The sequence below is a fragment of the Squalius cephalus genome (genome assembly GCF_949319135.1).
Source record: "Squalius cephalus genome assembly, chromosome: 2".
NCBI classification, from domain to species: domain Eukaryota; kingdom Metazoa; phylum Chordata; class Actinopteri; order Cypriniformes; family Leuciscidae; genus Squalius; species Squalius cephalus.
Window position 1 is genome coordinate 10,027,488 of NC_137123.1, and position 576,716 is coordinate 10,604,203.

Consider the following 576,716-nt stretch of genomic DNA (forward strand, 5'->3'; position numbering starts at 1 on the left):
GGTAGTGCACATAGGAATTTACTCTAATTCTACTTTTCCCCACCATTGACTGAATTTTCCAGCTATCCATGTCTTCACTGTTATACGGTATAGGGGGCGCTATGACACATCTTCTAGTACAGAATCAAAACACAGGAGAAGAAGAAGCTGAAACAAGTAGAAGATTGCTCACTCAAATGTAAAATAACGTGATCATCAAACATTAAACAGCTTGTAAATCAAAACTGCTTAATGTTACCAAATTAAATGAAGCGTAACCCATGAAGAGAAAACGACTGTGAAGCTTTGGGGGTGTCGGACTCAATCAACTCCATCTGTGTTTTGTGTTTAGAGTTTCTCATCTTTTTTGTTGTTGTGTTGAAAAAAAAATAGAAAAAATGAGAAAAATTTTTTCCTTTATTTATGAAACTTAACGACATTCAAGTGTTGATGAAAAAGGATGCATGAAGCTAATAAAATGTTTTTAAAATTAAAGTACAGTTAAAGGTATTTTTCAAGTATATATAAAAAAAAAATTACATAGTGGTACAGACTAAGCCTACTGCAAGTGCAAAAATTATATATAAATAGTAAACTATAAGTATAATGTTAAGTTCACAAAAACTTGTAGTATAAAACTACTAAACTAGTAGTTTACTCAGAGCACACTAAAAGAAAACTTGCAAGTATACTTGAAAATAATATATAAATATATAAATCAGGGTTCACCAATCTCGGTCCTGGAGGGCCGCTGTCCTGCAGAGTTTAGCTCCAACCCCAATTAAACACACCTGAACCAGCTAATCAAGGTCTCATTAGGCATACTAGAAACTTTCAAACAGGTGTGTTGGAGCTGGTTGGAGCTAAACTCTGCAGGACAGCGGCCCTCCAGGACCGAGATTGGTGAACCCTGATATAAATGAAGAGTTCAGATGCAAAAGCCTCTAAGTGCCATTTTAAATTTTCTTCTAGAATGATCATTTTTATCAATCTTGTATATTTAAGTTCCGTAATTTCCCTTAAAGGATTAGTTCACCCCAAAATGAAAATGTCTAATAATAAATAATGTCTTAATAATTTACTCATCCCAATGCCATCCAAGATATCCATGTCTTTCTTTCCTCAGTGGGAGAGAAGTTATGTTTTTTGAGGAAAACATTTCTGGATTTTTCTTCTAACAATGGACTTCATTGGTTACCATCGTTTTTAAGTCCAAATCAATGCAGTTTCAAAAGTCTTTGAAGAGTTTAAACGGGCTGTACGCGATCACAGCTGAAGAAGAGGTTGTTATCTAGCGAAACGAAAGGTCATTTAAAAAAAAAATAATAATAATTTATAGACTTTTTACCTTCAATAGTTCAGATTGAGCTGATCAACAAACGGACAGCCTACTAAGCAAAATGATGTCCAAAAGACGTCTTTTCAACGTCCGATTTTTATGACAAAGATCTGTCGATTTGTTGGTCCACTGAGGAGCCAGAATGAAAGTTTTTATGACGTCTTTTTTTGACGTGTTCTGCACGTCCGATATAGACGTTCATCAAACCTTCGTAAAGTTTAAAAACTAGTTCAAATGTGGCCATTGTGGACATATTTCAACATCATTTATGGTCTCATTTAGACATGATTACTTTGACTATTGCTGTCAGATGATCTTAGTGAGAATAAACAGAGGTTTATATGTTGATATTTGTTTAATTTGAAGTGTCACCATTGTGGTGATCAGTGTTTGCTATAGTTGGGCTCTTGGTCCCCTTTCTTTTTACTTGAACTTTTCTTTGGCTGCTGTAACAGTGTGTTTGTGTAACACAATTGTTGTGGCAGAGAAAGCCTAGAAAAAGTTTGAGGTGTTATCAGCTCAATGTTGATGATGACATAATCATCACAAAATGGGCATTTAATATTGTGTTTAAAGTTTTGTGTTTATATTTGGGATTAATAACCACCAACCTTGTGGAACTGCAATATTGGTGCCAAAAGCATTAAAATGATCACTTATTTGAAGGTGTATAAATAGCATGTGCACATGATGTTTTGAGCAAGTGTATCATACTATAGTCACACACAGACATCAAGATTTTGCATATGATTCACAACAACGGTGACAATTAAAAAAAAAAAAAAGCTTCATCCTGCAATGCATGATTGGTAGCTTTCATAGTACAAAACTCATCCTTAATTCCCAAGCTTTTTTGTTTTGATTGTCACCGTTGTTGTGATTCATAGGCAACCTGTAACGGTGTTTTTCCAACTCGTAACTGGAAGTACATCGATTTAGTACGAGTTCACGGGTGGGAAGTCACGTGTTTGACTGCCGTTCCAGTGCACTTTCACGGGTATAAGGTTGGAAAAACACGGATTACAGGTTGCCTGGAACGCGGCATTACTGTGAGTGTGTCGTACAGGTCAGAGTTCGTGGACTGGAACTCAAGAGCTGTAGTGTCTTCATTGGGATCAGAGATCTGCAGGAGAGACAGAAGGACACACACATTGTGAGTTCATGTTTTAACCCTCTGATGGTCTTCGTTTGGAGTGACACTCGTGGTCTCCAGACAATAACATGTAAGTTTGTTACAAAATAATATATATATATATATATATATATATATATATATATATATATATATATATATTAACAAATGTCATTTTACTCTGTTAATTAATGTTTTTACTCCACATTTGTGGAGGATTTATGATATATTTAAAATTTATATAAATAAATAAATACATGTTTTTTTTTTTTTAAGTAGGTTTTTATACAAAAACAGCTTTTTATGTAAAATTTACTTTATAAAAGACCCAAATTTCTAAATTTCATTTGTGGAGATTTTTTTTGTATAAAAACCTATTTATTTTTATTTATTTTTTTTTACATTTATTTATATAAATGTAAAATATATCATAAATCCTCCAAAAACTCCACAGATGTGGAGTAAATACATTAATAAACAGAGTAAAATTATATTTGTTAAAAAAAAAAAAAAAAACTATTATTCTGTTACAAAATGACATGTTATTGCCTGGGGTCTCTGGAGACCCCAAAGACCACGAGTGTGACTATTTTTTTCATTTAACATAAAAACAGATATCATTACAATTTTATTTATTTATTTTTATTTAATTTTTTTTAATTTTTTTTGTAGATCTAGGAAGGGCTGAGAGCCGTACAAAGTTTCATGCCATTTGGACAAAGAACACAAATATTTTTTAAATGTAATGTTTAGAGGATCTTGATGGAAATCAGTTTTACTGGATCTAGAACTGAAGAATCGGGTGTTTGGTCACGATACTCGTGTGTCTTATACTCTTAATATCTGTGTACGGCTCATAGCGGCTGTAGGAAACATCTCTGCATGCAGGAAAACACTGTGAATAATTGAGATCATCTCACCTCCTTCATAGCAGATCATCTGTTCATCCTTTTAGTAAGATTGTCAGAAGAAAGAAGAATAAACAACACATTTAACGCCTCAAATAACTGCAATTTCAGGATTCAAACAGAGATGGCGACAAAGAGGCAAAGCTTACGCACTACCGCTTTAAATGCAACACTTAACCTAAATGTAATACACAGTGATTCTTCATAAATACAGAAGTAGATTTTTTAAATGAACTTCTTACCAAATGTACATCACAAAAGCACCTGATGCTCCACCGAGTAAAACACCAACACAAGCAGCAACACCAACAGTTACAGACGAGAAACATCTGACTGCTGAAATACAGACAAAACACACACCAATGTTTAACAGGACTAGATCAGACAAAATATACTGACAGATAAGGAAGTATGTGGTTAAAATACAGAATATGATTCATAAAACTCACAGATGACGTTTAAAGTCACAGTATCAGAGTATTTCTCTCCATGTTCATTGATGGACTTGCACTTGTATTCTCCACTGTCATCAGAGCTGATCTTTGAGATGTTGTAGATTCTTCCAGATCCTACAATCGTTCCTCCTTTAATCCAGCTGATTTCTGCAGGAGGGTTTGAGTCACTGATGCAGTTCAGAGTCACTGAATCTCCCTCCACTATTACACCAGATGGACTGATGGACGCTGAGACGCTCCTGGGAGGATCTAACACAGAGAAATACCGATATCATTAACAATCATATTAAACTTGACATCACAGATATTTCGAGGATTTAGTGTCACATTTACTGAACCATCATTAACTCACACATGACGTTTAAAGTCACATTATCAGAGTATTTATCCCCATGTTCATTGATGGACTTGCACTTGTATTCTCCACTGTCATCAGAGCTGATCTTTGAGATGTTGAAGATTCTTCCAGATCCTACAATCGTTCCTCCTTTAATCCAGCTGATTTCTGCAGGAGGGTTTGAGTCACTGATGCAGTTCAGAGTCACTGAATCTCCCTCCACTATTACACCAGATGGACTGATGGACACTGAGACGCTCCTGGGAGGATCTAAAACAGACAAAAATTTAAATTTATAATACATTTTACAGAATGATGAATTTAAAGTTTTTGAACAATATGCAGTTGATCATATACACATATAAACACATCCTCCTGTAGGATGTGAGAGAAGGTTGCAAGGAAAGAAAATGAAGATGGAGGAATCGAGGGAAACTTTATGGGTGCATCTCAATATTCAAATTGATGCTTTCTCGTTTCCTCGCTCCTCCGTCCTCCAGCCTGTGACCCAGAAACTGATCAAACTCAGCATCTTGAAGGACATCTCAATTCTCTCCATTCACTTCACGTCACAATAATTTTAATTTATGCTTTAGCTTTGCAGTTTAAATTAATTATATATTAAACATATATCAACAGGACTTATTGTTTTATCTTTATTACGTATTAATTTCTTAAATAACCAAACTTTAACAACATAAGTGCACAAACACTGTCTTCCTAGCCTGACTATGTCAGACTTCGTACTTCCGGTCAATTTCAGTTCGCTTCTGTACTCAGTCTGAGATAGCGACCTATCGCCCAGTTTTCCTCCGGCCTCAAAACAGCCGGCCAATCAACGAACAGAGGACGGGCTGACAGCCGTGATGTAGACGTTAAGCACCGAGTTTAAGATTGTAGTTTAGGTTAGGGAAATCGAAAACGACCGCGGATATGGAGACACGGGATGCAATTCGCTCTGTTACTGGACTTATTTCAAACCTAGTATTGTAATGTTTAACCCACCTCGGTGACACTGCTCCGTGATGGCAAGTCCATGGCCTTCCTCTGCTTTTTTATGGTCCTTTAGGTTTTAGAGGGTGTATCTCGGTCTCTTTTATCTGTCGAGCTTGAACTGGCACCCTTTTAACAGGTCAGTGTCTCCTTTCTTTTCCAGTCCTTAAATATTGCCATGTCATGCTGTAATCTTGCAATTAAGTTGCAGCATTTCCGACAGACTCGAGATGAACAAAGAGCTGTGTTTAACAGAACTAACGTTAATCCTAACTTTGAAAGTTGGCTGCAAATATTTTCTTGTTTCTCTCTACTGTCAAATATTAGTTTAGAGGCCCTGATTGTACCGTGGATGCGTATACTTCACATAATCTGCAAAAGTCGTTCACAGCCATGTTCACTCCGGTATTTCGCTCGATGGTTTTGTTTTCGCATCATACAGTACATGTGTTTACAGTGGAAGTTCGATGCGGCTGAGCCAGCGCATAACATATGTCATAACCAAACGTTATGTGATTGGCTTACGGGTATCCAATGATTTTAAACTTCAGACAAGCGTTAAACCGTCAGGGGCTTCAGGGGCTGTTAAACCGTGACCTCACATCGGCTGGAGGGACCGGCTCGATTGTGTCCTTTTGCCAGGAAGACTGCAATCTCCACATGCTGAACAAGGGGCCTCTACGTCCACTGAGGTTAAATGGATGCACTGGCCTTAAAATTCTGTGACAAATTTTAGGTTGATATTGATAGGTTGATATTAGGTTGATGTGATTTTTTGAGTAAAAAAAATATTTTCATTAAGTTTTTTTGAGCGCAGTACCAAACTTTTCCACTAGATGACATCCAGACTCCTCTGGTGACCATATAAGGACTATTCGATTTCCATATATGGATTGAGTGATGTTAACCATATATTTCCATACTTTAAAAAAATATTTATGAAGTAGACATCCTATTCAGAAGTAGTGTAATGACTGAGACAAATCAGACACAATTATTTGGTATATGTAAAGTACACAGCAAAAACTCCAGTGTTAAATTAACACTCCTGGGAGTGTATATGAGTCCACGCTCAAGAGTGTAAAGTGTTAAAATATGAGTGTTAAATTAACACTCAAGAGTGTTAAAGTTAATGAGATAATTAAGTGATTAATTTAGTGATGATTGAACATTATTGAAGACACCTGATGATAACAAGCAGAATCACTGAAGGAGAAAATCACAAATTGTAAGTTACCATTATGGTGATTTGTGTTTGCTTTAGTTGGGCTCTTGAACCTTTTATGTTTACTTTATATTTTGCTTGTCTGCTGTTATTGATTTATAACAGTCAGATGAACAAAGAACAAATGTGATCTGATGGTGTTGGTTATGTTTTGACATAATCATGTTGTGATCTGAAAAACTAATTAAACTAACTCTAAACATATTGAGATAGTTTGGTTTAACTAGTTAATTACAACAGCTCTGTGATTCTACAGCATATGATTTTCAGTATTTTTCATATAATCGAAAATATTTAATAAACATTGTTCTGATCAAAAGACTTTCAAATGAATTTATTGAGAAACACAGACATCAATAATCAGCCTGTGAATCTCAACAATGGTGACAATAATAAAGCATGTTGCAGTGGCTGCCACCAATCACAACTCATTAATGGCTCCCATCATGCATTGCGGTATGAATAAATTATGATCTGAATTGTCTATGTAATTTACTTTTCCCTAATTGAATATTCTGCTTGTCACCATTGTTGAGATGCATAGACTGAATCTTGACATCTGTGTGTGCCTAAAAGAAAGATTTTTTTTTTTCAAAACAACTTTTAAGAAATCCTTTGTATTATATCTAAAATTCTGGATATTTATGCAGAATCACAGTTATGCTGTAACCAACAACATAAATTTAAGTCAGAAATAAGGATCTTAATGAGTTCAGTGATCAAGTTCAAATGATGATTGTCATAATATAACCAACACCATCAGATCACATTTTTTCTTTGTTCATCTGTCAGTTATAAATCAATAACAGCAGACAAGCAAAATTTAAAGTAAACATATAAGGATCAAGAGCCCAACTAAAGCAAACATTGATCGCCATAACGGTGGCTTACAATTTGTGATTTTCTCCTTCAGTGATTCTGCTTGTTAACATCAGGTGTCTTCAATAATGATCAATCATCACTAAATTAATCACTTAATTATCTCATTAACTTCAACACTCTTGAGTGTTAATTTAACACTCATATTTTAACACTTTACACTCTTGAGTGTGGACTCATATACACTCCCAGGAGTGTTAATTTAACACTGGAGTTTTTGCTGTGTAGTTTGGGAAGTAATGTTAATATTTGATTTGAATCCAATCTCTAAAACATATAAAAACATACGTTAAGAATGAGAGCATGTGTTATAATTTGGCACCACATCTTTAGAAAATCAGTCGCCAAATATGAAAACTACAATCTGAACGCTTTCAAATGCAATATAGTTGGGCAAGATTACTTCAGTTAGACTAAGATATGATTGTTATAAATGTATAATGGCAAGTGTCCCACGGGTGTTGGGGAGGGGCAATCTTAAAAATAGTCTTAGTGGTTAAAAATATTTTTATAAATCATAAATGCAGATATTTAGTCTTAGCAATGTGTAAAAAGTATTGATATTAAAAGTTAATTATTTGTACCTGATTGTAATTTTTTTTTTTTTTTTTTTTTTTTTTATAGTGTCATTTTTGGGGAATTGAATACAATTACAGTCAGTTTGATCTGGACCAGAAATCTAAAGTGCATGAGGGTTAAAGAGAGAAAGTCAATCTGTACTCACACATGACATTGAGCTGAACAGCAGGAGAGATGTGAGTGTGTCCGTCTACAGCACAGCTATATCTGCCTGAATCCTCTCTTCTGACTGACTGCAGCAGGAGTTCATTGTTTCTGTCTCTTCTCTCAGTTAATGGCTGTGAGTTTCTGTACCAGATGAATGTTGCTCTGTCAGTCAGAGCGCAGCTGCTTTTACATCTCAGATTGACTGAATCTCCCTCTGTCACTCTCTCAGGAGACTCCACCTGAAGATCTGAACACAACACACACATTATATCTAGTGCTGCTGTCATACACTGATTATTATTCAACATAATGCACAGAAGAAGAGATAAACCTCATCAAAGTCACCTGTGACAGTAAGAGTCACTCCAGAATCACCAGTCCATTTCACATCAGGTTTATCAGTGATGAATCTGAAATAGTACATGTGTGAATCCTTCAGTGTCACATGACTCAGTCTGACGGTGCAGTTCTGCTGTTTATCTCCCAGATAGTGAAGCCTCTGACTGTATTCAGGGTCATTAGACAGATCTGGAGACTCAACACCCCTTAGTATTGGGCCTTTTGTCCAGAATACTTTCTCGATCTTATATCCAGTAGGGTATGTATAAGTGCAGTTCATTATCACTGTTGAGTCCTTTAGTGCACAGATGTGTAAAGGTCTGTAACTCACACTCCAATCATCACTAGAAACCCCTGAAACACAGAATTTATCAAGATGAAAATGTTGTTTTATCAGTTAAATTGTGTTTGTGTTGAAGGCACTTTGCAGCACACCTCTTGAACGTGGTAGAGTCTGTGATGGGGAATACATTTTATTTATTTAAAATGGGGGGGGGGGGGGGGGCATATATTTACAATAGAAACACATATCCGCAATATACTTACGCACTGCACAGATGTTTGGGACAACACAACATTTACAGAGCAGACAAAAGTTAACCCTCTGGGGTCGGCAAACGCGCCGGCGCGTTTTGCTGTATTTTCTTCACATAGTAGCACAATAAACTTAAATTTCTCCGTCATTTATGGTCATACAGAAAAAAGAAATATGAAAAAAGAATCTGTCATATTTCTACTTTTGTATGTGTCCACTTACAATCAAATCAAAACATTGTGCTTTTGTAAAATAAAGAAAATAAACAGGGTGTGCGTTCTGCCTCTCCGTCGCGGTAAACTTTTTTTTCTTGAGCACGTCTATAAACTGAAACAAAACTCAGCGAATACTTGTCACACATTTATGAGCCATATACCTTTATAAACATTTAAGTGTGTGCTTTTAAATGATCAGATTCAAACTGAAAACAAATATTCTCTGTTTAAGTAATTTGTATAAAACCAACAAGATTTCCAGCTTCTCACGCGCTTGCTCATTATTTTTTAATTTGACCACGCCCACATGCGCAAAAGAGATTCACATGCAAATCTCCACATGGCACACGAACGCGCTCATTACCTCTGCTTTTCGTCGAGTTTGAAAGACGCGCCGTGAGCTTACATTGGATTTACCTCAGAAGAAGAAGAACGCGATTTGAAGACAAGAAAGATGTAAGGTGAGAAATTCTTAATTATTAGTTCATGTTATTGTTGCATAAACTTCACATTGCAGTTGAACTGTTGCTAGATATATGGTGAATATTACAATATTTAGACCTGTGTTTACTGTTACTGTGTTTGTGGATATCTGCTCAAACGTAGATATGTACTGTATAATATGGTAACCATAATGTTTCATATTTTGGAGCGAGCTCTGTGTTTGAATGTATCATTTTGGAGCGTGATCGCGTTTGAAAAGCAAAACGCACCAAACAAAGGCTTCATGTTTTTACTATTATCTCATTTCATATCATCATAACGAATGGAAACATTTGAAGTAACATATCGTTAGCCTCATAGCATAATTGCCTAAGTTATATTTAAAATAACTTGACTTAGGCAATTATGCTATGAGGCTAACGATATGATAATCAATATATTTTTCTCTAGTGTAGTTGTTACTGAAATCTTTTGGAAGATTTATATGCTGCTATAGGTTATTGTTATTATTATTTTATGCAGCACTGTGCATAGCCCTTACAAGGCACAACAAACCTGGTGTTCATTATATTATATATTGTTGGAAACATTTATGTGTGTGTGTGTATTCTGTGAATTTTAAAAAGCAATTTTAACCAGAAAAATCTAAAATTTATTCCCAATAAATTTTAGAACTATATTCCCTATAGTTTATCTTGATATCAGTATGTTCACTTTTTTTTTTTCCTTTCAGGGACCAGATGCCACTGAGTCCTGCTGACTTCAACATTCACATGAGTCTCTGTATATGAACATGGTAAAGTGAAAATCAAACACCTTGGAAATGAAAGGTATGTACAATTTTTTTAGTAATGGCACAAAGGTCTCTGTCTTTGGATGATTGTTTTCAATAGTGTGCTTTTTTTGTCATTTGTTGTGTATATTTGGATTATGTTGTGTTGTAAATAAATACAAACAATCAAAAAGCCATTATTTTTTAAATCTCCTCATTCTTTGTGCAAGGTTGCTCAGAATGACAGGGCCTGTTAGCTCCTAATAGGGCCATTAGGGAGTGTCTTTGTCTTTCTCAGGTGTGAAAAGCTTACATATTAATGAGGTGATCACGCCCCTTCGCATAAAGCTTTCTCACACAAAATACGTCTTAGAAATTTTAAATCAATATATTGTCTTCTCTGAATGAGCAGTCAGGATGATTTTCACATAGTTTTGGAGAAAATATTCTAGGCTACGTGATACAATTTTCAAAAGTCTTGTGAAGAAATAATCAGTAGGGGTTTCATGACCTTATTTCAGTGACAATTTCTTTTTGTATTTTCACAAACCATGCATAAATGTCATTATCTCAAAACTACAAACTTTTACATACATGCTGCTGATATATTATTGTAGCAGAGTTTGTGCTGAATACAGTGTAATCAGACTTTAGCTATGAAAATGTCACAAGTAACAGAAATAAGCACAAATGTCAGAGCATGTCAGAACACCTCCAGGACCCAGAAAACACCTCAGACCCCAGAGGGTTAAAGGTGCTCTAGGTAACTTTTTAACCTTAACTGAACAGCTTCGGAGTCAGTGGAATGGTTATATTACTCATTTCGGGTTGAATGGTGGTGGTTTCGCACCCCCCTGGTGCCCGAGAGCGGAAAAAACTCACTTGCAACTTTGGGACGCGGGTCGGTGTCAGGAAGTATCGCGTGATATCAGGTCTCGCGATGTAACGAATTGCTTGACGGCACTGCACACGTACACGCCCCTATTCAAGCACCGGCGGGCTAGCTATAAGCAAAGGGCAACGATAGATTGAGTTATGGCTGAGGCTGAGCCTGTAAAAAAGAAGCAGAAAGCTAGGAAATCTTTGTCGGAGGACCAACGAAAGAGGAAACGGGAGACTGACCGAGCAAGAAGTCAGACTCGAGTAAATATATCGGACCGGCTTTTTCAGAATGGTGAGAACTGAGAGAAACAGAAGCCTGCAAAACGGATGCGGATCCTGCTGTTGCACTTGTAAGTATCTTTGGAATAAACTGTGTTTAATATTTAAATTTCAAGTAATTGCGACCTCAGGATGTTTGCTATTGTCTGTAAAGGTTTTTATTATGATCGCTGTCTGTTAGGGGCTTACTAGTACGCTAGATACTATAACTTTGATGTTAGCATTGTCATAGCAAACACGTTTGATTTCTGTAGTTGTTTGGCCGTTCCTCTGTCGGTTTTATTTGTGTAATTTACACTTTTATTTTATGTCACTAAGTCAACACGTCTGATAGTAGGCAATATCAGACGCGCAAAATGTTGCACATATCATGATCGAGCTAGAAAAAACGTTCTGATGTTTTCTTAGACAAGAAAAGGTAAACCATCATTCTACCAGATGAACTTATAGACCTTGCTAATATAACTTTAGACAAATATTAGCCTCCGATATATATATATTTTTTATGCTCATGCCCATTCTCCCAAAAACAAACAAACAAACAAACACGAAAGCAGTAGTTCGCCTCGTTCATATCGTTCGTTCCCGGTAAAAATACTAGTATGCATGACAACACAATAAATAAAAAAATCGCCATCAGTTGGAAAGAAAGTATTGCTTTACTTGCCTCGGTAGACATAACTGGTTTTGAAATAGCCGGTTCCTCTGCTCAGCTAGGTTGACAGCTGATCAGCTGGGTTGCTCGTGGCAAGGGGGGAGGGACAACAGTTCGTTTTTAGGACAGAGTGTTTGAAAGCATTATACTACCAGACACTAGGGGGAGCTCGTAGAGAAAAAACACTCAGACTTGCATAGTGTTCCTTTAAAGAAGTGAAGTGCAGTCAGAACTCAACAAAAATTCTCCAGTAGGGGTCAGTGATGAAGAAGAGTATAAATTAGATTTGCCATGATGACGGATGCTGTACACCCTTACTGAACAAAAATATATTTCCATATATTAATGATCAATATATTATATGGTGTAAATATACTGAAATATATATGACATAATTTATTGCATTAATATAATGTGTTATTACAATAAGGAATTGCCACTCTCATATATTGAAAAATGTATCCGCATAATATTTACACTGTAAAAAGTAATTAGTTGAGTGTACTAAAAAACATGTGGAAAACTATTGCCTTAAATTTCTCAAGGATGTTTTACTCAAAATTGTAAGTTGTTAATATAAAAACATACATAAGAGTTTAAGGACACTAATAGACCTGTGACTTTATTTGAATTAAAAAAAAAAAAACTACAACTTAAAATAATTAATAAATAAAAAAGTATAGAGTATATATTGTTAGAGATAAAATCTATTGGGTATTTATTGATGATGTCATAATCACCATTGATTACATAGTAAGTCAAAAAATCTTGTGTTTAATGTTCACAAAAGTGTGTAATTTTTTTTGGGATTTAAAGGGGATTTATCTGTTGTCTGGGTTTTGCATAGACAGTATATAAACTGGACACAGCGACCCCATTGGATTCAACGGAGACAAGTGAAGTCAATTAGAAGCTTTCACTTCCTGGGGGTCGAGCGACTGCGCAGACTCAAACTGAGCTTGACGACGTAGATGTGACGTGAGCAACCCGTCTGTCTTCTAGTAGCTGTGCCAAGAGAAATCTGAATCATTCCCTTCCGAAACTTGCAGAGATGGTGAGTGTGAGTAGGAGGTGTCCATGAGCTTGGAGCAGGAGAAACTTTTAGTAGGTATTCTGATTAATTATTTTGTCATTTTGCCTCCACGTCCCCCCGATTGCCCACGAGCTTCTCCTCCTGTCCATACGGTAATTTCCTACTGTGCGACAGAGAGTCGCGTGGTTATGATGCAATCGTTAGCCTATTTTTACAAAAATTGCTTCTACGGGGCCATAACGTAAGATACAAGGTAATGGAGCCTTTTATACATTGTCGTGTTTCTTTAGAAATAAATAATGGACATATGGAGTCTTTAAACGCCTCAGATGTAAAGGGACGCCAAAATGAATGGGAGTCAATGGGATGCTAACAGCAGGTGGGGGTCCGCTAGCCAATGGCGGCGCCCGGGGAAGCTTCAATATAATATGAAACGCTGCCCCCCTGGGGTTTTGTGGGTCACCATTGTGTTGAAGAGTAGAGTAGCGATGTGTGGTGTCCTGTTATTCAGTGCAAAACTTACTGAGATCACTAGGGGGGAGTAGGTTTAAGAGGGAAATATGAATAGGAGAGGGGTAGAAAAAGGAGGATGAACACGAGGTATGTAGGTGTTAAGAGAATGAGCAATAAAGAACCATGTAACCCGTTCACCTGCTGTGGTTTGGCTTCGTATTGATACCTACAAATTGGCGACGAAGCGACCCACTATTGCTGCAAAGATGGCATCGTCTGCACCATTTCCTAACTTCTTCTTTCCTGCTCCAGGCGACCCCGCGATCCCTTTCAAGACATGGGAGCGGATGTTCCAGAATTATCTACTAGTGATCGACTTTGAAGGACAGGAATGGTCGGAAGCCCTTCTGTTACATTGCCTGGGCACAGAGGGGCAGATAATATTCTACACGTTACCAGAAACGGGTGATTCAATGGCCGCTGCTATTACTGCTTTACATGCTCATTTTACACCCAAGTTGAACGTGGTTATGGAGAGACACACATTCCGGAAAAGAACTCAACAAGCTGGTGAGTCTATAATCCAGTATGTTGCTGCACTGAGAGAACTTTCGTTTACGTGTGACTTTACAAATGCAGATGATATGATTCGTGACCAGCTGGTGGAAAGCGCCACTAATTCACGTATCCGTGAGAGACTTTTGTTGCATGATAAGTTAACATTAGCGGATGCTGTTACAATTGCACAATAAGTCGAATCTGGAGAGCATGCTAAAGCAATAACGAGTACACAGAACTTCTCCGTACAGACTGTGAATGTGCAAAGAAATGCAAAAGTACATGGACGCGGCGCTGGGGGATCTAAAAATAGAACCGCCGGCACGCGCTCCACTGCTTCATTCACATGACCTCGGACGGTGACTTCACTCACCTGCTTTCGCTGCGGATCGGATAAACGTGCTCTAACTGTGCATTAAAGGAGATGAAATCCTGCTACAACCTCCGCATCTTGCTCTTCAGAACCAGTGTTACAGCTTTCTACTCAAGTGGACTCACCCTCAGTTGGCTGTTTTGCAGGGTTCATGCATAAAGTCAAAGTGTCAGATTCAGCCGTGCCAGTTAGACAGAAATTACGATGCCTTCCCTTTTCTGTGAGAAAAGCCATGTCCGCTGAGTTGGACAGACTACTTTCTGCTGGAGTTATTCACCTTATTTTCGAACGCGGAAGTAAATATGGGTCCAGTTTCCGGTTTTTGTGCGGCACTTCCGTTTCCTCGCTTCTCTGGGCTAACTAACGATATCGATTGCGAAGGATTATACAGAGTTGACAGAAAAATGTTACACATGTGATGAATACAACAAAGAACTAAAGCCCCGCCTCACCCAGGTCGGGTACCGGACCTAGTTGAAAACACTCATGCATCTAGCTGGCAGATTGCCAAAACTTCGCCGGCGCCTTCAGCACCGCCCTAAACACGGTCGAGCCGACGCTGGACTAATATATCTATGGAGGTAGGCTATTTTGTCATGTCAAATGTATTAATAATGCCATCAGAATGCAACCAAAGCACATGATAGCAATAAGTAGATGGCTATAAATAATTATAAATCATACAAAATAAATGCCATGATCATGCCATGATGAATAGATTTTATACAGGGGTTACTATATTGATTTTGTTTCTCCATGGAGTTTTTATTCAGACTTCGTAGCCCAGCCACTTTTCTGGTATCGGGTGGTCTTCTGTAGGTCTTGTGTTCACGAAATGAAAAGAACAAACATACGGTCGTTTCTTCAAATGGGCTGCGTGGCGTGTCCATTATTTTGGCTCCCATGTTAACAGGTTAGAGCTTGCACACTGCCTGCGTCAGGGAAAACGCGTGCATGCTAGAAATAGAATCGACGCCTATTTTTCACGCGACACGCAAGTGTTTTGGAAGCGTTTCCAGGCAAAATAGAATAGGAAAATATGTTTGTATGACATTTTGATATGAATACATATTAATAAATGACATTTTGATGTTTGAATTTAGGTTTTGACATAAATGCAGATATAAATGTAAAAAAAATATATATATATTATCGATTTTCAAATATTGCACCTGTCAGTACTAACGAAATATTCTGTAGCCTATTTTGCCGTCAATACTGCCGACGTTGTCTTTGCTGCTATATATTTATGTTTAACATTAAGTATAGGCCTTCCACAACTCTCTCCCCATATGTCGAATATATCACCAATGAGGCTTATCATGTCACCTAGCAGCAGCAACGCCGTGCCAGACACGCTTCTGGTGTACAAAGACATAGAAAACGCCACGCAACAGAAACGCCACGCAGCCAGTGTGTCGCCGGTCATAGGGCGCCTGATTATTAAAATGTCAATGATTTCGATGATTAACACACTCCTGCTCCAAGTAAATCTTTCTTTTGTGCCAGTTATTATGACAACCTCTAACTGCACAAACAATCCCGGTCTTCCTCGAAGCCATAACGATGAGTTAGTTGTTACGAACATCGCTTGCCAGTGACCGGAAGTGCCTGACCGGAAGTCTCGCACAAAATACCGTCAACGGGCTGCGTCCGTATTTCCGTTAAAAATAAGGTGAATAGAGCGAATTTACGCATCTCCATGGGTGTCACCAATTGTGGTTACAATGAAAAAGACTGGTGGCATACAAATGTGTGTAGATCTCAGGCAACCGAATAAGGCTGTAATAATAGATAGTTACCCCCTGCCTCACATGGAGGAATTATTGACTGCTTTAGCTGGATCTACAATCTTCTCCACAATCGATCTGCAGAGTGCATATCATCAAGTGCTTTTACATCCTGAGAGCCGTGATTTAACAGCGTTTATCACACATGAAGGACTGTTCTGGTTTTGCAGGGTACCGTACGGTTTGGCTTCAGCACCGACGGTATTCCAAAAGATGATGGAGTGCATACTCAAAGGTGTACCAAATGTGCAGAACTATCTCGATGACGCCATTTCTGCCGCTAGAGTGTACAACTGAGAAAAATGACTCTAAAGATTTTTAGTTGTCCCGCCAAATTAATTATAGGTAGGACACTGGAAATCTGGCAAATAGATGTTTTAGTAATGGAAATTATATACATAAAAAAATCTTGAGCTCAAACTTGACTTTTGACCACTATTTTAAAGTTCCTGCACTCTGCCTTTGTATTGTCAGCAAAAAGTGAGAAGTCATGCCAAGGCAAAAGGCAGTAACTTCCACATTATCAATATTTGGTTGCTGATCACCATTAACAAAATCATTATAGTAACACCTGTATAAAATCTAGTGATCATGGCATTTATTTTGTATGATTTACAATTATTTGCCATCAACTTATTGCTATCCTGTGCTTTGGTTGCATTCTGATGGCATTATTAATACATTTGACATGACAAAATAAAATGCCAAAATACAAAATAAGATATATTAGTCCAGCTTTGGCTCGACCGCGTTTAGGGTGGGGCTGAAGGCGCCGGCGAAGTTTTGGCACTCTGCCAGCTAGATGCATGAGTGTTTCAACCAGGTCCAGTACCCAAATTGAGTGAGACGGGGCTTTAATTCTTGGTTGTATTCATCTGATACGGCAATGTGTAACGTTTTTATGTTAACTCTGCATAATCCTTCCCAGTCGATATCAGACGTTTATCGATGGAGCGGGTTCAGACCATACTAAATGTTCTGACCGCATTCGTGCAAGACAAAGCTCTGAGGACTCTGGTAGCTAGCATTATTTGATAGAACACCGGCACAGTAACTTCATATTGACGCGCGGCTAAACAAAGGCAGAGTACCGTAACTTAATTTGAGCGTTCCAAAACAAAGAGCGGTAACTGATGTTACGGTGTTCTGCCTTTGTTTCTCTTGGGCTTTTGGAAGTTACTGTTAAGACAACTCATTATTTTCTCGAAAAAACAACAGAATTGATTCAAGATACTCATCCACATGATAAAGGAGGTCTTGAATGTGCCAAAAATATAAATAACTCATTTTCGACCAAATACGAAGTTACGGTCTTTTGCCTTTGCACGGCAGATTTGCTTTGGACGCACAGCAGCGGAACACGATGTTACGCTGAACATAGTACTGAGCCGACTAAAGGAGGCGGGTTACGGTTGAATGAACAAAAGTGTAAAATTAGGCAAAAGAGCCTGCGTTTTTTGGGACGCTTGGTTACAGCACAAGGAGTTCAGCCAGATACTGAGCACTTACAGGCAATCGTACAAGCTCCAGCTCCTAATGATGCACCAGCCCTACGTTCGTTCCTGGGTATGCTCTCATGGTATAATAAATTTATACCCAGTTATGCTACCGTAGTTGAACCCTTACGTGCATGCATCCGCCAAGAGGGACCATTTCAGTGGAGTGAGGAAACAGAGAACTGCTTTGTCACTGTGAAGCAATAACCCTCTGGGGTCGGCAAACGCGCCGGCGCGTTTTGCTGGATTTTCTTCACATTGTAGCACAATAAACTTAAATGACTCCATCATTTATGGTCATACAGAAAAAAGAAATATGAAAAAAGAATCTGTGAGATGTCTACTTTTGTACACAGCAAACTCCCCAGTGTTAAATTAACACTCCTCTGTGTACATATAGGTCCAACTACAGAGTGTTAAAAATTAACACCGAAGCAGTGTTGAAGTTAATGAGATAATTAAGTGATGATTGGCCATTAGTGGTGACACCTAATGTCAATAAGAATAATTGAAGGAAAGAGAAACAACAAGAACAGAAAAAAGAGAAACACAAGAACTACTGACTTCGAGCCATTACACATTATTGCACTTAATATTACCAGTTGGAATTTATTTCTGTCATACATCTACACACGATCTTATTTAGATTTAACAGAAGTTTAGATGGTAATGTTTTATGGAATGTTTCGTTTCAGGTTACCATTCATGGTGACCAGTGTTTGGTTTAGTTGGACTCTTGACCCTTTACTTTTTAACGTTAGTTTTTCTCTGACTGTTCCAACTCTGTGTTTATAAAGCACATTTGTTGTGGCAAGAGAAACTATGATCTGGACGGTGTTTCCCGAATGCATCGCAAGCCTAATTTGATAGTACAGACCTTTTGTTGCAATTGTTCTACGATCAAGTTAGGCTTAAAATGCTTTTGGGAAATGAAGCCCAGGCCATGATGGTTATGCTTAGGTGATGAAGTTACAATCCTGTAGTGTCCTGATTCACTGAACCAGCATTATTAACTTATTATACAAATGATTTATTCATATACATTACAGTAATTAATTCCAGCAGTGCTTTAAAATATCTGAAATTTTTAAATCACACACAAACATCAAGAATCTACATATGAATCTCAACAATGGTGACAATCACACAAATGCTTCATGTTGCAGTGCATGATGGGAGCCACCAATCAAAATGCATCCCTGGCTGACATCATGCATTGCATACATTTTTGCCTTACCAGGTAGGAAAGCGTTTGAAGTTATTTTTGCCACTCTATTGTTATATGAACAATGCTTGGAAAGATTTCAGACAAAAAAGAAAGAAGCTGCTTGTTTTCAAAAGATTGAATTGATCCCTTTGGCTGAGAGAGAGCTCAGAACTGTGACTGTGATGATGTATTCAGAGAGGATCAAAATTGAAGATATTTCCACATGGCTCTCATTGCACTGCACAGTCACAAAATCCTTTCAAGTTAAAGACGAAGACGGATTTAAGACTGGAGCATCCAAATACTAGGTTCGTCTGAGAACTAATGAAAAAGGAGAGCTCCTCCATCTGCCGTCTGTTATCCAATTAGGCACCATTAGAGGCTTTGTGTTCTATAATGGCCAACCTAAGGAGTGTAGGAAATGTGGATCACTGAACCATCTAGCAGCCCAATGTGAATCGTTTTTTTTGTAGAAATTGCAAAATTGCAAAAATCATGGACATCTTTCAAAAAACTGCCCAGTACCTATGAAGTGCAATCTGTGTGGTGCAGATAATCATAGATTTCAAAATTGTCCATCTGCATATGCAAATAAAGCTCGACATCAACCAGTGACGACTTGGAAAGAGGAGATTAATCCTCCGTAAGTAACTGAAATGGATGACCATATCCTTAGCAAACAACACTTCTCAGTAGCCAATACAACAAAGGAACAGGACGAAGATGCTACTTTGAGAACCCTCTCCCTTCCAAGTTCCGGCAAAGAAGATTTTGGACTATCAGGGAAAGAAAACGTTGAAGGAAATGGCGAAAACACTGTTCCGCAAGAGCAAGAGTTCCATCTGGAAATGAATTCACCTAAATCACTTATAGATTTTCCTCTTTTAGGTTCTTCCACTCCTGCACAGAAACCCCAGTCCTTCAATGGAAATATACAGTACTACTTGATGCTTTGGCGACTCTTTCCTGCATCCTTTCCACTTCTTTCAGATTCCTCTTCATCTGGCGATCCTATGGTAGAAGAAAGAGATTCCTCTCCATTGTCCAATGTCCCATCGGGAATCCAAGATCAAGAGGACTTAAGTTGGGCATCCCTGTCATCCAATTCGACCCCTTTCCTTGACTCTAACGAAATTACTACCCTTTCTTATACTATGCAAATGAACAAACAGCCGCTTCCTATAAGAACGGGAACTCATGACAAAAAGAAAAAGAGGAAAAGGCTGAAAAGTATAACGGAATTTCCTTAATGCTCTTTGCCCATCCATCCCCCTTTCCCTCTATGGCCCCCTATCGGTATCAACTATCAACACAAGAGGTATTATGGATCCAGTGAAATGCAATTCTGTGTTTTCTTATCTACATAATGCAGGTCACGATATTTGCTTACTTCAGGAGTGTAATATACGTTTTAAACTAGATTACAAACAACTAGAGGACAGATGGGCATATGGTCAGTCAATATGGTCTGGAGATAACAATAACAAATCTTCGGGTGTTGCAATCCTTTTTAAAGGTAATGCTTTAAAAGTTCTTAAAACGTGTCGTCAAAAGTAGGAAATCTTAACAATCCCCTAAATTATATGATTCATCCAACGTTTACATTTCTGCTGCCAACCCTGTTTGCCCTTCAACTCTGCTTCGTGTATTCTCAAAACGGTCTATCTACAAAATCACAGCAGAGAATTTATCTTCGTTGGGGAAATTCGAGACTAATATTAGTAAACGAAGAGAAGTAGTAAATGAAGAGACTCATTGCCAGTCACTGCCTGAAGTAAAAGAGGGCTGCCCACTCTCACGCATTCACAGTGAGACTCACGCAATTGTCACTTTTCACACGCTCTCACGCCACACATCCATTTTCTCACGCAACTTACCGAAATGTATATTCCTCATACATAATATCGACCAATCAGTGTTTTTCAACCACGCAAAGGTCAATATAACAGCTAGAGAACAATTGTCACATAATATTTACCTCAGGAAAACCATTTAATGACTATGATAGGCTCACGTTCTTTTGGCTAGAAAAAGAGCTATAGAGAGTATTTTGCTAATTATGTGTAGACCTACTATATTACATATTTAATATATTTTTTTTACTTATATCATTAAACACAGTTGTTATTATGATAAAAAAAATGCATTATATTTAATTAAATTTTTTATTTTTATTACATTTTTACTGTCGACGGTGGGCCTCCCTTCCAAGCAATTTACTAGCGTTGCCATAGGAACGCTTCGGATTTTGCCACCCGGAAGAACGTCTATTACTGTTGCGACGTCATGGTGAATTGTCGTATTGACAGCGTGAAACATATGATCTGTCTACGGCCATTTGTTCTGAGATGAAGCGAATATATTTGTGCAGGAATTTCTCGCACTATAAAAGCTAACCTTGCGGGAATGGTTAAAATTATGCACAATCCCCACATTCCCGCACCGAAATTCAAGCCCTGAAATGGCAGCGGGATGTGTAACTCTAGCATATGGCGCATATACCACAAATAAGGGTAAAACTCCATACTCTGGTGCACTGGAGGGAGCATCTGAGTGGTTTCCACAGTAGTACCTTGACAGGCTGTAGAAAATTCTGATGGAATCACGTCCTCATGTTCTGATATCAAAGATACGCGAAGTGCAAATTGTATGAAGTTCAACTGCCTTTGCAATATTTCGCATTTATATTGTTTGTATATATTTTATAGTTTTAAGATGATTTGATATAATTGTATTGATTAGTTTGTTAAATACACATACTTGGTCTGTTTGATTATTGTATTATATTTAATACAATATCTCTTCAGTTTAAACCATAAATGCATGCTGTCCACTCAAGTGGACATCTGAAGATCTCTTTGAAAAATTTGTAAAATGAAAAATAAAAAATAAAATCTTGTTTTCCATGCCCTCAGCGCAATAAAAACACATAGGAAAAAAATCCTGACTGAGGTTATCATAATTCATGTATGAAAGGGTTAAATAAATCAGAAATATATGGAAATGAAAATGAAACACTTTGAATATGATATAAGTAATATTGCGTTGATCAGTGAATATTGAGTGAAGTGTTGCCGTAACATCAGTCACTCACCGTGAATTATGATCAGAAAGATCAGAGAAAGAGGAGGAGCCATTCTGACTGACGTCACCATAGCAACACCTACAACAACCAATAAACAATCAGTTACAGTACCTACAATGAATATGATGTAAACGTCTATCTCTATATAATAACATATGTAAAGGATCATAAGTTTTTCATATTTTTAACATTTAGAAAAGCATTCAGATCAGCATGAAATAATGCAACTTTAACAAACTTATTCTAAAAACTGACAAAGCAAAGAAAATTTGAAATAATGTAATAAAGACTCAAGCCAAGAAATGCAGAGGCGTCGACCAGGAAAATCTGGAACAATTACACAATAGCGGTGAGAACAATTCAACACTATAAACTCCTGAACATAATTCAGTGACATCATCAGTCACTTCTAATGAGTGAAGATTTACTGCACAAATAATAAAATCCACTGAGAACTATTTAAACAATATTACTTTACTGTAAATTAGCTATGTTACCTTATCCATGTGTGTGTTCCTTCTGTTTTCTTGTGTGAAACTGAGAGTAAACAGAGCTCTGCAGGAAAAGCCCTGATTTATAAGAAAAGGGGGTGGGGCATCCTTGCGTCAGTGACCGGAGGGAGAACAGGGACAGGACAGACAGGAGACTCCAGGATGGTATCGCCGACCGTGGCGGAGCAGGCTGAGGAGGAGACCACGGCGGTGCCGGCTGAGCTCATTCTCAAAACACATTCTGCACTGTAATGCACATGTCATCCATGCTGGTAAACACAAGTGGCAACAATCAAATACAAATAGAGAACACACGTCATTGATTGAACACAACCACTAAAAAATTGATTTAACCTGTTTCAAATGATGCCCAAAGACAAGAAGAAGCACACTGATCACGTTTACTCCTTTGATGTTTGTCCCTTTTAGTATTGTATGCTGTAGTACAGTGCATTGAAGGCTGTATACTGTACAATGAACAAATTGTATGGCCTGAACATTGTGCTTTCCATTTGTTAACAGTACTGACTGCTCAATAGATTTTGACTGGTTGCAGGTTCATATCAACAAAGAACAAGAATTACAGTATCACAGAGACAAGGACAAGTGTGTGAGATGCAGGGTACAGTACTGTAAAAATAGGGGTACAAGGAGGAGGAAGAACATAAACAAATTGCAAAGAGCAAAGCAGAGTAGTAATTTCTGATCAGTTTTGAGCTACTACGATAGAACATGTTTTCGTTCATCAAAAGACAATGACGGAAAAATATGAAATTTGTTTTGAGATTAAAAATGTACTTCTCCCTGTTTGCTGGTACAGTAAGGTATCACGGGTAAGTCTAAACAGAATAGCAGTCCGTAGATATCTTTCGAGAACTATATGTTTTGAACAATGTGTTTTCTATTTTTTGGTGTATTGTTTACTGACTGCTTGATAGTGTATATCATAGTTTTATATTCACTTTGTCTATGATTTGAGAGCAGTGTTTGATTTTGAACACAGGTAAAACTGTTTTGAGGCGAAAGTTTCATTTTGCGAGAGGAGTCAGAGGTTTTGTGAATAGTGCTTGAAGATGAGGTTTTGTGTTTAATGTTTTCAGAAAATGGAGCAAGGTTTTAGAAATTGTGTTTTAGCAATTGAGAAAAACTGTAATGTTGGTACACAACAATATATGATAGCAATATAAGGTATAATACCAACTTTAACGATACAATGTTTAATAACTCAAAAAATATGCAGTTTTTTTTTTTTTCATTTCCTGAAAAATAATGGTTTTGGAGATATGAGGACTCCTCCCGACAGCAACAATATAAATACATATACTGATTGGCTTCATCCTCTCTAACAATAAGCTTGTGTATGGTGGGCGTTCTGGTGCAATATGGCTGTCCTCGCATCATCCAAGTAGTGCTGCACATTGGTGGTGGTTGAGGAGATTCCCCTTTCCATATGTAAAGTGATTTGAGTACCTAGAAAAGTGCTATATAAATGTAACAAATTATTATTAATTAAAATTATTAACAGACTCAGGAGTGCCCTCTGGGGCAGAAATGGGCTCTTGACCGGACTCAAGGACTTCAGTGTACTCTGGAGCAGGTTTTGGGCCTGAAGCCTTCACTGGACTCCGGTCAGGGGCTGAAATCAACAAGTGTGCAGAACACACACACATCAAATGGCCATGGTCATAATGGTCAGCGCTACATTGTCTGGAGCCGACTAGAGCATGGCGGCCATCTTGGCAGAGGGCTAAGGTGTGGCGGCCATGACGGGACGAGACTCGAACAAAATACTTAATGCATTTGAATATTGATAAGCAGTACAGACATCACTGTTGTTGTTAGCTTATGTCAAAACATACTTTATTATTAATACATGCAACATTCTTCAAAAAATTACAAACTGCTACAGTATAACATTTACATTTCCTTTTAATATTTTAGCATATGTTTTTGTCCAAAGTGACTTACAAATTAGTATAACTGACATTCTTCGACTTATCTTAAGATTGGTTTTACTGAAGCTTAAACTGAAGACCAACAATACTGAAAAATAAAAACAAATATATGCTACTAACAGATTAAACTTAATTTAGACAAACTTAAAAAATTGTGGCAATTTAAAAAAACAAACAAACAAAAAACATTACATTGTCATTGTCATTCTCTCACAAAGAGTCAAAGAGAACAAATGAGTCTTAATGTGGGTGATGAACATTTTTGTATTGGTTGTGGTCTGAACAGATGGGCAAATTATTCCACAACTATACAATAATCCCACAATCGTTCATTAAACGATTGAACACAGGCTTTGTGTTTGCTGGTCTCTTTCACTCATTTGACGCTGCAGTAGATCACTGATGAATCTTCCACAATCTGAACAGTTGATCGCCTAAAAAATCAAAATAAACAGGAGCACAACAATATTATAGCCCAGATTATATGATCTGTGGTGGTTAAACTGGTGCTACACAGCAAAATCCCCAGTGTTAAATTAACAGCGCTCAGTGTCTATATTGGTCCACTCTACAGAGTGTTAATATGTTACACTGAAGTTAGATGAGCAGAAACAACTATGCTGGTGTTGGTTTATGTGCCGATAATTTAGTTAATGCTGGTTAACTCTTTCCCCGCCAGCGTTTCTGGAAAAGTTGCTAGCCACCGCCAGCATTTTTGATATTTTTCATAAAAGTTTCATGGCTCCAAGAATATTTTGTTGTATGAATATCTGAATATGCAGTAAGTCAAAAGAAAGAACAGACCCTCTGCTTAAAAAAAAAAAAAAAAAAAAAAAAATTTTTTTTTTTAAAAAGCAACATTTTGAGCAAAAATCTGAGAAAAAACATGTTTTTGTCAAAGACTACATCCAGATCAGATTCAGAACGAATATCAAAACAGATAGAGTAGATTGAGTAGTCTGGCTATCACCAACAGACCAAGCTTAATCTTTTAAGACTGAACATTAGTCTGGGGAGTCTGCTCTGTATTTCTACTGCACAAGAGGCGTGATCAACGGGTATAGTTCAAATGACTCTGAATGCAATTGGATAGTCCTTCAACCAATCAGACCAACGATCTGGATGACGTACTTTGCAGAGAGACACAAAAACTCCAGGCAGGAAACGTGTCAACAAACGTGTTGGTTTGTAGCATTGATCAGTGGTTTGCAGAAGCAACGATGGCATTGAGCGATTTTTGCAGGTTGTGCAAAATAAAACATGAAAGTGAGTATTTACACCCACTCGAGTGATTTGTTTGCTAAACTAAAGAAGCAATTGAGCATCATCGAGAGGTTAAAAGGAATTGGATTGATGGTCGTACGAGAGACGGGTAACTCAGATCAATCATATAGCCCTTGGAACATGATCTGCCCCATTACAGGAGATGGGAAGAAGAGAACGGAGGAGAAGCTTGCCGTTGCTTCTCTATCGTCATCGTGTTAAACCCGCCAATAGCGTGCCAGGTGGATAAGCCAGTTTGTGATTGGTCCCCGCAGATTTGTGTAACGGAAGCAGGATAGAAAAATGTCCAGGTTTCCAGTCTGAGCTGCAGAGCGAAATCCAATTGCCGGCAGATCGGGCTGGGTTTACCCAGTCTATAGATTGAGTCCATCAACAACCCAAATGCTTCAAAGTTGTTTCCTCTTCATGGGTTGACATTTCATTCAGTTTATGCTGTTGAATGTTGATGATTGTGATATGCATATGATATGATTAGATATGATATCGCTTGTTCTTGCATCATCTTCGCATGTGTTTTGATCAGGAGATTCTGTACTCTTTAGGAAGACGTGTAATAGCGCCCCCTACCGTATAACAGTGAAAACACTCCGTCAATGGGAGGGAACGAGTTAATTGGTACTGGTTAAGCTGGTGCTGGTTAAGTTGGTGCTGGTTAAGTTGCACTGGATAAGTTAGTACTAGTTAAGTTGGTGCTGGTTAAGCTGGTGCTGGTTAAGTTGGCACTGGTTAAGTTGGTACTGGTTAAGTTGGTAATAGTTAAGTTGTTTTTTTTTCACCTCACTGCAGCATCAGGCTGATGAACTCTTATATCATCATATAGACATTCATTCTCCTCTGCTCTCTTCATCTTTGTCTTTCTGTGATGTTGGACAGTTGCGTACTGGATCTCCTCAGAATCTCTGGATTCAGGAGTTTTTCCTCTGAAACTTCTGGGTTTCACACTGGCATACAGAGCGTCATTGGCTGAATCCAGTTCAGAAAGAGGCTTGTCATGGACTGAAACGCTCTGGGACGCATCAGAATAGAGATCATTCTGAAATACAAGAACATTTGTAATTATTATTAAGACATGTAACTACATCAATGTTGTGATGTAAAATACAGGTATATTTCATTGATTCACACACGGAATGGAGAAGAATAGGGCAGAATGAGTAAATGAAGTGAAATGTTCATTCATCACACTATGTGTTAATGAATATGCAATTAGACCAACAAACCTATATTAAAACAGTCAATACATAAGTATTTGAAAGATTTACCACTTTCACTTTGAGATCTTCAGCTTTAACATTCCTTTGTTTCTTCCTGTTATAATCACAGACATTAACAGCATATGGACGAATGTATTAAATTAAGAGAAAATATGAACACTGTTTTTAAAGATTACTAATAATCAAACACAAATGGAAAATTTCCTTTTACATCAGAACAAAAGTGAACTTATACAATAACTGTAGTTTATTATTGAGCTCACATTATAAACAGTATGAAGATGATGATGATGATGATGAATAATCCTCCAGATGCCGCTGTGATGACAATCACATTCCCACCAGCAACATGATGATCTGAAAGAGGAAGATCATCATGATTAACTCTCCAAACTGATGAATGATGTGAAGATACAGGAGTGTGTTAATAAAAGCTTCACCTGTGACAGTTACAGCGTCTGATCTCTGAGATCCATGTTGATTGTGAGCCTGACAGTAGAAGCGTCCACTCTGTAGTGCACTGAAACTCTGTCCAGATCCAACAGCTGAGGTTTCATTCTCCTTAAACCAGCTGAAGTTCAGAGCAGGAGGGTTTGAGTCACTGATGCAGTTCAGAGTCACTGAATCTCCCTCCACTATTACACCAGATCCATTTATCAACACTGAGACGTTCCTGGGAGGGTCTGAAACAAACAAACAAACAAACAAACAAACAAACAAAAAAAACATTAACAAATAAAATTTGACATCACACACTTATTTGAGACTTATAAATCACAGAGTCACTGAATCTCCCTCCACTATTACACCAGATGGACTGATGGAGATCACAGCTTTCACTGGAGGATCTACAGATGTCAGGTAAAAGTATTTATCAGAGACGGCTGGTGGAAAATGTTCTAGGAAAGGCTACAGTTGGTTATTATTGGACAATTTCAGCAAACATCACAGTATGATTTAATGCTAAACAGTGACATTTTAAGAAAAAGGTTAACAGAAGGAAAAACTATTAAGACTGTATTTCAAATGTTTCAAGCCTCTCAAATTCTAGATTAATGTTTTAAGTTCTGGATTAAGTTTGATGATGATTCTCACAAAACTGAATTTTCTGCAAGACTGTTTCAAGATAAAAAAATAAATAAAAAAATAAAAATAATATACACAATATAATATAATTCACAATATATGTATATAATGTAACCACAAAAACTGTGAGGAAAACTAAATGCTACATTTGTTTAGAGATATTTTATATGGATATTAGGAGCACACGGAGAAGCCAAAATACCGCTGCTTCACAGATTTCTCTTTCACCTCAGAGCTGAGCTAGAGACATGTGGACAGGCAGAGGGAACATATATATCATATATCATATTAATTTATACTATTTATATTATTGTTATTATTAATAATAATGATAATAATTATTATTTTGTGTGTGGTTCAGGGAGGGCAGTGCCTCTTGACCAGCCGCCAATTTGTGGAATTTATGGTAAATTTGTTATTTATATACTTGTTTATATATACATTTATATATGTGACTCCCTGTATGTCACAGGAATAATTGTTTTTTATAATTATATAGTAATTCAGTTTATGGTTATATTGTGTAACCAAAGGTTCGCTCAACTATTCAGTTATACAATATTTAGTAGGACACATTTGCACAGACAACAGAGACTGTAATACATTGTGATGTATGATTTACGGGAAACAGTTTTGAGTTATCTGAGAAAAATACTACTTGAGTATAAGAAGAAAGACTTACAAGAGTGATCCAACACATGTTTATTGGTGTTTTGTTTGAGTGAGTCACATTGTAACGGATTGACTGGGTTTTTGCTGGGGTGCCAACTTATAAGTCAACTTATAAGTAAAATTTAAATTTCAAAGTCAATCATACAAAGGATTCAACTTTCAACCAATGAATCCTATTGAACATTAGACAATTTCCCAGATAACAAACAAATTTGTATTGCAGGATTGATTTATATTCATACTACTCTTCTGATTTACACACACACAAAAAAAAAACAACAACAAAAAAAAACAATTTCAATTAATCATTTGATAATAAAAAAAAAAATAGTTTGCAACAACAAAACATATATACATTTTTGTGGTGTTAATTCAATTTCACTAGTACAATTTCTAGAGGTACCTCTCCTACACCTGATGAATTCATTCAAATCTCTGCTGACCTTTTAACATGAATAATACAACTGGCATAACACTCTTGTTGAAACACTACAGCATTAGATCATCCTGGATTAATAACAGCGGATCAACACGTATTGATTCAAAGTACACAGTCCAAACATACAATGATTCAGTGATTCAAAACTCTTCATGATTCGTTCACAGTTCAAATACTCAAGAACTCTCACTGTTCAATGATTCAGTGTCACTGTTCAACGATTCGATTCCATGATTCAGTTCAACGATTCAATGACTCAGTTCAACGATTCAATGGCTCAGTTCAACAATTCAATGACTCAGTTCAACGATTCAATAACTCAGTTCAACGATTCAATGACTCAGTTCAACGATTCAATGACTCAGTTCAACGATTCAATGACTCAGTTCAACGATTCAATGACTCAGTTCAACGATTCAATGACTCAGTTCAACGATTCAATGGCTCAGTTCAACGATTCAATGGCTCAGTTCAACGATTCATTAAACAGTTCAAAACATTCAGGATCTCTCACTGTTCAACGATTCAGTGACTCAATTCAAACATTCGGAGTCTTTATCACTGTCCAATGATGCAAACACTCGTCTCACTTGTAATGATCCATTCCACAGATTAAACACTCAGAATATCTCACTGTTGGACGCTGCAGTGACTCAATTCAAACGTTCCTCAGCCACAAAAACAAGAAAAGATGCTCAAAAAAAATAAATAAACAAAAATACTTGAGTGATGTCTTCCTCCAGGGTTCAGCAGTAATGGTAAACCGGGAATTTCAATTCAAACCAGCCAGTTTGTTGCCATCTCTCGTCTAGCTGCCAGCGTTAATCCATAAACTGATGCCCGTAACAACTGGATCAGACTCAATCACTGTGTTTAGACCTCCAGTGTTAGTCCATTTTCAGTCCTCTAACCTCCGACATCAGACAAAGTTAGCATTTCAGGTTTGTGTGGAGAGCACATTCTAGCTCTAGCTACCTCCGTTCCATTTTTTCTTTGCCTTTATACTCACAACTCTTTTCACAACATCGCCCTCCTGTGGAGATTACAATCATTTTTGGTGACAACATCCAGTTCGTCACATTCCCTTCCCCTTCTAAAAACTGAATCATTGTTTAAGTTCACTATCTAAGAATCCAAAGAATTCTTCATCATCATTCTCTTCCTTGAAAACTTCCAGCCACTGGCGATGCTGAATCTCATCCAGCTGTTGAGCAGTAGGATAACAAGCTTTAAGTTGTGAAATATGTATAACTCGCAAATTTTCTCCTGTTTCTTCCTGTACTACTTGATAGTTTAAAGGACCCACCCTACGGACAATTCGGTAGGGACCCTGCCATTTTGGGGCAAGTTTAGCAGAAAATTTTTTCACTGCTTTTGAGAGAGGATGTGAACGCATCCAAACTCTGTCATTTGTACTGAATGACAGTTCTCTTCTTTTACGGTCATAATTTCGCTTTTGTCTGAGACGAGCTCGGTAGAGATTCTTCGTAACAAGATCTTTTAGTTCTTGAAGTTGAGCAACATTGTTATATGCTGAAGAATCTGGAGAAATGTCCTGAGGCTGCAATACCATATCCAATGGACCTCTGAGAGGTCGGTTGAGATTTAACTCTGCAGGTGTAACTCCCGTAGATTCTTGTACAGCTGAGTTCAGGGCAAAAACGAAATTCATGCAGATGTTGATCCCAATGATGATGTTGTGAGCCTACATAGGCAGCTACCATAGTCTTCAGGGTACGATTTACTCTTTCCGTGAAATTTGTTTGCGGATGGTAGGCCGTAGTGAATTTCTGCATTAAATTCCATCCTTTACATGTCTCAGCGAATGTTTCAGACACAAACTGCGGTCCTTGATCTGACAGCACATAATCTGGTACTCCCCAACGAGTAATGATTTCTTTGACCATCAGTTTGGACACAGTTTCAGCAGTTGCTTTTCGTAAGGGAAAAATCTCCACCCATTTAGAATAATAGTCTACAAAAGCTAGTAAATAAGAATTCAGCTGAGAACTTTTTGGAAAGGGACCCATAAGGTCCACCCCCAGCATCTCCCATGGTCTTGTTGCTTGCGTTTGCTGCAATTTACCTGCTGGCTTTTTGCATTCTGGTTTGTAGCGTTGACAGATTTGACAGTTTGTTACATATGTTTTAACATCCAGACTCATTTTTGGCCAGTATACCAGATTTTGTAACCTCCTATATGTCTTATATCTTCCTAGGTGTCCCGAAAGAGGATCGTCATGGAAGAAACTCATCAGCCTGGATCGCAAGGAACTAGGAATCCATACCTGATAAAGAGAACGATGGGGAAGTTGGACTACTCTGTAAACTTTGTCCTCAATAATAGTTAGTCTTGTAGAGGAGTTTACCCTTTTCTCCCCATCTTCCAAAATGCTTTGGTATATTTCTTGTACTTCTTTATCATCTTGTTGAGATCTCCATAATTCCTCATCTGTGAAGGGAAACACAAGTGCAGGAGTCTCTTGTTTATTAGTCCTCAACACCGTAGCACAGGTGGACATGCTAGACTGATCGGATGGTATTCTGGACAGGGCATCGGGAACTACATTGTATTTTCCCTTCCTGTACTCCACCGCAAAGGTGAACTCTTGCAGTCGTAGAGCCCATCTCATAAGTCTAGTACTGGGTTTATTGGTCTTAAATACCCATTTCAGAGAGGAATGATCAGTCACAACGGTAAAGTAATGTCCTTCCAAGTAGTATCGCCACTTCTCCAAGGCCCAGACTACGGCAAGGCACTCCTGTTCAGTTGTAGAATAATTTCGCTCAGCTTTAATCAAGGTACGGCTTGCATAGGCAAGAATTTCTTCATTTCCAGGACTTCTTTGTTGACAGAGGATTGCTCCTAGCCCAATACCGCTGGCGTCTGTATAGACCACGAAAGGTAAGTTAAAATCAGGATGTCCCAGAATAGGAGATTCCATCAGATAACGTTTAAGGACATCAAATGCATCCTGACATTCTTCAGACCATTTGAATCGTATTCCTTTTCGTTTCAGGGCTGTCAGAGGTTCAGCAATTTGCGAGAAATTAGGCACAAATCGGTGGTACCAACCCGCCATGCCCAGGAAGCGTTGGAGAGCTTTCAAATTAGTAGGTATTGGGAAGTCACGAATGGCTTGAGTCTTCTCGGAGTCAACTTGTATTCCGTCTGAAGACACAACATGTCCAAGAAATTTTAATTTATTCTAGAAGAATTTGCTTTTCTTCATGTTCACTGTAAGTCCTGCCTCTCTCAATTTATCCATCACCAATTGTAGATCTTGGAAATGTTGGTCTTTGTTAGGTGAGAACACAATTATGTCATCCAAATACACTAAACAAATCGTTCGTCTCAGTTCTCCCAAGGCTATCTCCATTAACCGTTGAAATGTGGCTGGGGCATTTCTAAGACCGAACGGCATGGTCTTAAAATGAAATAGGCCAAAGGAACATACAAAGGCAGTCTTGTCTTGACTAACCGGATCCATCTGAACCTGCCAGTAACCACTGTTCAAATCAAGTGAAGTAAATATAGTAGCACCAGCTAAAGAGTCCAGAATTTCTTGAATAGTGGGTAATGGATAAGCATCGCTCTGAGTAATAGCATTGAGTTTTCGATAGTCTACACAAAAGCGTACTCCTCCTGTCTTTTTTGGAACAAGGACCACGGGTGAAGCCCAAGGTGATGAGGAGGGTTCAATAACTCCAGCAGTTAACATTTCCTCTATAAGTTCCTTCATAATTTTCATTTTGGAGGGGGAAACTCTATAAGGTTTACTTTTCACAGGCACATCCTCCGTAAGAAAAATCTGATGATTTAATAACTTGGTGTGACCGAGTTTATTGTTACACACATCAGCATTTTGTTGCAGTTGTCCCAACAATATCAGCTTTTTCTTTGTTTCCAACTGAGCATGCTGGACTGCTTTTTCTACCAGATCTACTAATTCACCTTCAAAGCTTGGTATTGCTAGAGTCGGCGGAATAGCGGTAAATAAAGCAACTGGACGTTCAAGTCCCCAGTCATTCACATTCTGGTAACCCCCATTAAAAGGAAATCTTTGTTTCTCATCAGGTTTGAACCAGTAGGTCTTAGTTGTTACATCAATCTGTAATCCACTGCAGAATAGAAAGTCAAGGCCCAATACTACTGGAAAAACAAGCATCTCTTCAGACATGATTACAACAGGTACTACCCAATTACGGTTATTTACCTGGACATCCATCTCAGTCCATCCCAAGGGTTGTTTAGCTTCACCATCAGCCAAATATAACGGTCCTTCTTCCCAATCCTGTAACTCTTCTCCAGGCAACTGCACATTAGCCCAGAGTTTTTCGGAAAGAAGTGTGAAAGAGCACCCTGTGTCTACAATAGCATTTCCTTTCCATTGGCGAACCATCAGTGAAACCATCAGTTGATGCGGGCTAGTGTTACCTGTAGCTAGTAAAGGAACTCTATCTCTTTTATTTTTACCAACAGTTTGATCTTTTGTCTTAACATTATTCTGTTGCATTAACGCATTTACTGTGGGATGGGACTGATGAGAAGTATTAGCAACAATGGATGCATTATTACTTCGCAAAATATCCTTATTCTTATTTAAAGGATATTGACGACAAGATGCTGGCGAATGTGCTCCTTTACATTTCCAACAAAACACTGAGGCGGCCTTCTCTTGCTCCTTTTTACCTTGAGTCTGGGGATTCTGACTTTCTGTTTTAACAATCATTTTATTGGAGAAACATTTACGCTGTTCATATTGTTGTTGATTTTGTTTATCTTTCTCCAACTGCTGCCCCAAACGAACTAATTCGTCCACCGTGGACACTCTACGTCGTAACTCACTAGCAATGCTAGGATTTATATTTTTTAGGATGAGTTTAATTACTTCTTCATCCGCAATTTCCGGTTTCCAATGCCTACACAGAGAATGATACATATACGCAAAATCTCTTATACTCTCATTTTCTCCTTGAACTCGGTTACGGATTCTCTCCGCCAGTTCATCAACATAATCTTCTGACAAGAAAGCTGATAGGAAGCTAGTCTGGAATTCAGCCCACATAGAAATAGAATATCTGGCTACATCCCACCAATCACGGGCAGTACCGTGCAACACGTTTCGAAGAGTGGCAGTCAACTCCTCATTTGAAAGTGGATTCAGGGCTAAATAATCGTGACATTTCTCAATGTATGTCAATGGATCTGGATCATCTTCTTTTCTACCAAATGTAGGGAACTCCAACTTAATAGGTACCCTTCCACTAAGGCGACGGCTTATGTCTCCACCAGACATCAGTAAGTCTGTGGGTCCCAGTGAACCTTGGTCTGGTACACCTTGCTGTATTGTAGATTGTAACGGATAAAGTACACTTGTGACATCAACTGAAGCTACCACAGGATTGGTCTGAGAAAGAACCCTAACTGGTGGAGTGTCATGAGTAATAGTGGATGGTTGTGAAATAGGAATCACTGGTGTATAATTAATACCATCTTGTTTAAGTGAAGCCAAATCCTGGGAAAGTACTTTAATCTGTTGGTTTTGTGAAAGAAATTCTGACTGTAGCTTCTCAATGGCAGTTTGAAGAGGTTTTATGATAGCCTCCATATCTTTTTTTAACTTGGTTTTCTAATCGTTCCAACCGCCAGCTTACACTAGCTGAACTCTGAGTCCGATGATAATCAAACTGCTGGTTTAAGGTATGAAGGAAATTTTTCTGCCCTTCTGCATTCGAAAATTTTAAATCTTGATGTAGAGTGGTTATAGTATTTATAAGCTCAGCTTTGAGTTGTTGTTGGTCATTTTTCATACTTCTGATTTCTTGAACCATCAACTGTTGAGTTGTTACTGGTTCGTCCACATCAGAATCCTGTATATAACCAACTTCATGTTTGGGCAGATCAACAAAACTTGGTATCAAGGTAGTTGCAAATACAGAATCAGAACACAAGTCCATATCTATTAAAGAATATGATGTTACATTTGGCAACAGGGAAGAAGATTCAGAAGAAAGACCAAGTCTCTGCGGAGAAGCCATGTCTTCTGTAGAAGAGAAATATCCTTCCAAATGGTGGTTTCTTGAATAAAACCACTATGCAAAACTGAAAATCACATTTTTAGAAAGCAGAGAACAGGATAAGATCAAGACAACTCACAATACTTAAGAGTCCGCTACTAACTGATTTCTGTCCATGTTCATAGATCAAATTGTCCCATCTGGGGTGCCATTTTTTATGTAACGGATTGACTGGGTTTTTGCTGGGGTGCCAACTTATAAGTCAACTTATAAGTAAAATTTAAATTTCAAAGTCAATCATACAAAGGATTCAACTTGTTACCTTTCAACCAATGAATCCTATTGAACATTAGACAATTTCCCAGATAACAAACAAATTTGTATTGCAGGATTGATTTATATTCATACTACTCTTCTGATTTACACACACACAAAAAAAAAACAACAACAAAAAAAAAAACAATTTCAATTAATCATTTGATAATAAAAAAAAAATAGTTTGCAACAACAAAACATATATACATTTTTGTGGTGTTAATTCAATTTCACTAGTACAATTTCTAGAGGTACCTCTCCTACACCTGATGAATTCATTCAAATCTCTGCTGACCTTTTAACATGAATAATACAACTGGCATAACACTCTTGTTGAAACACTACAGCATTAGATCATCCTGGATTAATAACAGCGGATCAACACGTATTGATTCAAAGTACACAGTCCAAACATACAATGATTCAGTGATTCAAAACTCTTCATGATTCGTTCACAGTTCAAATACTCAAGAACTCTCACTGTTCAATGATTCAGTGTCACTGTTCAACGATTCGATTCCATGATTCAGTTCAACGATTCAATGACTCAGTTCAACGATTCAATGGCTCAGTTCAACAATTCAATGACTCAGTTCAACGATTCAATAACTCAGTTCAACGATTCAATGACTCAGTTCAACGATTCAATGACTCAGTTCAACGATTCAATGACTCAGTTCAACGATTCAATGACTCAGTTCAACGATTCAATGACTCAGTTCAACGATTCAATGGCTCAGTTCAACGATTCAATGGCTCAGTTCAACGATTCATTAAACAGTTCAAAACATTCAGGATCTCTCACTGTTCAACGATTCAGTGACTCAATTCAAACATTCGGAGTCTTTATCACTGTCCAATGATGCAAACACTCGTCTCACTTGTAATGATCCATTCCACAGATTAAACACTCAGAATATCTCACTGTTGGACGCTGCAGTGACTCAATTCAAACGTTCCTCAGCCACAAAAACAAGAAAAGATGCTCAAAAAAAATAAATAAACAAAAATACTTGAGTGATGTCTTCCTCCAGGGTTCAGCAGTAATGGTAAACCGGGAATTTCAATTCAAACCAGCCAGTTTGTTGCCATCTCTCGTCTAGCTGCCAGCGTTAATCCATAAACTGATGCCCGTAACAACTGGATCAGACTCAATCACTGTGTTTAGACCTCCAGTGTTAGTCCATTTTCAGTCCTCTAACCTCCGACATCAGACAAAGTTAGCATTTCAGGTTTGTGTGGAGAGCACATTCTAGCTCTAGCTACCTCCGTTCCATTTTTTCTTTGCCTTTATACTCACAACTCTTTTCACAACATCGCCCTCCTGTGGAGATTACAATCATTTTTGGTGACAACATCCAGTTCGTCACAACATGTAAGGTGACACAAGATATTGTGATTTAATTATTCAAAATATATATAAATAATCTTTGAATTATTGTAATAAAAGATTACAAGAGTGACTCGTTACTGATAACAGCACAACTGTGTCTGTCTCATTGTTTTGCCAAACCGAATTAACTAGTCAGTCGGATGGCGGGCGTGCTGCATATAGCCTACACTGTTAGCCCTTGCTGTAAAAAAGGGCCAAATTCTGACAATATCATACCATATTCCATTAAAACAGTAATATACTGTAGAAAACAAAAATAGCCTACAGGAATATACTGTGAATTAACAGTGCTCAAAATCGACACTCAGAGGCTGTTTTCCCAATCACACCCTAACCCTCATTCACTATTCCCTACATTAGTTCATTAATATAGTCCCCTTGACAGAGTGAATGAAAAGAAGTGAGTGAATTGAGAAACTGATGAACTCCTGATAAGCAGAATCACTGAAGGACAGAGAAACAAGAACAGAAAAAAGAGAAACACAAAAACTACAACTGACTTCCAGCAACACTGAGTGTGAAACCAGTTTACAAACCAGTTTACGATTATTTCTTTCATACATGTACAAAAGTTCTTGTTGAGAATTAACAGAGATTTAGTTAATAATAAAATTTGTTGTCACCGTGATGGAGATCAGTATTTGCTTTAGTTGGTCTCTTGTCCCTTGACTTTATACCATTAGTTTCTCTCTGGCTGCTGTAACAGTGAGTTTATAAAACACATTTGTTATGGCAAGAAAAAGCAAAGAGGAAGATGATCAGGTGTTTTTGGCTTAAGTGATGATGTCACAGTCATCTTGGATTATCTGATTTTCAGATTTTTCCTGTATATATTAATTGAAATTATGGGTATGTCATATTTAGCATAAATCTGTGTATCTACAAAATAAAATCAAAATTTCTGTAATCATGTCTTCTGAAAAATAACAATCATATAGTGCATTCAATTTTATTTTACTCCTGCTTGACTCAGACACACACAGACATCAACAATCAGCGTATGAATCTCAACAATGGTGAAAAGTTTCATGTCGCAATGCATGCTGGGTTCCAGGATAATATAAAACTCCCAGCATGCACTGCTGCATGAATAAAAAAAAAAAGAAAAAATATTGCCACCATTGTTGAGATTAATGTGCTAAATTGTGATATCTCTGTGTTTCTAAAACATGGTTTAGTTTTTTTTTGGCCTGTGCTTCAGTCCAGTAGAAGATCTACAAACGTTGATGATATGCTGCATGTTGCTTTATTTAACAGACAGTGACTGTGTAGTTGCTGGTCCAGTGGAAATCTCTTTATGTTCAATAGTTTTTTAGTGGTCTCAAATGAAAGAAGTTCACAGTAATACTTTGCTCACATTATTAATGCATTATAAATTTTAGTTAATACATTTAAATGACAGTTGGTCAATTTAAGGCAGTCGGTTTCTGCAAGTGTAATTAGTTAACTTGAATTAGAATTTAGTGCATTTTTACAGAAACAAACTGTAGATTACAGTAAAGAACTGTACAATTAACAGTATTTTACTGGCAACAGTGTTGCCAGTATTTTACTGTAAAAAAACCCGGTAAGGTCTAACAGTGTACATATTTTATAAGCATTTTATGTTAATTGACCAAGCACTGCATTTGAAAAAATTATCTTTCCCTTTTCCTTCTCAGCCTTATAAATCTTTTGATTTTGAGACATATGATAATTTTTTTTTTTTTTTCTTCCAGATTTGAGTGAAAACACAAGAGCTCCTATGGAACGTACTGGTCATTTATTAGTGTTGTGTCTTAAACTCTGCTAGCTTTACAAAAACAAAGAGAGAAAGTCAATCTATACTCACACATGACATTGAGCTGAACAGCAGGAGAGATGTGAGTGTGTCCGTCTACAGCACAGCTATATCTGCCTGAATCCTCTCTTCTGACTGACTGCAGCAGGAGTTCATTGTTTCTGTCTCTTCTCTCAGTTAATGGCTGTGAGTTTCTGTACCAGATGAATGTTGCTCTGTCAGTCAGAGCGCAGCTGCTTTTACATCTCAGAGTGACTGAATCTCCCTCTGTCACTCTCTCAGGAGACTCCACCTGAAGATCTGAACACAACACACACATTATATCTAGTGCTGCTGTCATACACTGATTATTATTCAACATAATGCACAGAAGAAGAGGTGAACCTCATCAAACTCACCTGTGACAGTAAGATTCACTCCTGGATCACCAGTCCATTTTCCACTATCTTTTTTAGTGATGAATCTGAAATAGTACATGTGTGAATCCTTCAGTGTCACATGACTCAGTCTGACGGTGCAGTTCTGCTGTTTATCTCCCAGATACTGAAGCCTATGACTGTATTCAGTGTCATTAGACAGATCTGGAGGCTCTTTACCCTTTATAGACTCTTTTGTCCAGAACACTTTCTCGATCTGATATCCAGTAGTAGGGTATGTATAAGTACAGTTCATTATCACTGTTGAGTTCTTTAGTGCACAGATGTGTGAAGGACTGTAACTCACACCCCAATCATCACTAGAAACCCCTGAAACACAGAATTCATCATGATTAAAATATTTTATATAATAAAATTATATATTTGATAAATATTTGATATTTTATCAGTTACAACAGACCATTCAAAACTTCATATTTTATTATTCATATTTTATTATGAAGAACTATTATAAGAAATATAAACAAAAACTTTGCCAGTATTGTCTGTGCCCAATTTCTCCTTGTCGTTTAAGCTCGAAGTTGATGCTAGTGCATATGGTGTGGGTGCAGTGGGTGCAGAGCATTCAAAACTTCATATTTTTACCACTAAACAGATCTATTATAAGAAATATAAACAAAACTTCTCAGAATCTATAGAGTGATAAATGATCTCAGTGTGAATTACTTTGCTGTAATTGATAAAACATTTAAACCATGGTGAATTCCTCCATCAACGTTCATAGACCACGAAAACATGATCATTTATTTCTATTTGAAAACAGTGACTCATCACAGGAAATATAAGCTCATCTTCTCAGAATCTATTGAGTTATAAATGTGAATAAATGATCTCAGTGTGAATTACTTCTTCAGCTTTGATGGAGGGTGTTGCAGAAAAGCAGAAGTAAATGTACAGAGACAGAGGAGTGAAGAGAGAACCAAGAAATCACCCACGAACAACATGACACACTCTCAAATAATGAAACATATGACAAAAAAGAAAAAAATAATCAGTAAAAAGTTGATTTATTAAATACCCAATAACATCTACATATTAGTTTTGTGGCTTTTCGTTCTTATCTATCAGCTCAGAGCTCATTTATGCTAGTGAACTCCTTTGACATGATACATTCTAGCAAAAGACTATTGGCATAACTTCCAAGCTAAACTCAAAAGTTGGCAGTTATGCCAATAGTCTTTTGCATATAGCATAAAACATGTTTTATGCTACTTTTGCAATAGCATAAAACATTTTATTTGCACTTTGTGCCAAAAAATGCAAGCATTGCAGAACAAACCTCGTTTAAAAGATCAACAACAAAAAATGGTGCTGACTGAAAAATTTAAAGCACAACCGTTTTTTGTTGTTGATCTTTTAAACGAGGTTTGTTCTGCAATGCTTGCATTTTTTGGCACAAAGTGCAAATAAAATGTTTAATGGCAAACTCATGTTTCCTTGTTGTTTAGCTGTTAATAAAATATGAGGGCTAATGCCTATATTGGTTCTGTATAGGCCTATGTTATAGTTTTTAAAGGTTCCTGTTTTCTAATAGGCTAAGTGTCAGTTAACATGTAGGCCTACATCTATGACTGTGACATCAGGTAGGCTATTAAAAATCAAATTATTTATTTATCCTCCCCCGCATTGTGTGTTCATGTTATAATTTGCGTTTACGGGATAAAAATGGTTTCAAATATTAACACTTGCTTATATCTGTGGCCTAACTATTAAAAAAAAAAAAAAAATCACTGCTGTAAATCTGTGCAATATAACAGTAGCCTACTTCAAAAATGACTTAAAATACCTAGCATAGAAGTGATATTCAATATGTATTACTTAAATACGCTCTTGAGCACATAAATAATAATATTTGCTATATATTGACATAATAATATCTGTTTTAGTATTTTTTTTCACTTTTCAGAACTGCAGGGTTTTTAATTCCCATTGTACGCAAAAAAAAAACAAAAAAAAAACACAATGGCCAGGGCTTTTATCATTTGGTAGCATATTATTGTCTTTGCCACGGTTTTAAATAAAATAAAAAATAAACAGACATTCAACAGACCATTAAAAACTTCATATTTTTACCACTAAACAGAACTATTATAGGAAATATAAACAAAACTTCTAAGAATCTGTAGAGTGATAAATGATCTCAGTGTGAATTACTTTGTTGTAATTGATAAAACATTTAAACCATGGTGAATTCCTCCATCAACGTTCACAGACCACGAAAACATGATCATTTATTATACTATTTGGAAACATCGACTCATCACAGGAAATATAAGCTCATCTTCTCAGAATCTATTGAGTTATAAATGTGAATAAATGATCTCAGTGTGAATTACTTCTTCAGCTTTGATGGAGGGTGTTGCAGAAAAGCAGAAGTAAATGTACAGAGACAGAGGAGTGAAGAGAGAACCAAGAAATCAGCCGCGAACAACATGACACACTCTCAAATAATGAAATATATGACAAATAAGATGAAGAAAATAATCAAAGTTGATTTATTAAATACCCAGTGACATCAAAATATTAGTTTTGTGACAGTGACTTTTTACACATTAGGTGTGTTGGACATCGGCTGTGTCTGGATGTAACTGATCGGCGAGAGCAGCCGCGTGCAGGCGGGGTGGAGCTGCAAACGGAGACGTGAAGTCTGACACTTTCTGGTTCCCGTATTGAACACTCACGTGGTATTTGCATACTTTACCACAGCTGAAGTGAAATAAATGCAATATTTGCCTAATAATGCACAGATGTTTCATTCAATACTTTATGTACTGCTTCATACAGCGTCTGTTTGAACAAGAATAATGTTCAACATAAGCTACTAATCAATGAAGTGGAGTCTATGTTTTTTAATCAGTTTTAATTTGACAAATATGACACAATATAACATTGCAACGACATGAAGAGTGTTTACTGTTATAAAAAACTGATTTGTGAGCTTTAGAGGAACTAAAGGTGTTCGAATAAACACGAAACACACGTGATCGTTGTCATGCGGTGAATCCGGCCAGTCGTGGAACAGCTGTGTCGTCATCAGCCCTCGTGCAGCCGCTCTTGAGAAGCTGCGCTGGCTGAGTTCTCCGGCTACTCTCAAATCGCTCTCGCGGTACTTTGATGGCACACGTCACAATCACGTGGCGTCGGCGCTGTATCAAGTCGGACAAAATTTCTAACCGGCATGCACTGCTTCAAGTCAGCCGCCGATCGGTCTGCGCAGAGCAGCATGAAGTCGAACAAGCCCATTCACTTCCGAGAACTTGAGCCAAACATATTCATGATCTGCTGCTACAGTGATTTTTGTCCAATCAAATGCTCTGAACTTTGAGAAAGTCCCTCCCTCTAAACCATGTGACACTGACTAGCAAGTAGCAAAAGACTATTGGACATTTCTAAAAGGGACGAGCGTTTGACATGTTCAACACAAACTTCCTGTTTCAGAGAGAAATATGTGAGAACAGGACAGAAGAAAGTGCAGATCAGCCGCTCATGAGGCCTTAAATAAAACATCAGAGTGTTTCTAATGTGAATGTAAGAGAGACTCACCGTGAATCATGAGCAGAAAGAAGATCAGAGGAAGAGGAGGAGCCATTCTGACCCACATCAGCATAACATATATCTATAATACAGCATTCAATTCAATTCACATTTATTTGTATAGCGCTTTTCACAATACACGTAGTTTCACAGCAGCTTTACAGAAAATACACAAATCCACATTACAATTTAGAGTGATCTGTTATCAGAGGAAACTTTCTAAGTTATGTATTTCAGAAATATATACAAAATCACTGGTAGCTAAAAAATTATTAATTTAAACAATGTAATAATTTAAGGCAGAAACATTGAGCTCATTGAAGTAATGAATACTTGCGTTAATATAATCATCACTTAAACAAGTATGTAAATCACCCTATTCTTAACATTTCTCGTATAAAGACACGTATGTTATATGAGCAATGATCTTCAGTTTCATTTAAGCAAGAGTGTGTTTGTCTTACCGTGTTGAAGCTCATCAGATCAACAGCAACCAAATGACTGACTGTTTTAACTCATGCACTTTAGCTTTACAGTGAAGGACTTTGTGTGGTTAACACTGTTTATTAACACCCTCCGACAGAAATATCACTGTCCCTCCCTCAACAAGAGAACAACATTACTGAACTAAACCTACTTAAAGAAAAATTATGATCTTTTTTCTGTAAGTTGAAGATGAATAATTGTGAAGATGAATGAAGATGAATGATAGTGATTTACAGGTGAGCTCATCAAGGTTGATGTCAGTCGCAGGAGATGGTGACCTCTGGTGGCAGTTTGAGGGATTGAACGAGCACATATGAGACGAGATGTGTCTGACTGCAGAACTATATACGTGACAGCAGTTTCAGGCCAGCAGCTTCAGACCGGACGTTAGGAGCTGACGATCACCTAAAGCCTGCTTTATACCAGAGATGGTCTTATTACTGGGAGAGACCAGGATCTGTGGCTCTACCATTGGAAAAAGTGTAACGGCTAACTTGGATCACATGTGCCTTGATAACCAATCACATTACAGCCTTGACGTCATTGAGGCTGTGTCTGAAATCGCCCCTTATACTCTTAAATAGGGCATTATTTGAGAAAATATCCATTTGTACTGGTGTCTGAAACCATAGTGGACGTTATTGAGTTCACTCATTCAATCCGACAATGCACCGCAATAACAAGTGCACAACAGATATACACTCAACGGCTAGAGAGAATACCCACAATGCACTGTGAGAGTCGTTTGCCAAATGAATTCCTGCATCTGAACAGAAGATGGCGTCGCAACTGAATCATCCATCCATCCATTTTCCAAACCGCTGGTCCAATGTCTCCACAGCATAACAGGGCTGTGTAAGAACAATGGGTCGTACATTAATATTAATATTAGCTCAAATGATCTATAGGGAATTTTAATAATTAATCATGAATATGATTAATATTTTGTATGTTACAGTTACATTAATTTATCGCAGCTGAACTAGATTGATATATGAACGATTACCATAACGGGTTATGGTTCGTCATTAATACATCAATTGTTCTTATTTCAGCTCGAAGTTATGGGATAACTTTAATGGAATTAATTTAGTTATCAAACAATCTGTTTGTCCAGCGAACAGATTGTACGTAAGATTAAATTAACTCTCAAGGAAAATTATCCTTCTTACAAACACGAGAAAGAGTATCTTTTCCAGGCCTTGAAAAGACACTCTCGGTGTTTGTAGACTAAAATTAGGTTACTTAAATCGTAGCCAAGGTAAAGCATATAGCTAAGATCGAACATTTCAGGGACTAAGTAACATGGGCAATTAAAACAGAGTCAGTCAAGGACATATGGAATTTAATAATTAGACTAATACTACATCGAAACTACGAGTATACACAGAGTAAATACATATTTACAACAGAAACATACGGATGAAAACATTACAAGACCAAACGGATAACAGATGAGATAGGGAGAGGATGAAAGGGAGAAAGTGAAACTAAAGTTCAGGATGAGAGAGATCACCGAGATGCTCTCTCTCATCGCAAAAACACAGGTAACCTTTTGAGAGACAGCAAGGAATCAAATCACATTAAAAGTTCAATAAACTTATCTTGCAAAATGGTTCTCTTTGTTGCTGAAGAACGCAGAGTTCATGCGTGTGTCCTAAGACCATCGTGCGTGTGTTTCTTTAAGAAAGCCGGGCTCGCGCTCTTGTGTCTTCTGGTGAGCGCGGTAGCGGGGTTTTCGAAAGAGTCTTTCTCTCTGAGTTGAAGTTGTCTGCTGCTTTTGCTTCATGGAGTCCGAAGGACGAAAATAAAGAAAAGACTTAAAGAAAATTGAAAACGCTCCCAAAGGGAGCCATAAGGTCTTCTCGCTGACGAGGCGGGTTCGTGAAAGTGCAGGAACAAAAACAAGACGAAAGGAAATACAGAACAGAACTGAACGGAACGCGGAGTGTAACCGCTTTTCTAGGGCACAGGAATTTCACTCCTCCCTGGGGCTTGAGCCAATTGGAATGCGAAATTCCAGGCGGGAGAAAAGTTCTTTGTCTCACTATGAGTTTGATTTGCATGTTTTATGGCAGTCTTAGGATCATGCCATTTCTACGTTAAACAATTATAACTGCAGTAAAATGCATTTTATCATAATTTGGTATCCATATCTTTCCTACGGGTATATGGAGGTTTAATTCAAGACCAAATTTGGTATGTTTAAAAGCTACGGCCTAGAAGTACCTTCTTACTCTGTAAGATAAGTATTAAAAGTTCGATTAACAAACTGGGAATAAGACTAACCTAAAATGTGATGTGCATTTACAAGTGGGAATGAAAATTAGACTTTTTAAAAAGATCCACATGGCATATCTATGATTGCAACGGTGCACATCTGAAACATTATTCCTTTAAGGTTTACAAGAATACAACAACCCATCACAGAGAAGAACAATCGTGGAAAAGAGAAATTACTTTCAGGTTTACATATTTCTTCAATGGTTATACATATAGAAAATGTAGGATTTAAGTAGGGTTAAAGATTAACACTGCTCCACTCCTAAAATCTTTGTTGCTGGACATTCCTTTAGGCAATAAAACAGCAAAGTGGGGGGAAGGCAATTGCCAGAGAATATTGTTGAACATTCTCTTACTAAAACACTATTGATTAAAGAATACATTTCAAAACCACACCTCTATTATAAAGCCAAACTAAATCACACATGCCTAATGTAATTGTACATAAATTAAAGTATATTCTATCCTAATTTAAACACAAAGGGATGTTTGTGTGTGTTTGTGTGTGTGTAGAAAGTTTCAAGTTTCGTTATCTCTCTGTGGTCCAGAGAGGGGAAAGGGGGGTTCGGAATGTCTCTGAGGTGAAATTAGTGTCGTAAAAGTCAATTGGCCGACTAGCTGGAGCCAAAGCAACTGATTTACCTTCGGGGGTTCAGAGTGGGACAGCAAGAAGGAATGTGCGTTTATGTTCTGATTCAATGAGCCATGATTCATAGCCAATGTGGCTACAGCTGCCAACTTTTGAGTTTAGCTTGGAGTGTGTAAAAACAAATATTGCATCACAATAAGTGTAATTGTGATTGTCAAAACATTTGGTAACTAAATAGAATTTTATGAAGTTTAGTGACAACATGTTACAATGTTTACATTGTACAATGACTGGTAGGATACAGTTTTTATTATTGCTTGACAAAAATTTCAAGATTTCAATTCCATTCTTGTGATTTGATTCTGATTTTGATTCAATATTGACTAATTTGGATACATGTTTATTTTAAATTTTATTTAAAAAAATAATCTCACCTAATGCTGTAAACATAGAGGGCCCAATCTGCTGGTATTATTAAAGGTTAAAAATAACAAATTAAATTAAATATAATGCAGTTTTTTGTTATAATAACAATTATTTAATGACATAAGTAAAAATAATAAATATGTAATATAGTGCTCAGCAAGATCTCCTCTCTTTTTCTATTCAGTTAACATGCTATGATCATTAAATGGCTTTCCTGAGGTAAATGTAACACTATGTGACATAATTGTTCTCCTGCTGTTATACTGACCTCTTTCCGTGGTTGAAAAACACTAATATTGGTCGATATTATGTATACTTCGGTAAGTTGTACTGCATCTTTAAATAAAAAAGTAACAGATGATTGGTTCACGTGCACTTGAACTGAGGCGCTCAGCGATCTGTCACGTCACATTTACAAGCGCCAAACGTATTTTTGTCTGAATTTCGTAATAAAATTGACGGAATCTAAGAGCTGAGAATTAGTTTAATATTAAATCCGCAATTTTTCTGTGCATGAGAAAATGGATGTGTGGCGTGAGAGCGTGTGAAAAGTATCAATTGCGTGAGTCTCACGCTCAATGCGTGAGAGTTGGCAGCCCTGGCATAATATAAGACAGGTATAAATTCATTTTTTATTGATTATTAAATTGTTAAATTAAGGTTTATACATGCTAGTTTCCATGACAGAGTTCAAGGTGAATCTTTTCATTACTACTGGAGCAAACATGTTGAAGATTAGCCGATGGCCTATTGATTCATTAAATGATAAGCTATTTCCTCACTAAAGTGGTTTATTCAGTGTTATGAAGCCTCTCCTCCATTGACATCCATTCAAAATATGGCCTCTGGTCTTCTTCCCAGCGTAGCACAGCGTTAGCTAGCGTTACGCTTTTTCTGGCTAAGTCAAGTCACCTTCATTTATATAGTGCTTTTAACAATATAGATGGTTTCAAAGCAGCTTTACAGTGATAATAGGAAATTAAAGTAACAGAGATTGTTTGGCTTTACAGCAGCTCTAGAATAAAGTTATTGTCCAGCAAAAGTTAGTTTAGATTGATTCACTTCCGTCGCAACAATCATTAGTTATTATCTTAGGGGCCGCTAACACGACACCGTTTTAACACATCTTCACAGGGAAGAGACTGGTTGACACTTCAGGACTACGTTGTTGTTGCATCCAGGCGCAGGTCCTTCATCAGATCCGGATACGGCGGACTGCGGTAAACCTCGGGGTAAACAGAGAGACTAATATTAGCGTAGACGCCATCCTTCTTTTGATGTAACGAGTGCATCAGGAGTTATGGGAAGTGTTCCCGGTTCCGGCTGACCTAATCTATGCAGCCTAACATTGAATTATAGAAGTCTATAATGTGTTATGTATATGCTACAGTAGGTCAAAGAGATGTGTTTTTAGTCTAGATTTGAGGAGGAGGAGGGCTAAGAAGAGAGAAGGTTTTGAAAAGTGGGCGAGAGTCAAAAGAATTGTTAATTTTGTTTTGATAGTGAGTCATTTTAGAAGTAGAGACATTAGCAGAGAAGGAAGAGAGGAGGGATTGGTACAGACCAAGGTCAGTAGGATCTTTCAATTTTCACCACTTCCTCTCTGCAGCCCTGAGTTTAGGACGATGTTCACAGAGAAGGGGGTGACATGGGCTGGCCTGGAGGAAAGGGGGCAGAAGTTGTCCAAACTCGATGTTAGAGTGGAGAAAAGATTATCAGTTGCACTGTTAGTATCTAGTGTTGAGAGCTGATCAGGTGGAGGAAGTGTGGATGAGAGGAAAGAGGAAAGGCGAGAGGGTGAGAGTGAGTGTAAAGGTGGCCTGTGGAGGAGTGTGTGTTGTGTCCCAGAGGTGGGAGTAAGTCACTAAATTCAAGTCTCAAGTCAAGTCCAAGTCTTAACATTGCAAGTCAAAGTCAAGCCAAGTCATTCTGTTGTAAGGGTCAAGTCAAATCAAGTCAAGTCAAGTCAAGTCATACTCTTTGTCAAGTCAAGTCAAGTCGCAACTTAGTCATCAAGTCATACCAAGTCACACACAGGCTCGTTTTACACATTTTTTAACTCTGGGACTTTTATTTCTTATTTAGACACAGAGAACATGAAACATGTATTAAAAACAAATAAAAGTGATGCAGAAACCCATGTTTTATCATTAACAATTTTAATATTGATATTTTTTAATGGAATCAATACCAAATAAGTAGCTTGTGAGAATCGATTTATATCAATACTGCAGTATATTTTGAGCCCTTAAGGTTTGTACAAGCAAATATGAGACGATCACAAATACAATTTAAAAAATGTAAAAACATTTAAAGTGAGAGTTACAGGAACACAAAAGACAGAACAACAGAAGCTGATTATATTGAGCACTTTGAGAACAAAAAAAGAAAAAAAAAGATACATTTTCCATTGTGAATGAATTCCATTATCAGAATAAAATGATCAATTATGATTTAAAAGCAGGAAAATATTGTAAAATGAGAAAGCATAGATTGTTTGCCACAACTGAACATCACTTTAGGTGTTTTGACTTAATTTTAACATATATTTAGACAATAACAATTCACCAGCTTTTAACTTTCATTTAATTCCACTGTTACATCATGTTTCTTAAACTATACAGAAATTAATCTCTTGTGACTCATCACTGATGATCCCTGTCAATCATCAGTGGCTCCGCCCACAGAGCTCAGGATTGGTTCATTTGTGCTCCGCCTCTCACTGCAGAATCTTCCTGTTGATGTGAACAAACAATAAGATGAAGAAAGACTGACTGAAGTTCATCAACAACATTATAAAACCTTTCACAAGATACATAAAACAATCACACTAAACTGAAGAGAGTGTTATTGATTATATTGAGCTGCAGGTTCTGACACTTACTGATGGATTCTCATGTTTAGAAAAGCTCTGAGGATCAAGAGTCTTCAGGAGGTCTGCGATCAACGGTCTGTGTGAAAGAGAGCGAGAGATCGGTCATGTGATCATCTGTGATGGAGTATCTGACTTTGACGTCTCACTTACTGTGAGTGTGTCGTACAGGTCAGAGGTCGTGGACTTGAGATCAAGAGCTGTATATGTGTCTTCATTGGGATCAGAGATCTACAGGAGAGACAGAAGGACACACACATTGTGAGTTCATCTTTTAACCCTCTGATGGTCTTCGTTTGGAGTGACACTCGTGGTCTCCAGACAATAACATGTCATTTTAATTTTAATAATAAAGAAAAATAGTTTATATATATTTTTTTACAAATGTCATTTTACTCTGTTTATTAATGTTTTTACTCCACATTTGTGGAGGATTTATGATATATTTAAAATTTATGAATTGATTTTATTTATTTTTTTTAAGTAGGTTTTTATACAAAAACAGCTTTTTATGTAAAATTCATTTTTTTACATTTATTTATATTGTACATTTATTTATACTGTCCAAAAACTGCACAGATGTGGATTAAAAAACATTAATAAACAGAGTAAAATTACATTTGTTAAAAAAAAAACAACAACTATTATTCTGTTTCCAAAATTACATGTTATTGCCTGGGGTCTCTGGAGACATTTAACATAAAAACAGATATCAGTACAGTAGTTTTTTGTAGATCTAGAAAGGGTTGAGAGCTGTACAAAGTTTCATGCCATTTGGACAATGAACAATTTTTTTTTTAAATGTAATGTTTAGAGGATCTTGATGCAAATCAGTTTTAATCGGGTGTTTGGTCACGAGACTCGTGTGTCTTATACTCTTAATATCTGTGTACGGCTCATAGCGGCTGTAAGAAACATCTCTGCATGCAGGAAAACACTGTGAATAATTGAGATCATCTCACCTCCTTCATAGCAGATCTTATGTTCATCCTTTTAGTAAGACTGTCAGAAGAAAGATGAATAAACAACACATTTAACACCACAAATAACTGCAATTTCAGGATTCAAACAGAGATGGCGACAATGAGGCAAAGCTTAAGCACTACCGCTTTAAATGTAACACTTAACCTAAATGTAATACAGTGATTCTTCATACATAGAGAATTAGATTTTTTTTAAATGAACTTCTTACCAAATGTACATCACAAAAGCCCCTGATACTCCACCGAGTAAAACACCAACACAAGCAGCAACACCGACAGTTACAGACGAGAAACATCTGACTGCTGAAATACAGACAAAACACACACCAATGTTTAACAGGACTAGATCAGACAAAATATACTGACAGATAAGAAAGTAAGCAGGAGTATGTGGTTAAAATACAGAATATGATTCATAAAACTCACACATAACGTTTAAAGTCACAGCATCAGAGTATTTCTCTCCATGTTCATTGATGGACTTGCACTTGTATTCTCCACTGTCTTCAGAGCTGTGTCTGAATATGTTTTTCAACTTTAGTTTAATTGTTTTAGATTATATAATTTATATTATATAAATTATATAAAGGATAGAATGTGTTTGTGTGACATACGCTTCTCACTTTCACTGTGGAGGGAGGGAGCGCCTGTGACACATGTCCTATATAACCCTTCTTGACACACACACACACACACACACACAAACACACACATAACTAGAACATGACACCATATAACCACACACACACACACACGTCCTATATACCGGCTGTTTGAAGCCGTCAAAACTATCCGCCAAAACTATCCGTCAAAAACATCTGTTCTGTTAAAATAGGGCAAAACTACCCGTCAAAACTATGATTTAGCATAGGAAGGTTAAAAAGGTCAAAAACTAACTGTCATACCACATGATCGATGCGTGGGAGGGGTAAATAGGTTAATCCCATGACCTCATTACGGAAGTTCAACCCATCAATCATAAAGGTCACCGGAAGTTCAACCTGTCAAAAGGTCAAAGGTCAAAGTCATTAATCATTTTGACACAAGGTGTCTCATAAGTACTACTCATGTTCTATCATAGTAGCTCAAAATTGATCAGAAATTACTACTCTGCTTTGCTCTTTGCAATTTGTTTATGTTCTTCCTCCTCCTTGTACCCCTATTTTTACAGTACTGTACCCTGCATCTCACAAACTTGTCCTTGTCTCTGTGATACTGTAATTCTTGTTCTTTGTTGATATGAACCTGCAACCAGTCAAAATCTATTGAGCAGTCAGTATACTGTTAACAAATGGAAAGCACAATGTTCAGGCCCATTCAGTTTGTTCATTGTACAGTATACAGCCTACAATGCACTGTACTACAGCATACAATACTAAAAGGGACAAACATCAAAGGAGTAAACGTGATCAGTGTGCTTCTTCTTGTCTTTGGGCATCATTTGAAACAGGTTAAATCAATTTTGAGTGGTTGTGTTCAATCAATGACATGTGTTCTCTATTTGTATTTGATTATTGCCACTTGTGTTTACCAGTATGGATGACGTGCATTACAGTGCAGAATGTGTTTTGAGAATGAGCTCAGCCTGCACCTGCAGCACAAACGGGCTGGGGGGAAGAACCACTCAAACTCCTGTACCGAAAGGGTCTTAATACGGATTTACAGGGAGAGCTGGCGTGCCGCAACGATGGGAAATCCCTCGGTGAAATCATGAAGCTCGCCATTCATCTCTATAATCTCATTCGCGCTCGACAGACACCTTTCAAATCCAGTCTCTTCGAGAATCCCTCCGCCAGCGCTGAGCCAGAACCTATGCAGATCGGCTACACACGCCTCACCACCGTAAAACGTGAAAGAAGAAGGCGGAATAATCTGTGTTTGTACTGTGCACAATCCGGTCACCTGAGGGCTTCCTGTCCTGTGAGACCCACATCCAGAGACCCCACTACGGTGAGTTCTAGTGTTCATTCTTCTAATTCTCTAACTTTAGAAATCTCTTTAGATTTTTTTGGGGAAACTTTTAAAATAAGGGCTTTAATTGACTCAGGAGCCGCTGGTAATTTTATTGATCTTGCCTTAAATCTCCAAGAAATACCAGCAGCTTATCATGATCTAGTCCTGGCATTCAGCGAGAGTGAGGCTTCACAATTACCACCACATCGAGCCGGCGACTGTGCCATTGAACTCTTGCCTGGGGCCGTGCCACAGCACGGACCAGTGTACACACTATCTCAACCTGAGACTGAGGCCATGAAATCATACATCGAGGAACAGCTTGCCAAGGGCTTCATTACCCCCTCTACATCTCCTGCTTCTGCCGGTTTCTTTTTTGTAAAGAAGAAGGATGGGAGTCTCAGGCCATGCATTGATTTCCAGGGTCTCATTGAAGTGACCATGAAGTATCGTTATCCTCTGCCATTAGTCCCAGCTGCTCTGGAGATGCTCCGCACTGCCCGGTACTTCACTAAGCTAGACTTACGGAATGCGTACAACCTCATTCGCATAAGGAGGGGTGACGCGTGGAAGACGGCCTTTTCTACGACCTCAGGCCACTATGAATATCGGGTAATGCCTTTCGGGCTCTCCAATAGTCCCTCCGTTTTCCAGGCTTTTGTCAATGAAATTTTCCAAGACTTGCTTAATCAGAAAGTCATAATCTACATTGATGATATCTTAATCTACTCCGAGACCCTCGAAGCGCACGTCAGGGATGTGCGAGCCGTCCTCAAGCGCTTAATTGACAACCAGTTATATGCCAAGATCCAGAAGTGCGAGTTTCATCAGACCCGAATCGCTTTCCTGGGCTACATCATTAGTGCCGAAGGTGTCTTTATGGATGACAGCAAGGTCAAAGCCGTTGTTAACTGGCCTCAACCTACATCTGTGAAGGAGTGACAGCGCTTTCTGGGCTTTGCCAACTTTTATCGCAGATTCATACGTAACTTCAGTCTCATCGTGGCCCCTCTCACATCCCTTCTCCGGGGGGGGGGGCAGCGTTTCCGGTGGTCTCCCGAGTGCACTTCGGCTTTTGAACGGCTGAAGGAAAAGTTCACCACAGCTCCCATCCTCCATCACCCAGACCCCGAGAAAGAGTTTATCGTAGAGGTGGATGCTTCGAACACAGGAGTGGGTGCAATATTGTCTCAACGCCACGGTAGTCCTGCCAAGATGTTTCCCTGTGCCTTCCACTCGCAATTATGATGTGGGCGATCGTGAACTCCTGGCCATGAAGGCTGCCTTTGAGGAGTGGAGGCACTGGTTGGAGGGTGCGCGTCAGCCATTCACCGTTCACACTGATCACAGAAATCTAGAATATATCAGGTCTGCCAAACTTTTAAATGCTTGTCAAGCTCGCTGGTCCTTGTTCTAGATTTAATTTCAAAATCACCTACCGACCCAGATCCAAGAACGGGAAGGCTGACGCTCTGTCCCGTCAGTTCGACAGCCCCAGCGAACCCTCCAAGCCAGAACCCATTCTCCCCTCTACACTTATTGTGGCACCTGTGCAGTGGGACATAATTTCTGAGGTCACAGCATCTCAGCAAGAACATCCAGCTCCACCAGAATGTTCTGCGGATCGCCTCTTTGTTCCCCTCGAGCTCCGCAACCGTGTGCTTCAATGGGTTCACTGCACTCCCTGCGCTGGTCACCCTGGTATCTCTGCTACCATTCAGTTAGTCTCCAACCGCTTCTGGTGGTCAACACTTCAACCCGATGTCATAAAATTCATCCATCAATGCTCCACCTGTAACACAGTCAAGTCATCCCATCTAAAGCCTGCCGGTCTCTTACAGCCACTGCCAGTGCCTAAACGCCCATGGTCCCACATTGCAGTGGATTTTGTGACGGATCTGCCACAGTCTCAAGGATTCACTACTGTCTTCTCCGTCGTTGATCGCTTCTCTAAGTCCTGTCGTTTCATCCCGCTGGCTGGTCTGCTCACAGCCCTGCAGACAGCTAAAGCACTCCTCAATCATGTGTTCCGTCTCTTTGGTCTTCCTGAGGACATCATCTCCGACTGTGGTCCTCAGTTCACTTCCCGTGTCTGGAAAGAACTTTGCTTGAAACTCAACATCAACGTCAGCCTCACCTCTGGATACCACCCTCAGGCCAACGGGCAGGTTGAGCGTTTAAACCAAGATCTCACTCGCTTCCTGCGGACTTACTGCCATCAAAACCAGCAGGCATGGTGGACCCCTGTATCGACCTGGCCAGTGGGTGTGGCTCTCCACCCGAGATTTTCGTCTTAAGCTTCCAAGCAAGAAATTATCTCCTCGTTTCATCGGGCCATTCAAGATTCTTCATCAGATCACCCCAGTCTCTTTTCGTTTGGCTCTCCCTACACATTACCGAATCTCACCCACTTTCCATGTGTCTCTTTTCAGACCCGCTGTTGCTCCCAGGAGAGAGGAGGTCCAGGAGGAGGTCGCTCCTGTGCAGGCTCCCCGCACTGATGTCGGCGGCGAGGAGGCTTACCGGGTGCGAGAGGTCCTGGATTCCAGACGCTGCAGCGGGGTGTTACAGTATCTGATTGACTGGGAGGGTTACGGCCCCGAGGAACGCTCTTGGGTCAGGTCTCAGGATATCCTGGATCCTACATTGCTCTCCTCCTTCCACCGTGAACACCCAGATCGACCTGCTCCAAGACCCCGTGGAAGAACCCGTCGTCGGTCAGATCCTCGCTGCAGGGGGGGTGGGGGGGGGGCTGCTACGAGCTGCTATGCCTCCCTCTGGTATCACTCGCTCTCTATCTCCTGAGTTCTAGAACTGCAATTCCCATCATTCATATATGCTCTCATCACTGTCTATCCCTGCCTGGTTTCCCTGATCACCTTCATCACTATCACCTGCGCATCATTATCTACCCTTTATCTGGACTGCTCCCCCATTGTTCCCTTGCGAAGTCTTGTTTTGCCCCGCAGACATTTCCAAGCGTTTCCCTGGTGTTTCTACGTGCCCTGTGTTTCCCTGGTCTTTTGATCTTTGCCTGGACTCTGGACTCTTTACGTGAACATTCGCCGCCTGCCCTGACCCTTGCCTGTGTTTCACCTCGAATACTGGATTGCCCCTTCATTATATGCCTTCCTGAGTTCTATGTCTGCTTTCCTCTGTTTCATTACCTGTTTTAATAAATTACTGCAGATGGATCCGACCGCCTCAGCCTCTCTATCACAGTTGATTTGAACAAAACAAAAATATTTACCAACAAATTACTGTGCAGAGAAATTTTGGTTTTAGTTACTCTGGTTCAATAGCTTATGTCTGTGTTATCTTTTTTATCTTCATGGTAGGGCTGGGCGATTTAAATCGCGATATTGTTATGCGCATCTCGTCAGTAAAGCCGGTTCCTTGATTAGTAGTAAATCGCCATCACCTGCTTTCAGATGAAGCGGCATTCACTACAAAGAACCGTAGTTAACTGACAAGCTGAGCCATATCACATTAATATCGCGGACGTATCGCCAGCGATAATTAATGCGATATGGCTCAGCTTGTCAGTTAACTACGGCTCTTTGTACACAGCAAAAACTCCAGTGTTAAATTAACACTCCTGGGAGTGTATATGAGTCCACACTCAAGAGTGTTTAAGTTAATGAGATAATTAAGTGATTAATTTAGTGATGATTGAACATTATTGAAGACACCTGATGTTAACAAGCAGAATCACTGAAGGAGAAAATCACAAATTGTAAGTTACCATTATGACGATCAATGGTTGCTTTAGTTGGACTCTTGACCCATATATTATTAACTTTAGATTTTGTTTGTCTGTTGTTTCTGAATTATAATCACCAGTTGAACAAAGAAAAAAGTGATCTGATGGTGTTGGTTATGTTATGACAATCATCATTTGAACTTGATCACTGAACTCATTAAAATCCTTCTTTCTGACTTCGATTTATGTTGTTGGTTAGTGAATCTGCATAAATGCCCAGCATTTTTGATATAATATAAAGGATTTCTTAAAAGTTGTTTAAAAAAAAAAATCATTATTTTAGGCACACACAGATGTCAATATTCAGTCTATGCATCTCAACAATGGTGAGGAGCAGAATATTCAATTAGGAAAAGTAAATTACATAGACAATTCAGATCATAATTTATTCATACCGCAATGCATGATGGGAGCCATTAATGAGTTGTGATTGGTGGCAGCCACTGCAACATGCTTTATTATTGTCACCATTGTTGAGATTCACAGGCTGATTATTGATGTCTGTGTTTTAAATTAATTTATCTGAATGTCTTTTGATCAGAACAATGTTTATTAAATATTTTGAATTATAAGTAAAGTACTGATAATCATAGGCTGAAGAATCACTAAACTGCTGCTAATAAGTTAAACCAAACTATCTCAATAAGTTTCCTTTTTCAGATCACAGCATAATTATGTAAAAAAATAACCAACACTATAAGATAACATTTTACTTTGTTCATTTAACTGTTATAAATCAATAACAGCAGACAAACAACAGTAAATATTAAAGTAAACATATAATGGTCTAGAGCCTAACTAAAGCAAACACCCATCACCTTAATGGTAACTTACAATTTGTGATTTTCTTCTTCAGTGATTCTGCTTGTTAACATCAGGTGTCTTCAATAATGCTCAATCATCACTAAATTAATCACTTAATTATCTCCTCAGCCCTAAATGCAGCTTCATCTGAAAGCAGGTGAAGGCGATTTTCTACTAATCAAGGGAACCGGCTTTACTGTCGAGATGCGCATAACAATATCGCGATTTAAATCGCCCAGCCCTACTTCATGGTAATCTTTTGATCCATTTACTCTTCTCATTGTGTGCTAATTCAGGGTCTGAAGTGAAGCGCAGGAGAATATCATCCGAATTCTCTCTGAGAAGATTAACGAGAGATCCGGCCAGATTGAAAGGATGGTGAAGGAGAATTCTTCCAACATTGAAGCTTTGGGCAAATCTCTTATACGTCAGTTCATGATGATGTAATGGAGCTGCAGAAAGAAAACAAAATCCTAAAAAATGCAAAGGCTCTCCTAGGAAATAAAGTCAAGGAAATGAATACGGAAATTCATGACCAGGAACGTTACAGCCGCAGATGGTGTCTGCGTTTATACGGACTGTCCGAGCAATCCATCAACCACGCCTGTTGACATTTCGCCATCAATACGCCTGTATTCCTGTGGGCGGAGGTTAGTCAAAAAACTGTTCTAGTGACATCATTAAAGAGGGAAGTAGAGGGATGTAGTCCAAACCGGCCGTCCGATGTAGGCGGCTTCTGTTAAATAAAATATCTCGCTTGGCACTGAACTTTGAGCTTTATAATTTTACAGATATTATTTATACTCTAACAACAACATTACACACTAACTAAAGAATTAAATGGTTGATAGAATTTTTGAACAATAGAGAAAGTCTTTGGAACGTTTTTCCTAATTACATATTTAATACTCTTGGAGGCATAGATTTTTTTGTTGAAATGTCATTTTTCTGCTGACAAAATTTGTGTAAAATTGGCCAGTTTTCACAGACAAACAAGCCCTGCTAGCATGGAAATTGGTATATAAGCACAACTATTTCATATGGAATAACAAAGACATTTAAAAACAAATCACTATTCTATCATACTTGGTTCAATGAAGGGATTATATTAGTAAGACAATTGGTTAATTCCAATGGATTTTTGTTATCATATACTGAATTTCTAAAAAATAAATTAAATTACCAGTTAAACCAAGAGAGTTTGCTATTGTTCTTGACGTGATTCCAAAGAGTGTGATGTTACTCTTCATCAGCATGAACAATCTTTGTGATAAAAGTTTCATTGATAATGTTGATGTTTTAAAACAAAAATGTAGCAATAATAGAAGGAATGCTCTTGGTTCTGTGTCTTTTCCTGCAGCAAGATTCTTTTGGTCTTCTTTATTTGGTGAAATCTCTTGGGTTAAACATGGAAATAAGCCAAATAAGTTTTGTGTTAATAACAAAATTAAGAAAGTGACTTACAAAATACTTCACAGAATTTATCCTGCTAAGCATGTTTTGGAAATATTTAAGCTTAATATTTCATTTACTTGTGAATTTTGTGCACTAGAAAAAGAAACAATTGTGCATCTGTTTTTTCACTATATTTACTCAATATTATTTTGGAAAGATTTAGAAACCTTTATTAATAGAAAATTGAAGTGTATGATGGAAATTTGTGTTTTTGATGTGCTTTTTGTACTCAGAATGACAATTTGGAATGTAAAGAACAACATATTATACAGTTATTTATTTTATTAGGAAAATACCATATACAGAAACAGAAGTGGGCTCAAGTTAAACCAAATTTTCCAAATTTTATAAATGACTTTACATATGTATATCTTTTGGAACAAGCTAAAAACAAAAAAGCAATGAAAAAAATGTAATGCATTGAAAGCACTGGATTTTATGTAAAAAATTTTTTTTTTTTTTTTTTTTTGCAGCTAATGTTAATATGATATTGTGAATATGTAATACCTCTTGTTCTTGTGGCATTGAATAATAAAAAAGAACAATAATTCACAAGTCAACCACTAGAGGTCCTACCAGTGCTGTGAATCCAGTAAAGACATTACAGACTTAAATATACCATGAAGGTTAATCAGGTTTATTGAAGCACTGGTCCTAGTTGTAAAAACATACAAAATAAAACAGGCAGAGAAAACTCTATTAAAATACATTAATACATAAAATGAAATACTTTTGCATTTAAATATTAATAAGTTGTGCAGATATCACTTGTCTGATTTCTAATCTTACACCCCAATCTGAAAAAAAAAAAAAAAAAAACAGAATAACAACAAATTATATACTAACAGATTAAACAAACTTAAAGCCAATATATATATATATATATATATATATAAATATATATATATATATATATATATATATATATATATATATATATATATATATATATATATATACAAAGAGTCAAAGAGAACAAATGAGTCTTAATGTGGGTGATGAACATGTTTATATTGGTTGTGGTCTGAACAGAAGGGAAAATTATTCCACAACTAAACAATCATCCACCAATCGTTCATTAAATGATTGATCACAGGCTTTGTGTTCACTGGTCTCTATCACTCATTTGACGCTGCTGTAGATCACTGATGCATCTTCCATAATCTGAACAGTTGATCGCATAAAAATCAAAACAAACAGGAGCACAACAATATTATAGCCCAGATTATATGATCTGTGGTGGTTAAAATAGTGCTGGTTAAGCTGGTACTGGTTAAGTTGGCGCTGGTTAAGAAGGTACTGGTTAAGCTGGTACTGGTTAAGATGGTACTAGTTAAGCTGGTACTGGTTAAATTGGTACTGGTTAGGCTGGCACTGGTTAAGTTTATGCTGGTTAAGATGGTGCTGGTTAAGCTACTGGTTAAGTTGGTGCTGGTTAAGTTGGTACTGGTTAAGTTTTTAATGGTTAAGTTGGTACTGGTTAAGATGGCACTGGTTAAATTGGTGCTAGTTAAGCTGGTACTGGTTAAGTTGGTACTGGTTAATTTTGTACTGGTTAAGTTGGTGCTAGTTAAGCTGGTACTGGTTAAGCTGGTGCTGGTTAATATGATGCTGGTTAAGCTGGTCCTGGTTAAGTCGGTGCTGGTTAAGTTGGTACTGGTTAAGTTTTTAATGGTTAAGTTGGTACTGGTTAAGAAGGTACTGGTTAAGCTGGTACTGGTTAAGATGGTACTAGTTAAGCTGGTACTGGTTAAATTGGTACTGGTTAGGCTGGCACTGGTTAAGTTTATGCTGGTTAAGATGGTGCTGGTTAAGCTACTGGTTAAGTTGGTGCTGGTTAAGTTGGTACTGGTTAAGTTTTTAATGGTTAAGTTGGTACTGGTTAAGATGGCACTGGTTAAATTGGTGCTAGTTAAGCTGGTACTGGTTGAGTTGGTACTGGTTAATTTTGTACTGGTTAAGTTGGTGCTAGTTAAGCTGGTACTGGTTAAGCTGGTGCTGGTTAAGATGATGCTGGTTAAGCTGGTCCTGGTTAAGTCGGTGCTGGTTAAGTTGGTACTGGTTAAGTTTTTAATGGTTAAGTCGGTACTGGTTAAGCTGGCACTGGTTAAATTGGTGCTAGTTAAGCTGGTACTGGTTAAGTTGGTACTGGTTAAGTTAGTACTGGTTAAGTTGGTGCTAGTTAAGATGGTACTGGTTAAGTTGGTGCTGGTTAAGTTGGTGCTGATAAAGCTGGCACTGGTTAAGTTGGTGCAGGTTAAAATGGTATTAGTAAAGTTGATATCAAAAAACTTGAAGTTCCCATGAGATTTACATTTCTGTCCAAATATCACTTCTGTCACAAAATATCGAACCTTGAGACTCAGACCTTTCTGACAATATTTTTAAGATTAGAAAAGGTTTTGATCATAAATTATGAAACATGATTACGCCCAAAAGGGGGTGGTTAAGCTTGTACTGGTTAAGCTGCTGGTTAAGTTGGTATTGGTTAAGATGGTACTAGTTAAGCTAGTACTGGTTAAGTTGGTGCTAGTTAAGCTGGTACTGGTTACGTTGGTATTGGTTAAGTTGGTGCTGGTTAAGCTAGGTACTGGTTAAGTCGGTGCTGGTTAAGCTGGTACTGGTTAAGTTGGTACTCGTTAAGTTTGTACTGGTTTAGCTGACACTGGTTAAATTGGTGCTAGTTAAGCTGGTACTGGTTAAGCTGGTTAAGTTGGTGCTGGTTAAGTTGTTAGTGGCTATCACTCATTTGACGCTGCTGTAGATCAGTGATGAATCTTCCACAATCTGAACAGTTGATCGCCTAAAAAAATCAAAACAAACAGGAGCAAAACAATATTATAACCCAGATTTAATGATCTGTGGTTATTTAAATGGTGCTGGTTAAGCTGGTACTAGTTAAGTTGGTACTGGTGAAGCTGGTACTGGTTAGGTTGGTACTGGTTAAGTTGGTGCTGGTAAATCTGGCACTGGTTAAGTTGGTACTGGTTAAGCTAGTTAAGTTGGTGCTGGTTAAAATGGTCAAACATTACAACAATCGTTCATTAAACGATTGAACACAGGCTTTGTGTTTGCTGGTCTCTTTCACTCATTTGACGCTGCTGTAGATCACTGATGAATCTTCCACAATCTGAACAGTTGATCGCCTAAACAATCAAAACAAACAGGAGCACAACAATATTATAGCCCAGATTATATGATCTGTGGTTGTTTAGATGGTGCTGGTTCAGCTGGTACTGATTAAGTTGGTGCTGGTTAAGCGGGTTAAGTTGGTACTGGTTAGGTTAGCACTGGTTAAGTTGGTACTGGTTAAGCTGGTACTGGTTAAGTTGGAACTGGTTAAATTTGTGCTGGTTAAGTTGGTTAAGTTGGAACTGGTTAGGTTGGCACTGATTAAGTTGGTACTGGTTAAACTGGCACTGGTTAAATTGGTGCTGGTTAAGTTGGTACTGGTTAAGCTGGTGCTGGTTAAGTTGGCACTGGTTAAGTTTGTCCTGGTTAAGCTGGTACTGTTTAAATTGGTGCTGGTTAAGTTGGTATTGGTTAAGCTGGTACTGGTTTTGTTGGTGCTGGTTAAGCTGATTTACTTGGTACTTTTTAAGATGGTGCTAGATAAGCTGGTACTGGTTTTGTTGGTACTGATTAAGTTTGTGCTGGTTAAGCTGGTTTAGTTTGTGCTGGTGAAGTTGATGCTGGTTAAGTTGGTACTGGTTAAGTTGCCCTGGTTAAGTTAGTATTGGTTACTTTTGTGCTGGTTGTTTGTGCCGGTTAAGTTGCACTGATTAAATTGCACTGGTTAAGTTAGTACTGGTTAAGTTGATGCTGGTTAAGTTGGTACTGGTTAAGTTGGCACTTGTAAATGATTATGCAATTAGACCAACAAACCTATATTAAAACAATAAATATATAAGTATTCCATTAAACCATGGAACAATTAGTTAAATGTTTTCTTCAGTTTTATTTATTAATATTTTTTTTCCTGGACTGTGTTAATAAAGAATTTAATAATGTTAGTTTCCTATCAGTTCATACAGTTACAGGCTGAGACACAAGGCGCGTTTCCAGTAAAGATTTGCGCAAAACTTTTGCGATTTTTTTCTAAATATTGATAAAAAACTATTGCGAAATGACAGCGTTTCCATTAACCGATGTCATGCGACTAAAACATAATTTTTTTCTCTCGCGATAAGTCATTCCAAAAATCATGGCAACGGACGTTGGTAAGTTTATATATATCACAGCCACGTACCGCACAAGACATTATTATTATTAATGGAAGGAAACGTAAGCGTGTTATCCAAGCATTAATGGCAAGGAAAGACCCTTATACTGTGAGCGGCACATATGAGGTGTTACTGGGTTTTTCTCACTCATTTCTGCTCTGAGGTCTTGATTGTGGAATTTCATTGAGGTTTAGAATCCAGTATTTCTGTCATTCTTTTGTCTTTTATGAATTTAATAAAGAGCTCTGTCTCATATTCTGTCCAAACACCCCACGTCATCTACGTCAGGTGACTGTAAATGCGCAAAAACTGTTTCCATTGCAGTTTTGCAAAATATTATTTTTAGCGCAATTTTCCACCGGACAAATTGCGATTGTTAACTCATGATTTCTGTTCTGTGCGTCTGTGCGCACCAATCTTGCACTTCTATCTACTCCTCAACCAGACCACCTAGAGACTTCGGGTTTTCGGCATTATGTTAAGGAAGGTCTAATCTCGGGAACGCACAAAAAAAAATCCAGGAAAAGATTTACTATCTCTTAGTGTTGTGATCCCATGAGGTGAGAAAATTGCGCTAAAACACTCACTGAGTTTTTATTACTTGTTTTGAATTGCCTGAAAAACCCCCTCATGCGAGCGTAAATACTTTTTTGCGATAAATGGGAGTTTTTGCGAAATTGACGTGTTTCCATTGGGCGTATTTTGAATTCGCAATTTCAATTTGCACAATTTGAAGGGTAATGGAAACGCGGCTACAGATAACGGCTGGTCGACTGATTTTCTGCTTCTGTAAAGTCGTGTTGTGTTTGGATGATTTACCTCATTCACTGTGTGATCTTCAGCTTTAACACTCCTTTGTTTCTTCCTGTGATAATCACAGACATTAACAGACATTGGACGAATGTATTAAATTAAGAGAGAATATAAACGCTGTTTTTAAAGATTACTAATAATCAAACACAAATGGATAATTTCCTTCTACATCAGACAAAAAGTGTACAAAACTTGTACAATCACTGCAGTTTTTTAACTCACAGTATAAACAGGATGATGACGGAGATGATGACGAAGATGATGATGAAGACTAATCCTCCAGATGCCGCTGTGATCACAATCACATTCCCACCAGCAACATGATGAACTGAAAGAGGAAGATCATCATGATTAACTCTCCAAACTGATGAATGATGTGAAGATACAGGAGTGTGTTAATAAAAGCTTCACCTGTGACAGTTACAGCGTCTGATCTCTGAGATCCATGTTGATTGTGAGCCTGACAGTAGAAGCGTCCACTCTGTAGTGCACTGAAACTCTGTCCAGATCCAACAGCTGAGGGTTCATTCTCCTTAAACCAGCTGAAGTTCAGAGCAGGAGGGTTTGAGTCACTGATGCAGTTCAGAGTCACTGAATCTCCCTCCAATATTACACCAGATCCACTCATCAACACTGAGACGTTTCTGGGAGGATCTAAAGACAAAAGTGAAAATTTACAACACATATTAGAAAATTATGATTTTAAAGTTTTTGAACAATGAGCAGATGATCATTTACTCACACATGATGTTTAAAGTCACAGTATCAGAGTATTTCTCTCCATGTTCATTGATGGACTTGCACTTGTATTCTCCACTGTCATCAGAGCTGATCTTTGAGATGTTGAAGATTCTTCCAGATCCTACAATCGTTCCTCCTTTAAACCAGCTGATGTTCAGAGCAGGAGGGTTTGAGTCACTGATGCAGTTCAGAGTCACTGAATCTCCCTCCTTTATTACACCAGATCCACTCATCAACACTGAGACGTTCCTGGGAGGATCTAATACAGATAAATATTGATATCATTAACAATCATTTTAAACTTAACATCACAGATGTTTCGAGGATTTAATGTCACAGTTACTGAACCATCATTAACTCACACATGACGTTTAAAGTCACATTATCAGAGTATTTCTCTCCATGTTCATTGATGGACTTGCACTTGTATTCTCCACTGTCATCAGAGCTGATCTTTGAGATGCTGAAGATTCTTCCAGATCCTACAATCGTTCCTCCTTTAATCCAGCTGAAGTTCAGAGCAGGAGGGTTTGAGTCACTGATGCAGTTCAGGGTCACTGAATCTCCCTCCACTATTACACCAGATGGACTGATGGACACTGAGACGCTCCTGGGAGGATCTAATACAAAAAAACAAAACACTTTAACAATCAAATTAAATTTGACATCAGACTTATGAATCACCCTCCATTATTTCACCTGATGGACTGATGCAATCACAGGATTTATTGGATAAGAGGATCTGTGTCAAGTAGAAGGTATGCAAAATGAAAATATGATTCATAAAACTCACACATGATGTTTAAAGTCACAGTATCAGAGTAGTTCTCTCCATGTTCATTGATGGACTTGCACTTGTATTCTCCACTGTCTTCAGAGCTGATCTTTGAGATGTTGTAGATTCTTCCAGATCCTACAGTCGTTCCTCCTTTAATCCAGCTGAAGTTCAGAGCAGGAGGGTTTGAGTCACTGATGCAGTTCAGAGTCACTGAATCTCCCTCCACTATTACACCAGATCCACTCATCAACACTGAGACGTTTCTGGGAGGATCTAAAGACAAAAATGAAAATTCACAACACATATTAGAAAATTATTATTTTAAAGTTTTTGAACAATGAGCAGATGATCATTTACTCACACATGATGTTTAAAGTCACAGTATCAGAGTATTTCTCTCCATGTTCATTGATGGACTTGCACTTGTATTCTCCACTGTCATCAGAGCTGATCTTTGAGATGTTGAAGATTCTTCCAGATCCTACAATCGTTCCTCCTTTAATCCAGCTGAAGTTCAGAGCAGGAGGGTTTGAGTCACTGATGCAGTTCAGAGTCACTGAATCTCCCTCCACTATTACACCAGATTCATTTATCAACACTGAGACGCTCCTGGGAGGATCTAATTCAGAAAAAAAAAACAAAAAAAAACACTTTAACCATCATATTAAATTTGACATCAGACTTATGAATCACCCTCCATTATTTCACCAGATGGACTGATGCAATCACAGGATTTATTGGAGGATCTATGTAAAATAGAAGGTATGAAAAATGAAAATATGATTCATAAAACTCACACATGATGTTTAAAGTCACATTATCAGAGTATTTCTCTCCATGTTCATTGATGGACTTGCACTTGTATTCTCCACTGTCATCAGAGCTGATATTAGTGATGCTGAAGATTCTTCCAGATCCTACAATTAATCCTCCTTTAATCCAGCTGATGTTCAGAGCAGGAGGGTTTGAGTCACTGATGCAGTTCAGAGTCACTGAATCTCCCTCCACTATTACACCAGGTCCACTTATCAACACTGAGACGTTCCTGGGAGGATCTAATACAGATAAATATTGATATCATTAACAATCATTTTAAACTTAACATCACAGATGTTTCGAGGATTTAATGTCAGTTACTGAACCATCATTAACTCACACATGACGTTTAAAGTCACAGCATCAGAGTATTTCTCTCCATGTTCATTGATGGACTTGCACTTGTATTCTCCACTGTCATCAGAGCTGATCTTTGAGATGTTGAAGATTCTTCCAGATCCTACAATCGTTCCTCCTTTAATCCAGCTGAAGTTCAGAGCAGGAGGGTCTGAGTCACTGATGCAGTTCAGAGTCACTGAATCTCCCTCCACTATTACACCAGATGGACTGATGGAGATCACAGGTTTCACTGGAGGATATACAGATGTCAGGTAAAAGTATTTATCAGAGACGGCTGGTGGAAAATGTTCTAGGAAAGGCTGCAGTGGGTTATTATTGGACAATTTCAGCAAACATCCCAGTTTAATTTTTCACTGTTTAATGCTCAAAGTTAAAGAAAAAGTTTAAAGGTACAATGTATGTAACTTTTTTGCTTTAAAAATAGCAAAAATCACTATATCTATGTTATATATTTTTTTTTTAGTTGTGTACTTACATTATCCCGACTGTTTCTAACAACTTTCAAACCAGGAGAAATTTTAATTTAATTTTTAGACACGGGACGTTTCTTTATTTCCGGTTTGTCGCAGTCAATGTCATATCCGCAGTCATTTCCGCGTTGTCCCTGGTTTCTGCTCGTACTGCCATAGCAACCAGAGCTATGAACCAGAGCCCTCTGATAGTAACCAAGGCGACAGATGTGGAGTTTGTGTAGTTTGCAATGTCTATTTGCACGCTGTTGTTGTTTTGTTCAAACATTATGGACCATGGCAAGCAGACTTTGTATAAAAAAGGAGAACTAAAACAAGAATCAATATCAGCGCTGTGTTTTCGAGATGCGAGAGCTCCCATAGACAGTAAATGAGAGCTCCACGTCCGAGACGTCGACCGCTCCTACATGTACTTTATTAAACAGGTGAGCACATTTACATAAAACTAATCAATGTTATATAGCTAGTTCAACAATGATAAAATGTTATAATATGATCTGTATGTTATTCCAGCCCGTTCTCATCCTAGGGCGTCATATATTGACGCTCTTGACATTTCGTCGACATCGAACGCACATGGCACCCTTTAGCGTTAATATGAGACGCAGATAGAAATGGGCCAGAAGGCGCCTCCTAGCGGTCTAACCCTAACCCTACACTAGACCTAAACCTACCCATAACCGAACAAAGCTCTGTGCGTCTCATATTGACGCTAAAGGGTGCCATGTGCGTTCGATGTCGACGAAATGTCAAGAGCGTCAGTATTATGACGCCCAAGGATGAGAATGCGTTGGTTATTCTAATGTTGATCTAGCTTACTGCTAGTCTCACACAGACAAACCAACACATAGAATAACATTAATTTCAACAGTTTAGTGTGCTAGTGTAATGTTAGACCAAGTGAAACAGCGCTGCGTTACCTCACAAGTTTAATTTGTCTAATAAACTGACCTGTGAGTTGTAATTCTGCACTTGCGTGTAGTTCGGTAGAATGAAATGTCCATTCCTTTTATATCCGCGGGACTCGCGTCGTGTGGAGCTGATAGCTGTCTCTTAGCAATCCCGAACTGCTTCATATCACAGTCATGATAAAAGCATCGATGTATTCAGTCATCCATAAACGTTATTAGATCGGTCGGCTTGACGTTGACGACAAGATCCATAATTCTTAGCAAATGTTGCGTCATCAAACTATGCCTTTGTTATTGTAAGAGGTTAGTGACCCCTAGCAGCGAAAAAAAATCACATACTGTACGTTTAAGCAAAAAAAGTTAACAAGGAAAAACTATTAAGACTAAAATTTGAAAGGCTTGAAACATTGACAGTTTGAAATACAGACAGTTCTGGATTAAGTTTGAGGAAGATTTTTTTTTTTTTACTTTTTTACAATGAATATATATAGTGCAACTGCAAAAACTGAGAGGAAAAAAATACATGTTGCATTTGTTTAGAGATTTTTTTATATATAACTACAATTTTGATGTTACTTCGTTTCCTCGCTCCTCCGTCCTCCAGCCTGTGACCCAGAAACTGATCAAACTCAGCATCTTGAAGGACATCTCAATTGACCCTTCGCAGGGAGCTTGATTGACAGGCGATCTAACCAATCATAATCCGCCATCCGCCATTTTGTCCGACAAAGCAGTCAGGAGAGATAGCAGATTAACATGGGAGAATTTGAACTTGAAAAACGGAATGTACTGACGCCTTTCCGCGGTTAAAACAACATTCCTTCTTATGTTCATTAATGTTTATTTGATGCTATAAATTAACTAGAAGGAAGAGATGATCGGTTCACGAGCAGCTTTAACTGATTCTCTACAGCGATCTGTCAGACACATTTAAGAGCCACAAAACGGTATGTATCGTTTAAATTTCTTTTAAAAAATGACCAAATTTGAAAGGTGAGACTTTGTTTAATATGTCTAATATCAAAAGTAACCGAAAAGTAACCTGGTCTGTCCTGTCTGTCAGCGTGTTGTCAGTCTCCTCTCTGCTCCGCGATGTATTTTTCACTGCGTGAGAACATGGTGTTGCGTGAGAGCAGCGTAGCTTGTCGGGCATAGCGACAGTAACTAAGGAGGGCGGGTCTTTGCGAAGGGTCAATTCTCTCAATTCCCTTCACGTCACAATCATTTTCATTTATGCTTTACCTTTGCAGTTTATATAAATTATATATCAAGCATAAATCAACAGGACATCTTGCTTTATCTTTATTATTTATGAATTTCTTAAAATAACCAAACTTTAACAACATAAGGGCAGATCCCTTGATCACAGCTGTTGACGCTTTGAAGTGACGCTCCAGTGATCAAGAATATTCCAATATACAAATAGAGCGCTTCTCATTTCTTATTTGTGTATCCTCGTTTCCTTTCCTCGTGTCTCAGTTCCACCCCCTGTAGGATTCAAGGGAAGGTTGCAAGGATAGAATATTATTTGTTATTTAACAAATCAGTGACCACTAATTTGTCCCTAGCAATAATTTCAATCAAAAATTTAAATATATTTGTACTGTATATAACGTCTAGGTTACTGATGTAACCCCTGTTCCCTGAAGGAGGGAACCGAGACATTGCATGATTGACGAATTAGGATTGCGCCTGAGAACATATCATCATCGAGTTTTAACAGAACCGGTCCAATGGACATTGTCGAGTGAGATTTGCATCGCGGACCACACCCCGTGCTGTGGTTATAAAGGAAGCGATCAGAGACACTCCCCAAGTTTTCGCAGAGGAGCCGAGTGGTGCTCAACGTCAACGGGACGTAACTTCTCCCAGTTGAAAAAGACGAACTGTTAAATGTATTAAAAATGCATTAAAGTATATTTGTATTGTACTAAAAACATACTCAAGTACATTTTTAATATATTTAATTGTATGTCTTTTTCACCTTGGCTCCCTTCCCTCCTTCAGGGAACAGGAGTTACATTAGTAACCTAGACGTTCCCATTCAGTCATCACTATGAGTTACGTCAGTGATTGATGAATTGGGATCCCTAAGAAAAACGGCACAAACACTGTCTTCCAGCGCCTCATGTAAACCGCCTGATCCCCCACACCCTTGGAGAAGGAGAGGGCTTTACACAGAGAAGTCAATCACTGCTGTTCCTGCTTGTTAACGCCTACTTGTCACTGTTCTGCCATTTTCACTATGATGGTATAAATAAATAAATTAAATAAGTCAATAAATAACCCTTTAACTTTGAGTTCAAAACTTAGAAGATCCTACATTTCTCCAAGGACAGTGAATTATTTTTGAGTCTTTTTACCTGTGGAAGAACACACATATAGGATCACCACATATGGGCACCAGTCTAACACAGGGGCTGACCACTGACCAGAGTCGCTTCTGACTCCAGAGGAGGAGATGAGTTGCGACATGAGATGGGAGTGTGGATCACCTTGACAGTTTATTTACGCATATCGATGTGTTATCCGTTCAGATCAGTATATGTTTGTTTTGCAGCAACAGCAGAAACCGGCGGAGAGCAAGGAATACTGTGAGCAACTTGAGGCAATTGATCTGCCACTGGAGTCGAGTTTGCTCTTTCCCAGTTGACCTGAAGCCCCAGATGGCTGAGGTGTCTGAGCACCAGGTCCCTGTGTTCGCACAACTGATCTCGCGAGTGGCCAAGATGAGCCAGTCTTTGAGATAGTTGAGGATGCGAACACCCACCTCCCGTAACAGGGAAAGGGCGGCCTCCGCGACCTTCGTAAAGACGCCGGGTGACAGGGAGGACTTTGTACTGGTATGCCCGTCCCTCGATTGCAAAGTATAGGAACGGTCTGTGTCGAGGGAGAATTGAGACATGGAAGAACATGGCTACCATATACACTCTCAGAAAATAAAGTACATAATTGTACCTTTAGGGGTACAATGGCTTGTCACTGGGGCTGTACCCTCAAGGGTACAATATTGTACCCTTGGCATAGGGTACATATTTGTACCCTTGTGATTTGTACCTTAAGAGACCAGTCTTGTACCTGTGGTGACAATTTTGTACCTTTATTTAACAGTACAAAAATGGACCCTTCAAAAATGGTACCAAATTGGCTTTGACAGGGTACAATCGTTGACTATAATGATATGTATATATTACACACACACTGAATTAAAATCAGAATTTATTAAATCCTTTTCATTTTCACATTTTCCAACATTTTATTTTAAACTCAATGTCTAACTGTGACATATAAATTATTATCATCTGAGTAAGTGTCATTTGCCTGAAAGTCCATTTTATCTCCTTTCATCTCGACGACGGTTACTTCTATGCCTGCTTCTGATATTTTCTGAAGGACCTCCTCGGTTGAAAGCCCTGTAAGAACCATGAGTAACCGTGCTATGACTTCTTCTCCACCGATGGCCAAAAGAAAGAAAGACTGCGAACTGGACATTCTTTTAAATTGAGATTCAAGCAGCCAATCAGGGCTGGCTCTACATACACTCTCAGAAAATAAAGTACATAATTGTACCTTTAGGGGTACAATGGCTTGTCACTGGGGCTGTACCCTCAAGGGTACAATATTGTACCTTAACCTTTAAAAGAAACGGTACATATATGTAACTTTTAATGCTTTTTGATCCTCAAAAAGTTACATATATGTACCTTGAGGTCCAACAGCATAAACTCCAGTGTTAATTGAACTCTCCTGGGAGTTTATATGACTCCAGACTCAAGAGTGTTGAAGTTAATGATATTATTGAAGACACCTGATGTTAACAAGCAGAATCACGGAGGAGAAAATATAATTTTTTAAAGACACCGTTATGGAGATCAGTGTTTCCTTTAGTTGGGCTCTTGACCCTTAAATCATTAACTTTAGAATTTGTTTGGCTGTTGTATCTGAGTTATAACTGCCAGATGAACAAAGAGAAAAAGTGATCAGGTGGTGTTGGTTTATGTTTTAAAGTCTAATCTCAGACTTAAATGTATATTGTTGATTACAGCAGCCTGTGATTCTACAGCAAAAGATTTTCAGCATTTTAAATATAATCCAAAAATTCTTAAAAGTTGTTCTGATCAAAAGACATTGAAAATTACTTTATGAAGAAACACTGACATAAATAATCAGCCTGTGAATCTCAACAATGGTGACAATAATAAAGCATGTTGCAGTGCATTCTGGGTGCCACCAATCAAAACTCATTCATGGCTCCCATCATGCATTGCGGTATGAATAAATTATGATCTGAATTGTCTTACTAATTTCCTTTCCCTAATTGAATATTCTGTTTGTCACCATTGTTGAGATTCATACACTGATTCTTGATGTCTGTGTGTGCCTAAAAGAAAGATTTGTTTTATCAGATCAACTTTTAAGAAATTCTTTTGATTATTTCAAAAATTCTGGATCTTATGCTGTGGAATCACAGTGATGCTATAATCAACAATATACATTTAAGTCAGAGATTAGATTCTAAATGAGTTCAGTGATTCAGGTCAAATTATGATTAAGTCAAAACATAACCAACACCACCTGATCAACTTATCTCTTTGTTCATCTAGCCATTATAACTCAGATACAACAGCCAAACAAAACCTAATGTTAACAGTTTAAGGGTCAAAAGACCCAACTAAAGCAAACACTGATCACCACAACGGTGTCTTAAAAAAAGAGATTTTCTCCTTCAGTGATTCTGCTTGTTAACATCAGGTGTCTTCAATAATGCTCAATCATCACTCAATGAATTACTTAATTAGCTCATTAACTTTAGCACTCTTGATTGTTAATTTAACACTCATATTTTAACACTTTAACACTCTTGAGTCTGGAGCCAAATAAACTCCCAGGAAAGTTCATTTAACACTGGAGTTTTTGCTGTGTTATAGTGATTTAATATCAGTAAATTGACTTACAAAACTTTTATTTCCTTTATTTCAAGGCTACTCAAATATAGTGATAAGTTAAAATCTACCTTAAATGATTAAGGTATCATTAAAACCTTTACAAAAAAAATTAATAAAATTACTTAGCAGAGGCTGTCTTTTGATATTGTACCTTAACCTTTAAAAGAAACGGTATATATTTGTACCTTTTAATGCTTGGGGACATATATGTACCTTTTTGACCCTCAAAAAGGTACATATATGTACCTTGGGGGACAGAAATGGACTCCTACTGTACCCCTATTTCTGAGAGTGTACTATATCCAGCTACCCGTCCCAGAGTGGAGTCTGAGTGTGCAGTGCAACACTACCTGGCTCCACAGTTTGGCAGGGGTGCGTGAGAAAGCATACCGCTTGTTCTGAGACACTGTTTATGATTTATGGGGATTAAAAAAGAAGAATGGGAAGATTTTTATCATTATAGGGTGGTTGTGTACACACACTGCTGATACATTTATGTTCAAACACCATGTAAAGTGAATTTTGCATAATGGGTGCCTTTTACAAATCTTTAAAAATCTTAAAAACTTTTTAATACAAATTTTAGGTTGATATTTAAAAAAATTAAAAATAAATAAATCAGTACGATTTTTTGAGCGCAGTACCAAACTTTTCCACTAGATGACATCCAGACTCCTCTGGTGACCGTATAAGGACTCTTCGATTTCCATATATGGATTAAGTGATCTTAACTACAGTCTGAACGCTTTCAAATGCTATATAGTTTGTCAAGATTACTTTAGGTTTAGACTAAGATATTATTGTTATAAATGTATAATGGCAAGTGTCCCAAGGGTGTCGGGGAGGGGCAGTCTTAAAAATAGTGGTTAAAACATTTTTATAAACCATAAATTCAGATATTTATTCTTTGTAATGTTTGAAAAGTCAATCTGCACTCACACATGACATTGAGCTGAACATCAGGAGAGATGTGAGTGTGTCCGTCTACAGCACAGCTATATCTGCCTGAATCCTCTCTTCTGACTGACTGCAGCAGGAGTTCATTGTTTCTGTCTCTTCTCTCAGTTAATGGCTGTGAGTTTCTGTACCAGATGAATGTTGCTCTGTCAGTCAGAGCGCAGCTGCTTTTACATCTCAGAGTGACTGAATCTCCCTCTGTCACTCTCTCAGGAGACTCCACCTGAAGATCTGAACACAACACACACATTATATCTAGTGCTGCTGTCATACACTGATTATTATTCAACATAATGCACAGAAGAAGAGATGAACCTCATCAAAGTCACCTGTGACAGTAAGATTCACTCCTGAATCACCAGTATATCTTCCATCAGGTTTATCAGTGATGATTCTGAAATAGTACATGCGTGAATCCTTCAGTGTCACATGACTCAGTCTGATGTTGCTGTTCTGCTGTTTATCTCCCAGATACTGAAGCCTCTGACTGTATTCAGGGTCCTTAGACAGATCTTGAAGCTTAACACCCCTTTGAATTGGGCCTTTTGTCCAGAACACTTTCATGATCTGATGTCCAGTAGGGTATTTATAAGTGCATCTCATTATCACTGTTGAGTCTTTTAGTGCACAGATGCGTGAAGGACTGTACCTCACACTCCAACCAGCACTAGAAACCCCTGAAACACAGAATTCATCAAACTGTAAATGTTGTTTTATCTGTTATATTGGGCCATGAAAACATGACAATACTTTATTACTATTAGAAAACAGTGACTCATTACAGGAAATATAAGATAAATGTGAATAAATAATCTCAGTGTGAATTACTTTAAGACAGAGGAGTGAAGAGAGAACCAAGAAATCAGCCAAAAACAACAAGCTGCACAATTACAGTTTTTCTGAATTGCTAAAACACATTTCTTGAAACCATCACTCACTTTCTCAAAACCTTAAACACAAAAGCAAATGTTCAAAACTCATTCAGAGAATCTCTGACTCTTCTGGCAAAATCAAACAATGCTTTCAGATCTTACACACATCAGTCAATATTAGAAACACGACAGATCATTTGTTAGACACTACATGAAGAATGGAGAACACAGAATCCAAAGCATGCAGTTACAGGAGAAATATGTATTTATATATTGTAACAAAGTAAACAAATTTTGTAATTACGTAATAAAGTAGGGTAACACTTTATTTTGATAGTCCGTTTGTTGAGACTTTACTAGTTATTAGTAGCCATTCAGTAGCTTGTCAACAGTGCATCAGTTGACATTCAACAACACTGTTTCAACAGACAAGTAACATACGTTCAACTGACTGCCTATAGACTATAAGGTACAATTCAAGTGTTAATCTACAGATTTTACGAAAAAGTGCCTGTTGACTGTCAATGTTATTTTGCAACAGGTTATTAACCAATTGTCGACTAAATTTCAATTGTCAACTAACTTTCTGTAGATTGAGTACCAACAACTCAAGATCAATCTGTCAGTTAAATGTCAACAGTCATGTCAGCATATGAAGTATATGATACTGTATATCCTACTCAAGGGGTCTCATGTGCATCAAATTAATGATTATTTTAGCTGATTTAAACTGTTTTTAAAAAGGTTTTAACCATTTGTAGATAATCTGTTGATAGTCAACTAAAGATTAGATCTGTTGCTTGTCAACAAATAAATTGTTTATGATCAGTAGACTATTAATAGACATTATCCACCAAGTGTTAGTAGATAAATTTTAGGACTATCTAATTAAAGTGAAAAACAGTTGATATCAGTAGAAAGTCTATAACCTATCAACAGATTGAAAACATACATTTTTTGTACGTTTGGATAGATGCAGAAACGTATGATACAGACATGTCTGCAACGTAGAATTATTACGAATTCACAGCTACAAAACGTTTACGAATCATAAAGATATCTGTATCATTTCCCTTATACTGTTTTATAGATAAATGTAAGTTCCCTTAACCCTACTCCCAAACCTAAATATAAATTACTCATTTTATACAGAATATAAAAAGAATAAAACACTTTATGGACAGAGATGTGTAGGGAAATGCCAGTTTTATTAATAGCATTAAAATATATTTTGAGCCACTAACATTAATCCTACTCCTGCCCCTAAACCTACCCATAACCATTTCTTAAAACTATGCAGGCTAAAATTATGAAGAAAAACAACAGATGTGTAATCATAATAATTTATTGCGAAAATGTAAATCAGTACCAAAAGTCGCTCAAATGACGATGTGTTGCAGTCCTCTCTGGCAGTATATAATAGTTTTGTATAAGGGACAGAGCAGAATTTAAGTTATTAATCCATGAAAATGTTAACCCAGCTTCCCTCTGCGTGAAGACGGCGCGCGCGCTTCTGCATGTCAATGTTGTTTCAACTGAAACACGGCATGCTGCAATCTGTGACGAAGCAGGCGAGAGCCAATGAGCGTTTGATATCACTGCCGTAAAACATGTCGTAACGCTTCTTGAGGGCGCAATTTTTACATTTAAATTTATCACGAGCGCGGGATTCGACATTTACGGTCGCTGCTGAGAATGGAGATGGAGATCGCTGGATGTGGATGAAGGGCTGAATTTGGATCTGTTTCTTGCTTGCGTATGAATTATAAAGATTTGGATTACATCTAACATTACGTTAGCTAATAAAAATGATGTATTTTGTTAATTTATATTGTGTTTTGGTGTATTATGGTTCTATAGGAGAAAACGCCTTTTGTGTCTCACAGTAACGTTAAATAAACTAAATGTTTCAAAATGGTTAAACGATTAAAGAAGGTATTGTTAAGGGTTTAAACTATAGTCTTGTCTGTTAAACCTCCGAAGCAAGATTGCAGCAGGAATAGAGATTATTTCTTAAATGATTTACTGTTATAACGTTAAACTGCATTTAATAAATGCGATTTTCTGTAAAACTTACTGTCATGAAAGGCTAAATGTATTAATTAATAATTATTGTTATTTGTTGTTTATAACTTTTGATCTTGGCCTCGGGCATTTGAAATGATGTAGACTATTGAGAGTTTTCTCATTTGGAATGCACAATATAATTCTTTTCACATAATCAGATGGTTCAGATGTGATCGTGATATCCTAGTAAATAATGGGTTGTATTATTTATTTTTTATTTAATAAAAGTGATTTTTTTTCTCTGATGTGCTGGCCATTGTTCTACTTCAGTCAGGTTAGGTATGCAATCTGTTGATAGGTTATAGACTTTCTACTGATATCAACTGTCTTTCACTTTAATTAGATAGTCCTAAAAGATATCTACTAACACTTAGTGGATAATGTCTATTAATAGTCAACTGATCATAAACAATATATTAATCTGTTGATAGGTTATAGACTTTCTACTGATATAAACTCTTTTTCACTTTAATTAGATAGTCCTAAAATATATCTACTAACGCTTAGTTGAGAATGTCTATTAATAGTCTACTGATCATAAACAATTTCTTTGTTGACAAGCAACAAATAAGCAACTACATGTAATCTTTAGTTGACTATCAACAGATTATCTACAAATGGTTAAAACATTTTTTTTAAATCAGCTAAAATAATTATTAATTTGATGCATATGAGACCCCTTGAGTAGGATATCGACAATTGGTTAATAACCTGTTGCAAAATAACATTGACAGTCAACAGGCACTTTTTCGTAAAATCTGTAGATTAACACTTGAATTGTACCTTATAGTCTATAGGCAGTCAGTTGAACGTATGTTACTTGTCTGTTGAAACAGTGTTGTTGAATGTCAACTGATGCACTGTTGACAAGCTACTGAATGGCTACTAATAACTAGTAAAGTCTCAACAAACGGACTATCAAAATAAAGTGTTACCTAAAGTAGTACTGACACCTGACAGTGGTGAGTGAATAAATACTGTATGCACTGCAAGTACTGTATAGTATTGTACTGAATATTGTATAGTATGGAATGTCTGTATATTCAGCATTTGCATACTGTGAAATACAGTGACCAACTGCAGAAGCCCAAAAGGTTACAGTAAAAAACTGTAAATGAAAAGTATGTTACTGTAAAGTACAGTCAGAAGAGTTGAGCAACGGGGGGCGCTAGTGTGCCGTAATGGAGTAGGTCACACTTTTGTGGAGCTCCGTGTAAAATCCTCTTGTTTTATTGAATGTATACTGCAGCAATCGTTTTTTATGTCATAGACTATCGTTTAAGTTGTATTCTAGTCTAGTGGGCTCATTTTTACGTCGGACATGCAAAGGAGCAAAGCTCAAAGCCAGAAAAATGCATCCTCTACTGAGGCTAGCAACGAAGCAATACTAGCCGCTATCACGAAGCAAGGAGAAGAGCAGTTAACTAGTGTTTCCAAGCTAGTTGATGACCTCAAAAAGACTATGGAGGGACGCCTTGATTCAATCGATGCACACCTGGCTACACTACAGAGCAAACATCACAAAGTGGAACGTCGCATAGATGGCATGGATGAGGCTCTAACAGATGCCGACCAACGCATAACGGTTTTTAGAGACCACTTGTAAGGAACTTCAAGCAGCCAACACTCGTCTCAGTGCCAAGCTTAATGACCTAGAAGGATGCTCACGCAGGCTCAACATTAGGATCGTTGGTATCAAAGAGGGTGAGGAAAACATCCGCCCAGCTGAGTTTGTGTCTGAGCTGATTTCAAAGATACTTGGCCAAGGAAACTTCAGCAAACCGGTCAAAATAGATAGAGCTCATCGCAGAATAAAAGCCAAAGCCAAAAGAAAAAGAACCACCCAGGGTCATCATCGCAAAACTTCATAACGACAGAGACGTGAGGAATGTTTTACGACTAAGCCGACAGCGTGCACCGCTTAGCTACAAGGATGAGAGGGTGTCAATATTTCCCGGCTTAGTTGGCTCTGTTATACCCGGCAGTCTCCTATCAGGATTTGGGATGTGCTGCTTAGTTCTTTGTTGCGGCTCTGGGGTTGTTCTGGGGTGTGTTTATGTGTTCTTTGTTAATCTGCCAGATCTATATTTTTCTTGTGCCAGTTCAAATTGTCTGTTATACTTTTATTTTAATGCAGGATAATCAGTCAAGTAGGTCGGGATGAAGTCCTATTACTTTTACATCCTGGAACTGTAGAGGTCTTGGCAAAGCCATTAAGCGGGGTAAAGTATTTTCACATTTAAAGTCCTTGTCATCAGATATTACTTTCTTACAAGAAACCCATATTGGCCCAACTGATCAGAGGAGATTGAGAGCTGTTTGGTTGTCACAAGTTTACCAATCTACTTTTTCTTCTAAATCGAGAGGGGTAGCGATTCTTATTCGTAAAACTATTCCATTTATATTTAAGTCCATGATAACTGACCCAGGTGGAAGATACCTTCTCGTCTCTGGAACAGTGAATTCTGTACCATTGGTCCTTTTGAATATTTATGCTCCCAATTTTGACAGCCCTGAATTTTTTTGCAAAATTTTTAATCTTGCTGCGGAACATAACACTCACAATATAATTATTGGAGGAGATTTCAATTGCTATGTAGACCCTCAGGCAGACCGCTCTTCCGCTAAAGCAGCCCCACAATTGAAGTCTGTACCTGTACTACTATCTGATTAAATCGCTAGATACAGTTGATATATGGAGACATCTGCACCCCATAAACCGAGAATACTCTTTTTTTTCATCTGTGCATGGTAGCTTTACCAGAATCGATTATTTTTTAGTTGATGCTAGACTAACATCAAGAGTCATCAGCTCCACATACCATAACATCTTAGTCTCAGACCATGCGCCTCTGACCATGAGGATTGATTTCAATCTCCATACACGTCAGTACATCTGGAAGTTTAACCCCACACTGAATTCAGACAACTGTTTTCAAGAATACATCTCTACTAGGATGTCAGGCTTTATGCTGGATAATGACAATGGTGCTGTTTCAGACTCAACCCTCTGGGAGTCCTTTAAAGCTGTTACGAGAGGTCACATAATCTCCTATCAGTCAGCAAGTAAAAAAGCTAGGCAGAAGCGTCTCTCTGAAATTGAAACTGAACTTACTGCACTGGAGGATTCTTACCGAGGGTCTAAATCTGAGGATATCCTTAAAAACATCTTGAAGATAAATTATGAGTATAACCATATTCTTGGCGAGCAGGTCAGGCACTATATTTGTAAATTAAAACAAAAGCACTTTGAGCTGGGTGAGAAGGCAGACAGGCTGCTTGCTAGGCAGTTAAAAGCCGTGCAAGCTGATAGGGCGATTCATAAAGTCTCATCTCCAACCGGGCAGCTATTAACTGACCCTAAACAAATTAATGACAGTTTTTTTTACTTTTATAGCCAGTTATACTCATCAAAGTCTAAGTCCACCGATGCTGAGATTTCAGATTTTCTAGACGCACTGGACATCCCTGTTCTAGATGAGGTGATAAGGCAGGATCTGGACACTGACATCACATTGGATGAAATCAAAACAGCTATCTGTTCCTTTCCTAATGGCAAAGCCTGTGGTCCTGATGGATTTGGCATAGAATTTTACAAGGCACATATAGACAACATCGCCCCACTCCTTCTTCGTATGGTAAAGTGCTCTCTGAAGGATGAGATTTTTCTCAGCTCGCTTTATGAAGCGCATGTTTGTCTTCTCCTGAAAAAAGACAGGGATGACACTGATGTCACATCTTACCGTCCTCTAAGTTTGCTGAACAGTGACCAGAAAATTATTGCAAAAGTTCTTACAAACCGATTAAGTAAATATATCAGTGCCTTAATTCACCCGGATCAATCAGGTTTCATTCCAGGCAGATTTTCCTTCTCTAACACTCGCCGCCTGTTAAATACTATGTATTCTGATAGGCTACCATACGCTGCTGTCATGTCGTTAGATGCCCAGCAGGCCTTTGACCAAGTCGAATGGAGATACATGTTTGCCACCCTTGAAAAATTTGGCTTTGGTGACACATTTATGAAGTTGTTAAGAATGCTATATGCACGTCCAAAATCCTCTATTTTGACTAATTATGACAGGTCCCCTTCATTCTTGCTGGGTCGTGGCACTAGGCAGGGCTGCTGCCTTTCTCCTATGCTCTTCGCTTTGGCCCTTGAGCCCCTGGCAATAGCCATTAGAGCCAGCCCTCAAATCAGTGGAATAAATTGTGGCTCATCTGAGTGTACCATAGGCTTATATGCAGATGATGTCCTGACCCTGTCAGATGTTAGGTCATCCCTGTCCCCCCTACTTGATCTGATAAAATCCTTTTGGTCAATTCTCTGGATTTACTATTAACTGGAACAAAAGTCTGTTCATGCCCCTATCTGATGGCCTGGATTCTAAATATCTTGAGGATCTACCATTCAAAGTCTCCAATGATCAGTTCAGATATTTAGGAATCAATATCACCAAAAATCCCAAACTTCTCTTTAAATGTAATTATCTCGATCTGATGGACAAGCTTAAAGTCATGGTAGATAAATGGAAACTTCTCCCCCTCTCCTTAATAGGGCGTGTCAATATTATCAAGATGACTGTACTTCCCAAATTTATTTATCTTTTTCAAAATGTGCCTATTTTTCTTACAGCTGCTTTCTTTAAATCTTTAGACTCTATCATTTTGCCCTTTGTATAGGCCAACAAGCCCCCCCCGCATCTCTAAAGCGCACCTGCAGAAGCCTACTACTGAAGGTGGTTTGGGCCTGCCTGTTATGCGTCATTATTACTGGGCATGTAACGCCAGAGCATGGGTATTCTGGAATCATGCCCTATGCACTGATGATGAGAGTAACCTCTGCCCCAATTGGCCTTTGATTGAGTCCCACAAATTGAAAACATTTGTTGGAGCTTCCCTTAGTGCCTTTTTATTTTCAAATCCTGATTCATCTATCAAACAGCTTAAAGGTGACTTTATTCTATCAAACTCTTTGAAGATTCTTAGACAAATTAAGGGTGTGCTGAATCTCCCTGAGCTTTCCTTTTTTGCTCCCATATGTCATAACCCTTCCTTTAAGCCAGGTCTAATGGACTCAGTGTTTGCACACTGGACAGAGAAGGGCCTTGTAACTATCAGTGATCTTTATATTGACAAGTGTTTTGCATCTTTCGCCCAACTTAAGGAGAAATATTTGCTACCATCTAGCCATTTTTTCCGTTATCTCCAAATTAGAAGCTTTGTAAAGGAATCAGTACCCACACAATACGAGTTTTATCGACTTCTTACGCGTGAACCCACATCCAAAGGTTTGATTTCACAGTTTGTTGCCCTTTTTCCATTGGCTACCTCCTCTCTTCACATTAAAGAAGCATGGGTTAAGGACACAGGAGAAGAGATTGATGATGGGCTCTGCTCAATGGCATTAGAGAGAATCAAAGCATGTTCTATCAATGCACGACTTCAGCTTAAACTTTGTCAAACACCCAGCGCAGGTTTTGCAAGATCTGGGGGCCTTTCACTGACTATATTAAGAGACAACAGGACGAGTCTCAGGTGGAAGTTTGATATTATTAGGGGCCAAGCACCGAAGGTGCGGAGGCACCTATTGTATCTGTTCCCGTTCTTATTATTATTCTTCCGACTGGGAGTCTATGGCAGCCCATATAACTGATTGTGGGGAAGGTGTTTTGGTTTGACATTCTGATAGAGGACAGTCCCAACATTAAATACACCAATTTTGGTGTTTCTAAGTCATTTCCTCTAGCGCCAGCACCTGTCCAAAGTTTCACTAATATTTTTCTAATAACTTTTGAACCGTAAGGCCAATCAACAAAATTCTTTTTCCTCTGATTCCTGAGCTCATGACGATTCGATTGCACCCTATGACATCATTTTCCGTCATAGAAATATGGCCGCCGTTTTGAATTTTTTGAAAAACATACTTTTTCGAACTCGTCCTAGACGGTTTGTCCGATTTGCAGGAAAATTGAACCAGATCATCTTCAGGCAGTGCTGACCAAAAGCTATGGAATTCAAATTGATTCGTCAAACCGTTTTTGATAAACGCTCGAACAAATTTTACGTAGCGCCTGAAAAAACAGTCGTAAGGCTGTATCTCCGCAACGCTTTATCGTATTCAGACCAAACTTGGTACGTGTCATCACAAGTATGACCTGAGGCAACATGCTGTGTTTCGGCGCAGCGCCACCTACTGGTCCGGAGATATGAAAAATGGCTATTTTTGCTTATAACTTCTGAACAGTTTGTCCAAAAATCATAAAATTGGTATTGTTAGATTCAGGGCAACATGCCGAGTCGACTGATATCCAATTTTACCATATCGGCCATTTTGACTGTCGGCCATTTTGAATTTTGTGCTAAAATGCTGTATTTTAAGAACGCATGAACGGATTGTTACGAAACTTGGTATGGTTCATCAGCACAATGTCCTGAAGGAGCGTGAGAAGTTTCGAAACAGCGCCACCTAGTGGTGATTTTTTTTTTTTCAAATGCTTATAACTTTGGGTGTGGTCGACTTATTTTCACGAGACTCATCTAATTAGACTCCTGAATCCTTGCCGAGTCCTACGATAACAAACATGCTAGGTTTCGCCTTACGGTTTGTGTAGCGTTGTGATTTAGCACTTAAAAAACATTTGGCTATATCTTTGAAACCGTTTGTCCGATCGAGACGAAACCCCCGTCAGAAGTTTGGAAACATAGGTCGATAACTATTTATTTCCGCTCAAATGCGAAAATATTGATAGTAAGGGGTAGTAAAATCCAATCAAAGTCATGTGTCAGTCATTTTTTACGTGTTTTTTCATATACATATCTATAACTCCGAAGCGAATTGAGATATCTTCACCAAAATTGACACACATATGTATGGGCTCACTCTGAGGACACATCAAAAAAATGGTGGGACTGAGCCTCTTGGTGGCGCTATAATAGAACAAAACATGAAATTCCCATTGACTTCAATACAGTTTTGTGAAATAAAATGCTATACTAAACAAACACATTGGTGTAATATTGCGAAACTCAGAATGTACCTTCAGCACCATCCCCTGAAGGTACCCAAAATATTTCGAGACAGCGCCACCTAGTGGTCAAAAGTTATAACAAAATTTCCAAAAAGGCTAATAACTTTTGAATAAATCGGCCTATCGAAATGCCACTGGTCTTAATAGATTCCTTGGGTCAAGCCGAGAACATAGATACCAAGTTATTAGATACCATAGATACCATACCTTATTTGGCCGAACTTCCTGTCCGCCATCTTGATTTTCATTCAAAACCTACTTTTTCAAACTCCTCCTAGGCCGTAGCTCCAATCTTCACCAAAATCGAATCGTATCATCTCCAGACTGTGCTGACTAAAAGTTATGGATTTCGTGTCGATAGACGAAAATGTTTTCGTATAGCGCAGCAGCAAAGTTGAGGCATGATGCTAAAAGCACTATTCAGGCTTTATCTCTGCAATGCCTTGACATATTGACACCAAACTTTGTATGTGTCATTGTCACTTCACTCTGACCACATCACATCAGTTTTGTAACTGCGACACCTATTGGTCGAAAGTAATAATCCATTAAATCATATTTTTATTCACTGTTTCTATGATTTTTCAGGCATTTCGCCTAAAATCCTCTTTAAATGTCTTTAATTGCTCATTGTTGCAGTTGGTCTGACACGTCTTGTCGTCTTATTCTGCTTGGCCCCGGTAATTGCTGCTTGCAGCTATATTTATGTATTATTTTCCTATTTTCATTATGTGAATTGTTTTCATTTCAAGCCATCATTCAAGTGCTGGGACTCTGACCTTAACTTTGGGCTTCCTTGACCTCACTTCTTCCCAAAACCATGGAACCCTTACTCTTCAGAACCTGTGGACATTTTTTTCAGTTCTTGGACTGGATTATAGATACATGCTGGTATCTTTTATAAGAACTGGCAGTTATTGTTTTTGTTTTGTTTTGTATTGTTGTGTCCTGCCTTGTTGGCTTGTGTCTGTCTGTGACTGTTATGCAGAAAACCTTTGAAAATAAATAAAAAATGTCGGTCCGGCCGGAGAATATCATCTCTGCAGGAGAAGAGAAAAACCCTGAAGCAGATCCAGCCTTGACAACATTCTCCACACCTTCCTTTTCCTCTTCCTCCTCGTTCATCACCTCTTTCACACACTCTTCCTCCTCTTATACACACACACTCTTCCTCCTTTTATACACACACTCTTCGTCCTCTTATACACACTCTTTCTCCTCTTATACTCACACTCTTCCTCCTCTTATACTCACACTCTTCCTCCTCTTACTCATACTCTTCCTCCTCTTACTCACACTCTTCCTCCTCTTATACTCACACTCTTCCTCCTCTTATACACATACTCTTCCTCCTCTTATACTCACACTCTTCCTCCTCTTATACACACACTCTTCCTCCTCTTATACTCACACTCTTCCTCCTCTTATACACATACTCTTCCTCCTCTTATACTCACACTCTTCCTCCTCTTATACACATACTCTTCCTCCTCTTATACTCATACTCTTCCTCCTCTTATACTCACACTCTTCCTCCTCTTATACTCGTACTCTTCCTCCTCTTATAATCATACTCTTCCTCCTCTTATACTCACACTCTTCCTCCTCTTATACACACACTCTTCCTCCTCTTATACACACACTCTTCCTCCTCTTATACTCACACTCTTCATCCTCTTATACTCACACTCTTCCTCCTCTTATACACACACTCTTCCTCCTCTTATACTCATACTCTTCCTCCTCTTATACTCACACTCTTCCCCCTTTTATACACATACTCTTCCTCCTCTTATACTCACACTCTTCATCCTCTTATACTCACACTCTTCCTCCTCTTATACACATACTCTTCCTCTTATATTCACACTCTTCCTCCTCTTATACTCATACTCTTCCTCCTCTTATACTCATACTCTTCCTCTTCTTATACTCACACTCTTCCTCCTCTTATACACATACTCTTCCTCCTCTAACTCATACTCTTCCTCCTCTTATACACACACTCTTCCTCCTCTTAGGCTACGTTCACACTGCAGGGCTTAATGCTCAATTCCGATTTTTTGAAAAAATTTGATTTTTTTGCAAGGCCGTTCACATTTCCAATTAAATGCGACCTTTTGTGATCTCCTGTGTGAACGTGAAATGACCCAGAAGTGACCCGCATGCGCAGAAGAGTACTCAACGGTCAACGACGTCACTTGTTGTTTGCGGAAGTAGCTAAACTTTAACCAGAGCCCGTCTCTGCTTTAACTAACTGTGATTCTCTCACTCACACACACACACACACGCACACACACGAGCGCACGCAGCGACCGTTACACAAGAGCCAGACTGCAGCCGCTGACCTATCTAATATCAGATTCAGCACAAATAAGTTAACATAACGTATATATAATGGCCGTGGGCTTTTTTTTTTTTTTAATTAACGGGCTCGTCGAGGTCGACCCGTTCGGCAGATTTACCTCAGCTCGACGAATATGCAGTCCGTTTTCAAACCGACGACTACTTCAATGCAGAATTATGACGTTTTTCGCGTATCAATGACGTGCGGGTCGGATACATGCGACCTGGCCGTTCAGACTGAAGTCGCATTTCAAAAGATCGGATATGTATCGGATTTGGGACCACATACCCAAGTGGCCTGGGTCGCATTTGAAAAGATCGGATCTGTGTCGTTCAGACTGTCATGAAAAGATCAGATACAGGTCGCATAGGGGCAAAAAAATCGGAATTGGGTCGTTTCAGCCTGCAGTGTGAACGTAGCCTTATACTCACACTCTTCCTCATATACTCACACTCTTCCTCCTCTTATACTCACACTCTTCCTCCTCTTATACTCACACTCTTCCTCCTCTTATATTCATACTCTTCCTCTTATACTCAAACTCTTCCTCCTCTCCCTCTTATATTGCTTCCATCCATTGCTGTTCTCAACATTCAGTGCAACATTTTGAGTCAATTTAGGCACTTTAAACTGTCTTGTATTTTGTACAGTTGGTTTCCTCTCATCATTAGAAATAAGTCTGAACAGTTTTGAGTCGTTGTGTGTAAACGATGACAACTGTGTTGTAGTTGTGTTTGACTTTAGCCTGCCTGTGTTTAGCGTTTTGAAACATAAGTGCATCACAGTGAAAAATGTGTTTTAGTGAGTGAGAATGTGTTTAGTGTTTTGCAAAAAGAGTGCATGAGATTTGCAAACAGCGTTTTAACTTCCTGAACTTGTTTAATGTTTTACAGAAAGAGTGATTTATTCGTCAAATTGGTTTAGGCTACTGAGAATTTGGTTCAGAGAAGTGGGTTTAGTGTTTAGCAATTCAGACAAACTGTAAATCCTGGAATATGACAAAATAAATATTTAACATACGCATTCACTTCTGAGAACAAGAACACAAGATATTCACGATCTAGTGCTAGGGCAGGGCTGTGAACTGTCACACATTCAGCCTGAGACTCTAATCGACACGTTTCACACACTCTCACACCACACACACATTTTCTCACGCAGAGAAAAATTGCTAAACATTCATTGCGTGAGAACAACAGAACTCGGCAAACTACAAGCATCATCAAAACGGCCAAGGCCTCTTTATGGGCAGAGGTGTAAAGTCCAGGGGTCAGAAAGTAGAAGTCCTGCCATATGTTTATTACACCCATAAACTCAGCAGCTGATTCCACTAATTAGTTCTCCTGTCTGAATTAGCAAATCCAGGTGAACAAAATACTGAGGAGGACTTTTACTGTCTGAACCTGTACTTTACACCTCTTGCACTGACAGACAAGACAGAGCTGGTTACTTTTAAATTCTAAGCTCTCAGATTCTGTCAATTTTATTACGAAATAAAAAGAATAAATATAGTTTTGGCGCTTGTAAATGTGAAGTGGCAGATCACTGTAGCACCTCAGTTCAAGCGGCACATGATCTGATCATCAACGAATGAACAATAGGTAGGCTATGTTGAAAGACACAGTAAAACTTACTGAAATGTATATGTGACCAATCATGGAAAGTGGACACAAGTAAATCACTCAAGGCATTTTGAGTTATTCACAGATTCTGAAAGTGTAGTCTCCAAGCTTTCCAACAATGTGTAACACATGGAAATCTGATAATATTTGGAGAAGTTGTGGCCATTTGAAGGTAGGCACTCAAAAAAGCTCAAAGGGAAGAAAACAGCCTCTAAAGATTGTGCAGTTTTCACCTCTCTCTCCTGCTGGGAGTGACAATAGGGCTCATTTACATCTCATTTAGATAAGCCATGCCCCCTGTAAAGCTGTAAATCACAGGGGGGAGCAAAAAGGCCAGGAAAATGTGCCATCAAAGAAAAAAAAAAAAAAAAGAAGTTTGCAAACAGGTAATATATAAATAAATGTCTCTTAGCATCTACCGATAAAACTGTATAGGCAACTCTTGTGTACACTGAATAAAAAATAAGATAAACTCTAGACAATGTTCAAATCAAAAACAGGATGTGCTATGTGATATAGGCTATATATATATATAAGCCGCTTTCCGACCAAGTAGTTACAGGAACTTAGTTCTAGGAACTGTCCACTTCTAAACAGTTCTAAGAACTACTCTCCCCCAAACTCGGTTTTGCTGTTTGCGTTCGCACTGGCCAAGCGGCCATAGGAACTGGTAGGAGGGGTAAGGCAGTGACGCAAGCATGGTGACTTTTATTTTGATGGCGTGACGGACCTTTATTTTGGCGGCGCTGAGAACGCCAGAGCAAACAATGCTCGCATTCTCTGTGTTTATTAGTTAGCGATCTGTCTAACAGTACTGTTTAATATGTTATTAGATAGAACTGTTATAGAAAGTAGACAGTATATGAAAAAAAAAAAAAAAACGTTATTAGCCTATGCCGTGTGGTTGACGTCCAGTGTTGCTAGCTGGGCAGATAAACATAATCATGTTTGGCTTGGTCCCCTCAAAGTTGCGTTGGATTTTCTCTTCAGCATAAAGGTTTAGAGACCCACCTATCACTGTTTTCCATGTTTGTATAGTTAGTTTATGGAGTAAATATATAGTAGGGTGACCATACGTCCTCTTTTTCCAGGTCATGTCCGGCCGGGATTTCGAGATCGCCCAAAATATCCGGGATTCGGCTTTTGCTTTCTACAGTCACCATTCATTATGTTTACATTATTACATTATTTGACACTGACACGTACATGCCAGCTTTGCAGGTCATGCATTCTGCTTCACACGGATCCCGATCGAGACGAAAACACAGGAATTTTCTTAGCAATGCTAAAACGCACATCAACCGATCACTTGTTTAGCGTTCATGTAAACACTACATTCAGATTCACCAATCGGAATTAATTCAGTCCTATTGAATCAAAAGGTGTGCATGTAAACAAAATGAATGGCGACGAGAAAGCAAAAGCCGAATCCCGGATATTTTGGGCGATCTCGAAATCCCGGCCGGACATGACCTGGAAAAAGAGGACGTATGGTCACCCTATATATAGGCTATAATCTGTGTGTTTACATTCTAGCTGTTTTAAAAATGGCGGGTGCTGGTGTTCCGCGTGCGTTCGGTCAATCAGCGTACACTAACGTCACGGGTAGTTCCAATAGTGCTGGTTTAGACCCGACTCTGAAGTACCTAAATTAGTTCCTCCAAATGGAGTTCCTAGAACTAAAATCGTTCCTAGTCAGCGTGTTCGCACCGCAGGAACATCCGCATACTTTAGCCAATAGTTCTAGGAACTGTGAAAAGGTTCCTCCGGTCGGATAGCGGCTATTGTATGAGTATGAATCCAAGTAGGAATCAGAATAGATTGTATTGCCATGGTCAATGAAAGGTTTCACAGACTAGGAATTTTCTTCGGTGTACTCGTGCAACATGAAACAAACTTTTGCTAATGATAAATAATAAGCAATAAACTATGGAAATAGGCATAGGCGTAATTTGCGGGTGGGACGGATGGGACATGTTCCCACCATTTTTTAAAACATCTCGCGGCACGAATGTACCAATTCTACAAATAAATAAAACATCTCCAGTTAACTGATAGAGCATTCATTTAGTTTGTTTTTTAAATAAGAGACTAGCACTGAAATGTGTTTTTTTTTTAAATCAAGTGATCAAAGTGCTCGTTGCCGTAGTGATCAGTGGTGCGGATACAGTGTTTTCTCGTGTGGCTCGCGCACACACCTCACTGTATTCACTCGGACGCGCGCTTCAGTCCGTTGCGTTGCGGATACTCTCTATTTGTTCGGGTGAAATCACAAAACATAATGCAAACGTTTGCGTGTCCCTGCTTGATATACAACCACTGATGAACATAATCGTTTTGATGAGGGAAAAAACTATACGAGAAAAAAAACCCGACACGAACGGATTAGAACCATGAACCTCTGACACAGCTGGCGAAAGCTCTACCACTGGACCATTAAGATACACGTTGTTTCAATAGTCGGATCTATGTATTGGCACTGACAACATGTATTAGGCTACATCTCATTAAACGACAAATTAAACCCCATGTATCCTACTATTTAAATCGATTGCTGGACATCGTAATGTTATTGGCGTCCAACTTCATTGAATTTTGAAATCAGATAGAGCCGGCCAGAGCGCTGCATAATAGCCTAAGTAGCCACGCTGTTCCCTTGGATGGCTGGGGCAATAACAAAAGAAAAAAAAGCCGGCTTATTCAGTATGGAAATACACACCGACAATGACACGCCCCTACTGCATGCTAGAATCTCCGAAAAACAAGCCGATTTCAACCTCAAAATGTACGTTTTTAAATATACCAATACTGCTATCTCAAACATGGAGAGGCTTCTTCGTGATCTCAACTAACAGATTCTGCAAAAAAATGAAAATCACCAATTTTGAAAAAAAAACGCTTCTTTCCCATTTTGCTCGAAAGTTGTGCTGCCGAGTCCCTGGTTTCCGTGATCGGTCACATATGCCTCTGTAGTCGTAGAGATTCAAATACTCGTATATTGTTATTCATATGTTTTATTATTGTTGGTTACCATTTATTAAGTATAGATGTTTATGTTAACATCACTTAAACCTGTGTGTACTGGCGGGTGACGTTAAGGGGCAGTGGTGAGCCGCAGGGCGTTTCACTTTTTGACATGAAGAAGTCACACTGCCAGCTACTATGGCCCTGTCCCAAATGGCACACTCCGGATTTGTGGACTTCCACACAGTCCACACTTTGGTAATGTCATGTAGTGCAGACCTATAGGGCCCTTGGCGCGAGTCCACGAGGGCGCATTGAGAGGTATTTTTTGGGACAGACTCGATCGTCACGCCGGAAATAACGGTGTGGTTGTTGTTGGACAGGAGAAATCACATTTTTGTGCTCTGACATTTTATCTTCATGTCAACTACACAGCCTGCTTTTTGCTTTTACAGTTCTCTATTTTGATATTGTGTATGCCTCCTGGGCATTAGATAATAGATACATCATTCTTATTTAAATGATGTATACAGTTGTACATAATAATACATAATGTTCCATTTGAACTAAGAATACAATTTTACAAATGGAACTATGGAAAAGATCCATTTAACTATGAAAAGAACCATCAGCTTATCATTTTCAGAGCACCTCATTAAATTGATACTTTCATGGTCTGTGCAGTGGACACAATTCTTGAAGTGGTTGAAAATTGAAGTTGTTGATGGTTCCGTGAGTGTCAAATGTTAAAGTTGCGATCGTTTTCTTCTCCGTTGGATGAAGAAGATATGATCAACTTGCATGGTTAGTTCGACTCTGTTCTCATGGCTGGAGTGCAGATTGTGGCCTGCCAGCCCTGGGCCGGAGAGGACACACAGAGCAAATGGTGGGAGTTGTGATGGACTTCTTCTGCATTGAATGAAGACGTTGTGCCAAACTCCTGAGGTTGTCCTTGATTCTGTTGTGATTGAGAGAGTCCTCTCTCTCCTGGATGAGCACATGTCTGTTGTGAGTCGAGGCCTGCTGCCCTGGGGCCTGCTGAGGCCACGCTGGACAGCACGGCACCCTGAACATACCAAGAAGGCCAAGAGTTGATTGTTGCCCATTCAGTGATGGTAAGGTTGCAGTTTTTTTCTGAGTTAGATTGAAGAAAAGACAGTCTGAATCCTTTGGGAAAGTGAAAGGATAGCAGGCGGTGGTCACAGCCAGACATCAACCCGAAGACACAGCAGTAGAAGAAAGAGAAGGGTCACTGTGAATTTGTCTCTAATAAAGCCTGAGAAAGGCCCCACCTCTCCTGGTTTGCTTGACCAATGAGAAGGGTGGAATTTCCAAGCGGGAAAATTCCTCTGTGGTTGATTTAGGAATCTTTGTTTTAAGCATGCTCATTTGCATGTGCAGCTGGATTGGTTTCATTTTTAACAGCAATAAAACCAACTTGATCGTGGTCATGGTAACTAAGACCTTCTTGCCCTTGTTGGCGGGATGAGACCACAGATCCCAGAGTGAGTTTTAAATATTATTTGTTAAACTATAACAAATACTTGTCTGATTTGTCTCAGTCGTTACAGTGTGGAATGGGACGCCTACGGACTCGTAGACTCAGCGAGCACACGCAATTTAAGTCCACGAGACCGAAAGTCCACATGTAGTGCGTCATTTGGGACAGGGCCTTAGACACGCACCTGCAAACTTCCCTAAGCACTTTCCCTCGGGGGAATCCCTGCCGCCATTTTGAAGTGCGTTCCACTTCGTGAAGTGGACGAGGGAAGTTTTTATGACCCTCATTCCCTCGATTTTGACAGAGGGAGCGAGTCTACTTCATATGTACACTTCAGGCACCTATATGTCCCACAATTTGATTGTGACGTCACCACATATCTTGTCTAATCACCACAACCCAATTTAACACAACCCAGACACACCTATGTACATTTGGATGCTGCGTTAAACAAATTCTTAAAGGGAAAACATTTTTAAATAATAAATCAGCTCCATAGCTGATTGCAAGTGATCAAGGGCTTAGGACGTTCCCATTGCAGTTTCCGCCAGTAGTGGGCACTCGTGCAACGTAAGCAATGACGTACATCCGAGTGAACGAGACGGAGGGAAGTTAGCGAGTGAAGGGCATGACAGTTTTGAACTGGAACACAGCCCCAGCAGTTTCACCCCAGCAGTTTTGCCCTGTCACATTTCATTTTTAAATCTTAGCGACTGTTCTGTCCTAAAACTATCTAATGGTTATTGTTACTCCTGCTGTTATTTTTTACTCCTGCTGTTGCTCGCAGGCCTTAAGGCTCCTTTAATGAAATAAAATAATGCTTGTGTCATGAACACTTTAATCTCCAAAAATGAACAGCCTTGTATAATAAACACACTTTATTTTTGAAAGCCTGGCATAACAAACAAACTTTTGAATAGACATTCAAAGGGTCATTATTAGTCTAAAGTCAAGATAACTCTAATTCCTTAAGTTAATTAATTCTGCCTGGGGTTAATGCGTACTTGAGCACAAATAAAAGTTAATTTCAAACAGACTTAAAGTGTGAACATATTATTAATTTGTTGGAGTCATAACCAAGAATACAATTTAATTTACAGTTACCTTTCAGTGCGGACACACCATTATGGTGTATATCAGGTCAGACATACCATTATTTTACCATTACCATATTACCATTGATCATTCACTATGAAATTATACAAGCGCAATTACACCAAGAAGTAAAAAGAAAAAGAAAAAAATTGTGAAATTGGCAACAGCAAGAAGAGCAAGAACAGCAAGAAGAGCATTTTGAATACTTTTGAATACAAAAGTGCTGTGGGGTAAAACTGTAGTTGGGGTAAAACTGTGGCTCTGCGGCTCTGCAGTCAGACCCTTCTTGCTATTTCAACACTGTGAAACAAAAACTAATTAGGGGTTCAAGCACGAAGTGCTGAAACCCTATTGTTATTGTACTGATTTTTATTATTATTATTATTATTATTATTATTATTATTATTATTATTATTATTATTTTCCGCTAAAACGCATCGTGCAGCCCAAACCGTAAGAGCTGGAACCTTGAAACTTTGCCATATGGTAGTACAAAAATCGAGGAGAGGTTATCAAATTATGACCTCGATTGGCCCATAGGTGGCGCTATAGCAACCAAAAGCGCATAACTGGTCATAACTCCTAGACCGTATGTCGTAGACTCAAGTGTCTCATATCATTGGAAAGCTGGACTCCTGAAGGTCAAAACGTATATCTCCAATTTCATTTCAGGTATGCATTTTGAATTATGTCAAAAACCTACTTTTGCAAACTAGTCCCTGTTGTTTTGTCCGATCGGAAACAAACCAGTGCAGAAATGTTCTCTGGAGTCTGAATATCAATAATTATCGAAAAAAAGTCGATTCCTGGTCGCTAGGGGGTGATAAATTAATGTTGTGGGAGGAGCCTATTTTACTAAAATGGCTATAACTCGAGAAGTAAATGAGATATCTTCACCAAACTTGGTACACGTGTATGAGTTCAATCTGGGGTCACAGTAAAGAAATCGCGACGATTGAACACTAGGTGGCGCTATAACATGAAAAAAACATGAAAAGGGCTATGACTACCTGACCGTTAGTCCGATTGACTTGAAAATTGGTATGCAGTGTCTTGGTCCAAGGTGCCATGTATGTCTATGAGGACATTGGCGTATCTCGAAAAACATGGCCGCCATCGACCAATGAAATTTAAACACCTATTAGACAAGGTTAACGGAGGCCGATCGGAACAAAACTCGGTAGGCATGTTCGAATCATGGCTCTAGATGTCTGTAAGAATTTTGAAAGAAATCAGCCACTAGTTGGCGCTAGCGAGTTTTTTGGCTTGCTCAATAAAACTTAATAACTTTTGATGCTTTTGTGCTTAAAGGCCTGAAAGGCCTTAAATGCTTGAACCCCGATAAATGCTGCTTGCAGCTTTAATTTATTATTGTCTTTGTTGAATTTTCAGATTGTACAGCGTGTGACAGAAATACAAATTATATGTGCCACCAGAAAACACAGCCTCTTCTGTGTGTGCAACACCTCACACATAATATCGATCAATAAGTGTTTTTCAACCACGGAAAGAAGTCAATAAAACAGCTGGAGAACAAGTACATCACATAACGTTACATATAACGCTGGAGAAGCATAACATTACATTTGGAACCAGCTTCCAGAGGAGATCAGATGTGCTCCTACAGTAGTCACATTCAAATCCAGACTCAAAACACATCTGTTTAGCTATGCATTTTACTGAATGAGCACTGTGCCACTGTTCGTCCGACTGTTTGAACTGTACTGTATTTTATTTTATTTTTCTAAACTGTTTTAATTATTCTTATTTCTTTTTATTATTTTAATTTCTTCTATGTAAAGCACTTTGAATTGCCATTGTGTATGAAATGTGCTATATAAATAAACGTGCCTTGCCTTGCCTTGCCTACATTTACCCCAGGAAATCCATTTAATGACCATAGCATGTTAATTGGCTAGAAATATTAGCTATAGAGACCATTTGCTAAATATGTGCACTATATTAGCCTACATATTTATTATGTTTTTACCTATATCACTTAAATAGTATTATGTTGTTATTATATTATAAACACACATATTTAATTAGAGTTGTTATTTTTAATATTTAATAATAATAGCTGACAGGGCTCTGTATGATTACAGCAATGTGTGATTTTTTTTTTTCCTTGAGGAAAATGAACAAGTATCTACTGTACCTAATGTTTATCCAAATTAATCGATATTGAATCAAATCGGAATCAAATCACAAGAATTGGATTTGTGAAAGAGATTTAAATTATTTATTTTTTTGTTACACCAATCAATCCCCCTTTCATAATCATCACTCCAAACTAAACTCAAAAGTTGGCAGCCCTGATGAGCTTTGATGGAGGGTGTTGCAGAAAAGCTGAAGTAAATGTAGAGACAGAGTGAAGAGAGTTTTGTCCAATCAAATGCTCTGAACTTTGAGAAAGTCCCTCCCCCTAAACCATGTGACTAGCAAGTAGCAAAAGACTATTGGACATTTCTAAAAGGGACGAGCGTTTGACGTTCAACACAAACTTCCTGTTTCAGAGAGAAATATGTGAGAACAGGACAGAAGAAAGTGCAGATCAGCCGCTCATGAGGCCTTAAATAAAACATCAGTGTTTCTAATGTGAATGTAAGAGAGACTCACCGTGAATCATGAGCAGAAAGAAGATCAGAGGAAGAGGAGGAGCCATTCTGACCCACATCAGCATAACATATATCTATAATACAGCATTAATATAATCATCACTTTAACAAGTATATGTAAATCACCCTATTCTTAACACACTGCAAAAAGAGATGTGTTGAAAATGACACATCATGTGTAGAATTTTAACACATGTGGTGAGTGTGTTCAGGGACTACACATGTTGTGTCAAATTTAACACAATAAATGTGTAAGTCATTTTAACACACAAATTGTGTCATTTTAAAAAATAAAGCGAAAGGGCCAGATGCAAAAATATTAACCGTTTAATCAATAGTCGAGTACAGAATGCATGTGCACACAAAGTACAACACAATGTTTCAAGCTCAATGACTGGACAGACTCACTGTACTGGACATTATTCAGTTATTCACACTTCAACCCCTGATTGATAATGCTGCTTTTGACAAAAGTTCATGAACAGATAACAGTTCACAGAGTTTGCACTTTGAATTTAATTAAAATGTAACAACTGACAAAATATTGTATATAAATAACTTTTATTTCCACTGGTCTGTTTGTTTGAGAACACAGCAAACACTGCATACCATTCATTCACAGTGATGGAGAGTGTCGGTGCGCTCTTATAAAATGATGTGTTGAAAACAACACAACCTGTAAAAAGAGATGTGTTAAAAATCACACATGTTGTGTCAGTTTTAACACATGTAGTGTGTGTGCTCAGGGACAACACATGTTGTGTCAAATTTAACACACAACCTGTGTCGATTCTTAACACATCTCTGTGTTTATAAGGACTACACATTTTGTATTACCTTTAACACAACTAATGTGTTATTCCTCTTACACAGAAGTGTGTTGAAACCTTTTACACAATAATGTGTTATAGTTACACAACTTGTGTCAGATATGTGTCACATGTGACTGTAGTCGGTGTGTATTTGCCAGAGTTACTTCCTGTGTTTTTACAACTGAGTGTTTGGATGAACACTGAAACGTATTGTTAACTTGTGTTTCTGGAGTCCAGTGACGTTTAATAAAGAGTTTGTTTGAACATTTGGATGTTTTAGACATCATGAATCTACATAGACAAGCTCTTATTGAGAATTAACTGAGGTTTAGATGTTGATGTTTCACTGAATGTTTTATTTGAAGTCACCAGAATCGTGATTAATGGCTCCTTTATTTGAGCTCTTGACCCTTTACTCTTCTTTTAGTTTTTCTCTGGCTGCTTTAACTGTATTTTAATAAAATACTTTTGTTATGGTGAGAGAAAATATGATCAGATGTTTCTTGATGATGTTATAATCAACAAGTGCTGATCTGGTCAATTTTCTGAGTATATGGATGGTGCGCATTTAATTTATGTGCTATTAGGTATAACGATCTTGTGACACTACATCATGCTATCCAGCAGTGCAGAAAAAAAAAAAAAAATGTTTTCTGAAAATTTTAATTTGCGGCAGAAACTAGTCAAACACAGACCTCAAGAATCAGCGTATGAATCTCAACAATGGTGACAAACGAAAAGCTTCATTCCGCAATGCATGCTGGGAGTCATGGATGAGATTTGTACTATGGTGGTACCCAGCATGCATTGCGGCATGAAGCTTTTTGTTTGTCACCATTGTTGAGATTCATACGCTGATTCTTGATGTCTGTTTGATACCATAGTCTATTTAAAATTTAATTTTAAGTTAATTGCAATATGCTAATCTGTTTAAATATGATCTTTTATATATTACACTCATCTTTAAAATATTAATCTCTTGCTGAGCTTAACAATCTTACATGTCCATGATGATAATTTTGTCATCTGAGCATATTTTTCTCATGATTATTTCTGCTGTTTCAAATGTGTTAAAATAAATACACATTTACAGCAATCAGAGAAAACTAATGTTAAAGAGTGAAGGGTCAAGAGCCCAAATAAAGCTGACACTAATCACGATTCTGGTGACTTTAAATGAAACATTCAATGAATCTTCAACACCAAAACCTGTTAATTCTCAATAAGAGCTTCTGTAGAGTCTGACAGAAATAAAGTTAATCTGGTTATTAATAACAAGTGAAAGCAGCATTTGAAAAAGACATTGAAAAAGAGGCATGATGTGATTGGCTGCAAAAAAACACCCGTTGATCTTTATTTTCTTTAGTTTTCATGAATTAAGATTTAATTTATTTATTTGAATGTATTGCTTTATTTATTTTAGAGCACTTTATGGGATACTATATAAAATATACCTATAATTTTTTTCATAAACACAGACTGCCCTCCACCCAGTGCTATTCTATCCAGAGTTACATTTTAACACACATTGTGTGCTAAAATCTACACAACATGTGTCAAAATGCTATCTACACAGTCACGTGTTGTTTTTTGACACATCTCTTTTTGCAGTGCATTTCTCATGTAAAGTCACACATGTTATATGAGCAATAATCATCAGTTTCTTTTAAGCAAGAGTATGTTTGTCTTACCGTGTTGAAGCTCATCAGAACACCAGCAACCAAATGACTGACTGTTTTAACACAAGCACTTTAGCTTTACATTGAAGGACTTTGTGTGGTTAACACTGTTTTTTATTGAACGCCCAGTGACGGAAATATCACTGTCCCTCCCTCAACAAGAGAACAACATTACTGAACTAAACCTACTTAAAGAATAATGATGATCTGTTTCTGTAAGTTGAAGATGAATAATTGTGAGGATGAATGAAGATGAATGATAGTGATTTACAGGTGAGGCTCATCAAGGTGGATGTCAGTCGCAGGAGATGGTGACCTCTGGTGGCAGTTTGAGGGATTGAACGAGCACATATGAGACGAGATGTGTCTGACTGCAGAACTATATACGTGACAGCAGTTTCAGGCCAGCAGCTTCAGACCGGACGTTAGGAGCTGACGATCATCTAAAGCCTGCTTTATACCAGAGATGGTCTTATTACTGGGAGAGACCAGGATCTGTGGCTCTACCATTGGAAAAAGTGTAACAGCTAACTTGGATCATGTGTGCCTTGATAACCAATCGCATTACAGCCTTGACGTCATTGAGGCTGTGTCCGAAATCGCCCCCTATACCCTTAAATAGGGCATTATTTGAGGGAACAGCCATTTGTAGTGGTGTCTGAAACCATAGTGGACGTCATCGAGGGCACTCATTCAATCCCACAATGCACCGCGTTGTGCGTTGTGAGCGCCCCCATGTGGTCAATTTGCGCCCTTGATGCGCACTTTTGTCGAACCCGCGCTGATGCGGGCTCCGCAGCAGACTTCTTCCCGACAGTCAAAGCGGCATTACGTCACGAAAGTGCGGACTCAGAGGAAGACCGCGAGTGCTTAGGGTTCCATTTGGGACAGGGCCATACTCAACGGCTAGAGAATACCCACAATGCACTGTGAGAGTCGATTGCCAAATTAATTCCTGCATCTGAACAGAAGATGGCGCCGCAACTGAATCATCCATCCATCCATTTTCCAAACCGCTGGTCCAATGTCGCTACAGCATAATATAAAACAGGTATAAATTCCTTTTTTATTGATTATTAAATAGTTCAATTAAGGTTTATACATGCTAGTTTCCATGACAGAGTTCAACGTGAATCTTTTCATTACTACTGGAGCAAACATGTTGAAGATTAGCTGATGGGCTGTCGATTCATTAAATGATAAGCTATCTCTTCACTAAAGCGGTTTATTCAGTTTTATGAAACCTCTCCTCCATTGACATCCATTCAAAAATGGCCTCTGGTCTCCTTCCCAGCATAGCACAGCAGTAGCTAAGTCAAGTCATCTTCATTTATACAGCACTTTTAAAAATATAGATTGTTTCAAAGTAGCTTTACAGTGATAATAAGAAATTAAAGTAACAGAGAGTGTTTTGGCTTTACAGCAGCTCTAGAATAAAGTTATTGTCCAGCTAAAGTTAGTTTTGATTGATTCACTTCCGTCGCAACGGTCATTAGTTATTAACTTAGGGGCCGCTAACACGACACCGTTCTAACACACCTTCACAGGGGAGGGACTGGTTGACACTTCAGGACTGTGTTGTCGTCACGTCCAGGCGCAGGTCATTCATCAGATCTGGATACGGCCTGGATCCGGCGGACTGCTTTAAACCTCGGGATAAACAGAGAGACTAATATTAGCGTAGATGCCATCCTTCTTATGATGTAACGAGTGCATCAGGATTTACGGGAAGTGTTCCTGGTTCCGGCTGACCTAATCTATGCAGCCTAACATTGAATTATATAAGTCTATAATGTGTTATGTGTATGCTAGGTCAAAGAGATGTGTTTTTAGTCTAGATTTGAGGAGGTGGAGGGCTAAGAAGAGATAAGGTTTTGAAAAGTGAACGAGAGTCAGAAGAATTGTTCATTTTGTTGTGATAGTGAGTCATTTTAGAAGTAGAGACATTAGCAGAGAAGGAAGAGAGGAGGGATTGGTACAGGCCAAGGTCAGTTGGATCTTTCAATTTTCACCACTTCCTCTCTGCAGCCCTGAGTTTAGAACGATGTTCGCAGAGAAGGGTGTGGCACGGGCTGGCCTGGAGGAAAGGGGGCAGAAGTTGTCCAAACTCGATGTTAGAGTGGAGAAAAGATTATCAGTTGCACTGTTAGTATCTAGTGTTGAGAGCTGATCAGGTGGAGGAAGTGTGGATGAGAGGAAAGAGGAAAGGCGAGAGGGTGAGTGTGAGCGTAAAGGTGGCCTGTGGAGGAGTGTGTGTTGTGTCCTGAGGCAGGTTGAGGTTAAGAGTGAGGAGGAAGTGATCTGAGATTGTGTGCAGCGGAGTGACCAGTGTATGGTCAGTGGAGCAGTAGTGTGTGTAAATAAGGTCTAATTGGTTTCCTGATTTGTGAGTAGCGGCAGTAGATACTCGTTTGAGGTCGAATGAGGTGAGTAGAGTGTGGAAATCAGCAGCCTGAGGCTTTTCTATGTGGATGCTGAAGTCTCCAAGAACGAGGAGAGGAGTACCATCCTCAGGGAAGGATGAGAGTAACACAAGAAACTGCCAAACTGACCTGGTGGAGGATAAACAACTACTAAAGGGATTTTCAATAGGACTGGTGATAGTAGTTGAATGTGATTCAAATGAGCTGTTGTCACACACAGATGGTAAAGGATACGATTTCCAATCATTGGAGATGAGAAGACCAGTACCTCCTCTCCTTCTGGTCAGCCGAGGGGTGTGTGAGAAAGTGAGGTTAGTGGAGAGGACAGCCGGTGTCTTCTGGTCTGATCCAGGTCTCAGTCAGGGCCATGACGCTGAGACCTGAATGACTAGATATAGATGTAATCAGCTTCGTTTACTGCAGACTGGCAATTCCAGAGACTGATAGGAAAAGAAAGTAATGTACTAGAAGAAAAGTATGCAGGTTAGGATTGCACTGCCTCCTATGTGTGACATTTTATTTATGTGTGTTAGTTGTAATAATATTAGCTCAAAGGGGACATATTAATAATAATCCATAATTACCAATTATGATTCATTATTAATATTTGGGTCAGTTAATTAGATTAACTTTGAGGTAAGCCAAATTAATATTATAATCAATTAATCAGTTCCAACGAACTCTTTGATTATTCATTTATTCTAAGGAAAATGTATCTTTCATGGTCGCTGAAAATTAATCATTCCTTATGTACAGCAATTAGAGCATGTAACAAGATCAAAATCGTAAAAGGGACTTTGTATGCAAACAGAGGATCAGAAACCAAATTCATAATTGTGCATAAGTTTTATTAACTAAATCACAAACATAACTAAACTAAACTAAACAAAACAAACAAACATACATACATACATTCATCCATCCATACATGCATAGGTCAAGTGGTGAGTGTTATGGAACTGGAAACAGGAAATAGAACTATGGAGAAAGATCTATTTTAGTATGAAAAGAACCATCAGCTGATCAATTTCAGAGCACCTCAATAAATTGATATACTTGCATAGTCAGTTGCAATCGTGGACAATTCCTGAAGTGGTTGAAAAATGAGTCAGTTAGTGGGTCCGTGAGGGTCAAACGTCATGGTGCAAGTTGCCATCGTGTGGTTCCAAAGCTGTTGTGGGTTGGAGCTTGCATGGTGGAATGCGCATGCGTCGCGTCTGAACGCGTTGTTGTCTTTGGAGCTCCATCGATTTGATTTATAATTCTTGATTTTTCTCTTTAAACTCACTTATAACGAACATTTTCTACTTCTCCTCACCTCATAGTTACAACGCGGACTGTTGAGCAGACGCGTCTCAAGCCTATCAGTGATCCAACATCGGATACTCTTATAGGTTACTCCTGGGGATCACGACTGAACGCGTCTTCTCCACACTCACTTACAAACAAACATTCTTTGCCTATCGTGCGTCTACTCTACACCCGTACCACTAAAAAGACGGATTATATCCAAGACTTCAGTCATAAATTAGTATTACTATTGATAGCATCACTGGTAGCGTCGTTGCTAACTTACTGTCCATCTGTTAAAATGGCGAATATATCAGATGTAAGTAGTCTACCTTTTGGTGCAGGTGAGGACACATTTGAGCTGCACGCGGTGCAGTCTGAGCTGGAAGCTGTTGAGAAACAGATCCACGACCTTTTAGTGAGACAAGCCGAGCTGAGAGACCGGCGTTTAGCTCTTGAAACATCACGCGCCGATGCACACAAATCAGAGATTAACGTTACTAACCCGCTGACTCCGACCTCGTCTACTCCGTGCGTTTCTCAGCATCGGTCCCGAGCGTCGAGGTCGCGATCAGCCATGGTCTCGTTCACTCCGGCTCCAACATGCCACCACGAAGCCTGGCTGGTTCCGCAGCGGAAGACGCGAGTCAGGTCTAGACCAAGACTCTCTCCGACCCTCCCGGTTTTCGAGATATCCACACAAAACCGCTTCTCCCTTCTTCGCGAAACAGAACGCGATGCTTTGATCATCGGCGATTCCATCGTTCGGCACGTCCACGCTACGTCAGGTAAAAGTAAGGTGCACAGTCACTGCTTTTCTGGTGCTCGTGTTTCTGAAATCGCTGCTTGCGTTCCCGAGATTCTGAACGGTGACGAGCGCGTGGGAACTGTGGTCCTGCACGCGAGAGAATAACATCCTCTTCCAAAAGATGAGCAGTTGTCATACAGTATATAGCATTTTTGTTTATGGTTTCCTTTGCAACAAAGTCTGTGTTTTGGTAAACACTGTTACAAAGACAACAACTAACATAAAAAAAACATAAAGTCAAACTGCCCAACTAAAAGAAACATTGATCACCATAATGATCAAACATTATCAATGAAACATCTACACCTAAAACTCTGTTCATTCTCAAAAAGATCTTCTGTAGATGATTGACAGAAATAAGGTCAAACTGGTTTGTAATGAGAGATTTCATGTCTTTTCATGATTTCATCTGAGGCTGTGTCTGGAAGTCAGCTGTGGTTCTTTTGTTTCTCTTTTCTTCAGTGATTCTGCTTGTTATCATCAGGTGTCTTCAATAATCAAACAATCATCACTCAATTAATCACTTAATTATCTAATTAACTCTAACACTGCTTCAGTGTTACTTTTAACACCCTGCTGGTGGTTCCCAAATAAACACAGAGTGGTGTTAAATTTAACACAGGGGAATTTTCTGTGTATTTTGTAAAATTGCTCAATCCGTGTTTCAATGGTGAAAATACATCAGTAACAATACAGAGGTGGAAAGTCCAGGGGTCAAAAAGTAAAAGTCCTGCCATATGTTTATTCCACCCATGAACTCACACAGCAAAAACAGTGTATAATTTCCAGCATTTTCAATATAATCCAAAATATTTCTTAAAAGTTGTTCTGATCAAAACACTATGAAATGTTTTTTTTTTTTTTTTGGACACACAGACATCAAGAATCAGCCTGTGAATCTCAACAATGGTGACAATAATAAAGCATGTTGCAGTGCATTCTGGGTGCCACCAATCAAAACTCATTCATGGCTCCCATCATGCATTGCAGTAAGAATAAATTATGATCTGAATTGTCTTAGAAATGTCCTTTTCCTAACTGAATATTCTTTTTGTCACCATTGTTTTTTTTTTTTTTTTTTTTTTTTTCGTAAACTTTAGTTCAATGCCGTAAAACATAAATATTTCTAGCGTATTTACTGGAAAGTACTGGAAACCAAAAGTTGTTTAAAGGTCCCGTTCTTCGTGATCCCATGTTTCAAACTTTAGTTAGTGTGTAATGTTGTTGTTAGAGTATAAATAATATCTGTAAAATTATAAAGCTCAAAGTTCAATGCCAAGCGAGATATTTTTATTTAACAGAAGTTGACTACAGTGAACGGCTCGTTTGGACTACATCCCTCTACTTCCTGCTTTAATGACGTCACTAGAACCGTTTTTTAACTAACCTCCGCCCACAGGAATGCTCCCTCAACTCTACCGAAATTTGTTTATGTACTAACGCACTTCTAATAACTTACTGTGTTTACTCAGCTCTTAAGGTGATTTTCTGAAGTAAAACTGACGCTTCATCTTCAAATTCTCCTGAGAGACTGAGCGCAAGCTCATGAGGCTCCGCCCCCTGCGTCGTCCAGCAGCAGCTCATTTGCATTTAAAGGGCACACACTAAAACAGCGCGTTTTTCTGAGCCCCCAAAAATGACAATTTAAACATGCTGTAAAAAATGATCTGTTGGGTATTTTGAGCTGAAACTTCACATACACACTCTGGGGACATCAGAGACTTATTTTACATCTTGTGAAAAGGGGCATAATACGGGACCTTTAAAACCCCTTGCCCGTCATAGGATCACTGGTGATCCCGGATTATTGTTGTTCAAAATGCATTACTCTTTAAAACATCACACTCTTACTTGATGTTACGCCCCATGGCTCAAAAGGACGCAACAAAGACGGGGACACACGCAGAAGTGCCAAAAAATATACGGAATTTATTAACAAAAGAGAACTATACAGAAAAAGAATGAAGTAACATGAGACTGTCAGGAATCAGTGGTGTAAAGTTAAGTGAATGCATGAAGTGTAATGGGCTGTAGTAATGTTGGATGCAAAACATAAAAGCAAACATAACAAAGTCCGAAATGCAGCCGCGCCCCTCCCGCAGTCATTTGTCATAAGGCCCTTTTTAAAGGAAGAGACCGGAAAACATCAGCAGGTGTCCTCGATAAGAACGCCCACCAATAACTCCTTTGGAAGGTGGCACAATTCCATTTCAACAGGGATGACGCACATGAGTCGTCACACTTGATCTGGACAAAATCAGCATTATGAGAAAGGTTTAAGACTCCAGCTTCGATATTTGACCACTGTTTATGATTAAACTGGTTTGCAGTGACATTAATTTCTTAATTTATACCAGGAGAGCAAAATAATTAATCTGTACCGATCGTTATTTTGAATAGAAATAATTACTCACACGACATTCATTCTCGTCTTCTCCGGTTTGTGTTCAAATACATATAATATACAGCATACGGCAGGGCTATTAGTCCAATGGTGCGCATATTTGGAGAAATAATGAATAATTATCACATGCTAGTAAAATATTTTGTCATACAAAATAACATTTGTATTCATTTTCCACTGAATTATGCGATCTGAAGAGCTCAAACAGCGAACACAGCGAGATGTGTGTCTCCTCTTCCTGATTTGCGTCATACTTGACCTCAAATCTTTATGATTCGCTGAACAGCTGTCAATCATCTGATTCAACGTGACCTCTTCTGCATGACTTCTGCATGACCTCTGTGTACACTTCCTGATTCTGCACATCCGTGATAAACAAAGCGAAAGTGGCATTTCTTCACCGAAAGAAGCAGCTAATAAATGCTAATGCTAATAAATGATTTTCGTGCGATTTGGGGTGTTTTTATATGAATAAAGAATAAAGTTATAGGTAAGCATAGCCCATAGCTTCATATAAATTGCTAAATATAACATATTTCAAAATCTTTTTTTGACTTGAAAACATTTTAATCCGCGACCGGAATATGATACAAATACTCGATGGTGTTTTAAAGTGAGCTTTTAGTAAAAGTGTAATATTAATAAATTAAATTGTGTCATGTAGCTTGAGGCTACTGTTGTGCTAATGCACCTGTGCTAATGCACCTGCTGCAGGAGCTTTCTATTCCATAATATATTTTTTAAAGAATTCGCATTTAAAAGTTCCAAGAATAGTTTATTGTTGTTTGTTTTCTAACAAGACTTAACGTTAAGTTAATAGGTGGATTATTCACGTTTAGTGGGATTTACATAGGCGTCAATGGCCAAGCATTAGGCTACACAGCAAAAACTCCAGTGTTAAATTAACACTCCTGGGAGTGTATATGAGTCCACACTCAAGAGTGTAAAGTGTTAAAATATGAGTGTTAAATTAACACCCAAGAGTGTTAAAGTTAATGAGATAATTAAGTGATTAATTTAGTGATGATTGAGCATTATTGAAGACACCTGATGTTAACAAGCAGAATCACTGAAGGAGAAAATCACAAATTGTAAGTTACCGTTATGGTGATGGGTGTTTGCTTTAGTTGGGCTCTTGACCCTTACATGTTTACTTTAAATTTTGCTTGTCTGCTGTTATTGATTTATAACAGTCAGATGAACAAAGAGACAATGTGATCTGATGGTGTTGGTTATGTTTTGACATAATCATGTTGTGATCGAAAAACGAAACCTATTGAGATGGTTTAATTACAGCAGCTCTGTGATTCTACAGCATATGATTTTCAGTATTTTTCATATAATCCAAAATATTTAATAAACATTGTTCTGATCAAAAGACTTTCAAATGAATTTATTTAGAAACACAGATATCAATAATCAGCCTGTGAATCTCAACAATGGTGACAATAATAAAGCATGTTGCAGTGGCTGCCACCAATCACAACTCATTAATGGCTCCCATCATGCATTGCAGTATGAATAAATTATGATCTGAATTATCTATGCAATTTACTTTCCCTAATTGAATATTCTGCCCGTCACCATTGTTGAGATGCATAGACTGAATCTTGACGTCTGTGTGTGCCTAAATGAAAGATTTTTTTTTCAAAACAACTTTTAAGAAATCCTTTGTATTATATCTAAAATTATGTAGAATCACAGTTATGCTGTAATCAACAACATAAATCTAAGTCAGAAATAAGGATCTTAATGAGTTCAGTGATCAAGTTCAAATCATGATTGTCATTATATAACCAACACCATCAGTTCACGTTTTTTCTTTGTTCAACTGACTGTTATAACTCAGATACAACAGCCAAACAAAATCTAAAGTTAATAATATAAGGGTCAAGAGCCCAACAAAAGCAAACACCCATCACCATAACGATGGCTTACAATTTGAGATTTTCTCCTTCAGTGATTCTGCTTGTTAACATCAGGTGTCTTCAATAATGCTCAATCATCACTAAATTAATCACTTAATTAGCTCATTAACTTTAACACTCTTGAGTGTAATTTAACACTCATATTTTAACACTCTACACTCTTGAGTGTGGACTTATATACACTCCCAGGAGTGTTAATTTAACACTGGAGTTTTTGCTGTGTATGCCAAAAGAAAGGCTATTATGGCTGAATTCAAACAAAAGAATAAGGATAAAAGAATAAGAAGATTAAAGGCCCGTTCACACCAAGGACGATAACTATAAAGATAACGATAAAGATATAATTCTAAAAATCGTTCTCCATATTAAAGAATAACAGAGTTCACACCACAACTATAACGATACAGATATGAGGAACGATATCGTTGGGATCACTTTCAGAACGATTTTTTTCCAGCTGTCGAACGATAAAACACTGACAGCCAATCAGAATCCATTCTAATTTAAAGGTCTCGCGCATTTAAAATGGATCTGGATCATCCGGGCGCGCGTGCTTAGAATAAAAAGACTGTTATCGGTCGTTGGTGTGGACGCATAGTTATCTTAATCGTTATCCTTATAGTTGTCGTGCTTGGTGTGAACGGGCCTTAAGTCTTGGTCGATTTAAATGAATAGAACATGAATGGGGCCAGTTCTCCTCGCCAGACATTAGTCAAAGACTGTAAATGGGTGTTTATAGGGCAATAAAATATTTGATGAGAATCTTGTTAGCCTTTCTGTGAAACTTCTCCAAATCCTCCCCTGACATGGTCTTACAATAGGCATGATAAAATGCATAATTTTAGAGATATCAAACTCAGATTTGAAATGAAGCATGACTACAATTGTGGCTACACTTTAGTTGTGGTTATAAGTTGCTATCCTAAATTCAAATAATATTTTTATACATTTAATAAATATATTCTTAATATTTGTTGTTTTTGTCTTTATGTTTGAGCTTATATATCTCAATATTAATAACAGTCTGGTTAATGTTGAGTCTTGAACTGTAAACTCTCAAGGGTTGGCTTTCTAAATATATGTGTGTTATGTGTCTATTCAGAATGACTTATGAGCAGCAACCTTTTTATTTTGGGTATGTCATGTATTCAGCACTTGCCAAAATTGGGGGTGACTGGTAAGGGGTTCAATGCCGTAAACATAAATATTGCTACAGTTTTTTTTTTTCGGCAAGGTATGGTGAATGTTATCGTAAGTTTTTTTTACAGTGTACTTCCCAGCATGCATTTCAGCTTGAAAAAAATATGTGGTAACTATTATATAAAAATGATCTTTAGCTGTTATTTCAGAGTTCATATTTTTACTGAATTACAATTGTTGATCATCACCATGTTTGAGATTTGAGTGCTCAGGGGTATATGTGTTTCTCATTGCAACTTTCACACCTTATTTGCCCGGGTGAAAAGGGTAAACTGTCTGCATATAGTTTAAAGAGGCAAATGATGTTCATGTCGTGTAGTTAACATTGAAAATAAAACATTGAGATAAAAAACAAGGATTGTAGCTGCTTGCATTGCTAAATGCTAAACATTGTTTAGTTGGCTTGACAAGAAGTTTTAAGTTCAAAACACTACCTGCTACTCATTTCTTGAACAAAAGTTTTTAAGTTGACTTTAATTGGAGTGAATTAGTTGAGTTAACTTAAAAAGTTAAGTGGGATAGGTTGCCTTAATTTGTCAAGTTGGCTCCACTTTTTTTGTTGGTTTTCTTGATACGAAGTTTTAAGCTGAAAAGATTACCTGGTAGTCATTAGATGAACAAAAGTATTTAAGTTGACTTTATGGAGTGGATTAATTGAGTTAACTTAGATCAACTATTTACTCAACAGTGTGAGACACATAAGGGGAATGTGGAGGATTCTACACATCTGAACTGTTTTTCTCACGTCAGGTTTGAGTTTGACATGCGTCATGTTCTGATCCCTACGTTTCTATGAAATAAAAGACGAGTTATACAGAATCAAATGCTTTATGCTCTGCATCTTTGTTAATTAAGCACACTGTCCCATTGACACACACACACACCCTTGTACATCTATCTATGGGAAGACATTCACTGACACGATGCTGTCTCTAGCTCTTTGCCCTAACCATACCCATCTTAACTAAGTTCCTGACCCGAAGCCTGACCGTAAACCTACCCTTAACATAAGTATAACCTCATCCCTAAAACCAGGTCTTGACCCTCAAACAGGCCTTTAAATGGCTCTCAGAAAGTGAGGACCGGCCAAAATGTCCATACTTTACTCTCTTTGTCTTCACTCCAATGGTACAAGTGCAAAGACACAAACACACACATAAACACACAGACACAGAGACTCCTGATGTCTCTTCCTGTAAATCAGGGCTTTTCTTGCAGACCTCACTTTGGCAAAAAAAAAAAAAAAAAAAAGAGTTTAATATTTCTTTCTTATCATTTCCCATGAGAAAACACACACATGGGTAAGATAACCATGTTCAGGAATGGAAACCAGAGGAAATTACATTTTTTCCCCCTACATTTTTGTTGCAATTTTGATTCAGTTGATAAACCAGTTGATAAAAAAGTTTTAAGAGCTCCAGACTTATATCAGATTCATATTGAGTCACTGATGTTACAGCAACACTTAAAAAAACACTGCTGTTTTCAAAGCATTATTGTTTAATTCGTTTTAAGTGGATTTCATCCACACCCTCTGCCTCCTGGTTATCTGATGTTCTCCGTGAACATCGTTCTAAACTCGGGATGCAGAGAGGAAGTGGCGCAAATCGAAAGATCCTACTGACCTTGGTCTCTATCAATCCCTCCTCCCTTCCTTCTCTGCTAATATCTCTACTGCTAAATTTACTTACTATCACAACAAAATTAACAATTCTGACAAATTTGTTTGTAATATCATACTTTTTCCGGTAAAGTACTGGCAACCATTTTTTTTTTTTTTTTACCGTAAACTAGTTCAATGCCGTAAAACATAAATATTTATATATATATATATATACATATACACATAAAATTGTGCTTTTTCTCCTTCAGTGATTCTGCTTGTTAACATCAGGTGTCTTCAATAATGGTCAATCATCACTCAATCAATCAATCAATTAGCTCATTAAAGGGATACTTCAGGATTTAGCATTAAGATTTGTATTATTAAAAAACCTGTAGTATTTTCGAATTACCATGCTTTCCCCCCTCATATCCCCAAGAGATGAGAGATTTATGTATTTTTTGTCTGGAAAAAATCGTCATATTGCGTCATCGGAGGATTTTCTGGCCAGAGGCTAAAGACTACAGCCAGTAGTAGGAGCTGTTCCGCATGTGTTCAACCCGCCCATAGTGGGATCTCACTCACATAATGTACACACAGTTCAGCCGTCTTTCTTTGGAAGCTAAGTTAACAGGCTCTTGTTCTGTGGAGAAAGCTGAGTAGTAGGAGAAAGCTGAGTAGTAGGGGTTACCATCCTCCTTTTCCCGGACTTGTCCGGCGGGCGAGATCGTTCAAAATGTCCGGGATTCGGCTTTTGCTTTCTGCAGTCTCCATTCATTGTTTACATGCACACCTTTTGTTTCAATCTAACTGAATTCATTCCGATCGGTGAATCTGAATGTAGTGTTGCATGAACGCTAAACAAGTGATCGGTTGATGTGCGTTTTAACATTGCTAAGAAAATTCCCGCTCCTCCGTGAGAGATACGAGACCGGTGCGTCTCAGTAATGACGCCACCGGCCTCGCGCCGTTCTCCCGCGGCTGTCAGCCTCGTCCTGCTCGCCACAGTAAACATGATGAATGGCGACTGTAGAACGCAAAAGCAGAATCCCGGACATTTTGTGCGATCTCAAAAACCCGGGCAAACTCGTCACGGAGACTAATAGCCTAACCTTGTTGTTTTCAACTGTGCTCTCTAACCGGTAGGCGTGGCTTGGGAGTGGCTTCCTAGGGCAGCGAAGCAAGTGCATTCTGGGAGTTGTTGTCTTTCATCCACATAAGCCAAAAATACATTTTCTGGCTTTTCTCAGTCTAGAAAGCTCCAGATTCAAAAATGTCTTCACATTTATTCTACATAAATGACCTATTTTAAATACACATTCATTTTTCCAGAGGTGAAGTATCCCTTTAACTTTAACACTCATATTTTAACACTTTAACACTATTGAGTCTGGAGCCAAATAAACTCCCAGGAGAGTTAATTTAACACTTGAGTTTTTGTTGCAGCTGATTTCACTAATTAGTTCTCTCTCCTGCTGAATTAGCAAATCCAGGTGATTGGAACGAAATACTGAGGAGGACTTTTACTTTCTGAACCTGGACTTTCCACCTCTGGCGGGTGGCAACACTCCTAAACTAGTGAACATCAAAATGAACTATGTGAAACGCAATGTATGTCACGTGACATCATAACCTGCTCTTGTCTCCAACTTGCCAAACAGGTGAGCAAAGAGCAGGGACACACACCACACTCAAATCAAATAACCAAAACTAAATACAGGGAGCAGGTCAAATAATTAAACATATTAACAGCAGAAAGGGTAAATCAGTAATATTTTGACCATAAAACCAACTACCGCAAACACTGATGGCAACATTAAACAAAACAGTAAAACAACATCTAAACCTCTGTTAATTCTCAATAAGAACTTCTGTAGACGTCTAAAAGAAATAAATAATAATAAATAATAATATTTATTGACAATATTTACAATAAATAAGTTGATTTTTTTAATGGTTATATTTTGTTATTATTTTGTAGTTTAAGTTTATATTAAGCAATATTCTTTATTTGAACACTCAAATTAAATACATTTGTATTACTACAGTAACATACTTCTATTTATATTACAATACGATAAGTGAAAATAAACATTCTGCTGCCCTTTTCCTGTTGCAGTCTAAGGCTACGTTCACACTGCAGGGCTTAATGCTCAATTCCGATTTTTTGAAAAAATTCGATTTTTTTGCAAGGCCGTTCACATTTCCAATTAAATGCGACCTTTTGTGATCTCCTGTGTGAACGTGAAATGACCCAGAAGTGACCCGCATGCGCAGAAGAGTACTCAACGGTCAACGACGTCACTTGTTGTTTGCGGAAGTAGCTAAACTTTAACCAGAGCCCGTCTCTGCTTTAACTAACTGTATTTCTCTCACTCACACACACACACGAGCGCACGCAGCGACCGTTACACAAGAGCCAGACAGCAGCCGCTGACCTATCTAATATCAGATTCAGCACAAATAAGTTAACATAACGTATATATAATGGCCGTGGGCTTTTTTTTTTTTTTTTTTTAATTAACGGGCTCGTCGAGGTCGACCCGTTCGGCAGATTTACCTCAGCTCGACGAATATGCAGTCCGTTTTCAAACCGACGACTAACTTCAATGCAGAATTATGACGTTTTTCGCGTATCAATGACGTGCGGGTCGGATACATGCGACCTGGCCGTTCACACTGAAGTCGCATTTCAAAAGATCGGATATGTATCGGATTTGGGACCACATACCCAAGTGGCCTGGGTCGCATTTGAAAAGATCGGATCTGTGTCGTTCAGACTGTCATGAAAAGATCAGATACAGGTCGCATAGGGGCAAAAAAATCGGAATTGGGTCGTTTCAGCCTGCAGTGTGAACGTAGCCTAAATGTTACTTCAGTTGATGGTCTTTGACTGTTTTTTTTCCAAAAAAGGTCCATGGCTGTCAGCTACGGCTGCCAAAAAAAAAAAAAAAATATAAAAAAAAAAAAATAATAAAGTAAAATATCCTAATTTAAATAAAGTGCAAAAAACATTTACAGAATGTTTCCTTAAATGTTTTAGGGGCAGTCATGGCCTAGTGGTTAGGGAGTTGGACTGGTAACCCAAAGGTTGCTGGTTCGATTCCAGAACTGGTGGGAAATGACTGAGGTGCCCTTGAGCAAGGCACCTAACCCCTAATCGCTCCCCGGGCGCCACACAAAGGCTGCCCGCTGCTCTGGGTGTGTATCCACGTTTGCAGTGTGTGTGTTAACTACTCACTACTCTGCTCCTAATGTGTGTGCATTAACTTGGATGGGTTAAATGCAGAGGTCAAATTCCAAGTATGGGTTACCATACTTGGCCGTCACGTGTCACTTTCACTTTCACTTTCACTTTACAGAAAAAAACACTGTTATTTTGCAGCTATTTCCTGAATTATTACAATCAAAAACCTTCACTGTAAAAAAAAAAAAAAAAAAAAACATAAAAATGGTCAAATGACTGTCAGCAAATGCTTCCATTCAAAAATCATAAACTGAATGTAAAATATCCTAATTTGATTGATTCCTTTATTGTCATTGTACAAACATACAATGAAATTTTTATACTTTCCAACGTACACAGCAAGAGTAGTTAAATTCATATTGCAAATTGCCCATTATTAAATAAGGTGCTTAGTGTTATTTCACTTAATTGTCTAGCATGACAAAAATGTCTTGTGGTAATAATTTGAGGATGTAGTTTCAGTTCATGGTTCATTATCCTTATGGCATTGGGATAAAAACTGTTCATGAGTCTGGTTGTGCGTGTTTTGATCGATCTAAAGTGTTTCCCAGATGGCAACAGTTCACAAAGCTGATGGGCTGGGTGATTCGGGTCCGACACAATGTTATGTGTTTTCTGCAGGCAGCGGGAGTTAAAAATGTCATCCAGAGCAGGTAGCTGTTGGTTTGTGATGTTCTGTGCGGTTTTTATAACTCTCTGCAGGGCCTTTTTATCACCAGCCGAGCTGCATCCATACCACACCAGCATATTATATGTGAGGACACTTTCAATAGAACAGCGGTAGAATGACACCAGGAGCCGCGCTGACAGGTTTATTTTCCTAAGCATTCTGAGAAAGTACATCCACTGTTGCACATTCTTGACTAATGCTGTGATGTTTGTTGTCCATGAAAGGTCTTCAGAAATGTGTGTGCCCAGAAATTTAAAGCTTGATACTCTCTCGACTATCTCCCCGTTGATATGCAGTGGTGTGTGAACAATCTGTTTCTTCCTGAAGTCAATCATAAGTTCTTTCGTTTTCTTGATGTTTAGGGTAAGATTATTCTCCGTGCACCACGTCATCAGCCTCTGTACCTCCTCTCGGTAGGCATACTCATCTCCTCTGGTGATCAGCCCCAGCACAGTCGTGTCATCCGCAAATTTAATTATGATGTTGTTGTCATTAGATGGTACGCAATCATGAGTATACAAGGAGTAAAGAAATGGACTTAGCACACAGCCTTGTGGGGCTCCCTTGCTGATTAGCGTAGTTGTGGAATGATGTGAGCCCATCCTCACTGACTGTGGCCTCTTTATTAGGAAGTCTTTAATCCACAGGCAGATTTAATAAAGTGCAAAAGACTTTTACAGATTTCTTCATTAAACTTCTTAACAGAAACACAGTTATTTCACATATAATTTCTGAATTTTTACTAACAAACACATTCACTGTAAAAAGTGAATCTCTTGCAGTGAACTACATGCATGATTGATTGTGAGTATACATCACTGCATCAGCAACTACACAGTTACTGCTTTTAAATAAAACAACACACAGCATAAAGTCAATGTTTCTCTGCTCATCCTGGACTGAAGCACAGGCTCTACTCTCCAGTACAATGGTGACCCACAAAACAGACTGTATTTCTTTCATAATAACATTCTTATTGAGCATTAACAGAGGTTTAGAAGTTGATGTTTTATTGAAAATAATAAAGTTTGATGTCACCATGATGGAGAACTAAACTACTCTACATCTCTGAACTCGTCACACAGCAAGCTACTAAAGTCACAAAAAAGCTTTGTTGATTGTTACCATTGTTGAGATTCACATGGTGATTAATGATGGCTCTATACTCCTATAAAAAAAAAGCCTAGAAAACATTTTTTGTATATTTGTAATCTCAGAATATTGGATTGTCATAATACTGATGACATAACGATCACGTGAGAAATTGTGACAATAAACATACTCTGTAAATAAAATTATATTCTCTCTAAATTTTTTATTATGTAAACTCAAAATATACCCAACAGATTGGGTATCACATCAGAGTATCAGGCAATCATATGATGACTACAACATCAATAATAAGCAATCAACATCATCTGATAAGATTTTTTTTCCTGCATTCAATGCCATGACAAATGTGTATCAAAAACACAATTAAAGCAGCCAGGAAAAAAAAACGAATGTTAATAATTCAAGGGTCATGAGCCCAACTAAAGCAAACACTGATCTCCATAATGGTGACATCACATTTCTGTTAAAGTTTCTAGCACTTTATTTAAATTTGAATATTTTACTTTAATTTTTGTAAAATTAAATTTTTTGTTTGGCAGCCACAGCTGCCAGTCATTTGACCATTTTTTTACGATTATTATTTTTATTTTTTTACAATGAAGATCGTAATAATTCAGGAAATACCTGTGAAATAACTGTGTTTTTCAATTTATTTAATTTTGGATGTTTTAATTTAATGTTACAGGGGTTTTGGGTGGGCTGCCAGTCATCCAACCGTTTTATCATTTAACTGTTTTGTTACTGTTTAATTACAGATTATATTTGTAATTTGACTTACTTTTGTGTGGAATTTAAGAAAACAGATCAAATACTGTATGAAAAATACAGTACATTTTCTGTATAAAAAATGTGAATTACTGCAATTTGTAATTAACGTCACAATACATAAAAATAACTAATTAATTTACAGCTATTATTTGTAATTTTACAGAGTTTAGAGTACAATTTAAAAGAAAAGAAAATGGAAGTAAAAAAATCACAGTTGTTTTCTGTAATATTAGGATTTTTTTATATCAGACACAGTTTATAAAAAACAGGACAGGTTTATTTTAATCTTAATTGTTCTGCTGGGTAAACCTGGATCAGGAAAGATTTCAGCAGGAAACACTTCCTGGGCAGAAATGCGTTTGAAGTTGATTCCTCTGATTATAACTCAACAATGTGAGAAACATAAGGGGAATGTGGAGGATTCTACAAACCTGGACGTTTTTTCTTACGTCAGGTTTGAGTTCGACATGGGCCATGTTCTGATTCCTACGTTCCTCTGAAATTAAAGACAAATTATACAGAATATTATGAAAAACTTCAACAACATAAATTTATGATCAGCTGATGACGCTTTAAAGTGACGCTTGAGTGATCAAGAACATTCGGTTATATAAATAAGTTTTCTTTTGTTCCTCCATCCTTCATTTTCATTACTTGCATAATTTCCTTGTGTTTTATCTGCATCTGTGTTCATTCTTTAGCACACTGTCCCATTGACACACACACACACACACACACACACACACACACACACACACACACACACACACACACACACACACACACACACACACACACACACACACACACAGAGACAGACAGAGACAGAGAGAGACACACACACACACACACACACACAGAGAGACACACACACAGAGAGACACACACACACGCACGCACGCACGCACGCACGCACGCACACACACACACACACACACACACACACACACACACACACAGTAAATTCCCCGGTGTTAACCACCAGCAGGGTGTTAAAAGCAGAGGTGGAAAGTCCAGGTTCAGAAAGTAAAAGTCCTCCTCAGTATTTTGTTCCAATCACCTGGATTTGCAAATTCAGCAGGAGAGAGAACTAATTAGTGAAATCAGCTGCAGCTGATTGAAGGATGGAGGAACAAAAGAAAACTTATTTATATAACCGAATGTTCTTGATCACTCAAGCGTCACTTTAAAGCGTCATCAGCTGATCATAAATTTATGTTGTTGAAGTTTTTCATAATATTCTGTATAATTTGTCTTTAATTTCAGAGGAACGTAGGAATCAGAACATGGCCCATGTCGAACTCAAACCTGACGTAAGAAAAAACGTCCAGGTTTGTAGAATCCTCCACATTCCCCTCATGTTTCTTACATTGTTGAGTTATAATCAGAGGAATCAACTTCAAACGCATTTCTGCCCAGGAAGTGTTTCCTGCTGAACTCTTTCCTGATCCAGGTTTACCCAGCAGAACAATTAAGATTAAAATAAACCTGTCCTGTTTTTTATAAACTGTGTCTGATATAAAAAAATCCTAATATTAACACTGGAGTTTTAAATGAACTCTCCTGGGAGTTTATATGGCTCCAGACTTGTTCAGAAATGGAAACCAGGGAAAATACCTTCAGTGTTCAAATATCATCCAGAGCAAAATCCCCGGTGTTAAATTAAAGTCCACACTCCACACTACAGAGTTAAAAGTAACAGTGAGGCCTTGCCCACAATAATACGTTTTTGTTTGAAAACTCATCCTTTTCTCTCCATTTTGGCTTTCCATCCACAACACATGTTTGTGGTGATATTAGATAAACGCAAGTGTACCAGGGTTCGATATCATCAAGTTGGGAAACCAGACCGACACTGCAGGGGAACAGTACAAACGTGCCCAGTGTGAAAACACATTAAGAATTATACATTATATTATGTAAGCTTGTTTCCTCCACAGATTAAAAATAAAAAAGGTATTTGCAACTTTTTTATCACAATTGTGACATCAGGGCTTTTTTTTTTCTCCAGTAAGTCTAACTATTTCGATTTTACAGTGTAAAATCAGAAAAATATGGAATAGTTTTACTGTGTTTCAGTGAGTCTCTCGTCCGTGAAATTATGAAAAACAAACAAAGGAAGCAGGAGGTCAGACATGTCTCCTCATGAACTGTAAATGTTAACTTGCTTCTACACTCTAAAAAGAGATGTGTTAAAAAACAACACACAAGATGTGTTGATGGCATTTTGACACATGTTGTGTAGATTTTTAACACACAATGTGTGTTAAAATGTAACACTGGAAACACTCTAAAAAGAGATGTGTTAAAAAACAACACACAAGATGTGTTGATGGCATTTTGACACAATGTGTGTTACAATGTAACTCTGGATAGAATAGCACTGGGTGGAGGGCAGTTTTTATGAAAAAAAAATATATAGGTATATTTTATTTGGTATCCCATAAAATGCTCTAAAATAAATAAAGCAATATATTCAAATAAATAAATTAAATCTTAATTCATGAAAACTTAAAGATTAACGGTTGTTTTTTTTGCAGCCAATCACATCATGCCTCTTTTTCAATGTCTTTTTCAAATGCTGCTTTCACTTGTTATTAATAACCAGATTAACTTTATTTCTGTCAGACTCTACAGAAGCTCTTATTGAGAATTACCAGGTTTTGGTGTTGATGATTCATTGAATGTTTCATTTAAAGTCACCAGAATCGTGATTAGTGTCAGCTTTATTTGAGCTCTTGACCCTTGACTCTTTAACATTAGTTTCTCTGATTGTTGTAAATGTGTATTTAATTTGCACATTTGAAACAGCAGAAATAATCATGAGAAAAATATGCTCCGATGATAATATTATCATCATGAACATGTAAAATTGTTCAGCTGAAGCTCAGAAAGAGTTTAATATTTGAAAGATGAGTGTAATACATAATAGATTAGCATAATGCAATTGGCTCAAAATTAATTAATAAATACACAGTTCGTACAGAATCTTACAGTCAAAGGTATCAAACAGACATCAAGAATCAGCGTATGAATCTCAACAATGGTGACAAACAAAAAGCTTCATGCCGCAATGCATGCTGGGTGCCACCATAGTGCAAATCTCATCCATGACTCCCAGCATGCATTGCGGCATGAAGCTTTTCGTTTGTCACCATTGTTGAGATTCATACGATGATTCTTGATGTCTGTGTTTGACTAGTTTCTGCTGCAGATTAAAATTTTCAGAAAACATTTATTTTATTATTCTGCTCTGCTGGATAGCATGATGTAGTGTCACAAGATTGTTATAACTAACAGCACATAAATAAACTAAATGCGCACCATCCATTTACTCACAAACCTGATCAGATCAGCACTTGTTGATTATGACATCATCAAGAAACATCTGATCATATTTTCTCTCACCATAACAAATGTATTTTATTAAAATACAGTTAAAGCAGCCAGAGAAAGACTAAAAGAAGAATAAAGGGTCAAGAGCTCAAATAAAGGAGCCATTAATCACGATTCTGGTGACTTCAAATAAAACGTTCAATGAAACATCAACATCTAAACCTCAGTTAATTCTCAATAAGAGCTTGTCTATGTAGATTCATGATGTCTAAAACATCCAAATGTTCAAACAAACTCTTTATTAAACGTCACTGGACTCCATAAACACAAGTTAACAATACGTTTCAGTTTTCGTCCAAACACTCAGTTGTAAAAACACAGGAAGTGACTCTGGCAAATACACACCGACTACAGTCACATGTGACACATATCTGACACAAGTTGTGTAACTATAACACATTAGTGTGTAAAAGGTTTCAACACACTTCTGTGTAAGAGGAATAACACATTAGTTGTGTTAAAGGTAACACAAAATGTGTAGTCCTTATAAACACAGAGATGTGTTAAGAATTGACACAGGTTGTGTGTTAAATTTGACACAACATGTGTTGTCCCTGAGCACACTCACTACATGTGTTAAAATCTACACAACATGTGTTGTCCCTGAGCACACACACTACATGTGTTAAAATCTACACAACATGTGTTGTCCCTGAGCACACACACTACATGTGTTAAAACTGACACAATATGTGTTAAAATCTACACAACATGTGTTAAAATCTACACAACATGTGTTGTCCCTGAGCACACACACTACATGTGTTAAAACTGACACAACATGTGTCATTTTTAACATCTCTTTCTACAGGTTGTGTTGTTTTCAACTCCTCATTTTGAGCGCCAACACTCACCATCACTGTGAATGGTATGCAGTGTTTGCTATGTTCTCAAACAAACAGGCCTGTGGAAATACAAGTTATTTATATACATATATTTTGTCAGTTGCTACATTTGAATAAAATTCAAAGTGCAAACTCGGTTAACCTTTATTTCTTCATGAACTTTTGTCAAAAGCAGCATTATCAATTAGGGGTTGAAGCATGAATAACTGAATAATGTCCAGTACAGTGAGTCTGTCCAGTCATTGAGCTTGAAACATTGTACTTTGTGTGCACATGCATTCTGTACTCGACTATTGATTAAACGGTTAATATTTTTGCATCTGGCCCTTTCGCTTTATTTTTTAAAATGACACAATTTGTGTGTTAAAATGACTTACACATTTATTGTGTTAAATTTGACACAACATGTGTTGTCCCTGAGCACACTCACTACATGTGTTAAAACTGACACAACATGTGTCATTTTTAACACATCTCTTTTTAGAGTGTATTTCTGGCTTTCTTTGCCTCTTTCTGCATCAAGACACTCAGATCTGCATGAAACCTTTCAAGAATGCAACTTTAATAAACCTTTAAAAACACAAAAAACAAATGGACAAACCAAACAAAAACTCAAAACAATGAAATTGAGACACAAGCAAAGAAAAATAAGGTCTTGAAACATCAACCTGGAAACCCTGAAACAATAATGCAATAGTGAGAACAATCAGCAATAAAACAGTTCAACACTAAACCCCTAAACAGGGTTCAGTGCCAGATTTGCTGCAATTTCATTAAAACTCACATAAAAAGCATATGGCCCTATTTTAACGATCTAAGCTCATGGTCTAAAGCGCAGGCACAAGTGCACTTATGGCTTGTCCGAATCCACTTTTGCTAGTTTAAGATAGGAAAAATGGTTGACGCATGCGGCACATGCATGGTTCGGTACGTTTTCGATACAGCAAAAAGAAAGAAATTCCAGAGAAATTTCCTTGGTTTTATTTTTTTTATTTTTTTTATTTTATTAAAACTAACGTCATAAAGTATGATAATTTTTTTTTTCTTTGAGAAATGATGGAGCTATTCTTGAATCTTCTTAGGAGCATATAAAACAAAAACAACACAGCAAAAACTCCAGTGTTAAATTAACACTCCTGGGAGTGTATATGAGTCCACACTCAAGAGTGTAAAGTGTTAAAATATGAGTGTTAAAGTTAATGAGATAATTCAGTGATTAATTGAGTGATGAGTGACCATTATTGAAGACACCTGATGTTAAAGCTGCAGTCGGCAAGTCTGGCAGATTGGTTGACTTAGCCAAAATTTTGAATGTTTACAACTCTCATGCCTCTCCCCCACTACCAGCGAGCACCTCCCATCTAGGTCGTGTTCGTCAGTGCGTGTGTACCTGATTTTCTGTGAACGCGTCCGTCTCTTCTGCATCGATCAACACCATGGACTCGGAGGTAGGCTGCCCTGGCTAATCTATCCATAGATAGCAATAACCGAGGAATTGGAAGCTTGTTAGTAGATTTTCTCTCCGCCATCACGCTTCGTTCAATCTTCAGGCGATCTTCAGGCATGTCGTGTGCATGTGATATTGTAACGTGCGCGTCTGCGCGAGGGAGAGGGGATCTGTGGCGTGTGCACGAACTGTGATTGACAGTCAGATCTCACACCCCCCTGCGCTGATTGGACCCGATGATCCGGGAGCGGTGGATTTTTGCAAAACAAATAACACGCTCCAGGTGGAGGTAGAAGCTCGGGTTTTTTCTAAAACCACCTTATTTATGTTGTTCTGTCGGATTATAGTGTCGATTTCACTGAAAATGATCAAAAAAATGTTGCCGACGGCAGCTTTAACAAGCAGAATCACTGAAGGAGAAAATCACAAATTGTAAGTTACCATTATGGTGATGGGCGTTTGCTTTAGTTGAGCTCTTGACCCTTTTATGTTTGCTTTAGATTTTGTTTGGCTGTTGTATCTGAGTTATAACCGCCAGATGAACAAAGAAAAAAAGTGATCTGATGGTGTTGTTTATATTATGACAATCATCATTTGAACTTGATCACTGAACTCATTAAGACCCTTTTTTCTGACATAGATTTATGTTGTTGGTTACAGCATAACTGTGATTCTGCATAAATATCCAGAATTTTAGATATAATACAAAGGATTTCTTAACAGTTGTTTTGAAAAAACAAAAAACCTTTCTTTTAGGCACACACAGATGTCAAGATTCAGTCAATGCATCTCAACAATGGTGACGAGTAGAATATTCAATTAGGAAAAGGAAATTACATAGACAATTCAGATAATAATTTATTCAAACCGCAATGCATGATGGGAGCCATTAATGAGTTGTGATTGGTGGCAGCCACTGCAACATGCTTTAATATTGTCAACATTGTTGAGATTCACAGGCTGATTATTGATGTATGTGTTTCTAAATAAATTCATTTGAAAGTCTTTTGATCACAACAATGTTTATTAAATATTTTGGATTATATGAAAAATACTGAAAATCCTATGCTGTAGAATCACAGAGCTGCTGTAATTATCAAGTTATACCAAACTATCTCAATAAGTTTTGTTTTTCAGATCACAACATGATTATGTCAAAACATAACCAACACCATCAGATCACATTGTCTCTTTGTTCATCTGACTGTTATAAATCAATAACATCAGGCAAACAAAATTTAAGGTAAACATATAAGGGTCAAGAGCCCAACTAAAGCAAACATTGATCACCATAACGGTAAATTTGTGATAAATCAATTTGTGATTTTCTCCTTCAGTGATTCTGCTTGTTAACATCAGGTGTCTTCAATAATGCTCAATCAACACTCAATGAATCACTTAATTATCTCATTAAAGGGTTAGTTCACCCAAAAATGAAAATTCTGTCAGTAATTACTCACCCTCATGTTGTTCCAACCGCGTAAGACCTTCGTTCATCTTCGGAACACAAATTAAGATATTTTTGATGAAATCTGAGCCATGTCTGAATCCTCCATAGGCTGCTATGTGACCGAAACTTGCTGGCCCAGAAAAGTTATTAAAGAGATCGTTAATATAGTCCAAGTGACTCCAGTGGCTCAATCTTAAGTATATCAAGCGACGAGAATACTTTTTGTGCGCAAAAACAAACAAAAATAACGACTTTATTCCACTTTTCATTTCCTTCTCTCTGGGCCTCGTAGTGTTTTTGCGCTGCGCGTCTGTGTTGCACGTCATCACGCATCACACACATGACCGGCGTCGGCCAATAGTGAGCCTACGTGGTGACGTGTAACACGGACGCGCTGCGCAAAAACACTACGCGAACCAACTAGAGGTCCAGAGAGAAGGAAATGAATAGTGGAATAAAGTCGTTATTTTTGTTTGTTTTTGCGCACAAAAAGTATTCTCGTTGCTTGATATACTTAAGATTGAGCCACTGGAGTCACTTGGACTATATTAACGATCTCTTTAATAACTTTTCTGGGCCAGCAAGTTTCGGTCACATAGCAGCCTATGGAGGATTCAGACATGGCTCAGATTTCATCAAAAATATCTTAATTTGTGTTCCGAAGATGAACGAAGGTCTTACGCGGTTGGAATAACATGAGGGTGAGTAATTACTGACAGAATTTTCATTTTTGGGTGAACTAACCCTTTAACTTTAACACTCTTGAGTGTTAATTTAACACTCATATTTTAACACTTTACACTCCTGAGTGTGGACTCATATACACTCCGAGGAGTGTTAATTTAACACTGGAGTTTTTGCTGTGCAGATAGGAGCAGCACGTTTGTCTGTAAGATGAGATTTTATTTTTGCTTTCAATATGAATTGAGGGCAACTATCACAAATTAAATGTGACATTTGGTCTTAAAAGAATAGTCAAAGACTTGGAAATGACTCCGATCTTCAACCAGATGGAACTGGATAATATTAAAAATATAGAGGAGGATTAAACAACTCCACAAACAGTATTACCAGCTTCACTTATTACTAACCAGACTGACTTTATTTCTGTCACACGTCTACAGAATCTCTCTTTGAGAATTAACAGAGGTTTAAATGTTGATGTCTTGAAAAAAAAAGAAAAACGTGTAGTTACCATTATGGTGATCAGTGTTTGCTCTAGTTGGGCTCTTCACTCTTGACTGTTTAACATCACTTCTTTGGTTGCTTTAACTGTGTTTTAGATGTGTGTTTGTAATGGTAACAAAAAGTAAGACAAACTAATCAGATGATGTTGGTCACTTTTTAGTATATAGTCATCATGTAGTGAGATCTGAACAACATCTGCATGGGGAACTTTTTAGTTCTAATGTGAAACTCCCGTGAGATTTCTACATCGGATTATCTATTGGGTGTCCTGGATTTTGGCTATGAAATCGCATCAAGCAATTGTAAAAGTTTATTGTAAAAGAGCAAACTAACACAACTTGTGCACTTCCTGATTCACTTCACCGGATGGGCGTACAGCATTAGAGCCACATATTCAATAGGCTACTGCCAAAAGGAAATAGCAGGAACCCCACCTCTTTTTCTAAATCAGGGCTGTTTCTGTCAGACAGAGCACTGTGTACAATCACTTTCACTTTTCACTGCAGAAAGACTTGATTCACTTTACCAGATAAACAACTGCATTAATGTTCTTTAATAATAGGGAACATGACCAGTAGGGTTGCTTATTTAGATTGCAAGATATGTGTTATGATTTTAATGGGGTATACTCATATCCAAGAGTGATAGAACTAATCGACGAATGACATTTTCTGGAAGAGAATTTCCTAAAAAAAACTTTCTTTGACATAGAATACAGAAAAAAAATACTAGTAACAACAAAATCATTGAGGAAGAAATAGCATTAGTTGAACGATTTTCTAATATCAATTTAATTATGTTGATAATAGCTTGGAGATGTTGTGTAAGACATCATGAAACCCTTATCAGCCTTAACTGGGTGAAAGAGCAGCACTGAAACAGAAAATGAAAGTGAATACAAGGTCAGTTATTTCCTCACAATATATTCACAGTCATTTCTTTCATTTAAACTGAGCTTATTCTTCACGGAGAAGCTGATGTGCATTTTAAAAAGTTGAGTAGATAAACTAAAGTTAATGTAGGTGTCCCTCTCAACAAAGAAAAAACAATTCCTCATTATTGAGTGTTTTGATGTTTCACCATTGGTCGTATTTCCTGAGGGGTTTTGACTGGTATGTAATTGTCTCCTGAGAATGAATTGATCCAGTCAGAGCTGCTGCTGTTTCTTCTCTGTAAAACATTAACAGAGACGATACAGGTTCAGACCGGGTTAATAGTTCACAGCATCATCCAAAACTGAACTCCAAAAAAAGCATTGAAACATTATCACTCCCACCGTTTGATTTCCGTGCCCCCAGTGTGTATATAAACCCCCTTGAGATGATCTAGTCAGTCCACACCAGAGATGTTTGTTTGCTCCTTACACAACATCTCCAAGCTATTATCAACATAATTAAATTGACAAGTCTTTCATCTGGAGTCCGAGTCAAGTCTGAAGTCTTTAAGCTGGAGTCTGAGTCAAGTCTGGAGTCTTTATCACTGGATTCCGAGTCGAGACTGGAGTCTTTTGTCACGAGTCCGAGTCTTGAGTCATTTCATGCCTTAAAAAAAAAATTATCCTACTCAAAAATCCTATTATTTGTATTATACAGACAAAATATATGATATTTCTATTATCTGTTGTTTGTAATAAAAGTCCTAAGATTTAAGGGATAATGTAAATCCAGCTTGTATAAACAATCGTCCTGGCAACAAGACAAGTAGTTATTTTCAATACAATCGCAAAGTGGGCGCAAGATGGCATACGTAGGGAAATATATGTGATGCAGATATTATAAAACCATTCAAATAAAACACAATTTTTTTTTTTTATTATATCAGTAGTTAAGGATTTAACCCCCCCCGAGGTCAGCAATCACGCCAGCGTGATCTGCTCGCTTTTTTCCTTATCAGTGCAAAAGAGACTCAAAATACTCTGACCTTGTATTCACTTTCAGTGATTAAGGTCAAATGATTGTGAAATAATGATTATGTTAAAACATAAACAACATCATCAGATCACTTTTTCTATTTGTTCATCTGGCTGTTATAACTCGGGTAAAGCAGCCAAACAAAACTTAAAGTAAATAATTTAAGGGTCAAGAGCCCAACTAAAACACACACTGATCTCCACAATGGTGACTTTAATTATGGTTTTCTCCTTCAATGATTCTGCTTGTTAACACCAGGTGTCTTCTATGTTGGCAATATAAGATATTTTGTAAATTTTACTCATTTTAAATGGTTAACTTTTAAGGAATTAATTTGATTAATTATTACTCAATTCTAATTTGTTAAATTTAATTAATAATATTGCTTGTAATCTGTTGCCTCAATTTTATTGATTAGATATCAATAAAATCAATGTATTCTTTTTTACAGTGTACAATATAGGGATTGTGTGTTCTCTCATGCAGAACTTGGCTTTCACTGTGACTTAGGGCGGTCCACACATTGCCCAAATAGAGGAGGAAAGGAACTCATGTGGGAAAAAGAGAAGGTCTTGCCCTATTTATGGACACGCATACCTTACCAGAGGTCCAGTGAACAAGGACCACCAGCCAGTGCATCTAAACCTCTGTTAATTCTCAGTAAGAACTTTTGTAGTCGTCTGAAAGAAATAAAACCAAACTGGTTAGTAATAACTGAAGAAGGTAATGCTGTTTAGTTATGAGTTGTTTTGGAGTTAATTACTTTTTGGTTCAAAACCCTGTTAATTTCAGCCCTGCATCATCTCTGCTTGAAAGATGTCGAAACGGACGTGATTCACCGGCATAGAAATAAAGTAAGATTTATTCTATTTATTTAAGATTTATTTAAGATCCTGTTGTACATAAAGCAAGATTAATTATTGTTTCAATGTTGATTCGATGTAAAGTAAGTGATTTAATTAATGTTGGACAAATAACGATTTTATGTTCATATTGATCTATTTTTCATCAGTGAAATAACATTATTTCAGGGTGCAAACCTGATGAAAAATCAATGTTAAGATTCAACCTTGAGTCAGTGTTGGTCTGCTATCAGGGATGTGATTTAAAGACATTCTCACTGAACTTCCAGTGACTTGAATCAGGGGGGAAGGAAGGGAGGAGGGAGAGGGGGATGTATATATTAGTAGTTGAGTTTGGGCAAGGCGATGTCCTGTGCTCTTTCTTTGAGATCTTTTCTCCAGGGCTGTGTTTTATTGTTTAGTTGCAGGGGGTTTGATCTGAGCTTTTGTCTCAGCAGGAAAATCAAGTCTTACGTTATTAACCATATTTTCTTTATTTCTGTTAGACGCCTACAGAAGCTCTTGTTGAGAATCACAATTCAGAATGTCTGATCTGCAGCAAGAAAGTTTTGTTGGTAAAATATTAATAGATAAAATAATGCATTTTGTTCAGAAATAAGATGAGTGATTTGTTCTAGTTTATGAGGCTGAAAACTTGAGCATCTTGGTTTCTTTTATCTTAGCAACAAATTATGTCTTTTGCTAAACACTGTAACAAAGACCACAAAAACTCACACAAAAGACCAAGAGTCAAACTGACCAACCAAAGGAAACGCTCATCAGCAAAATGGTGATGACCAAATGATTTCCAATAGACAAAAAATGTTGAATTGGCTCAACAACAAAAGATTTGTTACAGAATACTTGCACCTCTCCAGAAAACAAATAATTTCAAGTTGACTCAACTAAACGTTTTTTGTATCACATACATCTTATTTTCAGTTTCGTATAACTGTTATTTACAAAAGTTGAGTCAACAAGAAAAAGCTAAGGGAAATTAGTACTAAGATTGTTTTGTTGTTGTTCAAGCTTATGTTTTTTTTTACAGTGTAATGGTTTAGTTCTTCACGAGTCATACATGAACACATTATCTGTGCATTAGTTAAGCATGGGCTGGGCGATATATCGCATGACATTGATATGCGCATCTCGTCAGTAAAGCCGGTTCCTTGATTAGTAGTAATTGCCATCACCTGCTTTCAGATGAAGCGGCATTTACTACACAGCAAAAACTCCAGTGTTAAATTCAGAGTTGTATAGTCCAGGGGTCAGAAAGTAGAAGTCCTGCCATAGTTTATTCCACCCATGAACTCAATCATCTGATTTCACTAATTAGTTCTCTCACCTGTCTGAATTAGGGCTGGGCGATTTAAATCGCGATATTGTTATGCGCATCTCATCAGTAAAGCCGGTTCCTTGATTAGTAGTAAATCACCATCACCTGCTTTCAGATGGAGCGGCATTTACTACAAAGAGCCGTAGTTAACTGACAAGCTGAGCCAAATCACATCAATATCGCGGACGTATCGCCAGCGATATTTAATGCGATATGGCTCAGCTTGTCAGTTAACTACGGCTCTTTGTACACAGCGAAACATCCAGTGTTAAATTAACACTCCTGGGAGTGTATGAGTCCACACTCAAGAGTGTTTAAGTTAATGAGATAACTAAGTGATTAATTTAGTGATGATTGAGCATTATTGAAGACACCTGATGTTAACAAGTAGAATCGCTGAAGGAGAAAATCGCAAATTGTTAGTTACCATTATTGTGATGGGTGTTTGCTTTAGTTGGGCTCTGACCCTTTTATGTGTTCTTTAGATTTTGTTTGGCTGTTGTAACTGAGTTAAAACTGCCAGTTGAACAAAGAATAAAAAGTGATCTGATGGTGTTGGTTATATTATGACAATCATCATTTGAACTTGATCACTGAACTCATTAAAATCCTTTTTTCTGACTTCGATTTATGTTGTTGGTTACAGCATAACTGTGAATCTGAATAAATGGCCAGAATTTTGTTATGTAATTTAAAGGATTTCTTAAAAGATATTTAAAAAAAAAAAATCATTATTTTAGGCACACACAGATGTCAAGATTCAGTCTATGCATCTCAACAATGGTGAGGAGCAGAATATTCAATGAGGAAAAGTAAATTACATAGACAATTCAGATCATAATTTATTCATACCGCAATGCATGATGGGAGCAATTAATGAGTTGTGATTGGTGGCAGCCACTGCAACATGCTTTATTATTGTCACCATTGTTGAGATTCACAGGCTGATTATTGATGTCTGTGTTTTAAATTAATTTATCTGAATGTCTTTTTGATCAGAACAATGTTTATTAAATTTGAATTATAAGTAAAGTACTGATAATCATAGGCTGAAGAATCACAAAACTGCTGCTAACAAGTTAAGCCAAACTATCTCAATATGTTTCCTTTTTCAGATCACAGCATGATTATGTCAAAACGTAGCCAACACTATAAGATAACATTTTACTTTGTTCAGTTAACTGTTATAAATCAATAACAGCAGACGAACAACAGTAAATATTAAAGTAAACATATAATGGTCTAGAGCCCAACTAAAGCAAACACCCATCACCTTAATGGTAACTTACAATTTGTGATTTTCTTCTTCAGTGATTCTGCTTGTTATCATCAGGTGTCTTCAATAATGCTCAATCATCACTAAATTAATCACTTAATTATCTCCTCAGCCCTAAATGCCGCTTCATCTGAAAGCAGGTGATGGCGATTTACTACTAAGCAAGGAACCGGCTTTACTGACGAGATGCGCATAACAATATCGCGATTTAAATCGCCCAGCCCTAGTCTGAATTAGCAAATCCAGGTGATTGGAACAAAATACTGAGGAGGACCTTTACTTTCTGAACCTGGACTTTACACCTCTGACTATGTCAGCCAAGAGCAAAGAAATAAACCAGAACTGGACCTTATCTAAGCCACAAAATCTGTGTATATTAAATATGGAGTCATCTCAGCCTTAATAAGTTAACAAGCAGAATCACTGAAGGAAAGAAGAGAACAGAAAAAGAGACGAGCAGAAACACAAGAAGTACAACTGACTTCAGACACAGTCTAAGATGAAATCAACTGAAGAGAAAAGAAGACATTAAATCTGTGAAGATCTCAGCAGAGGAAGATTAAACAACTCCACAAACAACATTACCAGCTTCATTACCAACTGACAAGCTGAGCCATATCGCATTAAATATCGCTGGCGATACGTCAGCGATATTAATGCGATATGGCTCAGCTTGTCAGTTAACTACGGCTCTGTGTAGTAAATGCCGCTCCATCTGAAAGCAGGTGATGGCGATTTACTACTAATCAAGGAACCGGCTTTACTGACGAGATGCGCATAACAATGTCATGCGATATATCGCCCAGCCCTAAAATATTAGTGCACCCTATTGTAAAGTGTTACCAATGTTTTAATTTTTTTTTTTTTTTTTTTTTTTTTTTTACAGTATTATTCTTCAAATTGAAATAATGTGCATGTGCATAATGTGCATTCAAATGAATGCTAATGTGACAAAACCAGCACCAATTTAATCAAAGAGATAACTCTGGATAAAATCAGTTATTAATACTACATGATCTTTACCATCAAAAAGTAGCCGACATCATCTGACCACATTTTATCTTTCTGTACTTGACAAACACAGTAACAGAAGAGAGAGAAACAAAAGCAAACACTATTCATGATACTAGTGACATCAAACTAAACTATAATTTTCAATAAAACATCATAATCTAAACCTCTGTTAATTCTCAATAAGATCTTCTGTAGACGTCTGACAGAAACAAAGTCAGTCTGGTTAGTAATAAGTGAAGCTCTACTTAGATCTTCAGAGATTTAATGTCTTCTTTTATCTTCAGCTGATTTCATTTAAGGCCTTGTCCAAACTTACACCTTTTCGTTTGAAAACACATCATTTTCTCTCAGTTTTGGTCTTCCGTCCACACTGAGACAGCGTTTTTTATTAATGAAAACGCTCTCCAAAGTGGATACATTTGAAAGTAGTGTGGACTGTCAAAACTGAGGTATTTGAAAACAATGATGTAAGATTAGTCACGTTACACATATTGTGCCAATAGATATTCATGTTTATACTGGCATTGTGCCTGGTATGTGCTATCCACTGTCACACTGTTGCTAAAATGTTACTTTGACTCTTCATATCACAATCCTGCAAAGATGACAGAATTTACTCACATGAAAACTATACTACTCACAATTCCTCTCACTAAACTAAATTAATGTGAATTTCGCATTTTCAGGCGTTTTTCAAGTTTTTCCTCCACACTGAAACATCGGAAAAAGCCTGAAAACGCTGTTTTCAAATGTATCCGGATTAATGTAGATGTCCTTAAGACTGTGGCTAGAAGACACTTTTTTATTGTGTTTCTTTTTTTCTGTTCTCGTGACTCTTTCCTTTAGTGATTCAGATTGTTAAGATCAGGTGTCTTCAATAATGACCAATCATCACTTATATATATCATTAACTTCAGCACTGATTCAGTGTTCATTTTAACACCCTGTAGTGTGGACAGACTTAGGGGTGTTTATTTAACACTGGGGATTTTGCTGTTTACATTGCAATTATTATTATTATTGATTCACTTGATAAACCGTTTATGTTTTAGGAGCTACAGACTGAAATCAGATTCATATTTAGTCATTGATGTTACAGCAACACTTCAAAAACACTGCTGTTTTCAAAGCAATATTGTTTCAGTGGATTTCATTATTTGTGCAGCAAATCTTTATCACTCTCCGCTAATCTTCACTCATTTGTAGAAGCGGTTGATGTTGTCTCTAAATTCTGTTTGGGGGTTTATAGTGTTGAATTGCTCTCACAGCTATTGAGTAATTGTTCCAGAATTTCCTAGTCTACGCCTCTGCGTTTCCTGGCTTCTCTTTTAATGTCATTGTTTTTGTATGAGGAAGAGAAAGGGCGTAATGAAGCAGGTAAAAATTAAGAGTTAATGAGGAAAATTCTCTGACCTCCTGCTTCCTCAGTCTGTTTTCATCACTTCACCTCCGATAGACGAGAGACTCACTGAAACACGGTAAAACTATTCCATATTTCTCTGTTTTTACTTTGTTCGTCATACAACTTTTGTAAAGCACTGGAAAATGTTTTCTGCTATTCTTGCTTGCATTATTGTAATTGTTCAGCAGTTGTCAATTTGCTGATCTGGAGTCTAGTGAACCATGACATTTGATTATGAAAACCTTCATCCATATTCAGCAGATTAATCGTTGTCGACAAATTATAAATAGCTCATTTTGTGAGAAATAAAAAGAGTCCAATTAAGTACAATGAACACATTCTCTTTCATACATAGGCTAACATCTTACTAACATCTATTTTTGTAAAATCAAATTAGTTAGACACTGAAAAAAGCATGGAAACCGATTGCCTTAAAAATCATGTAATCAAGTGAAATAGGAATAGTATGTTGTACTGACAAATGCTTAGATAGTATAGTTCACTTACACAAGAGTTCTAGTAACTTAAAAAGAATAAATAATACTTTATAATTTACTTTAGATAAAAAGTAATTGTTACCATTGTTGTGTTTTGCATGCTGAATGTTGAAGTCTGTGTGTAAAAACATTCGAACCTCTCCAAGTCAAAATTTTCTAGTGACTGGTCACATCTAAATGTTTAAATTGGCCCAAGTGCAATTCTTGTTGCAATAGTCTGTTAACATTGGCTCAATGAGAACTAATACGTCAGACTAATTGAAAAATTTAGATGTGATCAGTCACTAGAAATTTTCAACATTATGAAGCTGCAGACTCGGAGCCTGCTGCATCTACAGTCCCGCAACCAGAGTCCCGCATTCTCAGACCCCTCGTTTTTCGAGACAGGGATTATATCAACCCAATTAAGATTCACAAGGTGCTTATGACATAAATGTTGGCTACAAAGTTGTAAAATATAGTAATATTAACATTCATACATGTGTATATATATATATATATATATATATATATATATATATATATATATATATATATATATATATATATATATATATAAACTCAGATTATATGTTGCATTGCTGCATCAATAGGAAGAGATTTGCAATGTTATAAATGAAGGTCCATGAACTCAATCAAAATAACACCGATCACCATAATGGTGAGTTTAGACAAAAATATTTTTGGAAAATCAGCACCAATTTATGAAGTAAGCTTATGTGATGTTCTTTCAAAAAAAAAAAAAAAAAAAAAAAAAAAAAAAAAAAACACAATACAGATTATTTCAGATTATTTTGGGAAATCTGTGAATGTAAACAGAAAAATAACTGTAGAACTGGAGGAAATGAGTGAAAAGTCTATCAAGACTATTTTGAAATTATGGTGATCAGTGTTCCCTTTGGTTGGGCTCTTGGAACTTCATTTATATGAATGCAATTATCTTCCTATTTATGCAGTGATGCAACAAGAAATCAGATATTTGGGTTCAAAGGAAGACAAGTAATAAATATTCTGTATCTACCTATCAATCTATGAATGATACAAAACTATATTTCATGTCAAATAATGATTTTTTTTAAGTTTATTTTGCTAACACTTATGTCATATAAACCTTGTGAAACTTTTAATTGTGTTGATATAATCCCTCTATATTTGTGGCAACATCATTGACCATGCTTGAGTCACACACAGACTTCAACATTCAGCATGCAAAACACAACAATGGTATGTTGGCTTTAATGAACCTTTTTATGTCAACAGGTTCCACGTAACTAGGTTACGTTAGATTTATGTAACATTATTTATTTCAATTAACTTAAATTAACTACATATGGTTAATCCAATGCCGTTTAGTTGAATATGTTTAACAGCAGAGGTGGAAAGTCCAGGTTCAGAAAGTAAGGCCCTGCCCCAAATGGCACACTCCGGACTTGTGGACTTCCTCAGAGTCCACACTTTGGTGACCTCATGTAGTGCAGACCTACAGGGCCCTTGGCGCGAGTCCACGAGGGCGCATTGAGAGGTATTTTTGGGACAGACTCGATCGTCACGCCGTCACAAACACACAGAGAGAGAGAGAGAGAGAGAGAGAGAGAGAATTTTTTTTTTTTTTGAATTTTATAACCTTTATTCTACAAAACCATTACAAAATCATCATTAAATTATCCCATAGTCTCAGCAAAAAACAACCCATCATTTTCAACCCAACACAGCAATTTTTCAACACTCCAAATGTCTTCAGACTTTTCCACATTCTTCATAAATAGATAAAAAACAAATCATGCCTCACTCTTGCTTTTATAAGCCTTTTAAAACACAATTGAAATACACAATTTGAGTCATGAAGAATCTTGTATCTTCTACTAGCATATATAGAGAGATTGGCATGGTTTTATTTCAGTTAGCCTAATAGCTAGTTTGATTTGCATTGAGAGATAATCTTATGGAAAGTACTCCATGCCAATCTCTAGGTATGGTGAAGGCTATGTGATGATGTGGGGCTATTTTAATTCCAAAGGCCAAGGGAACTTTATCAGGATGCATAGTATCCTGGATCCATGTAGTAACTGGCCTTTAAAAATAAAAATCTGCCTGGCTCTATGGGAATTTAACATAGGGGGTGTCCAAACTTATGAACCCTGTATTTTAAGGAAGAATATTTATTTATTTATGATACATTATTCATTCACAAAGAAAAATGGTATCCTTAAAGGTTGGATTTTTCCTAATTTTTTAAATTAAGGCATTAAGTTCAATTTCCAAAAGATGATTTTTTATTTCTTCTTTTTAATCAACTTTAGCATGGGTGTCTAAACTTATGCATAGCACTGTATATCCAAATGTGCACCATTAATCAGAGGTTCTTCTAAAAACCATTGTAAAGACTTGTAGGGCAAGGATCTTCTGATTTGCACCACACACCAAGCTTTTCTCACACTTTCATAAAAAGGAGAAATAAAACCAAAATCAAATTTATTGCAGTCCGTCCAAAAAAGATTTTTTCCAAAACCCCACCCACCAACCTTACCTAAAAGGCAAGAAGTTAATCCAGTCCACAAAACGTTTGGTTTATATAAGAATTTCTGAACAAATTGTAGCCTAAATGTTGCTTTTCTACTCTTGAGGTCTACAATACCTTGACCACCTTCTTCCTTTGGTAGATATAAAACAGCCCTAGGTACCCAGTGCAATTTATACCAGAAAAAACTTATCATTCTGACTTGTATTTTTTCAAGAATCCCAACAGGGGGCTCTAAAACAGATCATTTGTGCCATAACGAGGAGGCTACCAGATTGTTAATGATCAGAGCCCTTCCCCTAAAAGACATTTTAGGCAATATCCATTTCCACCTTTCTAATCTTCCTTCAACATTTTCACACATATTCTCCCAATTTTTCTTATTGGTTACTTTATCGCCTAGGAAGATTCCAAGGTATTTTAAACCACACTGTGACCAGCTCATTCCGCCTGGCAATAACATTTTTTCCTCCTTCCATTCTCCAACTAAGTATGCCACACTCTTGGCCCAATTCACTTTTGCAGAAGAACATTTTTCATAACTATTAACAATATCAACGTATTAATATCATTCTGCCCACTTATTAAAACCATTATATCATCAGCATATGCTGACAGTTTTATCGGTGTGTGGGATTCCAAATTTATTAAAATGTTTCATTTAGGTTTACATTGAATTTAGCATGTTAAGGAGGTATAAATTATTATTAGCAGAGTTTTCTAGCAAAAGACTCCGGTCAGTCCTGTTTTACTGAAACTCTTAATGGCTCTCGGATTTTGTGTTTTAACAAGAGAGTCCTGCCAGTCTTGTACTCGGGTCTCAGCATTTGAATAGATATGCTGAGTGAATTAGGGTGGGCAGCACTCTCAGTCTAGAACCGGTTCCTAAACCTGTCTTTTTGGTTCTTGCCCCTAAATGTATATAAACTGTAAGAGAACATTTCACTGATTCAGACTTGGTGACTGCAGCTACCGACAGCTCGTGTTTTCAATAAACAATCCTGCTGAAGAAACAACCAAGTCTCCTGGTCTTCGATTCTGAGTTTACAACAATTTTCACATTTAAAACCATCTAACTCTACTCTGATTGTATTTAACATTGGTTCTAAAGCTATTGAATACAGCATGCCTGATAGGGCACAACCTTGTCTTATACCTCTTTGAATTTTAAAAGGACTGCATAAGCCACCATTGACTTTCAATATACTTTCAATGTCACTATAGAGCACTTTAATCATAGCAACAAACTCAGGTGGGAAACCAAATGCCTCAAGAGTGTGCCATAAAAACTGATGCTCCACCCGGTCAAAAGCCTTTTCTTGGTCCAGTGAAATCAGACCAACCTTTTGATCAAAGAGTCTAGAGACTTCCAAAACATTTCTGTTTAACGATATGTTGTCCACTATCGATCTGTTGGGTACACAATAAGACTGATCCATATGGATGACCTGCCCCAATACCTCCCTCAATCTGTTGGCCAAGGTTTTCGACAGGATCTTGTAGTCGGTGCATAACAAAGACACTGGTCTCCAGTTCTTGACCTCTTTGAGGTCCCCTTTCTTTGGGAGCAGAGTTAAAACTGCTCTCCTGCAGCTTATTGGCAATCGCCCTTCAGACAGACTGCTACTTAGCACTGCAAACAAGTCTTCTCCCAGGAAGTGCCAGTATGCCTTATAAAATTCCACAGGCAGGCCATCTAAACCTGGTGCTCTGCCAGTTTTCATGCTTTGCAGTGCCTTAAAAAGTTAATCTGTTGTCAAAGGATGCACCAGACCAGCACACAACTCCTCAGTCATCTGTGGAAGATCTGAAAGGAAATGATTTGTTGACTGATCCGTTCCACATTCACAGGCATACAGCTCCTTGTAGAAGCTAACAGCCCTCTTCCGAATGTCAGAGTCCCTAGTCAGATCTTTCCCCTCCACAGACCGTAAACATTGAATACTCTTTTTTTGACCATTTTTCTTTTCCAGATTAAAGAAGAATCGGGACGGGGCATCCATTTCAGAAATACTTTGAAATCTGGACCTAACTAACGCCCCTTGAGCTCTAGTGTCCAACAGATCTGCTAGTGCAACTTTTTTCTCCTTAAGAGTCTGAATTTAACCTGGATCTCCATGAGCTCCACACAGCCCCTGTAGCTCCACAATATCCATCTCTAAAATCCTTATATTTTTAAGAGTGTCCCCAGTGACATTAGAAGTATACTGATTACATAGTTTTTGTATATTTAACTTCCCGATATCCCACCATTGCTGTATTGAAGCGAAATTAGGCTTTTGACTTCTCCATCCCATCCAAAAAAAAAAAGCAAACATTGTCCAAAAGCAGCATCCTCAAGCAAAGCATTGTTAAAATGCCAATATGCACTCTTTTGCTTAACAGATTCAATGAACACACAAGCTTCCACCATTGAATGGTCAGAAAACCCAAAAGGACAAATAGAACAAGACTTAAAATACTGTACTTGATGTTTAAGACAATAAAAAAAATCTAATCATTGCTAACAAAACAGAATTGTCTTTCACATGAGCCCAAGTGTATTGCCTATCTTTAAAATGAAAGTTCCTCCAAACATCACAAAGTTGGTAGGTTTTAATGATGTTTAACAATTTACGTCTTGAAACCATATGTGGTTCAATATGATTTCTGTCAATATCATAACATGTACAATTAAAGTCACCAGCAAGTATAAAAATGTTTTCCATATCACACTGTTTAAGATTCTCACTCAATGTTTCCAAAAACAACATTCTTTCAATAGGTTTAACTGGCGCATAGATATTAATCAATTCAATTTCATTGTGACATTTTCAAACCTTGCTATTAGCTTAAGAACTCTACACAGTAAAAACCCCAGTGTTAAATCAACACTGCTCAGAGCACATCTGGTCCCACTCTACAGAGTGTTAAAATTAACACTGAAGCAGTGTTGAAGTTAATGAGATAATTAAGTTAACACTGAAGCAGTGTTGAAGTTAATGAGATAATTAAGTGATTAATTAAGTGATGATTGGCCATTAGTGGTGACACCTGATGATAACAAGCAGACTCACTGAAGGAAAGAGAAACACAAGAACTACTGACTTCGAGCCATTATTGCGCTTATTATTTTACCAGTTTGACTTTATTTCTGTCATACATCTACACACGGTCTTATTTAGATTTAACAGAAGTTTAGATGGTAATGTTTTATGGAATGTTTCGTTTCATGTCACCATTATGGTGGTCAGTGTTTGCTTTAGTTGGGCTCTTGACCCTTTACTATTGAATATTAGTATTTTTTCTGGCTGCTCCAACTCTGTGTTTATAAAGCATATGTGTTGTGGCAAGAGAAACTGTGACTTTGGCTGTGTTTCCTGAAAGCATTGCAAGCCTAATTTGATCGTACAGACCATTTGTTGCAGTTGGTGTGCAATCAAATAAGGCTTAAGATGCTTTTGGAAATGCAGCCCTGGTTATGATTTGATGATAAAATTACTAGTGACCTGATTCAATGATGACACCCATCATTATAAACTGATTATCCACATGTTTTATTAATTTTTCACTACAGTAGTTACTTCCAGCAATATTTTAATGATCAGAAAGTTTTAAAATCACACACAGACATCAAGAATCTACATATGAATCTCAACAATGGTGACAATCAAACAAATGCTTAATGTTGCAGTGCATGATGGGAGCCACCAATCAGAACGCATCAATGGCTCACATCATGCATTGCAGCATGAATAAATTATGCAGCTGAATTGTCCTGTAATTTTCATTGTTTTTTCTGGTTGCTTTTATTTTGCTATTGTTTTGTTCTGACTTTAGTAGCTTGTTTTGTGATGTTCAGAGTTGATCTGTTCGTCACTAGTTTGTTTATTGTCACCATTGTTGAGACTCATATGCTGATTCTTGATGTCTGTGTGTTTTAACACAATAACTTTTTTACACAAAGTATTTTCAAATTTTTTTATATTGCTGTTGGATCTCAAACTGTAGAATCTCAGAGCTACGATCACCAATACTAAAACGAGACATCAAGCATATAGTCAAAGATTTAGACTCTGAATGACATCAGTGAATCAGGACACTACATGATGATAATGTCATTATCATCAAAACATATTGTGAGCAGGTCATGTTTTCTCTTGCAGTAACAAATGTGCCTTATAAACACAATGATGGAACAGTCAGAGAAAAATTAACATTAACAAAATGAAAAGAGTCAAGAGCCCAACTAAAGCAAACACTGACCACCATAATGGTAACTTGAAAAGAAAACTTCCATAAAACATTACCGTCTAAACTTCTGTTGAATCTCAAGAACTTTTGTCGATGTATGACAAAAATAAAGTCAAACTGCTAATAATAAATGCAACAATGTGTAATGACTCAAAGTCAGTTGTAGTTCTTGTGTTTCTCTTTTTTCTGTTATTGTTTTTTCTCTTTCCGTCAATGATTCTGCTTATTAACATCAGGTGTCACCACTAATGGCCAATCACTTAGTTAATCACTTAATTATCTCATTAACTTCAACACTGCTTCAGTGTTAATTTTAACACTCTGTAGAGTGGGACCATATGTGCTCAAATCTATCACCTCAACATTTCTCATTCCTTTTGTACTCTGTAAGAAATTCTTCATCTGTTCTAAACTGTAGCCACTGCAATCTTGGCTCCCATTATCTTCCACAGATGCCTCAGAACCCTCTTGCTCACTTCCTGAATCAGATACATCAGACATTTGCTTATTTTTCTCATCCTGCATCTTTTTCTTAGATTTATCAGCTGTTTCACAAGGATTTAATTTTCTTTTACTGCTGGTACTTTAAAAATGTTCTCCTCTTCATTAAGGATTTCATTCTCTACCTCATCAATCTCAATATCCATTGTCTCATCACTTCTCAGGCTTCCCTTTTTACAGCCCTTACTTCCACTGTCCTCTTTCTCCAAATGTACTACATTCGTTTCTGCCCCTTCGTCAGCTTGCCTATCCCTTTCCACATTAATTCCTTGGTCTACATTTTGACTTTGAGGTTCATTCTCATCTGCAGCGTTTACTAAACGATCTTTATCAGGGCAAGCTCGTGCTAAATGCCCTTCTTTTCCACATCCAAAGCACTTCATGTTTTCCGTTGTAGCAAAAATAACATAATCAAAGCCATCAACTTTGAACTTGAAAGCAGCGTTTATTTCCTCAATATCCGTTCTCAATATCATGTAAACAAATCGTCGGAAAGACACCACATGTTTTAACGGGAGATTTGCAACCCATCGGATTTTTTTTTTATTGCTGACGCGAACTGTCCGTATCTAGACAGTTCACGTTGCAAAGTTTCAAAAAAATTTTAACGTTGCAAATGTATTTTCCTGTAAATCGGGGCTTTTCCTGCAGAGCTCTGTTTACTTTCAGTTTCACACAAGAAAACAGACGGAACACATACAGGGATTAGATAACATAGCTAATTTCAAAGTAATATTGTTTAAATCAGTGCTTCCCAACCCGGCTCCTGAAGGACCCCCAACACTGCACGTTTTCTTTGTCTCCCTAATCAAACACACCTGATTCAACTCATCAGCTCATTAGAAGAAACTCTAGGACAGGGATGGGCAAATGCTGTCCTGGAGGGCCACTGGGACCCTACTCAAACACACAGAGGTGGAAAGTCCAGGGGTCAGAAAGTAAAAGTCCTGCCATATATTTATTCCACCCATGAACTCACACAGCAAAAACTCCAGTGTTAAATGAACTCTCCTGGGAGTTTATTTGGCTCCAGACTCAAGAGTGTTAAAGTTAATGAGATAATTTAGTGATTGATTAAGTGATGATTGAGCATTATTGAAGACACCTGATGTTAACAAGCAGAATCACTGAATGGAGAAAATCTCTTTAAGTTGCCATTATGGTGATCAGTGTTTGCTTTAGTTGGGCTCTTGCCCCCTAAACTAATAACGTTAGATTTGTTTGGCTGTTCTTTCAGAGTTATAACTCTCAGATGAACAAAGAGAAAAGCTGATCAGGTCGTTTTGGTTATGTTTTGACACAATCATCTTTTGACTTGAATTACAAGGCTCATTCAGAGAGTTAGGTTTACCTTGTTGATTACAGCAGTCTATGATTCTACAGTACACTCGTTTCAATATAATCAGCATTTTCAATATAATCCAAAACATTTCTTTAAAGTTGTTCTGATCAAAACACTTTGAAAGTTTTTTTTTTTTTTGGACACAGACATCAAGAATCAGCCTGTGAATCTCAACAATGGTGACAATAATAAAGCATGTTGCAGTGCATTCTGGGTGCCACCAATCAAAACTCATTCATGGCTCCCATCATGCATTGCGGTATGAATAAATTATGATCTGAATTGTCTTAGTAATTTCCTTTTCCTAATTGAATATTCTTTTTGTCACCATTGTTGAGATTCATACACTGGTTCTTGATGTCTGTGTGTGCCTTAAAGAAAGTTTTTTTTTTTTTTAAATTAATATCAGAAGAACTTTTAAGAAATCATTTGGATTATATTGACAAATCTCGATATTATTCAGTAGAATCACTGTGATGCTGTTATGACCAATATACATTTAAGTCAGAGATTAGACTCTAAATGAGTTCAGTGATTCAGGTCAAATGATGATTATGTTAAAATATAACCAACACCTGTTCACCTTTTCTCTTTGTTCATCTGGCTGTTATAACTCAGGTACAACAGCCAAACAAGAGTTCAGCAGAGTTCTCTCTCCTGCTGAATTAGCAAATCCAGGTGATTGGAACAAAATACTGAAGAGGACTTTTACTTTCTGAACCTGGACTTTCCACCTCTGCAAACACACCTGAACCAGCTAATCAATGTCTTCAGGATTACTAGAAAGCTACAGACAGGAGAGTTTATCAAGGTTGGAGCTAAACTCTGCAGGACAGTGGCCCTCCAGGACAGAGTTTTCCCTTCCCTGATCTAGATGCATGCTGAAAAATCAGGAAAATTAGTTGCTTTGTTGTGTATTTGTTGCTTTTTTACCCCTGTTAAATCAACTTAGCTGAACAAATAAATGGTTAAATAATAATAGCAATAAAAATACTTTTGTATTAATTTACCATTAGGGTTAACATGGGTTGACCCTTTTACTCCGCAGTGGATTTGCATATGTGATGCAGATACAACATGTAAAGTAGTGAGATGAAACACTGATTATTTCTCTAATCCAAGGTTCCTGCTTTCAAAACATTGTCAAAATGCACATTTTTGTCTTGTTAGATGAGGTCTTGTTCGATCTCAGTGCAGCATTTGATACTGTTGATCACTGCATTCTGATTGATAGATTTAACTCTCTAGTGGGCATTTCTGGATCTGCTCTGGATTGGTTTACCTCCTATCTTTCTGACAGGAGTTTTTATGTGTCCACAGGATCTTTCATGTCAGATTCTGTTCCTTTGTCCTGTGGTGTGCCGCAAGGTTCTGTGCTTGGCCCCCTGCTGTTCAGTCTGTACATGCTTCCCCTTGGAAAGATTATAAGTAGTTTTAAAACAGTATCTTATCATTGTTATGCGGATGACATCCAGTTATTTATTTCATTTAGTCCAGACAGACTAGACAAACTGTCCATTCTGCTGAATTGTTTAGTTTCCATTAATAAATGGATGGCTGAGTACTTTCTGCAACTTAATACTGATAAAACAGAGGTGATGATTTTTGCCCCAGACAACATTACCCCTAAGATTAGGCAGGCCCTTGGGGGTCTATCATCCTCTGGCCGTAGTGACATAAGAAATCTGGGTGTCATTTTTGACAGATCGATGTGTTTTAACAGTCAAATTAAGTCTGTGGTTCGCACCTGTTTTTTTCCATCTCACACTGTAAACCCGAATAAGTTAGCAGAACTCAAAAAATGTAAGGCAATCGATTGCCTCAATTTTTTACATTTTGAAATTCGAAGTTTAAGTAAGCAGAACTTAAGGTTTTAAGTTTGTACTTAAACATTTCAAGTTAAGAACAATTAAAATCAGAGTATACTATTTCATACATTTAACTTAAAACCTTCATGTAATCTCAATGTGAACACTTTCATTAGTATTAACTTATAGTTTTAACAAGCTAGTTTGCTAACATACTATTATGTTATCATGCTAACAATAGTATGTACAGCACTTGCTGTATGAGTACAAGTACAACAATATAAAGATTTAATTTGCTCTCAAATTAAACCCTAAAACCAACATTAACAGAAATTCTTCTAAATTAGCATAACAAAACATAAATCACTACTAAATCTCCCACTTAACATTAAAGGTGCTGTATGTAGGTTTCAGCGACCTCTAGCAGTGATGTTTCAGATTGCAACCAATAAGTTTACAAGCGCGTGCTCGAATTTATGAGCGAACACTGTGGGTACCTTCAGACTGAGACGCAACCGTTTATATAGCCTACTGTGACCAGACGCAACACACCGGAGAAAGCATCACACAACATGCTGGAAACTTAGGTAAACTCCCACTGCAACGTTACAATAATAGGCTACTTTTATCAGCTTGACGTTGAACTAATGCTCCATGCTCGTACCATGATAAGTATGGAACCCTATCAACTGTGCCGAATTTTGCCACTGCAAGCACCACTTCACATTTTCTTCACTGAAGCGTTTTTTTGTTTTTTTTTAGTTCAAATTTACTATCAGATTTAATGTTATACCTTGACAAACTATACATCATTAAAAAGATATAAGACTCAAGTTTCAGTTTTTGACCACTATTGTATTCTGAGAAACTTATAGTGACAGTTATGTCTTAATTTGTGTCAGGAGTTATGAAATGAAAAAATGAGTCGATACCTTTAATATGAATTTTGCGCGTCAGCCGCTTTCATTCAGAAAAAAAACTCTGTGCTGTCGTCATGACAGCGATACACAAAACAACGTCCCTCAGGGCTTTTAGCTAAAAAATGTGCAGACTCGTAGAAATATTGATATATTCTCATAGATTCACATCATATTTCTATAGACAGGAATTATATTTATTGAATTTATACCCAAATGCGTCGATGTAATCATTATGATCGCTTCTTACTGAGATGTGCTGTGTTTTCAATTCATACCAATAGCCTGAGGGCGCTATTATGCACAATAATAGTCCATATATGGAACATGAAGAAGAGCCATGATCATGTGACATTCCAGGACGTCACTGATACACACAAAGCTAACACAACAGATATCGCTGTAATATGCACGTTTTGAAGACAATAAACATGATTGCAATGATATTTGACTTGCCTGTGTTCTTCAAGCCATGCCAGGTATTTTCATAATAATAGATTATATTTATAATGTAATGCTAATCGATATAGACTTTATCATCGTGCAGAAAACTATAAATAATATGTTTTCTGTCTGATTTTTTTATCTGAAGCCAAATTAGATCACAGAAGATTATTTAAAACACTCGACTTGCGTTATAAAAGTAAGTTTGGAGCACAAACATGGTTTTAATCTCAGAAATGGTCGTGTATTGATGGTGTGCTAAGCTAACATGCTAGCTAGCCCAGGTGCACCTGCCACCTGTTATTCTTTTATGATTTTTTTTCTAAAAAGGAATGCTTAGCAGCTACTGAAATGTTTTAGTGCATTTGATACAGTTTCAACAGTTGTTTGTGAAGTGAGAACTTTGATAAAAGAAATTAGGGATTGAAACCCTATGAATAGTCTGTGAATAGCCAGTCGTTAGTAACTATAATGCAGACAAAAGAAATGCATATTTAGAGCCATAACCAGGCTGGAGAGGTGTGAATGTGTGCATGGGGAGACTGAGACTGAATGGGGCTCGTCTGCACCACAAAACAATAGAGACAAAAGACTGAATGGATGCTTAGAAGACGACTAAACATCAGTAGCATTTTTAGAGTCTAATCAAAATAAAGTAATTTGACATGATCTTGAAAAACATATAACTAAATACAGAGTTTTAGACTTATCATTTTCAGATTTTAAATATAACATTGTCACACATGTGGCTTTAGCTGCAGTGCATTTCTAGATTGCTACAGTGCCAACTTCAATTGTATTTTCATGAATATGTTTCATAAAAATAAATTTCTAATAACTTTACAAAACTTTGAAGCTATTTTTTAAAAAAAAAATCATTATGACAATAATGAATTCTACATTTACAATAAACTGCCAGGTGTCAGCTTTCAAATGAGATCATACTTGTGCTTTTAGTGCAAAGGGTTCATGAACTGTATCTGTTTCAGTTTGGGTATGTCATTTCTGGGGATTTTTCAAAAGTGGGGTTGCAGCTTAACAGGTTATGGAGTCCAGTGAAGAACCCATTTAATCCCACTGGTCACAATTGTGACCACAATTTTTCTTTGCATATTTTAGTGTGAAATTAAAAAGTAACTCATATTATGAAGTACAGATTCATATATAATGAAAATGTAAGATGTCTATAAGAGTTTATGGCAGGTCTAACATGATTAGTTTGTTTGGTTATGTGACCACCCACATTTATTTCTTGGTACTGTCGTCTTAACGAAAGGATGACATAAAAGCTCAGAAAGGACAGGTAAGAATACTAAGTTCCTTTTTGAATAGCTTATACATTTTTTGCACATATGATCATGAAAGGGTTACCTATACATACACATTGAAATTAAATTAATACATGCTTTATTCTGTTGTGAAACTGCAGATAAATGAAGACGGTTACAATAGTGACCGGTGGTAGAACACAGGGAGTCTATGTTCCCCATATGTAATTCTATGTTATTTTTATTAGGGATGTCCCGATCCGATCACATGATCGGAAATCGGGCCCGATCACGTGTTTTCAGACTCGATCGGAATCGGACGTTACCTCCCGATCAGGACTCGGATATATATATTCTCATTATTTTTTAACACATCAATATTTATGCGGTGGCACAGAGTTACGCCGGTTTCACACTGCACGCGTTAGTAAGCAGCGCAGGAGCAGTGCGTATGGTGAGCAGGAGCAGGACACGTGCGTTTTGCTTTCACACTGACAGCGTTTGTCACGCGCGGCTGAACCGCGGGTTGTGTAGGCTACAGAGTCAGACAGAGTACTCCATAATGGATAAGTTGGCATTGCTTTTTTTCGTTTTCAAATACATTTAAGAGAAAAGACTTGTCAAGAAGCTTATTTTATTAATAATTTCATTTATATAACTTTTGTTTCATCTTTGATTTTATTGTTATGGCAACAAGTTTGTTTTTGGACATTTGTTTTCTTTTTAAATTGCTGTTGGTCATTTGATTGACTTTTTAAAACACAATAGATATCATCAATGCACTTTTTGGATAAAACTGTGGTGTATTTTGGCCATGATCAATGTATTATCACTTTAATTCAGCAAAAGCTGCGCAGCAAAAATAGACTCGGCGCCGAAACGATCGCGGCACTCCTGCTCTGCTCTGCTACGCACTGCCGCGCCGCCTCTGCGCGCGGTGTGAATGCTCTAAAGCCTGATTTAATCTGGTAACATGGGGGCGAAAAAAATACGCACTGCACGCTCTGCTAACAGTGCAGTGTGAAACCGGTGTAAGAGTTAGGAGTGCAGTTCCTAAAAGCACATTACTGGCTTTGCAAACACTGTAGCACTTTTATTTTTTATTTGTTTACATGCCTGCCGGGTATTTTAAGTTGAGGTGCTATTTGTTTATATATTAGACTTTTTTTATATTTACTGTTGCACTAAAGTCCAAAAGTGAAGAATTTATGTATTACTTGATTGTTCAAGCTACCTCACAGAAGTGCTCTGTTTGTTAACAGAGTTGTTGAATGTTAAAATAAGGTGAATTAAATAAAAAATAAGGAACATCCTGGATCTGTTTTTTCGCTCTTCTTTATTCTTTTTTTATGTATTAAGTATCGGATCGGGACTCGGTATCGGCAGATACTCAAAATCAAATGACTCGGACTCGGACTCGAGGGCAAAAAAACCTGATCGGGACATCCCTAATTTTTATGAACTCTCTTTCAGACTGACTTTAAGTCAAGTTTTGGATTTACTTAATAATAATAATAATAATAATTAATAATTTGTTACATTTATAAAGCACTTGGGTACTTAAAGCGCTTCACATATGGAAGGGGGATTTTTAATGACCCCAGAGTGACTCTCTGAGCACCGTTATTCTCATCCGAAGGACGGTGCTCTTTGGCAGTAGTGTCCCTGTCACTACACTGGGGTGTTAGGACCGACACAGACCACAGGGTGAGCGCCCCCTGCTGGCCTCACTAACACCTCCTCCAGCACCAACTCCTAGTTTTCTCAGGAGGCCTCCCATCCAGGTACTAACCAGCCTCAGCCCTGCTTAGGTTCAGTGGGAGACCACCCTTGGGCTACAGGGTGATATGGCTGCTGGAGCTGGATATGCTCTGTCTTCCAGAGACTGGGTTAGGTCATGGGCCCAGTGTAGTGATGGGTTTGGCTGAACAAGCTGGTGTTCCAGGTGGATGCAACTTCAAGCATGACATGCCTGGACTCTACACAGTGCTGTGGTCAACAGTTGGCTGTTCCACAGAGATGTCATGAATTGTGACTATGATCTCCTTGGATTTCAGCAAGTAGTTGCCCAAAGTCTCCTGAAAATATTTGGTACTGCACCAAAAGGACAAGGGAGGCCATCCTCAATGTCAGCTGCTGTGACTGATATACCCAGGTTTGATGGTGTTGCCCACTGGCTGATAAACACAGGTAGGCAGGACACAGTTGTGATTTTTAAAAAAATATATAATTCCACTGTTATTTCTTTAGGAAGGTGATATATAATGAGTTCCACACCAGCACACAGTTGTGACTGTTGATTGATAATTTTTGTGATGCTTTCCTGTTATTCATGAATTGTTACATGTTCCTTGGCATTGTTACATGTTTCCTACCATAGGCTCATTTTTAATCATTTGTTTATTTTAATTTGCTTATTTTAATTTATTATTTTATTTCTGTACGTTTTTTTTCTTTTCATTTTGTAATTTTAAGTATTTTGCATCATTTATAATGATTGCATTCTAAGCAATTTCCTATAATTTATTATTTCATCATAATTTAATTAAAATATTTGTGCCATGTTGCTGCATAGGATTGCTATTTTGTCATTTTTTAAACTGGGCCAGACAATGTTTAACTATTTGTTAATCGAATAAATCACTTCAACAATTTAATTCTGTCTTCAAACTAATTTCTGGAGATTTTTAATTTATTATATACCCCATAGACTTAGACTCCCTGTGTTCTACCACCAGTCACAATTGTGACCAGAGATAAAACTCTTATTTTCATGGACTTTTCAAATATTTTTTTACATTATTGACATTGATTGTTTACTATACTTGCAAATACCACACAAACTCATAAATTTCATCTCTGGGAAAAATTTGGGATTAAATGGGTTAATAAAGAGTTTGTTTGAACATTTGGATGTTTTAGACATCATGAATCTACATAGACGAGCTCTTATTGAGAATTAACTGAGTTTTAGATGTTGATGTTTCATTGAATGTTTTATTTGAAGTCACCAGAATCGTGATTAATGGCTCCTTTATTTGAGTTCTTGACCCTTTACTCTTCTTTTAGTTTTTCTCTGGCTGCTTTAACTGTATTTTAATAAAATATATTTGTTATGGTGAGAGATAATATGATCAGATTTTTCTTGATGATGTCATAATCAGCAAGTGCTGGTCTGATCAAGTTTTTGAGTATATGGATGATGCGCATTTAATTTATTTATTTGCTATTAGTTATAACAATCTTGTGACACTACATCATTCTATCCATCATAATATAAAATGTTTTCTAAAAATGTTAAGCTTCAACAGAAACTAGTCAAATACAGACCTCAAGAATCAGCATATTAATCTCAACAATGGTGACAAACGAAAAGCTTCATGCCGCAATGCATGCTGGGAGTCATAGATGAGATTTGTACTATGGTGGCACCCAGCATGCATTGTGGCATGAAGCTTTTCGTTTGTCACCATTGTTGAGATTCATGTGCTGATTCTTGATGTCTGTTTGATACTATAGCCTGTAAGGTTCTGTACGAACTGTGTATTTAAGAACTAATTTTAAGGTAATTGTAATATGCTAATCCTTTTAAAAATATTTTTTTAAATATTACATTAATCTTTTAAATATTGAACTCTTGCTGAACTTAACAACCCTACATGTCCATGATGATAATATTATCATCAGAGCATATTTCATTCTCTCATGATTATTTGTGCTGTTTTAAATGTGTCAAAGTAAAAAAACATTTACAGTGATCAGAAAACACTAATATTGAAGAGTCAAGGGTCAAGAGCCCAAATAAAGCTGACACTAATCACGATTCTGGTGACTTTATATGAAACATTCAATGAATCGTCAACACCAAAACCTGTTAACTCTCAATAAGAGCTTCTGTAGAGTCTGACAGAAATAAAGTCAATCTGGTTATTAATAACAAGTGAAAGCAGCACTTGAAAAAGAGGCATGATGTGATTGGCTGCAAAAAAACACCCGTTAATCTTTTCATGAATTAAGATTTAATTTATTTATCTGAATGTATTGTTTTATTTATTTTAGAGTATTTTATGGGATACCATTTAAAATATACCAATAATTTTTTCCATAAACACAAACTCTCCTCCACCCAGTGCTATTATATCCAGAGTTACATTTTAACACACATTGGGCTTTTACCAGGTCAGGACTCTTACTAACATTTTGAAGGATGAAACTTCATGAATAACTCCAGAGCACTTGTGATTCTTAATTTCTAGGAAAACAACAGAGCATTATTTAATACGATGACTGATTTGTCTAAACGCCAGTGAGGGGTAGGTTTTGGGGCGGGGTCAGGGATAGGTTTAGGGGCCGAGTCAGGGGTAGGTTTAGGGGCTGGTCAGTGGTAGGTTTTGGGGTGGAGTCAGGGGTAGGTTTAGGGGTAGGTCAGTGGTAGGTTTAAGGGCGGGGTCAGGGGTTGGTCATTCGTACGAATTAGCCAATAGCCACCTCATAAAATATGAGAAATTGATCCAGTTGTTTCATCCTTTATTGCATTGTGCTTTACAATAACGGTTTTAACCCTCTGAGGTCGGCAAACGCGCCCCCTGCGTTTTGCTGGATTTTCTTCACATTGTAGCACTATAAACTTAAATTACTCCGTCATTTATGGTCATACAGTGATACAGAAAAAAGAAATATAAAAAAAGAATCTGTGATATTTCTACTTTTGTATGTGTCCACTTACAATCAAATCAAAACATTGTGCTTTTGTAAAATAAAGAAAATAAACAGGGTGTGCGTTCTGCCTCTCCGTCGCGGTGAACTTTTTTTTCTTGAGCACGTCTATAAACTGAAACAAAACTCAGCGAATACTTGTCACACATTTATGAGCCATATACCTTTACAAACATTTAAGTGTGTACTTTTAAATGATCGGATTCAAACTGAAAACAAATATTCTCTGTTTAAGTAATTTGTATAAAACCAACAAGATGTCCAGCTTCTCAAACGCTTCCTAATTATTTTTAATTTGAGCACGCCCACTCGCGCAAAAGAGATTCACATGCAAATTTCCACATGGAATGCGATCGCGCTCATTACCTCAAAAACAAAGCAGCAAAACACTATTGTTGCATAAATTTCACATTGCAGTTGAACTGTTGCTAGATATATGGTGAATATTATAATATTTAGACCCATGTTTACTGTTACTGTGTTCGTGGATATCTGCTCAAACGTAGATATGTATATGGTAACCATAATGTTTTATATTTGAGCGCGATCGCGTTTGAATGTATCATATTTGATACATTCGAAAAGCAAAACGCACCAAACGGCTTCATGTTTTTACTATTATCTCATTTCATATCATCATAACGAATGGAAACATTTGAAGTAACATGATAATCAATATATTTTTCTCTAGCTTAGTTATTACTGAAATATTTTGGAAGATTTATAGGCTGCTATGTTTATTGTTATTATTATTTTATGCAGCACTGCGCATAGCCTATGCCTACAAGGCACAACAAACCTGGTGTTCATTATATTATATATTGTTGGAAACATTTGTGTGTGTGTGTGTGTGTGTGTGTGTATTCTGTGAATTTTAAAAAGCAATTTTAACCAGAAAAATCTAAAATGTATTCCCAAAATCGTGCAGGCCTTTCTCTTGATATCAGTATGTTCACTTTTTTTTTTTTCAGGGCCCAGATGCCACTCCTGCTGACTTCAACATTTACATGAGTCTCTGTACATGAACCTGGTAAAGTGAAAATCAAACACCTTGGAAAAAAAAGGTATGTACAATGTTTTTAGGGATGGCACAAAGGTCTCTGTCTTTGGATCATTGGTTTCAATGAGTGCTTTTTTGTCATTTGTTGTGTATCTTTGGATTATGTTGTGTTGTAAATAAATCAAACAATCTAAAAGCCATTCTTTTTTAAATCTCATTCTTTGTGCAAGGTTGCTCAGAATGACAGGGCCTGTTAGCTCCTAATAGGGCCGTTAGGGGAGGGTCTTTGTATTTTCTCAGGTGTGAAAAGCTTACATATTAATGAGCTCCCGCATAAAACTTTGTCACACAAAACACGTCGTAAAAAGTTTAAATCAATATATTGTCTTATCTGAATGAGCAGTCAGGGTGATTTTCACATAGTTTTGCAGCAAATATTCTAGGCTACGTCATACAATTTTCAAAAGTCTTGTGAAGAAATAATCAGTATGGGTTTCATGACCTTATTTCAGTGAGAATTTTTTTTTGTATTTTCACAAACCACGCATAAATGTCATTATCTCAAAACTACAAACTTTTACACACATGCTGCTGATATATTATTGTAGCAGAGTTTGTGTTGAATACAGTGTAATTAGACTTTAGCCATGAAAATGTCACAAGTAACAGAAATAAGCACAAATGTCAGAGCATGTCAGAACACCTCCAGGGCCCAGAAAACAGCTCAGACCCCAGAGGGTTAAAAGTCTCAATTTGAACTCTGATCCAAAATCAAATGCTGTGGAATGTTTAACATGTGTCTTTGAAACAAAGAGAAAACAGCTTTTTATAAGTCATGCGTCAGTGCAATGGCTAATTTGTTTATTCTCTATCTGTAAAGGAAACTCGTCCTCTGAACTGGTTTGTGGGTAAACAGAAATAAACTGACAATGGTTTCCTTACATAAAGGTGAGTAATCTTCTTGTGTTTAAAGGTTGCCTCTCATCGCCCCAAAAACCTTATGAACTGTGAACACATGATGAATGTAGTTTTCACAGACTCAGACTTTCAGTATTTTTTATTGACTTTTTCTTCATATTTCAGGTTTTATAAAAACTCATCCTCTCATCTCTGTTATTCTGTGTAAGTCTAAACAGTGTTTATTTTTTTTATTTTTTGTCTGTATGCTGATGTAATGACCAGTGAATCAGATCTGGTTTATCCTTCACGTCACTTCACACAGTAAATTCCCCGGTGTTGAATTACCATCGCTCAGTGTTCATAAGAGAAACTCCAGCAGAGTGTTCAAAGAAACACAGAAGCAGTGTTAGAGTTAATGAGATAACTAAATGATTAATTGAGTGATGATTGTTTGATTATTGAAGACACCTGATGATAACAAGCAGAATCACTGAAGAAAAGAGAAACAAAAGAACTACAACTGACTTCAACCACAGCTTAATGTGAAATCAACTGGAAAAAAATGAAATCTCTATTTCAAACCAGACTGACTTTTTTTTCTGTAGATGTTAATGATTTATTGAAAATGTTTGGTTTTTATTGAATCAGTGTTTATTTTAGTTTTGCAATCTTAGCTTTTTATATCAACACACACATCATACTTCATATAGAGACTGTAGAGCTGCAATGGTGCTTTTTGGTAGTTTGAACAGAAAAGGCTTGAGAGTTTCATTAAGTGGAAAAGATGTGTGTGAATAATAATAATTTCTAAGATAGACAATACAATATTCTGTGAAAGAAAAAGTCATGATGACAGAACTTTCATTTTTGGGTGAACTATTATTTTAAGTACAAGCTTATATTTATATATGTTTATTTCTATTTTATTGTGTCCTAAACATGTTGATTCATTTGTATTTATAATTATTTTTTAGATGTCTTAAGACTGTACTTGGCCTTGTCATCTGTCTCATCGGCGACGACTGCAATAGGTAATGTACACTGAAAAAAAAGTTTTGTCATTTCAACTTAGAAAATGTACTTCATGTGGAAACATCTACAATAACTGGTTGAAATGTGGAAATGAAATACATGATTTAAGATTACTGATTAAACTGATTTCAACCAACCTAAAAAAACAAGGATTTATTGAAGTATAACTGTCTGTAGATATAACCTGTGAACCTGTAGATATAGCAAATGAAATAAAGTAACACACAAAAATTGGACAGGAAATAGGCCTATATGAAAATATTAAATATGAATATCTTATTCTTCATTCAGTTCTGAACAGAATCAGATTTAACAGATTTGTTAAACGCTTATCAAAATAGAGTAGTGCTACAGCGCTATTATTATCAGAGCATGTGAGCAGAAACCCAGCCAGCACAGCCATGTGGGGCCCAAATGGGTTTGACCTGGGCTATCTAACTGGGACCCAGCCAGTTTTGTCCTCAGTTTCCATGTAGGCCCCACATGGGTTTGCCCAGATGAAATGAACACTGCTTAGTGTGCACACTACAGTCTGTTTAATGTAACACTTAATCAGTGTTGGAGGTAATGAGATAATTAAGTGATTGAATAATGATTGTGCATTACATCTCTAAAGATCTGGGGCCCGTTTCAATAAGGAGGTTCAACCAACTCTGAGTTGAAACTTGAACTCTGAGTTGACTTACCCTGAGATGGGAAACTCTGAGTTTTTGGTTTCAGAACAGCTGAAATTAGTTAGTTCAATCAACTCTGAGTTGGCTGACTCTGAGTTAAGAGTTGCACCACAACTATAAAAAGCCATTATCAATGGAGCACAGATATTATGAGTCACCATGGCAACAGCGCCAGACAAAAAAGAGGTCTTCATATTTCTCACCAGTACGGGCATTATTACTGTAATTTTACAGTATTAGAAAATTAATACTGTAATTTAATTAAAGGGATTACTCTTAATTCATCTGTAATTTAAAGTAAAATCTGATGCAATTGCATTAGACTATAGAACAATTCTGTATATTTAACATACATTTTTAAAAGGTATATTTTTAATGTAACCTTCTCCCTCTACACACTTTGGTCAATTCAAGAATAATTCATGCAACTGTATATTGTTTATTTGAAAGCATTAAAAGTGCAGTTTCTTGTCTCTCCTTGTATTGTTCAAGTGGTTGAGGTTGATTTAGTAATAAGTAGACCAATACTTTCTAGAGATAGTCATTATTACATTAATCTAATTACACTGTTGAAGATGTCATTTGTACTTAGTAATACAAGTAACTTACCCAACTGTTATAATATCTGAGGTGAAACTGAAAGAACAGTATGTTATTCAACCTAATTTTAATTTTCATGTAGGGGCAATCCTGCAGGTTTTAAAAGAACATGGCAGCAGCTGAAAATTAAATATAAAAACATAATTCAATCAAGTAAGGCTTGAGCACATCATGGGTGTAGGCTACCTGACTTTACATTTGACATATTAAATAACTAAATAGCATCCAGTGTCTAGCAGTGCAACAGCATTTTTGGCTGAGGGAATTCCTGGAGGGACTTCAGAGTGACTCCCGAAGATCCAAGGGCCTTCATAAAATGTAAGAGGTTTACATATGTGTTATTTTTTATATAGGCTATTTTAGAGGCCTACAGAGGTAATGTTAATATTATGTGTCTACACATCAAACAATCTACACATTCTGATTATTTCACATTTTTATGTGGAGTAGCCTACAGAATCTAAGGTTAAATCTAAGTATAAACGGGTATTCTTATCTCTCCCCACGCCCCCAGAGTGTGGAAGAACAGCAAGAGGACGGTCCATCAACTTCTGTTGCACAGATCAACACAGTTCAGTGATTTTCAGTAAATGCCACAATTTAATTCTGTAGAATTTGTTTAGAACTACATTATGTAACTCTAATCTACTATATGTTCAGTTGCCAGTTAAGGAGTTATATAGACTACATCTTATAAAAAAAAAACATTAAAAATAGCAATATTTTATTTATTAATAAAAGATTAATTGTATTAATAAAAATGTACTGAAAGAATGAATGAGGTGTTTAAACAGCACTTCCTCTTTAAAAAAGGGGAGGAGACCGATAGAAACTCTGGGTTTACCGAAGAAAACCTGCTCCCGACCAGGTTAGGTTCACAGAGTAAGTTACCATGGTAACTGACTCTGAGTATAAGTTACCTCTCTTTCAGAAACGGGCTTGACTTACTCTGCTTTCTCAGTAAGCAGTACCTCCCATTCTGAAACAGAAAACTCAGAGTTTCCCTCATTTCAGGGTTAACATACTGTAACAAATTAGCTCAAAGGGGAAATATTAATAATAATCCATAATTACCAATTATGATTAATTATTAATATTTGGGTCAGTTAATTAGATTAACTTTGGGGTAAGCCAAATTAATATTACAATCAATTAATCAGTTCCAACGAACTCTTCGATTATTCATTTATTCTAAGAAAAGTGTATCTTTCAGGGTCACTGAAAAATAATTATTCCTTCTCATGTACCGCAATTAGAGCATGTAACAAAATCATGATCGTAAAAGGGACTTTGTATGCAAACAGAGGATCAGAAATCAAATTCATAATTGTGCACAAGTTTTATTAACTAACTCACAAACATAACTAACACTAAACAAACATACATACATTCATACATGCATACATACATGCATAGGTAGTATGTATGTGAGTGGGGGTGAGTGATGTGGAACCGGAAACAGGAAATAGAACTATGGAGCAAGATCTATTTTAGTATGAAAATAACCATCAGCTTATTTCAGAGCACCTCATTAAATTTATACCTTGCATGGTCAATTCTTGAAGTGGTTGAATACTAGATTCGTCGCTGGGTCCTTGAGTGTCAAATGTCACTGTATGAGTTGCAATCGTTTCTTCTCCGTTGGATGAAGGAGATAGGATGAACTTGTATTGTCACTGTTCTCATGGCTGGAGTGCAGATTGTGGCCTACACGCTCTGGGCCGGCAGGACACGAAGAGCACATGGTGAGAGTTGCGAAGGACTTCGTCCGTGTTGAATGAAGTCACTGAACTCCTGAGGTTGTCCTTGATGCTGGAGTGTGCACATGTCCTGGATGCTTCGAAGCCTCCTGCCCTGGGCCTGTTGAGGCCACGCTGGACCGCACGGCATCCTTAAGACAAGAGTTGTCCGTTTCCTTCTTGGTTGGATTTAGGAAAGGCAGTCTGACTCGGCCTGCAGAGGCCTGCAGGGCCCAGTGGGGGAGAAGGGGTCTTTTGGGACAAATTGGGGACGCAGATTGGAGTTTATAGAGACCAAATACGCCACACATCTGATTTTGGTAAACCATAGTATGCAACAAAGTCTGAAAATCATGCGGTGGGAGAATTAGATACATGTCTACTTATTTCTCAAGAGGTTATACATAGAATACATAGGAGTAATAGGGTTTATATCTCCTTCTCAGCGAGAATTAGGTGAGAGTCCCGTTTTGGTTGTATAATCAAATATATATCAAAGTATATACATAATAGTACACAAAACATCACACTCATTCACACAGTTTATGGGATGCACGTTCATTTCTAGCTCAGTTCGTCTCTGATTAATGCAGCGAAGTCTGCATGGAAGATTGTTTCTTCCCATTGTCTCTCTCTTGCACATGCGGCCAAATTCTTTTTGATCGTAAAACTGTAACAAGACACCGTCCTGCCAGTGTGTTAGCTTCACTTGGGATGTTAGCTTTTGGTGAAAGTTTCACAGTGAGTTTGCTGGATTGTTCATTAAATAAATGATTGGTTTGATGTCACCATTGTGGCGATCAGTGTGTGCTTTAGTCAGGCTCTTGACTTTTTAACATTAGTTTTTCTCAGGCAGCTGTATCTGTTTGTTGTGGTGAGAACAGCAAGAGAAAATATAATCAGATGCTGTAAGCTGATATTTAATGTTAGTTTATGACCCATGATCCCCGCTGAAAACTTGGTAATTTGTCTAAAATGTATTTTTCTTTAAGACGCATTGATGTTTAAATAATCCTACACTCTTAACCCTCTGGGGTCTAAGGTGTTTTTGGGGCCCTTGGGATGTTTTGACATGCCCTGACATTTGTGCTTTTTTCAGTTATTTATAAACATGATAATGGCAAAGGTGTAAATTCACTCTATATAGCACAAACAGGGCTACCATAATATGTGAGCAACATGTATGTAGATGTTTGTATTTTTAAGAGAATAATGTTTATGCGTGGTTATTGAAAAAAATAAAAATGAAAGTTGCTGAAATAAGACCACAAAACTCATACTAAATATGTGTCCACAAGACTTTTGACTAATGGATGTTGTCGCTTCGAGTTCTGGCTTCAAAATTATGTGAAAAAAGTCTTGCTTTGTCGTTCACATAAAACAATACATTGATTTAAATTGTGTAAGACAGGTTTTGCTTGGAAAGCCAATATGCGAGGGGGGCGTGAAGGAGGAGTGGTTTACACCTGAGAATACAATGTCCCACACATTATGCGTAATTACTTGCATAATGAGCCATTCATTCAGGTGTGACACTGACATGAGCCACAAGAATGAATGCAAGGACAAAAGATATATTTAGAAGAAGACTTATATTGACCATTTAAGATTTTGCTTACATCTATCTTGTAAATATGTTTTGCTATTTTATTAAAAAGGTTACAATTACAACAATAATTACAATTTCAACAATATTTCAAGTGTACTCTTTCTTTGTAAAAAAAAAAAAAAAAAATGATTATAGGCCTACATTGTATCATATGTATTCATTAGTTTGAATATAGCCAACATTGGAACAGCTAACATCTTAGTTGATGACTTTATTTTTGACAAAAATAGTATTATACAGTGCTATGCATAAGTTTAGACACCCATACTAAAGTTGACTAAAAAGAGGAATAAAAAATCATCTTTTGGAAACTGAACTTAATGCCTTAATTTAAAAAATTAGGAAAAATCCAACCTTTAAGGACACCAATGTTCTTTGTGAATGAATAATGTATCATAAATAAATAAATGTTCTTCCTTAAAATACAGGGTGCATAAGTTTGGACACCCCTATGTTAAATTCCCATAGAGGCAGGCAGATTTTTATTTTTAAGTATTTAAAAAAAAAAAAAAATTAGGATACTATGCATCCTGATAAAGATCCCTTGGCCTTTGGAATTAAAATAGCCCCACATCATCACATACCCTTCACCATACCTAGAGATTGGCATGGTTTTATTTCAGTTAGCCTAATAGCTAGTTTGATTTGCATTGAGAGATGATCTTATGGAAAGTACCCCATGCCAATCTCTAGGTATGGTGAAGGCTATGTGATGATGTGGGGCTATTTTAATTCCAAAGGCCAAGGGAACTTTATCAGGATGCATAGTATCCTAAAATAAAAAATAAAAAAAAATACTTAAAGGGTAACTAAACCCCTGGTCAGAGCCTGACTCCACCCACTGTCAATATTTGAAAAATGCTAGAAAAGTGGGCAGACCCCAGCGGAGATAGAGGGGACGAACCGTGAGCGGGGGGGGGGGCGTGCACCTGAGACCTGCTGTCAGACTCTAAAATGGAGTTTGCTCACAGGGTCGCAAGACAACGTAAAGTACATGCATCTGATGAGTTTTATCAGAGCCCGTCATTCTCTGTTTTTATCAAGTTGATGTCAATAGCGCGCGCTCTCTATATAGGCATATTCATATTTTGCCGCTATGTGAAAAAATCCAGGAAAATGCGCCGACGCGTTTGTCGACCCCAGAGGATTAACTTTAGCCTAACCATAAATTGTGATTAAAATATATATGATCACTCACATCAAGACGCCGCTGCGGTGGTGGAGTCCATGCAGGAGGAGCAGCGTTTGTCACTGCTTCGCTTTTCAGCGCGAGCTGTGTGGAGAAGCCCATTTCCAACTCTATTGCGTTGGAGAAGCAATCCCGCGAAAATGCTGGTTTAACACTCACGGTCTTCCAGGCCAAGTGCATGCAAACACTGGCGCCTATTTTCCAAGTCTGCTGGAAAGTTATGCAGTCCAGCAGTGCTGTTGCAACCAGCAACCTAGTACGTACCCTCCTGACCACTGTACACAGATAAATCTACGCTAGCTCATACCAAGGGCGTGGTGAGCTCGTACCAGGGGCGTGGTAGAGCTTGAACCTGCTGACGTCACCTGCCACCTTTTACGTCACTTGCCACCGCAACATCCAATAGGAAAATTCAACTGCAGTAGCCACCGTTCAACCTTAAGAGGGCAGCACTCAGACGTTTTTACACCATATATTGTAAAATTAAAACACTTTATACCCAAATGTCAAAAAAGTTACTTGAATCAATGAACAGCACTAATAAAGCCTCATTCTTACAGATCATTAAATAAAAAAAGTTGGTTTAGGGTTTAGTTACCCTTTAAAAATAAAAATCTGCCTGCCTCTATGGGAATTTAACATAGGGGTGTCCAAACTTATGCACCCTGTATTTTAAGGAAGAACATCTATTTATTTACGATACATTATTCATTCACAAAGAAAATTGGTGTCCTTAAAGGTTGGATTTTTCCTAATTTTTTTAATTAAGGCATTAAGTTCAGTTTCCAAAAGATGATTTTTTATTCCTCTTTTTAGTCAACTTTAGCATGGGTGTCTAAACTTATGCATAGCACTGTATATATATATATATATATATATATATATATATATCATATGAGCAGAAATTGCTAAACAAAAGCTTATTTGATGTGGCAGTATATTCTACAGTAAAAACTGTACCCAAATCTAGTCAACAAAATGTTGTCTTTCATATTTCGCCTGACTGTAACGTTGTTTATATGAAATATTAGGGCATATAAATGTTAATTTGCAGTTTAATACGTTGCAATACTAATAGCCTACATTTTATTTAAACATATTTCAGTCGATTTTTACTCATCTCAGTACAGCAATACAGTTTGCTAAAACATCATCATTCATTCACACACAGTCAGAAACGCGATTCAAATTTAAACAGCGCGCATCTCTGCCGTTCATTCATCACAAACAGAAACACGATTCACTTGAGAAGGAAATAAACTTACTGCAGTATTCCTCAGCTCAGTCGGATCCTTGCTCCTCGAAATACCCGCACTTCTGAGGTACATTTTCCATTATTATTATTCATCACAGCGCTGCGAGACGGTGTAAACAAGTAATGATCTGAATAAACTTGTGTTTTCTCGAGCTGATATGGGGGCGTCACAGGTTTGCGTGGATTACCTCAGTCATTTGCGTTTGAATAGCGCGCGCTCTCCGTGGGTGGGGTCACATTAAAAATAATTAGATGAGATGAGAACGACTGACATCTCGCTCTTTTCGTACGGATTACATAAACTGAGAATATTTGTTTTTTATAAAAATTACCTAATTTTGAAGAAGAGAATTCAAGCTTCATGCCTGTGTGTCTGTATGCCTGTTTGACTGAGTATTCGCTGAGTTATGGTTCATTTTCGGACGCGTTTCAGGATTGACTTCATTGACAGAGAGAAAGCAGAACTCCCATCATGTTTATTTTTCTTTATTTGGCAAAAAGCACAACACTTTGTTTTTATTGTGAGTATACACAAAAATAATACACACTTAACAGGAGAGACTGATGTATGAAACTGGTTTGTAAGATCAAAGTCAACAGAGTATTTGGACTCTCGTTTGAACTGATAAAAAAAAAAACCGAGCAAATCACGCTGGCGTGATTGCCGACCTCAGAGGGTTAAAACCGATGTGTTAAAAACAACACAACCTGTGTGTCAAGTTAAGGACAACACATTTTGTGTTACTTTTAACTCAACCAGTGTGTTATTGTTCTTAACACAGGGAGTGTGTTGAAACCTTTTACACACTAATGTGTTAAAGTTACACAACTTGTGTCAGATATGCGTCACATGTGACTGTAGTCGGTGTGTATTTGCCTGTGTTTTTACAACTGAGTGTTTGGACGAACACTGAAACGTTGTAAGGAATATGACTTAGCTCAAATGATTATAGGGAATCAAAATTATGAATCGGGTTGATTCATCTATATTCTTACAATATTAATAAATTATTGAAGCTGAAATTTAGACCCATTCGTATACATCAATGTTCAATTACAATGAATTATAATTCAATCATTAATATACCAAAAGGTCCCTCTTTCAGATCAATTAATCAGAATAATTTTAAGGGAAATTAATGTATCAATTAAACAGTTGTTTGTCCCGCAAACTGGTCGTAAAATTAATTCCATCAACTTCTCAACAAAATTCTCTCTTTCTTATAATTCGAAGAATATTTTCTAGCCATGAAAATTACTTTCTTGTTCTTATAAAATGTAGGTTACTTAACAGTATCGCATTTGTAAAGCGTAGCTTGATCTCGTTTCATTGACTTGTAAAATGAACACTTATACAGAGACAATCTAGGATATAATGGGTTTTTAATAATTGGACTAATACTACATCGAACTAAGGAATACAAGTTCTACAATTTACATGAGTATGCATATAACAATATAAACAGTAAAGACAAATACAAGACTAAACGGATAACAGATGAGAGAGGGAGAGGATGAAAGGGAGAAAGTGAAACTAAAGTTCAGGACGAGAGAGATCACCGAGATGATCTCAGCATGGCAAAATCAAAGGCAGTAACCAAACAAGAAATCAGATTCATCAAATCACAAATCAAAATACTAGCGTATGGTTCTCTTTGTATTTGCTGAAGAAGAAGAAGCTCCTTAAGAGGTTGGGCGTGTTTCATCGTGTCTTTGGGGCGAGCCCGACTCGCGCGAAGTTTAAAGGTTCACCGAACGTGAAGTTGCCAGAAGCATGATTCAGAGTTAAACTCCCTTTGTGGAGGGAGAAACGAATATGACAATAAAACTTAGCAAAGAAAATAAAACGGAGTTGATGACTCCTATAGGAGCCCTGGAGCCAGGAATTCTTTCAGTGCTCGTGCACGTCTTTAAAGAAGAGGAGCGCGCGCCGCGGAAGATTCAAGTCTCTTTAAAGTTGAAGCTTCACTGAACGAATGGTAGAGTCTAAACAAAGACGAAAATAAAGAAAAGACAAGAAAATAAAAGAGAAATTCATTCACGAAAACGGTGAATGAATGCTCCCTAAACGGGAGCCATATGGGTCTCGCTGGCGAAGAAGGTTCGTAAAAGTGCTCTCTGAGATTTCCTGAGTTGGTCTTTTATGGAAAATATGGGTTGACGCCTCTGTTCGCACGAACAACCAATGAACGTCCAAAGATCTGAAGCGGGAAAAGGTCCTTTGTCTCTGGGGGGCGACACCCACTCGAGGGAGTTATGGTGTTGTCTTAATACTCTAGTAAGATGATTTATATAGTAATAATCATATAATTGCAATCTATTATCGAGATTCAACTCCGTTAAGTCTCAAGATTTAAAATGATATAAAACATGTCATATGAAAGATTATGGGAATACACAAAGTTACATACTTGTATGCATCTTACAAACATTTTAAAGTTTTGATTAATACACGATAACATTGCAGATACACAAATTTGATATGGGAAAATCAAATCCTTGTTTATACATTTCTTAAGTGGTTATACATAAATGTAGGATTAACACTTTATTCCTACTCCTCTCCTGGAATCTCAGTTTGCTTGACATTCCGTTAGGGCAATAAAAACCAAGTGGGGGAAGGCAATTGCCAGACAATCTTGAATGCTGATTCCAGATTACACATTAGAAAACTACACCTCTATTATAAAGCAAAACTAATCACACATGCATAATGGCATTGTACTTATATGAAAATGATATTTCTAAGTTCTAATACAAAGGTGTGTGTGTGTGTGTGTGTGTGTGTGTATGCATGTATGTGTGTGGGATGACTCCTCAGTCTCCCAGGGGGTGTTGTAAAGTGTTATCCTATAGCAGGAGGAAGTTTCGTTATCTCTCTGTGGTCCAGAGAGGGGAAGGGGGTTTGGAATGTCTCTGAGGTGCAATTAGTGTCGTAAAAGTCCATTTGTCGCCGACTAGCTGGAGCCGAAGCATGATTTGCACTCACGAGTTCAAAGTGCACCAGCTTTTGTATTCAGGAAGAAATGTTTTTAGCAACACAGAGTATTTAAATTTGTTAATTCAAACCAACGACGAATGATTCGATAGCCAATGTTGTTACAACGTATTGTTAACTTGTTTTTATGGAGTCCAGTGACGTTTAATAAAGAGTTTGTTTGAACATTTGGATGGTTTAGACATCATGAATCTACATAGACAAGCTCTTATTGAGAATTAACTGAGTTTTAGATGTTGATGTTTCATTGAATGTTTTATTGAAGTCACCAGAATCGTGATTAATGGCTCCTTTATTTGAGCTCTTGACCCTTTACTCTGCTTTTAGTTTTTCTCTGGCTCCTTTAACTGTATTTTAATAAAATATATTTGTTATGTTAAGAGAAAATATGATAAGATGTTTCTTGATGATGTCATAATCAGGAAGTGCTGATCTGATCAAGTTTATGAGTGTATGGATGGTGTGCATTTAATTTATTTATGTGCTATTGGTTATAACAATCTTGTGACACAGCATCATTCTATCCATCATAATAAAAAATGTTTTCTAAAAATTTTAAGCTGCAGCTAAATTTAGACTGACAGGCCTCAAGAATCAGCGTATGAATCTCAACAATGGTGACAAATGAAAAGCTTCATGCCGCAATGCATGCTGGGATTCATAGATGAGATTTGTACTATGGTGGCACCCAGCATGCATTGCGGCATGAAGCTTTTTCAAACATTGAAATTTTGCTGAGCTTATCATCCCTACATGTCCATGATGATAATAATATCATCTGAGCATATTTTTCTCATGATTATTTCTGCTGTTTCAAATGCGTGAAAATAAATACACATTTACTGCAATTAGAAAAAACTAACGTTGAAGAGTCAAGGGTCAAGAGCCCAAATAAAGCTGACACTAATCACGATTCTGGTGACTTTAAATGAAACATTCATTGAATCGTCAACACCAAAACCTGTTAACTCTCAATAAGAGCTTCTGTAGAGTCTGACAGAAATAAAGTTAATCTGTTTTTTAATAACAAGTGAAAGCAGCATTTGAAAAAGACATTGGAAAAGAGGCATAATGTGATTGGCTGCCAAAAAAACACCCATTAATCTTTAAGTTTTCCTGAATTAAGATTTAATTTATTTATTTGAATGTATTTTTATTTATTTATTTTAGAGCATTTTATGGGATACCATATAAATTATACCTATAATTTTTTTCATAAACACAAACTCTCCTCCACCCACACAGTAAAAACCCCAGTGTTAAATCAACACTGCTCAGAGCACATATGGTCCCACTCTACAGAGTGTTAAAATTAACACTGAAGCAGTGTTGAAGTTAATGATATAATTAAGTTAACACTGAAGCAGTGTTGAAGTTAATGAGATAATTAAGTGATTAATTAAGTGATTGGCCATTAGTGGTGACACCTGATGTTAATAAGCAGAATCATTGACGGAAAGAGAAAAAACAATAACAGAAAAAAGAGAAACACAAGAACTACAACTGACTTCGAGTCATTACACATGGTTGCATTTATTATTACCAGTTTGACTTTATTTCTGTCATACATCGACAAAAGTTCTTGAGATTCAACAGAAGTTTAGACGGTAATGTTTTATGGAAGTTTTCTTTTCAAGTTACCATTTTGGTGGTCAGTGTTTTCTTTAGTTGGGCTCTTGACACTTTACATTTTGTTAATATTAGTTTTTCTCTGACTGTTCCATCATTGTGTTTATAAAGCACATTTGTTACTGCAAGAGAAAACATGACCTGCTCACAATATGTTTTGATAATGACATTATCATGTAGTGTCCTGATTCACTGATGTCATTCAGAGTCTAAATCTTTGACTATATGCTTGATGTCTCGTTTTAGTATTGGTGATTGTAGCTCTGAGATTCTACAGTTTGAGATCCAACAGCAATATGAAAAATTTTGAACTTATTTTGTGCCAGAAGGTTTTTGTGTTAAAACACACAGACATAGAGTATCAGCATATGAATCTCAACAATGGTGACAATAAACAAACTAGTGATGAACAGATCAACTCTGAACATCACAAAACAAGCTACTAAAGCCAGAACAAAACAATAGCAAAATAAAAGCAAACAGAAAAAACAATGAAAATTACAGGACAATTCAGCTGCATAATTTATTCATACTGCAATGCATGATGTCAGCCATTGATGCGTTCTGATTGGTGGCTCCCATCATGCATTGCAACATTAAGCATTTGTTTTATTGTCACCATTGTTGAGATTCATATGTAGATTATTGATGTCTGTGTGTGATTTTGAAACTTTCAGATCTTTAAAACATTATTGGAAGTAGCTACTGTAGTGAATAAATGTATAAAACATGTGGATAATAAATTTATAATAATGTGTGCCATCATAGAATCAGGTCACTAGTAAATTCATCATCAAATCATAACCAGGGCTGCATTTCCAAAAGCATCTTAAGCCTAACTTGATTGCAGACCAACTGCAACAAATGGTCTGTACGATCAAATTAGGCTTGCAATGCTTTCAGGAAACACAGCCAAAGCCACAGCTTCTTTTGCCACAACACATGCTTTATAAACACAGAGTTGGAGCAGCCAGAAAAATACTAATGTTAAAAAGGAAAGGGTCAAGTGCCCAACTAAAGCAACCACTGACCACCATAATGGTGACATGAAACGAAACATTCCATAAAACATTACCATCTAAACTTCTGTTAAATCTAAATAAGACCGTGTGTAGATGTATGACAGAAATAAAGTCAAACTGGTAAAATAATAAGTGCAATAATGGTTCAAAGTCAGTAGTTCTTGTGTTTCTCTTTTTTCTGTTCTTGTTTCTCTTTCCTTCAGTGAGTCTGCTTATTAACATCAGGTGTCACCACTAATGGCCAATCATCACTTAATTAATCACTTAATTATCTCATTAACTTCAACACTGCTTCAGTGTTAACTAATTAACTCATTAACTTCAACACTGCTTCAGTGTTAATTTTAACACTCTGTAGAGTGGGACCATATGTGCTCTGAGCAGTGTTGATTTAACATTGGGGTTTTTACTGTGCAGTGCTATTATATCCAGAGTTACATTTTAACACACATTGTGTGTTAAACATATACACAACATGTGTCAAAATACCATCAAAATACCATCATTGTGTGTTGTTTTTTAACACATCTCTTTTAAGAGTGTATAAATGCATTTAAAAAATAGTGGTTCGAAATGAATCACTCTGAATTAGCAAAAGAAGAAGAAGAAGAAGAAAAGTAATGTCTAAAGCTGCACTTTTGGTTGCATTTTGTAATAAAACATGTTTTTCAGAAACTTGTTAATTTCTTAATATATTTTCATAAGTTAATCTCTCTGCAGACCCCTGCTACAACTACACTGTGCTGGACGATACATGGAGATCCATCAGTAATACAGATATCTTACATTACAATAACTCCAACTGTGACACGTCTGTCTCCTGGAGCGGCTGGTATCGTCTCTTCATTAACAACATGAGCGCTCATATCCCAGACACGTGTGTTGCTGAGTACAGCTGTGGCACTGATATCGCACTGTGGATACGTGGTGGACACCCAACGGTAACAGATGGAGTCGTCACTCGAGATGTCTGCGGTCACTGGGACAATTACTGCTGCGCTTACGCGTCTTTACCCATTAAAGTCAAAGCCTGTCCAGACAATTATTATGTCTATGAGCTGGTTAGTCCACCTACCTGTGATTTTGCATACTGTGCAGGTAATTATATTCACATGAGCTCTTTCTACACACTCATGATATTTGTGTCTCTGTTCATTAATCACTATTCATCCAAACTTTCAGACACTGGCAGCATTAACACCAGCCCTACAACTGTCACACAAGTGGCCATCTCACCTGGTAATGTTACACACTGTGTTTCTATTGGCTTATTTTCTGAATGTTTTCTAATGTATGTAGGCTACAGATCAGGGGCCTCATTTATAAAACTGTGCGTAGGAACCTTACTAACAGTGTACGTGCGCCCGAAAGCCAAAAATGGCGTACGCAAAAAAAATTCAGACTTATAAAACCGTGCGTACGCCAGAACCTGCGCAGAATTCACTTTATAAATCCCAGTCAGCGGAAGATTGTGCGTACATGCGTCTCCACCCGAAATAACCATATATGGAGCTTACAACGCCTAGTTTTACTATGCAGATCCTCATCTACATATCATTTGCATATGATTATTCATCCACGTGATAACTTAAACGTTATCACGTGGATGAATAATCATATGCAAATGATATAAACGGTACAAGAAACATTACATTAATACAAATCAAGTAGTTGTCTATCCTTGTCTTGTTTTTGAAGAGCCTACATAAATCAAATAGTGTAAAATACATTTCAGAGAAAGTTTTTCTCAATCTTTTCCACTTGCCGAATTGTATTTTTAATTGATTTATATTTTTAATGGAAACAGATAGGCCTTGGGCATTATTTGCACAAAACTATTTTCTCAGACAATCTGGTATTATCATGATAAGCAAATATCTCTGTGGTTAAAACATTAAAACACAGCACGCCACAGGAACAATGTTCAAAAACAATCGCATCCACAACAAATATTTCTAATGATTGAATTTTAAAAAATGTTGTAACTTCAGTAATGATTTCATGTTTAAGTGTTTAACTCCATTAATTTGAATGGCATATTTAATATAAATGTTTATATCAGAAGTATTTTATTTATTTAAACTGTTATTTGCATCAGTTTCACTAAACGGCTCAACGCGCTCGCTGCCGCGGACATTTAAGAAGGAATGGATATTTGCTTCAAGTGACAGGTTTGGTGATTGAAATTGTATTTGTATAATCTTTCTGTATATGTTTAATTTTCTTTAGATTTTCTGTATAAAAGTGACCAAAAATACATTTAACTCCAGCTCACCATCGGTGTCGCCAAAGTGCTCCATCTCCAAAACGTTCGTACGCATGGGTCAGAGTTTGCGTGCAGGTGCGCAAATTTTCCCGTCAAGTTTTTCTTTATAAATCCCACCTTTTGCGCAGGAACTGGCGTACGCATGTTTTCAGCCCCGTTTTGTGCGTACGCAAGCTTTATAAATGAGGCCCCAGGGCTGCATTTCCCAAAAGACACCAATGGTCTCTACATGCTTTTGTGAAACGCTGCTCTGTATCATAGATGTGTGCGTGTGTCAGAATAAAATACTTACTCTACCAGTAAAATACATTATACACAGTAAATTCCCCGGTGTTAAATTAACACTGCTCGGTGTTCATATGGGAACCACCAGCAGGGTGTTAAAAGTAACACTGATGCAGTGTTAGAGTTAATTAGATAATTAAATAAGTAATTGAGTGATGATTGTTCGATTATTGAAGACACCTGATGATAACAAGCAGAATCGTTGAGAAACAAAACAACAAAGAGAAACAAAAGAACTACAACTGACTTCCAGACATAGCTTTAGATGAAATCAACTGAAAAGACATGAAATCGCTCTTATTACAAACCAGTTTGACCTTATTTCTGTCATTCCTCTACAGAAGTTCTTTTTGAGAATGAACACATTTTTTGATGAAAAACATTTTTTATGTTAGTTGTTGTCTTTGTAACAATGTTCACTGAAACATAATTTGTTGCAAAGGAAACCATAAACTAAGATATGATATATATTTCATCATCATCATAAAAAAGAATGTTTGACAAATGTCATAACTGACCAAAAGATATAACTTGTTATTAACAGATTTTTACCATCAATATTTTTTTATCTATAGATCAAACATTCTGAATTTTAACTTCTAAATACATTGGGAGAATATAAACCACAGACAGACAGACAGACAGACAGACACACACACACACAGACAGACACACAGACACACAGACACACACACACAGACACACACACACAGACAGACACACAGACACACAGACAGACACACACACACACACACACACACACACACCACACAACACACCACACACCACCCACACCCACCCACACACACCCACCCACACACCCACCCACACACCCACCCACACACACCCACACACCCCCACACCCCCACACCCCCCCACACACACACACACCCCCACACCCCCCCACACACACACACACACCCACACACACCCCCACACACACACACACCCCCACACACACACCCCCACACACACACCCCCCCCCCCCACACACACACACACACACACACACACACCCCCACACCCCCCCCCCACACACACACACACACACACACCCACACACACCCCCACACACCCCCACACACACCCCCACACACACACCCCCACACACACCCCCCACACACACCCCCACACACCCCCCCCCCACACACACACCCCCACACAAAAAATGTCTGCACTGTATATAAAGGTAAAAAAATTCTCTGTCAATAAAGGTGAAAGTTATTTATTAATGACAACTTTTGGTCAGGGATATGATTAGTGAATCATTCTACTTTATGATAATGCAATCTATAACACCTGAACGCCTTTGTGTTTGGCTTCCTTTGTAACAAATGATGTGTTTTGGTAAACAGTTACAAAGAGCAAAATTGCACTCAAATTGCCAAGTCAAACTGACCAACTAAAGGAAGCACTGATCACCATAATGGTGACCAAACATTTTAAAACATCAACATCTAAATCTCGGTTCATAGACATATGACAGATATAAAGTCAGTCTGGTTAGTAATAAGTGAGGCTGGTAATTCTGTTTGTGGAGTTGTTTAATCCTCCTCTGCTGAGATCTTCACAGATTTAATGTATTTTTATCTTCATCTGATTTAATTTAAGGCTGCGGCTGAAGTCAGTTGTAGTTCTTGTGTTTCTCTTTCCTTCAGTGATTCTGCTTGTTAACTGCAGGTGTTCATCACTAATGCTCAATCATCACTCAATTGATCACTTAATTGTCTCATTAACTTTAACACTGCTTCAGTGTTACTTTAACACCATGTAGAGTGGGACCATATGTGCTCTGAGCAGTGTTGATTTAACACTGGGGATTTTGCTGTGTACACAGCAGAGAGCACACACACACACACACACACACACACACACCAGGGATGGACTGGGACAAAAAATCGGCCCGGGCATTTTGGCCCAGACCGGCCCACTATATGATCATAAACACCGCCCATCTTTGCACGCCCTTAATTATATGCATACCAACTCCTATTAATTAAAACCACTAATGCCATGTAATGAGTGAGTATAGGAACGAGTGAGAGTTAACAGATGAAATAAGTACAAATTTGACATTTATTAATACAGTTGAACTATACTCCACAGTGATGAATCCTGAAACAAGCTGTAAGCTGCATTGGCATAGCAATACAAGTGTTTCTCACAGGATTTTTGTTAAAACTATGGTGGTGTGTCCTCGGTCCTTCTAGGGGGGTTCGGGGGCATGCCCCCCCTGTGAGAAAATTTTGTGCATTTTAATGTTAAATTCATCAATCTGGTGCACTTTGAGGGTTCAAAATTAAAAGCTCCAATCCATATTCAGTGTGCAAATTAAACAAAGAAAAATTCAAACCTCTTTTAGTTACAGTGTCTATTTACATTACACCTACTACATAATATTAGTTATAATATTAATCCAATGACAGTAATAGCCATATTTTGTAAAACAAATGCATTAAAAAATAAAGGAAACTTTCATAATTAGTGTTGTACCAATTTCTATACTTGAAAGAGATAAGCACATGATCTTTTATTTTGACGCAAACTGCATCAAGCTTTTATTTTGGCGGAAAACATGGTTTACAAACCCCTCTCATTAAATTTCTAGTGAATTGCGGTAATCGTCAACTATGCAGATGTGGAAATAATCTGTAACTGGGTTATGGGTTCCTACACTCATGACATAGCCTAAGTTTTTTGAAAGTAGTTCTGCTTACCGCAGGCTCTACACTTTCTCGTCTCTTTCCTGATCCTCCGTCCTCACTATCATCATCTGCCACAGGAGCTGATGAAGGTCAGAAAACATATATTTTGACACAGTTTACAGTGTCTGCTTTAAGGGCCTGGTTCTATTTTTTCACGCTATTTCTCTGCACATTCCTTGCATTTCTTCTCCATCTCGCTGACTATTTTGACAGATACACACTGACACTGCTGCACGCTCGCTCACTCGTTTAAAGTTGTGATTGGGCCAGCCCAGTGTCAATCAAGAAAAGAGCCAATGGGCCGCTGATCTACGTGTTTCATGGGCTGGTCTGTCAGAAAAAAAAATGCATTGGCTTTTTTTTGACCAATGCATTACACCGGCACAAACCCAGCGCCGCCAATTAAGCAAAACAAAACGAATGGGCCGCCGATGTACAAATTTTATGGGCCGTAAAAAAAAAAAAAAAAAAAAAAGTATGTATGAGATGTATCGGCCCAAAAAGCACGTCGGCCCACCGGGGAAAATGCCCGGTATGCCCAATGGCCAGTCCAGCCATGACACACACCAGCGGAGAGCACACACAGCAAAATCCCCAGTGTTAAATTAACACTCCTCAGTGTTTATATGTGTCCACACTACAGGGTGTTAAAAATTAACACTGAACAGTGTTGAAGTTAATGAGTTAATTAAGTTAACACTGAAGCAGTGTTGAAGTTAATGAGATAATTAAGTGATTAATTAAGTGATGATTGGCCATTAGTGGTGACACCTGATGTTAATAAGCAGAATCATTGAAGGAAAGAGAAACAAGAACAGAAAAAAGAGAAACACAAGAACTACTGACTTCGAGCCATTATTGCACTTATTATTTTACCAGTTTGACTTTATTTCTGTCATACATCTACACACGGTCTTATTTAGATTTAACAGAAGTTTAGATGGTAATGTTTTATGGAATGTTTCGTTTCATGTCACCATTATGGTGGTCAGTGGTTGCTTTAGTTGGGCTCTTGACACTTTATTATTAAACATTAGTAGTTCTCTGGCTGCTCCGACTCTGTGTTTATAAAGCATATGTGTTGTGGCAAGAGAAACTATGATTTGGGCTGTGTTTCCTGAAAACATCACAAGCCTAATTTGATCGTATAGACCATTTGTTGCAGTTGGTCTGCAATCAAGTTAAGTTTAAGATACTTTTGGAAATTCAGCCCTGGTTATGTTTCAATGATGAAATTACTAGTGACCTGTTTCAATGATGTCACCCAGCATTATAAACTGATTTATCCAATTGTTTTATTAATTTTTCACTACAGTAATTATTTCCAGCAATGTTTTAAAGATCTGAATGATTTAAAATCACACACAGACATCAAGAATCTACATATGAATCTCAACAATGGTGACAATCAAACAAATGCTTAATGTTGCAATGCATGATGGGAGCCACCAATCAGAACGCATCAATGGCTGACATCATGCATTGCAGCATGAATAAATTATGCAGCTGAATAGTCCTGTAATTTTCATTGTTTTTTCTGTTTGCTTTTATTTTGCTGTTGTTTTGTTCTGACTTAGTAGCTTGTTTTGTGATGTTCAGAGTTGATCTGTTTGTCACTAGTTTGTTTATTGTCACCATTGTTGAGACTCATATGCTGATTCTTGATGTCTGTGTGTTTAAACACAGTAACTTCTTTGCTCAAAGTATTTTCAAAATTTTTGATATTGCTGTTGGATCTCAAACTGTAGAATCTCAGAGCTACAATCACCAATACTAAAACAAGACATCAAGCATATAGTCAAAGATTTAGACTCTGAATGACAACAGTGAATCAGGTCACTACATGATAATGTTTTTATCATCAAAACATATTGTGAGCAGGTCATGTTTTCTCTTGCAGTAGCAAATGTGCTTTATAAACACAGAGTTGCAGCAACCAGAGAAAAACTAATATTGAAATATGAAAAGTGTCAAGAGCCCAACTAAAGCAAACACTGACCACCATAATGGTGACTTGAAAAGAAAAATTCCATAAAACAATACCGTCTAAACTTCTGTTAAATCTCAACAACTTTTGTCGATGTAGAAAAGAAAATAAAGTAATAAAAGTCAGTTTGACAGAAATAAAGTCAAACTGGTAATAATAAGTGCAACAATGTGTAATGACTCAAAGTCAGTAGTTCTTGTGTTTCTCTTTTTTCTGTTCTTGTTTCTCTTTCCTTCAGTGAGTCTGCTTATTAACATCAGGTGTCACCACTAATAGCCAATCATCACTTAATTAATCACTTAATTATCTCATTAACTTCAACACTGCTTCAGTGTTAATTTTTAACACCCTGTAGTGTGGACACATATAAACACCGAGGAGTGTTAATTTAACACTGGGGATTTTGCTGTGCACACACACAGCGAAGAGCACACACACACACACACACACACACACACACACACACACACAGCAGAGAGCACACACACAGCGGAGAACACACACACACACACACAGCGGAGAGCACACTCACACAGCGGAGAGCACAGACACACAGCGGAGAGCACACACACACACAGCGAAGAGCACACACACACACACACACACATACACACACACAGTGGAGAGCACACACACACACAGCGGAGAGCACACACACACACACACACACACAGTGGAGAGTACACAAACACACAGCGGAGAGCACACACACACACATTGGAGAGCACACACACACACAGAGGAGAACACACATACACACACACACACACACACACACACAGTGGAGAGTACACAAACACACAGTGGAGAGCACACACACACAGTGGAGAGCACACACACACAGAGGAGAACACACACACACAGTGTAGAGCACACACACACACAGCGGAGGGAACACACACCTTTTCTTCTTCTTTGTCCTTCAGAGCAGAGGTCCTGTAGCTGACACGAGTCACGACTACACTGCCCTCTATAGGACTGGTGCAGTCGCAGTGCGCATGTGTCGAATCTGTCCATCCTGAGCTTTAGTGACACTTTTCTGAGCGTCTCGTGTCTGATCTCTTCTCAGCTCAAACACTGACTGTCACTGAGTGAACGACAGATCTCTGTCTCTCTCTCTATAGTGCTAGTTTAGAGTCAGACCCGATCAAACCACTGATACAGTGTTGCTGAGGACACTAAATAATGTTATGATTTACTGAAATAATTTAGTTTATTTTTTTATTATTTGCATATGAAATATTGAGGAAACTGAATGTCAGATTGTTACTTTAATATTAGTTTATGACCCATGATCCCCGCTGAAAACCTGGTAATTGGTCTAAAATGTATTTTTATTTAAGACGCATTGATGTTAAAATAATCCTATAAATGCATTTGAAAGAATATTGTGGATCGAAATGAATCGCTCCAAATTAGCAGAAGAAGAAGAAGAAGAAGAAAAAGTAATGTCTAAAGCTGCACTTTTGGCTACATTTTGTAATAAAACATGTTTTTCAGAAACTTGTTAATTTTTTTATATATTTTCATAAGTTAATCTCTCTGCAGACCCCTGCTACAACTACACTGTGCTGGACGATACATGGAGATCCGTCAATAATACAGATGCTTCAGTCAGAAACTGTGACACGTCTGTCTCCTGGAGCGGCTGGTATCGTCTCTTCATTAACAACATGAGCGCTCATATCCCAGACACGTGTGTTGCTCAGGACAGCTGTGGCACTGATAAAGCACTGTGGATATGTGGTGGACACCCAACGGTAACAGATGGAGTCGTCACTCGAGATGTCTGTGGTTACGGTGGGAGTTACTGCTGCTATTACGGGTCTTATCCCATTAAAGTCAAAGCCTGTCCAGACAATTATTATGTCTATGAGCTGGTTAGTCCGGCTGTGCACTGTTCAGCATACTGTGCAGGTAATTATATTCACATGAGCTCTTTCTACACACTCATGATATTCGTGTCTCTGTTCATTAATCACTATTCATCCAAACTTTCAGACACTGGCAGCATTAACACCAGCTCTACAACTGTCACACCAGTGGCCATCTCACCTGGTAATGTTACACACTGTGTCTCTATTGGCTTATTTTCTGAGTGTTTTCTTATGTATGTAGGCTACAGCCCAGCCAGCACAGCCATGTGGGGCCCAAATGGGTTTGACCTGGGCTATCTAACTGGGACCCAGCCAGGGTGCACACTACAGGCTGTTTAATGTAACACTTAATCAGTGTTGGAGGTAATGAGATAATTAAGTGATTGAATAATGATTGTGTATTAGTGATGAACACCTGCTGTTAACAAGCAGAATCACTGAAGGAAAGAGAAACACAAGAACTACTTCCAGCCACTGCCTTGGATGAAATCAACTGAAGATAAAATACATTACATCTCTCAAGATCTGATTAAACAACTCCACAAACAGCATTACCAGCTTAACTTATTACTAACCAGACTGACTTTATTTATTTATGGTGTATATAGGTGCTACTGAAGTGGAGATTTCGGACTTGGAGTATGAGAGAAAGGTCATTTTGAGAAAACGGGCTTTAAAGATTTATCATCAGCCAATGAGATTGCGCATTCAGCCCTTTTACTTTCGCGATTGGTTGCTGATAAAAAGAAAATGACCATATTTGGATCCGACAGCATTGTACAGTGAAGAGAGAGCTTTCCAGTCGTGCCTGTGATGACCAGAGGTGGAGAATCCAGGGGTCAGAAAGTAAAAGTCCTGCCATATATTTATTCCACCCATGAACTCACACAGCAAAAACTCCAGTGTTAAATGAACTCTCCTGGGAGTTTATTTGGCTCCAGACTCAAGAGTGTTAAAGTTAATGAGATAATTAAGTAATTGATTGAGTGATGATTGAGCATTATTGAAAACACCTGATGTTAACAAGCAGAATTACTGAAGGAGAAAATCTCTTTTTAAAGTTGCCATTATGGAGATCAGTGTTTGCTTTAGTTGGGCTCTTGACCCTTAAACTAATAACTTTAGATTTTGTTTGGCTGTTGTATCTGGGTTACAGCTCTCAGATGAACAAAGAGAAACGTTGATCAGGTGGTGTTGGTTATGTTTTGACATAATCATAATTTGACCTGAATCACAAAGCTCATTTAGAGAGTTAAGTTTACTTTGTTGATTATAGCTGCATGTGATTCTAATATTATGCCATGTTAATCATTTTCAATGTAATCAGAAAGATCTGAATCACTGAACTAATTTAGAGCCTAATCTCTGACTTAAATGTATATTGGTTATTACAACATCACAGTGATTCTACAGATTAAGATACAGATTTTTCAATATAATTCAAATTATTTCTTAAAAGTTGTTCTGATAAAGAAAAAGAAAATCTTTCTTTAAGGCACACACAGACATCAAGATTCAGTGTATGAATCTCAACAATGGTGACAAAAAGAATATTCAATTAGGAAAACAAGACAATTCAGATCATAATTTATTCATACCGCAATGCATGATGGGAGCCATGGATGAGTTTTGATTGGTGGCACCCAGAATGCACTGCAACATGCTTTATTATTGTCACCATTGTTGAGAATCACAGGCTGATTCTTGGTGTCAGTGTGTCCAAAGAATATATTTTTTCAAAGTATTTTGATCAGAACAATTTTCAAGAAATCTTTCTGATTACTTTGAAAATGATTAAAATGGCATAATATTAGAATCACATGCAGCTTTAATCAACAAGGTAAACTTAACTCTCTAAATGAGTTTTGTGATTCAGGTCAAATTATGATTATGTCAAAACATAACCAACACAACCTGATCAACGTTTCTCTTTGTAAACTTTCATGTAGTCTCAATGTGAACACTTTTATCAGTAAAAATGTTGCTTTTAAAAGCTAACCTGCTAACATACTAATTTGCTAACATATTAGCAGTAGTATGTTATACAGAAGCACTTGCTGTATGAGTGCAACAATAAAAAAGGATTATTTGCTCTCAAATCAAGCTGCATGCACCACTTGTCACCATGATGGTAACTATCCTACGCTGTAAAAAAAAATCCTAATTTTACAGAAAATAACTGTGATTTTTTTTTGACGATCATTTTCTTTAATTTTAAATTGTACTCAAAACACTGTAAAATTACAAATAATATCGGTAAAATAAAAATTCAGCTGTTATTTTACGTATTGTGACATTAATGGCAAATTCCAGTAATTCATATTTTTTATACAGTATTTTGTATTTTTCATATAGTATTTTTTTCTGTTTTCTTAAATTACATAAAAAATGTATGTAAAATTACAAATATAATCTGTAATTAAACAGTCACAGAACAGTTAAATGCTAAAATGGTCAAATGACTGTCAGCTCCCCAAAAAACTGTAAAACATCCTAAATTAAATAAACTGAAAAACACTGTTATTTTACAGGTATTTCCTGAATAATCATGATCATATACCTTCATTGTAAAAAAATCGTAAAAAAAAAAATGGTCAAATGACTGGCAGCTACGGCTGCCAAACAAAAACCATAAAATTAAAGTAAAATATGCTCATTTAAATAAAGTGTAAAAAACTTTAAAATAAATTTGATGTCACCATGATTGAGATCAGTGTCTGCTTTAGTTGGGCTCATGACCCTTAAGTTTTTATCTTTAGTGTTCTCTGGCAGCTTTAACTGTGTATTTGATACACATTTCTTATAATAAGAAATGCAGGAGAAATATCAGATGGTCTTGGTCATTCGTTGGTGATGTTATAGTCATCATATGATGATTTGATTGACTAATATGTCAGTCAAATCTCTGAATGTATTATCTTAGATTATATATGTAGATGTATTTAAGATTTATAAAAAGTCTATAATTAAAGGTGCTGTATGAAACTTTTCTACTAAAATGAATTATTTTTTTATTGCCTGTGTGTGAAGGGGTTGTAATCTCACATTAAAATGATCCACTTTGCGGGTTTTGCTATTACCTCGGAAAGCAAGTATTCTTATTTTTATGTGAAGGTGCCGGGTCCGATATACTGCGAAATCCAGTGACGTGACCTGTACGCGTGCTCCCGAGCCTCTCGCCTCGTCTAGCCTACTGACTTTGCACTCAACAGCGACGACACTGCAACTTATGACATGGACTTATGACTTATGCAACTTATGACATGTCTGATAACACTAAGAAACGACCTGCTCCCAGCACAACACAGACTCCAACACAAATTGATAAAGAAAGAAAATAAAAAAAGTGTTTTTCTGCTGAAGCTCGATAAACTAATATTTATCAATTTAATCAGATATCACACTTCAGATGGTATCAATGAAGAAAGATACTACTTGATGACTAATATCACTAAAAAGTGACCAGTGCCATCTGATCTGAGATTTTCTTGGATTACCATAACAAACATGCATCAAAGACAAACAGAAAAACAGACACAGTTAAAGCAACCAGAGAAATACTCAAGTTAAACACTAAAAGGTCAAGAGCCCAACTAAAGCAAACACTGATCTCCATCATGGTGACATCAAACTTTATTCTTTTCAATAAAGATTCAACTTCTAAACCTCTGTTAATTCTCAATAAGAATGTTAGTATGAAATAAATAAAGTCTGGATTGTAATAAGTGAAGATGCTGAGATCCTGAGAGATCTGTTAGTGTTTAATGTTCTGTTGGGGTTTAAAGTGTTTCTGTATGGTGTGTTTCGTGTGTCACCATTGTGTTGAAGAGTAGAGCCTGAGTTGCAGTTCAGGATGAGAAAATAATCAATGATGATATGATGAAGAGTAGAGCCTGAGCTTCAGTCCAGAATGAGCAAAAAAATACAGATGAAATGCTGCATGTTGCATAACAAAACATTAATCACTACTAAATCTCACACTTAACATTAATCTTACAAACACACACAAAAACATTATATTACACTTAATTTTAGCATTTACTCTCCCTTTCGAGTGCCATCGGCAAAGCATGCTGGGAAATAGACATCCCAGCCATTTCCGTTAAACTTAAGTTTGTCTAAATTAAAATAAATAATTTCATAAAACTCAAAACAATGAAACAGTTCAGTTTACTTAAAATATATCAGTTCTGTGAACTTGAAAGAAAAAGAAAGTGCTAAATACTTATACAAGTTAATTTGACTGAACTAATTAGTTTAATTTAAGTTTGTCCTACTCAAACCAATTAATTATTTTGAGCGTTAGGGTTTACAGTGCAGGCGAGTTGAGAGCACAAATCACAAAATATTTAGGCATAGTAGTCATGAAAACGTATTCAGATTTAGCATATTAATGATGCATTCACCTCATAAATCATGACACACTGCTCTAGCACAGGAAAGTGCATACAAGTTCAAGTGCATGCTTTTAAAATGAAATAGTATTGGTATCGGTGATACTGGCCCTAAAGATTAGATAAATGTGATACAAATATTTTTGGACCTGAAATCACTGATACCACCTTTAATAAAGAGTTTGTTTGAACATTTGGATATTTTAGACATCATGAATCTACATAGACAAGCTCTTATTGACAATTAACTGAGTTTTAGATGTTGATGTTTCATTGAATGTTTTATTTGAAGTCACCAGAATTGTGATTAATGGATCCTTTATTTGAGCTCTTGACCCTTTACTCTTCTTTTAGTGTTTCTCTTGCTGCTTTATTTTAATAAAATATATTTGTTATGGTGAGATAAAATATGATCAGATGTTTCTTGATGATGTCATAATCAGCAAGTGCTGATCTGATCAAGTTTATGAGTAAATGGATGGTACACATTTAGTTTATTTATGTGCTGTTAGTTATAACGATCTTTTGAAACTAAATCATTCTATCCATCATAATAAAAAATGTTTTCTTATCATTTTAATCTGCAGCAGCAACTATTCAAACACAGACATCAAGAATCATCGTATGAATCTCAACAATGGTGATAAACGAAAAGCTTCATGCCGCAATGCATGCTGGGAGTCATGGATGAGATTTGTACTATGGTGGCACCCAGCATGCTTTGCGGCATGAAGCTTTTCGTTTATCACCATTGTTGAGATTCATGTGGTGATTCTTGATGTCTGTTTGATACCTTAGACTGCAATGTTCTGTACGAACTGCTGTTTTAAATGTGTTAATTTAAATTCACATTTACAGCAATCAGAGAAAATGAATGTTATAGAGTTAAAGGTCAAGAGCCCAAATAAAGCTGACACTAATCACAATTCTGGTGACTTTAAATTAAACATTCAATGAATCATCAACACCAAAACCTGTTAATTCTCAATAAGAGCTTCTGTAGAGTCTGACAGAAATAAAGTTAATCTGATTATTAATAACAAGTGAAAGCAGCATTTGAAAAAGACATTGAAAAAGGGACATGATGTGATTGGCACATATGGTCCCACTCTACATGGTGTTAAAGTAACACTGAAGCAGTGTTAAAGTTAATGAGACAATTAAGTGATCAATTGAGTAATGATTGAGCATTAGTGATGAACACCTGTTGTTGTTGTTGTTAACAAGCAGAATCACTGAAGGAAAGAGAAACAGTAGAACTACAACTGACTTCAGCCACAGCCTTAAATTAAATCAGATGAAGATAAAAATACATTAAATCTGTGAAGATCTCAGCAGAGGAGGATTAAACAACTCCACAAACAGAATTACCAGCCTCACTTATTACTAACCAGACTGACTTTATATCTGTCATATGTCTATGAACCGAGATTTAGATGTTGATGTTTTAAAATGTTTGGTCACCATTATGGTGATCAGTGCTTCCTTTAGTTGGTCAGTTTGACTTGGCAATTTGAGTGCAATTTTGCTCTTTGTAACAGTGTTTACCAAAACACATCATTTGTTACAAAGGAAGCAAAACACAAAGGCGTTCAGGTGTTATAGATTGCATTATCATAACGTAGAATGATTCACTAATCATATCCCTGACCAAAAGTTGTCATTAATAAATAACTTTCACCTTTATAAACAGAGAAAACATTCTGAATTTTGACCTTTATATACAGTGCAGACAATTTTTGAAAATCACTTTTATTTTATTTGAGGAAGCATCAATTTGAATATTGAGACACCTACGTCGCTTCTATTATAAACGTGCTTACAGCGCGCCTACATTTTAAATAACGAATTTGCAACTGTAGAATTTGCAAATCTAAGTCAGGAATCGATAAGAGGAATCGTAATGCGTGCGTCTTATCGAATCCCCGTTTTTTTGGAAATTTGAGGCGCCACTGCAGCCATGCGCATATCTAAACAAATTTAACCACACCACCAGAATAAGAGAAGGAGGGAGTTTGGGGGCCGGATGGAGATGATTGGCGGGCCGCATGTGGCCCACGGGCCGCCAATTGAATAGCCTGGCCTTATATGGTCACCAGAGGAGTCTGGATGTCATCTAGTGGAAAAGTTTGTTACTGCGCTCAAAAAATCGTATCAACCTAATATCATCCTATCAATATCAACCTAAAATTTGTCACAGAATTTTCAGCCAGTGCATCCATTAAACCTCAGTGGACGTATAGGCCCCTTGTTGTCGTCCTGGCGAAGGACGCGATTGAGCTGGTCCCTCCAGCCGATGTGAGGTCAGGGTTTAACAGCCCCTACTTCACTGTTCCCACAAGAGTGGTGGTTTTGAATCAAAATGCTAACACAGAAACACCTTTTCGAATGTGTTCGCCCATAAGATTGGTTCGTAGCGATCGACCTGAAGGACGCACTTTAATGTCTCAATTCTCCCTCGACACAGGCCGTTGCTACGCTTTGCGTTCGAGGGACGAGCATACCAGTACAAAGTCCTCCATGTCACCCGGCGTCTTTACGAAGGTCGCGAAGGCCGCCCTTTCCCTGTTACGGGAGGTGGGTGTTCGCATCCTCAACTATCTCAACGACTGGCTCATCTTGGCCCACTCATGAGATCAGTTGTGCGAACACAGGGACCTGGTGCTCAGACACCTCAGCCATCTGGGGCTTCAGGTCAACTGGGAAAGAGCAAACTCGACTCCAGTGGCAGATCAATTGCCTCAAGTTGCTCACAGTATTCCTTGCTCTGCCGGTTTCTGCTGTTGCTGCAAGACAAGCATACTGGTCCGAACGGATAACACATCGATATGCGTATATAAACCGTCAAGGTGATCTACGCTCCCATCACGTGTCACAACTCGCCCACCATCTCCTATGGAGTCAGAAGCGACTCTGGACAGTGGTCAGCCCCTGTGCTAGATTGGTGCCCATATGTTGTGATCCTATGGTGCGTTCACAACGTCATGTGCGTTTAGGGATGGGACGACTACCGGTTTCACCACAATAAAATGTACTGACGGTTAGTATTATTATCGTTTAAAATTTAATTATCATTAAAACCGTGTTTGATTATCATGATTTTAATAACTCACTGTAAATCCTGTCCAGCCAGCAACAGGCTGACGCAGGCGCAGCGCGCAATGTTGTTGTTTTTTTATTCAAGAAGGAATGGCGGAAGGCAGATTAATGTTTTAAATCTTACATGATCACAAAAATATTATCAAACTCAGTAAACAATAAATCAACTCTGATTTAATTTTCAATACAATCGATAACGGAGACGCAAGACGGCAAGTTGTATTTGAATGAAATGAGAGAGCGCATGCTCTCTTTTTGTGATACATGTGCGCTGTTATAATGCGTTGTTATTGACAACAGTCATTTTAAGGATGGAAATGCCACAGAATATAATCTTGCTTAAAGATATTTTCAAATATAAAACTTGTTGAAATGTTTTCAGTGTGTGCATCGTAGGGCTGGGCGATATATATCGTGAGATTGTTATGCGCATCTCGTCAGTAAAGCTTGTAAGGACATTAGCTCTAAGGGGAAATATTAATAATAATCCATAATTACCAATTATGATTAATTATTAATATTTGGGTCAGTTAATCAGATTAACTTTGAGGTAAGCCAAAGTAATATTACAATCAATTAATCAGTTCCAAAGAACTCTTTGATTATTCATTTATTCTAAGGACAATGTATTGTTCATGGTCGCTGAAAAATACTTATTCCTTATGTACAGCAATTAGCATGTAGCAAGATCAAAATCGTAAAAGGGACTTTGTATGCAAACAGAGGATCAGAAACCAAATTCATAATCGTGCACAAATTTTATTAACTAAATCACAAACATAACTAACACTAAACAAACATAAATACATTCATACATCCATACATACATGCATAGGTAAAGGGGTGAGTGGTGTGGAACAGGAAATAGAACTATGGAATAAGATCTCAGTATGAGAAGAAGAACCATCAGCTTATTTCATAGCAATCTCATCAAAGAATACTTGCATGGCAGTTGCAATCGTGGAAAATTCTTGGATTGGATTGGATTCGTTGATTGGGTCTATGGCCTTGAAGAAAAGCATGGTGGCTTCGAGCACATGGCTGTTGTGAGTCGAAGCCTGCTGTCCTGGCTTGAAGACCAGGAGTGGATCGTTGAGTCAGTGATGGTAAAGTTGCAGTTGTTTTCTAGATTGAAGAAAAGTCTGACTCCCTTTTTGGAGTATGAAAGCATGGCAGGCATTGCTCAGGCCTGTTTGGGCCCAGGGAGCTGGGCCCAAGTGGGGGGGAAGGGGTCCAGCCCCTCCCCCAGTAACAGCAGAAGCTGCCTTGTTGTCGGATGAGAAGCGATGAGAAGAGAGAACGGTCACTGTGGTCAGTCTCTAATAAAGCCTGAGAATGGCCACCCCTCTCTGGGTTTGCTGTACCAATGAGAAGGGTGGACTGTCTGGCGGGAGTTTCTTCTGTCACCAGGATTTACAAGCCTTTGTCTTAAGCGTGCTCACTCGGACTGGCATGCTGGATTGGTGTTTAATGACACTACTAAGGAAGATTCTTAGTAATTCTAATGTGTTGCACAGCTATTGGCATATCATGTACACAATCATTTCGATCTTCAAAGCACCAATTTATCGAGACCAAACATGGTTACATAGACAGTTGGTCTTGTAATAACTACATAGTATCAAAGAGATCATAGTATCAACAGAATTATTAAAAGACAAAACACACAACAGTAAATCATTCTCAAAATGTTCTGGAATGCCTGTTCATTTCATGTCAGTCAGTTCATCAATAAATGAATGCAGGAGAGTTTGTTCTGATATCTGTGGCAGAGTTAGTTACTTGTTAGCATTCCTGAGAGTCATAAAACATCCTATCTGATCGCGGCCATGGCAACCAGGCCCCTTTCACCCCGCCTGGGGGTTGGGACCCTGCTCTCGGATGGAAGTTTTAAAGATTGGTGTGTGCATATGGCAAATAATTGTGTCTGATTTGTCTCAGTCGCTACAAGCTGGTTCCTTGATTAGTAGTAAATCGCCATCACCTGCTTTCAGATGAAGCGGCATTTACTACAAAGAACCGTAGTTAACTGACAAGCTGAGTCATATCGCATTAATATCGCGGACGTATCGCCAGCGATAATTAATGTGATATGGCTCAGCTTGTCAGTTAACTACGGCTCGTTGTACACAGCAACAACTCCAGTGTTAAATGAACACTCCTGGGAGTGTATGAGTCCACACTCAAGAGTGTTGAAGTAAATGAGATAATTAAGTGATTAATTTAGTGATGATTGATCATTATTGAAGACACCTGATGTTAACAAGCGGAATCACTGAAGGAGAAAATCTCAAATTGTAAGCCACCGTTATGGTGATGGGTGTTTGCATTAGTTGGGCTCTTGACCCTTATATTATTAACTTTAGATTTTGTTTGGCTGCTGTATCTGACTTACAACTGCCAGATGAACAAAGAAAAAAGTGATCTGATGGTGTTGGTTATATTATGACAATCATCATTTGAACTTTATGTTTATGATTTATGTTGTTGTTAACAGCATAACTGTGATTCTGCAAAAATATCCAGAATTTTAGATATAATATAAAGGATTTCTTTAAAGTAAAAAAAAAACTCTTTTAGGCACACACAGACATCAAGATTCAGTCTATGCATCTCAACAATGGTGATGAGCAGAATATTCAATTAGGAAAAGTAAATTACATAGACAATTCAGATCATAATTTATTCATACCGCAATGCATGATGGGAGCCATTAGTGAGTTGTGATTGGTGGCAGCCACTGCAACATGGTCCGTGTAACGCTTCATAATTCACTTTTCAGACCATACAATGCAAATGCAAAAATGAAAAATTGAAACCAATTTGTGTGGCTGTGGACTAACTTTACTATCATTTCATTGATGTAACTGCTTTATTTACACTGCATGCACGTTTGAGGAGAAGTTTAAAAGACGGAACACAGGACGACATTTTTCACCCGAAGTGCCATAACTTGTATTATTAGGCTACTAGTCTACGTGTACTAAATTATAAGGCAGTCTCGGACCGGCCATCGGGAGCAGCCGGGAAAAGTGAAATCCCGGTGGCCTGGGTATGATTTGGCACATTGCCCTACCTGTTTGTATTGACCTTATTAATAAAAATACTACCAAGCGAAAATATAGAAAAAAAGCTTCTTTTTTTGTTAGGATTTTAGCTCTCGTTTGTAATAGCCTACAATACAATAAAGATGCATATGTTTTCACTATAGCGGGCATTGTTCGTTACCACGGCATCCGCTTGAGCTTCTGTGTGCTTTAGCTCTACACCGCTTCTCGTTCCCGTGCCCTTAAATCTAGCACAGTTGTAGAACTCTAGTCTGTTCATTACAATAGAAGCAGTTCGCCGGGATATGAGCATGAGGCGATACTAGGCTACCTAACGTTAACTGTGCTGCAAATCAAGAGCAATGATATTTATTTATTTTCAATAAATAAACATAAATACCTTGCTACGTTTGGCACATTGCCCAGCTTGTTTTTTATTTATTTATTCGAGCACATTAAATTCGCCATTCGATAATGAATCAGCACTATAGACATTAAATATTGTAGGCACAAGCGAGAGCTAAAAACCTTTAAAAAATTGTGGGGGGAAATATGCTTATTTTTTTCTATATTTTTGCTTAGTAGGCTATCATTTTTATCGTTATTCTAGATTCCCGTGAAGCGAGCCACCCCCGTTCTGCTGCACTGAAAATGAGCTGGGATCTCGTGGTTGTGGCTGCCTACACTGTTAACCCTTGCTGTAAAAAAAGGCCATATTCTGACAATATCATACCATTTTCTATTAAAACAGTAATATACTGTAGAAAATAAAACTAGCCTACAGGAATATACTGTGAATTAACAGTGCTCAAAATCGACACTCAGAGGCTGTTTTCCCAATCACACCCTATACCCTCATTCACTATTCCCTACATTAGTTCACTAATATAGTCCACTTGACAGAGTGAATGTAAAGAAGTGAGTGAATTGAGAAACTGATGAACATCTGATAAGCAGAATCACTGAAGGACAGAGAAACAAGAACAGAAAAAAGAGAAACACAAAAACTACAACTGACTTCCAGCAACACTGAGTGTGAAAACAGTTTACAAACCAGTTTACGATTATTTCTTTCATACATGTACAAAAGTTCTTGTTGAGAATTAACAGAGATTTAGTTAATAATAAAGTTTGTTGTCACCATGATGGAGATCAGTATTTGCTTTAGTTGGTCTCTTGTCCCTTGACTTCTTGCCATTCATCTCTCTCTCTGATTGCTGTAACAGTGAGTTTATAAAACACATTTATTATAGCAAGAAAAAGCCGAGAGGAAGATGATCAGGTGTTTTTGGCTTTTGAGATGATATCAAAATCATCCTGGACTTGTCTGATTCTCTGATCTTTTCTGTATTTATTCTTTGAATTTATGGGTATTTCATATTTAGTATATATCTGTGATTCTACAACATGAAATCAATGATTCTGTAATCAGGTCTTCTGAAGAATATCATAATCATATAGTGCATTAAAACATTTTGAACTCCTGCTTATCCTGGACACACACAGACATCAACAATCAGCACATGAATCTCAACAATGGTGACAATCAAAAGTGTCATGTCGCAGTGCATGCTGGGTTCCAGGATAATATAAACTCCCAGCATGCACTGCTGCATGAATAAAAATTAAACAAAAAAAAAAAATGCCACCACTGTTGAGATTAATGTGCTAAATTGGGATATCTCAGTGTTTCTTTAAGACAGTGTAGCTCTGTTTTTTTGTTTGTTTTTTTTGGTTTATGCATGATGTGTTAAAAAAATGAGTCATTGTAAATTATTGCTGTGGTTTCACAGTGGTGGGAATGTAACACTTTTGATTGAGAATTAAACTCTGTACGAGTGTGAATGAACAGGCAATATGACGATTTTGTCATCATAACTACATTCATTCATAAACTGTGTGTGCACAAGTGTGACTTGCACAAAAACAGCTCAAACAGCAAAAGAAACACTAATGCTTTAGCATCAGCATCCCAACTAAAGCAAGCACTGATCTCTATAATGGTAACTTCAAACCAAACATTTTCAATTAAACATCTTAATAACAACTTCTGTAGATGTATGAAATAAAGTCATACTGGTTAATAATAAGTGTAATAATGTGTAATGGCTGGAAGTCAGTTGTAGGTCTTGTGTTTCTCTATTTTCTATTCTAACAGCAGGTTCATCACTAATGCTCAACAATCACTTACATATTCCCTTAATTATCTCACTGCAACACTGTCTCAATGTTACTTTTACTCTTTGTAGTGTGGATTTCTCTGTGGGGCTGAAAGGGTTAACAGTGTAAGATAAAAAAAAAGTCACACCCACAAAATGTATTTTAACAGTAATAAACTGTAAGTTATAAAACAGGTATATACTGGCAACACTGTTGCCAGTAGTTTACTGTAAAATCTAGTTTTTTGGGTCACCATTGTGCAGAAGAGTAGAGCATGTGCTTCAGTCCAGGAGAAGATCTACAAACATTGATGATTTGCTGCATGTTGCTTTATTTAAAAAGCAGTGACTGTGTAGTTGCTGGTCCAGTGGAAATCTCTTTATTTACAAAAGTTTTGTTGTGGTTTCAAATGAAATAAATGCACAGTAATACTTTGCTCATGTTAGTAATGCTTTATACATTTTAGTTAATACATTTAAATGACAGTTGGTCAATTTAAGACAGTTGGTTTCTGCAAGTGAAATTAGTTAACTCGAGTTTTAGTGCACTTTTACAGTAACATACTGTAGATTAACAGTAAATTACTGGCAACAGTGTTGCCAGTATTTTACTGTAAAAAAACCCGGTAAGGTCTAACAGTGTAGGCTACACTGTTAACCCTTGCTGTAAAAAAAGGCCAAATTCTGACAATATTATACCATATTCCATTAAAACAGTAATATACCGTAGAAAACAAAACTAGCCTACAGGAATATACTGTGAATTAACAGTGCTCAAAATCGACACTCAGAGGCTGTTTTCACAATCACACCCTATACCCTCATTCACTATTCCCTAGTTCACTAATATAGTCCACTTGAATGAAAAGAAGTGAGTGAATTGAGACACTGATGAACACCTGATAAGCAGAATCACTGAAGGACAGAGAAACAAGAACAGAAAAAAGAGAAACACAAAAACTACAACTGACTTCCAGGAACACTGAGTGTGAAACCAGTTTACGATTATTTCTTTCATATGTACAAAAGTTCTTGTTGACAATTAACAGAGATATAGTTAATAATAAAGTTTGTTGTCACCATGATGGAGATCAGTATTTGCTTTAGTTGGTCTCTTGTCCCTTGACTTCTTACCGTTCATCTCTCTCTGGCTGCTGTAACAGTGAGTTTATAAAACACATTTGTTATGGCAAGAAAAAGTCAAGAGGAAGATGATCAGGTGTTTTTATTATTTTGTGATGATGTCACAATCATCCTGGACTATCTGATTTGCAGATATTTCCTGTATATATTCACTGAAATTATGTGTATGTCATTTTTTTTTGCATAAATCTGTGTATCTACAAAATGAAATCAATATTTCTGTAATCAGGTGTTCTGAAGAATATCATAAGCATATAGTGCATTCAAATTTAATTTTACTCCGTCTTGACTCAGACACACACAGATATCAACAATCAGCACATGAATCTCAACAATGGTGAAAAGTTTCATGTCGCAATGCATGCTGGGTTCCAGGATAATATAAAACTCCCAGCATGCACTGCTGCATGAATAATAAAAAATATATATATTGTCACCATTGTTGAGATTAATGTGCTAAATTGTGATATCTCTGTGTTTCTAAACGACAGTGTAGTTCTGTTTTTTTGGTTTATGCATGATGTGTTAAAAAAAAAATGAGTCATAGTAGTTTATTGCTGTGGTTTCACAGTGGTGCCAATGAAACACTTTTGATTGAGGATAAAACTCTGAATGAATAAGAGTTAATTCCTTAGTGAATGAACAGGCAATATGATGAGTTTGTCATCATAAGCATTACAACCGCAATCATTCATAAACTGTGTGCACACAAGTGTGACGTGCAACAACACAGCTCAAGCAGCAAAAGAAAAACTAATGTTTTAGCATCAGCATCCCAACTAAAGCAAGCACTGATCTCTATAATGGTAACTTCAAACAAACATTTTCAATTAAACATCTTAATAACAACTTCTGTAGATGTATGACAGAAATAAAGTCATACTGGTTAATAATAAGTGTAATAATGTGTAATGGCTGGAAGTCAGTCGTAGTTATAGTGTTTCTCTATTTTCTGTTCTTGTGTTCCTCTTTTCTTCAGTGATTCTGCTTGTTAACAGCAGGTGTTCATCACTAATGCTCAACAATCACTTACATATTCTCTTAATTATCTCACTGCAACACTGTCGCAATGTTACTTTTTACTCGTTGTAGTGTGGATTTTCCTGTGGGGCTGAAAGGGTTAACAGTGTAAGATAAAAAAGACACAACCACAAAATGTATTTTAACAGTAATAAACTGTAAGTTATAAAACAGGTATATACTGGCAACACTGTTGCCAGTATTTTACTGTAAAATTCATTTTTTTGGGTCACCATTGTGCAGAAGAGTAGAGCCTGTGCTTCAGTCCAGGAGAAGATCTACAAACATGATGTACATTGTGTGTTAAAAATCTACACAACATGTGTCAAAATACCATCAACACATGTTGTGTGTTGTTTTTTAACACATCTCTTTTTAGAGTGTTTCCAGAGTTACATTTTAACACACATTGTGTGTTAAAAATCTACACAACATGTGTCAAATTCCATCAACACATCTCTTTTTAGAGTGTAGAGTAGCCTACTCTGTCTGTAGCCTGCCCTACACAACCCGCGGTTCAGCCGCGCGTGACAAACGCTGCCAGTGTGAAAGCAAAACGCGCGTGTCCTGCCCCTGCTCACCATACGCACTGCTCCTGCGCTGCTTACTAACGTCCGAGATTGCCTTATAATTTAGCACAGACTATTAATAATAAAAATGATGGCACTTTGGGTGAAAAATGTCGTCCCGTGTTCCGTCTTTTAAACTGCTCCTCAAACTTCTCCTTCTGCATGCAGTGTAAATAAAGCAGTTACATCAATGAAATGATAGTAAAGTTAGTCCACGGCCACACCCCCGTGCTAATGGTACCGCCCACGGCACAAATTACAAGACGAAAAATGGAAAAATAGAAAATCGGTTAGATTTCATTTATTCAAATGTTTGTTTCTGAAGTCACAATTTAGCAAAAGTAAAATTGAAAAATGGGAGAAAAAGGCAAATATCCATTGATAATGTAACTGGAAAAACAAGAAAAATGAATGTCTGGTTTCAATTTTTCATTTTTGCATTTGCATTGTATGGTCTGAAAAGTGAATTGTGAGGCGTTACACGGACCCAACATGCTTTATTATTGTCACCATTGTTGAGATTCACAGGCTGATTATTGATATCTGTGTTTCTAAATAAGAACATTTGAAAGTGTTTTGATCAGAATAATGTTTATTAAATATTTTGGATTATAACAAAACAGGGTTCTCAAGTTTTATCAAAAGCTTGGAGTGAGATCACATGCGGTTGGGGGAGGAGCCATAATGGAGCCACGCCCCCACCTGTCCCCGCCCCCCAATTTTACCCAAATTAACCAGCACAAATTGAAATTATAACAATTGGTAAATCTGATAAATGACAGAGCAATTCATCACATCAAATATACTCTTTAATGTTATATTTAAAAATTACAAAAATATAACAAATTGCTCCAAACAGTTTTTGAAAAACAAATCTTTTTGCATTTTGAATGTGTCTAGTCGAAATGGTATAATGATTTATTGTGTGGTGGGACATTGTGAACAAATGACATATTAGAGTATTATTAAGGTGTGTGTGTGTGTGTGTGTGTGCGTGTGTGTGTGTTTGTGTGTGTACACAAGAGTACACACTCCAGCTTATGAAATGTGTTTTGTGTTGTAAGTGTTTGAAAAATACAAATGCAATGGCAATGATTAATGTATGTTTTGACAGGATATAAAATATTACCCAGAGCACTCTGCTTTAATACATGTAGCCTTAACAGAGGTGGAGAATCCAGGGGTCAGAAAGTAAAAGTCCTGCCATATATTTATTCCACCCATGAACTCACACAGCAAAAACTCCAGTGTTAAATGAACTCTCCTGGGAGTTTATTTGGCTCCAGACTCAAGAGTGTTAAAGTTAATGAGATAATTTAGTGATTGATTGAGTGATGATTGACCATTATTGAAGACACCTGATTTTAACAAGCAGAATCACTGAAGGAGAAAATCTCTTTTTTAAGTCACCATTATGGTGATTAGTGTTGGCTTTAGTTGGGCTCTTGACCCTTAAACTAATAACTTTAGATTTTGTTTGACTGTTGTATCTGGGTTACAACTCTCAGATGAACAAAGAAAAACGTTGATCAGGTGGTGTTGATTATGTTTTGGCATAATCATAATTTGACCTGAATCACAAAAGTCATTTAGAGAGTTATACCTTGTTGATTGTGGCTGCATGTGATTCTAATATTATTCTATGTTAATCATTTTCAATGTAATCAGAAAGATTTCTTGAAAGTTGTTCTGATCAAAAGACTTTGAAAAAATATATTATTTGGACACACTGACACCAAGAATCAGCCTGTGATTCTCAACAATGGTGACAATAATAAAGCATGTTGCAGTGCATTCTGGGTGCCACCAATCAAAACTCATCCATGACTCCCATCATGCATTGCGGTATGAATAAATTATGATCTGAATTGTCTTGTTTTCCTAATTGAATATTATTTTTGTCACCATTGTTGAGATTCATACACTGAATCTTGATGTCTGTGTGTGCCTTAAAGAGAGATTTTCTTTTTCTTTATCAGAACAACTTTTAAGAAATAATTTGAATTATATTGAAAAATCTGTATCTTATTCTGTAGAATCACTGTGATGTTGTAATAACCAATATACATTTAAGTCAGAGATTAGGCTCTAAATGAGTTCAGTGATTCAGATCAAATTATGATTATGTTAAAATATAACCAACACCACCTGATCAACTTTTCTTTTTGTTCATCTGGCTGTAATAACTCACATCAACAGCCAAACAAAATCTAAAGATAATCATTTGAAGGTCAACTGCCCAACTAAAGCAAACACTGATCTCCATAATGGTGACTAAAATTGTGATTTTTCTCCTTCAGTGATTCTGCTTGTTAACATCAGGTGTCTTCAATAATGGTCAATCATCACTCAATCAATTACTTAATTAGCTCATTAACTTTAACACTCTTGAGTCTGGAGCCAAATAAACTCCCAGGAGAGTTCATTTAACACTGGAGTTTTTGCTGTGTGAGTTCATGGGTGGAATAAAAATATGGCAGGACTTTTACTTTCTGACCCCTGGACTCTCCACCTCTGAGCCTTAATGTAACTAGAAAGATTAATACAGTATAATATATAATTTAAAATAAAATAAATACATTTAAATTTATTTAAGATAAAATGAAGAAATACATCTTCATTCCTTCCCATACCCACTAACATTTCCCTTAGTTTCAGATAACTTAAGCTAGCCAAACTGAGCCAAAGCTTCTGGCCTGGTTGCAAAGTAGTTGTAGAGTTTTTGACTGCATCAATAATAATGTATACGATGGGCTATATATTAAATGTTCTAGCCTAAAAATGTTAGACGAGCTTTCTTCCAACTTACCTTCTCCATCATTCACGTGTGTTCGCGCGATGTTGTTGGTTACCCAGAGCCATAGAGAGAAAGAGTTGCGACACTCTTTGATGTCGCCGCTATGGCTGTCACGTGGTTCATGTAAGCCCCAATAGTTCCAAAACATACGCTGGCTGTCATGTTCTTCTATGGGACAGACAGCAGCGATTGCATTATTGAACGGTAAATATAAAATAAAACACACACCCAAGTACTTTTTCAGCTGTTATTGCATTAGTGCATTTTATTAATATCAGTTTTGCATTTGGAGATAAGTTTTAGGCTATATTTTTGGAGGGAAAAGCTTAGTGTTCATGTTCGCATGGGTAGTAGCACTGGCTTTAGCGGCTCTAACTTAACTTTTCCATATCATTCATCTGATGATGGACGTCTCATGATATTTATTTTAGCACAACTGGGCTGTATTAGGCTATTGATTCCCGTGATTTTGCGTATAAATTTTGATTCAGCCATTAGCCTACCTTCGTGATCACGAAAAGAGGTCTGCCATGGTGGTCCGTTTAGAGTTCGCTTAAATATTTTTTTATTAAACAATGACAGACAACAAAAATGTGTGCTTGTGTGAGTGTGTGTGAACAAGAAAAACAAAAACCAGGGGCAGGTGATCCATGAAACAGACAGGACTGGTGATCCCATAACAATCCTAGAGGTCCAGCATTGTTCTCACAAGCCGCTTCACTCAAGACAATAAAACATAATGAAAAGTTAGTTTATCCCAAAAAATTAAATAGAATAAAAGTTGCTATAAAGGTGGTAGCGAATCATTACCGAACTCTTACTGTCACAGCTGACGAAGTCGCACTAGCTAGCAGGCAGTGCTTGAAAATTGGTTGAAATAACCAACATAAAATATAAATAATTACGCTGTGCATGTACAAATGAAGACCAGTATAAGCATCGCAAAGGGCCTCTGATACAATATAGACAGTTGACAATTCAAAAGAGGTCGATATTTCAGCAACTTAACTCTGGAACAACTCGACGCGCAGCAATGTAAGTGAATGGTGTCCAACTCCCAAATGACAGTGTTTGGAACTATTCCGATCTTCAAATCCCGGAAGTAGGCGGTTAAAAGCGCCGCCATTTTTTACAACGGAGGTCTATGCACAGCAAAATCCCCAGTGTTAAATTAACACTCCTCAGTGTTTATATGTGTCCACACTACAGAGTGTTAAAATTAACACTGAAGCAGTGTTGAAGTTAATGAGATAATTAAGTTAACACTGAAGCAGTGTTGAAGTTAATGCAATAATTAAGTGATTAATTAAGTGATGATTGGTCATTAGTGGTGACACCTGATGTTAATAAGCAGAATCATTGAAGGAAAGAGAAAAAACAATAACAGAAAAAAGAGAAACACAAGAACTACTGACTTCAAGTCATTACACATTGTTGCACTTATTATTACCAGTTTGACTTTATTTCTGTCATACATCGACAAAAGTTCTTGAGATTCAACAGAAGTTTAGACGGTAATATTTTATGGAATTTTTCTTTTCAAGTTACCATTTTGGTGGTCAGTGTTTGCTTTAGTTGGGCTCTTGACTCTTTTCATTTTTTAATATATGTTTTTCTCTGTGTTTATAAAGCACATTTGTTACTGCAAGAGAAAACATGATCTGCTCACAATATGTTTTGATGATAATGACATTATCATCATGTAGTGTCCTGATTCACTGATGTGAGAGTCTAAATCTTTGACTATATGCTTGATGTCTTGTTTTAGTATTGGTGATTGTAGCTCTCAGATTCTACAGTTTGAGATCCAACAGCAATATCAAAAATTTTGAAAATACTTTGTGCAAAGAAGTTATTGTGTTTAAACACACAGACATCAAGAATCAGCATATGAGTCTCAACAATGGTGACAATAAACAAATTAGTGACAAACAGATCAATTCTGAACATCACAAAACAAGCTACTAAGTCAGAACAAAACAATAGCAAAATAAAAGCCAACAGAAAAAAACAATGAAAATTACAGGACAATTCAGCTGCATAATTTATTCATGCTGCAATGCATAATGGGAGCCATGGATGCGTTCTGATTGGTGGCTCCCATCATGCATTGCAACATTAAGCATTTGTTTGATTGTCACCATTGTTGAGATTCATATGTAGATTCTTGATGTCAGTGTGTGATTTTAAATCCTTCAGATCTTTAAAACATTGCTGGAAGTAACTACTGTAGTGAAAAATTAATAAAACAATTAGATAATCAGCTTATAATGCTGGGTGACATCATTGAATCAGGCCACTAGTAATTTCATCATCGAAACATAACCAGGACTGCATTTCCAAAAGCATCTTAAACTTAACTTGATCACAGACCAACTGCAACAAATGGTCTATACGATCAAATTAGGCTTGCGATGTTTTCAGGAAACACAGCCAAAGTCATAGTTTCTCTTGCCACAACACATATGCTTTATAAGCACAGAGTTGGAGCAGCCAGAGAAATACTAATGTTAAAAAGTAAAGGGTCAAGAGCCCAACTAAAGCAACCACTGGCCACCATAATGGTGACATGAAACGAAACATTCCATAAAACATTACCATCTAAACTTCTGTTAAATCTAAATAAGACCGTGTGTAGATGTATGACAGAAATAAAGTCAAACTGGTAAAATAATAAGTGCAATAATGGCTCGAAGTCAGTAGTTCTTGTGTTTCTCTTTCCTTCAGTGAGTCTGCTTGTTATCATCAGGTGTCACCACTAATGGCCAATCATCACTTAATTAATCACTTAATTATCGCATTAACTTCAACACTGCTTCAGTGTTAACTTAATTATCGCATTAACTTCAACACTGCTTCAGTGTTAACTTAATTATCTCATTAACTTCAACACTGCTTCAGTGTTAATTTTTAACACCCTGTAGTGTGGACACATATAAACACTGAGGAGTGTTAATTTAACACTGGGGATTTTGCTGTGTGGGAGTGTCGCAACTCTTTCTCTCTATGGCTCTGTGGTTACCTAGTAATGAACGTACGGTGGCCGAGAATGTTTCGTCAACTTCCGTGTGTTTGCGCATCTGTGTTGCCTATTAACGAACGCAATCTGACCGAGATATGTGCTGGCGGCAGGAAACTTCACTTTGTGTGCCCGCGCCTCGTATACAACGTTATATATAAAGCTTGCAGGACAACTTGGTTGACATTGCCTTTTTAGCGTGAGAAATACACGGTGTGGCGTGTGAGCGTGTGAACTGGTTGAATTGCGTGTGTCTCACGGCCAATGCGTGAGACTTGAGAACCCTGACAAAAATACTGATAATCACATGTTGTAAAATCACAAAGCTGCTGCTAACAAGTTAAACCAAACTATCTCAATAAGTTTCATTTTTCAGATCACAGCATGATTATGTCAAAACATAACCAACACAATCAGATCACACTTTTCTTTGTTCATTTGACTGTTATAAATCAATAACAGCAGACAAACAAAATTTAAAGTGAATGTATAAGGTAGGGGTGGGCGGATCGATCCTGAAGTATCAATATATCGATACTGACGTGGTATCGAAAAGGATCGATCCTCACATAAAAATATCGATCCAAATGTGTGTTTTTTTACCAGTCATTTTTTATTAATTTATCACGCAATTCAGTGCATAAAATAAGCTTCTAAGTTGAAAAATAAGCGAATGTTAGCGGATAATTGTGTAGGATAGAACTTTTCTCCTAGTCATCTGGATACAAAACGAAACCAATCAATCACAGAGAGTGTTCGATGCTGGTGCTCACAGGCTCAGTGCGTTTGGGAAACGAAGCCTTGCTTAGATGACAGAGAAACAATCGGGAGTTATTTCGCAATAAACAAACCAAAAGTGTACATAACGGTTCAAAATGTTGACGTCAGTAAGATTTTTTTAATGAAATTAATATTTTTATTCAACAAGGATCGATGCATTAAATTGATCAAAAGTGACAGTCAAGGGTTTTACACTGTTAAAAAAAAATCGACTTCATATAAATGCTGTTCTTTCAACTTTGTTCATCAAATAATTCTGCGAGTTGAGAGCACAAATCACAAAATATTTAGTAGTCATGAAAACGTATTCAGATTTAGCATATTAATGATGCATTCACCTCATATATCATGACACACTGCTCTAGCACAGGAAAGTGCATACAAGTTCAAGTGCATGTTTTTAAAATGAAAAAGTATCGGTATCGGTATCGATATCGGCGATACTGGCCCTGTATTTACTTGGTATCGGATCGATACCGAAATTTGCAGTATCGCCCACCACTAGTATAAGGATCAAGAGCCCAACTAATGCAAACACCCATCGCCATAATGGTGGCTTACAATTTGTGATTTTCTCCTTCAGTGATTCTGCTTGTTAACATCAGGTGTCTTCAATAATGCTCAATCATCACTAAATTAATCACTTAATTATCTCATTAACTTCTCTAACTTCTTTCTTAATTTAACACTGGAGTTTTTGCTGTGTAGTAAATGCCGCTCCATCTGAAAGCAGGTGATGGCGATTTACTACTAATCAAGGAACCGGCTTTACTGATGAGATGCGCATAACAATCTCACGATATATATCGCCCAGCCCTAGTGCATTGGTTATTTTTGAACACTTTCATCTCGTTTTAACAAAACCGTGATAATACTGATAATCACGATAATTTTAGTCACTATTATTGTGATATGAAATTTTCATACCGTCCCATCCCTATGTGCGTTCAAGTCAAGTCCCTTCGGACTGTCCCTGTCACCATGGGTTTTTACGAAGGTCACTGAGGCCATATCCTACACTCTCAGAAATAGGGGTACAGCAGGAGTCCATTTCTGTCCCCCAAGGTACATGTACCTTTTTGAGGGTACATATATGTCCCCAAGCATTAAAAGGTTACAAATATATACCGTTTCTTTTAAAGGTTAAGGTACAATATCAAAAGACAGCCTCTGCTAAGTAATTTTATTTATTTTTTTGTAAAAAAAAAGTTTTTTTTTTAAAGGTTTTAATGATACCTTAATAATTTAAGGTAGATTTTAACTTATCACTATATTTGAGTAGCTTTGAAATAAAGGAAATAAAAGTTTTGTAAGTCAATTTACTGATATTAAATCATTATAACACAGCAAAAACTCCAGTGTTAAATGAACTTTCTTGGGAGTTTATTTGGCTCCAGACTCAAGAGTGTTAAAGTGTTAAAATATGAGTGTTAAATTAACAATCAAGAGTGCTAAAGTTAATGAGCTAATTAAGTGATTCATTGAGTGATGATTGAGCATTATTGAAGACACCTGATGTTAACAAGCAGAATCACTGAAGGAGAAAATATATTTTTTTAAGACACCGTTGTGGTGATCAGTGTTTGCTTTAGTTGGGTCTTTTGACCCTTAAACTGTTAACATTAGGTTTTGTTTGGCTGTTGTATCTGAGTTATAATGGCTAGCTGAACAAAGAGAAAAGTTGATCAGATGGTGTTGGTTATGTTTTGACTTAATCATAATTTGACCTGAATCACTGAACTCATTTAAAGTCTAATCTCTGACTTAAATGTATATTGTTGATTACAGCATCACTGTGATTCCACAGCATAAGATCCAGAATTTTTGAAATAATCTAAAGGATTTCTTAAAAGTTGATCTGATAAAACAAATATTTCTTTTAGGCACACACAGACATCAAGAATCAGTGTATGAATCTCAACAATGGTGACAAACAGAATATTCAATTAGGGAAAGGAAATTAGTAAGACAATTCAGATCATAATTTATTCATACCGCAATGCATGATGGGAGCCATGAATGAGTTTTGATTGGTGGCACCCAGAATGCACTGCAACATGCTTTATTATTGTCACCATTGTTGAGATTCACAAGCTGATTATTGATGTCAGTGTTTCTTCATAAAGTAATTTTCAATGTCTTTTGATCAGAACAACTTTTAAGAATTTTTGGACTACATTGAAAATGCTGAAAATCTTTTGCTGTAGAATCACAGTGATGCTGTAATCAACAATATACATTTAAGCCTGAGATTAGATTCTAAATGAGGTCAGTGATTCAGGTTAAATTATGGTTATGTCAAAACATAACCAACACCACCTGATCAACTTTTCTCGTTGTTCATCTGGCAGTTATAACTCAGATACAACAGCCAAACAAATTCTAAAGTTAATGATTTAAGGGTCAAGAGCCCAACTAAAGCAAACACTGATCTCCATAACGGTGTCTTAAAAAATTCAATTTTCTCCTTCCGTGATTCTGCTTGTTAACATCAGGTGTCTTCAATAATGGTCAATCATCACTCAATGAATCACTTAATTAGATCATTAACTTCAACACTCTTGAGTCTGGAGTCATATAAACTCCCAGGAGAGTTCAATTAACATGGGAGTTTTTGCTGTTGGACCTCAAGGTACATATATGTAACTTTTTGAGGATCAAAAAGCATTAAAAGTTACATATATATACCGTTTCTTTTAAAGGTTATGGTACAATATTGTACCCTTGAGGGTACAGCCCCAGTGACAAGCCATTGTACCCCTAAAGGTACAATTATGTACTTTATTTTCTGAGCGTGTATGTAGAGCCAGCCCTGATTGGCTGCTTGAATCTCAATTTAAAAGAATGTCCAGTTTGCGGTCTTTATTTCTTTTGGCCATCGGTGGAGAAGAAGTCATAGCACGGTTACTCATGGTTTTTACAGGGCTTTCAACCGAGGAGGTCCTTCAGAAAATATCAGAAGCATGCATAGAAGTAGCGTCGAGATGAAAGGACATGAAATGGACTTTCAGGCAAATGACATTTACTTGGATGATAATAATTTGTATGTCACAGTTTGACATTGAGTTTAAAATTAAATGTTGGTAAATGTGAAAATGAAAAGGATTTAATAAATTCTGATTTTAATTCAGCGTGTGTGTAATATATATATATATATATATATATATATATATATATATATATATATATATGTATATATATATATATATATTAGGGCTGGGCGATTTAAATCGCGATATTGTTATGCGCATCTCGTCAGTAAAGCCGGTTCCTTGATTAGTAGTAAATCGCCATCACCTGCTTTCAGATGAAGCGGCATTTACTACAAAGAGCCGTAGTTAACTGACAAGCTGAGCCATATCGCATTAATATCGCGGACGTATCGCCAGCGATAATTAATGCGATATGGCTCAGCTTGTCAGTTAACTACGGCTCTTTGTACACAGCAAAAACTCCAGTGTTAAATTAACACTCCTGGGAGTGTATGAGTCCACACTCAAGAGTGTTTAAGTTAATGAGATAATTAAGTGATTAATTTAGTGACGATTGAACATTATTGAAGACACCTGATGTTAACAAGCAGAATCACTGAAGGAGAAAATCACAAATTGTAAGTTACCGTTATGACGATCAATGGTTGCTTTAGTTGGACTCTTGACCCATATATTATTAACTTTAGATTTTGTTTGTCTGTTGTTTCTGAATTATAATCACCAGTTGAACAAAGAAAAAAGTGATCTGATGGTGTTGGTTATGTTATGACAATCATCATTTGAACTTGATCACTGAACTCATTAAAATCCTTCTTTCTGACTTCGATTTATGTTGTTATGTTGTTGTTATGTTATTTAAATCTGCATAAATGCCCAGAATTTTTTATATAATATAAAGAATTTCTTAAAAGTTGTTTTTAAAAAAAAAACATTATTTTAGGCACACACAGATGTCAAGATTCAGTCTATGCATCTCAACAATGGTGAGGATCAGAATATTCAATTAGGAAAAGTAAATTACATAGACAATTCAGATCATAATTTATTCATACCGCAATGCATGATGGGAGCCATTAATGAGTTGTGATTGGTGGCAGCCACTGCAACATGCTTTATTATTGTCACCATTGTTGAGATTCACAGGCTGATTATTGATGTCTGTGTTTTAAATGAATTTAACTGAATGTCTTTTGATCAGAACAATGTTTATTAAAATTTTTGAATTATAAGTACTGATAATCATAGGCTGAAAAACCACTAAACTGCTGCTAACAAGTTAAACCAAACTATCTCAATAAGTTTCCTTTTTAGATCACAGCATGATTATGTCAAAACATAACCAACACTATAAGATAACATTTTACTTTGTTCATTTAACTGTTATAAATCAATAACAGCAGACAAACAACAGTAAATATTAAAGTAAACATATAATGGTCTAGAGCCCAACTAAAGCAAACACCCATCACCTTAATGGTAACTTACAATTTGTGTAAGTTACCATTAAGTTACCATACTTTTGTGTAAGTTACCATTGATTTACTACTAATCAAGGAACCGGCTTTACTGACGAGATGCGCATAACAATATCGCGATTTAAATCGCCCAGCCCTACATTACACATTGTTGCACTTATTACCAGTTTGACTTTATTTCTGTCATACATCGACAAAAGTTCTTGAGATTCAATAGAAGTTAGACGGTAATGGTTTATGGAATTTTTCGTTTCACCATTTTTTTTCGTCACCATTGTGGTGGTCAGTGCTTGCTTTAGTTGGGCTCTTGACCCTTTTCATTTTTTAATGTTAGTTTTTATCTGACTGTTTCTACATTGTGTTTATAAAGCATACTTGTTACTGCGAGAGAAAACAAACTGCTCACAATATGTTTTGATGATAATGACATTATCATCATGTAGTGACCTGATTCCATGATGCTATTCAGAGTCTAAATCTTTGACTATATGCTTGATGTCTTGTTTTAGTATTGGTGATTGTAGCTCTGAGATTCTACAGTTTGAGATCCAACAGCAATATGAAAAATTTTGAAAATACTTTGTGCACAAAAACTATTGTGTTTAAACACACAGACATCAAGAATCAGCATATGAGTCTCAACAATGGTGACAATAAACAAACTAGTGACAAACAGATAAACTCTGAACATCACAAAACAAGCTACTAAAGTCAGACAAAACAATAGAAAATAAAAGCAAACAGAAAAAAAAAAAAAAAACAATGAAATTTACAGGAAAATTCAGCTGCATAATTTATTCATTTTGCAATGCATGATGTGAGCCATTGATGTGTTCTTATTGGTGGCTCCCATCATGCACTGCAACATGAAGCATTTGTGTGATGGTCACCATTGTTGAGATTCATATGTAGATTCTTGATGTCTGTGTATGATTTTAAAATCTTCAGATTATTAAATCATTGCTGAAAGTAGCTACTGTAGTGAAAAATTAATAAAACATTTGTATAATCAGTTTATAATGCTGGGTGAGATCAGTGAATCAGGTCCCTAGTAATTTCATCATCTAAACACAACCAGGGCTGCTTTTCCAAAAACATCTTGAGCCTAACTTGATTGCAGACCAACTGCATCAAATGGTCTGTACGATCAAATTAGGCTTGCGATGCTTTCAGGAAACACAGCCAAAGTCACAGTTTCTCTTGCCACAACAAATGTGCTTTATAAACACAGAGTTGGAGCAGACAGAGAAATACTAATGTTAAAAAGGAAAGGGTCAAGAGCCCAACTAAAGCAAACACTGACCACCATAATCGTGACCTGAAACGAAAAATTCCACAAAATATTACCGTCTAAACTTCTGTTGAATCTCAAGAACTTTTGTAGATGTATGACAGAAATAAAGTCAAACTAGTAATAATAAGCGCAATAATGTGTAATGGCTCGAAGTCAGTTGGTGTTTATCTTTTTTCTGTTATTGTTTTTTCTCTTTCCTTCAATGATTCTACTTATTATCCTCAGGTGTCACCACTAATGGCCAATCATAACTAAATTAATCACTTAATTATCTCATTAACTTCAACACTGCTTCAGTGTTAATTTTAACACCCTGTAGTGTGGACACATATGTACACTGAGGAGTGTTAATTTAACACTGGGGATTTTACTGTGTACTTTTATGTTTTTAATTAATTTATAAAGCCACTGCAAACTTTATCGTTACATATTACATTGTTATATTATAATGCCATCATATTCTGGGCAGGCAATTAGCTTACTTCACTGTAAATAGAAAAGTCTAGCAAAGACTGCTAAATACCTGTAAGTATTGTGGTATTCCACTGTGTTTCTCACCGACACGCCCCAACTCGTAAAGATCGGGCCTTAAAGAAAATTCCGAGCTTCCCACTCGTTCGGGATACGAAAATACGATCTTTACGAGATGACTTGAACACACAACAACGAGTAGGCACGCTTTCCCAGTGTTATCCAATATCCTCACTGTGTGGGAACAAGTAGGAACAGCAGTGATTGACTTCTCTGTGTAAAGCCCTCTCCTTCTCCGAGGGTGCGAGGGATCAGGCGGTTTACACGAGGAGCTGCAAGACAGTGTTTGTGGCGTTTTTCTTAGGGATCCCAATTCATCAATCACTGACGTAACTCATAGTGATGACTGAATGGGAACGTCTAGGTTACTAATGTAACTCCTGTTCCCTGAAGGAGGGAAGGGAGAAGTTACGTCCCTTTGCCACAATCCCTGTGTTCACGCTGAGCAACGAGCACCACTACAGGGGGTGGAACTGAGCCATGAGGAAAGGAAACGAGGAAACACAAATAAGAAATGAGAAGCGCTCTATTTGTATATTGGAATATTCTTGATCACTGTTGCATCACTTTAAAGCGTCAACAGCTGTGATCAAGGGATCTGCCCTTATGTTGTTAAAGTTTGGTTATTTAAGAAATTCATACATAATAAAGATAACGCGATATGCCCTGTTGATATATGTTTGATATAATTAATTAAAACTGCAAAGGTTATGGAGAGAATTGAGATGTCCTTCAAGATGCTGAGTTTGATCAGTTTCTGGGTCACAGGCTGGAGGACGGAGGAGCGAGGAAACGAGGAAACGAGGAAGCATCAATTTGAGTATTGAGAAGCACCCATAAACTTTCCCTCGATTCCTCCGTCTTCATTTTCTTTACTTGCAACCTTCCCTCACATCCTACAGGGGGATGTGTTTTAGCCTTAAACAGTGAAAAATTAAACTGGGATGTTTGCTGAAATTGTCCAATAATAACCAACTGCAGCCTTTCCTAGAATATTTTCCACCAGCCATCTCTGATAAATACTTTTACCTGACATCTGTAGATCCTCCAGTGAAACCTGTGATCTCCATCAGTCCATCTGGTGTAATAGTGGAGGGAGATTCAGTGACTCTGAACTGCATCAGTGACTCAAACCCTCCTGCAGAAATCAGCTGGATTAAAGGAGGAACGATTGTAGGATCTCGAAGAATCTTCAACATCTCAAATATCAGCTCTGATGACAGTGGAGAATACAAGTGCAAGTCCATCAATAAACATGGAGAGAAATACTCTGATGCTGTGACTTTAAACATCATGTGTGAGTTAATGATGGTTCAGTAACTGTGATCAACAAATTAGTGGATTAACAAATGCAAAACATGAGTATAGAGTTTATTTTGTCCTTTTCAGACTCACCCAGGAAAGTCTCAGTGTCCATCAGTCCATCTGGTGTAATAATGGAGGGAGATTCAGTGACTCTGAACTGCATCAGTGACTCAAACCCTCCTGCAGAAATCAGCTGGATTAAAGGAAGAAGGAATATTTTGCAATCTGGTGAAACCTATAGCATCACTAATATTAAGTCTGAGGCCAGCGGAGACTATCATTGCTCTGCTAGAAATAAACATGGATCTCAGACTTCTGCTGCTGTGAATGTGAATATCATGTGTAAGTCTGCCTTTATTTTTGAATCAGTTCTTTGTGCAATAATTTCTCACTGCATGTCATTTTACACTTTTTGTCTTTACAGATCCTCCCAGGAGCGTCTCAGTGTTCATCAGTCCATCTGGTGTAATAGTGGAGGGAGATTCAGTGACTCTGAACTGCATCAGTGACTCAAACCCTCCTGCTCTGAACATTACGTGGTTTAAAGGAGAAACGTTTGTAAGATCTGGAAGAATCTTTAGCATCTCATATGTCAGCTCTAATTACAGTGGAGAATACAAGTGCAAGTCCATCAATAAACATGGAGAGAAATACTCTGATGCTGTGACTTTAAACGTCATGTGTGAGTTAATGATGGTTCAGTAACTGTGATCAACAAATTAGTGGATAAACAAATGCAAAACATGAGTATAGAGTTTATTTTGTCCTTTTCAGACTCACCCAGGAAAGTCTCAGTGTCCATCAGTCCATCTGGTGTAATAATGGAGGGAGATTCAGTGACTCTGAACTGCATCAGTGACTCAAACCCTCCTGCAGAAATCAGCTGGATTAAAGGAAGAAGGAATATTTTGCAATCTGGTGAAACCTATAGCATCACTAATATTAAGTCTGAGGCCAGCGGAGACTATCATTGCTCTGCTAGAAATAAACATGGATCTCAGACTTCTGCTGCTGTGAATGTGAATATCATGTGTAAGTCTGCCTTTATTTTTGAATCAGTTCTTTGTGCAATAATTTCTCACTGCATGTCATTTTACACTTTTTGTCTTTACAGATCCTCCCAGGAGCGTCTCAGTGTTCATCAGTCCATCTGGTGTAATAGTGGAGGGAGATTCAGTGACTCTGAACTGCATCAGTGACTCAAACCCTCCTGCTCTGAACTTCAGCTGGTTTAAAGGAGGAACGATTGTAGGATCTGGAAGAATCTACAACATCTCAAATATCAGCTCTGATGACAGTGGAGATTACAAGTGCAAGTTCATCAATGAACATGGATGGAAATACTCTGATGCTGTGACTTTAAACGTCATGAGTGAGTTAAAGCACTGAAAAAAGTGAAACATCAGTGCAATTCATTCAAAATATATATTTACATTGATCCAATGGAAAATTGTGATTTTCAGTTTATACTTTCTGTTTTCACTTTGCCTCAAAGTAAGTGTTACGCCCTCTATCACTGAAAAAAAAAGATACTTTGGATTAACTTAAAACAATTGATGTAATTTGTTACAGCAATTTTTTTTTAGATTTTCTCAAATTGTGTTTATGATTTAGTTAAAACCATAAATTTTTATTTGATGTCAAACCAAAATTTTATTTTTTTCCAACTCAACGGTTTACCTTAACCCAAAGTACACAGCAAAAACTCCAGTGTTAAATTAACACTCAAGAGTGTTAAAGTTAATGAGATAATTAAGTGATTAATTTAGTGATGATTGACCATTATTGAAGACACCTGATGTTAACAAGCAGAATCACTGAAGGAGAAAATCACAAATTGTAAGTTACCATTATGGTGATCGATGTTCACTTTAGTTGGGCTCTTGACCCTTATATGTTTACTTTAAATTTTGTTTGGCTGCTGTATCTGAGTTATAACTGACAGATGAACAAAGAAAAAACGTGCTCTGATGGTGTTGGTTATATTATGACAATCATCATTTGAACTTGATCGCTGAACTCATTAAGACCCTTATTTCTGACGTAGATTTATGTTGTTGATCACAGAATAACTGTGGTTCTGCATAAATATCCAGAATTTTAGATATAATACAAAGGATTTCTTAAAAGTTATTTTGAAAAAAAAAGTCTTTTTTTAAGGCACTCACAGACGTCAAGATTCAGTCAATGCATCTCAACAATGGTGACGAGCAGAATATTCAATTAGGGAAAGTAAATTACATAGACAATTCAGATCATAATTTATTCATACCGCAATGCATGATGGGAGCCATTAATGAGTTGTGATTGGTGGCAGCCACTGCAACATGCTTTATTATTAGGCTTGTTTGAGATGAGCAAAATCTGCGCAGAACCGATCACCGGTGATCAGCGCGAGATGCATGCCGGTTAGAAATGTGTCCGACTGCGGTCCGCCTGGCTCTGATGTCATGCTGACGTATGTCAAAAATCTCTCGCGAGCGCAAGGCACACCTGTCGGATTCTGCAGTCGAGCGCAGTTGCTCTCCACCGACTGCGCTGATCAAAAGCATGATGGGAAACGACTTGCTGACGACACAGCTTAATGCTCATTGGTTTAAACAACCGTGATGTATTGTTCGCTTTTAAAATGTTTGATTGTAAAACTCTAATATCATGTTTTATGTGTATATGTTATGTGTGAATATTCCCAAACTATCTGACAGTGCGATCTCTTTGGGTTATGCAATTTAATTTTTATAAAATAATAATAATAAAAAAAAAAACCCACATATGTCTGTATTAAAGAAAAAAAATATTGATAAACATTTATTTGGAATGGAATTAAAAAACAAGTAGGCTACTTTGGGTGTCTTGCTAATTTTATTTATTTTCATATAAAAGCAACAGAACTTGGATTAGGCCTACATCCAGTTTATTAGCAACACTGTGCACGAGCGTGAATCCCGCGATATCCATCTTTGATCTCGCAGGTGTCAGATCCAGTACGAGAAGAGAGATCTGTCCGGCTTGCCTGCGCTTTTTTCACTCCTCCTCTCACTGCAGCCGCCTACTCTCGCATACATTTCAGGCGAGGCAAGGCGCATCTCAAACAAGCCTATTGTCACCATTGTTGAGATTCACAGGCTGATTATTGATGTCTGTGTTTCTAAATAAATTCATTTGAAAGTGTTTTGATCAGAACAATGTTTATTAAATATTTTGGATTATATGAAAAATACTGAAAATCATATGCTGTAGAATCACAGAGCTGCTGTAATCAACATCTTAAACCAAACTATCTCAATAAGTTTCATTTTTTGGATCACAACATGATTATGTCAAAACATAACCAACACCATCAGATCACAACGTCCCTTTGTTCACCTGACTGATATAAATCAATAACAGCAGACAAGCAAAATTTCAAGTGAACATATATGGATCAAGAGCCCAACTAAAGCAAACACCCATCACCATAATGGTAACTTACAATTTGTGATTTTCTCCTTCAGTGATTCTGCTTGTTAACATCAGGTGTCTTCAATAATGCTCAATCATCACTAAATTAATCACTTAATTATCTCATTAACTTTAACACTCTTGAGTTGAGTTGAGTTGAGTTGAGTTGGAAAAAATTAAAATTTTGGTTTGACATTAAATCAAAATTCATGGTTTTAACTAAATCATAAATACAATTTGAGAAAATCTAAAAAAAATTAGCTGTAACAAATTACATCAATTTTTTTAAGTTAATCCAAAGTATCATTTTTTTCAGTGAGGGATAGTTCACCCAAAAATGAAAATGATGTCATAAATTACTCACTCACGTGTCGTTTCAAACCCGTAAGACATTCGTTCATCTTTGGAACACAAATGAAGATATTTTGTTTTGAAATTGAATGGCTCAGGGGCGGCTCCATTGACAGCTATTTAATTAACACTTTTGAGGCCAAGAAAGGCACTAAATACATCGTTAAAATGGTCCATGTGACTACAGTGGTTCAACCTTAATTTTATTAAGCGACGAGAATACTTATTGTGCACCAAAAAAAAAAAAAAAAAAAAAAAAAAAAAGACTTTATTCAACAATTTCGTCTTATCTCAAATGTTAAAGTGTTTACTTAAAATATGAGTGTTAAATGAACACTGAAGAGTGTTAAAGTAATGAGATAATTAAGTGATTAACTGAGTGACTATTATTGAAGACACCTGATGTTAACAAGCAAATTCACTGAAAGAGAAAATCTCAATTTTAAGATACCATTATGATTTTCTTTAGTTGGCCCTTAAAGGGGTCGTAGAATGAGAATTCAAATGTTCCTTGATCCTTTGACAGTTAAAAGTTTGTATACAATAAAAATACCCTGTAAGTTTCAAAACTCAAAACTTTCTTGTTATTCCAAAAACTGCTTTTATTGAAACCAAGGCCAGCAAACGACAGGATCTAAAAAGTGGAGACTTGTGACGTCACATGGCAGCTTTGGCCCCGCCCACTGGAGCGTTAGTGGACAGTGACATGAGAACGAGAAAAGATCGATACAGGATCAATACCATTACCTTCCAAACGATCCTAATGCTAGGATAGTGTTTTTTTTTCCCAACAATGTGAATGTCTCATGCAGCAGTGCATTATTTGTTTGCATTCGGTGTATTTCACTGTGGATTATTTGGCAAATTTTGACGCAGGCTTTGCAAAAAGACTTTTACAATATGGATCTGCCAGCAACGCCACAAATATCTAAGTAGTCATGTTTATTCTAATGCCTGATCTGTGATCAGTGATTTCTGATGTAATTATTCAAGTTTATCTCTCAAAATATTGTTCAATACTGTTTATGCATCAGTAAATCAAGCCAGTGACTAAACAATCAACTTCATGTTGTTTCTCTTAGTAGGATGAAAATAATCGTATTTAAACTGTGATTAAATTATATAAAGAAAACGATCAAAGAACGCTCCCTTTCCAATTACCCAAGCTGTCAATCACACAGCGCAGACACTTACTGAAACTTGTTGAAATCAATCATCACAAAATCATGACGCTGTTACAATGTACAGTACACCGAAGCTCTTATTGTATTTACAATGTGTTTGCATTGTTATTTGGCGAAAGCCAGAGGTGTAAAGTCCAGGTTCAGAAAGTAAAAGACCTCCTCAGTATTTTGTTCCAATAACCTGGATTTGCTAATTCAGCCAGGAGAGAGAACTAATTAGTGAAATCAGCTGCTGAGTTCATGGGTGAAATAAACATATGGCAGGACTTTTACTTTCTGACCCCTGGACTTTGTGAGAGTGCTGAAATTGCATTGCAATGATAAGATCTTTTCATATGCGATCAACAGACTGTCTGTCCTCTTCTCAATGCTCATCACTGCAACCTTTTATGCGATGGGAATAGATCATTATGATCAATACTGTTCACGATTCCTTAATCTCAAAAGCGGTAATAGTAAAAACATATTAAAAGTAGGGCTGTGCGATATATATCGTGAGATTGTTATGCGCATCTCGTCAGTAAAGCCGGTTCCTTGATTAGTAGTAAATCGCCATCACCTGCTTTCAGATGGAGCGGCATTTACTACAAAGAGCCATAGTTAACTGACAAGCTGAGCCATATCGCATTAATATCGCGGACGTATCGCCAGCGATACTTAATGCGATATGGCTCAGCTTGTCAGTTAACTACGGCTCTTTGTACACAGCAAAAACTCCAGTGTTAAATTAACACTCCTGGGAGAGTATGAGTCCACACTCAAGAGTGTTTAAGTTAATGAGATAATTAAGTGATTAATTTAGTGATGATTGAACATTATTGAAGACACCTGATGTTAACAAGCAGAATCACTGAAGGAGAAAATCACAAATTGTAAGTTACCATTAAGGTGATGGGTGTTTGCTTTAGTTGGGCTCTAGACCATTATATGTTCACTTTAGATTTTATTTGGCTGCTGTATCTGAGTTATAACTGACAGATAAACAAAGAAAAAAAAAGTGATCTGATGGTGTTGGTTATATTATGACAATCATCATTTGAACTTGATCACTGAACTCATTAAAATCCTTCTTTCTGACTTCGATTTATGTTGTTGGTTAGTGAATCTGCATAAATGCCCAGCATTTTTGATATAATATAAAGGATTTCTTAAAAGTTGCTTAAAAAAAAAATCATTCTTTTAGGCACACACAGATGTCAAGATTCAGTCTATGCATCTCAACAATGGTGAGGAGCAGAATATTCAATTAGGAAAAGTAAATTACATAGACAATTCAGATCATAATTTATTCATACCGCAATGCATGATGGGAGCCATTAATGAGTTGTGATTGGTGGCAGCCACTGCAACATGCTTTATTATTGTCACCATTGTTGAGATTCACAGGCTGATTATTGATGTCTGTGTTTTAAATGAATTTATCTGAATGTCTTTTGATCAGAACAATGTTTATTAAATATTTAGAATTATAAGTAAAGTACTGATAATCATAGGCTGAAGAATCACTAAACTGCTGCTAACAAGTTAAACCAAACTATCTCAATAAGTTTCCTTTTTCAGATCACAGCATGATTATGTCAAAACACAACCAACACTATAAGATAACATTTTACTTTGTTCATTAAACTGTTATAAATCAATAACAGCAGACAAACAACAGTAAATATTAAAGTAAACATATAATGGGCTAGAGCCCAACTAAAGCAAACACCCATCACCTTAATGGTAACTTACAATTTGTGATTTTCTTCTTCAGTGATTCTGCTTGTTAACATCAGGTGTCTTCAATAATGCTCAATCATCACTAAATTAATCACTTAATTATCTCCTCAGCCCTAAATGCCGCTCCATCTGAAAGCAGGTGATGGCGATTTACTACTAATCAAGGAACCGGCTTTACTGACGAGATGCGCATAACAATCTCACGATATATATCGCACAGCCCTAATTAAAAGTTTTACAGAGAGTTCCACATGTAATACTAGCTATTTCATCTGCAAACATGTCAGCGAATCACAGCAGTGGGCATTTACACTGAAGTCTCACAGCAGACACGGCCCTTCAAACAGAGCATTCAAATCAGAGGCTAAAATCAGGCTTGGAAAAATGCCTTTTATTAATAAATTATGACAATTTGTAATGTTAAAATCATACTAACTTTATAAGGGCACCCCAGGAAACATTATAAAATAATAAAATTAATCCAGTCCATGACCCCTTTAAATTATTAACATTAGACTTAGTTTGGCTGCTGTATCTGAGTTATAACAGCCAGATGAACAAAGAAAAAAGATCAGGTGGTGTTGGTTATGTTTTGTCATAATCATCATATGACCTGAATCACTGAACTCATTTAGAGTCTAATCTCTGAGTTAAAATTATATTCTAATGGCAAAAACTGGAGCTTTGATAATTATATTGAACGATTATCCAAATTAAAAAATATATATAGGCTGTACTTTTTAGAAGCACATTTGTCTATCACAGCATGCTGCTTTAAGTCAGACAGTCTGAGAAACTGAAATGCTTCTCTTGCCTTACATTCATCATTATTTATTCGACAGACCCACTTATCCCCTTTTTCCTGTTCAGCCTTTTATCTGGAAAGCCACTTGCATTTAAAGTGCGGACGTGAGCTTGACATGTTTTTAAAAAGCCGTGCAGGTTTACAGCGTGTGTTCTCGAAACCCTGTCGCCATGGAAACAAAGCTGCTTAAATGCAATCATGCGAATATGAGCTTCTCTAATACTTATTATGAAATTGATTTCTTAATGTTTGCCATTCGTATTCAACACACTGCAAAATCCTTTTATGTATTTATTCAAATATGTGTGGGCCTATGTAAAATACGGGAAAATCACATCCCCTATTGATTTGATATGGGACAAATCATGTTACCCGAAATTGAACTGAACCTGTAAATACGGGATGATTCCATATTTTACAGGAAGGATGGAAACCCTGAGCCACAAATGAGCCATAAGTGGCCCAAATAACCAGCCCTTACTGCCCAAGAATAAAATTTAACAGTGGTATCCACTCTCAGCCATCATTAAACCAGATCAATACCAGTCTTTATAGGATCCATCTATACACAGCAAAATCCCCAATGTTAAATTAACACTCCTCAGTGTTTATATGTGTCCACTCTACAGGGTGTTAAAAATTAACACTGAAGCAGTGTTGAAGTTAATGAGATAATTAAGTTAACACTGAAGCAGTGTTGAAGTTAATGCGATAATTAAGTGATTAATTAAGTGATGATTGGCCATTAGTGGTGACACCTGATGATAACAAGCAGACTCACTGAAGGAAAGAGAAACAAGAACAGAAAAAAGAGAAACACAAGATCTACTGACTTCGAGCCATTATTGCACTTATTATTTTACCAGTTTGACTTTATTTTTTGCTTTTTGACTTTCTCAGTTTGTGTAAATCTACTTATGGTTCAGAGTATTTATTTTTTCCCACAATAATTTCCCACATGTCTAGTACAATTATGTGTTTTTGTTTTATTAATACAGTATATACTTTTTTCTTGATATACCCCGAAAGAATGGAAGTGAAATGTGACAACATGCCCCATAGGTGGGGTACATTGTAACATGTGCAGGGGCACATTGTAACATAACATATGGCAGCTTAAAATGTTATCTGATATAATAAAAAAAATATACAAAACAAACTAAAATATTTTCTAAATAAAATACAATTAAAAAACCTTTTCATATAAAATAATGGCAATTTTTAATAATTAAATATAAACTCATTTTTGAGTTTTGACTACGAACACAGGAAAACACAGCTATACAACATAGTTCAAAACAAATAAATAATTAGTAATTTCTGAACATTGACTCTCAGTCTTTATTCACCTTTTTCTCACGTTTTCTCAATAAAATTAATAAAAGTATAGAATATAATAGCATATTTCTAATAGGGGCACATTGTAACGCAGTGTTACAACATGCCCCCGCCTGCACAACTGGGATTTAAACCCTGCTAGTGTCTTCTGCTAGTTAGCGAAGCATTAAAGAACTATCTCAACTGTTAAATAACATCTTGGAGATTAAAATAATATCATATTTGTCTTATTTTAAATAAACACAAAAAATAGAGATGAAAAATTAACTTAAGTAAGAAATTTACTTTTGCTATGGTTTAATAAATGTCTATGGATATCTTACAAAAAAATAATAATTTTGGCGGATTTTTTTTTTTCTATATAGTGTTGATATGGCAACTAGTAAATAAACAAAGTTTCGTCATCCAAGCATGTGCGGAAGTATTTAAAACAAGCGTGTTACAACTAACCCCGCGTTAGGTTGTGCCCCGCGCTCCCCTATACAACTGTGCATGGAACATTCCAAAATGGCTATTAACTTTTTAGATATAACCATTTCTACTGGTAAAGATGGGAAGCTCCATACTACTGTGTATCGTAAAACAACAGATAGGAACACTATGTTAAAGGCATAATAGTCTAAAAATAGTCCCCAGCTCGGTAGACTATAGGGTCGACTATTTTCAGGCACTGCGTAATATCATTACGCCTGCTGGACCCATGGTACGGCAGCAAAGTTTCTTGATTATTACACAGGAATGAGAGTATAGTTCCTAGCCATATCAGCCTAGAAAATCGCAACTTTTCATTTCCATCGGTCTTCGTACATGATGTAACAACAGAAGAGTCAAGTTTTAAATAGGAAAAATATCTAAACTCTTTGGTCATTTTTTTTTTTGAGAGAGATGCTAATGGTCTTGTCCGATCCTATGCTAAGCTATGCTAAAAGTGGTACTGCCAGACCCGGAGTTCAGCTGAATGGATTCGAAAACGGTAAAACTCAACTGTTTAACTCTGGGGGAGTTGTAAAATGAGCCTATTTCCAAAAAAAGTGGAGTATCCCTTTAAAAGCAGATAGCTTCCATCCAAATTGGCTAAAAAACAATATACCTTTTGGCCAGTTCCAACTTCTTAGACGTATTTGTGATACTGATAATGAATATGAAGTGCAAGTCTAATCGATTTTTAGAAAGGGGCTATCACACAGAAATTGTACCTAATGCTTACCTACCTAATGTACCTAATGCCCAGACCTAATTCCTAGATCAGAGCTATTCCAGAAGAAGAAAAAACGATCCTGTTTACAAAATCAGGCCTATTTTGTGACAGAGTATAGCTCTTTGGCCAATCCCATAAAAATGATTATACACTCACATTGGAATCTTATCAAGAGTGATCCTGTTCTTAGAGAAGTTTTTTCTGCATCTCCAAAAATTAGTTTCAAGAGGGCTGCAACACTACGAGATAGGCTAGTACCTAGTCATCTTCCGGCCAAAAAACAGATGCAAAGAATTCTGTAATTTCAAGACACATAAGATGTACAACATAAAAGCATTCATTAATTGCAAAACTACTTTTGTGGTATACAGGTTATCATGCAAATGTGGATGCTTTTATGTAGACCGGACCAAGAGATGTATCAAAGACAGACTATCGGAGCATAAAAATGCCACTAGAAAAGCTATTTTAGATTATCCTATGGCAAAACACTTCCAAAATGTGCACAATAGTAATCCAGAAGGCCTAATGGTTGAGGGTTTAGAAACGATTAAAAAGAGTATTTGGGGTGGTGACCAATTAAAATTACTTATACAGACAGAAACATTCTATATATATGAGCTACAGGCCACAGTATACCCTCGGTTGAATGAAGAAATAGACTTCAGTCCTTTTTTGTGATATATGCTTTTTGTGTCTAGCCTACTTTTGTCTTTCATCATCATAATTATTTTTTTTTTTTTCGTCTTTGGATTCAATTAGTACGGAGCCCGGGAAGTCACCTGTGGGAGAAAAAAAAAAAATCCGTGGCGACGGTTTTGCAATCCGTCCGCTCAGTTTATAAACCGTACTCACGAATTCTCAAACTGTTCCCTCGGTTTAACAAATCGTGCCCATGGGTTAATAAACCGGACCCACGAGTTTCTAATCCGCGCTCTCAGATTTGTAAACCGTGCCTTCAGTTTTTGCAATCTCTACCCACAAATTCATAAACCGTGCCCACGCTTTCGCAATCCGTTCCCACAGGTTTGTAAACTGTACTCACGGATTTGTGGCTCGCCCTCGTTTTAGAAGAACACCAGGAGACCGTTGTTAATGAATCATATTTTATATTGTTTTATTAAATATGAAGTGGAACACATCGAATTGCGTCTGCATGTTTAAAGTGATTCTCAATTGTAGCGGGTATGGGGTGGAATAGAGGCTACTATTTAATATGAATGACGTGCATCAAAATCTTTGGTTTATTTGTAATAATCTTAGCACTTCATTAGTATTGTCTAACCAGCAGAGGTGGGTAATCCAGGGGCCAAAGAGTAAAAGTCCTGCCATATGTTTATTCCACCCATAAACTCAGTCAGCTGATTTCACTAATTAGTTCTCTCTCCTGTCTGAATTAGCAAATCCAGGTGATTGGAACAAAATACTGAGGAGGACTTTTACTTTCTGAACCTGGACTTTACACATCTGCATAGCAATGCCACATGTCAGCCAAGAGTAAAGAAATAAACCAGAACTGGACCTTATCATAGCCAAAATAATCTGTGTATATTAAATATGGAGTAATTTCAGCCACAGCCTCAGATGAAATCAACTGAAGAGAAAAGAAGACATTAAATCTGTGAAGATCTCAGCAGAGGAGGATTAAACAACTCCACAAACAGCATTACCAGCTTCACTTATTACTAACCAGACTGTCTTTATTTCTGGCAGACGTCTACAGAAGTTTTTATTGAGAATTAACAGAGGTTTAACTCTAATGTGTTTCATTTAAAATCACCATAAGAGTGATTAGTGTTTCCATTAGTTGGGCTCTTAACTCTTATTATACCTTTTGTCTTTTTTGGCTGTTGTGACAGTGTGTTAGTCAAACACATTTGCAGCAGCAAAGAAAGCTAAAGTGAAATGAGGTCAGGTGATGATGGTCACTTGTTGATGGTTTTATAGTCATCATGAAATAGACTGATTCACTGAGGTTTTTATAATCTAACAAATATGTTGTTCCATTAATATTTTCACGTCACAAACCCTGTGTTACTGCAGCATGAGATCCAGAAATATAACGATCGGTTTAAATCTTTTAACAAACATGAAATTTAAAAATTAGCTTTTGCTGACACACACAGATATCACCAATCAGCGTATGAATCTCAACAATGGTGACAATCACACATATTTAGATAAACAGATTAATTCAGAACATCACTGAAAAGCTACTAATTCACAAAAAACCAACAGCAAAAAATAAAAGCAAATATTTAGAATCAAACAAAATTATAGGTCAATTCAGCTGCATAATTTATTCATGTTGCAATGCATGCTGGGAGTTTTGTACTATGCTGGTACCCAGCATGCATTGCAGCAAAGTACTTTTGATTGTCACCATTGTTGAGATTCATACGCTGATTGTTGATGTCTGTGTGTGTCATATTAAACTGACTTTTTTTGTGCTCATGTCTGTTAAAGTCTTCTAACTTACTGTTATAATATTGCTGGATCTAATGCTGCAGTAACACAGGGTTTGTGTTGTGAAAAAAATATTAATGTGACAACATAATTGTTAGATTCAAAAGACATCAGTGAATCAGTCTATTTCATGATGATTATAAAACCATTAACAGGTAACCATCATCACCTGATCTCATTTCACTTTAGCTTTCTTTGCAGCTGCAAATGTGTTTGACAAACACACTGTCACAGCGGCCAAAAGAAGTCAAAAGATATAATAAGAGTTAAGAGCCCAACTAATCGAAACACTATTCACTCTTATGGTGATTTCAAATGAAACACAGAGTTAAACCTCTGTTAATTCTCAATAAGAGCTTGTGTAGACGTCTGACAGAAATAAAGTCAGTCTGGTTAGTAATAAGTGAAGCTGGTAATGCTGTTTGTGGAGTTGTTTAATCCTCCTCTGCTGAGATCTTCACAGATTTAATGTCTTCTTTTCTCTTCAGTTGATTTCATCTGAGGCTGTGGCTGAAATTACTCCATATTTAATATACACAGATTTTTTTGGCTACGATAAGGTCAAGTTCTGGTTTATTTCTTTACTCTTGGCTGACATGTGGCATTGCTATGCAGAGGTGTAAAGTCCAGGTTCAGAAAGTAAAAGTCCTCCTCAGTATTTTGTTCCAATCACCTGGATTTGCTAATTCAGCAGGAGAGAGAACTAATTAGTGAAATCAGCTGACTGAGTTTATGGGTGGAATAAACATATGGCAAGGACTTTTACTCTTTGGCCCTGGATTACCCACCTCTGTCGACAAGGACAGTGCTGCTATAATCCATTAGGTAAACTTAACTCAGAAATTATACTCTCAATGAGTTCAGTGATTCAGGCCAACTAATGATTATGTTAAAACACAACCAACATTTGCTCTTTGTTCATCTGGCTGTTATAACCGAATTACAGCAGCCAAACAAAATCTAAAATAAAAAAAAAGTAAGGGTCAAGAGTCCAACTAAACTAAACACTGATCACCATAATGGTGACCAATAAAAAATAATTTTCTCCTTCAGTGATTCTGCTTATTAACATCAGATGTCTTCAATAATGCTCAATCATCACTAAATTAATCAATTAATCACTTAATTATCTCATTAACTTTAACACTGCTTCAGTGTTAATTATAACACTCTGAGTGTGGACTCATATAAAGACTGAACACTGAGCAGTGTTAATTTAACACTGGGGATTTTGCTGTGTAATATGCAGGTTAGACAATAATAATAAAGTGCTAATATTATCACAAATAAACAAAATATTTTAATGCACGTCATTCATATACCCGCTACAATTGCGAATCACTTTAAACATGCAGACGCAAGACAATCTGATTCCACTTAATATTCAATAAAACAATATAAAATATGATTCGTTAACAGCGGTCTCCTGGTGTTCTTCTAAAACGAGGGCGAGCCACAAATCCGTGAGTACAGTTTACAAACCCGTGGGAACGGATTGCGAAAGCGTGGGCACAGTTTATGAATTTGTGGGTACAGATTGCAAAAACTGAAGGAACGGTTTACAAATCTGAGAGCGCGGATTAGAAACTCGTGGGTATATAAACTGAGCGGACGGATTACAAAACCGTCGCCACGGATTGTTTTTTTTTCCCAGAGGTGACTTCCCGGGCTCCGTAATTTGCAATGAAGCCACCTAGTGGACTTTCTCTGTGTATGTATGTATTATGTCACTCTAATTAGCACACAAAAAAGAGGAAATTGTTTGATTGGAAAGCACATCCTGAAGAAGGCTGTTTGTACCGCTACGCGTGGGTTGCTTTTTCCCCCCGATGTCTTTTCAATTTTCTACTATGATATAGCCAGTTAAATAAAGGCTTTTAAAATAATTTTGAAGAAGAGCGCCTTGGATCTTCTCTTTCCTACATTTATTTAAATTCCCAAACCCAAATAGCACCTTCAAACACTTTCTTTTTTATTGAACTCCCTGAGCACCCTAGACATTTTTTTTTTTTTTTTTTTTGTCTTTCTAAAGATTGGGTTTGATCTGGTTTACTGATGGCAGTTCAGGGCTGGTTATGGGTTATTATTTGTCTGAGATTTGGGCCACTTATGGCTCATGTGTGGCTCATGTCTGTAGTTCAGATCTGGTCCATCCCAGGACCGTCATTCTTTGCTGTATGTGGGCCGAGAGAAACTGGCTGTGTGACCCGGAGCTGGGCCAGACAACAATTGCTATCTGAGTTAGTGGACTAACAAACGCGAAACATGAGTATAGAGTTTATTTTGTCCTTTTCAGACTCACCCAGGAAAGTCTCAGTGTCCATCAGTCCATCTGATGAAATAATGGAGGGAGATTCAGTGACTCTGAACTGCATCAGTGACTCAAACCCTCTTGCAGAAATCAGTTGGTTTAAAGGAAAAAGGAAGATTTTGCAATCTGGTGAAACCTACAGCATCACTAATATTAAGTCTGAGGCCAGCGGAGACTATCGTTGCTCTGCTAGAAATAATCATGGATCTCAGACTTCTGCTGCTGTGAATGTGAATATCATGTGTAAGTCTGCCTTTATTTATGGAAGAGTATTTTTGCAATGATTTATCACTGCATGTCATTTTAAACTTTTTTTTTTGTCTTAACAGATCCTCCCAGGAGTGTCTCAGTGTTGATAAGTGGATCTGGTGTAATAGTGGAGGGAGATTCAGTGACTCTGAACTGCATCAGTGACTCAAACCCTCCTGCTCTGAACATCAGCTGGTTTAAAGGAGGAACGACTGTAGGATCTGGAAGAATCTACAACATCTCAAATATCAGCTCTGATGACAGTGGAGAATACAAGTGCAAGTCCATCAATGAACATGGAGGGAAAAACTCTGATGCTGTGACTTTAAACGTCATGTGTGAGTTAATGATAGTTCAGTAATCAACATATCTGTTCATTACCAAATGCAAAACATGAGTACAGAGTTTTCTTTTGCCCTTTTCAGACTCACCAAGGAGCGTCTCAGTGTCCATCAGTCCATCTGGTGAAATAATGGAGGGAGATTCAGTGACTCTGAACTGCATCAGTGACTCAAACCCTCCTGCTCTGAACTTCAGCTGGTTTAAAGGAGGAACGATTTTGCAATCTGGTGAAACCTACAGCATCACTAATATTAAGTCTGAGTCCAGCGGAGACTATCATTGCTCTGCTAGAAATAAACATGGATCTCAGACTTCTGCTGCTGTGAATGTGAATATCATGTGTAAGTCTGCCTTTATGTTTAACCAGTTCTGGAAGATTTTTTTTTTTTGCAATGATTTGTCTCACTGCATGTCATTTTACACTTTTTTTTGTCTTTACAGATCCTCCCAGGAGCATCTCAGTGTTCATCAGACCATCTGGTGTAATAGTGGAGGGAGATTCAGTGACTCTGAACTGCATCAGTGACTCAAACCCTCCTGCAGAAATCAGCTGGATTAAAGGAGGAATGACTGTAGGATCTGGAAGAATCTACAACATCTCAAAGATCAGCTCTGATGACAGTGGAGAATACAAGTGCAAGTCCATCAATACACATGGAGGGAAATACTCTGATACTGTGACTTTAAACGTCATGTGTAAGTTTATTATAAAAAACAAGATGCTGTAGAACATCCCAGCATGTTTAATGATTAATGATTTTCATCAATAATTAGTTGCACATTTTTTTTTTTTATGATCCTTGTAACCGCACTGGCATTAGTAGTACATTTATCATTAGCTCAAATGATTTATAGGGAATTTTAATAATTAATCATGAATATGATTAATATTTTGCATAATACAGTTACATTAATTTATTCGAAGTTGAAAATAGATCGATTTGTATATCTGAATAATCAATCACAACTAATTATAATTCATCATTCATATATTAATAATCCTATTTCAGATCGATTATGAGATAACCCTTAATGGAAATTAATGTAATCATCAAACGGTTGTTTGTCCAGCAAACACGAGTAAATATGTATGTACAGGACACGTAAACAAAATACAAGACTAAACGAATAATGAAAATGAGGGAGAGGATGAAAGAGAGTTCTGACAATGAGAGAGATGAGAGAAAGTGAAACTAAACATGTGCGATCAAGGAAAGATCACTGTTAGGCAAAATCACAGGCAGTAACCTTGAGAGACAACAAGAAATCACATCAATCAAATCAAAAATCATTACTTGCGTATGGTTCTCTTTGTATTTGCTGAAGAAGAGCTCTTTTTAGAGCGGAGCGTGTTTCCTCGTGTCTTTGGGGCGAGCCTGACTCGCGCGAAGTTTAAAGGTTCACCGAACGTGAAGTTGCCAGAAACATGATTCAGAGTTCATCTCCCTTTGTGGAGGGAGAAATGAATATGAAAATAAAACTTAGTAAAGAAAATAAAACGGAGATGATGACTCCTATAGGAGCCATGGAGCCAGGAATTCTTTCAGTGCTCGTGCACGTCCTTGAGGATGAGGAGTGCGCGCCGCGGGAGATTCAAGTCTCTTTAAAGTTGAAGCTTCACTGAACGAATGGTAGAGTCTAAACAAAGACGAAAATAAAGAAAAGACTTAAGAAAATAAAAGAGAAAACGAAGAATGCTCCCTTAAAAGGGAGCCATATGGATCTTCTCGCTGACGAAGAGGGTTCGTAAAAGAAAGAAAAATAACGAAAAAGCAGGAACAAAACAAGACGAAAGAAAATACAGAACTGCCCTGAACGCGCCGTGTAACCGCTTTTCTAGGGTACAGAAATTTTACTCCTCCCTTGGCTTAGGCCAATTGGAACGTGACATTCCAAGCGGGAAGAAACTTTCTTTGTCTTAGTTCCCAGTTAAATTTGCATGTTTTATGGCAGCGTTATTATGTGATCAGTTATACTCTAACGATGGTAAAAATAGTATAATACATTTTACCAGATCCTGATGCATATATTTGGTTTCAGTACAAGGAGAGCTTTACGTGGATACCAAATTAGATATGTTTCGAAGGTACACGTCGAGATAGATTATTATTCTGTAAAAATAAGCTTAAAGGTTAAACTAACAACCTAGGAATAAAATGAACCCAACATGTGATGTACATTGATAAGTGGGAATTGAAGATTGGACTTTAGAAAGACCAACATGACACATCTATGATCTCACCACAGTGTGCATATCTAGAGCATTATTCCATTAAGGTTTAAAAGAATACAGAACCACATTCACATAGAAGAACAATCATGAAAAGGGGAAATTACATTCAGGTTTACATATTTCTTCAGTGGTTATACATATAAAATATCTAGGATGAACACGTTAATTCTGCTCTTCTGCCAGAATCTCAGTGAGATTCCTTGCTGCTGACATTCCGTTAGGACCATAAAATTTTATGGTCTGGTGGGAGTTAGGGTACATATATAGTGTATCATTCTTAAAATACCCACTTAGAATTCAAAACTACACACTAGAGAATCACACTATAGAATAACACAAAACTAATCAACATGCCTAATGGAATTGTACATATATCAAAAAAGAATATCTCTAAGTTCTAAGTTAAACACAAAGGATGTTTGTGTGTGTGTGGGGGTGTGATGTCACGTAGCAAGTTTCGTTATCTCTCTGTGGTCCAGAGAGGGGAAGGGGGTTTGGAATGCAGAACTTTGCAAAGTTAAGGGAATGTGTTGACTGGTTATCCTCCAAGGTGCAATAAAGTGTCGCGAAAGACCATTTGTTACTAGCTGGAGCCAACACAACTGATTTACCTTCGTGGGTTCAGAGTGGGACAGCAAGAAGGAATGTGTGTTTGTGTTCTGATTCAATGAGCCATGATTCATAGCCAATGTTGCTACATCCTTGTAACATTTATGTTTCGTGATTCTTATTAGACCCTCCCAGGAGCGTCTCAGTGTCCATCAGTCCATCTGGTGTAATAGTGGAGGGAGATTCAGTGACTCTGAACTGCATCAGTGACTCAAACCCTCCTGCTCTGAACTTCAGCTGGTTTAAAGGAGGAACATTTGTTGAATCTGGAAGAATCTTCAGCATCTCAAAGATCAGCTCTGATGACAGAGGAGAATACAAGTGCAAGTCCATCAATGAACATGGAGAGAAATACTCTGATAATGTGACTTTAAACGTATTTTGTGAGTAATGATGGTTCAGTGCACTACAAAACCCCCATTGTATAATCAACACTAGTCATAACACATATGGTAAAGTGGAAGCAGTGTTAAAGTTAATGAGATAATTAGGTGATTAATTAAGGGATGATAAGCATGAATGATGAATACCTGCTGTTAACAATCAGAATCACTGAAGGAAAGAGAAACACTAAGGGTCCTATCTTGCACCCAGCGCAATTGACTTTGTACACAGACACATGTATCATTCCTATTTTGCACCCGATGCACAGCGGACTTTTCCCTCCACAGACGCACATCGGTAAATTAGGGAATGAACTTGCGCTCCAGGGGCGGTTCAGCGAAAAGAGGAGGCATGTTCCAGCGCAAACGTTCCCTGGTGCTATTTTGCAGTTTCAGAAAACAATTCCGCCACTGACCAGGAAAAACCTATTCTAAAGTCAGTGGCGTGTTATTCAGATGCTATTTTAAGGGCAAATGCTTGGCCATAATATAGCTTGTGCACAACGTGCATACACTTTCCTTCTCTCATCTACACAGACGCAGCAGTTCCCATTTGTGAAAACCATACATAATTACAAGGAAAAATATTAGCACATGAGGGAAATCATTGTGGTGTCCATGAAGATGTGAAAGAAATAGGCATAAATCTAGCTTACACATTTACCCAAATTAGTATATGCCTGTTTAACTGAAGCTAATTTGGGTGGGTTTCTCCCATCCGCAATGTCACTTCTCTGTCTTTTACGGCCCTGACGAGAACGTCGGTCTCCTCGGCTGTGAACCGCTCCTGGTGTGCGCCTTGCCAATCCGCCGTTATAAAAACTGCCATGGAACAAGCGTGCTTGCTCTTAAAGGGAATATGAGATGATGCTCTGATTGGTTAATTTCACGTTGCGCCCAAACCACACCTACGAGGAATGTAGCTACTTCAGACCAACCCATTTTAGATTTGAGTCGGGCGCAAGAGTCATTTATCCTGCTGGTATAATAGCAACAGAGCCCAAGTTCCGCCCACAAAGTTGCTTGCATTTTGCGTTTGATACTTGCGTTACAGATCGATAAAATAGGGCCCAAGAACTACAACTGACTTCTAGCCACAGCATTAGAGGAAATCAACAGAAGATTAAAGAAGACAATACATCTCTGAACATCTTAGCAGAGGAGGATTAAACAACTCCACAAACAACATTACCAGCTTCACTTATTACTAACCAGATAAACTTTATGTCAGACGCCTTGAAAGTTTTTTTTTTTTTTTGAGAATTAACCCCCTGAGGTCGGCTATCGCGCCGGCGCGATAGGCTCGTTTTTGTCTTATCAGTGAAAAAAAATAAAATAAAAAAATATTACTTTTTATCTTATATGCTTGTGTTATACATCAATCGATCCTGTTAAGTGTGTATTATTTTTGTGTATACTCACAATAAAAACAAAGTGTTGTGCTTTTCGCCAAATAAAAAAAAATAAACATGATGCGAGTTCTGCCTCCTCTCTGTCAGTTAAGTCCATTCTGAAACGCGTCCGAAAATGAACCATAACTCAGCGAATACTCAGTCAAACAGACATACAGACACACCGACATGAAGCTTGAATTCTCTTCTTTTAAATTAAGTAATTTTTATTATAATTTTTTTTTTATCTGTTTATGTAATCTTTATGAAAAGAGAGAGATTTCAGTCGTTCTCATCTCAGCTCATTACGTTGTAATCTGCCCCGCCCACGGAGAGTGGGCGCTATTCAAACGCAAATGAATGAGGCAATCCATGCAAACCTGTGAACGCCCCCATATCAGCTCGAGAAAACACATCAAGTTTATTCAGATTGTACTTGTACTTGTTTACACTGTCTCGCAGCGCTGTGAGGAATAATAATAATGGAAAATGTAACTCAGAAGTGCTGGTATTTCGAGGAGCAACGGATGGAATACTGTAGTAAGTTTTTTTCATTCTCAAGTAAATCGCGTTTCTGTGTGAATGAATGAACGGCAGAGATGCGCTGTTTACCACATCTCGCAAAAAGACGGTTTAAATTTGAATTGCGTTTCTGTGTGTGAATGAATGTTTCGCTTTTAGCAAACAGTTTTGCTATAAAAATCGACTGAAATATGTTGAAATAAAATGTATTTGTATAAGCAACATATTAAACTGCAAATTAACATTTTATATTCCTTATAATAAAAACGAAAGACCTATGTTACTGACATATGAAAGACAACATTTCGTTGACTAGTTTTGGATAGATTACACATTTTTACTGTTTTACTGCCACCTCAAATAAGCTTTTGTTTGCCAATTTTTGCTAATATGTTAAATATAGTATGTTTTGTCAATGTAGGCTATATTCAAAGTGATGAATCCTTAACTTTGAAATATGTATGATAAAATGTATACTTTAGTTTTTACAAAGAAAGATTACACTTTGTTGTTGTAATTGTAAACTTTTTAATAAAAAAAATATATATTTACAAGGTGGATGTAAACTAATTTTAAAAGGTAAATATAAGCCTTTTCTTTAGATCATTTTTATTGTGTTTTATTATTGACAAATTTGGGGAGAGGATACATATTCCAAAACTGAAAATACAGTATGAGAATTAACTGCACAATTACTAGACATGTTTTCCTTGGATATTATACAATTTGCAAGCACAATTTGTGAAAAAATAAAAAAATAAAATTGAGATGCTTCCAAATGTGAACCAATTTGGTAGAATATATATATATATATATATATATATATATATATATATATATATATATATATATATATATATATTGCTCTTGCATTCTTTCTTGTGGCTATAGGTGACACACCTGAATGAGTGGCTCATTAAGTATGCGGGCCCCATTGTCTCCTCAGGTGTGAACCACTAAATATGCATGATCGTTGACGCCCCTTGCGCATATTGCCTTTACAAACAAAAAGTGTTTTACAAGATTTAAATCAATGTATTGTGTTATGTCAATGATTAGGCAGGATGATTTTCACATCATTTTGAAGAAAAAACTCTAGGCGACCACATCCATTAGTCGAAAGTCTTATTGGCACATATTTAGTATGTGTTTTGTGGCCTTATTTCAGAAACTTTGCCATTAATATGTTTATAAGCAACTGAAAAAAGCACAAATGTCAGGGCATGTCAGAACATCTCAAGGACCCCAAAAACCCCTCAGACCCCAGAGGGTTAAAAGAGGTTTAGATGATGATGTTTTATTGAAAATGCCTGGTCACCATTATGGTGATCAGTGATTACTTCAGTTGGGCAGTTTGACTTGACTTTTTACATGTTCTTTAAAAAAGGAAGCCTTGAAAAAAGATGATCAGATTAAATAGTTTTTATCATCATAAGGTAAAATGATTCACTAATCTCACCATAAACAAAAATTGGCTATTTGAAAACTTGGAGTAGCCATTGAAAATGTCCCACCTTAGCTTCCTGTTTCAATGGAAATAAAGGGTACATTTACACGATATGCTTAAAACTGAGATGTTTTTTCCCTTGAGTAAGGCTGTGTTTGAAGTCAGTTCTGGTTCTTTTGTTGCTCTTTTTTCTGTTTTGTCCTCTTTCCTTCTGTGATTCTGCTCATTATCATCAAGTGTCACCACTAATGGTCAATCATAACTCAATTAATCATTTAATTATCTAATTAAATTTAACACTGCTTCAGTGTTACTTTAACACTCAGTAGAGTGCTCTGAGCATATTTAATTTAGCTCTGGGAATTTTGCCAGGTTTCTGTGATCAACACATTTGAGTACTAACAAACGCATAACATGTGTATAGAGTTTAATTTGTCCTTTTCAGACTCACCCAGGAACGTCTCAGTGTCCATCAGTCCATCTGGTGTAATAATGGAGGGAGATTCAGTGACTCTGAAATGCATCAGTGACTCAAACCCTCCTGCTCTGAACTTCAGCTGGTTTAAAGGAAGAAGGAATATTTTGCAATCTGGTGAAACCTACAGCATCACTAATATTAAGTCTGAGGCCAGCGGAGACTATCATTGCTCTGCTAGAAATAAACATGGATCTCAGACTTCTGCTGCTGTGAATGTGAATATCATGTGTAAGTCTGCTTTTATTTCTGGAAGATTATTTGTCTCACCACATTTCATTTTACACTTTTTTTTTGTCTTTACAGATCCTCCGAGGAACATCACAGCATTAATAAGTGTATCTGGTGAAATAGTGGAGGGAGATTCAGTGTCTCTGAACTGCATCAGTGACTCAAACCCTCCTGCTCTGAACATCAGCTGGTTTAAAGAAGGAACGATTGTAGGATCTGGAAGAATCTACAGCATCTCAAAGATCAGCTCTGATGACAGTGGAGAATACAAGTGCAAGTCCATCAATGAACATGGGGAGACATACTCTGATAATGTGAATTTAAACATCATGTGTGAGTTAATGGTGGTTCAGATACCCACATAGCAACATTGTGTTGGCCCATATCCGGCCCACATCTGGCACATGTGGAAAGATGATCTGGCCCACATGCAGCGTGGAATGACGGCCCTTGGGCGGACCGCTCCTGTTTGCCAGATCTGGGCCACAAGTAGGCCATAGCAATGCCACATGTCAGCCAAGAGCAAATAAATAAAACACAACTAGACCTTATCTGAGCCACAAAATCTGTGTTTATTAAATATGAAGTCATCTCAGCCTTAATAAGCCTGTTAACAAAAATAATCACTTAAGGAAAGAAGACAACAGAAAAAAGACATGAGCAGAAACACAAGAATTACAACTTCAGCCACAGACTAAGATGAAATCAACTGAAGAGAAAAGAAGACATAAAATCTGTGAAGATCACCTGCTGTGACAGTGTGTTTCTGAAACACATTTCCAGTAGCAAATAAAGCTAAAGTGAAATGAGATCAGGTGATGATGGTTACCTGTTGATGGTTTAATAATCATCATGATATAGACTGATTCACTGATGTATATTGATTCTAACAATTGTTTTGTTCCATTAATATTTTTACATCACAAGTTGTACATCACAGTCTTCTAACTGATTTTTATTATATTGCTGGATCTCATGCTGCAGTAACACAGGGTTTGTGATATGAATATATTAATGGTACAACACAGTTTTTAGATTCAAATGATATCAGATATGATTATATCATGATGCTTATTAAACCATCAACAGGTAACCATCATCACCTGATCACGTTTCACTTTAGCTTTTTTTGCTACTGGAAATGTGTTCGACAAACACACTGTCACAGCGGCCAAAAAAGACAAAAGATAAGAATAATAAGAGTTAAGAGCCCAACTAATGGGAACACTAATCACTGTTATGGTGACTTCAAATGAAACACATTAGAGTTAAACCTCTGTTAATTCTCAATACCAACTTTTGTAGACGTCTGACATAAATAAAGTCAGTCTGGTTAGTAAAACGTGAAGCTGGTAATGCAGTTTGTGGAGTTGTTTAATCCTCCTCTGCTGAGACCTTCACAGATGTAATGTCTTCTTTTCTCTTCAGTTGATTTCATCTTAGTCTGTGGCTGAAGACAGTTGTAGTTCTTGTGTTTCTGCTCGTCTCTTTTTCTGTTCTCTTCTTTCATTCAGTGATTCTGCTTGTTAACAGGCTTATTAAGGCTGAGATGACTCCATATTTAATATACACAGATTTTGTGGCTCAGATAAGGTCCAGTTCTGGTTTATTTCTTTGCTCTTGGCTGACATGCAGCATTGCTATGGCCTGCTTGTGGCAACTATCTGGCAAACAGGAGCAGTTCGCCCAATGGCCTTCATTCCACACTGCATGTGGGCCAGATCATCTTTCCACATGAGCCAGATGTGGGCCGGATCTGGGCCGACACAATGTTGCTATGTGGGAACTGTGATCAACAAATTAATTCAATTTAATTCACATTTATTTGTATAACAGATTTCAAATGCAGCTTTACAGAAAATGCATGTGTCTACATTACAAGTTAGAGCGATCTGTTATCAGAGTTGACTGTGTCCAAGAAATGCATTTCAGAAATGTACATTTACACAACAAAATATCCAGAGTTAAATTAACATACACATTGAAAAGACAAGTGTAAACGCACTTCTGATCGGAATGTTATCTGATCAGCTTGTCCAGGTTTGCAGGTAGTCGAGGACGCATTGTGATTGGATCTCAGTGTAATGTAAACGCAATCCAGCCATTGTGTCTGCATTCACTGGTGGACGTCACACAAAACCCCGCCCACTGTCATTATTCCCCCTCCTCTCTCCAGGAATTGCTGCATGTAGCTGTGTGGTTTCACGATATAGTCGAGTGCGAAGAACATTGCAAATATACTGAAATGTTTGCTTTCGCACCCTAAAGTTGAAGAACCGTTAATTTTCTGTAAAGAACACACATTTTTCTCACCACAGCTGGCAACGTTCTTGGATACGTTTCTCTTTACCGTTTCCATACGGCATCTATCCACTTTATTAATACTTGCAGCCTCTTCATCCTCCTCAACTTGCGAGATCTGTAAAATGTACCCCAACTGAAAACTGATTTAAAAGAAAACCCACCACTTCAGGTTGACTTTGTACCGGAGCCATACTTTTTTTTCTTTTTTTTTTTCACGGGAATGCAATATCCGATCCGTTATCCAGATACAGATGCCACTTTATGTGGACAGGTGTAAACACACCGTGTCCTGATTGGCTTATGATCCGATCTGCTTGATCGGATCTCGGTGATCGCATGTCAATGCCAAGTGTAAACGCAGCCTTAACTTCTGTTAATTCTCAATAAGAACTTCTGTAGACGTCTGACATAAATAAAGTCAGTTTGGTTAGTAATAAGTGAAGCTGGTAATGCTGTTTGTGGAGTTGTTTAATCCTCCTCTGCAGAGATCTTCACAGATTTAATGCCTTCTTTTCTCTTCAGTTGATTTCATCTTAGGCTGTGTCTGAAGTCAGTTGTTGTTCTTGTTTTTCTCTTTCCTTCAGTGATTCTGCTTGTTAACAGCAGGTGTTCATCACTAATGCTCAATCATCACTTAATTAATCACTTCATTATCTCATTATCTCATTAACTTTAACTCTTAGGGGCCTTTTAACATGACACCATTCTCAACTTTTTTTGCCATTCATTTTCACGACAACAGCGTTATGGGTGCCTGAAAACGCAAACTTTTGAAAACAGGTTTCAGAGTGCAAGTTTTTGAAAACAATCTCTGTGTAAAGAACAAAAAATAAAATCTCTGAAGTCGATGACGTCATGCACATGCGTATTACGTTTTCAGTCTATAGTGTTTCATCGCCATCTAACGGCCTGGCAGCAGAATACAGCGTTTTTTGTCTTTTTTTGCAGATCTGTGTGAATGGGGATCGTTTTGACAATGGTGTCGTCTGGAAAAATGTCTCTGTTTTAAGCAAATCGTTGTCATGTAAACGTATTCCATTATTCAGTGTTACTTTAACACTCTTTAGAGTGGGACCATATGTATTCTGGGCAGAGTAAATTTAACTCTGGGGATTTTGCTGTGTACAAATTATGGAGGTAACAATGTATTAATTTATGGCAGAAACTTTGAGCTTGTTGAGACAATGAATACATATTAACAAATGGATACATAGAAAAAATTAACCTTGGTGCATGTTGATTTAGAGTTTGTGTCATTTGAAGTCCTCTCAGGAGTTGGCGCTATCTCTGTTGTTGAAGTCTTCTGAAGTCTTCATAAGAGGCTGGATCCAAACTGGAACTGGCATAACAAATGCCATGAGTATAGAGTTTTCTTTTGTTCTTTTCAGACTCACCCAGGAACGTCTCAGTGTCCATCAGTCCATCTGGTGTAATAGTGGAGGGAGATTCAGTGACTCTGAACTGCATCAGTGACTCAAACCCTCCTGCTCTGAACTTCAGCTGGATTAAAGGAGGAACGATTGTAGGATCCGGAAGAATCTACAACATCTCAAAGATCAGCGCTGATGACAGTGGAGAATACCAGTGCAAGTCCATCAATGAACATGGAGAGAAATACTCTGATGCTGTGACTTTAAACGTCATGTGTGAGTTTAATATAAAACACAAGATGCTGTTGAACATTCCAGCATGTTTATAATGATTTTCATCAATAATTATTTGCACAAAATGTTTTATGATTCCTTATAACAATAAGTTTGGTGATTGTTATTAGACCCACCCAGGAGCGTCTCAGTGTTGATGAGTGGATCTGGTGTAATAGTGGAGGGAGATTCAGTGACTCTGAACTGCATCAGTGACTCAAACCCTCCTGCTCTGAACTTCAGCTGGTTTAAGGAGAATGAAACCTCAGCTGTTGGATCTGGACAGAGTTTCAGTGCACTACAGAGTGGACGCTTCTACTGTCAGGCTCACAATCAACATGGATCTCAGAGATCAGACGCTGTAACTGTCACAGGTGAAGCTTTCGTAAGAGCAAACCTGTATAACTTCCTTTAGTCTGGACTGTTAATCTTATCTGATAATGTTTCACTCTTTCAGTGCATCCTAGATCCAGTTGGCATGAAGTATTTGGGATCACAGTGGAATGTGGAGCAATATTCATCCTCGTCATCATCATTATCATCGTCATCCTGTTTATAATGTGAGATCCACAAACAACTTTGATAATTTCAAATATAGTCATCATTATGCTGTTAATTTCTGTCATTGTTACAGAAAGAAACTAAGGAGTGTTAAATCTGAAGATCTCACTGAGAAAGCGGTAATTGATCCAAACACAACATGACTTTACAGAAGCAGAAAATCAATCGATCAGCCGTTATCTGTATAATTATCACAGGTCGGGGCGAGCGCCAGCGGGCCGCCCACCCCTCGCTTGCGTGCCGCCCCTGAGGAGCTGACCGCAAAGGGAAAGGCAGACACAGAATTCAAAATAAATATACTCTTTATTAAATAATAAAAACAATTTTAAAACGTCTCTTCAGCATTCTCTTCTTTTGGGGAGCAGGCTCTTCACTGGACTCAGACAAAGAGTGGAGGATACATATATCTCACAGCATTAGCAGGTTCTTCACTGGACTCAGACAGAGAGTGGAGGATACGTATATCTCACAGCATTAGCAGGTTCTTCTCACAGCACTAGCAGGTTCTTCACTGGACTCGGAGAGTGGAGGAAACGTATAACTCACAGCATTAGCAGGCTCTTCCAGCATTAGCAAGCTCTTCCAGCATTAACAGGCTCTTCCAGCACTAGCAGGCTCTTCACCAGCCTCAGCGCAGAGAATGGAGGTCACGTGCAACTCACAGCATCAGCAGGCTCTTCACTAGCCTCGGGCAGAGAGAGGAATAAACATAATTCACAGCGTCCGCGTTCTCTTCTTCAGCGTTCTCTTCGCGTATCTCAGCACCTTCAGACAGAGAGAGGAATGAACATAATTCACAGCGTCCGCGTTCTCTTCTTCAGCGAGCTCTTCGCGTGTCTCAGCACCTTCAGACAGAGAGAGGAATGAACATAATTCACAGCTTCCGCGTTCTCTTCTTCAGCGAGCTCTTCGCGTGTCTCAGCACCTTCAGACAGAGAGAGGAATGAACATAATTCACAGCTCAACAACAATTTTAAATTAACAACAATAGCCAATATAAAGCAATAAAAAAACCTCTTAAAACTTAATTTCCTGACACAACTACAGTACTATTTATTAAAAATATGTTGGATTTAATCGACCGTCATGACAGTCACCGCGAGCGGAGTGATACAAACGGTGAAGCGGTTAAGAGTGATGTTACTGCGCAAATAGCATATGGCTTGAAAAGGCTCTCAGCCAAAGAAATTCGAGAACCAGAAAGAACCGTTGTATACATATATAATGCTATACATTTTGCTTATATAACCTCCTATTTTTAAGTCATTCTGTCTCTGTCCCTATAGCTCACTTATTACAATGAAGACACAGCTCTTGAGCTCAAGTCCATGACCTCTGACCTGTACAACACATTCAAAGTAAGTGAGATTTCTGGGGCTGCGTTCCAGTCCAAAATTGTCATGCCCTTCACTCGCTAACTTCCCTCCGTCTCGTTCACTCAGATGTACGTCATTGCTTACGATGCACGAGTGCCCACCACTGGCGGAAACTGCGGCAGGCTGTATTGAAACGCCCTAAGCCCTTGATCACTTGGAATCAGCTATAAAGTTGATTATTGATTTTTTTTTCCAATAATATCTCTTTAAGAATTTGTTTAATGCAGCATCCAAATGTATTTAGGTGTGTGTGGGTTGTTTTAAAAAAAAAAAATATATATATATATATATATATAATTAATATATCATAGAGTTTGTTGTGGTGGTGATTAGACGAGATTTGTGGTGACGTCACAATCGTACTGCATTGTGGGACATATAGGTGCCTGAAGTGTACATATGAAGTAGACTCGCTCCCTCTGTCAAAATCGAGGGAACGAGGGTCTGTCCATATAAACTTCCCTCGTCCAATTCACGAAGTGGAACGCACTTCAAAATGGCGGCAGGGATTCCCCCGAGGGGAAGTGCTTAGGGAAGTTCGCAAGCGCGTGTCTAAAAGTGGACTGGAACGCAGCAAAAGTCAGATACTCCATCACAGATGATCACATGATCACATCTGCAGCACGGAACAACTACAACTATTGTGTGCTGTGCGTTACTGTCATCATTACGACAGCAACATCTTGTCTTACTACTTGGATACTACACTTTTCAATTAATTTAATTAAATCGAGTTTATTTAGATTTATAATAGGTCGGGTTGTCACACAGTAAAATCCCCAGTGTTAAATTAACAATCCTCAGTGCACATATATGTCCAACTACAGGGTGTTAAAATGAAGGCCTTGTCCACACGGACACAGGTATTTTTATAACCGTGACTTTTTTTACACGGTTCGGCCATTCGTCCACACGGAAACGTAGTATCAGGTCACTGAAACCGAACATTTTTGAAAACCCCTGCCAGGGTGAGGATTTTCAGAAACGCTGGTTGCAGTGTTGTCGTGTAGACAGTAAAACCAGGGTTTTTGTTTCTGATTCAGGCTTCTGATTGGCCAACGTGACTTTACGATTAGGGTTATATCGCCGCCTGCTGGTTTGGCATGCTCTTGACAGCGCGTGATAGCGTGTTTTTGTGTTTTCATGTAGGCGGAGATTTCTTTTAAACCGAGCATGTGTGGACGGGATTTTTTTTTTAAACGCAGGAGGAAAAACTCTGGTTATAAAAATACCTGTGTCCGTGTGGACTAGGCCTTAGACTGAAGCAGTGTTGAAGTTAATGAGACAATTAAGTGTTTAATTAAGTGATGATTGGCCATTATTGAAGATACCTGATGTTAATAAGCAGAATCTCTGAAGACGATGCTGTCATGCACATGTGTATTACATGTTCAGTCTATAGTGTTTCATCGCCATACTGGCCTGGCAGCAGAATACAGCGTTTATTGTCGTTTATTATCTTTTTTGTGGATCTGTGTGAATGAGGATTGTTTTGACAATGATGTCGTCTACGCAGAAAACTTTTCTATTTTAAGCATCGTTGTCGTGTAAATGTACCCTTAATCTGTGAAGATCTCAGCAGAGGAGGATTAAACAACTCCACAAACAGCATTACCAGCTTCACTTATTACTAACCAGACTGACTATATTTCTGTAAGATGTCTACACAAGCTCTTATTGAGAATTAACTGAGGTTTAGGTGATGATGTTATATTGGAAATGATTGAGATCACTATTAACAATACCCCACTTTTAATCAGGGATGGCATACTACACTAAACGATAAAATAATCGCCTGATCATTTTAGATTTTTGCTTTTTTAGCAACAAATAATATGTTTTGCTAATATATATACACACACACATATACATATACATACATACATACATACATACACATATATATATATATATATATATATATATATATATATATATATATATATATATATATATGTATATTGCCCAACTAAAGCAAACACAGATCACCATAATGGTAACTTTAAACAAAACTATTATTTTCAACATTAACATCAACATCTAAACCTCTGTTAATTTTCAATAAGAGCTTAGTTGACATCTAGCAGAACCTAACACTCTGTAGTGTGGACACATATGTACACTGAGGGGTAATTTAACACTGGGTATTTTGTTGTGCACGACGAACAGGAATTGTAATTTGCAAATAAAGCTGCAAATTGGGGCATTTAGCTTCCTCATTATAATCTTCTGATATGTGCAGTGCAAGCAATGTTGTTGATGAACTTTAGTCAGTATTTCTTCATCTTATTGTTTTTTCAGATCAACAAGAAGATACTGCAGTGAGAGGCGGAGCACAAATGAACCAATTCTGAGTGCTGTGGGCGGAGCCACACATGATTGACAGGGATCATGTATATATGTGTATATATTGTTAATTTTTTGGGGGGGAGTGTAATCTTGCATTAATATAGATTTTCTTGTCTATTTTATGTTTTTTTTTCCTCCCCAGTATTTTTGGTCATCAGTTTTTAGGCTAAAGCTATGAAGCCAGAAATATACTTCTTATCAGTATTGGAATGAGTTTCCTCTTCATGTTTTTATAACTAGGGCCAGTGCTTCAATAAACTTGATTATTAACCTTATGCTGTTAAATGGTTAGTGTATCCAAAAGGGAAATTTCTGTCATTAATAACTCATCCTCATATTGTTCCAAACTTGAAGACTTTTGTTGATCTTTGAAACACCAATAAATATATTTTTAATGAAATCTGAGAGATCTGTCCCTCAATTGACATATATGCAATTGAATCTGAAACTGACGCTTCTAAAAGTTCATAAAGAGATCTTAAAGCTAATATTATGGATTATAATCTGGCGCTGTTGTACTATGGCTGCCATTGCATCATCCAAGTGAACGCTGCACACTGGTGGTGGTTGAGGAGAGATTTCCTGATATGATTGTAAAGCGCTTTGGGTGTACAGTAGTACATAAGAAAGCGCTATATAAATGCCTCATTCATTCATTCATTCATTCATTCATTCAACAGATTTATTTTAGGCTTTTATTCACATATAAACATTGATAGGTGAACATAAACAGCATAGACATCCCAGTCAACAATTTGATCTCACAGTGATCTCACCATGAGCTCCCAGGATCCTCTTGATATGATCACAATCTGAGTTCACAGTGATCTAAAAGTGTAACCTCACAGCGCCCTCACTGTGTGCTCATACTATGGTCACAATGTGAGGTCAAAGTGCACAAAGACTACACAAAATGCTATGTTGGCTTTAATGAACTTTTTTATGTCAGCAGGTTCCACGTAACTAGCTTACGTTGAATATATGTAACATTATTTATTTCAATCAGCTTAAGTTAATTACATAAGGTTAATCCAATGCCGTTTAGTTGAATAAGGTTAGCAGTTTTAGACCAAATTAAGGTAATTTGTGACTTTTGTGGTTTTGTGATCCAGGGTCACAATTATGTTGTGCCATTAACAGTTATATTTATAATCCTGTGTTAATAAAGCCATCTAGATGTGCATACATGTTTAAAAATGCACGTTTAAAAAACGTATGCGCCCATTTAAGACATAAGATAACAAAGCATGCATATAAACTACAATGGAAACACATTTACCAAATAAATTCCTCGATGCGCATCAGAAAAGACGTGACTTTGTGATGGGACGGCATAACTGGACTAACAATCTTTTTGCACAGCATCTGAAATGCCTGAGCAAAGTCTGTCGTCAAAGTGGTTCAGTATTAGCCTAGAAATCTAGACGCACCCTAGCGGCAGCAAAATGTATTTTGCAGCCAGGGTAGTCTAGCAACTCTCCATTGACTTTCGGAGCTGTAAAAACCTAAATTGGGACAGGCCAATCACATTATGTATAGAGTAAGCGGGGCGGGGCGGGCTTAACATAATGACGACAGAGTTGTGACGGTTCCCTGCTAACGTTACTTGAAAACAAAGAAGAGCTGCTGCTGCAGGAGAACAGTCTTTCGAATCGGCTTTGGCCGTGACTCTGGAGGACTTGGAGTTAAGTTTTTCTTTAAGACAAGAGCAAAGAACGGCACTTAAGTCATTATTTAAAAAGGAAGTTGTGTTCGTAGTTTTGCCGACCAGATTAAAAAGTTGAATCTATCAACTAGCGTTAGCTCCGCTGTTGGGAAAATGCTCTGGTTGGTTGAAGCGCTGTCCTATTGCGTGCAGAGGGAATATGAAAGACAGCCGTTTATCCCGCCCCTCGGATTGAGCCGTGTCTATGGTGAGTTGCAGACCTAACATCTTGATGTAGGTCTGGCTTGCCAGGCTAGTTCAGTATAATCACCTCCCTGAACTCTCTTAGACGAAAAACAGCAGCATCCGCCTCCGAAAGCAAGATAACACGTTTATTGTGTTGATGTGCAAGTAATTTATTATACACAAAAATTGTTATATACAGCGGCTTCTCCTACTTTTCGCAAATGTTTTATGCAATATTTCAATTATGTGCATAAGTTAAATTTGCAACTTTGGATGGAAACATAGCTATTAAAACCATTGAATGAGTAACAGAAGAAGATTAAGTAAAGGTCAGTTACAAAGGTTTAAAATATCAGATATCAGAATTTGCTTGATCATTTACAATAGAGATTGATCGCTGCTAGAAACATACATGTTGTATTTATCAAAGTTAACGCTGACTGCATAGATCTAGCTAATTACATCTGAAGACTCAAATTTCATCATTTACTGTTGTTTTTAGTATTATTAATCTTTATTAATATTCATAATCAGTTGTATTATCTTATAGAGTTATGAGTTTTATGTGTGTATGACTGTCTGAGTGCATGAGAGACTATAGATAGCATGAGTGCATGTAAAGATCATATGTCAGAGACAGAGACAGACAGAAGGGTGTATACTGTACATGTGTTCAACTGATGCAGATAGTTTCTTAATATGGAAGTGAATTGTGCCATGTGTTCGTATGACATATACGTTCCATTTTAAGCTCAATCAAAAGAGTGTGTTACCATGAATGGAAGTCATTCAGTGATGTATATAAGCTCTATCTTACTGTATCACCTCAGAGAAACTAAGAGATGTGAGGGAAGAGAAACTAAGAGATGTGAGGAAAGAGAAACACGAGAACGCATAGACCTGGCATGAATGTAACATCTTCTGAAAGTTTCTCTCCTGACATATAAGAATAAAAATTCTTCTTGGCAAAATAACTGGTGTCCGGCCCTGTGAATCTAATAATAATAATAATAGAGAAACGTATTTGAGTCAAAATAAATACATTTAAAAAAGAAAAGAAATGAAAGATAACTGAAAATATAAGGGTTAACCTTGTTTATAACCTTTTATAGTTCTTATAGTGGTTAGAGAGAGGGAGAGAGAGAGCAAGGGTAGCAGTTGCCCCCTCCTACTCTAGACACACAAACACACACAGAAAGTTGAGAAGTAGGCAGCCCCATTTTTCGCCCTTTGAGTAACCAGAGCAGGTGGAAAGGGAGAGAAGCAGAGGGCCTCCCCCGGAATTTACACACACACGCACATACATATACATATACATACACACACACACATCCATACATAAATAGCCCTGCTGTTTTGAGCATACAAGACACAGAGGGACAAATAATTTGCAAGATGGCAGAAAGTGGCTGTAATAGCAGAACAATATCTGCTTGGTTCCTGGAAAGGAAAAATAAGAAGCAAGCTAAGCTTTTGAAAAAAGGACTTGATATTAACGCATCCATGGATGTGCAGTTAAGTTGGTTTGAGTCACAAAAGGACTCTATTAAGTCAAAAGCATTTCCAATACTTGCAGCTCATTGGATAGTGAAACAAGAAGGAATTTGTTGCGGTATTAATGGATGCCCAGTCCCACTTGTTGAAGCAATGAAGCCTCAAATTGAAGCGTATAACAAACTGAACAAAATTATGTCCATTAAATGTTCAGATGAAGAAAATACAACTAATAATGATACATTTGATCCAGATTGGACAAATATAATAACTGAAGCTGAAAAGAAATATTTACAAGAACCAGTGAAATCCATGACAGTAACACCTCCTCCTTACAAACCAATTTATCCAGCTTTGCCTGAACAATATACAAGTTCATTCAAACCTTTGACACAGCCTCAAGCTTTAGGATCAAATGGAGGTCCAGTTGACAAAATGTTTATTGCATCTGCACAAGCAGCTCCAATAATAACAAGATCTAAATCAGCCCAGCCAAACAGAGATATGGTGCGATGTACGCCAGCCCGCAATTATGGATCTGACTGGGGTGATGAGACCAGGGATGACGATATGATCACAGTAGACAAGATTAGTCCTGGATTTTCTTCACCTGCTGTTAAAAGGGAAGAATTACAATCTGAAATGATGACAGTAGAGAGACCATTCACATCAGGAGAACGTCAAGCCATTCTCACAGCCTTGCCTCCTCTGAAGCGACAAGATCCAAACACAGAGTTTTGGCGAGAATTAGACTCTCTGGTTGAAGCACATCAAATGACATTAAAAGACATACACACCATTGTGAAAGCTAAAATCCCAAGAGACAGATGGGAACGCTTGCCAGCTTCGATAACAACAGCCCAATGGATAAATTTGTGGGTTGATGACCAAGGACGACCCTTGGGTCTTTGGCAGGCATTAGATGTGTTTCGAAAAGAAATCCAAGAAATCTTGGGCAGTGGGAAAGTTCCTTTCACATTAGTGACGTTGATTAAGCAAAAGGATGATGAATCTCCAGATGAATATGCTCTGCGTAAGTGAAATGCTTACGAGAGATGGGCTCTCTGTGCAAAGAAACAGCCTGACAGAGATGATGTGCAGTTTACTGACACACTTGTGGATGGACTTAGCTCAAAATACCAACAAGCCTTATCACTTGGAGTCAATCCAGGTGAGACCTTTGATCAAATTATGCAATGGGCTGGGCGATTAGAGATGGCTACGAGATCAAATAAGGAAGACGGAAACAAGCCAAATCAAAGAGGAGTGGCAACAGCTCAATTCAACATGGACACAAAGAAGAGGATGATTTTCTGCACCAACTGTGGAAAGCGAGGCCACACAATAAAAGATTGTTGGGCTAAAGGAGGTGGAGCAGAAGGTCAAGGTACATCATTTAGACAGGCCAGTGCGAAGAAACATGATGAAACCCCTCAAGGGAAAATGTTTACTGAAGCACAAGTCCGTCAGCTCATTGAGGGAATCGTGCGACCGCAATAGGAATCAGCGGCCCCCTGTATTAGTAAGAAAAGAGACAATCGCCTTTTCATTAATGCATTAATAGGGGGCCACCCATGTGACATGTTGGTCGACACAGGAGCTTCGATTTCAATAACAGATCTGAACCTACCTACAACCGATGAAACTATGGAAGTTGAAGGAGTTGGAGGAGCTATCACTAAATTTCGCAAAAGTATACAAGTTCCTTTGCAAATACATGAAGATGAAGTCTTATGGACATCTTTCTGGGTAGGGCCAAATTCACAAGGAAGCCTTATTGGCATGGACATTCTTCCATTGTTGAACATGATCATATTCACTGACAGTCGTCAAATCGCTACAACAGCTGGGATAATACCTCATGAAGATCGCACATGTAATTTAACATCTGTTGGTACAGCAAAACCAATTATCAGAGATTGGGGAAAAGACGGTGTGTGGGGTCTTCTGTGCAGTTTATATCCAGATGTTTGGGCTAAACACAAATTGGATTGCGGTAAAGCCAACATTGACCCTGTTGTTATTGAGGGACCGATACATGCCCCTCATAAACAATACCCTATCCGACCTGAAGCAAGACAAGCCGTGGAAGAGATAGTGGCAGACTTGGAAGCTGAAGGAATTATCAGACAAACTTCATCAACCACTAATAGCCCTGTCATTTTTCACAGTACTAGATGTACTGTCGGCTTTCTGGTCTATACCTATTGACGAAAAATCTCAAGAGAAATTGGCCTTCACAGTGGGGGCAAAACAGTTTGTCTGGAACCGACTCCCACAAGGGCTAAATTTATCTCCTGTAGTCTTCCATAGAACTTTGAATCAGTTCTTAACAGAGGGAAAAGCTGAAATTGAGAGTTCAGGAAGTGTTTGCATCCAATATTGTTGATGACCTGTTGATTGCAAGCCCAGATGAAAAGAGCCATATATTTGCTCTGAATGTTGTCTTACAAGCCCTTAAGAAAGGAGGATTTAAAGTCAACCCCGACAAAGCACAGCTGGCTAAAACCAAGGTTATCTACTTGGGCCAAGAAATATCTGTCGAGGGAAGGAGAATGACAGCAGAGTGTGTAGAGGCATTACGACAACTTCCAAAACCTCTAACAGTTACAGGAATACGGAAGGTGACTTTTCAACTACTGTCGCCAGTATATACCTGATTTTGCCAGCATCACTAGCCCTCTCATCGACTTGTACAAGGGAGGAAAGCCTGGAGTGGAAAAGATAAACTGGACGCCGGAAGCTGAAGAAGCATTTACTTCTATGAAAGAGAAACTGACATCAGCCCCAGCCTTGGGACTTCCTGATGGACGGTTGCAGTTCCATTTGTGGACCAGGGTGGGAGATGAGACGTATTCAGCAGTTCTGTGTCAAAAACCAGGTGATAGATACAGACCAGTTGGATACTTTTCCACAAAGATTCCTGTCACTATGATTGGTCAACCACGATGCATACAAGCTCTTGATGGTGCTACGTGGGCAGTGGACGCTGTTGAAAATCTGATAGGAGCACAAACTATCATACTGCACACTCCACACAGTACAGTGACACTGTTGAACAACACAAACATCAAAACCATAACTGACGCAAGAAGAGCAAAATGGGAAGCAACTTTGTTAAACAAGGATCTGAGAGTGGAAATCATCAGAGACACTTCTCTTAACCCTGCAACAATGATGTTAGAACCACATGAGGGAACACCACATGAGTGTGAAAAACAAGTAGAAGAAGATAGTCTCGGTCCAGTAAATCCAATCCCTCTTGAAAATCCAGACAAAGAGTTATGGGTCGATGGATCCAGTTATTATGTTGATGGAAAACGACATACTGGATGGGCTGTAGTGGAAGCTGATGGAACTGTCGTGAAGAAAGGAGCTCTTTCGGGGCAATTTTCAGCACAGTAGCTGAGCTTATAGCACTTACGGAAGCCTTTGAACAATCGGAAGGTTATCGGGTCAACATCTATACAGATAGTCGTTATGGTTTTGGCGTGGTCCATGACTACCTTGCTTTGTGGAAAAGACGTGGACTTATCACTAGTAGTGGTAGCGAAATACAACATGCTTCCATAATTCGTCGCTTAATTGCAGCAAGCCTTTGAACAATCGGAAGGTTATCGGGTCAACATCTATACAGATAGTCGTTATGCTTTTGGCGTGGTCCATGACTACCTTGCTTTGAGGAAAAGACGTGGACTTATCACTAGTAGTGGTAGCGAAATACAACATGCTTCCATAATTCGTCGCTTAATTGCAGCATGTCACTTACCCAAAGAAGCAGCCGTGATCAAAGTAAAAGCACATCAATCTGACAAGTCCAAAGAAAGTCAAGGGAACACGGCAGCAGATGCAGCAGCTAGAGAAGCAGCTCTACTTCCTCTTACTCCTGTTACCTTGGTACAGGAAAACAGCAAGGATAATCCTGAGCTCCATCTTTTGTCATATCAAGTGGAGACAGATGAAGAGAAAGAACAATGGATAAAAGCAGGAGCAAAAGAAGATGATCAAGGTATCTGGAGAATTCCAACAGGACAAGTGGTGATGCCTATCGGAACAAGAAGAGAACTAATGCAGTTGTATCATGGAAAGGTGCATGCTGGAGCAAAAGCAATGAAAGCTCAAATCAGTGAGACTTGGTGGTGGCCACGAATGATGAGAGACATTGATGACTACTGTAGGAGATGTTTGATATGCCTGAAAGCAAATGTGGGAAAATCTGTAAAGGTGCGAATGTCACATGCACCCAGACCAACGGGTCCATGGACACACCTCCAAATCGATTTCACAGGACCTTTATCACCCAGTGGAGGGTACCAATACATTCTAGTAATCATGGACAGATTTACTAGGTGGGTGGAAGCATTCCCTACGAGAACTTGCACTGCCGAAGTGGCAGCACGAGTAATGGTGGAAGAAGCCTTTCCTCGTTGGGGTCTTCCATATGAAATTGATTCTGATAATGGAACTCACTTCACTGGAAAACTGATGAAGGAAGCAATGAAATTGATGGGGATCAAACAAAAAATTCCACATTCCGTACCATCCGGAAAGTTCAGGGATGGTAGAACGAATGAATAGATCGTTAAAAACCGCTCTTACCAAAGCCATTCTGCAAACTGGCCAAGGTTGGCATAAGTTATTACCTGTTATTCTGTGGAACTTGAGAGCAACTCCTAACAGAGTAACAGGACTAACCCCTTTTGAACTGATGACTGGAAGGGCAATGGTTCTACCTCATGATGCCCCGCCACCTGCGGGAACAGGAGGAGATTCTACTTTGTTCCAAGAAAAATGACGACGCTATATCACAATGCTTGACAAAGCTACCAAAGACAATAATAAGAAAGTGAGAGAAGCTCAACAGCAATGGGATGAAAAACATACCACTACTGATATTCCACACATTCCTGAGTTAGGCAGTTTTGTTATGGTCAAACGTATTGCTAGGAAAGGTTTAGAGCCTAGATGGGAGGGACCATATGAGATACTCTTAACAACTGATACAAGTGTTTGTCTTAAAGGGAAAGGTGTAGGAACAGATAGATGGTATCACTGGTCACAAGTTAAACCTTGCTTAGTGAATGAACAAAATGATAATGATGGCTTATGGCCTGATATGGAGCATTGTGCCGACGGAATTCTCGCCACCTTTCGAAGGTTTTTCCGATGTAAATTCGGGACTTTGCACATTCCTTATCCTTGTCCCTCTTCTTTGCAATTTGTTCATCGGAACGTCGTCTCTTTGGTCGTGTGTCGGCCATAATTCAAACTTCCCTCTTCATGCTTCTCTGTTCTCTCTCCTCCACACCCCCTTCACGTGCACGCACACTAACCCCCCCAAACCCCACCCTCCAATACTTCTTGTCGGTTATTGGCTGGAACTCTGTTTATTATGTTTCGTGGTGCGGGTGAGCCCAGTTTGTTTTTGTTGTCGTTTATTGGAGCCTGTGGTGTCTAGAGAGACCGATTTTTTTTACAGTGTGTTCAGGGGACAGGCAGCTAGCGGATAGTGAGGAGATTGCTGTATGTGACAAAAAATGTTTTGGCCTAAAAAACGCGTTGCATCACTTAGACAGATGACAGATATTTTATGGCTAATTTGGTTCTTCAAGTTGGCGGATTTTATTAAAATATCTGGATTAGGGATGTTAACCGATGACCGTTTGACCGATGGTTGACCGTATCAACGTTAACCGGTCAAAGCTGTCGGTAGTCGGTTAAAAAAAAAAAAAGATCTCTAAATTAGGCTATTATAGACAGTGAGTGGACTAAATGCTACTACAGTTAGCCATCTCATTCCAGTATCTTTTTGTGTGAAAGTGAACTAATCCCTCACACTAAATTTTTCTAAACTCGCCTGTTTGTACTTAATAAACCAATAAAAACATTTGGCGCGAGAACAAGTTTCTCGCGAAAACAAGCGAAAACAAGTTTTGCGAAAAGTAAAGAATACAGACTAAAACACTCGAGGTTAGAGCCAGGGCAGACGACAGGATGAAATGTGCAAAGAAAAGTAGTGTGCGGGACCATTTCACCAAAAAGAATGACAAGATGTAAGTTGCAACTTGTGTGATACAGTGCTATCATCATCTTTCTTTATTATTGTTGTTAGCACTACCTCAAACTAAAGCGAGTCGCGGCAATGTTTCAAATGAGCTTCTAACGCTAGACAAACGCCTTAATTTTCAACGCGATCACCTTGTACCCAAACCATTTCGAAACTAAGGAGCCATTTGTCCTCCACATACAAGCTCCTCGGCGCCACGTTTGCGGGACTCGTGTTTCACGCTGTAGGCTATTTAAAAAAAGTGACGTAAGTTGAAGGGCGGTGCCGGGGCAGTGTGTGTGTGTGAGCGGGAGGCAGAGCGGCAGAGAGATGCGACAGAAGCCGCGTTTCCATTAATTTTTTACGCTCTCATGAGGTGGTTTTTCAGGCGTTTCGAAAAAGGGATATTTCGCAAAACTGCAATGGAAACAGCTTTTGCGCATTTACAGTCACCTGACTTAGAAGACGCGGTGTGTTTGAGGTCCATGTAGCTATGCAAATAATAATCATTTGATATTATTTTATTATAACATTTCATAGGCTAGATTTAGAAGATGCTTTTGGAACAAAGCTGAACGTGGAGCGCGCACTGAATGGCACGGAGGCGCGGTCGCGAACACTTGCATTTTCCTATCAACAGTGGAAGTCAAGTCAAGTCAAGTCAAGTTTATTTATATAGCGCTTTTCACAACATAGGTTGTATCAAAGCTGCTTCACAGTAATAAATTAAAACAATACATCAATGTTTGTTTCTAGTGGACCATCCACATTTGGTAATGCTGATCAATAGTATCATTGATTGATTAATTAAATTAAATATCCCCAAATATCCCCAAACTTAAAACAAACTTAAAATAGGCTATTCTATCATTTCTGGTCATACAGAAAATAATAATACATTATTCTCAACTACTTTTATTTGTGTAAACTCACAATAACAATAAAACGTTGTGCTTTTGTAAAATAAAAGAAAACAATCAGACACACTTTCTTGATCTACGTAAACTGGAGCGTGAGAACTGAAACAAAATATAGCCTATGTACGTGTGACGGTAGCCAGTCCTTCTGGATTATCCTCACTTAAGTTTCAGCGCCCCCTTTTGTATGTTGATGGACTCACGTACTTGCTTCCTAGTATGCATTGTTGACTGCTGATTGACTATCACCTGTTCTGATTTAACTCTGATCAGTTAACCTATATCTGGCTTGTTAACCTGGTGTCTCTTGGCGCAGTATTGTCTCACTGTTGTGTGCATGTCTGAGCGTTCCTGGTTTTCCTTGTCTACCTGTGTCTTGACTCTTGCCTTGCCTGGATCTCTCTGATTGTCTGCAGCCTGCCTAGTGACCCTCTGCCTGTTTCTGGATTCCGTTTGCCTGCAGCCTGCCCATGATCTCCAGCCTGGTTCTCGACATGCCTTTGTTTAACCCTGAATCTGTTGATGCTGAATCTAATCTTTGACTGAGTCTTATTTAATAAATTGTTGCAGTTGGATCTGCCTCTGTCATCTCATTCATAACAGTACGCTAAAGCTTGAAATGTCCACTTTAAAATGAACAAATTCGAATCGAAAGCGAATACCTTCTGATTAATCTGTAGCCTATAGGTGCATTTCTCTCTAAAAGCGCATCTGCTTAACAGCGGAGATGGAGATGTGATTTTAGCCAAAACAATATTTATGAATAATATGAATGGCTCTTCTCATTCAGCACTGCGGGAAAAACATAAATTCCAGGTTCTAATTTGGCCTTAGAAAACCAGTAAAATCGACATGTTTTACATATTAATTTGTAAATATTTTAAATGTTTAATAAAGGGGCAAAAAGTCATAAACTGAAAATTCGTCGATATTTACTTTTTTGCACAGCAGCTGGTGTAGTTCAAATTTAAAATGTTGGTGTTCAACTTTGCGTTTTAAAAAGACAACAACCGTTCATTTTTCGTTTTTCAATTACGGGTTAAAAAAGGAAAAATGAATGGACACAAAAGTAGCCTACATGGATCGTTTGGACAGAATACGAGACTTTATTAAAGTCTCTTTCTTAAATTCATAAAAGAAACAATAATTAGCCTATAGGCATATTCTAAATCTCAAAGAAATGCCACAATCAAAACCACGGAGCATAATCAATCAATCAATCAATTTATTTATATATTGCACACTTAAAAACAACCATGGTTGACCAAGGTGCTTCACAGTTTAAAACAACAACAATTACTACTCATACATTTATACAACAATAAAACATGTGTAATATACAGTATACGAGGTATAGTGAAAATTAAAATAAAAATAAAAATTACCAAGAAATTAACAAACCTAACTCGAAGGAAAAGCCAAAGAAAAATAATTTTTAACAATGATTTAAAGCATTCCAGTGTTTGGCAGGTTCTGATATGGACTGGCAAGTTGTTCCACAATTGAGGGGCAGCTACACTGAATGCTCGATCACCTCTGGTTTTTAGTCTGCTTCTCGGTACATTCAAGAGGAGGAGATAAGCGGATCTTAGCGCTCTAGCCGGGATTTGAGCGTGCAGAAGCTCTGTTAAATATAATGGAGCCAGGCCATTTAAGCATTTAAAAGTCAGTAGTAAAATTTTAAAATCAATCCTATAATGAACAGGGAGCCAGTGGAGGTGGCGCAACACAGGTGTAATATGGTCCCTCTTCCTCTTTCCTGTCAAGAGACGTGCAGCCGCATTCTGGACTAGCTGCAGACGCTGAATCGATGACTTATCTAAGCCTACGTACAACGAGTTACAGTAGTCAAGGCGAGAGGTTATAAGGGCATTTATCACCCTTTCCAGATCTTTAGGATGGAGATAGGCCTTTACCTTGGCTATAGTTCTCAACTGGAAAAAACATGATCTTACAGTGGCGGATATTTGTTTATCAAGCTTGAATGCACTATCTAACACAACACCAAGACTCCTCACAGTTGAACGACTGTTCGAAGCCAAGGGGCCGAGATAATTTAAATCAAGAGGTTTAGGGTTTCCAAATACTATGATTTCTGTCTTGTCTCCATTTAAATTTAAAAAGTTTAAATTCATCCATGTTTTAATGTCTTTCATACAATCAAACAGGGGCTGCAGATTTTTTACGTTCAGGGGCAAATAAATTTGAATGTCGTCTGCATAACAGTGAAAGGACACCTCGTACCTTTCAAAAATGGAGGCCAGGGGCAGCATATACAAAGAAAATAAAATGGGGCCTAAGACGGAACCTTGAGGGACACCGCAGGTAAATGGAGCCGTTTCAGATAAAAAAGCACCGAGTTGGACAGAGAAGCTCCTGTCAGTTAGATAAGATTGAAACCACCTTAGTGCACTACCTTTGATTCCCACACAACTCTCCAAACGTGCCAGGAGAGTTGAGTGGTCCACAGTGTCAAAGGCTGCAGTAAGGTCTAAAAGCACTAAGACAGCAGAGGCTCCTGAATCGACAGTTAAAATCAAATCATTAAAAACTCTCAACAATGCAGTTTCAGTACTATGACGGGATCTAAAGCCGGACTGGAACTTTTCATAAATTTTATTACTAATTAAAAAAGTTTGCAGCTGCATAGAAACTACTTTCTCCACGACTTTTGATAGGAAGGACAGTTTTGAAATGGGCCTGAAGTTAGAAAGAATAGCAGGATTAAGATTTTCCTTTTTTAACAGCGGTTGCACAAAAGCATGTTTAAAGGCGGACGGAACCTGACCAGAGACAAGACAAGTATTTATAAAATACACGGTCCAACGGTATCAAAGACTTCTCTAATCAAACGAGAAGGGATACTATCTGAGGGACAGTTTGTAGGCCGCAGTTTATGGACCACCTCAGATAGGGATAGGATTGATATGGGCTCAAACTGATCCAGTACCGCAAGGCATACAGGAGGAGCAGAGGGATCAGGATCACAGGATGTAGTTACAGAAGATCGAAGAACAGAAATCTTCTCAACAAAAAATTCTAAAAAAGAATTACAAAGGTCCAGTGTAGGTGTAACAGGAAAAGATTTGCAAGGATTTGTAATATTGTTAAACATGTTGAACAGAACTTGTGGCTTGTGACGGTTATTTGCAACCAGTTTAGAAAAATAATCAGATTTTGCCAGTTTTACAGCCCTTTGATAATCAGATAGATATTGCTGTAAAATTTCATAAGACACTCTGAGTTTATCTTTCTTCCACCTTCGCTCAGCTTGCCGACATGCACGTCTGATAGCTCGGGTAATGTCATTTAACCAAGGCTCTGAAAGCGGTTTAGTGCGTTTCGTCTTCAAAGGAGCTACAGAGTCTAAGATATTTGTGCAGGTTGAATTAAAAAGAGTTATGAGTCCATCAGCACCATTAACATCACTTCCATCCAATTTATAAAGCACAGAGTCTTTAAAAACAGCGGAGAACTGTGCCGGGGTTTGACTGTTAAATACACGGCGGCGCTGTGAAATAGGAGACTTAATTACAGAACATGGAACTGTAATCGTAAACAAGACCGGGAAGTGGTCCGAAATACATGCACTACATATTTCATTTATATGAACACACAAACCATGAGACAGCACAAGATCTAATGTATGACCCTTTTCATGTGTCGGGCCAGACACTGACTGAGTGAGATTAAAAGCGTTTAGAAGATTTAAGAAGTCTTTAGCCATGGGTTTGTTTTCACAACACACATGTAAATTAAAATCACCACAGATTATAAAATGATCATAATTCAACATTAGACCTGCTATAAAATCCGCAAAGTCTTGCAAAAAAGTTTTGTTGAATTTTGGAGGGCGATACACAACTGCACACAGTATCGGAGAAGTGGCGTTTAGTTCAAATAACTGCAGCTCAAAGCTTGAGTAATTAACAGATACAGACAGCCGACACTGGAAGGTGGATTTAAACACAGTGGCAAGTCCTCCACCTTTACCAGTAGTTCGAGGAGTGTTAAAAAATTTACAGTTTGGAGGGAGAAGTTCAGAGAAGGATGCAGACTCACCAACATGAAGCCAAGTCTTAGTCAGCAGCATAAAATCCAATTTGTGAGATGTAAAAAAGTCATTTAGTATAAAAGTTTTGTTGGCTATTGATCTGACATTAATCAATGCCATACAAAGAGTTAAATCCAAACTGTCTGGCTTTGGGGCTCGTTGCAGTGCGCGCAGATTAGCCGTTCTCACACCAAGTCGACAGTCAAGCCGACATTTCCTTGCCGACACCGGGTTTCTCCGCCCGGTGTCAGCCCACGGGACATCATTTTCCAGGTTGGAGAGGGCCTCGACGGGCCACAACGCAACTGCAATCTGGCTGGGGAAGACGGGGCGGATCCATCGCAGACGCGCGACCTCCGAGCACCAGCGCTGGCGACCGCAGCCCCCACCGCAGAGGAAACGGGGATCGGGCACATCCGAAGACCTCAGGTACGCCTTGAGGCGAACAAGCACTCCAGCACGCCTTCCTCGTCTCCTGTGGCGCTTTTTTCGGGGAAATTCCCACGGCAAACAGCGCAGGTGGTCTGGGATGTTATGCAACCATGGAGGTAGGCTTCCAGCCTGTTCTCCCAAGCGATCTCTAGAAAGCCCCAAAGCTTCACATGACGCTTGAATGTCAAACAAACTTTGGCGATCATATACGAGAAGGCTTGTTACATCCCGGCAGCAAAGACACAGAATTAAAATAGCAGCAAACAGATGATGAGCGCAGCGTGATGCTGACAGACGGCTTGCCTTACACACTGGCGCCATCTTGCCACGTCGTATGAGGGCGAAACACCCAGAAACTCCTTATGCTATGTGTCGTTCGCATTATAAGGGTCTTTGGATAACACGACACGTCTCCTTCCATTAATAATAATAATAATAATTTCTAATGCGGTGGCTGTGATATTATATAAACCAATGTCCGTTGCCATGATTTTGGGAATGACTTATCGCGAGAGAGAAAAGGGACGTTTTGGTCGCATAACATCGGTTAATGGAAACGCCGTCATTTCGCAATAGTTTTTTTTATCGATATTTAGAAAATAGCGCAAAACATTTGCGCAAATCTGTAATGGAAACGCGGTTAGAGTTGCGAAATTGCAGGTGTGGCTCGAAATGGCTGTTATTTCAAATAGCGTAGTAGCATATTTTAAACTAATCGGTTAACCGGTTTCAACCGGTTAATGAGGCTCGGTGGTCGGTTAAGAAAATTTTTAGTTTTCGCCATCCCTAATCTGGATTAAATTGTCTGAGATTACTATATATATCGATACTAGAAACCATGATCAGTAATGCAGTGATTGGCTGGCAGCCAGACAGCTATGTAATAACATCATATAATTAAGATTACCCCCCTGAGGTCGGCAATCACACCGACGTGATCTGCTCGCTTTTTTCCTTATCAGTGCAAAAGAGAGTCAAAATACTATTTTGATTTTGACATACTTAAGTTATACATCAATCGATCCTGTTAAGTGTGTATTTTTTGTGTATACTCACAATAAAAAGTGTTGTGCTTTTTGCCAAATAAAGAAAAATAAACATGTTGTGAGTTCTGCCTTCTCTCTGTCAGTGAAGTCAATTCTGAAACTGAATTTGAAAATTAACTGTAACTCATTTTATATATATAAAATACTCAGTCAAACTCAGTTTGAAAATGAACTGTAACTCATTTTATATATATAGAATACTCAGTCAAACAGTCACACAGGCACACAGGCATGAACCTTGAATTCTCTTCTTTTTAATGAAGTAATTTTTATAAAAAAAACAAATATTCTCAGTTTATTTAATTTGTATAAAAAGAGAGAGATGTCAGTCGTTCTCATCTCAGCTCATTATGTTTTAATGTGACCCCGCCCACGGAGAGCGTGCGCTATTCAAACGCAAATGTGAGGCGATCCATGCAAACCTTTGAGCCCACTTTAGATGGATAACACACACCGCGAGTTCACTTTCAGACTCATGTACTTTAATGCGCTGTGAGGAATAATACTATCTTGATAATAATCCTGGAAAATGTAACTCAGAAGTGCTGGAAGTTTCATTTCGAGGAGTAACAAATCCAGCTGAGGAATAGGTCAGTTATATATTTGCTTTGTTCTAATCGCAAGTGTCTGTACATGCAAAAAGACTTTTTTTGGTTAAAAAAATGGGTACATGGGTAAGATGACCATGTTCAGGAATGGAAACCAGGGAAAATGACAATTTTTTTGTTTGTGATTCAGTTGATAAACCATTTAAGTTTTGGGAGCTACAGACTTATATCAGATTCATATTGAGTCACTGATGTTACAGCAACACTTCAAAAACACTGCTGTTTTCAAAGCAATATTGTTTAATTAGTTTTAAGTGGATTTCATTATTTGTGCAGCAAATCTTTGCCACTCTCCGCTAATCTCCACACATTTGTAGAAGCGGCTGATGATGTCACTGAATTCTGTTTGGGGGTTTATAGTGTTGAATTGTTCTCAGAACTGTTGTGTATTTGTTCTAAACTTCTGTTAATTCTCAATAAAAACTTTAGTGACAAATTTGTTTGTAATATCTTTTTTTTTTTTTTTTTTTACGGTAAAGTACTGGAAACCACAGCAGCCAGTTTTTTTGTTACCATAAACTTTAGTTCAATGCCGTAAAACAAATATTTCTACCGTATTTTTTACTGTAAAGTACTGGAAACCAGAAGTTGTTTAAGTTCAATGCCGTAAAATATTGCTATAGTTTTTTTAAGGCAAGGTATCTTGCCTTAGACAGAAGATCTCAAAGAAAGAGCACAGGACATTGTCTTGTCCAAACTTATCTCCTACCTTATCTCTGCATTCCCCTCTCCCTCCTCCCTCCTCCCTCCTCTCTTCCTTTCTCCCTGAGTCCCTATTTTACCCTAAACAGGCCGCTCACTGCTGTGTCAGAAACCAATCAGCAGACTCTGCATCACGATCCACACAACGTTCAATCTCCCCAGAATTCTAATCACCCACACCTGTTCACAATCAGTAACCTCATCAACCAGCTCCATAAAACACTCACACTCACTGCAGTCTAGCGTCAAGCCTCCAACAGGAACTGACCGTATTCCCTCTGTCTCTATCTGTTAGAGAAAACCTTTGAATACTCTGTTCACTGAAAATACTCACCTGTGTATCACTAACCTCTGACTCTTGTCTGTAATCCTCAGAAGAGCTGCTGTTGATCACCGATGTCCTAGCTACCAGCACTCATCCAAGGCTCATTGAAACCTCGGTTTCTCCCGCTGAACCCTCACCTTATTCTGTAAGAATTAAGGCCAGTGTTATCATTCTGGGATTGTATTCACGGAATATATGATTTCAAGAGTGTGCACCAACCTGTTGTGGATCCCGCATCTTATGTTCACTTAAATCCTCTCGTCTGGAAAAGACAATTCACATTCACAGATCTGAAGAGGAATACTCACCCGTGATGGATCCTAATCTCCTTTATTGAACAATTCTGAAAGTTAATTTGAGTTCCTAACCCGTTGAGTGAATATTACCCGCTGTGGATCCCGAATTCCTATGTTTTGTTGCTCCGGGTTTTTTCCCCGAATCCCTTGCACCTGCTATCCTAACATTCAATAAAGTTGTGTTATTTAACATCACCTCGATCTCTGAGTCCATCGTATCCTGACAAAAGGCTTGACCAACTAAACTTCAAATCGATGGTATGGATATAACACAGCCAACTCCCGCCGCTATTCCCATACAATCTACAAGCAATGCTACCGCTTCAGCAACATCAGCTCCTGGTACTTCCGCAAACACTGCTCCCACGCTGGTGTGCTTGGCTAACTCCGCCTCCCGACTAGCGCCATTCTCCGGCCGGGCGGAGGACTGCAATGGATTCCTTTTGCAGTGTTCACTAGCTCTTGAAATACAAGCTCAGACATACCCCACTGATCGATCAAAGATCTCGTTTATAATTCAACATCTATCTGGATCAGCATTTAGATGGGCAGAGTCACTGTGGATGCAACAAACAGAAGTTACTACATCATTGCAGAGTTTTGTCAATCATTTCAAGGAGGTGTTTGGACAACCCATCAGTGATTCCTCTATTAGTGACAAATTATTGCAGCTCCGCCAGGGTAACAAATCTGTTTCAGAATATTCCATCGAATTCCGGACACTAGCCTCTGCAAGTGGTTGGAATGAAAAAGCCCTCATCTCTGTGTTTCGTCGAGGCTTAAATCCTGCTCTCCGCCTACAACTCGCCATTTATGATGATAATCTAGGGCTAGAAAAATTCATACAACAAACCCTGCGCATTCATCAAAGATCACAGAGTTGTTATCACGATTCCCGATTATCCAATACACATTTCAATCGACCTCCATCTGATTCCACTTCTGAGAGTTCACCCGAAAAGATGCAGGTCGATGCTCATAGAATCTCCCTGGCTGAACGTACCCGAAGAAGAGAACTGAGGTTATGTCTATACTGCGGGACAGCAGGTCACTTTCTCAAAGAATGTCCAACTCGTCCACCTCGACTGATGGTGAGTTCAGTGCAAACTCTAATTCCAGTTTCAACTCCTCTCACTATTCCAGTAATTCTGAAATCCCACAATCTCCAAGTCTCCACAGCTGCCATCATTGATTCCGGGTCAGCGGGGAACTTCGTATCAGGGAAGCTCTGTAAGAGACTCAAACTCCAGAGGATCAACACTCCAAAACCATACTCCATCCACGCTGTAACTGGCGAATTTATCAACAAGGGGTACGTTACCACTCAGACACCACCTATCACTTTGTACACTGATGACACTCACCAAGAAAGTTTCGAACCATTTATCCTGGAAAACAGTCAGATTGAGGTTATCTTAGGACGTCCATGGTTAATCCGTCATCAACCAGATATCAACTGGCAGACTGGCAAAATCAATAGATGGGGCTGTCAGTCACCAAAAATCATTAGTCTGAGTTCCACTTCCATTGAAAGTCCCACAGAAAATGTATCTGTCACTTTTCCCCATAGTTACTCCTCGTTCTCCGACGTTTTCAATCCAGTTGCGGCCTCCAAGTTACCCCCACATCGACCCTGGGATTGCGCAATTAATCTGATTCCCCTGAGAATCTGTTCCAAAGGGTCGTATCTATTCCCTGTCAATTCCTGAGCAAGAAGCCATGCGAGCGTACATTGACGAAGCCTTACAACAAGGTTACGTCCGTCCTTCCACTTCTCCCGCAGCTGCTAGCTTCTTCTTCGTATCCAAGAAGGATGGAGGTCTAAGACCCTGTATTGATTACAGAGCTTTAAATAAGATCACCACAAAGTTCAGTTATCCATTACCACTCATTCCTTCAGCCCTGGAGCAACTCCGAGAAGCCAAAATTTTCACCAAGCTGGATCTCCGCAGTGCTTATAATCAAGTTAGGATTCGAGAAGGGGATGAGTGGAAGACGGCATTCATAACTCCTGCAGGACACTATGAATACCTTGTCATGCCTTATGGCCTTGTAAACGCTCCTTCGGTCTTCCAGAGCTTCATGGACGAGGTATTCCGAGACTTCCTGGGGCACTTCATGTTGGTGTATATTGATGATATCTTAATTTTCTCCAAAAATCCAGTAGAACATCAACATCATGTCTCTTCAATACTCCAAAGACTTCGTGAATTCAATCTGTTTTTAAAGGCTGAAAAGTGCACTTTCCATCAATCTCAGGTTGAATTCTTGGGCTACCAAATTAGTGAAAGAGGTGTGGAAATGGATAATAGGAAGACTGACGCCATCATGTCCTGGCCCACTCCTACTTCGATCAAAGAGCTCCAGAGATTTCTCGGCTTCGCTAATTTCTACCGAAGATTTATTCACGTGTACAGCATGTTAACAGCTCCTTTAACCTCTTTGCTGAAAGGCAAACCCAAGACCCTTCTATGGACCCCAGAGGCTGATCGTATCTTTCACTCACTCAAGACTGCATTCACCACTGCTCCCCTACTTAAGCACCCAGATCCTGAAAAGGTGTTTATCGTTGAAGTCGATGCCTCTACCTCAGGTGTAGGAGCTGTCTTATCTCAATACTCTGAGAGCTCCTCCAAGCCCTTACCTTGTGCCTTCTTTTCAAAGAAGTTGTCCATTGCTGAAAGCAATTACGACATAGGTAATCGCGAACTTTTGGCAGTGAAACTTGCCTTGGAAGAGTGGAGGCACTGGTTGGAGGGAGCTAAGCACCCGTTCATAGTCTTCACTGACCATAAGAACCTCCAGTACCTAAAAGAAGCAAAACGACTTAATCCACGGCAAGCCAGATGGGCATTATTCTTCACTCGCTTCCATTTTAGAATTTCTTATCGTCCGGGCTCCAAGAATATCAGAGCAGATGCTCTTTCTCGTATCCATGCCCCTGAAGTTCCGATCGAAGAACCAGAGACCATTCTACCAGAACAGATATTCGTCAACCCCATCCAATGGGACATCAATGAACAGTTACTTGAGCTATCTCAACAGCATCCTGGACCTCCAGAATGCCCTCCAGGAAAGATTTATGTGCCTCAAGAATTCCGCAATTCCTTAATTTTTTCGGCTCATTCATCAGTTGGCACAGGGCATCCAGGGGTACACAAGACATGTTCCACGCTCCAACTCCGGTATTGGTGGCCAAACATGCAGCAAGATATCACAACCTTTATTCAGGGATGTATTCCATGTGCCATGTCCAAGGTCCCAAGAAACCTTCCAGCCGGTAAACTGGTCCCACTCCCTGTTCCAAAACGACCCTGGTCCCATATCGGGGTTGACTTTGTCACCGATCTCCCAAACTCAGCCGGGAATACCTGTATCCTCGTTGCCATCGACCGGTTCTCAAAGGCTTGCAAATTAATCCCACTAAGGAGTCTCCCTACGGCCTTTGTCTCGGCACAGTTATTAATGGAACACGTCTTCCGAAACTTTGGAATACCAGAAGACATTGTGTCCGATAGAGGTCCCCAATTTATCTCTCGGGTTTGGAGAGCATTCTTCAACCTAATGAATGTGACGGTAAGCCTCTCATCTGGTTATCATCCACAAACGAATGGACAAACTGAAAGGAAGATCCAGGATGTAAGCCGGTTTTTGCGTACATTCTGCCACTCCAATCAACACATCTGGAGTCAATACTTGATTTGGGCAGAGTACGCACAAAACTCTCTCAGACAGTCATCCACTCAACTCACACCTTTCCAATGCGTCCTGGGCTATCAACCTCCTTTGTTTCCATGGTCTGGAGAACCATCTGAAGTACCTGCAGTCAATGAATGGTTTAGGGAGAGTGAAAATGTCTGGAATCAAGCCCATCAGCACCTACAACAAGCAGTTAATCGTCAACAACATTTTGCAGATGCTCATCGACGCCAAACTCCCGTTTATCAACCTGGACAATTGGTATGGCTTTCTACCAAAGATATGCGACTCCGGCAACCCTGCCGTAAACTTAGCCCAAAATACATCGGACCATTCACCATTGTCAAGCAGATCAATCCGGTCACATATCAGCTTCAGCTCCCCGCTCAGTATCGGATCCACCCTACCTTCCATGTTTCCCTTCTCAAACCTCATTACCCACCTGTACCTGGCTCCCCAGCAGAACTGGCTCCCGGAGACGATCCTCCTATTCCACCTATAGAACCGGATCCCATCTATACGGTTAAAGAAGTGATGGACTCTCGACGTCGAAATGGTCAATTGGAGTATTTGATCGACTGGGAGGGATATGGACCGGAAGAGAGATGTTGGATACCTCGAAAGGATATCCTCGATCCTACTTTGCTCCTCGAATTCCATGCTCAGCATCCTGACAAACCAGCACCACAACCCAGAGGCAGACCTCCAAGACGTCGAGGTCTAAGGTCCGCTGGCGCGGACTCTAGAGGAGGGGGTAATGTCAGAAACCAATCAGCAGACTCTGCATCACGATCCACACAACGTTCAATCTCCCCAGAATTCTAATCACCCACACCTGTTCACAATCAGTAACCTCATCAACCAGCTCCATAAAACACTCACACTCACTGCAGTCTAGCGTCAAGCCTCCAACAGGAACTGACCGTATTCCCTCTGTCTCTGTCTGTTAGAGAAAACCTTTGAATACTCTGTTCACTGAAAATACTCACCTGTGTATCACTAACCTCTGACTCTGTCTGTAATCCTCAGAAGAGCTGCTGTTGATCACCGATGTCCTAGCTACCAGCACTCATCCAAGGCTCATTGAAACCTCGGTTTCTCCCGCTGAACCCTCAACTTATTCTGTAAGAATTAAGGCCAGTGTTATCATTCTGGGATTGTATTCACGGAATATATGATTTCAAGAGTGTGCACCAACCTGTTGTGGATCCCGCATCTTATGTTCACTTAAATCCTCTCGTCTGGAAAAGACAATTCACATTCACAGATCTGAAGAGGAATACTCACCCGTGATGGATCCTAATCTCCTTTATTGAACAATTCTGAAAGTTAATTTGAGTTCCTAACCCGTTGAGTGAATATTACCCGCTGTGGATCCCGAATTCCTATGTTTTGTTGCTCCGGGTTTTTTCCCCGAATCCCTTGCACCTGCTATCCTAACATTCAATAAAGTTGTGTTATTTAACATCACCTCGATCTCTGAGTCCATCGTATCCTGACATGCTGACTCATCACAAAGGTGTCATTTTTTTTAATAGTTGCGAGCTTGCATCGTGCTAATAGTCAGAAATTGGAGAGTCTCCTTAATGATGTGCCCCATGCTCCATTCATTAGTGCCTTCAGTTTGATCTATCCTGGAATAGTTAAATAAATAATAATAATAAAACATAAATAATAAAACACCACCTATAAGAAAGTTTACCATGATAAACTATAGTACATACTATGGTATTCCAAGTAGTACCATGATACCTTACATATAACCATGGTACATTTTGCAGTACCTCAGATTTACCATGGTACATTTTGCAGTACCTCAGATTTACCATGGTACATATCATACTGTGGCATCTGTGTAAAAGCAGCAAAACTTGGATGATGAAGGTTAATTGGATGATCAGTCTTGTTAATGACAGACTGATCACGAAGACATCAGATGATCCCAATGATCTTGATGCGTTGTCACCTAATCCCTTATTGTTGTTAAAAACACAGGCAATACTGCCACCTGGCATATTCAGACAAGAAGATCAATACACACACAGACGTTGGAAGCAAGTGCAGTATCTCGCAGATTTATTCTGGACCAGATGGGCTGCCGAATTACTTGCCTCAATTACAAGAATGTCAAAAATGGTCTAAGACCCCCAGAAACTTACAGATAGGAGATGTGGTTCTCGTAGTGGATCATTGTGCACCAAGAAACTCATGGTTGATGGGCAGGATCATAAAGACTATGCCAGACTCAAACGGACCATAAGACGTTTGATGATGCAAACAAAAACCAGAACTCTAGAAAGCCCTATAACTAAACTTTGTTTTTTAGAAGAGACTGTTTAAACTGGTAACAAAAGAAAAATGAAAGGATTATTCTCAGCGTTTATGGCTCCACCTAAGTGACTGATAATTGATATAGTGTCCCTCCTATACAATTAGGGGCCGGAATGTTAGAGCCATAATATATGTTTTGCAAATTTGATAATACTGAAGTGTTGTTGGATTATTACTTATTGTACTTGTATTTTTTTATGAAGATTGAGAATGTTTATACTATAATTATTTATGCTTTTGTTATGTCCTTGCTAACTGATGAGGAGATTAAGACGTCATATCCGTGTGGTGGACAGTAGCAAATGACGGAGCGATACGGTTTTTGACTGTTGTTCCATATTGTGTTATGTAAAGTTAAAAGGTTGTTCTTGCTTTGAGGTACAAAATAATCAAGAATGAAAAAGGAATATAACGACTTGGATGAGTTTGTTGCGTCAGACTGGTTGCTTTGAACGAATGGTACATATTCTAGATGGAGTGCCGTTACATTAACATAAAAAGAAAGCCGTACTGTAAAGTCAAACAAGAAGCGAATTTATTGAAATGTTTTAAATCAACTTTTCATTCCAATTTTTAAGGCTGACCATCAACCCATTCTCACTTCCAAGGCGTCAAAAACTGAAGCGCCCCCAGCGTCACAATGAAGACGTCAAAGTCGCCCATCTGCGTCACTCTATGACGAATTTGAAACTCCGTTTCTTTCAATGGTAAACTGTGGCGTCAACAATAGACACAAATTTTATTAGTAGGAAATCGCACTGAAGAAGTCTCATTCAGAACACATTGCGATATTTGGCATCAGTTCACGTGTGCCAGATGTTGGCAGAGGTGTCAAGTCCAGGTTCAGAAAGTAAAAGTCCTCCTCAGTATTTTGTTCCAATCACCTGGATTGGCTAATTCAGCAGGAGAGAGAACTAATTAGTGAAATCAGCTGAAACTCCAGTATTAAATTAACTCTGGGAGTTTATTTGGCTCCAGACTCAAGAGTTTTAAAGTTAATGAGCTAATTAAGTGATTGATTGAGTGATGATTGACCATTATTGAAGACACTTGATGTTAACAAGCAGAATCACTGTAGGAGAAAAATCACAATTTTAGTCACCATTATGAATATCAGTGCAATGAATCTCAACAATGGTGACAAAAAGAATATTCAATTAGGAAAAGCAAATTACTAAGACAATTCAGATCATAATTTATTCATACTGCAATGCATGATGGGAGTCATTGATGAGTTTTGATTGGTGGCACCCAGAATGCACTGCAACATGCTTTATTATTGTCACCATTGTTGAGAATCACAGGCTGATTCTTGATGTATCTGTGTCCAAATAAAATACTTTTAAAGTATTTTGATCTGAACAAATTTTAAGAAATCTTTTTGATTATATTGAAAATGCTGAAAATAGTATACTGTAGAATCACCGGCTGCTGTACTCTAACACCTAACTCTCTGAATGAGTTTTGTGGTTCAAGTCAAAAGATGATTATGTCAAAACATAACCATCACCACCAGGTCAAGAGCCCAACTAAAGGAAAAACTGATCACCATAATGGTAATAAAAAAAAAGAGATTTTCTCCTTTGGTGATTCTGCTTGTTATCATCAGGTGTCTTCAATAATGCTCAATCATCACTCAATCAATCCCTAAATTATCTCATTAACTTTAACACTCTTGAGTCTGGAGCCAAATAAACTCCCAGGAGAGTTCATTCAACCCCCTGGGGTCGGCTATCGCGCCGGCGCGATAGGCTAGTTTTTTTCCGTATGAGTGCAAAAAAATAATAAAATAAAAATATAAATTTTTATCTTATATGCTTGTTTTGTACATCAATCTATCCTGTTAAGTGTGTATTATTTTTGTGTACACTCACAATAAAAACAAAGTGTTGTGCTTTTCGCCAAATAAAGAAAAATAAACATGATGCAAGTTCTGCCTTCTCTCTGCCAGTGTCGTCCATTCTGAAACGCGTCCGAAAATGAACAATAACTCAGCGAATACTCAGTCAAACAGGCATACAGACAGACAGGCATGAAGCTTGAATTCTCTTCTTTTAAATGAAGTAACTTATATAAAAAACAAATATTCTCATCTTGTGAAATCTGTATTAAAAGAGAGCGATTCCAGTCGACCTCATTACAGCTGATTCAAATGTAATGTATGGCGTTATTATCCTTTAAAATGTCGAAAGAGCGCATTATTGTAGGGCGAAAGTACATTAATATAATGCGCGAGCGCAAATCTCTCTGCTCGCGCGCGGAATATAATGCATGAGCGCGAATCTCTCTGCTCGCGCGCGGAATATAATGTGCCGAGTGCGAATCTCTCTTGCTCGCGCGCGGAAACTGAGCGCGCGCTCTCAGACAGGCTGCTCTTGTAAGAATTTTCTCTGGGCTCGCTCAGAGAATATGCCTGCACTTAAAACGTGTTCAGTGCAATCGCGAATCTCTCCTCTTCACTTAAAGTAAGCGTGTATGTGCTTAGACTGTGTCCCGTGCGTTCGTGCATGCCTAAGTAGGTATTTTTTTTTTTATTAATGCAAAGGTATCAAAAATATAACTTACATAGCAAAAATGTAGGCTACAAATTACATACAACGGAATAAAGAAAGCAAAGCAGCATATATAGCCTATATATATATATATATATATATATATATATATATATATATATATATATATATATATATTAGAGGTGGGCATAGATTAATTTTTTTAATCTAGATTAATCTAGATTAATTTTGAAATTAATCTAGATTAATCTAGATTAAAATGGCTCATTTGAATTCTGCCGAAGGCATTCAGAATATGTGTGCTACCCAAATAATGACTATAAAAGTAAGTCTTTGTGAACGGGTTTCTCAAGCCAGGTGGCGCATTAGACCAGGGGCTCATCTCCTGTTTCCAAAATGCATCACAAACTGCTTGAGAAAGCTGTTCTACTCATAGACTGTAAAGGTTACTACTGTACTGTTACCGTCCATAGGCAACATTAGGTAGGCCTATGTTATTATCAACTACTATAGGCTATCAATTAGGGATGGGCGATATGGCCTAAAATCTATATTGTGATATACATTGCAGCCTCTTGCGATAACGATATACAGTATATTATAATAAAACCATTTCAGAACAGGTTACACAGACCCTGCTAAACAACTGCTAAATGTATTTTTTTAAAGGGTATATGTAGTTTTGATAACATATATTGTGCAAAACTATAAGTATACAACATAATTTTGCAGATAAATAAAATTTAAGTACACTAGCTGTAGGTCTAATGTTTATTATAGCTTTGAGCTTATGAAAACCCCAAATTTAAAGTGATAATATTGTCTAACTGATGTCTTTTCAAGTTAAAAAGAAACACAACAACGATTCTTAAAATCGGGCATAGACAGAGATTATGTGTTAACGTTACACCACTAAGATATATTGGAATGAGAATAATACGCGCGCGCTGGTATTCAGTGATATCATGTTTCGTTTTGAATTTGAGGTGGTAGAACGGATTAGTCGTGTGTTAACTTACCGAACCGTTACCCCACACACTCTGTCTATAGTTTGCTGCTGTTTGTCGGACGGCTTAAATCCGAACCAAGTCCAAATAATGGATGTTGCAGCTTTCACTTTCAGCCGTGTTTACTTAAGATGACGACGAATATGCGTTGCAGCCGGGTTTACCTCGCGGCCGCGGGTAGATTGCGTCATCATCTCCCAACCCAACTTGGGGAATAGATTAACGGCGATATTTTTTTTATCGCGCGATAAGAGTCTCGCGTTAACGCAGCGCGTTAACGCCGATAACGGCCCACCACTAATATATATATACATACATACATACATACATACATACATACAGCCTGTACATATGCTCATAATAAAATAAACAGAACAGAAAGCTTTAATGAAAAAAATAAAAAAGTTAAAACAAGTTTATTATCTTAAGAGCTTTAAGATTTTTAGATAACAAAATGCTTTGGATGTATTGTTGGACCTCTCTTCTAAAAACAATGAATAAGGGATTCTGCTGAGTGTGAATTTACTACAGTGAATGTGAAATTTTGCAAGGAACAATAATAGATTGATAATATAAAATTTAGCTTTTGAAAAGGTTTAAATCAGATGATGAAACTGCTCATCATATCTTCTGGGATTGTCCTCACACACAGGTATTTTGGGTTGAATTTTATAATTGTATTAAGCGCAATGTGTTTCCGGATTTCTCTTTGCTTTTTAAGGATGTACTGTTTGGTTTCTTTAATATACAAAAAGCTAAATTTAATGAGTATTTTATTATTAAGCTATTATTGTTCCTTGCAAAATTTCACATTCACCATTGTAAATTCACTCAGCAGAATCCCTTATTCATTGTTTTTAGAAGAGAGGTCCAACAATACATCCAAAGCATTTCGTTATCTAAGAATCTTAAAACTCTTAAGACAATAAACTTGTTTCAACTTTTTTATTTATTTCATTACAGCTTTCTGTTCTGTTTATTTATTGTTTATGAGCATATGTACAGACTATATGTATGCTGCTTTGCTTTCTTTATTCCGTTGTATGTAATTTGTACATTTTTGCTGTGTAAGTTATTTTTAATACCTTGGCATTAATAAAAAAAAATACTTAAGCATGCGCGAACGCACACAGTCTAAGCAAATACACGCTTACTTTAAGTGAAGAGGAGATATTCGCGATTGCACTGAACACGTTTTTTTTTATTTATTTATTTTTTTTTTTATTTATTTATAAAGGGACCATGCACAATTTTTAACATAAAATTTACATTTCATGTATTGTACCGGATTTAGCCAAAGGCTATTTTTCATCCGTAGTCCCCCAGGCAGGTCAACGCTAACACAACATTACACAGACAATACCTATATTCACATACAATAAATAAATACATACATACACACGTACTGTCAGGGCCATTAAAACATAAATAAATAAATCAGTCAAATTAATTTAACTACAACAATCTCAATGGTTACATGATTGGTTCAATTTTAAAAATGATTTTAACTTCAATTTAAAAGGGCCATGAGCTCTACACCCTTTTATGTCCTCTGGTAGAGCATTCCACTGGTTAGTGGCTTTCACTGTGAAAGATGATAGCCCAAATGCAGAACGACGAAAGGGAACCACACAATTACTCATAAGTGATAGTCTGGTAGATCTTACAGAGGTTTCACAGCGAAGATGAATAAAATCACATAATACAGAAGGTGCCAGACCGTTTAAGATTTTATGAACCATACACAGACTTGAATAAAGTCTAAAATTGTCAAAGTCAAAAAAATTATATTTCCCTATGATCCTACAAGAATGAAAATGGTTAGGTTTTTTAGCTAAAATTTTTAATGTCTGTTTATATAAAGATTTTAAGGGTTTAATAACAGTTTCACCAGCTTGATCCCAACATGTCAAACAGTAAGACATATGAGAGAAGATTGTAGCATGCATAAAAGCCTTAGCTACATCAAAAGAAAGACATGGTCTAATTTGTCTAAAGTTTGCCATATTATGTTTAATATTCCTCACCATTTTCTTTACATGTTTTTTAAATCTGAGATTTGAGTCTAATATTATACCAAGATAATTGAGCTCATTTACTATTTCTATCTTTTCACCATTAATATATATATCAACATCCGGAGATTTAACGTTTGTTTTAGAGAAAAAAATTCCTTTTGTTTTACTGATGTTTAAGCTAAGACATGACTGTTCCAGCCACTGTGTAATCTTTTCTGTAGCAGCATTTAACTTTTCAGCTGCTAGTTCTGCTGTCTTCGCATGTGTAAAAATAACGGTGTCATCAGCATACATTTGTGCTTGTATCCCTTCACACTGTTGCGGAAGATATACAAACTAAATAGTAAAGGACCTAGTACTGATCCTTGGGGTACACCCATTGTATAATGCAAATCACAGGACTTAACCCCTTTAATTTTTACACATTGTTGTCTATTTAATAAGTATGAAGATACCCATGCTAAAGCTTCAGGTGAAAATTGAAATGTAGACAACTTAGAAAGGAGAACTGTATGATTAACGGTATCAAAGGCTTTACGTAGATCTAAAAATATAGCCCCAACAAATCCTCCTTTGTCAACTTTTAAATGTAAAGTAGCTGTTTCGGTAGAATGATTTACTCTGAAACCAAACTGCATACAATGTAGGCCAGCCTCAATGGTATTAAGATGGGATGTCAGCTGTTCAAAAACGATCTTCTCTGCAACCTTTGAGAGTACTGGCAGTATGCTTATGGGTCTGTAGTTACTAACTTGATAATGGTCTCCAGATTTAAAAATAGGAGTAACAATTGCTTTTTTCCATGCAGTAGGAAAAACACTACCTTCAAATGACAAATTAATTAAATGAGTGATAACCGGGGTTAAACTATCTTTGTGAGTTTTAACAAACATAGTATCCAAATCATAAGCATCTTTACATTTTGAATTTTTCAATGAGCTAATAACTTTGTTAACTTGCGTTTCATTTGTCTTAATTAGATTAAAACTTTTACATACATCCTCAATTGGACTAATATTTATTTCCCTTCTTGAAAATGTATCCCCTAATTCTTTAACGGAGTCAATAAAAAAATTATTAAAAATAGTAGCAATGGCACAATCATCTTCAATTAGCTTTCCCTTAACTTTAAGTTTAACATCACCTATAAGATTTGGTTCCTTTCGTAAAAGAGAATTTATGTTTTTCCAAATTAGCTTACCATTACCTTCAGCCTCATTCATTAGATGAAGATAATAGTTGGATTTGGCTACTCTCAGCTCTCGAATAACTTTGTTTCGCAGACCTTTGTAACAAAGCCTATCAGTGTCTCTTCCAGTCTTAATAGCTTTCTTTAATAATGAATCCCTATTCTTCATCAACTTCCATAAATTCTCATTGAACCATGGTAAAACATTCTTATGTTTGATTTTTTTCTGAACACTAATAGTAAATTTATCTCTTACAGACTTAATTCTATTATAAAATGTATTACAACCATAATCTATATCCTTGGAAGATAAGATCATTCCACTTTAGATCAGCTATTTCCTCATCGAATGCTAATAATTTTCCTTTTGGTATACGATGAAAAACATTAGAGGTTACTATATTATTTTTAAATCTGTTTTTCGTTAGTTTCCGTGCAACTAAGGTTAAATTGTGATCAGATAACCCAGTGATCAAATTATAACTCTTAATTATCCTTTCAGGTTTATTAGCAAATATTAAATCTAACTGTGTCTTAGAAGATTTAGCAATTCTAGTTGGCCCTTTAATTAACTGATTTACATTAAATTTATCTGCAATAATTTTCAATTTTTTCCTCTTTAGTTTATCTTCCCAATTTAGGTTAAAATCACCCATAAGAATTATTTCTTTGTTAAGATTACATTCTTTTAAAAGTCCTGTAAGTTGATCATAGAATGTATTATTAACAGAAGGGGGCCTATATACACATAGAACAATAAAAGACATTTGAGAAGATAGAATCATTTTCAACCCCACAAATTCTAAATCATTAGCGGAATTAAACATGAGACGTTCACACTTAATGCTGTCTTTAACATAAATTAACACTCCACCTCCCCTTCCAGAAGATCTATCCCGTCTAAAACATTGATATCCAGGCATAATAAATACACTAGAAGATGATGATTGTTGCAACCACGTTTCAGAAATACAAAGGAAGTCTAAATTTGAATTGGATAATAAATGAGACAACTGTTCGCTCTTTGCAACAATGCTTCTTATATTCAAGTGACCGCCAAAAAGTCCTCTCGGTTTCACTTTCGGATCCCATAGGACCTTGGCATGATTAGCAGTCTCAAAGATCTTACATAATGTCTGCTTTCTTACTGCAGGATTTCGGCAAGAGGAAGCATTTCCATGATACACTGATGTTTCTATTACTCTTGTAGAATGACTGGAGAGTAACGTAGAAGTGTCATACCTTGGAGCATTGAGTACGTTGTTAATTAAACTCGTTTCATTGTTTGGGAGGCCAGGTAGATCTACAGGAAATCCCCAGGTACTCCCTTCACTGTGAGACGCCACCATGGTTGTTGCCAAGTGAGGCTCAGCTCCAGAGTCCTGCTGTATTCCTGGGTAAACTGGTCCCGGATTTAATTGGACATCCCCGGAAAGCAGTAGTAAGATAAGCAAGAAACCATGAGTCTTAGTAAAGTAAGTAAAGTAAACTTTATTTATATAGCACCCATCACAGAAAGAATCACAGAGTGCTTTACAAGTAGCACGTATACAATTTAAAAAACATCATACAAACATAAAAACATAAAAGCACAATCAACTAAAAGCTTGTCTAAATAGCAGTGTCTTCAGCTGTTTTTTAAAAGAAACAATAGAATCGGCCACACGCAATGACAAGGGCAAGGCATTCCACATTTTTGGAGCAGTCGCCTGGAAGGAGCGATCTCCCCGAGTTTTAAGGTGGGTTTTAGGTACCATCAGGAGATTTTGACCTGAGGAGCGCAGAATACGAGACGAAGAGTAAGGGGTCAACATGTCAGTGATATATTGAGGCGTCTGTCCATGTAGTGCTTTAAAAGTTAAAATTAAAATTTTATAATCAATTCTGAATTTTACCGGAAGCCAGTGGAGAGTAAATAAAATCGGAGTAATGTGTGCCCTTCTGTTTGTTCCTGTTAAAAGCCTGGCTGCGGCATTTTGAACCAGTTGGAGACGTCTCAAAGAACAATTGTTAAAACAAGTAAAAAGAGAATTACAATAATCTAACCGTGAAGAAATAAAAGCATGAATGATCATCTCCATGTTAGTTTTGGGCAGTATTGTTCTTAATTTAGAGATATTTCTCAAATGATAAAAACAGCTTCTGACCAGCTGTCTAGAATGACCATCCAGGGACATCGATTGGTCAAACAAAACACCGAGGTTTCTTAGGCTCGTCTGGAAAGACGAGTCCAAGGAACAGAGGTGTTGTTTAATTTGAGATATTTTTTGTTCTGGAGCGATGATCATAGTTTCAGTCTTTTTTGTATTCAGTTGTAGAAAATTGTTATATAACCAAGACTTAATGCATGACAGACATTCAAGTAAATCCGTTAATTTTCCAAACTCAGAATCATTAAAAGAGCAGTACAGCTGAATGTCATCAGCATAAAAGTGATAAGACACATTATTAAAATTTCTGATTATTTCACCAAGCGGGCTCATATATAATAAAAACAAAAGAGGACCTAAAACTGAACCCTGAGGAACTCTGTATAACAGAGGGGTCATATCTGACAGAATGTTATTAACAGACACACAGAATGATCTGTCGCTCAAGTAAGAGGTAAACCATCTAAGAACAACACCAGAAAAACCCATTTCATTTTGTAATCGATTTAACAGGACCGTATTGTCTAATGTATCAAACGCTGAAGATAAGTCAAGTAAAATCAGCACTGTGTACTGTCTTGAGTCAGCAGCCATCAGAATGTCATTTGAAACTTTAAGAAGTGCCGTCTCAGTTGAATGGCATTTCCGGAAACCTGACTGAAATTTATCAAGTATATTTTTCCCATTAAGAAATGTAGTCAGCTGGCCAGCGACCACTCTCTCAAGAATTTTAGATAAAAAAGGCATTTTAGATATTGGCCTATAGTTAGTTGGCACAGAAGAATCCAAATTAGGTTTCTTTAATAAAGGGCTGACAGCTGCTTGTTTAAAATGACTAGGAACAGATCCACTTAAAAGGGAAAGGTTAATCAATTTCACAACAAATGGTCCAAGTAAATCAAACACATTTAATAACAACGAAGTCGGCACTACATCAAGCGGGCTAGAAGATGGTTTCATTTTACTTAATATGCTCTTAATATCATCTAGATTGATTGGAGAAAAAGTATCCCAAGTGTATGAGGCAGGTGACCCACATGAAATGACATCAAGAGATGGAATTATAGTACTTCTAATATCTTGCACCTTGTTTACAAAAGTATTTAAAAACCTATTGCAATCACTCTTTGAGTGTACAGGCACTTGGGGAGCAAGGGGAGAGACGATCTTAGATATTGTATCAAACAGGACTTTAGAATTATTCTTATTCTGAGTTACAAGATTAGTAAAGTATTCTGACCTGGCCTGTTTTATCTTAACATTTAGCAGTGAGATAAGCTCCCTCAAATGCAATCTATGTACTTCTAGACTTGTGGATTTCCATAAACGTTCAACTTTACGGCACTTTCTCCTGAAAGACATTATATCATCATTCATCCAAGGGCACACATTATTAGGGAATATGCTTTTACTTTTCAATGGAGAAACTAGATTTAAAACCGACAGACACTGATTATTAAAAGACTGAAGAAATAATTCAGCATTATTACAATCAATAAAAGAACTCGGGTCAAATGACTCCGAAAATTTCTCTGCTGTAGCTTGATTGATAATACGTCTTTGCAACATCGGTCTACATGGAAGACAGTCAACATTAGAAGACAGATTAAAAAATATGCAACAATGATCGGTCACATTTATGTCCACAACACTCAAATGGTCAATACTCAGACCTAATGAAAAAACAAGGTCCAGAGTATGACCTTTTATATGTGTAGGACCTAAAACACATTGTTTAAAATTAAATGATTCAGTGAGTGTTAAGAATTCAGATGCCACAGAACATGACGAGTCATCGACATGCAAGTTAAAATCCCCAAGTATCAGAACCTTTTCAAGTTTGATAATTGAAGATAAAAACTCGGCAAAATCAGCTAAAAACAAGCGAGCAGAACCAGGAGGGCGGTAAATTAAGACACAGTAAAATGAATCATTATTTCCAACCTTAGTCATCTGCAGCTCAAAGGAGTCGAAAGAATCCGAATTGATCAACCTGCAGCAGAAACGGTCCCGGTAGACGAGAGCGAGTCCGCCTCCTCGTCGCGACACCCGCGGTGTCCCATACACAGAACAGTCCGGGGGACACAGTTCATTGAGTCTTTCGAGTAGACGCGCCGGGTCTCCGTTGACATCTGGTCTGTTTACATATCACAGCGCGTCCATACCTCAAAACAGATGAATAAATTGCATGATAGCCGAATAAGTTTTGATGAAAACTTCCCGCATGGATAGATACCGGGAGAGGATCGAAGTGAAAACAGTTTTTTCCCTGATCCACATAATTGCTTGAATTCTTGAAGCACAGCTGATCAGCGTGAACAGTTCTGATCACCACACGTACCGGTAGTGCAATAGTGGAAAAGAGTAGTAGTGTAAAAAACATACTACAAAATGTAGATTCCAATTTCTCATTGATAAAATATTTAGCTCTGCTTAAAAAAATTAATACGGCCTCTGACAAGTATTCATTAAAACAAAGAAAACGGCCGGCTAGTTGGAGAAACGGAGGAATTGCAGCACCTGCCAAGATGCGATCCGACGTCGCCGCCATTGTCGCCATTTTAAGTGCAGGCATATTCTCTGAGCGAGCCCAGAGAAAATTCTTACAAGAGCAGCCTGTCTGAGAGCGCGCGCTCAGTTTCCGCGCGCGAGCAAGAGAGATTCGCACTCGGCACATTATATTCCGCGCGCGAGCAGAGAGATTCGCGCTCGCGCATTATATTAATGTACTTTCGCCCTACAATAATGCGCTCTCGACATTTGACAGGATAATAACGCCATATAATGTGACTCCGCCTACGGAGAGCACACGCTATTCAAACGCAAATGAATGAGGCAATCCACGCAAACCTGTGAACGCCCACATATCAGTTTATTCAGATCATTACTTGTTTACACCGTCTCGCAGCGCTGTGAGCAATAACAATAATGAAAAAAGTACCTCAGAAGTGCGGGTATATCGAGGAGCGAGCTGAGGAATACTGTAAGTTTTTTTTTCTTCTCACGTGAAACGGGTTTCTGTTTATGAATGAATGAATGGCAGAGATGCGCGCTGTTTACCACAGCTCGCAAAAAGACAGTTTAAATTTGAATCGCGTATGTGAATGAATGATGATGTTTTAGCAAACTGTATTACTATACTGAGATGAGTAAAAATCGACTGAAATACGTTGAAATAAAATGTAGGCTATTTGTATAAGCAATACGTATTAAACTGCAAATTAACATTTATATGCCCTAATATTTCATAAAAACAACGTTACAGTCAGGCGAAATATGAAAGACAACATTTTGTTGACTAGATTTGAGTACAGTTTTTACTGTAGAATATACTGCCACATCAAATAAGCTTTTGTTTAGCAATTTTTATATATATATAAAATAAAGTCATCAACTAAGATGTTAGCTGTTCCAATTTTGGCTATATTCAAACTAATGAATACATAGATAGGCCTAAAATGTAGGCCTATAATCATTTTTTTTTTTTACAAAGAAAGAGTACACTTGAAATATTGTTGAAATTTTAATTATTGTTGTAATTGTAACCTTTTTAATAAAATAGCAAAACATATTTACAAGATAGATGTAAGCAAAATCTTAAATGGTCAATATAAGTCTTCTTCTAATTTTTTGTCCTTGCATTGTGGTTCAGTCAGTCAGAGTCACACCTGAATGAATGGCTAATTATGCAGAGTCATTATGCATAATGGGTGGGACATTTTGTATTCCAAGGTGTAAACCACTCCTCGTTCACGCCTACTCGCATATTGGCTTTCCAAGCAAAACCTGTTTTACATAAATTTAAATCAATGTATTGTTTTATCTGAACGATAAAGCAAGACTATTTTCACATAATTTTGAAGCCAGAACTCGAAGGAAGAACATCCATTAGTCAAAAGTCTTATTCATGCATATTTATTATGAGTTTTGAGGTCTTCTTTCAGCAACTTTCATTTTTATTTTTTTCAATAACCACGCATAAGCATTATTCTCTTAAAAATAAAAAAATATACATGCATGGTGATCACATATTTTGGTAGCCCTGTTTGTGCTATATAGAGTGAATTTACACCTTTGCCATTAACATGTTTATAAATAACTGAAAAAAGCACAAATGTCAGAGCATGTCAGAACACCTCCAGGGCCCAGAAAACACCTCAGACTCCAGAGGGTTAACACTGGAGTTTTTGCTGTGTGAGTTCATGGGTGGAATAAATATATGGCAGGACTTTTTCTTTCTGATCCCTGGACTTTCCACCTCTGGATGTTGGTAAGTAGTCGTAAATACGCTGTCATAATAATGTTTGATATAATGTCTTTTCTGCTTGTCAATATTAATCTGATTAGCCCTCTCATGTTCAGTCACTGCATTATATCTGTCTTCTCCAAATGCTTCGCATTTCATTGCTTTCTAATTCAAAACAGGGTGATTAAACACTGTCTGTCACGTGACGTGCTATAGGCCTAGACCTTCAATCAGTTAATCATATTCATATCAGGTTTAAAGTAGTAAAATTAGTTTCAAAGTTGTATTTGTAGTAGAAGCACAGTAAAAACAACATTTACCATGCTTTTAGTAGACACATTAACCTTAGTTTTACTGTGATGGGTGTAGTAAAGGACAGCAACCACAACACTTACCATGTTTTTACCACAGTAACTTTAGTTGTACTGTGATAGGTATAGTAAAATGATAGAAACCACAAAACTTGCTTTCACCTCAGTATTGGTAGTTTAAAAGTGATATTTCTTGTAAATGCATAGTACAACAGTACAACTTGCCATGCTTGTAATGCCTTATCATGTAAAATCCAATATTTGTTAGGTAAATCAGTACTTTTTCCTTTAAATAATCCTATAGGGCAGGGGTCTTCAACTAAAATCGCTTGAGGTCCAGTAAATGAACCCTCCTCACCAGCCGAGGTCCGGACAATTATATACCTAAAAATATGAATTGATGGGTTTTACCAGACTAAAGAAATGAGTGTAGATAACTTTTTTTTTTTTATTGAACAAAATATAATGTTATGGATAAACATATGTCTTTTCATATGTATAAGCAGCCATAAGTAATCCTTCACAAAACTGATCTAATTTTAATGCTGTTCTGTTATGTCCTTTAAGTTGATTTGGTACAAAATATCTGAATTCAACCAGTAACAATGTCTGACAAAAATATGATTAAGGAAACTGTGCAAAATGCCTTCATCTCTAAATGTGCACTAAACATACATTAATTTCAACATTAACAACTTAAAAGGAAAACTAAAGTGCTTTTTTCGGCTGAACTGAGATTAACTATCACAATCAACGCAAACCTCCTTGTATTGTCTCTACTTAACTAAATCAATGTATCTAATGTTGATAATCAGCAATATCATTCAGAAACACATGCAAAAAATAGTGCCACCAGTGTTGGAAAAATTAAAAAGTGCAAGAAACCCTTTATCTCTTATTTTGTACAGTCCATAAAAATGTAAATAACCTCTTATGAAATTTAAATAAAATTGTCTAAAATTCACTGTATTCTCAGTGAACACTCATATGCTCGATGTTGGGCGGCGAATGAGTGAGAGAGGACGACCCGTGTAGATCGCTCATACTGGGCTTTGAGCTCATTTATTTTCTGCGCCCTTACCTCGGACTGCTGAGGATAAGTTTCTTCTAATAAGTGTCTATGTTTAGCTTCGTAATGACATTTAATGTTTCCACTTTGAACAACCGCGACAGACTCGGAGCAAATGAGACACACAGGCCTTGTAACAGTTACAGCTCGATGCAGGAAGAATAAATGCGTATTTTTCCACCAATTATCTCGGAAAACTCGGTTTTCAGCGTCAACTTTACTAATTTTTGAAAATGCCATTGTTTTTCACTCACTGAAAGTTTTATCTCTCTGCGTTTTTCACTCGCTGAAAGTTTCATCTGTCTGCGCGCTCTCTGCTCTCTTCATTGCACGCAATGACTGCGCGTCTGAACGTAGCAACAGTGAGCATAGTAACTGTAGTAGCAACCATAGCAACCCGTTGCGCTGTTGGACCCAAACGGCTCTACTGAGCTGACTTTGATGTGCCTGATATAAATGTGTTTTTATTAGAAAATAGCGGCATTTATTTATTTCATTATGTCAAAAGGCTTCGCGGTCCGTATGGACGCATTTTGCGGTCCGGATTCGGACCGGGGTCCGCCAGTTGGTGACCCCTGCTATAGGGGGCTATATTATACATAAAGGTATTTTCTTTTCTCTTTTTTTTTAGCTGAAAAGACCAAAAGGGCCTTTCGGACTCATTCAGTGTTTGAGGAGAAGTAAATAGAGGAGATGGAAAGCTAAAAAGGCAAAACTAGATTCGATTTGAATTATCTATTGATTAGATAAGATTTGCGTCTGTTGTTGATGCCAGTTTCCCATTGAAAGAAATGGAGTTCCAAATTCGTCATAGAGTGGCGCCGAGGGGTGCCTTTGGCCTCCTTGGGAGTGAGAATGGGTTGTGATTATATAATTTGTAACTTACACACTAAACTCATTACAACAAACATTCAAAGTGTGCACATGTTTTAGATTTCAAATTATATCTGTTTATAACTGTGATTATGGATTTATAGATCAGATCAGATAGGAGCAGCACATTAGTCTGTAATCAGATGTGATCTTATTTTTGTTTTCAATATGAATGGAGGGCAACTATCACAAATTAAATGTGACATTTGGTCTGAAAAGAATAGTCAAAGACTTGGAAATGACTCCGATCTTCAACCAGATGGAGGAACTGGATAATATTCTGAATGATCTGATCAAATCTGACTTCTGATATATAATACTGCCTAAATCATAATCATACACTGTTGTTTTGTAGCCTAGAAATCTAGACGCACCCTAGCGGCAGCTAAATTTATTTCGCAGCCAGGTGGGTCTAGCAACTCTCAATAGACCTTCTAGCTGCAAAAACCTAAATTGGGTCAGGCCAATCACGTCGTGTATAGAGTAGGCGGGGGCGGGCTTAACATATGACGACAGAGTTGCGACGGTTGCCACTTGAAAACAAAGAATGACGGCTGCTGATGGAGAACAACGGTCTTTCGAATCGGCTTTGGCCGCGACTCTGGAGGACTTGGAGTTAAGTTTTTCTTTGAGAAAAGAGCAAAGAACGGCACTTAAGTCATTCTTAAAAAAAGGAAGATGTGTTCGTCGTTTTGCCGGCCAGATCTGGCAAAAGTTGAATCTATCAACTAAGCTCCGCTGTTGGGAAAACGCTCTGGTTGGTTGAAGCGCTGTCCTATTGCGTGCAGAGGGAATTTGAAAGACAGCCATTTACCCCGCCCCTCGGATTAAACCGCGTCTATGGTGAGTTTCCAGACTTAACATCTTGATGTAGGTCTGGCTTGCCAGGCTAGTTGTTTTGTTGACCAGAGGAGAACTGAGCGACTGAGTTTTTTTTTTTTTTCTCCTTTCTTCACCTTTGTCACCTTTTGTCTTGCTTATGTGACAGGTTGATAATCTAACGTTCAGTTTTGCTCATTGGAATTGGGGAACTTGTACGGAGCCCCTAAAGGGACGTGGTGGTGGAAATTTTTTTAGGTTGGGAGAACATTTTTTTGCAAATCTTTTGCGTTCCCTCTCAAAACTTTTGCGTTCCCCCGAGATACTTTGCGTTCCCTCGCAAAACTTTTGCGTTCCCTCGCAAAGATATTTGCGTTCCCACGCAAAACCTGTTTTGAGCTCGGACAGACAATTCCTGTTTAATGTCCCGCTGGCAGTGTTTCAGAGCTCAGTACGTTAATGGAGCGTTTCATAGTGTTTGAACTTGGACTCAGATGCGGTCAGTGCTTAACTCAAGGAGTTCAGTGAATATTCACATAGGCTATTCGAACGTCAAGTCAAGTATTTTAAATAATCTTCTGTGATCTAATTTGGCATCAGATAAAAAAATCAGACAGAAAATATACTATTTGATAGTCTTCTGCACAATGATGATAGTCTATACAGATTAGCATTACATTATAAATATAATCTATTATTATGACAATACCTGGCATGGCTTGAAAAACACAGGTACAGTAAATCAAATATCATTGCAATCATATTTATTGTCTTCAAAACATCTTTATCTGCATGTTACAGCGATCTCTTGTTAGCTTTGTGTGTATCAGTGACGTCCTGGAATGTCACATGATTATGGCTCTTCTTCATGTTCCATATATGGAATATTTTTGTGCATAATAGCGCCCTCAGGCTATTGGTATGAATTGAAAATACACAGTATCAGAGTATTCAACCGCTCATAATGATTACATCGACGCATTTGGGTATAAATTCAATAATATTATTCCTGTCAATAGAAATATGATGTAAACCTATGAGAATCTATCAATATTTCTCCAAATCTGCACATTTTTGAGCTAAAAGCCCTGAGGGACGTTGTTTTCTGAAGCACTGTCATGACGACAGCACAGAGTTTTTTTTATGAATGAAAGCAGCTGACACGCATTATTCATATTAAAGGTATCGACTCATTTTTTCATTTCATAACTCCTGACATAAATTAAGAAATAACTTTCGCTATAAGTTTCTCAGAATACAATAGTGGTCAAATACTGAAACTTGAGTCTTATATCTTTTTAATGATGTATAGTTTGTCAAGGTATAACATTAAATCTGATAGTAACTTTGAACTAAATAAAAAAAAAAAACGCTTCAGTGCGCGGGCGCACTGGCAACGGTTAACAGGTTAAGAAGGGGACCAGTTCCACCACAGCATACAGTGGAGTCAGTTGAGGCTACCGAGACAGAAACTGGAGGTGCAGTGCAGAAAGGCCCAGGGCCGTCATTGATTAGATGCCACACAGCAGAATTGTTGGCTGACGAGACTGCTAAAAAACTGAAGGACAGTGCTTTTGGGGATTGCTTGGCCATCGAGGTGAAGATAGCAGGTGTCAAAACCAAGTGCCTCTTAGATACAGGGTCAGAGGTGTCCACCATATCCGAGTCACACTTCAGACAGCACTTTGGGGAGCAGAAGTTGAAGTTATCCTCTGCGTGCTGGGTTAAGCTTACAGCGGCCAATGGACTGGACATTCCTGTCTTGGGATGCTTGCAGGCTGATGTAGAATGTCTGGGAAAAGTATTTCCTGGAAAGTGTATATTCGTTCTGACTGACACAAGTCCTGATGTGAAAGAAATGAAAGGGGTGTCTGGGATCATCGAGATGAATGTACTCAGTGAAGTTCAGTCCTTGTTTATCTCAGCTGAGGGGATGGAGAAGATTGACAAGTATAATGGGCGAGATGAAGCCCAGGTCCGGAGAGTGCTTGCTAAAGTTGAGAAAGAAACAGGACATCTAGGGTCTGATGGAAGGATTGGGTATGTCAAGATTGCCGGAAGACAGGCTGTCACTATTCCTCCTCGCTGTGAGAAGGTGCTGGAAGGCCGCTGTGGAGTGTCGCCTAGGGTGAATAGTCATGTGCTAGTTGAGCCAGTCGCTGGAGCAAGTTTGCCAAACGGACCTTAGTGGCTCACGTTCTTGCTAAAACAGAGGATGGAAAGGTCCCTGTGCGTGTAGTGAACTTGAGTGGAAAGGCTGTTAGACTTGTTCCCAGATCCAGAGTTGATTCTGTTTATAAGCCAAAGGAAGTAATCACAAAGGACGTGCTTGAATTTGAGGAAGATGATGGAGTACTTCATGTCAAAGAGTTGGTGCAAGACAAAGTTCAAGCTGATAAAAACTCACCCATACCGCTACCAGTTCCTGATGAAGTGAACTATGAAGGACTCACACCAGAACAATGTGAAAGGCTCATTGAGTTGCTATCAAAGCACAGAGATGTTTTCTCCAAAGATAACCAAGATAATGGCTACACCACGGCTGTGGTGCACAATATTCCGACAGGTTAAGCGCCACCGATAAAGCAGCGACATCGTAGAGTACCACCGCAAATATTCCAAGAGGTCAAAAGGCATGTCCAGGGTCTGGTGTCCCACGGAGTCCTTAAAGAAAGCAGTAACCCCTGGGCATCACCCGCAGTTATTGTTATGAAGAAAGATGGCAGTGTGTGTTTCTGCTGCGATTATCGAAAACTAAACGAAGTAACATATAAGGATGCATATCCGCTTCCACGGGTGGATGAGTCCTTGGATGTGTTGGGCAACGCCAAGCTGTTCTCTACACTGGATTTGACTACTGGGTATTTCCAGGTGGCTGTGAGTGAGAAGGATCAGGAAAAGACAGCCGTCACCACTCCATTTGGGCTGTTTGAGTGGACCAGGATGCCGTTCGGGCTGTGCAACGCTCTGGCAACTTTTCAGCGCCTTATGGGTGTGGTGCTTGGTGACTTGGCCTTTGAGGTTCTTCTTGTCTATCTAGATGATGTCATTATCTTCTCCAGAGATTTTGAAAGCCACAGTGAGAGGTTAGAACTTGTCTTTAACCGGCTAAGACAATATGGTCTGAAGTTAAAGCCAAGCAAGTGCTTTCTTCTAAAGCCCGAAGTAAAGTTTTTAGGACACCAGATCTCTGCAGATGAGAAAGTTAAAGCCCTGGATATGTGGCCAGTTCCTAAAAATGTGAGAGAGGTCAGGCAAGTGCTTGGTTTTATGAGCTATTACCGAAGTTTTGTCCCAAGGTTTGCTCAAATTGCCAAACCACTCCATGCACTGATAAGTGGAGGAAAGACAAGCAAGAACCCAGGAACGTTTACTTGGAGCCAAGAATGTCAGTCTGCATTGGATGAGTTGAAAGGATGTTTGACGTCACCACCAGTTCTGGCATATCCCGACTTCAGTGAACCCTTTATACCAGAGGTCGGGAACCTATGGCTCGCGAGCCACATCTGGCTCTTTGGCAAAAATCATGTGGCTCGCGAGGTCTCTAACCCTTTACCAACAAACCATCGATGAAAAACAATTAAAACACATCAACAGAGATCGGCTCTCTGCAGAAAAAGCAACCAATTACAATTCCCTTGTTGTAGTACAGCCTACTGAAGTTAATGAAAAGTTTATGATAATAATAATATTAAAGTTGTACCGGCAAAAGTGCGTGTTCAGTGCTGTTCGCGAGTGTCACGAGTCACCACAGCAATCAACTAACCGCTTACGTTTCTGTGGTAACCTACAGCTCCTGCACTGGGATTCAAGCTGGCGAAAACCATTCTAGAACAGCAGCAAAAATGTAAAAGTAGACTTTATAAACTTTAATATAACATTTTATTGAAACGGGTGCTTTGCTGCGCATAGAGACATTTCACCCGCTGGTAGGCTACTTTCACTTTTGCCGCAGAGACCCTTTATGTCCTATAAATGTGTCGTATTTTTGATAATCCGCGCAGATTTCAGTTGACGATTCTGTTTAAAGTTATTAAAAACAAAACATGAATGAATGAGAAAGAAAAGAACAGGATGTGCTTTATATTGAAAAGAAATATTAAAAGCGCGATAAGTCGCGAAAGAGAACTGACAGGATACTGTGCGCGCGCTCCGAGCGCAACACGGACAAGCAGCCTTTGTCTTCGGTTGCGCGCCTAAACGGCCAAATAAACACAGAAATATATCAAAATGCTAAGTCGAGTATTCACGTAAACACAGCAGATAGTACTGTGTGCATTCATTCTCTCTCACACGCACACAAAATGGTATATGCTCATCACTTGGTACTCAACCTCACAGTGAAAGCCCTGCAGAATTAATTCCATATTGCAACTTATTTATTGTTTGCTGAATATTTGTTAATAATATTAATAATTAAATAATATTAATAATAATTACTACGGTTGAATTTTTTATTGAAAAAAGCACGTCTTTAATATTAACTTTAATAATATATATATATAGGCAAATTTTTTTCCTACTGTGGCTCTTTTGGAAAAATGCATTATCCAAAAATGAAAAAATGGCTCTTTGGTCAAAAAAGGTTCCCGACCCCTGCTTTATACTTACCACATATGGAAGTCTTCATGGACTGGGAGCAGTCCTCAGCCAGAAACAGGAAGGGATTGAGCGTGTTGTGGCATATGCAAGCAGAGGGCTAAGAGGTTCTGAAAAGAATGACAAAAACTATAGTGCATTCAAATTGGAGCTGCTTGCATTAAAGTGGGCGATCACTGAAAAATTTAGAGAATACCTTATGTATTCAAAGTTTATGGTGATTACTGACCATAACCCACTAAGGTACCTCTACTCAGCTAACCTTGGCGCAGTTGAGCAGCGCTGGGTAGTGCAGTTGGCCGAGTACGACTTTGAAGTATGCTACAAACCTGGCCGACACAACACGAATGCCGATGCCCTGTCAAGGATTCCCTCCAAGGAGGAACCACAGAAGGATGATGATGGGAAGGATTTTATTCGGCTAGGAGCTGATGAAGTGAGAGCATGCTTGTGGCCAGGCAAAAGGGTCAACCAAGAGCAACCTGATGGTAAAGCCGCGGTGCAGGCATCAATAAGAGGAGAAAGGAACGAGGATCCTGTGATCGGCCCCATTTATAAAGCAGTATCTGAGAACAAGAGACTGAGTAGAATGGATCACAGATGGATCACAGAGAATGGATCACAGCTCAGTAATTTGGAGATGGTTCGGATTCACAGTATCAGATGAGGAACAACATCACGTTTTTTGTAGGGAGTGCAATAAACAAGTTACAGCCAGGGGTGGAAGCACTACAAATCTTTTTCACCACCTAAAACAGTGGCACAAACTGCAGTACGAAGAGTCTTTGAAACTGCGCGCTGCAGAAGTCCCAGCCGCAAGCCATAGACAATGCGAAAAAGCTCCAGCCCTGAAACAAAGCTCACTGCAAACTTCATTTTCCCGCAATGTGCCTTATATAAAGAAAAGTGACAAGTGGTGTACTATAACTAAAGCGGTGTTCTATCACATTGCTAAAGATATGGTCCCCGTTGCAATTGTGGAACAAGTCGGATTCAAAAAGCTACTGAAAACTATGGACCCGAGATATGAGCTTCCCAGTCGCAATTACTTTGCACGAGAAGCACTGCCACAAATGTACACTGAAGTCAGACAGAGCCTTGCTGACCGGCTCGCTAACGTGACCCATTTTGCGTTGACCAGCGATATGTGGTCGAGCAGGACGTGTGAGCCTTACATGAGAGTGACAGTTCACTTCATTCAAGACTGGGAAATGAAAACAGCGTGTCTGCAAACAAGTAATTTTCCCCAGGATCCCACCGGTGAGCACATAGCTGAGGCCCTGCAGGACACAATTGCAAGCTGGAAACTCCAAGAAAAGTATCTGGTTGCTATAACAACCGACAACGGGAGCAAGACTGCACTTGGCTATTGGTGAGTGCAGTGTTTTAAGGAATATTCTGTTATTTTACTTTAAACAAAAACATATTAACCCTGCGCGTTTTGCCGGATTTTCTCCACATTGTAGCACTATAAACTTAAATTACTCCATCATTTATGGTCATACAGAAAAAAGAAATATAAAAAAAGAATCTGTGATATTTCTCCTTTTGTATGTGTCCACTTACAATCAAATCAAAACATTGTGCTTTTGTAAAATAAAGAAAATAAACAGGGTGTGCGTTCTGCCTCTCCGTCGCGGTGAACTTTTTTTTCTTGAGCACGTCAATAAACTGAAACAAAACTCAGCAAATACTTGTAACACATTTATGAGCCATATACCTTTATAAACATTAAGTGTGTACTTTTAAATGATCGGATTCAAAACGAAAACAAATATTCTCTGTTTAAGTAATTTGTATAAAACCAACAAGATGTCCAGCTTCTCAAACGCTTGCTCATTACAGTTAATTTGGCCACGCCCACTCGCGCAAAAGACATTCACATGCAAATCTCCACATGGGACGCGAACGCGCTCGTTACCTCAAAAACAAAACACCAAAACACTTCACAAGTCTCTGCTTTTCGTCGAGCGCCGTGAGCTTACATTGGAATTACCTCAGAAGAAGAAGATTTGAAGACAAGGAAGATGTAAGGTAAGAAATTCTTACATATTAGTTTGTTATTGTTGCATAAATTTCACATTGCAGTTGAACTGTTGCTAGATATATGGTGAATATTATAATATTTAGACCCGTGTTTACTGTTACTGTGTTTGTGGATATCTGCTCAAATGTAGATATGGTAATCATAATGTTTTATATTTGAGCGCGATCGCGTTTGAATGTATCATATTTGGATCGCGATCGCGTTTGAATGTATCATATTTGGAGCGCGATCGCGTTTGAATGTATCATATTTGGTGAAAAGCACCAAACGGCTTCATGTTTTTACTATTATCTCATGCCATATCATCATAACAAATGGAAACATTTGAAGTAACATGATAATCAATATATTTTTCTCTTTATAAATATATTTTGGAAGATATATAGGCTGCTAATATGGTTATTGTTATTATTTTATGCAGCACTGCGCATAGCCTATGCCTATAAGGCACAATAAACCTGATGTTCATTATTATTGGAAACATTTATGTGTGTGTGTATGTATGTGTGTATTCTGTGAATTTTAAAAAGCAATTTTAACCAGAAAAATCTAAAATTTATACCCAAAATCGTGCAGGCCTATAGTTTCTCTTGATATCAGTATGTTCACTCTTTTTTTTTTTAGGGCCCAGATGCCACTCCTGCTGACTTCAACATTCACATGAGTCTCTGTACATGAACACGGTAAAGTGAAAATCAAACACCTTGGAAATGAAAGGTATGTACAATGTTTTTAGGGATGGCACAAAGGTCTCTGTCTTTGGATAATAGTTTTCAGTGAGTGCTTTTTTTGTCATTTGTTTTGTATCTTTGGATTATGTTGTGTTGTAAATAAATCCAAACAATTTAAAAGACATTCTTTTTTAAATCTCCTCATTTACAGTATTGTGCAAGGTTGCTCAGCATGATAGGGCCCTGATAGCTCCTAATAGGGCCATTAGGGAGTGTCTTTGTCTTTCTCAGGTGAGAAAAGCTTACATATTAATGAGGTCCCGCATAAGGCTTTTTCACACAAAACACGTCATAAAATTTTTAAATCAATATATTGTCTTATCTAAATGAGCAGTCCGGGTGATTTTCACATAGTTTTGCAGCAAATATTCTAGGCTATGTCATACAATTTTCAAAAGTCTTGTGAAGAAATAATCAGTATGGGTTTTATGACCTTATTTCAGTGAGATTTTTTTTTTGTATTTTCACAAACCACGCATAAATGTCATTATCTCAAAACAACAAACTTTTACACACATGCTGCTGATATATTATTGTAGCAGAGTTTGTGCTGAATACAGTGTAATTAGAATTTAGCCATGAAAATATCACAAGTAACAGAAATAAGCACAAATGTCAGAGCATGTCAGAACACCTCCAGGGCCCAGAAAACAGCTCAGACCTCAGAGGGTTAAAATGTTAGTTTTTCCTTATTTTCCTTTGTGTGTCTGTCTGCAACTTTGTGTTTTATGCTGCTGTTTTGGCCAAGTGTCCGTTGAAATATGTATTGTTAAATATAGGTTAAATAGATTAATAAAACACAAAACTTAAAGTGCTAAATGTAAAATCACTTACAATACAGAATGGTAGATTTCAGACCCATATTAATTAGGTTTCCGTTATTGGATAAGAATTAGTGATGCATTGATGTATTTACCACTTTAATGTTACAGCTGGTAAAGGTGAGATAATTATGACCTTAAAATGCGGGTTAGCCTGTTGATATCATCAAGGTAACATATATTTAGCTATTATGATAGACTATAGTTTTTTAAATTGTGGAGTTTTTAGTGGAGTAGAAATATTAAGTAGCATTCAAAAATAGCATAAATATTAAATACTAAGAACAACAAGAACGGAACATGAGTAAATGTACATTCAGTATAGTCAATTTATAAATTATACAAAAATAATAATACATAAAAATCACTTGCATGATTAAAATTCAGGGAAAAAAAAGAATATAATATTTGATATTTATGATTAGTACTTGTGTTGATTAAAAAAAAAAAAAACTATGAAATGAGAAAATAATATTAATGTAGAATATTTCTAAAGCTTAATTTTGGATTAGTTGTATGAATGTGTTAAAGTGAAACCAGAGTCAAATTTCTCGCATAAGCACGATTTGTTTAATAGTTTTTTATGATTCTGACAGGACATGGCATGAATGACAAGCGTGTCACCCGGGCCATTTCTTTGTGCAAAAGAATTGTAAGCTGTTTTTCGTACAACTGGAAGAAAAGGAGACATCTTGCTGAAGTCCAGATTCAGCTGGGTCTGCCAAGTCACCAACTCATAACCGAGTCTGCCACACGCTGGGGATCCAGGCAGCAGATGATAGAGAGAGTCCTGGAGCAGGAAGGAGCACTGGCCAACGTCCTGTCTAATGACAAAATGACCAGGCACCTTGTCCCTACCTGGCAGGACATAGAGGTCCTAGAAGCAGTCCAAAAGGTCCTGAAACCTCTCCAGGACTTTACTGATGCTTTATCAGGTGAGGAGTACATCACTCTATCATATGTGAAACCTGTGCTGCACCTTTTTAACGAAAGTCTCCTGGCATGTGAAGAGGGTGATCGCGAGCTTTGTAAATCGATCAAGACCAGCATTGTTGAGTACCTCAACAGCAAGTATTCTGACCCAGCCATTACTGACCTTTTGGACATGGCTTCATTTGTGGATCCTCGGTTCAGGGCCGCCTACATCCCAAGAGAAAAAGTCGATGCATTGAAGCACAGAGCTGTCTTGGAGGTGGAGACGCTACTGGCTGATCAGAGCAGCTGTCAACCGCCTTACCTATGTGTGCCCACTGTGCCTGAGCCTGCAGATGGAGAAGCAGCAGTAGCACCAAAAGCTAAGAGACTGGCAAGCTTCTTCAAGAAGCACACCGCCACCACCACTGCACCAACCAAAAGAGGGGGGCTATTGAAAATGAACTGTCAAGTTACTTGCAGTCCGCAAGTGTGGAGAGTAACACTGATCCCCTCAAGTGGTGGAAGGATCATGAAGTTTTCTTTCCATCTCTGAGCCACCTGGCAAAAAAGTACCTCTTGGTACCAGCTACCAGTTCACCCTCCGAAAGGGTTTTCAGCTGCAGTGGCAATATCGTGACCTGCCACAGAGGATCTCTGATGCTGGATGCCGTTGACAGGCTGGTGTTTCTCGCACAAAATATTTAAACGAAGGAGGATACGCTTGTCTGTCTTGTAATGTCTACCTCAAGACAGCATTACTATTTATCAAAGTAAACAAAAGAGGGGGAAAATGTTTATTGAGTTGATAATCTGTTTCTTGTGCAACTGGTTGAGACTGTTCAGATAAGAAATTGAGTTAACAAAAAGGAAAAGGTAATCTCAAGCTGATGTTTAAAAAAAATGTTCTTAAACTGAGCACTTTATTTTGTTCTTTATATGTAAATGCTGCCTTTACTAAGGTTTGTCATATTCTTTTGTAATGTTTGTCATTTGCATATTATTGTTATATTGTTATTTGATTTGTTAGAAAGGAGAAGAAAATCTGTTATTTGATTTTAATAAGCCATTTACAGTTGTCAAACTACATTTTTTTGATATTGTAATTTTCTCATAAATATATTTATTTTAGAAAAAGATTGGCCTATTTTATTTTATAGGCTAATTTTATTTAAGATATTTTTATTTTATTTAAATGTGCACCTTATGGAGCTTTGATTTCAAAAAAGGTACTCCTGTCCTGTTGTTATACAGTATTTTTGTTTACATTTTATTGTTATCTGAACAGCTGAGCATTTAATTATGAACCAGGTGAAGAAACCTGTTTATTATTTATTCATTTGATTTTGCAACTGTTCACTGCAATGGCCGGTTTCAATAAAACTACTTGTGATGTCATATTTGGCTTTGACTTTGACTGAACATTTGCTCTCACTTTGCGGAAAAAAATATTGCGATATATATCGTATATCGATATTCAGCCTAAATATATCGGGATATGACTTTTTGTCCATATCGCCCAGCCCTAGCTCCTATGACCTGCAGTAAAGTTTCAGCTCCATTAGAGGTCCTAGCCATGGATTATACGCAGCTTGAGCAGTCTTCTGGAGGGTATGAAAACGTGCTTGTTCTTACCGATATGTTCACCAGATTCACAGTTGCTGTTCCTACAAAGAATCAGGCTGCAAACACAACAGCAAAAGCGCTGCTTAAGCACTGGTTTGTTTATTACGGCTGTCCGGCTCGCTTGCACTCGTACCAGGGCAGGTGTTTTGAGGCCAACGTGATCAAGGAGCTTTGCAAAGTCTATGGTATAGGAAAAAGCCGTACCACCCCATACCATCCACAGGGGAACTCTCAATGTGAGAGATTCAACCGTACTATGCATGATTTGTTAAGAACCTTGCCACCAGAGAAAAAGAGGGATTGGAAGACTCACCTTCCAGAGCTGGTAATGGTTTACAACAGCAATGTGCATTCATCCACTGGTTATTCCCCGCTCTATCTAATGTTCGGAAGAGATGCACGTTTACCAATGGATGTCCTTGGGGAAAAGGACCTAGAAGAGGATGAGGTTGATAACCTGGATGAGTGGGTGAAAGGTCATCATGCAAGGTTGAAGACGGCAGTGGAGATTGCAAATGCAGCATCTCAAGAGGCTTCCAGAAAGAGAAAGAGAATTTATGACCGCAAGTCATTTGGAGCTCTTGTGAGGCCTGGAGATCGAGTGCTTCTGCGTAATCACAAACACAGGGGCAGAAATAAAATTCAGGATAAATGGGAAGACACACCATACATAGTGTTAAAGCAAAACCATGCAGACATACCTGTGTTTACGATCAAACCAGAGCAGGGGGGTCTTACAAAGGTTGTACACAGAGATCAGCTTCGGCACTGTTCATTCCCGTCATCCACAACACTGCGTGCATACCGGCACGGTATCAGAGACAAGCCTGAGTCAAACACAGACATGTCGGACATTGTCTGCTTTCCAGAAACTGCACAACACTCCACTTACCATGCACACACAAGGGTGGATTAAGGGGAGTCACAGGAAGTAGGACAGGGTGACAGTGATGAGAATCAGAATGTGATAGCTGAATCAGAGTTGAGGGTACACGATGACTCAGATGATGTTAATGTTTCAGAAGCTGTAAGAGAAAGTATTTCTGAGCTTAGACGCTCTCAGAGGCAAAACAAGAGTATCTTACCTGTGAAGTATAGAAGTGACTATGTTGTAAAATTAGAGTTCAGAGTCTTCTGTAACTTTGGGAAGTATATGAAGTTGTATGTCATGTTTTTCTAACATGCTGTTTTGTGTTTCAGAGATTAATCTGCCAGAGATGTCAATGGAGTGGCAGGGTTTAGCAGGGGGGAATGTCACGGGTATATTATTTTGAAAGGAGATTATATATATATATATATATATATATATATATATATATAGGGGACTTTTATTTTTGCGAGTGGTCTACTTTTTGCGCGTGCTGTGAATTAGTGATGGGATTTATGGCTCTTTGAGGGGATCCGGATCTTGGCGATCCGTTCCTTTCAAAGAGCCGTTCAAAAGAACGGCTCTTTTGGCTCTTTTTAAATATTTAGTCAGTTTTAAGAAGCCAGCTTGGGGGCATCTCAGTTTATCCTGGAAATAATCACTGAGAGGAATGATGAGGTGAGATTTGTAGTCAAATTAAAACTCAGATATCACACACCAATATCTGAGTTTGAATTATTCTGAAATATTGATTATTACCTCATTTGTCATGTGTGGACTATATTCCATAGGGTTGCACAACATCCCTCTGCTTAGACAGTGACATCACTATTTTGGATTTACCTTTAGTACAAAGTGTGTGTATGTGTAAAGCTACGTTGACTTATGTTATTCATACAATACCTACTCACAAATAAACATCAAAAACAAAGCCAGCTGCAATGAATTTCTGTGCAAAACAGCTTTTACTACAAACACTTCCACACAAGAACATTATCACACAAGAACATTTTGATAGAAAACAAAAAATATTTAAAGTTTTAAATATATACTGTAGATAAAATTAGAATAAATAAAATGGAAATGTCTACATACACAAAGCCGTGACGGCAGCGTGCACAAGTCATAACTCCGCTCCTACCCAATGACAGAGGCACGGAGGGTTTTTTCCACTGGAGTACTCACGTGAAGGATGCATGCACAACTATCATCATGCTGTTAGGCAGTAGCACCCCTGCGCTGGGTGCGCCCCTCCCCCTATAACTGTTCTGTCTCGCGGAGGAGCTAATTTGTGTGCATCTGTGTGAAACACGCATAGGAAAAAAAGAACGACAGAAAGAACGGCTCCCCTCCAGCCGCGACTCGGCTCCCATCGTTCATGTTTATGAGCCGTTCAAAAGAATCGGTTCGTTCGCGAACGTCACAACTCTACTGTGAATGCAGCGGAGAGAGACGAAGAAGAGCGCGTGTTATGAGGGTGTGACGGACACAGAAGAGAGTGTAGTGTCGCTATTGTGAAGCTTGTTCGATAAAGTTGTTTCAATTAAAGATTATCGAGGCTTAAGTAGAGTAAATAACGACAGCAGACAGCACTTAGTTAAAGTGTGAACAGTGAACCACGTTTGATTTTGCAGAAGAGAGTTTTGTTCCAGTGGTATGTGTTGGCTGTGAGAATGACGCAGTGACATATTGTGAAGACCACAGAAGCTGTGAGTACGTTTAAGTGCAAACCCCGTTTGATTTTTGCCATCCAGAGACTTGTTACATGTCTTTTTTTTTTTTTTTTTGCAGTTTTTTTTGCACTTCTCTTTGCACTTCTCGTGTTTTGATCGAAAAGTGTCGCCGAGTTAATAGCTCAGTGGGACTGTTCACGTGTAATTGAGTTTCCCGCACGAGTCAGAGATTGAGATCGCTGTAGCAGCTAGTATGCACTTAATCAAGAGACATAACTTTTCCAAGAGTGAAGGTTACCCTGCCATTGAAGTGACATCTCAGTTTGATTCATTTGCAAGTTAATTTTCTTTTTGAGACAGTTTATCTGTGAAACGGTTGAGACAAAGTTGAGTGTATTTTTGAACTTGCACACTTCAATACGGGATCTTCAGTTTATTGCTACGCACCACACGTCCAGACAACGCACTCTAATTCATCGTTCTACGAACTGGTATTTTCCTTTATTTTACAGTGACTGAACTGATAAACGGTGAATTGTGAGTACACATTTAAAAGTGCTTATTCAGAGGTGAGATTTGATGGTATGTTTATGTTTGTTGTTCTCAAATGTGATTGTTTGAAGGTGATCTTTTGAAAAAGGTGATAATTTGTGGGTATACAAATTGACACGTTGAAAATTATCTCATTTTGTAGTTCCATAAAGGATTTGTTATACCACAAGTGAAAAGAGTTTTTCAATTTCAGTATTGAAAGTGTTGGTGTGAATTCAAAAGACAACACAAAGACTGTAAATTATTTTATTTCATTCTTTATTTAGACTGAAGACTTTTTACAGTGTATCTTTTCATTGAGAGCTGCTAGGGAGTGGGGAAGTCTCACTTACTTTATTAGATCTGGGAGGGAGGAGCATAACACACTGTGATCTAACATTATGCAATTGACCTATGGCTAAGCCACGCCCCCAAACGCGATGAGCCAATCACAGTGCGCATAGCTAATCCAATGCACTCGGACATTCTTTGCTTCCACGTCCATTGAAATGCATTGCAGTTAGTCAGTTTTCATTCGTTTTTATCTGTTTTTTCTTGTCATTTTAATTAAAATGGTCAAACGGTGTGCATGGGGTACATTCAAATCCAACACTAGGTATCCTGAGAGGCTGGGCGACGGTGTGTATTTTTAACCCTTTCCCAAGGCCCCGTTTACACGTACATGGTTATTTTGAAAAACGGAGACATTTCCCTTCGTTTGCGCCCTTCGTTTACATGCAAACGGAGGATTCGCCAATGAAACCGATTCTTTCTAAAAACTCCGGCCAGAGTGGAGATTTTGAAAATCTTCGTTTGCACGTTTGCATGTAAACAGAGAAAACCGGAGTTTTAGGTAGCGACGTCACAGAATGTGACTATTTTCGGGATTCTGATTGGCTAAGGGGGGCTTGAGCTTCTCGTTACACTGCCACCTACAGGTTTGGCATGCTCTTGACAGCATATACACAGGTTTGTGTGCACGATGTTATTTTTGAAAACGAAGAGGGGTGAAATGTCCGTTTATGAAAATAGCCACCTACGTGTAAACGTAGCCCAAGTCACATCTCAACCGAGATAAGTGTCTGCTCTGAATTAATTTATGCGGTAACTTAGACCACAACACCAACTAAACTTGAATAAATTAAACAAGGATGTCTACATCTGTTTTAAGGTAAGTCAACAACGTATTTCAACGTTATCTTTAACATCTCTAATGTAACATTAGCCTAGCTTCTAGCTGCGTTGCAGTTTGTCAAGAGTACAGTTTGACAAAAGCACAATGTTGTGTTTTACACAAATACAAGTATGCTAAACACTTTGCAGTTTTAATGATGTCCTGTATGAATTTTTTTTAGTTTTTATGTTTCCACTGTCGATCGCAATCGCGCCTGCGCCTCTCTCTATCTGACACATGCTGCGACACCAAACGCGAATAGAGCGTCAAATTCGCTCTAGTTCGACGCTTGAACATTTTGAATCCATTTGCACGGCCAAATCGAATAGGACGCGCTTATAAAGCGAGCGTTTGAAGCGAAATAGCACCCAAACTATAACGTTCACTGACCTGTAACATTAAATATTTGTCTGGAGCTGAAGCTTTTCATCGACCTTCTCAAAATAAAATGATTAATATAACCCTCCAATGCATAGCTAAGGCCCTTTTGGTGACTTTGAGATGATATATAATCTTTCTGTCTCCAAAAATCATCAATTGCCTCCTGTGAAATGCCTCCAACTGTGACAGCTGCCATAGCGCCTGTTACCGATTGTTGACTGTTTGTCCGAGTCAGTGGAGGGGGCGTGGCTTAGCCATAGGTCAATTTCTCTTCAGGAAGCCACCGTGTGACATTATCGTACCTGAAGCCTACCCTTGTCAATCTTTAGATTTCTTACACAATAAAGTAAGAAACCACATACACATATTAGCGTGTAACGAGGCTAAAGCGTTTGGGGAGCGAGGACCAAGATCCTTTCGTTGTTCAAACTTCCAGAGCAGCCATAATCCATTTCCCCACACGACGGGCAAAATACCACGTTACATATAGCTTAAATTCCCCTACGAGGTAAGAAGTGTTATAATCGGTGTCTTATTTTGGGAGGGGGGAAATTAATCAATGTATTTACTATTAGTGTTTTTATTGCAGGTGCGGCCCAAGAGCGCTAGCTGCTGATTTTTATTTTATTATATTTATTTTGTCATTGTTTCATGGTCCTAGTACAACTGACGGCAGCGGATATTGCGGTTTTGATCCGCTAACGATCGAGCTCTTTAACGAGCTGCTCGTAAGAAATGTGTTGAAATACTGACGTAGCCAAATGTATGTTCGATGGGCTATTAAAGGAGAAGTTCACTTTTAAAATGAAAATTGTCACCCTCATGTTGTTTCAAACCTGTATGAATTTATTTCTTTTGCTGAACAGAAAAGAAGATATTTAGAAGATTATCAGTAACCAGACAGTTTTTGGGTCCCATTGACTTCCATAGTATATATTTTTTTCCTACTATGGAAGTCAATGAGACCCAAAAACTGTCTGGTTACTGATAATCTTCTAAATATCATCTTTTCTGTTCAGCAGAAGAAAGAAATATTTTGTTGTAATTCTTTTTGGTTTAACTCTCTTTTTGGGTTATTTGTATTACTTTATACTTTCCTGGGTAGAGAAGGAACCTAGGCTAGGTGTCGTAGTTGTGTATTTTTATATTTAACCAAAGGTTACACTTAATTGGGGACATTTAATTTAAAATTCAACAATATTATTGATCTGCCTGCATTGACACTATTACATGAGAACTGAACATCACTGTTTTCCTCAGAGCTGCTATATATATATATGTATATATATATATATATATATATATATATATATATATATATATATATATATATATGTGTATACATATATATGTGTGACTAAATTAATAACTTTTTTACAACAAATGAACCATCACTAAACTTCCATGTTATCTCTGTAAAGCTGCTTTGAAACAATCTGTATCGTGAAAAGCACTATATAAATAAATGTGACTTTCTAGTTCTTTCAAAAATAAAAATGCAGTCATTTACTCAACCTCACACTCATCTATATAATGGCAGTGAAAAGCTTCAAGCTTTAAAGGTACAATTTAAAATATCCAAAAACTACTAACTAAAATAATGGTATATATTGTGTTGACTTGTGTACTTTATCCCAAATGTTTCCAACAATGTTAAAAGGAATAGTTCACCTAAAAGTGAAAATTCTGTCATCATATACTCACCCTCATGTTGTTTCAAACCTGTATGAATTTCTTTCTTCCCATTGACTTCCATAGTAGGAAAAAAATATACTATGGAAATCAATGGGACCCAGAAACTGTCTGGTTACTGACATTCTTCTAAATATCTTCCTTTCTGTTCAGCAGAAGAAAGAAATTCATACAGGTTTGAAACAACATGAGGGTGAGTATATGATGACAGAATTTTCATTTTAAAGTCAACTATCCCTTTAAAGGTGCTGTATGTTACTTTTCTACTAAAATTAATCCTTTTTTTATTGCCTGTGTGTGAAGGGGTTGTAATCTCACATTAAAATGATCCACTTTGTCGGTTTTGCTATTACCTCGGAAAGCAAATAATCTTATTTTTATGTGAAGGTGCCGGGTCGGATTTACCGCGAAATCCAGTGACGTGAACTGCACGCGCGCTCCCGAGCCTCTCGCCTCGTCTAGCCTACTGACTTTGCACTCAACAGCGACGACACCAACTTATGACATGGACTTATGACTTATGCAACTTATGACATGTCTGATAACACTACGAAACAACCTGTGTTGTACAACACAGACTCCAAAACAAACTCCACATATTGATAAAAAAACAACAACAACAAAAAATTCTGCTGAAGCTCTAAGGCCAGACGTGAATCGCATGAACTTCGGGTGAAAAAAACACGGCTCAACATCGGTAGGGCATTTGAATCATGGAGAAACCTCATTTCACATTCACACAAAATGTCTAGTTAGTTGGCGAACTCATTAGTGCATTACTCCTCGTTTGTATTTCTTTCGAAAAGGTGAATTATTGCATGGTACCTGGATGTTCAGTCAGAACATATGCAGTGCGAAACTAGGATAGTTCTCAACACAAACGTCCGTGTCCTCGTCTGATTCAGAGATTTCGTCCAGGAGAAATTGTCATCGTTGAAATTCTTTGTCGCAGACGGACTCTATCTCTGTGTTCGTAGTTGCATAGTGAGATCACCGGCGCCACCAGTCCGCCCTAACTCGAGCCAGTCCGGGCTCCTCGTCCGCGGCAGGCAGGTCTTCTGCCTTGGCTGCTCTTCGCTATAATGCGGCTTGTAAAGGTAGCCACAAACACCTGATTCAAGCATCAGACTTCCAAAATCCTCTTCCTCTATATCATATTGAGCACTCTCCTCCGCTATTGTCATAACTGTACATCTGTCTCCACAGCGCCTGTTAGCTTAGCTTAGGGCTGGGCGATAAAACGATAACGATAATCATCGCGATATAATTTTTCTCGATAAAACGATATCAAGAGGTCGATAAATGTTCGATAATGTTTATGCGCCAAAAGCGGAACGAAACTCATTTGAACCGCGCGCCACACGGACCGTTTATCCGCTCGGCTCAAAGTCCAAACGGCAGCGCGAGCGCGAGCTCACTAAAGTTAGAGCAGATACATTTACTCTGATCGGTCTCGGTCACGAAATCCAGTGAGAAGCGCTTGAATTCAGCGAAGAACACAAATGTCTCAGTGATTTAAACCAGCTTAAAGGCAGATGAAACAGCGCTGACAAACAGGTGAAACACTGTGCGCAACGATACAGTCTGAAGGCTGAAATTCCCATCATTTACCACGGATTTACTGTTAGCTTAGTAATATTAACTTCACCATGAAATGTGGGATATACTGTACATATGGAATTGCTATTATATTATTAATGTAGACAATGTATTAAAGGACTAATGGAATATAATTACAGTATTTAATAATGTATTTAGACTACTGTTTTTCATACAAATACCATAGAAACCATAAAGTTACATTTTGCCATGATAGTGAGGTGCTGTAGGGCAGGCTATGCCTGGTTTTATCTGTGGTTATCATGATCTAAATGCATGATACTGGATGACCAATGGTTAAGTTTAATAAAACTCAGTCAGAATATTACATTTTACCAAAAAAAGTAAAAAAATTAGCACATGCAGAAACTAAGAAATTGTCCAATAAAGATATTTATTTTGTTAAGGAAAAATGACAAATGTTTGAATGTTCTCTACCTCAGATTTGTGAAAAGTTCACCTGTTTGTGTTTGTCCTGATATGTTCTGACAATAAAGAGTAGTTTAAAACCACAGTTAACGCTCTGGTTTCTACAACTTTCACTTAGGAGCAAAAATCTGCCTTTAAACTTTAAAGAAATAAAGATTTGACTTTTATCGTGATAATTATCGATATCGACTGATATAAAAAATTTATCGTGATATTTTTTTTTGGCCATATCGCCCAGCCCTAGCTTAGCTTCAAACAAGATGGAGGATATTACTTTCAGTTTCAGAGAGTAAAGTCCCACCCACTGATCTGTAATAGGTCTGTAGCGTGAGCGGGTCCCGCCCCCTGGGAATGATGAGGAACGAGTGTCTGTAGTCTCAACAGAAATCCCCCCCTCTTACACTTCCTCCTACAATGACGCAAAATGACGATTTTTGCGTCATTGTGGGAGGATGTGTAAGAGGTAAATAACGGATTTCTCCCGTCTCAGGGGAAAATGAGTGTGTTGCACGACCATTCAATAGTATGACTGGGTTTCTAACAATGCAAAGCTTAATGCAAATGGGTGGAGTGTCCCTTTAATCAAAGAACAAAGGGAACAGAGAAAAACTCTCTGCTCTTGACTAAATAACTTTTTTCTTTAGGCAGATTATCACTAATCTGTGTGTGCATGTATTTTCCTTGAGAACCAAGCAAGTTGACTCATGAAACCATTTGTTTATTATATTGCAATTGCAATATTGACCTCTATTATCGCAATATGACATTTTCCCCAAATCGTGCTGCCCTAACTGCAACCCAGTAGGGGAGCACCACTCGAGACTCGACTCGAGAGCTGACATAGTTCCATGAATGCGCTTTGGATAATATTACTTCACAAATAAAGAGGTAAACAAAGCCCTCGCATAGCTTCATAAAATTCATAAATTGTCTCCACCATACAATGTTTTAAAATGAACTGCATGCCATTTAGCAACACAAGTCATCCGGCTTTTATAAAAGGCACAGTATGTACTTTTCAGTGCTAGAGTTGTAGTCTTCACCTCCACTGCTGATGGAAATCATGTTCATGGATGAGCTGCATTGTTTTCATGATACTTGTGATGTCCTTACATTAATACTCCACTAGATGGCACTCAAGCTCCTTAGGTATAAGATGCATGTGAAGAAAGAGAGAGAAGAGGGAGAGTAAATGCTGAACATGTGCTTGCATGTTATCCTGCTTGTGCAGAAGTTATTAAAAAGTTTCCTGAGAGAATTCAACTTGCTTGTGCTTCTTGTCATGAAGACATATCAAATTTGGCGACGAGGACGTTTTTTTTTCACAAGATTTCCTGAAGATGGCATCTGTAAGTGCTCCGTTTCCCAGTCCATTTTTGCCTTGTCCCGGTGAGCCCGCTATACCGCTTGTAACATGGCTGAGAATGTTTGAGAATTACATGCTCGTCATCAATGCTAATGGAGATTCCTGGCCAGAAGCCAGAAAACGGGCTTTACTTCTTCACTGCCTCGAAACTGAAGGTCAGAGACTATTTTATACATTGCCCGATACCGGTGACAATCTTGCAGATGCTGTTAAAGCTTTGGAGGAGCATTTCATTCCAAAACGAAATGTGGTCGTGGAAAGACATGCCTTCAGGAAACGAGTGCAGAGGATAGATGAAACGGTACTGCAATATATTGCTGCATTGAGAGATTTGGCGACTACTTGTGAATTTAATGACAATCTTGATGATATGCTGCGTGACCAGCTAGTGGAAAATATTGCTAACCCTCGCATTCGTGAAAGATTATTAGTGGAATCTAAATTGACACTAGAGACTGCAATTACAATTTCCACGCAGCTAGAGGCTGCTAATGCACAGGCAAAATCTATGGCTACAAGCAGTTCTGCTCCAGTACAAGCCGTACATGTCACTCCTGCGACTGGACGACTAAGGCCAAATTCAAAACACGTACCTCATCAAAACCTCATTCTGCTTCTTCAGCTCAGACTTGCTTCCGCTGTGGCTCCACTGGACATCTTGCAAACGCACAGAACTGCCCTGCTGCATCTGCTAAATGTAAAAATTGTAATAAGACTGGACATTTTGCACGAGTCTGCCGTTCTGCTCCTGCTCGTTCAGTGCATTCAGTTGAATTACCAGAGGTCTGTATTCTCTATCTACCTGGAACATCTGATCGTTTGATGTGTGATGTGACTATAAATGCTACGTCTGCTGATACACCTGTGTCTCTTCAACTCTTCGACTCTGGTTCATCAGTGTCCATTCTGCCAAAACAATTGTATGAGCAGCACTTTCGCACTGTGCCGTTACAAGCTCCATCTGCCCGTTTAGTCACTTACTTGTAAGAGTCAATTTCAGTGCTTGGATGTTTACCTGCTACTGTGTCTAAATATGGCTTTACCTGTCCTGCACACTTCTTCATTGTTGACAATGGCACAGCTTTGTTAGGCATGGACCTGATTAAGGGGCTCCAGCTTCGATTCGATGGAAACACTGTGCTGCCGCCGCCACAATCCGCTTCAGTTTGTGCCCTCTCCACTCCTCCATCACAGCGTACTGCTTTGGGCTGTGTAAAAAAATTTACACACAAGGTTAACATTTCTGACTCTGTACCTCCTGTCAGACACAAATTGCGTCGCTTACCTTTTTCTGTCAGAGATGCTGTTTCCGCCGAACTGGAACGACTCTTGCATGCTGGTGTCATTGAAAGAATTGACTCCTCTCCATGGGTTTCCCCAATTGTTGTGGTCCAAAAGAAAACAGGGGGGATCCGCATGTGTGTGGATCTGCGACGGCCCAACAAGGCAGTTATAGTAGACAGCTACCCATTGCCACACATGGAGGAGATGATGACATTACTTCAAGGTGCAACTGTATTTTCAACTATAGACTTAGAAAGTGCATATCATCAGGTACCTCTTCACGACGACAGCCGGGACCTAACTGCATTCATTACACACGAGGGTTCAGGTTCCGCAGGGTACCTTATGGTTTGGCATCTGCTCCATCTGCATTCCAAAAGATGATGGTTGTCATTCTAAAAGGACTCCAGCATGTTGTAAACTATCTAGATGACATCATCGTGTGGGGACGCTCGCTACAAGAGCATGATCAAGCACTAGAGAATGTGCTGCAACATCTCAAAGATGCTGGGTTGGTGTTGAATGAGTCTAAATGTCAATTCAGAAAGCAGAGCTTGAAGTTCTTAGGACACACGGTGACATCACAGGGTATTCAGCTGGATCAGGAACATCTCTCTGCAATAATCAATGCACCTGCGCCATCGGATGCTGTTCAGTTACGTTCTCTGCTGGGTCTCCTCTCATGGTATAACAAATTTATTCCTAATTTCGCTTCCGTAGTGATGCCTCTGCGTGCGTGCCTGAGAGATGAGAGTGGATTTCACTGGTCCGATGAAGCTCAACAAAGCTTAGCTAAAGTCAAAAAGCTACTTGTACACAGTCCTGCTCTTGCACTATTTGACCCGGGGCTGCCAGTGGTAATTTCTACTGATGCGTCTGCTTACGGACTAGGTGCTGTCTTCGCACAAATAAGCACTGATGGTCAAGAATGTACTGTCGCTTTCGCATCCAGAACACTCACCCCAGCTGAACAAAAATACTCCACTGTCGAAAAGGAGGCTCTGGGGTGCGTTTGGGCAGTGGAGAAGTGGAGGACATACTTGTGGGGTCGCAGATTTACTCTGCGGACTGACCATCAAGCCTTGACGACGCTGCTGACCACAAAAGGGACTGATAGAGCTGGTATGCGCATAGCTTGGTGGGCTGCTCGGTTGCTCTGTTTTAATTACACTGTTGAGTATCGTGCTGGATCTCAAAATTACACTGCAGACTGTTTGTCCCGCCTGCCCCTGCCTCTGACTTCAGATGCTGAGTCAGATACAGAGCCCGAATTTGTTGCTTTACTGTCCACTGGTCCGACTGCCATATCTCAGGATGAATTCGCTGCTGCCTCTACTAGTTGTTCTGAACTCTGCACTTCGCACACAAATTGTCCGTGGCTGGCCTCCATCTCCTGCTGCTCTGGATCCTGTTCTACGCCCATATTACAAACTGAGAGATGAGTTCAGTGTGCAAGCTGATTTTGTGTTTAGAGGGTCTCGACTGGTGGTACCTGGAGAACTGCGTGAGTCACTGATCCGCATTGCACATGAGGGCCATCAGGGGATTGTGAGAACGAAGCAACGCCTGCGTGAAATGTATTGGTGGCCCAGAATGGACACACTTGTGGGACAAAAAAATTACCGCCTGTCAGTTATGCCTTTCTCTGGACAAAACTGCAAAAACCTCTGCTGTGCCACTCCAGCCTGTTCCTTTACCATCTGCACCTTGGGAAAAACTGGCAATAGACATTGTGGGCCCTTTCGAGACTGCTGTCTGGGACTGTCGATACGCTCTGACACTCACTGACTACTATAGTAAATGGCCCGAGGTAGCCTTTACTGCATCTATTGCAACAAAACAGGTGACTGCTTTTCTTACCTCCGTCTTCAGTAGACATGGCAACCCGACCACTCTGGTGAGTGATAATGGGCCTCAGTTTACTTCACCAGAGTTCGCTGCTTTCCTGAAAGACAGAGACATTAAGCACATTCGCACATCAGTGTATCATCCGGCTGCAAATGGAGCTATTGAACGCTTCCACAGAGTTCTGAAAAGTACAATTCAATCTGTAATCCTACAATCAGCACCATGGAAAGCAATAGTAACTGACTTCCTGCAGATCTATCGTGCTACACCTCATGCTGTGACAGGTGTTTCCCCCTTCGAATTGCTTCATGGGAGGAAAATGCGTACACGCCTCAATGTCTAAAACCCTCACCTTCTGGTCATGAACCTAAACAACTGCAGAAGCGTGTTTCAGCACGTCAGGATGTCATGAAATCTCGCTTTGATAACAAGCATCGAGTGCGTCATTCTTTTTTCCGAAAAGGGGATAAAGTGCGCATAAAAAAGTCAGTACATGTACCAAAAGGACACCCAAAATTCACTCCTCCAGTTGAGGTTAGAGAAAAAGTTGGCCCTTACACTTACCTCTTAGACGATGGAAAGAAGTGGCATGCATCGTGTCTCGCATCTGTGCCGACTAATGCAATGGATAATAGACTGACCACAAATGCAGAAAACCTGATTCCCTCTCAAGTTTCACTGTCTGGAAATTCAGTGTCTCCTGATGCTTGTTCACGTGAGACACGTCAAAGACGTGAGCCAGGTTGGCTAAAGGACTATGTTTATTAGTCACAGAAACTGACATGGACTTTTGCACACACTTTCACATAAACATTCCAGTACTGAATTGCAATTGAGTAGTTGTGTTGATTGTTTTAGATGCTCCTTTGCATTCATGTAATGTGTTGCTTAGTGTATTCTTATACATGTGAAATTGTTGATATGTTAAGGATTTGATGTTCTTTATTTCTATTTCATGTCAATTGTTGGCTACAGAAAGAATTCATTTAACTAAGAGGGGAAAATGTGATGTCCTTACATTAATACTCCACTAGATGGCACTCAAGCTCCTTAGGTATAAGATACATGTGAAGTAAGAGTGAGAAGAGGGAGAGTAAATGCTGAACATGTGCTTGCATGTTATCCTGCTTGTGCAGAAGTTATTAAAAAGTTTCCTGAGATAATTCAACTTGCTTGTGCTTCTTGTCATGAAGATATAACAAGACTCACAGTGTTGCCATGATTTTTCACAGTGTAAAAGAAAACAACATGCATGAATTAATATAATTACACATCACTGTATCAGCAACTACATAATTACCACCTGATAAATAAAGCAACATGTGGCAAATCATCAGTGTTTTTTTTTTTTTTTTTTTTTTTCCTCATCCTGGACTGAAGCACAGGCTCTACTCCTCAACACAATGGTGACACACAAAACTCAACAGAAACACTTTAAATCAAAAGAACATTAAACACTAACATCTCTCAAGATCTAAGCAGAAGAGTATTAAACAACTCCACAAACAGCATTACCAGCTTCACTTATTACTAGTGTTGTCAAAAGACCCGGTACTTCGGTACCAAGTCGGTACTAAAAAAATGTAAACGTCACGGTACCAAGTTTTCTTAAGTACCGGTGGTACCGAGGACCCGTTCAAACCCGGTTCCTTGATGCGCATACATGCACTGAGCGGGTGCAGTTGCGCGTCCTCTTTATTAAAGCGCTGAGACATGACAACCGGCGGTGCAGCTGATGTGGTAAATCCACTTGTTGATAAAAAAGGAGGAAAGAGCCGTGTGTGGAAATATTTCGGATTTGCGTCTGATGACGAGGGGAACATCATTGGTAATCAAAAACCCATTTGCAAACGATGTCATCGAAGTTCTCTCTCAAAAGGAGTAAACACATCTAACTTAATAAAACACCTCAAAGACCGGCACCCGGATCTGATGAAAGAGTTCAAGCGGGTAAGTTTCAAACTAATTTCAAATTTAGAGCTTCTGTTATGAATTATATATCATTTTTTTATTTGAATGTCGGAATCAGTCGGACAGAAATAAACAGCCGTTTGTGTAGCGCTAATATAATAAGTGTTAGAATTAGGGCCTGTTCACATATATCGCGTCTTTTGTGTGCTCAAGTTCGTTATTTCAAATGTAGGCGCGCGGTATGCGCGCTCATAATGGATGCGACGCGCTCGTTTTTCCAAGCGCGTTTGCGCCGCATCGAGATAAAAACATCTAAACTTTTCAGAATGCCGCAAGCGCACCGTAGGTCACGTGACACGTGGTGGAAATCCATTGCTGAAATTTCCTTGCTGTAACAGATAGCGCAGCTGATGGTTGCGCAATCACCCTAGCGCTTTGGAAAAAGGAGAATGCGGCGCGCCTAGTGTTTTCTACGCGTTTTTAGGCGCGATATGTGAACGCCGCCTTAAGATTCTTTATTAACTATTTAAAGCTCCTATACATTTAATTAGGGTAAAAACAAACAAACAGGACGACATAAAGGAAAAACTTGAAACACAATTTTAAACAAGCATAAAGAATGGCACTGTTTAACTTTATTAATAAAAATAGTGTGTTCAGCTAGCATGTTTTTGTGTTTTGCTTTGGTACGGAGAACCATGAATATTTACTGGTAAATTTAGTCTAAATTAAACTTTGGTTTGGTACCGAAATTGGTACCGAGAACCGTGGATTTTCACTGGTATCGGTACCGAATACTGAAATTTTGGTACCGTGACAACACTACTTATTACTAACCAGACTGACTTTATTTCTGTCAGACGTCTACAGAATCTCTCTTTGAGAATTAACCGAGGTTTAAATGTTGATGTCTTGAAATAATTTTTTTTTTTTTTTTTTTAAATATGGATACCATTATGGTGATCAGTGTTTTTTTTTAGTTTGTGCTTTCACTCTTGACTGTTTAACATCAGTTCTTTGGTTGCTTTAACTGTGTTTCAGATGTGTGTTTGTAATGGTAAAAGACAAACTAATTTGATGATGTTGGTCACTTTTTAGTATAGGGTATAGTCATCATGTAGTGAGATCTGAGCAAAATCTGCATGGGGAACTTTTTAGTTCTAATGTGAAACTCCCGTGAGATTTCTACATCGGATTATCTGTTGGGTTTACTGGATTTTGGTTATGAAATCACATCAAGCAATTGTAAAAAATTATTGTAAAAGAGTAAAAAAAACTTGTGCACTTCCTGTTTCACTTCACCGGATTTTATGGGCGTAAAGCATTAGAGCCACATATTCAGTACTGCCAAAAGGAAATAGCAGGAACCCCTCTCTTGTAAATCAGGGCTGTTTCTGTCAGACAGAGCTCTGTGTACCATCACTTTCACTTTTCACTGCAGAAAGAGTTGATTCACTTTAGCAGATAAACAACAGCATTAATGTTCTTTAAGAATAGGGAACATGACCAGTAGGGTTGCTTATTTAGATTGCAAGATATGTGTTATGATTTTAATGGGGTATACTCAAATCCAAGAGTGATAGAACTAATGACGAATTACATTTTCTGGCAGAGAATTTCCTAAGAAAACTTTCTTTGACATAGGATACAGAAAAAAAATACTAGTAACAACACAATCATTGAGGAAGAAATAGCATTAGTTGAAAGATTTTCTAATATCAATTTAATTATGTTGACAATAGCTTGGAGATGTTTGTGTAAGACATCATGAAACCCTTATCAGCCTTAAACTGGGTGAAAGAGCAGCACTGAAACAGAAAATGAAAGTGAATACAAGGTCAGTTATTTTCCTCACAATATATTCACAGTCATTTTTTCATTTAAACTGAGCTTATTCTTCATGGAGAAGCTGATGTGCATTTTAAAAAGTTTAGTAAATAATCTAAAGTTAATGTAGGTGTCCCTTTCAACAAAGAAAAAAAAATCCTCATTATTGAGTGTTTTGATTTTACACCATTGGTCTTATTTACTGAGGGGTTTTGACTGGCATGTACTCGTCTCCTGAGAGTGAATTGATCCAGTCAGAGCTGCTGCCGTTTCTTCTCTGCAAAACATTAACAGAGACGTTGCAGGTTCAGACCAGGTTAATAGTTCACAGCATCATCCAAAACTGAACTCCAAAAAAAGCATTGTAACATAATCACGCCCACCGTTTGTTTTCCGTTCCCCCAGTGTGTATATAACCACCTTGAGATGATCTAGGGCTGGGCTGAAGCGGAAACCGCGTTAGAGAGAAGATGCAACGCATGTGAGAGTGTTAAGTTCGGGCAGCTTCATTGTAGTTCATCTATAGTAGTTTGATTACGATTCAGTGAAGTTTATATGGAGTTGCTGTGTGCGTGCATGTCAAGTAAGTTTATATTTCCAAATATTTCCTGTTGATACCAAGAAACAAGTAGTTTACATTCAATAGTCTAAACAGTAGTCGATTAGTATCATTCTGACAGAATTATTCTTTCTATTTAGTATGTTTAGAGTTTCCATGTGTTATTTGAGGTAGACGTTATGTATTGGACATTATTTTATTGTTGGATGCTTTAATTTGGAAATTATTATTATCACATGGTGATCGGCTGTTTATCACATGCATATGCCATGCCCAGTCGCGGTATTTACGCGCTTCTAGCGCCACCGTGTGGCGATGTTCAGAATAAGTATTTAACATTGTCAAATAGTCCTTTATTAATGTGAACGTTGTATACAGCATGCATACAGTTAATTATTTCAATGTTTATGTTGTAGAATATGTATATATTAATGTTTATTTTTCTTGTAAATTTGTTATAGCACCACACATGTAAACTCAACCAGCTCTTCAGTAAACAAGTTAAACTTGCACCCTGTTTGGTGTGTCTTCAATTAATTCGACTTGTGCAGTTCTGACCGACTGCCTGCTGTGTTTCACATCCATCTAAATTAATCTACATTCGAACCTCTTACCTAGCTTTCCTGGTAGCTTTGTCTGAGAAAAAAATGATCAGTTGACCCTATGTTTACTAGGGATGCTCCGATACCAGTTTTTTCAGAACCGATCCGATCCGATACCAAAAATTCTGAGTATCGACCGATACCAATACCGATCCGATACCAGTGCAGTTTTTTTTTAAATCAAGTAGAATTTCTGTAACTCTGTGTTGAACTGATAATCACTATTTTGTGTTAAACACAATCTACTTAATACAGACTAGACAACTTAGTTATAAAGAAAAACAAATAAAAAATGTATGATCATAATCTATGACAAACATGCTATTATAAACTAGATTAGTGGATAATTCATCAGTAACATTTATTCTAGAAAAATCACAAGTGTAGTAATAAATCTGGTAAAACTTTAGACATTGCAATTTGTATTGTTGTAAAATACATTCATGAAAAACAAGATCAAAAAGATTAAAAAAATGTAGGCTAGCCTACTATAAAAATAAGAATTTTTTATAGCGCAGCTGAAGCAGCAACATATGAAAGATAGGGCAGAACAAGAAAGTCTATTAACCTGTTAAGCTGCAACCCCACTTTTGAAAAATCCCCAGAAATGACATACCCAAACTGAAACAGATACAGTTCATGAACCCTTTGTACTAAAAGCACGTATGATCTCATTTGAAAGCTGACACCTGGCAGTTTATTGTAAATGTAGAATTAATTATTGTCATAATGAAATTGTTATAAATAGCTTTAAAGTTTTGTAAAGTTATTAGAAATTTATTTTTATGAAACATCTTCATGAAAATAAAATTGAAGTTGACACTGTAGCAATCTAGAAATGCACTGCAGCTAAAGCCACATGTCTGACCATATTATATTTAAAATATGAAGATAAGTCAAAAACTCTGTATTTAGTTAAATTTTTTTCAAGATAGAAGCACCTAGAGCTAGCTAGCATGTTAGCTTAGCACACCATCAATACATGACAATTTATGAGATTAAAACCATGTTTGTGCTCCATACTTTAAAAGCAAGTGAAGTGTTTTAAATAATCTTCTGTGATCTAATTTGGCATCAGATAAAAAAATCAGACAGAAAATATACTATTTGTTTATATTCTGCACAATGATGTTCTCTATAGATTAGCATTACAGGGTCCGAAATTAACACCCGCCAAGCGCCAAATGCGGGTAGATTTTCCGTTTGGCGAGTATATCTCAAAAGGCTATCCGCCACAGTGGCGGGTGAATGTTCATACCAAAATAATAAAATTGTCAGCGCGCACGCGCTCTTCTGCCTCCTAAGAACGAGCAGAGAGAGAGCGAGAGAGTGAGCCCCGGCCGCGCGCGCGCACTCACTCACTATTCAGAGCGGACAAGCGTCAAGCTTCCCCGTACTTTTTGACAAGCGTCCTTGACAGGGCGGCCAGAGCTTCTTTGTAGCTCAAGTCGGCGGCGGTGTGTATGTACAGTTAACGCTCTATCTGTTGACGGCGCTGAGGAAAAAGGATATGTGAAGCTCCCGCCACTGGAAGAAGCGGTCGCCGCCCATTTGTGTCCTGCTCATCAAAGCCGTGCAGAGCGTCTTCAGCACTCGCGGATCGTGCATACTCCACCGCTGGCCAGGCTGCTTCTGCTTTACACACCATGGCCGTTCTTTTCTCAATAAAATTTGTTTTCTCATAGCGTTTGCAACGCAATACTCGTTCCCTTATCTCTCAGGGAACCGAGGTTACGTAAGTAACTTAGCCGAGTACGTTCTGCCTTCCCTTCCACATGAGTCAGGAAACAAAACTGACAAAAAAAAAATGCTTTCACCCCAATGAGAGTAATATTTCATATATTTCTCTCATTTTGATCTATATATATATATATATATATAAAATAAAATATATTATTATTTTTATTTTTGTATTTTTTTATTTTACATTTCAAATTTTGCTCTGGACAATTTTTTATGTTTGTATTCAACATAATAGGCTATGCCTACCTTATTATCTCAATTAAAAGTACTGAAATGAATGTATATGTGACAAAAAAAGGGGCTGTTTATTATTTTGGCCAGTAAAAAATATGCTTGGCTGGTGGATTTTTTTCATCTACCAGTCCCCGTGGCAGGTGAGCCAAAAAGTTAATTTCGGACCCTGGCATTACATTATAAATATAATCTATTATTATGAAAATACCTGGCATGGCTTGAAAAACACAGGTAACTCAAATATCATTGCAATCATGTTTATTGTCTTCAAAACATCCTTATCTGCATGATACAGCGTTAGCTGTGTGTGTATCACTGACGTCCTGGAATGTCACATGATTATGGCTCTTCTTCATGTTCTATATATGGATTATTATTGTGCATATAGCGCCCTCAGGCTATTGGTATGAATTGAAAACAGTAAATAAGAGTGCCAAACGCTCATAAAGATTACATCGACGCATTTGGGTATAAATTCAATAAATATTATTCCTGTCTATAGAAATATGACGTGAATCTATGAGAATATATCAATATTTCTCCAAATCTGCACATTTTTGAGCTAAAAGCCCTGAGGGACGTTTTGTGTATCGCTGTCATGACGACAGCACAGAGTTTTTTTATGAATGAAAGCGGCTGACGCGCATAATTCATATTAAAGGTATCGACTCATTTTTTCATTTCATAACTCCTGACAGAAATGAAGAAATAACTGTCGCTATAAGTTTCTCAGAATACAATAGTGGTCAAATACTGAAACTTGAGTCTTATATCTTTTTAATGATGTATAGTTTGTCAAGGTATAACATTAAATCTGATAGTAAATTTGAACTAAATAAAAAAAAAAACGCTTGAGTGCGCGGGCGCACTGGCAACGGTTAAGAGGTTAATAATCTTTCATTGCGCAAAAGTATTATAATACGAAAGGCTCCAATACAGTGCGGCACAAAGCGCTTATGCACAACCCGTGTGCAGAATGATGCGCTCGAAGCAACACGAGTCACAGCGCGCAGCGCGTCGAGTCCACAATAAACACAGTTCAAAGCACTGAGGAAATACATATTGATGCGTAGTGTATTATACAGTATCTATCTTTGCAATAGTTTATTCAGCCTTTTCTTTTAACAGTTTTAAATTTCAGTTACTGTGCGCGTGAAGAACAGTCATAGCGCTCTACTCCATTGAGATCCAACAGACATCCGGTAGAAAGTAACATGATTAAGGTACAGCAATACAGACCAGCAAGATAAAGTAATTTTATGCGAAACCATAGAACTTTATCTACAGATCAAGTACAATGATATTAACATTGAATCATCTTGTTGAGAGTTTCATCGCGTAGACTGACGTAACCGAACGCGCTGTTTGAATGCTGGAGAAAGATTGACAGCTGCAGCGGAGGAAAGAGTTTACGTGAACTTGAATTTAACGACTTAAATATTAATTTCTACCTCATATTAGACTATTAAATGGCTTCTGAACACTTATAATATAGTGCACGAAAACTTTATAGTGCTTTATAATACATTTGTGCCTTTAAATGACAGAATAGTAATACGTAAAATTTTAAAGTAAAAATTTTTAATTTAATTTTTAGACAAGGTACGTTTCTTTATTTCCGGTTTGTCGCAGTCAAATGCTTGAAATGCTGAAATGAAATTATGTAGGACTTTTGGTTTTAATATTGTCTAGGTTTCTTAGGCCACGTCCACACGAAGCCAGAGCTTTCCCTATCCGATATTTTTTTTTCCCCGTTCAAAAAAAAAATTCCGTAACCACGGCGTCGTCTCAATAAATATCTGCGTACACACGAAACCACTGAAACCGACTCAAAACGATGTAGTGTAGATGCCAGACCAGTATGTGGCGCTGTAATTCTGCCACAGACATACACTAAAAACGGAGAAGAAGACTTAAAGAATGCGCATAAACCTTGCGCGCTGTATACAACAATAATATTAGGCACAGTAGCTTCTTTTTTCTTTTCTTTTTTATCAAGAACTTTGTTGAACAATATGAAAAACCATAAATGGCCTGGTGCAAAATATGAGTCACGATATTCGATAGTTAGCGGACGCGTAAAGCTTGCCACAAAGAACCAGCAAAAGTAATCATTATGAATGTGTCAAATATAGCAAGGAGACATTTTAATTGTTTATTAATAAACAATTTTTTTCTGTGTCAGTCTCGGCTAAAGATGTTGACGATGCAGACTCGCCACCTTTGCAGTATGTGAACGTGCATAGAGAGAAATGCACATTTCATACGGATTACATAAGATAGTTGTCTGTTTCTTTTCGTTTTGAATTGTTTTGTTTAAAAGTGGACATTTCAAGCTTTCTATAGATACATTTCTGAGTTTCGGTTCATTTATGAGACAAGCTCAGTTCACGAGCAATGCAAGTTATATCGCGCCAGTGCCTCCATGTCCTGATTAAATTGTCTGCTATATTGGCAATTGGTTGATGAAACACTGATTAAAATTAAGATACAATTTATACAAAACGAAATTCACTTTAAAGAAAGGTTTTATACAAAACAAAACTTAATGTGGTCAAAATTAGCCTATGTCTCCCGATATATTGCGCATCTTATGATTACATGCTGTTCACTTTTCATATAATCAACATAGATCAAATAAAAAAAAATAACATATTATTCACACATAAATATGAAACTAAATACATGTTGTTTAATGGCTACAACACGTAGGCCTACAGTACAGAGAAATTTAATGTCAGAGTGGAATTTGAGCGAACGCCGTTTTACCGGTGATCATGAGAGGCAGGGTGCACCGTTTTTTGAATAATAATCAAATAATTCCCAGCGATCGTCGAATATTATTTTTTCTTGAAACGCCCATCCCTACAAAATGTCTTAATCAGACAACAGACAAGCATCATAGCATAAGAAAGAAAATATAAATAGGCCTAAATTTAAAAAAATAAAAAAATGAAATAAAAATACATTCAAGTAGGCCTAAATAATAAATAAAGAAATTAAAGAGGCTCAGTAGCTTCTGCAGCACGAACACAAGCATGTAGTCGGCAATTGTTGCTGTGACTTAGCGGTGTCTGACTAGTTGACACTTGGTGTGATGACATCATCGTTTCACAAAATGTACGGATTGGCCGTACACACGAAAACGCAAGGGCGGCGTTTTCAGATTTATCCACCTTGGGACCCGGTTTCAAAAAATAGCGGTTTCAGTCTCTGAAAACGCCGGATCCGTGTGGACGAAACGCCAATACGATAAAAAATGTATACGTATACAGTGAAACGCGTCTCCGTGTGGACGGGCCCTTACATTTACGTTTTGAAAATGAACCCTGTAGTAGGCCTAAGGCGATGCGTAAACGTGGCTGTTTTACATGTCTTGAAGTGAATAAACTGGTCTTCATCATTTTTTTTATTTGTAATTAAATAAACTTACATTTCGCCGAATTCGGCCCCTCATTCAAGTCCTTGGTTCACCCGTGCTCATGTATCAGCACAGCACATAGACAGTAGCGGCCCCTAATTTATTAACAAATGATTGTTGCGACGGAAGCGAATCAATCAAAACTAACTTTAGCTGGAATTTAACTTTATTAAAGAACCGCTATAATGCCCAAACAATCTGTTACCTTAAATTATATGTTTATCTCTGTGAAGCTGCTTTGAAACAATCTACATTGTTAAAAGCGCTATATAAATGAAGAAGATGACTTGACTACATTTAATTTTATAAAAGCCGTCTTTTATGGACATGGTCGATAAATGTCCGGGGAACACTATTAATGAAAGTATTCATGTAGGCTACTCCTGCAGAGCGAGGACCACCTTGCGAATGGTTCGACAAACCGTGTTTTCCCCCAGCTTCTGTGCGACACTTGGAAAAAAACGCAACGCAATACCATTTGAGTTAGTGCATGAATTCGACGTGTTGAATTGTTTGTGCGGCTCAAGAAGTTCACAAAGATAAGACATTCCTTCCGCGGAAAATCTGTATCTTTCATACAAGTTACTATCAGGAAAGGCAAGGGGATTTTGTCTGGCTAAAAACTCTTTCTCTACGAAGTGCTCGTCAAACAATTTGCGCTGAGATGTCACAGGATTTGGAAGAAAAGGTGAAAACTTCAGTCTGAGATCTTGAATCCAGAACATAACCTGCACCGGAGCAGGTTAGCTGTGCAGCGTAAGATACCATGCGACGAACACCGCTTAAAGCCAAGCTACTTTCATAGTACCTAAAACCCAGGATTGGCGGAAACTAAACTGAAACATAGTTGGCTAGCCACCTAAACCGGCTTCATGGTACAGGACCCTGATCAGTTTTCTTGTTGTTCATCTAAGAGTTATAACTCGGATACAACAGCCAAACAAAATCTAACGCTATTAGTTTAAGGGTCAAGAGCCCAACTAAAGCAAACACTGATCACCATAATGGCAATTTAAAAAATTGATTTTCTCCTTTGGTGATTCTGCTTGTTAACATCTGGTGTCTTCAATAATGGTCAATCATCACTCAATCAATCACTATATTATCTCATTAACTTTAACACTTTTGATTCTGGAGCCAAATAAACTCACAGGAGAGTTCATTTAACACTGGAGTTTTTGCTGTGTGAGTTCATGGGTGGAATAAACATATGGCAGGACTTTTACTTTCTGACCCCTGGACTTTCCACCTCTGCAGACTCTGTGTACTTATTCAAACTATGACAGAGTTTTATGTAGAAACAATGGATTCATCTATTCACACCGGTCATGAATATTAGACATGCTGAAGTTTGTAATGAAGAGCAGTTTGATGATGATTTTGGTCACTTTGGTCAAACTTGGGCTTTAAACATTGAAGATGAATGTGAAGCTGTGGTCGTCTTTGCAAACCCACTTTTTGAGCACAACTCCTTTAAAGCAGCACCAGGTAACTTTTCAACATTCATAATATATTTCCAAGACTCTTGTGATGGTACATCGACTTACAATAGGTTGAATGACACGTCTGCCATAGCCTGACGGGGTCTGTATCGTTTTTAATCATACTTTTAAACTTCGGGGTTCGGGCAGTAACCCGAGCACAAAAAGAACTACAAAATTCGACTGCTTTACGGCATAGGCTACCTCACTTCCCCCAACACGTCCTCACATGCTGTTGGACTTGTAAGTACACTCACCTAAATGATTATTAGGAACACCATACTAATACTGTGTTTGACCCCCTTTCGCCTTCAGAACTGCCTTAATTCTACGTGGCACTGATTCAACAAGGTGCTGAAAGCATTCTTTAGAAATGTTGGCCCATATTGATAGGATAGCATCTTGTAGTTGATGGAGATTTGTGGGATGCACATCCAGGGCACGAAGATCCCGTTCCACCACATCCCAAAGATGCTCTATTGGGTTGAGATCTGGTGACTGTGGGGGCCATTTTAGTACAGTGAACTCATTGTCATGTTCAAGAAACCAATTTGAAATGATTCGAGCTTTGTGACATGGTGCATTATCCTGCTGGAAGTAGCCATCAGAGGATGGGTACATGGTGGTCATAAAGGGATGGACATGGTCAGAAACAATGCTCAGGTAGGCTGTGGCGTTTAAACGATGCCCAATTGGCACTAAGGGGCCTAAAGTGTGCCAAGAAAACATCCCCCACACCATTACACCACCACCACCAGCCTGCACAGTGGTAACAAGGCATGATGGATCCATGTTCTCATTCTGTTTACGCCAAATTCTGACTCTACCATCTGAATGTTTCAACAGAAATCGAGACTCATCAGACCAGGCGACATTTTTCCAGTCTTCAACTGTCCAATTTTGTTGAGCTTGTGCAAATTGTAGCCTCTTTTTCCTATTTGTAGTGGAGATGAGTAGTACCCGGTGGGGTCTTCTGCTGTTGTAGCTCATCCGCCTTAAGGTTGTGTGTGTTGTGGCTTCACAAATGCTTTGCTGCATACCTCGGTTGTAACGAGTGGTTATTTCAGTCAAAGTTGCTCTTCTATCAGCTTGAATCAGTCGGCCCATTCTCCTCTGACCTCTAGCATCAACAGCATTTTCTCCCACAGGACTGCCGCATACTGGATGTTTTTCCCTTTTCACACCATTCTTTGTAAACCCTAGCAATGGTTGTGCGTGAAAATCCCAGTAATTGAGCAGATTGTGAAATACTCAGACCGGCCCGTCTGGCACCAACAACCATGCCACGCTCAAAATTGCTTAAATCACCTTTCCCATTCTGACATTCAGTTTGGAGTTCAGGAGATTGTCTTGACCAGGACCACACCCCTAAATGCATTGAAGCAACTGCCATGTGATTGATTAAATAATTGCATTAATGAGAAATTGAACAGGTGTTCCTAATAATCCTTTAGGTGAGTCTATATTACTTAGCCTATATTGTATATCACTCGGACAAGCTTTCACTCGTTGGTATGAGCTAAAAAGCACCTGCCGTTCTTGTTGATGGATTAGTAACTTGGACATCTTCGGAGGCTAGCTGTGCTTGTTCGATGTCCGACGATTGTAACGCGTTGTCTATTCCCCAATCAAACTCGTGTAACTGTCTGTCACACGTTCTACCGTCCACAGCATTACTTGATAGACAAAAATAGGACAAGAATGAGCATTAAACAGAAACAACCCGCCTACGGGGTGTTCGAGGCGCACATACAATACAGACTGCCGTCAGTTAAACAGGGCGCGCGCAGCTCTTAAAGGGGACACACCTTATTTCCACTCGTTACAGCTTCCATCCGACTGAACAGGGACCGGTATATAGGGGGGAGGGGATCAGGCCGTGAGTGAAGAGACTGCTCTGCGTGAGTGGTATTTACGACAGTAACGTTAAATACAAGTAGTCCACAGCGACTCTAGGGGTCGTTGTTTGACCAAAATGGAATTCCTACCTAGTGTGGCTTTAACCATGTTTTTAGAAATGTGATCTTTGTATTCATTTCATATGTTTTTGGCATGTTTTCTGTCTAAATTTGAATGCTAATTTTAATTTTATCAGGAAGGATTGACAAAATCTGTTTTGTTTTTTTCCTCATTGGATGAACAGAGAACGGTCATATAATCTTCTGTACACATATTTCTGTGTAGTCAGTCTAGTTGGGTGAAGGAACTCCTATCAGTCTCTCTTTACTTAAATGATAATTAAATGCTTTAGGGTTTCTATCAATCTACACATTTTTGCAGTTTTGTCATTAATAGCTGTTTGTGATACTGTAGACTACATGTTTCAATGTATTTATTGGAGAATTTTAGTGAAAGCAAATGTAAAGTTCAGTGAAAGTTTTGCTGCTATTAGAATTAATGCTCTGCTTTTAACATGGTCGACACAGTATTCTGGTCTCCATTATGGAGAGTTGTGTTGGACTATGAGGCACTTTTTTAAAACGCTGATAACAGACCAACATTGAATCAAGATCGATATTTAACATTGATTTTTTTCATCAGGTTTGCACCTTGAAATAATATTATTTCAATTATAAAAAATAGATTAAGATGAACATTAAAATAAAATCACTTATTTTACATCGAATCAACATTGAAACAATAACAAATCAATCGTGCTTTATGTACAACACGATCTTAATTAAATCTTCAATAAATACAACAAATCTGACTTTATTTCTATGCCGGTGAATCATGTCCATTTTTACATCTTTCAAGCAGAGACTGTTTAATTTCATTTAGAAAGTGTGTTGTATTATTAATGCATTTTACAGCAATCAGTTATGAATGATTTCAGTGATGAGGGAAGAAAAAAAAGCATTATCAGCAGTTCAGATCAACAGTTTCCCAAAATCACCTGATCATATTTTCTCTTGGCTTTATATATATATATATATATATATATATATATATATATATATATGTATGTATATATATATATATATATATATATATATATATATATATAATAGACTGACTCTAATTTGAGAAAAATATTTGTGAAATAAAAAAGGAAATTAAGCCATCTTCTGCAACATATTTAAAATGTAACATATGAAAGTCTTAACTGTAGATATCTATGAAATAATGAGAGAATCTGATCACAACATCTATGTACAATATATTTATGACACGAGTCAATAATCTGAGTTTGAGGGATGGACAAGACTGTTGGATATGTTGGGATTATCCATGCCGGGTCGCGGCGATCTGAGAAAAATAGGGAGAAAGGGGAACTGAGGAAATTACACACATTTTGAGGAAAGTTGTATTTGAGGAAGGAAACCAGGGGACTTGGTTTCATATTTCCACATTAGAATGATGGACAGATAACTTATCATCTCAACACAAACAAACTTTTTCTTCAGTCAGTCGTGTCGGGTGATGATCACTGTATATCAGATTATATCAGGTTAGATCTTCTTTCTGCTCATAATGATCCTCATCACTCTCTTTATGTCATATACATGTATTAATGTGTGTGTGTGTTACAGTTGTGTAGTTAAAAAAAAAAGTTATAATTGATTTATGTGTAGTTATAGTTGAGTAATTTGGGCTTTGACCAGGTCAGGACTCTTACTAACATTTTCAATGATGAAATAACTCCAGAGCACTTTTGATTATTAATTTCTAGGAAAACAACAGAACATTATGTAATACCGATTTGTCTAAATGCCGGTGAGGGGTAGGTTTAGGGGCAGAGTCAGGGGTAGGTCAAGGGTCGGTTTAGGGGCGGGGTCAGAGTTAGGTTTAGGGGCGGGGTCAGGGGTTGGTCATTCGTACGAATTAGCCAATAGCCACCTCATAAACTATGAGAAATTGATCAAGTTGTTTCTTCCTTTATTGCATTGTGCTTGACAATAACGGTTTTAAAAGTCTCAATTTGAACTCTGATCCAAAATCAAATGCTGTGGAATGTTTTACATGTGTGTTTGAAACAAAGCGAAAACAGCTTTTTATAAGTCATGCGTCAATGCAATGGCTAATTTGTTTATTCTCTATCTGTAAAGGAAACTCGTCCTCTGAACTGGTTTGTGGATACACAGAAATAAACTGACAATGGCTTCCTTTCATAAAGGTGAGTATTCTTCTTGTGTTTAAAGGTTTGCTCTCATCGCCCCAAAAACCTTATGAACTGTGAACGTATGATGAATGTAGTTTCTCAGATTCAATCCAATACAATTTCAGTTGTTTTTATTGTTTTCTCAGACTGTCAGTGTTTTTTATTGACTTTTTCTTCATATTTCAGGTTTTATAAAAACTCACCCCCCTGTTATTCTGTGTAAGTATAAACAGTGTTTTTGCTTTTATCTGTATGCTGATGTAATGAATCAGATCTGGTTTGTCACTTCACACAGTAAATTCCCCCGTGTTGAATTACCATCACTCAGTGTTCATAAGGGAAACTCTAGCAGAGTGTTCAAAGAAACACAGAAGCAGTGTTTTTAGAGTTAAAGGGGTCATATAATGCAGGGATGGGAAGTGGGGGTGCTGGTGGTGCTGCAGCACCCCCTGTTTTCACAGAATTGTAAATGCATGTGTGTTCATTAGCATTTATTCATTTTTAGCATTTAGTCATTTATTTGTAATAAACACTTTAAGTGGGCTATTTAAAAAGTGTTATTTATATGTTAAATTATGTTTTTAAAACATACGCGCAGAGTGTTACGTAATATTGTGTGTGTGCACGGACCGGCCTTTAAGGTGTGGCGGATAAATAAAACAAAATAAAATGATACGACCGGCATAAAAACTGGGGTATTTTTTTAAATATAATAATAAACGTGAATCCAATGCCTACTCGCATCTTTATTAGCAGCGTCCTCGTAACATTGCGCCTAAAGACAACTAAGAAAGCCTGAACACAAACAAAATGCCCCCCAAAAGAAAAAAATCTCCATGTTTTCGGTGCTGATGTGTTCATGTAACATGTAAGTGTGGCGCTGCCAATAAAGCACCTAAAAGCTGTCACAACGAACCAGCAAAATAAATGATTATGAATATGTAAAATATATCAGGAGACATTTTAATTGTTTATTTAAAAAAAATAATAATTATGTTAAGTGTCGGCTGGAAAGATGAAGCGATGCTGACTCGCGATCTTCGCAGTAGTGAACGCGCCAGAGAGAAATGCACATTTCATACGGATTACATAAGCAGAGAGCAGTCTGTTTTCTTTCGTTTTGAATTGTTCTGTTTAAAAGTAGACATTTCAAGCTTTCTATATATGTCTCAGGTCTGTGAGGCAAGTACGTATATGCTGAGTTTCGGTTAGTTTATGAGACCAGCTCCAGCTCACGCGCCGGCGACTCCGTGTTGTGATTATCTATTTTCTAATATATTTACTTATTTATTTAATCCAGACAATTGGTTGATGAAACATTAATTAAAATTAAGATACAATCAATACAAAACAAAATTAAATCTGTATTTTATTAAACTGAATATTTGCAGTGTAAGAATTCAGAACAAAAAAAAAAACTAGCTATTTGAAAATACATCTATAAAATTCAGCCATAAAAACATTTCAATTTGTTAAATTTCAAATGTTCAATATTCGTTTAAAAAAAAATCAAATTCAGAACTATTTAACCCTCTGAGGTCTGAGCTGTTTTCTGGGCCCTGGAGGTGTTCTGACATGCTCTGACATTTATGTTTATTTCTGTTACTTGTGACATTTTCATGGCTAAAGTCTAATTACACTGTATTCAGCACAAACTCTGCTACAATAATATATCAGCAGCATGTATGTAAAAGTTTGTAGTTTTGAGATAATGACATTTATGCGTGGTTTGTGAAAATACAAAAAAAAAAATCTCACTGAAATAAGGTCATGAAACCCATACTGATTATTTCTTCACAAGACTTTTGAAAATTGTATGACGTAGCCTAGAATATTTGCTCTAAAACGATGTGAAAATCACCCTGACTGCTCATTCAGATAAGACAATATATTGATTTAAAAATTTTACGACGTGTTTTGTGTGAAAAAGCCTTATGCGGGACCTCATTAATATGTAAGCTTTTCTCACCTGAGAAAGACAAAGAACCTCCCCCTAACGGCCCTATTAGGAGCTATCAGGGCCCTATCATTCTGAGCAACCTTGCACAATATTGTAAATGAGGAGATTTAAAAAAGAATGGCTTTTAAATTGTTTGGATCTATTTACAACAACATAATCCAAAGATACAAAACAAATGACAAAAAAGCACTCATTGAAAACTATTATCCAAAGACAGAGACCTTTGTGCCATTCCTAAAAACATTGTGCATACCTTTCATTTCCAAGGTGTTTGATTTTCACTTTACCATGTTCATGTACAGAGACTCATGTGAATGTTGAAGTCAGCAGGAGTGGCATCTGGGCCCTGAAAGAAAAAAAAAAGTGAACATACTGATATCAAGAGAAACTATAGACCTGCACGATTTTGGGAATACATTTTAGATTTTTCTGGTTAAAATTGCTTTTTAAAATTCACAGAATACACACATACACACAAACATAAATGTTTCCAATAATAATGAACATCAGGTTTATTGTGCCTTATAGGCATAGGCTATGCGCAGTGCTGCATAAAATAATAATAACAATAACCATATAAGCAGCCTATAAATCTTCCAAAATATTTCAGTAACAACTAAGCTAGAGAAAATATATTGATTATCATGTTACTTCAAATGTTTCCATTCGTTATGATGATATGGCATGAGATAATAGTAAAAACATGAAGCCGTTTGGTGCTTTTCAAACGCGATCCAAATATGATACATTCAAACGCGATCGCGCTCAAATATAAAACATTATGATTACCATATACATATCTACATTTGAGCAGATATCCACAAACAGTAACAGTAAACACGGGTCTAAATATTATAATATTCACCATATATCTAGCAGCAGTTCAACTGCAATGTGAAATTTATGCAACAATAACAAACTAATATGTAAGAATTTCTTACCTTACATCTTCCTTGTCTTCAAATCGCGTTCTTCTTCTTCTGAGGTAATTCCAATGTAAGCTCACGGCGCGTCTTTCAAACTGGACGAAAAGCAGAGACTTGTGAAGTGTTTTGGTGTTTTGTTTTTGAGGTAATGAGCGCGTTCGCGTCCCATGTGGAGATTTGCATGTGAATGTCTTTTGCGCGAGTGGGCGTGGCCAAATTAACTGTAATGAGCAAGCGTTTGAGAAGCTGGACATCTTGTTGGTTTTATACAAATTACTTAAACAGAGAATATTTGTTTTCAGTATGAATCCGATCATTTAAAAGTACACACTTAAGTGTTTATAAAGGTATATGGCTCATAAATGTGTGACAAGTATTCACTGAGTTTTGTTTCAGTTTATAGACGTGCTCAAGAAAAAAAAGTTCACCGCGACGGAGAGGCAGAACGCACACCCTGTTTATTTTCTTTATTTTACAAAAGCACAATGTTTTGATTTGATTGTAAGTGGACACCTACAAAAGTAAAAATATCACAGATTCTTTTTTTATATTTCTTTTTTCTGTATGACCATAAATGAGGGAGTAATTTAAGTTTATAGTGCTACAATGTGAAGAAAATTCGGCAAAACGCGCCGGCGCGTTTGCCGACCTCAGAGGGTTAAACTACCACCTAAAATTAAATTTTGTTAGATTACACTTGCAAATAATTCAAATTTAGACAATTCAAATTCAAATAATTTTGTCATATTATAAGCTCCATAGTTTAAGTGCATTTGTCTTTAAATGATAATGAGCTTTGCTCAACCCACCCCTCTGTTCTGTGCGTACACCGTTTCTAACACAATAACCATAACGCGTTGTTCATTATAAACTTGGGATTATGAATTATATTTATAACGTCGTACATAGAAAACATCCCGTAATGAACCCTGAATGTAAAAATAGCCACATTCATCGTGAAGCGTGCAGCAAGCGATTAGCAAAGTTTAATATAAATAATATAAAGGTTAATAAAACGTTACTCACTTCTTCTTCTGGAGGTGCAGCAGGAACACGAATAGTTGGTACCGATCATTTTTTCAGGAGCAGCTTCTTAGCAAAAACAGCTTTATACTGACCCTCGTTTGTAAAGCAGTCTGGTGTGTGAAAGGATTCGCGCAAACATGAAAGCATTGACGTTGATCGTGGGGAATATTCCCTTCGAAAACAAAACTCAGCCACTGCGTCTTCAGCGGTTCGGATTCAGCGGTTCGGATCAAAATCATGCTGTGTTCATTATTACACCCAAGAACAGAACACCACAATCGCTTAGACACCATTCTGCTCATAGACAGTGCTCCAGCGTATCAACAATGATGCGCAGACTATGATGATTGACAGCTCGCTCACGAGCGAGGGCGGGACTGTATTGAAACGCTGCTGTCAATCAAAAATCGTGGGAGGGGCGTCCGACCGTGTGACGTCACTAGGTCGAACGGCTTGATTTGATAGACAGATAGTTTAAAAAAAAAACATTGGATGGATTTTTATAATTTTATGATGGATGTGTACAGGCACTGCCAACACACATTTCAGTACAATAAAAAAGGGCATGTACCATTATATGACCACTTTAATGAGATAATTAAGTGATTCATTGAGTGATGATTGTTTGATTATTAAAGAAACCTGACGTTAACAAGCAGAATCACTGAAGAAAAGATAGACAAAATAACTACAACTGACTTCAACCACAGCTTAATGTGAAATCAACTGGAAAAAAATAAATATCTATTTCAAACCAGGCTGACTTTTTTTCTGTCATTCATCTGAGAATTAGCAGAGGTTTAGATGTTAATGAATTATTGAAAATGTTTGTTTTTTATTGAATCAGTGTTTCTTTTGGTTGTGCAAACTTAGCTTTTTATATCAGTATGACACACACATACTTCATATAGATACTGTAGAGCTGCAATAGTGCTTTGTTACGTCCCAGGGTCTTTTAATATAATGTGTTGTGAGAAAATGCTTGTATGCCCTGTGTTGTGCTCTGTTTCTCTCCCTCACTCTCTTTCACTCAGGTTAATTACCATCAGCTGCAACTTGTTGTGAGCATGCCTGAGTCTGAGCTGAGCAGTATAAATGCAGCACTTCGAGAAGCCTGTGCTGAGGAACACTTTTCCCCCAGCCTCAGACTGAGATTGTGTGTTTTGGTGAAAACCGTGCTTATACTTGAGTTAGAGTGGACCTATACTCATTTGTTTCGTGCTAAGAGTGACAGAGCTTGCTTTCTAGTGTTGATATCTCTACCTGTGGGTAATTAAAAGGTATTGTATGGAATCTTGTTAGCTGTGTTCATTTTGGATTGTCTGGGGAATGTAGGGAGAGGGTGCCTTATTTTATTTTAATATTTTTATATATGGATAGAGAGGGAGCTCAGGAAAGTTTTGTTGTTGATTTTCATCTTTGTTTTTGTGCAGGGTTGATAGCTCCCTTAAACCTTAGTTAGCCTCTATTTTTGTTTGTTATTTTAGGCCATGCTCTCTCCTGAAGAGTTATTCCCATCCTTTGTTAATTACTTAAATATGTAACAGAAATAAATTTTACAGAACTTTTACTTGTACTTGAAGTTGTGCTTGCTTTCACTCTGGGGCTGAGGCCGAAGTGCGTCCTCCACGTAATCAATGTTACTTTTTTTTTTTCTCTTTGTTACTTCCCCTCCTAACCCCTAGACTGGGAGGGGAACGTAACAAGTGGGGGCTCGTCCGTTCCCGTTAATAATAGTGTCAAGTCACTCATTCGTGGGTAAGTTTACTTTTTTCTTTTCATAGGCTGTTTGGCAGGTTTTTTTTGGTGTGGGGAGGAAACTGTGGTAGTAAGATGGAGTTTGACTTGATTAAGTTCACTCTCTCTCCTACCACAGAAGTCTTTGAGCGTTGTAGGAAAGCGGATTTAATTTTGATTGCTAACTTTTTTAATATTACTGTTCCTACAGAAGCAGCAAAACATGTTATCAAGCAAGTACTGCGCGATAAACTTGAAGAAATGGGAATTCTACCAGAACCCTCTGGCAGGGAGGAGGTGTCGCCCGACATTGCAGAGGGAGTTGTGTCGGATGATGGCCCTCCTGGTGTTCCTGCGGTAGAGCCTTCTGTCGACCCAATGTTGGCGTTAAAGATGAAAGAACTCGATTAGATGATTAAAAAACAAGAGCATCAAACAATGCTGGTTAAATTGCGCATGTTAGAGGCGGAGACTGATCGGGATATTCAATTGCGTCAGATGGCTCGAATTGAAAAGCAAGAATTGGAAAGCAAACCTGTACCTTTGCCTCGTTCACGAACTCCTTCTGCTAGCACTCCTTCTGATAGCCATTCTGCTGCACCTCAAAATCCACGTGAGGCTGAAGCCAATGAAAATTTTGATTTAAGCAGGTATTTGAAACTGGTTCCACCATTTAGGGAAAGCGAAGTAGATGCTTATTTTGTTACTTTTGAGCGCATAGCCGGGAAGTTGCGCTGGCCTAAAGACGTGTGGGCATTGCTTCTGCAGTGCAGCCTTTCTGGGAAAGCCCAGGACGTTTCCTCTGCTTTGCCACTAGAACAATCGCTTGACTATGACGTTGTGAAAGCCGCGGTACTTAGAGCGTATGAACTAGTACCGGAGGCGTACAGACAAAGGTTCCGTTCTCATGCCAGAACTGCCAAACAGACTTATGTTGAGTTCGCCCGAGAAAAGCGCACACTTTTTGAGAAGTGGTGTCTTTCTAATCGAGTCACTACATTTGAACAACTACAAGAGCTAATTTTGCTTGAGGATTTCAAAAGTAGTGTGCCTGAAAATGTGGTAATTCACCTAAACGAACAGAAAGTGACTTCTATCGTTGCCGCAGCTGTTTTAGCTGATGAATTTGTGTTAACGCATCGGAATGTATTCTTTACTCCTCGGCGTAACGTAATGTCCTCCGTTAACGTTAATACGAACAAGGTGTATGAATGAGTGAGTGAATGGGTGAATGTGAGGCAATATTGTAAAGCGCTTTGGTGGCCATTGGGTCTGTGAAAGCGCTATATAAATGCAGTCCATTTACCATTTTTACCAAGGAGGTGAGACCTGTCTGGTCACATGCTAAACCAGTCACACAACCAAGTTCACCTCGTAAAAACGACAAGCGAGTTTGTTTTTTTCTGTCTGGATCCAAGTCACCTAATTTCTGAGTGTCGGGCTTGGAAACAGAAAACTGCTGCTTCACAGCCTAGAAGTGCAGCTTTGGTGCACACGGTCGGTAACAGTAAGGGTAGTGCAGAGATTGTTATTAGTGCGTATCAGCCGTTTTTACTGGATGGCACAGTATCTCATTCACCTGATGCAGTAGGTAGGTCATTGAAGATTTTGAGAGACACTGGATCAGTCCAGTCATTGATTTGTGAAAAATCGTTACCGTCTCTAACTGTTTACTCCGGCACCAATATCTTAGTGCGAGGGATTGGCATGGGATGCCTTAGTTTACCATTACATGACTTGTACCTCATGTCAGACTTGGTCACCGGGCCTGTAACCCTCGGAGTTTGTTCGCATCTACCGGTTGATGGAGTAGATGTTATTCTAGGGAACGATCTTGCTGGTGGAGATGTTTTTCCTAGACCTTTGGTAATTAGGGAACCAGCTCAAAATAACAGTGTCACTTGTGCAAAAGTTTCCTGCTGCCTTTCCTGCATGTGTAGTTACGGATGCCCAAAGAAAGAAGATGGGAGATGTTATTGATCTCTCTGAGAGCTTCTTATTTGATTCAGATGATCAAAACTTGACGCCAGAGACGGCGGATGTTACGAAAACCTGTGAGGTAGATTATGTACCTGAACTGAAAGTTGTATTGGGAGTGGGCAGGGAACCGTTGGGTGCTGCTCAGAGAACAGACCCTTCTTTAGCAAGCTGTATTGAGTCTGTTGTGAATCTCAAAAGAAAACTTCATGATAAGGTAAAGTACTTCTGGGAAGGGGAAGTATTAATGCGGAGATGGAAGCCCATTGCTCGTTCTTCCCTCAACACAATTCATCAAATCGTTCTGCCTCAACCGTATAGAGAGCCTGTCCTGAAAATCGCTCATGAGCATGTACTCTCAGGTCACTTAGGAGTTACCAAGACATACAAACGAGTGTCACGCTACTTTTTCTGGCCAGGGCTAAAATCAGCGGTGTCCAAGTTCTGCCGCTCATGGGCTGCCTGTCAAATAGCTGGTAAACCGAACCAAAAACTTCCAATTGCTCCCTTGCGGCCTATTCCTGTTATGCGATAACCTTTTGAACGCCTGTTATCAGACTGCGTAGGTCCTCTGCCTAAGTCCAAATCTGGTCACGAATATATACTATCTATAATGTCTACTTCTACACGTTTTCCCGAAGCAATACCCTTACGTTCCACGAAAGCCCACATCATTGTTCGTGAACTGATCAAGTTTTGCACTGTCTTTGGATTGCCAAAGGTCATACAAACTGATCGCAGTACAAATTTCACCTCGAAACTGTTCTCACAGACTCTAACTCAGTTTGGAATTACTCATAAACTGTCAAGTGCATTCCATCCTCAATCTCAAGGTGCTGTGGAAAGGTTCCACCAAACGCTTAAGACGATGCTGCGGACTTACTGTCTTTCTAGTGGTAAAGATTTGGCAGAAAGCTTACCTTTCTTGATTTTTGCGATTCGAGAAGCAGAGCAGGAATCACTTGGATTCAGTCCTGCCGACCTCGTCTTTGGTCACACCGTGCGGGGCCCTCTTAAAGTGTTGAGCGAGCAGTTGTTGGCTAAGGATGCAATGCCTGTCACAGTCCTAGATTATGTAAGCTCATTTAGAGAACGGTTACATAGAGCTTCTAAGCTGGCTAGAGAACATCTGACCACAACCCAATCCAAAATGAAAGCCTGGTATGACAAAAAAAGTCTATCTCGTAGTTTCCAACCAAACTACGAAGTTCTTATACTTCTACCTGAGCCTGGTTCGTCCCTCAATGCTAAGTTCACTGGTCCTTATTCTGTAAAAGAAAAACTTAGTGACACAGACTATGTTGTCAGCACTCCTGATAGGTGGCGTAAAACCAGGATATGCCACATTAACATGTTAAAGGGATTTGTTTGTGACTCTAACCCTGATCCACCATGTAACCTTGTGACTACGCCTTTACCGGTTGCTGTAGCTGAAGTTGTTGAACAAGATAGTAAAGGACTACTAAACTCTGCTGTATTGAAAGATCTACCTTCCTTTCTTTCTCACCTAGAACCTGAGGAAGCCAGTCAGATTATGCAACTAATGCATCGGTATTCACCTCTGTTTTCTAATGAGCCAGGGAGAACAGTTCTTGAACATGATATCAATGTAGGTTTCGCTAAACCGATCAAACAGCACTCTTACAGAGTTAATCCAACTAAACGTCACATCATGAAAACCGAAGTCGAGTACATGTTACAGCATGGTCTGGCTCAGCATAGTCAGAGCCCGTGGAGCTCACCGTGTCTATTAGTTCCAAAGGCAGATGGCACATACCGGTTTTGTACTGACTTCCGCAAGGTAAACGCAGTGACGAAACCTGACTCTTTTCCGCTCTTACTGGCAAGTGCCACTAACCACCCGAGCTGCAGAAATCTCTGAATTTGTTACACCAGATCATTTCCTGGAATATTCTGTCCTTGCTTTCGGAATGAGAAATGCTCCAGCCACCTTTCAAAGGTTGATGCACATTGTGTTGGGTGACGTACCAAATTGTGATGCATATCTTGACGACATTGTAGTCTATAATGAATCATGGGAAGACCATATTGAAACCTTGGAAATGGTTTTTGAAAGATTAAAACGTGCTTCGCTAACCTTGAACCTGTTTAAGTGTGAGATAGGGAACGCTACAGTAACCTACTTCGGGAAAAAGGTAGGCCATGGTTGGGTGAAACCTGTTGAAGCTAAGGTGGAAGCTATTCTTAAGTTCCCTAAACCCAACAACAAGCGCGAGCTTCGCCGATTTCTGGGAATGTCAGGTTACTACAGAGGTTTTTGCAGAAACTTTTCCTCTGTAGTTGCTCCACTCACAGACCTCCTGAGCACAATGAGAATGTTTAGCTGGAACAGTGACTGTGATCGAGCATTTGAAGCTGCTAAAGACCTGTTGAGTAATGCCTCTGTGTTAGCTGCCCCTAACTTCAAACTGCCATTCAAACTACAGGTGAATGAAAGCCACTTTGGTGCGGGAGCTGTCCTTATTCAAGAAGATGCTCAAAGCATTGAACACCCGGTGTCTTATTTCTCCCGCAAGTTCTCAAAGGGTCAGTTATCCTACAGCACAATCGAAAAGGAAGCTTTGGCTTTATTGTGGGCCTTACAACATTTTGAGGTTTATGTTGGGAGTAGTGCTCTACCTGTAATTGTGTATACAGACCATAATCCTCTAACTTTTTTGTCCAACATGTCTTCCTCTAACCAGCATTTACTGCGCTGGGCTCTCAAGCTTCAAGATTTTAATCTCCAGATCCAGCACATCAGAGGCACCGACAACATTGTGGCCGATGCTCTGTCCAGATCTGTTGGGATGGCAACTTAGGTGACGTGTATGTTGGGATAGTGATACAGAAACCTTATCGTACCCTGGTCTGTAATCTTAGTGGTGGGGGTGTTACGTCCCAGGGTCTTTTAATATAATGTGTTGTGAGAAAATGCTTGTATGCCCTGTGTTGTGCTCTGTTTCTCTCCCTCACTCTCTTTCACTCAGGTTAATTACCATCAGCTGCAACTCATTGTGAGCATGCCTGAGTCTGAGCTGAGCAGTATAAATGCAGAACTTCGAGAAGCCTGTGCTGAGGAAAACTTCTCCCTCAGACTGAGATTGTGTGTTTTGGTGAAAACCGTGCTTATACTTGAGTTAGAGTGGACCTATACTCATTTGTTTCGTGCTAAGAGTGACACAGCTTGCTTTCTAGTGTTGATATCTCTACCTGTGGGTAATTAAAAGGTATTGTATGGAATCTTGTTAGCTGTGTTCATTTTGGATTGTCTGGGGAATGTAGGGAGAGGGTGCCTTATTTTTTTGTTTTTTATTATTATTATTATTTTTTTTTTAGCTTTTAATTCATTGTGAGCTTTTGTCATGAATGTGTGGTTATGTCCTTGTTTTGTATCTTGTGTATTGTTCAGCACTTTGGTCAGCCCTGTTTGCTGTTTTCAAATGTGCTATATAAACAAATACAAACTTGAAACTTAATACCTTTTTTCCTGTCTTTGGTTAGAGGTTAGGTTTTGTTGTTGATTTTCATCTTTGTTTTTGTGCAGGGTAGATAGCTCCCTTTAACCTTAGTTAGCCTCTATTTTTGTTTGTTATTTTAGGCCATGCTCTCTCCTGAAGAGTTATTCCCATCCTTTGTTAATCACTTAAATATGTAACAAAAATAAATACTTTTACTTGTACTTGAAGTTGTGCTTGCTTTCACTCTGGGGCTGAGGCCGAAGTGCGTCCTCCACGTAATCAATGTTACCTTTTTTTTCTCTTTGTTACTTCCCCTCCGTAACATGCTTTTTTGTTAGTTTGAACAGAAAAGGCTTGAGAGTTTCATTAAGTGGAAAAGATGTGTGAGATTAATTTCTGGGATAAACAATACAATATTCTGTGAAAGAAAAAGCCATGATGGCAGAACTTTCATTTTTGGGTGAACTATTATTTTAAGTACAAGCTTATATTTATATTATTTATATTTTATTGTGTCCTAAACATGTTGATTAATTTGTATTTATAATTGTTTTAGATGTCTTAAGACTGTACTTGGCCTTTTCATCTGTCTCACCGGCGACGACTGCAATAGGTAATGTACACTGAAAAAAATGTTTTGTCAGTTCAACTTAGAAAATGTACTTCATGTGGAAACATCTACAATAACTGATTGAAATGTTGAAATTAAATAGATTATTTAAGATTACAGATTATAACTGATTTCAAGCAACCTTAAAAAAACAAGGTTTTATTGAAGCATAACTGTCAGTAGATGGAAAAAAGTAAATAGAGGAAATAGGCCTATATTTCATTTAATTTATTTATTCTCTTTTCATGCAACACGAAATGCCACAACAATCCAACAAACACAACAAAAATACATTCCATGACAAGAGTAGGATGAAGAAAAAAAAAATTATAAACTCCTACCCCATTCTTATAATAAAAGTTACAAATTAGATGGCCTCACCAACATGAAAGAAAAAAGAATAATAACGACAAAAAAATAAAATAAAAAATAGCCCAGACCAGATGTAATCTACTTTCAATTTTAACAATTTTCCATTTTTTATATTTCTTTTTCTTTTTTTTTTTTTTTTATTAATTCTGCTTACACAACACTAAAAAAAAAAAAAAAAAAACATTAATGCAATAATGACAACTCTGGCATCAAAGACAACGACGAGACCATGATCATTGATGATATAGTTTTAACAATTTTCACCATCATCTTTATACAAGTTAAGTATCTTCTCTTTATACTTATTTAAATTGAACCATATTTGAACCACATTTTAGATCATTCTCTAGACAATTCCATCTTTTCACACCAGAAACTGAAACACACATTTGTTTGAGGGTATTTCCAGCAAAAGGTTGTTTAAAGTCATTATTTCTTCTGCTTGTCTCACTATTTACAGTAAAAAGGGTTTGCAGTCCATGTGGTAACAAGCAATGTTTTGCTTTATGAACAACTAATAAAGTTTGTAAAGAAACCAAGTCCTTCAATTTGAGTAGTCCTGACCTCAGAAACAGTCCTGTAGTATGTTCTCTTGGAGCAACTCCAAACAATACATCAAATAGGGCAAAATAAAGGAACAAAGGATTCTCATTGCTTTATAATTTAACAAACTTTACTTTACTCAAAACAGCAATATTTTTTACAAATTTTATTTCTTACATAGGCTATGTGTGATTTCCATTAAAATTTTTCATCGTTTATTTTTAAATAAACTTTCGTTTATTTTTGTTAAACCATTTCTGAAGTAGGACCAATTCTTGTTCAATAGTTTTCATTAAAATTTTTAAGTTCTTCCCCGATACAAAAAAAAATTGTATCGTCCGCAAAAAGAACAAAACGTAAAATCTTTGATTCATCACAGAGATCATTAATGTATAAAATAATTTAGGCCCCAGCACAGAGCCTTGAGGGACTCCACACTGTATTGTTTCCAACTTAGATTCATGGCCTATATACTCTACATATTTTTGTCTATTTTCTAGATAACTAATAATCCATATGTCTCTAATTCCATATGTCTGCAATTTAGATATCAATATTCCGTGATCAAGAGTGTCAAAGGTCTTTTTAAGGTCAATAAAAACTCCAACTGTGTGATTTTTTTTTTTTTTTTTTATCCTCCAATTCTGTAGTAATGTCCTCTGTGATTTTCATCAAAGCCATAGCTGTTGAGCGGGTGCTACAAAACCCAAACTGATTATCGTTTATCAAAGAATGTTTTTCAAGAAAATAATCCAATTTTTTAACAAAAAGCTTCTCCAAAATTTTTGAAAATTGGGAAAGCAAAGATATAGGCCTATAATTTGTAAGACTGTGCCTATCACCAGTTTTAAAACAGAGCGTTATTTACCAGCGTTGCCCAGCACTGCTACACACACCATGTTAAAGCACAGAACATTTGCAAACAGAAACAAGTCCAGAGAAACACACTTTAACACACACCGCTGAGAGCACACACACACACACACACAGCGGAGAGCACATCACACACACAGTGGAGAGCACACAAACACACACACACAGCGGAGAGCACAGCACACACACAGTGGAGAGCACACAAACACACACACACAGCGGAGAGTACAGCACACACACAGTGGAGAGCACACAAACACACACACACAGCAGAGAGCACAGCACACACACATACACAGTGGAACATGAGCAGTTGCTTTGAGGTTGTGTATCTTCGGAAGTGAAACACAAAGCTTGCTTTCTTCTTTGTCCTTCAGAGCAGAGGTCCTGTAGCTGACACGAGTCACGACTACACTGCCCTCTATAGGACTGGTGCAGTCGGAGTGCGCATGTGTCGAATCTGTCCATCCTGAGCTTTAGTGACACTTTTCTGAGCGCCTCGTGTCTGATCTCTTCTCAGCTCAAACACTGACTGTCACTGAGTGAACGACAGATCTCTGTCTCTCTCTCAATAGTGCTAGTCTAGAGTCAGACCCGATCAAACCGCTGATACAGTGTTGCTGAGGACACGACTGGAATAAAACACTTCACACGCTGTGGAGAAACTCACTTATTTTCTGTAAAATAAAATACTGCTGTTTTAGTCAAATCATTTAGTTTAATTTATTTATTTATTTTCATTATTTGCATATGGAATATTGAGGAAACTGAATGTCATATTGTTACTTTAATATTAGTTTATGGATTCCCACTGAAAACCTGGCAATGTCATTTTGAAATGGTCATTTTTAGACCAAGAAAATGGACATAAAATCTTAAAAAATAGTAATAATAATAATATGCACATGATTATACTGGTATGTTATGTTTACTTCCAATTTAAAAGATTTTTTTTTTGTTTTTTTTATTTAAGACGCATTGATGTTTAAATAATCCTATAAATGCATTTGATAAAAATATTGTGGATCGAAATGAATCGCTCCGAATTAGCAGAAGAAGAAAAAGTAATGTCTAAAGCTGCACTTTTGGTTACATTTTGTAGTAAAACATGTTTTTCAGAAACTTGTTAATTTCTTAATATATGTTCATAAGTTAATCTCTCTGCAGACCCCTGCTACACCTACACTGTGCTGAACGATACATGGAGATCCATCAGTAATAAACGTGGTTCAGTCAAAAACTGTGGCGACATGTCTGTCTCCTGGAGCGGCTGGTATCGTCTCTTCATTAACAACACTAGCGCTCATATCCTAGACACATGTGTTGCTCCGTTCAGTTGTGGCACTGATTACGCGCTGTGGATACGTGGTGGACACCCAACAGTAACAGATGGAGTCGTCACTCGAGATGTCTGCGGTCACTGGAGGAGTTACTGCTGCTTTCTCGGGTCTTTTCCCATTAAAGTCAAAGCCTGTCCAGGCAATTATTATGTCTATGAGCTGGTTAGTCCAACTGTGTTCTGTTCAGGATACTGTGCAGGTAATTATATTCACATGAGCTCTTTCTACACACTCATGATATCTGTGTCTCTGTTCATTAATCACTATTCATCCAAACTTTCAGACACTGGCAGCATTAACACCAGCCCTACAACTGTCACAGTGGCCATCTCATCTGGTAATGTTACACACTGTGTCTCTATTGGCTTATTTTCTGAGTGTTTTTTAATGTATGTAGGCTACAGATCAGGGCTGCACTTCCCAGAAGACACCAATGGTCTTGGGAAACGCTGCTCTGTACCATAGATGTGTGCGTGTGTCAGAATAAAATACTTACTCGACCAGTAAAATACATTATAGTATACAATAGACAACATGTGCAATTTGTAGTATTTTGAAGCCAAAGGTATTACTGAGCATATACTTTTTACTCAAATATAATTATGGTGTATGGTTTGTGTGTTTCGAAAACACTCAAAAGCCAGCGTCACCCCGCTGGGAAATGCTGGTCTATATAGGCTAATAAAAAATAAAAATAAAAAGCCTGTAATTAAGACCTTAACATTGACTTACATTGACTTACCTGTCGAGAAGAAAGCAGGCAACTTCAGCGTCTCTTTTGAAAGCTTTCTCCTGCATTAGCTATCCCGACATAAACCCTTGTTTTTGTAATCTCCGGTCATGTTTCCTTTTACGGTCTTATTTTGGACTTTATCGACTAAGATGACTCGTTATCCTGTGACTTAACCGTGAAGTGCAGCCTTTTAAACTTGCCGGGGCAGTGACAAGCGCCTCTCTGCTCTGCTCCTCCGCTTCTGTTGACTTCAGTCACGTGACGCGGGCTCTGAACGAAAACGCGTTGTGGAAACGCGTTGGCCTAGTACTTTTTGTCCCTCTCTGCTATTATAGTTTTTCAAGATGGCGGAACTACATGGAAGCCTCCGTGGACCTACCCGTCCTATGTATATAAAGATAATAAATTCTTCGTTTACGAGGACAAGTCAGATCATTGGCAGAGGTATTTGGACACCATTGAGGACATATTTATGAATAAAAATATTGATTTTAGATAATAAAATACCTAAAAAGATACATATTGTCCCTTTAAAGAGGTCATATAATGTCATTTTTGTACAAGCTAATATGTTTTTTTAGGGTATGAATTAAAAGTTTGTAATATACTTTAATTAAAAATTCTCATTAGTATTGTAAGAAAACACTCATTTTACCTGGTCAAAAACAGCTGTTTTCAGCATGCCGTTTCAGTGCATGTGTCTTTAAATGATAATGAGATTTGCTGACCCCGCCCCTCTGTTCTGTGCGTACACCGTTTAAAATAATAATACAAAAACCATAACGTGTTGTTCATTATAAACGTGGTATTATGAATTATATTGAGCACGTCGTACATAGAAAACATGCCCAAATGTACCCTGAGTGTAAAAATAGCCACATTCATCGTGAAGCGTGCAAGCTATTTGCAAAGATTAATATAAAGGTTAATAAAACATTACACTCACTTCAGTTCTTCTGGAGGTGCAGCAGGAACACGAATAGTTCATACTGATCCTTTTTCTGGAGCAGCTTCTTAGCAAAAACAGTTTTATACTGACCCTCGTTTGTAAAGCAGTCTGGTGAAATGATTCGCGCAAACATGACAGCATTGACGTTGATCGTGGGGAATATTCCCTTCGAAAACAAACTCAGCCACTGCGTCTTCAGCTGTACGGATTTAGGAACATCAAAATGACTGCTGTGTTAGTTATTACACCCAAGAACAGAACACCAGAATCGTTAGACGCCATTCTACTCAGCACTCCAGCTATCAACAATGAACGTGCGTCGGCACATGCTATGATTGACAGCTCTCTCACGAGGGCGTGAGGGCGGGTCTGTGTTTGAAACACTGCTGTCAATCACAATCGCGGGAGGGGCGTTGGATATTATGACGTCATAATATCGAACGGCTTGATTTCAGAGAGGGTCAAACATATAAGGAGATTAAAACAAAACCACTGGATGGATTTTTAGCATGATAGGATGGTTGTGCACAGGCACTGCCAACACACATTTCAGTGCAATCAACTTGTAAAAGTGCATGTACCATTATATGACCCCTTTAAATGAAGACAAAGAGGTGATAGTTTTCGCCCCACTGATCATTTTAAGACCCCCAGCATTGATTTGAGGAGCTTATCTGCATTTATATCTACACATGTGCGGAATATGGGGTGTGCTTTTAGATGGGCCTTTACAATTTGACAAACAAATATCTTCGGTAATTGGATCTAGTTTCTATCATCTTTGCTTTTATCTAAAATTAAACACTTCCTAACTGACAAAACTGAATAGAGCAGAAATATTGCTTTAAGGTAACAAGTGCAGGTCACCACACAAGTTAAACTGTACATGATCTAGACTCTAGATAAATAAAATGCGACCGCAGCAGTAAATCAGGGGAATGCTTATATTTCTTCCTTTGGTTTCAATTTTGAACATGTTGCAGTTCTTTTTAAAAAAGTATACATTTTAGTACAATTATAAAATGATATAACATTATTTCATACTGTACATTAGCAGCAATTACGGTACACATTGTTCACTTTAGCAACAAAGTGGAGACCCTCTTTTCTGTAATGAAAGGCCAATCTTATGGGTTGTGGTCTCTCAGACATCGGCAGTAATAAAAATAAAAACGTTGTTTCCCTTTGGACTTTAATTACACTTGATACTGGGCATCATTACATTTTTCCCCTGACTGACAGGTGATGCTTGTAACCCGATCATAATCTGTTATCCGACAAGATTAGAATGTTATATTCTAATTAAATTAAATTAGAATGTATGTATTTCTCAATAATTATCACTTTTTTCAAAGCTCTTCAATCCACTGTCTTAACCAACTTCCAGCTTCACTGCAGTTAATTTCACATTCAAAACGCATTAAAACTACCAAAACACATCATTTATGTTTCAAATTAAGTCATTCTTTCAGAACTCTAGTGAAGGTTTCAGCCAACAAACACAATAAAATATACAAAACAAAAACACACACAAACAACAGGCAGCAATATGCACTATTTTCTGCTGTTCAGAATTCAATGCAATTTATGCTACATGCTTCATGTCAGCCTGGTCTCATTGTTAATACGTAGGTATTAATACGTAATTTTCAAAGATAGAAAACGTACTGTTTTGTACGTTTGGATAGATGCTGAAACGTATAATATGGACGTATCTGCAACGTTTAAACGTTACATTACGTTTTTTCAGCTAAAAAACGTAAACTATTTACGAATATTTCATATCATAAAGATATCTGTATATTTCCCCTTTTACCATTTTATAGATTATAAATGTAAGATCCCTTAACCCTACTCCCACACCTAAACATAGCCATTTTATAGACAATATTAAAAGGATAAAACGTAATGGACATATGTGTAGGGAAATGGCAGTTTTATTAACAATATAGCATTAAAAGATAGTTTGAGCCACTAATCCTACCCCTACCCCTAAACCCCTAACCATTTCTTAAAACTACGTAACGTTAGGCTACAATTATAAAGAAAAACAACAGACATAACTTTTACACGTTTAATCACAATAATTTATTTAGTGAGAAAATGTCAAAACCGGTACCAAAAGTCGTTCAAATGACGATGTGTCGCATTCCTCTCTGGCAGTATATAATAGTTTTGTATGAGGTAACGTTACAGAGCAGAATATAAGTTATTAATCCATGAAAATGTTAATCCGGTTTCGGTTCGTTGTTCGCTCTGTGAAGGCGCGCGCGCTTCTCCATTTCAAATGTAGTACACCAATTTAAACACAGAATGTCGCAATCTGTGACGAAGCAAGCGAGAGCCAATGAGTGTTTGATATCACTGCCGTAAAACATGTCGTAATGCTTCGGGCGCAATTTTTGAATTTGAATTCACAACAAGCGCGGGATGCCAGGATTTGACCTTTACGATCGCTGCTGCTGAGAAATTATGAAGATTGCTGGATAAATGGCTGAATTTTGATCTGTTTCTTGCAAACAACGCATGGATTCTAATGATTTGGATTACACCAAGCTAATAAAATTGATGTCTTTTGTGAATTTATGTTGTGTTTTAGTGTATTATGGGTCTAGGAGAAAACGCCTTTTGTGTCTCACGATAAATAAACCAAATATTACAAAATGGTTAAACGATTAAAGAAGGCATTTTTAAGGTTTTAAAGTGTATTCTTGTTTAACACCATGTAAGTTAGGCTAATCCTCCGAAACGAGTTTGCACCAGAAGGCACGAACAAAGCAAAATGTTATTATTTATGAGTAATGTTAAACTGTATTAATTAATGCGACTGAAAATTTAATTGATAAGACAATTGAATGCAATAGAGTCAAAACATTAATGCCACGATTTTAATACAAGTTAAATATGAATACGTACAAATTTGTACGTTGGTAAAGTTGTTTGTACGTAAATAAATTGTTTTTTTGCTGTCAATACGTAAATATTATACGTTTTAGTGCTGTAAATACATCAGTATTATACGTTTCTGTGAGTATAAAACTTAAATGTACGTATGGTAGAACTACACTTTATGTAAAAATACACACGTATTCTCATGAGATCACGTTGTTCATGTTTACATTAATGTACAACATGATTTCCTTTTGTATAGATGTTGATGAAAATGAAAGACTAAGACTTGTGTAAAAATGGAGCGCAACTGGAAGAAAACAAAACTAGAGGTATTTCGCATTTCATGGAAGGAGAGCTCAATTACTTACAGAGAGGCTTTAAAAGCTGCTAGATCTGCTTATTTTTCAACCCTATTAGAAGAAAATAAACATAATCCTAGGTATTTATTTGAAACAGTGGCTAAACTAACGAAAAATAAAGCTTCAAGCCCAGAAGTTTCCAAGCAGCACAGCAGTAATGACTTTATGAACTTCTTCACTTATAAGATTGATAATATCAGTAAGAAAATTATAACTATGCAACCGTCTACTACAGTATCGCATCAGGGAGTGCATTGTAGTCTTCCTGAGGAAAAAATTGATTCATTCGTTGCTATAGAAGAGGAAGAATTTACTAAACTCGTTAAATCATCTAAATCGACAACATGTATGCTAGACCCTATACCAACTAAGCTACTTAAAGAAATACTTCCAGAGGTCATAGATCCTCTTCTTAATATCATTAATTCATCTTTGTCTCTAGGATACGTACCAAAAAACTTTAAGCTGGCTATGATTAAACCGCTTGTTAAAAAACGCAACTTGATCCTTCAGAATTAGTCAATTACAGGCCGATCTCGAATCTACCTTTTCTGTCAAAGATATTAGAAAAGGCAGTATCCTCACAACTGTGTTCCTTTCTTGAAAGAAATTATATCTGCGAGGATTTCCAGTCCGGATTTAGACCGTACCATAGTACCGAGACAGCTCTCGTTAGAGTCACAAATGATTTGCTCTTATCATCCGATCGTGGTTGTATCTCTCTATTAGTGTTACTTGATCTTAGTGCTGCATTTGACACCAGTGACCACAACATTCTTTTAAATAGATTAGAACATTATGTTGGCATTACGGGAAATGCACTAGCATGGTTTAAATCATACTTATCTGACCGTTATCAGTTTGTAGCAGTAAATGATGAGATGTCTCATCGATCACAAGTTCAGTATGGCGTACCACAAGGCTCAGTACTAGGACCGCTGCTGTTCACTCTGTACATGCTACCATTGGGAGATATTATTAGGAAACATGGAATTAGCTTTCACTGTTATGCTGACGATACTCAGCTGTATATTTCTTCAAAACCTAACGAAACTTATCAATTCACAAAATTAACGGAATGCATAGCGGATATAAAAAATTGGATGACTCGTAATTTCCTACTTCTAAATTCTGAAAAAACAGAGTTTCTAATTATTGGACAAAAAAACGTCCTCACGTAATAACCTAGAATATTGTCTAACACTTGATGGCTGCTCTATTAAGTCTTCGTCGTCGGTTAGGAACCTGGGTGTGCTCTTTGATACCAACCTTTCATTTGAAAGTCACGTGTCTAGTATCTGTAAAACTGCATTTTTCCATCTTAAAAATATATCTAAATTACGTCAAATGCTCTCATTGACAAATGCGGAACAATTAGTTCATGCGTTCATGAGCTCAAGGCTAGATTATTGCAATGCTCTACTGGGTGGTTGCCCTGCACGCTTAATAAACAAACTACAGCTGGTTCAAAACGCAGCAGCTCGAGCTCTTACCAGAACCAGGAAATATGACCACATTATCCCAGTTCTGTCAAAACTGCACTGGCTCCCTATTAAACATCGCATAAATTTTAAAATATTGCTGATTAATTACAAAGCACTAAATGGTTTAGCTCCGCAGTACTTGAGCGAGCTCTTAACGCATTATAGTCCGTCACGTCTATTGCGATCTCAAAATTCCGGCCAGTTGATAATACCTAGAATATCAAAGTCGACTGCTGGCGTTAGATCCTTTTCCTATTTAGCACCAAAACTATAGAACAGTCTTCCTACCATTGTCCGGGAAGCAGACACACTCTTGTCAGTTCAAAGCTAGATTAAAGACACATCTTTTTGACCTAGCATTCACATAATACATTATAGACTTCTATAATTTAATGTTAGGCTGCATAGATTAGGTCAGCCAGAACCGGGAACACTTCCCATAAATCCTGATGTACTCAGTACATCATGAGAAGAATGGCATCTACGCTAATTTTTAGTGTCTGTGTTTATCCCGAGGTTTTCCCGCAGCCTGCCGGATCCAGGCCGTATCCAGATCTGACGAAGGACCTTCGCCTGGACCGATGACAACGCAGTGCTGAAGTGCCAACTAGTCTCTCCCTATGGAGGATCCCTCTACCACTATACAAATAAGGCGTTGTCGGGAAAATTCGTTTCGCGTTCCTACCCCAAAGCAACAAAATAAAATAAAATTCTTTATCAAAATTTATAAGGAAAGACAAGTACTTTGTTTAGGCTTAGCTTGTAGGGAATTCCAAACCTGCGTATATTCAAACGCACATAACTATAGAACCCATTCTAAATGCGCATGTGAGCGCCATTTAAAATGTGAACGCGTTTAAAGTCTGTGTAGAGGGAATGGTGTCATCTTAGACATCTAATCTTACAGTTAAATCCGACCTTTAGTTCATAAACGCCAGAGGAGAACTGGCCCCCGACTGAGCCCGGGTTCTCCCAAGGTTTTTTTTTTTTCCATTAGGTCACCTGATGGAGTTTTTCGGTTCCTTGCCACTGTTGCCTTTGGCTTGCTCAGTTGGGGTTATTTGGGGTTATTTGGGGATATTAATTTAATTAACCAATCAACGATACTATTGATCAGCATTACCAAACGTGGACGTTCCACTAGAAACAAACATTGATGTATTGTTTTAATTTAATACTGTGAAGCAGCTTTGTTACAACCTATGTTGTGAAAAGCGCTATATAAATAAACTTGACTTGACTTGACTAGGTGTTTAGTTACATCTTCTTTTTTTTTTTTTTTTAAGAATATTCAGAATATCAATGTGGTATACGGTAGAAATATTGCACATTTCAGTCTATCTTAGGTTTTTAAATTAAATAACACAGTCTTGGAAATATTATGTAAGCATGTGCAAACAAGCCTGTATAGTAAATCAAGTTATGTTGGTCTTTGTGTTTAAGTGAGAAATTAATTCATTTAAATTGAAAGATCTCAATGTTAATAAGATCTTTCAATTATATTTAACAGTTTAGAGCATATAAAAGAGTGTATAAAAATGGGCTCTGAGTTTTGGCAGTGGTTTTGTCTAAGTGAAATATGTAGTTTGGAAGATGTAGTCACTGAATGCATTAATACAACATTGAATGACACAGACATTTGCAACACTTCTACAGTAATACCGTATTAAAATATGTTCAGAATCTAAAAATAAATACTAAATACTATCAAAACAATTAGATGTAGCTGAACACATACAGGTATTAATCTTGCAGTTTCATCATCATCATGTGACATAAAATACTGTGAATTCTGAACAACAGAAAACAGCAGAAATATGTTATAATGCTACCTGTTATTTGTGGTTTTTTTTTTTATTATTTACTTTACTTTACTTTATTGTCCACGTAGTGGAAATTTGTCTCTGGCTTCACATGCATCAATACAACAACACATAACACATAAAATACAATAAAAAGGGGGGGAATGTAATAAACAAAGCACACATCAATCATTACCATTTAAAATCTTGACAGCATTTGGCACAAAGGATAATTGGTAAACCTTCCTAATTACTCGTGGTTGCCTATAACGTCTTCCAGACGGCAGCAGTTGAAACTTGCTATGTAAAGGATGAGAAACATCCCCTACTATCTTTAAAGCCTTTTCCTTACTTTTTCCTCGATAAAGATCATTCAAGTGTCTCTGTGTCTTGCCAATTATTTTGCTTGCCTCAATCACAATCTTGGACAATCTAGCTTTATTCACAACAGTCAGGTTACCATACCATGATGTCATATTAAAAACTAGAATACTTTCCACAAAATTTTTATAAACCATTTCGAGTATAATCTTGCTCACACCAAAGTGATTCAACCTCCTAATTAGATGTAACCTCTGGTGAGCCTTCTTACAGATGCTATCAGTATTTTCTAAAAAATTAAGTTGGGCATCAATGTATGTCCCCAAATACTTAAAATTACTGACAAATTATATTGGATTTCCATTTAGTACTACAGGTTCCAACCCCAAAATATTACGCTTGTCTCCAGTTATTACCAACTCCTTTGTCTTATTTGTGTTTATCACCAGTGCACTCGACTGGCACCACTCAAAAAGTGCTTCAGCATGTTCATAATATTGTTACGACCAGCTCAAGCCATAACACAAAAGGGGGATCAAACAGAAATGTTCATTCAAAAATAAGATTTATTGAGTTAAACATATCACAAACAGCAACAATAATAATAATAATAAACAAAAGTCTAGGGTTAAGGGAAAAACAACATATTGACAACATGTGTAAGCAAAACACAATGAGCCACTCATGAGGAGAGTATCCCCATGGAGTGCCTGCTCTAAACAAGACACAGCACTCTTTTATACACAACTAATTATCAATTAGGATGAGGAAGACCAATCAGGAACTCCCACGTCCAGGACCAATGGGATCAGGAGACTCAGGGACGTCACAATATACAGAAGCACTACCAGCATCTCCCACTTTCATAAGACCCACAAGTGCCATATCATCGGCATATTTAAGGAGACTAAAACCCTCATTTTTTATCTTATACTCATTAATGTACAAAGAAAATACTATTGGTGATAAAATTGCTCCCTGAGGGGCTCCTGTATTTAATGTGATAATTCCAGACAGTTTGCCATTAATAGCCACTCTTTGTGGGCGATTAGATAGACAATCTTTAATCCACCAGATAAGTCCACCATTTACCCCCAAATCAATCAGTCGCTGAATTAAAATGTGGATCTTCAACGTGTTAAAAGCTGATGTGAAATCTAAAAACAAAATTCTAGCATAATTTGAAGTTAATTGTACATGCTCAGCAACTGAATTATATAATGTTAAAACTGCATCATCAGTACCTCTTGCTTTTTTGTATGCGAATTGCAATGGATCCAAGACATCACTCACAAAATACATTAAGTGCAGCATAATTACTCTTTCCATGCATTTCCCCAAAACAGATGTTAATGATATTGGTCTAAAATCATTTAACCCTTTTGCTCCCGTAATTTTGGGTACTGGGACAACTGTGGATACCTTCCATAGGTTTGATACTTTTCGTGTATTTAACAAAAGCTGGAATAACTGTGTAAAGACCCCGGTCAATTGATAAACACAATCCTTTAGTACACGCCCATTCAACCCATCAGGTCCAGGTGCCTTATTTGATTTTGTGCGGGACAAGCAGTATGCAATTTCATGTTCTTCCAGGGTAATGTTTTCATATAAGGGGATATCAGAACAGATCCTAACAGATTTAACTTGTGTTTTTTGGGTAAAACCTTTTCTAGTGTTCTGGAATAATGATTTGATCGGAGACATGAAGTTTCAGTGCATTTTGAATGTGAAATGAACTGCTGTCAAGCTGTAAGTTGGTTTGGAGAAGATATCATGGTCTTTTAACCTGATATCATTTAAGATATAATTTAAGACTGTAGTATAAATGATTGAATGATTTAACCATAATTCATTACTATCCTTGATATTCTAAAATAGGTATTTTTCATGTGTATGTAGACTCTAGTGTGTGTGTTTTGAGTTGTTGCACTTCCCCCCAACATGCAATTTACATTTCAATGCAGGAAGGCCTGAAAGGCCAGTGTTTTTCTCAGGTGAGAAAACAGACCAACAACCCTCACAGTACTGTAAAATATCATGGTCTTTTAACCTGATATCATTTAAGATATAATTTAAGACTGTAGTATAAATGATTGAATGATTTAACCATAACTCATTAATATCCTTGATATTCTAAAATAGGTATTTTTCATGTGTATGTAGACTCTAGTGTGTGTGTTTTGAGTTGTTGCACTTCCCCCCAACATGCAATTTACATATCAATGCAGGAAGGCCTGAAAGGCCAGTGTTTGTCTCAGGTGAGAAAACAGGCCAACAACCCTCACAGTACTGTTACCAACATATGTGCAATTTCTCAAATAAACTAGAGAAAACGCTGGGATTTACCCTGTATGTGTTCAGCTACATCTAATTGTTTTGATAGTATTCCGTATTTATTTTTAGATTCTGAACATATTTTAATACGGTATTACTGTAGAAGTGTTGCAAATGTCTGTGTCATTCAATGTTGTATTAATGCATTCAGTGACTACATCTTCCAAACTACATATTTCACTTAGACAACCACTGCCAAAACTTAGAGCCCATTTTTATACACTCTTTTATATGCTCAAAACTGTTAAATATAATTGAAAGATCTTATTAACATTGAGATCTTTCAATTTAAATAAATTAATTTCTCACTTAAACACAAAGACCAACAGAACTTGATTTACTATACAGGCTTATTTGCACATGCTTACATATTATTTCCAAGACTGTGTTATTTAATTTAAAAACCTAAGCTAGACTGAAATGTGCAATATTTCTACCGTATACCACATTTATATATATTCTGAATATTCTTTAAAAAAAAAAAAAAAAAAAAAAACTGAAAAATTAAGATGTAACTAAACACTTACACAAGTCTTAGTCTTTCATTTTCATCAACATCTATACAAAAGGAAATCATGTTGTACATTAATGTAAACATGAAGCATGTAACATAAATTGCATTGAATTCTGAACAGCAGAAAATAGTGGATATTGCTGCCTGTTTGTGTGTTTTTTTGTTTTGTATATTTTATTGTGTTTGTTGGCTGAAACCTTCACTAGAGTTCTGAAAGAATGACTTAATTTGAAACATAAATTATGTGTTTTGGTAGTTTTAATGCGTTTTGAATGTGAAATTAACTGCAGTGAAGCTGGAAGTTGGTTAAGACAGTGGATTGAAGAGCTTTGAAAAAAGTGATAATTATTGAGAAATAAAAACATTCTAATTTAATTTAATTAGAATATAACATTCTAATCTTGTCGGATAACAGATTATGATCGGGTTACAAGCATCACCTGTCAGTCAGGGGAAAAATGTAATGATGCCCAGTATCAAGTGTAATTAAAGTCCAAAGGGAAACAATGTTTTTATTTTATTTTTATTACTGCCGATGTCTGAGAGACCACAACCCATAAGATTGGCCTTTCATTACAGAAAAGAGGGTCTCCACTTTGTTGCTAAAGTGAAAAATGTGTACCGTAATTGCTGCTAATGTACAGTATCAAATAATGTTATATCATTTTATAATTGTACTAAAATATATACCTTTTTAAAAAGAACTGCAACATGTTCAAAATTGAAACCAAAGGAAGAAATATAAGCATTCCCCTGACTTCCTGCTGCGGTCGCATTTTATTTATCTAGAGTCTAGATCATGTACAGTTTAACTTGTGTGGTGACCTGCACTTGTTACCTTAAAGCAATATTTCTGCTCTATTCAGTTTTGTCAGTTAGGAAGTCTTTAATTTTAGATAAAAGCAAAGATGATAGAAACTAGATCCAATTACCGAAGATATTTCTTTGTCAAATTGTAAAGGCCCATCTAAAAGCACACCCCATATTCCGCACATGTGTAGATATAAATGCAGATAAGCTCCTCAAATCGATGCTGGGGGTCTTAAAATGATCAGTTGGGCGAAAACTATCACCTCTTTGTCTTCATTTAAAGACAAAACATTTTGAGCAAGCCAAGATTTAACCTCATCTAAGCATAATGAAAGAGAAATTAATGAGAATTTAACAGTTAAAAAGATAATGCAAGTAATTTTCAAACCAAAGTAATACACTACACAAGTGCGTGAAAATGTAAAATATTGTTAAATACAACTATAACATTGTTTACAAACAAACCCTATAAACACTAAAAGGGCTGTATTATGCAAGCCAGGCCAGTAGTTCGCCTTGTCAGAAAAAAAAAAAAAAAAACGCCAATACTCATGAACATGTGAACACCTGATGATAAGTATGCATGTGAACATGTTATATACTTGAGGATGCCCAGCCTGATCTCATGAAAATGCATCTCTATAGCATGCATTGTTTATCGTGCAATGTTTTACGCGAAAATTAGTTTTTTACATGCATATGATACGCACTTTATTTTAGCCAAACAAGTATCGTTCTATACCATCCAACATGGGGATACGAAGTTCATTTTAAATTAATAAAATCATTATTCACTGTATAAAGTATGCTTTACACTATACTAAATATAGGTCACCTGAAATCGTTACCTTAAAGAGCTATTTCTGTTTGATTAATATACTATATATATATATATATATATATATATATATATATATATATATATATATATATATATATATATAGTTACATAATGAAGGCAGACTTCACTGCCAGTTCACTTCACTGTTCACACACACAGCTCCATTGCAGATTCCCCTCTTGTATAGGTAGAGATCGTTCACAAAGTCCTCACTTGGTCAGTGTAGCGACATTGGTCTGTTAGTAATATAGACGTGTGTGTGTGCAATGGCACATAACAATGGCAAGTAAACTGTTAGGGACTGCATAACCAAGCATACAAAGTATCTATGATATATATATACTTATAGATTACAAAATAAAGACAGACTTAACTGTTCACACACACACAGTTCCATTGCAGGCTATTGTGAGTCCACTGTTGTATAGGTAGAGATTGTTCAGAGTTGAGATTCCATCTTAGCATGTTTAAGTTTTTTTTTTTTTTTTTTTTTTTTTTTTTTTGCATATTTGAAGTTATATTATGAAAAAAAATATTTCATTTTTGTTTCTTTAAAATGACAAGATGCAGCAAGTCAGCTCAAAAGTTTTGAATTTGTTCTTAAAGAAGGATCCACTGTTGGATGGTAACAAGCGACACATGTTTGGTTGCATTTAAATTGAGCAATATTTCAAACACTGACTATCTCTGTACATCAACATCCTAGAAACAAAGGAAACAAAAAAAATATAAGGACATGTCTGTTGATTTTTTTAGAGTAGAAATTATGTTTTATTTAATAGGCAGCCAAAACTATCAGTCGCATTATTAATATCTTAATTATATAATAATAAATGCATTATAATTATAACATTGAGTTGCAGATCCCCTCTTGGCATATATATATATATATATATATATATATATATATGCCAAGAGGGGATCTATATATATATATAATTTTTTTTTTATAAAAAATGCATATTTGAAGTTATATTATGAATAATATAATATATATGGTAACCCTTTATAATATCTGCATCCTATTAATCATTAGTTAATCAATAAACAGTTAAATAATAAGCAGACATTAATAATCAGTTTATAAATACAGTTTTATATGTTGTATTATTGTACCATATGTACCATTGTATCATATCTATAATGTGTTTCATAATTTTATTTTCATACTTTATTATCAATTTATCATTTCTAAATGCAGTATAGCGTTATTTTAAACCAGTTATTTAGGTGTTGTCAGTGATTAATAAGATCACTTAGAAAGTTTAAGTAAATGTAGTAGATTCAGGTAGTTATAAAGCATTTAGTAGTGGTCAGTTCACTATTTTGTGAGCTCATTTGAAGTGAGGACTAGTTATGCGCTGTAAATAATTTATAAAGGAGATTTAAAGACTCAGTTTTCTTCTAAACAGAAAAAGGAAACAAACACAACACAGCGATCGAGAACATAGACATATTAACAGCCTTTAAATCTCCTTTATAAATGTTTTACAAGGCATAACTAGTCCTCACTTTAGATGAGCTCACAAAAATAGTGAACTTACCACTACTAAATGCTTTATAAATACCTGCATTACAGTAGAAATACATGTTAATAAACCATTTATAAACACACTAAGGAACTATTACTATATGTCTGAATAATAAATATGTATGAATGTACATTTAAATAGTTTAATCATTTACTCACACTTTGTAGGTGATCTTATGAACCACTGACAACTCCTAAATAACTGCTTTGTAAATTATGCTATACTTCATTTAGAAACGATAAATTGATCATTAAAAAAGTATGAAATACAATTATTAAACACATTATTGATATGCTTTTAAAAAAGGAATAAAGCATTTATAGCTGTATTTATAAACTGCTTATTAATGTATATTAATTCTTTATAAATTAATTAACTGTTTACTAATGCTTAACTAATGAATAATAGCGTGGAGTTATTATAAAGCTCCTGAACTAAGCCGCCAGTTAAACATCAGCTCTACAGTCTCAGAGCCTCTCTAGGACAGCAACCCATTCAGACAATAGAGAAGTGTGAACGACGTGTGTTAATGGGCCACTGCAGTTCCTGCTCCAGCCTACAGGAGCGCTGCTGAGTATGGACTTAAACACACACACACATGTAGGTCCCCACTTGGTCAAAAATGAAAAAAAATCACCAGAGCGTGTTTTAGCTGATTTTAACTTGTTTAGCATGACCAACAGGGGACTTGAAAAAAGTCCCCACTTGGCTCGGCGGTCCCCTGTTGGTGAGTGTGTAACGACACCAAGGTCCCCACTTAGATAGGTAGACAAGTACACACACACACACAGTGGAGAGCACACACACACACACAGTGGAGAGCACACACACACACACACACAGTGGAGAGCACACACACACACACACACACACACACAGTGGAGAGCACACGCACACAGCGGAGAACACACACACACACACAGCAGAGAACACACACACACAGCAGAGAGCACACACACACACTCCAGCGGAGAGCACACACACACACACACACACACACACACCGGAGAGCACATACACAGCAGAGAGCACACACACACACACGCACACACACACCGGAGAGCACATACACAGCAGAGAGCACACACACGCACACACACACAGTGGAGAGCACACACACACACACAGTGGAGAGCACACAAACACACACACAGCGGAGGGCACAGCACACACACAAACTGCGGAGAACACACACACACACACACACACACACACACATACACAGTGGAACATGAGCAGTCGCTTTGAGGTTGTGTATCTTCGGAAGTGGAACACACACCTTTCCTTCTTTGTCCTTCAGAGCAGAGGTCCTGTAGCTGAAACGAGTCACGACTACACTGCCCTCTATAGGACTGGTGCAGTCGGAGTGCGCATGTGTCGAATCTGTCCATCCTGAGCTTTAGTGACACTTTTCTGAGCACCTCGTGTCTGATCTCTTCTCAGCTCAAACACTGACTGTCACTAAGTGAACGACAGATCTCTGTCTCTCTCTCAATAGTGTGCTAGTTTAGAGTCAGACCCGATCAAACCACTGATACAGTGTTGCTGAGGACACTACTGGAATAAAACACTTCACACGCTGTGGAGAAACTCACTTATTTTCTGTATAATAAAGTTATTTTCTGTAAAATAAAATACTGCTGTTTTAGTCAAATCATTTAGTTTAATTTATTTATTTTCATTATTTGCATATGAAATATTGAGGAAACTGAATGTCAGATTGTTACTTTAATATTAGTTTATGACCCATGATCCCCGCTGAAAACCTGGTAATGTTAGGTAATTGGTCTAAAATGTCTTTTTATTTAAGACTTATTGATGTTTAAATAATCGTATAAATGCATTTGAAAAAATATTATGGATCGAAATGAATCGCTCCGAATTAGCAGAAGAAGAAGAAGAAAAAGTAATGTCTAAAGCTGCACTTTTGGTTACATTTTGTAGTAAAACATGTTTTTCAGAAACTTGTTAATTTCTTAATATATGTTCATAAGTTAATCTCTCTACAGACCCCTGCTACACCTACACTGTGCTGGACGATACATGGAGATCCATCAATAATACACGTGCTTCAGTCAGAAACTGTGACGACACGTCTGTCTCCTGGAGCGGCTGGTATCGTCTCTTCATTAACAACACTAGCGCTCATATCCCAGACACATGTGTTGCTCCGTTCAGCTGTGGCACTAATATCGCACTGTGGATACGTGGTGGACACCCAACAGTAACAGATGGAGTCGTCACTCGAGATGTCTGCGGTTATGCTAACAGTTACTGCTGCGCTTACGGGTCTTTTCCCATTAAAGTCAAAGCCTGTCCAGACAATTATTATGTCTATGAGCTGGTTAGTCCAACTGTGTTCTGTTCAGCATACTGTGCAGGTAATTATATTCACATGAGCTCTTTCTACACACTCACTATATCTGTGTCTCTGTTCATTAATCACTATTCATCCAAACTTTCAGACACTGGCATGAAACCCCCCTCTTTCAGCTTTCAAAACGTTCGACATAGCCTAGATCTACGCGCCCCCTAAACCCACATAATAAAGATGGACAGTGACAGAAATTTTCACAAATTAAGCATACGTTCCATACACTTGAGGTATTATCGGAATATCTAAATTTCAATAGCGAGTGATTATTTAACAAAAGGCAAGTAAAACGGTCAGGGTTACATTTTAGACACACACACACCTCTGAAGCGATAGAAAAGTCCTCGGAACCGCATCACTAGACGCAACCTGCATTGGTGTACAACCCAGCGGGCACCTTGACGTCAATTTAACATCAATATGACATCAACACTGAAGTCAAAATGACGTCACGAAATAGGTCAAAAATGAAAGTCATATTGACGTCAAAGTGTCGATGTCAATTTGATGTCCAACTAAAGCAAACGCTAACCACCATCATGGTGACTTTAAAATACAAAATATGATTTCTTTAAACCGGAAATTAAATAAAGTAAATCTGGTTAGTTTTAAGTGAAGCTGGTAATAAGTGTACGGCCATGCATTTCACCTTTTTGTTTGGCAAAATGACACCAGCAGAGGTCAAAATCTTGACATCAAATTGACATTGACACTTTGACGTAGGCTTGGGCGATATGCTCCATTTTCATATCATCCTATCGTCAGCCTGTGAGATCGGCGATACACGATATTATCGTGAGGGGGGCGGGGCTTACTTATTTGATTATTAACTTGCTTATTTACTCTTCAATTTGCTTGTTTTTTTTACTTCGTTTTAAATATGAGAATTTTTTTTCTATTTTGCTAGCAAAGGTGGAGTGTTTATTAATAGGCTAAATCAGGTTATTTCCCGGTATAGTGAGGTAAAAAAAAAATCCTAATCATTCTTGTATCTGACTCAGAGTATTTCATCATGTCAGCGGGAAATTTACGGACACACATTATCCTCTCATGCCGTTACAGATGCAGCATTTTGCCTGTAGGCTACTTCTGCACGAGATGAGAACACGTTTTAATTTCTTGGGTCAAAAAAAGAGTCGGAGTCTGCGATATGTCCTCCTACCAGTGCTCTCTCTGTCTGGATGCACTTCACTTATGCGCACCGCACTTCAATAAGCCCAAATAAAGCAGGTTTTAAATGCCGGGAGAAATCAGAGGCAAAAATCTAAAAGTCGATCGGTTATACTTAAACCTATGACTTGACTCTGATAAAGGAAAACGGGTTAATGCGTTTACATGGCCACATGCATTGTCTGTTTATTCAGCATAATCGAGTTAATAACGTGCATGTAAACGACGGTGGATATAACGGTACAGCAACTATCAATTTACTGGCTTAATATTTCTCTTGTGGACTTACATTATTGACAGTGAAAAAATTTGAAGAATATTTCTTGTTAAACAAGTTTGAAGTTGCTTGTGATTTTCACAGATGGCAGAGTTTCACAGATATGCTTTGTGAACTAAAGACTTTTATTAGTGTCTAAGACTTTTTTTATTTATTATTATAATTAATATTTTGTAATTGTATTGTTTTTAGTGTTATTAGTGTCATTAAATATTTTGTTAATGTGCTATGGAAACAAAATACTGACGAACAACGATGCCGCGTCTTCATCTTGGCTCTGTATAAGAATGATGCTTGTTAAAACAAGCACTCTTGACAATTTGTGAATGGATAACCTTGCAATTAAATTCGTTGTGGGATGTAGTTTTTTTTTTTTTGTCTGTTTTAACCTGTTAAGCTGCAACCCCACTTTTGAAATATCCCCAGAAATGACATACCCAAACTGAAACAGATACAGTTCATGAACCCTTTGTACTTAAAGCACAAGTATGATCTCATTTGAAAGCTGACACCTGGCAGTTTATTGTAAATGTAGAATTAATTATTGTCATAATGAAAAAAAATAGTTATAAATAGCTTCAACGTTTTGTAAAGTTATTAGAAATTTATTTTTATGAAACATATTCATGAAAATAAAATTTAAGTTGGCACTGTAGCAATCTAGAAATGCACTGCAGCTAAAGCCACATGTCTGACCATATTATATTTAAAATATGAAGATTATAAGTCTAAAACTCTGTATTTAGTTGAATGTTTTTCAAGATAGAAAGCACCTAGAGCTAGCTAGCATGTTAGCTTAGCACACCATCAATACATGACAATTTATGAGATTAAAACCATGTTTGTGCTTCAAACTTACTTAAAACGCAAGTCAAGTATTTTAAATAATCTTCTGTGATCTAATTTGGCATCAGATAAAAAAATCAGACAGAAAATATACTATTTGATAGTCTTCTGCACAATGATGATAGTCTATATAGATTAGCATTACATTATAAATATAATCTATTATTATGGAAATACCTGGCATGGCTTGAAAAACACAGGTAAATCATATATCATTGCAATCATGTTTATTGTCTTCAGAACATCTTTATCTGCATGTTACAGCGCGATCTCTGTAGCTTTGTGTGTATAAGTGACGTCCTGGAATGTATTGTTTTAATTATTTTAGAGCATTTTATGGGATACCATATAAAATATACCTATAATTTTTTTCATAAACACAATCTCTCCTCCACCCAGTGCGATTCTATCCAGAGTTACATTTTAACATACATTGTGTGCTAAAATCTACACAACATGTCAAAATACCATCAACACATGATGTGTGTTGCTTTTTTTTTTTCAAAATTGTTCATATTGCTGTTGAATCTCAAACTGTAGAATCTCAAGATTACAAAATGAGACATCAAGCATATAGTAATAGATTTATACTCTGAATGACAGTGAATCAGGTGATGTTGTCATCATCAAAACATATTGTGAGCAGGTCATGTTTTCTCTTGCAGTAACACATATGCTTTATAAAGACAATGTTGGAACAGTCAGAGAAAAACTATCATCAAATAATTAAAAAAGGTCAAGAGCCCAACTAAAGCAAATACTGACCACCATAATGGTGATTTGAAATGAAAAATCCCATAAAACATTACCGTCTAAACTTCTGTTGAATCTCAAGTAGAAGTATGACAGGAATAAAGTCAAACTGGTAATATTAAAGGGTTAGTTCACCAAAAAATGAAAATTATGTCATTAATGACTCACCCTCATGTCGATCCAAGCCTGTAAGACCTCCATTCATCTTCAGAACACAGTTTAAGATATTTTAGATTTAGTCCGAGAGCTTTCTGTCCCTACATTGAAAATGTATGTACGGTATACTGTCCATGTCCAGAAAGATAATATAGACATCATCAAAGTAGTTCATGTGACATCAGTTGGTAAGTTAGAAGTGTTTGAAGCATCGAAAATACATTTTGGTCCAAAAATTACAAAAACTACGACTTTATTCAGCATTGTTTTCTCTTCCGGGTCTGTTGTCAATCCTCGTTCACGGCTCCTCAGTGAAGCTGCTGACGTAAGACGCCGCTAATGGCCAATCATCACTTAATTAATCACTTAATTATCTCATTAACTTCAGCACTGCTTCAGTGTTTAAACTATTAAACTACATTTTAAATAAATAAAATGTATTCCCCATCACAGACTCTACCACTCTTCAAGAGGTGTGCTGTAAAGCGCCTTCTCCACAAGCTCAATATAACTGATAAAACAACATTTTCCTCTTGATAAATTCTGTGTTTCAGGGGTTTCTAGTGATGATTGGAGTGTGAGTTACAGTCCTTCACACATCTGTGCACTGAAGAACTCAACAGTGATTATGAGATGCACTTATAAATACCCTACTGGATATCAGATCAAGAAAGTGTTCTGGACTAATACAAATAGTGAAGAGTCTACAGATCTGTCTGAGGACCCTGAATACAGTCAGAGGCTTCAGTATCTGGGAGATAAACAGCAGAACTGCACCATCAGACTGAGTCATGTGACACTGAAGGATGAACACAAGTACTATTTCAGATTCATCACTTATAAATCTGATGGAAAATATTCTGGTGATCCAGGAGTGACTCTTACTGTCACAGATGACTTTGGTGAGGTTTATCTCTTCTTTTGTGCATTGTTGAATAATAATCAGTGTATGACAGCAGCACTAGATATAATGTGTGTGTTGTGTTCAGATCTTCAGGTGGAGTCTCCTGAGAGTGTGACAGAGGGAGATTCAGTCACTCTGAGATGTAAAAGCAGCTGCGCTCTGACTGACAGAGCAACATTCATCTGGTACAGAAACTCACAGCCATTAACTGAGAGAAGAGACAGAAACAATGAACTCCTGCTGCAGTCAGTCAGAAGAAAGGATCCAGTCAGATATAGCTGTGCTGTAGACGGACACACTCACATCTCTCCTGCTGTTCAGCTCAATGTCACGTGTGAGTGACTTTTTCTCTTTAACCCTCATGTACTTTCGATTTCTAGTTACAGCCCGTAAAGTTTGGTTCAAATTGACCATAATTGTTTTCAATTCCCCAAAAATGACACTTACTTACAATCAGGTACAAATAATGAACTTTTAATATCAATACTTTTCACACATTGCAAAGAATAAATATCTGTGTTTATGATTCATAAAAATGTTTTAACCCTCTGGGGTCTGGGGTGTTTTTGGGGCCCTTGAGATTTTCTGACATGCCTTGACATTTGTGCTTTTTTCAGTTGCTTATAAACATATTAATGGATAAGGTGTAAATTCACTCTATATAGCACAAACAGGACTACCATAATATGTGAGCCACATGTATGTACATGTTTTCATTTTTGAGAGAATAATGTTTATGCATGGTTATTGAAAAAAATAAAAATGAAAGTTTCTGAAATAAGGCCACAAAACACATACTAAATATGTGTGAATAAGACTTTTGACTAATGGATGTCGTCGCCTTGAGTTTTCTTCAAAATGATGTGAAGATCATCCTACCTAATCATTCACATAAAACGATACATTGATTTAAGTTTTGTGAAACACTTTTAGTTTGGAAAGCCAATATGCGGATGGGGCGTAAACGCTCCAACAGCATCATGCATGTTTAGTAGTTCACACCTGATGAGACAATGTCCCTGCATACTTAATGAGCCATTCATTCAGGTGTGTCACCTATAGCTAACTTAAATATACAAGCTTCATAAAAATGATCATTCTAGAAGAAAATTTCAGATGGCATATATATATATATATATATATATATATACACTACCAAATTGGTTCACAGTTGGAAGCATCACAATTTTTTTTATTTTTTCACAAATTGTGCTTGCAAATTGTATAATATCCAAGGTAAACATGTCTAGTAATTGTGCAGTTAATTCTCAAACTGTATTTTCAGTTTTGGAATATTTATCCTCTCCCCAAATTTGTCACCAATAAAACACAATACAAATTATTTAAAGAAAAAAAAAATTACCTTTTAAAGCAACACCAAGTAACTTTTGCTCTCGGGCTCCCCCTACAGTTGGGAAACAATATTGTCTTATACTACTGTCGTAAAATCTGTCATGGTTACACCAGGGGATACATGTGCATTTCTTGACAAGCCGATATCCCCGAACTCTGCAGAAGGAGTTCTCACGTCTTGGGCAGACTGCCTGCGTTGCGTGTGAAATGTCTTCATCCCAGGTACAGTGGCATATATTTCAGCATGTCATATGAATATAATTTAGACAATATAGATAGACACGAGAGAAGCGACACGTTCAGAATAAATAAACTTTTAATAAACTACAGAACAACGCGAGCGGGAAGCAGCGCGCCTCACACGGCAGGGCTTATATGCTCCGAGAACGGACACTCACTGCACTAGTGATATAAAACACATCTTCCCCATGAACAACACAAAATACATTCGCAGGTAACACACACACGCAGGTCTGTTAACTTAAGCAATACTTTTAATAAGGTAGTCTAATATTTTTCTGAATAACAAATTATTGACACAGTTAAAGGTGCCCTAGAATGTGTTGAAATAATATTTTAATTTTGTCCCTGATATCTACATAGAGGGTATGTGGCTTAAAAAGCCATTTAAAATGTCCAGAAAAGGTTTTACAGGTCAATTTCCAACCCTATAAATAGGCCTTATGCCCAGCTGCACTACTTCCTGAACTTCAGCCAGCTCATTTGTTTCCTGTCTGCCATTATTGGACAAACTGATTAATCCAGGTGTGTCTGAATATTGTTACTGAGGTCAGGTACACCTGGATTAATCAGTTTGTCCAATAATGGCAGACAGGAAACAAATGAGCTGGCTGAAGTTCAGGAAGTAGTGCAGCTGGGCATAAAGGCTATTGGCCCTAGAATGAAATGGTCTGTTTTTACCTTATTTGGAAGGGTCATGAATAGTAATGAGGAGTTCTGCTCTGATTGGCTCTTTTCACTGCGGGCTGCAGGTTTGAGTGAGCTAAGTTATCTGCCAAGTTATCTGTGAGGAACTATAACAGCGTAGTTACGTTAGCCCCTGACATGTTCATGAAATAAACGAAAGTAACATTTGAAAAAAATAGGGAATTTACACATGCATCCACAGTATTACTTTGTACATTTAACGTTATATTACAATACAGGCAATAAATATGAACCTCAACGTAAATAACACAGTTACTTTGTCATACTATTTAGCTAACGTTGTGTATGCTAGTTTGAGTTTGCTATTTGTTGCCGTAATTTACTAGGATCTTACGCTTGATTCAGATAACACAAGTGTAAATTATCACTACTTACCACTTGCTGGACTATCCACCTTATTCTGCTCTAAACAATGGGCGCTGCCATAACGACGACTCCGGTTCTATACTTCCGGTTCGTAGCGCTTGACCTGTACTAGCATAGATATCATATGTGTACTAGTAGCGAGAGAAGTTCAGTTTTAACGCTAACCACTCTAAACGTTTACTTTATTGAATGCATCTGATACGGAATCGGACATGGGCATTATCTCCTTCTTATCTTATGCTCGAAACACTCAGTTTCTAAAAAGTTTGAAATCTTCTTTGAATTGTTAAAACAAATAACAACAGCACATGAGGAGCTTGAACTCATTCTCTCGCTGCTAGTACAGGTCAAACGCTACGAACGGAAGTAGGCAACCGGAGTCTTCGTCATGGCAGCGCGCATTGTTTAGACTGAGCAGAATAAGGTGGATAGTTGGAATTGCCCCCTTTTTCAGCATTGGCGCTGACTGAAGCCTGCTTGATATTGTCCAAGGTTAGCAAAACAGTCCGTGGTGAAATGAGCAGAGCAAACAAACAAACTTACTTAGCAAACAAACTTAGAATTAAACTCTTGCGGGATCCGATTATAGATGAACATCAGCCACGCCTGTTGACATTGCTTTTCTGTGGGAAGTGTATGAAAAGTCGTCACATCCCCTGCACAGCCTGGTACATAACATCTATGTCCATGATCAGCCATTTGCCCTACGATGCTCGCTTGATTCTTCACCTGCGCAGCGCAGTTCCGTGTAGCACCGTAGCTCTGAAAGGGCTTGGCTTATGCAAATTTTGGAGGCGTACATATTAATGATCCCATCGGTTTCGTCACAGTAGGTGTTATGTGGAGATTTGCCCGTTTTTCAGGGGTGTTTTTCAAAAACGAGATTTAAACAAGAAGGAGAAAACAATGGTGTTTGAAACTCACTGTATGTCATGTCCATGTACTAAACTATTGTTATTTAACTATGGCAAGTTAAATTCAATTTCACATTCTAGGGCACCTTTGAGGGTAGATTTAAATAAAGAAAAATGAAATTTAAATAAAGAAAAAACGAAATTTAAATAAAGAAACGAAATTTAAATAAAGAAAAAAACTAAATTTAAATAAAGAAAAAAGAAATATAAATAAAGAAAAACGAAATTTAAAGAAAAAACTAAATTTAAATGAAGAAAAACTAAATTTAAATAAAGAAAAAAAAAAAAAATTTAAATAAAGAAAAACGAAATTAAGTTAAATTAAAAACGAGATTAATTTAGACTGATAATAACGGGTAAAAAGCTTAATACATTTTGTTTCTATTATTCTATTTTCCACAATGTCAAAGACGGAGAAAAGACGGAGTTGTGTTTTATAACATATTTCGTTTTATTGTTGACGAAAAGAGGCAGAGTTTAATTTTATACCATATTTCGTTTTATTGTTGGCTAAAATATACATAAAGAGATGACTGAAGTAGCCAGAGCGAGCTGAGTGACGCGATCAAGCTGTTCCATTTGCAGAATAACGGACTCGCGTCCTCTCGTCCTCGGGAGTTCGTTCTCCTGAGTCGAACTTGGCAAGTCCGAACTACCAAGGACGCAAGTCCTAAGTTTGCATAGCCTACTTGGTATTGAGAAACGGCCACAGGCTTACTTCTGACTCTTTTTTTTTTTTTTTGTCCGTTGCTGCTTTGGCCATGACAAAAACATGCGCACGAAAGCCAGAAAACAAACGCTGGTCATCTCCTCTCACGTCCAAATTTGAGGAAGTGGTGGGGGAAGTGACGTATGCCGTAAAGCAGTCGAATTTTGTAGTTCTTTTTGTGCTCTGGTTACTACCCGAACCCCGAAGTTACATAGTGCCAGTAAAAGCGATACAGACCCCGTCAGGCTATGGCAGACGTGTCATTCAACCTATTGTAAGTCGATGTACCATCACAAGTGTCTTGGAAATATATTATGAAGGTTGAAAAGTTACATAGTGTTACTTTAATAGTTTGTTTACATCTACCTTGTCAATATATATTTTTTATTAAAAAGGTTACAATTACAACAACAATTCAAGTGTACATTTTCTTTGTAAAAACTAAAGTATACAAAGCGTATTATTTGATTTTATTTTTGACAAAACATACTATATTTAACATTTGAGCAAAATTGGCAAACAAAAGTTTATTTGATGTGGCAGTCTATTGTACAGTAAAAACTTTATAATCTATTCAAAACTAGTCAACGTCTTTCAAAACTAAAGTATACATTTTGTCATACGTATTTCAAAGTAAAGGATTTATTAGTTAGTTGATGACTTTATTTTTGACAAAACACATACAGTATATATTCCTCATCTCAGTATAGCAATAGAGTTTGCTAAAAGCTGTTCATTCAATACAGCAGTATTTGAAAATCGATAATATTTTGTAAAATTACATTTATATTTGCATTGATGTCAAAACCTAGACACTTTTAAACATCAAAATGACATTTATTAATATGTATTTGTGTCAAAATGACATAAACAGATTTTCCAATTCAATTTTGCATGGAAACGCTTCCAAGATATATATATATATATATATATATATATATATATATATATATATATATATATTAGAACATATGAGCAGAAATGGCTAAACAAAGGCTTATTTGATGTGGCAGTATATTCTACAGTAAAAACTGTACCCAAATCTAGTCAACAAAATGTTGTCTTTCATATTTCGCCTGACTGTAACGTTGTTTTTATGAAATATTAGGGCATATAAATGTTAATTTGCAGTTTAATACGTTGCTTATACAAATAGCCTACATTTTATTTCAACATATTTCAGTCGATTTTTACTCATCTCAGTATAGCAATAGTTTGCTAAAACATCATCATTCATTCACACACGCGATTTAAATTTAAACTGTCTTTTTGCGAGCTGTTGTAAACAGCGTGCATCTCTGCGGCTGCCGTTCATTCACAGAAACGCGATTCACTTGAGAAGGAAAAAAAACTTACTACTGTATTCCTCAGCTCAGTCGAATCTTTGCTCCTCGATATACCCGCACTTCTGAGGGACATTTTCCATTATTATTATTCCTCACAGCGCTGCGAGACGGTGTAAACAAGTCATGATCTGAATAAACTTGTGTTTTCTCGAGCTGATATGGGGGCGTTCACAGGTTTGCGCCGTGGATTGCCTCAGTCATTTGCGTTTGAATAGCGCGCGCTCTCTGTGGGCGGAGTCACATTACATTTGAATGAGCTGTAATGAGCTCGACTGGAATCGCTCTCTTTTAATACAGATTTCACAAGATGAGAATATTTGTTTTTTATATAAATTACTTCATTTAAAAGAAGAGAATTCAAGCTTCATGCCTGTGTATCTGTATGTCTGTTTGACTGAGTATTCGCTGAGTTAGTTCATTTTCGGACGCGTTTCAGAATGGACTACACTGACAGAGAGAAGGCAGAACTCGCATCACGTTTATTTTTCTTTATTTGGCAATAAGCACAACAGTTTGTTTTTATTGTGAGTATACACAAAAATAATACACATTTAACAGAATTGATTGATGTATGAAACTTGTTTGTAATATCAAAGTCAACAGAGCAAAATGAATTTCTTTTTAACTGATAAGAAAAAAAGCGAGCTGGTATCGCCGGCGATACCGCCGACCTCAGGGGGTTGACCACTATTTGTAAGACTTCCCCTCCCCGACACCCGTGGGACACTTGCCATTATACATTTATAACAATAATATCTTAGTCTAACAGTAACTTAGGTGGCAAAAATCGACTTTTTTTCATTTAATTATTTATTCAAGATGACTCGAGAGATTCGTTCAAAAACGCTGAATCATTCATTAATTAAACAAGTATTTATGAGACACTGAATTAATTAGTGTTTGAATTAATTATTCAAACGAGTTTTTTTTTTTAAATTGACTATTAGACTAAACATGTTATTCTGAGTAGTTGTCTGATGTATGTAATCGTGATCTCCATTTTAAACAAAACAAAAAATGATTTTAAGCCACACAGATTCCTGAATTAGGGACCGTTCACATATCGCGTCTAAAAATGCATGGAAAGCACGGCCACGTCACTTTCTCCTTCTTTCCACAAGCGATTGCGCTCCCGTGGCGTCTGTCGTTGCTATGCAATCATGAACTGCGATCTCCATGATGACGACAAGACAAGGAAGTATCAGCAAAGGATTAATTGATTTATAGCTAGGGCTGAAAGATATATCGCATCACATTGTTAGGCGCATCTCGTCAGTAAAGCCGGTTAATTGATTAGTAGTAAATCGCCATCACCTGCTTTCAGATGGAGCGGCATTTACTACAAAGAGCCGTAGTTAACTGACAAGCTGAGCCATATCGCATTAATATCGAGGACGTATCGCCAGCGATAATTAATGCGATATGGCTCAGCTTGTCAGTTAACTACGGCTCTTTGTACACAGCAAAAACTTCAGTGTTAAATTAACACTCCTGGGAGTGTATGAGTCCACACTCAAGAGTGTTGAAGTTAATGAGATAATTAGGTGATTAATTGAGTGATGATTGAGCATTATTGAAGACACCTGATGTTAACAAGCAGAATCACTGAAGGAGAAAATCACAAATTGTAAGCCACCGTTATGGAGAATAGTGTTTGTTTTAGTAGGACTCTTGACCCTTATATTATTAACTTTAGATTTTGTTTGGCTGCTGTATCTGAGTTATAACTGCCAGATGAACAAAGAGAAAAAGTGATCTGATGGTGTTGGATATATTATGACAATCATCATTTGAACTTTGTTTTTGATGTATGTTGTTGCATGGTTACAGCATAACTGTGATTCTGCATAAATATCCAGAATTTTAGATATAATATAAAGGATTTCTTAACAGTTGTTTAAAAAAAAAAAAAACGTTCTTTTAGGCACACACAGACGTCAATATTCAGTCTATGCATCTCAACAATGGTGACGAGCAGAATATTCAATTAGGAAAAGTACATTACATAGACAATTCAGATCATAATTTGTTCATTCCGCAATGCATGATGGGAGCCATTAATGAGTTGTGATTGGTGGCAGCCACTGCAACATGCTTTATTATTGTCACCATTGTTGAGATTCACAGGCTGATTATTGATGTCTGTGTTTCTAAATAAATAGTGTTTTGATCAGAACAATGTTTATTAAATATTTTGGATTATATGAAAAATACTGAAATTGATGCTGTAGAGTCACAAAGCTGCTGCTAACAACTTAAACCAAACTACCTCAATAAGTTTTTAGCTGCTTTTTAGCTATTTTTCAGATCACAACATGATTATGTCAAAACATAACCAACACTATCAGATCACACTTTACTTTGTTCATTTGACTGTTATAAATCAATAACAGCAGACAAACAAACTTTAAAGTGAATATATAAGGGTCAAGAGCCCAACTAAAGCAAACATTGATCGCCATAATGGTAACTTACAATTTGTGATTTTTTCCTTCAGTGATTCTGCTTGTTAACATCTGAAAGCAGGTGATGGCGATTTATTACTAATCAAGGAACCGGCTTTACTGGTGAGATGCGCCTAACAATGTCATGCGATATATCGCCCAGCCCTAGATCCCAATTCATCAATCACTGACGTAACTCATAGTGATGACTGATTGGGAACGTCTAGGTTACTAATATAACTCCTGTTCCCTGAAGGAGGGAAGGGAGAAGTTACGTCCCTTTGCCACAATCCCTGTGTTCACCGCTGAGCAACAAGCACCACTACAGGGGGTGGAACTGAGACACGAGGAAACACAAATAAGAAATAAGAAGCGCTCTATTTGTATATTGGAATATTCTTGATCACTGGAGCGTCACTTTAAAGCGTCAACAGCTGCGATCAAGGGATCTGCCCTTATGTTGTTAAAGTTTGGTTATTTAAGAAATTCATAAAGAATAAAGATAAAGCAAGATGCCCTGTTGATATATGTTTGATATATAATTTATTTAAACTGCAAAGGTAAAGCATAAATAAAAATGATTGTGACATGTTTAGGGAATTGAGAGAATTGAGATGTCCTTCAAGATGCTGAATTTGATCAGTTTCTGGGTCACAGGCTGGAGGACGGAGGAGCGAGGAAACGAGGAAGCATCAATTTGAATATTGAGAAGCACCCATAAACTTTCCCTCGATTCCTCCATCTTCACTTTATTTCCTTGCAACCTTCCCTCACATCCTACACAAGGATGTGTTTTAGCCTTAAACAGTGAAAAATTAAACTGAGATGTTTGCTGAAATTGTCCAATAATAACCAACTGCAGCCTTTCCTAGAACATTTTCCACCAGCCATCTCTGATAAATACTTTTACCTGACATCTGTAGATCCTCCAGTGAAACCTGTGATCTCCATCAGTCCATCTGGTGTAATAGTTGAGGGAGATTCAGTGACTCTGAAATGCATTAGTGACTCAAACCCTCCTGCAGAAATCAGCTGGTTTAAAGGAGGAACGGCTGTAGGATCTCAAAGAATCTCCAACATCTCAAAGATCAGCTCTGAGGACAGTGGAGAATACAAGTGCAAGTCCATCAATAAACATGGAGAGAAATACTCTGATGCTGTGACTTTAAACGTCATGTGTGAGTTAATGATGGTTCAGTAACTGTGATCAACAAATTAGTGGATTAACAAATGCAAAACATGAGTATAAAGTTTATTTTGTCCTTTTCAGACTCACCCAGGAAAGTCTCAGTGTCCATCAGTCCATCTGGTGTAATAATGGAGGGAGATTCAGTGACTCTGAACTGCATCAGTGACTCAAACCCTCCTGCAGAAATCAGCTGGTTTAAAGGAAAAAGGAATATTTTGCAATCTGGTGAAACCTACAGCATCACTAATATTAAGTCTGAGGCCAGCGGAGACTATCATTGCTCTGCTAGAAATAAACATGGATCTCAGACTTCTGCTGCTGTGAATGTGAATATCATGTGTAAGTCTGCCTTTATTTTTTAATCAGTTCTTTGTGCAATAATTTCTCACTGCATGTCATTTTACACTTTTTGTCTTTACAGATCCTCCCAGGAGTGTCTCAGCGTCCATTAGTCCATCTGGTGTAATAGTGGAGGGAGATTCAGTGACTCTGAACTGCATCAGTGACTCAAACCCTCCTGCTCTGAATTTTACGTGGTTTAAAGGAGAAAAGTTTGTAAGATCTGGAAGAATGTTCAGAGTCTCATATGTCAGCTGTAATTACAGTGGAGAATACAAGTGCAAGTCCATCAATGAACATGGAGAGAAATACTCTGATGCTGTGACTTTAAACGTCATGTGTGAGTTAATGATGGTTCAGTAACTGTGATCAACAAATCAGTGGATTAACAAATGCAAAACATGAGTATAGAGTTTATTTTGTCCTTTTCAGACTCACCCAGGAACGTTTCAGTCTCCATCAGTCCATCTGGTGTAATAATGGAGGGAGATTCAGTGACTCTGAACTGCATCAGTGACTCAAACCCTCCTGCAGAAATCAGCTGGTTTAATAGAAAAAGGAATATTTTGCAATCTGGTGAAACCTACAGCATACCTTATATTAAGTCTGAGGCCAGCGGAGACTATCATTGCTCTGCTAGAAATAAACATGGATCTCAGACTTCTGCTGCAGTGAATGTGAATATCATCTGTAAGTCTGCCTTTATTTTTTAATCAGTTCTTTGTGCAATAACTTCTCACTGCATGTCATTTTACACTTTTTGTCTTTACAGATCCTCCCAGGAGTGTCTCAGCATCCATCAGTCCATCTGGTGTAATAGTGGAGGGAGATTCAGTGACTCTGAACTGCATCAGTGACTCAAACCCTCCTGCTCTGAACTTTACGTGGTTTAAAGGAGAAACGTTTGTAAGATCTGGAAAAATCTACAGCATCTCAAAGATCAGCTCTGATGACAGTGGAGAATACAAGTGCAAGTCCATCAATAAACATGGAGAGAAAAACTCTGATGCTGTGACTTTAAACGTCATGTGTGAGTTAATGATGGTTCAGTAACTGTGATCAACAAAGTAGTGGATTAACAAATGCAAAACATGTATAGTTTCCCAGCTAGCAGGGAACATTATCAGAACTTTGGCTAACATTCCCTTGATGTTCAAAGAATGTTTTAAGGATGTTTTCTCATTTCAAATAATGTTTCTATAAGATAAATGTAAACTAAGATATAACATTTTAACTGTAACATTTTGAGGATGTTTTAGGAATGTTGTTGAGATAAAAGATTACACACAGCAAACTCCCCAGTGTTAAATTAACACTCCTCGGTGTACATATAGGTCTAACTACAGGGTGTTAAGATGAACACTGAAGCAGTGTACAGAACATTTGTTGCAATTGTTCTACAATCAAGTTATGCTTAAAGGGTTACTTCAGGATTTAGCATTAAGCTTTGTATTAGTAGAAAACCTGTAGTATTTTCGAATTACCATGCTTTCCACCCTCATATCCCCCTGAGACAAGAGATTTATGTATTTTTTGTCTGGAAAAAATCCTCCGATGACGCAAAAATCGTCATTTTGCGTCATCGGAGGATTTTCTGGACAGAGGCTAAAGACTACAGCCAGTAGATGGCGTTGTTCCGCATGTTTTCAGCCCGCCCATAGAGGGTGGGATCTCACTCACAGAATGTACACAGTGTCAGCCGTCTTTCTTTGGAAGCTAAGCTAGCAGGCTCTTGTTCTGTGGAGAAAGCTGAATAGTAGGAGAAAGCTGAGTAAGTAACCATCCTCCTTTCCCCGGACTTGTCCGGCGGGCGAGATCGTTCAAAATGTACGGGATTCAGCTTTTGCTTTCTGCGGTCGCCATTCATTGTTTAACGTTACATGCACACCTTTCAATCTAACTGAATTCATTCCGATTGGTGAATTTGAATGTAGTGTTTACATGAACGCTAAACAAGTGATCGGTTGATGTGCGTTTTACCATTGCTAAGAAAAATTCCCGCTCCTCCGTGAGAGATGGGAGACCCGGCGCGTCTCAGTAATCATGCCACCGGCCTCGCGCTGTTCTCCCGTGGCCGTCAGCCTCGTCCTGCTCGCCACAGTAAACATGATGAATGAATGCTGACTGTAGAACGCAAAAGCCGAATCCCGGACATTTTGGACGATCTCTAATCCCTCGCAAACTCATCACGTAGGCTAGCTTTGTTGTTTTAAACTGCGCACTCTTACCGGTAGGCGTGGCCTCCTAAGGCAGCGAAGCAAGTGCATTCTGGGAGTTGTTGTCTTTCATCCACATAAGCCAAAAATACATTTTCCAAAAATTTCTTCACATTTCTTCTACTTAAATGACCTATTTTAAATACACATTCATCTTCCCAGAGGTGAAGTATCCCTTTAAGATTATTTCGGGAAATGAAGCCCAGGTCATGATAGTTATGTTCTGATGATGGAAATACAATTTTGTAATGGCTTGATTCACTCAAACAGCATTACTAACTGATTTTACAAATTTTTAATTCATATGCATTACAGTAGTTAATTCTAGCAAAGCTTAAAAATAACTAAGCATTTTGAAAATCACACCCAGACATCAAGAATCAACATATGAATCTCAACAATGGTGACAATCACACAAATGCTTCATGTTGCAGTGCATGATGGGAACCACCAATCAAAACAAATCCATTGCTTACATCATGCATTGCAGCATGAATAAATTATGCAGCTGAATTGTCTTGTAATTTTCATTGTTTTTTTCCTGTTTGCTTTTATTTTGCTATTGTTTTGTTCTGACTTTAGTAGCTTGTTTTGTGATGTTCAGAGTTGACCTGTTTGTCACTAGTTTGTTTATTGTCACCATTGTTGAGATTCATATGCTGATTCTAGATGTCTGTGTGTCTAAAGACAACAGTTTTTGTGCAGTTTTTTTCACAATTGTTCATATTGCTTTTTGATCTCAAACTGTAAATTCTCAGGGCTAGACGTTACCAATACTAACATGAAACATTAAGCATATAGCCAAAACTTTAGACTCTGAATGACATCAGTGAATCAGGTCACAACATGATGATAATGTCATCATTACAACATGTTGTGAGCAGGTTTTCTCTTGCAGTAACAAATGTGATTTATAAGTACAATGTTGGAACAGTCAATGGAAAACTGACATTAAAAAAAGGGTCAAGAGACCAACTAAATCAAACACACAATGGTGACTTGAAACGAAAAATTCCATAAAACATTACCGTCTAACCTTCTGTTGAATCTCAAAAACTTTTGTAGATGTATGACAAACATAACATACCGTGATCGACGTGAGAGGACGCTGGCGCTGTTTATTGGGCGCTTCTCTGTCCACTATTGCCCCTCTTCTTCCTGTTTATTTGTGTTTGCTGTACCCCTACCTCTGGACAGCCTCTCTACCTCTGGACAGCCTCTCAGCTGATTTCCGAAGCCGCTTGGGCTCCTCGACCGGACTGTCGCCTCATCGATTAGCCGCAACTGGCTGCCCTCGTTCATTCAATGCATGGCGGCTAATCCTAGCTTCTACAGCGGCTAACCCGATTGCCTACCTCCTTCTCACAGGCAACCTCCACCAGATGCGAGCCGTCTTCGAGCCGTGGATCATTTTGGCACTCACATAAGTTATCCACCTCTGTGCCCCTAGTTCACGGCTAACTGCTATCACGGCGCTCTCAGTCCATTCGCTCGGCATCATGTTCAAATATTCAACTCTGCAACTGGTCGAACTAATCAACTACCTCATTCCATCCTGCATCCCAGTCATCAAACAGCTCGGACTTCTACGTAGACCCCGTTACATCCACAGAAGCTTTCGCCGCAAGTTTGTTTACTTTCACCACGGACAATCCATTCCATCCATCTGGTCACCTGCACGCTCTGTCGCACCTCTCTCACGTCATCAGAATGCTTCCCCCGCTGGATCACATAGGGCCGAACGCACCGTCTGGCTGCACAGAAAACCCGTACTGGACTACAGTGCTATCCGCACTTCAGATACACCTATTCTCCAATCATTTGCAAATCCATTCCATGTCCCCCCTCAACTGCAATACCCCACCGTCCACACGCACTGCTAACCAGGACAATCTCAGATCTTTCCAGCCTGCTCTCATCCCACCACCCTCTCACCATGCCAACTTTGCCCTCCTCAACACCCGATCGCTCAATAATAAACCCCCTGCCCTCCATGAACTAATCCTCGACAACACTCTGGACTTCCTTCTGTTCACTGAAACCTGGCAACAACCTAATGACTTCTTCTCCCTCAATCAATCAACCCCCCCTGGCTACAACTACATCTGCAAACCCCGCCCCTCCCGCTGTGGAGGTGGCCTCGCCGTTATTTTCAATCAGAACTTCTGGATCATAGAACTCACCCTCCCCTCAGTATCATCGTTTGAATATCTTGCCTTCAAAGCTCTTTCCTCCATGACAGTCATCCTCATTTACCGGCCACCTAAACCAAATCCCTCCTTCCTCTCTGATTTTACTGAACTTCTCACACTAGTCTCATCTCTTTCTCCACGTCTGCTGCTACTCGGTGATTTAAACATCCACATAGACTCCCCCACCTGCAAGCTGTCATCAGAATTAACCATTTTACTGGACAACTTCACTCTCACCCAACATGTCACATTCCCCACCCACGAAAAAGGACACATCCTTGATCTGGTATGCTCCACAAACCAACCAGTGCTCAACCTTCATCCATGCTTCTTTCCGCTCTCTGATCACAAATTGATACGGTTCACCATCCCTTCTCCAACCCCACGCCCCAGCCTTCTCCAAAAAAAAAAAAAAACGTCACCTTTAAAGGGACACTATGCAAGTCTGAGTGTTTTTTCTCTACGAGCTCCCCCTAGTGTCTGGTAGTATAATGCTTTCAAACACTCTGTCGTAAAAACGAACTGTTGTCCCTCCCCCTTGCCACGAGCAACCCAGCTGATCAGCTGTCAACCTAGCTGAGCAGAGGAACGGCTATTTCAAAACCAGTTATGTCTACCGAGGCAAGTAAAGCAATACTTTCTTTCCAACTGATGGCGATTTTTTTATTTATTGTGTTGTCATGCATACTAGTATTTTTTACCGGGAACGAACGATATGAACGAGGCGAACTACTGCTTTCGTGTTTGTTTGTTTGTTTGTTTGTTTTTGGGAGAATGGGCATGAGCATAAAAAAAATATATATATCGGAGGCTAATATTTGTCTAAAGTTATATTAGCAAGGTCTATAAGTTCATCTGGTAGAATGATGGTTTACCTTTGCTTGTCTAAGAAAACATCAGAACGTTTTTTCTAGCTCGATCATGATATGTGCAACATTTTGCGCGTCTGATATTGCCTACTATCAGACGCGTTGACTTAGTGACATAAAATAAAAGTGTAAGTTACACAAATAAAACCGACAGAGGAACGGCCAAACAACTACAGAAATCAAACGTGTTTGCTATGACAATGCTAACATCAAAGTTATAGTATCTAGCGTACTAGTAAGCCCCCCCTAACAGACAGCGATCATAATAAAAACCTTTACAGACAATAGCAAACATCCTGAGGTCACAATTACTTGAAATTTAAATATTAAACACAGTTTATTCCAAAGATACTTAACTTACAAGTGCAACAGCAGGATCAGCATCCGTTTTGCAGGCTTCTGTTTCTCTCAGTTCTCACCATTCTGAAAAAGCCGGTCCGATATATTTACTCGAGTCTGACTTCTTGCTCGGTCAGTCTCCCGTTTCCTCTTTCGTTGGTCCTCCGACAGAGATTTCCTAGCTTTCTGCTTCTTTTTTACAGGCTCAGCCTCAGCCATAACTCAATCTATCGTTGCCCTTTGCTTATAGCTAGCCCGCCGGTGCTTGAATAGGGGCGTGTACGTGTGCAGTGCCGTCAAGCAATTCGTTACATCGCGAGACCTGATATCACGCGATACTTCCTGACACCGACCCGCGTCCCAAAGTTGCAAGTGAGTTTTTTCCGCTCTCGGGCACCAGGGGGGTGCGAAACCACCACCATTCAACCCGAAATAAGTAATATAACCATTCCACTGACTCCGAAGCTGTTCAGTTAAGGTTAAAAAGTTACCTAGAGCACCTTTAACACCTCTTCACCCTGGTATACACCTGCACTGCGGAAAATGAAACAAACTGGCCTCCAACTTGAACATCTGACAAAAAAAATCTCTCACAGTCCACCGTGAAGCCTATAAACTCCACCTCACTGCCTACAAAGACGCCCTCATTGCTGCCAAATCTGCCTACCTCTCCACCATCCTCACCAACCCCTGTCAAAACCCCAGAACCCTCTTCTCCACAATGAACAACCTCATCAAGCCTCGGACCAACACCCTCCCTACCTCTACTCCGGATCTCTGCAATTCATTCCTCGACTTTTTCACTGACAAAATCAACATCATTCACCAATCTCTATCCTCTGTATCTGACCTCCCAGTATATACTCCAGCACCTACCAAGGCCCCTCTTCTTCCCATCCCTCCTGACCTCCCTTCACCTCCTCCACACTGCCACCTCTCCCAGTTTGACTTCATGTTATTTATGAGAGGCAGTATTGCCATTTCTTTTACAGTTTCTACAGTTTCACACACTTTCACGTGTTTCTTCATTCTGCCGACGGTGTCGCCATTTCTCATTTCACCCGTTTTTGTGCATACGCCTGGGTCAGACCTTGCGTCAAGGACCGCACATTTTCCCGTCAAGTTTGCTTTTTATAAATACCAATTATTGCGTAGAGAGCGGTGTACGCCTTCTTTTGTGCGTACGCAACGTTTATAAATGAGGCCCCTGGACTTTACACCTCTGGTGAAAGCATTTGTGAGAGTGCCGAAATTGCATTGCAATGATAAGATCTTTTCATATGCGATCAACAGACTGTCTGTCCTCTTCTCAATGCTCATCACTGCAACCTTTTATGCGATGGGAATAGATCATTATGATCAATACTGTTCACGATTCCTTAATCTCAAAAGCGGTAATAGTAAAAACATATTAAAAGTTTTACAGAGAGTTCCACATGTAATACTAGCTATTTCATCTGCAAACATGTCAGCGAATCACAGCAGTGGGCATTTACACTGAAGTCTCACAGCAGACACGACCCTTCAAACAGAGCATTCAAATCAGAGGCTAAAATCAGGCTTGGAAAAATGTCTTTTATTAATAAATTATGACAATTTGTAATGTTAAAATCATACTAACATTATAATGTTACTAACATTATAAATGCTTCTCTTGCCTCACATTCATCATTATTTATTCGACAGACCCACTTATACCCTTTTTCCTGTTCAGCCTTTTATCTGGAGAGCCACTTGCATTCAAAGTGCGGACGTGAGCTTGACATGTTTTTAAAAAGCCGTGCAGGTTTACAGCGCGTGTTCTCGAAACCCTGTCGCCATGGAAACAAAGCTGCTTAAATGCAATCACGCGAATATGAGCTTCTCTAATACTTATTGTGAAATTGTTTTCTTAATGTTTGCCATTCGTATTCAACACATTGCAAAATCCTTGTATATATTTCCTCTTATGACTCCTCTTACGGAATTCGAATGCGCATGCATCGCGTCTGAACGCGTTGTTGTCTTTGGAGCTCTATCGATTTGATTTATAATTCTTGATTTTTCCCTTTAAACTCACTTACAACGAACATTTTCTACTTTTCCTCACTGAGAAGCACTACTGCTCAAACCTCATAGTTACAACGCGGACTGTTGAGCAGACACGTCTCAAGCCTATTAGTGATCCAACGCCGGATACTCTTAAGCCCCTTTCATACAGCGCATTGAACCCGGGAAATTGCCGGCAAATTGCCGGAACGCCTTCTGTGTGAACGCAAACACGACCCGGGATTGATGCCGGCATCGATGCCGGCATCGATGCCGGGTTGGGGACCTAGTAACATTGCCGTGTTCAGTCCCGGAACGCACGCTGTGTGAACAAAAGCCGTAATAATGCCGTGTCGCAGTGATGACGCTGAAGGGCGGGATAGTTCGCCAGCTGTGAAGCGGTATGTAATGCGCAAGTTTATGATCGAATCAGAGAAATAAATGCACAAGCGTGGTTTCTCAAGAGAGAAATCGCAGCTCATAAGCAAACTGAAGACGCTGCTGAGACATTACAAGTCACATCAATGTCACGTGTCTTTCCGGGACATACACGGGTTGTGTGTGAACGCGCTCTCTGATTCCGGAAAATCACTGGCAGTGTGAATGAACCAAAATCAAACGAACCCGGGTCAAATCCCGGGTCACTTTATCCGTGTATTTTCCGGAATCTCTGTGTGAAAGGGGCTTTATAGGTTACGTCCGTGGATCACGGCTGAATGCGTCTTCTCCACACTCACTTACAAACAAACATGCCGAATATATCAGATGTAAGTAGTCTACCTCTTGGTGCAGGTGAAGATACATTTGAGCTGCACGCGTTGCAGTCTGAGCTGGAAGCTGTTGAGAAACAGATCCACGACCTTTTAGTGAGACAGGCCGAGCTGATAGACCGGTGGTTAGCTCTTGAAACATCACTCGCCGATGCACACAAATCAGTGATTAACGTTACTAACCCGCTGACTCCGACCTCGTCTACTCCGTGCATTACTCAGCATCGGTCCCAAGCGCCGAGGTCGCGATCAGCCATGGTCTCGTTCACTCCGGCTCCAACACGCCACTACAAAGCCTGGATGGTTCCGCAGCGGAAGACGCGAATCAGGTGTAAAACCAAGAAGACTCTCTCCGACCCTCCCGGTTTTTGAGTTATCCACACAAAACCGCTTCTCCCCTCTTCGCGAAAACTTTTACGTTAGGTAAAAGTAAGATGCACAGTCACTGCTTTCCTGGTGCTCGTGTTTCTGAAATTGCTGCTCGCATTCCCGAGATTCTGAATGGTGACGAGCGCGTCGGAACTGTGGTTCGGAACACAGATAATAGCTTCGATGTACTTTGCCTTACTGAAACCTGGCTTAAACCAAATGATTATTTCGTTCTAAATGAGTCTACTCCATCTGGATACTCCTATAAGCATGAACCCTGTCTGATTGGTCATGGCGGTGGTGTTGCAACAATCTATAGAGATATTCTCAATGTTACTCAGGAAAACGGGTTATAAGTTTATTTCATTTGAAGTACTTGTACTAAATGTAACGCTCTTAGATGTTAGAAAAAAATCCCTATTATCTCTAGCCTTGGCTACCGTATATAGACCGCCTGGGCCTTACGCTGATTTCCTAAAAGAGTTTGCAGATTTTCTCTCAGATCTATTGGTCAATGTCGATAAAGCATTAATTGTTGGAGATTTTAACATACACGTAGATAATTCAAATGATGCGTTAGGGACTGCGTTTATAGATTTATTAAATTCCTTTGGGGTCAAGCAAAACGTCACCAGACCAACTCATCGTCTTAATCATACACTCGATTTAATTATATCATATGGAACCGATACAACCGATATAGATATCATTCCACAAAGTGATGATGTCACTGACCATTACTTGGTAACTTGCATATTACGTACTGCTGTAATATGTCATGCTGCGCCGCATTATCGACCAGGCAGAACAATCCTTCCATCCACCACAGATAATTTCTCAAATTGCTTATCTAATCTGTCTCAGCTGCTGCCTGAACCTAAACAAACCTAAACAAACAGATGAACTAGAAGAACTAACTAGCACTATGAGGACCATTCTCTCTAGAACATTGGATGTTGTTGCACCCATTAAATTAAAAAAGGTCAGAGAGAAAATTAAAGCACCATGGTACAATAATACTACGCATGTTCTAAAGAGAGGACTAACAAATGCGAAACATGAGTAAAGAGTTTATTTTGTCCTTTTCAGACTCACCCAGGAGCATCTCAGTGTCCATCAGTCCATCTGGTGTAATAATGGAGGGAGAATCAGTGACTCTGAAATGCATCAGTGACTCAAACCCTCCTGCAGAAATCAGCTGGATTAAAGGAAAAAGGAAGATTTTGCAATCTGGTGAAACCTACAGCATCACCAATATTAAGTCTGAGTCCAGCGGAGACTATCGTTGCTCTGCTAGAAATAATCATGGTTCTCAGACTTCTGCTGCTGTGAATGTGAATATCATGTGTAAGTCTGCCTTTATTTCTGCAAGAGTATTTTTGCAATGATTTATCACTGCATGTCATTTTAAACTTTTTTTTTTTTTTTTTGTCTTAACAGATCCTCCCAGGAGTGTCTCAGTGTTGATAAGTGGATCTGGTGTAATAGTGGAGGGAGATTCAGTGACTCTGAACTGCATCAGTGACTCAAACCCTCCTGCTCTGAAATTCAGCTGGATTAAAGGAGGAACGATTGTAGGATCTGGAAGAATCTACAAAATCTTAAATATCAGCTCTGATGACAGTGGAGAATACAAGTGCAAGTCCATCAATAAATATGGAGTGAAAAACTCTGATGCTGTGACCTTAAATGTCATGTGTGAGTTAATGATAGTTCAGTAATCAACATATTTGTTCTTTACCAAATGCAAAACATGAGTACAGAGTTTTCTTTTGTCCTTTTCAGACTCACCAAGGAGCGTTTCAGTGTCCATCAGTCCATCTGGTGTAATAATGGAGGGAGATTCAGTGACTCTGAACTGCATCAGTGACTCAAACCCTCCTGCTCTGAACTTTACGTGGTTTAAAGGAGGAACGATTTTGCAATCTGGTGAAACCTACAGCATCACTAATATTAAGTCTGAGGCCAGCGGAGACTATCATTGCTCTTCTAGAAATAAACATGGATCTCAGGCTTCTGCTGCTGTTAATGTGAATATCATGTGTAAGTCTGCCTTTATGTTTAACCAGTTCTGGAAGATTTTTTTTGCAATGATTTGTCTCACTGCATGTCATTTGACACTTTTTTTTTTTTTTTTTTTTTTTTTTTTTGTCTTTACAGATCCTCCCAGGAGCATCTCAGTGTTCATCAGACCATCTGGTGTAATAGTGGAGGGAGATTCAGTGACTCTGAACTGCATCAGTGACTCAAACCCTCCTGCACAAATCAGATGGATTAAAGGAGGAATGATTGTAGGATCTGGAAGAGTCTTCAGCATCTCAAAGATCAGCTCTGATTACAGTGGAGAATACAAGTGCAAGTCCATCAATAAACATGGAGGGAAAAACTCTGATACTGTGACTTTAAACGTCATGTGTGAGTTTATTATAAAAAACAAGATGCTGTAGAACATCCCAGCATGTTTAATGATTAATGATTTTCATCAATAATTAGTTGCACAATTTTTTTATGACCCTTCTTATTAGACCCTCCCAGGAGCGTCTCAGTGTCCATCAGTCCATCTGGTGTAATAGTGGAGGGAGATTCAGTGACTCTGAGCTGCAGCAGTGACTCAAACCCTCCTGCTCTGAACTTCAGCTGGTTTAAAGGAGGAACATTTGTTGAATCTGGAAGAATCTTCAGCATCTCAAAGATCAGCTCTGATGACAGTGGAGAATACAAGTGCAAGTCCATCAATGAACATGGAGAGAAATATTCTGATAATGTGACTTTAAACATATTTTGTGAGTAATGATGGTTCAGTGCGCTACAAAACCCCCATTGTATAATCAACATTAGCCATAACACATATGGTAAAGTGGAAGCAGTGTTAAAGTTAATGAGATAATTAGGTGATTAATTAAGGGATGATGAGCATGAATGATGAACACCTGCTGTTAACAATCAGAATCACTGAAGGAAAGAGAAACACTAAGGGCCCTATCTTGCACCCAGCGCAACTGACTTTGTACACAGACGCATGTATCATTCCTATTTTGCACCAGACGCACATCGGTTAATTAGGGAATGAACTTGCGCTCCATGGGCGGTTCAGCGAAAAGAGGAGGCGTGTTCTGGCGCAAACGTTCCCTGGTGCTATTTTGCAGTTTCAGAAAACAATTCCGCCACTGACCAGGAAAAACCTAGTCTAAAGTCAGTGGCGTGTTATTCAGATGCTATTTTAAGGGCGAATGCTTGGCCATAATGTAGCATGTGCACAACGTGCATACACTTTGCTTCTCTCATCTACACAGACGCAGCAGTTCCCATTTGTGAAAATCATACATAATTACAAGGAAAAATATTAGCACATGAGGGAAATCATTGTGGTGTCCATGAAGATGTGAAAGAAATAGGCATAAATCTAGCTTACACATTCACCCAAATTAGTATATGCCTGTTTAACCGAAGCTAATTTAGGTGTGTTTCTCCATCCCCAATGTCACTTCTCTGTGTTTTACGGCCCTGACAAGAACGTCGGTCTCCTCGGCTGTGAACCGCTCCTGGTGTGCGCCTGGCCAATCCGCCGTTATAATAACAATCTTTCATGGAACAAGCGCGCCTGCTCTTAAAGGGAATGTGAGATGACACTCTGATTTGGTTTATTTCACGTTGCGCCCAAACCACACCTATGAGTAATGAAGCTACTTCAGACCAACCCATTTTAGATTTGAGTCGGGCGCAAGAGTCATTTATCTCGCTGGTATAATAGCAACAGAGCCCAAGTTCCACCCACAAAGTTGCTTGCATTTCGCGTTTGATACTTGCGTTACAGATCAATAAAATAGGGCCCAAGAACTACAACTGACTTCTAGCCACAGCATTAGAGGAAATCAACAGAAGATTAAAGAAGACAATAAATCTCTGAACATCTTAGCAGAGGAGGATTAAACAACTCCACAAACAACATTACCAGCTTCACTTATAACTAACCAGATAAACTTTATTTATCTAATTAAATTTAACACTGCTTCAGTGTTACTTTACCGCTCAGTAGAGTGCTCTGAGCATATTTAATTTAGCTCTGGGAATTTTGTCAGGTTTCTGTGATCAACAAATTTGAGTACTAACAAATGCGAAACATGAGAATAGAGTTTAATTTGTCCTTTTCAGACTCACCCAGGAGCGTCTCAGTGTCCATCAGTCCATCTGGTGTAATAGTGGAGGGTGATTCAGTGACTCTGAACTGCATCAGTGACTCAAACCCTCCAGCAGAAATCAGCTGGTTTAAAGGAAAAAGGAAGATTTTGCAATCTGGTGAAACCTACAGCATCACTAATATTAAGTCTGAGTCCAGCGGAGACTATCATTGCTCTGCTAGAAACAATCATGGATCTCAGGCTTCTGCTGCTGTGAATGTGAATATCATGTGTAAGTATGCCTTTATTTCTGGAAGATTATTGGTGCAATCATTTGTCTCACCACATGTCATTTTACAGTTTTTTTGTCTTTACAGATCCTCCGAGGAACATCACAGCATTAATAAGTGTATCTGGTGAAATAGTGGAGGGAGATTCAGTGTCTCTGAACTGCATTAGTGACTCAAACCCTCCTGCTCTGAACATCAGCTGGTTTAAAGGAGGAACGATTGTAGGATCTGGAAGAATCTTCAGCATCTCAAATATCAGCTCTGATGACAGTGGAGAATACAAGTGCAAGTCCATCAATGAACATGGGGAGAAATACTCTGATAATGTGAATTTAAACATCATGTGTGAGTAAATGGTGGTTCAGCAACCCACATAGCAACATTGTGTTGGCCCATATCCGGCCCACATCTGGCATATGTGGAAAGATGATCTGGCCCACATGCAGCGTGGAATGATGGCCCTTGGGCGGACCGCTCCTGTTTGCCAGATCTGGGCCACAAGCAGGCCATAGCAATGCCACATGTCAGCCAAGAGCAAAGAAATAAACCACAACTAGACCTTATCTGAGCCACAAAATCTGTGTTTATTAAATATGAAGTCATCTCAGCCTTAATAAGCCTGTTAACAAAAATAATCACCTAAGGAAAGAACAGAACAGAAACACAAGAATTACAACTTCAGCCACAGACTAAGATGAAATCAACTGAAGAGAAAATAAGACATTAAATCTGTGAAGATCACCTGCTGTGACAGTGTGTTTCTGAAACACCTGTATATTGTATATTGATTCTAAAAATTGTGTTGTTCCATTAATATTTTTACATCACAAGTTGTACATCACAGTCTTCTAACTGATTTTTATTATATTGCTGGATCTCATGCTGCAGTAACACAGGGTTTGTGATGTGAACATATTAATGGTACAACAGTTTTTAGATTCAAATGATATCAGATATGATTATATCATGATGATTATTAAACCATCAACAGGTAACCATCATCATCTGATCACATTTCCCTTTAGCTTTCTTTGCTACTGGAAATGTGTTCGACAAACACACTGTCACAGCGGCCAAAAAAGACAAAAGATAAGAATAATAAGAGTTAAGAGCCCAACTAATGGAAACATTAATCACTGTTATGGTGACTTCAAATGAAACACATTAGAGTTAAACCTCTGTTAATTCTCAATACCAACTTCTGTAGATGTCTGACAGAAATAAAGTCAGTCTGGTTAGTAATAAGTGAAGCTGGTAATGCTGTTTGTGGAGTTGTTTAATCCTCCTCTGCTGAGATCTTCACAGATTTAATGTCTTCTTTTCTCTTCAGTTGATTTCATCTGAGGCTGTGGCTTAAGTCAGTTGCAGTTCTTGTGTTTCTGCTCGTCTCTTTTTCTGTCCTCTTCTTTCCTTCAGTGATTCTGCTTGTTAACAGGCTTATTAAGGCTCAGATGACTCCATATTTAATATACACAGATTTTGTGGCTCAGATAAGGTCCAGTTCTGGTTTATTTCTTTGCTCTTGGCTGACATGTGGCATTGCTATGGCCTGCTTGTGGCCCAGATCTGGCAAACAGGAGCGGCCCACCCAAGTGCCGTAGATCCACGCTGCATGTGGGCCAGATCATCTTTCCACGTGTGCCAGATGTGGGCCGGATCTGGGCCGACACAATGTTGCTATGTGGGAACTGTGATCAACAAATTAATTCAATTTAATTCACATTTATTTGTATAACAGATTTCAAATGCAGCTTTACAGAAAATGCATGTGTCTACATTACAAGTTAGAGTGATCTGTTATCAGAGTTGACTGTGTCCAAGAAATGCATTTCAGAAATGTACATTTACACAACAAAATATCCAGAGTTAAATTAACATACACATTGAAAAGACAAGTGTAAACACACTTCTGATCGGAATGTTATCTGATCAGCTTGTCCAGGTTTGCAGGTAGTCGAGGATTGTGATTGGATCTCAGTGTAATGTAAACGCAATCCAGCCATTGTGTGTGCATTCACTGGTGGACGTCACACAAAACCCCGCCCACTGTCATTATTCCCCCTTCTCTCTCCAGGAATTGCTGCATGTAGCTGTGTGGTTTCGCGATATAGTCGAGTGCGAAGTACATCGCAAATATACTGAAATGTTTGCTTTCGCAGCCTAAAGTTGCAGAACCATTAATTTTCTGTAAAGAACACGCATTTTCCCCACCACAGCTGGCAACGTTCTTGGATACGTTTCTCTTTACCGTTTCCATTACGGCATCTATCCACTTTATTAGTACTTGCAGCCTTTTCATCCTCCTCAACTTGCGAGATTTGTAAAATGTACCCCAACTGAAAACTGATTTTATAAGAGAACCCACCACTTCAGGTCGACTTTGTACCGAAGCCATACTTTTTTTTTTTTTTTTTTTTTTTTTTTTTTCACGGGAATGCAAGATCCGATCCGTTATCCAGATACAGATGCCACTTTATGTGGACAGGTGTAAATACACCGTGTCCTGATTGCAGGGTTCCCGCGGGGTCTTAAAAAGTCTTAAAATGTCTTAAATTCTGAACTTTAAATTTAAGGCCTTAAAACGTCTTAAAAACAGCCACATTTTCATCCGTGGTCTTAAATTTCATTTAGTCAGGTCTTAAAAAATATTTTACCCTCGTTCATTTCCAGAAACGCTGGCCGCATTAAGTTATTACAAAGTAGCAAAAAAGTATCGAAGTCGCTCACCAAGAGGCAGTTCACATATCGCGTCTTTTTCGCGCTCAAGTTCATTCAAATGTAGGCGCGCGGTGAGCGCACTATAATTGAAGCGACGCGCTCGTTTTTTTTCCAGGCGCAGCAACATGAAAAAAGACATTAAGGATGCGGGTGCACCCAAACACTACGGGTGTTTTTCTCTACTCCGTAAATAAATCTTGTAACAGAGCTACAGCAAGTTTTTTTCGGCAGTGGAAATCCATTAGCCACTAAAACTTTTGTCATTGTGGATTTGCATAGCAACGACAGACGCCACAGGAAAATCGGACCGAATTTTACTATTAATAATAGATAAGCTAAAGTGTATTGTAAATGTCACTAAATCATTTTTTATAAAAAGAATGAATCAAAAAAGATAAATTAAAGTCTGAAATATGTGAGGTTTATCTTTTTATAAAAACCTTTTTTGTCAACTTTATTTGAACTTGTACATGTTAGCATATAACATGTTGCAAGACACTTTTAAAATCTGGCTATCATTTTTAATCATATTATTTTAATGTTTATGTTAGTGCGTATTGATGCTAATTTTATTTGTTATTTGCTGTTTTTTGACATAAAACTTGGTGAATTGATTTCATTGTGTAGTATTAGTACTTTTTGAACAGGATTCTGTGATAAGTGATAATTTTTGGCACTATAATAATTAAATGAAATGTTCATGCCATTTCATCTCTAGTTATGATCAACTATGATCAACTAAAATCAACTAATTATGTGTTTTTTACAGTAGGCCTATAATATGCAAAGTACAATTTTCTATAAAAAAAATTATATCTGATTCTGTTCTTTTCTCTGACACGCATTGTTGGGTCTGGAAGGTTACTAATGTGATTGCTTTATCTGTAAATTAAGTTAATGTTACTGAATTCATTGAAATAAAAATGAATTATTTGATTTTAATATTTTTTGGCAATGCGTCGTGTAGGTCTTAAATTTCAATCTTTATGGTCTTAAAATGTCTTAAAAAGGTCTTAAATTTGACTAACTGAAACCTGCAGGAACCCTGTGATTGGCTTATGATCCAATCTGCTTGATCGGATCTCGGTGATCGCATGTCCATGCCAAGTGTAAACTTCTGTAGACGTCTGACAGAAATAAAGTCAGTCTGGTTAGTAATAAGTGAAGCTGGTAATGCTGTTTGTGGAGTTGTTTAATCCTCCTCTGCTGAGATCTTCATAGATTTAATGCCTTATTTTCTCTTCAGTTGATTTCATCTTAGGCTGTGTCTGAAGTCAGTTGTAGTTCTTGTGTTTCTCTTTCCTTCACTGATTCTGCTTGTTAACAGCAGGTGTTCATCACTAATGCTCAATCATCACTTAATTAATCCCTTAATTGTCTCATTAACTTTAACTCTTAGGGGCCTTTTAACATGACACCATTCTCAACTTTTTTTGCCATTCATTTTCACGACAACAGCGTTTTGGGTGTCTGAAAGCGCAAAATTTTGAAAACAGGTTTCAAAGTGCACGTTTTTGAAAAGGGTCTCTGTGTAAAGAACAAAAAAGCAAATCTCTGAAGATGATGATGTCATGCACATGCGTATAACGTTTTCAGTCTATAGTGTTTCATCGCCATCTAACGGCCTGGCAGCAGAATACAGCTTTTTTTGTCGTTTTTGCAGATCTGTGTGAATGGGGATCGTTTTGACAATGGTGTCGTCTGGAAGAAATGTCTCTGTTTTAAGCAAATCGTGTAACCGTGTCATGTAAATGTATTCCATTATTCAGTGTTACTTTAACACTCTTTAGAGTGGGAACATATGTATTCTGGGCAGAGTAAATTTTACTCTGGGGATTTTGCTGTGTGCAAATTATGGAGGTAACAATGTATTAATTTATGGCAGAACTGGCATAACAAATGGCATGAGTATAGAGTTTTCTTCTGTTCTTTTCAGACTCACCAAGGAACGTCTCGGTATCCATCAGTCCATCTGAAGTAATAGTGGAGGGAGATTCAGTGACTCTGAATTGCATCAGTGACTCAAACCCTCCTGCTCTGAACTACAGCTGGTTTAAAGGAGGAACGATTGTAGGATCAGGAAGAATCTACAACATCTCAAAGACCAGCTCTGGTGATAGTGGAGAATACAAGTGCAAGTCCATCAATGAACATGGAGAGAAATACTCTGATGCTGTGACTTTAAACATCATGTGTGAGTTTACAATAAAACACAAGATGCTGTTGAACATTCCAGCATGCTTATAATGATTTTCATCAATAATTATTTGCACAAAATGTTTTATGATTCCTTATAATAATAAGTTCGGTGATTGTTATTAGACCCACCCAGGAATGTCTCAGTGTTGATGAGTGGATCTGGTGTAATAGTGGAGGGAGATTCAGTGACTCTGAACTGCATCAGTGACTCAAACCCTCCTGCTCTGAACTTCAGCTGGTTTAAGGAGAATGAAACCTCAGCTGTTGGATCTGGACAGAGTTTCAGTGCACTACAGAGTGGACGCTTCTACTGTCAGGCTCACAATCAACATGGATCTCAGATATCAGACGCTGTAACGGTCACAGGTGAAGCTTTCGTAAGAGCAAACCTGTATGTCTTTCTTCAGTCTGGACTGTTAATCTTAGCTGATAATGTTTCACTCTTTCAGTGCATCCTAGATCCAGTTGGCATGAAGTATTTGGGATCACAGTGGAATGTGGAGCAATATTCATCCTCGTCATCATCATTATCATCGTCATCCTGTTTATAATGTGAGATCCACAAACAACTTTGATAATTTCAAATATAGTCATCCATATGTTGTTAATTTCTGTCATTATTACAGAAAGAAACGAAGGAGTGTTAAATCTCAAGATCTCACTGAGGAACCGGTAATTGATCCAAACACAACATGACTTTCCTGAAGCAGAACATAAATCGCTCAGCTGTTATCTGTATAATCATGTGTCTTCATGATCTGCATAGGAACAAACATACAGCAGGAGCCGCAGGGTCTGATTCAGAAACAAATGAGTCGATTCTAAATATATATATGAGCAATATCACACAAGTAGTAGTGCAATATTGCTGTAAATCAGCACGGCTGTGATTCGGCCCTAGATAATCACAGCGTGCGGATATACAACCAAATCGCACGGCTAGTGATTGTGATCTTGCGTTTCTACAACAGTTCAATGGCATACGTGAGTAAATAAATAAGAATCTACAACGAAGTGTCTTTTAAGCCACTGGTTCTCAATCCTGGTCCTGGGGACCCACAGCTCTGCACAGTTTGTATGTCTCCCTCATTTAACACACCTGATTCAGATCATCATCTCGTTAGGAAAGAGCTCTATGAACTGAACTGGGAGTGTCAGATAAAGGAGACATATAAAATGTGCAGAGTTGTGGGTCCCCAGGACCAGGATTGAGAACCACTGTTTTAAGCTACACTGTGTGTGAGATTTGCTCCCATCTAGCGGTGACATTGTATATGACTACCAACTGAATATTACTTTCTAGCCCCTCCCAATTCCAAGGGCGTTTTAACTCCTACAGTGGCCGTATTATGAGTATCTCCCCCTCGCATTCGTCACAGTGCCACTGAGTAAAAGCGTGAAAGGCGAAGCTTGAATTTCCAGGTATGTCCCTCTTTGGCTAATGTATTTTTAAAATGGACGCGCAACACGGCTGCCATCATTCGAGTGACTCGCTCGTATGTATTCTGAATGACAGATTCTATGCTTACGAGAATACTTGATTAGTTGGTGGAAGTAATTACACATGAATGAGCACATATCCTTTTGAAAGAACAAAGTGTTTTTGCTAAGAATCAACTTAAAAAATTACACCGTGTAGCTTTAAAACCCTCTTTTCTGCAGAACTACTTCCTTCTGCCACAGATTCAAATCTCAAGTTGACAGTTTGACAGTTGACTCCAAGCCTCCGTTACTAATTCTAAAACATCACTTTAGAACTAACGAAGGAACGTTGAGTCGCTTCGTTGATGCTTTTTGTATATTAGAGAGATCGACTAAACGAGTGTATTACCTGCATCTAATATAGCATTCATTCTTCAGGTCGATGTCCATAATATTATACATATTATATTGTTTGTATAGAATAATATTTATTGAACAACAATTTTTTAATTAACAACAATAGCCATTATAAAACACAAAAAAACACCTCTTAAAACTTAATTTCCTGACACAACTACAGTACTATTTATTAAAAATATGTTGGATTTAATCGACCGCCATGACAGTCACCGCGAGCGGAGTGATACAAACGGTGAAGCGGTTAAGAGTGATGTCACTGCGCAAATAGCGTATGGCTTGAAAAGGCTCTCAGCCAAAGAAATTCGAGAACCAGAAAGTACCGTTGTATACATATATAATGCTATACATTTTGCTTAACCTCCTCCTATTTTTTATGTAAGTCATTCTGTCTCTGTCCCTATAGCTCACTTATTACCATGAAGACACAGCTCTTGAGCTCAAGTCCATGACCTCTGACCTGTACAACACAAAGTAAGTGAGATGTCTGGGGCTGCGTTCCAGTCCAAAATTTTTATGCCCTTCACTCGCTAACTTCCCTCCATCTTGTTCACTCAGATGTACGTCATTGCTTACACAGCAAAAACTCCAGTGTTAAATTAACACTCCTGGGAGTGTATATGAGTCCAGACTCAAGAGTGTAAAGTGTTAAAATATGAGTGTTAAATTAACACTCAAGAGTGTTAAAGTTAATGAGATAATTAAGTGATTAATTGAGTGATGACTGAGCATTATTGAAGACACCTGATGTTAACAAGCAGAATCACTGAAGGAGAAAATCACAAATTGTAAGTTACCATTATGGTGATCGGTGTTTGCTTTAGTTGGGCTCTTGATCCTTATATGTTTACTTTAGATTTTGCTTGTGTGCTATTGATTTATAACAGTCAGATCATCAAAAAAATGTGATCTGAAGGTGTTGGTTATGTTTTGACATAATCATGTTGTGATCCGAAAAACGAAACTTATTGAGATAGTTTGGTTTAACTTGTTAATTACAGCAGCTCTGATTCTACAGCATATGATTTTCAGTATTCTTCATATAATCCAAAATATTTAATAAACATTGTTCTGATCAAAAGACTTTCAAATGAATGTATTTAGAAACACAGACATCAATAATCAGCCTGTGAATCTCAACAATGGTGACAATAATAAAGCATGTTGCAGTGGCTGCCACCAATCACAACTCATTAATGGCTCCCATCATGCATTGCGGTATGAATAAATTATGATCTGAATTGTCTATGTAATTTACTTTTCCTAATTGAATATTCTGCTCGTCACCATTGTTGAGACGCATAGACTGAATCTTGACGTCTGTGTGTGCCTAAAAGAAAGTTTTTTTTTTTTTTAAACAACTTTTAAGAAATCCTTTGTATTTTATCTAAATTTCTGGATATTTATGCAGAATCACAGTTATTCTGTGATCAACAACATAAATCTACGTCAGAAATAAGGGTCTTAATGAGTTCAGTGATCAAGTTCAAATGATGATAGTCAAAATATAACCAACACCATCAGATCACTTTTTTTCTTTGTTCATATGGTAGTTATAACTCAGATACAGCAGCCAAACAAAATCTAATGTAAACATAGGGTCAAGAGCCCAACTAACGCAAACAATGATCACCATAACGGTGGCTTACAATTTGTGATTTTCTCATTCAGTGATTCTGCTTGTTAACATCAGGTGTCTTCAATAATGCTCAATCATCACTCAATTAATCACTTAATTATCTCATTAACTTTAACACTCTTGAGTGTTAATTTAACACTCATATTTTAACACTGGAGTTTTTGCTGTGTATGATGCACGAGTGCCCACTACTGGCGGAAACTGCGGCGGGCTGTATTGAAACGTCCTAAGCCCTTGATCACTTGGAATCAGCTATAGAGTTGATTTATTATTAACATTTTTTTTCCCTTTAAGAATTTGTTTAATGCAGCATCCAAATGTATATATGTGTGTGTGTGGGATGTTTTAAATAAAAAAAAATATATATACATAATTAATATATCATAGAGTTGTTTGTTGTGGTGGTGATTAGACGAGATTTGTGGTGACGTCACAATCGTACTGCATTGTGGGACATATAGGTGCCTGAAGTGTACATATGAAGTAGACTCGCTCCCTCTGTCAAAATCGAGGGAATGAGGGTCTGTCCATATAAACTTCCCTCGTCCACTTCACGAAGTGGAACACACTTCAAAATGGCGGCGGGGATTCCCCCGAGGGGAAGTGCTTAGGGAAGTTCGCAAGTGCGTGTCTAAAAGTGGACTGGAACACAGCAAAAGTCAGATACTCCATCACAGATGATCACATCTGCAGCACGGAACAACTACAACTATTGTGTGCAACATCTTCTATTACTACTTGGATACTACACTTTTCAATTAATTTAATTAAATCGAGTATATTTAGATTTATAATAGGTCGGGTTTTCACACAGCAAAATCCCCAGTGTTAAATTAACAATCCTCAGTGGACATGTGTCCAACTACAGGGTGTTAAAATTAAGGCCTTGTCCACACGGACACAGGTATTTTTATAACCGTGACTTTTTTTACGCGGTTCGGCCGTTCGTCCACACGGAAACGCAGTATCAGGTCACTGAAACCGAACATTTTTGAAAACCCCTGCCAGGGTGAAGATTTTCAGAAACGCCAGTTGCAGTGTTGTCGTGTAGACAGTAAAACCTGGGTTTTTGCTTCTGATTCAGGCTTCTGATTGGCCAACGTGACATTACGATTAGGGTTATATCGCCGCCTGCTGGTGTGGCATGCTCTTGACAGCGCGGGATAGCGTGTTTTTGCGTTTTCATGTAGGCAGAGATTTCTTTTAAACCGAGCATGTGTGGACGGGATTTTTTTTTAAAACGCAGGAGGAAAAACTCCGGTTATAAAAATACCCGTGTCCGTGTGGACTAGGCCTTAGACTGAAGCAGTGTTGAAGTTAATGAGATAATTAAGTGTTTAATTAAGTGATGATTGGCCATTGTTGAAGATACCTGATGTTAATAAGCAGAATCTCTGAAGACGATGCTGTCATGCACATGTGTATTACGTGTTCAGTCTATAGCGTTTCATCGCCATACTGGCCTGGCAGCAGAATACAGTGTTTATTGTGTGTTTATTATCTTTTTTTGTGGATCTGTGTGAATGAGGATTGTTTTGACAATGATGTCGTCTACGCAGAAAACTTTTCTATTTTAAGCATCGTTGTCGTGTAAATGTACCCTTAATCTTTGAAGATCTCAGCAGAGGAGGATTAAACAACTCCACAAACAGCATTACCAGCCTCACTTATTACTAACCAGATTGACTTGATTTCTGTGAGACGTCTACACAAGCTCTTATTGAGAATTAACTGAGGTTTATTATACATATACATATATATATATATATATATATATATATATATATATATATATATATATATATCTAGAGCAGTGGTTCTCAAACCTGTCCTGGAGGACCACTAACACTGCAGGTTTTCGTTGTCTCCCTAATCAAACACACCTGATTCAACTCATCAGCTCATTAACCCATGTCCTCCAGGACTGGTTTGAGAACCACTGATCTAGAGCCAAACTAAAGCAAACACTGATCACCATAATTGTGACTAAACAAAACTATTATTTTCATCATTAACATCAACATCTAAAGCTCTGTTAATTTTCAATAAGAGCTTCTGTTGACATCTAGCAGAACCTAACACTCTGTAGTGTGGACACATATGTACACTGAGGTGTAATGTAACACTGGGGATTTTGTTGTGCACGACGAACAGGAATTGTAATTTGCAAATAAAGCTGGAAATTGGGGCATTTAGCTTCCTCATAATAATCTTCTGATATGTGCAGTATACTGCACATATCAACAACATTGATTGTATACAATCAATGTTGTTGAACTTCAGTCAGTCTTTCTTCATCTTATTGTTTTTTTCAGATCAACAAGAAGATTCTGCAGTGAGAGGCGGAGCACAAATTAACCAATTCTGAGCGCTGTGGGCGGAGCCACACTTGATTGACAGGGATCATGTATATATGTGTATATATTGTTAATTTTTTTTTTTTTGGGGGGGGAGAGTGTAATCTTGCATTAATATAGATTTTCTTGTCTATTTTATGTTTTTTTTTCCTCCCCAGTTTTTTGGTCATCAGTTTTTAGGCTAAAGCTATGAAACCAGAAATATACTTCTTATCAGTATTGGAATGAGTTTCCTCTTCATGTTTTTATAACTAGGGCCAGTGCTTCAATAAACTTGATTATTAACCTTATGCTGTTAAATGGTTAGTGTATCCAAAAAGGACATTTCTGTCATTAAAAACTCATCCTCATATTGTTCCAAACTTGAAGACTTTTGTTGATCTTTGAAACACCAATAAATACCTTTTTAATGAAATCTGAGAGATTTCTGTCCCTCCATTGACATACTGTATATACAATTGAAACTGAAACTGACACTTCCAAAAAGTTAATAAAGAGATCTTAAAGCTAATCCATATTATATATTATGGATTATAATCTGGCGCCGTTGTACTGTGGCTGTCGTCGCATCATCCAAATGGACGCTGCACACTGGTGGTGGTTGAGGAGAGATTTCCTGATATGATTGTAAAGCGCTTTGGGTGTACAGTAGGACATAAGAAAGTGCTATATAAATGCCTCATTCATTCATTCATTCATTCATTCAACAGATTTATTTTAGGCTTTTATTCACATACAAACATTGATCAGTGAACATAAACAGCATAGACATCCCAGTCAACAATTTGATCTCACAGTGATCTCACCATGAGCTCCCAAGATCCTCATGATATGATCACAATCTGAGTTCACAGTGATCTAAAAGTGTAACCTCACAGCGCCCTCACTGTGTGCTCATACTATGGTCACAGAAGCTGTGTCCCAATGTAAAGGCTGCATCCTTCGAAGGCCGCGGACTGTTCCTGATGTTCCTGATTACCGCTCCAAGCACCAAGCAACGGTGCGAGAGTATGCTGCCATCCTGTTAATTCATTTGATATTATTGAGTAAACGGCTATAGAGCCAGAATTGGCTATTGTCATTTTTATGTTTTATATTTTACTGGAGGACATGGTATAAAGGATGTTTAAGGTCATGTAATTTCAGCTTAGCCGAAGATTCAAATGTTAATTTATATCTTACCTTGATGCGATTTTGTAGGCTAATGTATTCTTTTTATTATGCACATAAATGGACCATGGTAAATATATTTACACAGGTTTTCAACCCTATTTGAATATAAAACCCAGTTGAATAGCCTTTAAAAAGTCCAGTGTGAATGTTACTCCCGCAGTCCCGCTCGTCCTCGGCAGCTGTCAGTCACTGTTGCTAGGCGACAAGAACACTCGTCCGTAGGCTAGACCGGTCAGAGCGCTTCAGATGCGCCAAATGTGACGAGCTGTAGTTAGCAACAATTTGTTAATATTGTGACAATAGGCCTACATTTTGTTACTTTAATTTTAAAAATAACCAGTGGTGGTATGTAAGGAACTACATACTTCGTTAATACTCGAAGTAATTTTCCCACACAGGACAGTAATTCTACAAAATTATGTTATTTTACAATATGATGCATTGTTTTACATTAAACTACACAAAAGTATATAGTTTAAATGTATCAACCTTGGAAATATTCAGAAGTAAAATGCAACATATGCAGTAATATAAAAGCAGAACCATCATAAAAACCCTGACAAGTTTTTTTCCTCCAGAATTCCTTTACTTTTACTCTTGATACCTTAAGTACATTAGAGTATGCAAGATAAGTTTGCTTAACTAGGTGTATTCACACCTGCCTCGTTTGGTTCGATTGAATCGAACTCTAGTTCGTTTCCCGCCTTGGTGCGGACCTTTTGGGCAGGTGTGAATACAGCAATCGAACTCGGGTGCGGACCAAACAATCGAACCGAGACCCAGCTGAAGAGGTGGTCTCGGTACGGTTCCAAACGAACTCTGGTACGGTTCGTTTACGGTGTGAACATGAACCGACCCAACTGCAGAAAACTGCGTCTTTTTATTTGACTGCTCATATGAGGATACTTAACAAAACGGACATTTTGGCATAATCGTGCTGTAATATAATGTCATAACAAAGAAGTTCCGGGAGTCTCCCGCATGTCGATAGCGGCTCCCTGATACCCGCGAATCAGTTAAAATCTCCGGGAATCTACGAGCGAGCAAGAGCGCGCGCACAGCAGAGAGAGGGAGCGAGAGACCTTGCGTGTGTGTGCCAGCTAGTGTGCCTCACGAAGCGCATATAAGGACCCAAGCATTTCGGGGGGGACGGGGGGACGCGTACCCACCAGATTTCGTCATGAGTCATTCTGTACCCACCACTTTTAACTTCCGTCCATATTAATTTGACTTTTGGTTCGATTCTTTTGACCGTTTTCAGTGGGTATGAGGAGCAATATGAGAGAGAAATTTGGTAATCATTGTCTGACATAACAAAAAACATTATAATATTCATTTTATTTTATTTTATTTTTCATGTTCACGTTTATGAGGGAAAAAACAACGTGGGGCAATTCCGCGCAAAACTGTCACATCCATAACGCCAACTAAATACCATGGCATTGTGTTGGCGTTATGGATGTGACAGTTTTGCGTGGAATTGCCCTGTGTCAGTTCTCGGTTACGGACGTGAGCGCTCCAAAGCGGCATGCTTTACAACTCTCACAGAGACCTCAAACAGAACAGCTGCCTTTCTTTAAATTTAATTTCGTTTTGTATTAATTATATCTTAATTTTAATCAATGTTTCATGAACCAATTGCCTGGATTATTTTAAAGTAAAAATAGCAGAATCACGACTTGGAGGCGCCGGCGAGTGAACTGGAGTTCGTCTCATGAATGAACCGAAACTCAGCGTATAATGCACATTCACATTCACAGCGTATTTAGACACATTTAGACGCATTCATAATCATTACTTTTACCGGTTCTTTGTGGCAGTCTTTATGCGTGCGGTCGTGCGCTTGAGTGCGGCTAAACGCTTATTATCCTGTAGGCTATATAAGTAGGCCTAATTAAATTAATATAAAGGGGCGATTTGTCCACGAATGACTTAAATGAACAAATAGCCTACTAGTCGACTAGAAAAAAAAACTTTTAGTCGGAAGCAGCCCTTATTCCACATATTTTCGAACCAGGCAACAGGACATGCGAGCGACCCTGCGGAATGAACGAGCGGAGCGGAATATTCAGAAATGCGCTCTCCACTGCACGAGCTCGATCGATCGGAACAAACACGAACCTCACTGTCTGCTGAACTTGCGCAGAAACATCAAAATATAACCAGCTTTTTAAAATGTTTTTTAAAACGAAACACTATTTTAGCACAAATTATGAGCTCATTGGCGATTTTTTATAATTATTGACAAAATTAGAATATAGGCTAGTAAAAGTTTTTTTTTTTGTTTTTTTTTTTTTTTTTAAGTTTTTGGTGAGCCTGTTGAAAAGTGGGGCCGTGCCTGAGCTACAGGACATCGTCTTTCAAAACATAACCTGCGCGAAAGAGAGGGAAAAAAATGAATGCGTCATTGTACCCAGCACTTCTGAAAAAGCACTTCAGAATGCGTCTCTGTCCCCAGCACATTTCAAACCAAACTGACGCCCATGGACCCAATCAATTGTCAGTGCGGGCAGGCTTTTATCTACCATAGTTTCTTCATATTGCGTTTGAAGAGAATAACACCAAATCAGTAAAATAACAAATAGGCTACATTACGAAATATCTCCATGCTGAGCCTGTTTGTGCACTTCCTGCTTTTCCCTGCTTGAGAATTCCTGTCCAATGAATGGACGACCTTAGCACACGTGTGGTTTTGTTTACACATTTTGGTTCACTTGCAAAAAGAGCAGTGTGAAAGCGAACCGTACCAAACAAAAAAAATCAACATTCTATTTGGTCCGGACCAAAGCAAGTGAACTATCGGACTTTCCTGGTGTGAATACACCCTAAGTATCTCAATATTTATTCCATTAGTCAGCCCTGCAAACCTGTTGGTAGACAACTTAGTAGATAGTGAAAATATGCACTCTGAAGACCGTCCCAGATGATGTCCCACCAGCAGGAGGCCTTACCAGGGTCTCTATTGTGGAGCCCATCCCGGTCCAGCAGCACACCAGGGTCTCCCACTCAGCTGAATAAAAGTCTACATATTTTTTTCTTATTTTATGTACTGTAAATTTAAATGTTTATGTTGATTTTAAGACGTTTAACATATGTTGTAAATAGTTGGGGGGAAAAGGGTATAGAAGAATTTGTTTCATGTAAAAATTATGACTGTCATTACAAAAATAAACAAATGTCCAGAGCAATGAATTCTCTTTTATTTACACATTTAAAATTGCATAAAAATAAATAAAACAATAAGTTAAACAAGAATTATATATATATATATATATATATATATATATATATATATATAACAACAACAACAACACAATACATTTAAGCAAAGATGTGATCTCAACTTTCTTACTTTGTATTTTTAAAATCATATACATATTCAGAAATCATATTTATGGATACTCAAATAATGGGGTTAAAACCTTTGTAGACATAGCTTGCATGACAGCACTACAAAAACACATCAAAGTGAAACCCCATTGCCTTATCTACTGCTTTTCTTATGTTTGTGGGCTTTATAGGGTGAGTGATATTTCTTATTCACACAAGTTAGACTAGACTCCTGAACTCCTGGAACAATTATTAAACTAATATTAGCACCAGTTTTGCCTCAGACCACCTGACAAATGAAGTAAGTAAGTAAGTAAGTAAGTAAGTTTTATTTATATAGCACCTTTCACAGGTATAAGGCCACAAAGTGCTTCACAACAAAAACATTTATATCATAAAATACACACAATAAAAGCATAGACAGAACATGATCATATCAACCCACAAGCAGCTAATTAAAAGCCTGAACAAATAGATGAGTCTTTAGTCTGCATTTGAAGGCATCAACAGAGTCAATAGAGCGCATAGAAGATGGGAGGTCATTCCACAACCTAGAAGCAACAGCCTGAAAAGATCGGTCACCTCTAGTACGATAGCGAGTGCGCGGAACCGTCAGCAGATTCTGATCCACAGACCTCAGAGCACGCACAGGGGTGTAGCGCTGAATCAGGTCACTAATATAAGAGGGTGCCTGACCATGCAAAGCTCTGAAAACTAAAACCAAAATTTTAAAATTTATCCTATAAGACACTGGTAGCCAATGAAGTTCTTTTAGGATAGGGGATATATGAGACCTATACGTGTCAGAATTCTAGCTGCAGAGTTTTGTACTAATTGCAGTCGAGAGAGCTCCTTCTGGTTTAGGCATGAAAATAAACTATTACAATAGTCTAAACGCGAAGACACAAAGGCATGAATGATAAGCTCCAAATCATTTCGTGAAACCATATTTCTAAGTTTTAAGATTTTCCTTAATTGAAAGAAGCAGTTTCTCGTCAGCTGCTTGCAGTGCTGCACTAATGACATGTCTTTGTCCAGGATAACTCCCAAATTTCTAAGACTTGACTTAGCAGACTGGCCTAAATCACCCAAGTATTGTTAAATCCCAGGGATTTCATCCTCAGGGGCAATAACCAGTGTTTCTGTTTTGTCTGCATTAAGCTGCAGAGAGTTATGACTTAGCCATTTTTTAATTTCCACAAGACAAAGGAAGCAAGGAGTTTAACTTCCAGATCTCTGATGGCTTAAAGCAGCAGTAAAGTTGGATATCATCAGCAAATAGGTGAAAAGAAACATCAAATACAACACAAATAAAACAGGGCCCAGAACAGAGCCTTGAGGCACTCCACAAAGCAAATCCGCAGACTCAGACCTTATTTGGTTAACTGTAACACTGAAGCTACGCCCCGATAAATATGAGGAGAACCACTGTAGAACTGACCCTGACAGCCCTACTTGATCCCTCAATCTTTTCAGCAAAACCTGGTGGTCGACAGTGTCAAAGGCTGAGGACAGATCCAAAAGAACTAGAACAGTGTGTTTTCCAGAATCAGCAGACATCATAATGTCATTTGACACTTTCAGTAAAGCCGTTTCGGTAGAGTGTTGTTTACGAAATCCGGACTGAAATGGCTCATGGATGTTACTTTTGTCCAGGAAAAATGTCAACTGTTCGCAGACTACCTTCTCAATGATCTTGGATAAAAGCGGGAGCTTAGAAATAGGCCTAAAACTTTTAAAATCTGACGGGTCCAAACCTGCCTTTTTTAGTAGTAGCTCCACTATAGCATGCTTGAAAGCATCTGGAAAAACACCAGTAGACAGCGAGAGGTTAACCATTTTGGTTACACAAGGGGCTCGGGGCCAATTTCCTCAAACACCTTTTGGAAAAGCCTAAACGGAATGACGTCCGATGAACAGGAAGATGGCTTCATCCTGGTCACCAATTCAGAAATATCAGCAATCGTCACAGTCCTAAAAGTGGACCACATGCTGGAGACTGGTTCAAAGACATCAGCGGTACCCCACGAATGGGACGGGATTTTATCTTTAATCATTTTGATTTTGTTGGTGAAAAATCCCAAGAAGGCGTTGCTGTCAGCTTCACAAAAAACAGGGATAACTGGGGCAGCAGGACAAACAAGTGTATTAATCGTGTCAAACAGCACTTTAGGATTTTTTTTTATTTAATGTTACTAGTTGATGGATATAGTCCAATCTGGCTTTTTCAACCGTCACATTATAGGACAACACAAGATCCCTGAGATAAAGCCTGTGCACCTCAAGGCTAGTGGATTTCCACAGGCGTTCAGTCTTTCGACACAGTCTCTTAAGATTTAAAATCTCTTCATTAATCCAAGGCCACGTTTTTTTTCTGAGCAGACAAGTTTGATTTAACAGGGGCCACCTGATCCAGAATTTTTACACGCTGCACAGACCGAGAGACGATCGTCCAAGAGCATTTATTATCAGGATACATCATTACCAAACGAAGGAGTTAATAATGAAGCTGGCCAGAGAGAAATCTCTGGAATATAAAGGAAAAAAGGTGCACATTTTCCCAGATCTGACGGCGTATTTGTTGAAGCAGAGATAAAAAGAGGTAAAAACAGAAAAAAAAAGAGAAGAGACGAGCAGAAACACAAAAACTACGACTGACTTCAGACAGCCTATAAGATGAAATCATCTGAAGAGAAAAGAAGACATTAAATCTGTGAAGATCTCAGCAGAGGAGGATTAAACAACTCAAACAGTATTACCAGCTTCACTTATTACTAACCAGACTGACTTTAATTCTGTCAGACGTCTACAGAAGTTCTTATTGAGAATTAACAGATGGCACTCAATGTCATGTGTGAGTGCAGATTGACCTTTCCTCTTTGTCTTTGAAAAGATAGCAGTTTAAGACTACATAACACTAATAAATGATCAGTAAGTTTCGTGGGAGCTCTTGCGTTATCACTTATATCGTAAATTGCAATCAGTTTCCTCAAATATAATCTGAAAAGATTATTTTTTTGCCTCAGTCACTACTAAAGTCAGGACTATGAGCTGGATAAAGCAAGCCAATATCTCGCTAGTAAAGATTTGATAAACGCACATGCACAGTCTATCATTGTCCCGACACTCTTTTGTATGTTTTTTATCAATTTTAAGATACTTTTTTACTTATTTCCTCCACTTACGCAGTTATCTTTAGTTGCAGTCACTCATTGTCCAAAGTCATCTTGAAAGTTGAATTGTAAATACAACAATTTTTTTTTTCTTTTAGAGAACATCATAAGCTGACTTTATAAATTGATGTTGATTTTCCTAAAATGTTTTTGTTTGAACTCACCATTATGGTGATCAGTGTCCCGTTAGTTGGGCACTTATTTCTTAATATACATTTTTGTAAATCTCTTCATATGGATGCAGCGATGCAACAAGAAATCACAGTTATTTGTTTTCAAAGTAAGATAAGTAATAAATAGGTTACTTTTAACTTCTAACTAACTCTATTATGACTGATTTAGTTTGAGTAAAGTCACCTTTTAAAAGCAAACTATTTATTACTTATCTCATGTCGTTTCATTTGTTTTTACTGTTTTTTTTTTATTTTTATTTTTTTTTTTTATGTGTGCTAACACTTGTGTCATTTAACACCTTGCAAAAAAAAATGATTGGGTTGATAAAATCCCTCTATATTTGTGACAACATCTCACAATTGACCAGCTTGAGTGACACACAGACTTCAACATTCAGCATGTGAAACACAACAATGCTAGCTATAGTAAATCAAGAGTAAATCTAAAGTACATTATCAAGTACTCAGTTATTTTATACTAGAACTCATGTGTAAGTGAACAATATTTACTAAGCATTTGTCAGTACAACATTCTATTCCTATTTCACTTGTGTTTTTTATGGCAATCGATTTTTTTTGCATTCAATTTTACAGTGTACAACTGACTTCAGACACAGTCTTAGATGAAATCAACTGAAGAGAAAAGAAGACATTAAATCTGTGAAGATCTCAGCAGAGGAGGATTAAACAACTCCACAAACAGCATTACCAGCTTCACCTATTACTAACCAGACTGACTTTATTTCTGTCAGACTTCTACAGAAGTTCTTATTAAGAATTAGAGTTTTTTTTATTAGAGTTTTAACTCTAATGTGTTTCATTTGAAGTCACCATAACAGTGACTAGTATTTCCATTAGTTGGACTATTTACTCTTATTGTGCATTAGTCATTTTTGGCTGCATTGGGAATCTAACAATTATGATCCTGAACCACAAAACCAGTCACATGAGTATTTATTTTTTTTTAATTATTGATTTCTACATCCTCTGAAAGCTGTATAAAAATTCTTGCCATTGATGTATGGTTTGTTAGGATATGACAGTATTTGGCCGAGATATAACTATTTGAATATCTGGAATCTGAGGGTGCAAAAAAAATCGAAAACATTAAGAAAATCACCTTTAAAGTTGTCCATTTATGTTTGCGATTGTGAAAAAAAAAAAAAAAAGTTTTATATATTTATGGTAGGAAATTTACAAAATATCTTCATGGAACATGATCTTTACTTAATATCTCCATAATTTTTGGCATAAAAAAAAAATCGATAAGTTTTACCCAAACATCGTTTTGTTGGCTATTGCCACAAATATACCCGTGCGACTTGCAAAGTCTGTCGTCAAAGTGGTTCAGTATAATCACCCCCCAGAACTCTCTTACACGAAAAACAGCAGCATCCGCCTCCGAAAGCAAGATAACACGTTTATTGTGTTGAGGTGCAAGTAATTTATCATACATGAAAATTATTATATACAGCGGCTTCTCCTACTTTTTGCAAATGTTTTATGCGATATTCCAATTTTGTGCATAAATTAAATTTGCAACTTTGGATGGAAACATAGCTATTAAAACCATTTAATGAGTAACAGAACAAGATTAAGTAGGTCAGTTACAAAGGTTTAAAATGTCAGATATCCATAAATGAACTCGTAATCTGATACTCTTTCCAGACACTCTGTCCCATTTGCTGTCAATCTTGCATTATCGGCCTCTATGAAGCACCTTTGATACGTGCTTACAGCAGAGGCCATAACTGTTTATGGTATACAATAAATAACAGAGAATAAATACTCATTCTCTTCATTGCCAGGCTTCAAAATACAAGCTGCACCGTCAGTGAATTATGGAAAAGATGGCCTTATTCTCTGTTTTAATTATTTTAGCTTGTCTGCATGTCCACAGTGTTAGGAGCGCTATTGGTAAGTCAAATTTATTCTATCTATCTATCTATCTATCTATCTATCTATCTATCTATCTATCTATCTATTACATGTAATCATTTAATCCTGAAACTAATGGCTTGTTGTTCAAGGTTCCACAGAGATAAACTGTGAACGTGGAAGTAATATCGTTGTAGGATTGATCTCGGAGGGATATGAAGGTGAGATATGCCCACATTTATAATATAATATAATACAACATCATATAATATAATTATTTGTTTTTAATTACAATAATTCATATAAAAAATATGTTTTATTAATTTTAATTTGTTGTAAATATTTAGATAAAGGACCTTAAATGGACCTTGGTAATTAAAGAGTATCACAAGTAATGCAAAATAATACCGGCATTATCGAGTATTTATGTTTTATATTGTGTGTTAGAAAATGTATTTAAATGTGTATTTGATCTGGTTTACAGGAGATGTAGAGATTATCACTAATATCGGACCCCATGATCGTCTGTATCTGGAGCCACATATGTCTTACAATGTTCTTACAATGTTAGAGCTGGTTTACTCTGAAGGGGACTCGAACGCTACTGTACGCACCATCAGACCACTGGATGCTGAAGAAATAAAGATGGTCTGTTCCACCCTCACTGATCCAGTGTCTAAAGATAGATATTATTGCATTTAATTTTATCATATAGTGTCTCTTGTTTATGTTTTGTTCTTTCTAGGATTACACATATTTGACTTATTATGTCACCTGCTTCAGAGGGGTATGTTTATTTAAACAATAACATCATAAAATAAATAAATAAGACAAAGTATTATAGAAATAAGGATTCAGCAAATAAACCTTTTCTATAAAGTCTTCATTTTCCATTTCAGGCGAAAAACGCCCGTATAGTAAATGTTTTGGATGTCAATGACAACCCTCCAATCTTCCAGAGCAAAACATACAACATCACACTGCCAAAGGTGTGTATAATGTCACATCTTTATACAGATGTAGTGTGTTTGGCCTCTGAAGGCCCTCACATCTCTAGTAAACCGTGTCTTTCATTCTAGTCGACGATTCAGGGTTCAGAAGTGCTCAAGGTGACGGCTATTGATAAAGATATTACGGAAGGAAACAATAGAGTTTCATATTCTATACTGGTGAGTCATGAACAATTTTTAAATATTTTATATACACAATAAGCTTCCACAAAACTGTTGAATGTGAAAGTCCTACATAGACTAAATGAGTGAAATGGCTTCCTACATTTGAATTGACAGTGTTCAAGCCCCAACTGTTGTACCTTACAGATGCTAGAGGGTTCTTGTGTTGGAAATTCTGCACTTTGATTATAAACAAAAAACCTAAAGTTTATTTTTACTAAAAAAATTCAGTTTGTCTATATGAATTTATGCATGTCCCATTTTAATTCCTTCCTTCTTCTCTGTTAACAGCCTCCGGTACCAGCTGTCTTCACAATTGTAGGGAACGGGGGCATCATATTGATCAAACATCTGAACTACAATGCTACACAGTATATCTTCACTGTGTTAGCCAGAGTAAATACAAACCCTCTGACATCCTACCAGTCCTAGATAGCAAAAATCATTGAGATAATGTTAAATCAATGTTAATGTCAACTTTAAATACATTGTGGGAAGTTGAAGCATGTCAACATTGTTAGTGTTAATTTGCTGACTCTTGATGTCTGTGTTTGTTTTAAGATTTTTTATTCTCCCACAATGCATTTAAAAATCTAAATTTTGGATTATCTGTGGCAAGAAAGTATTGTTGGCAAGTATAATATATTAATAACAAATAACCTCTTTTAATCAGGGATAAAATGAATGAACTACTCGACTTTATGATGCTACTTTATGATGAAGTTTGCGTTTTCAGGCACCCAAAACGTTATTGTTGTGTAAATGAGCGGCCAAAACACATAAAAGGTTTACGTTTTTTGGTTGAAAACAGTGTTGTGTTAACAGCCCCTAAAGGCATACACTGCGCTTTTCGTCCGATTTTGAGTCGAAATCTGACTCGTGCGACTCTTTTTCGGGTCGGGCCGATTTTCAGCTTTGTCATGCGCCGTTTGTTGTGCAGTGTTCGTGCAGTGTACAGGTGGAAACGAGAGGCGATTAACCTCTCCCGACCGGCTATCGGATGGTCGGATGAATTTCTGCCATGTTAGAAATTTTGGTCGCTCCTCGTGACTATATCGCACAGTTGAAGCAGAGCTACGAACCGATCGCCCTGAACTCAGTGTTTTTTCCCCTCACTGCGCCTGCGCGAAAACAGAAGTTTCATCCGCAGAAAAAAAAAAAAAAAAAAACGAAAAGAGGGAGATCTTTAAGTTCAAACTAGCTACAAACTATTGCTTACCTCCAGTTCGTGCTGCAAAATGGATCAACAATTACACATGTCTTCCAAGCCGCCTGTGATGTACACTTTGCCTCTTTTATTAATTTGTTAAACAATGTTTTTGAATAAAGCTGTTTTTAAAAATGAAAAATAAAAATAAAAAGCTTCTATATAATATTTTCTCATCCTCACAGTGCGTTGGTTATGTGGTGATGCGCTATAAAATTATTGCGTGGCAATTTAATTATAATAGCCTATCAAGTTAATAATAAATGTAGCCTAGGCCTTCCCTAATAATAATAATACAATAATACTAATAATAATTTAATACCTAAATTGGAAATGCTAAATCATCTTGATTTTGATAGCTGATGCTTGTTTCGACACTCTGGATACATGATATCGTCTGTAGGCGCAACCCGGCACGAGGGTTTATCGCTCTGATTTGCGCATATTTCACACGTATAGTGTGAGCAGTTAAAGGAGAACTCCGGTCAATTTTAACATTGAGCTCATTTTTTTGTACATTTGGAGTGCTGTCAATACAGAGAACAACGACAAAAATCGGTGTTGCCTACACCGAGTTATTCTATTTTTAAAATTTGCACCCTGTTGACTTCAATGGGGCAAGTACTAAGCCTGCTTTTAGCCTCTTAACATCCTTGATGTGTCATTACAAGTGCACAGAAAATGTGAGTGATTCCTTCAGAGTGAACACGAGTGAATCTGACTGCAGTAGATGTGAAAGAAATGTATAAAAATGATGTTATTTAAGCCAGCGCAAATACCTTTGTTTACATCCTGTTTTTCGGTTGAAGTCCAAAGTAGTCGATTGCCGAGTTCACGCGCGTGATCATAGGTATTAAACCTATGCGTTTGAACTTTCACATCTACTGCAGTCAGACTCACTCGTGTTCACTCAGAAGGAATCACTCACATTTTCTGTGCACTTGTAATGACACATCAAGGATGTTAAGAGGCTAAAAGCAGGTTTAGTACTTGCCCCATTGAAGTCAACAGGGTGCAAATTTTAAAAATAGAATAACTCGGTGTAGGCAACACCGATTTTTGTCGTTGTTCTCTGTATTGACAGCACTCCAAATGTACAAAAAAATGAGCTCAATGTTAAAATTGACCGGAGTTCTCCTTTAAGTCGCAGCTCGACGTTCGGACCGTACAGTGTGAGAACATAAATCCTGAGCTTTGGCTTTACATCGCATGCGATCTATTTGTTCAGAGTTCAGTATATGTACCTTGTTGAAATCTCACAGATGTTGCACAGTGTTAGTTGTAGTTCTTGTGTTTCTATTTCCTTCAGTGATTCTTCTTGTTAATAGCAGGTGTTCATCATTAACGCAAAATCATCACTTAATTATCTCATTAACTTTACCACTGCTTCAGTGTTACTTTAACACTCTGTAGAGTGGGACCATCTATATATTATTATTTTTATATCAAAAAAAGATTTGGTATATACAAAGTATCTATTTGTTTTACAAAATGAGTAATGTAAGTGAGTTTGTTTCCTTGCAGGATGCAGGAGGACTCAATGACACAGCAACTGTTACAATAACAATTGAACATTTTGCCTTTGATGTCTGCCTCTACAAGGCATTAATTGGGAAAAACCAGGTAAATGACGTCAGGACAAGATTGATGCTTTAAACGCATGTCTGAGCACACGCAGCCATAAAACCCTCTTTCTGTCCATGCACAGGTAGGACGCTTAAACATCACTCCTGAGGGCCTACACGCTCACACTCACGATGGACACACAAGCAGCAGCAAGCCTGAAGTTTACAGTATAACGTCAGGTACCCTCAACGACACACTTACATGACATACGTCCTAATCTAAACAATATATAATAATGAAATACACTCACAATCTGGTAAGTTTCTGATAATAACAAAGCATATATTGTCATTTTTGTTCCAGTCATTCCAAGTGAATTTCAGAACAACTTTAAAATGGAAAATCCAAAAAATGGCGTCATCTCTGTGACGACAGCTCTAGGCAGAGAGGGAATAGAGAAGATTGTTGTTTTCGTTCAGGTAGCAGAAGTCTTTAATAAAAAACATTAGGCCGATTGTATGAATCTGAAGGGATCTCAGTACTTTGTTTGTATATGCTTTTTAAAAAGTGTTTCCTTGTTAAAACAGGCAACTCTGCAGGATGATGCCAGTAAGACAGCTGATGCTGTGGTCCTCGTCACCATTGTGTGAAAGACAACCCGCCGGAATTTGACCAGGAGGGCTAAGATATTATATATATCTTATAATTAAGATATAATAGACAAATAAAATGTGTATGCATTTACCGATTACCACCATTTTTTGTATTTTTACATTTAGCATATTTGCATTTTTCAATGTCAAAAGTGTTGTAATTATCAGTTCATTTAATTTTGAAGCAGATTTCTATACATGACAGCATTAATTCAAGTTTTTTAATCCTTTAAGACATACTGTCGCTGTGTATAAATTAAATTAATTGTGCATCATAAAAGTATTTTGAGATTTGAGAAGTGAGTCTGCTTCTCCTGCTATGCATAAAAGCTTAAAGTTCAAATTAATGCACAACTCAGACAAACTATATGTCATGTGGAAAGAGAAAAAATGTCCAGGGTGCTCAAGGAGTTTTTTGAAGGTGCTCTTTGGGGTCGGGAATTCAATGAAATGTAATAGAAAGAAAACCAAGGCACTCTACTTTAGAAAAATAATAAAAAGCCTTTATTGGACTGGCTATTTCATAATAGAAAATTTAAAAGACATGGGAAAAAAAAAAAAAAAAAAAACCCACACGTAGCGGCACAATCAGCCTTCTTCAGGGTATGTTTTCCAATCAAACATTTTCCTCTTTTATAGATGCTAGAAACACCTGAATGACAAATTACATGCACATACAGATAAGGTCCACTAGGAGGTTACATAGCAAATTTAATCAAAGAAGAAGAAGAAGAAAAAAAAAAAAAGTTAAATACACATACATACATACACATATACACACATGTATATATACATACACGTACACATACATATACTAAAAAAAAAAAAAAAAACGTCTATACACAAAAGGCATATCACAAAAGAAATCTATTTCTTCATTCAAACCAGTGTATACTGTGGCCTGTAACACATAGAATGTTTCTCTCTGTAGAAGTAATTTTAATCGGTCACCACCCCGAATACTCTTTTTGATCATTTCTAAACCCTCAACCATTAGGCCTTCTGGATTACTATTGTGCACATTTAGAAATCTAGAAATAGAATCTAAAATAGCTTTTCTAGTGGCATTTTTATGCTCCGATGCTCTATCTTTGAGACATCTCTTGGTCCGGCCTACATAAAAGCGTCCACATTTGCATGATAACCTGTATACCACAAAAGTGGTGTTGCAATAAATGAATGTCTTTATGTTGTACCTCTTATCCGTCTTGAAATTACAGAATTCTTTGCATTCTTTAATACTAGAACAATGGTTACAAGACCCACATTTGTAAGTACCTTTTAATTGTCTGTTAAGCCAATTGGTCTGTTTTTTGGCAGGAAGATGACTAGATACTAGCCTATCTCGTAGAGTTGGAGCCCTCTTGAAACTATTTTTTGGAGATGCAGAAAACACTTCTCTAAGAACAGGATCACTCTTAATAAGATTCCAATTTGAGTGTATAATCCTTTTTATGGGATTGGCTAAAGAGCTATATTCTGTCACAAAATAGGCCTGATTCTGTGAACAGGATCGTTTTGTCTTCTTCTGGAATAGCTCTGGTCTAGAAATAGACTGGGCTTTCTTGTAAGCATTAGGTACAATTTCTGTGTGATAGCCCCTTTCTAAAAATCGGTTGGACAGGACTTTAGCTTGCACTTCATATTCATTATCGGTATCACAAATCCGTCTAAGACGTTTGAACTGGCCAAAAGGTATATTATTTTTTAGCCAATTTGGATGGAAACTATCTGATTTCAACATAGTGTTCCTATCTGTTGTTTTACGATATACAGTAGTATGGAGTTTCCCATCTTTGCCAATAGAAATGGTTAGATCTAAAAAGTTAATAGCCGTTTTGGAATGTTCCATGCACAATTTTATATTCCTATCATTATTGTTCAAGTGATCATAAAATTGTAACAGTTCATCATAAGAACCACCCCAAATCAGAAGAATATCATCAATGTACTTCCCCCACCATTTTATCTTGTCACTGTATCTGTTTAAATAGACACAATCCCTTTCCCACAAACCTAAAAAAAGGTTGGCATAGTTTTGGGCAAAACATCCACCCATCGCAGTGCCCCGAACCTGAATATACAATAGGTCTTGGAAAAGAAAAACATTATTTTTAAGTGTCCGTTCGGTGAGCTGAACGATGAACTCGGAGGGAGGCAAAGTAGGTCTATTCGTCAGGAAATGTTGTAAAGCTTTTAGTCCATCATTATGAGCAATATTTGTGTAAAGAGATTCCACATCCAATGTGACTAGGAAACAGTTGTCTGGAATTCTCATATCGCTTAAGACCTTCAACACATGAGTAGTATCCTGTATATAGGAAGGAAGTTGTTGAGCCAATGGCTTGATGTGAAAGTCTATAAATTGCGGAGCTGGCTCTGTGAGAGAACCATTGGACGATATGATGGGCCTGCCTGGAGGAGATTCGAGAGACTTGTGGACCTTTGGGAGCATATAGAAGGTGGGTATTCTAGGATGTTGACAAAGGAAGAAATCATGCTCCTGTTTTGAAATCCACCCAGTATCCCTCGCCGTGAGCAACAGAACTTTTAATTCATCGCTTATGTTGTCCATCGGATTGGACCGCAGCCGTTGATAATAGTCTTGATTGTTAAGTTGTCGTAAGGCTTCTTCAACATATTTATCTCTGTCCATTATTACAACTGCTCCTCCTTTATCAGCAGGTTTTATGATTATAGACTCATTCTTTGTTAAATGATCTATTGCAGATTTTTGGGATTTGGTCAAGTTTTCCCTACTTTTTTGATTTGATGATGAGAATAATCTTTCAATGTCATAATCCACCTTTTTTTGTAAAAGCAGTCAAAGTCACATTCGAAACAGGAGGCATGAAATAGGATTTTGGTCTAAAAGAAGATCTTTGTGCTGTGCAGTCATTTCTCTGATTATATTGATGATACCAAACTTTGAGGTGGAGGCTTCGGTAGAATCTAAATAGATCCACCTTGGTGTTAAACACATTAGTGTGGTAAGTGGGAGAAAAAGAAAGTCCTTTGGACAACACACTCACATGGTCAGGGGTAAGAGATGTTTTAGATAGGTTAATTACCGTCTGCTCTTGTTCCTGGTCTTGTTAGGTGCTCCTACACCTAGTGAGAATATAGTTCCCAGTATTTATACGATTAAAAATGGTCTCTGTCTCATATAGCCTTGTTATTTGTACACGCTGTGACTATACAGATCACAACATGTAAATAGGAAAATGTTTGCATTATTTTGTCACTTATTGGGATTAGTATGCTACCTTATCCATTTACATCCAGTCTTTGTGCTAAGCTAGGCTAGCGGTGGGTGCGTCAAATAACACTTACAGAACGCACAGAAATGAAAAAGGTATGTATGGACTTATCTAACTCTGGGGGATACTGTGAATAAGCTAAAGTCCCAAAAAGTCGGAGTGTTCCTTTAAACAGCACGAGGTTAATGACTAAATCAGGTTTATTGAAGCATTAGCAATAGTTTCAAAGGGGTGGTTGATTATGATTTCACTTTTCTAACTTTAGTTAGTGTGTAATGTTGCTGTTTGAGCATACACAACATCTGCAAAGTTACAACGCTCAAAGTTCAAAGCAAATGGAGATATTTTCTTTTAAATAAATCACTTTTTAAGGACTACAACAAACGGCTGGTAAGGACTACATGACATTCCTCCCGGATTAGTGACATCACCAACCCTAAAATTTACATAAACCCCGCCCCCGGAACACGATTTATACATTATCTTGACAGAATATGCTAATCAATGACTAGGGGCCAGTTGTTCAAAAAGTTTAATCTGGATCAGAATGATCTGGATTTGGAAATCCCATGTTTTGCTATCCAGGGTCAGGTAATCCATCTTACTTATGTGCCGGTTTTTCAAAGTTGGATTGGATCACTCTGATCTGGATGTAAACTTTTTCCGATTACCAAATCTGGATTACTGGTGCTCTACGGAACCCCCAAAGGGACATGGTCATGTAAAAAATATGTCAAAAGCAAAATAAAAATGTGAGTGTGTGTGTATATTACATGATACAAATGTTGTATTTTTGACCAATTTTAAAGTTTTACTACATTTTCTTCCTGGAATCCACCTTGAAATCCTACCCCCTGTTGGGATCAGGATAATCCTGTTTTTTTGGATCAAAGTTATCCAAATCCTACTGACAAGTTTTGAACAACACAAACTGAAGGTTTGATCCAGATTAAAACTAGGATTGGATTCCGTGATCTAATCTGATTTCAGATTCCTTCTTTCCCTTTTGAACAACCCATTTTCAAGATTTGATCCAATCCGATAACCAAAATCCGATCTGCTTACCTTTGAACAACTGGCCCAACAAGATAACTACACATAAGATACATAAATTCATCAACTAACCATTCAGAAATGTTTTGTTGCTTCTACATGTTGTCACTTCTTCTTGAGTCTCTCCATCATTGTCTGACTTCGGTTTGAACATAAAAGGCTAAACGTTTTTGAAAATTTCAGTGCATGTCTGTGTGAGCTGAAGCTCCGCCCCCTGTGCCGGGAGCTGCAGCTCATTTGCATTTAAAGGAACAGACACAAAACGGTGCGCTTTTGCTCACCCTCAATAATTGCCAATTTTAACATGCTATATAAAAATATCGGTGGGGTATTTTGAGCTAAAACTTCACATACACACTGGGGACATCAAATACATATTTTACATCTTGTGAAAAGGGCTTTATACCACCCCTTTAAGAACATACAGAGTACAACATGAAGTGGAAACTCTCCATAAAACACTTACATTAATACATAATACGAACATAATATACTCATTACACACTGCTGTAGATTATTGAAGGCTCTTCCACAGTTTGTACATTTGATTGCCTAAAAAAACAAACAAATAGGACAACAATGATGTTACAGCTCAGATTGTATGATCTATGCTGTTTAAACTAGTACTGGTTAAATGGTAAATGGTAAATGGACTGCATTTATATAGCGCTTTCACAGACCTATGGCCACCAAAGCGCTTTACATAGCCTCACATTCACCCATTCACTCACTCATTCATACACCGACGGCGGTGTCAGCCATGCAAGGCGCCATCCAGCTCGTCGGGAGCAGCTGGGGTTAGGTGTCTTGCCCATGGACACCTCGACACTTCGTCAGGTGGAACTGGGGATTGAACCACCAACCTTCCGGTTTGTAGACAACCTACACATTTGTAGAACCACTGCTGGTGCTGGTTAAGTTGGTGCTGGTTAAGATAGTGCTGGTTAAGTTGGTGATGGTTAGTGTTGGTTAAGATAGTGCTGGTTAAGTTGGTGATGGTTAGTGTTGGTTAAGTTAGTGCTAGTTAAGATAGTGCTGGTTAAGATGGTGATGGTTAAGATAGTGCTGGTTAAATTGGTGATGGTTAAGCTGGTTAAGCTGGTGCTGGTTAAGTTGGTGGTGTTTAAGCTGGTGCTGGTTAAGATAGTTTTGTTAAAGTTGGTGCTGGTTAAGTTGGTGGTGTTTCAGCTGGTGCTGGTTAAGATAGTGCTATTTAAGTTGGTGATAAGTTGGTACTGGTTAAGTTGGTGCCGGAAAAGTTGGTGCTGGTTAAGCTGGTGCTGCTGAAGTTGGTACTGGTTAAGTTGTTGCTGGTAAAGTTAGTACAGGTTAAGTTGTTTTTCTCACCTCACTGCAGCTTCAGGCTGATGAACTCTTATATTGTCATATTGACATTCATTCTCCTCTGCTCTCTTCGTCTCTGTCTTTCTGTGATGTTGGACAGTTGTGTACAGGATCTCCTCAGTATCTCTGGATTCAGGAGATTTTCCCCTGAATTCTTTGGGTTTCACACTGGCATACAGAGCGTCATTGGCTAAATCCAGTTCAGAAAGAGGCTTATCATGGACTGAAACTCTCCGTGACGCATCAGAATAGAGATCATTCTGAAATACAAGAACTTTTTTAATTATTATTAAGACATGTAAATCAGTGTGATCTGAAGTATAGATTCTCAGTCTAGAGAAGTTTCAAACTTTTCAGATCAAGTGCCAGATCAGATCAAATCACATCAATGTAGTGATGTAAAATTCTAAAATGCAGACATATAATTAAATGACAATAATAATTGTATGTGACATACACTGCTGTGCTGATGTAAATGATAATGATTATAAAATGATAAGACAAATAATATTAATCATAATATATAGCATATATATAGAAAATTAGAATTAAACCATGGAAAAATAAGTTTTTTTTTTCTTTATGAGTCGCATCACATGAGGACGCTTAACACAGAGTTTGATATGCATTGGTATAATAAGAGGAAAATATCAGTTTATGGAAGTTTATTGGATTGAGATGATAAATACTTTGATAATGTTAGTTTCTCATCAGTTTGTACAGTTACAGTCTGAGACGCAGATAACGGCTGATCGACTGATTTTCTGCTTCAGTAAAGTCATGTTGTGTTTGGATGATTTACCTCTTTCACTGTTAGATCTTCAGCTTTAACACTCCTTTGTTTCTTCCTGTTATAATGACAGACATTAACAGCATATGGACGAATGGATTAAATTAAGAGAAAATATGAACACTGTTTTACTTGATTACTAAGATTATTAATAATCAAACACAAATTAGCCATTTTCTTCTACATCAGACCAAAAGTTAACTTATACAATCACTGACATTTTTTATTGAACTCACATAATGAACAGGATGAAGATGATGATGAATAATACTCCAGATGCCGCTGTGATCACAATCACATTCCTACCAGCAACATGATGAACTGAAAGAGGAAGATCATCATGATTAACTCTCCAAACTGATGAATGATGTGAAGATACAAGTGGGTCTAAGACAGACAAAAAACTTATGAATCTTATGAATCACCCTCCATTATTTCACTTGATGGACTGATGCAATCACAGGATTTATTGGAGGATCAAGTTGAAGGTATGAAAAATGAAAATATTATTCATAAAACTCACACATGACGTTTAAAGTCACAGTATCAGAGTATTTCTCTCCATGTTCATTGATGGACTTGCACTTGTATTCTCCACTGTCATCAGAGCTGATCTTTGAGATGTTGAAGATTCTTCCAGATCCTACAATCGTTCCTCCTTTAATCCAGCTGAAGTTCAGAGCAGGAGGGTTTGAGTCACTGATGCAGTTCAGAGTCACTGAATCTCCCTCCACTATTACACCAGATGGACTGATGGACACTGAGACGCTCCTGGGAGGATCTAAAGACAAAAATTTAAATTCATAACAAATACTTATGAATTTTAAGTTTCTTAACAATGTGCAGGTGATCAATAACTCACACATGACATTTAAAGTCACATTATCAGAGTATTTCCCTCCATGTTTATTGATGGACTTGCACTTGTATTCTCCACTGTCATCAGAGCTGATCTTTGAGATGTTGAAGATTCTTCCAGATCCTACAATCGTTCCTCCTTTAAACCAGCTGAAGTTCAGAGCAGGAGGGTTTGAGTCACTGGTGCAGTTCAGAGTCACTGAATCTCCCTCCATTATTACACCAGATGGACTGATGGACACTGAGACGTTTCTGGGTGGGTCTAAAACAGACAAAAAATAAAGTTCAATGAATATTAGGAAATTATGAATTTAGAAAATTTAAACAATGTGCAGGTGATCATGTACTCACACATGACGTTTAATGTCACATTAGCAGAGTATTTCTCTCCATGTTTATTGATGGACTTGCACTTGTATTCTCCACTGTCATCAGAGCTGATCTTTGAGATGTTGAAGATTCTTTCAGATCCTACAATCATTCCTCCTTTAAACCAGCTGATTTCTGCAGGAGGGTTTGAGTCACTGATGCAGTTCAGAGTCACTGAATCTCCCTCCACTATTACACCAGATGGACTGATGGACACTGAGACGTTCTTTGGAGGATCTAACAGAAATATACAAAAACACTAACAATCAAAGTAAATTTGACATCACCGACTCATCATATTAATCAAAATCAATTGACACGATAGTAAAAGGTTGGAAGACCGAAGTTTCACGTGGAGCATTCAGAGATTTACCGCGGGGTGTGAATTGTGCTGAAAAAAACAACAACAAAAAAACATTTGCCTTATCTTCTCTGAAAAGCGTTCCGCACATTCAGCTGACATTAACCACAGTTTCAATCAACGAAAGAACCTATCTAGTGATGAAATGTTTTCTGTGTTGACACAAATTTTATTCGATGTCCTGTCATAAACTGCTGAGATAATCACACAAGGCGTGCCGTAGGCTACACTATGGGCTGCACGTCCATTAATGACATGTCCGATTCGCGAACTAAAGACTCCTTTGAACCGATTCACTTTAATGAATGGTAAAAACAGCTGTCCATCTGTCCAACAACAAACTCACGAGATGTCTGAATTGGTGTATAACAAATCGGTAACGCTTTACAATAATGTTCCATTTATTAGTTAACTACATTAGTTAACATTTAGGCTACTATTAATAAACTGCACTTCTACAGCATTGTTAATGTTAATTTTAACATTTAGCCTACTAATAGCCTACATTATTGAAATCAAGTTTTTATTTAAATGTATTTATATTTTATTTATTTATTATTTATATTTGTTAACACAGTGGTGTCATTTTTGTTTAATGTAGACCCTCTTTTATAATTATATCAACTCTTTAAAGGTGCCAGAGTAGATAAATGTAGGCAGTCTTGAAATATAACACAGACTCTACCTTGATGACTCGACTTGGACTCGAACACTGGGGACTCGAGACTCGACTCTTACTCGAACTCAGGAAATGGTGACTCGACTCGGACTCTTCTTTGGTGACTCGGACTCGGACACTGGGGACTCGAGACTCGACTCGGACTCGACAATTGGTGACTCGACTACAACACTGATAGCAGCAGTCTCCAACTGCAATAAAACACACCTAAACAACACTACAAAAACCCCAATGCTAAATTATCAAGTCAAGTGATGATTGAGCGTTAGTGATGAACACCTGCTGTTAACAAGCAGAATCACTGAAGGAAAGAGAAACACAAGAACTACAACTGACTTCAGACACAGCCTTAGATGAAATCAACTGAAGAGAAAAGTCCCCATTATGGTGATCAGTGTTTAGTTTAGTTGGGCTCTTGATCCTTGACTTCTGTTGATTTAGTTCTATTTCAGAAACTGCAGTTGTGTTTTACCTAAAACACTTTTATATTGTAAAGAAAAGAGATCAATTGAATGAGATTGTTTATGATTTATCGCTGATTGATGAAATCTGATTTAAATCTGTACTTTTTTAAACAAGTTTAAAAAATGCTATTTTGAGAACTACAGTATATAAACACAGTAAGGTGAACAAAGTGAACAAATCATTTCAAGTGCTAAAACATTTAAATGCAATAATTTTCCGGGCTTTCAGACACACACATCATGCAAACATCAACAATGGTGACAATCAACAAATAAAAGAATTCAGTTGCATAATTTATTTCATGCCACAATGCATGCTGGGAGCCATAAATGAGTATGCACCCATCAAGCAATGTGGCATGAACCATCTTACCATTCTTGAATTTCATATGCTGATTATTTAAATATATGAAGGATAATACACAGTTCTGATCAATGATTAAACTTCAGATGCAATAAGGGAAGTTAAGCCACTTCATGATGATGTAACCTTAAAAATCTGTACTTAACATCATCTGATCTGAAAATGTTTTCTAAACACACTGTTAAAGCAGCAAGAGAAAAACGAATACAATGATCAAGGGTCAAGAGCCCAACTACAGGAAACACTGATCACTTCAAATGTTTGTTCCTCTTTCCTTCAGTGATTTTCATCATTAACAGCATGTGTCGTCCCTAATGCTCACACTGAGCACTGTTTATGAAACACAGGGGATTTTGCTGTATATCGTCCAACCTTAAGCTATTGTTTAAAACATTGTTTTAACGAGTTCTCGCGAGAGCACAAATTGAATTTGCTCAGCGAGTTACTCTGACGTCGAGTAATGATGCTCATTAAATATGCCCTTGTATCCGAGGTGCACCAATCACATCAGGTTATCTGATATAGGCAGGCCAGAGGCGAGATGACGACAGCGCTGTGACGTCGAAGTCATTAGTAAACATTGCAAGATGGCTTTGGATGAACACCAGTTGTTTGAAACGGCTTTGGCCGCTACAATGAACGAGTTAGACTTGGCTTTTTCTCTAAAAGAGGAACAGAAGACGGCGCAAGAATCGTTCCTTTGCAAGAAGGGCGTTTTTGCTGTTTTGCCGACCGGATACGGCAAGAGTCTAATCTACCAGTTAGCTCCGCTGGTAGCTAAGCGATAACTTGTTGTAATTGGTCGTAGTGTTATCCAATTGTGTGCAGTGAGATTTTCAAATGCATGCTTGGTGCCGCCCCTCGAGCTGGCCAATTTTCATTAGTCGACGCCAGACCATGGATTTCCAGGCTAACGTTTTTTAGCAATCCTAAAAGATCATTACAAATCACACTGCGACATGGATCTATTAAACTTGCAAAGAGGAAGCGGCAAAAGAGGAAGGGAAAAGAGCTTGAGGTTAACAGTTTTAAGTTTTAGCGCCATGTCGCATTGATTTCATGTTGTATTTTTATTGGCTGGTCAATAGATGTAGTAGCAGCAAACACACTGTGAGACGATCATGCTGAATATCTGACACTGTCCGAAAATTATCGTAGGCTTTCTTTTGTCGCAAGATCATGAGAACGGCCGTCTTTGAACCTCTCTCACTGTACGATGAAGGACCAGCGATTAGGAGCAACCACCACAGAAATCACCACGATTGTTTCACGATGGCAATCTTTCGTCTCGGAAAGCGGAAAATTGTGCAGTGTGTCCCGGGCTTTAGCCAGAAAGTTAGTGACCCTTATTATTTACAGGACATTTGAAGAAAGACCAACTACCGTTGAAGAGACACTCTATTTATGTTACTGTAATAAATTTTGTTCATAACTTTGAGAGAATCTTGCCAGAACATTTGCCAAAGTCCTGACCTGAACTGTGTTTTTTTGCTTTTCATAAATAAAACATTTAATTACACTCACACATGACATTGAGCTGAACATCAGGAGAGATGTGAGTGTGTCCGTCTACAGCACAGCTATATCTGCCTGAATCCTCTCTTCTGACTGACTGCAGCAGGAGTTCATTGTTTCTGTCTCTTCTCTCAGTTAATGGCTGTGAGTTTCTGTACCAGATGAATGTTGCTCTGTCAGTCAGAGCGCAGCTGCTTTTACATCTCAGAGTGACTGAATCTCCCTCTGTCACTCTCTCAGGAGACTCCACCTGAAGATCTGAACACAACACACACATTATATCTAGAGCTGCTGTCATACACTGATTATTATTCAACATAATGCACAGAAGAAGAGATAAACCTCATCAAACTCACCTGTGACAGTAAGAGTCACTCCTGGATAACCAGTCCATTTTCCATCACGTTTATCAGTGATGAATCTGAAATAGTACATGTGTGAATCCTTCAGTGTCACATGACTCAGTCTGATGGTGCAGTTCTGCTGTTTATCTCCCAGATACTGAAGCCTCTGACTGTATTCAGGGTCCTCAGACAGATCTGGAGACTCATCACCCTTTAATGACTCGGTCCAGAACACTTTCTTGATCTGATATCCAGTAGGGTATTTATAAGTGCATCTCATTATCACTGTTGAGTCCTTTAGTGCACAGATGTGTGAAGGACTGTAACTCACACCCCAATCAGCACTAGAAACCCCTGAAACACAGAATTAATCAAGATGAAAATTTTGTTTTATTAGTTACAACTGCCAATAAAAGCATGTGAAAGCTTTTATTACACGAAAATGGTGGCTCATGCCAAAAAAAAATACAGGGTAATCTTTTTAACTCTTTCCCCACCATTGACAGGATTTTCCGGCTTTCCGTGTTTTCACTGTTATACAAAGGGGGATAAAGAAATAAATAGAGGGTAAAGAGTACAGGAAAAAAAACGTGATACAAGCGATACAATTATTGCTTATGCACGTTGTAGTCTTTGGAGGGGAAAACATGATTTTCTCAGCTTTTTGTTCAAAGTGTCACTCTTTTTTATGAAACTTACTTACATTCAAGTGTTGATAAAAAATAAATAAATAAATACATAAAACTTGTTTTAAAGCAGAGGCTCTGTTCTTTCTTTTGATATATTGCATGTTCAGATACTCATACAAAAAAAATATTTTGTGGGCCTTAAATAATTTTTTTTTTTAATGACCCACAACGCTGGCGGTTGCTGGCAACTTACAAAAACCGCCGGAAGGGAAAGAGTTAAAATTTAAAATTGATGATCTGGTGCTACACAACCTAACTTCCTGTTTCAAAAGGGGGGAAAAAATCAACAACGCTGCTCATTAATCACTAATTATGGTCTTTAAATTAGATTAATTACAATTAAATAAAATCAGTGTTTCTAATGTGAATGTAAGAGAGACTCACCGTGAATCATGAGCAGAAAGAAGATCAGAGGAAGAGGAGGAGCCATTCTGACCCACATCAGCATAACATATATCTAGAATACAGCATTAAACATCACTTATATGCTCATAAACAGTGTATGTTCATCACCCTAAACAGCTCTTAGTGTTAGTAAGATCTTTGCACATCTGAAGATTATTAGTGTGTGTAAATGAACTGATCATTATGAACAGAAGATATTCCTCATGTCAGGAATCATGTGATATATGAGCTTCATGTATAGCAATAATTATCCGTTTCATTTAAGTAAGAGTGTGTTTGTCTTACCGTGTTGAAGCTCATCAGATCAACAGCAACCAAATGACTGACTGTTTTAACACAAGCACTTTAGCTTTACAGTGAAGGACTTTGTGTGGTTAACACTGTTTATTAATGACCAGAGGTGGAAAAACCTGTTTTTCATTCAGCAAGAGGAAACTCTTTTTCCTCTTTTTGTCTGTTGCCCTACTGGACATCCTGAATTTGTGTATCTCATTATGATTAACTTACTAAAATGCAGAACTTATACACTTTATATATATATATATATATATATATATATATATATATATATATATATATATATTTAATATATATATTTAATATATATATATATATTTTTTTTTTATTTTTTTTTATTTTTTTTTTACTTTTCTGTTATTGGCTGGAGCCCTGATTAATTTTAATTACACAATGATAGATGAGTTTAATTTTGTGACTGCTCTTACTTGAAGATATTTTGTCGTCCTCGTTCACACTTTTGCCTAGATAATGTTTGTATATATAGCCTACCCCTTGCACTTTAAAAATATTGTTATTAAACTTCAACAGCCAATGGTGTAGTTGAAGACATCAGCCTGATTTAATTGAATAATTTCATCCTGAATCATTAACACATTACACATAAACAACTATCACATAATTATGCACATAAATAATGAGATACATGAGACAACCGTCCTTATAGGTCAAAATTACATTGCTGACATTAAACAAAAGCTGATCTTGTACTCTTCTTATGTGCAATAGATTCATCCACAAACATTAAGTGGATAGTTCACTTTAAAATGAAAATTCTGTCATCTAAGGGCGTTTTTCCACCGGGTTCGTTTGCTGCGGTCCGAACCCGAGTGCGCTAGTTCCCAGCGCCCCCCGCAGCGTTGGTCTGGTTTCACACTCAATTAGTTCTATAGAACCCAGGTGCGTTTGCAGTGATCTTACGTCATCGCAAATGCACACGGAAAACACATGGAGAATACAACTCGACTGAGCATAGCTGTAATTTGTATGTTTTTTTGGTGCTATTATGCACAACATAGTGTCTCTTCAGTGTCCCACAACGTTCCACCTGCCACTAATGGTTGTCGTGTGTGAGGAAACAATGATATTGACAGTGATACGCATGCGCGGGATACTATACTTCCTGAACAAGCGCGCACCCGAGTCCGTGTTGCTTGCACATTAACGCGAACCGCGCCACGGTTCGGGAGCAACTGAGCTCAGACCACCTCCTCCAGGTAGTCTCGGGTTCGGTACTCTAGTGCGCACCCGGGTTCGATGACAGCGTTCACATTAGCGATTTTTCATGCGAACCGTGCCCCGGTCCGCACTAAATTGCCAGTGTGAAAGCGCCCATATACTCACCCTCATGTTGTTTCAAACCTGTATGAATTTCTTTCTTCTGCTGAACACAAAGGAAGATATTTAGAAGAATGTCAGTAACCAGGCAGTTTCTGGGTCCCATTGACTTCCATAGTAGGAAAAAAAAAATACTATAGTACAACACTGCACGTTTTCTTAGTCTCCCTAATCAAACACACCTGATTCAACTCATCAGTTCATTAGAAGAAACTCTAGGACAGGGATGGGCAAATGCTGTCCTGGAGGGCCACTGTCCTGCAGGGTTTAGCTCCAACCCTGATAAACTCTCCTGTCTGTAACCCCCTGGAGTCATAGGGATTACTTTTATGATGGATGGATTCATGTTTTGGTCCTTTTTGTGACTTTTGCATCTTGAATGTTATCATTGGTCTCCCCCTTATTTTTGATTTATTGAATTTATTTCACATATTCTCAAAATTGTCACTGTGACAGTCTCACCATTTAATTTCTCTATATGTGTGTGTGTGTTTTGCACTCTTGATATTTCTGAGGTTCACCCCTTCATTGCTGTGTGCTTTTTTTCTGCATTCTGGCTGATTTGTAGATCGTACATAAAAAAAAAAAAAAAATCTGTATTTTCGTATTTTTGCCAATTTCCCATTCATTTCCTATAGTGGCCATTGTAGACCTTGAAAACCACAAGTGTGTCTATTTTTATTTTATTTTTTCTGACCACTCAGCCTTTTCAAATCATGCCCTCAATTGTGTGTGTGTGTGTGTGTGTGTGTGTGTGTGTGTGTGTGTGTGTGTGTGTGTGTGTGTGTGTTCATATACCAAGTGCCATTAAAAGTCACCAAGTTTCTAACTTTTACAAATTTCAAAATGTAAAACTTTTTGGACCGAAGAAAACCAGAGGGTTAAATGCCATTACCACTGATTTTTCTTTTTTTTTTAAAATGAAATCTCCACCTTTTTTCAATGTTAATTGCGGATAAAAAAGTGATGTTGATTCAATGCTACTGATTTAACAGTTGCTTGCTATCTGAAACCTTGAAGCTCAAATCCTTTTTTTATAATTTTTTTTTTTTTTTTATCTTAGCTGGACTTTGAAATTTATGTCCACTTTTACATAACGCCGTTACACAATTTATTATCATTGAAGTCAATCAAACAGCACCAAAGTCTATATGAATTCAACTGAATCAGTAAAGACAAATTATCCTGAAGTCCAAGAAAAGATATTTTTATTATATACATGAATCTTTCACCAACTCAAATAGATTATTTTGTGGGCCAGTGGTTCCTATATTAAGATATGTGAATGAATACAGAAATGGTGTACAGTACTTGTGCCATGTAATTAAAATACAGATGTTAAACATTAACTGAGATAGAGAAACTGAAACTCGTAAGAAGAGCTTCAGTCATGCAAGCTGCACGGTAAATGCTCGACATTTTGTGAGTGGTGGACAGCCTTAAATAACAAATAAACTTTAAGATTTGGAGATCAAAATCTGATGAAATGGCTCTGCATCAGCAACTGCCATTTTTTAACCCGGTAAGTGACCAATTATTTTGAAATGATGATAAATTTCAATTCAAGTCAATTGACAGACACAGTGTGGCTGGTATGAAAATCTTCCACACAGAATGTCCCGTTCAGCAGTCTGATCCAGGCAGGATTGCTGGAGGGAATGAGTATTACTGTATGTGGACGAGTTTTGCCAGATGCAGAAGCGTGAGTAACAGTCCATCTGTAAAAAGATATGAATACACTCAATCTTATCACCCATAAATTTACCAGAAAAAAAAAAAAAAAAAAAAAAAATCATCAATATATAATCAATATATATATATATATATATATGCAATAGATCTTTCTTAACAGAGTCAAAGAAGTACATGCATAGTAACTTACCTCGAGACTAAAGTGTATTTTGAAAATCCAGTCCCCAAACTTTCCTTAATTATTTTTCTCTTTCTAATCTGTCTTCTCCAGATTTGTGGTGAACCTCTACTATGGGTCTGATATTGCTCTGCATGTTAATCCTCGCTATAATGGGGGATTTGGGTATGTCACGCACAACACCTTACGGAACAATGCCTGGGGTGAAGAGGAAAATAAGCACGAAACTCCCTTTCCGAGAGGCCAAATGTTTGCTCTGCAGATCCTCGTCACCCACGAGTCGTACAAGGTTATTGAGTCTGCTTTAGCTCTGCGCTTTTCCATAAGTGCCCTTTCCATCAACCATCACTATGGGGCGTTTTTTTTTTTTTTTTTTAAGCAGAATGATTGATACTGTTTTCGGCTTTTTCTAGATCAGTACCAATGGGAAACCCTTATTGGAGTACAAGCACCGTATGCCGTTCTCATGTGTGGACAGAGTCCATGTGGATGGGATGGTGGAACTGAGTTTGGTTGCCTTCCAGTATCTAGCAGTGAGAACAATTTTTTATTATTATTATTTTTATCACTATTAAGCATAGATCAGTATGCAATTTTTTTTCCTATAAACATTGTATAATACACTTATTGACAAAAAAAAAAAAAAAAAAAAAAAAAAAAAAAAAACATTGTAGATACTAAATCATTATTACAATAATCACAGCGATTACAAAAAGTATCTGCAGATGAAATAGTTAACAAGCATCACTGAAGGAAAGAGAAACAACAAGAAAAAAAAAAAAGACAAATAATTACACTGCAAAAACTCCAGTGTTAAATGAACTCTCCTGGAAGTTTTCTGACTCCACACTAAAGAGTGTTAAAGTGTTAAAATATGAGTGTAAAATGAACACTAAAGAGTGTTAAAGTAACACTGAAGCAGTGTTAAAGTTAATGAGATAATTAAGTGATTAATTCAGTGATGATTGAGCATTATTGAAGACACCTGATGTTAACAAGCAGAATTCACTGAAGGAGAAAATAAAAATAAAAAAAATGATGGAGATCAGTGTTTGCTTTAGTTTGCTTAACCCTTAAATCACTAATATTAGCTTTTGTTTGGCTGCTGTATCTGAGTTATAACAGCCAGATGAACAAAGAGAAAATGTGATCAGGTGGTGTTGGTTGTTTTAACATAATCACCATTTGACCTGAATCACTTATTTCAGCCTTATTTCTGACTTAAATTTATATTGTTGATTACTGTGATTCAACAGCATAAGATCCAGAATTTTCAAAATAAATCAATGGATTTCATAAAAGTTTTTTAGTTTTTCAGGTTTTTGATTAAACAAACAAACAAAACAAATAAGGCACACACAGACATCAAGATTGAGTGTATGAATCTCAACAATGGTAACAAACAGACTATTCAATTAGGAAAAGGAAATTCCTTAAAGGAGTTATGACCTGTAATTTTCACTTTTCCACGAGAAAAAATGTATGTTATGATTGCCTAACGATTATACACTGGCCGGGAAGCCGATATTTATAAGTGAAGCGTTTGTTTACCCCTGGGTTCCCACGTGCACGCGCACTCAAATACGAGATTTTAATTTCTGCGCCGACTTGACGTCAAGACGGGGCAGGATATACCATATATGGACACCGCAGACCTATGCTGCAGGAAGCCCGCCCTGCCCCTCTCCCCCTCATATTCAGTCGAGCGCCACCATTACTGAATTCCGATTCGAAGTACGCACTCGACCGTGAAAGATGCAGAAACGTGGTGCACACTTGAGTTGCTCTGTTGTTGACTGCCAGAATCAACATGGAATGCCATGATGTCATTTTGGAATGATATGCTGAAGCGTTACCTGCGGTGTCAACCCCCCTCCTTCCTGCCACCAATCAACGCGCCCCTCATTTGCATTATTACAATGACCGTCCACGACAGCCAAAATATCGCATCAGATCTCGCGAGACAATAATGCCTTCAGAAATAAGGGTCAGAGGAGCTCTGTGTTTATTTTTTTTCCAACTTTTCTTTTTTAGAAGTGCCTGAAAGACTATAATAGAGCGTGGGTATCCAAGGTAATACTAGGTTATGACTCCTTTAACCAATTCAGATAATTTGTTCATACCGCAATGCATGATGGGAGACATTAATGTGTTTTGATTGGTGGCACCCAGAATGCACTGCAACATGCTTTATTATTGTCACCATTGTTGAGATTCACAGGCTGATTACTGATGTCTATGTGTCTGAATAATTGGAGGTTTTGGCTTTGTTTTGTTTTCTAACAGAACAACTTAAAATAAATCCTTTAAATTACATTGACAATGTTGATAATCATAAGATTTTGCAAACACAGTGCTGCTATAATCAATAAAGTAAATCTAACTCAGATATGAGGCTCTTAATTAGTTCTTTCATTCAGGCCAAATAATAGTAATGTCAAAACATAACCAACACCACCTGATAATCTTTTCTCTTTGATCATCTGGCATCATAACTCAGTTACAACAGCCAATAAAATCTAAGGTTATAAATGTAAGGGTCAAGAGACCAACTAAAGCAAACACTTAAATAGTGCTTTTCTGAAGCACTCAGAAATTCTGCTTGTTAACATCAGGTGTCTTCAATAATGGTCAATCTTCATTCAGTTAATCACTTAAAGGTGGGGTATGTAATTCTCTTTTTTGGCCAGTTTTTCAAAATCACTTAAAATCCTATTCCTAACCCACTTACAGCCACTGAGTTAGAAGCACTGAAATAAAAATTAAGCAATTTAATCATCTGTGTAACGGGCAGGACTTGAAAAACTCCAGCCAATCATTTCCAAGATCACCTAGAATCATTCGACAGTAATTGGGTCAATCAAACGGTCGTACCATCCCCCCCTCCCCCATCCATGTCCATGCTCTTCGAATGGGTGGAGTCAAAGGAAAGAACGTAGGACCATCTGAGTTGTGTATTTTCAAAATCTGCCAGCCGTTTTGCAAATCACATACCCCACCTTTAAATTATCTCATTAACTTTAACACTGCTTCAGTGTTACTTATAACACTCTGAGAATGTGGATTATATAGACACTGAGCAGTGTTAATTTAACACTGGGGATTTTGCCGTGTACAATGTTCATTAGCCAACTATGGTCACAAGTTCAATTGAACTTTATTGGTAACGACAGAACTTGTGACCATATTTGGGAAACGCACCCCAGATTGACTTTATTTCTGTTACACGGAAAATGGGAAATTATGCCTGAAACTAAACGGGATTAGGTGTTTTTGGTTATGTTTTGATAAATAATTACATATCATGTAATGACCTGAATCATTGATTTTATTCTGAGCCTGATTATTTACATTTTTTATTATTTATTATAACAGCCCCATGATTCTACAACATGAGCTCCAACAGTGTTAATGTAATCTAAAGGATTTTCTGCAGATTTTTTTTTATATATTTTTTTTTTTATTACTTCATTTTTAAGACACACACACAGTCATCAAGAATATATGAATATCAACAATGGTAACAATCAATATACAGCTTCATGCTGCAGTTCATTCTGGGTGTGACCAATCAAAAGTCATCCATGGCTCCCAGCATCCATTGTGGCATTATGCAGTAAATTATGCAGCTGAATTGTCTTAGTATTTTCTTTTATTCTTACTGTTTTCTTTCATTTTTGCTGTTTCTGACTTTTTAGTACCTTGTTTTGTAATGTTTACAGTTTATCTATGTTTTTGATTGTCACAATTGTTGAGATTAATATGCTGATTCTTGATGTCTGTGTGTGTCTAAATGAAGTGGTGAGAATGTTTTTCCTGCAAAACATTTTTTTTTTTTTTCTTAAATCTCTGACTATTATAATACTGTTTAAGCTTATGTTGTAGAATCACTGCGCTGCTGTAATAAAGCAAAACGAACACACTACCTATATAATCAAAGACTAAACTCTTAATGAGATTATTAATCAGGCCATGCTCTTCATGAGGATCAATTCATCATCGACCCATAACTATCAGCATCTAATCAAATTTTCTCTTGGCTTTTTTTGCCATTACAGATATGGCCTAAAACATACAGTTACAGCAACTAGAGAAACACTGCTGCAAAAAAGTTAAGAGTCAAGAGTGCAACTAAAGCAAACATTGATCACCATCATGGTGAAGCTTTTTATTTATGTTGCTGAAGTCAGGTGCAGTTCTTGTGTTTCTGCTTGTCTCTTCTCTTTTTTCTGTTCTTGTTGTTCCTCTTTCCTTCAGTGATCCTGATTGTTAATATCAGGTGTCTTCGCTAATGGTCTATCATCACTCTATTGATCACTCATTTACTTCAACACTTTGTCAGACTCTGAGCAGAGTTAGGGGCTGTTTACAGCTACACCATTTTCAACTAAAAACTTAAATATTTGTATGCATTTTGGCCGTTAATTTACATGAAAACGGCGTTTTGGGTGCCTGAAACCGTAAACTTTTGAAACCGGGTTTCAAAGTGTACGAAAAAAAAAAAAAAAAGTGTACGTTTTTGAAAACGGTCTCCGTGTAAACAACAAAAACGTGAATCTCTGAAGATGATGACGTCATGCACGTGTATGACGTGTTCAGTCCATAGTGTTTCATCGCCATCTAATGGCCTGGCAGCAGAATACAGCGTTTTTAGTCGTTTTTGCGGATCCGTGTGAATGTGGATCATTTTGACAATAGTGTCGACTTTATGCGGAAAACTCAAGGATAAACCCTCCGTTTTAAGCATATCGTTGTCGTGTATACGTACCCTTAATTTAACACTGGTGTTTTTGCTGTGTAATGAGCCGATGAGTTGAATCAGGTGTGTTTGATTAGGGAGTCCTCCAGAAGCAGGGTTGAGAAATAATGCTTTAGAATAATTGATTGTCTGGATACAATATTTTCATGCAAAACTTTAATTTACTAATGGCACAACAACTTTATAAATGGTTATTAGATTTTGGATGAGATCAGTGAATCAGGAAACTTAATGATAAACTACCATCATAATTAACCTACAACACCTTAACTTGGCTTTTTTTGCACAATAAATGCATATTATAAACACACATATTTCAACAATCAGAAAATATAAAAAATAGAAGTCAAGGGTAAAGAGATAAACTAATATAAACACTAATCACTAATCAGTAAAAAACATTAACCACTTAGGCCTAGTCCACATGGACACGGGTATTTTTATAACCGGGGTTTTTTTCTCCTGCGTTTAAAAAAAAATCCCGTCCACACATGCTCGGTTTAAAAGAAATCTCCGCCTACATGAAAACTCAAAAACACGCTATCACGCGCTGTCAAGAGCATGCCACACCAGCAGGCGGCGATCGTAAAGCCACGTTGGTCAATCAGAAGCCTGAATCAGATGCAAAAACCCAGATTTTACTGTCTACACGACAACACTGCAACCGGCCTTTCTGAAAATCCTCACCCTGGCAGGGGTTTTCAAAAATGTTCGGTTTCAGTGACCTGATACTGTGTTTCCGTGTGGACGAACGGCCAAACCGCGTAAAAAAAGTCACGGTTATAAAAATACCCGTGTCCGTGTGGACAAGGCCCATTACTTGATAAAATACAGGCTAGAGCAGAAAAATGCAGGACGGCAGAACAGGGTTGGAGATCCCTGCTATAATGTATGAAATACAAGCAAGCAATTTTCTCAACAGTAAAGACAGTGCTCTAGTACACACTTAACCCTCAGCTAAAAAGAAATAATAGATTTATGAGATCAAATATTGTCCCTTAGGCACTGACAAAACAAATTATATCTCATGTTTAACCACTACAGAGACATCAGAGCCAGCAGCAAATGTCAGAAGGACTAGCTGAGGTAAGGCTGTTCTTGGTGGGTTCATAAGCACTGACTGCCGACAATTGCCTGTGACTCTGAAAACGTTCAAAGCAAATGTTCAAATAGGTGCCATCTTTATAAATAAATCACATAATTTTAACAAATACATTCCATCAAAGAAACTCTTAAAACTACATTCTGTGACACAATAGTATTTTGAAAATGAAGTGGGTTTTCGGTAACACTTAAGAATACTGTTCCTTCATTAATGAACAACTACACAGGAACAAATGAACAAACGCACTATTAACATTCTATTAACTAACAGGAAACTAAAATAGTGCTGAGTTGAATGTGGTAGTTCACTATTAGCTAATCAGTAAGAATGTTAATAGTGCATTACTCATTTGTTCCTGTGTAGTTATTCATTAATAAAGGAACAGTAGTCTTAAGTGTCTGCTGTCTAGAAAGCGGAGTGATATATAAACCAAGACACTACAAACTGATACTGAAGCTAAAAACCTATGAACCAAAATGACATTTATAAAACGGGTAGTTCAGGTCCTTGATTCTGATTGGTAGACCCGCGTCGAAGCAATTGTAAATTACTCAACAAACATTCACCTCTGCCCGCATTACATATCACTGCGCAACTGCCGTTTGTCACTGTATTTGTTGCTGCATGTGTTGCTTGGCTGGAACTACATTGCTTGGCGGAGAAATAAATGTGTTATAACATTATATATATATATATTTTTTTTTAAACACGGCTTTGTGGGGCTTATTGCTTTAATTCTTGCCCTAAATATCTGAATCTTTTTTGTTTACAGCCCCATTATGCTGCAGCTCCAGGATCTTTTGTAAGTTACCTGAAATATTTGGAAGACAAACAAATCTACATAAATCTCTAATATAAACTCTAGATCACATAAATCATCATGAGACAGCATTGTGGTGATAAAGACTGTTTACCTTTTATTTTTGAAGGGTTGAATCTCTCTAGCACTTCAATAATCACATTATAGGAAAACTTGTTGATTAAACCAGTGTTTCTCAACTGCAGTCCTCAGGACCAACTGCTCTGCACATTTTGTATGTCTCATTCAGTTTTTAATCCTGTAATAAGTTATGATGGAGATTTTTTTTTTTTAACACATCATGCACAACCTAAAAAAGAAACAGAGCTACACTGTCTTGTAGAAACACAGAGGTATCAAAAATATGCACGTCTATCATCAATGGTTTTTTCATGTAGAAGTGCATGCTGGGAGTTTTATACTATCCTGGAACCCAGGATGCATTGCGACATGACACTTTTATTGTCACCATTGTTGAGATTAATGAGATGATTGTGTGTCTGATTTTGAAAATTGATTTTTGTGTGTGTGAGTCAAGCAATTCAAAATATTTTAAAGCACTATATTATTTCAATATTCTTCAGATTAATTGGTTACAGAAACATTGCTGTACTTCATGTTGTAGATTAACAGGTATATGATAAATATGAAATACCCATAAATCTAAAGCTTATACACTGGTTAAAATGAGATAATCAGACATGTCCGGGATGATTATGTAATCATCACAACAGTCAAAAACAGTTTATCAACTTCCTCTTGACATTGTCTTGCCATAAAAAAATGTGTTTTATAAACTCATAGTTAAAGCAGTCAGAGAAAAAACTGATTTAATAAAGTCAATGGTTCAAGAGCCCAACTAAAACAAATACTGATCTCCATCATGGTGATAATAACTTTATTATTTTCAATAAAACATCAACAACTAAAATCTGTTCATTCTCAACAATAACTTTTGTACAAAAGAAATAATGTTAAACTGGTTTGTAAACTGGTTTCACACTCAGTGTTGCTGGAAGTCAGTTAGTTTTTGTGTTTCTCTTTTTTCTGTTCTTGTTTCTCTGTCCTTCAGTGATTCTGCTTATCAGGTGTTCATCAGTTTCTCAATTCACTCACTTCTTTTCATTCACTCTGTCAAGGGGACTATATTAGTGAACTAATGTAGGGAATAGTGAATGAGGGTATAGGCTGTGATTGGGAAAACAGTCAATTCTTAGCACGGATTTTGAGCACTGTTGATTTACAGTATATTCCTGTAGTCTATTGTTGTAGTCTATATTACTGTTTTAATGGAAAATGGTATGATTGTCAGAATTTGGCCTTTTTTACAGCAAGGGTTAACAGTGTAGATTTGACTTGAAGCTAAATTGTTAATATGCTATACAGTATTACTGCAGTGTAATACAAATGTCTATAATTACTTTGACCCAGGATCAGATGGTCCCATATAAATGCATTATCAATGGTGGAGTACAGCCTGGTAAAGTCATCATCATCCATGGAGTCATCAGTCCCCAAGCAAAAAGGTTTGACAATATCATCTCTCTCTGACACAGAAGGATTATATAACTTATTTTAAAATGTTTTTTTTACATCCTCCATGATCAATAAAACACATTTATTTTATATAATTTCCCTTCCTTTCCTTTCTTCAACAGAGTGTGGTTTACACTAAGGCACAAATTTGGAATTGCGTTTGACAACTGTCTTTGTTTTGATGAGAATGTGGCTGTATGCAACAATTATGAGGATGGAAAGTGGGGAAATGAGGAGCGATCTGAATTCACGCTGTTTAAAAGAGGGGAACTGCTGCAGGTATGTGTACACCGCTTTATGATGCCTGTTAAAGTGGAAAATATAGAGATTTGACTTTCCAATTTAGGTTGGGGAAAGTTTTTAAGAAAGTATTTAAAGTTTGCAATGTTGATGATTTCACATTTTTGTCTGCAATTGCATTTCAGGTCACCATTTTCTGCAGTCGTCATGGTTATGAGGTGTTTGTTAATGGTGAACAAACTCACACTTTCAGCCATCGTTACACTAAACTGGAAGAGATTGATGTTTTAGATATTCATGGAGATGTGCGTCTGATCTTTGTGCAGCCCTGACAAAGATTTAATCTGAGATGCTGTTTCAAAAGCAAAAACATCAACATAGGACAGAAAACTGGTCATTAATCGCTCATTTTGGGGTCTTTGAATAAATAAAATCACAGTGTTTCTACCAAGCGGCAACCTCCCCGTCTCTCTCTTGAAACCAACACGGAAGTGAGTTAAACTGCAATTCGTTGACTGGCCGCTTGAGGCTGTTGTCAGAAGTGAGTCAAATCTGTATCTCCCCCATGATAAAATGCCAAATTTTACAGCAGAAAAAAACCTGTTTACAGCCTGGTGTCTGTATGTTTTTTTGGTCTATACAGTTAATTTTGCCCTTCATGACAACTGTGAGGGGGGTGAATTTTTTTATAACTCATCCGTTTAGTTGATTAATATTTAAAGTTCTGCATAATTAAGGGTGTGTCCACTTTTGAGTGACAGGTGGATTGCCGCTGATGTCAATGCTAGCCGTTTGGCTGCTGTTAGCCGCGTCACTTCACCTCAGCAAATTTTAGCTGCTGAACTTGCCACCTCTGCAGTGTTTGTGATTTTTTCGGGATTATTTCATACAATTTAATACACCCATTACTTCGCCCACGGTTTAAGATTCCGTCGTTGTCGTCGAGTATCGTTCGAGAGAACAACCAGCGCTGTATTTCAGTTGTTTTCCTCTGTGAACATGCACTAATGGATGTCTGACAATTCCGTTGCTTTTTGGAGTTTTCAGATTTAAAAAAGGTCTATAGATATAAAGGCTCGTTCGTTCTGCTCTCACGGAACAGATTATAATATGCTTATGTACCGTCAGATGAAATCCTGAATGAGCGCGGATTTTCTAGCGCATTTACTTGAACTTAATAGGTATATCTATGGTTTAACCCATTTGAGAGGCGGCCGAAATCAGAATTTAAAATGGACTGAAGCTCTCTACGAACTTGACGAGCGATGCCGCGCTGACGGAGACTATAAAGAGTGACTGACATGTAACTGTTATGCACATAAATCACTGTCACACACACTCTCTCAGAGTAATATTAAGTTACTGCATAATACATTTTCAACTAGCAGAATAGTACAGAATCACGATACACAGTCTCACTTGTAGCCATGTCTTTTAACTATTATAATATTTCGAAGGGCAAAAACAGGAACTTTTAATTGGCTTTTCATCATCAACTGTCACTTTAGCGCGAGGCCCTGTGCAGTCGCAGACTTGGTACTTTCAGTAGCATAAGCATATAGCATTACCTCCCAAGCCTGAGCTAACTCGATCACGTCGAGGGGTGAGCGTGGTTTCAGCTCCTCAGCTCCACACACGCCCCGCCTCTTTGCCCATTTTCTGTTATCCGGGAGTGACGCAAGGTGACGCGAGGCCAAGATGGCGACGGCTGACTCCGCCCACTTTAGGCTTCAAAAATGCTCTTCAGAAACCTACGGGTGACGTCACGGACACTACGTCCATATTTTTTTACAGTCTATGGTTTCTACACTGTAAAATCCAACAGTGATTCTACTAACACTTTTTTAGTTAACTTTACATAATACATAATATCTTTACTTAATTGTAACATCTGGTAATCACATACTAGGCCTTTTTTACTCAGAAAACCTAAAAAAAAAAAGTTAGGTATGTAAGGTGGGAGGAGTTGGATCTGGATCCGACTCCTCCCCCCGGATTTCCTGTTCTGCAGTGAGGACCATCTCCCACTGAGACAGAAAAATACACACACACACACACACACTTACTCACAGAGAGAGAGAGAGAGAGAGAGAGAGAGAGAGAGAGAGAGAGAGAGAGAGATGATGTATTTTCCTGTAAATCAGGGCTTTTCCTGCAGAGCTCTGTTTACTTTCAGTTTCACACAAGAAAACAGAAGGAACACACACATGGAGAAGGTAACATAGCTAATTATAAGTAATATTGTTTAAATAGTTCTCAGTGTTGAATTGTTCTCACCGCTATTGTGTAATTGTTCCAGATTTTCCAGGTCGATGCCTCTGCATTTCTTGACTTGAGTCTTTATTACATTGTTTTGAATTTGTCTTTGCTTTGTCAGTTTTTAGAATAAGTTTGTTAAAGTTGAATTCTTTCATGCTGATCTGAATGCTTTTCTTTCTTTTCTAAATGTTAAAAATATGAAAAACTTATGTTATGACCCTTTACATATGTTATTATATAGAGATAGACGTTTACATCATATTCATTGTAGATACTGTAGCTGATTGTTTATTGGTTGTTGTAGGTGTTGCTATGGTGACGTCAGTCAGAATGGCTCCTCCTCTTCCTATGATCTTTCTGCTCATAATTCATGGTGAGTGACTGATGCTACAGCAACACTTCACTCAATATACACTGATCAACATATTATATCATATTCAGAGTGTTTCATTTTTTGCCATTTATTTCTATATACTTATGATTGATATAATAAATGGGATAATAATATATTGTGTCAATATATTGTGTTATATATTATATAATATATTGAACTTATTATAATTTCCATTTATTGAAAAATGTGTTTACAATATATTTACACTGTAAAATGTCATTAAATGAGGAAAACGATTACATTAAATTTATCAATGATGTTTTACTCAACGTTGTGAGTAGCGAATACAAAGACATAAGAGTGTCAGGACAATGATAGACTGTGCAGTGATTTGTGTTTATTAAACTGCAAATACTTTGTGCATCGCTACTCTACTCTTCAGCACAATGGTGACCCACAAAACCCAGACAACAGATAAATCCCCTTTAAATCCCAAAAGAACTTTACACACTTTTGTGAACATTAAACACAAGATTTTTGACTTAATCAATGATGATTATGAAATCATCAATAAATACCCAATGGATTTTCTCTATAACAATATATACTCTATACTTTTTTATTTATTAATTATTTTAAGTTGTAGTTTTTTTTAATTCAAATAAATGTGCAGGTCTATTAGTGTCCTTAAACTCTTATTTTTATATGAACAACTTACAATTTTGAGTAAAACATCCTTGAGAAATTTAGGCGATAGTTTTCTAACACTCCACTAATTACTTTTTACAGTGTAAATATATTGAATAGTGCATAAGGAATTGCCACTCTCATATATTGAAAAATGTATTCACAATACACATTATATTAATGCAATAAATGATTTCATATATTTTTCAGTATATTTACACCATATAATATATTTATCAGAAATATATGGAAATATATTTTTGTTCAGTAAGGGTGTACAGCATCCGTCATCATGGCAAATCTAATTTATACTCTTCTTCATCACTGACCCCTACTGGAGAATTTATGTTGAGTTCTGACTGTATTTCACTTCTTTAACCTTTGTCTGCTCTGTAAATGTTGTGTTGTCCCAAACATCTGTGCAGTGCTCATATTGTAATATAGTGGATATGTGTTTCTATTGTAAATATATGCCAACCCCCCCCCCCCCCCCCCCCCCACACACACACACACACACACACACACCAAATTTAAATAAAATTTTAAATAAATAAAATGTTTTCCCCATCACAGACTCTACCACGTTCAAGAGGTGTGCTGCAAAGTGCCTTCTCCACAAGCTTAATATAACTGATAAAACAACATTTACAGTTTGATGAATTCTGTGTTTCAGGGGTTTCTAGTGCTGATTGGAGTGTGAGTTACAGTCCTTCACACATCTGTGCACTAAAGGACTCAACAGTGATAATGAGATGCTCTTATAAATACCCTCCTGGATATCAGATCAAGAAAGTGTTCTGGACTAATAAAAATAGTGCAGAGCCTCCAGATCTGTCTGAGGACCCTGAATATAGTCAGAGGCTTCAGTATCTGGGAGATAAACAGCAGAACTGCACCGTCAGACTGAGTCATGTGACACTGAAGGATTCACACATGTACTATTTCAGATTCATCACTGATAAACCTGATGGAAAATGGATTGGTGATCCAGGAGTGACTCTTACTGTCACAGGTGACTTTGGTGAGGTTTATCTCTTCTTCTGTGCATTATGTTGAATAATAATCAGTGTATGACAGCAGCACTAGATATAATGTGTGTGTTGTGTTCAGATCTTCAGGTGGAGTCTCCTGAGAGAGTGACAGAGGGAGATTCAGTCACTCTGAGATGTAAAAGCAGCTGCGCTCTGACTGACAGAGCAACATTCATCTGGTACAGAAACTCACAGCCATTAACTGAGAGAAGAGACAGAAACAATGAACTCCTGCTGCAGTCAGTCAGAAGAGAGGATTCAGGCAGATATAGCTGTGCTGTAGACGGACACACTCACATCTCTCCTGCTGTTCAGCTCAATGTCATGTGTGAGTGCAGATTAACTTTTTTTTACAGGTTAATTTGTTCTTCTAAAAAAAAACAGAGATTGTGCTTAAATGAGATGATTTAGATATTGAATTTTTGTCCTGTGTTAGATCCTCCAAAGAACGTCTCAGTGTCCATCAGCATTAAACAGTGAAAAATTAAACTGGGATGTTTGCTGAAATTGTCCAATAATAACCAACTGTAGCCTTTCCTAGAACATTTTCCACCAGCCGTCTCTGATAAATACTTTTACCTGACATCTGTAGATCTTCCAGTGAAACCTGTGATCTCCATCAGTCCATCTGGTGTAATAGTGGAGGGAGATTCAGTGACTCTGAACTGCATCAGTGACTCAAACCCTCCTGCAGAAATCAGCTGGATTAAAGGAGGAACGATTGTAGGATCTGGAAGAATCTTCAGCATCTCAAAGATCAGCTCTGATGACAGTGGAGAATACAAGTGCAAGTCCATCAATGAACATGGGGATAAATACTCTGATACTGTGGCTTTAAACATCATGTGTGAGTTAATGATCACCTACATATTGTTAAAAAAAACCTTCAAATTCATTATTTTCTAGTATTTGTTATTAATTTAAATTTTTGTCTTTAGATCCACCCAGGAGCGTCTCAGTGTTGATAAATGGATCTGGTGTAATAGTGGAGGGAGATTCAGTGACTCTGAACTGCATCAGTGACTCAAACCCTCCTGCTCTGAACTTCAGCTGGTTTAAGGAGAATGAAACCTCAGCTGTTGGATCTGGACAGAGTTTCAGTGCACTACAGAGTGGACGCTTCTACTGTCAGGCTCACAATCAACATGGATCTCAGAGATCAGACGCTGTAACTGTCACAGGTGAAGCTTTTGTAAGAGCAAACCTGTATATCTTTCTTCAGTCAGGACTGCTAATCTTATCTGATAATGTTTCACTCTTTCAGTGCATCCTAGATCCAGTTGGCATGGAGTTTTGGGGATCACAGTGGAATGTGGAGCAATATTCATCCTCGTCATCATCATTATCATCGTCATCCTGTTTATAATGTGAGATCCACAAACAACATTGATAATTTCAATATAGTCGTCCATATGCTGTTAATTTCTGTCATTATTACAGAAAGAAACGAAGGAGTGTTAAAAATGAAAATCTCACAGTGAAAGAGGTAAATCATCCAAACACAACATGACTTTACAGAAGCAGAAAATCAATCGATCAGCCGTTATCTGTATAATCATATGTCTTCATGATCTGCATGCAGGAACAAACATACAGTCCGATTCAGAAACAAATGAGTCGATTCTAAAAATAATAATACTAATGCTATAAATTTAGTTTATATAGACTTCTCTATTTTGTGATGTAAATCCTTCTGTCTCTCCTATAGATCTCTGATCCCAATGAAGACACATATACAGCTCTTTTATAAAGAATCAATTCTGAGCTTTGTGGGCGGAGCCACAATATGATTGACAGGGATTGACCCTCATTTGTTCCCTTTGACCCTTTGCGAGAGAATGACTGCTATTGTGTGCTATTGACTGATGTAATGCATGTTTCATTTTGTTTCATATTTTTTTGAGTGTAATCTTAAATTGATATATAATACTCTTTTTCAGTATTTTTGGTCTTCAGTTTTAGGCACAAGCTTGGAAAGCAAAAAATATACTTTTTTTATCAGTATTTGAATGCATACGTTTTTTTTTATTGTTATGTATTTTCATGTGTTGTCCTCGGGTTCCCCCACACATCAGGATTATTCGTGATCGTGGCGGCTCCGACATTCTTCAGAGCAGATCCAGTCACTCTTAACACACCTCACACACCACAGGAACATCTGATCAGATAATCTGTAGAGCCATCAAGATAATCGGGACTTCACTTAGGATTGTCGGAAGGAGAAAAATATTTAGAAGACATTAAATCTGTGAAGATCTCAGCAGAGGAGGATTAAACAACTCCACAAACAGTGTAGTTTCACAGACCCACATAGCAACATTGTGTCGGCCCAGATCGGGCCCACATCTGGCACACATGGAAAGATGATCTGGCCCACATGCAGCGTGGAATTACGGCACTTGGGTGGGCCGCTCCTGTTTGCCAAATCTGGGCCACAAGCAGGCCATAGCAATGCCACATGTCAGCCAAGAGCAAAGAAATAAACCAGAACTGGAGGATTAAACAACTCCACAAACAGCATTACCAGCTTCACTTATTACTAACCAGACTGACTTTATTTCTGTCAGACGTCTACAAAAGTTTTTATTGAGAATTAACAGAGGTTTAACTATAATGTGTTTCATTTAAAGTCACCATTACAGTGAATAGTGTTTCCATTAGTTGGGCTCTTAACTCTTATTATATCTATTGTCTTCTTTGGCTGCTGTGACAGTGTGTTTGTCAAACACATTTGCAGCAGCAAAGAAAGCTAAAATGAAATGAGATCAGGTGATGATGGTTACCTGTTGATGGTTTTATAATCATCATGAAATAACCTGTTTCACTGAGATAATTTGAATCTAACAATTGTGTTGTACCATTAATATATTCTCATCACAAACCCTGTGTTACTGCGGCGCGAGGTCCAGAAATATTATAACAATCAGTTTGAAGACTTTAACAAACATGAGCATGAAAAATACTGTTCGATGACACACACAGACATCAATAATCAACGTATGAATCTCAACAATGGTGAGAATCAAAAGTACCTTGCTGCAATGCATGCTGGGTACCATCATTGTACAAAACTCCCAGCATGCATTGCAACATGAATAAATTATGCAGCTAAATTGTCCTATTAATTTGTTTAATTCTAAATATGTGCTTTTATTTTTTTGCTGTTGTTTTTGTTGTGGCATTTAGTAGCTTTTCAGTGATGTTCTGAATTAATCTAAAAAAAATAAAATAATGTCACCCTTGTTGAGATTCATGTGCTGATTTTTGATATCTCTGTGTGTCACCATGGATTTTTTTTGTGCTCATGTTTGTTAAAGTCTTCTAACTGATTGTTATAATATTGCTGGATCTCACGCTGCAGTAACACAGGGTTTGTGATGAGAATATATTAATGGTACAACACAATTGTTAGATTCAAATTATCTCAGTGAAACAGGTTATTTCGTGATGATTATAAAACCATCAACAGGTAACCATCATCACCTGATCTCATTTCACTTTACCTTTCTTTGCTGCTGCAAATGTGTTAGACAAACACACTGTCACAGCAGCCAAAGAAGACAATATATATAATAAGAGTTAAGAGCCCAACTAATGGAAACACTAATCACTGTTATGGTGACTTTAAATGAAACACATTAGAGTTAAACCTCTGTTAATTCTCAATAAAAACTTTTGTAGACGTCTGACAGAAATAAAGTCAGTCTGGTTAGTAATAAGTGAAGCTGGTAATGCTGTTTGTGGAGTTGTTTAATCCTCCAGTTCTGGTTTATTTCTTTGCTCTTGGCTGACATGTGGCATTGCTATGGCCTGCTTGTGGCCCAGATCTGGCAAACAGGAGCGGCCCACCCAAGTGCCGTAATTCCACGCTGCATGTGGGCCAGATCATCTTTCCATGTGTGCCAGATGTGGGCCCGATCTGGGCCGACACAATGTTGCTATGTGGGGAGGTGGTAATGTAACACTTTTGATACAGGAGTCCATAGCCACTTTCAAGAAATGACTGAAGACGCATATTTTTCTGCAACATTTGATCCATTAGTACTAACACTTTATGATTTTAAACTGAGAAGGGTCATAGCATGTTATATATTGTCCTACTGTTAGTTTAACTGTATGAAGGACTAAAAATGACCAGGGTTCCCGCGGGGTCTTAAAAAGTCTTAAAATGTCTTAAATTCTGAACTTTAAATTTAAGGCCTTAAAACGTCTTAAAAACAGCCAGATTTTCATCCGCGGTCTTAAATTTCATTTAGTTAGGTCTTAAAAAAGATTTTACCCTCGTTCATTTCCAGAAACGCTGGCCGCATAAAGTTATTACAAAGTAGCAAAAAAGTATCGAAGTCGCTCGCCAAGAGGCAGTGTTCACATATCGCGTCTTTTTCGCGCTCAAGTTCATTCAAATGTAGGCGCGAGCCGCGCGGTAATTGAAGCGACGCGCTCGTTTTTTTCCAGGCGCAGCAACATGAAAAAAGACATGAAGGATGCGGGTGCACCCAAACACTACGGGTGTTTTCCTCTTCCCACGTAAATAAATCTTGTAACAGAGCTACAGCAAGCGTTTTTCGGCGGTGGAAATCCATTAGCCACTAAAACTTTTTTGTCATTGTGGAGTTGCATAGCAACGACAGACGCCACGGGAAAATCGGACCGAATTTTACTATTAATAATAAAAGATAAGCTAAAGTGTATTGTAAATGTCACTAAATCATTTTTTATAAAAATAATGAGTCAAAAAAGATAAATTAAAGTCTGAAATATGTGAGGTTTATCTTTTTATAAAAACCTTTTTTGTCAACTTTATTTGAACTTGTACATGTTAGTATATAACATGTTGCAAGACACTTTTAAAATCTGGCTATAATTTTTAATCGTATTATTTTAATGTTTATGTTAGTGCGTATTGATGCTAATTTTATTTGTTATTTGCTGTTTTTCGACATAAAACTTGGTGAATTGATTTCATTGTGTAGTATTAGTACTTTTTGAACAGGATTCTGTGATAAGTGATAATTTTTGGCACTATAATAATTAAATGAAATGTTCATGCCATTTCATCTCTAGTTATGATCAACTAATAATTATGTGTTTTTACAGTAGGCCTATAATATGCAAAGTACAATTTTCTATAAAAAAAATATATCTGATTCTGTTATTTTCTCTGATGCATTGTTGGGTCTGGAAGGTTACTAATGTGATTGCTTTATCTGTAAATTAAGTTAATGCTTTTTCAATTACTGAATTCATTGAAATAAAATGAATTCTTTGATTTGATAATTTTTTGGCAATGCGTCGTGTAGGTCTTAAATTTCAATCTTTATGGTCTTAAAATGTCATAAAAAGGTCTTAAATTTGACTAACTGAAACCTGCAGGAACCCTGAATGACAGAACGAAAAATAAATAAATAAATACATAAAAGTAGAAATAAATAAATAAATGCAGAAATAATAGTGAAAATAAATACATTTTGGTAATATAAATGGCTATTTCTGTATTATTATATTTGGGGATATTTGGGGATATTTAATTGAATTAATCAATCAACGATACCATTGATCAGCATTACCAAACGTGGACGTTCCACTAGAAACAAACATTGATGTATTGTTTTAATTTATTACTGTGAAGCTGCTTTGATACAACCTATGTTGTGAAAAGCGCTATATAAATACACTTGACTTGACATGACTATTTTTACATGTATTTATTTATTTATTTATGCATTTCTGTATGTATTTATTTATGTATTTATACATTTATTTATTTATTTATGTATTTCTATATTTATTTATTTATATATTTATATATGCATTAATTCTACATTTATTTATTCCTACATTTATTTATTTATTTATGTATTTCCACATTTCTACATTTATTTATTTCTGTATTTCCACATTTCTACATTTATTTATTTCTGCATTTCCACATTTCTACATTTATTTTTCCCTGCGCATGTATGCTAATTGACCTATGGCTAAGCCACACCCCCAAATGCGATGAGCCAATCACAGTACGCATAGCTAGCTAGGACATTCTCTGTTTCCACGTCCATTGCAATGCATTGCAGTTAGTCAGTTTTTATTCGTTTTTATGTTTTTTTCTTGTCATTTTGGCTTTTAAACAGTTTGTGTGTGTGATGTTGGTTGGGTGACAGTTGTAGGTTACAGTTTGACAAGAGTTTACAGTTTGACAAAAGCACAATGTTGTGTTTTACACAAATGTGACCCGTCACGGAAACCAGGGACTCAAGTCGGCAGCACAACTTTCGAGCAAAATGAGAAAGAAGCTTTTTTTTTTCAAAATTTGTGATTTTCGTTTTTTTGCAGAATCTGTTAGTTGAGATCACGAAGAAGCCTCTGCATGTTTGAGGTCCGTGTAACGCTTCACAATTCAGTTTTCAGACCATACAATGCAAATGCAAAAATGAAAAATTGAACCCAGACATTAATTTTTCTTGTTTTTCCAGTTACATTATCAATGGATATTTGCCTTTTTCTCCCCTTTTTCAATTTTACTTTTGCTAAATTGTGACTTCGGAAACAAACATTCGAATAAATGAAATCTAACCGATTTTCTATTTTTCCATTTTTCGTCTTGTAATTTGTGCCGTGGGCGGTACCATTAGCACGGGGGTGTGGCCGTGGACTAACTTAGTCTTTACTATCATTTCATTGATGTAACTGCTTTATTTACACTGCATGCACGTTTGAGGAGAAGTTTAAAAGACGGAACACAGGACGACATTTTTCACCCGAAGTGCCATCATTTTTATTATTAATAGTCTGTGCTAAATTAGGCAGTCTCGGACCGGCCATCGTGAGCAGCCGGGAAAAGTGAAATCCCGGTGGCCTGGATTTGGCACATTGCCCTTGTTTGTATTTACCTATTCATTCTTACTTTATTTTATTGATATATAGGCCTAGCTATATCCTTGTTGTTGTTCATTTTACATGGTACAGAAGCCTAGGCAGCCACAACCACGAAATCCCAGACAGTTCATTTTCAGTGCAGCAGAACGGGGGTGGCTCGCGAGCAGCAGCGCTTTTCAAGATCCTTCACGGGAATCTAGAATAACGATAAAAATTATAGCCTACTAAGCAAAAATATAGAAAAAAATAAGCATATTCCCCGTTTGTAGGCTAATACAATATTTAATGTCTATAGTGCTGATTCATTATCGAATGGCGAATTTAATGTGCTCGAATAAATAAATAAAAAACAAGCTGGGCAATGTGCCAAACGTAGCAAGGTATTTCTGTTTATTTATTGAAAATAAATAAATATTATTGCTTTTGATTTGCAGCACAGTAGCTATAGCCTATATCGCCTCATGCTCATATCCCGGCGAACTGCTTCTATTGTAATGAACAGACTAGAGTTCTACAACTGTGCTAGATTTAATGGCATTTTACGGGAACGAGAAGCGGTGTAGAGCTAAAGCACACAGAAGCTCAAGCGGATGCCGTGGTAACGAACAATGCCCGTTATAGTGAAAACATCTGCATCTTTATTGTATTGTAGACTATTACAAACGAGAGCTAAAAACCTAACAAAAAAAAATAAACTTTTTTTTTTTCTATATTTTCGCTTGGTAGTATTTTTATAAGGTCAATACAAACAGGTAGGGCAATGTGCCAAATCATACCCAGGCCACCGGGATTTCACTTTTCCCGGCTGCTCCCGATGGCCGGTCCGAGACTGCCTTATAATTTAGTACACGTAGACTATTAGCCTAATAATACAAGTTATGGCACTTCGGGTGAAAAAATGTTGTCCTGTGTTCCGTCTTTTAAACTTTCCCTCAAACGTGCATGCAGTGTAAATAAAGCAGTTACATCAATGAAATGATAGTAAAGACTAAGTTAGTCCACGGCCACACCCCCGTGCTAATGGTACCGCCCACGGCACAAATTACAAGACGAAAAAATGGAAAAATAAAAAATCGGTTAGATTTCATTTATTCAAATGTTTGTTTCTGAAGTTACAATTTAGCAAAAGTAAAATTGAAAAAAGGGGGGGAAAAGGCAAATATCCATTGATAATGTACTGGAAAAACAAGAAAAAAGAATGTCTGGTTTCACTTTTTCATTTTTGCATTTGCATTGTATGGTCTGAAAACTGAATTGTGAAGCGTTACACGGACCGTTTGAGATAGCAGTATTGGTATATTTAAAAGCGTACATTTTGATTTTGAAATCGGCTTGTTTTTCGGAGATTCTAGCACGCAGTAGGGGGCGTGTCATTGTCGGTGTGTATTTCCATACTGAATAAGCCGGCGTGGCTACTTATTATGCAGCGCTCTGGCCGGCTCTATCTGATTTCAAAATTCAATGAAGATGGACGCCAATAACATTACAATGTCCAGCAATCGATTTAAATAGTAGGTTACATGGGGTTTAATTTGTCGTTTAATGAGATGTAGCCTAATACATGTTGTCAGTGCCAATATATAGATCCGCCAACTTATCTAACGTGTATCTTAATGGTCCAGTGGTAGAGCTTTCGCCAGCCGTGTCAGAGGGTCTGAGTTTTTTTTTTCGTATAGTTTTTTTCTCTCATCAAAACGATTATGTTCAGCAGTGGTTGTATATCAAGCAGGGACACGCAAACGTTTGCATTATGTTTTGTGATATTAAACAGAACGAATAGAGAGTATACGCAATGGATTGAAGCGCGCGTCGAGTGAAGACAATGGGGTGTGTGCGTGAGCCACACGAGAGAACACTGCATCTGCGCCACTGATCGCCACGGCAACGAGCACTTTGATCACTTGATTTAAAAAAAACACATTTCAGCTAGTATCTTATTTAAAAAACGAACGAAATGAATGCTATAACCTACTAATAGCCTACTCATACTATATATATATATATATATATATATATATATATCACATAGCACATCTTGTTTTTGATTTGAACATTGTCTAGAGTTTATCTTATTTTTTATTCAGTGTACACAAGAGTTGCCTATACAGTTTTATCGGTAGATGCTAAGAGACATTTATTTATATATTACCTGCAAACTTTATTTTTTATTTTTTATTTGATGGCACATTTTCCTGGCCTTTCTGCTCCCCTCGTGCTTACAGCTTTACAGGGGGGTATGGCTTATCTAAATGAGATGTAAATGAGCCCTATTGTCACTCCCAGCAGGAGAAAGGTGAGAATCTTCAGACGCTGTTTTCTCCCCTTTGTGCGTTTTTGAGTGCCTACCTTTAAATGGCCATAACTTCTCCAAATATTATCAGATTTCCTTGTGTTACACATCGTTGGAAAGCTTGGAGACTACACTTTCAGAATATGTGAATAACTCAAAATGCCCCAGAACCGACATGTGTCCCTACTTTCCGTGACTGGTCTCAAATAAAAGTAGGCTAAACACTTTGCAGTTTTAATTATGTCCTGTATGAACAAAATGGAGTATGTTTTTATGTTTCCACTGTTCGATCGCGCCCGCTCTCTGACACACACACACACACACACACACACACACACTCCAGCATTGCAAACTGACATCGCAGCCCGTTCTTCTGCGCTCACACCAAACGCGAATAGAGCGTCAAATTCGCGCGTATCCGCGTCTAGTTCGACGCTTGAACATTTTGAATCCAAAGCGAATAGGACGTGTATAAAGCGAGCGTTTGAAGCGAAATACCACCAAACTATAACGTTTACACTGTGAACTGTAAATCTTTGTCTGGAGCTGAAGCTTATCGACCTTCTCAACAATAAAATCATTAATATAACCTTCCAATGCATATTTAAGGCCCTTTTGGTGACATCGAGATGATATATAATCTTTCTGTCTCCAAAAAATCATCAATTGCCTCCTGTGAAATGTCTCCTACTGTGACAGCTGCCAAAGCGCCTGTTACCAAATGTTGACTGTTTGTCCGAGTGAGTGGAGGGGGCGTGGCTTAGCCATAGGGCAATTAGCATACATGCGCAGGGAAAAATAAATGTAGAAATGTGGAAATACAGAAATAAATAAATGTAGAAATTTGGAAATACAGAAATAAATAAATGTAGAAATGTGGAAATACAGAAATAAATAAATGTAGGAATAAATAAATGTAGAAATAAATACATATATAAATATATAAATAAATAAATATATAAATACATAAATATATAAATAAATGTATAAATACATAAATAAATACATATAGAAATGCATAAATAAATAAATACATGTAAAAATACAGAAATAGCCATTTATATTACCAAAATGTATTTATTTTCACTATTATTTCTGCATTTATTTATTTATTTCTACTTTTATTTATTTATTTATTTATTTATTTATTTTTCGTTCTGTCATTTTTAGTCCTTCATATAACTGCTTCTATTGTTCTCATTTGTAAGTCGCTTCGGATAAAAGCGTCTGCTAAATGAATAAATGTAAATGTAAATGTATTATAAAACTCAAAAGGAGACATTTTTACAGTACATACAGCATGCCCAATATACAGACAACAAGAAAAGAAGTTTCAAATATGGAGCAAGTAATTTTATTTTTGATAAAAATATTTTTTAAGACTATCCTTTTTTTCTTTAGAACAACATGCACAATGAATCATTCACAAAACATGTATGATGAAATGGTTTAAGTAAATAGACTCTTGTAAACTTAAAGACTAAAAAAAGAGTTGTCAATGAAGTTGGCTTATAAGACTTTAACAATCACATTGCACACAGCACACAGATATTAATGTTGTCTATATGTAATAATGGTCTACTATTGTATTTACTAGCTAAACAATTAGTGCTTAGATACAATCTGTATCATGTTTTATTCTTTATGTGAAGATCTATATATTCAGAACGATATCACCCAATTTAACAGAAACACATCATAGTCATTGAGATCAACTAGTCTAGTTAAACAGGTTTTGCTGTGTACGCTTTGCCTCTAACATTCTCTCACAGCTAAATCCCCAGTGTTAACTTAGCACTCCTCAGTGTACATATGTGTCCACACTACAGAGTGCTAAAGCTACACTGTCAGATATTTAATAACATTAAATCTTGTAGTAAACAAAGAACGCTTCAGTGCGTCAGCGTCCTCGTGAAGATTAACAGGTTAAGAGCAGAATTTGGAGCATTAACAGAAAGGTCTAAAGCGACTGTAGATATAATGATGAGAAGTGTGAATTTACAACCTAGTGGACTTACTAGAAGACAGAAACATCTCCATCATCGACACTCCAGGATTCTTCAACACTCAACTGACTGATGAAGAGATGAAGAATGAGATGATGAAGAGTCTGGATCTCTCTGATCCTGGTCCTCACGTCTTCCTGCTCATCGTAAACCTGGGGAACTTTAAAGATGATGATGATAGGAACATTGTGGAGCAAATCCAGGAGAACTTTGGAGCTCAAGCTTTGAGGTTCACAATGGTGCTGTTTACTGGAAGAGAAAATATGTCAAGAACAGAATGGATGATCATAAGGTTTAGTAGAACATTTCGGGATCTTGTCAACTATTGCAGGAATAATTACCATGTGATCAACAGGAAAACTGTGATTGATCTAACATCACAAAGCTTCTAGATAAGATTGATGAAATCAAACAGAATGACAACGAGATTTACTTTAAGTTCCCAATAAAGAGCACAAAAGAAAGGAAAAAACAAGAGGAAGAAAATGACAGAAAAGAAGAGCAAGAGAAACAGCGAATAAAAATAGTCCAGGAAATAAGTGAATTGCATAAATTAAAAGAAAAACGATTTGTCAAAGACACAAATATTGTGCTTGAAAAGAAATATTTTATTTCTCATGAAACAAACAAAACTGAGAGAATGCAAGACAGATGTTCTAGAGTTCCACAAGAAAACAAGAATGATGAAGAGGAGGTGAATGAACAATCAGTGAAATCACTAAGCTTATTGGAAAAAACAGGAGAGAATAGAGGCCAGAAACCGGAAAAATGCTGGAAAACGAGTGGAACAGGAAAACTGGGCCAGAAGAAACAAATGACAGCGACAGAACAACAATCAAACCCTACAGGTAAGACATTGCATTTTATTACACTTTTCCCAAATATCATGACACATTTCTTGAAATGTAAATTTGATCTTATTTTTTCTGCTCTAAAGCTGTCTATGCCTCAGTCTCAGAGTCTATAAAGCACTCTAAACCTGGTGAGCACACAGATCTCAGGATCGTGATGGTTGGTAAAACTGGAGCTGGAAAGAGTGCAACAGGAAACACCATCCTGGGACGAAAGGTTTTTAAAGAAGAATTTTGTACTGAATCTGTGACTAAGACTTGCCAACAGTATAAGCAGAGGGTAGAGGGTCGAATCATCTCAGTAATTTACACTCCAGGACTGTTTGATACAAAAATCAGTGAAGTAGATCTAAATAATGAGATTGAAAAGTGTGTCATCCTGTCTGCTCCTGGCCCTCAAGTGTTTCTGCTGGTCATCAGACTGGATGTGAAGTTCACAGATGAGGAGAAGAACACTGTAAAGTTGATTCAGAAGAACTTTGGAGAAAAAGCTGCATGTTACACAATCGTTCTGTTCACTAGAGGAGATCAGTTAAAAATGCCCATGGAGGAGATTCTGGCAGAAAATAAGCATTTTAAAAAGCTAGTCAGACAATGTGAAGGTGGTTATTGTGTGTTCAATAACGCAGATGAAGATAATCGATCACAGGTCACTGAACTGCTGGAGAAGATGTGAGAATGAGAATGACGAAGGAGAACGGAGGAGAGCATTACTCAAATAAGATGTACAAGGAAGCTCAGAGGAAAATAGAGGAAGAAGAGAAGATGCAGAGAGAGGAAGAGAAGAAACGGAAGTTGGAAGAGGAAGAAAGGGTAAGGGAGGATGAAAGAATGAGGCTGTGGAACAAGGTTAAAGAGACAGTCATACTGGGAGCAAGCGTAGCAGGAGCAGGAGTTGGAGGTGCAGCACTGGCCGCTACTGGTGGAGCGTCACTACGCACAGCTTTAATCTCAGGAGCAGTAACCGCTGGAGGTGTACTTCTTGCCTCTGCTGGACTGACAGTGTCTGAAGTTTTAATCATAGGAGCAGTAACTGCTGGAGGTGCAGTAATGCTCTCTTCTGTATGTGGACTGCCTCTAACTAGAGCTTTAATTGAAAGAGGAATAGCAGCAATCCTCTCAAAATTTCAAATTACAGTTTCAGTTCGAGATTCCAAGTAGATGAAGAAAAAAAATAACCAACAACAGCAAAATGATGCTTACATCACAGTAATTTACTGCTCTTGTTTTACTGTGAATTCAAATTATAAAGTTGTCTTTAACCATGCCACTGTAAGGAATTATATTGTTTAGTACTGTAATTATTTTGAAGTCACCATAATTATGATTAGTGTTATAATTGATCTTGGACCTTATAAACAGAGTTGGGTATAACGCGTTACTGTATTTTAATTACTTTTTCTGATAATGCAGTTATGTGACGCATTACATTTAACATTTATGTAATTTGGTTAGTTACTGATGTTAATAATATTGAGTTGCTGTGTTACAAATGCATTGTTAAGAAAAACTATTAAGTAAAATGCATTTCTAATCACGTTTGGCGCGGCTGTGTCAGTTAATGAGCAAGCGCTTTAGTGAATCACTGGAGAACGTGTGCTGCTGAAATGGACGCAGACGAGTGTGGTAGTTGTTTCCTCAAGTGGAAACATAAACATTATTTTCATTTCATTGAATGTAAAAGCAAAAATATAACTGTTAAATGCAAACTGTGCACAATATCTAAATAACTTTCTACCACTATTAACTCGACCAGCAATTTGTTGAAGCACTTGAACAGAATGCATTCTGTGACAAAACTCGTCGCCAAGGAGGATACCCACGCCCGAGACGAGAGCGGTGCAACCTCGCCTAAACAAGCTAGACTGGGTTTTTGTTCAGGATCGGGAGGTAAGGTAACTTCTGGACAGGTGAAGAGAGGTGTAGCAGCGTATGTGGTGGAGGAAATGCTGCCCTTGTCGACTTTGTCGAAACATTAAAGTCATCTCACTCAAGTACAACACTGCAACACCATCGAGTGCTTCTCTAGAAAGACTTTTCAGTTTAGGCTATCTTGTGCTGACCACAAAGAGAAACATACTTTCCAGCAAGCGATTTGAGAAACTTCTTTTGATGAGATACAACCTCTATTTTACTGACAAGTAAAGTAAATGAAAAGTAAAAATTAATTTGTACCCTGTAGTAGTGTAGAATAAACTTTCACTTTGCAGTACATACATACTGAAAAACAACTACAAGCATTCAAATATGCAATGTTTTTTTCTTCTTTTTTTAAAATACTGTTTTCAAGTGTTATCAATTTAAAGTATTTTTCTTTAAATTCTTTAATGCACACAAACACAGTTAAGCTATACATGTTACACAAGGAAGGAATGTCGTAGATAAGACATACTGTACAGACACATTTAAAAAATACTACAGTTTTCATTATTAGGCATGTTTATGTTAATAACGTTAAGTTTAATTTCTAAAAATGTATTGAATCTTTAAGTCAAGTAATACTTTTGTAATATTTTTCAGTCAATATTAAATTACGTAAAGAACTGAGTTTCACTTTGTAGTGTATCCTTGTAGGTTTGATAGGGTTTCAAGTTAACTTCCCAGCTAACAGACTTTTGTTATAAGAACGTTCTCCAAATATATTAAGTGTTGGTTCTGAGAACGTGAAAAATGTCCAGTTTTCTTGACGTTAGAGGAACGTGTTTTAAAAGGGATAATGTTCCTCAAACGTTCTTTCAACTTAATTTTGATTTAAAATTCAACATTATAGGAACGTTGATTTCTAACATTACAAGAACATAAAATGTCCAGTTTCCTTAATGTTACTAGAATGTTATTTACAGGTTAGTGTGATGTTCCTGAAACATTCTTTCAATCATCTTTCGAAAGAGTAATAAGAACACAAACTAAAACTTTATTCAGACACAGCCTTAGATGAACTGAAGATAAAAGACATTAACTCAAGATCTGATGAAACAACTCCACAAACAGCATTACCAGCTTCACTTATTACTAACCAGACTGACTTTATTTCTGTCACACATCTACAGAAGCTCTTATTGAGAATTAACAGAGGTTTAGATGTTGATGTTTTATTGAAAATGTTTAGTTTGAGGTCACCATCATGGAGATCAGTGTTTGCTTTAGTTGTGCTCTTGACCCTTGACTTACTTTAAATTGGTGCTTTATCAGCAATTGCACACAAACTATTCGCTTTTTCGTTTCGCTTTTTCGTTACGCATCCGTGCCTTAAGAGGAAAAAACATTAACACGGATTTCACTGACAGGCAAGATACTGAGGATCAGCATGGAAATACCTCTTCAAAGTAAGTCATTAGTCTGTCTATCTATCTAACTATCTATCTTGCTCATCTCATTTACAGTGTCAGTTCTGAATATTGTGCTGTTGGGCTCGACTGGAGCAGGAAAGAGTGTGTCAGGAAACACCATCCTGGGTGGACAGAGAAAGAGTCTGAGACCAAGATTTGTACACTGGCGCATACAGAGGTGGATGGACGAACAATCAATGTCATCAACACTGTAGGACTCTCTGATACAGTCATAAGAGGCGTTCAGAGCAAAATCGAGCAGATATTTGACTGTACACATCATGGTGTTGATGTGTTTCTGCTGGTGATCAAACTGGGTGTGAAGTTCACAGAGGAGGTCGTTACAGCTGTGAAATGGATCCAGGAGAATTTTGGAGAAAAGGTCTTAAAACACACAATAGTGCTCTTTACTCACGGAGATCAGATACAAGGCCTAATAGAAGATTATAGGAGAATGTAAAACACTGCGTTCAGTGGTTGATCAGTGTTCAGGAGGTTTTCATGTTTTTAACAACAAAGATAAAGATGGATCTCAGGTCACTGAGCTTCTGGAAAAGATTGAGTCACTGAGGAGAAAGAATGTATATGAGAGATACAGAGAGCAGGACCATAAGGAGACTCTGAATAACATTTTTCTCAACAAGCTTGTGACTGGAGCAGCTGTAGGAGTGTTAGGAACAGCAATAGCTGTTTATATGCACTCTAAAAATAATTATGTGACTTAGTAATTATTACAGTAATATTTAACTTTATTAACTTAATAAAATCTCTGAATATCATTTACTTGATTGTTTGAGTTAAACATACCAAAAAAATTGACTAAAAATAGGAGGAGCAGCAATAGCTGTTTATATGGGAACAGATCGATTAACCACAGGAGAGACGGCAGCATCAGGAGCACTTCTCAGTGTTTGCTGCTGGACTCGATTGTGTGTGTGAGAAAACACACCCCTAGACAAACATGTGTAATTGTAAGATGATTAGAACCACAACACATTTGAAATCTAAACATCAGATTCTTCAAAATTAGAACAACAATGGTGTGTAAAATATGTGTGATGAAAAATAGTGTATGTTAAACTAAACTAAATGGGCTGGACATTTCACAGATTTCTTTAAACTAAATAAAAAATAAAATAAAATAATTGAACCCATATTTGGTGCATTATGTATGTATGGTGCATTAGACTATTGTAGGAGTGTGTCCTGACCTGTAGGTGGTGCTGTCAGAGTGTCATTTTAATAGCTTAGTTTCATCATCAATTTAATGTTATTTTTTATGTGTGTTCACCTGTCCATCAATTAACGAAAGTCAGGTTCTAAGTTTTCCTCCAATTTGAATTAATAAGTTAATCATTTGTCGTTTTTGTGGTGGGATATGCACTGATTTATTTTTTATTTTATTTTATTTTGTTGCACAGTTACTGTTGTCGAGAAACAAGCATTAAAGTCTCTAAACCGAAACACAATTAGTTATGTTAGTTATTTCAAATGTTAATCTTGTTGTCAGAGAGCAATACAAACAAATCCAAATCCAAATTCACTGACTGTGCACTTCATCATTTAGTGAAGTAAGTCACAAATCTCATCCCTAATTAAAAGTGGGTTATTGATATTAATCTCAAAATTGTCACCGTCAACATTGCCATGATTCAAATCAGATGTTCCAATTTTTTACTTTTTAAAAAAAATATTTCACATGAAGAACTTTTAGACACTATGACAGAATCATATTAGGACATGCAGTCACATGAACACTTAATATATAATATGACAAAAATAATCACCAATGGAGTCAAAGAGTTTACTCTGAATTAGATCAGTGATTCAGGTCACAACATGATCTTTATCATCAACAAGCTTTCTTTTACTGTTTTGTCCAAGCACAGTTACAGACAACAAAACAAACAAAACAATATTCTAATGTTAAAAAGCCATCAAACTGCCTAACAAAAATAAACACTGATCACAATACTGGTGACATCAAACTAAACTATTATTTTCAATAAAGCATCATCATCTAAAGCTCTGTTAATTCTCAATAAGAGCTTCAGTGAGTATGGTGAGGCTGCAGACCTGGAGCCGGGAGATTTACAGTTTTACGCCCCTGTTGTTCCTGATGCGTCCAGTAGGGGGAGGCTGTACAGTAAACGACACAAACTGAGGTATGTTAAATAATCTGCTAAATGTATTGTTGTTTAACAATGATACAACATTTATTATTTATAAATGATTAGCTAAGGGTAGACATCAGTCCATTTCTATATGTCAATAGATGGGTCTACTAGATATGGCAATATATAATTTTTGTTCCCTTGCATTAAAACACTCCACATGGTGTCTGGGGCAATGTTACAGTAGATATTGGAAATGTGTGATTTATTTTTTATAAATGAGATGATCTAATTATCTCATTTATATCTTAATTGACATTTTTCTTAAAATAATAAAAAAAAATAATTCCATCCAACTTTTGCTTCTTTTTTTATTTTTTTATCAGTGAGCGTGAGCACTTTGACGGGATAGAAAAACAGTTAAAGAAGAGTGGCAAGCCATAGGAGGTCATCATAATTCATAAATAGTGTTAATAAATAACTTTTTGTGAACAACAATATTGTCTCTTTCTTCTAAATGGCCCTTGGAATTTTAGAAATGGGATAAATTGTGTTTGTCTTCATAAAATGCTATGTAGGACACTGTTGTGTAGCTGTATGATGACCAATAGAGAATATTACAGCAGATATTTCATCGAGGATCCTTATGATTACACTGTCTAATGGGCTAAATATGGTTAATATCTAAATGTAACTTTATATTAATTACACAACTACATATATCACTCAGTTTCCTGTATATAACTATTCTACAGTAGGTCATATATCATTACTTGTCATCTGATCCAACTATGTGTGTAATTAATTTTTTAATTAACAAAAACAAATAGTCTTCTGTAGGCTGAGTGAAGAGAGTGAAGCCCAACTGAATATCTACAGATATTTTAATCTGTATTGCAGACCATTCAACTGTCTATCGTTACACTAGTAATGTTTATATTTAAATTAACAAAAAACACTAAATTAGTCAAAGTCTATGGACAGGACGGACCTGGACAGTTATTAATGTGTAAGTTTCAAGCGTTGATTTAATGATGTTATTTTGTCGTATATCCAATTTGGACATGCATCAGGAACAACAGGGGCGTAAAACTGCCTGGGCCGTATATCTACCCGCTCCAGGTCTGCAGTCTCCACATAGGCTTCTGTAGACTCTGGAATAAAGTCAGTCTGGTTAGTAATAACCAAGCGGCAACATTCTAATCTGAAAAATGAAACCTACCTGGAAGTGCGAAAAACTGTAATACATCGAAAATCCGCTAGGGGCAGGTCCCAAAAGGGAGCAAATGTCCATAGACCCCCATGTTAAAATGTCCGTTTTCACAGCATAAATTCATGTTTTTACAGGTTGGTCCCATGGACTTTAATTGTATTTTTCGATAGGTTCCGAGTGCCTGACAACTGTGAGGGGGGTGAATTTTTTTCTAACTCGTTAGTTTAGATCGTATTTAGATATAAAATGTATGACAAATAAGGGCGTGGTTAACTTTGATTTACAGCTTGATTGACAGCTGATAACGAGCATAGGCTGCGCCAAGTGGAATTCCTGAAATTTGACGTCTCGGCCATGATCTGACACAACACATCATACCACCTCTGTATCCTTTCTGAACATTTGTATTGAAATATCGTACATAAAATGGGTTGCTCTGCTATAAACTGCACTAACTGACACTGTAGGAGGACTTTGCTCCAGTTTTTCCGGTAAGTGACATTCCACTACTATTTCACGTAGTTAGCACTATTTAGCATCAATGTTTGTGGGCAGTGGCACTGCAACAGTTAGCATTAAATCGCCTCGGATAAGTTAGCGTCCGAGGTACTTTACCCATAGACATAATAAATGCAGAGGAGAAAGGCCGCGAAATTTAAAAATACTACTGTTATTGTGTCACGAAATGTAGTTTTAAGAGTTTTTCAGTCGACAATGTAGTTGTTTAAAGCTCAAATCTGTGGTTTATTTATAAAGATAGCGCCTATTTAAAAATGTTATCTAACGGTTTCGTAGCTGTGAGATCCAGCGATCACCGGGCGCTCAGCGCTCATGTACCCCGCCGAGAACAGCCTTACCTCGGCTAGTGCTTCTGACGTTCGGCGCTGGACCTGATGTCTTTAGTCTAGTGGTTAAACATGAGAATAATTCGTCTTGTGTATATCTAACGGGCGATCTTTGGTCTCATTAATCTATAATTTGTTCCTTGGCAAATCGTTTTGGCTGAGGGCAAAGTGAAGTTTCATAACTTTATATATTTAGGCTATTTAACTTTAACGTTGTAGCCTGCTGTATGTTTGACTGAATCGTTTACTTTATTTCTTGACTTGTATTCTTCTTCTTATACCTTTTAAAAACTGAATTTAACAAAAAGTGAAAAAGTGAAAAAAATGTAACAAAAAGAGACAGGGTTGCGTAATTTTATTTTATATAGCCTATGTAAGAATATTTTGAAATATATAAATTTACATGATTTATTATTGTTATATTGTTATTATAATAATATACCACTGCTTGGCCGAAGAGGCGGGTCCACCGGCCGGCTCAGTCTCACACAAAGCCCGCCCTTTTACCCATATATGGATTGGCCAGAAGGTGGGCGGGGTTAGGATTTCCCAAGATTTTCCAAGATGGCGCCACCCATACCCCCCATAAACGGCCTCAAAACCGTTCTTCATAAAGTCTATGGGTGACGTCACAGACGCTTTGTCCATATTTTTTACAGTCTATGGTAAAAACTGAAGCTGGTAATGCTGTTTGTGGAGATGAGATTGTGATGTATAAAATGTGAACAAGATTGTTCAGATTGTAAATGTATTTCTCTCTTAAGTTTATTTGATTTCTAAGCTTATGCCTAAAACTGAATACCAAAAATTCTGATATATATATATATATAGAACAAAGTAACCGAAGCATCAAATACACAAGAAACAATGACTGTCACTCTCTCACAAAGTGTCAAAGAGAATGAAAGAGTCTTAATGTGGGTGATGAACCTTTTTGTATTGGTTGTGGTCTGAACAGAGGGGTAAATTATTCCACAATCCAATAATCCACTTTCTAGTCTAGATTGATATCTGAACACAGGCTTCTGTCACTCATTTGACGCTGCTGTAGATCACTGATGAATCTTTCACAATCTGAACAGTTGATCGCCTAAAAATCAGCTCCTAAAAAAACAGGAGCAAAACAATATTATAGCTGATATAACATGTGCTGGTTAAGCTGCACTGGTTAAGTTAGTGGTTAAACTGGTACTGGTTATGATGGTGCTGGTAAAGCTGGTGCTGGTTAATTTGCACTGGTTAAACTGGTACTGGTTATGATGCTGCTGGTTAAGTTGGTGCTGGTTAAGTTGCACTGGTTAAGTTAGTGGTTAAACTGGTGCTGGTTAAGCTGTTACTGTTTAAATTGGTACTGGTTAAGTTGGTACTGGTGAAGCTGGTACTGGTTTAGTTGGTACTGGTTAAATTGGCACTGGTTAGGTTGTTACTGGTGAAGCTGGTGCTGGTTAAGTTGGTACTGGTTAAGTTGTTTTTCTCACCTCACTGCAGCATCAGGCTGATGAACTCTTATTTCATCATATTGACATTCATTCTCCTCTGCTCTCTTCATCTTTGTCTTTCTGTGATGTTGGACAGTTGTGTACTGGATCTCCTCAGTATCTCTGGATTCAGGAGTTTTTCCTCTGAATCTTCTGAGTTTCACATTGGCATACAGAGCGCCATTGGCTGAATCCGGTTCAGAAAGAGGCTTGTTGATTGCAGGAGAAGAAAAGGACAGAATGAGTATCAGAAGTGAAATAATCAAACTGATTGTACTGTAAATATACTAATGATTATCACATTATTAGAAAATAAATCTATATTAAAACTGTAACTATATCAGAAATTTTAACGAAACCATGCAAAAAAAATAAGTGATTTTGTTTCATGTCAAAAGTGATTTCTTTCTTCATGTGTCACACCACCTGAGGGCGCTGTACATACAGTTTGAGAATCACTGGTCTAAAAAGAAAGACATATTAGTTTATGAATGTTTTTACTGGATATTATTAATAAAGACTAACAATTTATACAGACTAACAATTGGTAATGTTAGTTTCCCGTACAGTTACAGTCTGAAACACAGATAACGGCTGATCGATTCATTCTCTGCTTTTGTGAAGTCATGTGTCATGAGCTGGGTTTGTTCTCTCTCTCTCTCTCTCTCTCTCTCTCTCTCTCTCTCTCTCTGTGCGCATGCGTGAGCGTCTGAGCTGAACGGGTGTGGAGTGTGGAGTGCGAGAGCTTTGGCCTGCGGGCTGTGTCTGCTAGACACAGGAATCTGCAAGACACCTGATGTTAACAAGAATCTGCTTGTTAACATCAGGTGTCTTCAATAATGTTCAATCATCACTAAATTAATCACTTAATTATCTCATTAACTTAAACACTCTTGAGTGTGGACTCATACACTCCCAGGAGTGTTAATTTAACACTGGAGTTTTTGCTGTGCAAGAGCCGTAGTTAACTGACAAGCTGAGCCATATCGCATTAAGTATCGCTGGCGATACGTCCGCGATATTGATGTGATTTGGCTCAGCTTGTCAGTTAATTACGGCTCTTTGTAGTAAATGCCGCTCCATCTGAAAGCAGGTGATGGCGATTTACTACTAATCAAGGAACCGGCTTTACTGACGAGATGCGCATAACAATCTCACGATATATATCGCACAGCCCTAATCAAATACATTGCAGTGAATCTTTTATTTGCATCTTAAGTTTATAGGCAATAATAATGACAGGTTTGCGAAAGTGTAGAACTCGGTGAGCTCGCGCAAAACACATCTTCAGGACAGCGACTAATTTAAACGCCTCTGATTGGCCAATGCGTTCAACAGACATGTCAGTGATTGGCTACAATGCTCAACGCTGCCGTACGCCGTGTGTGCGCTACGGTTTAGTCTCTGTCTCGCATGCGTGCTCGCTCTAGATTCCGGGAGATTTTAACTAATTTGCGCCATAAATAGTGGTCCATCCAGTAGTTAAGAGCCTGAATTGTTTATAGTAATTCTGAAATTTAGTGCACACGAGTAAAAAAAAATACAGCACAGAAGAATGTCTAATTTAGCGTGAGATTTCTTTGTTAAGCGTGAGAGCGTGAGATTGAGGCTGAATGCGTGACTGTCACGCCAGATGCGTGAGAGTTGGCAACCCTGCACCGGTAATGCCTTTGATTCAACCGGCGAAAAAGATCTTGTTGTCGAATGTTCCACCTTTTATAAAGGATTAAGTGATCCAAAGAGAGCTGGTCAGGCACGGAAAAATAGTTTCGCAGTTTAAAAAAATCACCTTAAATTGCAAATCGGCACAGTTGAAGCATATTGTTTGTCAACTTCTTGTTTTTGTTTTGCACAGTTTCTTTTTTTCTCATTTATTTATGAGTAATTTAAGACTGGGCAGGCTGAACATGAATGGTGCAAGGGATTTTAGGAAAAGAGCAATACTTTATGAGTTGATAAGACAAAAAAAGATTGATGTTATGTTTCTTCAAGAAACACATAGGGATATAAAAAATGAAAGTGAATGGATGATGGAATGGGAAGGAAAGGTGATAGTGAGTCACAAGACTACCACTTGTGGAGGTGTAGCAATTTTACTAAGAAATAATATAAATCCAGTCTCATGTGAAATAGAGCATGTAGTCGGGGGAGAGTTGCTGAAGTTACGGCTTGAGTTTGAACATTTTTCTGTTGTATTTATAAATGTGTATGCTCCAGTATTGGGAAGTGAAAGAGTGATGTTTTTAAATAAAGTTAGAGATATTGTGAAGAGTTGTAAGTCTGAAGAGTTTTTATTTCTAGGGGGTGATTTTAATTGTACAGAAGATGATAAAATTGATAGAAATCACAAAGAACCACATATGCCTTCGCAGTGTGTTTTAAAAGTAATTCTGAAAGAATGTGAATTGTATGACATTTTGAGGGTTCTAAATAAAACTCAGAGGCAGTACACATGGACACAAGTGAGGGAACATTATGTGACAATGGCTAGACTGGACAGGTGGTATTGTTTTAAACATCATTTTAATATTATTAAACAATGTGCAATTTCTCATGTGGGTTTCTCAGATCATGGTCTAGTCAGTTGTAATGTTTTTATCACTAATGTAAAGCCAAGAAGTGCTTATTGGCATTTTAATACGGTTTTATTGCAAGATAAATTTTTTTTGTGAGGTGTTTGGCCATTTTTGGCAACAGTTTAAGAATAAGAAGTCATCCTTTGACTCTTTGCAACAATGGTGGGACATTGCAAAAATAGAGATACAGCAACTGTGCCGTATGTATACGTTCAATGTTTCGAGAGACATTTCCCGATCCCTGAAAGATCTAGAGAAAGAGATAATTGAAATGCAAAATTTAATGGAATCTGTTAGAGACAGAGAATGTGTCAAAATTTTAAAGGATAAAAAGAAAATTTTAGATGATATGTTGGGGGTTAAAGCACAGGGTGCTCTGGTACGCTCGCGTTTTCAGAGTGTAGCACAGATGGATGGCCCAACCAGTTTCTTTTTTGGACTTGAGGCTAAGGAAATAAGAAAAAGAGCGGTAGGTTTTTATTCTGAGTTATATAAGAGTGGTCACGTGGAGGTGAACGATATAGCCAGTAAGTTTTATGTGAGTCTGCCTAAAGTTCCGGATGAAGCAAACACTGAGCTGGAAAAACCTTTTACGAAAGGTGAGCTGTATAACGCCCTAAAGAGTATGGAGTGCGGGAAAGCTCCAGGGATCGACGGAATTCCTGTTGAGTTTTATAAATCACTCTGGGCAGTTTTGGGTGATGATCTTCTGGAGGTGATTAATGACAGCTTGACCAGAGGGTCGCTGCCGACAAGCTGCCGGAGAGCAGTGATCACCCTGTTACCGAAAAAAGGAGACCTCAGAAACATAAAGAACTGGCGACCTGTGTCATTCTTATGCTCTGATATAAAAATCCTATCTAAAGCCTTAGCAGTCAGGTTGAGAGAAGTGATTGGTGGGGTCATACATATAGACCAGACATACTGTGTTCCCAATAGATCGATATTTGACAACATTCATTTAATTAGAGATATTTTGGACGTCTCTGGATCATTGGGTTTAGATTTTGGCCTTATTTCCTTAGACCAGGAAAAAGCCTTTGACCGGGTTGAGCATAAGTACCTCTGGAAGACTCTGAGTGAGTTTGGTTTCAGCCCGGGTTTTATTAAAATGATTGGGGTGTTGTATGCAAACATTGAGAGTATACTCAAAATAAATGGAGGTTTGAGTGCTCCTTTTAAAATTACAAGAGGTATTAGACAAGGGTGTGCACTTTCTGGCATGTTGTATGCTTTAGCCATTGAACCTCTGCTGTTAAGGATTAGGGCAAACATTGATGGGTGGAGTATACCGCAATCTGGGTGTAAGATTAAGTTATCAGCTTATGCTGACGATATTGTAGTTATGATAAAAAATCAAGAGGAGGTAAACACTTTACAGGTAATTTTAAATGAGTTTGGTCAATTGTCTTCAGCTAAAGTAAACTGGTGTAAGAGTGAAGCCATTGTAGGCGGAAAATGGGAAGGTAGATGCCTTCCTAAACTACCTGGTGGACTTGAGTGGAAGAAAAGTGGTTTATCTCGGAGATGATTCAATGTTCCAAAAAAACTGGGAAGGGATTTTGGAAAAAACAAAAGGACGTCTGGAAAAATGGAGATGGTTGTGGCCAAAAATGTCCTTTAGAGCAGTGGTTCCCAAACCTGTCCTGCCGGCACCCCAACACTGCACGTTTTCTTTGTCTCCCTAATCAAACACACCTGATTCAACTCATCAGCTCATTATCACATGGGTTAATGAGCTGATGAGTTGAATCAGGTGTGTTTGTTTAGGGAGACAAAGAAAATGTGCAGTGTTGGGGTGCCGGCAGGACAGGTTTGGGAACCACTGCTTTAGAGGACGTGTGACAATTATTAATAATCTGGTGACTTCAACGTTCTGGCATCGTTTGGCGGGTACTGAGCCGCCAAGTGGACTTCTCGCAAAACTGCAGGCTGTAATAGTGGATTTTTTCTGGACTAAACTTCACTGGATACCGCAGAGTGTGCTCTATCTTCCTAGAGAGGAAGGGGGACAAGGACTGATACACCTGGTCAGCAGAGGAGCAACCTTTCATTTACAGTTCATTCAAAGACTTTTAACAGGTCCAGAGGATCTGGTTTGGAGAAATGTTGCTGGATCTATTTTAAGACAAGCTAGAGGTCTGGGTTTGGACTTTACTTTGTTTTTAATGGATTCTAACAAGATTCCACTGAATGGACTGACACCTTTTTATAAGGGGCTTTTTAGAGTGTGGAGCTTTTTTAAAAAGAGAAGAGAGGTTTCGGAGTCTGTGTTCGGGGGGTACTGAGTTAAATAACTCGCAAGGGGTAGCATCTGGTCTAAAATTAAAGTCGGAAAGATTGGCAAGAAAATTGTTGGAGGTTTTAAAACAGAGACTTACGATGGAAGAAAAGCTTCTACTTGTGATTTATGGGGAAGGGAAAGTTTCTCCAAACAATAAAGATCCTTTTCCTGAAGTTTTCTTTACTCCTGATTTTAAAGGAGCTAATGGGGGGATGTTGGAGAACTTGGAAGATTTAAGTATTCACGAGGCTGACCGTAAGAAATTGTATCGAAACTGTGTTAAAGTTTTAAATAAGAAAGTTTTAGATGGAAGAGTAGACACTGTTTGGAGAGACAAACTTGGCTTGGATCAGAGTATAAAACCTGTGTGGAGAGTATTGTATAAACCCCCTTTGGGAAAAAGAGTGGGGGATCTTCAATGGAGGATTTTACACGGGGGAAGTTGCTGTCAATGCTTTTATAAGTGTTATTAATCCTAATGTGTCTAATGGGTGTCCTTTTTGTACAAAAAGGGAGACAATCTTTCATTGTTTTATGGAGTGTTCAAGGTTGGGTTATTTTTTTTTTTTTTTTTGATTTTCTTAAATTGTTGTTTAACAAGTTAAATGAATGTTTTACTGTTCAGAGTTTTATTCTTGGTTACCGGTATGTAGCAAAAAATAGATTTATAGGTGAAGCAAATTATAGGTGAAGCAAAAATGGCAATATATTTAAGCAGGAAGAACAAAATTGAAGGGTCAGAAGGATGTGAAGTTGTGTCTATTTTAAAAAACAGGATAAAATCAAGAGTGTGGATTGATTTTAAATTCTATAAAATGATGAAGGACTTGATGTCTTTTTCAAATCAGTGGTGTTACAATGATGCAGTTTGTTTTGTTGTAGATGATCTTTTATTTTTATTTTAGTATCACTAATGTGACATGTATTGTTGTGGTTATATTTATATTGGAATTGTGTTGTAATGTATAAGAATTGTAAAATAAATGTTTTGTTAAATTCTCAATTCTCTGTTCATCATTGCAATTAGCACTTTCGCTGCTTCTCTGTGACACCTGTTCTCACTTTAGTCTCATTACTTTCTCGTTTGTTCCCCTTGTTCTTTGTCGGATTATTACGTGTGTACGTGAGTCATGCCTGTGTTTTATGTTATCTCCATGAAGATTTAGCTTGTGTTATCTTGTCTAGTCTAGAGGAGTTGTGCTCGTCTTGTGTGCTTTCTCTGCCCTGTCACCCTGCTGGCCTCCTACTGTTTTCTCTCTGCAGCTTTGTGGACACTTACAAGGTCTGTGTTACTGCCCTACGTGAATTACCAGCTCTGCAAACTATCACCAAGAGTCTTCAGTATCTGCTGACCTACTGTCCACTGACTGTGAGTTTATTCCAGTTCTGTGTCGTTGCACGACAGACTGCCTGTGTTAATCCTTCATTAAAGACTATTGCAAGAACTTGCCTTTGTACGTGGATCCTCTGTTTCTTCTGACATCATGTTTAGATTTACATCTTTCACTGTGAGATCTTCAGATTTAACACTCCTTCGTTTCTTCCTGTTATAATCACAGACATTAACAGCATATGGATAAATGTATCAATTTAAATGAAAATATGAATGCTGTTTTTGAAGATTACTAATAAAACACAAATGAATAATTTCCTTTTACATCAGACCAAAAGTGAATTTATAAAATCACTGCAGTTTATTTTATTGTGCTCACATTATAAAGAGAATGAAGATGATGATGAAGGTGATGATGATGAATAATCCTCCAGATGCCGCTGTGATCACAATCACATTCCCAGCAGCAACATGATGAACTGAAAGAGGAAGATCATCATGATTAACTCTCCAAACTGATGAATGATGTGAAGATACAGGAGTGTGTTAATAAAAGCTTCACCTGTGACAGTTACAGCGTCTGATCTCTGAGATCCATGTTGATTGTGAGCCTGACAGTAGAAGCGTCCACTCTGTAGTGCACTGAAACTCTGTCCAGATCCAACAGCTGAGGTTTCATTCTCCTTAAACCAGCTGAAGTTCAGAGCAGGAGGGTTTGAGTCACTGACTACGTTTACATGCAGCCAATAACCCGTTCAAAACCGGGATATTAGCAATAACCCGGTCGCGCACGGCCATGTAAACACCGGCAAAAACCCGGATATGCTCATATCCCGGTTTTTAAAAACCCGGATATTATACCTGGGGTACCCCTTTTCTAACCTGAATGTTTGGTCATGTAAACGCGTATCGGCATATCCCCATCAAAAGGAACATTGATTTGTGTTCTGCGCATGTTCTATTCGCAAGGAATCTTGGTCTTTTGAGTAGAGACAGCGCATACAAAACCCCGCGTGCAGTACACCGGAAGTAAACAAGAAATAGAGGTAAACATGGCGAGACGCAGCACAGCACCACACTTTTGGAGCGAAGAGGAAAGCGCAAACAAAGGCGATCGCTATCTGCCCCGAACTATTCACTATCCGCGTGCTGCTGCTGTTGTTGTTGTCTTTGGATACAGGAAGAAGAATCGGAAATGACGCATATTGCGTCTTAAGGTTGTCCGTACGTCCAGACGCTAACCGTGCGTCGCCGTTTACATCGGGATATTGCCCATTGATTACAAATTCCATGTATACAGGAGTAACTCTCTCTGCTCACGCATGTAAACGGGTAATTCCGAATGTTTTTAGAAACCCCTAACCCGACCATAACCCGGATATTGGCTGCATGTAAACGTAGTCACTGATGCAGTTCAGAGTCACTGAATCTCCCTCCACTATTACACCAGATCCACTCATCAACACTGAGACGTTTCTGGGTGGGTCTAAAACAGACAAAAATTAAAGTTAAATGAATTTTAGAAAATTTTGAATTTAGAACATTTAAACAATGTGCAGGTGATCATTTACTCACACATAACGTTTAATGTCACATTATCAGAGTATTTCTCTCCATGTTCATTGGTGGACTTGCACTTGTATTCTCCACTGTCATCAGAGCTGATCTTTGAGATGTTGTAGATTCTTCCAGATCCTACAATCGTTCCTCCTTTAAACCAGCTGAAGTTCAGAGCAGGAGGGTTTGAGTCACTGATGCAGTTCAGAGTCACTGAATCTCCCTCCACTATTACACCAGATCCACTCATCAACACTGAGACGTTCCTGGGAGGGTCTAATAACAATCACCAAATTATTTAAGACCTCTGACACATTTTTAAAATGACTAATATGAACCAAATTAATCAAAACAGAATTAGCATCTTATGTTTTATAATAAACTTACACATGACGTTTAAAGTCACATTATTAGAGTATTTCTCTCCATGTTCATTGGTGGACTTGCACTTGTATGTTTTACTGTCATCAGAGCTGATCTTTGAGATGTTGAAGATTCTTCCAGATCCTACAATCGTTCCTCCTTTAATCCAGCTGATTTCTGCAGGAGGGTTTGAGTCACTGATGCAGTTCAGAGACACTGAATCTCCCTCCACTATTACACCAGATGGACTGATGGACACTGAGACGCTCCTGGGAGGATCTAACACAGGACAAAATGTAATCTTTAAATCATCTCATTTAAACGATCTCTGTTTTTAAAAAAACAAACAAATATGTTCTCACACGTGACATTGAGCTGAACATCAGGAGAGATGTGAGTGTGTCCGTCTACAGCACAGCTATATCTGCCTGAATCCTCTCTTCTGACTGACTGCAGCAGGAGTTCATTGTTTCTGTCTCTTCTCTCAGTTAATGGCTGTGAGTTTCTGTACCAGATGAATGTTGCTCTGTCAGTCAGAGTGCAGCTGCTTTTACATCTCAGAGTGACTGAATCTCCCTCTGTCACTCTCTCAGGAGACTCCACCTGAAGATCTGAACACAACACACACATTATATCTAGTGCTGCTGTCATACACTGATTATTATTCAACATAATGCACAGAAGAAGAGATACATCTCATCGAAGTCACCTGTGACAGTAAGAGTCACTCCTGCATAACCAATCCATTTTCCATCAGGTTTATCAGTGATGAATCTGAAATAGTACTTGCGTGAATCCTTCAGTGTCACATGACTCAGTCTGATGGTGCAGTTCTGCTGTTTATCTCCCAGATACTGAAGCCTCTGACTGTATTCAGGGTCATTAGACAGATCTGGAAACTCTTCATCTTTTTTTGTATCTTTTTTTTTAGTCCAGAACACTTTCTTGATCTGATGTCCAGTAGGGTATGTATAAATGCATCTCATTATCACTGTTGAGTCCTTTAGTGCACAGATGTGTGAAGGACTGTAACTCACATGCCAATCATCACTAGAAACCCCTGAAACACAGAATTCATCATAATGAAAATGCTGTTTTATCAGTTACAACAGACCATGAAAATATGACAATACTTTATGACTATTTAAAAACTCAATATTTTGAGTGATGACAGGAAATAAAAGCTCCTCTTCTCAGAATCTATAGAGTGATAAATGATCTCAGTGTGATTTACTTCATGACCTTTGATGGAGGATGTTGCAGAAATAAACACACAGAAACAGAAGTGTGAAAACAGAACTAAGGTGTCAGTCATAAAATGCTGCACTATCAAATATTCAAACACATGAATATATATATATATGATCTGGCTATACACTGATGTTTGTCCAATCAAATGCTCTGATGAGTGAGAAAGACACTCCCCTGAACCACCTGACACTGACTAGCAAGCAGCAAAAAAAAAAAAAGCAACTCATGTTCAAGACTGTGACGTAAGTAAAAACTACTGGATATTTACATACTTAAATATTTAAATACATCAACATACCACAGAAAACTGCTCATTAATCATCATAAAAAAAATAAAAAAAACTTCACATCAGAATAAAAGGAAAAATCGAGCAGCAACTAGTTGTTTTAGCGCCTCAGAAGTTGAAATGTAAGAGAGACTCACCGTGAATCATGAGCAGAAAGAAGATCAGAGGAAGAGGAGGAGCCATTCTGACCCACATCAGCATAACATATATCTATAATACAGCATTAAACATCACTTATATGCTCATAAACAGTGTATGTTCATCACCCTAAACAGCTCTGTGTGTTAATAAGATCTTTGCACATCTGAAGATTATTAATGCTCAACATCGGTGTGTGTAAATTAACTGATCATTAGATGAACAGAAGATATTCCTCATGTCAGGAATCATATGAGCTTCATCTATAGAAATAATCATCAGTTTTCATTTAATTACAAATGGTGTTGAAGCTCTTCAGATCAACAGCAACCAAATGACTGACTGCATTAATACATGCACTTTTGAATCTAAAGATCGATTAGTAAATGCTCTTACCCGTTTCACCAACACTCATGACCAGTGACGAATGAACTGAATAAAACCAGCGTTGGGTTTTATGTGGTCAACACGTTATATTTAACACAGGATATGACACTTCCACCAGTGCCGATAGCGGAAGCAAAGTTTAAACATGGCAACATCAGAGACAACTTTAGACTAAAGTGATAAAAGTTAAACTGGTGAAACTCAGTCATTATAGTGTTTTCAAACTTTTGTGCATATTTAATGCACTGTGAGGAACGTGGAGTGAGGAAGCTTCCAGAGGAGCTACAGTATGTGCAAGGAACAGTTTAATTAGGTTAATTTTAGCAAATTTATCTTTTTAACTTAACTTGTGTTGTAACTTGTTTATTGTTTAAAAGACTGATGATGTCCACATACTAAAGAACCAAGAAAATAATTGATTAATTTTGCATTTGATAAATCTTGACTAATCAATAGCAATTTGGTAATAAAACAAACACTAAGAATAATTAACAGAGAAATAGAATATTACTGTCTGAGGTAATTGTCTGAAGGATTTATAATCTGAGATCTTCTATGCTTTTCATTATCACAGTGACCATGTTGTGTCACTTCTAGTGAAACTCTAAATATGGCCATGAATGCAGTTTCAGAACCCGGAAGGCCGAGATGGTGCGAAGAGGTCGAAGGCGAGAGGTGGAGCCGCAGGATCCTCTAGGACAGGCGCTGCTAAGTGGCCTTTGCCATCACACTCATGGTCGGCCAAGCCAGAGAATGGGGAATGGCCACGTGGGACAATAAGTCAAAAATGCTTGACCAAAATCCAGAAAATAAAGGGCACCTGTCACACATTGGTGAAAGAGAGGGGAAAATGTCTATGCTATTTGGCTTATGCAAGCCAAGAGGAAAATTTCTATGCAAGCACGAGAAACCCCTGAAACACAGAATTCATCAATGAAAATGTTGAATTGTCAGTTACAAAAGACCATGTAAACACAGGAAAGCACATCAATCTTTTTGTTACATGTAAATTATACTTTATAACAGAAAAAATACAGGCTAATATTCTCAAAATCTAATAAATAATCTGTGAAGTTCTTCATCAGCTTTGAAGAAAGATAAAAACATCAAAGAAATCAGCCATGAACAACATGCTGCTTTGTCAAATAATGCAACTAATGACACATTTTTTTTTTTTGGTGGCTTTTAGTTTATTGTTTGTGTTTAGTTAATTACCTATCATTAGTTTTCATTTAAGTAAGAGTGTGTTTGTCTTACCGTGTTGTAGCTCATCAGATCAATAGCAACCAAATGACTGCTTGCTGTAACAGTATTTTTAGACTGATGGACTTTGTGTGGTTAACACTGTTTTTTTTTTTTTTTTTCTTAACACACAGTGGCAAAAATGTCTCTGTCTCTCCTCCCCCCTTAAAAGAACAATATATCTGAGATGAAACTCTCTATGTATTTTTCTATTCACCCTCATCATTGTCACCATTATGTTCTGTTTAGTTCATGGACTTTGCATTTTGCATGTAGTTTGCATTTCTTCAGTTCCTGTTTTCCTTGTGTTATCCGTTACTATGGTCACCGTCATTATGACTTCATCTAGATCAGCTGCCCAGCCAGCACAGCCATGTGGGGCCCAAATGGGTTTGACCTGGGCTATCTAACTGGGGCCCAGCCAGTTTTGTCCTCGGTTTCCATGTAGGCCCCACATGGGTTTGCCCAGATGAAATGAACACTGCTTAGTGTGCACAGTACAGGCTGTTAAATGTAACACTTAATCAGTGTTGGAGGTAATGAGATAATTAAGTGATTGAATAATGATTGTGCATTAATGATGAACACCTGCTGTTAACAAGCAGAATCACTGAAGGAAAGAGAAACACAAGAACTACTTCCAGCCACAACCTTGGATGAAATCAACTGAAGATAAAATACATTACATCTCTCAAGATATGATTAAACAACTCCACAAACAGCATTACCAGCTTCACTTATTGTTAACCAGACTGACTTTATTTCTGTCAGACATCTACAGAAAAGAATTAACAGAGGTTTAGATGTTGATTACTTATTTGAAAGTAATAGTTTGATTTGATGTTACCACTGTGGCGATCAGTGTGTGCTTTAGTCAGGCTTTTGACTTTTTAACATTAGTTTTTCTCAGGCAGCTGTATCTGTTTGTTATGGCGAGAACAGCAAGAGAAAATATAATCAGATGCTGTAAGCTGATTGATGATAAGAATATAATCATCATATAGTGGCTTAGCTCATTGATTATGTGTGAGGTTTATACGGGTAGTATGTTATTCATTTTGTTTTATTGTTGTGATTCTACAGCAAAAAAAAAAAAAAAATAGAATTTAATCAGAACATCAAACGATTTTTAACACGCCATTTACATATTTTGGGCTCCTGTGAGATTTACTCGCACACAGACATCAAGAATCAGCATATGAATCTCAACAATGGTGACATGCTTCATGGTGCAATGCATTCTGGGAGCCATGGATAAGTTTTGTATGATGCACACAGAATGCATTGCACTATGAAGCATGTCACCATTGTTGAGATTCATATGCTGATTCTTGATGTCTGTGTGCAAGTAGAACTTTCAGTAGTCCAACACGTGTAAATGGGGTTTTAAAAATCATTTGATGTTCTGACTAAACTCTGCTGGATCTCTTGCTGTAGAATCACAACAATAAAACAAAATGAATGACATACTACCCGTACAACTCTTACACATAATATCAGTGAGTTAAGCCACTACATGATGATTATATTCTTATCATCAATCAGCTTACAGCATCTGATTATCTTTTCTCTTGCTGTTCTCACCATAACAAACAGACACAGCTGCCTGAGAAAAACAAATGTTAAAAAGTCAAGAGCCTGACTAAAGCACACACTGATCGCCACAATGGTAACATCAAATCAAACTACTTACTTTCAAATAAATAATCAACATCTAAACCTCTGTTAATTCTCAATAAGAACTTCTCTAGATGTCTGACAGAAATAAAGTCAGTCTGGTTACTAATAAGTGAAGCTGGTAATGCTGTTTGTGGAGTTGTTTAATCAGATCTTGAGAGATTTAATGTATTTTATCTTCAGTTGATTTCATCCAAGGTTGTGGCTGGAAGTAGTTCTTGTGTTTCTCTTTCCTTCAGTGATTCTGCTTGTTAACAGCAGGTGTTCATCATTAATGCACAATCATTATTCAATCACTTAATTATCTCATTACCTCCAACACTGATTAAGTGTTACATTTAACAGCCTGTACTGTGCACACTAAGCAGTGTTCATTTCATCTGGGCAAACCCATGTGGGGCCTACATGGAAACCGAGGACAAAACTGGCTGGGCCCCAGTTAGATAGCCCAGGTCAAACCCATTTGGGCCCCACATGGCTGTGCTGGCTGGGTGAGTACCCTTCATTTATGGAAGCCGTTCTTTCACACCTCGTCTGATCACCGTTATATTTAGTTGTGTTTGCCATTGCCTGTCTGAGGTATTGAGATTAAACTGGATCTGTCTGTCTTCGTCTTCCTGCCTGAAACACACGTGACAATCATGAAGTTTAACTGTTGTTTTTTCACAGCCTGTATGATGCCTGCTTGACAGCTTTGGTCGTTGTGTCACGTGATTCACTCACAGAAGCGCTTCCGTACAGCAGTGGCGGTCCTTCAGCTCCTTCGGAGCTCAGACGAGTATTATATAACTTTTTTTTTTTTACTTTTCTTTCATTCACAGAGCCTTAGGGACTTGGTCTGTCTCTTGGTCTGGCTCTGTCCCAAATGGCACAATTAATATGCACTTTCGTTCTTGTGGACTTAGTGTGCTTGTGTCCATTAAAGGCCCACTGTAGTGCGCTGGAACGAGCAGCTTTGTATGATGCGCTGATGTAATTTCCACTGAAACAGGAAGCTAAGGAGGGACATATTGAGTGGCTCCTCCCCCTTTTCAAATAGCCAATATCATTAGGTGTGTTCGACATAGCCTGCGGCTGGATGTTACCGATCGGCGAGAGTAGCCTTGTGCAGGCGGGAGGAGCTGCAAACGGAGACGTGAAGTCCGACACTTTCTGGTTCCCGTAGTGACCGCTCATGTGGTGTTTGCATACTTTACCACAGCTGAAGTGAAATAAATGTAATATTTGCCTAATAATGCACAGATGTTTCAGAGACATTTTCATTCAATACTTTATGTACGGTTTTATACAGAGTATGTTTGAACAAGAATAAAGTTCAACATAAGCTACTATCAATGAAGTGGAGTCTACGTTTTAATTTGATAAACATGACACAATATAACATCGCAATGACATGAAGAGTGTTTACTGTTATAAAAAACTGATTTGTGAGCTTTAGAGGAACTAAAGGTGTTCGAATAAACACGAAACACACGTGATCGTTGTCATGCGGTGAATCCGGCCAATCGTGGAACAGCTGTGTCGTCATCAGCCCTCGTGCAGCCGCTCTTGAGAAGCTGCGCTGGCTGAGTTCTCCGGCTACTCTCAAATTGCTCTCGCGGTACCTTGATGGCATACGTCACAGTCACGTGGCGTCGGCGCTGCATCAAGTCGGACAAAATTTCTAACCGGCATGCACTGCTTCAAGTCAGCCGCCGATCGGTCTGCGCAGAGCTGCATGAAGTCGAACAAGCCTATTTAGTTTATCTCACAGATTGGGAGCTCTCCTTGACAGCACCATGGAATTGAATCCGAGCACTGATGATACATTGGATTCAATAGTAGAAGAGTAAATCTATTTTTAACAGTTGGAAAATGTAATAAAATTTAATCAACATGTATGTGCTTGATGTCTTCGGTGCAGACAGCGTTTTAATCTTTTGTTGTATAAATTGTGTAACCTTTATTATTCAATTCATGTAAAATATCAACCTACTCCTATGTTTCCTTTACATAATCATGCAAGTGGTGCTCACTGCAAAGTCAAATAATGTCCAGTCCCCTAATGGGGTGGAGGGATAGAGTTGTGGATATACGGGTTACAACGCCTCCTCATGATTGGCCGACACTGGTCACGTGAGTATGACACACGTGCAACGCTGATGCAGGAGCCGGTCGATAATGAGGCAACGTTCTGACGTAGAACCTGGAAGCGCTGCACTGTAATTACTACATCTACAGTGTAGGAAAATGACGTGGAAAAGAAGAGATTGATGAATAAAGACTTTATTTTTGTTTAGTTTTTGTGCCTAAAAAGTATTCTCGTAGACATCCCAACCTGCAAAAAGTAATTTCAGGGAGGTATCCCAAAGCCCCTTGATTTTGTTTATTTTGCAAGACATCAGAAGTGTTTGGTGAGACATCCCACATAGCAACATTGTTTCGGCCCAGATCCGGCCCACATCTGGCACACGTGGAAAGATGATCTGGCCCACATGCAGCGTGGAATTACGGCATTTGGGTGGGCCGCTCCTGTTTGCCAGATCTGGGCCACAAGCAGGCCATAGCAATGCCACATGTCAGCCAAGAGCAAATAAATAAACCAGAACTGGACCTTATCTGAGCCACAACATCTGTGTATATTAAATATGGAGTCATCTCAGCCTTAATAAGCCTGTTAACAAGCAGAATCACTGAAAGAAAGAAGAGAACAGAAAAAGAGACGAGCAGAAACACAAGAACTACAACTGACTTCAGCCACAGCCTCAGATGAAATCAACTGAAGAGAAAAGAAGACATTAAATCTGTGAAGATCTCAGCAGAGGAGGATTAAACAACTCCACAAACAACATTACCAGCAGAGGTGGAGAGTCCAGGGGTCAGAAAGTAAAAGTCCTGCCATATATTTATTCCACCCATGAACTCACACAGCAAAAACTCCAGTGTTAAATGAACTCTCCTGTGAGTTTATTTGGCTCCAGACTCAAGAGTGTTAAAGTTAATGAGATAATTAAGTGATTGATTGAGTGATGATTGACCATTATTGAAGACACCTGATGTTAACGAGCAGAATCACGGAAGGAGAAAAATCACCATTTTAGTTACCATTATGGAGATCAGTGTTCGATTTAGTTGGGCAGTTGACCTTTATATGATTGTCTTTAGATTTTGTTTGGCTGTTGATCTGAGTTATTACAGCCAGATGAACAAAAAGAAAAGTTGATCAGGTGGTGTTGGTTATGTTTTAACATAATCATCATTTGACCTGAATCACTGAACTCATATTGGTCATTACAACGTCACAGTGATTCTACACATTAAGATCCATATTTTTCAATATAATTCAAATTATTTCTTAAAAGTTGTTCTGATAAAGAAAAAGAAAATCTTTCTTTAAGGCACACACAGACATCAAGATTCAGTGTATGAATCTCAACAATGGTGACAAAAAGAATATTCAATTAGGAAAACAAGACAATTCAGATCATAATTTATTCATACTGCAATGCATGATGGGAGCCATGGATGAGTTTTGATTAGTGGCACCCAGAATGCACTGCAACATGCTTTATTATTGTCACCATTGTTGAGAATCACAGGCTGATTCTTGGTGTCAGTGTGTCCAAATAATATCTAAAGTTAAATCTAAAGTTATTAGTTTAAGGGTCAAGAGCCCAACTAAAGCAAACACTGATCTCCATAATGGCAATTTAAAAATGAGATTTTCTCCTTCAGTGATTCTGCTTGTTAACATCAGGTTTCTTCAATAATGGTCAATCATCACTCAAACAATCACTTAATTATCTCATTAACTTTAACACTTTTGAGTCTGGAGCCAAATAAACTCACAGGAGAGTTCATTTAAAACTGGAGTTTTTGCTGTGTGAGTTCATGGGTGGAATAAATATATGGCAGGACTTTTACTTTCTGACCCCTGGATTCTCCACCTCTGATTACCAGCGTCACTTATTACTAACCAGACTGACTTTATTTCTGTCAGACGTCTACAGAAGCTTTTATTGAGAATTAACAGAGGTTTAACTCTAATGTGTTTCATTTGAAGTCACCATATCTGTGAATAGTGTTTCCATTAGTTGGGCTCTTAACTCGTATTATATATTTTGTTTTCTTTGGCTGTTGTGACAGTGTGTTAGTCAAACACATTTGCAGCAGCAAAGAAAGCTAAAGTGAACTGAGATCAGGTAATGATGGTTACCTGTTGATGGATTTATAATCATCACAAAATGACCTGTTTCACTGAGGTAATTTGAATCTAACAATAGTGTTGTAAATAAAGTCAGTCTGGTTAGTAATAAGTGAAGCTGGTAATGCTGTTTGATGAGTTGTTTAATCCTCCTCTGCTGAGATCTTCACAGATTTAGTGTCTTCTTTTCTCTTCAGTTGATTTCATCTTAGACTGTGTCTGAAGTCAGTTGTAGTTCTTGTGTTTCTGCTCGTCTCTTTTTCTGTTCTCTTCTTTCTTTCAGTGATTCTGCTTGTTAACAGGCTTATTAAGGCTGAGATGACTCCATATTTAATATACACAGATTTTGTGGCTCAGATTGTGGTTTATTTCTTTGCTCTTGGCTGACATGTGGCATTGCTATGGCCTGCTTGTGGCCCAGATCTGGCAAACAGGAGCGGTCCACCCAAGTGCCGTCATTCCACGCTGCATGTGGGCTAGATCATCTTTCTACGTGTGCCAGATGTGGGCCGGATCTGGGCCGAAACAATGTTGCTACACAGCAAAATCCCCAGTGTTAAATTAACACTCCTCAGTGTTCATATGTGTCCACACTACAGGGTGTTAAAAATTAACACTGAAGCAGTGTTGAAGTTAATGAGATAATTAAGTGATTAATTAAGTGATGATTGGCCATTAGTGGTGACACCTGATGTTAATATGCAGAATCATTGACGGAAAGAGAAAAAACAATAACAGAAAAAAGAGAAACACAAGAACTACTGATTTCGAGTCATTACACATTGTTGCACTTATTATTACCAGTTTGACTTTATTTCTGTCATACATCGACAAAAGTTCTTGAGATTCAACAGAAGTTTAGACGGTAATATTTTATGGAATTTTTCTTTTCAAGTTACCATTTTGGTGGTCAGTGTTTGCTTTAGTTGGGCTCTTGACTCGTTTCATTTTTTAATATTAGTTTTTCTCTGGTTGCTACAACTCTGTGTTTATAAAGCACATTTGTTACTGCAAGAGAAAACATGACCTGCTGACAGTATGTTTTGATGATAATGACATTATCATGTAGTGACCTGATTCACTGATGTAATTCAGAGTTTAAATCTTTGACTATATGCTTGATGTATTGTTTTAATATTGGTGGTTGTAGCTCTGAGATTCTACAGTTTGAGATCCAACAGCAATATCAAAAATTTTGAAAATACTTTGAGCAAAGAAGTTATTGTGTTAAAACGCACAGACATCAAGAATCAGCATATGAATCTCAACAATGGTGACAATAAACAAACTAGTGACAAACAGATCAACTCTGAACATCACAAAACAAGCTACTAAAGTCAGAACAAAACAATAGCAAAATAAAAGCCAACAGAAAAAACAATGAAAATTACAGGACAATTCAGCTGCATAATTTATTCATGCTGCAATGCATGATGTGAGCCATTGATGCGTTCTGATTGGTGGCTCCCATCATGCACTGCAACATTAAGCATTTGTTTGATTGTCACCATTGTTGAGATTCATATGTAGATTCTTGATGTCTGTGTGTGATTTTAAATCTTTCAGATCTTTAAAACATTGCTGGAAGTAACTACTGTAGTGAAAAATTAATAAAACAATTAGATAGTCAGTTTATAATGCTGGGTGACATCATTGAATCAGGTCACTAGTAATTTCATCATTGAAACATAACCAGGGCTGCATTTCCAAAAGCATCTTAAGCCTAACTTGATTGCAGACCAACTGCATCAAATGGTCTGTACGATCAAATTAGGCTTGCGATGTTTTCAGGAAACACAGCCCAAATCATATTTACTCTTGCCACAACACATATACTTTATAAACATAGAGTTGGAGCAACCAGAGAAAAGATAATGTTAAATAATAAAGTGTCAAGAGCCCAACTAAAGCAACCACTGGTCACGATAATGGTGACATGAAACGAACCATTCCATAAAACATTACCATCTAAACTTCTGTTAAATCTAAATAAGACCGTGTGTAGATGTATGACAGAAATAAAGTCAAACTGGTAAAATAATAAGTGCAATAATGGCTCGAAGTCAGTAGTTCTTGTGTTTCTCTTTTTTCTGTTCTTGATTCTCTTTCCTTCAGTGAGTCTGCTTGTTATCATCAGGTGTCACCACTAATGGCCAATCATCACTTAATTAATCAATTAATTATCTCATTAACTTCAACACTGCTTCAGTGTTAACTTAATTATCTCATTAACTTCAACACTGCTTCAGTGTTAATTTTTAACACCCTGTAGTGTGGACACATATAAACACTGAGGAGTGTTAATTTAACACTGGGGATTTTGCTGTGTATGTGGGATCTGACTCCTAAATTCTGTCTTGATGTGACACACAATGCTAAATGCCCTTTCCACGTCACAGTTAGAATTTGGCAGCACCAATAGCACTTTCATCAGCTGACAGATCTCCCTGAATCTCAACTGCTCACAGATCTTACTTTGGACAGCATCCCAAGAACTCATCGACTGGACATCTGCCTTCATCACATTTGGAAATCTCTCTGCCAAAGTCAAAATTTGCTCTGGTTTCACATCATCTTGGTTCTCTGGATTGACCACTGACAGATTTGTCAAGATTTGCTCTCTCATTGGGAACTTTTCCTTTACTTTTTGCAAGCTTCTGACATAGAATGCTCTGGCATCTTTGAAGAATTGCTTCATCTTGTGAGTGGTGAGTGCTTCCTCACTTAGCAAATGCCTCCACGTCAAGGACCCAACAAAAAGTTCTTCATTAGGGTTGCTCACATCTATCTCCTGCTATTTCAGTTCTCTCAATACCTTTGGCACAATAAGTCTGCTTGCTATGTCATGCAGGAGTTCTTCTACACCCTCTTTTAACTTGAAAAGAACTGGTGCCTAGTTTTGAAAAATCTAATTAAATTTATCAAAGCACTGTGTGACATTGTGGAGAAAACAAGTGTATAGTTTCATAGTTGGGTCTGTCAACCTCTTCTGAATGTCACAGCACTTCTGATTCTCACTATGTGATTCAAAATAAGAACTAAAGGCTGGCCATTGGTTGAGCAGATGGTCCAAACCTTTTCCCAAAGAAAGCCAACGTGTTGGACAGTGCTTTTGGGGGTGGTGTGGCGCAATGGATAAGACACATGCCTTTGGTGTGAGAGACCCGGGTTCGAATCCACTGTGAGACACCAATGTGTCCCTGAGCAAGACACTTAACCCCTAGTTGCTCCAGAGGCGTGCGACCTCTGACATATATAGCAATTGTAAGTCGCTTTGGATAAAAGCGTCAGCTAAATGAATAAATGTAAATGTAATGTAAATGTACTCTCTGCTGGGCTACATTGCAAAAGTCCGGAAACTGCTTTAGGTCTTCTCTTCTTTTTGAACTTTTCTCAAAAGTAGTAGTAGAAGTCAATTAGCAATTCCTCAGGTGACATTGAGAGCTCTTTAGCAGAAGTTTTGGCACATATGTTAACCAAGTGACTTGGCAACACATTACAATTGAAGCTGGTAATGCTGTTTGTGGAGTTTAAAAAAAAAAAAAAAACATGAAACTATTGAGAGCTTATGTTCACCACAGACCTTTTATCAAGCATTTAACCAAAAACCCATTGACTTCAGGACGATGCACCCGGAAGTGCTAAATTGCCTACAAAAATACGTCATCCCTGCATTCTGCAGCTGTGTGTAAAAAACAGTGTTAACCACACTTCTCACACTTTAAAGTCCTTCACTGTAAAGCTAAAAGTGCTTGTGTTAATACACTGTAAAAACGAACTTTTTGGTATAGTAATATATATTAAATTAACCATCATAATTTTTACTTTATAAAATTAAAATTCAATGAGAACTAGAATTTTCTAAGTAAAATTTTAAATACCTACACATTTAATTCATGTAATAAATTAACTGGTTGGAAAGAGTAAATCTTATTATGTATTTGCTTGTAATATTTAAACGTTTTATAGTCACTTCACATAAACATAGTCATTTTAAGTAAATTTTAATCGAAAAGTATAGCGCGTTTGAATCCGCACATGCGTGTTTGGACAAGATAGTCTAACTGCCACTTTGGGTCAGACGGATTGGCGAGCTGCTGCGTGACTGCTGTTTGTCGTGTTTAAGGTAAGTTTGCCTTTCTATTTTACATTTAATAAAACATAGGTCTGTAGATTCACAAAGCACTGTTTTTCGTGTAAAAATTTCGAACTGATTGGAAATTATTAGAAAATCTTTACCGTTGTAACTGCTAGCTTGCTAACATTAGGCCTTACAATTAACATGAACGCTTTCCTGAAGTAAGTTAACTAGTTAACGTTAACGTTATACTGTTGACTATGGAAAAGTTTGAATTTTCTTACTGAATATTTCTCAGGAAGGTATGTGAACGTTACACAAAGGTATAATTTTTCAATCACTCTGGATTGTTCATTACACTATTGATATCTACAGTCCTTGTAACGTTACAGAATTAACCCTTGCTCCCTGCATCAGACTATTTAACCACATTTCTCCTGTTGTACTCTTGAATCATTTTGTCACATTAGATCAAGGAGGAATTCAGGAGAATCACTACAATTTGGGGACCAAACTGAGGCCATTTTTGGACAAACTGAGTCAGGTGTGTTTGATCAAAATTGTGCTTGTTCACATTTTTGGAAATAAGATGAACTTAATGTATTTCTCATACATGCACGCACATGTTGTGTTTATTTATATAGCTTTTTATACAATATAGATTGCTTTAAACAGCTTTACTGTATTAAACAGTACAAATAGTGCTTTAATCACAAAAGAATAGTAATTTAGTTTGTGTATGTGTTCATTCTGTTGTGATAATGAAGTCACTTCAAATAATTCCAGCAATTCTATTTTTGTTTCTCAAAAGAATTATAATTTTTCTTCTAAACTGTATGCAGGAGGACAGCTGCAGTGACGTCACTCAGCACATCATTAATATACTGGTTGTCCATGGTGCTGATGGATCCAATCGATGTATCCACCCTTCTTAAAGGAGAACTCCGGTCAATTTTAACATTGAGCTCATTTTTTTGTAAATTTGGAGTGCTGTCAGTACAGAGAACAACGACAAAAATCAGTGTTGCCTACACCGTGTTATCCTCTTTTTAAAATGTGCACCCTGTTGACTTCAATGGGGCAAGTTTTAAACCTGCTTTTAGCCTCTTAAAGGGTTAGTTCACCCAAAAATGAAAATTCTGTCAGTAATTACTCACCCTCATGTTGTTCCAACCATGTAAGTCTTTCGTTCATCTTCGGAACACAAATTAAGATATTTTTGATGAAATCTGACGGCTGCATCACTCCTCCATAGGCTTTCAGAGGGACCGAAACTCGCCGGCCCAGAATAGTTATTAAAAACATTGTTAAAATAGTCCAAGTGACTACAGTGGCTCTACATTACGTTTATCATGCGACGACAATACTTTTTGTGCGGAAAAACAACAAAAATAACGACTTTATCCAACTATTAGTGTTCTTCAATGTGGGCCTCTGATGAGAGTTCACGGGAGCGCCACAACGCATGCGCGAGAACTGAGATTACGGCGTTCTTCTTCTATTGTTACTGGCTGCTCAGTCCTTAGGAGTATTACCGCCATCTACTGTACAAGATGACGTCCCAACATTGCCGGAAGCGCAAAACGGTCTGTTTACAAGCAGAGGAAGACGCACGCTGTAGAACGAAGAAGAAGAAGAACGCCGTAATCTCAGTTCTCGCGCATGCGTTGTGGCGCTCCCGTGAACTCTCGTCAGAGGCCCACATTGAAGAACACTAATAGTTGGATAAAGTCTTTATTTTTGTTGTTTTTCCGCACAAAAAGTATTGTCGTCGCATGATAAACGTAATGTAGAGCCACTGTAGTCACTTGGACTATTTTAACGATGTTTTTAATTACTTTTTTGGGCCGACTTTTTTGGGCTGAGTTTCGGTCCCTCTGAAAGCCTATGGAGGAGTGATGCAGCCGTCAGATTTCATCAAAAATATCTTAATTTGTGTTCCGAAGATGAACGAAAGACTTACATGGTTGGAACAACATGAGGGTGAGTAATTACTGACAGAATTTTCATTTTTGGGTGAACTATCCCTTTAACATCCTTGATGTGTCATTACAAGTGCACAGGTCATGTGAGTGATTCCTTTAGAGTGAACGCGGGTGAATCTGACTGCAGTAGATGTGAAAGATATGAATAAAAGTGATGTTATTTCAGCCAGCGCACATACCTGTATTTACATCCTGTTTTCCGTTGAAGTCCAAAGTAGTCGATTGTCGAGTTCGGGCGCATGATCGTACGTACTAAACCTATCCGCGTGAACTCGACAATCGATTATTGTGGGCTTCGACCGAAAACAGGATGTAAATACAGGTATGAGCGCTGGCTGAAATAACATCATTTTTATTCATATCTTTCACATCTACTGCAGTCAGATTCACCCGTGTTCACTCTAAAGGAATCACTCACATTGGCTGTGCACTTGTAATGACACATCAAGGATGTTAAGAGGCTAAAAGCAGGTTTAAAACTTGCCACATTGAAGTCAACAGGGTGCAAATTTTAAAAATAGAATAACTCGGTGTAGGCAACACCAATTTTTGTCGTTGTTCTCTGTACTGACAGCACTCCAAATTTACAAAAAAATGAGCTCAATGTTAAAATTGACCGGAGTTCTCCTTTAAACTCTCCCCAAAAGTTCAAAGATTGAAGATGAAGTTGTATTAAATGCTATGGTATGATAGAACTGTTTAAACATTTAGCTGTTGATGAATTTATAATACATTAAAGTTTTAATGGTATTCTTTAAAGGGATACTCCACTTTATTTTGGAAATAGGCTCATTTTACAACTCCCCCAGAGTTAAACAGTTGAGTTTTACCGTTTTCGAATCCATTCAGCCGATCTCCGGGTCTGGCGGTACCACTTTTAGCATAGCTTAGCATAGATCATTGAATCGGATGAGACCATTAGCATCTCTCTCAAAAAAATGACCAAAGAATTTCAATATTTTTCCTATTTAAAACTTGACTCTTCTGTAGTTACATCGTGTACTAAGACTGACGGAAAATGTAAAGTTGCGATTTTAGGAAAAATATTGTATTTTAGGAAAAATAGGAAAAATATTGAAACTCTTTGGTCATTTTTTTGAGAGAGATGCTAATGGTCTTGTCCGATTCAATGATCTATGCTAAGCTATGCTAAAAGTGGGACCCCCAGACCCGGAGATCGGCTGAATGGATTCGAAAACGGTAAAACTCAACTGTTTAACTCTGGGGGAGTTGTAAAATGAGCCTATTTCCAAAAAAAGTGAAGTATCCACTTGAATATAAGTTCACTATTTCAGAGTGTTTTTTTTTAAATACATTTTTATGTTTAAAACAAGGGTTACAGTATAATTTTGAAGTTTAACTGAATGCACCTGTGTCAAGAGATGACTGTGAATGGATGAAGAACATTTTTTGATGACTGAAAAATAAACTGTTTAATTGTATTTTAGTTGTGTGATTTGTGAAAAATATAGAGAAAATGTTCATTTATTTATGTTCATGATTATTTATAAAAAAGAAATTAGCAATGTTTACATAATTATAGGGAGTATTATAATTTCATAAAACTAAGTAAATGAAAACAAAAAAACTTAAATAAAATCTACTTATTTACTTCATTAAATGGTAAGATTTACTTCATAATTTCATAAAAGCAAACTTCCTAATTATAAAACAATAAATAAACTTTACTTAATTACTTTTAATAAATATAGCTTCTAAATGACATGTAAATAGGTAATTTTTACTTAATTTCTTCATGAGCGTTACGTTCAATACTAAGTAGATTTTACTTGATAATGACACGTAAGTTGTACTTGATATTATAGCAGTAAAATTTACTTAAAATATACTTGTGCAAATTGTTACGAGGATTTTATTAAGTAAATCTTACAAGTAGTTTTTTTCAGTGTACAGTACAGTCATTCGGTTGCTGTTGGTCTGATGAGCGACAACACGGTAAGACAAACACACTCTTGCTTAAATGAAAACTGATGATTATTTCTATAGATGAAGCTCATATAACACATGATTCCTGACATGAGAAATATATTCTGTTCATCTAATGATCAGTTCATTTACACACACTGATGTTGAGCATTAATAATCTTCAGATGTGCAAAGTTCTTATTAACACTAAGAGCTGTTTAGGGTGATGAACATACACTGTTTATGAGCATATAAGTGATGTTTAATGCTGTATTATAGATGTATGTTATGCTGATGTCGGTCAGAATGGCTCCTCCTCTTCCTCTGATCTTCTTTCTGCTCATGATTCACGGTGAGTTAATGTTACATTGCTTTTTTTATTTAATTTTTATTTTCAAAGACCACATAATGAGTGTTTAATGAGCAGTTTTCTGTGGTATGTTGATGTATTTCCTTTTGAAGCATGAAGTTTGGGTGAGGCATGTCATTGGGCTTGTATATTTCATAAATATCCAGTAGTTTTTAATTATATCAGTCTTAAACATGAATTGCTAATTTGCTACTTGCTAGTCATTGTCGGTGGTTTAGGGGAGGGACTTTCTCACTCATCGGAGCATTTGATTGGACAAACTGATTTTTTGGTTCATTTTCTCAGAAGACATTGTGGATATATGATAGGAGTGGCCAATCCTGTACCTGGTGATCTACCTTCCTGCAAAGTTCAGCTTCAACCCTGATCAAACACAACTGAACCAGCTAATGAAGATCTGCAGAAGCACATGATCATTGCAGACAGGTGTGTGTGATCAGGTTTGGATCTGAACTTTGCAGGAAGTTAGATCTCCAGGAACAGGATTTGGCTCCCTTGAGGAAGAGGTTTGTGTGTCAAATGACGTTGTCAGCATATAGACATTTTTCTTAGACTTAATTGTCATGTTTTTGATTATTTTAGAGGGCAGCATGTTGTTCATGACTGATTTATTTGCTCTGGTTTCACTTCTGTTTATTTCTGCAACATCCTCCGTCAAAACCAATAAAGAAATTCACACTTAGATCATTTATCACTCAAAAGATTCTGAGAAGATTTACTTATAATATTCCCTGTAATGAGTCACCTTTTACAAGTAGCCTAAAGTTTTTGTGATCCGTTGGAGTTGATAAAACATTTTCATCTTGATGAATTCTGTGTTTCAGGGGTTTCTAGTGCTGATTGGGGTGTGAGTTACAGTCCTTCACACATCTGTGCACTAAAGGACTCAACAGTGATAATGAGATGCACTTATACATACCCTACTGGACATCAGATCATGAAAGTGTTCTGGAGCAAAACAAAAGATAAAAAGAAAGATGAAGAATTTCCAGATCTGTCTGAGGACCCTGAATACAGTCAGAGGCTTCAGTATCTGGGAGATAAAAAGCAGAACTGCAATATCAGACTGAGTCATGTGACACTGAAGGATTCACACATGTACTATTTCAGATTCACAACTGATAAACCTGATAAGAAATGGATTGGTAAATCAGGAGTGACTCTTACTGTCACAGGTGAGTTTGGTGAGGTTTATCTCTTCTTCTGTGCATTATGTTGAATAATAATCAGTGTATGACAGCAGCACTAGATATAATGTGTGTGTTGTGTTCAGATCTTCAGGTGGAGTCTCCTGAGAGAGTGACAGAGGGAGATTCAGTCACTCTGAGATGTAAAAGCAGCTGCGCTCTGACTGACAGAGCAACATTCATCTGGTACAGAAACTCACAGCCATTAACTGAGAGAAGAGACAGAAACAATGAACTCCTGCTGCAGTCAGTCAGAAGAGAGGATTCAGGCAGATATAGCTGTGCTGTAGACGGACACACTCACATCTCTCCTGATGTTCAGCTCAATGTCACGTGTGAGTACAGATTCATTAGTTATTTTTTTTTAAAAAAGTGTTTAAAATAGATGATTTAAGGGTTTCATTTTTGTCTGTTTTAGATCCTCCCAGGATTACAGTGTTGATAAGTGGATCTGGTGTAATAGTGGAGGGAGATTCAGTGACTCTGAACTGCATCAGTGACTCAAACCCTCCTGCTCTGAACTTCAGCTGGTTTAAGGAGAATGAAACCTCAGCTGTTGGATCTGGACAGAGTTTCAGTGCACTACAGAGTGGACGCTTCTACTGTCAGGCTCACAATCAACATGGATCTCAGAGATCAGACGCTGTAACTGTCACAGGTGAAGCTTTTATTAACACACTCCTGTATCTTCACATCATTCATCAGTTTGGAGAGTTAATCATGATGATCTTCCTCTTTCAGTTCATCATGTTGCTGCTGGGAATGTGATTGTGATCACAGCGGCATCTGGAGGATTATTCATCATCATCATCTTCATCATCATCATACTATTTATAATGTAAATTAAATAATATATAGAGTTTAAGTATAATTTACTTAAAAAACGAATGCAGAAGGATGTCGTTTTTATCTATATTTGAATTATATGTTTCCTTTTTTTGACAGTACGAGAAAAATAATGAACAGACAATCTGCAATACACAAGTGTGAGGTGAGCTGATCAAAGAACTACAGAATAAATTCAATATATATATATATATATATATACATTGTATATAATATATTTCTTTCTGTTTCCCTATAGGACGATGATCCCAGTACAGGCACATATGCAGCTCTTGACCTCAAGTCCAGATCATCTGACCTCTACGACACACTCACAGTAAATTAAATCTCAAAAACTACAAGTGCAAAAGAGTTTGTTCATTCAAAACTCGGGTAATACATAATCAATGTGTTTTTCCCATAGACTGTCCGTCCCAGACCTGATGTTCACCAGTCAGACTCTTCTGAATATGAGAATCTGACCATAAGCGGGAGATCCTCGGGTCATCTCCATATCACCAATGAAGAAGAAAATGTCCTCACGACAATAGATTCAAGTCAGTGTAATGATAAATCAATAAACTTGTTTTCCACTGTAAGGTTTTGCTGTAATGAAAAACCTTATAAATGATAAAAAAATAAACAGACCAATTTCAGCCCATTGTTTCATATTGGTGCTTTGGAGCACGTGATTTCAACAAACGAGACTTTAGTACGTCATACTGTTTCAGACCGTGTTTTGAAATTGTGATGATTTGGCACTAGAGGGCGATGATCCCACAGCTATTATTATATTATTTTTTTAAAATTACATTTATATCTACATTTATGTCAAAACCTAGAGACTTTCAAACAACATGTATTCATGTCAAAATGACATATAAACATCTTTTCCTATCTATTTTGCCTGGAAACGCTTCCAACACGCTTGCATGTCGCGTGAAAAATAGTCGGTTCTATTTATAGCATGCACGCGTTTTCGGCACCTGAGACGTGCAGGTAGGGGTGTGCCATATCATACCGTCCACGATAATACCGTAGCATATACGCGAGAGCAGCCTGTCAGCCTCCGATGACGATTTAGCAATTTCACAAACAGATTGAGTATTCAGCGGTGCTGCCGACGCGCGTCTTCTCTCTCACGCGTTTAGGAGTCGGGACATGACTGGATGGTCTCTTGCACAATCGGGCCATCAGTGCATCGTAAATAAAGTTAATAATTTTCACGTCTTCTTAATTCTTATCAGTTTAAACATTCAAGCGATTTTAAACTATCCAGTAGGCTACTCGCGCGCTCTCTGGGAGATAGTTGCACTGCGTACATACATAGAGTACATCTCGCGAGTAACAAAAGTTATTTTTCGCGGATTATATCGCTTTAATGGGGGAAAAATGTAAAATTGTGTAAAACTTCCAGTCTTGGTGCCTACTCGTAAACACAGTCGGTTATTTATAAAACGCATGTGACAGTGTGACAGACAGTATAATGAAAACAGCAATGGATCCGTGCACTAGCTGTAAAAGTGACAGCAGCCATAGGCTATGTGTCTGTCATTAATGTTGTCGTCAAAACAACAAAAGATAGCTTTAATTGTAATGAATGAGAATTATTATACCTATGTATTTAATTTAGTCATCAGAACTAAAAGACTTATGTGTTATTTTACATTTGATTACTTTATTCTGTTTCTGTAGTATTTCTGAATACTGGTGTTAGACCTACACACATTTAACATTTAATTCAAAGATTGAAATCAAGCTTCCTTGTGTTGTGTAAACTCTTAACAACAAAATTACCACATTGTAAAAACGCAATGAGTGAGCAAACATTTAGGTGAGATAAACATAAGAAAATCTTCAACAACAACAACAACAACAACATGTCTATATCGTCATAAATATCATTATCGCAAATATTCTTGAAATATCGTGATATAATTTTGAGGCTATATCGCCCACCCCTACGTGCAGGCAGTGTGCAAGCTCTAACCTGTTAACATGGGAACCGAAATAAAAACGGACAACACGCAACCAGTGTGTAGCCAGCCTTAAAGGGTTAGTTCACCCAAAAATGAAAATTCTGTCAGTAATTACTCACCCTCATGTTGTTCCAACCATGCAAGTCTTTCGTTCATCTTCGGATCACAAATTAAGATATTTTTGATGAAATCTGACGACTGCATCACTCCTCCATAGGCTTTCAGAGGGACCCAAACTCGTCGGCCCAGAAGAGTTATTAAAAACATCGTTAAAATAGTCCAAGTGACTACAGTGGCTCTACATTAAGTTTATCATGCGACGACAATACTTTTTGTGCGGAAAAACAACAAAAATAACGACTTTATCCAACTATTAGTGTTCTTCAATGTGGGCCTCTGACGAGAGTTCGCGGGAGCGCCAGGACGCATGCGCGAGAACTGAGATTACGGCGTTCTTCTTCTATTGTTACTGGCTGCTCAGTCCTTAGGAGTATTACCGCCATTTACTGTACAAGATCATAGATATCATATAATAATATGATATCTATGTACAAGTTGACGTCCCGACATTGCCGGAAGCGCAAAACGGTCTGTTTATAAGCAGAGGAAGACGCACGCTGTAGAACGAAGAAGAAGAAGAAGAACGCCGTAATCTCAGTTCTCGCGCATGCGTCGTGGCGCTCCCGTGAACTCTCGTCAGAGGCCCACATTGAAGAACACTAATAGTTGGATAAAGTCGTTATTTTTGTTGTTTTTCCGCACAAAAAGTATTGTCGTCGCATGATAAACGTAATGTAGAGCCACTGTAGTCACTTGGACTATTTTAACGATATTTTTAATAACTATTCTGGGCCGACGAGTTTGGGTCCCTCTGAAAGCCTATGGAGGAGTGATCCAGCTCTCAGATTTCATCAAAAATATCTTAATTTGTGTTCCGAAGATGAACGAAAGACTTACATGGTTGGAACAACATGAGGGTGAGTAATTACTGACAGAATTTTCATTTTTGGGTGAACTAACCCTTTAAGGTGATGATACACAGGGCAACTTTTTGAGCAATCTTGCCAAGTGATTGTTGCTTGGGCACTTTCCTACTGAAAATGGGCAATACATTTCTATCTGGATAATTTAGATCGATCGTGGGCCCTGTGTCTCATCTGGTTGCCCGATGACGGCAACATTGCCCAAAAGTTGCCCTGTGTATCATCACCTTTAGACTGGAAAGCGTGCGCGCGTGTGTGTGAGTGAGAACTGGTGCTCATCTTTGAGTTAGGAGTGGAGCCTATGCTCATTTGTTGTGTGACAACAACAGTTACTTAGCTTACATTCTAGTGTTGACTTTTTACCTGTGGGTAATTAAAAGATATTGTATAACTTATTATTAGCTCTGTTTACTTGTTTATGATTATCTGGGAAATGTAGGGAGAGGATAACTTTTAATTTTGTATATATATTTCTCTCCTGTTTTTGGTTAGAGAGGAAGCTCAGGGAAGTTTGTGTTGTGGATTTTCATCTTTGTTTTTGTGCAGGGTAGCTCCCTTAAACCTTAGTTAGCTTCTGTTTTGTTCATTATTTTAGGCCATGCTTTCTCCTGAAGATTTATTCCCATCTTTTGTTAACCTTTTTGATATATGAAGGAAATAAATACTTTTACTTTTCAGACTAAGGCTGAAGTGTGTTCTCCACGTATTTTTTCTCTAAAATACTCTACATTACTTTTTATTTATTATCATATTTTCTTTTCCTTTGTTACCTCCCCTCCTGACCCCTAGACTGGGAGGAGAACGTAACAAAAATCTGTTTTGAATTAAGTTGTTTTTCAAAGAAAGGGTTCAGAGTCAGTGATGTTAGGTAGTATGTATGTATTTTTATTGTACTTACCCTGTAACTACATGAAACACAAGGGTAACAAGCACCTCTTTAATTTAAAGCCTGCAGATGTCACACTTACCCTGTAACTGTCACCATATGTTCAGTTACTTTCATTATCATGGACTTTTAGTTTGTTTTCATGTCCATCATGTGTTCCTTTGTTCAGTTTTCCTGCTCCTCATTATTAGTTCATGTGTGTCAGCTGTGATCCATAATCATCCTCATTTGTGTTGGCTATATAAGTTGGTCCCTAAGTGTGTGTTGCCCAGCCTGATATTTGTCATTAAACTTCATGTTGGAACTTTATTCTTCTGCCTTCTTCTGTCTGCCTGAAACCACACGTGACAGATGATCGGAGTAGTGATGGTGGAATGAAGCTTTGTGAAGCACTGGGGCTTTCCCCCTCGACTGTATCATAAAATGGTTCATTACTCGAAGCTTTTCAACACGTTGCACATTAACGACATCTTGTGGTCAAAAGGTGGAAAAGCTGACTTTCTGTCCCAGAAGACCTGTTTTTTTTCTTATTTTTTTTTTATTTAATAAATCACTTTGTGCTCTGTAAACCACAAAGCAATACAATTAATCCTCATAATTCATGTGTTAGTGTTGATGTAGTTCTTATACAATGTATAACAAACAACTGTATGAATTAATTTATGAAAAAAATAAAAATAATAATAAATGTGACTAATTAACTTGTACAGAAACAATTCTTATGAATCTGCTTTGATCTACAAATACAGCCTTATTCACATAAACTTTAGTCTCAGTCCTAATCCTACGAGTTCATAGGCAAGGCTCATGTAGGCATATATAATCAAAATAAAAGAAAATTGTGTGGAATGGAGAAGTGCTTGTGAACTGGGGAGCTAACATATTATTTTGTGGGTAATTTAATAAATTAAGTTTTTTTATTAAGGAACAGGACTTGTTCAACAGTGTGAGGGCTAAGTTTATTTATTTTTTTATTTACTACTACCGAAGGGCATGACACTCGAAACCTGCTCAAGGGGTTTGCGCTATTTTTGAATCTGAATACGAAGCAGTCACATGACTGTGTGTGTAAACGAAGCTTCGGCAAAACAAACCAAGCTCCGATACACTGCTTCAATGTGTGATGTTTTGTTTTTTTGATACAAGCTTCGAAGCCTCGGTGCCGAACATCACATCACTAGATGGACGATCATGCAATCACTAGCAGCGCCTGTCCTAGAGGATCCTGCGGCTCCACCTCTCGCCTTCGACCTCTTCACTCCATCTCGGCCTGTCGGCTCCACCCTGGCTTCTACCACCTTCGGCTCCACCAGAGACCCCCATCCTACCGGCTCCCCCTTGGTCTATCGTCACACATCGTCTTCACCAAGGACTTTCGAGCCGTCCGCTACGCGCCCGACCCTACACTCCTTCGGCTGCAGCGGGTTCCTCCCTCCCGCCGGGTAAGCCTCTGTCCTCGGTCACACCGTCATCGCCCCAGTCCTCGGGTTCTCTGGCTCCGCCTCCATCGCTCATCGCCTAGGCCTCCAGAACCTGCGACTCCGCTCAGCGCCATCGGCTCTCGATCTGCGCCTAGGGATCCATCAGCCTCTACGACATCGGTCGTTCCCCAGATATCGTAAGCCATGCTATGCAATCATGCACTGCGCTCTCCTCAACGACAAAGAAGTTTTAGTAGCTAATGGATTTCCACCATCTAAAAACGCTTGCTGTAGCTCTGCTACAAGAATTATTTACGGAGAAGAGAAAAACACCTGTATTGTTTGGGTCATCCATGTTGACTGAGCTTTCAATGCTGTTACGGAAAGGGTGAAGCTGATTGGTTGGTTCTTGTCACATGACCTGCGGTGCGCTTGCGGCATGCTGAAAATTTGAGATTGTTTCATTTCGCTGCACCTGGAAAAAATGAGCTTCAATAATACCGTGCCAAAAACCGCTACTGGCCAACCACCATCGTCGCCACCAGGGGATCGTCATCCTGCCATCACCATCCTTTAGTGTCGTCTGCTTCTCACCATCCCCTCACCATCACCTCGTCCTCCTCCATAGTCAAAGTGGGCGATATGCCACCATTATGTTCAGTTAGTTTCATTATAGAACTTCCAACCTGCTCATTTGCATAACAACATACAAATTGACCTCAACAAATTACTTGTCTGGCCTTAAAAATGTTTAATAGAAAAGTTTTTTATCGCTTCCGCGTATCCATGTGAACTGGAATTATTTTGACAACGTTTTATCTGTACAGAGGTAAAGTGAAGGGAAGGAGGCCTTCAAAGGGGAGAGACTAGTTGACACTTCAGGACTGCGTTGTCGTAGAGTCCAGGCGGACTGTGTGATCTCGTCATACGTTTTGTTCTCACCTCTCCTCTCACTACAGAGGAAACTGCATTCATGGCCATATTTAGAGTTTCACTAGAAGTGACACAATATGATCACTGTGATCATGAAAAGCATAGAAGATCTCATATTATAAAACCTTCAGACATGAGGATGAAAGTTCAGTATTCTATTACTCTGTTAATTATTACTGAAAAGTTCTTAGTGTTTGTTTTATTACCAAATTGCTATTGATTAGTCAATATTTATCAAATGCACAATCAATTATTTTCTTGGTTCTTTAGTATCCGGACATCATCAGTCTTTTAAACAATAAACAAGTTATGACACAATAGTTAAAAAGAGATTTGCTAAAATTAACCTAATTAAACTGGTCACATACTGTAGCTCCTCTGGAAGCTTCCTCACTCCACGTTCCTCACAGTGCATTAAATATGCATATACGTTTGAAAACATTATAATGACTGAGTTTCACCAGTTTAACTTTTATCACTTTAGTCTAATGTTGTCTCTGATGTTGCCATGTTTAAACTTTGCTTCCGCTATCAACACTGGTTGAAGTGTCATCATATCCTTGTGTTAAATATAACGTGTTGACTACATAAAAACCCAACGCTGGTTTTATTCAGTCCATTTGTCACTGGTCATGAGTGTTGGTGAAACGGGTAAGAGCATCATTTACTAATCGATCTTTAGATTCAAAAGTGCATCTGTTAATGCTGTTGATCTGATGAGCTTCGACACCATTCGTAATTAAATGAAACTGATGATTATTTCTATAGATGAAGCTCATATATCACTTGATTCCTGACATGAGGAATATCTTCTGTTCATCTAATGATCAGTTCATTTACACACACTGATGTTGAGCATTAATAATCTTCAGATGTGCAAAGATCTTATTAACACTAAGAGCTGTTTAGGGTGATGAACATACACTGTTTATAAGCATATAAGTGATGTTTAATGCTGTATTATATATGTTATGCTGATGTTGGTCAGAATGGCTCCTCCTCTTCCTCTGATCTTCTTTCTGCTCATGATTCACGGTGAGTCTCTCTTACATTTCAACTTCTGAGGCGCTAAAACAACTAGTTGCTGCTTGATTTTTCCTTTTATTCTGATGTTTATAGTGAAGTTTTTATGTTTAATGAGCAGTTTTCTGTGGTATGTTTATGTATTTACTTTTGAAGCATGACGTTTGGGTGAGGCATGTCAATGGGCTTGTCTATTTTATAAATATCCAGTAGTTTTTTAGTCTTGAACATGAGTTGCTAATTTGCTGCTTGCTAGTCAGTGTCAGGTGGTTCAGAGGAGGGACTTTCTCACTCATTAGAGCATTTGATTGGACAAGCATCTGTTTATAGCCAGATCATGATTATTTTTGGCTCGTTTTCTCAGAAGACAATGTGGAGATATTGTTGAGGTTTATGTGTCAAAGGATTTTATTAGCAGATCTCAGAGCTGATAGACATGAACTAAAAGCCATAAAACTCACATTTTAATATCAGTTTTTAAATCATCAGTGATTATAATGTCTTTGATTATTTGATAGTGCAGCATGACTTCCTTTGCAATGGTTTCACACGAACTCTGTGAGTTTATTTCTGCATCATCCTCCATCAAAGCTGATGAAGTAATTCACACGGAGATCAATTTATTTTTATCTCTCAGTCAAAAGATCCTGAGAAGATTTGCTTAAAATATTTACGGTATAACAAAGCGCTGTTTTCAAGTAGAAAGAAACCCCATAATGTATGTTATGTTTCCTGAGTTTTTATTCATTTCAATTCACATTTATTTGTAAAGCGCTTTTCATAATACACTTTGTTTCAAAGCAGCTTTACAGAAAATGCATGTGTCTACATTACAGCTCAGAGTAATCTGTTAACAGAAGCGACTATGTCAAAGTAATGTTACATTTTTAAGAAATGTACAGTTCTAAAATAATACAAATCATGCAGTTAACAAACCCATGCATTAATTTATGCAAATACAATGAGTTAAAGCAATGATTACAAAATGGGGAATTTGGTCGTTGTGTGTGTTGATTCAGAGTTGGCGTCATCTGAAGTCCTTGCAGGAGTTGGCGTCATCTCTTCACAGGTGTTGGGTCATCTAATATCTGTGTAAGGCCTGGGACACAATCTTAACCGATTTTAAAACTGTGGGAGACCACAGACACAGACATTTTAGCATTGTAATCCTCCGTATGCACATACTATAAGCTTTGTTTAGACTGCGAGACCACACACCTCTCGACTGTAGTAACATTTTCACCGTGAGACGAGGTATCATCTCATGGAGACTCGTGTGATCAAACGTGACTTGAGAAGAAATACAAATGGAGGACGATCAATGCATCAGCTGGTACTCCTGGTTTGATTTTTTTTACGGGAAGAAAAAAAAGGGAGAAAAAACGGATATGGGTGATCTTCTTTCTCAATACTCCACTTTCGTGGCATGTTTGTGGCTGCCAAGTCTCCGCTATAGAGGCACGTAACATCCGGTTAGTGAAGCTCGCTCGCTCTCATTGGCAGCCCGTACAGGAGTCATAAATATCAAACATGTTTCCCACCATGATTGGTAGCAGTAAAATAATCGTAATGGCACCACACAATTGAGTATTTTTGGACAAAAAGTCAGTTGCGAGTAGCACTGAATTGGGCCACGCCCCCCATATTGTTGGGGGTTACAAATTGGGCCCAAAATCGGGCTTACAAATTTTAAGTTTTGGGCCAGACTAACCCCGGATTTCCACTAACTGCGGAACGGCTGCGGATCGGGGTCTGGGGGGTTAGTGCGTGGCGTACACATGAAGGGGGTGTGGAGGAGAGAGAAGCATGAAGAGGGAAGTTTGAATTATGGCCGACACACGACCAAAGAGACGACGTTCCGATGAACAAATTGCAAAGAAGAAGGACAAGGATAAGGAACGCGTGAAATACCGAATTTACATCGGAAAAACCCTCGAAAGGTGGCGAGAACTCCGCCGGCAGAAGGGCTTCCAATGGTCCCATACAGCTTTTGTCCCCCTCCACTTTTAGAATGGCTGCTACGCCCCTGCTTAGAGCACCTTTAATGTTAGTCAGTCATGACTACTCTTAACCTTGGCTTAAATGCATTTTGACTGATCTAATCCGGGTTTTAATAAATTGCAACATATACTTAGTTTATGGAAAATGACACATTTCAGCATAACATAAAAAATAAAATCTAAAACTAACCTGCAGGAACGTTCTGGGATGGTTCTCTTTAGTTGCAAAAAAAAAAATATCCTAGTGAGAACTATCCTTATTTTTTGGTTGAAAAATCAAATGGGAACCATATGGGAACATTAGGGGAACGTTCTGTGTTTGCTAGGTAGGTTCTATTCCACTCCCACTTAAAATTCACTCTGTGTTCACCCGTTATCTGCTCTGAATGATTTTCTTCCTAACCTGACTGATCCTACTAAATCCCACTAATCTTGGGATATTATTGTTTTTTTGTTTTATCATGGAACAGTAAAAAAAAAAAAAAAAAAAAAACATCTGTCACTCAAAAGCCCAAAATATGTATAAACGGACACGGTTGGCTTAGCTTTACTACTGATAAATGAAATAAAAAAATGTAAACATCCATGCAGGAGCAGAATGTCTGATTGACGACAGTTTCAGTAGCCTACATCTCCCCTCCAAAATGCTAGCACAAAGGCTGAATGTTCTCTCTGAAGGTGCACTCGTGGCCGGGATGCACAGAACATATCATGCCAGGTTGCTCAGGGCAGGAACTGGGAACTGTGTGAATTTCCCCACTGCAGTATGTTTTGTTCACTTCAAGTTCAAGCGTGGATACGCTGTTGTCAATAGATGTCTGGAGTGGACGGTCTATTGTCAGACCACACGCTCCCATCCAAAATACACCAGAGTTACCGACCGCTACTGTCTTTCATTGGGAAATTTAATCTTGTGTTGCACGATATTAGGATCGGACTTCTAAACTGCAGTGTAAGGATATGAGGTGTGTAACAGACGTAAGCCATTGAGAGCTGTGCGTGTAAACCTCACTCCCCTGGCCTCAAGTGACACACTAGCGACTGACGGTAGAGACTGCGGACTTTAGCCTCCTTGTTAGTGCGCCTGACTCCCATGCTGGAGTCCCCAGCCTGAATCCCACTTGGAGCAGGTCGAGTAGTGGACCTGAGATGAATGGTGGTCTTGATTTTGAAGCCCTTTTTAGCGCATCCATCCATCCATCATAAAAGTAATCCTTACTGCTCCGGGGGGTTAATGAAAGCCTTCTGAGTCAAAGCGATGCGTTTTTTGTAAGAAAAATATCCATATTTAAAACTTTATAAACTAAAATAACTAGCTTCCAGCAGACGGCCATAGCCTATGTGATGGGAGTGAATTATTGATGAATGCATTTTTGATACACATTTTAATGTTATATGATTGACTCATCGATCAAATGACTTTTGTACTATGCTCATTTCCTAACACCTGTGCATAAACTAATCAGTGACCTAGTGTCATAGGCTGGTTAAAAAGGTGGAGACTGTGGCCCTTTAAGACCGTGTGCTTGAGAGACTGAGGTGTGCGTCGTCTGGACTGCGTCATTTACGTGCAAGTCGACATCCGGTTGAGTATTTTAAACAGGTGCTGGCGTCTGAGAAGAAACGCTGAACAGTGATAACCAAACGTTTCACGGCTGTGCGGGAACGAGTGAGTCGGAGTATTGTGAAGACGGCGACGCAGAGCGATCACGGGCGCAGCTGTTGGAGATAATTGAGTCAGCGATCGTTTGGAGACGGCAACAGTGGGCGGTGAGCACGACGGCGACGCAGAGCAATCACAGGCGCGGCTGTTGGAGACGAGTGAGTCAGCGTGTACAGAGTCGAGTGTATCAGCGGTTGCTGTTTGGAGGGGCGAATCAACGAGTGTTGGTCGTAGACGAGTGAGACCGCGGTTGGTGAGACGGCGACGGAGGATTTCACAAAGCTGGAAATTAACTAGACTGGGTAGTGGGAACTGCTACCCAGCCATATTGTGAGTACAACCCCAGTTGAAGATCGTCTGATGAATATTGTGTTGACCATTTTGCATCTAATTCATAATAGAGACAATTCATAATAGAGATAATTCATAATAAGATACTAGGAACTAATTTCCAGTATAACTTACTATCCATAGCTCTTGTTTTCCTTTTGCTGTGGTGTGATTTATTTGGGTTGTAGTGTGTATTACATGGTGTGGGTATTTGTGTGCACCTGTGAGTTGTAGTTAGCTTTTTCTTGCATTGGACTGGAGATACTGGTAGTTGTTTCTTATTTCTTTCTAGTACACTATAATCTCTGGCTCATTCTGTGGAGACCTACATGCTGTGCGACCAACCCAGGACATTTGTTCATTCACCATAAGGACATCATACCAGACTGTGCTGAGGACTGCATCCCTTTTGATAACTGCTTTTAATATTGAGATCATTTTATAGTCTAATAAAGTATTTTTGTAATTCAATCTATCTGTTGAGTGTCAATACTGTCCAGCCCTCAGTGAATGATTAACTTGGGTCCTGGGTTCCATTAAAACAACCTAGGTGGCGTAGTCGGCTACTTGTATTTAATCGGGGTTAATATAGTATTGCTGGTTTGTGCAGCAATTATTATAAAAAGCCCCTTTAAATTATTTTTATTTTGCTGCGCTGTAGCGCGCCACATCCGCAAGTCGACTTGCACCAAATGAGTGACTTCTGAAGCAATGTATGACATAGGTGTAGGATGTAGGAGAAGCGAAAGCTTTGACACCTCTTGCAGTTCAAACAAATAGGGATGGGCTCCTCTTCTCTTATAGCAAAATTCTACGATATTTCTGTTTAAAATGTTTCATTTTAGACTTCTAAATCGTGACCGGTGTTTTGCTTTGCTCTATCCTCTGCGCTTCTGCGTCATGTCAGAGGTGTTACTCTTTTGGTGCAAGTCGATTTGCGTAGGGCCGTCTGCCGGAAGCTATTTTAGTTACACAAACCCGCTTCACTTCAGAAGGTCTTTATTAACCCCCCGTAGCCATGTGGAGTTATTTTATGATGGATGGATGCACTTTTATGGACTTCAAAATCAGAAGCGCTATTCACTATGGAGCCAGGATGTTGTATAATATAACTCAGATTGTCTGACAGAAGAAAGTCACCTATGGCTTGAGGGTGAATACATTTTGGGATTTAATAGGTAACCAGTGTGGAGATGATAGAATTGTTGTTATATGATCATATTTTCTAGAGCTGGTAAGAATGATGTATTTTGGACTAATTGTAGCTTGTTTATTGAGGATGCAGGACAACCAGTTAGTAATCTATTAAAGTAATCTAGTCTAGAAGTCATGAATGCATGAACTAACTTTTCTGCACCAGAAACAAATAGAATCCCTTATGAAAAGAAAATATATTTCCCTATATATGATTGATCAATATATTAAATGGTTTAACAGTATATTTGAAAATGTACAGAATAATATATTGTGTTAATATTATATTGAATAATTCTGAAGGAATTGCCGCTTTTCATATATTGAAAGATATGTGATAATATATTTACTAATATACTGTATCATAATGTATGTCATTTTATATTTAGTAATACACTTTTAGTAATACACACATAATATATAGATGTATATGTGATCAGATATGGTCCTGCATGTGTAATATATTCAATCATATTTACTCATGCAGCTTAAACACACACATACACACACACACACACACATACATATATTTTGAAAAACTTGCACTTTGAAACCAGTTTTCAAAAGTTTGTGTTTTCAGGCACCCAAAACGCTGTTGTCGTGCAAATGAATGTCCAAAATGCATATAAAGTGTTAAGTTTTCAGTTGAAAACGGTGTGGTGTAAACAGACCCTAAATCTGTGAAGATCTCTGTAGAGGAGAATTGGGAAATCAGAAAATTCAACTGGAAATAAATACTTGTTTAGAAAACATTAAGCACGATTTCAAAAATATTTGCAATGCCCTGTGCCCTAATATAGATGGTATTAAATGTGGCACTGCATTTATTGAACCACACAGATTTGTTCTAAGAAATAAAAATAATAAAAAGACTCTGTCCTCTTTTCATTCTCAACCCCCCCCCCCCCCCCCCCCACACACACACACTAAATTCTGCCTAAAAATAAATAAAAAAACATTAAGTATCGAAATTACACAGAGTTGCATGTAGTTATGGTGTTAGTTTACGTTCTCACATTTTAATGTTTTAGTGCCCCCCCTCTAGACACACCCCTGAGTTCAACGAGTCTGTGTTTCCCGAAACTATAGTTCTAACGAACATTCGTAAACAGCATCGCAAAGTTGTGTGTTTGGAACGACAGCTCTTGACCTGTGGTTAGAAGCAGAGTTTCTAGTTTGCATGACATGTGGACTTAATAAATACTTATCTTGAGCAAAATAAACAATCTGTATCTTTTATTTAGAATACATACAAATGTAATTTACGTCTTTTAGTTTGTCAAGATATTTTCAAGAGTATGTGCTCTAGTACGTAAGAACGAGCCTATGATTGAATCTAGAACAGGGGTTTTCAACCGGTGGTCCGCGGCCCCCTGGTGGTCCGCGGCGGCATTGCATGTGGTCCGTGACATGCATTCCAGCCTACGTAATTTCACTATTAAAATCACTTTTTTTCCATAAAATGTCCAATGTATTTATAATGTAATAAATACATTGGCATTCAGTAAAGTGTCGAACCCATAAAAAGTAGAACCATTGTCCGCTTTACATAAAACAAATCACGACATGACCATGTGTGAGTGAGTGAGTGGCGTTCACACCAAACGAAAATAGAGCGTCTGGCGCAAGTGATTTTCATGTCAAGTCAATGTAAAGACGCGTTTACGCGCATCTGGAGGTCCTGTGGCGCGAAAGAGGCGTTTAGCGCGGCGCGGACGCGTGAATTAGGCGAATTATTTGAGGGTGAGAGAGCGAGAGAGAGAGAGAGAATTCTGATTAGTCGAGAGGATATATCGCGTTTAGGCTAAAAATAGGTTCGGCGCTTATCGCGGTTTGGAAAGAAACTGCATCTTGCAGTACATTTTAAACAAGGAAATATAGCGATTTGGCATGAAACGTTGATGGAGCAGTGAATAGGTTCAGTACACAGCAAAATTACATGACAATAACTCTTTTTTTTTTTTTGTAAAAATGCCATTTCCTCAATTCGACGTCCGACTGTGCTATCTGACAAAGGAATCCACACACTACACACACACACAATAGTGGGCCGCCGATTACTTGTTAGTCAGAATGGTGGTCCCTGGCACAGAACCAGTTGAAAACCCCTGATCTAGAAAATAAAGCAAAATAACTGACGAATATGAGAAATAGTGCTGATCAGTGTTTGCATTAGTTGGGCTCTTGACTCCTGACGTTTTCATGTTAGTTTGTGGTTTTTGTAAAGTGTAAACACATTATTTATTGGTAATGAAGCCAAAAACAAAGATTATCAGGTTATATAATTTTCATTATCATTTAGTGAAGTGAGTCACAAATCTCATCCCTGATTAAAAGTGGGTTGTTAATAATCTCAAATTTTTCAATGTTAATATTGCCATGATTCAAATATGTTTGTCCAATTTTTTTATTTAAAAACAATTGCATGAACAACATTCAGACACGCACAGGCATCAAGAATCAGCATGTTAAGGCTGTTTTCATGGTCTGTTGTAATTTATAAAACAACAATTTTGATCATGATGGATTCTGTGTTTCAGGGGTTTCTAGTGCTGATTGGAGTGTGAGTTACAGTCCTTCACACATCTGTGCACTAAAGGACTCAACAGTGACAATGAGATGCACTTATACATACCCAACTGGACATCAGATCATGAAAGTATTCTGGATGAAAACACTGATAAAATATAATGGAGAGTTTCCAGATCTGTCTGAGGACCCTGAATACAGTCAGAGGCTTCAGTATCTGGGAGATAAACAGCAGAACTGCACCATCAGACTGAGTCATGTGACACTGAAGGATTCACACAAGTACTATTTCAGATTCATCACTGATAAACCTGATGGAAGCTGGATTGGTAAATCTGGAGTGAATCTTTCTGTCACAGGTGAGTTTGATGAGGTTTATCTCTTCTTCTGTGCATTATGTTGAATAATAATCAGTGTATGACAGCAGCAGATATAATGTGTGTTGTGTTCAGATCTTCAGGTGGAGTCTCCTGAGAGAGTGACAGAGGGAGATTCAGTCACTCTGAGATGTAAAAGCAGCTGCGCTCTGACTGACAGAGCAACATTCATCTGGTACAGAAACTCACAGCCATTAACTGAGAGAAGAGACAGAAACAATGAACTCCTGCTGCAGTCAGTCAGAAGAGAGGATTCAGGCAGATATAGCTGTGCTGTAGACGGACACACTCACATCTCTCCTGAGGTTCAGCTCAATGTCACGTGTGAGTACAGATTCATTTGTTTTTTTGTTTTTTTTTAAACAGAGATTGTGTTTAAAGTAGATGATTTAAAGATAAAAAATTCCTGGGTTAGATCCTCCAAAGAGCATCTCAGTGTCCATCAGTCCATCTGGTGTAATAGTGGAGGGAGATTCAGTGACTCTGAACTGCATCAGTGACTCAAACCCTCCTGCAGAAATCAAATGGTTTAAAGGAAGAACTTTTGTAGGATCTGGAAGAATCTACAACATCTCAAAGATCAGCTCTGATGACAGTGGAGAATACATGTGCAAGTCCAAAAATGAACATGGAGAGAAATACTCTGATACTGTGACTTTAAATGTCATGTGTAAGTTTATTATAAAACATAAGATGCTAATTCTGTTTTGATTAATTTGGTTCATATTAGTCATTTTAAAAATGTGTCAGAGGTCTTAAATAATTTGGTGATTGTTATTAGACCCTCCCAGGAGTGTCTCAGTGTTGATAAGTGGATCTGGTGTAATAGTGGAGGGAGATTCAGTGACTCTGAACTGCATCAGTGACTCAAACCCTCCTGCTCTGAACTTCAGCTGGATTAAAGGAGGAACGATTGTAGGATCTGGAAGAATCTACAGCATCTCAAAGATTAGCTCTGATGACAGTGGAGAATACAAGTGCAAGTCCATCAATGAACATGGAGAGAAATACTCTGATACTGTGACTTTAAACGTCATGTGTGAGTTAATGATCACCTGCACATTGTTAAAAAACTTCAAATTCATTATTTTCTAGTATTTGTTATGAATTAAAATTTTTGTCTTTAGATCCTCCCAGGAATGTCTCAGTGTTGATGAGTGGATCTGGTGTAATAGTGGAGGGAGATTCAGTGACTCTGAACTGCATCAGTGACTCAAACCCTCCTGCTCTGAACGTCAGCTGGTTTAAGGAGAATGAAACCTCAGCTGTTGGATCTGGACAGAGTTTCAGTGCACTACAGAGTGGACGCTTCTACTGTCAGGCTCACAATCAACATGGATCTCAGAGATCAGCCGCTGTAACTGTCACAGGTGAAGCTTTTATTAACTCACTCCTGTATCTTCACATCATTCATCAGTTTGGAGAGTTAATCATGATGATCTTCCTCTTTCAGTTCATCATGTTGCTGGTGGGAATGTGATTGTGATCACAGCGGCATCTGGAGGATTATTCATCATCATCATCTTCATCATCATCATACTATTTATAATGTAAATTAAATAATAAAGAGTATAAGTATAATTTACTTAAAAACGAATGCAGAAGGATGTCGTTTTTATCTATATAATTATGAATTATATGTTTCCTTTTTTTGACAGTACGAGAAGAATAATGAACAGACAATCTGGAATACACAAGTGTGAGGTGAGCTGATCAAAGAACTACAGAATAAATTCAATATATATATGTACAGTGTATATAATATATTTCTCTCTGTTTCCCTATAGGACGATGATCCCAGTACAGGCACATATGCAGCTCTTGACCTCAAGTCCAGATCATCTGACCTCTACGACACACTCACAGTAAATGAAATATCAAAAACTACAAGTGCAAAAGAGTTTGTTCATTCAAAACTCAGGTAATAAATAATCAATGTGTTTTTCCAATAGACTGTCCGTCCCAGACCTGATGTTCACCAGTCAGACTCTTCTGAATATGAGAATCTGACCATAAGCGGGAGATCCTCGGGTCATCTCCATATCACCAATGAAGAAGAAAATGTCCTCACGAGTAGTCAATAGATTCAAGTCAGTGTAAAGTGTTGTGCTCTCTCTCCCTCACTCTCTCTCACTCAGGTTAATTACCATCAAATCATTGTGAGCATGCCTGAGACTGAGCAGAGGAGTATAAATGGTGCACTCAGAAAAGCCTGTGCTGAGCAACACTTCTCCCCAGGCTTAGGCCGGCGACACACTGGCTGCGTGGCGTGAGCGTGGCGTTTCTGCTGCGTCATTTCTCCTGCGTGTCAGCTTCGTGGCGTTTTCTCTGTCTTTGCACACCAGAAACGTGTCTGACGCGGCGCTGCTGCTGCTAGGTGACATATGACTAGCCTCATTGGTGATATATTCGACATATGGGGAGAGAGTTGTGGAAGCCTATACTAAAATTACATGTTTAACATATAAATATAGTCTACTGATACAGCAAAGACAACGTCGGCAGTATTGACGGCAAAATAGGCTACAGAATTTTTCGTTCTGTATTGACAGGTGCAATATTATTATTATTTTTTATTTATTTTTTTAATTACAATATCTGCATTTATGTCAAAACCTAGAGACTTTCAAACATCAAAATGTCATTTATTAATATGTGTTCGTGTAAAAATGACATAAACAACGTTTCCTATTTTATTTTGCCTGAAAACGTTTCCAACACGCTTGCATGTCGCGTGAAAAATAGGCGTCGGTTCTATTTCTAGCAAGCACTCGTTTTCAGCGCGGCTCCAGCTCCGCAAGATCTAACCTGTTAACATGGGAGCCGAAATAAAAACGGACACGCCACGCAGCCAGTGTGTAGCCGGCCTTAAGGTGATGATAGACAGGGCAACTTTTTGAGCAATGTTGCTGGACAATCTTGCCGAGCGATTGTTGCTTGGGCACTTTCCTACTGAAAATGGGCAATACATTTCTATCTGGATAATTTAGATCGATCGTGGGCCCTGTGTCTCATCTGGTTGCCCGATGACGGCAACATTACCCAAAAGTTGCCCTGTGTATCATCACCTTTAGACTGGAAAGCTCGTGTGAGTGAGAACTGGTGCTCATCTTTGAGTTAGGAGTGGAGCCTATGCTCATTTGTTGTGTGCCAACAACAGTTACTTAGCTTACATTCTAGTGTTGACTTTTTACCTGTGGGTAATTAAAATATATTGTATAACTTATTATTAGCTCTGTTTACTTGTTTATGTTTATCTGGGAAATGTAGGGAGAGGATAACTTTTAATTTTGTATATATATTTCTCTCCTGTTTTTGGTTAGAGAGGAAGCTCAGGGAAGTTTGTGTTGTGGATTTTCATCTTTGTTTTTGTGCAGGGTAGGTCCTTAAACCTTAGTTAGCTTCTGTTTTGTTCATTATTTTAGTACATGCTTTCTCCTGAAGATATATTCCCATCTTTTATTAACCTTTTTGATATATGAAGGAAATAAATACTTTTACTTTTCCTTAAAGTTGTGTTATGTTTTCACTCTGAGACTGAGGCTGAAGTGTGTTCTCCACGTATTTTTACGTCTCTACGTTACTTTTTTTATTATCATATTTTCTTTTCCTTTGTTACCTCCCCTCCTGACCCCTAGACTGGGAGGAGAACGTAACAAAAATCTGTTTTGAATTAAGTTGTTTTTCAAAGAAAGGGTTCAGAGTCAGTGATGTTAGGTAGTGTGTATGTATTTTTATTGTACTTACCCTGTAACTACATGAAACACAAGGGTAACAAGCACCTCTTTAATTTAAAGCCTGCAGATGTCACACTTTCCCTGTAACTGTCACCATTATGTTCAGTTACTTTCATTATCATGGACTTTTAGTTTGTTTTCATGTCCATCATGTGTTCCTTTGTTCAGTTTTCCTGCTCCTCATTATTAGTCCATGTGTGTCAGCTGTGATCCATAATCATCCTCATTTGTGTTGGCTATATAAGTTGGTCCCTCACATTCATTCACTGTCTGATCACCGTTACCCTAAGTGTGTGTTGCCCAGCCTGATATTTGTCATTAAACTTCATGTTGGAACTTTATTCTTCTGCCTTCTTCTGTCTGCCTGAAACCACACGTGACAGATGATCGGAGTAGTGATGGTGAAATGAAGCTTTGTGAAGCACTGGGGCTTTCCCCCTCCACTGTATCATAAAATGGTTCATTACCATTGACTTTCTGACTTTCTGTCCCAGAAGACAGTTTTTTTTTTATTTTTTTTTTATTTAATAAATCACTTTGTGCTCTGTAAACCACAAAGCAATACAATTAATCCTCATAATTCATGTGTTAGTGTTTATGTAGTTCTTATACAATGTATAACAAACAACTGTATGAATTAATTTATGAAAAAAATACTAATAAATGTGACTAATTCACTTGTACAAAAACAATTCTTATGAATCTGCTTTGATCTACAAATACAGCCTTATTCACATAAACTTTAGCCTCAGTCCTAATCCTACGAGTTCATAGGCAAGGCTCATATAGGCATATATAATCAAAATAAAAGAAAATTGTGTGGAATGGAGAAGTGCTTGTGAACTGGGGAGCTAACTTTTTATTTTGTGGGTAATTTCATAATTTTTTTTTTTTTTTATTAAGGAACAGGACTTGTTCAACAGTGTGAGGGCTAAGTTTATTATTTTTTTTATTTACTACTACCAAAGGGCATGACACTCGAAACCTGCTCAAGGGGTTTGCGCTATTTTTGAATCTGAATACGAAGCAGTCACATGACTGTGTGTGTAAACGAAGCTTCGGCAAAATGAATCAAGCTCCGATACACTGCTTCAATGTGTGATGTTTTGTTTTTTTGATACAAGCTTTGAAGCCTCGGTGCCGAACGTCGCATCACTAGATCGGACCACCCAAAAATGGACGAATGGGCTAAGTTTGTCGTCCTGGCTCAGGAGAGCCATACCTTTTTTTTTTCATTTGTCAAGGATTTTCTTTCTACCAGCTGCCTGGACGACGAGACCCTAAAGACCCTATTCCGAATCGGAGGCAACGTTTCACCAGCATATCGACCTCCCAGACACCACAGGCTACAGGCCGTCATTCGGTGTCTGGAGAGCGTCGCATCCCAATTCAGAATCCACCCAGACCCACAGCAAATTTCAACACAAGCGACCGTGGAAAAGTCACGAGAGCCCCCCGCAGATCGAGCAACACCACTCGCCGCCATGAATGAGCCAGAGCCCGAGGATAAGAGCCCAGAGCTTGCCATCGCCCCGGTAGTGGAGTCTCAGTGTGAATCTGACCAGGGGTGTGAGCCCGAGACACCAGCGGTCGAGGGAACGGAACGTAAGGACTGGCTGATGGACAATGGAGACTTGTCTGTTCCCACCCGGTACCTGAATCCTTTTTGGACCATGAGAATTGTCTGGACAATATTCTGTCAGTTTGTTTGGAAGAACCACTGTTTTTGGACTGGAAGCATTTATTTTCATTAACCTGCATAGACTGTGTCATTGTGACTGTGGCTTTAGCAAGTCTCCTCTCTTCGCTTCCACAATCCTCAGCCAGTCCTCCAGCCCCATCGCTACTAGATATCTGCAGCCCTGCGCCGTCTCTGGGGATGCCCTGCCAGGACGTCGAGCCGCAGGTCATGCAATCACTAACAGCGCCTGTCCTAGAGGATCCTGCGGCTCCACCTCTCACTTTCGATCTCTTCGCTCCATCTCGGCCTGTCGGCTGCGCCGGGTACGCCTCTGTCCTCGGTCACACCGTCATCGCCCCAGTCCTCGGGTGCTCCATCGCTCGTCGCCAAGGCCTCCAGAACTTGCGACTCCGCTCAGTGTCATCGGCTCTCGATCTGCGCCTAGGGATCCATCGGCCTCGACAACATTGGTCGTTCCCCAGATATAGTAAGCCATGCTATGCAACCACTGCGCTCTCCCCAACGACAAAGAAGTTTTAGTAGCTAATGGATTTCCATCACCGAAAAACGCTTGCTGTAGCTCTGCTACAAGAATTATTTACGGAGAAGAGAAAAACACCTGTAGTGTTTGGGTGCACCCCCATCATCCATGTTGACTGAGCTTTCAATGCTGTTACGGAAAGGGTGAAGCTGATTGGTTGGTTCTTGTCACATGACCTGCGGTGGGCTTGAGATTTTTTCATCTCGCTGCACCTGGAAAAAATGAGCGCGTCGCTGCAATAATACCGTGCCAAAAACCGCTACTGGCCAACCACCATCGTCGCCACCAGGAGATCATCATCCTGCCATCACCATCCTTTAGTGTCATCTGCCTCTCACCATCCCCTCACCATCACCTCGTCCTCCTATAGTCAAAGTGGGGCATATGCCACCATTGTGTTTAGTTAGTTTCATTATCTAACCTCCGACCTGCTCATTTGCATAAAAACAGTGTCTGGCGGCTCGAGAACGCAAACCATGAAATAGTTTCCAAGGTGCAAGCTTGAATAATTATGAAAAAAAAACCATCTCCACGTAAACTTCAAAAACGCAAATCTGTGAAAATGTTGACGGTGTGCATGCGTATTACGTGTTTAGTCTATAGGTATGCGCATTTGAATATATATATATATATATGTGCGCAGGCGTTTAGTCCTGACCTCAACAAATTACTTGTCTGGCCTTAAAAATGTTTAATACAAAAGTTTTTTTATCGCTTCCGTGTGTCCATGTGAACTGGAATTATTTTGACAACGTTTTATCTGTACAGAGGTAAAGTGAAGGGAAGGAGGCCTTCAAAGGGGAGAGACTAGTTGACACTTCAGGACTGCGTTGTCGTAGAGTCCAGGCGGACTGTGTGATCTCGTCATACGTTTTGTTCTCACCTCTCACTACAGAGGAAACTGCATTCATGGCGATATTTAGAGTTTCACTAGAAGTGACACAATATGATCACTGTGATAATGAAAAGCATAGAAGATCTCATATTATAAAACCTTCAGACATGAGGATGAAAGTTCAGTATTCTATTACTCTGTTAATTATTACTGAAAAGTTCTTAGTGTTTGTTTTATTACCAAATTGCTATTGATTAGTCAAGATTTATCAAATGCACAATCAATTATTTTCTTGGTTCTTTAGTATGCGGACATCATCAGTCTTTTAAACAATAAACAAGTTATGACACAATAGTTAAAAAGAGATTTGCTAAAATGAACCTAATTAAACTGTTCCTTGCACATACTGTAGCTCCTCTGGAAGCTTCCTCACTCCACGTTCCTCACAGTGCATTAAATATGCACAGAAGTTTGAAAACATTATAATGACTGAGTTTCACCAGTTTAACTTTTATCACTTTAGTCTAATGTTGTCTCTGATGTTGCCATGTTTAAACTTTGCTTCCGCTATCAGCACTGGTGGAAGTGTCATCATATCCTGTGTTAAATATAACCTGTTGACCACAAAAAAAACCCAACGCTGGTTTTATTCAGTCCATTTGTCACTGGTCATGAGTGTTGGTGAAACGGGTAAGAGCATCATTTACTAATCGATCTTTAGATTCAAAAGTGCATCTGTTAATGCTGTTGATCTGATGAGCTTCAACACCATTCATAATTAAATGAAAACTGATGATTATTTCTATAGATGAAGCTCATATAACACATGATTCCTGACATGAGGAATATCTTCTGTTCATCTAATGATTAGTTCATTTACACACACTGATGTTGAGCATTAATAATCTTCAGATGTGCAAAGATCTTACTAACACTAAGAGCTGTTTAGGGTGATGAACATACACTGTTTATGAGCATATAAGTGATGTTTAATGCTGTATTATAGATATATGTTATGCTGATGTGGGTCAGAATGGCTCCTCCTCTTCCTCTGATCTTCTTTCTGCTCATGATTCACGGTGAGACTCTCTTACATTTCAACTTCTGAGGCGCTAAAACAACTAGTTGCTGCTCGATTTTTCCTTTTATTCTGATGTTTATAGTGACTTTTTTTTTTTTTTATGATTAATGAGCAGTTTTCTGTGGTATGTTGATGTATTTACTTTTGAAACAGGAAGTTTGGGTGAGGCATGTCAATGGGCTTGTCTATTTTATAAATATCCAGTAGTTTTTTAGTCTTGAACATGAGTTGCTAATTTGCTACTTGCTAGTCAGTGTCACAGGGTTCTCAAGTCTCACGCATTGGCCGTGAGACACACGCAATTCAACCAGTTCACACGCTCACACGCCACACCGTGTATTTCTCACGCTGAAAAGGCAATGCCAACCAAGTTGTCCTACAAACTTTATATATAACGTTGTATACGAGGCGCGGGCACACAAAGTGAAGTTTCCTGCCGCCAGCACGTATCTCGGCCAGATTGCGTTCGTTACTAGGCAGCATAGATGCGCGAACACACGGAAGTTGACGGAACATTCTCGGCCACCGTACGTTCGTTACTAGGTAACCAACAACATCGCGCGAACACACGTCGTGATAATGGAGAAGGTAAGTTGGAAGAAAGCTCGTCTAACAGTGCTAGAACATTTAATATATAGCCCATCGTATACATTATTATTGATGCAGTCAAAACTCTACAACTACTTTGCAACCAGGCCAGAAGCTTTGGCTCAGTTTGGCTAGCTTACGTTATCTGAAACTAAGGGAAATGTTAGTGGGTATGGGAAGGAATGAAGATGTATTTCTCCATTTTATTTTAAATAAATTTAAATGTATTTATTTTATTTTAAATTATATTATATATTATAGCCTACTGTATTAATAGTATTTCTAGTTACATTAAGGCTGCATACGTATTAAAGCAGAGTGCTCTGGGTAATATTTTATATCCTGTCAAAACATAACGTTGCCATTGCATTCATTGATTGCCATTGCATTTGTATTTTTCAAACACTTGCAACACAAAACACATTTCATAAGCTGGAGTGTGTACTCTTGTGTACACACACACACACACACACACACAAACACACACACATACCTTAATAATACTCTGTCATTTGTTCTCAATGTCCCACCACACAATAAATCATTATACCATTTCGACTAGACACATTCAAAATGCAAAAATATTTGTTTTTCCAAACTGTTTGGAGCAATTTGTTATATTTTTGTAATTTTTGTAACTTAATTGTAATTTTGAAGAGTATATTTGATGTGATTAATTGCTCTGTCATTTATCAGATTTACCAATTGTTATAATTTCAATTTGTGCTGGTTAATTATGAACAATGGGTAAAATTGGGGGGCGGGGACAGGTGGGGGCGGGGCTCCATTAGGGCTCCTCCCCCAACCGCATGTGATCTCACTCCAAGATTTTGATCAAACTTGAGAACCCTGGTGTCAGGTGGTTCAGAGGAGGGACTTTCTCACTCATTAGAGCATTTGATTGGACAAGCATCTGTTTATCGCCAGATCATGATTATTTTTGACTCATTTTCTCAGAAGACAATGTGGAGATATTGTTGAGGTTTATGTGTCAAAGGATTTTATTAGCAGATCTCAGAGCTGATAGACATGAACTAAAAGCCATAAAACTCACATTTTAATATCAGTTTTTTAAATCATCAGTGATTATAATGTCTTTGATTATTTGATAGTGCAGCATGACTTCCTTTGCAATGGTTTCTCACGAACTCTGTGAGTTTATTTCTGCATCATCCTCCATCAAAGCTGATGAAGTAATTCACACGGAGATCAATTTATTTTTATCTCTCAGTCAAAAGATCCTGAGAAGATTAGCTTCAAATATTTAAGGTATAACAAAGCGCTGTTTTCAAGTAGAAGAAACCCCATAATGTATGTTCCCTTTCGTAAAGGGAACTCCCGCTGCATGGATACTCGATACTTTGGGGAATGCCTTCGGCATGAAGCGTCTGAAGTCAACTATGGAACTATTCCAATCTTGATTGGTGCAACGTCACCCGTGACGTCGCATGTGACGGTGATCCGGAAGCTACAAAAGGGTCACAGGAACCAGGAAATGTTAGCTTCTGGTCTTCAGCAAGCGCTCTATGTCATCTTGTCTGTTCTATTTGGTGTTGTTTGTCCCGTGAAAAGAGTATTATTTATGGCGAAAAAAGAGAAGCTATTCAGGCAGTGTGCGTCCCCTTGCCCACGTTATTTAAGCGAGAATGACACACACACGCTTTGTGTAGTTTGTCTGGGAGTGGAGCATGCACGGGCGGTGCTCGAGGGCGCTGTCTGTGCAAACTGTTTTCAATGAAAAAGCTCCGCTCCCGTTTGAGCTTGTTTGATCAATTAGATCAGGCTCGCGTTTCCAGTGCATCAGGTCCCGCGTCTGTTGAGGCAGCGCGCCGCTTGTATGCATGTGATTCGCACGTGGGGCTGGCATATGATACTGAGACGGTTGCGACCCTTTCTCAGTGTTTATTAACCAGCTCCACTGGTCTCGCGCACGGTTCGGAAGCCCGCGCTGCGGCTTCTTCCGACCGTGTTAAAGACACAGCGTTTGATTTATCTGGCTCCGAGGAGTTAGATATTATCTATTAACACTGAATCACGTGGATAGGGGGATTCGCCACCCCATATTCCCGTTAGTGAGGAGTTGCTGGAGGTTGTAATCAGGGCAGTGGTTAAATTAAATGTATAGGTGATGGCTCGGGTTGAGGAATATTTTGCGAAATATTTTCTCCCCGACATTGCGTCACCCCTGATAGCTCAGACACTTCCCTCCAAATTTCGTACATCGAATTTGTTAGGGAAAGCATATATGGCGGTGGTCGAGCTGGTGCATGCCCACACACGATGGGGTTATTACAGGCATACCTGGCTGACCTCCTCAAGCAGGTGGATGATAACTGGGAGGTCTCACTCTATATTACTGAATATCGTAGAGTATCTGACTTATCTCTCCGTATTATTAAAGAGACGGCCCGTGCTATTGGCCGTTCTATGGCAGCACTAGTCGTCTCAGAGAGACATTTATGGCTTATTCGCTTGTGGATCGGGAAGAAAGACAGGGCTTTCCTTCTCGATGCTCCCCTTTCACCTTCTGGCCTCTTTGGCGACGCGGCAAGAACCGTTGTCGAGAGGCTTCAGGAGGCAGAGCGACAATCAGCTATCCCCAGTTGTCAGTCCAGGTCTCATGGGGTTGCTGCCAGGGGGCAGCCTCATGGGACAGCCGCCAGCTCCTCATATTTTGAGAAGGTTTCCTCTCGTGCCCCCCCGTATAAGGCTTGGGGCCAGAAGAAACATTCTCGCACGAAGCTCTCCATACCGAAGACAGGTCTGAGGATTGTCTCTCGGGCTAAGAAGGCTTCAACTAAGAGGTCTTGTCGTAACACGCAGACCCTTATGGGCGTTCACCCAGGAGAGCGAGTACAGGAGTCTCGCCCCCTTATGCAGCCCTTAGGAAATCGATGTTTGCTTCCCGCCTCCGATGGCGCTTCGGGACACATCGGCTTCCAGCGAACATAAATCGCAGTATCTGCCCGAAGACGTTGCGGCACTGTCGAGTTCGCCGCCTCTCAGGAGGTCTGTAGAGAGCATATTTCGGTTAGTTCCTGCCAGTTAGCTGCTTCAGGTCACCAAAGCCATTTGGAAATTTATAGCCGAGGCCAGTCTCGAGGGACTGGTCCCCATAATGGCATATTTAGACACCCCGAGGGGTCTTCAAAATATAGCCTAGGGGGTCCTGCTTATGGTGGAGCTAATATACAAATATTATCTACTAAAGGTGGTTCACATGTCGGCCAGCCCCGAGCAGGGTCGGTTTTTGGAACAGGAAGTCTAGTCCCTCTTAACACAGGAAACCTCAAAGTGGGCTCTTCCTTGGTTACGGGAGCCCGGGTTCTACAGCTGGCACTTCATAGTTCCTATGAGGGGGGGGGGGTTAGGCCTTATTTTGGATCTCAGGGTACTGGATCAACCTCCGAGGGGGTTCAGATTCAAGTTACCGACTGTCAGTCAGACCAGCTCCGAGGACTGGTCTGTCTTGATAGATCCACAAGCTCCTTAACTCCTCTTTCCCTTCTAACCCCATCACAGGAAGTTTCCGAGATCCGCTTTTGGGGGGAAAAGCGCATCAGTTCTGGACTCTTCCAGTCGGCCTAGCCTTATCCCCTCGCACCTTCACTAAATGTATGGACACGGCCCTTGCTCCATTGAGACTTCAGGGGGTCCGTATCTTATAGATGACTGGCTCATTTTGGCTCAGTCAAAAAGAACTAGCAATTCAACATCGAGATGTTGTTTTGCGCCATCTGAGGTGCGTGGGGTTGAGACTCAATGTCAAGAAAGGTTCCTTAACTCCTCTTCAGAGGACTACGTCCCTGGGAGTAGAGTGGGACTTAGTCACAATGCGGGCACAATTGTCTCCTGCTTGTATAAATACTATCTTAAACACAATGAAGAGTATTAGGTTAGGCCAGGCTATCACTGTCAAACACTTTCAAGGAGTTTTGGGTCTTATGGCTGCAGCTTCCACGGTAGTACCCTTTGGTCTGCTCCATATGAGGGCCTTGCAGTGGTGGCTCAGGAACAAGGGATTTTCTCCTCTGGGAAACCCTTTTCGTACGATCAGAGTTAAGCGCAGATGCCTTCGTTCTCTTGTCGTATGGAAGAAACCATGGTTCCTGTCTCAGGGCCCGGTTTTGGGAGCACCATGTGAGAGAAAAACTCTGACCACGGATGCGTCCCTCACGGGCTGGGGTGCGGTTATGGAGGGCCGTTACACCCGAGGTACTTGGAAAGACCATCATCTCACATTGTATATTAATCGCTTGGAGATGTTGGCTGTATTTTTTGCCCTGAGGCACTTCCTTGTAGACCTCAGAGGCCATCATGTTCTTGTTAGGACAGACAATATGTCGGTGGTCTCTTATATCAACCGCCAAGGAGGTTTGAGATCTCGCCCTCTTTGTAGACTGGCGCATCAAATTCTTCTTTGGTCCCAGGACAAATTTCTCTCTGTCAGATCTATTTATATTCCTGGGGTTGAAAATATGGGAGCAGACATCCTGTCGAGGCAGGGGCCGAGGCCCGGGGAATGTTGGCTCCACCCTGAAGTGGTTGAGTTTATATGGAGAGAGTTTGGCCGGGCGGAGGTTGACCTGTTCGCTTCTCATGAGAACTCTCATTGCCCGCTCTGGTACTCTCTCTCACATCCAGCTCCTTTGGGCTTGGATGCCACGGTACAGATGTGGCTGAGGTCACATCTGTATGCTTTTCCCCCGATCGCTCTGCTCCCTGGGGTTCTAGAAAGGGTCAGGAGGTACGGAGTGAGACTACTCCTTGTAGCTCCGTACTGGCCGGCCCAAATTTGGTTTTCGGACCTTATTAGTCTCTTGGAGAGTCCTCCATGGAAAATTCCTATTAGGAGAGATCTTCTGTCTCAGGCTGATGGTATATTATTTCATCCCCGACCAGAGTTATGGAGACTATGGGTCTGGCCCCTGAGGGGGTCCCACCCATAATTAGGTTGCCCTTTCCACCGAGGTGGTCAGGACATCCATACTAGAACCCCACTCTACTAGGAACTAAACAATTAAGTTAGGGAGGGCATCGAACCCAGTGTATTACTGCCCACTGGCTTCAGTTCTGGTGTTCCATCCCGCTCTCTAACGGGATCTCCTGTTCATGCTTAGGGCCTCTATGGCGGCCTTCAGTGCCCTCCGCAAGCCTTTAAAGGTGTTCTTGAAGGGACGTTCCCACTGAAACTCCATGTTCCTGTAGATTGGAGAATGGATCCTTTTCATCCAGCCTATTGGCTTCAGGCTGATGGGGTATCCCTGGCACCCATCATGTCCTGTGGATGAAGTATACGATTATATATTTGAGAATATATAAGTATATATAGGAGAATCTATTGAGTCTGCTTCCTGCTCGTCTTACTCACTGGAAGAGTGGTGGTGCTGCCCCCTCTTACTTGCTAGCGTGGGAGCCACTCAACGTTATTTTTGCCCGGTACTGAGGTACTTGTAGGCAATGTTAAGATTCTTCAGGTATTCCATCCTCCATCGCATGTGTCGGATGGTCAAGGTCGTAGCCTTTGAGGTTCCTACATTAGGACTCAGGCTGAGAGGAGTCAGTCCATCTAGTTATGCATCAAGGGTTAGGAGCTATTCCCTTTATTAAGAGTACAGTTGGTTATCTAAAACCACTCATATTTGAAGTACAAGGTGCGCTTCTGCCTTCACCTCTCATCTAATATTTTCTACTGTCTGGGGCTCCCAGCCATGAGGTCAGTCGAGCCTCCGGCTCCAGACCTCCCCTTCTTGCACCAAATCTTATGACAAGCTAGTTTGGATCTGCCCTCTACTCATTCTATCGTCCGTGAGTGTACCAGATGCTTTATACCAGGGCGTTTTTTCTCTCAGTGTGGCGGCGTGGGTATTCGTTCCCCAAAGTATCGAGTATCGATGCAGCGGGAGTTCCCTTTACGAAAGGGAACGTCTCGGGTTACGTATGTAACCCTCGTTCCCTGAGTAGGGAACGAGACGCTGCATCCTTCGGCCACACTTTTCGCGCCCCTGAGAACGACTTGCTTTGACCAATTAGAAGCTAACATTTCCTGGTTCCTGTGACCCTTTTGTAGCTTCCGGATCACCGTCACATGCGACGTCACGGGTGACGTTGCACCAATCAAGATTGGAATAGTTCCATAGTTGACTTCAGACGCTTCATGCCGAAGGCATTCCCCAAAGTATCGAGTATCGATGCAGCGTCTCGTTCCCTACTCAGGGAACGAGGGTTACATACGTAACCCGAGACGTTATGTTTCCCCAAGTTTTTATTCATTTTTAAATTTACATTTATTTGTAAAGCTCTTTTCATAATACACTTTGTATTGTAATGCATCTACATTACAGCTCAGAGTAATCTGTTTGCCGACTATGTCAAAGTAATGTTAAATTTTTAAGAAATGTACAGTTCTAATATAATACAAATCATGCTTTAACAAACGCATGCATTAATTTATGCAAAAACAATGAGTATGTTAAAGCAATGATTACATGTTGTTATCATAATGATTACAGTACGGGAAATTTGGTCGTTGTGTGTGTTGATTTAGAGTTGGCGTCATCTGAAGTCCTTGCAGGAGTTGGCGTCATCTCTTCACAGGTGTTGGGTCATCTAATATCTGTGTAAGGCCTGGGACACAATCTTAACCGATTTTAAAACTGTGGGAGACCACAGACACAGACATTTTAGCATTGTAATCCTCCGAATGCACATACTAGAAGCTTTGTTTAGACTGCAAGACCACACACCTCTCGACTGTAGTAACATTTTCACCGTGAGACGAGGTATCATCTCATGGAGACTCGTGTGATCAAACGTGACTTGAGAAGAAATACAAATGGAGGACGATCAATGCATCAGCTGGTACTCCTGGCGTGAGTTTTGTTTTACGGGAAGAAAAAAAAGGGAGAAAAAAACAGATATGGATGATCTTCTTTCTCAATACTCCACTTTCGTGGCATGCTTGTAGCTGCCAAGTCTCCGCTATAGAGGCACGTAAATATCCGGTTGGTGAAGCTCGCTCACTCTCATTGGCAGCTCGTACAGGAGTCGTAAATATCAAACATGTTTCCCACCGTGATCGGTAGCAGTAAAATAATCGTAATGGCACCACACAATTGAGTATTTTTGGACAAAAAGTCAGTTGTGAGAAGCCTTAAATTGGGCCACACCCCCCAGTGTCACATTCACCGTCTGTCTTCTCTGCACTACATTCCCCAGGATCCTCTTTGGCGCACCTGCACTCACTCTCCCCTGAGTAATTATCATCATCACCTGCACCTCGTCATCATCTTACCCCTTTATATTCAGCACTCACCCTTCAGTCATCGTCTGGTCTCGTCTCTACTAAGACTTATCTCGCTACTCACCTTGATACTTACCTGTGTCATCCTCATCCTCATCCTCATCCTCATCCTCATCCTCATCCTCATCCACCTTCTTCAGTCATCCGTCTATCTCCAGTCATCAGCCATCATCTACCTGCATCAGAGAGACTGTATTATCCTTCAGTTAAGTTCCAGTATCCTTCTGCAAGGTACCAACTCACCTACTTAACACCTGTTCCGTGCTTCTGTTTATAATAAAGATTATTATCACTCACATCTCGTCTGAACCTGTTCATTCCGTGACACCCAGATTGTTGGGGGTTGCAAATTGGGCCCAAAATCAGGCTTACAATTTTTAAGTTTTGGGCCAGACTAAGTCTACAATTGGGAATGTTCCCAAAACATGTATTTGTAAAGGTTGTTTTGGTTATCCAGGAATATTCAATAAAGAGGTCGATATATTAATGTTAGTCAGTTATGACTACTCTTAACCTTGGCTTAAATGCATTTTGACTGATCTATTCCAGGTTTTAATAAACTGTATCTGCAACATATACTTAGTTTATGGAAAATGACACATTTCAGCATAACATGATTATAAAAATAAAATCTAAAACTAACCTGCAGGAACGTTCTGGGATGGTTCTCTTTAGTTGCAAAAAAAAAACCTACAGAGAACTTTCCTAAAGCGTTATTTTTTGCCCAAAATATGTTTAAACGGAAACTGTTGGCTTAGCTTTTCTACTGATAAATGAAATAAAAAAAAAAAAAACATCCATGCAGGAGCAGAATGTCTGATTGACGACAGTTTCAGTAGCCTACATCTCCCCTCCAAAATGCTAGCGCAAAGGCTGAATGTTCTCTCTGAAGGTGCACTCGTGGCCGGGATGCACAGAACATATCATGCCAGGTTGCTCAGGGCAGGAACTGGGAACTGTGTGGATTTCCCCACTGCAGAAAGTTTTGTTCACTTCAAGTTCAAGCGCGTTGTCAATGGATGTCTGGAGCGGCCGGTCTATTGTCAGACCACACACTCCCGTCCAAAATACACGAGTCTTTCATTGGGAAATTAAATCTTGTGTTGCACGATATTAGGATCGGACCTCTAAACTGCAGTGTAAGGTTATGAGGTGTGTAACAGACGTAAGCCATTGAGAGCTGTGCGTGCAAACCTCACTCCCCTGGCCTCAAGTGACACACTAGCGACTGACGGTAGAGACTGCGGACTTTAGCCTCCTTGTTAGTGCGCCTGACTCCCATGCTGGAGTCCCCAGCCTGAATCCCGCTTGGAGCAGGTCGAGTAGTGGACCTGAGATGAATGGTGGTCTTGATTTTGAAGCCCAAAAAAGCGCATCCATCCATCCATCCATCATAAAAGTAATCCTTACTGCTCCGGGGGGTTAATGAAAGCCTTCTGAGTCAAAGCGATTCATTTTTGTGAGAAAAATATCCATATTTAAAACTTTATAAATAACTAGCTTCCAGCAGACGGCCATACGCAAGTCGACTTGCACCAAATGAGTGACTTCTTAAGCAATGTATGACGTAGGAGTAGGAGAAGCAAAAGCTTTGACGCCTTTTGCAGTTCAAACAAATAGGGATGGGCTCCTCTTCTCTTATAGCAAAATTCTACGATATTTCTGTTTAAAATGTTTCATTTTAGACTTCTAAATCGTGACCGGTGTTTTGCTTTGCTCTATCCTCTGCGCTTCTGCATCATGTCAGAGGTGTTACTCTTTTGGTGCAAGTCGATTTGCGTAGGGCCGTCTGCCGGAAGCTATTTTAGTTACACAAACCCGCTTCACTTCAGAAGGTCTTTATTAACCCCCCGTAGCCATGTGGAGTTATTTTATGATGGATGGATGCACTTTTATGGACTTCAAAATCAGAAGCGCTATTCACTATGGAGCCAGGATGTTGTATAATATAACTCAGATTGTCTGACAGAAGAAAGTCATATACACCTAGGATGGCTTGAGGGTGAATACATTTTGGGATTTAATAGGTAACCAGTGTGGAGATGATAGAATTGTTGTTATATGATCATATTGTCTAGAGCTGGTAAGAATGATGTATTTTGTACTAATTGTAGCTTGTTTGAGGATGCAGGACAACCAGTTAGTAATCTATTAAAGTAATCTAGTCTAGAAGTCATGAATGCATGAACTAACTTTTCTGCACCAGAAACAAATAGAATCCCTTATGAAAAGAAAATATATTTCCCTATATATGATTGATCAATAGATTAAATGTTTAACAGTATATTTGAAAATGTACAGAATAATATATTGTGTTAATATTATATTGAATAATTCTGAAGGAATTGCCGCTTTTCATATATTGAAAGATATGTGACAATATATTTACTAACATACTGTATCATAATGTATGTAATTTTATATTTAGTAATACACTTTTAGTAATACACACATAATATATAGATGTATATGTGATCAGATATGGTCCTGCATGTGTAATATATTCACTCATATTTACTCATGCAGCTTAAACACACACACACACACACACACACACACACACACACACACACATACATATATATATATATAGAGAGAGAGAGAGAGCGAGAGAGAGAGAGAGAGAGAGTGTTATATATTTCTTATATTTTTTGAAATATTCAAATATATATTTAAAATAATTGAATATAAATATATAATTTATATGTATTAATATATAGCCATACATGGTCAATGCATAAATTGCAGTGTATTGAAAAAATATATTCACTAGTTTCCCATATAATATGGAAATGTAATATGTAATATATTGCATTATATTTTGCAGTATATTCCCATATATTTTTGTTCAGTAAGGGATGTTCCGTAGCTTAGCGATGTTTCTGAGGTGGAAGAAGGCTGTTTTTGTAACATGAAATATGATTTTCGAGTTGCCGTCTACTATAACTCCCAGGTCTCTGTAGAGGATGAAGTTACAGTACATCCTTCTAAATTCAAATGATATTCTAAGAGATTATGTGTACAGCTTTTTGGTCCAATAAATTATACCTCAGTCTTATCTGAATTTAATAGAAGAAAATTACAGGTCATCCAACACTTTATATCTTTAACACACTGTCAACTTGGATCATCGGCATAACAGTGGAAACTAAATCCATGTTTTCTTATGATATTACCAAGTGGCAGCATATAAATTGAACATAGCAGAGGGCCTAACACACAGAGCCTTGTGGCACTCCATAATTTACTGATGTTATCTTAGCTTTTTCCCCATTTAAATAGACAAAATGGTAACGGTCTAATAGGTATGATCACCATAATGTCCCTGAATACCAGTGTAATTTTGTAGTCGATCTAAAAGAGTATCTATATTTTCAAACGCAGCACTAAGATCAAGTAAATCTAGTATTGAGAAACAGCCTTGGTCAGAGCTAGAAATAAGTAATTTGTAATTTTGACATGCACTGTTTCTGTGCTATGATGGGCCATTAGATGGCGATGAAACACTATAGATTGAACACTACGCATGTGCATGACATCATCGTTTTCAGAGATCCTCGTTTTTGTTATTTACACTGAGACTGTTTTCAAAAACTTCAAAAACAACTCCACAAACAGCATTACCAGCTTCACTTATTACTAAAAAAATTCCCAAAAGCATTGTTAGCCAATTATGGTCGCAAGTTCTGTCGTTATCAGCATAGTTCGAAACTATAGTTCTAACGAACATTCGTAAACAGCATCGCAAAGTTGTGTGTTTGGAACAACAGCTCTTGACCTGTGGTTAGAAGCAGAGTTTCTAGTTTGCATGACATGTGGACTTAATAAATCCTTATCTTGAGCAAAATAAACAATCTGTATCTTTTATTTAGAATACATACAAATGTCATTTACGTCTTTTAGTTTGTCAAGATATTTTCAAGAGTATGTGCTCTAGTACGAATCAGCATGTTAAGGCTGTTTTCATGGTCTGTTGTAATTTATAAAACAACATTTACAGTTTGATGAATTCTGTGTTTCAGGGGTTTCTGGTGCTGATTGGGGTGTGAGTTACAATCCTTCACACATCTGTGCACTAAAGGACTCAACAGTGATAATGAGATGCACTTATACATACCCTACTGGATATCAGATCATGAAAGTGTTCTGGACCAATGAGTCTATAAAGGGCAAAGAGCCTCCAGATCTGTCTAATGACACTGAATACAGTCAGAGGCTTCAGTATCTGGGAGATAAAAAGCAGAACTGCACCATCAGACTGAGTCATGTGACACTGAAGGATTCACACATGTACTATTTCAGATTCATCACTAATATAACAGAAGGAAAATGGATTGGTAAATCTGGAGTGACTCTTACTGTCACAGGTGACTTTGATGAGGTTTATCTCTTCTTCTGTGCATTATGTTGAATAATAATCAGTGTATGACAGCAGCACTAGATATAATGTGTGTGTTGTGTTCAGATCTTCAGGTGGAGTCTCCTGAGAGAGTGACAGAGGGAGATTCAGTCACTCTGAGATGTAAAAGCAGCTGCGCTCTGACTGACAGAGCAACATTCATCTGGTACAGAAACTCACAGCCATTAACTGAGAGAAGAGACAGAAACAATGAACTCCTGCTGCAGTCAGTCAGAAGAGAGGATTCAGGCAGATATAGCTGTGCTGTAGACGGACACACTCACATCTCTCCTGAGGTTCAGCTCAATGTCATGTGTGAGTACAGATTCATTTGTTTGTTTGTTTTTAAAAAACAGAGATTGTGTTTAAAGTAGATGATTTAAAGATAAAAAAAATTCCTGTGTTAGATCCTCCAAAGAGCATCTCAGTGTCCATCAGTCCATCTGGTGTAATAGTGGAGGGAGATTCAGTGACTCTGAACTGCATCAGTGACTCAAACCCTCCTGCAGAAATCAAATGGTTTAAAGGAAGAACTTTTGTAGGATCTGGAAGAATCTACAACATCTCAAAGATCAGCTCTGATGACAGTGGAGAATACAAGTGCAAGTCCATCTATGAACATGGAGAGAAATACTCTGATACTGTGACTTTAAATGTCATGTGTAAGTTTATTATAAAACATAAGATACTAATTCTGTTTTGATTAATTTGGTTCATATTAGTCATTTTAAAAATGTGTCAGAGGTCTTAAATAATTTGGTGATTGTTATTAGATCCTCCCAGAAACGTCTCAGTGTTGATGAGTGGATCTGGTGTAATAGTGGAGGGAGATTCAGTGACTCTGAACTGCATCAGTGACTCAAACCCTCCTGCTCTGAACTTCAGCTGGTTTAAGGAGAATGAAACCTCAGCTGTTGGATCTGGACAGAGTTTCAGTGCACTACAGAGTGGACGCTTCTACTGTCAGGCTCACAATCAACATGGATCTCAGAGATCAGACGCTGTAACTGTCACAGGTGAAGCTTTTATTAACACACTCCTGTATCTTCACATCATTCATCAGTTTGGAGAGTTAATCATGATGATCTTCCTCTTTCAGTTCATCATGTTGCTGGTAGGAATGTGATTGTGATCACAGCGGCATCTGGAGGATTATTCATCATCATCATCATCATCTTCATCCTGTTTATAATGTGAGTTTAATAAAAAAACTTTCACTTTTGGTCTGATGTAAAAGGAAATTATTAATTTGTGTTTTATTAGTAATCTTCAAAAACCGCATTCATATTTTCATTTAAATTGATACATTTATCCATATGCTGTTAATGTCTGTGATTATAACAGAAAGAAACAGAGGAGTGTTAAATCTGAAGATCTCACAGTGAAAGATGTAAATCTAAACATGATGTCAGAAGAAACAGAGGATCCACGAACAAAGGCAAGTTCTTGCAATAGTCTTTAATGAAGGATTAACACAGGCAGTCTGTCAACGACACAGAACTGGAATAAACTCACAGTCAGTGGACAGTAGGTCAGCAGAAACGGAAGACTCTTGTGATAGTTTGCAGAGCTGGTAATTCACGTAGGGCAGTAACACAGACCTTGTAAGTGTCCACAAAGCTGCAGAGAGAAAACAGTAGGAGGCCAGCAGGGTGACAGGGCAGAGAAAGCACACAAGACGAGCACAACTCCTCTAGACAAGACAAGATAACACAAGCTAAATCTTCATGGAGATAACACAAAACACAGGCATGACTCACGTACACACGTAATAATCCGACAAAGAACAAGGGGAACAAACGAGAAAGTAATGACACTAAAGTGAGAACAGGTGTCACAGAGAAGCAGCGCAAATGCTAATTACAATGATGAACAGAGAGAGAGAGAGAGAGAGAGAGAGAGAGAGAAGCTCATGACACATGACTTCACAAAAGCAGAGAATGAATCGATCAGCCGTTATCTGTGTTTCAGACTGTAACTGTACGGGAAACTAACATTATCAATTGTTAGTCTATATAAATTGTTTGTCTTTATCAATAATATCCAGTAAAAACATTCATAAAGTAACATTTCTTTCTTTTTAGACCAGTGATTCTCAAACTGTATGTACAGCGCCCTCAGGTGGTGTGACACATGAAGAAAGAAATCACTTTTGATATAAAAAAAAAAATCACTTATTTTTTTACATGGTGTCGTTAAAATGTCTGATATAGTTACAGTTTTAATATAGATTTATTTTCTAATAATGTGATAATCATTAGTATAGTTACAATCAGTTTGATTAATTAATTTCTTATACTCATTCTGTCCTTTTCTTCTCCTGCAATCAACAAGCCTCTTTCTGAACCGGATTCAGCCAATGACGCTCTGTACGCCAGTGTGAAACCCAGAGGAAAAACTCCTGAATCCAGAGATACTGAGGAGATCCAGTACGCAACTGTCCAACATCACAGAAGGACAGAGATGAAGAGAGCAGAGGAGAATGAATGTCAATATGATGATATAAGAGTTCATCAGTCTGATGCTGCAGTGAGGTGAGAAAAACAACTTAACCAGCTTACCAGTTTAACCAGTACTAACTTAACCAGTACCAACTTAACCAGCACCAGCTTAACCAGTACCAACTTAACCACCATCTTTACCAGTACCAGCTTTACCAGCACATGTTATATCAGCTATAATATTGTTGTGCTCCTGTTTGTTTTGATTGTTTAGGCGATCAACTGTTCAGATTATGGAAGATTCATCAGTGATCTACAGCAGCGTCAAATGAGACAGAAGCCTGTGTTCAGAAATCAATCTAGACTAGAAAATGGATTATTGTATAGCTGTGGAATAATTTACCCCTCTGTCAGACCACAACCAATACAAACATGTTCATTCTCTTTGACCCTTTGTGAGAGAGTGTCAGTCATTGTGGTCTGGACTGATGTAAAGTCTGTTTCTTGTGTATTTGATGCTTTGGTTACTTTGTTCTATATATATAGCTCAATATTATATGTATATCTCAGAATTTTTGGTATTCAGTTTTAGGCATAAGCTTAGAAATCAAATAAACTTCAGAGAGAAATACATTTACAATCTGAACAATCTTGTTCACATTTTATACATCACAATCTCATCTCCACAAACAGCATTACCAGCTTCACTTATTACTAACCAGACTGACTTTATTCCAGAGTCTACAGAAGCCTATGTGGAGACTGCAGACCTGGAGCCGGTAGATATACGGCCCAGGCAGTTTTACGCCCCTGTTGTTCCTGATGCGTCCAGTAGGGGGATATACGATGAAATAACATCATTAAATCGACGCTCGAAACTTACACATTAATAACCGTTCTGTTCATAGACTTTGACTAATTTAGTGTTCATTTAAATATAAACGTTGCAGTGTAACAATAGACAGTTGAATGATCTGCACTACAAATTAAAATATCTACACGCTTCACTCTCTTCACTCAGTGAGTTATATTGAACGTAGGTTTTTATATACAGGAGACTGAGTGATATATGCTGTTGTGTAATGTATATACATTTGACAAGTTACATTTAACCATATTTAGCTCATTAGACATACAGTGTAATCATATGGATCCTCGATGAAATATCTGCTGTAATATTCTCTATTGGTCATCATACAGCTACACAACAGTGTCCTACATAGCATTTTATGAAGACAAACACAATGTATCCCGTTTCTAAAATTCCAAGGGCCATTTAGAAGAAAGAGACAATATTGTTGTTCACAAAAAGTTATTTATTAACACTATTTATGAATTATGATGACCCCCTATGGCTTGCCACTCTTTAACTGTTTTTCTATCCCGTCAAAGTGCTCCCGCTCACTGATAAAAAAAGAAAAAAGAAGCAAAAGTTGGATAGATTTTTTATTTTATTTTAAGAAAAATGTAAATTAATATATAAATGAGATAATTAGACCATCTCATTTATAAGAAACAACTCAAACCAAAATCTACAGTAGGCTACATTAAAAACATATGGGAGCAAAGTTTTAATGTGAGTTTTACGTCGGACATAATAAAAAAATATTTGAGTGAGTGTGTAGTTCAACTCTTTACTTAGAGAGAGAGATTTACATACATACTGTCCACACATATATGCTCATTATAAATGTGTCTTTTGTGTGTTCACACATTTCCAATATCTACTGTAATATTGCCCCAGAAACCATGTGGAGTGTTTTAATGCAAGGAGTAAACAGAGTCTTACCAGAAGAGGCCATCTCACGCAAGCGGAAGACAGGCAACAAAAGACAATTAAAAAGAAGACCCATCTATTGACATTTAGAAATGAACTGATGTCTACCCTTAGCTAATCGTTTATAAATAATAAATGTTGCATCATTGCAAAACAACAATAACTTTAGCAGATTATTTAACATACCTCAGTTCGTGTTGCTGTACAGCCTCCCCCTACTGGACACATCAGGAACAACAGGGGCGTAAAACTGCCTGTGCCGTATATATCTCCCGGCTCCAGGTCTGCAGTCTCACCATACTCACTGAAGCTCTTATTGAGAATTACCAGAGCTTTAGATGATGATGCTTTATTGAAAATAATAGTTTAGTTTGATGTCACCAGTATTGTGATCAGTGTTTACTTTGGTTAGGCAGTTTGACAGCTTTTTTTATTTATTTTTTTATATTGTAACTGTGTTTGGACAAAACAGTAAAAGAAAGCTTGTTGATGATAAAGATCATGTAGTGACCCGAATCACTGATCTTATTCAGAGTAAACTATTTGACTCCATTGGTGATTATTTTTGTTATATTATACAGTGCTATGCATAAGTTTAGACACCCATGCTAAAGTTGACTAAAAAGAGGAATAAAAAATCATCTTTTGGAAATTGAACTTAATGCCTTAATTTAAAAAATTAGGAAAAATCCAACCTTTAAGGACACCAATTTTCTTTGTGAATGAATAATGTATCGCAAATAAATAAATGTTCTTCCTTAAAATATAGGGTGCATAAGTCTGGACACCCCTATGTTAAATTCCCATAGAGGCAGGCAGACAGAACGAACAGTATTTATATAGTTTTTAGCTCTTATAACACAGCCGCGTCCAAATGATCTGAGGGCTCGGCGGGTATAGATATATACACTAGATGTCGCCTTGGTTACTGCAGTTCATTGGAACGAAACCGTAGCCAAGCGACATCTAGTGTATATATCTATACCCGCCCCTTGGGCAGGTATAGATATATACACTAGATGTCGCCTTCGCTACTGCAGTTCATTGGAACGGAACCGTAGCCAAGGCGACATCTAGTATATCTATACCCGCCGAGCCCTCAGATCATTTGGACGCGGCTGTGTTTATAATAGCTAAAAACTATATAAATACTGTTCGTTTTCTCACACAAACCGCTCGTTTCGTGTCTTAGGCCATCAATGTGTACTTACGATGGGGAATTGTTTAATTTGGACGATGAGGAACTGTTTTATTTTGGACTTTGTGCAAGCTCTTTGAGTCAGTATCCATATACCTGCATGAAATGACTAACAGACAAGAACGGTTTGACCTAAAAATATCAAAATTGAAACTACTGCGGAAAAAAAGACACCTACATCTTGGATGCCCTTCAGGTAAGCTAAAACATACCAAAATTTAATTTCAAAGTGAACTATCCCTTTAACCATAAATTGTGATTATATATATATGATCACTCACATCAAGACGCCGCTGCGGTGGTGGAGTCCATGCAGGAGTAGCAGCATTTGGCACTGTGTCGCTTTTCAGCGCGAGCTGTGTGGAGAAGCACATTTCCACCTCTATTGCGTTGGAGAAACAATTTCGCGTAAAATGCAGGTTTCACACTCACGGTCTTCCAGGCCAAGTGCATGCAAACACTGGCGCCTAATTTCCAAGTCTGCTGGAAAGCTATGCAGTCCAGCAGTGCTGTTGCTACCAGCAACACTACACCTAAATAGTACCCTCCTGCCCACTGTACAATAGAGATAAATCTACGCTAGCTCGTACCAAGGGCGTGGTGAGCTCGTACCAGGGGCGTGGTGAGCTGGAACCTGCTTACGTCACCTGACACCGCTTACGTCACTTGCCACCGCAACATCCAATAGGAAAATTCAACTGCAGTAGCCACCGTTCAACCTTAAGAGGGCAGCACTCAGACGTTTTTACACCATATATTGTAAAATTAAAACACTTTATACCCAAATGCAAACCAGCTATTAGGCTAACTGAAATAAAACCATGCCAATCTCTAGGTATGGTGAAGGCTATGTGATGATGTGGGGCTATTTTTATTCCATGCTTACACAAGACTCCAAGTTAAAGGCACAAGTATGGGGAGTACCTTTGCCCCCAGTTATGCTAACTTGTACGTTGGATTCTTTGAACAACAGTTTATTTTTAATGAGGACAGAAATCCCTTCTACAATAATATCATCAGATATTTTAGATATTTAGATGATGTCTTGTGTATTTTTAAAGGGTCCCAAGATGAGCTGAATGAATTCACCACTCACCTCAACAGGATGAGCTCAGATCTAAAATTCACTGTAGAATCTGACTCCAAACGTGTGCATTTCTTAGATATGTGGATCAAACTATAAGATGGTAGACTGACCACAACCCACTATTGTAAAGAGACTTATCGCAATTCGTTCCTTCTGGCAAGCAGCTCGCATCCCAGTGCCCTAAAAAACAGCCTGCCTAAGAGTCAATTTTATAGACTTAGACGGATTTGCCATTCAATTGAAGAGTTTAAGGAGAATGCTATAGATATGAAGCAAAGATTTCTAGCCAGGGGTTATCCCACTAAATGTATTGAAGAGGCATATAATATCGCCCTCTCCACACCACGGCCACACCTTTTGAAAAAGAGTGTTAAAAAGGATAAAAAGTTTTCTGTCTCCTGCATAACTACCTTTACTCCAAGATCCTTTATAATTAAAAACACCATAATGAAATATTGGCACCTAATATCTGATGATTCTTCTCTTCAGGATAAATTTAAGGATCCACCTTTGTTTGTGTCCAGACAGGGCCCTAACCTCCGCAATAGGGTAGTTAAAGCATGTATAAGATCAGCTTCTACCCAAACACTCTTAGCACCCCTTAGGGATGGTAACTATCCCTGTGGCAATTGTGCCCAATGTAATAATACACACAAGACCTATAACTTCAAACACCCCAGATCCGGTAAGAGTTACAATGTGAAGGGCATTATTACATGTAAAACTAAGAATGTTATCTACATTTTAAGATGTCCTTGTGACATGGTGTATGTGGGAAAGACCACACGTAGTTTAAAACAGAGGATCAGTGAGCATAAAAGCTCTATCAGACGTGCTGACCCTAACTACCCTGTGGCCTTTCACTTTACAGAGTGTGCTCATTTAGTCTCTTCTCTCCGTTTTCAGGGAATTGAGCAGATTAAATTACCTAGAGGTGGCAACATTGATAAAGTGCTATGCCAAAGGGAACTGTACTGGATTCATACTTTGGATGCCTTACATCCCAAAGGTTTAAATGTGGACTTCAACATGAGTGTCATGCTATAGTCACAGCTATACTGTTTTTATAAGTCTTGAATACTGCAGTTTATGAAGGTTTTACTGATGTCCTTACAGTCTCCATACACTTATGCAGCATGTATGTATGTATGTATGTATATATGTGCCTGTATTTTTGTATATTTGTATTTATGTTTGTTTCTTGTAGTGGGGATTTTCACTATGGGGAGTAAATGTGTAAATTACCTAGATAGCTCAGTATATTGGGTAGGTTAAAGAAAAACTACAACTCATTGGACTACAACTTTCCTACCTGGCTTTCACAGGTGTGGTAATCACTGTTGATTGTCCTGATGTGTTTGAACACAGTTAAGTTGATTGCTACATTCATTGTCTGTATGCCCTGAGGATGGTCGTTTGATTGAAAGCTTGGTGATTAAATTTGCTTAAAGGATTTAAGTGTGCAGACAGTTTATTTTTTGAGATTTTCAGTCTTGTTTGTCTGGCACCTTGGTGATCGTGAGTGCGGTGTAACTCCTTCAAAAACATTAGGTTTAGTGACAACATGTTACAATGTTTACATGGTACAATTTCTAGTAAGCTACGCTTTTTTATTATTTCAATTAAATTATTGTGATTTGATTTAAAGGTATAGCGGAGGATTTTTTTACTTCCGGGTGGAATACCTATACTATTGGTCCTCCTAATTGTCAATCATTCTGGTGAATCAATCAAACTTTTCAAAAAGTGGAGAGGGCGGGTCTTATCTAAAATTCGGAAAGATCCTCCGCTATACCTTTAATATTGACTCATTTGGATAAATATTAGGTAGGCTACACAAGATAGGCGTTATTTTTTCTCAAGAAAAAAACAACAACTCACCTAATGCTGTAAACATACAGAGAGCCCTATCAGCTGGTAGTAGGCTATTATTTAAGGTTAAAAATAACTCAAATTAAATATAATGCGTTTTTTTATTATTATAATAACAACTTTATTTAATGATATAAGTAAAAATATAATAAATATGTAATATAGGACACATATTTAGCAAAATACTCTATAGCTATTTTTTTTTCTTGCCAACTAACGTGCTATAGCCTATATTATGTTCATTAAATGGCTTTCCTGAGGTAAATGTGACATAATTGTTCTCCAGCTATGTTATTGACCTCTTCATGCTGATGAAAAACACTGATTGATCGATATTATGAATGAGGAATATACATTTCGGTAAGTTGTACTGTATCTTTCAACAGTGTTCATTCGTCTTTATTAACTATTAGCTAGTAGAGATGATCGGTTCACGTGCACTAGAGATCTGTCACGTAACATTTACAAGCGCCAAAACGGTATTTATTGTTTGAATTTCGTAATAAAATTGACAGAATCTGAGAGCTGAGATTTTTTTATATCATAAGTAACCTGCTCTGTCTAGTCTGTCGGTCTCCGTGTCCTCTTTGCTTCGCGATTTTTCTGTGCGTGAGAAAATGGATGTGTGGCATGAGAGCGTGTGAAAAGTGTCAATTGCGTGAGTCTCACGGTGAATGCGTGAGAGTTGTCAGCTCTGTATTATTATTGGTGGTTGGCATTGTATACCAACTTGGTGCATATATTACAGCCACCAACTGGTACGGGTGTGTGGAGCACGTTATTCACTTTACCAGCCACACCAAAGCAAACAGGAGAGCATAAAGAGAATTTAGAAACAGGGCAAATAGAATTTAGTTAAAAATTTAAATATAGAGTTTATTTATAGAAACTGTATATTTGTGTATAAAGTTGGGTATCATAGTTTTATTACGATTCCCGGTCCCGCCCACTCCCGCTGACATTTTTTCCTGTCCCGTCCCAATCCCGTGATTAATAGTGATTTTATTTCCTGCGGGATTCCCGAAAAAATGTCAGCCTCTACTCTACAGTTCCCTTTCGAGGGAACTCGCGAAGTGTCGATGACGCTTTGGGAACGCTCCTGCGTGATTGCGTCTGAAGCACTTGTGTCAACTAGTCCAATGGCGAGAGTGGGCGTCACGGGCGGGTGACGTGACGACCAGGAAAGGATAAAGGACATCCGGTTTAGAACCGCGCTAGCTTCTGTGCCTCAGCAAGCACTCTGTGTACATACTGTCTGTCTTATTTATTGTTGTCTGTCACAAGCAGAAATATTGTCACGGGGTGACAAACAGCTCCAGATCTGTATGAGTGTTTGTCGTCATGACAACTAATCGGCAGATTGGCGACAGGTGTAGGGACTTCACTCTGAGCGTCTGATTGAGGCCACTCCCGCTTTTTGAGAGGATAAAACACACGAGGAGGAGAAGGCTGGGCGTTGTGTGCTGTGCCATGCTGTGGTGCTGTGTTGTTCTTCTGCCCTGTTGATCTGGATTGTCCTCCCCCTGATCGTTGGTGGTTTCTCTCTCGTGGGGAATTGGTTATGGGCACTGCAGTTGAGGGGTTGCCTTGAAGGAAGAGGAGCGTTGTTTGAGAGGACGCGAGGACGGCCCAGAGGAATGAAATGCGCTGACTGAGCTGGAGAAGAGAGAGATGAGTAGTTAACAAACTGAATCTCATAATTGCATGTGTTCTCCACTAAATTGGGTATTGGATTGAAGTGTTTGGAGCATGTGTACACCCTTCACCGAGTGAAATATTGATTCTTTGTCGATCTCTCACCTCCTCTCCCCGATTGGAGTTCAGCGAAGTGAAGTCCGTCTGTGACCGTGAGGAAAAATCTCTCGAGTGTTCTGTCCGCCCCTGGCGATCATCAGTGCGGTAGACCAGGACGTGCGGGTGAGTGCTGGCCTTATGCGCACTAGAAGAGTGAAGTTGCAGTGTTTAAATTTACGTTTCCCCTCACGATTGCATGCTTAGAGTTGGATTGCAGTGTGTGTGTGTGGAAGGATATCTTTTATTGCTGTGCAACCGCCCGTGTGTCCTGGGGGTCTACTATTTACCGTGAGAGCTGAGTGAGATTGCTTACATCTACGTGCAGTGTCTAGAAAGAAGAACCTCTGCGAGACAACATTACCCCATTTGAGAGCTGTGTACTGCTGTTGAAGTTGATTCTGTCTGTCCTAGAGAAGCCCCGCTCAGCCTGCGACTTTGAGCCTGCTGCAGTCCTAAGCCTACCTGCATGGTGTGAAGTTATCTGTCCCCTGCAACCCACGTGAGAACTGTGTATTGCTGTTGAAGTTGATTCTGTCTGTTCTAGAGAAGCCCCGCTCTGTCTGTGACTTTGAGTCTGCTGCAGCCCTGAAGCCCAACTGCATGGTGTGAAGTTATCTGTCCCCTGCAACACACGTGAGAACTGTATACTGCTGTGTGAAGTCTTAATTTTGTCTGCCTTACTCTGCTCTGTCTGTGACTTTGAGTCTGCTGCAGCCCTGAAGCCCAACTGCATGGTGTGAAGTTATCTGTCCCCTGCAACACACGTGAGAACTGTATACTGCTGTGTGAAGTCTTAATTTTGTCTGCCTTACTCTGCTCTGTCTGTGACTTTGAGTCTACTGCAGCCCTGAAGCCCAACTGCATGGTGTGAAGTTATCTGTCCCCTGCAACCCACGTGAGAACTGTGTATTGCTGTTGAAGTTGATTCTGTCTGTCCTGGAGAAGCCCCGCTCAGCCTGCGACTCGAGTCTGCTGCAGTCCTAAGCCTACCTGCATGGTGTGACGTTATCCGTCTCCTGCAACCCATGTGAGAACTGTGTATTGCTGTTGAAGTTGATTCTGTCTGTTCTAGAGAAACCCCGCTCTGTCTGCGACTTTGAGTCTGCTGCAGCCCTGAAGCCCACCTGCATGGTGTGAAGTTATCCGTCCCCTGCAACCCATGTGAGAACTGTGTATTGCGGTTGAAGTCGATTCTGTCACCTGTGATACTCACCTGTCTACTGCTCTCCCACCGTGAGTCTGGCACCAGTCTGTGGAGGAAGTGAGCCGTGATTTCTCTATTCACCTGTGATATCCATCTGTCTAACGCTCTCCCACTGTGAGTCTGGCACCAGTCTGGAAAGGAAGTGCACCTTGAACCCTCTACTCACCTGTGATACTCACCTGTCTACTGCTCTCCCACTGCGAGTCTGGCACCAGTCTGGAAAGGAAGTGCACCTTGAACCCTCTACTCACCTGTGATACTCACCTGTCTACTGCTCTCCCACTGCGAGTCTGGCACCAGTCTGGAAAGGAAGTGCACCTTGAACCCTCTACTCACCTGTGATACTCACCTGTCTACTGCTCTCCCACCGTGAGTCGGGCACCAGTCTGTGGAGGAAGTGAGCCGTGATTTCTCTATTCACCTGTGATATCCATCTGTCTAACGCTCTCCCACTGTGAGTCTGGCACCAGTTTGTGAGGAAGTGAGCCGTGATCCCTCTACTCACCTGTGACACTTACCTGTCGAACGCCCTTCCACCGTAAGTCTGACACTCACCTGTGAAGGAAGTGATCCCCGTTCTCTCTACTCACTTGTGATACGCACCTGTCCAACGCTCTCCCACTGGGAGTCTGACACCAGTCTGTGAAGAAAGCGAGCCTCGATATCCTTACTCACCTGTTATACTCACCTGAGATACTCGCCGGTCCATACCCGCGGCGGTGCTGCTCCGGGTCCCTGGGAAGAAGAGGACAAGGAACTTTAGATTAGGATTTCTTAATTGCTTTTTAATATAAAATAAAGTTGCCATTCCTTTTACTCCTGCCTCTTGCCTCCTCCTTGATACGCTCCTCTGGGTGACAGTGGTCTAGGGGTGGGCGCAGTCTGGCTTGGCCCACCCCGACCTGTGACAATATTATGGCGAACAAAGCAGCCATGGATCGTGTGTCACTGCCTGCCCTCTTTCTTTGCGGGTGGGGATACATGCGATGTGTGTATTGTTTGTTTGGAATGGAGCATGATCTGTCAGTGCTCGAGGGCACTGACTACGAGCATTGCGAGTTACTATCGCTTTACTCGCTCCGTTCCCGCTTGTCACTCTTTGAGGAGGGTGTTCAGGCTTGCGTTCCTCGCAGTACCAGCCCTGTGTTGCCGAGGCAGCACGGAAGCTGGTATTGTGGGGTTCGCAAATGGATCTCGCAGAGGGGTTAGAGATGGGCTCCGCCTTTTCTCTGCCTTTACCCAGGGGATACCTCTCTGGGATCGGAAGCCCGTGCCGTGGTTTCTTCCGCCCTGGTTAGAGAGCCCGGTGTTTCAGCAGTCTATCTCTGAGGAGGTAGAGGTGCTGAGCATCGATGTATGTCCACAACCACAAGCATATATATATATAGACAGGAGTATGGGGAGCAAACAGCTTTGGATTGTGTGTTCCTTCCTGCCCTTGCTTCATTACGAGTGGGGACACACGCAATTCATGTGTTGTTTGTTTGGGAGTGGAGCATGCACGGTCAGCTCTAGTAAAAGGGGGCTGACAGTGTTCATTAATAAATTCCTGACGTGTAACATTTGCACTATCGAGAGTTTTAGCTCTACTCCTGATGGCTTTCTTCTCGAGGGAAAAAAGTCAATAAAGATTCTTTGACTCAGATCTCGCATTTGTTGAGGCAGAGCGTAGATTACTGGTTTGCAATAAAGATTCTGTTACTCGATCTCGGATCTCTCGTGTGCTGAGGCAGCACATAGATTATGGGGTCTGCAAGTTTCCTCATGCTACTGTTTATTTAAAAACAGACTGCAATAAGAATCCAGTGGTTGCAAATGCAATGCATTGATTAAAGAGATACATGGTGTATTGCAAGCTATGAATTTATGATTCTTTTATTGTATGTTGAAACTATTTTTTATATATAAGTCTTTATATATATTCATCCTTTCACCCAGGCTATATTAACTTGTCCGGTTGATTTTTTTGCTGCTTGATTCTGAGGAATTAAATAAGTGAGCTGCATTTAAATTTGCTTATCTGACTTTTATTAGTTAGATTCATGTATAAGTTCAGCATTTCATCCAGACCATGTTAACTTGTCTGGTTGATCTTTTACTACATTTAATTTTGAGGAATTAAATGGTATAATTTGGTGCTACAGCTGTCCACCTCCGAGGAGATGGATGTGCTGAGCATCGAGTTAAGGGAATTGAAGATTCTCCATCTCAATCTCCTGTGTATAATGAGTTTGGAGTTTATAACTTCGGAAATGGGGCTGCTGGGCGAAGCAGCCCTAACCATTAACAAACTGTCATTTCCTGTGCTCCCCTTGAGAAAGATTAGGGACCGGAATGGCATTCTCAACAGATGCCTTTAAAGCAGATGATGGATCTGAGGACTGTTTTTTTCTGTGAAAAAGGCTTCGGCCAAGGTCCTGATGCCACTGGTGTTAGACCTCTGAGGGCAACCCCGACCGGGATGGAGCGGTGTACATCTCAGTATACGGTGCCCGCCCCACCTCGGTGCCCTCAGGAGGCCGTTCTGCCAACCTCGCCAACCTTGGTGCCTCGGGGTGCAGCGGTCTCCAGCGAGCACATGGCTCAGTGTCACCACGACACTGTGTTAAACTCGCACCCTTTGAGGGGGGTTCAAAAACAGTCAGTTTGGTTGTTTCCTGCCAGGATGCTTCAGGTCACCGAAGTGGCTGTTACAATAACACCAGAGGCCAGTCTCGAGAGACTGTTACCCTTAGTAGATTTTCTGACAGAGTGGTAGAATCTGCCGAATATATATCTCCATGGGTCCTGCAGATAATAGAGATTGAGAGAGGCTACAGAATCCAGTTTCGTTCTCCTCCACCTCGTTACAACGGGGTTCTACTCGCGTTAGTACATCCCAAGCAGGCTCTGGTGATGGAGCAAGAAGTAGAGTCTCTATTAGCGAAGGGAGCTATAGAGCAGGTATACTCGCCCGACAGAGAATCGGGGTTTTACAGCCGCTACTTTATTGTTCCGAAAAAGGATGAGGGGTTGCGTCCCATTTTAGATCTTCGTCTGTTGTATCGTGCAGTCATGAAACTCAAGTTCAAGATGCTCACACTCAAAAACATTGTGACTCAAATCAGATCCGAGGACTGGTTTGTCACAATAGATTTAAAAGATGTTTACTTCCATCCTCCCTCAACAAAGGAAGTTCCTGAGGTTTTCTTTTGGGAGCAAAGAATACCATTATCGGGTGCTTCCATTCGGTCTAGCTCTATCACCCCGCACGTTCACAAAGTGCGTAGATGCAGCTCTGGCCCCGCCAGGCTGCGGGGCTATGCATTCTGAACTACACTGATGACTGGCTGATTCTGGCGGAATCAGAGCAGTTAGCGGTTCGGCATCGAGATGTCGTCCTCGCTCAGATGAAGAAATTGGGGTTGAGACTCAATGCCAAGAAGAGTGTGCTTTCTCCACTACAGAGAACCACTTTCCTTGGTGTGGTATGGGATTCAGTCACGATGCGAGCCACACTATAGCCCGTTCATGTAGCTGCGAGAAACTGTTGGGCCTCATGGCAGCAGCGTCCAATGTGATAACCTTTGGCCTATTGTACATGAGACCCTTCCAGTGGTGGCTCAGAACCAGAGGGTTGTCCCCGAGGGGAAATCAACTTCGTACGATTAAGATCACACGGCGGTGTCTCCGCGCCTTGGTTATATGGATGAAATACTGGTTCCTATCTTACATGAGCAGTCACGCATTGTGAAACGGTTCGAGAAACTGTTGGGCCTCATGGCAGCAGCGTCCAATGTGATACCCTTTGGCCTACTGTACATGAGACCCTTGCAGTGGTGGCTCAGAACCAGAGGGTTCTCCACAAGGGGAAACCCACTGCGTACGATCAAGATTACGCGGCGGTTTCTCCGCGCCTTGGTCATATGAAGGAAATACTGGTTCCTATCCCACATGAGCAGTCACACACTGTGAAACAGTTCGAGAAAGTGCTGGGCCTCATGGCAGCAGGTCCATTGTGATAACCTTTGGCCTACTGTACATGAGACCCTTGCAGTGGTGGCTCAGAACCAGAGGGTTCTCCCCGAGGGGAAACCCACTTTGTTCAATCAAGATCACGTGGCGGTGTCTCCGCGCCTTGGTTATATGGAGGAAATGCTGGTTCCTTTCCCAGGTTCTGGTGTTGGGAGCTCTTTGCCATCGAGTTGCTATCTCGACAGATGCTTCCCTCACTGGCTGGGGAGCGGTAATGGGAGGCCGTTCATCCCAGGGCCTGTGGAGTAGTCATCATCATTTTTGGCACATAAATTGCCTGGAGATGATGGCAGTCTTCAATACATTGAGACATTCCTCCTAGACCTGAGGGACCATCATGTGCTTGTCCGTACAGACAACACATCGGTGGTCTCTTACATAAATATGTAGGAGCAGACATCCTGTTGAGGCAGGGGCTGAGGCCCGGGGAATGGAGGCCCGCTCCACATTTGGGGGGTTTATGGCCAGGCACAAGTGGATCTCTTCGCGTCTCAGGATACGACGCACAGTCCACTTTGGTTCTCCCTCACACACCCAGGGCTGGACGTTGTGGTATGGACATGGCCGAGGCTACGTCTGTACATCTTTCCCTGATTACTCTGCTCCCAGGAGTTCTGGAGAAGGTCCGCCGGGATGGAATAATTATACTACTAGTAGAACCGTACTGGACGAGCCTACTGGTTCTCGGACCCTGTGTCTCTCCTCGATGGCTCTCCCTTGGAGATTCCAGTCAGAAGGGACCTTCGGTCTCAAGTGGACAGCGTGATCTTCACCCAGCCCAGAGATTTGGATCCTGTGGGTTTGGCCGGATGTAAAACCGGATGTCCTTTATCCTTTCCTGGTCGTCATGTCACCCGCCAGTGACGCCCACTCTCGCCATTGGACTAGCTGACACAAGTGCTTAAGACGCAATCACGCAGGAGCGTTCCCAAAGCATCATCGACGCATCGTCTCGTTCCCTTCTCAGGGAACTAGGGTTACAGTCGTATCTGATTATCTGATCAGATGTTCCTGTGGTGTGTGAGGTGTGTAGCCTGGTAATACCAAACTCTGCTACTTCGCTTTGCTTCGTAGACCGAGTCTGGCATGGCATAATTGAAAAGCGTTTTCTTTCTCGTGGGGGGGGGGGGCGCTTGTCTGAAGTTTAAAATCATTGGTTACCCGTAAGCCAATCACATAACGTTTGGTTATGGCGTGTGTTATGCGCATGCTCAGCCGCATCTAACTTCCACTGTAAACACATGTATGATGCGAAAACAAAACCATCGAGCGAAATACCGGAGTGAACATGGCTGTGAACGACTTTTGCAGATTATGTGAAGTAAATCTACGCATCCATGGTACAATCAGCGTCTACGTCACGGCTCTCAGCCCGCCTTCTGTTCGTTGATTGGCCGACTGTTTTTAGGCCGGAGGAAAACGGGGAAAACGGTCGCTATCTCAGATTGAGTACAGAAGCGAAATGAAATTGAGCGGAAGTACGAAGTCTGACATAGTCAGGCTATGAGGTGTGTTAAGAGTGACTGGATCTGCTCTGAAGAACGTCGGAGCCGCCACGATCACGAATAATCCTGATGTGTGGTGGAACCCCGAGGACAAAATACATAAAAATAAAAAAACTTATGCATTCAAATACTGATAAAAAAAGTATATTTTTGCTTTCCAAGCTTGTGCCTAAAACTGAAGACCAAAAATACTGAAAAAGAGTATTATACTGTATATCAATGTAAGATTACACTACAAAAATATTAAACAAAATTAAACATGCATTACATCAGTCAATAGCACACAATAGCAGTCATTCTCTCGCAAAGGGTCAAAGGGAACAAATGAGGGTCAATACCTGTCAATCATATTGTGGCTCCGCCCACAGAGCTCAGGATTGGTTCTTTATACAAGAGCTGTATACTGTATGTGTCTTCATTGGGATCAGAGATCTATAGGAGAGACAGAAGGATTTACATCACAAAATAGAGAAGTCAATATAAACTAAATTTATAGCATTAGTATTATTTTTTTTTTTAGAATCGACTCATTTGTTTCTGATTCGGACTGTATATTTGTTCCTGCATGCAGATCATGAAGACATATGATTATACAGATAATGGCTGATCGATTGATTTTCTGCTTCTGTAAAGTCATGTTGTGTTTGGACGATTTACTCTTTCAGTGTGAGATTTTCATTTTTAACACTCCTTCGTTTCTTTCTGTAATAATGACAGAAATTAACAGCATATGGATGACTATATTGAAATTATCAATGTTGTTTGTGGTTCTCACATTATAAACAGGATGACGATCAGGCCCGTCGCGACAAGGCAAGCAAACCAAGCAATCAAGACAACGACTGGTTAAGAATAAAATGCAACGACAAACTGTGTGAGCGCCCCTTTGATAGTCAATGCAGTAAAGTGCAATGACACTTTTATCGGGATCCCCCACAAGGGGGCCCCCCTCAGTAGTGGCTGACAGCAGCCAGCCAACCAGGTGATCTCTGCTGCCGGCAAAATACAAAACCTCCTCGGCACGCATTCATCATGAAGCAGAATTATGCAAGTAAAACAAGATAGTGGTAAGTGATACATTACACTGGATAAAATAGCTCTACTTGTCTTGTACAAATGGTGTAATTTTGCAGCAGGTAGGCTAGCAAAAATATGTTTATGTTAGCTACGTTACCTGCCTGACGGCAAATGCTGCTTGTAACGAACAGTTAGTGCAACTTTTTTTTCGAACGGATGGAATATGGTTACATACTGTAATATGTTTTTTTAACGGGATAAGGAAGACGCAGATCTGTTCCAGAATCACTGTTTATCGTATTTAATGACATGACATTGCTATAGCTTTGTAATAGGTTTTGATGAAAGTGGCATAGCATGCTATACTAACTATTCCACCGTGATAATCTATTTACCAAATGGGGGTTAGGAAAACCACACAATAAATTCTGTGCATCAAACATTAGCTTGTTTTTAAGCATTGGTAGTTGTGAAAGCAGCTGCATCCCTTCACAGCAAAATCCCCAGTGTTAAATTAACACTCCTCAGTGTTTATATGTGTCCACACTACAGGGTGTTAAAAATTAACACTGAACAGTGTTGAAGTTAATGAGATAATTAAGTTAACACTGAAGCAGTGGTGAAGTTAATGAGATAATTAAGTGATTAATTAAGTGATGATTGGCCATTAGTGGTGACACCTGATGATAAGAAGCAGACTCACTGAAGGAAAGAGAAACAAGAACAGAAAAAAGAGAAACACAAGAACTACTGACTTCGAGCCATTATTGCACTTATTATTTTACCAGTTTGACTTTATTTCTGTCATCCATCTACACACGGTCTTATTTAGATTTAACAGAAGTTTAGATGGTAATGTTTTATGGAGTGTTTCGTTTCATGTCACCATTATGGTGGTCAGTGGTTGCTTTAGTTGGGCTCTTGACACTTTACTTTTTAACATTAGTATTTCTTTGGCTGCTCCGACTCTGTGTTTATAAAGCATATGTGTTGTGGCAAGAGAAACTATGATTTGGGCTGTGTTTCCTGAAAACATCACAAGCCTAATTTGATCGTATAGACCATTTGTTGCAGTTGGTCTGCAATCAAGTTAGGCTTAAGATGCTTTTGGAAATTCAGCCCTGGTTATGTTTCAATGATGAAATTACTAGTGACCTGTTTCAATGATGTCACCCAGCATTATAAACTGATTATCTAATTGTTTTATTAATTTTTCACTACAGTAGTTACTTCCAACAATGTTTTAAAGATCTGAAGGATTTAAAATCACACACTGACATCAATAATCTACATATGAATCTCAACAATGGTGACAATCAAACAAATGCTTAATGTTGCAATGCATGATGGGAGCCACCAATCAGAACGCATCAATGGCTGACATCATGCATTGCAGCATGAATAAATTATGCAGCTGAATTGTCCTGTAATTTTCATTGTTTTTTCTGTTGGCTTTTATTTTGCTATTGTTTTGTTCTGACTTTAGTAGCTTGTTTTGTGATGTTCAGAGTTGATCTGTTTGTCACTAGTTTGTTTATTGTCACCATTGTTGAGATTCATATGCTGATTCTTGATGTCTGTGTGTTTAAACACAATAACTTCTTTGCACAAAGTATTTTCAAAATTTTTGATATTGCTGTTGGATCTCAAACTGTAGAATCTCAGAGCTACAATCACCAATACTAAAACAAGACATCAAGCATATAGTCAAAGATTTAGACTCTGAATGACATCAGTGAATCAGGACACTACATGATGATAATGTCATTATCATCAAAACATATTGTGAGCAAGTCATGTTTTCTCTTGCAGTAACAAATGTGCTTTATAAACACAGAGTTGCAGCAACCAGAGAAAAACTAATATTAAAAAATGAAAAGTGTCAAGAGCCCAACTAAAGCAAACACTGACCACCAAAATGGTGACTTGAAAAGAAAAATTCCATAAATCATTACCGTCTAAACTTCTGTTGAATCTCAAGAACTTTTGTCGATGTAGAAAAGAAAATAAAGTAATAAAAGCCAGTTTGACAGAAATAAAGTCAAACTGGTAATAATAAGTGCAACAATGTGTAATGACTTGAAGTCAGTTGTAGTTCTTGTGTTTCTCTTTTTTTCTGTTATTGTTTTTTCTCTTTCCTTCAGTGAGTCTGCTTATTAACATCAGGTGTCACCACTAATGGCCAATCATCACTTAATTAATCACTTAATTATCGCATTAACTTCAACACTGCTTCAGTGTTAACTTAATTAACTCATTAACTTCAACACTGCTTCAGTGTTAATTTTTAACACCCTGTAGTGTGGACACATATAAACACTGAGGAGTGTTAATTTAACACTGGGGATTTTGCTGTGTTCCCTTCTAATATCAAAATATGGAAATGCTAACATATCTTTTCGGTAACACTTTATAATAACCATCATTAATAGATGGTAAATTGTTAGTTATTTAATCTTTAGTTAATTGTCATTTAACTGTTAGCAAACAGGGGTGCTTTTTACTTAATAAATACTTTGTAACCCATCTATAAACATTATTTAACCAGAAAGAGGCAGAGGAACATGATTTTTTCATAGCTTATCTTAATGTGCTAGTGTCGGGATATGTCATGAGCTTCTCTCTCTCTCTCTCTCTCTCTTTCTCTCTGTCTATTTTCCCACTAGTTCATCGTTGTAATTATTAGAGTTTATTCCAGTTCTGTGTCGCTGCACGACAGACTGCCTATGTTAATTATTCATTAAAGACTATTGCAAGAACTTGCCTTTGTTCGTGGATCCTCTGTTTCTTCTGACATCATGTTTAGATTTACATCTTTCACTGTGAGATCTTCAGCTTTAACACTCCTCCTCTGTTTCTTTCTGTTATAATCACAGACATTAACATCATATGGATAAATGTATCAATTTAAATGAAAATATGAATGCTGTTTTTGAAGATTACTAATAAAACACTAATAAGCCATTTCCTACATTAGACCAAAAGTGAACTTGTACAATCACTGCAGTTTATTATTGAGCTCACATTATAAACAGGATGATGAAGATGATGATGATGATGATGAATAATCATCCAGATGCCGCTGTGATCATAATCACATTCCCAGCAGCAACATGATGAACTGAAAGAGGAAGATCATCATGATTAACTCTCCAAACTGATGAATGATGTGAAGATACAGGAGTGTGTTAATAAAAGCTTCACCTGTGACAGTGACAGCGTCTGATCTCTGAGATCCATGTTGATTGTGAGCCTGACAGTAGAAGCGTCCACTCTGTAGTGCACTGAAACTCTGTCCAGATCCAACAGCTGAGGTTTCATTCTCCTTAAACCAGCTGAAGTTCAGAGCAGGAGGGTTTGAGTCACTGATGCAGTTCAGAGTCACTGAATCTCCCTCCACTATTACACCAGATGGACTGATGGAGATCACAGGTTTCACTGGAGGATATACAGATGTCAGGTAAAAGTATTTATCAGAGACGGCTGGTGGAAAATGTTCTAAAAAAGGCTGCAGTTGGTTATTATTGGACAATTTCAGCAAACATCCAAGGTTAATTTTTCACTGTTTAATGCTGATGGACACTGAGACGTTCTTTGGAGGATCTAACACAGGACAAAAATTCTAAATTCTTATCTAAATCATCTCATTTAAGCACAATCTCTGTTTTTTTAGAAGAACAAATTAATCTGTAAAAAAAGTTAATCTGCACTCACACATGACATTGAGCTGAACATCAGGAGAGATGTGAGTGTGTCCGTCTACAGCACAGCTATATCTGCCTGAATCCTCTCTTCTGACTGACTGCAGGAGTTCATTGTTTCTGTCTCTTCTCTCAGTTAATGGCTGTGAGTTTCTGTACCAGATGAATGTTGCTCTGTCAGTCAGAGCGCAGCTGCTTTTACATCTCAGAGTGACTGAATCTCCCTCTGTCACTCTCTCAGGAGACTCCACCTGAAGATCTGAACACAACACACACATTATATCTAGTGCTGCTGTCATACACTGATTATTATTCAACAATGCACAGAAGAAGAGATAAACCTCATCAAACTCACCTGCGACAGTAAGAGTCACTCCTGGAACACCAGTATATCTTCCACCAGGTTTATAAATGATGAATGTGAAATAGTACTTGTGTGAATCCTTCAGTGTCACATGACTCAGTCTGACGGTGCAGTTCTGCTGTTTATCTCCCAGATACTGAAGCCTCTGCCTGTATTCAGGGTCCTCAGACAGATCTAGAGGCTTGACACCCTTTATAGACTCTTTGGTCCAGAACACTTCCTTGATCTGATGTCCAGTAGGGTATGTATAAGTGCATCTCATTATCACTAGCCCCGTTTACATGTAGCATTGTATTCCGATTATAACCAGGTGCAAGTCCAATCAGAATGAAAATGCTCCATGTCAACACCTCAATCGGAATAAAAATGCTCAAACCGATTGAAATTTCAGTCGGATTGAAGGGGGTGGAATAAACCTTTTCATGAACCGATCAAAGGAAAGATCACACCATGTAAACGAGCTGTTCCGATTACTTTGAGCGTACGTCTTTCTGCGCATGCCTGGTTTTGCGCCAGATAATTCTGTCAGCTAACATAATGCCTTCTGTTTGTGATCTGATGTGGATTCTGATCACCGTATAAGGTAGGAATATTTATACCCGATGCAAAAAAACTATGCACGCTAAACATTACCATAGTAAACATGGAAAATATGTACGCTTGAAGAAATCAGACAAATCATAATCCTGTTTTTATTTTATCTTTCAGTAGCCTATGTCTCGGACTATCCTCTTTTTCTCTGACTGAAAATATAACTGTATCCTTCTGGGAGAGAGTGCTAAAGCTCCTCAGGTCATATTTTTGGTGGCATATTTGTAGAAATGAACATTCTTTCTAAATGTGATGTAAATACGTCCTGTTACTAGGCTACCAAATAAACAGAAACAGACGCGAATAAGTTTTGTGTCCTCTTTCTTTTGTAAACGTTCACAAACGTCATAAACGGTAAACCACTTTATTTCTGTGACTAGTGTGCAATTTTGACACAAATTAATTCATTATGATAAATGTATCGATTTTTATTGTAAACCTGTGGTAAAACATCTATTCTTGGGTTTTAAAATTCAATTAAACAACAAAAATGCCAGCAAACAGTCGCTCTTGTTTTGCGATCGATCAGGCTGTTTCCAGTGATTTCTTTCCGATCAGTTTTCTGATAAAACTTCCTTTTTTTTCTTCTTTTTTTTTTTTACAATAATGATGGCCTATATTTAATTATATGCTATCATGAGTGTGATATGAGTATGAGAATGAAAAACTGATGCAAATAGGCTACAAAACAAGACAATAATTAACAAAGAACAATAGCCTACACAATACAATAAAACGGCCCGTTTATGGCTCGCACTGGCCCGACAGTGGAAACGCGTCTGATGCCTACAACTAAACGCGACAATTAAGTGATGCACCATCTTGACAGGATTGAAAACGTGGAAATAATGAGCTTCCAGATCCGTCAGACAAGCTGTGTGCGCATGTCAGAAAATGACTTCGACTGAAAGCGTCAGCACATGTAAACACCAGATCGGTTTAGATAACATCCCATGTAAACAGTCAACCGGAATCCGTCAATCAGAACGATCTCAATCAGAATAGCAAAAAAGTGTGCATGTAAACGGGGCTACTGTTGAGTCCTTTAGTGCACAGATGTGTGAAGGACTGTAACTCACACTCCAATCAGCACTAGAAACCCCTGAAACACAGAATTCATCATGATGAAAATGTTGTGTTATAAAACAGCCTTAATGCGCTGATTCTTGATGCCTGTGCGTGTCTGAATGTTGTTCATGCAATTGTTTTTAAAGTAAAAAATTGGACGATCTGATCTGAATCATGGCAATATTAACAATGAAAATTTTGAGATTATTAACAATGTGACTCACTTCACTAAATGATAATGACAATTATTTGACCTGATCATCTTTGTTTTTGGCTTCATTACCAACAAATAATGTGTTTACACTTTACAAATAACACAAACTATCATGAAAACTTCAGAAGTCAAGAGCCTTACTAATGCAAACACTGATCACCATAATGACAAAACTATTATTTTCAATAAAACTTTAAAATAACTTTTCAAAACTTCAACATCTAAGCCTCTGTTAATTCAGAGCTTCTGTAGACGTCTGACGGAATAAAGTCAATCAAATTTCAAATTTCAAATGATCCCATGATTTATTCACCGTTAAGCCATCCTCAACATCCTGGCTCAATAGTGAATAGCGCTCCTGATTTTGAAGTCCATAAAAGTGCATCCATCCATCATCAAAGAGCTCAGGCTCCGGGGGGGTTAATAAAGGCCTTCTGAAGTTCAGCGATGGGTTTGTGTAATTGTATACCACAATGTCACCTGTTATGCTGAATAACAATGGCTTCGTTATCCTAGGTTTTCAGTAGTTTACAACATTTAAATCATGCAATTCATATTTACTTGCGGTATGAAAATGGAATAATATCATATTAAACCACTTTATGATATTTTAAGGTATTTCAAGGCACATTATCTTTATACTGTAGATGCCATTGTCTAATAAGGAGAGGGCTGCAGTCTTCTCAAAGTGCCATTTTAGTCTTAAGTGCTGAGAATTCAAGAAATTTACTCCTTCTTTCAAACTTAAGTATTAAAGCAAGTTATCTAATTTCTTTAAGAATCACTCTTACTCTCCCAGTTATTTAAGACAGCTGAGAAGTCTCTCAAATGGTTAGGAGTAAATTGTCGAGAATCATCCCTAAGACTGACACTTAATATTTAGTCCCACAGCTTTAAGTCAAGAATTTTTTTACTCTCAAGTCAATTCTTATCAGTGTTCTTGTGAGTAATTCTCAGAGGCTTGATAAATACAGGTCCTGATGTTCAGAATACAGAAACGTTTTAAAATTATTTCTTGAAAATGATGTAGTCATGATATCAATTTGCGAAAGAGATCTGATGTTGATGATTTTAAGGACATTTTTATAGTTTTTTTGCACAATGCTTCAGAAATGTTTTGTAATTAATGGTTTTGTTTGAAATGTTCAATGCTGACTTAATCCTACATTAATGAAATTGTACCTCTTGCTTCAGATAAACTTTGCATATAAACCCATGTTCTTTCTTCTATTCTAGTACTTTCTTCTATTCTCTTCTATTAAATTCTAAAGCTGTGAAATCAATGAAATATACTGTATGAATTGAGTAAATGCAACTAAAAAAAAAAAAAGTAAATCTGAGTAACTGCATCTGGTACATTAACAAATAAAATTGAGTAGAAATAATTTAACATTTAAAAAACAATATTTATGAGTAATATTAACTGTTTATATTTATGAGTAATATTAACTTTTTTTATTTCCTCTAAACCTTTGTAAAATAGTATTCCATACAACCCCCAGCATATATGACATTGGCCTTTATTGTCGATGAGTACAGCAATACAGTTTTAACATGTATACATTATTGCCTACATTTACACTCATTTACAGTTTTTCTCGATTGCTTAAACACTATAACCAGGCTTTTGAGCTAAAATTTCAAAACCATAATGCCATTTATCAAAAAGCACACCCATTTAGGGTTGGGTATCGTTTCATTTTTAGCGATTCCGATTCCGATTCCGATTCTGCTTATCGAATCCGGTTCTTATCGATTCTTGTTTCCGATTCCAATATTTTTTGGAGGGAGAAAAAAAAGGGCAAATACTTGAAGAAAAAATATTTCTACCTTTTATTCTTGCCAATTTTAAGCAATAACCAATAAAATGGCTAAAGTGAAAGGAGTCTCTTCATATAAAGGTGTTGATTAGCCTACATTATTACTCCAGCAGTGTGGCAAAAAATCGACTGTTTTTTTTTTTTTTTTCATTTAATTATTTATTGAATTAGACTTGAGAGATTCGGTCAAAAACGGCAAATCATTCATTCACTAAACAAGTATTTATGAGACACTGAATTAATAGTGTTTGAATTAATTATTCAAACTATTTAAAAAAAAATAGACTATTAGACTAAACATATTATTCTGAGTAGTTGTCTGATGTATGTAATCGTGATCTCCATTTTAAACAAAACAAAAATGATTTTAAGCCTCATAGATTCCTGAATTAGGGACCGTTCACATATGGAAAAGCACGGCCGCGCCGCTTTCTCCTTCTTTCCACAAGCGCTTGCGCTCCCGTGGCGTCTGTCGTTGCTATGCAACCCAACCATTCACTAGCTACTAGATATATTTCTGGAGATGAGAAATAAAAACCCGCCCTGTTCAGATATGATCAGCTGTTCAGCCGAGCGTTTGATGTTACAGAAAGGTCGGTTGGTTTTTGTCACTTGACCTGCGCACCGCTTGCGCCATTCTGAAAAGTTGAGATTTTCATCTCGATGAGGCATAGGCGCGCGCGCCTGCAAAAACGAGTGCCACGCACCGTATGCTCGTCGCGCCCACGGCCCATGACGCTTCTATTATGAACGTGCTTGCCGCGCGCCTACATTTGAAATAACGGATAGTCAGGAATCGAAATGCGTGCGTCTTATCGAATACCCGGTTTTTGGGAATTTGTTACCGGTTCTAAAATGGAACCGGTTCTCGATACCCAACCCTACACCCATTTCACTAAACTATAAACACTATTCCCTGTTTTGACACATGAGTCCGATTTGTTGAACTATCACTGCAAAACTCTACACACAAATCCCTTCATTTCTCATTGCTTAGACCATGTTGTCATTTAGAAAGCACTAGCAATCAATATTGTTCACTCAAGTCAGCCCAGCTTCAGCTCAGTTGGCACACAATTACCCAGGTGGAAACACTAAGAGTCAAAATTTAACACACATCAATCAGAACCTTCAATAGATAGATAAAAGGGCCCAAATCAGTTTATTGAGTTTTGGAACAATGGATCCAGAAAGACATGAAGGAAGAGATCGAGGATGGATAAGGAGGAGGAGGAGGAAGGGCAAGGGCAAGAAGACAAGCAGTCTCAGATGAAATTCAAGCCACTCTAGTTGCCCATGTCTTTGTCAAAGGTATGACTATGAGGGAGGCTGGGCTACGAGTAAGGCCAAATTTGAGTCGCTTTACCGTCGCCTTGAGAACCTTCAGGGAGGTGTGGTGGCAAACAAAATTCTATCACTGAATAAGAGACAAACATTTCCAATAGTCTTTGATGAGGTTTATTTTCTTGCAAGAAAAGGCCAGCAGTCGTATAGTCACACAGAGTGTGACAGTGAAGGGAGGGCATCCTTTCTCCTTTATAGTCTTGACTCCCAGAATGTTATCTTTCTAGGCCAATGATGGTATTTCAACCATATGTGGAACATTCTTAGACGTGTTCATCATATTGTCTCCTTGAGTGGAGGCCCTCCTGTCACCTACCAACACTCTTTACCATTCCAGTACTATTCCATATTAGAATAAGGCTTGTGTGTGCTCTTTTACTGTCATATGATGGTCACACATCTTACTGTAAGTAAATATGAAAAAAAAGAAAAATAAATTGAGGAGAGAGTAAAAAAAGAAGAAGAAGAAGAGTACAGGATTGTTTGTGTGTGTGTGTGTGTGTGTGTGTGTGTGTGTGTGTGTGTGTGTGTTGTACTGTGTAGTACATGAATGAATAAAAATGTTCCAATGTATCCATTGGTTGTGTTCATTATGTAAAAAGGTTGGTGAGGGGGGCACCACAAGCAACATAACTTACCAGTTTTGGAAATGTTGTTTTGAATTTATTGCACCAGTGTGTAAGACTATGTTGTAGTGTGTGTGATTGTGAGGGCTTGTGTGTGTGTCTGAGGGCAAAGTTTGTTTTTTCAGCAAGAGTGAATGGTTTTGAGTGTAGAGCTTCATTTTGACCTGAAAATAGGATGTTTGGGGAACTGGGTGAGACGTTATGGATTTGTGTTTACAGTTTTGAGAATATGAGGCATAGTTTCAAGAAACGTGTTTAAGCAATCGAGAAAAACTGTAACAAACATTTTAGAAGTAAAAATGAACAGACGCGACTCTCGTTTAGGTGTTGAATTACGCCTCTATGTTGTTTTGTATTAAATAAAATGATTTAAAGCACAGTAATGATTTTATAGATAAAATAAAACATAGACAAACCTGAATTTCAACCTACGAATTTTAAGCTACCTGTGACGCATCAAATATGTGGTATTAAAAATAAAATTATGCCATTTTTGTTTAGGTAGCTATATTTCTGCAAGTCTAAGCATGGACATGTAACCTTGTGATTATGAAAAATGAAAATATGAAAAAATAAAATATTTTCTAAAATACACAGTGTTATGAATGACATGTTACTAGGGTACATTTATATCAATCACAATAACAATTAATTATTGGCTTTTGTTACGACCCTATGGTTTGTATTTGTTATATCTCTGTAGTAGGGCTGGGCGATTTAAATCGCGATATTGTTATGCGCATCTCGTCAGTAAAGCCGGTTCCTTGATTAGTAGTAAATCGCCATCACCTGCTTTCAGATGAAGCGGCATTTAGGGCTGAGGAAATAATTAAGTGATTAATTTAGTGATGATTGAGCATTATTGAAGACACCTGATGTTAACAAGCAGAATCACTGAAGGAGCAAATCACAAATTGTAAGTTACCATTAAGGTGATGGGTGTTTGCTTTAGTTGGGCTCTTGACCATTATATGTTTACTTTAATATTTGCTGTTGTTCGTCTGCTGTTATTGATTTATAACAGTTAACTGAACAAAGTAAAATGTTATCTTATAGTGTTGGCTACGTTTTGACATAATCATGCTGTGATCTGAAAAAGGAAACATATTGAGATAGTTTGGCTTAACTTGTTAGCAGCAGTTTTGTGATTCTTTAGCCTATGATTATCAGTACTTTACTTATAATTCAAATTGAGTAAATATTGTTCTGATCAAAAAGACATTCAGACATATTCATTTAAAACACAGACATCAATAATCAGCCTGTGAAAGCATGTTGCAGTGGCTGCCACCAATCACAACTCATTAATGGCTCCCATCATGCATTGCGGTATGAATAAATTATGATCTGAATTATCTATGTAATTTACTTTTCCTAATTGAATATTCTGCTCCTCGCCATTGTTGAGATGCTTAGACTGAATCTTGACATCTGTGTGTGCCTAAAAGAATGATTTTTTTTAAAAACATATTTTAAGAAATCCTTTAAATTAGGCTACATCAAAAATTCTGGCCATTTATTCAGATTCACAGTTATGCTGTAACCAACAACATAATTCGAAGTCAGAAAGAAGGATTTAAATGAGTTCAGTGATCAAGTTCAAATGATGATTGTCATAATATAACCAACACCATCAGATCACTTTTTATTCTTTGTTCAACTGGCAGTTTTAACTCAGATACAACAGCCAATCAAAATCTAAAGTACACATAAAAGGGTCAGAGCCCAACTAAAGCAACTACCCATCACAATAATGGTAACTTACAATTTGCGATTTTCTCCTTCAGCGATTATACTTGTTAACATCAGGTGTCTTCAATAATGCTCAACCATCACTAAATTAAGCACTTAGTTATCTCATTAACTTAAACACTCTTGAGTGTGGACTCATACACTCCCAGGAGTGTTAATTAAACACTGGATGTTTCGCTGTGTACAAAGAGCCGTAGTTAACTGACAAGCTGAGCCATATCGCATTAATTATCACTGGCGATACGTCCGCGATATTAATGCGATATGGCTCAGCTTGTCAGTTAACTACGGCTCTTTGTAGTAAATGCCGCTCCATCTGAAAGCAGGTGATGGCGATTTACTACTAATCAAGGAACCGGCTTTACTGATGAGATGCGCATAACAATATCGCGATTTAAATCGCCCAGCCCTACTCTGTTGTTTTGTGAGTCTCTCTGTATGTCTGTCTAGGAACGTCATCTGATTGGTTCCTGCACGGTGATTGATACACTATCCTGATTGGTGCAGAGTGTTTTAAAAGAAACGTCATCATTTCCTCTAGAGACAGAGTGGGTTTTGTGTTTGAGCAGAGAGTTGTGTGATTATAATGTGCTGAGTTTGTGTGCACTCTAAAAAACGTTGGGTTATTTTGTGTACCCAATAGCTGGGTTAAAAAAATTGGGCCGTTCTGTTGGGTTATTCGGATCATTTATTGGGTTGTTTCTATAACAACGCAGCCCGTTGGGTTAAAATTCAAATTTCAACGGTTGATCCCCGCAGCTGACAGAAGATACACGGGTGAGTTAATATTACACTAGGCTACAGTATGCATATTGTACATGTTTTTTTTTTTTTTTTTCGTTATAAAGTGACTTTAAGCTCTTACATAGTATTATTGCCGCTTTTTTCTAAATGTTCAGCCAATTATTTCCATGTTGATATCTCCCAGTTGACTGCTTTTTGTCCGCTATCTGCGAATAACGACACCAATATGGCAATATAGCCAGCCATTTTCTTAATACTCGGTTGTGATACTCTTCCTAACTTTCTATGTTCTTTCCGATTCTTTTTGGGAAAGTTATTCATTTTTTCATATATTAACCGACGCGCTCGGCTTCAAGACCCAGCGGAAGCCTGGTCCATCCATCCAGTGTCGCAGTCACTTACAGGAAGAAGGTATGCTGAGTTATATAAAGGCCTACATTGTAGCGCAAATGTTTACTTGTTTTATCCCAACTACAGTGTGAATTTAAAATACTACAAAGTGTTAAACTAGGGTGACCATACGTCCTCTTTTTCCCGGACATGTCCTCTTTTTGGACCTAAAAAAAACGCGTCCGGCCGGGACGCCATTCATTGTGTGCGTTTTTGCATTGTTCGCGCCTTCTCGCACCATTGTTCGCTCGGTCATGTAGCCTACGTAACGCAAAACATTGGTCAAACTGCTCCACGGCTTGTCAACAGTGGCACATGGCTCCTGAACTGCGTTAAAAAAGAGGCCAAATGTAAATTCACAAACGATTTACCAAGAAATTTCCCGTGTTCCCGATTAAAAGCCCCAAAATATGGATATGGACACCCTAATTAAACATTTTATCCAGACAACTCTATAAAGATTAAAAGTTATAAAATATAACTATGACTCAATAAGATAGTAAGTTATTACAATAGCCAGTTAAGTTACATAACACTTTTCAGATCACCACATAACTTACCCATTAAATAAAATGACGGTTGGTTGAGACTTTATTCCTTTATAATAACATTTATTAGGCTACTTTTTAAATGACACATAGCAGTAAAAGGACATTTTAAATGAAGGTCATACATGGCCATTGCAGGAGCTCATACTGTAAAATTACAGCTGTGATTTTACAGTGAATTTATAGTAGGTTAGTGACAAATTGTTAGTGACAAATAAAGCCTATTGTCACTGACAATAGGCTTTATTTTTGTTAATTCACTTTATATTAACTAAACTTTTTTTACACAGGATGCTATGGATTCATAAGGGAAACGCTTCAGAAGTGGAATAGCTGGGAAGGAATACGTGAAAAATCATGAAGATTGGGCACTTTTGGAAAAGTTTTTGATTTTTGGCAGGGTGTTAGGTATAGGCCTAAGGTTTTTAAAAATCCATGGATACAAGTTGGGGTGGCCCCCCTAGTGGCAGTTATCCATAAAATCCAAAATGGCCCCCGCCAAAAAGAGAAAAGGTTATATCTCAGCTTCCTTTAGTCTTAAATTGTTGTATAGTGTATTTTTTCTACTTTGTTTGATACAAGGAATCCAATTCTGATATATTCTTCTTATTTTAAGTCAATTTCCATGTTAAATCTATTATCATAGTCAAATTTAGCTCAAATAAACTGTCAATATCTCTGAAGAATTCACACTGATAAACTACTCAGGGCCCTAGACCCATATTTTTACCTCCACGGTATGCTTTTCTTTGTTGATTGGACAGGTCACTATCACTATAGTGTCAAAAATCACATGTGACCAAAAGGACCATTGTTGAGGCTTTAAATGAACACAACTTCAGAACTATGCCACAGTGAAAAGTTATATTAGGCTTTTCACCATGTTAAGGATCAATATTACATTTTAGTCAAATAACACACACACACACACACACACACACACACACACACAAAAAACAATACATACTTAAACATCATGTATTTATTTAAAAAAAAATTGTTTCACTCTTCATCATTATTAGTACAGCCTCCCTCACACTTGCACAATGTGGTGCAGCGAAGTCCAGCTCGGTGGCACTTACAGTTGCCCTTACAGGCAACCACACAGCCACAGTTGAGGAGGAGTGAGCATCCCTTGCTGACATCTTCCAGATCTGTCCAATATGGCACCCAGACTTTGGTTCTGTCGTTCCATTCCCAACCCCACTCACTGGGGTCTGGTATCTCTGGAGTTTTGGAGAGGGACTGCTTCCAGACAAAAGCTGCAGTGTGCAGGGCACGCTTCCCATGCTGGAATAAGGCATGCTGGGTCGGGGGGATTGAATCCAGGGACTTGAGGCCATGAGTGAAAAGAAGCTTCTGGGCTTCATTGACTGACTTGACACCGCAGTTCTTACTATACATGAGTACAGTCCAGCGTTCGAGAACTCGCATGTGCACTGATTCCAGTGTGAGGCTGGTTGGGTCTTGGGTGATCACAATGAGGGTGTCGGTGACTTCTGGGTAAGCTGCCCACGCATTCCATGCAGTTTTTTTGCCAATTCCATACATTGCTGATACAATGTCACTTTTGAGTGGCATTTTTAATATCCCAACATTTCTGAGATGTGGTGGATTGGAATATCTTTATATGCCTTCCCTGATCCAAATCCAATCAACAGCTCTGAGAGGCCTAACTCCTGGAACAGATTGATGGGCAACACAACCACATCACTATCTACTGTCCTTAGGTAAGCCTTGGTGTGACCCTGTTTGGCAGCATGACGTAAATGTAGCATCATTCGTGTGTCTGCTTCCTCTTGCTGACATGGTGACAATGATTCTAGGTCAGTAGGTTTGTTGCTCAGGACCAAGTTAGCCTTTGTTGTGTACTTTGAGCCAGCTGTGGTCTTCAGAAGTTCGCCACTGATGTACTGATATACCTGATGTACTGATTTCTATCAGGACCGTTTGGAGATGGTCTAGCCATGCTTCGTCAGGCACTCCTGCTCGAGTGTTCTCAGTGAAAGCTCTGGCTAGGCCTAAGTCTGGCTGTTACATCTGAAATTGATGAAAGTGTGACCGGTCTCTGTCGGGACTCTGCGTTGTGTTATAATGAAGGAGACCGGACAACAGAAAATTCACAGACCGGATTTTATTCTGTATGAATAAAAATAAAAGATCACTGCAAGCTCGAGTCTGTGGCCTTCTTTCACATTTCAGCCTCTCTTCAGTCGCATTTACCGCGAACTGACACAATTTACTCATTTTGATATATTTGAGTTTCTAAAATAAACAACTCAATATTGTTTAACATTTCATAAAAAAATAAAGCATTTTACATAAATTAAAAACAATAGAAACAGAAACATGAAAATGAACATACCTGTATGAATAAAAATAAAAGATCACTGCAAGCTCGAGTCTGTGGCCTTCTTTCACATTTCAGCCTGTCAGTGAAAGGCATTATTTTTTAGCCAACAGAGCTTGCACACTCATGTTTACATTAATGATTTCTCTTCAACAATACATGCTTTAACTCATAACATAATTCACACAAATTTCACACGTTTGAATACGATTAAAGTGCATTTCAGAACAAATTACATGTGTTAAACAAAACTCATTTCAAACTTTTCAGACAGAGCGTCAATAAAACCCACCTCTCTTCAGTCGCATTTACCGCGAACTGAAGGAGAGCAACCGGAACCGGAACATGACAGAACATTGCAAAGAGTCTTAAAGGAGCCACGCACCGTATTAAACAAAACTAAAAAATGACTGTGTAACCATAGACATATGACATCTCAATTAATAGAAGAAGAATAATCAATATAAATCAATATTAGAAGAATAAATAAAATTCCAGAATACAAAATAATTAAAGAAATATAAGAAATGATAAGAAAGGGAGATTTTGAGTGAAATTAATTAATAAATATGACATCTGTTACATTCACCTCCCCTAATTTCACCAAAATTATGCATGTGCATAAAGAGGATTTACTAAAGAATCACAATGCAAAAATTCCACAGTTACAGCAATGAAAGCTATCTGTCTTGACAGATACAGAGATATTTGAGGGTGATCAGGCCTCAAAACCACTTAGTAAAGTATGATGCCAAATACACCATACCACACTTAACCTTTGCAACAAATCCTCATTCACATTATTCTCATATCACATGGCAGCAAAAAAAAACGTATCCCCAAAAGAAACATAAAATAAACTTCCTACCCAATCACGGATATTAGAATAGGCTTAAAAGTGACTGTGACTTTTTCTGGAACCTGTTTGACAAACTTGGCATCTTAAATGGCTTTTGAGCCATGGTCTCAATCAGACGGTTGACTTTTTTTACTACTCTACCAGCCCGTGTTGTAATAGTGTCTTGCGCTTGTTCAGGACCTGGCATTGACACATCATCACATACAGGTAAGTCAGAGTCAATGATACCTGAATTAGTAAAGTCAAATGTTGCCAATACATTGTCACAATCAGAAGTTCCGGTGCTCAATGTTTTTTCAGGGAGCATCTGGTTTTGGCTGTCTTGACCAGAATTAACACAGTAAGTATCATCACTTTTCTCTGTGTCCTGTTCCATTTGTACGTCAAATGTTTCTGAACTCTTTGAAACATCCTCATTCAATACTAATGAATGCGTTTCGTTTTTAGGATCTTCATCCTCCAAGGAATCAGTGGAGTTTGTTGATTGGCTCTCACACTCTGAATCGCTCGAGCAATCGGCAACCGTTGACTCACATGTTTCATCCTCAGGACATGTCACAGGTAAGAAACTGATGTCTAAGAGCATGTTTCGATGTATCACTTTAATGTGTCCTTTGTCATCCTTCACTTTGTATATGTGTGTCTGGGGATCATTATCCACAATGGTGTACACAGTAGGTTCCCATCTATCTGCCAACTTCCTTTTTCCTCTTTCTCCTTTATTGGCAATGAGCACTCTATCTCCATTGTTCAAATGTACTCCCTTGATCTTGCGGTTATACATCTTGGTCTGTTTCCTCTGTTCTTGTACAGCATGTTTTTGAGCAATTTCAGCTGCTTCGTGAAGATGAGACATTAAAGTGGCGACATAGCTGCTGTAATCAACAATCACTGGATCCTTCGATACTTGCTTGAACATTATGTCCACAGGTAATCGTGGGACACGGCCAAACATGAGTTGGAAAGGTGCGTAACCCGTCGTCTCATGTATTGTTGAATTGTAAGCGAAGGTCAGAGTCTGAATTTGTTGTGGCCACTTATCCTTAGATCTCAGAGGCAAGGAGCGAAGCATACTTCCCAATGTTCGGTTGAACCGCTCTGTGATGCCATTTCCCATAGGATGATAGGCCGTTGTACGAGATTTGGAGACCCCAGAAAGTGCAAGCAGTTCAGCAATGAGCTCACTCTCAAAATTTGTTCCTTGATCCGTATGGATCCGCTCAGGAAACCCATACACACAGAACACATGGTCCCATATCTTCCGAGCAACTTGCTTAGCCGTCTGATTGATGCAAGGAAAGGCGTGTGCAAGTTTCGTAAAATGATCCGTCAGGACCAACACATCCACTGAACGCTGTTTGTTATCTTCTGCACTCCAAAAGTCAAGACAAACCAACTCCATAGGTGCGGAAGTCTGAATACTCTCCAGTGGAGCTCGAGCAGCTGGCTCAGGTGTTTTTGCCAGAATGCACCGCCTACAACACTTCACATATTCTCTGATCTCACGCTCCATCTTGGGCCAGAAGAAGCGCTGTCTTGCCAAGTGAACTGTTCTAGCCTGTCCTTGGTGACCGGCAAGATCGTGAAGACCATGTAGAGCTTTTTCTACCATGCTCTGAGGCAGAACATACTGATGTCTTTTCTGTCTGCTTATAGGTTCCTTAGTCACCCTGTACAGAATCCCATCACACACTTTTAAGTGATCCCATTGCTTGACAAGGGCTAAAGCTCTATAGTCGAGTTTTTCCCTCTCTCTTCTTGAAGGGCGTCTTTTACGAAGCACAAAAGGGAGAACCTTGGAAATGGTAAGGTCTAGCTCTTGACTTCTTTCCAACTCTTCATGAGAGAACATAGGCAGAGGCTGTTCACCATGGCTAGTGTCTGCAATCTGCTGAACTAACTGCACCAGCTGAACTGCTCGTGTCACCGTCGCCATTTCCCAGTCATCTTGGACATGGCAAAGTGTCTTGACGGCAACTGGATCACATGACTGCACATGACAGCTCGATTGACATCCAACCTGATCACTTATCTTGTGGCAATCAACCTTCAGACGAAACACATCCTGTATCCCTTCTTCTCCTACAGCATCAGCTTCGGTAAGTAAGCGGTTGTAACTCTCATTCATGAGCCTATGACTAATTGATCTTGCAAATGGATCTCTGCTTAGGGCATCGGCCACAATGTTCTTGACTCCTGCGATATGTTTTATGTCGAAAGAATAAGGGGTGTAAGAACAATGGGTCGTACATTAATATTAATATTAGCTCAAATGATCTATAGGGAATTTTAATAATTAATCATGAATATGATTAATATTTTGTATGTTACAGTTACATTAATTTATCGCAGCTGAACTAGATTGATATATGAACGATTACCATAACGGGTTATGGTTCGTCATTAATACATCAATTGTTCTTATTTCAGCTCGAAGTTATGGGATAACTTTAATGGAATTAATTTAGTTATCAAACAATCTGTTTGTCCAGCGAACAGATTGTACGTAAGATTAAATTAACTCTCAAGGAAAATTATCCTTCTTACAAACACGAGAAAGAGTATCTTTTCCAGGCCTTGAAAAGACACTCTCGGTGTCTGCAGACTAAAATTAGGTTACTTAAATCGTAGCCTACCAAGATAAAGCATATAGCTAAGATCGAACATTTCAGGGACTAAGTAACATGGGCAATTAAATCAGAGTCAGTCAATATGGAATTTAATAATTGGACCAATACATCGAACTAAGGAATATATCAAACTACACAATACACACGGATTATATGTCTATGTACATAAAATACAGTTAAACAATACAAGATAACGAATAACGAAAATGAGAGAGAGAGAGATAGATAGATAGAGAGAGATCGGAAGATGCGAGAGATGGAGAGGATGAGCGAGCGAAAGTGAAAGCAACCTGTGCGATCAGAGAAAGCACAGTTTTAGGCAGACTCACAGACAGCAACCTTTTGACAGACAACAAGGAATCAGATCACCTTGAAAAAGGGAAGATACAACCTTAAACAGCATTTAGATTTCGAGACTTGCATGTGGTCTGTTGTGGTGCTGAGGCAGGCGCGCGCGCATGGGCCTTTGTTCTCTCATGCGTCTTCAGGTGAGCGCGGCCGCGGGATTTTCAAAAGAGTCTTTTCTTTGAGTTGAAGTTGCTTGCTGCGTTTGCTTCGCTGAGTCCGAATACGAAAGAATGCTCCCTAAAAGGGAGCCATGGGTCTTCTGAAGAGGAGGGTTCGTAAAAGCAGGAGAGAGAGAGAGAGGATTTTTTGAGTCGGTCTTTTATGGACAATATGGGTTGACGCCTCTGTTCGCGCGAACAACCAATGAACGTCCAAAGGTCTGAAGCGGGAAAAATGTCTTTGTCTCTGGGGCCACGCCCACTCGGATGAGTCATGAGGAGATGAGCTTTGAGCTGTTCGGCTCCCGAAATATGAAAAAGTGTAAAATAATGCACATTACTTCATTCTGCTATCGAAATTCGACTCTGTTAGATTGAGAGAATTTCAACGATATCACACACGTCATATGAAGATTAAGAAAATCAAGTTACATAAGATATGCATATTTACAAGCATTTTAAAGTTCGTTACATGTCTAGAAATAAGATTTACCCAAAATGTGTTGTACCCTATAGGGTACAAATGGATATGAAGCTTGAGGAACTAAACACGGTACACACCTGATTTGTCTAACCTTATTACCAAAGTTTACCAGAATACACAAACTACACCACGTAAAAGAAAAATTATGAGATGGGAAATTACATCCATGTTTACATTTCTTCGGTGGTTATGCATATAGAAAATTTAGGATTTAAGTAGAAAATGTAGGATTTAAGTAGGAGTAAAGATTACCACGTTAATTCTGCTCCACTCCTAAAAACCCAGTTGACATTCCATTAGGCAATAAAACAGCAAAGTGGGGGGAAGGCAATTGCCAGAGAATATTGTTGAACATTCTCTAACTAAAACACTATTGATTAAAGAATACATTTCAAAACCACACCTCTATTATAAAGCCAAACTAAACCACACATGCCTAATGTAATTGTACATAAATTAAAGTATATTCTATCCTAATTTAAACACAAAGGGATGTTTGTGTGTGTGTGTGTGTGTGTGTGTGTGTGTAGAAAGTTTCAAGTTTCGTTATCTCTCTGTGGTCCAGAGAGGGAAAGGGGGGGGTTTGGAGTCCAGAACTTATCCTCCAAGGTGCAATTTAGGTCGTAAAAGTCAATTTGTTCCAGTCTTTATGGAGCCTGGCGTATGATTTGTAATTTCGAAGTCAGGAGGTTACAAGCTCTGATAAGCTTAGCAAAGAACGTTTTGGGCAGGAATGTGCTTAGAAAACACAGAGAGTCCGAATTTGTTAATTCAGAATCAAACGAGCGAATGATTCAAATAGCCAATGTTGTTACATATTCCCCCTTTTCGTCTGATGAAGTCCCTGCATGGACATCATCGGACGACAATCATCACAATGGTCACATGGTAGGTGAATCATGACAGTCGTGTAGCAGGTGGATCATGACGGTAGGAAGGCAGGTGGTTCTTGGAGCTGAGGATTCAACTCGATGAGGTTCGGCGTGGTCTCTGACTTGACACCCCCTTTTCCGGGGATTCCGTCTGAAACCTTTGGACACAGCTTTCGTGAGCTTGGCTGTATCGCATCTCGTTGAGTCTTCTGTACAGGATGGAGGCCAACCTAGTGTTAGGGTGTGGCTGATTACCTGCAGAGGTGCACAGCCCAATGTCGGCGGCGGTCCCGGCTTGGACCGCAGATGAAGTGTTCAGAACAGGTCGTCGAGACAGTGCTCGGAGGGCTGTATTGACAGGAGCAATGTCCATGAGTTGGGACCCCCTTTTCTCACTACGGAGTTCCAGTCCTGGATTCAAGGTGACGTTGAAGTTTTTGGAGGATGGTAGTTTCAGTGCTGTCTGGTACTCTTTGCTGGGAAGCTGGTACCATGTCAGGCCATCAAGGTGTAGGATGACACCTTTCAGTACTTGAAGTCCCATTTTCTGGTTGAGCATGTTGACACGGCTGGTTGTGTCATGCTGGTCGTGAGTGACAGTGGCGGTGTGCACAGGTGCGTTAGCACGCCACCTTTCACCTGCTATCTCTGCTTGTGTGTGGGTGACTTTGCTGACCAGGGGGTGCAACCCGCAGATTTCTTCAGCGTTGTCTCTGAGTAAGGGTTTGCTAAGGCAGAGATAACAAATGTCTTTGGTCATAGTACACAGGTGTAGGTTTGGAGCTGAGTACCGTTGTGTGTCGCCATCGTGGTAGGCCACCACGTCTGGAGGGCTTATCTTGAGGTGGGTGTTGTTTTCCCAAAACCTGACCTTGCAAATGTCTGTAAGTCTGTAGACTTGGCTTGACTCGATGATAGGCGGATTTAGGGGAAGGCCCACTTCTCTCTGCTCGGGATCGACGCAGAGTGAGATGGTGCTACCCAGAGAGTAGGCCAGGTGTTTTTGTAGAAAGTCAGCTGGCGTGTTGATGGCGGAAACCAGCACAGTTAGCATCAGGCTTAGTATCAGGTATGGTGGGATTACACCTGTGGCTATGCTGTCATTGGAGGAGCTAACCTCCCACAGCATGTCTGTCGTTGGCACTGTAACCAGCTGAGTCTGGACAAGGTCACTCTGTAAGACAGTAAACTGCGGCTTCATGGAGTTTGCGGTCTGGGTCGCTGCATTTACACTGGACACACCAATGTTAAACAGAGTTCTGGCAGCAGCTCCGGTTCTGAGCAATGCTCCCAGGAACTGGCTGGAGTGGTGGTTGGTGCTTAGGAGTCCCGATTGTGCAACAGTCACTTTCTCAAGTTGGTTGAACATGTGTTCGACCTTGGCCTCGGCGTGAGAGAGGGAGTCCTCTGTCCGTCGGACACTTGTCCAGATGTATTGGGCTACGGAGCTGGGGTGGTGTGCTCTGTAGACCGGGCGGGGCTGGATGAGTCGAACATGCACTTGCTGGGGGTAGGTCCTGCCGTCAGTGATCTGGGGTCTCGGTCGTTCTCTCGGTGGCAGCTGTCCTCTGGTTGGCAAACAGTACAGCATGGCGAACCACAGCAGCAACCTGGCACAGACAACAGGGAGAGAGAGAGAGAAAGGGGAGGAAGAAGCCAGCAAGGGTTGTCTTTGATTGGACAGGGCAGTCTTTTTACTTTGTGGGCGGCGACTGGGTTTAGTTCGCCTTGGCCCATGTTTTGCCACATCTTGCTGTCGGCTTGTCGCTTGCTTCAGTGTCTCGTCAGTGTCTCTGGTGTTGCGTTGTGCAGCACATGATGCGTTATAGCCGAACATTAGCAGTGTATCCCCCTTTGTGCGCCGTGGCAGTACAAGCCTTGGCATTGTGATGTCAATCGGTGCACAACTCATAATGTTGTTCTGTACGCGCAGCATGTGCGTTGTGTTATGCAGTGGTCTGAGGCACTGGTTGTCAGTGAGGTCAGACGGCATGCGAGGGTGGTTGGAGGGTTTTGAGAGGTGGGCATTTAAAGTCTTTATGTGGATGTCAGAAGCCCGCATGTCAGTTATGGTTGTCTTTGCAAACAGCGGAGCCAGCGTAAGCGGCTCTGAAGTAGGCAGTTGATCTTGTAAAGTTCTTATGCTGTGTGTAAGCTTTTCAACCTCTAGGGTGGGTGGGTGGGTTGAAAGTGACCACAGCTTGTTGTTTAATGCACCAGGCTTGGCACTGGCTTGAATGAGGTCATGTCGCTGCAGGTCAGTCATGACATTGAGGCAGCAAGTGTCAAAGTCTTTGGTGGGCTGTAAGGTGCAGGGTAGCGGATTCGAACCTTCAGTTGGTGCTGAGTCTGTGTCTTGCTGGCTGGCTGTGGGAGTTCCCATGAACTCTGTGACCTTTGTGACCTGACCGTCTGGCTGTGACTGGAGGGGGCAAAGTTCTCGTACTTGAGCCCAGACTTTGAGCTGTTTCAAGTCCAGTAACGGTTCAAAACGATCTAGAAGGTCTCTGCCGATGAGGAACGGAAAAGTGTCCATTTTTGAGATGAACACGGGATGGACTAGACTCAAAGGACCAATCGTCAGGTGAATGTGGGCTACCTGTTCGAGCCGGATGTCATGTTGACTGTATGACTGTACGTTCAGTTCACAAGTTTGAGGTGTAAGAGTTTGATCTCGTCTCTTAGCTTCAAATTGGAGTCTCTTGAAAAGTTGATTTGAGATCACCGTAATGTCTGATCCTGTGTCGATCAGGGCTTCCATGCTCACTTCCTCTTCCAACGTGATGTTCAGGTAGAGTTTTTGGGCCACCCCCTTTTTGATTAGGTTGCCCAGGAATGTTGGCATGGCAGGTGTGACGGTCGTTGGGTGGTTAGGACCGGTCTCGTGTAGCTTGCTGTGGAGGCAGTTAGACAGAACAGCGTTTTCTGGTACCTTGGTATTTTGGTACCTGGTGTGAGGAGGTGTGCTGTTTCGTTCATGGTGTGCAGCTGTCAGCTGTGAAGCTTGGGTGATGCTGTCACGTTGTGATGTGACAGTTAGCTCTGTGGTCTGTGGATGATGAGCAGTGTTCGAGGTGCTTGGCTCAGTCAGATGGCGGACAGACGGTTTGGTTTCAGTTCTTATGCTTAGGCATAAGATGTCTGGCTCGTCCTTCTTGTCTTTCTTGCAACGTTTCTGGTGAAGAAGCTCTTTCAGCACCTTTAGGATCTCTGCTGTCTCAGACGTGGATGCACTGTGGTTATCTGATGTGAGCTCAGGCTTGAGCTTACCAGTGTCGTGTCGAGAGTGGTTCCACTCTCTGTCGGGGCTTGTTGTCCTGGACGGTGGAGATCGGCTCTTCTTGGGTCGCCGGCCGGTTTCCCGGAATCTTTTAGAGCGCTCGCTCTGGTGCTTTGGACGAGCACCACCGCGATTGTGTTGCCCTCTGCTGGTTTGGAACGGTCGTGACTCTCTGTAAAAATGTCTGTGACTGTGGTGTTGTGGGACACCCTCTAAAGTCAGTTTTGAACAGTGTTCAGAGACAGAATAGATTGTGGGTTTTTTCACAGTCTTTTCAGAAATAGTCTTTTGCTTGGTGTAAGCTTTATGGGCTAGTTCTCGCAGCTGTTGTGTAGACATGCTACGTGGGCACACGGCCACGCCCAAATGGTAACTTAAAGTGGGATGTAGGTTTCTGAGGAACAGAGTCTTAAAGTTGATGTCCTGTTCCATCCCGGGCTCATTCCGTGCTCCGAAGAAGACTTGTCGGAGTCGGTTGTAGTAGGTCTGGGGGTGTTCACGCCGACCTTGCTTGAGGTCTACAGCAGCGAAGAAACCTTGATCGGAGTCTGGATCAGAGAATTCACGGATCAAAGCTTGCCGTAATTGTTGGACGTCCGTTTTGACAGTCTGAGGTTGACGGTCTAGGAAGCTACGAACATCACTGCTAGCCGTTATTCTTAACAGATACAAATTGTCCCAAGCTGTCATGTTGGCGACAGTTTGCAAGTGAAAGTCGATGTCTTTTAAATAAGCATGAACGTCACGACCTTCTGCAGAATCTGGATCGAACATAGGAATGTTTCGAGCTAGCTTGTCAAGTTCTCGGGGGGTCGTGCCGTGGTTAGTGGCATGGGTTGTCTGAAGGGGTCCTCCCCCTTTTGCTGCTGACAGGTGTTTTGGAAAGCTGGCTGGTGATGTCTTGAGCCGTGGGCTTACATCTACCTTTTCAGCTCTGGGTTCTTGGCTGAAAGAATTGGAGTGGCGGGCCGGGAGAAACTCTGTGATGTGTGTTTCTCCGTTCCAGCTACTCTGCAGTCTGTAAGAATGTTTCAGCTCTCTGTGAACAATGTCAAGCTCGTCTTTGAGATCGTGTTTCTGCAGAGTAAGCTCGCTGATTTTAGCTCGGGCCATTTGCAAATGTTTTTCGCAGGCCCTGGCTTTTGCTTCTGCTTCTTTTAGTTCAGTCTCGGCTCTCTCTAGGAGAGCGTCACTTTGTTGGAGTTTTTCGTCGAGTTCTTTTCTGGTTTCTCTCTCCAACTGTTCTCTTTGGTCGGTGTCGAGGCGCAGATCTTGCAGGGCATTTCGAAGTCTTTCTACTTCTTTCTGTAGTTCTGGATCTGTGGCGTCCTCTTTCTCGCGCTGGTTCTGGGTCTCGAGGAGGAGCTGATCTAGACGACTCTGGGTCCGGGCCTGGTCCTTCCAGGCCTCATCCGCTTGAAGCTTTAGCGTTGCGGCTTGCTGCTCCAGGTCGATGTTGCTCCGTTCGCTGAGCCGTGCCTGGGCGACGAGGAGGTGAGCTAGGGTCCTGGTGATCCTGGCGAGTTCTTTGTGGGTGTAACTCTGGCTAGGATCCTGTGCCATCAGCTGGTCCAGCTCAGTGTCCAGCTGCGTTTGGTTCAGATGCTGCAGGTCACTGGCGTCCTTGGGCAGGAAGGGGGTAGTCATTGCTTTCAAGCATGTCGAGAGATTGCCCCCGTGGACTGCTGGACTGGATGAATGGGACATCCTGGCTCACTGTAGGTGAGAGAAGCACAGCACACACAAAAAGAGACCAATGCAAGTTCGTTCTAAGGTTAACGAGCTATACTCATACGGGCTATGCCGTTTATGAGAATTTTGGGGCTAACTGATGCACAGTTAGACAGTTCCAATTAACTTGGGTCGACAAAGGACCTGAACTTATAGATTTTGGCAGGCAGTAGCCTGGTGGGTCACGTGGTGACACCGGCTCTTATTCAGCTTTACTTGGTGGCTCTTAAAGGTTACTGTCTCTAAGTGAAATGAAAGAAACAAATCACAACAGAACAAGGGATAGAAAAGACTAAGGTAAACAAAACACTAGTGATGACTAGGTCTGAAATTAAATAAACAGTATAGTAACACAGAATGTGTTCAAGAGGATAAAGAGACCTAAGCTATTACCACTGCTAGGGTTTAAGATAGGCCAACAGGTGAGTGGGGGCTTTTGGGGGGTAGGAAACCTACGAATATGGTATGGCTTAGAGAAGAGGGAAAGGTGGGCCATACATCTAGAATATACCCGGGGGAATATCTAATATTCTGTGGCTTATAGTAAGTGGAATGGGTTTTACTAAATTTAGATTAACCTGTGGTGAATTGAAGCCGCTCTGGTGGGATCCGTGGCTAAGTCAACCCCTCCGACGGTTCCCAACACTTGACCGCAGTGTTCTCGGGCAACTTCGTTTTCTCCCTGTACCTCGCTGCGCCCTCTCAGACAACTTGCGACTTTAAAACACAACCTGGCAACACCAAGGTTTCCCCGGCCAGACAATACGGCAAAATTGGGTTTTAGCCCGGAACCCTCCGAAGAGTGGCCCACTTTTAGGCCTCAGTTCGGGTTTATTGTCCCAAAATTGCTTTGTGTGTGTCGGCTGGCGCGGTTGACCTTTGGAGTGCCAAATTGCTAATGTCGAAGTTGCGTGCCGCAACGATGGTACGGGATTCGGAAGTGTCCGAAACTCACAGAACGGCGAGTGTCAGTAACGCCGGTTGGACAACCTCGCTCGCGGAAACCAATCCGAGATGACTGCAACTTCCCACAGTGCTCTAGTGAATGCCACCTATAAATACACAAAGGATAAACAAGTGAAACTTAAAGTGAATTAAGGCTAGTTTGTTTAAACCAAATGGATTAGTTATTTATGTGGCAATAAGAGTCAAAGGTTTTACTAAATAATAATAAACAAAAGGAGATTATGATAATGTTACTTATCAAAATGACCTAACCCAAAAGAGAGAAGGAAAAGAATAACAGTAGAAATAAAATAATATAAATTTTTTTTTTTTTTAAATAAAATCAAATGAAATGACAGGATGAACCCAGGAGAAGAGGCAGGCCGCAGTAGTGGGTTTTCACCACAAGGGGGCGTGCTCCCTCTCTGTGCTCAACCTGGCAAACAGAAAACTTAATTCAAATCAAAAATTCAAAACTTGTTTAAATTAAAATTTAAAATAAGCATGTAAGGAAATGTAAAAATCAGAATATCTTATAATAATCCAGATACACTAAAGTATCAGTCCTATTTATAAAAGTAATCAGGAGAGAAAGCCGATATAAAAGAGTGAAAGGAGGGAAATAGTAATGCCGACTTAGTATCCACAAGGCCACACGATGGTGCTGTTTCCTCCAAGTGGATATCAGTGGGTGAATACACAACTCAATTTAAATTTAAATAGTTTAAATCAAATTTGAATGAGCATGTAAAGAACATGTAAAAGGAAAACTCAGAATAATATCCCATAATAATTAATGGTAACAGTGAAGTCTCATCAATAATTATTAAGATAATCAAAAGAGAAAAGTGGAAGTAAACAATTCCCGACAGGATTTGTAAAGAGAGAAAAGAGAGCTGAGTGGACCGACCTAGCGGGAGGCGGCCACTAGGTGCCGTTGTTTCCTCTAAGGGAATGGCTGAGATTTAATCTGAGTTTTAATCCAAATCTTGTTTGAACCAAACTCAGAGTAAATGTATCAGTCCAAAAGCAGGAAAATTGTCTAACACAAAATAATATTCGCACGAGCAAAGCTGTAAATGCGAATAGTTATTTAGAGTTTAAACATTAATTCACAGGGAAATGAGTTCAGCCGTGAAGAGAGCGTTATCTGATAACTGGCCACGAGATGGCGTTGTTGCGCTCATGCAGGCGGAAATCAGAAGGCGGGGGTAATTTGAAACTTCTAAACACTTAACGAACGCCCTCTGGCGTTTAGTTAATGGAATTACACCCAATTTCCATGTGATTCAAAGCTAAGAGCTTTCAGATCGCGTAACGCGCTGATTTTCTGCAACAATCACAAATTAGACAGAGGTCTCGGCGGACCTTTTGGTGCTATTAATACTGCACAAGAGAGTATGGCGGGGTTTCTTCGCCGCAAATACTCAAATGTGGACAACAGGAATTGTACGTCTGTTGCACTCCCATACGCACTTTATCAAAATAGCACTTTATGATTTAAGTGTGTTGGTTTAAAAATTGGGTAGCTAATCCATTTTTTCGACCAGGAGTTTTATCGTTAATTTTTGAATATCACTGTGGTTCACCACAAATTCAATAACGACATTTGCATGCAAGGTATGTTTAGAAGGAAGCTCGCTTCAAAACATATTTATTAATACCGGTAATACGCACGTGAGAATTATTCGTTCACAGCGATTTAAAACAAATATTAGAAATGTATCAACTGCAGAGATATTTCTTCATCTCTTACTGACATTTGTAATATTAAATAGGCTACTGCAGTGTACGTAGCATTTAACAGTGCTAAAATTGTTTAGGCATATTTTAGCAATGTAACGTTAGGCCTACTGACTTTGTAGTCAGCTGGTGAGTTTGAGCACGACTCATTCTCACAATTCACAAAAACGCGCGTGTAATGTTACAATTATCAATAGCCATAATACACATTTAACTGAAACTGAATTTGCCCATAAACAAAGTTTGAAATGCCCCGCATTCGCCACCACAACTGTAAGAACAATGGGTCGTACATTAATATTAATATTAGCTCAAATGATCTATAGGGAATTTTAATAATTAATCATGAATATGATTAATATTTTGTATGTTACAGTTACATTAATTTATCGCAGCTGAACTAGATTGATATATGAACGATTACCATAACGGGTTATGGTTCGTCATTAATACATCAATTGTTCTTATTTCAGCTCGAAGTTATGGGATAACTTTAATGGAATTAATTTAGTTATCAAACAATCTGTTTGTCCAGCGAACAGATTGTACGTAAGATTAAATTAACTCTCAAGGAAAATTATCCTTCTTACAAACACGAGAAAGAGTATCTTTTCCAGGCCTTGAAAAGACACTCTCGGTGTCTGCAGACTAAAATTAGGTTACTTAAATCGTAGCCTACCAAGATAAAGCATATAGCTAAGATCGAACATTTCAGGGACTAAGTAACATGGGCAATTAAATCAGAGTCAGTCAATATGGAATTTAATAATTGGACCAATACATCGAACTAAGGAATATATCAAACTACACAATACACACGGATTATATGTCTATGTACATAAAATACAGTTAAACAATACAAGATAACGAATAACGAAAATGAGAGAGAGAGAGATAGATAGATAGAGAGAGATCGGAAGATGCGAGAGATGGAGAGGATGAGCGAGCGAAAGTGAAAGCAACCTGTGCGATCAGAGAAAGCACAGTTTTAGGCAGACTCACAGACAGCAACCTTTTGACAGACAACAAGGAATCAGATCACCTTGAAAAAGGGAAGATACAACCTTAAACAGCATTTAGATTTCGAGACTTGCATGTGGTCTGTTGTGGTGCTGAGGCAGGCGCGCGCGCATGGGCCTTTGTTCTCTCATGCGTCTTCAGGTGAGCGCGGCCGCGGGATTTTCAAAAGAGTCTTTTCTTTGAGTTGAAGTTGCTTGCTGCGTTTGCTTCGCTGAGTCCGAATACGAAAGAATGCTCCCTAAAAGGGAGCCATGGGTCTTCTGAAGAGGAGGGTTCGTAAAAGCAGGAGAGAGAGAGAGAGGATTTTTTGAGTCGGTCTTTTATGGACAATATGGGTTGACGCCTCTGTTCGCGCGAACAACCAATGAACGTCCAAAGGTCTGAAGCGGGAAAAATGTCTTTGTCTCTGGGGCCACGCCCACTCGGATGAGTCATGAGGAGATGAGCTTTGAGCTGTTCGGCTCCCGAAATATGAAAAAGTGTAAAATAATGCACATTACTTCATTCTGCTATCGAAATTCGACTCTGTTAGATTGAGAGAATTTCAACGATATCACACACGTCATATGAAGATTAAGAAAATCAAGTTACATAAGATATGCATATTTACAAGCATTTTAAAGTTCGTTACATGTCTAGAAATAAGATTTACCCAAAATGTGTTGTACCCTATAGGGTACAAATGGATATGAAGCTTGAGGAACTAAACACGGTACACACCTGATTTGTCTAACCTTATTACCAAAGTTTACCAGAATACACAAACTACACCACGTAAAAGAAAAATTATGAGATGGGAAATTACATCCATGTTTACATTTCTTCGGTGGTTATGCATATAGAAAATTTAGGATTTAAGTAGAAAATGTAGGATTTAAGTAGGAGTAAAGATTACCACGTTAATTCTGCTCCACTCCTAAAAACCCAGTTGACATTCCATTAGGCAATAAAACAGCAAAGTGGGGGGAAGGCAATTGCCAGAGAATATTGTTGAACATTCTCTAACTAAAACACTATTGATTAAAGAATACATTTCAAAACCACACCTCTATTATAGAGCCAAACTAAACCACACATGCCTAATGTAATTGTACATAAATTAAAGTATATTCTATCCTAATTTAAACACAAAGGGATGTTTGTGTGTGTGTGTGTGTGTGTGTGTGTGTGTAGAAAGTTTCAAGTTTCGTTATCTCTCTGTGGTCCAGAGAGGGAAAGGGGGGGGTTTGGAGTCCAGAACTTATCCTCCAAGGTGCAATTTAGGTCGTAAAAGTCAATTTGTTCCAGTCTTTATGGAGCCTGGCGTATGATTTGTAATTTCGAAGTCAGGAGGTTACAAGCTCTGATAAGCTTAGCAAAGAACGTTTTGGGCAGGAATGTGCTTAGAAAACACAGAGAGTCCGAATTTGTTAATTCAGAATCAAACGAGCGAATGATTCAAATAGCCAATGTTGTTACAGGGGCTAACTTTGAAACCCACCTTTGTTCACAGGCATCGAGTTTCGGCTTAGTCATAATGTGCGTAAGTGGATTGTTGTCGGTCCAAACTGTGAAGGTGTGCCCCTTGAGCCAGTGACTGAACTTTTCGCACACACTCCACTTCAAAGCCAAAAACTCGAGCCTGTGTGCAGGGTACTTCTTCTGTGACACGGTTAGGGTCTTGCTGGCAAAGGCAATTGGCCGAGCTATTTCTTCCCCTGCTGGAACTTGGGATAGCACAGCACCTAAGCCATCCAGAGACGCGTCAATTGAAAGAATCAAAGGCCTGGAGAAATCAGGATGCGCAAGCACAGCACAGTTCAGCAACCTCTCCTTGAGTGTATTGAAAGCAATATTGCATTCCTCTGTCCAATCACTTGGATTCAGCTTTCTAAACGTGCCCACAGGCTTCCTAACTTTCGCTTTACTCCGTCTCTTCTGACCCGCAGTTAGAGCAAAGAGAGGCTTGGCGATCGAAGAACAATTAGGAATAAAGTGTTGATAATAGAAAATCATTCCTAAAAATGACTTGATTCTTCGTGCTGATGGAGTGCAACCATCCTCCTCCATAAGTTGCATTTTGGACATTTTGGATATAACATCCACCTTCGTGAAGTCCACAGAGACACCATGGCCAGAAATAGTATGGCCCAAGAACTTCACTGAATCACGCAAGAAATGACACTTTTTGGGACTCAGTTTCAAGTGATGTAACCTAAGCCGCTGAAAAACCATTTCAAGCCTGCTCAAGGCCTCATGCTCCGTGGGCGCAAACACAAGTAAATCGTCCAAATAGCACAGTAAGCTGGTAAAGGTCATATCTCCAAAAATGCTAAGCATCATCCGCATGAATGAAGCTGGACTGTTGCACAAGCCTTGTGGCATGCGGTTATACTCATGTAGTCCCATAGGAGTAATGAAAGCGGTGTATTTTTTGTCTTGTTCATGCATGGGCAAATTATAGAATCCAGAGGTTAAGTCCAAAGTGCTGAAGAAATTGTTACCTCCTAAAGCAGCAAGGCAGTCTGACTGATGAGGGAGTGGGTGAGCATCTTTGAGTGTTCTCGCATTAAGCCACCTGAAGTCTGTACAAATGCGGAGGCTTCCATCCTTTTTCCACACCAGTACTAATGGCGATGCATATTCGCTTACAGATTTTCTAATTATCTCTTGCTCCTCCATTTTGGTTAACACCTCGCGCAACTTCTGGTAGTGAGCAGGAGGGATCCTCCGATATGGCAACCGGAATGGCCTCTCATCTGTAAGTCGGATGCGATGTTCAAATTCCTTAGCCTCACCACAGTCTAAGGGATGCTTAGAGAACACATCATTGTAATTCAACAACAACTGCACAAGTTTCTCTTTGGATGCTTCAGTAACTTTGCAGTGACTGATGTCAATTTCGCTTAACCCAACATCTTGCAATCTCAAATCTGAAGCACAACTTGGGGTAGCTTCCACCTCTGAACTACCTTCCTTTATCTTTCCAGTGCCCTGGAAAACTGGGAAATCTTCTACAGCCAGACAAGGTGAAACATCTGCCAATTTCCGATTCTTTCTTAACGTGACAGGTTTGTCAGACAAATTGGTTATCTTCATAGGTACCCACCTATCACCCCACATAGATGTTATCACACGAGCTACCATGATGTTTCTTGGCATAGTCTTGGAGGCAGTTGGTTCAACGAGAATGGTGCTCCCAAGGGACAATGGAGTGTTGCTGGGCAGTCTTCCCCACACTAAATGCTCTTGGTTAGCAGCAAGAGTGACAGCATGATGGAGCTTAACTGTTCCGATTTTGCTAGGGATCTCATCATGTCGCCAGCGTGTGAGATTTGACATAACATCCAAAAAGTGTTCACCGTCCGGTGATAACTGTGTAGCACGTTGCGATATGAAGTCCCAATACTCATCTGTGTTCTTCATTCTGTTCACAACATGTTTAATCAAGTTGGAGCCAAGAATTAAATCATCATGTTGTCCTGGGACAACGAGAACTGGAACTCGACAGCTGATGCCATACACTTTCATACTAACTTCGTACAAACTTTTTGGCTGTGCGGTCCTACCCCCAACACCGACAAGAACGATATTCTCGGGTAGTGATTTCTTGTCCAAGACAGCATTTTCAGCCAACAACTTTTGTTCAGCTGTCTCACTGAGGGTACAAGACATGGAGCCAGTGTCAAGCATTCCTCTCATATGGAACTGACCATTTAAAATCACAGAAGTATAGAAAAGCTCATCAAAAGCCTTTATTGTCTGCATATTTTGTGCATATATCACGCAAGTACCATCAGATGCAGTATGGCATGCATTCACATACTGCAGCTCCAGATCACTTATGAGGGTTTGATCATCACCCACACATCCCCTCTCCAAATGTGGGTCTAATGGTTTAAAGGACCAGCTCCTCGTGGAGAGTAGTTTACCTCCAGACTGTCATGACTACTCCACTTCGGGCACTCCCTTTTCCTGTGTCCATGTTCGAAACAAAACAAGCATAAACCGTCTCTTCTACAATGTGCAACTGTAGAGTGGTCCATGCCTCTGCACACTTTGCAAAACTTCCTGCTCACATTCCCATGCCTAAATGAATCTACAGGTACAGAGGGGGTTTGCATGCTTTGTTTCAGCACACGATCAAGCAAACTGATAAGAGACTGAGTGCAGCTGTCACCTGTCTGACCTGATGGTGTAACTGGCAACTCACTTCGACCAGTTGACACTTTCAGTACGTTTCCAGATGTTCCATCATCCAAATTCGACATTTGGGCATTGGCAGCTACAGTCTTCACAAAGGCAGAACGATTAGACTGCGCCTTCATCTGTGCTCTCTTTTCAGCTTGATATTCATCAAGACGTTCTTGTATTTCAGCTGCCGTCCACCTATCAGCAGACTTGAACCTCAAGATAGCAGACAGAGATTGGTCAGGGCAATGTTTAACAAACATTTGTGTCACCTCACGAGTAGGATCTTCAATACTTCTGCCCTGCCTTCTCAAACCCTCGTCAGCAACATCAACAGCTTTGTTAAGCCGAATCCAATATTCCATTGCATTCTCTCCTGCTACAGGTAAAGTGCCATAAAAGTCAGCAAGCGGCATAGATGAATATGTCAATTCACTGAAGTGTTGTTTGAGTATGTCTGTGACAATTCTTGGGTTTGTTTTAGGCTTCAGCGATGGATTGCTGCGTAGTGCTATCTTGATTACATCTTTGGCTCTTCCCATTAAGTTCGAGATGATCTCATCCGCTTGTTCGGCTAAAGGAACACCTTTCTTTCTCATATAAACATCCATGAGTTCTTCCCATTCGTGTACTGATAATTTGTCAGATCCATCCCCTCTGAAACAGGGAGGTGCCTTAACATCAGGCTTCATCACTAACTTCATGCCGGTCAAATTAAGAGAAGGTGACTCCATGCGAACCTGGCTGGTCCCTATGCTCTGCGTTTGAATATCAGGACACTCTTTTTTATCACTGCTTTTTTTCAGCTGATCAGATATTGACTGCCCTATTTGTTGAGCAAGCTGTGTGATTAAACTACCCAAGTCAGCGTTACTGTGGTCTCGGCTGTCTGAAGCAGCACCTTCACACTTTTCTGATTCAGTAGTATGTACTCTACCGGGATTACGGGTAGAACAGAAATCAGGAGAGCCAATATTAACAGTCCTTCTGAGTGGTGTCTGTTCAAGTTCACCAAAAATACGCCCCCTAGCAAAACCCAATTCAAACCCATCATTAGGGGAGTAACTTGTCTTCTCACTATTTTGTGACATCTTGAGTTTTACAGATCAACAAAAATAAAATAAAACAGATAGTGACCACAGAAAAAAACTGTTCACATGTGTACACACCTAAAAGTAATACACAATCAAATTATCAAACAAAAATTGTTCTTTTTCAAATTTAACCTTTCCTTTGTTGTTGTTGTTTTTTTTTTTTTTTGTGTGTGGAAAATATGAAGTTTCAACCTTTTTTTTTTTTTTTAATTATATACAGTCTAATGTCCAACCTGTCTTCCCTTTGACACAGATACAGGCAGAATTTGGACGTTCCAGAATGCAGCAAACCCCGGCGACCAAGCTGATGTTGATCGATGAGGATCCACGATGACTTGCATCAAACAAAAGTCACGGCACCAATGTGACCGGTCTCTGTCGGGACTCTGCGTTGTGTTATAATGAAGGAGACCGGACAACAGAAAATTCACAGACCGGATTTTATTCTGTATGAATAAAAATAAAAGATCACTGCAAGCTCGAGTCTGTGGCCTTCTTTCACATTTCAGCCTCTCTTCAGTCGCATTTACCGCGAACTGACACAATTTACTCATTTTGATATATTTGAGTTTCTAAAATAAACAACTCAATATTGTTTAACATTTCATAAAAAAATAAAGCATTTTACATAAATTAAAAACAATAGAAACAGAAACATGAAAATGAACATACCTGTATGAATAAAAATAAAAGATCACTGCAAGCTCGAGTCTGTGGCCTTCTTTCACATTTCAGCCTGTCAGTGAAAGGCATTATTTTTTAGCCAACAGAGCTTGCACACTCATGTTTACATTAATGATTTCTCTTCAACAATACATGCTTTAACTCATAACATAATTCACACAAATTTCACACGTTTGAATACGATTAAAGTGCATTTCAGAACAAATTACATGTGTTAAACAAAACTCATTTCAAACTTTTCAGACAGAGCGTCAATAAAACCCACCTCTCTTCAGTCGCATTTACCGCGAACTGAAGGAGAGCAACCGGAACCGGAACATGACAGAACATTGCAAAGAGTCTTAAAGGAGCCACGCACCGTATTAAACAAAACTAAAAAATGGCCGTGTAACCATAGACATATGACATCTCAATTAATAGAAGAAGAATAATCAATATAAATCAATATTAGAAGAATAAATAAAATTCCAGAATACAAAATAATTAAAGAAATATAAGAAATGATAAGAAAGGGAGATTTTGAGTGAAATTAATTAATAAATATGACATCTGTTACAAAAGCTTGATTTCCCCAGCATATTCAGCGATGTACGACTGACAAGACGACAAGAGTGGATGCAGTCTGGGACAAGTATATAGAGGGAAGTCTCAAATCCAAGATGTGTTAAGCATGGTGGGACAGCAGGGTACAGAACATGAGTCTCCGCTAAGATACCTCTGCCAAAGGGAGCTCAATGGCAGAAGTTCCTCAAGGACAGTCAAAATAAAGATGAGCTGTTTCAGTACATCAGTGACGAACTTCTGAAGACCACAGCTGGCTCAAAGTACACAACAAAGGCTAACTTGGTCCTGAGCAACAAACCTACTGACCTAGAATCATTGTCACCATGTCAGCAAGAGGAAGCAGACACACGAATGATGCTACATTTACGTCATGCTGCCGAACACGGTCACACCAAGGCTTACCTAAGGACAGTAGATAGTGATGTGGTTGTGCTGCCCATCAATCTGTTCCAGGAGTTAGGCCTCTCAGAGCTGTTGATTGGATTTGGATCAGGGAAGGCATATAAAGATATTCCAATCCACCACATCTCAGAAATATTGGGATCTCAAAAATGCCAAGCACTGCCCCTCTTCCACACGTTCACAGGATGTGACATTGTATCAGCAATGTATGGAATTGGCAAAAAAAACTGCATGGAATGCGTGGGCAGCTTACCCAGAAGTCACCGACACCCTCATTGTGATAACCCAAGACCCAACCAGCCTCACACTGGAATCAGTGCACATGCGAGTTCTCGAACGCTGGACTGTACTCATGTATAGTAAGAACTGCGGTGTCAAGTCAGTCAATGAAGCCCAGAAGCTTCTTTTCACTCATGGCCTCAAGTCCCTGGATTCAATCCCCCCGACCCAGCATGCCTTATTCCAGCATGGGAAGCGTGCCCTGCACACTGCAGCTTTTGTCTGGAAGCAGTCCCTCTCCAAAACTCCAGAGATACCAGACCCCAGTGAGTGGGGTTGGGAATGGAATGACAAAACCAAAGTCTGGGTGCCATATTGGACAGATCTGGAAGATGTCAGCAAGGGATGCTCACTCCTCCTCAACTGTGGCTGTGTGGTTGCCTGTAAGGGCAACTGTAAGTGCCACCGAGCTGGACTTCGCTGCACCACATAGTACAAGTGTGAGGGAGGCTGTACTAATAATGATGAAGAGTGAAACAAATTTATTTTGAATAAATACATGATGTTTAAGTATGCATTGGTTTTTGTGTGTGTGTGTTATTTGACTAAAATGTAATATTGATCCTTAACATGGTGAAAAGCCTAATACAACTTTTCACTGTGGCATAGTTCTGAAGTTGTGTTCATTTAAAGCCTCAACAATGGTCCTTTTGGTCACAACATGTGATTTTTGACACTATAGTGATAGTGACCTGTCCAATCAACAAAGAAAAGCATACCTTGGAGGTAAAAATATGGGTCTAGGGCCCTGAGTAATATTTCAATGTGACTTTTTCAGAGATATTGACAGTTTATTTGAGCTAAATATGACTATGATAATAGATTTAACATGGAAATGGACTTAAAATAAGAAGAATATATCAGAATTGGATTCCTTGTATCAAACAAAGTAGAAAAAATCACATTATACAACAATTTAAGACTAAAGGAAGCTGAGATATAACCTTTTCTCTTTTTGGCGGGGGCCATTTTGGCATGGGCGTATCTACAGGGGGGCAAGGGGGGGCAGGTGCCCCCCCACTCTAGAGCCTTGCCCCCCCCAGCTGCCCCCCTAACTTTGATGATCCAAAAACTTTACTTACAAAAACAACCCGCCACTATGTCTAATACATTTACCAAAAGTGAACAATTTAATTTTTAATTTTAAATGTATTTTTCGACCCTCCCCTCTGCCCCTCAAATACTATAGTTACGTCCCTGATTCAAACGTGCAGAGCGGCGTTCGCGCTCAGTCTAGCTCACACACAGCGAGTCTGCTGCGGTGCGGTGGCCCTGCAACTCGACTAGACTGAACTGCCCCGGACAGAGCCTCTGAAGGTGAAGTGAGTTTCCCCAGGTGTAGTTTAAACACACGTTTAACTTACAGTTACATTTGTAATGAATGTATTGTATGCTAAAGACGATTCAGCATCAGCAAAAACAGCGAGTCTATTACGTTAGCCAAAATCAGCGGTCAAAAATCGCTCCCTCGTGATTTGTAAGAGCACTCTTCCCTTTGATTAGCCTTATTTTGATTTAAGTAAAGACAAGAACAGCTTAATAAAAAAATATAAAATATTGATGGGCGGCGCTAGGGCTGGGTAGAGCCAGAGAGAGAAACAGAATGTTTTTATTAAAGCCACGAATATTTTGTTAAATTGTCTTTCTCATAGAGCAAAACAATTAATCAGAAAAACAAATGTGAATAAGATTACAGCGGCCGCGATTACCTAATCATGAACAGTGCATATTACATTTTTATTTAGGCTATATTTTTCCCTTTGCATAAAGGTACTTTTGACGTGCTTTTGCAGCGTTGAGCATTGTTGTAGCCAATCAGAGACATGTCTGTTAATCACATCGGCCAATCAGAGGCGTTTAAATGAGTCTCTGTGCTGAAGATGTGTTTTGCGTGAGCTCATGAGTTCACGTTCGTGTTTGACTCCAAATCTGTCATTATTATTGGCAATAAACTTAAGATGCAAATAAGAGATTCACTTGATATTATTGTTGATGCTGCTCTGATGCACTACATTACGCAACGCTCTGTTTGTTGTTAGGAGGACTAAAAGTTCAGCAGTCCAGCTCATCAATATCAAAATGATTAACGTTAAAGAAGTTAACGAATGCCTAGTAAAATGTAAGTAGATCATTTTTTTATATTTGACTGTTTTACAATGGAAAAGTTCAACTACCGACACTATCCGGTGACGAAAATTACTCAACTTTTTTTTCTTTCTTTCTTTTTTATTAAATTTTGCCGTTTTGAATTGAAAATATGCTATAATTTCCTTGATTCATTTAGAGAGAATGCATGTTTAATTAAAAAATAATAAATAAGTTGCAAATAGTTACAATTATTTCACTAATACAACAAGACTTTCTTTTTCTTTCTTTTTCACTTAAATCACTTTTATGATTAATTAATTCCTTTAAATAAAAATACCCAATTTTAGTTTGGGCTGAAGCACCAAATATCCAATGCCCTTAGAACCGCCCCATAATCCATAATTTTACTGATGGGTGCCGATGACGTCTCGGCCGTGACCCTGTTGTGTTCCAGTGGCTCCATCGCCGCCCATCTACTGTACGTTACACCGACATTACGTTACAACTCACAATACAGTGCCAGTTAGGAGATCGATCATTTGATTAGCTAAGCAGTCCTAAATCCAATTCCTCTCAGATATCACAGCAATGAAACCAGCCATTCCTGTTGTGCATTAAAAACCGTTGTAGTGTGTAAGGGCATGATTAAACAATAACTACTGTAGTCAAAAAGTGTTTTTGTGTTTGTTTTGTTAAAGCAATTCATATATAGGGATTCCCATGTACCGTCTACCCCTGCCACCCTGCCAAGACCTCTTGCCACCCCTTTGCCCCCCCATGTAAAATTTTCTAGATCCGCCACTGCCGACTGCTACTGTCTTTCATTGGGAAATGTAATCTTGTGTTGATCAGAGGTAGGCAGTGTGTAAAAGACAGCCTGAATCCCGCTTGGAGCAGGTCGAGTAGTGGTCCTGAGGTGAATGGTGGTCTTGATTTTGAAGCCCAAAAAAGTGCATCCATCCGTCACAAAAGTAATCCTTACTGCTCTGGGGGGTTAATAAAAGCCTTCTGAGTCGAAGCAATTCGTTTTTGTAAGAAAAATATCCATATTTAAAACTTTATAAACTAAAATATTTAGTTTCCGACAGACGGCCATACGCAAGTCGACTTGCACCAAATGAGTGACTTCTGAAGCAATGTATGACGTAGGAGTAGGAGAAGCGAAAGCTTTGACGCCTCTTGCAGTTCAGACAAATAGGGCTGGGCTCCTCTTCTCTTATAGCAAAATTCTACGATATTTCTGTTTAAAATTTTTCATTTTAGACTTCTAAATCGTGACCGGTGTTTTGCTTTGCTCTATCCTCTGCGCTCATGCGTCATGTCAGAGGTGTTACTCTTTTGGTGTAAGTCGATTTGCGTAGGGCCGTCTGCCGGAAGCTATTTTAGTTTAAAAAGGTTTAAGGGTCAAAGATGTATAACGTTTTCAAAGTAGCAAAAAATAAAATGGCAATTACAATTCCCTAAAATTATTTTTTTAATGTTCATATGAGTCTTACTTATGCCCTTAAAATTAGTTATTCAAGAATTAAGTTATACCCCGTCTAGAGGAAAAGGGGCAACATGAAAGAGTCAGAGATTTGCAAGGATTTAGAACAAAAAGTTATTTATTTTCTTAATTTGGGACTTAGGGTTCAGGAGCTGACCAAGCCAAAATAACAAACAAAAACAAACTTATCTTTAAACCTCTTCCTAAACCCTAACCCAAAAGAAAAGAAAATGAGAATACAATTTGTGAACCTAACTCCCTAACCAAAAACAGAGTTCAAACAGTTTACAATAATAAAACAAAAAAATGGCGTCAAGCTCCCTACTTTCCCAAAACCAATATTTACAATATATATATACATTCAGACAAACAAACTGAAAAGGGCGAAATCAGTGTCAGTAAACAGGCGATATAACTGGAGATATTCAGATACAAGCAATTCACAAATCAAACAAACAATACTCACAGTCTCAAAAGGCTTAACACGTACAAAGTCAAAATACTCACAATGCTCAAAATACTCTTAACACACTCACTTAAAAAAGTTGGGTTAAAAACGACCCAACAGCTAACCCAATGGTGGGTTGATATAGCACCGACCTATTGTTGGGTTATTTTAACCCAATAAATTAGGTAATTAGTTTTACCCAATAAATTGGGTTACAAAAAACTAATCTGTTGGGTTATTTGGTCAAAATGCTTTAATCAACCTAGTATTATTATAATTAACTATTATTGTAAATAAATAACTCACAACTTAAGTAGGTATTAACAATGCTTTATTTACATTCAATTAGACATTGCATTCAAAAGTTATTGTTGCAATTGTTTTAAAGTATTTCCTAAAGGCAAGAAATTGTTTCAATAAATACAAATACAAAAAGTAATGCAATTATAAACTGCCTCATCAGGCGATAGAATATTAATGCTCAAATGAATTTATTTACAATTATGTTTTAAGTTCTAAGAAACATGGAATACAAAAACAAAGGCAAGGCAAGTTTATTTATATAGCACATTTCATACACAATGGCAATTCAAAGTGATTTACATAGAAGAAATTAAAATAAGAAAATAAAAATAAACAAACAAAACAAACCAAAGCTTGTCCAGCTTATCCAATTATAAACTGCCTAAGTAGGCGACAGTGAGTTGATGGAACTCCTCCTGGCACAGAATATATTGTGTGTTGTAGAAACTGCCAAACAGCTGCTGCAGGCTTTGGATACTCAATGTCTAAAACATAAAATAATTTAAAGCATGTATCCACAGCTTGTAAAAGGCTGTCTTGCTCTAGTGCCACTCCTCCCACAATGACGAAGGCTTGTGAGCAGTTGAATTTATCCCCAAGCTGCAGGACATGAGGGAATTGCCTCCGTTGCTCCTCCTCCTCCAAATATTGAATGATGTTTGTTCCAACCTTTAAAAAGAATTTTTAAATGGTAAATATGCACACATGGATCAAATATTTTCCAAAATGTGTTGTCATAAATGTACCTACAGGCTGTAAATCAACAAATGCTATAAAGTAACAATTATTATTTGAGGTGTTTTAAAATTGTCTGGTTTTGCAATTTGTGTGTGTGTGTGTGTGTGTGTGTGTGTGTGTGTGTGTGTGTGTGTGTGTGTGTGTGTGTGTATGAGCAAGCATGTTTGTCCCAAAATGCATTTGTGACTCAAGGCTTTCCTTTGTGTAAATTTTTTTTTCTGATTTATTCTGGATTTATTGCTGTAAAAAATAAATAGATAAATAAATAAAAAAATTCTTGGGAATTGTGTTCCAAATAAGAAAGAAATTCATACAGGTTAGTAGGGACATGGTGAGAAAATTATGACCAATTTAAAACATTTTGGTGGACTACTCCTTTAAGGAGAGGTGCCATTTGAATAATTTATTATCCTTCATTGTTAGTAGGCCTAAGTTCTAATTTTCATTAAGTCAAATTAAAAAGGTTTCACTATATTAGTGATGCTGCTATATGCTTGCTACATTATCTCTCACCTGCAAATCTGTCGATTAATGTTTCAAGGTTCTAGCTAGGATGCAATTCATGAAAATTGGGCACTTTTGGAAAAGTTTTTGATTTTTGGCAGGGTGTTAGGTATAGGCCTAAGGTTTTTAAAAATCCATGGATACAAGTTGGGGTGGCCCCCCTAGTGGCAGTTATCCATAAAATCCAAAATGCAGTGGCGGATCTAGAAAATTTTACATGGGGGGGCAAAGGGGTGGCAAGAGGTCTTGGCAGGGTGGCAGGGGTAGACGGTACATGGGAATCCCTATATATGAATTGCTTTAACAAAACAAACACAAAAACACTTTTTGACTACAGTAGTTATTGTTTAATCATGCCCTTACACACTACAACGGTTTTTAATGCACAACAGGAATGGCTGGTTTCATTGCTGTGATATCTGAGAGGAATTGGATTTAGGACTGCTTAGCTAATCAAATGATCGATCTCCTAACTGGCACTGTATTGTGAGTTGTAACGTAATGTCGGTGTAACGTAGATGGGCGGCGATGGAGCCACTGGAACACAACAGGGTCACGGCCGAGACGTCATCGGCACCCATCAGTAAAATTATGGATTATGGGGCGGTTCTAAGGGCATTGGATATTTGGTGCTTCAGCCCAAACTAAAATTGGGTATTTTTATTTAAAGGAATTAATTAATCATAAAAGTGATTTAAGTGAAAAAGAAAGAAAAAGAAAGTCTTGTTGTATTAGTGAAATAATTGTAACTATTTGCAACTTATTTATTATTTTTTAATTAAACATGCATTCTCTCTAAATGAATCAAGGAAATTATAGCATATTTTCAATTCAAAACGGCAAAATTTAATAAAAAAGAAAGAAAGAAAAAAAAGTTGAGTAATTTTCGTCACCGGATAGTGTCGGTAGTTGAACTTTTCCATTGTAAAACAGTCAAATATAAAAAAATGATCTACTTACATTTTACTAGGCATTCGTTAACTTCTTTAACGTTAATCATTTTGATATTGATGAGCTGGACTGCTGAACTTTTAGTCCTCCTAACAACAAACAGAGCGTTGCGTAATGTAGTGCATCAGAGCAGCATCAACAATAATATCAAGTGAATCTCTTATTTGCATCTTAAGTTTATTGCCAATAATAATGACAGATTTGGAGTCAAACACGAACGTGAACTCATGAGCTCACGCAAAACACATCTTCAGCACAGAGACTCATTTAAACGCCTCTGATTGGCCGATGTGATTAACAGACATGTCTCTGATTGGCTACAACAATGCTCAACGCTGCAAAAGCACGTCAAAAGTACCTTTATGCAAAGGGAAAAATATAGCCTAAATAAAAATGTAACATGCACTGTTCATGATTAGGTAATCGCGGCCGCTGTAATCTTATTCACATTTGTTTTTCTGACTAATTGTTTTGCTCTATGAGAAAGACAATTTAACAAAATATTCGGGGCTTTAATAAAAACATTCTGTTTCTCTCTCTGGCTCTACCCAGCCCTAGCGCCGCCCATCAATATTTTATATTTTTTTATTAAGCTGTTCTTGTCTTTACTTAAATCAAAATAAGGCTAATCAAAGGGAAGAGTGCTCTTACAAATCACGAGGGAGCGATTTTTGACCGCTGATTTTGGCTAACGTGATAGACTCGCTGTTTTTGCTGATGCTGAATCGTCTTCAGCATACAATACATTCATTACAAATGTAACTGTAAGTTAAACGTGTGTTTAAACTACACCTGGGGAAACTCACTTCACCTTCAGAGGCTCTGTCCGGGGCAGTTCAGTCTAGTCGAGTTGCAGGGCCACCGCACCGCAGCAGACTCGCTGTGTGTGAGCTAGACTGAGCGCGAACGCCGCTCTGCACGTTTGAATCAGGGACGTAACTATAGTATTTGAGGGGCAGAGGGGAGGGTCGAAAAATACATTTAAAATTAAAAATTAAATTGTTCACTTTTGGTAAATGTATTAGACATAGTGGCGGGTTGTTTTTGTAAGTAAAGTTTTTGGATCATCAAAGTTAGGGGGGCAGCTGGGGGGGGCAAGGCTCTAGAGTGGGGGGGCACCTGCCCCCCCTTGCCCCCCTGTAGATCCGCCCATGGCAGTCGGTAACTCTGGTGTATTTTGGACGGGAGCGTGTGGTCTGACAATAGACCGGCCGGTCCAGACATTCATTGACAACAGCGTATCCGCGCTTGAACTTGAAGTGAACACAACTTTCATGCCCTGAGCAACCTGGGAACATTCCTATAATGTTGAATTTTAAATCAAAATGAAGTTAAAAGAAAGTTTGAGCAACATTATACCTTTTAAAAAAATGTCCCTCTAACGTCAAGTAAACTGGACATTTTTTATGTTCCCAGAACCAACACTGAATATTTGGAAAACGTTCTTATAACAAAACTCACGCCAGGAGTACTAGCTGATGCACTGATCATCCTCCATTTGTATTTCTTCTCAAGTCACGTTTGATCACACTAGTCTCCTTGAGATGAGACCTCGTCTCACGGTGAAAATGTTACTACAGTCGAGAGGTGTGTGGTACACAGCAAAATCCCCAGTGTTAAATTAACACTCCTCAGTGTTTATATGTGTCCACACTACAGGGTGTTAAAAATTAACACTGAAGCAGTGTTGAAGTTAATGAGTTAATTAAGTTAACACTGTTGTTAATGAGTTAATTAAGTTAACACTGAAGCAGTGTTGAAGTTAATGAGATAATTAAGTGATTAATTAAGTGATGATTGGCCATTAGTGGTGACACCTGATGTTAATAAGCAGAATCATTGACGGAAAGAGAAAAAACAATAACAGAAAAAAGAGAAACACAAGAACTACTGACTTCAAGTCATTACACATTGTTGCACTTATTATTACCAGTTTGACTTTATTTCTGTCATATATCGACAAAAGTTCTTGAGATTCAACAGAAATTTAGACGGTAATATTTTATGGAATTTTTCTTTTCAAGTTACCATTTTGGTGGTCAGTGTTTGCTGTAGTTGGGCTCTTGACACTTTTCATTTTTTAATATATGTTTTCTCTGGTTGCTACAACTCTGTGCTTATAAAGCACATTTGTTACTGCAAGAGAAAACATGACCTGCTCACAATATGTTTTGATGATAAAAACATTATCATGTAGTGACCTGATTCACTGATGTCATTCAGAGTCTAAATCTTTGACTATATGCTTGATGTCTTGTTTTAGTATTGGTTATTGTAGCTCTGAGATTCTACAGATTGAGATCCAACAGCAATATCAAAAATTTTGAAAATACTTTGTGCAAAGAAGTTATTGTGTTTAAACACACAGACATCAAGAATCAGCATATGAATCTCAACAATGGTGACAATAAACAAACTAGTGACGAACAGATCAACTCTGAACATCACAAAACAAGCTACTAAAGTCAGAACAAAACAATAGCAAAATAAAAGCCAACAGAAAAAACAATGAAAATTACAGGACAATTCAGCTGCATAATTTATTCATGCTGCAATGCATGATGTCAGCCATTGATGCGTTCTGATTGGTGGCTCTCATCATGCACTGCAACATTAAGCATTTGTTTGATTGTCACCATTGTTGAGATTCATATGTAGATTCTTGATGTCTGTGTGTGATTTTCAATCCTTCAGATCTTTAAAACATTGTTGGAAGTAGCTACTGTAGTGAAAAATTAATAAAACAATTAGATAATCAGTTTATAATGCTGGGTGACATTATTGAATCAGGCCACTAGCAATTTCATCATTGAAACATAACCAGGGCTGAATTTCCAAAAGCATCTTAAACTTAACTTGATTGCAGACCAACTGCAACAAATGGTCTATACGATCAAATTAGGCTTGCGATGTTTTCAGGAAACACAGCCCAAATCATAGTTTCTCTTGCCACAACACATATGCTTTATAAACACAGAGTCGGAGCAGCCAGAGAAATACTAATGTTAAATAATAAAGTGTCAAGAGCCCAACTAAAGCAAACACTGACCACCATAATGGTGACATGAAACGAAACATTCCATAAAACATTACCATCTAAACTTCTGTTAAATCTAAATAAGACCGTGTGTAGATGTATGACAGAAATAAAGTCAAACTGGTAAAATAATAAGTGCAATAATGGCTCGAAGTCAGTAGTTCTTGTGTTTCTCTTTTCTGTTCTTGTTTCTCTTTACTTCAGTGAGTCTGCTTGTTATCATCAGGTGTCACCACTAATGGCCAATCATCACTTAATGAATCACTTAATTATCGCATTAACTTCAACACTGCTTCAGTGTTAACTTAATTATCTCATTAACTTCAACACTGCTTCAGTGTTAACTTAATTAACTCATTAACTTCAACACTGCTTCAGTGTTAATTTTTAACACCATGTAGTGTGGACACATATAAACACTGAGGAGTGTTAATTTAACACTGGGGATTTTGCTGTGTATCACCGTCCAGACGAATCTTCTAGTATGTGCATTCGGAGGATGACAATGCTAAAATGTCTGTGTCTGTGGTCTCCCACAGTTTTAAAATCGGTTAAGATTGTGTCCCAGGCCTTACACAGATATTAGATGACCCAACACCTGTGAAGAGATGACGCCAACTCCTGCAAGGACTTCAGATGACGCCAACTCTAAATCAACACACACAACTGCCAAATTTCCCGTATTGTAATCATTATGAAAACAACATGTAATCATTGCTTTAGCATACTTATTGTTTTTGCATAAATGAATGCATGGGTTTGTTAACTGCATGATTTGTATTATCTTAGAACTGTTCATTTCTTAAAAATGTAACATTACTTTGACATAGTCGCTTCTGTTAACAGATTACTCTGAGCTGTAATGTAGACACATGCATTTTCTGAAAAGCTGCTTTGAAACAAAGTGTATTATGAAAAGCGCTTTACAAATAAATGTGAATTGAAATGAATAAAAACTCAGGAAACATAACATACATTATGGGGTTTCTTTCTACTTGAAAACAGCACCTTGTCACACCGTAAATATTTGAAGCTAATCTTCTCAGGATCTTTTGACTGAGAGATAAAAATAAATTGATCTCAGTGTGAATTACTTCATCAGCTTTGATGGAGGATGATGCAGAAATAAACTCAGAGTTCGTGTGAAACCATTGCAAAGGAAGTCATGCTGCACTATCAAATAATCAAAGACATTATAATTTAAATATGATTTAAAAACTGATATTAAAATGTGAGTTTTATGGCTTTTAGTTCATGTCTATCAGCTCTG

At 38.2% G+C, this 576,716-nt stretch overlaps 13 protein-coding genes and 2 long non-coding RNA genes across 23 annotated transcripts; 8 read left to right on the forward strand and 7 right to left on the reverse strand.

Moving 5' to 3' along the window:
• Positions 1-935: 935 nt before the first annotated feature.
• LOC307152473 (B-cell receptor CD22-like) lies at positions 936-22,636 on the reverse strand. The gene is made up of 8 exons (XM_079861158.1): positions 22,587-22,636; positions 22,099-22,167; positions 8,319-8,666; positions 7,972-8,220; positions 4,166-4,420; positions 3,808-4,062; positions 3,371-3,694; positions 936-2,441 (listed from the first exon to the last, which is right to left on the reverse strand). The coding sequence occupies exons 2-7, from the start codon at positions 22,157-22,159 to the stop codon at positions 3,597-3,599; spliced, it is 1,266 nt and encodes a 421-aa protein (XP_079717284.1). The 5' UTR covers positions 22,160-22,167; positions 22,587-22,636; the 3' UTR covers positions 936-2,441; positions 3,371-3,596.
• A 1,785-nt stretch (positions 22,637-24,421) lies between these two features.
• LOC307149072 (uncharacterized protein) lies at positions 24,422-31,863 on the reverse strand (the record flags this gene model as incomplete). Its single annotated transcript, XM_079855114.1, has 7 exons — positions 24,422-24,969; positions 26,596-26,852; positions 27,082-27,127; positions 27,297-27,390; positions 27,474-27,716; positions 30,353-30,434; positions 31,600-31,863. The coding sequence occupies 7 exons, from the start codon at positions 31,861-31,863 to the stop codon at positions 24,912-24,914; spliced, it is 1,044 nt and encodes a 347-aa protein (XP_079711240.1). The 3' UTR covers positions 24,422-24,911.
• Positions 31,864-48,963: 17,100 nt separating this feature from the next.
• Positions 48,964-50,461, reverse strand: LOC307152851. Its single transcript, XR_013820070.1, has 4 exons — positions 50,329-50,461; positions 49,520-49,597; positions 49,379-49,445; positions 48,964-49,229 (listed from the first exon to the last, which is right to left on the reverse strand). It is a non-coding gene; the product is annotated as an uncharacterized lncRNA (long non-coding RNA).
• A 9,832-nt stretch (positions 50,462-60,293) lies between these two features.
• Positions 60,294-95,521, reverse strand: LOC307152384 (B-cell receptor CD22-like; the record flags this gene model as incomplete). The annotated part of the gene is made up of 10 exons (XM_079860961.1): positions 60,294-61,470; positions 63,367-63,412; positions 63,583-63,688; positions 63,772-64,014; positions 64,103-64,360; positions 64,464-64,721; positions 65,241-65,498; positions 73,322-73,570; positions 73,669-74,016; positions 95,458-95,521. The coding sequence occupies 10 exons, from the start codon at positions 95,519-95,521 to the stop codon at positions 61,369-61,371; spliced, it is 1,932 nt and encodes a 643-aa protein (XP_079717087.1). The 3' UTR covers positions 60,294-61,368.
• Positions 95,522-126,235: 30,714 nt separating this feature from the next.
• Positions 126,236-384,415, forward strand: LOC307152024 (hemicentin-1-like). 9 transcript variants are annotated; one of them, XM_079860382.1, is made up of 33 exons: positions 126,236-126,340; positions 126,430-126,491; positions 150,723-150,815; positions 151,632-151,699; positions 151,835-151,873; positions 152,626-152,682; positions 166,119-166,496; positions 166,581-166,637; positions 174,190-174,558; positions 174,643-174,699; positions 329,224-329,595; positions 329,680-329,733; positions 345,980-346,351; positions 350,101-350,448; positions 350,536-350,784; positions 359,454-359,708; positions 359,801-360,058; positions 360,141-360,398; positions 360,491-360,748; positions 360,831-361,088; positions 369,931-370,188; positions 370,282-370,539; positions 370,627-370,884; positions 371,002-371,256; positions 371,367-371,624; positions 372,994-373,251; positions 373,337-373,594; positions 377,904-378,161; positions 378,290-378,532; positions 378,616-378,718; positions 378,793-378,838; positions 380,412-380,479; positions 383,960-384,415. In XM_079860382.1, the coding sequence occupies exons 4-33, from the start codon at positions 151,681-151,683 to the stop codon at positions 384,000-384,002; spliced, it is 6,222 nt and encodes a 2,073-aa protein (XP_079716508.1). In that variant the 5' UTR covers positions 126,236-126,340; positions 126,430-126,491; positions 150,723-150,815; positions 151,632-151,680; the 3' UTR covers positions 384,003-384,415. The 9 variants fall into 9 exon arrangements, with proteins under 9 accessions (XP_079716508.1, XP_079716513.1, XP_079716512.1 ...); XM_079860387.1 differs by lacking the exons at positions 126,236-126,340; positions 126,430-126,491; positions 150,723-150,815; ... (5 more) ...; positions 174,190-174,558; positions 174,643-174,699 and adding exons at positions 287,924-288,924; positions 314,519-314,586; positions 314,758-314,790; positions 324,903-326,118; positions 326,215-326,271; XM_079860386.1 differs by lacking the exons at positions 126,236-126,340; positions 126,430-126,491; positions 150,723-150,815; ... (5 more) ...; positions 174,190-174,558; positions 174,643-174,699 and adding exons at positions 287,924-288,878; positions 314,519-314,586; positions 314,758-314,790; positions 324,903-326,118; positions 326,215-326,271.
• On the forward strand, positions 204,924-235,471 carry LOC307152193 (B-cell receptor CD22-like). Its single transcript, XM_079860612.1, has 15 exons — positions 204,924-205,175; positions 205,258-205,515; positions 218,945-219,202; positions 219,289-219,546; positions 219,634-219,891; positions 219,992-220,246; positions 222,518-222,775; positions 226,581-226,841; positions 226,917-227,174; positions 230,534-230,791; positions 230,920-231,162; positions 231,246-231,348; positions 231,423-231,468; positions 232,636-232,707; positions 235,027-235,471. Exons 1-15 carry the CDS (start codon positions 204,965-204,967, stop codon positions 235,048-235,050), a joined length of 3,021 nt encoding a protein of 1,006 aa, XP_079716738.1. The 5' UTR covers positions 204,924-204,964; the 3' UTR covers positions 235,051-235,471.
• A 9,263-nt stretch (positions 384,416-393,678) lies between the features above and the next one.
• On the forward strand, positions 393,679-398,349 carry LOC307152539 (cadherin-5-like). The gene is made up of 11 exons (XM_079861299.1): positions 393,679-393,767; positions 393,881-393,949; positions 394,213-394,376; positions 394,474-394,515; positions 394,628-394,717; positions 394,808-394,897; positions 395,192-395,296; positions 397,632-397,730; positions 397,816-397,912; positions 398,037-398,152; positions 398,261-398,349. Exons 1-11 carry the CDS (start codon positions 393,692-393,694, stop codon positions 398,321-398,323), a joined length of 1,011 nt encoding a protein of 336 aa, XP_079717425.1. The 5' UTR covers positions 393,679-393,691; the 3' UTR covers positions 398,324-398,349.
• Positions 398,350-401,770: 3,421 nt separating this feature from the next.
• On the reverse strand, positions 401,771-410,075 carry LOC307154734 (uncharacterized protein). The gene is made up of 6 exons (XM_079864820.1): positions 409,740-410,075; positions 409,393-409,641; positions 405,010-405,094; positions 404,786-404,831; positions 403,987-404,243; positions 401,771-403,191 (listed from the first exon to the last, which is right to left on the reverse strand). The coding sequence occupies exons 1-6, from the start codon at positions 410,005-410,007 to the stop codon at positions 403,137-403,139; spliced, it is 960 nt and encodes a 319-aa protein (XP_079720946.1). The 5' UTR covers positions 410,008-410,075; the 3' UTR covers positions 401,771-403,136.
• A 3,852-nt stretch (positions 410,076-413,927) lies between these two features.
• On the forward strand, positions 413,928-423,174 carry LOC307152576 (galectin-9-like). Its single transcript, XM_079861349.1, has 9 exons — positions 413,928-413,978; positions 414,070-414,158; positions 414,420-414,615; positions 414,740-414,859; positions 420,130-420,171; positions 420,963-420,992; positions 422,421-422,515; positions 422,648-422,804; positions 422,951-423,174. Exons 1-9 carry the CDS (start codon positions 413,943-413,945, stop codon positions 423,095-423,097), a joined length of 912 nt encoding a protein of 303 aa, XP_079717475.1. The 5' UTR covers positions 413,928-413,942; the 3' UTR covers positions 423,098-423,174.
• A 1,626-nt stretch (positions 423,175-424,800) lies between these two features.
• LOC307152435 (B-cell receptor CD22-like) lies at positions 424,801-429,079 on the forward strand. Its single transcript, XM_079861076.1, has 9 exons — positions 424,801-424,981; positions 425,329-425,397; positions 426,719-427,066; positions 427,156-427,404; positions 427,669-427,923; positions 428,015-428,257; positions 428,341-428,443; positions 428,517-428,562; positions 428,785-429,079. Exons 2-9 carry the CDS (start codon positions 425,337-425,339, stop codon positions 428,824-428,826), a joined length of 1,347 nt encoding a protein of 448 aa, XP_079717202.1. The 5' UTR covers positions 424,801-424,981; positions 425,329-425,336; the 3' UTR covers positions 428,827-429,079.
• Positions 429,080-439,070: 9,991 nt separating this feature from the next.
• On the forward strand, positions 439,071-439,772 carry LOC307152750 (GTPase IMAP family member 9-like; the record flags this gene model as incomplete). Its single annotated transcript, XM_079861656.1, has 2 exons — positions 439,071-439,093; positions 439,240-439,772. The coding sequence occupies exon 2, from the start codon at positions 439,254-439,256 to the stop codon at positions 439,770-439,772; it is 519 nt and encodes a 172-aa protein (XP_079717782.1). The 5' UTR covers positions 439,071-439,093; positions 439,240-439,253.
• A 7,279-nt stretch (positions 439,773-447,051) lies between these two features.
• On the reverse strand, positions 447,052-455,639 carry LOC307152771 (uncharacterized protein). Its single transcript, XM_079861691.1, has 5 exons — positions 454,831-455,639; positions 454,648-454,747; positions 454,386-454,479; positions 448,076-448,284; positions 447,052-447,701 (listed from the first exon to the last, which is right to left on the reverse strand). Coding segments are annotated over exons 2-5 (312 nt in total). The 5' UTR covers positions 454,650-454,747; positions 454,831-455,639; the 3' UTR covers positions 447,052-447,694.
• Positions 454,721-457,909, reverse strand: LOC307149080 (uncharacterized protein; the record flags this gene model as incomplete). The annotated part of the gene is made up of 4 exons (XM_079855124.1): positions 454,721-454,961; positions 456,553-456,799; positions 456,898-457,248; positions 457,864-457,909. The coding sequence occupies 4 exons, from the start codon at positions 457,907-457,909 to the stop codon at positions 454,721-454,723; spliced, it is 885 nt and encodes a 294-aa protein (XP_079711250.1).
• Positions 457,910-475,848: 17,939 nt separating this feature from the next.
• Positions 475,849-476,301, forward strand: LOC307152860. Its single transcript, XR_013820073.1, has 3 exons — positions 475,849-475,890; positions 475,984-476,061; positions 476,149-476,301. It is a non-coding gene; the product is annotated as an uncharacterized lncRNA (long non-coding RNA).
• Positions 476,302-482,903: 6,602 nt separating this feature from the next.
• LOC307149087 (B-cell receptor CD22-like) lies at positions 482,904-492,522 on the forward strand (the record flags this gene model as incomplete). Its single annotated transcript, XM_079855138.1, has 6 exons — positions 482,904-482,961; positions 490,677-491,024; positions 491,118-491,366; positions 491,458-491,712; positions 491,824-492,081; positions 492,170-492,522. 6 exons carry the CDS (start codon positions 482,904-482,906, stop codon positions 492,520-492,522), a joined length of 1,521 nt encoding a protein of 506 aa, XP_079711264.1.
• Positions 492,523-576,716: the final 84,194 nt, after the last annotated feature.

Bases quoted from the DNA above. Each gene is read 5' to 3' on its own strand.
- LOC307152473 (XM_079861158.1), bottom strand. From the start codon at position 22,159: ATGGTGACGTCAGTCAGAATGGCTCCTCCTCTTTCTCTGATCTTTCTG. The intron at 8,221-8,318 runs GTGACTTTGATG...TGTTGTGTTCAG, and splicing joins AGTGACTCTTACTGTCACAG to ATCTTCAGGTGGAGTCTCCT. The intron at 4,063-4,165 runs GTGAGTTAATGA...TCTCTGTGTTAG, and splicing joins TGTGACTTTAAACGTCATGT to ATCCTCCCAGGAGCGTCTCA.
- LOC307152024 (XM_079860382.1), top strand. The intron at 378,162-378,289 runs GTGAGTTTACAA...GATTGTTATTAG, and splicing joins TGTGACTTTAAACATCATGT to ACCCACCCAGGAATGTCTCA. The intron at 380,480-383,959 runs GTAAGTGAGATG...TGTTTTTTTCAG, and splicing joins TCTGACCTGTACAACACAAA to ATCAACAAGAAGATTCTGCA.
- LOC307152193 (XM_079860612.1), top strand. From the start codon at position 204,965: ATGGAGGGAGATTCAGTGACTCTGAACTGCATCAGTGACTCAAACCCT. The intron at 219,892-219,991 runs GTAAGTCTGCCT...TTGTCTTTACAG, and splicing joins TGTGAATGTGAATATCATGT to ATCCTCCCAGGAGCATCTCA. The intron at 226,842-226,916 runs GTAAGTCTGCTT...TTGTCTTTACAG, and splicing joins TGTGAATGTGAATATCATGT to ATCCTCCGAGGAACATCACA.
- LOC307152539 (XM_079861299.1), top strand. From the start codon at position 393,692: ATGGAAAAGATGGCCTTATTCTCTGTTTTAATTATTTTAGCTTGTCTG. The intron at 393,768-393,880 runs GTAAGTCAAATT...TTGTTGTTCAAG, and splicing joins CAGTGTTAGGAGCGCTATTG to GTTCCACAGAGATAAACTGT. The intron at 393,950-394,212 runs GTGAGATATGCC...TCTGGTTTACAG, and splicing joins GATCTCGGAGGGATATGAAG to GAGATGTAGAGATTATCACT.
- LOC307154734 (XM_079864820.1), bottom strand. From the start codon at position 410,007: ATGAGATGCACTTATAAATACCCTACTGGATATCAGATCAAGAAAGTG. The intron at 409,642-409,739 runs GTGAGTTTGATG...TGTTGTGTTCAG, and splicing joins AGTGACTCTTACTGTCACAG to ATCTTCAGGTGGAGTCTCCT. The intron at 404,244-404,785 runs GTAAATCATCCA...CTTGTATTTCAG, and splicing joins AAGATCTAACAGTGAAAGAG to AATGATCTCTATTCTGATGC.
- LOC307152576 (XM_079861349.1), top strand. From the start codon at position 413,943: ATGGCTCTGCATCAGCAACTGCCATTTTTTAACCCG. The intron at 413,979-414,069 runs GTAAGTGACCAA...TCTTCCACACAG, and splicing joins AACTGCCATTTTTTAACCCG to AATGTCCCGTTCAGCAGTCT. The intron at 414,159-414,419 runs GTGAGTAACAGT...TGTCTTCTCCAG, and splicing joins GTTTTGCCAGATGCAGAAGC to ATTTGTGGTGAACCTCTACT.
- LOC307152435 (XM_079861076.1), top strand. From the start codon at position 425,337: ATGGTGACGTCAGTCAGAATGGCTCCTCCTCTTCCTATGATCTTTCTG. The intron at 427,067-427,155 runs GTGAGGTTTATC...TGTTGTGTTCAG, and splicing joins TACTGTCACAGGTGACTTTG to ATCTTCAGGTGGAGTCTCCT. The intron at 428,563-428,784 runs GTAAATCATCCA...TCTCTCCTATAG, and splicing joins AAAATCTCACAGTGAAAGAG to ATCTCTGATCCCAATGAAGA.
- LOC307152771 (XM_079861691.1), bottom strand. The intron at 448,285-454,385 runs GCAAGTTCTTGC...GCAATCAACAAG, and splicing joins CAGAGGATCCACGTACAAAG to CCTCTTTCTGAACCGGATTC.